Source organism: Saimiri boliviensis, chromosome 16 (genome assembly GCF_048565385.1).
Source record: "Saimiri boliviensis isolate mSaiBol1 chromosome 16, mSaiBol1.pri, whole genome shotgun sequence".
Lineage (NCBI taxonomy): Eukaryota > Metazoa > Chordata > Mammalia > Primates > Cebidae > Saimiri > Saimiri boliviensis.
In genome coordinates, this window is record NC_133464.1 from 61,027,114 (window position 1) to 61,603,829 (window position 576,716).

Here is a 576,716-nt window from a genome sequence, read left to right on the forward strand (position 1 = left end):
GCTGACGTCCTATTCAAGGAGACTAGAGGAGATCCGCAAAGCTGAATGTAGCAGATATCATTGCCGGGAAGACCTAGGGTCAAGCTTGAGGCAACCTGGGGGGCTGAAGAAGTAAAATCAATTCTTGATAGGTAAGACCACGTGTCTGTAGAAGTCACCAACAAGAATTAATTGCATTCCAAGGCCCAAAACAGGAAGAGAAGGTCTTCTTTCTAGCCCAGAATTTCTCAACTTTAGCATCACTGACATTTGGGGCTGGATAATTCTATATTGTAGGATGCTCTCCTACTCATTGCAGCATGTGAAGCAGTATCCCTGGCGTCTATTCACTAGATGCCAGTATCACTTACCCCCCGCCACTTATGACAACTAAAAACATTGCCAAATATCCCCGGGGTAGCATAATTGCCCCCAAATGAGAAGTAATCCAGTCTAATTAATGCTTTATTAAAGACAGATGAATAGCATAAAGCCTGGAAACTGAAAGTCCGAAGAGCTGGCATTGGGTAGTTTTCATCCAGCATTGGGCAGGGCAGGAGATGTCCTGATCCTCACTGTAGGAATCTGAGAGTAGAGATGGATGCTCAGACATCACAAACCACTGTCATTGGCTATTGTTATCCTCTTGCTCTGTTGTTATTGGCTATTTGTTATCCTTGCTGCTCACTGTAGTGAACATTTACATTGATTTTGGCTGTCTAGCATCTGAAACTCCTTTTTGGGGGGGGGGTGAATTGGAGAAATTTACCTAACTGATGAATCTGTCTTTCCATGAGGAGCTGAAAATACCAGGCACCCACTTTTCTAGCCTTCCTTACAACTAGGGACCAGTTATATGACCTAGGCTCAGCAGACAAGATGCATCTATGAGTTATGGGCATCACAGGGAAAGAGAACTCTCTTTGGGGACAAAGCAGCAGTAGCATATTCAGAAAAATCAAGTTTTTCAGGCAGCAGTGGCATGGCAAGAGTGACAGCATCTCATAGACAGGGGCAGCAGTGTGGAGGGTACAAGTGCCAGCAGCTAGTGCTCAGCAGGTTGCCCATGTGCACTCACAGGGTCCCCTCTTAAGTGTGATTTAGGGTATTGTTCTTGCCTGGGTAGTCCTGAAGCTTGTTTTCCAGACCTCATGATAAGTTGGGGAGTTGCCAAATAACTTTTTAATAAATTATTTCTTTTCACCAATAAGCTAGTATTAGATTATGTTGCTTGCATCAGGAACTCTGAGTGGCATGAAAATCAGTACTAGGAACAGGAGGCTTGCTTGCCATAATCTGGACACTTAGAAAAAGAAACTAACAAGTTCCAATTTCTGATCTTCAGCCCATGCCTTAAGCCAATAATATAGAACAAAAAAAACAAACAAACAAACAAAAAAAAGGGAATAAAAACAAAAAGAATAAACCAACCAACCAAATCAATAAACAATCAAAAACCCTCAACGTTTGACACTAAAGTGTTTTTAAATTATAACATGAGTTAAAGTCACAGTTTCTCCAGGTTTCTTGTATGAGAATTCAGGCACTGTTTGGGAAAGACTGGAACCCTGAAAGGTGGAATCAAGGAATGTTGGAGAACACTGTAAAAAAGTGAGTATGTTCCCCCATATTTAGAACACGCTCCACACGAAAACCCCGCTGATACTCTCTTGCCAACAGAAACAGACTCTCTTTGCATTCTTATGAGGCTATGCCTATTTTGCTTGAAACTTTAAAATGACCTTATCTAAGGTAATTACCTGGAAAGGGTTGACCAATTCTCCTCAAAGCCCGCCTTCTCTCCATCTCATTATTTCTACACTTCAAACCAGGGTCAGAACCCAGCATGACCAGGAATCCAATTACAAAGTCAAGCCCAAAAGGAAAAGACTTCATAACTAAACAATTGCAAAATGTCACCAGTTTATATCAGCAAATATTTTGAATGCTTGTGAAAATGGATGTGGAGGTACTAAACCAAAGAGTAAAGAATACAACTTTAGATCAAGCTGAATTGATCCATACATTTTATTTGATAGAAACACTGGGTTCAATCTACTGTTTAAAATACACACACACACACACACACACACACACACACACACACTCACACACAGAGCCACAAAAAGCCAGAGGAAAATGGAAAGAGAGAGAGAGAGAGAGAGGGAGAGAGAGAGAGAGAGAGAGAGAGAGAGAGAGAGAGAGAGAGAGAGAATCTTCCTTTTCTTATAGGGCCACAGTTCTATAGCATAATCTGCTAAAGACTCTATCTCCAAATGCAATCACATTGGGGTCTAGGGCTTTAACATATGAATTTTGGGAGAACACAATTCAATCCATAGTATCTGGCAAAATTAAAGACATAAACTCCATCATTATGGACTTGAAAAAATATACAGTCAGCCCTCTGTATCTGTGGGTTCTGTATCCATGGATTCAACTGGCAACAAATCAAAACTATTTGAGAAAATATTGCATCTGTACCAAACATGTACAGATGTTTTTTCTTGTCATTATTCTCTAAACAATACAGTATAACAACTACTTACATGACATTTACATTGCATTGGGTATTATAAGTAATCTAGAGATGATTTAGAGTATATGGGAGGATGTGTATAGGTTATATGCAAATATCATGCCATTTTATATCAGAGACTTTAATATTCATGGATTTTGGTATCTGTGGGAGGTTCTGGAACAAATCCCTCACAGTTACCAAGGGATGACTGTACTTTCACATACCCCTTTGATATTTTGGCCAATATTAAAAATGAACAGGCTTTGGATAATGATAGAAGGTTATTGTAACCTCAATCAGGGAGTGATTCTAGTTGTAACTACTCTTGTAGATATGGTCTCTTAACTGAAACACATATAGACATCTCATGGCATGTGGTATGTAGCTATTGATCTCTATCCCCAAAAGCAGAAAACACCAGTGGTAATTTGCTTTTACTTAGTGGGAAGACAGCATACCTTTGGTGTGTTGCCTCTAGGTTACATCAACTTTCTGACCTTGTGCGCCAAGTTTGTTTGCAGGAAACTTGATTATCTCATCATCTCATAGAAAAGCATGCTGTCCCATGACATGGATGAGATAGATGTCTGGCGAGCAAAAAGTTGCTGTAACCTAATATGTATTACTACGACTGAGGATGCCAGCTGATGGGAGATAAACTCTATGAAAACACTAGACTAGATACCTCAGAGCAGTTTTTTTGAGGCTCAGTAGTCTGAGGCACGTTGGGATAACCTTAAAAGTCAAAGACTAGTCACTGCAACTTGTAACTACTACCAATGGGACAAAAGAAACTACTTGGTGGAAATGTTTGATTTTTTTTGTTGTTGTTGTTGAGATGGAATCTCGCTCTGTTGCCATACTGGAGTGCAATGGCACAATCTCGGCTCACTGCAAGCTCCGCCTCCCGGGTTCAAGCAATTCCTCTGCCTCAGCCTCCCAAATAACTGGGACTACAGGTGCGCACCACCATGCCCAGTTAATTTTTGTGTTTTTAGTAGAGACACGGTTTCACCATGTTGGTCAGAATAGTCTCGATTTCTTGACCTTGTGATCTGCCCACCTCAGCCTCCCAAAGTGCTGGGATTACAAGCCTGAGCCACCGCACCCTGCAGATGTTTGATTTTTATAGTAAACATACACCACATTTGGGTATTCTGCTTCTATTACTAGTTGAAAGATAAGCAGCTTTGAGTGTAACCTGGAACAAGAGAATTGTTGCTGGTCAAGGGTGTAATGGCAGAGCAACAGTGCCCAAAGTATTTGTGGCAGATTGTGATGTCCATTGAGGCGTATAGAAAGCTGCAGTGGCATTTTACAGGGGATTCTCCTAAGGTTTTGAAGCAGGTAAAGGAGCTCTTCACCTTTGGAAAACATCTCTTGGCTTGCAAGCGGACCCTCTTGGAGACTGATAGTGGGACTCCCAAGTAAGCATCCAGACTGAGCTTTTTGGGGTAATTATGTATTATCTGCTCATTCTAGCTGTGAAACAAAGAACAGGAAGCTGACCTAACTTGTGCATGTCATCAGCCCCTTTTTCAGCCATCCTAAATTTTGTTTAATGGGCTCATAAGCACAGTGGTTTGGGGGGTGCACTCCCATATTTCTGTAGGGATAAAGGGAAGCCATTCCTGATGCTGCCTCACAGATGACCTCATGGAAATCTGCCAGCTAACTTGAGCTGCGGTCTCAGGTTGAGAGATGCTCCCAACTGATATTTGTGATACAGTCTTGGATGAGGACAAACACCGTTGACCAGAACCAAGGGACGAGTGGGAAGTGTGCTGTCACCATGTCATAAAAGCCATGTGACCCAATTCACGTGTGGACCAGAAGGGCTTGGCCTGACAGCTGCAGTTTCTCTCTTTATGGGAAAGGCTTACGGCCTGGGGCAGTTTTGAGTTCTGAGCGCAGGCTGCCTGAAATCCAGCTAGCTGCTGTAAGCAGAACACTGTGGGTATGAAACTTGCCTTGCCAAGTGCATGAGAGCTGAGTGGGGCTTACTGACCCCAGCTACCCCTTGCTCCTTTTGTGGATTTTTTTTGTGGAATAGAGGCAGCTGTGCTCCTCCCTGGAACATTATCCTAGTGGCTGGAAAGCTGCCGCCTGAGCCCCGTTGGGGCTGCAGCTTGTGCCTGCATGTGGGGAGCCAGAGTGTGGACTTATCTAAACAAGCCCCGAGCCAGCTTTGTCCCTCCCCCACTTCTCCCACCCCTTAATAATGTAACACCATGGACAGGTATGTTTGGGAGCTCCATGGCCCCACGCATTTCCCGAGACACTAGAGTACCTTCATTGGCTAACATAAAGCAAGCACAAATTCCACCACTGCCACTGCAGATGGTGCTCTTTTGCAAACACTACCTCCTGGCTGGAGGCCAACTTGTACAGCCCATTACAACATCTGCAGGCACAATAACATAGCACTCAGGAAGGAGAAAACCTTTGCGTAACTTCAGCTATCGTCATTGCCTGCATCACCCTGGCTAATTAGGAGGTCTTGAGTTGGTTCACGTGTCCAGTACGTTACTGTTGCAGCTGGCATTTGAGAAAGCTAACACTCTACAGCTATTTATAACCAAGGAAATAGCAGAGTCTACGTCACTCTTCTATCACCCTCATCAGAGCTGCTGCTGGTACCCACTGCTGGAAGACTAGAGGACAGGTCACATCACTAAATTCCTTGCAAACATCCTCCAACATCAGCCCGGTGTGTTGCAACTCCGCTGAACTAGACCCAGAAAAGCAGCAGGATTCACAGTAGTCTGGCCCTGGGGGACTGCCACTCCTAGGGTAAGGGGGAGTGTACCACATTAAGGGAACACCCTGTGGGACAAAAGAAACCAAAGTGCAGTCCTTGAGTCCCTGAACTTTCCACTTGTGGGAAGTTTCTTTCACCAGAGGTACAGTGTTGGGCTCAGTGAGGAAAGTGTGCGGCTTCACCCCAACAGCCAGGAAACCCTGGTGCTTGTAAAGGGTATTGGAGAAGGGGACTTCTTCTCCTCACCCACCACTGCAGACGCAGCTGGAGCTTCTCCTGTGAGAGCTATGCTTGGGTGCATCTGTAGATAGCCGTTCTGGAAAATTGCATCCCCACGGGAGGTACCCTCCAGGTTCACTTGCATAAGAGGTAAAGTCACAACCCCTCTCTACGTGGAACATCAGAATTCCTGGAGAGGAAAAGAGGTGACAGTCCAACCAAAATAGCAAGGACGCTGTGTCAGGAGTGTGACTGGGAAGCAGATTGTTTTCCTGATAGCCTGGAGAGAGAACTGTGGTGGCTTCCTCCCTTCCCTCTGAAAAAATCTCAGTGCATTTCACTGAGAGCTCCCCCAGCCACCTCTGTCAAGGCTGGGACCTCTACCAACCACTGAAGTATTGCATTTACCCGTTTGCTTAAGCCACAGCTAGTTTTTATCCATGGGCACCTTCTGAAGCCTGAATTGTTCAACCCAGTTAATAAAAGACAGAGGGAAAATTATTTTTAAAGTGTACCCCACTGGATTATGAAACAAGCTTCTTGAGATTGCTGCCATTCCAGCCCCAGCACATTGCTACCACAACCAGCATGTGAGAAAGCTATCACATAAAGATTTTTTTCTCTCTCTTTTTTCTAAACAGAGTCTCACTCTGTGACCCAGGCTGGAGTGCAGTGGTGTGATCTTAGCCCACTGCAACCTCTGCCTCCCATGTTCAAGTGATTCTCCTGCTTCAGCCTCCCAAGTAGCTGGGACTACAGGTATATGCTACCATGCTTAGCTAATTTTTGTATTTTTAGTAGACACGGGGTTTCACCATGTTAGCTAGGCTTGTCTTAAACTCCTGACTTCAGGTGATCCACTTGCCTTGGCCTCCCAAAGTTCTGGGAATTTTTTTTTGTGGAATAGAGGCAGCTGTGATCCTTCCTGGAACATTATCCTAGTGTCTGGAAAGCTGCCACCTGAACCACTGTACAGTGAGCCACTGTACTTGGCTAAGATTCTTTATAACTAAGGAACTCATCCGGAGTCTTCACCACCATTGAAAGCACTCAGAGCTGAAGCTAGATGACAATAAACTATAAGCACCAAAGTCACATTCTCAAGGAAAAAAAATAAGAAATTAAAGTCTAACAAAAAACAAATTAAAAATAATTAGAAGAAAGAGGCTACCCAAATGAAAACAAACCAGAAAAATAATTATGGAACTATGAAAAAACAAAGTTCTATAACACCCCCAAGACATACTAACTCTCCAGCTGCAGGTCCAAAACAAGATGAAATGTTTGAAATACTAGCTAAAACATTCAAAAGATTATTAAGTTACTCAAGAAGATACAAGAGAAAGGTGAAAACCAACATAAAGAAATTTTTAAAAAGTTTCAGGATATGAATGAAATTTTTTCTAAAAAGATAGATATTTTAAAGAAAAATTAATCATAACATCTGGAAATGATATATACATTTAGGGAAGCACAAAATGCAGTGGAAAGCTTTAACAATAGACTAGACCAAATAGAGGAAAGAATTTCAGAGCTTAAAGACAAGGCTTTTGATTTAATTTAACTCAAACAAAAATAAAGAATAAAGAAGGGAAAAAATATCCAAGAAATATGAGATTATATGAAACAGCCAAATCTAATAATTGCAAGTTTTTTGAGGCAGAAGAAAAAGCAAACAGTTTGGAAAACCTATATAAGTGAATAATTGAGGAAAATTTCCTGGATCTGCTAGAGATTTAGACATTCAAATAAAGAAGGTCAAAGAACTCCTGGGATTCACTGCAAAACAGACATCATCAAGGAATATAGTCATCAGGCTATCTAAAGTCAGCATGAATGAAATAATTCTAAAAGGAGCTATACAAAAGCATCAGGTAACCTATAAAGGAAAACTTATCAGACTAACAGCAGACTTCTCAGCAGAAATATACAAGCCTGAAGGGATTGGGACCCTATCTTTAGTCTCCTTAAACAGAATTACCATCAGCCAAGAATTTTGTATCCAGCAAAACTAAGTTTCAGAAATGAAGGAGAAATAATGTCTTTCTCAGACAAGCAAATGCTGAGGGAATTTATCAATACTCTACCAGCCCTATAAGAAATGCTAACAGGACCTCTAAATCTTGAAACAAAAAGTTAATACAAACCAGAATAAAAACTCCTGAAAGCATAAAATTCAAAGGGATTATAAAAAATAACACTAGAAGACAACAAATTCACTAGGTAGGAATCAATATGATTACTGGAACAGTACCTCACATCTCAATATTAATGTTGAATGTAAATGATCTAAATGCTCCACTTAAAAGATGCAGATTGGAAGAATGGATTAAAAAATAACAAACTAAATAGCAACTGTTTTCTACTGCATGGTTTAAATAAATTTGGATTTATTTTTCCATATCTGTTATGCTTTCTCCATCACCCCATCCATGGTGTTAATGAATGTCTTTTTGTCCATCTTGCTATCCCATACAACCTTGATTTGGAGCAAGAAACTCATTTTACAACTAAAGAAAAAAGATTAAGTGGCTGAATTCCATGTGGCTTTGTTTTTGTTTTGCTTATTTTTACCATGTATCTAATTGTTTAGAAGTAGCTAGATTTAGAGAAAGGCAGAAAGATCTATCAAAGACTCAGTTATTTGGCATCAGGAAGGCAACACTTTGCAAGGCTGTAGTACTTTCTTACAGAATACAATGTATGTTCTGGCCATTTATCCCAGACAGAAATAAATACAGAACAATATTTGTGTTCATAAACCTCACTACTATGCCCACTGATAAACTAACAGATTGTTTTGCTTCTTATCCCAACAAGTCTGAGCTTTTCTGGTTTAGAATTATTGACCTCCAAAGCAGTAATGCTTACAAAGGATAACGCAATAGTCCCTTTGAACTATAAACTGAGATTGCCACATGGTCATTGCAGGTGTCTCGTATCACTAAATGAGTAAGTAAAAAAGGAGGATTAATATGTTAGCTGGGGTGATTGATCATGACTATAAAGAGAAAATCAGTTGCTACTAAACAATGGGGCAAGGATCAGTATTGCTAGGATGCATCAACCCCATGAACACCTCATAGAACTGCCATGCTCAATGGTAAAAGGTAAAGAAAGAGTTTATCAATGCTATATATACAGGACTGCCAAGAATCAGACCTTTCAGGAAAGCAGGTTTGCATAACACCATGGCAAAGAGAAGGTGGAGTGGATAGTAGAGAAAAGCCTAAATACCTGTTATACCTTGGGAAAATTATACAAAAAAAGATGGGGGCACTACAACATCTAATTATATTTTCTTGTAGTATCTTGTTTATATTTTAATGATTTTTCGTCTTTTCTTTTTCCCCCATAGTTATACAGAGAATGAGCTATAGTAGCTTCAAGTTTAACACGTAGAATGTTATAGAAATTACAGAAAACGAAGACAAGAAGACATGCAAATGGACAACAAATATAAGAAAAATGCTCAACATCACTAATCATTAGGAAAATGGAAGTTAAAACCACAGTAAGGTATCATTTTTCATTTGTCAGAATGGCTACTATCAAAAAGATGAAAGATGTTACCTTTTTATTAAACACTTGCTTTTACTTACTTGCTAAGTGTTGGGAAGGACACGGAGAAAAGGGAATACTTGTTTGCTGTTGGTAGGAATGTACATTAGTACAACCTCTACGGAAATCTGTATGGAGGCTCCTCAAGAAGCTAAAACATTCTAGTTTTAGCTTCTATACCATATTATTTGGCCATCCCACTTCTGGGTATTTGCCCCAAAGATTTCAAATCAGTTTCTTGAAGAGAAGTCTGCACTCCAATGTTTATTGCAGCACTATTCACAATATCCAAGACATGAAATCAATCTACGTGTCCATCAACAGAAGAATGGGTAATGAAAATGTGGCATGTGTACTCAATGGAATACTATTCAGTCTGTTAAAAAGAAAGAAATTTTGTCATTTGTAACAACAGGTGGCAACATAGATTGGAGAACATTATGCTACGTGAAATAAGCCAGACACAGAAAGACAAACACAGCATGCTATCACTTCTCTGTGCAATCTAAAATATTCAAACTCAAAGAAGCCAAAGAATAGAGTGGTGATTACAGAGGGAAGGGTGGGGGTGGTGGTGGGGGGGGGGAATGAGGAGAGCCAAAGGATACAAAGCCTCAATTAGACAGAAGGAATAAGGTTTTTCTTTGATATCTATTACATAGCATGGTGATCACAGTAAATAAATGTATTGTGCATTTCAGAATCACTCAGAGTAAATGTCCAATGGTCTCACCACAAAAATGATAAGTGTTTGAGGTAATGAATATGTCAATTAGCTTGTTTATTACACATTGTATTTATAAATCATAATATCGCTTTGTAGCTCATAAGTATATGCAACCATAATTTGTCAGTTTATAATTTTCTTTTATTTTTGTTTTTTAGTTCATAGTTTTAAAAATTAAAAAAACAGAATATGAAGACAACTAGGAAGAGAAAAGGGGCTCATTCAGAGATCTAGAACATGAAGCTGTGTGCAGTATCTGATGAGATTTGGAGTTGTGGCCTATTTGAGAAGGGGGTAAGAAATTCCATAATTTTAGGGGAGTTGATTGCATTTTGTTAGGCAGGAACATTTAGAGTATGAAGAAGAGTGTTAATGCTGGACAGAAAAGGGGGTGGACTGTGGCAGACATTCACCATCTGAACTGACCAGACAGTATTGCAGACTCCTCACACATTTTGGTGCAATTACAGTACCTAATGTCCAGTGGCTGAAACACAGCATCTTCACCAGTCCTGAGGCATGATGTGTGGACTTGCTCTTGGCTGAGTTCTCGAACTTGATTCTATAGTCATTCATGATTCCAAATATTGTAAATATAATTTTAGTGATTTTAATTTTCTACTTAAATCCACCATAGTTGTTTTCTACTGCATGTAATTAAGAATACTAACCAATCATCTCATTAAAACTATTACCTTTTGGTCACTGTCATAAAGAAAGAGGATTCCTTGGGTAGTAGATACAAGCATTCCTATCACTGTAAAGAGATATCCTCCACTATATATTAATGAATAGACATTCTGATTCAAACATCAATCCCTTGTAAATTTTGTTAGCATGAATCCATTCCTGCCAAGATGAGTGCCGTCTGGATAACACTAATACAATTCGGTAACTTTTTAACAGCTACCTACGAGGTTCTGGCTTAGTGGTTACCATGGATCCTCCATCTCTTCCCTCCTCATCTCAAAAATCCTGCCATGGTCCACCTCACAGACTTCACATCTCTTTAGGATATTCACATGCATTTTCTCATTTATTTTCCCACAAAAAATGAGGCTGGTGAGCATTTTTGTTTTCAACACAAAGATAAAAGAACTAAAGAGAGCAGATACATTCAACCAGTTAGTAAGAAGTGGATGAGAAACCAGAACCCAGGGTCTGTAGACTCCTAGACTAGCCAGCTGCAGAGTTCTCTGCCTCATTACCTAATCCAGAGGAACCACCTACACAGGGGATGCCTGTATGTGAAACCTGGTGGAACTGCAACCATCAACAAACCCCTGTGGAGATCCTGGGAGAGACCCAAGTGGGTGAAATTCATTTCTGGAATTGAGGTTTCAGGGTTCCGACACCTTGTGTCTTCTGCTTGTTAGTGTTTGCAATGTTCTGAGCTTCCTATGTTGGGTTTACTCTTGTGTCTGGTATCTTTAATTCTTGTTTTCATGTAACTTTACAGCTGTTCTCCTCTTAGCCAGATTCAGACACATGTGAATGCACTGTTCACACTGAGCTTATGTGTACTATGGGCGATTTAACCCTTTCCAGAACATGGGATAGTGAGGCACACAGCCAGTTGGTTCAATGGGGTCTGTGTCAGCTAGTGAGAAACATTTTTATTTGTTTGCATATATAATGTCTATTGCCAAGTAGATACCAGCAAGTTTTGCACATCACCACAAGTACAAAATTCCCATGAAAATAAACATTTCATTGAAAGGTTCGTTTTCTGAGAGGTACACAGAAAAGGAGCCTCAGCCTGTGGAGGACATTCCCGTGTGAGACCCCCAAAAGGCGTGGGTCTCACTGTACGGTGAGCTTGATCCCAAACACAGTTTCCTGCTGGAGGCAGTTGAGCTATGGGGAAGAAGGAACTGAAAGATAGATGATCAGTTTCTAATATCAACCACAATATCGTTTGGGCCTAAACTATGCAGTTCTGCTAGACTAAGTGACTCCATACCAGCAACCAGTTTCTGCTTTTAACTTTTATGACTCTTTCTTTAAGAATAGCTTTAACCTTTTCTTTACTTGCATGACTGCCTTGTACCCTAGATAATGGTTTAATGACTTAGTTTGTGACTTTCTAATATTGTTATCTGAACAGAGACCCCTTCTGGAAAAATAGATAAAGTACACCACCTGGTCACTTTTATGAGCTGTGATCATAAACCCCCTGCACAACAAAACGTACTTGTGACTTTTTGATTTTGTAACTTTCTGTTCCCTTTTATTGTTATTCGCATACTGTGAGGATGATGTCATTTACTTTCATCTTAAAATATATAATGAGACCCTGGACAAGAATAAGCTCACTGTTTTAGGCACGGCCTATACAGCCCTCCAGACCTCTGTGTTCTTTCTGTCTCTCTTTATTTCTTTAAGCGCATGCTCTCTTCCCGGTTTTGGGACCCTCTTGCAGGTCAAAAGATCCCCGGTAGACATGCCGTCCCAGCCGTCCCCGACATCTGGCAACCACGAAGGGATACCTGGACATGAGAGACCATAGTGATGCTCATCAATTACGGAGTGAGGCTTCAGCAGTAAGTTTTTGAGTTGTTTTCTTAATCGTGTATATACAAGTGCTGATTTTCAAGTTTTCAGTCTAACATAAAACATGGGGCAATTAGAGTCTAAGGAACATAAGTTGTTTGTAAATTTTATGATTAAGACTAGAGGTCGTAATGTGAAGTTTAGTCATGTACAGGAATTTTTGCAAATTGTTCATAAATGGTGTCCCTAGGTCCCTGAAGGTGAAAGTTTGGATAAAAAGGCTTAAGGACTTAATGGAAAAAAAAATTAATCAATTTTGCCTTCAAGGTAATAATCTACCTCAAACTGTTGTATTGACTGCTGTTTGGAGCAAGCTTTCTGAATGTGTTTGTCCTTCTGTTTCTCTCTTAGAAAATTTCCCCACAGAAGCTTTGCCTCTGCATGATTAGGGCAGAGACACTCGCAGCAGGGCCAAAGGCCCAGAGGCTAACAGCTCAGTTTTAAACTGTCACTAAAAGCATATTTTTTTTTCCTGATGTCATCTACTTTAATCTTAAAATGTATAATGAGCCCCTGGACAAAAATAAGCTCGCTGTTTTAGGCACAGCCTATACAGCCCTCCAGACCCCCGTGTTCTTTCTGTCTCTCTTTATTTCTTTAAGCACATGCTCTCTTCCAGGTTTTGGGATCCTCTTGCAGGTCAAAAGATCCCCGGCAGACGTGCCGTCCCGACCATCCCCGACAAGCCTTCTATAGACTGTTCATTTGCACTCTGTGCACAAATGCGGTTTCATCTTTTTAAGTCTGCTTTTTAATTCCTACTCTGTGACTTTGTTCTTGGACCCATTTTGGTCTTCTAACCTGAAATTATCGCTTAATTTACCTTTCCACTACATCTGGAATTTACTGACAGACTTTACTGCTGATGATACCCTTTCAGAAACTGAGAAATGCAAAATATTTCTTTCCTTAATTTTCTCTTTTCACAGCAAGTAACAATCATTTCCAGGGTTTTGTATATTGTTTATACTTCAAAACCAAAATAAATAGGCTTCCATTATGCCTGAACTATTAGTCATCCACTGAAGAGGACAAATCAGGGAATTCTAGCCACTCTTAACCCTTGCTGCTCCCCTCACAATGGCGATGCTGTGCATTCTCATTCATTCATTCATTAATTCATTGAATACACATATATTAATCTACCATCAAGTACTCAGTCTCATATAAATGCCATTAATTAAGTTTAAAAAGTACACAAGGGCTGGGCGCGGTGGCTCAAGCCTGTAATCCCAGCCCTTTGGGAGGCCGAGGCGGATGGATCACGAGGTCAAGAGATCGAGACCATCCTGGTCAACATGGTGAAACTCCATCTCTACTAAAAATACAAAAAATTAGCTGGGCATGGTGGCACGTGCCGGTAATCCCAGCTACTCAGGAGGCTGAGGCAGGAGAATTGCCTGAACCCAGGAGGCGGAGGTTGTGGTGAGCCGAGATCGGGCCATTGCACTCCAGCCTGGGTAACAAGAGCGAAACTCCATCTCAAAAAAAAAAAAAAAAAAAAAAAAAAGTACACAACATGTCCCCTTCTAATTAGGAGCTTGGGTTGTGAGAGACTGCTAGAGTTTATACATAATATAGTATGATTATAGAAACATGTCCATATGTGTTCTGAGAAATACAAATTGTCTGCGGATGCTGTTTTATTATTTATTAGGTACATACTTTTTATTTTGAAAAAAATGTAGAATTTTTTTACTTAGCAGAATTCTTCAAAGTCTAGAATAGGCTGAATTCTCTGAACTACATGCTGATCACTGACAATGCTTGTTATTATGGTTGTGAATTCTCTATCAACATGCCTGGCGATCTAGGGCTTCCTTACTCAGCCAGTGATCTCTTCACATTCCTGCTAACTGCTCTCTCTTTCCCCTTCAACTTGAATTAGTTGGGCAGACTTCCCAATGATGTGGCTGCAGATGACAGGAGAGCAAACCATGGAACTTCATCCCCATGAAATGCAACAAAACCACATGACTATCTTGTTTCTAATCAGAGGGGAGTAATTTTATTTTTCCAAAAAGGAAAGGAATCATCTTCGTGAAAGAATGTATTAAAGATCTTTTTTGATATCTTCAGGATGAACTGTTTTTCTCATTTACATTAAATATTAACATTTCTCTTAGCAGTAAAAGTTACAACCTGTGCTTTAGATGAACTTGATTCAGGAATACATACTCAATTAATTTGAAATCTCTGAAATCGACGTGGGTGGAAGTGGAAAAACTGTATTGACATGGGAGGATTTTAAACCACACACTTTAGGCAGAAAATTTACTAGCTTAAACAGAGCCTTAAAGGACCGTAGTATATTCTCCTCTAATATTACAGGTTATATATTATTTTTATTTGTGACCTCATCAAGCCATCTTCTTTCTTCTCCTCAAAGTAAAAGTCAAACCATAGGGTATGTAAATGGCTTGCGGTTTACCACCTGAGTCTGTTTCTTTCCAAGGGTTGACTCATGTAAGAAAATTAAATTGTTTCAGACCTGGAATCTATTTTTTCCAAGTAAAAAAGTCTTCCATTCATTTTTATAGTCTCCCTAAAAATGATGATTGAATCCAGAAATCCTGGGCCTCTGCTACCGGGTTTTCCACACAGCCGTTAGAGGTCATTATATACCATATGTGAGAATCTCACAGCACACGCCTCAGTTCTAGCAAAGGTAAAATTTGTCTGTCTGTCTGTCTGTCTGTCTGTCTCCCTCTCTCTCTCCCCATCTTTCCATTATTTGCTCAAACACGTATTGATCACTTACTTGCCAAGCATAGCATTGAGCACAGAGATACACCAATGAAAACAGACATAATAGTGTCATGGGGGAGACAGTGATAAGTGGACTAATTACAATATGGTGTAGGTGTATATTTTTTATTATATCTTCACCATTATATTTCTAGTCCTGAGAATGGTGCCTAGCACAGAGTAGGGACTCAAATACTTGCTGACCAAACTGAATGAATAAACCGCAGAGGCCAGCATGGTTGGAGCAGAGTGAGTGAGACGGAGAGCAGTGGACGAGGTCAATGAGAGTTCAGAGTTGGGGCTGGGCAGGTGGTGTATGGGCTTTGTGAGGCCCCGTGAGGACTGTGGCTTTTAGTCCGAGAAAGATGGAAAGCCATGGGACAGTTTGGGCAGGGAAGCATCATGATCTGACTGAAATTTGAAAAGGATCCCACTGGCTGTGGTGGGGAAAAGAGCCTGCAGGGGGCCCAGGCAGAGGAGGCTACTGCAATCACCCAGAGGGAGACGATGAGGCTTGGACCAGAGGTGCGGGAGGAGGCAGTGAGCAGTGGCCAAACTGGGATGATTTTTAAGGTCTAGCCATTGGAGTTTGCCGGTGGATTGGATGTGGGTTGTGAAAGGAAGAGAAAGCATCAAGGATGACCCTAAGCTGTTTGGGATGGGAAGCCAGAGAAGTGAGTCCCATCCTCTATCTGCCAGCTAGCTCCCCACGGTCTTGAGGTTTCTGTTCAGATGTCCCTTTATCAGAAAGGACTTCCTTGACCATGTGTATAGCAATCATTAGGGCAATTCGTACATGTTTGATTCTCTCGCCTCTCGGGCAAATAGTAGAATCGCTCTTGTGTGTCCTGTTGAATGCAGGTATGGCCATGAGACTCATTTTGGCTAAAGAAATGTGAGCAGATGTGATGTACTGTTTTCAAGTAAAACCTTTAACAGCGGTGCATACTTCACTTGATTTTTTTTAGTCTCTGCTGGGGCAACTAGAAATGTTTACTCAGGCCTATTTTCAGAGTGGGGGCTAAGCCTCAGCTAACTTTCAGTGGCCATGAAGCATGAGCTAGAGGCAAATCGTTGTTGTTATAAATGACTTAGATTTTAGGGAGCTGTTTGTTATTGCAACATAACCTACTCTATTCTGCTGATATATCCTAGTTTACATAAATAAGATGGCACATCATCCCCTTCCCCAGATTTCCATTCTCTTCATTTTTTGCCATTCCCTAACATAGTCTATTTTGGCTTTCTTTCTTTTGTTTTTAGTCCCCTCTTTCAGAGTAAATACTCTATGAGGGCACAGACTTAGTCTGATTTGTTCACTGCTGTGTCCGGTACCTAGAACAGTGTCTAATTCATAGTGGGTGCAAAGGAAATGCTTGTTCTATGAATAAATGCATGGGGATATCAGGGAACACTTTCACAGGAGGAAGACTTGATGCTATATTCTGAAAGATGCGTAGAACTTTGTCAGGGAGAGAAAACAGTTGGTGAAAAGACCTGGCATGTCCCAGGGACTCTAAGAAGTTCATCACCATTAGAATGTACGATGAGTTAAGACAAATTCATTGGAAGATCTGGGGTTTAGGAAGACGGTGTGATGGGAGATGAGACCAGAGAGATAGGGTGTATCCAGCTTATGAAGGACCTTTTACGCCCTGCTAATGTGCTTGGGTTTTATTTTTGAGCAATGAAGAGTCACAGAGTTTTAAAACCAGGAAGTGTCAGGATGAGTTTTGATTCTGCCTGAACAAATTAGTTCCAGAGAACAATCTTTGCTCAACTAACATTCTTGTTTCTCTCTGGCTGCTGTAGCTCTGTCATCCTTCATCAAATCATTCATTCATTTTTTTCCCCCAACAAATGTTTACTGCTTGCTATGAGCAATATACTGTGTAAAGAGTGTGTGTGTGTGTGTGTGTGTGTGTGTGCGCGTGTGTGTGTGTGTGTGTTGAGAGGGAAGCAAAGGACAGTTCTTGCCTTAGATGGACTTCCCTAATCTGCAGTTCAAAATCAACACACATAAATGGTAACTAATTACTCAAGCCACATGAGCAAAATCCTGCTTTGGGGTCTCTCTTCTGGGCACACTTTTTTTCCTGTCAGCAGATACCCCCATTCCATAGCCGAATGTCTGTAAAGTTTACTCACCATTTCAAACCATTTTTTCTAAAAAAAAAAAAAAAAAAACTCCATCACTATCATTGTACTCTTTGTCATCACCATCATTTAAAAAAAAAAACAAAACAGCAAAGGCTAACATTTATTATAGCACTTAACAGTTTACAAATCACTTCAATATATATTATCTCATTTAATCTTTACAAGAACTAGGTAAGTATTATCTTCACCTGTCAGATGAAAACAAAACTAAATAAAACAAAACCCAAAAAAGCAGGTTCTGAGAAGTTGTAGATTATCCAAAGTCACGTACTCAGAAGGGTCTGGAATCTAGATCACACAGCAGAGAGGTAAGTAAGGCGCGGTCTGTGCTCACTTGCAGGTTTTCTACCCTGTAGGTTTCCTCTCCATTTGTTTCTCCCTCTGGACAACTAATATTTTCTGAGTATCTATAAATGTTTCAGACACTGTCTTGGGACTGCAGACACAGTGGTTAAACGCACACACACACACACACACACACACACTCTCTCTCTCTCTCTCTCTGCTTTCTGGGAACTTCATAGCAGGCAGTAGGGCTTTTAGCCTAGTCTGTACCTCAAGTGGGATTTGAGAGGGAGCCCTTCCTCTCGAATGTTCCATGGACAGAAGGGATGCCCAGCCACAGTGACTCTGCCTCCGCAGCAGCCCCTTCTTGAGCTGATGTGTTTTCTTCTGGTTTCAGACATGTTGGGCTCAGTTGTTGCTGCCCAGGTCCTGCAGCTGGCCTGCCTCACTAGCTGCTGGACAGTAGCCAATCCTTGCTGGCAGCAGACATTAAGCTGACAACCCTCAGATGTGCTGAGTGTTCCAAGCAATAGACAGAAGCTCCTCAGAAAGTCTGTGTTAATTCTCCCTTTCTTCAACACAGCTTCCTCTCTGTGGTCTTGGCAACCTCCAGAGCTAATATGCAGCAAGTTAAGGTGCTGAGCTCAGACAGGGGCTAGAAGCACCACAGGCAGCCAACAGGCTTACTATTCTGCACTGGGAGCCCACCTCAATGCATGATGCAGCTTTTGCTTACAAATGCCTCCCTGTCAGGGCTCAATGCCTCATGTGTTCTCATTTATAAACTCAATATCTCTTGTTCCTTACTGTGCCTGTCCTCCTGCTCCTTCCATCTGGGTCTAGGCTTCCAGAGGGTGCTACATTTTGTAGGTGCCCAATCAATAATTCCTTATCACTAACATTCCTTGGTACCCTTGGAGATATCTGCCAGTGACAACACAGCCTTCTGACTCTAGTTTGCAAGGAGCTCACTGCTCTGGTAGTAGGATACTATAATATTTGTATTAATCGGGGTTCTCCAGAAAAAAAGGACCAATAAGATATGTATCTATAGATATATAATAGATTAATAGAGATAAATATAAGAAGACATTTATCATAGGAATAGGCTCACATGGTTATGGAGGCTGAGAAGTCCTACAGTCTATTGTCTGCAAGCTGGATAACCAGGAAACCCAGTGTGTAATTCAGTCTGCGTTCGAAGGCCTGAGAACCAGTTGGAAGTGGGATGATAAGTCCTAAGCTGAATCCAAAAACTCAAGAACCAGGAGCACCGACAAAGAAGATGGATGTCTCAGCTCAAACACAGAAGGTGAATTTTCCCTCCTTCCATCTTTCTGATGATTCACGCCCTCAGTGGATTGGATGAGGGCCTGACTGGGAAGTGCTATCTGCTTTACTTGGTTCATCAGTTCAAATATTAGTCTCTTCTGGAAATACTCTTACACACATACCCAGAAATAATGTTTTACCAGCTCTCTGGGCATCCCTTGACTCAGTCAAGTTAATTGACTAAGATTAATTGTCAAACTATATAAACTCAAAACAGGAACACAAAATGTCTAACCATGAACTGGGATTTTGATTCAGAAAGGTCAAATTCACAATGACCAAATAGGTATGAATTCCCAGATTGCCGTGGATCTGTCCTAGTGACCTTAAATGATAGTAGCAGAGTAGATCTGTGGGTAACAGGGGAATCCATGAGTATCCTTGGAGGGAGGGAGTCTCACAGTGATCCCAGCTCATACCCTCTCACTGTCTATTTGATCTACTTACCGACTCTTGGGTGGCCTTTGAAACTAGGAATTGGGAACTAAACTTGATAGCACTGGGTATCTCCTGACAGGGAAGGTGACACAGGTATCTGTGGGGTTCAGACCGTGCTTCTGCATACAGTTCTGCTCCAAATATGCCCTCCCACCACGAACCCATGGCCTTTGCCAGTGGGGTTAATGATGAGCACCCGAAAACTTCCATTTATAAGTCCTAACAGCCTGATCGGCCCCTGTTGCAGGGATGAGGAGTGGGGTTAATTATGAGCACCTGAAAACCTCCATTTACAAGTCCTAACAGCCTGATCATCCCTTGGTGTGGGGGTGAGGAGTGGGGTTAGTTATGAGCACCTGAAAACTTTCATTTACAAGTCCTAACAGCCTGATCATCCCCTCGTGTGCAGGAGTGAGGAGTGGGAGGGAAGAATCAAGCTGCCCTCAACAGAAACAAAATGACTTCAGTGTGAAGAACAAGATGGAAACAGGTAGTTGGTAATAAAACTTTTTGTCTGGAAAAGGAGCATTTTAAAGAAATCAAACACAAACCAATGGCATCAAAGGTAGTGGAAGATGAGCATCATGAGAAAGAGAAAAATGTGTGTGTTTCTTTTTTTTAAAAAAAATGCAAATTACTGTGTTTCTGATGATAAAATCAGAGGAGAAACATCAAGAAGAGGGCAGGATAGGAAGAAGCTTTAGCCCCTTCTTCTCCCATGGGACACATAATTAGCAACAACAATCAGTCCAAATGCTTCTGTGAGAAAGGCAAAAGTCAATTAAAAAGTTCTTATACCAAGATGAAGCCAACCACATTGAAGCCCAATAGAAAAACCTGTGGCATTCTCCATTCTTTCTCACCAGAACATGCCTCCCACTCCACCATGTGATTGGGAGGAAATCCTCAACTCTTGTCTTCTCATTGAGGTGGCAAAGGAGGAGAAGCAGTATTAGACCTCCTGACTTTTAGAGATGCTGCCCAAGGGACTGATTTTTGTATGCCTGACAAGGCTGCACTAACTGGAACAGGACATCAGATTGAGCATCCAAGAACAATGATCAACTATGCACCAGAGTCCGTAGTACCAAAGATAGACACTGGGTGGAGCTCCAGTACCACTATTTACTGCCGCACCAGAGAGGCTGAAGTATCACAGACAAACACAAGGGAGAGCTCCTGAGTAGATGTTGGGCAACCTCTTCAAATAGATGACACCCACAAGCCCAGGGAAGACTTAAACCCAGAAGAAAATGCTTCAGAAGTTTCCAGAATTTCTAGCCTGGCTAAATGGAGAAATTCCTATATGTATAAAACCAGATAAGAGGAGAATTGGCTGACTCTTAAAATGCTGAAACCCCAACAACAGAACAACAAAACACGAAAAGACAGAGAACCATGACACATTTAAAGGAACAAGTTAAATCTCCAGAAACTGACTAAAGAAACAGACATATGTAATTTGCCAGACAATTCAAAATTACTATCTTAAGGATTCTCAATGAATAAAAAGAAAGCACAGACTGATAACTAAATAAACTTAGAAAAAATGCATGAATAATGTGAAAATACCAATAAAGAGGAGAATTTATGAAGAAGAATGAAACAGAAATTCTGTAATACAGTAATTGAATTGAAAAATTTACTAGATGGCCAAAACAACAGGCTTGACTAAGCAAAAGAAGGAATCAACAAACCTGAAGATAGAAAATTTTAGAAGGCTGAGGGACAACAATAATGAGAAAAAGAACAATGAAGAGGGTCTAAGAGATTTCTGAGACACCATCAAGTAGGATAACATGTGCATTATGGGAGTTCCAGAAGGACAAGAAAAAGAAAAGGGGGAAGATAATCTATTTGAAAAAATAGTAGCCTCCTGTTTTCCAAATCCATGAAAGGAATGAACATGCAAATTCAAGAAGCTCAAAGAACTCCAAACAGAATAAATCTATGTTGACATGTATCATAATCAAATTTTCAAAAGTCACAGATAAAGAGAGAACATTGAAAGCCAGAGAAAATTACTAATAATGTACAAGAAAGCACCTATTATACTATCAGCAGATTTCCCAGGAGAAACTGTGCAAACTAGAAGATAGTGGGGTAATATATTCAAAGTACTGAAAGAAAAAACCCTGGCAACTAAAAATACTATATCTGGCAAAGCTGTCCTTCAAAAATGAAGGAGAAATAAAGACTTTCTCAGATAAACCAAAGCTGAGAGAATCCATAACCACTTGAGCTGCCCTATAAAAAATGCAAAAGGAAGTCCAACAAATTGATACAAGAGTGATAAACAGCTGAAAGACACCCATGAAAACATTAAATACCCTGATAAAGGTACATATATGGAAATATATAGGCAGGGCACAGTGGCTCACACCTATAATCCCAGCACTTTGGGAGGCTGAGGCAGGCAGATCACAAGGTCAAGAGATCAAGACCATCCTGGCCAACATAGTAAAACCCATCTCTACTAAAATACCAAAATTAGTTGGGCATGGTGGTATGCGCCTGTAGTCCCAGCTACTTGGGAGGCTGAGGCAGGAGAATTGCTTAAACCCAGGAGGCGGAGGCTGCAGTGAGCCAAGATTGGGCCACTGCACTCCAGTCTGGCGCCTGGTGACAGAGTGAGACTCTGTCTCAAAAAAGAAATATATAGAATCCTGTAGTATTATTACACAGGTGAATAAATCACTTACAAATCTAGTGTGAAAGCAAACTAAATATAGCCTGAGAAGGACTCTGTACGTTTACATTTGAGTCCTTGTGAATGGCAGACACAATTGTAAACCTAACTTAGGAGTGTGCAGCTGTAACAATAGCTAAGTCTTAGCCAATCCCAGCAGCCATACTTCAACCATTTATATACTGCTGAGTGTTCAAACTGTGTTCAAGTAAGACATATGCTGAGCTGTAACAAATCCAGCCATTCAGTACCTCACTACTGATTTCTGTACATCGTTTCCCTTTTTTTCTGTCTGTAAATCTTCTTCCACCATGTGGCTGCACTGGAGTCTATGTGAATCTGCTATGATTCTGAGAGCTACCCAATTTATGAATCATTCATTGCTCAATTAAACACCTTTAAATTTAATTTAGTTGATTTTTTTTTTTTTTTTTGAGAGGGAGTTTCACTCTTGTCACCCAGCCTGGAGTGCAGTGGCATGATCTCAGCTCACTATATACTCTGCCTCCTGGGTTCAAGTGATTCTCATGCCTCAGCCTCCTGAGTAGCTGGGATTACAGGTGCCTGCCACTACACCCAGCTAATTTTCATATTTTTGGTAGAGACAGGATTTCACGATGTTGGCCAGGCTGGTCTCGAACTCCTGACCTCAGGTGATCTACCCGCCTTGGCCTTCCAAAGTGCTGGGACTACAGGCATGAGCTACTGCACTCAGCTGGCTGAAGTTGTTTTTTTAAATCACTGATATAGAATAATTTTTATCAAGCAAAAATATAATTATAAATATGTTAATGGATCTATAATATAAAAAGGTAGTTTGTGTCATCCACATCATAAAGGGGGACAGAAATATAATGCAGTAATGTTTCCATACACACTTATGTATATAAATGAATGTATTAATGTAAAATAAATTGTTGTAACTTTAAGATATTTTAGGTAATTGCATGGGCAACCACAAAGAAAATATCTATAGAGTATATACAAAAGGCAATGAGAAGGGACTCAAATATGACACTACAATGTGAAAGGAAAATAAATCTCAAGACCCCAAAAATTACTAAGCCAAGGGAAAAGTCAAGCTGGGAACTGTGGCAGGCAAATATGCCTTTTATTTTATTTCTAAATAAGATAGCTACAAAGATAAGAAGCTACATACCTCTCTCACAATTTGCCCATAAGGAAATTCCTTATGAACAAAGGGCAGACAGAATCAAAGCCATCCCTCTGAGGCTCACCTGAAGCAAATGCATATTTGATTGCTTCCTCTGGCCTATTGTTTATGTAAAAATGCAGATTCACTGAGCCAGATTAAATTGGATATTCAGTGGGAGACTGATCAAGGACTCAAAATAATGCAACCTTTTTGTCTCTTTTCTACGTCTGACCTAGAAGCTCCCGCTTGCAGTTGTCCTGCCTTACTAGACAGAACCAATGTACATCTTAATCAAATTGATTGATATCTCATGTGTCCCTAAAATGTATAAAAGCAAACTGTACCCTGAACAGCTTGAGCACATGTCAGCAGGATATCCTGAGGCTGTGTCATGGTCGAATCTTTAACTTTGGCAAAATAAACTTTCTAAATTGACTGAGACCTGTCTCAGATATTTCAGGTTCACAACAACAAAAAAGGAGCAAAATGCAAAGGAAAACAGCAAGAGAGGAAAAGAATTACAAACGCTGTAAGTCAGACAGAAAATGATTTAACAAAATGGCAATAGTAAATCCTTTACAGTAATTACTTTAAATGTAAACAGATTAAATGCACCAATTAAAAGACATAGATAGGCTTAATGAATTAAAAAAAAAAAGATCCAACCATATGCTGTCTACAAGAGACTCACTTTAGATCTAAGAACACACATAGGCTAAAAGAGTGGGAAAAGATATTTCATATAATGAAAACCTAGAGAGAGAAGAGGTAGCCATACTTATGCTAGACAAATAGACTTTAAGAAAAAAATTCACAAGAGATGAATAAGGACCTTATATAAAGATAAAAGGGTTGATTTACCAGGAATATATAATAATTATTAATATATAAGCACCTAATACCAGAGCATCCATATGAAGCAAACATCCACAGAAATAAAGACACAAAATTATACAAAGTACTTTTTCTCACCACAATGAAATAAAATTAATAATCAATGGCAGTAGGAGAACAGAAAAATCTATAAATGTGGAAATTTGGCAATACACTCTCAAACCACCAATAGATCAAAGAAGAAATTATAAGAAAATGTAGAAAGTATCTGGAGCCAAAAAAAGAAAAAAGAAAGAAAATACAACATGCAAAAACTTATAGGATGCAGCAAAAGCTGTACTAGGAAGGGAGTTTATAGTGACAGATGTTTACATTAAAAATGGAAAAAAGTTCAAGTGAATAACCTAAACTTCCACCTCATGAAACTAGAAAAAGAACAAACTATACCTAAGTTAGAAGAAAGTCAATGGTAAGATTAGAGCAGAGATAAATGAGATAGAGAATAACAAAACAATAGGAAAACCAATGAAACTGAGTTTTTTTTTAAGGATCAACAAAATTGACAAACTGCTAATTAAGAAAAAAAACTCAAGTAGATACAACTAGAAATGAAAGAGAAGGCATTACAATGGATATCACAAAAGTTAAAAGGATTACAGGAGGCTACTATGAACAATTATGCCCAGTAAGTTGTATAACCCAGGAGAAATGGATACATTCCTAGACACAACCTACCAAGACTGAATCCTGAAGAAATAAAATATCTGAACAAGCTTATAACTAGTAAGGAAATTGAAGCACTAGTCAAAAACCTCCAAACCTCCAAACAAACAAAAAATATGCAGGACCAATGGCTTCACTGAAGAATTCTACCAAACATTCTTTAAAACTTATCAATCCTTCTCAAACTCTTCTAAAGAATTGAAGAAGAGGTAACGCTCCCAAATTCATTCTGTTAGGCTAGTATTACCCTGATACCATGGACAAAGATATTAATACAAGAAAAGAAAATTATAGACTAACATTCTTGATGAATATCAATGCAAAAATCCACTAAAATACCAGTAAACTGAATTCAACAGCACATTAAAAAGGTCATGCACCATGACTAAGTGGCAATTATACCTGGAATGCAAGGGTGGTTCAGCATACGAAAATCAATCGATGTAATATACCTTATTAAAAAATTGAAGGACAAAATCACATTATCATCTCAATCAATTCAGAAAAAGCATTTGACAAAATTCAATGCCCTTTTATGATAACAACACTCAACAAGCTAGGAAGAGAAGAAAACTACCTTTATTATATATAATAAACAATATAGTAAAATTCATATATGAAAATCCCACAGCTAACATCATACTCAACAGGAAAGGACTAAAGGCTTTTCATGTAAGATAAAAAATAAGGCAAGGATACCCACTTTCACTATACTATTCAACATAATACTGGGAGTTCTAGCCAGAGCAATTAGACAAAAATCAAATTAAACTAAAGGCATACAAATTGGAAAGGAAGAAGTAACATCATCTCTGTTCACAGATGATATAATTTTATATGTAGAAATCTCAAAAGATTCCACCAAAAAACTGCTAGGGCTAATAAATAATTTCAAGAAAATGGCAGGATACAAAGCTGATGCACAAAATCAGTTGCATTTTTAGACACATTTTTAAATAACTTAAAACATAAATTATGGAAATAATTCACTTATAATAGCACCAAATAGCTGCTACTTTCAAGGGGCTGTCTTTCAACAGGTTGGATAGAGGAGTAGCACCCTGGGGAGGATAACAGACATGTCAGAGTTCATAAAATTTCAAAATCTTTTGCATGACTTCTTTCTCTAGTGTGCTAATACCATTGCAATTTCAGACTATAGTTGACTTCACAAAGAAAGAAATGATATGAAAATCCATGTGATTCACAATTCTATCATTTTCTCTTTAATCTGATTTTATTTGGAAATTTGGCCAAAGTATTCATTGCCTAAATTATTATTGCATGTATTGACAGCTCAGCATGCAGCCCAGCAAGGAGAGGGTAGAAGGCTAAAACTGACATTTCCAGACTTCCATATAGTTAGACTTCTGGATATGGATTAGAGTCTGCCAATCAGATATGCTCATGGTGGAATAAGATTTGAAACCGAACCAGGAAAAAGAGAGAGAGAAAAGGAGGAAGTAAGCATTCATTTTGCATTACAAATAAGGCTCAAATTCCCTTTTCCCACTCCCTGCAATCCTGGTCCACTTCCCAGCCCAACAATGGAGGTAACCACTGCTCTCAGATTGGTCTGCATCCTTCCATTCTCTTTCCATCCATTTTGCAAATATGTATATATGCATATATGCTAATGTTTTAAGATGTGTTTTATGTAGTATTTTACTGTATCATACCACCATCTGCTACCGCTACAGCAATATTATGCCTTTGAGAACTTGTTGGCTACACACTATTCCATAACATAGATACAGTATCACTTTTTAAAGTGATTTTCCTTTGGAAGGACATACATCTAAAAATTGTTTCTAGTTTTCTTCTATCACAAACAATTTTGTGCATACGAGCAAGAGTTTTTCTTGGGCTAATACTAAGAAGTAGAATTTGTGAGTTGTAGAGTATGCACATTTAAATTTTCATAGATGCTGACAATGTCTTTTAAAAGGGCTGTCACAGTTAACACCCCCACCATTCTTACTGTTTTTTGGTGTTAGTAGAAAAGCTTAGATTTTGGAATCAGTCTAAGATGGCAAGAGTCACTTACAAACAGTGAGTCTCAGAGAAGTCATTTAACCTCCCTAAACCTCTGCTTCTTTATACTCAAAATGAGAATAAGAGTAGTGTGTATGTCACGGAGTTCTTGCAGGGAATTGAGCTGAGGCCAGTAATACTTAGCACAGTCTAGGGCACATAGTAAGTGCTGATGAAGGGTAGCTCCTCCTCCTCCTCACTGTAAGCTTATCTATAAATGAGGCTATTCTATTATAATCTTTGCCAGGTTGAGATCACTTTATTATTACTACTGTAGGGTGTTTCTCCTTTTGAGAGGTGCTGACATATTCTGGGTTGCATTTCTAAATTGGTCTTCTGAAAGAAACTTACCATGACATGGATTCTATCTCATGAAACCACTTAATACTTTTAATTTAATAATGATACTGAATATGTGCATGGGTCAGGTTCAAATTTTTCCTGAAAGAACCTCTTCTCTGTGCACTTAAGAATACTTATACTATTCAAAGATTTTGCATATGAGAGACTAAAATTAAGTTAATATCTTCAGAATGGCAATTTCCATTTGTGCTCATTAGCATGTTCTATTTAAGGCAAAGGAATATATGGTTCTATTTTAGAGGAAGCTTTTCAGGTAACTCAGATTATTCATGGGGTGGAGAGAGAATGTGATTGGGAGTCAAAGAGATCCAGGTTTGACTCTCAGCCCTGTCTCATTATCTAAAGGTCTTATTAAGACCCTTAGTACTGGCCGGGCGCGGTGGCTCAAGCCTGTAATCCCAGCACTTTGGGAGGCCGAGGCGGGTGGATCACGAGGTCAAGAGATCGAGACCATCCTGGTCAACATGGTGAAACCCCGTCTCTACTAAAAATACAAAAAATTAGCTGGGCATGGTGGCGTGTGCCTGTAATCCCAGCTACTCAGGAGGCTGAGGCAGGAGAATTGCCTGAACCCAGGAGGCGGAGGCTGCGGTGAGCCGAGATCGCGCCATTGCACTCCAGCCTGGGTAACAAGAGCAAAACTCCGTCTCAAAAAAATAAAAAATAAAAAAAAGACCCTTAGTACTTCTGAGTCCCAATACTCATATTTACATTTGCCTTGGATGGTTGCTGAGAAGACTTAATGAGATAATATGTGCAAGTGCTGGGCACTTGCCTCCTTAAATAATGCTCATTTCTGTCTGTTCTCTTAGTGTTATTTACATAGGCTTCTGAATTCATTGTCTATTTATTGAGTACCAGCTATGTGCCATCAGGAACTTTTTTAGATTGCGAAGGAGGGACAGATAAGAGAGACAGTCTCACCTTAAGGGATTTTTAGTCTAGTGAGAAGCCTAGGCCATGGCTAAGTGACCTCGAGATAATAATAAACACAATAACATTATGTCCAGGGCTCACATCTCCCAATATGAGAAGTCAGAGGAACCTTCCCAGAAGTGTCTCTTGAGCTGGGCCTTGAAGGATGAGGATGAGTTCACCAGGCAGGGAAGAAGAGCAGGTGGAAAAGCAAAGATAGAAAGATCAGGGAGTGTTCTAACACTGATGAGCATTTCTCTTTCATCTCTAAAATGTTTGGTTCAATATTATTACAGTCTCTCCTGTGGCTGGCATCTCCTGTAGTTCAAATGGACATTGGACTCACTAAAGAAGGGCATTGGACTCACTAAAGAGGTCAAGAATTATTAATATTCATTGCAGACTGGAACTTGGAGCTCTGTAAATAAGCCCAGCTTTACAAATCAACCTGGAGAATGCATGGTTTATGCTTTGCTATCTGTTACTTTTTCAAGGGAGAACCAAGGAAATTACAATGGTGGTTTCTGGATGGAAATGGATCCTATCTGTCACTGTTGATCCTAAGCGATTTGTCTCTCTGGAATCAGATGATTTAACCTCATTTGTAAAAGTTGTACTCAGGTGCTGGGTTAGGTGGATGCTGCTAACAACAGCAGATGATCAATGATTCTTTCAGCAAACAGAGGAGTAAGTCACCTAATGGGCAGAAAAGTCTGTTCTTCTGTACCCATTTAATTAAAAAAATTATCCAGAGCACACATCAATTTGTCATTAAAAGTGGCCATTCCTAGATATAGTTCTTACATCTTTTGTACTACTTTATAAACTATAGGCATCTGTCAGTGGCTGCTGCTGAAACAGGAATGTTTATATCCAGGCAGAGGGGAAAAAAAAAACATGGTAGAAAATGAGCAGCCTGAAACCAATATGAAGAAATACCAGAAGAAAAAATGCACAATCAACTTTTGTTGTGTGTTTTAAAAGAAACCCCAGTCCAGCTGTAGCTGGGAATGACTCATCCCATCCACAGAAGCACCAAAGGAATGAACAAAAACAAGATTCTGTTTTACATAATTCTTATTTTCATGCAAAAAGCATGTTGCCTTGTGCCCTTTCATTATAGCTATGTTCCTAACCATTTAAGTGTCTTGATTTCCTAAGTTCAAATTCTCAAGAGAAGAACTTAATAGATCCAGCTCATCTTTTTGAGAGGTATACAAAAATCACCTGTAGTTGATTATGAATGGGGTATACCTGAGGTCGATGGTCACTCCAGTTCGTCATTGGTGTGGAGGACATATGGTCCTGGCCATCGAGGGATAAGAGTTCTCAGCATGGCATATCCCCTCAGGAAGTGTGAGTAGGAAGGTGATATGGTTTAGATTTGTGTCCCTGCTCAAAGCTCATGTTGAATGGTAATCCCCAGTGTTGGGGGAGGGGCCTGGTGGAAGGTGATTGGATTATGGGGACAGAGAGCCCCTTGCTGTTCTCATGATAGTGAGTTCTCACAAGATCTGGCTGTTTAAAAGTGTGTGGCACCTCCCCCCAACTCACTTTCTTTTCTTCCTGCTCCAGCCATGTAAGACGTGCCTGCTTCCTCTTTGTCTTCCACCATGATTGTAAGTTTCCTGAGACCTCCCCAGCCATGCAAAACTGAGCCAATTAAACCTCATTTCTTTAAAAATTACTCAGTTTCAGGTATTTCTTTATAGTAGTACAAGAACAAACTAAGAAGATGATGACTGGCATCTTAAACACAGTGAGTTTGGCAAGAGGCTGACCAAATTCATTAACAGAAGTGACCGTAGAATTAATTGTCCAAATTAAGACATTTATGAGAGTGAGAAGTGGGCTATTAATAAGAGCATTAGGACAGTAGATGCAAACTGGAACAGTCCCAGGCCAAGTGGCACATATGGCCACCCTAGTTCAGCTTGGATTTTAATAGAAAAAGAGAGAAGAGGGCCTAGATGAATTTCAAAACCTGATGACATGCAAGTTAATCATGTGTTATAGATATGTATGGAAGAACCACAGTGAAAAGGGGCTTTGGAAAAATGCGCTCAGGCAACTTCTCCTATATAGGATAGAAGTCCGTGGACATAAGTGCCCCTTGTCCTGGCAGTTCTACATATGCAAACTGCCAGTCTAAGACAGGTATATTTGTTTCCTAGGGTTTCTATAACAAATTACCACAAAGTTGGTGGCTTAAAACAACACAAATTGATTCTATCACAGTTCTGGAAGCTAGCAGTCCAAAAATCAAAATGTCTTTCAGGCCACACTCTCCATAGGTTCTGGGGGAGAACCTTTCCTTGCATCTTCTGGAGGCTGCAGGCGTTCCTTGGGTCATGACTGCATAACTCTAATATCTGCCTCCATTTTTATATGAACTTCCTCTCTTATTATCCATGTCTTAACCTCTTCTGTCTCTTATAGGACATTCATCAATTGATTTAGAGCTTGTCTGGTTAATTCTACATGATCTCATCTTAATTACTTAATTACATCCGCAAAGACACTAGTTTTTCCAAAGAAGGTCATATTTACAGGTTTTTGGTGGACACATCTTTTGGTGAACCACTATTCAGTCCATTATAATAGGTAAGAAGCTTAGAGCCAGTTCACCTAGAAGAATTTGACCTGAGGAAGAGGAGGTGCTCAAAATTCCAATTTCAGATCCTATGTGTTAGACTCTATGGTACAAATAACAGAAAACCTAGATTCTAAATAATAGAGGAAATGGATAGGTTCATAACAAGTTAAAATATTGATCTAGCTTTAGGTAAGACTTGAGCCAGCAGCTCAAGCATGTCACCAAGGATCAGATCCACTCCAGTCTCCACTGCGACCTTCATAGAATTGTTTCACTTATGGTCCTACACTGGCAGCCTGAGGGCTACAAATATTCTTGATCATGACCTCCAGGGAAAGAGTCTACTTGCCAATGATGCAAACTGAACCAATGAAATAAAAACTATTGTCTCCCATTGGTCTGACTTGTATGGGGTTGGGACACTATGGTGGGCTTAAGTCAACTGGGACTCACGCTCAGAGCTGGTGTCAGGTCAATCCAACCCATATTACATGCCTAGGGTTTAAGATACTATTAAGAAGCAAAGGGATAAGTATGCTAGAAACATAACCAACATGAGAGAACCACTACAGCTATCATCAAACAACAAAAATGAGAAACCAATATTGGAAGTAATATTAACTGAGAGTGTTAATCATGTACCTTGTACTATGCATAAATTATCTTACATGTTTGCAGCAGCTATAAGTAATACTGCAATTATCCCATTTTACAGATCAGTAAACAGAGACACAAGATGTTAAATAGTTTACCAAAGACACACAGCTTGTAAGTGGGATATCTGGAATTTAATTTGAACAATTTTTTTTTTTTTTACTCCTGAGACTATACTGGCATGTGTGTGTGTGTCTGATGGAGGGAGGCAGCAGTGTTTGGGGAGAAGCAGTGAGGAAGGGAGAAACATGGTTCATGGGAATAGTAGATAATTGAGTGTGATTAGAGCAAAGAAGATGCTGAAAAACCAACTGTACAGCTAGAGAAGTGAGCTGCGGCTGGGTCAAGAAAGACAAACATATTAATAAATCACTGTATTATTCTAAAGGCAATGCAGAGTGTCACAATTAATTTATTTTAGAAATTTCATTCTGGCAATGCCATGGAGAAAGAATCAGAAGAGAGCAGGAGTACTGCTGGGAGGCCAGTAATCCAGACGAGCAGGGATGAGAACCTGAGCCCACACATGGGCAGCAGGGATGGGGAGAAGTAACAGGAGTGAGAAATATCAAGGAAGTAGAATCAGTGGGCTTGGCGACTGCATACAGAAGGACAATATAGGAATCAATGATGAGCCCCAGGTCTCCAACTTGAATGACTCAGCTCATTAACTGCCGTTAACTAAAATTGCAGTAATAGCTTGTCTTTGTAGAGTACTTGCTTTCTACCAAGCACTCCACAGGAACATGCTGATTTAATCTGCACAGTATCTTTATAATGCTACCTAGGAAACAACCACAAAAATCTCGGCAGTACTCATCAATAAGGATTTACCTAGCTAGTGTGCATGTGCAGCTGGGAGGCAGAGGTCAGCTGAGGAGGGCTGGCTCTGTTCCACACATCTCCCACACTCCTCTTGAAACCAGTAGGGAAAAAGAGACCTGCCTTAGTAGATCACAACACTTCTTGCAAAGATGTGTCTAATCTAAGAAGATGTGATATTGGCTGAGGGATAGATAAATAAATTGGTGGAATTTTTCCCCAGAAAGGGTCAGTGAGTGGATTAGTTTGTTTTCATGCTGCTGAGAAAGACATACCCAAGACTGAATAATTTATAAGAAAAAAGAGGTTTAATGGACTCACAGTTCCACGTGGCTGGGAAGGCATCACAATCATGGTGGAAGGTGAAAGGCACATCTCACATGGTGGCAAATAAGAGAAGAGAACGTGTGCAGGGAAACTTCCTTGATAAAACCGTCAGATCTCATGAGATTTATTCACTGTCACAAAAATAGCATGGGAAAGACCCACCCTCATGATTCAATTACTTCCCACTGAGTTCCTCCCACAACACATGGGAATTATCGGAGTTAAAATTCAAGTTGAGATTTGAGTGGGGACACAGCCAAACTATATCATTCTGCTCCTAGTCCCTCCCAAATCTCATGTCCTCACATTTCAAAACTGATCACCGCTTCCCAACAGTCTCCCAAAGTCTTAACTCATTTCAGCATTCACTCAAAAGCCCACAGTCCAAAGTCTCATCCGAGACAAGGCAAGTTCCTTCTGCCTATGAGCATGCAAAATCAAAAGCAAGTTAGATACTTCCTAGATACAATGGGATTACAGACATTGGGTAAACACAGCCATTCCAAATGGGAGAAATTGACCAAAACAATGGGGTTACAGGCCCCATGCAAGTCCAATATCCAGAAGGGAAGTCAAATCTTAAAGCTCCAAAATGATCTCCTTTAACTCCATGTCTCACATCCAGGTCACACTGATGCGAGAGGTGGATTCCCATGGTCTTGGGTAGCTCTGTCCCTGTGGCTTTGCAGGGCACAGCCTCCCTCCTGGCTGCTTTCATGGGCTGGTGCGAGGTGTCTGTGGTGTTTCCAGGTGCATGGTGCAAGCTGTTGGTGGAGCTACAATTCTGAGGTCTGGATGACAGTGGCTCTCTTCTCACATCACCACTAGGTCCTCTGTGTGGGGGCTTCAACCCCCATTTCCCTTCCACACTGCCTTCGCAGCAGAGGCTCTCCATGAGTCCTCCACTCCTGTAGGTCACTTCTGCCTGAACATCTAGGTGTTTCCATACATCCTCTGAAATCTACATGGAGGTTCTCAAACCTTAATTCTTGACTTCTGTGCACCTGAAAGCTCAATACAATGTGGAAGCTGCCAAGGCTTGGGGCTTGTACTCTCTGAAGCCATGGCCTGAGCTGTACCTTGGCCCCTTTTAGTCATAGCTGGAGTGACTGGGATACAGGGCACCAAGTCCCTAGACTGCATACAGCAGAAGGACCCTGGGTCTGTCCCACAAACCATTTTTTCCTCCTAGGCTCCAGGGTCTGTGAAGGGAAAGGCCACCATGAAGACCTGCCCTGCCGTGGGGATGTTTTCCCCATTGTCTTGGGGATCAACATTTGGCTTCTAATTACTTATGCAAATGGATGCAGCCAGAATTTCTTGTTAGAAAATGAGATTTTCCTTTCTATTGCATTGTCCTGCTGCAAATTTTCTGAACTTTTATCCTCTGCTTCCCTTATAAAACTGAATGCCTTTAATAGCACCCAAGTCACATCTTGAATGCTTTGCTGCTTGGAAATTTCTTCTGCCAGATATTGTAAATCATCTCTCTGAAGTTCAAAGTGCCACAGATCTCTAGGGCAGGGGCAAAATGCCACCAGCTTCTTTGCTAAAACATAACAAGAGTCACCTTTGCTCCAATTCCCAACAAGTTCCTCATTTCCATCTGAGACCACCTCAGTCTGGACTTTATTATCATTATCAGCATTTCGGTCAAAGCCATTCAACAAATCTATCAGGAGTTCCAGACTTTCCATTTCCCTGTCTCCTTCTGAGCCCTCCAAACTGTTCCGACCTCTGCCTGTTACCCAGTTCTAAATTCATTTCCACATTTTCAGATATCTTTTCAGTAGCACCCCACTCTATTGGTATCAATTTACTATATTGGTCCCTTTTCATGCTACTGATAAAGACATACCCAAGACTGGATAATTATAAGAAAAAAGAGGTTTAATGGACTCACAATTCCATGTGGCTAGTGTGGCCTCACAATCATGGTGGAAGGTGAAAGGGACATCTCACACAGTGACAGATAATAGAAGAAAACTTGTGCAGGAACACTCCCCTTTATAAAACCATCAGATCTCATGAGACTTAGTTACTATCATGAAAATAGCATGGGAAAGACCCACCCCCATGATTAAAGTATCTCCCACTGAGTCTCTCCTACAACACAAGGAAACTATGGGAACTATAATTAAAGATGAGATTTGGGTGGGGACACAGACAAACTATACCAGTGCGGGTATGAAGAAATGGAAACTTTGCCATTGTTATTGGCAGTATAAATCAATACAAACACTTTGAGAGCAACTTGGCAATATTTAGTAAAGTTAAAGATGACCAACAAATTTCACTTGAGTCAAATGAGCGGAATGCTAGAATAAATATAGAAACTCGACATATGACAAAGATGTCATTACAAATCAGTGGGAAAAGAACAACTTCTTCGATAAATAGTGCTAGGATATTACACACAGAAAAAGCTTAATTAGATCCCTACCACACACTATCACAAAAATAGATTTCAAGTATAGTAAATATTTAAATTAGGTTTATCTTTATGAGAATATCTTATGACCTTAGGATGGAGAATGCTCTCTTACAAAAATTACAAACTATTAAGGGAAAATTTGATATATTTGAATATCAGCATAGCTAAAATTATAGCTAAAATTGTCTTTAACTGGCAATTGTTTAGTACCCAGAATATATCTAGAACTTTTATATACCTGTAAAAATGGTAAACAATATAATAATAAAGCAGATAAAAGATATTAAAGAGGAAATTTTTAAGAAGGAAATTGTAATTGCCAATATGCATATGTAAAACATTTCAACTTCACTAATAATCAAAGGAAAACAAATTAAATCCACAATGAGATGCTATTTCACCCTGATCAATTTGGCAAAGATTAAAATGTCTGACATTATCAAGAATTGGCAAGGCTAAAAAATGTCAATGTTATGAAACATTCTTTCAAAATTCTGAGGAATTTTCTAGATAAAAGAAGACTAAAGGAAACTAAAGATGCATGACAATTAAATGCAATACAACATTTGATCCCTGATTGAATTCTGGACCAGGGGAAAAATCTATAAATGGTATTATTAGGTCAGTGGAAAAATTTGAAACTGGCCTGTATAACAGTAGAATTGTATCAATGTTCTATTTCTGAGTGAGATGACTGCATTATGTTATGTAGGAGAATGTCCTTGTTTTAAGATAAATATATATTTTATTATATGTATGCATGTTGAAATATGGGATGCCAAAGGCCAAGAAAATTTTGGAGAGAATTAAAAAGCAAATATAGCAAAATGTTAACAACACTGAATCTAGATGAAGCATATACATGTGTTCATTATACCATTCTGGCAACTTTCCTGTAAATTTGAAATGTTTCTTATAAAGAGGAGGCAAGAGCATGGAAAAATGGAAACTTTACCATTGTTACTGTTAGTATAAATCAATACAATCACTTTAGAGAACAATTTGACAGTATCTAGTAAATTTCAAAGATGTCCAGTCCTGTAACCCACCAGGTCTCAAAAGTGCACATGTATAATTCTCTGTGCCATTGTTTCTACAGAGAAAAAATGGAGAATATCTAAATGTCTACCAACCACAAAACAGATAAAGAAAGCATTTACTATGATAAAGTGAATGAACTAGATCTGTACGTCAATATTTTAAAATCTCAACAATAATACTATTGAGTGAGGAAAAACAACAGAAGGATCAGTATAGTAGGATGCCATTTCTATACTATTAAAAGAGTTCAAAGCAATACCATATCTGTTTAGGAATCTATGCATGTTAGTCAGTATTTTAAAATATTGGTGATGGTAGGCTGGGCTCAGTGGCTCACACTTGTAATCCCAGCTCTTTGGGAGGCCGAGGCAGGCAGATTACCTGAGGTCAGGAGTTTGAGACCAGCCTGGCAAACATGGTGAAACCCCATCTCTACTAAGAATACAAAAATTAGCCAGGCATGGTGGCACATATCTGTAATCCCAGCTACTCGCGAGGCTGAGGCAGGAGATTTGCTTGAGCCCAGGAGATGGAGGGTGCAGTGAGCTGAGATCGTGCCACTGCACTCCAGCCTCGCTGACAGAGTGAGACTGTGTCTCAAATAAATAAATACATAAATAAAAATAAAAATTGGAGATGGTAAACATCAAAATTCAATAGAGTGAAGAGAGAGAGAGACAGAAATATGATCATGGGCCCCTCCCTGGCCCCCACTGCAAGCATCAACTGTGCCTATTATTTATCCCTTTAAAAAAGAATCTGGAAACAATATAGAAAAATTTTAGCATGTGACAAAGCTGGGTGGAGAAGAACAGATGTCTGTGATATTATTCTTTCTGCTTTACTATAAGCATAAAGTAGTGACAATATGTATTTGAAAGTTTTGGCAAGACAGGACCTGGAAATGTGCATTTCACTTTGCTTTTACAGGAAGCATGCTCTAAAGTCAGGGGCTGGAGTGCTCGGCAGAGGCTTACTGCAGAAGGTATTTCTTGCAAGACAGAAAAGGCACTGCTGTGGTTTTGTGCCAAGGGAGGGTACTAAATTGACACTGCGAATATTGAGTTGACACGAAAATGCTACAGCTTTATAGTTTGAAACATGTGTGCATCTATATCCTCAAGGGACTTAGGACACTGAATGCAAGCTCCAGTCCTGTAGCCGCACAGCTAAAGGAAAACAGCCCAAAAGTTCAATGTGAAAAAAATCAAACCTGCTGTGGCCTAGTGTCCTCTTGGAAAGAACCTCTTGCTATTAGGCTGGGTTATTTAGAACCGGAGGAAGCACCAAGGCAGAGGCTGGAGAGACGCTCCCCTGGCTCCTCGCTGTAAACGGGGATCTCCAGTTGGGCACCCACAGACTCCTGATGAAGCCCCATGGGTGATGGCCGAAGACCTCCTTTTATTTTCTATTTTTTTATTTTTTTGTGAGACAGGGTCTCACTCTGTCATCCAGGCTGGAGTGCAGTGGTGCAATCATGGCCCAGTGCAACTCAAACTCCTGGGCTCAAGTGATCCTCCTGCCTTGGCCTCTTGAGCAACTAGAACTACAGGTCTGCCTAATTTAAAAATTTTGGGGGGACCATGTCTCACTTTGTTGCCTAGGTTGGTCTCAAATTCCTGGCCTCAGGCGATCCTCCTGCCTCAGCCTCCCAAAGCACTGGGATCACAAGCGTGAGTCACCATGCCGGGCCATAGACTTCCTTTTAATAGCTTCAGCAATAGCGTGCCCCAGACTCTTGTCTAGCCTAGAAACATACCTGCTCAGATTCTGGCTCTAACTGGGAGTGCATAAAGCGTGCTCCTGCGTTTAAGTAGAAATCAGTTTTATGGCTTAAAGTGTTCCATTGTCTAACCTGAGAGCAGACAGGGAATTTCAGAATCCATTCATTTGGTAAACATGCAGTGGGCATCTCTTTTGTCCCAGGCATTGGGCTGGACTGAGCAGCTAAAGGTGAACAAGAGTGAGTCCAGCCCTCCGGGAGCTCATAGTCTAGTGCTAAGTCTGACAAATAGGTGAATAACAGTAAGAGGAGTGCTTGGTGCTGGCTTTTACAGAGTCCTCTGAGGGTGAAGAGAGTGCATGGGGCTCTGAAGGTGGCCAGTGTGGTTCTACAAAGGAAGAGATGTCTGAGCTGAGTTTAAAAGGCACATCTGCCATGATAACACTCCAGAGAAGGCACGTGCCAAGCCTCAGAGTAGGAGAGAATGTGGGGAACGCAGGGCGCTGCCCATGAAAGAAGAAAACTGGAGAAGAGAAATTCCCAAAGCTTTCAAGGCAAGCAGAACTGCATTTTATTAATAATAACCATGGGCTGAAGGCTGTTTAGGCTGGGAATTTCTAAATCCAGGGAGGCTTCTATCTTGGAATAGTGAAAGCCTTGGCCGGTACCCAGCCATGGAGGGCCCGGGGACCAATGCCTGTTTGATGGTGCTGTTTATCTTTTGGTCTCTTCCTGGTTCAGTGGAACCTCTCAGCTTCCAGAATGTTCAGCTCAGCCCAGGAAGCTGCTCTTCTGCAGCTCTTTAGCTCATCAAGAGTCTAGCTGGGAGGAGCAGAGGCAAAAAGGAAGGAACATACCAGAGCACTCAGGAGTCCTGCCAAGCCCCTTGGATGTCCTCCCGATGGCTCCCATGTCAGACTGCTGCGATCTGAATCCTGTCTCTGGATTCTAGCTGTGTGCCTTTAGACAAATAATTTAATCTCTCAGAACCTCAGTTTCACTAGTTGTCAAGTGGGAATATTAATAATTCCTACCCATGGGGTGACTGTAAAGTAAATGAGATAAAGCCTGTAAAGTAGATAGCACTGTGCACATCAGGTATTAATACATGCTAATTAGCATTATTGTCATTATTATGTCCTTGTTTCTGATGCCTTTTTGAAAATCCATTCCTTTCCATGCTTTTTCACTCTATCCTCTGCATGTTAGCACCAGACAGAGTCCATCAAGCTTTACTCTCTGCAGTTTGTATTATGAAAATTGGAGGTGTAATGAACGTTTCTTTTTTATGCTCCCTTGGAGAGTCTGACACCAGTCTTACCCACCCTGCAACCCCCACCACACACACAGTGATGGAGAAACCCAGTGGGGCCAATGGAGGCTATTAAGCAGGAGAGACACACGACTAGATGGGGCTTCTCACAATATCACTTAATTATCTTGGGATCAAATGTATTACAAGCACCTAAAATGGTTTAGAAGCTTTTGTGTCTTCATTTGTCAAGCGCCCTAATTCTTTTATTTCTGGGGAGATTGCTCTTGGGCTTACTGGGTCTATTGTACGTCTGGGCACAAGGATGTGATATTTTACATGCTGTTGAATTAAAGCCTTGTTATTTTCTGGGCTAACACTCCCCGGATGAGTCAGATGTTCGCTTCTCAGCAGCGTGGCCTCTGGTAGCGGCTCTGCCTTCAAAGGTCAGTTCGCTCTTTTCTCTGAGGGCCCCCGGCTTGGCTGCCACCTAATGGTGAGTTTCGCGATGAGTAAGAAATGGCTCTTGAGAAACAGTTCGAATGCGCCCTTGGACATGCGACCCTCTGCTGCTGTGAGTCATTCTGTGTGACAGCATGAGAGATATGACTCATCTTTGTGAAAGATGATTGTCTAAGTGCTGCTGCTGGATGGGAATCCGCCTTTGAAAAACAATTCCATTTTATTTTCATCAAATCTAATCATTTTTCTCTTCAAAGCGGACTCTAGCAGAAAAACCTGGCACTGGGGGAGGAGAGGTGTGCTGTAATATTCGCCCAGCTTTTGGAGTGTGCCAAGGTCTATTTTAAGCACTTAGAATATCTCTCAACTCTTATTTCAATCCTGAGGTAGTATTGTAATCATAACAAAATTAATAATTATTATCATTGTTGTGGTTGTTATTTTACAAATGAGAGAATACAGGTTTGGGTTGGTCTAACAACGCTTCGCTACTAAGTGGCAGAACTGGAATTCTAGCCCAGGCCTTTCTGACATCACTAACTGTTCAGCCCTGCTCTTGAATGATGCACGGACCCCACACCTGCTAGGCTCCAGCATGAGCTCATCCCACAAGGCATTTGTTGAGGCCCAGAATTGGGCACTGGTTATCAGCCATGATCCAGACACAGTCCCTTTCCTCCTGGAATGTATAGTCTAGTGGGAGAGAAAGTAAAAGTAAATAAGAAACTGCAATATAGCTTGATAAATCCTATAGTGAAGTGAACAGAAGGAGCTGAGGGATCCCATATGTATAAATGGCCCATGGGCAGGCAGACAGACTTCCTGAAGAAGGTCACCAAGGTAATTCCTACGGGATGAATGGGACTCAGGCAGGTCCAAGGAAGGAGGGGGTTAGAGCAGGTCAGGCAGAACAAGCAGCAGGTGTGAGGGGCCAGAGGTCCCAGGTGGGTGCGGAGTCCCGGGGAAACACTTTTATGACTGAATGGTGTCATGGAGGGACCATGGAGTTGACTCATTTGGGCACTGGTTTTTGCCCTCTTTCCCCAGCAGGGTGCTGGCTACCCCATTTTGAAAAGAACACTGCTTTGCAGAGAAAAGTCTCTGAGAGGGAGGAGAGAAGAAAGATTGTTTTTTTCTTCCTCTCTGTGGCCTGAAATGAGCATATGACAGCTGTCCTGGGCCCTGGGAGGAAGCCGGGGAATACAATCTGTTTAAGCTCCAGGCTCAGCCCTGCCTGGCCTGGCGGACTGGCCAGTGTGGCATGGTCAGGACATCACAGCACCACAGGTTAGATCCTGGTGCAATCTCAAAGCTGAAATTTGGGAGGATAATCAGGTTTTCCTATTAAACATACCAGCAACACGAAGGAAACTACTGTAATGGAATAGACTGAAGAGAAGGCTCCCGGTCGTTTGCTTGCCGGTACCTTCCACAGACAGTGTAAAGGAATTAAGGGCTCTTCTCTCACGTGTACAAGCTTGGGAGGGCCTCCTTTCCCACTGCTTCTCTGAGACATTGCCCCTCTAAGGGTCTTCAATACGACTCTGTTAGTTGGGTGCTTAATGGTCAAAGCCGTTTTATCAAATGAGTAAACCTTGAAGAAGGTCACTTACAGGTATGCAGCGTATTTTGGTTGACTGGACTCGGCTTCATACCATGGTTGGGCTTTGGCCTGACCATTTTTGCTTCTTCTGTTTACTACCAGCTTACCTGGATCACTTCACATGGGCGCCTGGAGACACTTTGGACGTTCCTGTTAGACTTTTCAGACTTCACCCTTTGGTTCAGGTTGAAATGATCATCCCAGAGCTTCCTGAATCCCAGCCTGGTGTTTCTTCAGCATTTGTTGTGCCCCTGAATCAAGTCTCCATTCCCAGGCTCTTTCTCTCGGAGAAATTCTCTCTCAGTGATTGGGTACCTTTATTTAGGTCTTTGTGACAAGTTAATACCATGGGAGTCTTCCAGTCTCGATGGCAGTGACAAGGACCATCTTGCAAGTCTAACACATGGGACATTGTTGTGGCACCTTGCTGTGGAAAGTGCAAGGACTTGGCACCAATTTTTCTATCCCCTGCCTCATATGTAGCATTCTATGAAACCTCTTTCACAGTGTGGTAGTTACAAATGTAAGATCCTGGACTCCAGTTCTGCCACTGGCTAATTTGAATAATATTAGATCATTTATCTGCCTCCTTGTGCCTCATTGCCTTTATGTATAAAACGGCATCACAGTAACAAGTAGTTCATGGATTGTCCTCACGGTGAATGAGTTGGCCCCCGTACAGCGCTGAGACCTGTGCCTGGCCCAGAGCAAGTACTGGTGAGCATTTGCTTTTTTTGGTCAGTGGCTGTTCTCTTTGTGGACCACTTCTTGGGATCCTTCCAACCACAATCAAGTCACCATTCATTTCTCCCATGTCTTATTTAGATGAGATTTGCCCTTCACAAATGAATTGCCGAGACGTTCACACTTGATTTCGGAACTGGCATTTCTTCACAGTGACTTCCCCAAGACTTAGGGTAGGAAAGGTAGGAAAAACCCTGAAAACACCAAATCCTGGTTCATTCCTTTTACTCAGTAAAATCACAGCTTTTTCCCACGGCCTCATTCCAAAAGCCCAGCTGTGAACTGTTCTGGCTGTTGTGCCCCTTTCTTCCTCTAGTGTTAGCTCTGAATCCTTTTGTGTAATCTCAGGTAATAGGTATAGTAAATTTATTTTCACTAACTTTCCATTAACATTTGTAATTTATGCTCATGGAGATCAATGTTCTATTGTGTGCTATTTTGTACTTTTTAGTCTTGGAGTCTGCTCCATCTATTTGAATGAGGTCTGGATAGATGTTTGCCTTGGTGTTTCTCAACATATTCCTTAAGCCTGAACAAAAGCCTGACGTGACAATGCGAACTCATCATTTCCTTCTCTTCAGGAATTATTTTGCACAATAATAAAATGCTATTGCTTCTTAGTGATTTGTTTGTGGCAAAAGAGCCAAAAATTATAACTGCTGGATCTTGTTTGCCTTAAAAACAAAATTCTGTTTCTTTTAGGTATAATATGATTTGGTTTGTCTTATTCTTCATGGATGCTATATTGAATCATATAGTACTTGTATTTTTGTGACTGACTTATTTCACTTGACATAAGGTTCATCCATGTTGTAGCATATTGCAGAATTTCTTTCCTTTTAAAGGGGGAATAATATTCCATTGTATAGTGTTTTAGTCCAATTTATGCTACTATAACAGAATGTCACAGGCTAGGTAAATTATAATGAACTAAAATTTATTTGACTTACAGTTACGGAGGCTGGGAAGTCCAAGAATACGGACTTGCTTTGGTGAAGGCCTTTATGTTGTGTCATTACATCAGAGAAAGCAGAAGAACAAGAAAGGGTGACAGTGAGGGGAAGAGGGTTCATACTTCACTCAGGAACCCTAATTGGATTATCCTACAATAATCCAGTCCTCATGATAACAGCATAAATCTATCTATGATGGCAGAGTCCTTGTGACCTAATCATCTCTTTTAAAGTCTCACCTTTTAACACGGTTACATTGGGGATTAAATTCTCAACACATGAACTTTGGGGGACACAGTCAAACCATAGCATATGGATATACTACATTTTGCTTTTCCAGTCATTCATTGATGTACATTTGGGTTATTTCAACATTTTAGCTATTGCAAATAATGCTGCTACCAACATGAGTGTACAAATATTTCTTTGAGATCCCACTTTCAATTCTTTTTGGTATATATCAAGAAGTAGAATTGCTGGATCATATGACAATCCTATTTTTCACTTTTTGAGGAAATACTATACTGTTCTTCACAGTAGTTGCGCAGTTTCATATTCCCACAAACAGTGCACAAGTGTTCCTATTTTTCCACATCCTCATCAACCCTGGCCATTTTTGGTAAGAGTTATCCTAATGTGTGTGAGGTGGTATCTTTTTTTTTTTTTTTTTTTTTTTTTGAGATGGAGTTTCACTCTCGTTACCCAGGCTGGAGTGCAATGGCACGATCTCGGTTCACTGCAACCTCCACCTCCTGGGTTCAAGCACTTCTCCTGCGTCAGCCTCCCAAGTAGCTGGGACTGCAGGTGTGCGCCACCGTGCCCAGCTAATTTTTGTATTTTTAGTAGAGACGGGGTTTCACCATGTTGACCAGGATGGTCTCGATCTCTTGACCTCGTGATCCACCTGCCTCAGCCTCCCAAAGTGCTGGGATTATAGGTGTGAGCCACCGGAGGTGGTATCTTATTATAGTTTGATTTGCATTTCATATTGGCCATTTGTACATGTACTTTGGAGAAAAGTCTATTCAAGTCCTTTGTCCAGTTTTGAATCAGTTCGTGTTATTGTTGTTGAGTTTTAGGAGTTCTCTATATATTCTGGATTTTTATCCCTTTTAAGATCTATGATTTCTAAATGCTTTCTTGCATTCCATGGTGTATTAAGCCATTCTTGGATTGCTGTAAAGAAATGCCTGAGGCTGTGTAATTTATAAGATAAAGAGGTTTAATTGGCTCATAGTTCTGCTGGCTTTACAGGAAGCATGACATCAGCAACTGCGGAGCTTCTGGAGAGGTCTCAGGAAGCTCACAATCATGGCAGAATGTGAAGGGGGAGCAGACAGTCACACCGTGAGAGTTGAAGCAAGAGGAGTGGGAGGAGGTGCCACACGCTTAAACAATCAGATCTTGTAAGTACTAACTTGCTATCTTGAGGACATCTGTCCTATGACCCAAACACCAGGCCCCATTTCCAACATTGGGGATTATAATTAGACATGAGATTTAGAGCGGACAACATCAAAACTGTATCATGTAAGCTGCCTTTTTCTTTTGTTAGTAGTGTCTTATGATGCACAAATTAACTGAGTTTTGGCAAAGATGCAAAAGCAATTCAATGGAGGAAGAATAATCTTTTCAACAAATGGTACTGAAGTAGTTGACATCCATAGGCAAAAAAAAAAAAAAAAGAAGAAGAAGAAAGAAAGAAAAAAGAAAAAAAGAAAAAGAAAAGAAAAAAAGAACTTTGAACTAAACTAAATCTCACATTTTTAAATGAAAAATAACTCAGAATGGATTATATACTTAAACATAAAGCATAAAATTATAAAATGTTCAAAAGAAAACGTAGGAGAAAATCTTCAGGACCTAGGATTAGTAAAAAGTTCTTAAATGTGATATGAAAAAAAAATGATTTATAGAAGAAAATCAGTAAGTTGGACTCATCAAAATGAAAAACTTTTGCTCTACAATGAACTTTATTAAAAAGATGAAAAGACAAGATCTGAACTGGAAGAAAGTATTTTCAAACCAAATACTGACAAAAGAGTTATATCTAAAATATATAAAGGGCTCACAAAACTCAACAATAAAAAACATCAAAGATCAAATTAGAAAATAGACAAAAAATATAAAGAGACATCCCACCAAAGGGCATGCAGACGGCAAAAAAGAACATGAAAATTTTTTCAACATCATTACCTATTAAGGAAATGCAAATTAAATTTCACTATATACCTATAAAAATAGCTACCATTTAAAAAATAGGAATAATATCAAATGTTGACAAGAAGGCTGAGGAATTGTCTCCTTCATACATTGCTGATAGGAATGTAAACTGGTACTATCTTCCTGGAAAATAGTTTGGCAATTTTGTGAAAAACTGAACATTCACTTACCTTATAAGCCAGCAGTTGAACTCTTGGACATTTATACCAGAGAAACGAAAAGTTATATCCACACAAAAATGTGTACACAAATGTTCACAGCAACTTTATTTTTAATAGCCCAGAATTGAAACAATCCACATGTCCTCGAATGGGTAAATGCTTAAAGAAACAGTGGTACCTCTGTGCCATGAAATACTACTCAGCAATAAAAAGAACTATTGATACATGCAAGAACTTAAACAGATCTCAAGGAAATTATGCTAAGTAAAAAGAAAGCCAATTTCAAGAGGTTACATACTACATACTTTGATTTATATAACATTCTTGAAATGAAGAACAGATTACTGGTTGCCAGGGAACTGGAAGTAGGAGTGGGGAGGGGTATGATTATAAAGGAGTAGCATGAGGGATCTTTGTGGTGATGGAACCATTGCGTATCTTGATAGTGGTAGAGGTTACATAAAGCTACACCTGTGATAGCTTTGCACTGAACTATATATACACACAGGTACACACACTTAAGTAGATATAAAACAAATGAGATCTGAACAATGTATATGAATTATACAAATGTTAATTTCCTAGCTTTTATCATCATGTGAGATGTTACCCCTGGGGAAAGTGGATGAATGGAACACAGGATTCTCTGTACTATTTTTGCCACTTCTGGTGAATCTTTTTATCTGTAACTAAAAAGTATAAAAGAAAAATACAGGCTCATAGTAACCACTTATACAATACAAAAGTCTCTCTTTAAAAATGTGGTAATTATCAGTCGGGTGTGGTGGCTCACGCCTGTAATCTCAGCACTTTGGGAGGTCGAGGTGGGCAGATCACCTGAGGTCACGAGTTTGAAACCACCCTGGCCAACATGGCGAAACTCTGTATCTACTAAAAATACAACCATTAGCTGGGTACGGTGGTGGTCGCCTGTAATCCCAGCTACCTGGGAGGCTGAGGCAGGAGAATCGCCTGAATCTGGGAGGTGGAGGTTGCAGTGAACTGAGACTGCACCACCACTGCACTCCAGCCTGGGTGACAGAATGACACTCTGTCTAAAAAATAAATGTGGTAATTATGTACCCTTTTTAATTTCAGTGCCTGAAGAAGCCAAAGTCTTGGTGTGGAGCCCTTCTTGTCTTATCTTTCATATCAACATATGTAAAAATGCATAGGTTTCTGTTTCCTTTTTTGTTTGTTTCACAAATATATATATCATCTACATTATCCTGAAACTTGCTTTTGGTCTTTCTCAATATGACACAGACATCCTCCAATGTTAACTTACGTGCGTAGATCTTGATATTATGTTTGCCAACTATACTGTTCACAGCAACCATGCCGTTGTTTATTCAAATGTTCCTTTATAAATGAACTGTTGCCAATAATAAGGCCTCTGCCTTTATTTCTGGTAGGACAAACCCTCCATTCATTTTCAAACTTAACTTTAGTAGTGGAACCCTTTCTTCAAATTCAATCCTATCACATCACAAAGTTCAATAAGGAAAAAGCCTGTTACGGTGAATGGGAGTGAGGGAGTTTGGAGTGCCTCTACCCCTTCGGCAGCCCCAGATGCATCTTGGCGAACCGTTAGGGTTTAGAGAACAACAAAACCATTGCCCTCCAACTCCTGATGCCTGCTGTCACCCCTGCTCTTCTCCCTGCCTGAACTCTGATCCTGTCTGCTCCCTTTAGTCCTTTCTGGGGTCCTGTTTTAGTTGGACAGACCCTCCGAAGCCAAGATCCTTGAAGTCCAGCCTTCTGACTACACGAGTACTGCTTCAACCCACCTGCTCAGAGACCTCTCTGTCAGTATCAGTCTGAACCAGTCTTACATTTGCTGTAACTCTTGGAGGCCGGCCCTAAGCCAAAATAGTTATCTAGCCTGCCCTTTCCTGGCCTATTGCCCTTTCTTCCTCACCCCCACCCCATCCTTCTACCAAGGGCCCAGTGTATCTTGTTACGGAACCCTCCTTTCCAAGATTAAAACCCCAGCCCATTCTCTTCATCGCCTGGCTTTTCAACCTGGCTCCTTCCATTCTCCGTAATCTCTCTTAGGAATGCAGTATTTCCTGCAGTCTTCCCTTCTGTTTTAAATCTCACACAGGCACACACAACTGGAGAAAACCCATCACAGCTTCAGCTATCCTCTCCACTCAAATGACGCCCAGATCACGTTTGCAGCCTGGAATTCAGTCCAGTGCTCTGCCTCAGATCTCAAGCAATTTGCCAGCCATTTTGAACTTTCACTTGCTGACTCCGCAGACCTCAGATTTGACTTGTTTAAGCAGAGGATACATTGTCCTGCCAACAAGCTCCGGATTTTCTGCCCTTGATCTGGGATGTCATTGCTTCTCCGGTCATTCCTTCAAGTCCACTATCTGCTTGCTCTCCAATTTGTGTTGAACCCATCCCTTATTTCTCTTTCCCTCTATTGTCATCCTAGTTCGAGTCCTAATGATTTCATATTGGTTCTTTGCAAGTCTTCTAACAACTCCCTCTACCTGAAGTCTCTTCTTTTACTCCTTAATGTCACCCCCTCCAAACACCACTGCTGAAATGATTTTCCTAAAACACTGCTCTCTGTGTGCCATTTGTCTTCTCAAAAACTTTCAGCGACTTCACTACCTAAAGGAGTAAGACCAAGCTCTTTAGTTTAGAAGTCAACCTTCTCATATATCTTTACAAACTTGACTCCTACTATTCTCCTAAAATAAATAGACCAAGTAGGCTGATAGCCTTTCAGTGTCTTAAAGACACCAGGCCAATTTCCACCTCTATGTCTTCGCTCTAGCTGTTTCTTTTGCCTAGAATACTTCCCTATTTTACCCTACTTTCCCAGTTTATTTTATTTTTTGAGACAGAGTCTTGCTGTGTCACCAGGCTGGAGTGCAGTGGTATGATCTCGGCTCACTGCAATCTTCACATCCCGGGTTCAAGTGATTCTCCTGCCTCAGCCTCCTGAGTAGCTGGGACTACAGACGTGCACCACCATGCCCAGCTAATTTAATCCCCGTAGATTCTTGAACACCCCATGACTTCATTCTCAGCTCTGAGAAACCTTCTATGGAGCACACACACGCTGATTGATCTCTCATTTGCTGCCTTGCAAATGCTGACCAGGTTTACTGTCTCCATTTCAGGGCAGTATGTCATTGTGTGTGGCACTCTTGGAGGCTCTCTGCAGGCAGGGTCCATGCCATGTATATACTGCACGTATTTGCCACCTTATGTAGCCCGGGCATCTGCTTGTTGCCAGAACTCAGGATTTGGCTCGGGCTCACTTATGTGCCTGAATGATAGACATTAACTAGGAGCCAATCGCTTTATCATGTTTCCTTCTTTTTCTTACTTTGGGTCCATGGAGATTATAATGCCACCACAGAAAGTCGGGAGATACAGTGATGAACACTCATGCCCATGAGCTGGTGCTTTCAGGGAATTATTTAAACAGGAAGTGCCATGGTTTGGCCAAATGGGGTGCGTATCCATTGAGACTGAGAAGCCAGCGATCAGTGTTCCCAGAGCATGGGCAAGAGAAGAAAAGCTTTTGGCAGAAATCAGTTTGATAATGACATAGGACTTAAAATCTGCGCTTTCAGCAGTTGCAGAAGCAAAGACTAAGAAGTCGGCATTTTCAGCTCTGAAACAAGAAGTGGACATTCCAGAAGAAGCAGTGAGGGAAAATCGAACATAAGATGTCTGTAGGACTTGGCAGGCATTATGGTGTGGGCCTCTATACAGCTTCCGCACACCAGGGCAACCCCTGAGCCTTAGTGAAGAGAGGCAGGAGTTTGTTAACCAGAATCTTGCGGAGTCACCAGACAGAAGTGTCTGAACATTGTTCTCTTCATGCATGCAGCTTCAGTCATTTTTATCAAGTCTCGTTGTTGTCTTCATCCAATCCTGAGCGGAAGAACACGTGTGGGTGATTCCAGAACCGGGTGGAGCCCGGGGAGGCTTCCAGAGCAGGCAGCGCCCCTTGTTCTTGACAGAGCCCTTTTGACAGAATGCACCTCTGCCTGCATGTCTGTTACAAACACCTGTAAACGTGGGCCTGAGGGAGACAGGGCAGAAGAGAAACAGGAGAACTAACATTCACTGAATGCCCACTTTAGTCCAGGTCCTTTGTTAAGCATGTCATTAACATTATCTGCAATCTTTACAGGATCCCTGCAATATGGACATTGGTAACTACATTACAGAAATAAGGACATGGACACTTAGAGAGGCGAGGCCAACCTGGCTGATATCGCAGCTGGGAAAGCATGAAGCTGGACTCCATCCACACTAGGTAGCCCCCTGTAACTGCTATACAAGGAGCTCCAGAATCTGCAGTGACGCACTGGCTTTCTTCCACTGGTGCCATCAGGGCCTGCAGAGCAGGAGCTGTTTCTGTGATTAGCAAAGTTGTTTCTTAACACAAACAATGGCCTTTTTAAAGATGGAGTCTTGCTCTGTCGCCAGGCTGGAGTGCAGTGGCATGATCTCCCCTCACTGCAACCTCCACCTCCCGGGTTCAAGTGATTCTCCTGCCTCAGTCTCCTGAGTAGCTGGTTCTACAGGCACGAGCCACCACACCCAACTAATTTTTGCATTTTTAGTAGAGACGGGGTTTCACCATATTGGCCAGGATGGTTTCAATCTCCTGACATCGTGATCCACCTGCCTTGGCCTCCCAAAGTGCTGGATTACAGGTGTGAGCTACCACACTTGGCCAACAATGGTCTTTTCATTTAAGGCAGCTTCTCCATGAAGAGCCTTGGAAGCACCTGCAGGAAATGACAGGTGTATCTCTCTTGCAGCAAAAGGCCTTCAGGAAAGCCCAGTAAAGCTGATTGCTATGTATGTGCCCTGGCAGTCATTAGTGTGTTCCTTGGAGCTGTGGGGCTGAAAAGGGGGATGCAGGGGAGTCTTGACTCTCTGGAAGAGAACACAAAAAAGTAGCCCTCCATGGATCTACTGCTTTATCCAATGAGCTAGCTAAAAATTCTGGCATCAATAACTCTATTCTAAATTGGCTCAAAAGGTGGTTTGGCCAATGGAAAGAAACCATAACCTCAATTCTTACCTCTCTAGCAACTGTGATAGACAAATGTACTTCTTCTTGTTAGATGTTGTGTCGTACCATGCATCCGAAGACTCGTGCAGAGGCTCGTAGACACAACTCTAACTAAAACATCCCCAACCCCTCCTCCACCCTATTCAAATGAATTACTTCTTTTAGAAGAACAAACAGAACTGAGTCAAGACATGTTAAATACGTTTGAAGAGAAATTCTGAATAGAAAAAGGGAGGAATTGTAGGAAATAAGAATAAATAAAAGATTTCTCTTCAAAACTTTCCTCTTAATTCATTATGAACAAATAGTTTCTTCAAAGGTTAATTTAACTTCAAAGGTTGAAGTTTTGCTAATAATCTTAAAGTAGCTGCTAGTCATAATAAAGAAATAAGTGCGGCCGGGCGCGGTAGCTCACGCCTGTAATCCCAGCACTTTGGGGGGCCGAGGCGGGTGGATCACGAGGTCAAGGGATCGAGACCATCCTGGTCAATATGGTGAAACCCCGTCTCTACCAAAAAGACAAAAAAATTAACTGGGCATGGTGGCGCGTGCCTGTAATCCCAGCTACTCAGGAGGCTGAGGCAGGAGAATTGCCTGAGCCCAGGAGGCGGAGGTCGCGGTGAGCTGAGACCGTGCCATTGCACTCCAGCCTGGGTAACAAGAGCAAAACTCCGTTTAAAAAAAAAAAAAAAAAAAAAAAAAAAAAGTGCATCCCGTGTTCTTAGTTCTTGTACTTTAACCTAAGTATTTGCCGTGACATGTCTGGACAAGCCCAGGCAAGTCTTAGGTCATAGCTTATTCCCCTTCGTTATTTGGAAATGTTATCACTTTTCTAAGCATCCCTCAAGTTACTTCCTCTTTTCCTTTGTTCTCCTCTGCCTTCACTTCTTTAGTAAATTTCCAAGTTTTTAGCCAATCGGGTCGAGTACAGAACGTGAGGTCCCATTCCGACCAATGGAAACTGGACACAGCAATAGGGCGATTGCGTCAGGTTATGAAAGTTATAAATGTCCGTGTCTCCTTTGTTCAGGTGTGCTCTTGAGGCAGGACTGCCAGCGAGTTGCACCCTCCCTCAGGAAGTAAAACTAGTCTTGCCGAGGAAAAAAAAGAGTACCTTCTTTTTCTTGGTCTTGCAATCCACACACACATTATCTAATTTAATCCCTGTTTTTCGAGGAAGATAGCAGAGTCCCTAAGAGGGTCAGGAAGTTGTGAAGGTCACAGCTCCTGAAGAGCAGGGCTCCTCAGACTCAGGTGTTCTGGTTCTGGAACTCATGGATTCTCTGCTGTGTTGCTAGTGCAGCACTCTCCAGAAGAACCTGTTCAACTCCCCAGAAGTTGTGCTACCAGCAGCTCTAGAGGCTGATCTTCAAAGGCACAAAGTGGGCTGCCCATTGCCCCCTAGACTCTCTCTTCTACCTATTTCTTTATGTTTGGAACTGTTCTGAGATAAGGGAACAAGTCCTTTCATTCTGTAATTAGAGATGTAGTAAAATGCAAATACTATACAAAAGACAGCAGCATTGACTTAAATTCTCCCTAAGGTGAAAATGACTTATAGGTAGCCTAGCCAAATGAAAAGAACATGTGTTTAGGATTCAGACAGAGCTGAGTCCAAAACTGGCTTCACCAGATGTGAGGCTTTGTGGCCTGGGCTTGTTTCACCTCACTGAGCCTCAGGCTCCTGATTTATAAAGTGAGAATTAAGCTACTTACCTCTATGGTAACATTACACATAAGTGCACATGGGTGCTCCAAACAGTGCCTGGCATAAGGTATACGCTGAATAAATGTAATTATTCTTTTTATAACTATTACAATTTCACAATAGTTTTGAGCTCCTGAGAGATGTAATCATATAAAAGAAATAGCGATTTTTTTTCCAACTTTTAAGTTCCATGGTACACGTGCGGGATGTGCAGGTTTGTTACATAGGTAAATGTGTGCTATGGTGGTTTGCTGGACAGATCAACCCGTCACCTGGATATTAAGCCCAGCATCCATTAGCTATTTTTCCTAATGCTCTCCCTCCCCACAACTTCCCAACAGGCTCTGATGTGTGTTGTTCCTCCACCCCATGTGTCCATGTAGTTCTCATCATTTAGCTCCCACTTACAAGTGAGAACATGGGGTGTTTGGTTTTCTGTTCTTGCATTAGTTTGCTGAGGATAACCGCTTCCAGCTCCATCCATGTCTCTCCACAAATCACGTGATCTTGTTCTTTTTTATGGCAGCATAGTATTCCATGTTGTATATGTACCTCATTGTCTTTATCCAGTCTATCACTGATGGGTATTTAGGTTGATTCCATGTCTTTGCTATTGTGAATAGTGCTGCAAAGAACATACACATGCATGTATCTTTATAATAGAATGATTTATATTACTTTGGGAATATACCCAGTAATGGGATTGCAGGGTCAAATATATTTCTGCCTCTAGTTTTTTGAGGAATCACCACACTGTCTTCCACAATGGCTGAACTAATTTACACTACCACCAATACTGTAAAAGTATTCTTTATTCTCTGCAACCTTGCCAACATCTGTTTTTTTATTTTAATTTTTTAATAATCACCATTCTGACAGGTGTGAGATTGTATCTCACTGTGGTTTTGATTTGCCAGAAATAGCAAATGCCAATTGGGAAGACTAGCTGACTCCAGCTCCACCCAGTCGGGAGCTTTCTAATCTTGGACACATCACACTCTTAGCCTTGGACTTTTCACTTTAAAATCGGGCTGTTGTGAGGATCAAGTGAAATGATGCCTGTGAAAGTGCTTTGTAACCTGTGAAAGTGCTATATCAATATCCAGTTATGGTGGAAGTTGGAAAACATAGAGTGAATGCAAAAGTATTATTCTCTAATTATAACCTTATTGACCAGAGTACTGATTACGGGTTATAAAGTGTTGACAGTACAATCTTGGTGGAGCTGTAAAGAAACTGCATCTTAATGCTATGTCTCTATGGGTGTGTACATATGTTAATAGATACATACATTTTATAAACACCTATGATCATATGTTACGTGATAGATATCGCTCTAATTATGTATCACATAAACCCAACAATAGGCTTGTCTTTTTGTTTTGAAGTGCTTTCTGGAACAATCCTTGGGCCAATCTGGGCATAAATGCCGCTCTACATGTCAGAGGTTAAAGACAAAACATCAGACCCCCAAACACCCTGATGGGAGCCTGAGGAAGTTAACCCTGAACGCAGCATTCAGGAGATCTGAAATGGCCAGGGCTGGCTGGAAAGCATCCTCACACATGGGCTTCCTTGAGGGCAATGAGGAAACAAATATGGAAAGCCATGTGCAGGGTCCCCACACAAATAAGGCCAGACACCTCCACAGAGTGGAAAGCAGCTCTGAAGTTGTTTGTGGCCAGATGCTCTGTGCAACTGTTTCTGCTCTGGGGTCTGGCAGCCCAGAATGCTTTTCAGGATCTTAAGGAAAAGGCGCTGCGTCTCCTTCACAGATGCCTTCTCCCTTCCACCCTCTCCCATCAGCTAAAACAACGTCTGAGTGTGCATCTGTTTGCCACCAATTCTTGAGCTGTGCTTTGCTAGTGGGTTCTCTTCTCTCCAGCGAATTTGCCAGTGCGACCTGGCACACAGAGCAGTTTTACTCTAGAGAAGTAAATACAGCTTTTAGGATGCAAATAAATGCAAGAGGGAAACACACAGATTGTTTTATGGAGCTATTGGCCAAGTGTATGCAGTTAGCAGCTATGAAGCCCTTGAATTATGAAAATTAATTAAATTCAATTTGATGAATGAGAATAATCACTTCAAATAGGATAATGTGATAAATAACCCCTTCCATAAGGAAAACAATAATTTCAATGCCACAGGTGCTTCATTTTGAGGACTGCTAAAGTGCAAAAATCCAAGGTGTTTTTTTTTTTTTTTTTTTTCCAGGCTGGAGTGCAATGGCACGGTCTCGGCTCACTACAACCTCCGCCTCCTGGGTTCAGGCAATTCTCCTGCCTCAGCCTCCTGAGTAGCTGGGATTACAGGCACGTGCCACCATGCCCAGCTAATTTTTTGTATTTTTTAGTAGAGACGGGGTTTCACCATGTTGACCAGGATGGTCTTGATCTCTTGACCTCATGATCCACCCGCCTCGGCCTCCCAAAGTGCTGGGATTACAGGCTTGAGCCACCGCGCCTGGCCCCAAAAATCCAAGTTTATGAAGCGAACAGTACTAATGATAATGGAAAGCTGGCTTCTGGCTCTGCTGCACTCTGGTGAAGGACAGGGCCAAGATCTTCAGTTTGCCTCGGCAGTTCAGCCCAAAGTTACTGGGTCCAGAAATGAAGGAGAAGGTGAAGCCTGGGATTCCCACGTAACTCCCCATACTGTTGGCTTCTGGCACCTGATCCCAGCCTCGGCCCTCTCAGAGCAGCGGCTTCTAATTCTCTTTGTGACCCATAGGGACCTTGCAGTCCCAGCCCTTCCCAGCCATCTAACTGTACCTTCTTACCCCCCAAAACACACAGAGATTTTCCCACCTCAACTGCCAGGACTTGAGTCTGGCCTCTTGCTGAGCTGCTTCCTGCCTGTCACAGATCAAAGCAGCAGCAAGCACAGCCGGAACGCCTCCCATGCCCTGGGGTTACTCCAGGCCATTTCTATCCCCAACCCCATCTGCTCCGCCCCACTCTACGTAGTACCCGCTGGAAGCTCCCTGTGAACCAGGTACTGTGCAAAGAGCTTTAGATACTGTGCCATTTGCACCTTAGGGCAACCCCATTTGGCTAATAAAACACGATCCTCATTGTATAGATGAATAAACTGCAGCACAGAGAGATTAAATATGTAGCTTCATGTCATACAGCTTATAAGAGGCTGAGCCAGGATTCAAATACAGGGGAGTTAGCCTCCCAAACCCTCACTTTTAACTACCACTCTACTTCTTCTAAAGAGAAATATTATTTTCCTCACAGCACACATGAGAAACAAAAGCTTACAGGGGTTAAGGTACCAGGCTGAGGGTACAGAGTTCTAGGACGGGGTCTGAACACAAGTCTTGCTCTCACCAAACCTCATGTTCTTTCTACAACAGTTGATTTAAAATACAAATTGAGAAAATGGGGGAGGAGGAAGCATGGAGCAGACAGAAGTTAAGATCTGTTACTTGCTAGTTTTTGCTCTTGGTCAAAATTAACCATGGAAAGTTTCAGCATCTTCACCAGTAAGATTGGAATAATAATAGTGTCTACCTCTTAGAATCATTGTGAAGATTCTATGGGACAGTGTGGGCACTGCCTAGCACAGCCCCCAGCAAACAGCAGATGCTCAGAAAATGTCAGCCACCATTCCTGTCATGACCCTGTGTGGCCTCCATCCCACTTCTTTGGTAATGGCCTGTCTTCTCCTGAATCTTCACCCTGACCGTCTGTGTCACCTTTGAGAACTCCAGGGTCTCATAACAGCCAAACCATTCCTCTGGCTTTATCACCACCTCGCTGCAGCATTCTTTGCACCATTGCTCATCTGGGAGGCTTTGTGCAGCCCAAGGCTGCTGACAGCGTGATTCCTCACTTGTGGTCATCACGGCTAATCAAACTGGTGACAGCCATAAGTCACCTCCCAGTCTAAGTGACCCGTGATAAGGCTCCCAATGACCCACACAGCTCAGCTAACATCTGCTGCTGCTGCCCAAAAGGCCCCTCTTCTCTCTTCTGGGCTTGCTCTCACATTCCAGCCAACCGGGAATGCTGTGAGCCCCAGAGGTGCATGCCTCTCTCAGCCTGTATTAGCTTCTTATTGCTGCTATAACAAATCACCACAAATCCAGCCGCTTAAAATAAAGCAAATTCATTCTCTTACAGTTCTGGAGGCCAGAAGTCCAACATGTATCTCACTGGGCTAAAATCAACATGCTGGCAGGACTGTGTTCCTTTAGGAGGCCCTCAAGGAGAATCCAATTGCCCTGCCTTTCCCAGCTCCTAGAGGCCACCTACGTTCCTGGCTCATGATCCACTTCTCCATTTATAAAGCCAGCAGCCTGACAGCTTCAGATCTGTCTTTGACTCTGACCCTTGCTTCTGTCATCATAAACCCTTCTCAGACTCACCTGTATCCTAATGTCACTTATAAGGACCCTGGTGATGACACAGATCCCTCATCTGACCTGGATAATCCAAGACTATCTCTGCATCCTGAACTCCTTAACTTCATCTCATCTGCAAAGTCTCTCTTCCCATGTAAGGTTCTGGAGATTAGGACATGAACATCTTTTTGGAGGCTGCTTATTATTTTGCTTATGACAGAGTCTTTCCTATAAAAACCTCCATGTAACCCACTTCCTATACCAGAAATACATGTGACTGAGAATTGGGAGCCACCATAAGGCCCACTGAAAACAGGTCTTCTGCCAGGGAGTCCCTGGGTGAACCATTGGCCAGCTGGCGCCATCAGGCTGGAGTGAGATGACCCACTCTCTGTCCCCATGAGCATTTATCTGGCCCAGACTAGTGGGTGCATCTCCAAGGAGAGACGTCCAATTTAGCATGTTCAATAGTTTTTTAATGGCAGACACGTGTCATTAAGCATTTGCCCAAACCCATAGAATAAACTACACCAAGACTGAGCCTGAATGTAAACTATGGACTCTGAAGGATAAGAAGGTGTCAGAGTAGGCTCATCGAGCGTAGCATCGGTCTGCTTGGGGAAGTTGAGAGTGCGTGTGTGGAGGGAGCGGGTAAATGGGACATCTCTGTACTTTCCATTCAACTTTACTGTGAACCTAAAACTGCTCTAAAAATGATATTGTTCAAAAAGTCTTTTAAGGGAAGAATGATCCGAGAAGTGTTTTAGCAAAGGTTGGGTACCACCTTATTAAACTGTAAGCCCCATGAGAGAAGAGACCATAACATCCTTTAACATTATGTCCTGAGAGTCTCACAAGCGCCTGCCCCGTAGCAGGAGCTGAATGGCTGACTATCGACCGGAAGGAAACCAGGCTTGGGGTGAGGATTTGTGCAGTTGAAGTGGCCCTCAGTGACAGTGACTCCATTTGCAGTGTAACGACTGCTCCTCCTGCAGCTCAGAGCAGACATAGGAAACTGGAACCCAGCACCGTTCATTCCTGTGCCAAGTGTTTTAAGCGCCCATTCTAAAACTGAGAAGAGTGGGGATTAGAAAGGTTAAGTAATTTGCAGGGCAGAGGGCCTGGATTCAAATATAAGTCTGTGTAGGTCTGAAGCTCACGCCAGGCTTCCTTCTCACATGACAAGCAAGAGTGGAGAGGGCTGTTCTCTGTGTAGGTTCTGAGTTCTGGATGGGAAAAATAAGGCAGAAAAGATGGAGCTGCAAACCAGGGAGGCCCCTAGGGACGGTTAGATGTTGAAGGCAACCTTGTATATTTGCATAAAAACCCGGTTCCCCGCAGAGGAATGCCCAAGCCCTTGTAAGTTGCTATGGTCCCTGGAGACGCTCACCAGAAAGCCTCTGGAGGAAGCATCTAAGGTGGCCAGGCTGGACCAGTGCCGGCTGGAGCAGAGAGGGACCAGCAGAGGGCGCTGTGCAGACGTGGCGCGCCCAGATCTTTCCAAGACCAGCCACACAGCCACACAGACCCAGCAACGCCCGGAGCCCGCACCCAGGCCTGAGCCAGGGACAGAGATCTCTCTTTCTGAACTAAATTAGTTTCCTTCCCTGGAGACCAAGGAACACAGAGAGTATTTTTCAGGAAGCAGTGGAGAGTGAAACTTGCCTCTTGCAAAATCTTTAATGGTTGCAGCTTGCTTTTTTTTCCATAAAACTTACTTTTGCCACAACGGATATTGAGAGACAGTGCAGCAAACTGGGTAGCGCAGAGAAAGTGATGCCCAATCCCCGCTTTATCCCTTATTAGAGGTGCAGCTTTACTCTGAGCTTCCTTTTTGTTTTCTGTATGCTGGAGACCTAGGCTGTTTCAGGTCTGTTCTGAAGACTAAAGAGAATGAATAGAAAAGGCGAGTATGTGATCTTGCCCAAAGCAGGTCAGCAGTTTGTGATCGTTTGGGTCTTAAGACCTCTTTGCACTCTTAAAAATGATTGAGGACTCAAAGAGTGTCTGTTCGTGTAGTTCTATTTAACAATGGTTACCACACTTGAAACTAACATTCAATTTTCAATTAAATTTCTAATTGAAATACTTGATTAGTAAAAAATTCCATATATCATGCTGAAAGGTTTTTAAGAAAGATAACTGTATTTTCAACTAAAAAATATTTTGTTAGAATGGCAGTGACAGTGTTTTCCATTTTTGCAAATCCCTTTAATGTCTGCCTTAAGAAAAGACAGTTGGGTTTGTGTATCTGTCTCTGCATTCAGCCTGTTGTGATATCACGCATCACGTAGCCTCTAGAAAACTCTGCTGTACACCATAAAAGAATGGGAGTGAAAAGTACCAATAACATCTTAGTATATTATCGAAAGATTTTCATGTTGGCACTCTATAAGTTGCAGTGATTATGTTGTTTCCTGTGAACTTATAAGTGGGAAGTTGGGGCCAGGCTGAAGCATCATCTCATCCCAAATTTCTGGGTGGCAAGTCCAGCCTGGAACACAGGACACTCTATGAGTTACCTTGGTCTTTGCAGAAAATGTCTCTAATGAGAATATGTGAGGTTTTACTCTGCTTTCAAAGAAGCGGATGACGAATTGAGTAATTGATAAAGTGAATCAGACGTGAAGTGAATCACAGCTGGAACAAACCTGAGATCACAGGCCTCCTAATGTATGTCAGGGTGATGTCTGTCTCCAGCAAACCAAATCAAGAAGTCTTCAGAGACCAGTTGGTTAAGCAAACATTTTATTTCAGATTAACATAAAACCTGCCTTTCAATGACTTCCAAAATGTTTCATTTCCTTCCTGTTATGGATGATGAGATGCATTGACTGTGTTTCCATCTCCTCCCCAGCAGGTGCCCGAGCCTGATGAATTCCCTTGCTAACAAACTGCTGCCTCCTGCCAAGACCTGTGTGTCTCCCACAGGGCTGAATTGCCCTGCGTCTGCCCAGCACAGCTCTGGGTACTCAGGTGGCACAAGGGCCTCCCTGGGCCTCAGCAGCAGCACAAGATGGGCTGTGTCCCTGTGTCTCTGTCAAGGGTCTGCATTACGTGGGTGGCTAGATTCTTTTTCTTCCTCTCCCTGTACTGCCCATCCTTGGTTCTTTACAAAGCTCCCTCTCCTTGATTCTTTGAACTCAGACCTCTTTTTAATCCTCTTTTGTCTCCTCTAGTTCCCTGTGTCCATCCACCCTGCATCCTCCTCTCCACTGACTCAGTGCTTAATCCTGGGCTAAACCCACCTCTCCACTCAGGTCCTTCTTCCCTCTTTCTCTCTCCTTCGTGTGGTTTGTCATGTGTCAGGGCCACGATGCTAAATTGGTATATAATTAAGATGTAATCTACAAAGTAAGTACCGTTATACCCATTTTTCAGGTGAGACAAATAAGGCACAAAAGAGTTCAGTGACTTGCCCAGGTTCCCCTAGCCAGGGATCGATGGAACCAGGGTGTGACCCCATGGCTGCCTGTCTTTCCACCTCATCCCTGATGACTCTTTTAAGTAGCTTTAAGCACCTTCTTCACATCCCTGTCCACTTGCTCTCCAATGTGCCTCCTTTGCTGGTCTCAACCCCACATCCCCTGCAACGCGCCTCCCCATAGCCTGAGCACCTGCCCGGGGCGCTGGATGAAAGCAGTGAGCAAGCTTTACGTCATGGGGCTTTCCATCTTGTCCTTTCTGCATTGATATTTGGGCTCGTTCAGGGTCTGCTGCTTTGTAGGCATCTGCCTTTTTCCCAGAAACAGCTTCATCTTGGGCAGCTATGGCCTGGACACAGTTTTGCTTCGTGTTTTGTCTTTGGCAGCCCCTTCCTCCCCTGTTCCCCTTCAAGGCCACGTCGCCTGCGATTCCCCACTGTGTTCAGAGCCTTTAAGAGGTGAGCTGACCATGAGCAACTCTGTTTTTCCTCATCCATATTCTGCATGCTATTACATGAGGAAGCCACAGCTCTTTAAAGAAGCTGGTCTCTCTGGCTTTGCTCACATACCCACACAGACTTGCCTTTCACTATCTGATGAAAGCAGAGAACTGGCAGGCTGTGCAAACAGCAGGGTGGTGGTTCCTCGGGGCTCTGCCTGAGATGCCAGGGCCCAGTGAGGCCAAAGCAGGCCAGGGGCCCTGAGGGCTGGACGTGAGCAAGGAAGAGCCAAGTTATTGAAGGGGAAACTGAGACCAAGTACCCCATTCATTCATAGTCATTTCTTCAGTTCATTCAAAATATTTATTGACTGCTTTCTTTGTTTCAGGGACTATTCTAAGAATGGGATGCACCAATGAATGAAACGAATAAACCTGTCCTGACAAAGTTTGCAATATATTGGGAAAGACAAACTATAAGCAAATAAATACATAAATGGTCCCCAAGTTAACATAGTTCAGCTTACAACTTTTTCACTTTACAATGGTGTGAAAGCAATTAGCGTTCAATAGAAACTATACTTCAAGTACCCATATATCCGCTCGGCTTTTCATTTTCAGTAAAGTGTTCAACAAATACATGAGATATTCAACATGTTACTCTAGAATAGGCGTTGTGTTAGATGATTGTGCCCAACTGTATGGTAAGTGTTCTGAGCACATTTAAGGTAGCCCAGGCTGAGCTGTGAGGTTCAGGGGGTTAGCTGTATTAAATGTATTTTCGTCTTAAAATATTTTCAATTTACAATAGGTTTATCAGGACGTAACCCCATCATAAATTGAGAAGCACCTGTATACGATGATGTTAGATAGTGATAAATACTGTAAAGAAAAATAAAGCACTGTCTGGTATATTGAGGTGTCTGATGAACCTGGAGGGTGAGCATTGTTGTAGGTAGCATGGTCAGAGAAGAACTTTCTTGGAGGGGTGACATTTAATTAAAATATTAAATACAACAAAGTAGTCCAAGTGGATATTTAAAGGAAAGCATTCCGGGCAGAGGTAATAGCCTTTGCCAGCCCTGGAGTGGGAACATGCTTGCTGGTTTTGAGTAGAAACAGGAAGCCAGCATTGCTGGAGAAAGTAAGAGATACCATGGGGTTGGGAACAGAGTCACATGGGAATGTACGAGCACTTGAGAATAGTTAGGATTTGAATTCAGGTTTTCTGACTCCATGTAGAGTGCTGTTTTTATTGCACATGCTCTCTTCAAAGGGTTATCATACAAGACAGTCCAATTTTGAAGATGGCCAAAAGCAGTGGCTTGGACTTTTGATGTTTGTATTCACTTCCGTTTACTTGCAACCAACAAGCAGAGCAAAGATTATAGATAAGATCAAGAAGAGAGACAAAGAGTTCTAGAATAACACTCCCTTTATTCTTCACAGGGTTCACACTGCGAAGTTTGAATCAGTGTAACCCATGAGGAGTGAGGAATCTGCCATCAAGAGGAGCCCCAAACCATGAGGGTCCTGTTGACCTCGGGGCTCAGTCTCTCAGGTGTTGGTGCTCTCTGCTTTGGGCTGAGTTGTGTCCCCCCATTTCATGTTGAAACCTTAATTGCTAGTGTGACTGTGTTTGGAGAGGTAATTAAGGTTAAATGTAGTCATAGGGGTGAGGCCCTAAAGTGATAAGGACTGATATCCTTCTAAGAAGAGGAAAAGATACCAGAGACAGAGAAAAGGTCATGTGGGGACACAGCGAGAAGCTGCCATCTAAGAGTCAGGCTGAGGCCTCACCGGAAACCAACCATGTCAGCACCTTGATCTTGGACTTGTAGCCACCAAAACTGTGAGAAAGTAAATGTCTGCTATTAAGCCACATAGTCACGTTATGATGTTGCAGCAACCTAAGAAGAGAGATGTATGCTCCAGTGAGTCCCTTCTGAGGTCCGTTTCTTATCGTACCCTTGGGCCTCCAGCAAGCCTGGCCTTGGCCTGCCTCACCATCAAATTGGGAAGGGGGTTCCCTCTGACATCTGAGAGTAGCAATCTTGTCTGCAGCGGTGCTGGGTGGGGGCTGGTTTGGAATTCAAGACGTCTTAACTGGTTTATGCCTAGGCTTTTAATCTGCAATATGGGAAAGATAATATAAGTGCTTTTGAAGAAAGTGCTACATATACAATTATATTCAATAAGTAATTGCACATCATCTATGCACAAAATATTGTATGGGGAAGGATGCAATACAGTTTATCCCCGATGATAAATTTTTCTCAGTGATAATGTACGTGTGAAAGCATTTTAGGAATGTGCCATTTTAAAATGAGGAGTTTTAAAAATAATATTAACTGCTTCCCAGAACGCGTAGCCTTGCATATTTTATGTAAGCCATAGCCTTGTCCTGACAGTTCTGGGGCATTCTCCTTCCTGCAGCTTTGTGGCAAAATGGAAAAAAAAAAAAAAATACAATTCCAAGCCTTTGATTTAAGGTAAATGGATTTTAACCATCCCTAAAGAGCAGGAGGTCAGGACGGAATTCAACCAAGTTTGAGTCACTCATTATTTCTAGCATGCAGTTTTGATAGTCTCATCATTCTCTTTCGAGATTATGGCTTTATTCCCATATTTCTAAAAGTGACAAATATATTTATGGAAGAAGTTGTTTATAAATGCCTGCATTTGAGAGGAGGTTAAGGAGACCCAGGGTTGGTTTGACTCTGGGTCTCCTTAACCTGCTTTGAGTCATAACAAGTTTGGTTTCTATGACATCACTTTTTACACAGAGAGGATTAAAGTCATTTGTTGCACAAGCCACAAGGAGCCAGCTGGAGGAGTTTCCGGAGGCCCGCTTCTCCCTCATCACAAGGGCAGGTCTGACTTCTGAGCTTCTTTCTGTCCAGTTCTGCATTCTGCTCGGCATAATTAGTGCAAATCTTTTAAATAGGAACATGAATATGCCCTATTTTCAGAACACTTGAAATAGCCAAACTCAAACACAAAGAACAGACAAATTAGAGAATGACTTTAAATACAAAAATAATAATTTCCTTAAAATAATGACTCACTGATTACTTCATTCGTGTGGCAAACTCCCCAAGGGCATTTAAAATGTAGTTTGAATAATAAAAATCTTATTTGTATAACATGCCAGTAGCATATGATAGTTTGCATGTCTGTAGAGTTTTATTGATGTCCTCATGACTACTTTGCAGGATGGCGCATGTATTGTTATTCCCATGTGACATGATTGAGAGGCTAAGACAAGTTCTTTGCCCAAGGTCACGCAGCTGGAAAGCACCAGAGGTGAGGCTCGACTTCAGTCCCTTGACTCCTTGTCAAATTACACTTTCCTCTGGACGCTACTTCTTTTTCAGATATATGTTTTCCCTTGAAACAGAAGTCAGATATTTAAAAACTATTTTGGAGTATATTCAAATTTGAAATGAAAATCTTTGTATAAAAATAATCTGACTTCCCAAGAGAGTAGTTGGAGATCTGTAATGCTTTGAGAAGAAGATATAAAAATGTACTTCATCAGAATCACCAGTGAAGTCTTTTTTATTAGGATTCTGTAGAAAAGCAGAATCAATAGGATATATCTCTGTTTCAGTATTTATATATATAATTATCTATGCAAATAAAGAGATTTATTATGAGGAATTGGTTCATGTGATTATGGAGGCTGAGAAGTCCCACAATACGCTGTTAGCAAGTTGGAGATCCAGGAAATCTGGTGGGATAGTTTAAGTGTGAGTATCACGGCCTGAGAACCAGGAGAAACGATGGTGTAAGTCCCAGTCTGAGGGCAGAAGAAGACCAGTGTTCCAGCTCAAGGAGTCAGATACAGAGACAGGGAATTCTCCTTTCTCTTTTTGTTGTCTGTTCAGCCTGCCAACAGATTGGATGAAGCCCTCTTGCTCTGAAGAGGACCATGGATTTTACTCTGTCCACTGATACAAATGTTAGTCTCTTCCAGAAACAACCTCACAGATACACCCAGAAATAATATTTAACTGGATATCTGAGCATCCTGTGGCCCAGGGCCCAGTCAAGTTGACACACAAAATCAACCATAACACTTAAAACAAAACAAAAACAAAAACAAAACAAAAACCCAAAACAGATGACCAGGCCAGATTACAAATATATTCAATAAGAATTTTCAGGTGTAGCTTTTGTTGTTTGCTTTTTAAATTTTTTTTTATTTTTCCATAAGTTATCGGGGTATAGGTGGCATTTGGTTACATCAGTTCTTTAGTGCTGATTTGTGAGATTTTGGTGCACCCATCATTCGAGCAGTATACACTGCACCCTATTTGTAGCCTTTTATCCCTTGCTCCCCCACCCTTCCCCTCAAGTCCTCAAAGTCCATTGTATCATTCTTATGCCTTTGCATCCTCATAGCTTAGCTCCCACATGTCAGTAAGAACATATGGTGTTTGATTTTCCATTCCTGAGTTCAGTTACTTCACTTAGAATAACGGTCTCCAATCTCATCCAGGTCACTGCCGACGCAGTTAATCTATTCCTTTTTATGGTTGAGTGTATTCTATCACATATGTATACCACAGTGTCTTTATCCACTTGTTGACTGAGGGCACTTGGGTTGGTGCCACGATTTTGTGCTGTTTGCTTTTTTCAAAACTAAAGAGTGGACAGCCCAAACTGAAAAGCATGAATCCAAATGGGGCCAGACTGAGGCAGGCTGAGACTCATAGGTTTTCAAAGCGAATAGCTTCTGTGCTCAAAGATGTGTTCCATTTCCTTGCAGGCAAACCTTATAAAATTAATGTATGCTTATGTCCGCTAACAGAGGAGAAAGAATGAATTATACGCAATTAAAGATAGTCAAGAATAAATTCTGTTTTGCTTCAGGGTGATATGTTTTGGTTGTGTCCACACCCAAATCTCATCTTGAATTGAAACTCCCACTATTCCCACATGTTGGGGGAGGAACCTGGTGGGAGGTAATTGAATCATGGGTTGGGTCTTTCCAGTACTGTTCTCATGATAGTGAATAAGTCTCAGGAGATCTGATGGTTTTACAAACAGGCGTTTCCCTACATACGCTCTCTTCTTTTGTCTGCTGTCATGTGAGATGTGCCTTTCGCCTTCCACCATGATTGTGAGGCCTCCCCAGTCATGTTTAAGTGAAAGTCCCATAAACCTCTTTCTTTTGTTAACCGCTTAATCTCTCTTATGTCTTTATCAGCAGCATGAATATGGACTGGCCGGGGGCGGTGGCTCACGCCTGTAATCCCAGCACTTCGGGAGGCTGAGGCGGGTGGATCACCAGAGGTCAGGAGTCTGACACCAGCCTGGGCAATGTGGGGAAACCCCATCTTACCGAAAGTACAAAAACTAGCCTGACGTGGTGGCAGGTGCCTGTAATCCCAGCTACTCGGGAGGCTGAGGCAGGAGAATTACTTGAACCTGGGAGGCAGAGGTTGCAGTGAGCCGAGATTGTGCCATTGCACTCCAGCCTGGGAGACAAGAGCGAAACTCTGTCTCAAAAAAAAAAAAAAAAAAAAAAAAAAATCTATAACCAGGTGCTCTTATACCTGAACATTCTGCTTTGATATAACGTCTGAGCAAGTTTGATGTGATCCTCTACATACTAAACCGCCATAGTCTGTATATAAACTGTGAGCTGAAACACTGTGCTGGAGCAGTCAGACAGAACCTCTCTGAGAAATTTCTCCAGGGCCACAGGCCCAGAATAAATAGAAACTTCTAGCCCAGATGGCTCCAAGGCATCATACTTAATATTAAGAACATTAAGTTACATCAATTTATATCAAACTTTAAGCACCTGTCTCACTAAGCTAATGGGAAATTCAGTCTTGGTGTTACAACGGCTCTCCAATTTGAGAGTGACACGACGGTTTGTTTTTCCCTAACTTGAAGGTTATGCAAAGATCCTGAGGCCATACATGAACCAGCTCCCTAGGGAGGCTCCTCTGATGGCCACCGGTCCACACTGGTCCACTGATCTAAGCCGCAGGTCCTCCCTGCAGTCACCCCACCCTTGGGATGCAGGGGTCTTCGGGGGTTGCAGATGGAGGTTCTTGGGCTTAGAATTTAGCCTCCTCAGCACATCATGCAGCCACCCCTTCTGAGGCTTTTCAAATTCCCCAGATAAATTAGCATCTGTGTCCACGCTGTTTCTTTAATCTCTCTGTGGATTCTTATGCCAATGCGATACTTTAAGAAAACCTATTAGAGCTTTTAAATACATATTACCATTCTAACAGATTTTTTTCTCATGATATTTCTCCTGGTGCCCCAAGCAGCTGCTTTCATCTCCCCACTCTCATTTTCCCCTGATTGGGTCTCTATTTTCAAATTCTTTTCAAACAAAAATAAATTATTTATAGAAAGCCATGTCCTCTCTTAACCCATCTTCGGCCAGTTTGACATAATCTCTACTTCAGAATAAATTGAAAATCCAAATCCAAAATAAAGAATTGGTCATTTAACACAGTTACAAAATATCATGGCTTTCACTTCTTAGGTCCCCACTGAGAAAGCACAGTCCAGTCTCATAATTCCACTGAAGTTTACACAACAAAAATCCTTTCTCCCAGTTGCACAGTGTATGTATTTGCTTGAGGAAATACCTACTCTCTCAAACAAAAACAACTGTGTCTAAAACCCCGGGACACTTCTGGCTTTTGCTATGGTAAACAAAGACTTCCATTTTCTTTCCTCTCCAAGGACATTGCTCAACAAATAGGAGGCTTTACTCTGGCTGGAAAAAGGAAAAGTAAGTCATTACACCTCTGTCTGTCTGTCTGTCTCTGTCTCTCTCTCTCTCTTTCTCTCTCTCCCTCTCTCATACACACACCACAGACACTAATAATTCACAACCCCTCCCTTATTGCTTACCCTAAGGACCTTGGTTGCTCTGTTACTCCCAGCTTTATTTGGGCCATTTGCCCTTGGAACGTTGTTAAGGTTTCTTATTGTCAGTTGAAAATCCCTATGACTTCACAACAGAAACTCAAAACTTCGCTTTTGCCCTTCTTCCTAGAGCCCATTATTTTCCCCCACCCTCCAAAGCTGCCTTGCTGCCTGAACAGGTACAGGCCACACCTGGTGTGAACGCCTGGCTGGTAAACAGCTCTCTCTCCACCTCATTTGCAGGACATACGTGCCCTCTGCAAGCTCCATTTCACCCCTTTTCCAGCTGAGATTTCAGTGGGTTTCACCTCAACTACTTTAGGTGTGTACTGTCATCATCCTCATTCAGAGTAATCCATTCTTTATTAGTTTGTTTTAGAAACAAATAAGGAAGTACGTAGCCTCAGGATGCTTGCAGTAGGCTTGTTTCTGTGAGGGGATTCAGCCATGGGGCAGAGCCAATATCTGGGGAGGAAGGCCCACAGAAGCCCTGGTTGAACAGGGCCTGAAGTCCAACTTCCCTTAGTATATTTCAGTTATATGAGATAATCAAATCTCTTTATTATGTAAACCACTTGGGGTTGGGTTTTCTGTTACTTGCAACTAAAAATATCCCAAGTAACGTACCAAATCTCCTCTAACCCCAGAAAGTGACTTTCCTCCCCTCAAGAGAGGACTTGCCTCCCATATCAGGAATAGATGGGCTTCTCTCAAGAACCCAAACGCAACTCTAATTCTTTTCCCTCTTTGCTTTCTTCTGTCAGTGTTCAGTTTCCATTTCTGGCAGCTTTTCTTGTCTTCACTTTTTGTTTTTGTTTAAAAAAACCAACTCAGAATTAGTTTGAATTTTAAAATTTTAACTTAATTTTTATTTTACTTCAGAAATACCTATTCACAAGTTAGGCAATTACACAGTTCTTAAAATGAGAAGTCCCCACCCTATCCTCCCACCTCCAACTTCTCCACAGAGGTAATCTCTGCCCATTCTTTCTTCTTTTTCTACCTGTATTTACCTCTTACTGCTAAATAAAATGGTTGTAGAGCTATTCATCATTTTCCAGCTTTAGTTATTATGCATTTTCTGTGATGAAAGATGGCAACTTAGGTTTCTTATGCCTCTCCCACACACGTGCATATCTTCTCCCTTTATTTTCTGAAAAAAGGTTATATCACAGTATTTCACTCTAGCAGCCCACCCCACCCCACTTATCTGTGGGAGATGCATTTCAAGAACCCCAATGGGTTCCTGAAACCATGAATAGTACCAAACTCGACTGCTGTCAATTGGAAAACATTACTGTTCATGTCTTCTACCCATAAATGTAATACCTTTTCATCCTAACTAAGCATTTATCATACACTGTGAAGTGTGACAAATAGTTTTTGCAGCTTGAGGTGCAACAGCAAAACTAGCACAAATTTCTTTTGCCTTCTTCACAGTTTTACAGATAGACTTGTTCTTACTGTGGATCTTAGCAACCTCAGCATATTTTTTTCTTTCTTTCTTTATTAAGTCAAGAACTTGCACCTTTTCTCTTAGAGGAAGCACTTTACAGCTTCTCTTTGGTGTATCTTATTTGCTAGCATCATTACTCTTATGCTTTGGGGTCATTATTAAGTAAAATAAGAGTGAGTTTAACACAAGCACTATTACACCATAATAGTTGGTTTGATCAACTGGATGATGACTCAGTGACTCATGGGTAGGTAGCATATATATTGTGGATCCGCTGGAGAAATCTCACACCATCCCATTTTTCCCTGCCCAGAACATGAGTAGAGTAGGACAGTGTGTGACTTCAACACATTACTCAGAATAGCACGTGTTTTAAAACTTAAGACTTGTTCTTGACTGACAGTCTCTTGGCTAATAGGAAAAAACAAACAAACAAACACAATCTTAAGACGTGTTTATTTCTGAAATTTTCCATTTAATATTTTCAGACTGTTTGACCATGAGTAACTGAAGAAAGCAAAATCACAGATAATGGGAGACTACTATAGTCACATTATTCACTATGTAAATATTATTCACAGCTGAGCCATGTAGTGTACTATGGTCATATTTCCTAACACAAAAATTTCTTTTCCTCTAGCATTTAATAACTGTATTTTGTTTTCACTTGCTTGTTTTTCTATGTATTTGTCACTAGTTTATCTAAATCTCTCCAAAAGAAATATAAATCCCTCTCAATGTGTATGAATCAATTTCTTCTTTTTCTGGAAGACATCCATATTAGAGCCCTTTAAGAATCCTGCTCCAACATGAATGAGTTGCTTTCTGAGCCTGCCACACACCAACATCCTGGGTATTTCCTTCACCTTTCTCCTGTGTTGGATTCCTTGTTTCCTAGCTATCGTGTTTTCCTCTATCTTGCTTTAATCTCTTATTTTGGATGAATACATCCTCCACTAGCTTTCTGATAAAAGTGTAAGGGTGATGAAAATGCTGAGACTTTTTATACTAAAAGGTCTCTATCTGCTCTCACATTTATTTGTGGGTGCTTTCCATGTTAGGGCCTTTTCCTCAAACGTACTGTGGTCATTGACTGTTGTTCATCATTAAGAATGAGGCTCTGACCGGTTGACCAAATGCTGTGAGTAGAATGGATTTGTTGCACTGTGGGCTTCATTGTGAGGTGAGTAATAGGGCAGACACCCAGATTTTGTGTTGAAGGATCCCCAGCTATCTGTATCAATCAACCTTTTTCCTCAGATTATGCAGTTTTCCATAGGAGGATCCTCCACAGGGTCTTGTCTTGACAGGATTTGAGTCTGTCTGTCATCATTCTGGTAGCTAAATAAGGGAAGGGTACTAGGATTTGTGTTTAGTAGGCAGACTAATTTAGTCCCTCCCAACCTTCAGAATGCCATGTCACCTTCACCCTTTACTGTGCCAGGAGTCAACAACTCTAAGGACAAAACCTTGGTTTTCTTGTGAAAGTGAAGAGGGGGAGGAAGCTGGTAGGAGAGGAGAGCTTTTATTCAGACTTTCAATGTTCCTGGAAGTTTACAAGGGTAGCAGTGGGGAGAGCACCCTGCCAATACTTCTGCACAGAGAACTCTTACTAGCTGTGTAAACTTAAACAAGTTTCTTAATTTTTCTGAGCTTCAAGTTCTTCAGCTGTAAAATGGAAACTCAGAGCTTTGTATGTGCATGTCAAATGGGATTAATGAATGCAAAGTGCCTGGCATAATCTGCCTAGCAGGGGCAGTGCACTCAATTATTGGCAGTACAATGGTCATGGTGGTAGTAGTTGGTAGTATCCTTAGCCTTGTTTCAGAGGACAGAAAGGCATCTCTTACACTACCTAGCATTTTTCTACTGTCTTAAGAGGGAAGACAGCATCACCCTACTCATCATCTGCCAAAATGTTAATAGAATTTCAGGGGTGCAACAACCTTTGCAACTTGCCTTCTACTCCATCTTTCCTTTGCGTGCCCAACCCCAACGCCCAGAGATATCTCTTTTATTTTTGGCTTCCATCCCAGTGAATTAATGGGAAGAAGAACAGAAGCAAGGTCAACTAACCTACATCTCAAAAAAAAAATTGAGATACGTGACCTTGATGTTCTCCCTCCCATTCTACACACAATTCTTCCATTTCCTAGGGCAATGTCCCAGATCTTCCTCCTACTTTTCCTGTCCTTCCTAATACCCTGGCAAGAGAGAAACAATAGAAATAGTGTTGCCTTCAGTGTGTTAGAACTCCTTTCCCAGTGCAAAATGAAATTCTTCCTTCCCCTACTTATCACCAGTTCTCTTTTGTTCTAATCCTTCTCCCCTCTTTTCTCTCACTGTTCTTTCTTGGGACCTTAATGCTGTTTTTGATAGGACAGCCTTCCTCTTCACAGTTAGTCTTTCCCTGAATCTTAGGATGCGCTTCTTGTCTGCTCTGGGGTTTCCAGTAGCATTGTTAGTTGGCTATATCTCAGGGGTTTGAAGAGGGCAGGGGAGCTGTAGAAGCTGGGGAAGTTGTGGCTGTTTTGAAGAATATAGAAAGCCTGATGGGCCACAGATCTTGTTCAGGATCTGAAGAAAAGTAGGATCCAATGTGCTCTGTATTTTTTCCCAGTCTGATATTTCAGTCCACAGGACTCTAGTAGGGATTTTTCCTCTTGTATCCCTCAACTTGTATCCCTCATTAACACTCAACAACTGAAAATACACTGAATAAAATTTTTGAAGTAAGTCTTATTAACAAAAGTCATGGTCAACTAAATATTAAGAATCAATCAATATTTGTTGGCAATGATGTAAATACAAAGTCATTTGGAAACTATGAGTGAATGAAGATGGACACAGGGATAAAGGAACAGGTCTCATCTAAGAACTCCTTATACTCTTGTTTCCTTTTTCAACCACACACTAACAGGGAAACCACACTTTATCTTTCCCATCTGTGGATGGCCTTTTCTGAGTGCAAACCTTAGTCTGTCCTTAAAATTCTCCCCAGCAAAGTAATAGAGCAGAGGATTGAAGCAGCTATTGGCTGCCGCCAAGGCCAGTGTGATGACCAAAGCTTTATGCAGCCTGTCTTTGCATATACCCACTTCCCAGGTCACCAAGTGGAGTGTCCTCAGTGTGTGATAGGGCAGGAAACACAAGAAGAAGATGATCAAGGCGAGGACAATGGTGATCAGTGTCTTCCTGTGAGAAACTCGCAGCCCCAATTCTGGGACCTCCACTTTTAACAGAACTCGAATGATCAGCAGGTAACAGATGCTGAGTGTGAAAAATGGGAGCAGAAAGCCCACCACCAAGGCAATATAGTTCATGGTCTGCAGCTTAGTAAGTTTATAGAGAGTCAGCTCTAAACATAATGTAGTACTGCTGTTCTGCTCAGTGGGATGATCCAGAAGCATTACTGAGGAAGCCATGATAAGGATCCATATGATCCCACATAGGATCCAGGCACCCCTGATGCTGATGACATGGAGAAGCCGAAAGGGGTGAACAGTTGCCAGGAAACGCACAACACTCAGCACGGTCAGGAAATAAATGCTGCTGTACATGTTGACATACAAGGAATAAGACATAATCCTGCAGGCCAGGTCTCCAAATATCCAGTTAGAGCCTCTAAGGTAATAGTCAGCCCTGAAGGGAAGTGTGCTTATGAACAGGAGATCCGAAATAGCCAGATTTAGCATGAAAACATTAACGGATGTGGACTTCTTATAAGGCTGCAGGAAAACATATATGGACAAGCCATTTCCCAAGACTCCCCAGGCAAATATTATCAGATATACAATTGGGAAAAATTCCCTCTTGAAGTTTTCAGTTGTGCAGTTACTGTTGTTGTTGTTATTGCTGAAGGTGCCACTTGGTTCCATTTCTGATAAGGAGATGGACGGATGTAAGGACATAAATGTTCTCTCCATCCTGGGTTAAAAAGAAACAGACACAAAAGGTTACTTTGTGAATTTCCCTTTTTCCTTCTTGCTTACTGATTATCTCTCTCTAGGTTTTCATAAAACAGGGAGCAATACCATCTTTTCTTTGAAAGTTGAGTTTTAAAATTTTGGTTAAGTCTTTACTATATGCTGCATTATATTTCATAATAAATTTACATTTTCTGATTTATAGAATGTAGAATAGCCATAATTTGTTTGGCAGAAGCTGAAGCTTCAAACTAGGGAACTTATGACCTAGTGCCCATGTTGACATGAATACCTCCCTGTGAACCTAAAACTACTGAATAGCAGATTTCTCATCAGAAGCTGTGGAGCACAGAAGAAAATGACATATTTCTCAAATGCTGAAAGAAAAGACCTGTCAACCTAGCATTCTACATCCAGCAAAAATATCTTTCAAATACAAGGAGAAAATCAAGACTTTTTCAGATGATGGAAAACTAAGACTTTGTTGCCAGTAAACCTATCTTAAAAGAATGACTAGGCCAGGTGTGGTAGCTCATGCCTGTAATCCCAGCACTTTGGGAGGCTGAGGCAAGTGGATCACCTGAGGTCAGGAGTTCAAGACCAGTCTGGCCAACATGGTAAAACCCCATCTGTACTAAAAATATAAAAATTAGCTGGGTATAGTGGCAGGCACCTGTAATCTTAGCTACTTGGAAGGCTAAGGCAGGAGAATTGCTTGAACCTGGGAGGTGGAGGTTGCAATGAGCTGAGATTGTGCAATTGCACTCCAGCTTGGACAACAAGAGTGAAACTCCTTCTCAAAAGAAAAAAAAAGGAAGTTCTCTAAACAGAAAGGACTTAATAAAAGAAGGAACCTTAGAGCATTAGAAAATAAGAACATGGTAAGCCAAAATATGGGTAAATACAATAGGCTATCCATCTCTTTTAGAGTCTAGGTTACACTTAGCATTTTGAAACAAAAATGTTAATGCTGTCTGACTGGTTTTAAATGGTTGTAGAGGAATTATTAAGATAATTGTATTATAAATGAGGGAAGGTAAAGAGACATAAAAGGAGGTAAGTTTTCTATACTTCACTTGAACTGGTAGAATGATGATGTGAATAGATTATTGTTTTATATATATATTATATATATATATATATAGAGAGAGAGAGAGAGAGAGCAAGAGAGAGAGAGAGAGCGAGCGAGCGAGAGAGAGAGAGAGAGAGAGAGAGAGAGAAATATCTAGAGCATCCACTAAAATGATATACAAAAGGATATACTCAAAAACATTACAGATAAATACAAATAGAATTCAAAAAGTGTTCAGATAACCAACAGCAAGGCAGGAAAAAGAAAACAGATAATAAAAACAGAAAACAAAAAATAAATTGCAGACACCCCTGATTCATCAATAATTACATTAAATATAAGTAGTCTAAATATACCAATTAAAAGATAGAGGATTAAAATACATTTTTTAAATGGCCCTATTGTGTACTGCCTATAACAAACACTTCAAATAGCAGTATTGGCTGGTTGAAAGTAAAAAGATGAAAAAATGCATGTTATTCAAATCAAAGGAAATCAGGAATGGCTCTTTTAGTATCAGATATAGTGGACTTCAAAGCAAAGGACATTGCCAGAGACAGTGAGGGACACTACATAATAACAACAGGGTTTAACCACTATGAAGACATATCAATTCTAAATGGGTATGCACCAAACAACAGAGTTTGCAAAACTAAAAAAACTGAAAGGAGAAATATTTGGTGACTTCAAGACCCTCTCTCAGCAATTGATGAAGCAAATAGATAAAAACTCAGCAAGGGCATAAAGAAACTAAAAACACCATCAACCAACAGGATCAAATTGACATTTATAAAACAGTTCATCCAACAAAAGCAGAATATTCAGGCTTTTAAGTGCTCACAAAAGTGCAAAAACAATTCAGTGGAGGAAAGATAGTCTTTTCAGAGGCACTGGAGCAATTGGATGGCCATAGGCAAAAAAAAAAAAAAAAAAAAAAAAAACACCTTAAACTAAACCTCATGCCTTATACAAAAATTAACTAAAGTGCAGCATGGACTTCACGTAGAATGTAAAACTATACAATTTTTAGGAAAAAAAAATTAGAGAGAATCTTTGGGATCTAGGACTGGCAAAGAGTTCTTAGACTTGACACCAAAACATGATCCGTAAAAGAAAACATTGATAAACTGGAGCTCATCAAGATGATAAATGTTTGCCCCACAAAATACTCTGTTAAGATAAAAATAAAAGCTACAGACTGGGAGAGAATATTTGCAAACCACTTATCAAAACAGAATTATTTAGAATATATAAAGAACTCTTGAAAATCAACAGTAAAACAAGCTAACAAACAAACAAATAAAAAACTCCAATTAGAAAATGGGCAAAAGATAGAAACAAACACTTTAGAAGATATACAGATAGCATACAGGCACATGAAAAATTGTTCAACATTACTGGCCATTAGGGAAACGCAAATTAAAACATGATAAGATATTACTACATACTTATTAGAATGGCTAAAATAAAAAATAGTGACTACACCAAATACAGAGAAACTGGATCACTCAGACATTGCTGGTCAAAGTGTAAAATGATAGTCATTCTGGAAAACAATTTGACTATTTCCTAAAAAACTAAACATGCAACTACCATGCATTCCAGTAATTATACTCCTGGGCATTTATCTCAGGAAAATAAAATCCTATACATCAGTGATTACTGCTGTTTTATTTGTAATAGCCACAAACAGGAAATAACTCAGATAGTCTTCGATAGTTAAACAAACTGTGGTACATGGAATTCTACTGAGCAATGAAAGAAGTGAACCATTAATACATTCAGTAACTAGAATAGACCTCTATGTAGCTAAGCTATATGAAAATGAAAACTAATTATACAGCGTGATCTCATTTATATAACATCCTTGAATTGAAAAAATTATAGAAATGGAGAACACAGATTTGTAGCTGCCAGGAATTAAGAAGGTGGTGAAGGTGGGAGGGAAGTAGAGGTAGCTAAAACGAGAAGTTTGAGGCATCCTTGTGGTGACAGAAATGTTCTGCATCATACCTGTATCAATGCCAGTATTTGGAACGTACAGAAGTTAGAAATTAGCCTGGGCAACATAGTGAGACCATGTCTCTACAAGCAAGCAAGCAAGCAAGGGGGAGAGGAGAGGAGAGGAGGGGGGAGGGGGGAGAGGGAGGGGAAAGGAAAGGAAACAGGAAAGGAAAGGGGAAAGCGGAAAGGGGAAGGAAGAAAGCAAAGAGAGAGAAAAGAAGAAAAAGAAGGAAAAGAAGGGAGGAAGGGAGAGAGGAAGGGAGGGAAAGGAGGGAGGGAGGGAGGAAGGAAGGAAGGAAAATGTTATACTTCATAATAAAATGAAAGAAAGAAAGGAAAGAGAAAGAAGGAAGGAAGGAAAGAAAAAGAAGGAAAGAAGGAAAGAGAAAGAAAGAAAGAAAGAAAGAAAGAAAGAAAGAAAGAAAAGAAAAGAAAAGAAAAAAAAGAAAAGAGAAAAGAGGGAGAGAGGAAGGAAGGAAGGGAAATTGATTCTCTGGGCATGGTAGAGCATGCCTGGAGTTCCAGCTCCTTGGGCAGTTGAGATGAGAGGATCACTTAAGCCCAAAAGGCGTCCCCAAACTTTTTACACAGGGGGCCAGGTCACTGTCCCTCAGACCGCTGGAGGGCCGCCACATACTGTGCTCCTCTCACTGACCACCAATGAAAGAGGTGCCTCTTCCTGAAGTGCGGCGGGGGGCCGGATAAATGGCCTCAGGGGGCCGCATGCGGCCGGTGGGGGCCGTAGTTTGGGGACGCCTGGCCCAGAAGATCAAGGCTGAAGTGAGCTGTGATCAAACCGTTGCACTCTGATCTGGGTGATGAAGTGAGAATCTGACTCAAAACAAATAAACAAACAAAAACAAAACAAAGCCGGATTCTGATACACCATGGTCTTGCAAGACGTCACCTTTGGGAGAAAGGGTACAAGAGATTTCTTTATTTTTTTTTTACATCTGCACGGGAATCTCTAATCATCTCAAAATGGAATTTAAAAAAAAAGGTGTGGCTTGAACAAAATTTTGTTCAATTTTGTTTGCAAAATTTTGATTGCAAAATTTCATCTAGAAACTGCTCAATAGTGCTTGTGTTTAGGAAAACACTTAGATTTTCACGTAGGGAAGCAAGCTGCCCTTCCTCTCCATTTCCCCACAACCTACGCACGCTGTCTCTGTACACCTGGAGAGGTGATCCCCAGGAAGATGAGAGAAAGCTTTCAAAAACCTTGTTGCAATTAGTAATAAAGCCAACTTGTTCCATTACAGGAGTGTTTCTGGTGGTCTTGGGCTCTGAAGAATTAACAGAAATGGAGTTTCATGAGATTCTTTTGAAGTCCCTGCTTCCTTGAGCAAGTATCCTTGACTCAGTAAGGATGCATGCATGTGGGACCCTGTTCTATGATCTGTCTGTTGTCCTGAGTGTTGTTCGTCTATACAAGGAAAAGTCTGTAAGAAAAGCAAAAGCAAAGTCCCCATAAGTCTGTTCTCTGGCTCCAGGGACTGAGAATTCAGGTCTGACATGCTTTGGACAAACTTTGTCCTTTGGATAAACTTTGTGTGAGGTCACCATTTCAAAACTTGTAAGGACTTCCTCTGTCTTATCTTTGTGACCTTGAGAACTACTTTATTTCGTTTCTCAGCCCTCATTGTAGACAACTGACCTTTGCTCAAATTCTGGAGACTCAAGATCAGCGAATCAAGGTCAGACAGGTGCCACCCTTACAGACCACTGCATCTCTGATGGGCTTCACTCAACCTAAAACTGCACTTCTTCCAGGCCAGATGCCAGTTTTCTTTCTGATTTCCTCACCGTAACACAAACATGCATGTTTATCTCTACGACTGGCACAGTTTCACCAAGGACAATATGGGATTGCAATGGCCACCTTGAGGAACTTTTGATATAAACATGATTGTTTAGAGGCACTTCAGAGAAGCATGAAGAAACCTTCAAGAGAAGATTGTCTTACTTGTCTAACAGTGATTCTTTTCTTTAAAGTTGGTGAGAGTCCCTCCTTTTATTTCCATACTTTGAGAATTAATAAGCGCTGGTTAATCAATAAAATCAGCAAGGGCTTAAATCAATTTTAATGTCGCTCTTTTTATATTTCAAAAGCTATTCTTTTACATATAAACCTTCCTCCTTCTCTTTTCAGAGGGAACATAATTAGCCTTTTGGGGTGTTGATTTCATATTCATCTGTAGCAGGCTCTCTTTTCCTTTTTTCCCCTTTATTTCCCCCCCTTTCTTTTCCCCTCTCTTCAGAAATTAATCATTACCTTATCAAATGAGTCATTCACTTTTTATGTACACATTGCAGGGATATCCAGTTCAGATAGTCAAAATGTCTGAAAAAAAGGGAAAAATGTTATTAAACTCTATTTCTGTGGGCACTAACAGTATATTTACATAGTAGCCTTTATTACAGTCATGAGCAAAGAAGAAAAGGCATTATCTGTAAGTCAAAAGATTACATTTTTGGCATGATTCAGAGTCTTCAAAAATTACTTTAATATAGAAACTAGTGTCACCCCAATATTTTGGTTTCTATAAGACCAGAGTTAAATTTTTTTTTATTAAACTGAATTTTCTACATTAGTTCTATGAATTCAACGAGATTCCACTATTTATAAAACTTATTTAAAATTTAGAATTTTAGTTTAATACATATGAAATTGTATTAAACTAAAGCGAATGATAATAATAAATGCCTTTATAATTTTTATGAAATTCTTACAATGCTACAAATCATAAGATTTCATTTGTTAACTAAAATTGTAATTTCCTGATCCTTAACTAACTTTAAGGCCTTAGACAAATGGTTAATTGATAACAATCCTTTGGATGCCTAGACAATCTCTAAATAAGAAATATAAAAACCCGGTCATTAAATATAATTACTTTCATTTCTTAAAATGACAATAGATTAACAAAATATGCAATTCCTTTGGATGACATCATATATTTATATATTGAAATTGTTTAAATTCTATGAAATAAATGCCAGTAGACAAAAAAAAAGTCTAAATAAGTTCTGTTTTCTCTCCTTTTTATTTTGTGCCTAAAGAAAAGAAAGGTTAATTACTTTGGTTAAAGATGATAATTAATATAAATGTTTAATACAGCAAAACACAAATATACATACAGGATAATAAATATGATTTTCTGTGTACAGGAAAGTTGAAACCATTTATTCAGAGGGTAAATTTTATTTCGACATACATATAATTTTACCTAATAGATTTAATTTTAAAGCTGTAGTTAAACATTTAAAATGTATTACCTATGTGTATATTTACATATCTGTGATGCCTAAATGCATACAGGTAACAGCATATTAATAAATTGTCTCCTGTAGACTGTTACAAGAATAATGTACAAAACAGTAAAATTAGAATTTGAGTCTTTTTAAATATAAAAATAAGTTTTGCTATGTTCATATTAGTAAATTTTTTGTCAATAAAATATTCCATTAACTTTCAGTGTAGTGCTTTTGACACTTTTAAATTATTTTTAAAAGACCCCTTGCTTTGATAAAATGTTGTTTCTAATGACTATTGTGAATTGCTGTGTGTTTTTACAATGCCATCTGTAATTATTTCTGGACTCTAGATACTTATGACTTATATCTTGTCTCCTGGAACAACTATTCTTGATTCTTTCCCAAATTCAAAATAATCAAGCTATTAATATGTCTTTTGTGCCTATGATATCTTTGGGTTTATTGTAATGGCTATTAGGTAACACAAGATGTGTTTTGTCATCCTATGAAAGGAAGGACAATGGGAATAATTACATATTCAAATATCCTTTGAATTTAAATTAATTTAAAAGCATTATGAAAGCTCTTTTGTTTACCAAACTTAGTAATAAAAAGCTAATAAAAATATTTTTTCTAAGTTATATTTAAAATATGCAAATATAAATATCTTTCAAGGATTATATACTTTTTTTGAGTTAAAAAAGAATACTCCTATTTAAGCACAAAGATTGCTCTAATAACTGTGTATCAAAATATCTTTTTCCAGGATTCTCAATTAGCAACCCCCTCCTTTTTTTTTTGTTATGAAAAGTCGGAACAAACACTAGGAGCTTTGACTGAATAACGTGGGACTCATCAGAAATCTATTGTTTATTTCAGTCTTTCATCAGCTCCAGTAGCCACAGCATAGTTGTCTCATCTAAGAGCTCTAGCAGCTGCAGCAAAGCTTGTGGAAGCTGGAGTGATTTGGTCAAATTAGTTCTAGGATCTACACTAACCCTAATAATTATCCTGCTATTTTATTGCTAGATATAACTCAGGATTTTTCAGCTAGTCACTCTATCTCCTAAGAAATATTGTTGGTTCCCCTTCAAATATATTAATCACTGTAACACTCTAAACCCAAATGACCCTCCTTCCTTCATCTGTAGAAAAAGAAGCCGATGATTGGTTACCTCTCTTGAGGAACTCTCCACACATTGCACGGACCTTCTATAGACTCCCTTGGATATCCTCAATTTAACTTTGCTTGTTGTTGGTTCAGACTAAACAAACAAACAAACAAAAACTAAAAATTGCCTAGGAGACTATGCTATCACTGACTTGGTGATAGCAAGTTTAGGTAAAGCTTATATTTCAAAAGTAATGTGAGCTTTACCTAGACATAAAATAAGTTCAGATGGCAAAATTAATTGCCCTCATCCAGACCTGCCAGCTGACAAAAGAAAAAAAAAAAATACTTATACCCTGATATAGGCATATGATTTGGGATTAGTCCATGAATTCAAAATGCTTTTAAAAAGAATAGGTCTCTTGATGCTACAAGAACCCCTATAAAATAGATGGTGAGCCTCAGATACTTGGGAAGCTGAGGCAGGAGGATTGCTTGAGCCCAGGAGGTTGAGGCTATAGTGAGCCATTATTGCACCACTGGACTCCAGCAAAATACTTCTGCTGAGGTCCTGACAAGCCTATCAGCAAAACCTAATCCTTCAGGAGTGAGAACAAAGATTAGGCCTATCCTGGGTAAAAAGAGTTACTCAGACACACTCCAGCCTGCTTAGCAGTACTTGTTTGATTTCACTGAAGGAATTTTCCCACCTCTAGTAACACCCTCTAACCATGACCAAATAAAGAAAAAGGTGAATTCCTTTTGTAATTAACGATTTTTAAATTTTCCACTATTAATAGTTTCTGCTTCACCAGGACAGTCCTTCTCAGGTGGACATAAGGCTAACACCTACCTGCCACACACTAACTCTCCTGTGTATTCAGGAAAATTGTTAGAGAATTTCAGTTGTTTAAAACTACCACCCCTCTAGTGGATCATGTTTCCCCAAAAAGAATGGAAAGAAATCTCCGAAAAATGCAAGCACAGGAAAGAAAACTCTCCAGATGGAAGGCTGAATTCTTGTGTTGCATACTGTGTATTTTAGTCAAGCTTCTTCAGACAGACAGACCAATAGGATATTATAGAATTATAGAAGATAGAGAGAGTGATAGAAGATAGATGATTGATAAATAATTGATAGATAATAGGTAGATAATAGAGAGATATATGACAGATGATTGACAGATGATAGATTATAGAAAATTGAGAGATGATTGACAGATGATAGATAATAAATGATTAATAGACAGATAGATGGTAGACGATTGATAGATAATTGATAGATGATAGATAATTGACAGATAATAGATAATAATTGAGAAAGAGAGAGAGGGAAAGAGATGAGAGGAGACTTATTAGGGGAAATAGCTTACACATCATGGGGGCGGAGAAATCCCACAACAGGCCGTCTGCAAGCTAGAGACCCTGGGATGCTGGCAGCGTGGCTCCATCCAAGTTTGAAGGCCTTAGAACCAGGTGTAATTCTCAGGCTCAGTTTGAAGGCCTGAGAACCTGGGAGGCCCACTAGTGAAAGTCCTAGAGTTCTAAGGCCAGAGAGCCTGGAGTTCTAATATCCAAGGCCAGGAGGAAGAGAGAGCAAATCCTTTTATCTTCTTTTTTGCTCTATTCTGGCCCCCAGCCAATTAGACAGTGCCCACCCATTGAGGGCAGAGGTCCTCTACACAGTCCACTGATTTACACGATAATCTCCGGAAACACCTTCACAGGCATACGCAGACATCATGCTTTACAAGTTCTCCAGGTGTTCCTTAGTCCAGTCAAGTGGACACTTAAAATGACACTATGCAAGCAATGACTACTAAAAGTGGAAAGTACCATCTAAAACTTGCCTCTGAGCCTGGAGAAAGTCATAAATTATACTACTTCTGCTCTGGAAGCCTAGGTTTAAATTGAAATTTGTAAGGCAGAGTTGTCATGGATAATCATATAGCCTTTAATCTCTTCTTAGCTAGCTAAAGAGAAATTGGAGCAGCCCATGACTATGGGAGGAAAGCCTATTGGACATCTAGAAAATAACACACAGATTTGGGGGGACATATTTTCATTGCTTGAATATGATAATCTGGGTCCCTGTTTTCAGAGTCTATTAGAAGAACTAAAAACCACATTTGCTTCTGCAAAGTCCTACTTCCTTGAATCTTACCCTCAAATTACCTAATACAAGCACAAATCCTATAACATATATAATTCCTGACTAATACTCTTTCCTGAGACATCCCAGTTTCCAATGGTATGCATTTTTTCTGGATACAAGAAGCCCATAAACTCAATTTTGTTAACTACAGCCATGCTCCTAATGGCCTTTAACTAGAAGACCTTGATCCCGAGAATCCACATAATGATCTAAAGAATAAAAGAGGTATGGTAAAGCAGTAGTTAATTTAACCTACCCCAAAAGATGATTTGTCAACATATTTCTGATGCAGCAAGAATATTTTTCAATTCTTCTTTGGACATCTATGTGAAGATCATACTCAAAAAACATGGTTGACATGTAAATGATGTAAAAAAGAGGTTTTTTTTTTTTTAATCCCTAAGTTAGCACTTCCCACATTATCGCCTACCAAACATGAATCCATGAGATGCTCTGTAAAAGAAAAGGCTTTCTTGGTCAAATTAGCCTGAGAAACATAGCAAGCTCTAATATTCCCCTCTTGGAGATTTGCAGTACATTTTAAAGGTTCTATAAGGTCCTACAGGAAGAAAAAAAAAAAAAGCCTGATTTACCCAGAATTTCTCTCTTTTATTTAACCTTGAAAACTTTTTTGCATGCTAATGCAGTCTAACATCTCATAGAACTAATATTCTGCACAATTAGACTTGAGGAAATGCTGATGTTGTCATGAAATTTATCTCAAAGATGTTGTCATTTATCTCGAATATGATTTTAACAGTAGAGAAAGAGAACCATCACCTAATAGGCTAAATCAACCAGCAGGAGAGTAAAGGAGCATGGGCTGCAAGAGTTTGCAGTCTGGGAGCTCTAAGCAACTGCAATTGGGTAAATCAGCATTTCCAAGCATCCCTTACTTCATTTGAAAAACAGAGATTGTACTAGCCCCCTAGGACTGTCTTAACGAAGTATCACAAACAGCGTTGCTTAAAACAACAGAAATTTATTCTCTCACAGTTCTGAAGGCCAGAAGTCTGAAATCAAGGTGTCAGCAGGGTATACGGTTTGGATCTGTGTTCACCCAAATCTCATGTTCAATTGTAATCTCCAGTGTTGGAGGTGGGGCCTGGTAGGAGGTGATTGGATCATGGGGACAATTTCACATGAATGGTTTAGCACCATCCCTTCAGTGCTGTTCTCATGATAGTGAGTGAGTGAGCTCTTGTGAGTTCTCATGAGTGTTTAAAAGTGTATACCACCTCCCCCTTCTGTCTTCCTCCTGCTCCTGCCATGTAAGACACCTGCTCCTGCTTTGCCTTCACCATGAATAAAAGCTCCCTGAGGCCTCCCCAAAGGCAGATGCCACCATGCTTCCTGTGAGGCTTATGGAACCATGAGCCAGTTAAACGTCTTTTCTTGATAAATTACCCAGTCTCAGGTATTTCTTTATGGCGGTGCAAGAGCGGACTAATACAGCAGAGCTGTGCTTCCTTTGAAGGCTCTGGGGAAGAATCCCTTCTTGCCTCTTCTACCAGCAATCCTTGGCATTCCTTGCTTTATAGACATGTGACTCCAATCTCTTGACTTTGTCATTATGTGACATTTTCCTTTTGTATTTTCACATCATCTTTTTTCTGTGTTTTCTGTATCTTCTCCTGTTCTTATAAGGACACCAGTCACATTGGGCTTAGAGTCCACCATATTCCATATGCCTTCATCTTAACATTACATCTGCAAAGACCTTATTTCCAAACAAGGTCACTTTCACAGGTACCTGGGGTTAGGACTTGGACATATTGTTTGGGGGTACATAATTCAACCATGACAAGGATATGTAACACTTATTTCATAGAGTTGCTGTATTCTGAGAGATACATAGTGTATGCTTCACAGGGTACTTGGCACTAAGTGCTCCCTCACTGTTCCACCTTTGTGAATGAATGTAACTTCAACAACTCATCCCATTAGCTACCAAGGATGAATTGATGACAGAAACTCTCACATTCACGTAAGGTATAAAAAGTAAACTTGCCGGACGTGGTGGCTCAAGCTTGTAATCCCAGCACTTTGGGAGGCCGAGGCAGGTGGATCACAAGGTCAAGAGATCGAGACCATCCTGGTCAACATGGTGAAACCCCGTCTCTACTAAAAATGCAAAAAATTAGCTGGGCATGGCGGCACGTGCCTGTAATCCCAGCTACTCAGGAGGCTGAGGCAGGGGAATTGCCTGAACCCGGGAGGCGGAGGTTGCAGTGAGCCGAGATTGTGCCATTGCACTCCAGCCTGGGTAACAAGAGTGAAACTCCATCTCAAAAAAAAAAAAAAAAAAAAGTAAACTCCTCTTTATGTCTTTCTAGGAAGCATCAAGAGTTGTTTACTTTTTATACCTTATGTGAATGTGAGAGTTGATGTCATCTCTCTATAGAAATTCTAATTACTCTCAGATTATTCTGACATGTTCATAATGAGAATCTCTCAAGATTTCTCTACTCCTTTGCTCAAAGTCTATTTCTTCCATGAAATTCTCTGATAACTCATCTGCTCAGTGAAGTTTCTCTGGAAAAGTGAGTATGGGCCTATAATTTCAGAAATTTGGGAGGCCAAGGTGGGAGAATCACCTGAGGCCCAGAGTTCAAAACCACCCTGGTCAACATAGTGAGACGACCCCATTTCTGCAAAAGGTAGTTTAAAAACATTAGCCAGTCATGGTGGTATGCATCTATAGCCCTGACTACTCAGGAGGCTAAGGCAAGAGGATTGCTTAAGCCCAGGAGTTTGAGGTTGCAATGAGCTATGATCATGCCACTGTACTCCATCCAATCTGGGTGACAGAGTGACTCTTGTCTGTAAAAGTAAATTTTTTTAAAAAAGTGACTATGGATTGTGAACTGGAAGAATACAACAAAAGGAAAGTGGAATATCTCATTATAACCCCCGTTCTAACTTTACAAATCAGAATTCTGGGTTAAAAATTAGTTCCCTGTCTGGCAAAGATTTCATGATGAAGATGCCAAAAGCAATAGCAACAAAAGCAAAAATTGATAAATGGGATGTAATTAAACTTAAAAGCTTCTACATAGCAAAAGAAACTGTCAGCAGAATAAACAGACAACCTACAGAATAGGAGAAAATCTTTGCAAACTATGCATCTGACAAAGGTCTATATTCAGTATCTATAAAGAACTTAAACCAACTTACAAGAAAAAAAACTCCATTAAAAAGTAGACAAAAGACATGAACAGAAACTTTTCAGAAGAAGACATATTATACATGTAGCCAATAAGCATATGAAAAAAGCTCAATATCATGATCATTAGAGAAATAAAAATCAAAACAACAAGAGATAACATTTCATATCAGTCAGAATGGCTATTATTAAAAAGTAAAAACAACAACAACAACAACAACAACAACAACAACAACAAAACATGCTGGTCAGGTTGCAGAGAAAAGAGAATGCTTATACACTATTGGTGGGAGTGTAAATTAGTTCAAACACTGTGGAAAGCTGTCTGAGGATTCTTCAAAGAGCTAAAAACTGAACTACCATTTGACCCAGCAGTTCCACTACTGTGTATATACCCAAAGGAATATAAATCTTTCTGTCATAAAGACACATTCACGCATATTTTCACTGCAGCACTAGTCATAGCAAAGATATGGAATCAGTCTAAATGCCCATCAATGGCAGACTAGATAAAGAAAACGTGATGAATATGTACCATGGAATACTATGCAGCCATAAAAAAGAATGAGATCATGTCCTTTGTGGGAACATGGATAAAGCTGGGGGCCATCATCCTTAGAAAACTTACATAAGAAGAGAAAACCAAATACTGTAAGTTCTCACTTATAAGTGGGAGCTAAATTATGCGAACAGATGAACACAAAGAGAAGAACAACAGACACTGGGGTCTATTTGAGGGTGAATGGTGGGAGAAGGGAGAGGATAAAAAAATAAAATAGTTATTGGGTACTAAGCTTAGTACTTGAGTGACAAAATAATCTGTATAATAAAGCTCCGTGACACGAATTTACCTATATAACAAAGCTGCACATGAATCTAAAATAAAAGTTAAAAAAAAATTAGTTCCCTATGAGTTCTGTGGGTGTAAATTAGTTTGAGAACTGATAAGATGAAATTTATCATATGCAGAGCTAAGCATCCAATCCTATTTCTGAGTTCACTGCTGGGGTCTTAGTTCTGATTACATGGATAATGGCTCTCTCATTTTGATCTATCTCACAGCAAATCTGAGGTTCCTAGCTTAGATTGTAAAGTGAATGGTGAGGCCATTAGCTGGAATGGGAAGCACATACTTTAGAGCTCAGAAGACAGGTCAGGGTGGCAGATATAATTCAGGGAAATAGTCACATAGAGGGTGGAACTCTGTGACCCTGACTCAGGAAAGGGAATACAACAAAACCAGAAGCTTGGAGTTAGTGTCTTAACTCAATCTTATAGTGAATTAAACTTTCTATCAATTGGCAGGGCCAGGACAGCAGGACTAGATGCATAACCAGAAGGCACTCCGTTGGAATACTGGAGGTGGCACAGGCAGCATGCACAAGCCAGGTCAATAAAGCAAATGCAGAGCCAGATTAATGTCACAATTACATGTCAGCTCTGGATGGGCAGGGGACTAGAACCAGAGTTAACACAGAGCCTAGGGAACAAGGAGACAAGGCATGAGGACTAAGACTACTAAGACTGATATGGAACTGTCAGAGGAATTTTCACAAAAAGGTTTCGTTACAAATAGACTTTTATTGAAAAGGACAGAGTCTTGTCCATCCACATGGGCCATAATAGTCTTAAAGAACCTGACTTTGGAGCCAAGATTCTGTTAGAATCTTAAGGAAAGCTTACAGTTTAAGGTAGGGAAGGGGTTGAAAAAGTAGAAATAGACTTGAAAGCAATCAAGTCCTTAACTCTTTGGCCATGAAGATCACCACTTGTTCCATCTCAAGATCAATAGGGTTGTGAATTGCAGTGAAAAGGGCAGCTCGAGAGAGGCAGGACCCAGCCCTGGACTCCTCCCTTGCTGGGGTATAGCAAGCCCTCAGGGACAATGTCAGCTGCAGATGCTGGAGGTAAGTCCTTTGTCAAAGGCAGTGCATGAAATCCAGCAGGCATGACCATAGGCAAGAGGTCACCAAAAACAATGGTGATAGGTGGTCCACCAAAGATTTGAGGGGAGCAGGTAGACCAAAAACAGGCCACACAATAAGGACTTCTTAAGCAACTGGCAAGGAAGGCAGACCTCATTGGAGAAGTCAGTCTGTAAGCAGCAAGGCCCTTATTACTAGGCCACAGTGCAAGGAGAGAACTTTAGACTTAGGAGGAGGCATGGCTAGTGCAGGTGGGCTGAGTCCTGAGTTCTGAGTCAGATAGAGCCTTGAGCACAGAGGATCAGGCCAAGAATGTGAAGACAAGGGTCCATTTCCCCTAATGAACTGGGAATGACATCTCAGGAACAAAAGAGAAGTTTAATGTTAGAATTGAGGCACAAGATCAGAGCAACACCAAGGTCAACACTGAGTCCTAAAGTTGCTTCAGTTCCTCTGCTTGGGATTGGGGTTGGTTCTAGGAGGCTGGATGGGAGTGGCAAATGGATGGGAGTGGTAGATGGCTGTCAAGGAGCCGCAGTTGTAGGGAGAGTATAAGTACAGAAGCTGGGGGCTTTGACAGTAAGAGCACCTTATTCCCCAGAAAGCTAAAGAAAAAAAAAATCCTTCCTAGAAACCTCATGTACCTAAAGGCTACCAGCAAAAAGCAGGGCCAGCACAGGTTCAAAATTCCATTTAGCTCAACACTTTCTCTTGGGAAACCTTTAAAATATTTTGCTTGTGCTTTCCTGCTCATGTAAAATACATTTGACTACAGCACACTGCAACCTTTCACTAGACTCGAAAAAAGAGAAAGAAAAAGAAAAAAAGAAAGAAAAAATCACCTGCTAGATATAACTGTAAAAATTAGCCAAACCAATGAAGTATGTGACAGGAAGCTGAGAAATATATGAAGAGGTGAATTCAAGGGAAACTGGGAAATAATTTGGCAGCAAAATTTCCACTGCCTTAGCGGGAGAGGAGTCAGCATGTGCAAGCTTACTGGACTGAAAGGGGATTCAGAACAAAGACAGAATTAAGACTTCATCTCCCGCAGCTTTGCTGGTAATTAAACAACAAAGAAGGAACAGGGAGCAGCAGCAGACGGAAATTCCATATCTGAGTTAGGAAGAAAACCAAACATGCTGCATGACCAGTTAAAGTCTGACAAGGGTGAATAGCTTACACGGATGCTTAGAATGTTGTCACAGTCACAGCAAAGCTGCAACTGTTCCCGATCTCACAGATGTTATTTTTATTTATACTTAGAAAACTATATCTTTTATACATTCTCATGATGTCGTTAGACACTGGCACAGACTCCTCCCCTACCAACTCCTCTCTGTCAACACTGACTATGGGCAGATGGGTTTGCCCACCTTTGGTTTCCAGATTTGAACCCGTGTCCTGCCCGCAGAGTCTGAAGATGCACTGACACAAACATACCCAGAATAGCTGCAAGCGATGTGCAATTAGACAACCAGCTCCTCTGACATTGTGGTAAATTGCTACCGGGCAAATAATCTGGAGGACAGAGGTTGGTGCCCTTTGCATCATCTTTACAAAGAATGAATGATAGGATTTGTGTAGAGCAGTCCTGAGACAGAAGGGGAAACCCGGTCATCCTGCCATGCAGAAGTCTCCCTAGCTGCTACTCAGGGACCTTTTGAGTCTGCTGTTTGCCCATTCTCTCTGGCAGCTGTAATTCCCACACTGGAAACCCTTCTGGTAAACTGGCATCAGGGTCCTTGACTTTCTGATTGCTAATCTCATGGCTCCTAATTTCAAGCCATCTGTCAAGGCCAAACCTAACCTAGGGCTCTGGGGAAGGGCATTTCCTTTGTTACCCCACCTCAAGCCACAGATGCTCCTTCACCCAACAAGAGGCAACAACAGCGAGTTGTATGGCAGTTACTCTGTGCCAGGCACTGAGCCACGCTCCTCACGATATTACCTCAATTGGTTCTCAAACAATCCTTGCTACTCTTACTTGATAACAGCTCTAGGTACTCTGATTTGATGATTTTATAGATGAGAAGGCCAAACTGCACAGGCATGGAATAGCTTCTGTGACCAAATTCCCTTGCAAGTTAGTGGTAGGATGTGGCTTGAACCCAGTTGTCATCTTAATCAAAACATGTCCTGTTTCTCTGTGCCACATATACTCAGCCCTGTGTACATGACAGTGAGGAAAACATAATCTGTTTTCTGGGGTGGTGAATGGGTCAAACAAATCAACAGGACAAAGCTCTTTGAGGAAGAAGAGCCCACAGAAAGAAACATCAACAGTGCTATGAGAATGCAGGGGAGGGCCACAGCCAGCCTTCAGGAATGGGCCGGGGGTGTTTTTTAAGGTTCTGGGGGAGACAAATTGACTAAGGAGAGAGGGGCAGGGAGTCTGGGCAGTGGAAAATTATGTACAAAGGTCCCAGGCTGAGAGCACATGGCAGGTTGGGGGAAGTGTAAATAACACAGCAGAGCATAGGTGAAGCATGCAAGGAGGACAGGTGGGCAGAGAGGGGTTCCAGAGGGGCCCTTCTCATACCAGGGAATTGAGATTTCATCTTGAGGGCAGTGAGAGCCTCTGAAAGGCAGAGAGCAGATCTGCGTTTTAGAGAGGTGGCACTGGCGGTAGATGAGGACAGTTTGGTGGAAGCAAGCCCCAGGGCAGAGAGGTGAGGAGGGGTGTTCCTGTGATTGTGCAGGACACAGAAGCTGCACAGACCTGGATGGGACTGAGAGCTATAAAGGAGTGAGAACTGACCAGACTGTGGGTGGACTAAACACGGAAGGTCAGGGAAAACGGAAGTCAAGGTTCCTCTCAGGCGTTAGGGGAGGGAAGTGGTGCCTTTCATGAATAAAAGGAACCTATGAAGAAGATGCTGATTGGGCTGAAGAAATAGGGAGTGTAATTTGGGGCATTTTGGATTTGAGGCACTCAAGAAATAGGCAAATGGAGCTGTCTTGTTGCTCTACATAGCTGGGGAAGAGGAACTAGGTGAGTCTGATGAATGTTAGGCTGCCAGCACTTGAGGGTAACTGAAGCCAGAGGAGGGAAGTGGCTCACACAGGGAAGTGTGAGAACAAAGGAGGATAGAACTTTGGGGAACACCAACAATTAAGGGACCCGCAGAGAGAAGAGGCTGGGATGATGACTGAGAAAGACTGGCCAAATGATACGAACAGAGCCAAGAACACAATGCCATGAAGGCTGAGAAAAAGACGGCTTTAAGGAGAACCGAGTGTTCAATGGGGATTAAAAAATACCAGGTGGGCCCAGCACGGTGGCTCACGCCTGTAATCCCAGCACTTTGGGAGGCTGAAGTGGGCAGATCACTTGAGGTCAAGAGTTCAAGACCAGCCTGGCCAACACAGTGAAACCCCATCTCTACTAAAAGTACGAAAGTGAACCCGGCGTGGTGGTGCCAACCTGTAATCCCAGCTACTCGGGAGACTGAGGCATGAGAATTTCTTGAACCCTGAAGGTGGAGGTTGCAGCAGTGAACTGGGATGGCACCAGTGCATTCCAGCCTGGGTGACAGAGTGAGACTCTGTCTCAGAAAAAAAAAAAAAAAAAAAGTACCAGGCAATTCAGTAACAAGAAGGTTATCAGTGATCAGAGGGGTGGTGTAGAAAACGGAAGGCAGGAAGCTGATTAAAAAAAAAAAATGAAGCAGCAGTTGAGACAATGATCTCAGGAAGGAGAGAGGATGCTTTTGAGTTCTGCAGTTGCTGCAAAAGATTTGTTGCTGGAGAAAGACTTTGAGTCAGGGAAGAAAGATGTGTACTTCTTCTCCCTGGGACATCTTTACTCTTACTCTCAGTCCATCTTTATCACATAACTTCAGTTTCTTCCTCTGTTCATCTCTCCTCCTCTCTGTTTGTATATCATAAACCTGAGCCATAGTATAGTAGGTAGAATACATACTCTACCAGAAATCCAGGAGACCAGGCTTGATTTCTAACTCTCCCACTCTGCAGCTGTGTAAGCTTTGCTCTCTGAGCTTAGCTTCCTCATCTTTAGAATGAAGCTAATGCAGCTAGTCCCTTAGGATTGTTTTGAGTTTTAAATGAAAACATGTGTTTGCTCTGCATAGCAGGTGGTCAACCAAATGCTAGTGTTTCCTCCGGCAAAATTCTGTGACCAACTGAAATTCTGTACCATGTCTTCTTGTTCTTCTGCATCTAGACACCCTGAACCAGAGGACTCTGGTGTCATTTCTTCCTCATCATCTTCTTCCTAATCTACAGCAATATGTCTTCCCTGCCCCATGCTCCCCTCCTCAGAATTTTACATGACTAAGATTAAGATAATTCATTTCTGCTCGGCAGCCTGTTCTACCGGTCCTTTCTAGAACTTCCTTTCAGTCACTCTGTAGACTTCAATTCTTTTTTATTTTATTTTTTTAAAAGACAGGGTTTCACCATGTTGGTCAGGCTGGTCTTGAACTCCTGACCTCAGGTGTTCCGCCCGCCTTTGCCTCCAAAGTGCTTGCATTACAGGTGTGAGCCACTACACCCGGCTGACTTCAATTCTTACATCTTTGAAACCTCTACTCGTCTGATTTGTATAGCCCTGAGGCCTCATGGTTTTCCATTTCATGACTGCTCATACTCCTGATGCCCAGTCACTTCATCTTTATCCTATTGTAGATACCCTACTGGGGACACCCACCTTTGTCCTTGGCTCACGTCTGTCTATATTTCCTCAAAGGATTTATCTGCCATGGAAACTTTGCACTCTCTGCCTCTGCCTCCCAGGTATTCCTTTTGATAGCTCATATTTTCACCTTATAGTTTGCAAAACATTTTCTTTTCAGATTTCTTATTTGCTCCACTGGCTATCCTTTGACATAGGCTAAATTGGCATTATTACCTCAATTTTACAAATAAAGAAAAAAATCTAGGACTAGGAGAACTCAGGTGGCTTTTCCTAAATTGTAACTTGAGCTATAGTTCCAACATTTTTGGTTGCCTACAGGATAGTCTTATTTGGAGATTCTGCCTCTACCTCAAACTCTGTCTGAATTTATCCATCTCTTCAAACTGATCCCACTCAGCTGACAACCACTAGTGAGATGTTTTCTTTAATTCTTCTCTCTTTTATACCTCACATTAAATCAATTGGCTGAGTTATCTCCACTGTTTTTACATCGTACTTCTTATATGTTGTCCCTACTCTATATGTAGAATATGACTATCCTAACCTCAGACTTTGTTAGCTGATGCCTAGAAACCATAGCATCTTCTGCTTGTAGAGATTTAACCAGAAAATGTACACACCATTGCTAGATGTGATCAATTAAAAGGCAATTTTCATTTCACTCAGAGTCAGTAATTGCCTATCAGACTAAATGGAAATTCCTCAACCAGAAATATAAGACTTTCCACCACTTGGTTCCAATCATATCTGTATTCTCATATATGAGAGTCAGCACCAACTAGTGGAGCTGTACAATGAGGGAACAGATGGTAGAAAGAGCACAGAGGCCTGGGTTCTCGTCTGCCTTTTCTAACTAGGTGACCTTGGATAGATAAAGTACTTAGCTTCTTTTGGGGAAGCTTATCTATAAAATGAGGATAGGGTGACTGGTAAGAAGCCAAATAGGAACAGCTCTGGTCTGCAGCTCCCAGTGAGACCAATGCAGAAAGTGGGTGATTTCTGCATTTCCAACTGAGGTACCTGGCCCTTATCATTAGGATTTAGACAGTAGGTGCAGCCCACAAAGGCCGAGCAGAAGCAGGGTGGGGCGCTGCCTCATCTGGGAAGTGCAAGGGGTCAGGAAGTCCCTCCCCTAGCCAAGGGAAGCCATAAGGGATGGTGCTATCTGGCCCAAATACTACAGTTTTCCCATGGTTTTTGCAACCTGCATGCCAGGAGATTCCCTCAGGTGCCTACGCCAGCAGGGCCCTGAGTTTCAAGCACAAAGCTGGGTGGCCATTTGGGCAGATACTGAGCTAGCTGCAGGAGTTTTTTTTTTTTTTTTTTCATACCCCAATGGTGCTTGGAATGCCAGTAAGACAGAACCATTCACTCCTCTGGAAGCGGGGCTGAAGCCAGGAAACAAAGTGGTCTTGCTTGGTGGATCCCACCACCATGGAGCCCAGTAAACTAAGATCCACTGGCTTGAAATTCTTGCTGCCTCCTCTTACAACTACACAATAAGTAAACATTTTTTGAATAAATAAATAAATAACAAATTCTTGCTGCTGGTACAGCAATCTGAAGTCAACCTGGGATGTGTGAATTTGGTGGGGGAGGAGCACCCACTATTAGTGAGGCTTGAGTAGGCAGGTTTTCCCTCACAGTGTAAACAAAGCTGCTGGTAAGTTCAAACTGGGCGGAACCCACCGCAGCATGGCAAAGCTGCTGCAGCCAGACTGCCTCTCTAGATTCCCCACCTCTGGACAAGACATCTCTGAAAGAAAGGCAGCAGCCCCAATCAGGGGCTTACAGATCAAACTCCCATCTCCCTCGGACAGAGCACCTGGGGGAAGTGGTGGCTGTGGCCATAGCTTCAGCAGACTTAAACCTTCCTGTCTGCTGGCTCTGAAGAGAGCAGCAAATCTCCCAGTACAACGCTCGAGCTCTGCTAAGGGACAGACTGCCTCCTCCAGTGGATCCCTGACCCCTGTGCCTCCTGACTGGGAGATACCTCCCAGCAGGGGTTAACAGACACCTCATACAGGAGTGCTCTGACTGGCTTCTGGTAGGTGCCCTTCTGGGACAAAGCTTCCAGAGGAAGGAGCAGGCAGCAAGCAATCTTTGCTGCTCTACAGCCTCTTCTGGTGATACCCAGGCAAACAGGGTCTGGAGTAGACCTCCAGCAAATTCCAGCAGACCTGCAGAAGAGGGGCCTAACTGTTAGAAGGAAAACTAATGAACAGAAAGGAATAGCATCAACATCAACAAAAATGATGCCCACACAAAAACCTCATCCAAAGGTCATCAAGAATCAAAGATCAAAGGTAGCTAAATCCAGGAAGATGAGGAAAAATAGCACAATAATGCTGAAAATTCCAAAAAAACAGAATGCCTCTTCTCCAAAGGATCACAACTCCTCACCAGCAAGAAAACAAAACTGGGTGGAGAATGAATTTGATGAATTGACAGAAGTAGGCTTCAAAAGGTGGGTAATAACAAACTCCTCCAAGCTAAAGGGTCATGTTCTAACCCAATGCAAGGAAACTAAGAACTCTAATAAAAGGTTACAGGAACTGCTATCTAGAATAAACAGTTTGCAGAAGAACATAAATGACCTGATGGAGCTGAAGAATACAACATGAGTACTTCATGAAGCATACACAAGTATCAGTAGCCGAATCAAAATGAAGAAAGGATATCAGAGACTGAAGATCAACTTAATGAAATAAAGTGTGAAGACAAGAGTAGAGAAAAAAGAAGGAAAAAGAACAAACAAATCCTCCAAATATTGGACTGTGTGAAAAGAATAAACCTATGTCTGATTGGTGGACCTGAAAGTGACAGGGAGAATAGAACCAAGTTAGAAAACACACTTCAAGATATTATCCAGGAGAACTTCCCCAACCTAGCAAGACAGGCCAACATTCAAATTCAGGAAATACAGAGAACACCAATAAAAACTCCTTGAGAGGAGCAACCCTAAAATACATACTGGTCAGATTCATCAAAGTTGAAATAAAGGAAAAAATGTTAAGGGCAGCCAGAGAGAAAAGTCAGGTTACTCACAAAGGGAAGCCCATTAGACTAACAGCAGATCTCTCTGCAGAAACCCCACAAGCCAGAAGAGTGAGGGGGAAAATATCCAACATTCTTAAAGAAACAAATTTTCAACCCGGAATTTCACATCCAGCCAAACTAAGCTTCATATGGAAAAAAGAAATAAAATCTTTTACAGACAAAAAAATGCTGAGGGATTTTGTCTTCACCAGGCCTGCCTTACAAAAGCTCCTGAAAGAGGGCTGCGTGTGGTGGCTCACGCCTGTAATCCCAGCACTTTGGGAGGCTGAGGCAAGAGCATCATGAGATCAGGAGATCAAGAGCAGCCTGGCCAACATGATGAAACCCCATCTTTACTAAAGATACAAAATCGTAGCCGGGCATGGTGGCAGAGGCCTGTAATCCCAGCTAAGCTGTAATCCCAGCTTACCTTGAGATGCTGAGGTAAGAGAATCGCTTGAACCTGGGAGGTGGATGTTTCAGTGAGCCAAGATTGTGGCATTGTACTCCAGCCTGGATGACAGTGTGAGACTCAGTAAAAAACAAAAACAAAAACAAAAACAAAAACTCCAACACCTGAAGGAAGCACTAAATATGGAAAGGTACCAGCCACTGCAAAAACATACCAAAATGTAAAGATCATTTACACTATGAAGAACTGCATCAACTAATGTGCAAAATAACCAGCTGGCATTATAATAACAAGATCGAATTCACGGGCTAAATGCCTCAATTAAAAGACACAGACTGGCAAGTTGGATGAATAGTCAAGACTCTGGTGTGCTGTATTCAGGAGACCCATCTCACATGGAAAGAGGTACATAGGCTCAAAATAAATGGATGAAGGAATATTTACCATGCAAATAAAAAGAAAAAAAAAGCAGGCATTGCAATCCTAGTCTCTGATAAAACAGACTTTAAACTAACAAAGATTTTTTAAAAAGAAGGCAAAGAAGGGCATTACATCATGATAAAGGGATCAATGCAGCAAGAAGAGCTAACTATCCTAAGTATATATGCACCCAATACAGGAGCACCCAGATTCATAAAGCAAGTTCTTAGAGACTTACAATGATACTTAGACTCCCACACAATAATAGTGGGAGAGTTTAACACCCCACTGTCAACATTAAACAGATCAACAAAACAGAAAATTAACAAGGATATTGAGGATGTAAACTCAGCTCTGGACCAAGTGGACCTGACAGACATCTACAGAACTCTCCACCCCAAATCAACAGAGTATACATTCTTCTCAGCACCACACAGCATTTATTCTAAAACTGACCACATAATTGGAAATAAAACACTCCTCAGCAAATGCAAAAGAACAGAAATAATAACAAACAGTATTGCAGACCACAGTGCAATCAAACTAGAACTCAGAATTAAGAAACTCACTCAAAACTGCACAACTACATGGAAATTGAACAACCTGGTCCTGAATGACAACTGGGTAAATGATGAAATTAAGGCAGAAATAAATAAGTTCTTTGAAACTAACAAGAACAAAGACACAATGTACCAGAACTTCTGGGAGACAGCTAAAGCAGTGTTAATAGGGAAATTTATAGCACTAAATGCCCACATCAGAAAGCAGGAAAGATTTAAAATCAACACCTGAACATCACAATTAAAAGAACTAGAGAAGCAAGAGCAAACAAATTCAAAAGCTGGCAGAAGACAAGAAATAACTAAGATTAGAGCAGAACTGAAGGAGATAGAGACATGAAAAACCCTTCAAAAAAATCAGTGAATCTAGGGGCTGTTTTTTTTTGTTTGTTTGTTTGTTTGTTTTTAAAGATTAACAACATAGATAGACTGCTAGCCAGATCAATAAAGAAGAAAAGAGAGAAGAATCAAATAGAGACAATAAAAAATGTTAATGAGGATATTACCACTGATCCCACAGAAATACAAACTACCATCCAAGAATACTATGAACACTTCTATACAAATAAACTAGAAAACCTAGAAAAAATGGATAAATTCTTAGATACATACACCCTCCCATGAGGAAACCAGGAAGACCTGGAATCCCTGAATAGACCAATAACAATTTCTGAGATTGACAAAGTAATTAATAGCCTATCAACCAAAAAATACCTAGAACAGATGAATTCACAGCCAAGTTCTACCAGAGGTACAAAGACAAGGTGATACCATTGTTTCTGAAACAATTCCAAAGAACAGAAAAAGAGAAATGCTTCCCTAACTCATCTTATGAGGCCAGCATCATCCTGATACCAAAACCTGGCAGAGACACCACAAAAAAAGAAAATGTCAGGCCAATATCCCTGATGAACATCAATGTGAAAATCCTCAATAAAATACTGGCAAAGCAAATCTAGCAGCACATCAAAAAGCTTATCCACTACAATCAAGTTGGGTTCATCCCTGGGATGGAAGGCTGGTTCAACATATGCAAATCAATAAACATAATCCATCACATAAACAGAACCAATGACAAAAACACCACATGATTATCTCAGTAGAGGCAGAGAAGGCCTTCAATAAAATTCAACACCCCTTCATGCTGAAAACAATAAACTAGGTATTGAAGGAACATAACTCTAAATAATAAGAGCTATTTATGACAAACCCACAGCCAATATCATACTGAATAGGCAAAAGCTGGAAGCATTCCCTTTGAAAATGGCACAAGACAAGAATGCCCTCTCTTACCACTCCTGTTCAACATAGTATTGAAAGTTCTGGCCAGGGCAATCAGGCAAGAGAAAGAAATAAAAGACATTCAAATAGGAAGAGAGGAAGTCAAATTGTCTCTGTTTGCAGATGACATCATTGTATATTTTAAAAACCCCATTGTCTCAGCCCCAAAACTCCTTAAGCTGATAAGCAACTTCAGCACAGTCTCAGGATACAAAATCAATGTGCAAAAATCACAAGCATTCCTACACAACAATAATAGACAAAGAGAGGGCCAAATCATGAATGAACTCCCATTCACAATTGCTACAAAGATAATAAAATACCTAGGAATACAACTTACAAGGGATGTGAAGGGTCTCTTCAATTAGAACTACAAACCACTGCTTAAGGAAGTAAGAGCGGACACAAACAAATGGAAAGACATTCTATGCTCATGGATAGGAAGATCAATATTGTGAAAATGACCATACTACCAAAAGTAATTTATAGATTCAATGCTATTCTCATCAAGCTACAATTGACTTTCTTCTCAGAATCAGAAAAAACTACTTTAAATTTCATATGGAACCAACAAAGAGCCCATATAGCCAAGACAATCCTAAGCAAAAAGAACAAAGCTGGGGATATCACACTGTCTGACTTCAAACTATACTACAAGGCTACAGTAAACAAAACAGCATGGTACTGGTACAAAAACAGATATATAAACCAATGGAGCAGAACAGAGGCCTCAGAAATAACACTACATGTCTATAGCCATCTGATCTTTGACAATCTGACAAAAACAAGCAATGTGAAAAGGATTCCCTATTTAATAAATGGCGTTGGGAAAATTGGCTGGCCATAAGCAGAAAACTGACACTGGAACTCTTCCTTATACCTTATACAAAAATGAACTCAAGATGGATTAAAGACTTAAATGTAAGACCTAAAACCATAAAAACCCTACAAGAAAACCTAGGCAATACCGTCAGGACATAGGCATAGGCAAAGACTTATGACTAAAACACCAAAAGTGATGGCAACGAAAGCCAAAATTTACAAGTGGGATCTAATTAAACTAAAGAGCTTCTGTACAGCCAAAGAAACTATCATGAGTGAACAGGCAACCTACAAAATGGGGGAATTTTTCTGCAATCTATCCATCTGATAAAGGGCTAAAATCCAGAATCTACAAGGATTTTAAACAAATCTACAAGAATAAAACAAACAACCCCATCAAAAAGTGATCAAAGGATTTGAACAGACACTTCTCAAAAGAAGACATTTATGTAGCCAACAAACATATGAAAAAAAGCTCATCGGCACTGGTCAGTAGAGAAATACAAATCAAAACCACAATGAGATACCATCTAACGCCAGTTAGAATGGCAATCATTAAAAAGTAAGGAAACAATAGATGCTGGAGAGGATGTGGAGAAATAGGAACACTTTTACACTGTTGGTGGGAGTGTAAATTAGTTCAACCATTGTGGAAGACACTGGCAATTTCTCAGGGATCCAGACCCAGAAACACCAATTGACCCAGCAATTCATTACTGAGTATATACTCAAATGATTATAAATCATTCTACTATAAACACACCTGCACACATATGTTTAGTTTACTGCAGCACTGTTCACAATAGCAAAGACTTGGAACCAGCCCAAATACCCATCAATGATAGACTGGATAACAAAAATGTGGAACATATATACCATGGAATACTATGCAGCCATAAAACAGATGAGTAGATATCCTTTGCAGGGATATTATCTCCAGATAATCAGATTTCCAGAAAGCTGGAAACCATCTTTCTCAGCAAACTAACACAGAAATAGAAAACCAAACACCTCATGTTCTCATTCATAAGTGGGAGCTGAAAAATGAGAACACATGGACACAGGGAGGGGAACATCACACACTGGGGCCTGTCAGCAGGTGGAGGGCAGGCGGAGGGATACCATTAGGAGAAATACCTAATGTAGATGATGGGTTAATGGGTACAGCAAACCACCATAGCACATGTATACCTATGTAACAAATCTGCACATTCCTGCACATGTATTCCAGAACTTAAAGTATAATAATAATAATAATAATAATAATAATAATAAGGCAGCAGACAACATGTGCTGGAGAAGATGTGGATAAATAGGAATGCTTTTGCACTGTTGGTAGAAGTATAAGTCAGTTCAACCATTGTGGAAGACAGTGTGGCAATTCCTCAGGATCTAGAACTGGAAATACCATTTGACCCAGCAATCCCATTACTGGGTATATACCCAAAGGATTATAAATCATTCTACTATAAATATACATGCACATGTTTGTTTATTGCAGCATTATTCACAACAGCAAAGACTTGGAACCAACCCAAATGCCCATCAATGATAGACGAGATAAAGAAAATATAGCACATATACACCATGGAATACTATGCAGCCATAAAAAAGAATGTGTTCGTGTTCTTTGCAGGGACACAGATGAAGCTGGAAACCATCATTCTCAGCAAACTAAAACAGAAACAGAAAACCAAACACCTCATGTTCTTACTCATAAGCGGTAGTTGAACAATGAGAACACATGGACACAGGGAGGGGAACATCACACACTGGGGCCTGTCTGGGGTTGGGGACAAGGGGAGGGATAGCATTAGGAGAAATACCTAAAGTAGATGATGGGTTGATGGGTGCAGCAAACCACCATGGCACATATATACCTATGTAACAAACCTGCACATTCTGCACATGCATCCCAGAACTTAAAGTATAATTTTAAAAAATAAGTAAAAATAAAATAAAATGAGGATAATCATGACCCCCTTCCCCACCAGCTCCATATCTGAAGAGGGCTCTAAGAGAAGCAAATATAATAATGTATGTAAAAACACTTTGAAACTGTGAAACTGGTATTATTGTTATTGTTTTACTGCTCCTCAACACCAGGTAGCCCAGACCTGGACTTACACTTCATGCATGTTCCTGTGCCTTTCATGCCACTCTCTTTGGTCTCTAACCTGCCTCTCTTCCTAATCTTCCCTCTTCCTCAACCTGCAATGTGCCTAACTCTTGCCAATCCAAATCATTTTCTTCAATATCTACATTGCCTTATGCACACCACCTTACCAACTGACATTTTTTTCATTCCTCTGGCATCTGTATAAAAACTACCGCAGTCTAAGATTAGTTCTCCTTGTGCTTTGGTGGATGTATGTCAAGCAGACACATCATGTCTGCCTCTCCAGATAATCAGATTTGCAGAGGAAAAGACAGTCGTCTACTGATTCTGCATACCCTATTCTGATGAGCACATATTTGAGAGAACCTGGTAAACTCATCATCACTAGGCAAACAAGTGGTACTGTCATGTGCTCTTACAGCACATGTATTAGACATGGAACCATAGGATTTGATGGTCCGGGCAAATTAAGAACCACATTTGGCTTCCTCTTCTCCTCCTCACTTTCATCTAACCACCCTGTTATTGTGGTTTTAAATTCTCCACACTAAGAGGCTTCTCCTTTAGTACCCCACCCTGCCTTTTGCAACTCTTCCCACAATAGTACTGTATGTTTTATCTAATAACTTTAGAGTGTCACTTAAATGTTAGCTCCAAGAACTACCACATATACTGTGCAGAGGCAAAGAGGACAATTTTTATAGTTCATAGTGATGTTGACAGGAAACATGGTCCCAGGCCAAGTGAGCAGCTGTGCAGCTGAGTCTTGGGCCTGAGAAATATGCCCATGGGTCACCCCCAGCAAACCAGTCATAGGCTAGCTGAGAAATTATGCACCCATATACCAGTCCTGAAAAACAGCCCTGTGGCCACCCCTGGAAGGCATGTCCCCAGGACAGCCAAGCAGACTTGTGCCCGCATTCTGACTCATGGAAACACCTGATGGGCTGCTCCTGGCAGATCTTCCCTCAGGCCATCCAAGCAGCTAAGAACTTACATCCTGAGAGTGAGAAATATCCCTGCAAGCCACTCCTGGACCCACAGCCTCAACCCCAGCAAACTTAACCCCTAGTTGGTTGACCCATCATGTGCACACACACGCCCTTTGCCTGAGAAACAGCCCAGTAAGCCCATACCTGGCAAGGCCAAATCACTATCACTACAAATTCCCACAGTCTAGGCCACTGAGAAATTTGCAAATGCCACTAATGGGGATTACAGCCAAAGAAACCACATGAAGACTATATTACAATGCCTACCTAGAACCGACGTCTACTCACCTCACTGAACCGATACTCCAGGACACATTTATATGAATAAACTGTGTCCTTTGAAATCTACTCTATAAAATTGAAAGAGACAACTTTTCCACCAGATGTATAGAAATAAACATAGGACACATCAAATATTTAAAAGCATGGAAACATTACAAAAGATATATAAAACAACCAGAAAATAATCAATAAAACAATAGAAGTTTTCACCTCCTAATGAATAATAACCTTGAATGTAAATGGATTAAACTCCTCATTTAAAAGATATAGACTGGGCTAACAGATTTTAAAAACACAAGACCCAACTATATGCTGCCTATAAGAGACTCACCTCACCCGTGAAGACTTGCATAGACTGCAAGTAAAGGGACAAAAAAAGATATACCATGCAAATTGAAATCAAAAGCCAGCAGGAGTAGCTATGCTAATATTAGACAAAACAGACTTACAGTTAAGCAGTAAAAAGAGACAGGGAAGGACATTATATGATAAAAATATGAATTCGCCAAAAATAACAGTTGTAAATATATATGCACCCAACACTAGACCACTCAAATATATAAAGAAAATATTATTAAATCTAAAGGAAAAGATAGATCCCAATACAACAATATCTGGGGACTCAACAGCCAATTCTTGCCATTGGACTGATTAATCAGGAAATCAACAAAGAAACATCAGATTTAAACTGCCCCATATACCAGATGGACCTAACAGACATTTACAGGCATTTCATCCAACAGCTGCAGAATACATATTTATTTTTCATCAGTACATGAAACATTCTTCACAATTGATGATATGTTAGAACGTTCTTTGGCTCTTGAGATCTCATGGGAGCCATCTTTCTTGCCTCAACTCTCCCTGGGGCTGCTGGTCTTCTTGAAGCACTGACTCTTGGGCCCAGCTTACAGTGGGTGGATGTGTAGTGTGAACTGGCTGTGGCCTTCCACTGAAAGGGTAACTTTCCCCCGGACCACCACATGTGTGGTAATAATGTCCTCTGCCCACAAATGTACACAGACAGATGGAGGAAGGGACACCTCAAGAAGATGTGTACTGTCAGAGTGCCATTAGGACAAAATTTGCATGGCTGAAAAATGACAGCTTGGCAAGTGTCTGAATGGCCAAAATGTCAGATCCTGTAAGTATCAGCATTGTCTTGACAGTTTAGCAGTAGATGCCTTTTCTCTGTCTTTTGCTGGCAAGATTTTTCCCCCTGTTGTCTTGATTGGTCAATTTGCACATTAACCAATGAAGTTTCTTTCTTTCTCTTTTTCTTTCTTCCTTTATTTCCTTTTTTCCTTCTATCCTTCTTTCTTTTCTTTTTCCTTTCTTTTTCTTTATTTCTTTCACAGGATCTCGCTCTATCACCCAGGCACAGGATCTCACTCTATCACCGAGGCTCACAGGCACAGGATCTCACTCTATCACCGAGGCTCACAGGCACAGGATCTCACTCTATCACCGAGGCTGGAGGCTGCAGTGCCACAATCACAGCTCACTGCAGCTTCGACCTCCTAGACTGAAGCGATCCTCCCACCTCAGTCTCTCAAGTAGCTGGGACTACAGGTGCTTGCCACTATGCCCAGCTAATTTTTTGAAATTTTTAGTCAAGACAGGGCTTTGCCATGTTGCCCAGGCTGGTCTCAAACTCCTGGGCTCCAGCCATCTGGCTCCCTTGGCCTCCCAAAGTGTTGAGATTACAGGTATGAGCCACCATACCCAGCCTCACTGAAGTTTCTTTCTTGAGAAATTCCCTGTGCAGAAAAGGTGCCTATTGATTGTGAACACATTTGCAGACAATTACTCCCTTAAAATGGGAGTTCTTGTAATATTTCATTCTTTTTTTGTTTTGAAGAGATAATGCTCCCAGAGAACAACTTATCGCCGGGGATGTAGCAGGGATTGAAATTTAGTAGAAGTTTGGCATCTGAGCATGGCAGGGGACACCTCTGCCTTCAAGAACAAAAGGCACGGCATTATCTCAGATAACCCTCTTCCCACCTCTGTCTTTACTAAATCTCCTTGTCTCCTTCTTTTAACAGATTCCAAAAGCTAGCTTCTCTTGCACAGTCATCCTACCACTAACATTCAGCCACCCAATAAACAAACAAATAGAAATTCAACTCAATGAAAACAACATATAGGAAGAGCTCTGAGCTCCTTAGAGATACGGCTTTATTTTGTTCATAAACATTATTTTGACTAAATGTTGCCCTCTCTCGGGCTCTCAAACTTTCCTCAGCTTTCCTTGGTTAATATAACACATGGGTCTATAATGCCAATTATCTAATTTTATGTAAAAATCTCAGCAATATGTTTTTCATTTTCTAATGCATTTCATACATGTATTTAGAAGGATTGGAGGTATCTGTTATTAACCAAATGTCTGATTTAAGGAAGACCACAGAATCACAGAATTCTTCTGTACCTAAGTCTCCTGAGTCTCTGATTTTCAAGTCTTTTGATTTCCAAGACAGAAGAACAGTAAGTGTTATCATAGAGACACTGTCCTACTTAAATCCCTATGGATTAGTCAACATCAGGGTCCTCCCTGTCCATAATCAAGGTGACTAAATGACATGACCCAGGGGCTCCACACAAGCCCATTTATTCAAATTAAAACTCCCTCTCTTTCTCATTTATCCTAGACAGCATTTTACTATTAAATTCACTTCTTAGAGAAAAGAAATTATTTACAAAGGTAGTTTGTTAAACATCATGTGTATTTACTAAATACATTGGGATATCATGCAAAACCTCTGGAATAAATCCCAACTGAATCTGAATCCTAGCTCTTCCTTGTGCAAACTATGTGATCATCAGCATGTACTCAACCTCTCGGAGTAATTGAGAGGACCCCAGGAGGCAGCACAGGTGACAGCCAGGGATGCCGCTGCACTGTGCCTGGCATCCCATGCATTGTCATTCCTGTTGCCATCCCACCTGCCAGTGGCATAGGGGCAGTGGGTATCTGAAACCTAAAGAAGAGAAGGCCAGGAGCAAAAGTTAACGATGGGCTCCCCTCCTCCCCTGCTCATCCTGCTGCCCAGTGTTTCCTCCATGGCAGACCTGGCTTGTTCACCCAGCAGACTCCACCAATCCCCTCCTTTCATCTCAGGGGTTGGTTCAAGACTGACTTAGTATAGGCTGTCATCTTTAACCTGGACAATGGGCACAGCCTCCTCAATTGCTCCCTATCTCCACTCTGGCTGTTCTCAATTCATTCTTCACAGAGTAACCTTTCCAAAATGCATATCTGACCACATTACTCTTCCACTTAAAATTCATTATCATCTCAGAATCAAGTTCATCACCAGGATTTTCACAGTACGGATCTTGTTATCCATCATATTCTCTCCCCTCCATCCCCTCGGTAAACGATACTCAGTCTCATGAAGCTTATTTCCAGGCCCCCAACACAGCAGGCTCTCTCTTGCCCATTTCTTCTGAGCTCCAGCTCATCTCCTGGCTATTGCTTATCCAGTCTCAGATTTCTAAACATCACTTCCTCCAGAAGAAGCCTTCTCTGACCCCTCCAGGTCTTGCCTGGCTGCAGCCCCATGGGCTTCCCGTCCAGCATTTACCCCAGGGGCAGCAGTTGCTTCCTTTCTATCCCTACCCACCAGACTGTTTGCCCACGGAAGGCAAGTGCGTGTCTGCTGCTTTACCCCAGCACAGCGTGAGGCACATGAATGTGCTCAGATAAATGACCAATAAATGAGCGAATGAAGCTGTTTTCCAAAGTCGTCATTTTATGCCTCACAATGAAATCTTCTGTGGGGAAAGAACTCCATGGTCTTTTACTATGAAATGATGTTAATGTGTACCATTTGGGTACCTTCTGTGGCTGCCTTCTGCTCTCATGCCAAGACCATTGACCCTTGTGAGGCTTTTACCTTAAAGGCTTACCCTTGGGGAACTAGAGTGCCTCAGATGTCTGGCGCACAGAGCAAACTATAGAAAAGCAGAAAGAGTCCTTGATTCTGGAGCACACAGGAAATGCTAACAACGCCCAAGTTAATCCTCATGTACTCACATACACAATAATGAGTACACTGAAAAAATACATCATTTTTCCTCCAAAACGGGGGTTCTGTGATCCCAGGTGGATGGGAGGCAGGGTGATATAATGAATGAAAGCATGTGCTTTTGAGTTAAAAGTGTCCTGGGTTTAAGTTCCAATTATGCCTTTTAGTCAGCCTTTTAGTTATTTGTGACAATAATGTACAAAACTCAGAGAATTAAATAGGAGCCTTCTTTGTGGCCAAGTGAAAGGGGTTGGGACTATTTCATCTGGAGAAGAGCCAACCAGAAAGGTATGAACAATTCTATTTACTTTCCTTTATTTTTATTACACAACTAGTACATGTCCATAGTAAAAAAAAAAAAAAAATTGCAATGTAATACAAGCTGAAATAAACTGAAATTACAGTTTATCACCAACCAGACATATCTAAAATTTTGCATATATGTTTTTTTCTTGAAATATATACAAATATTTTTAAACAAAATGAGTGCATTTATAATGCTGTTTTGTACCTTGCTGTTTTCTTATTTCTGCATCATGATCACCTTTCTTTGTCTACTAATAACATCAATGTCGTCATTTGACTGGCTACAGAGTATCCAATTATATAAACATTATGAAATTTGTTTAACCAATTTCCCACAGCAGCTATTATTTAAGTTGTAAGAAAGGCCGGGCGCGGTGACTCACGCCTGGAATCCCAGCACTTTGGGAGGCCGAGGCCGGCGGATCACGAGGTCAAGAGATGAAGACCATCCTGGCCAACATGATGAAACCTCATCTCTACTAAAAATACAAAAAATTAGCTGGGTGTGGTGGCGCCTGCCTGTAGTCCCAGCTACTCGGGAGGCTGAGGCAGGAGGATTGCTTGAACCCAGGAGGCGGAGGTTGCAGTGAGCACAGGTAGCGCCACTGCACTCCAGCCTGGCACCTAGTGATGGAGTGAGACTCTTGTCTCAAATAATAAAGAAAGAAAGAAAGAAAGAAAGAAAGAAAGAAAGAAAGAAAGACAGACCGTGTGCCCTGGGTTCAACCAGATTGGACCAGTTCTCATTCCACCTGGGAAAGATCCTATGTTCTCTGGGTCTCATCTTTATCATCTTTAAAATAAGAATTGCACCCTCCAGTTCTTAAGGCTAGTATGTGGGTCAAGTGAAATGATGCATGTAAATAGATCAAATGAACTGATGCAGGCACTGATTTGTGTTTTGTAAACAGTACTGTGTGAATGTTTACATTCATTAAAGAAGGTACTAAACAGGTGTTTTCCACTGAGTCAAAACAAGAAGAAGTTTAATTAACATACTATTGATCAAGTTGTGATGATTCTGGCCTGCAGTAGGCTAGGAATGGAACAGCAAATGCTTCAATGTAGTTTAGCCGTTCTGGCTGTTTTCAGTCCCCAATGGGAGAAACCATAATACAGCCCTGGCATAAACTCTGTCCACTTTCCTCCTGAGGATGTGGTGTCCAGAGAAGGTAAGTGCCACATCTATGGGGCTCCTAAAAGCTAGAGTGAGCCACCTCCTGGCTCCAAATCCAATCCCATTGATCTTCACTATGCCCACAGTGTGTGAATGGCCAGCCATTAAATGCCCAACTTGTGTTTAATCTTAAAGAGTTTGAAAAAGGGCTGGGCATGGGGGCTCATGCCTGTAATCCCAGCATTTTGGGAGGCCGAGGCAGATGAATCACCTGAGGTCAGGAGATCGAGACCAGCCTGGCCAACATGGAGTAACCCCATCTCTACTAAAAATGCAAAAAATTAGCTGGGCATGATGGCACATGCTTGTAATCCCAGTTACTCAGGAGTCTGAGGCAGGAGAATCACTTGAACCCAGGAGGTGGAGGTTTCGGTGAGCTGAGATTGTGCCATTGCACTCCAGCCTAGGCAACAAGAGCAAAACTCTGTCTCAAAGAAAAAAAAAAAAAAAAAGAGTTTGCAAAAGAAAAGAAGCCTGGTTGCCTTGGCAGATTCTATCTGATACGGGCATGATTTAGACACATTTAGAGCATACTACAGTCTTAACTTCTCTAACTTGTAACCACCAAAACACTGGAATCAAATCCACCTCTTTAAAACATTAGTAAATTGAAACTCAAGTAGATTCTCATCTCAACAGTTTATGTGGCTGAGGTAGATGACAGAAATTTCTAGAAGTCTTATGTTTCCCACAAATCATTGTGTAATTTGCACTATTTATGTCGTGTTGAGAGGGAAATTTGGTTGGCTTGCCTAAAATTATACCTCCCTTTCTCCTGATACATATTACTCTCAGGTATATGTCAGAGACAGAAAAATATTTTGAATGACCTAGGTCATCTGTTTTTATGCTGACCACTCATTAGACCCACCTGAGAAGTTTCTGGAAAACAAGACAAAATACTGCAGATGACTGGCTGATCTCCAAAAGTGAAGCTTCAGTTATTCTAGGGGTAATTTTCTAATCTCCTCAGAGTCTGGTGATTCTGGCTAAATACGCAGCCAGAGTTGAGAAACACTGATTAGGGTCCCAGTGGGGGTAAGGAACAGATTATACACTCATGATCTCACACATTCTTTCACTCTCATTGTCACTCTGAGCAAATCCATTGAAATATATGTCCTCAAATTTAACTTCTACCCCTAAAACAAGACACTGAATGAAAAAATACATTTTATATAATGAAAGGACCCAAATTACAAAAAATAGGGAAAATGTATATAGCCAAAAATGGAGGAAGTATAGTAAAGTTCCTCAATGCAATATTATGCCACAGCTTTAATTTATAATTACAAAGAATTCACAGCAACATGGAAAAATCATAGACTGAAATAGAGGAAATGAATATAAACTTGCCCGTAGCACAGGGATGTAACTATGAAAATTAAAGTTACATGTGTGTACACACACACAAAGGGAAACTCCCCAAAATATCAATAGAGGTAGAGAATTTTGGAATTTATCTTGGTGGAGAATTTTGCTTCCTTCAACATTTTTGTACTTCTACAGTATTTTTTAAACTGCCATGTAAATGATAGGAAAATAACATTTATAGTAGAGCAAAACAAATTTACTTTTCAAAAATTACTCCTCTGATTATTAAGTGATCATCAAGTCCTGATTCTCAACAATGAATTAAAAAAACAAAGATTAAAATGCCCACCTGAAGTTCTCTGTGTTTCAGCCGCCCTGGCTTCTGCTGCCTCTATCTCTCCTGCCTTTCTCCTCCACGTAGTTAGGCTTGCTCATTTCAAAGAAAAGTAAAACAGCAAAGTATATTTATGAATGGTGCCAACCAATCGCAAGTAAGTCAGGAAGTACAGCAGGTCATCTGTGCTTTTTAGAAGCCAGTGTAGATCTCAGCGAAAGCTCCCTTCTCAAGAAGGGGGAGGATTTCATTAGGGGCTATGTCTAAAAAGAAGAAACTTAAAATTGCCCTGCCCCTGTAATGACTGGTTTTTATCATTATCTTTCACAAGAGATCAAGCAGATATGATGGGTTAGAGTCAGTGGTTTTCAGTAGCTTTTAGTTCTCCTAAATGGTTTCTGTTTCCGTGGCAACAGTAATAGCAACATTGCCTCACACATACAGCACTCTAGACAGCACTTCCCGCACTCACTTGCATTTTCAACTCACTTGCATTCAGGCAGAGACCTTATCCACTGCTGAAAATCTTCTGTCAGAGGTCACCAATAACCTCCTCCTCGTTGTTCACATAAAAGATCCTTTCTCAGTCCTCACCTTCCTTCCCCTCTTGTTTGCATAGTTGACCATTGCCACTTTCCTGAAACTTTTTCCTCCTTGTTCTTTTTCTACCCCTCAGGTTGCTCTTCTTCGCATCTCTTTCTGATGCCTCCTCTTCCATCCCTTTTCTACATGTGAGCTTTCCCCAGAGGTCTTTGTTCTGACTTCTTCCCTCCTTCTTCTCTTGCTTTTATCTATCTGATCCACAATCATGGCCAAATTTAGTGTGGCCCAGACAGAGCTTTTCTCTTCACCCTCAGTCCTGCATCTCCCCATCTACCCGGACTAAGCAAATGGTACCACAATAATTTAGCTAGTTAATCTGTCCATAAACTTAGAAGTCTCTTTTAACTTCTCTTTCTTCCACCACCCACCTGTGAGCCAACAAGTTGCATTTGTTCTGCCCATAAAATATGAACCTAATCCAACCATTATGCACCTCCCCATCACTGTTCAAATCCTCATTTATTGGGTAGAAAGCTTCAATAATATTAGGCAAGAAAAACAACGCAGGGTGTGGTGGCTCACGCCTTTAATCCCAGCACTTTGGGAGGCCAAGACCGGCAGATCACAATGTCACGAGATTGATACCATACTAGCCAAAATGGTGAAACATCATCTCTGCTAAAAATACAAAAATTAGCTGGGCATGGTGGCATGCACCTGTAGTCCCAGCTATTTGGGAGTCTGAGGCAGGAGAATCACTTGAACTCGGGAAGCAGAGGTTGCTATGAGCCAAGATTGCACTATTGCACTCCAGCCTGGTGACAGAGCAAGACTCTGTCTCACTAAAATAAAATGAAATAATAAATTAAAGAGCTCCAAATTAGAAATAAGTAAAATTAGCCGGGCGCGGTGGCTCAAGCCTGTAATCCCAGCACTTTGGGAGGCCGAGGCGGGTGGATCACGAGGTCAAGAGATCGAGACCATCCTGGTCAACATGGTGAAACCCCGTCTCTACTAAAAATACAAAAAAAAATTAGCTGGGCATGGTGGCACATGCCTGTAATCCCAGCTACTCAGGAGGCTGAGGCAGGAGAATCGCCTGAACCCAGGAGGCGGAGGTTGCGGTGAGCCGAGATCGCGCCATCGCACTCCAGCCTGGGTAACAAGAAACTCCGTCTCAAAAAAAAAAAAAAAGAAAAGAAATAAGTAAAATTATCTCTGTTTGCAAATGATAAAATCTTATACGTAGAGAAACCTATAGATTCCATATATGCACACAAAAAAAACCCAATAGAACTAATAAGCAAATTGAGCAAAGTTGCAGGATAGAAAATCAATACATAAAAATGAGTTGCATTTATATCACTAATAATAAACAATCCAAAAAAGGAAAGTAAGGAAACTATTGCATTTACAATAGCATCAAAACGAATAGCATATTTTGGATATATGCTAATTAGTAGAATTAGTGGATCTTGTTGAGATTTCTGCACTCTCAGGTTTATTGTAGCACTATTCACAACAGCCAAGATATGGGATCATCCTAAATGTTCATCAACAGAAAGATGGATGAAAAATGTGTCATATATTCCTGATTGAATACTATTTATTGATTTAAAAATAACTAAATTCTGTCATCTGTGGCAACATGGATGAGCTTGGAAGACATTATGTCAAGTGAAGTAAGCCAGGCACAGAAAGATAAATACTGCATGTTCTCACTCATAAATGGAAGATAAAATAGTTGACCTTACAGAAGTAGAGAGTAGAATAGTGGTTACTAGAGGCTGGGAAGGGGAGGAGGCAGGGAGAGATAACCAGAGGTTGATTAATGGACACAAAAATTGATCAATGGACATCTAGATAAGAGGAATAATTTCTAGTGTTCTACAGCACTGTAGGGTGACTGTAATAAACAACAATATATTGTATATTTTCAAATAGCTAGATAAGCAAATTGTGAATATTTTCAAAAATAAATGCCAAATGTTTAAGGTAGTGAATATGCTAAATACCCTAATTATATATTGTATACCTATATCAAAATATCACACTGTACCCCATAAATGTACAATTATTACTGGCCAATTAAAAATTATAATTTTTTAATTTAAAAATTTAAAAAATCTTTAAAGAATAAACTTAGAAATTTGCCTAAGAAAGTGAAAGACTTGTATGCTGAAAAGCACAAAACATTGCTGAAAGAAATTAAAGATATACAAACAAAACAAAACAAAGAATACATGAATAAATAGAGAGACAGGCTATATTCATGGATTGGAAGACTTAATATCACTAATACTCCCCCAAACTGCTCTTTAACCAATAAAATATTCTTTAGCTTGCTTCCGCATTCACCCCATAAAAGGCTTCCACTTGACTCCTTTGGTACTACCCAATTAATAAATTGCTGTCTGCTCCAATAAAGTCTTTAAAATCTTGGTGTGCTGCAGTTTATATTTTAGCAGAGGGAAATGGAAAGTTGTTGTTTAAAGGAAACTGTTTTGTAAGATTAAATAAGTTCTGGAGATGGATGTTGGTGATGGTTGTAAAATAATGTAAATGTATTTCATGCCACTGAACTGTACACTTTAAAAAGCAGTTAAAATGATAAAATTTAGGTCATATATATTTTACCCCAATTTTTAGAGATAAATAGTTTTCAAAAATTCACTAAAAGTCTTAAGAAAAAGAGGGCCAGGCATAGCCTGTAATCCCAGCACTTTGGGAGGCTGAGGTGGTTGGATCACCTGAGGTCAGGAGTTTGAGAACAGGCTGACCAAGATGGTAAAACCTCATCTCTACTAAAAATACAAAATTAGCTGGGCAAGGTGGCAGATGCCTGTAATCACAGCTACTTGGGAGGCTGAGGCAGGAGAATTGCTAGACCCGGGAGGCAGAGGTCGCAGTGAGCCGAGATCGTGCTACTGCATTTTAGCCTGGGGGACAGAGTGACTATCTCAAAAAAAAAAGAAAGAAAAGAAAAGAAAAAGGAAAAAGAATGCTACAGTAACACCCTAATTGTTTTCCTGTTTCTACTCTCACCGCTCTGCTGCGCTACAGTGATGCTTTTAAAGAGTAAGTCATATCATTCATTCCCTTGATTTAAAACTCTACAGTGACTTCCCAAAATTCTCAAAATAAAAATCTCTTTTCCTTAAAGAGTAATAAATAACTTTTAGAAACTTTGATGAGTTAATCAGATAAACAAATGGATAGTATTCATGGCAGGTAAAAAAGAGCATACACATTATTCAAAATAAAAATCTTTACCATGATCTGCAAAAGCCCAACCTGATCGGCCCCTCTTGTGTATGTATACCACTTTTTCCCTAGCCACATGGCCTTCCCTGCTGCTGGTCCAAATCCCTGTGCTGAGATGCCATTGCCCTGTCTTCCTCACTCCACTTAACTCTCTACTTAAGGGCCACTACATCCCACAAGACTTCACTGGCCTCCCTTTCTAAAATAATTATCCATACATATACTCCTCCTAACTCTGCTGTAGTCTGTTTTGTAGAGCTTATCACTAGCACTACTCATTTTTCTGAGATTGAGTCCCGTTCTGTTGCCCAGGCTGGAGTACAGTGGCACAATCTCAGCTCACGGCAACCTCCACCTCCCAGGTTCCAGCAATTCTCCTGCCTCAGCCTTCTGAGCAGCTGGGACTACAGGCACCCACCACCACACCCAGCTAAACTTGGTATTTTTAGTAGAAACAGGGTTTCACCATATTGGCCAGGCTGGTCTCAAACTCCTGACCTTGTAATCCACCCACCTCACCCTTCCAAAGTGCTAGGATTACAGGCCTGAGCCACTGTGCCTGGCCCACCGTCACTACTTTTTTATAACATTAAATATTCATTTCTAAATTGTTAGATCCCCATACTATATATTTGTACTCACTTCTCAGACTCCTTTGTGTTTGAGGTCTGGGGTGGAATGTGGCCACCTCAGAAGAGCTGGCAAAGCCTGCAGCTGTCCTTGTCCTCTTCCCACTCCCAACTCCCTCCCATGTATGAGCTCCACACTTTGGCATGGGGAATTCTAGCCCTCATGTCCTTGTTCCCAGTGCCTGAAAGCAGCTGCTTTTGGCCACCTGTAGGACACAGGGCTACACAAACTGTATGCTCTGATGCAAGTAGGGGAAAGCTCGTAGCATTTGAGGACACTTGGCTGGGGAATTCCCAAGTATCCAGAGCACAGTACAGACAAGGAAGTGTCCCTTAGCCCCACAGACTCCCAGCCCCCTCAGGTCAAGAAAGGGGTTGGATGAGGATCAGGGAGGACTCTAATCTGTGTCTGGTCCTCATTCAGCCCTCTCCTGTCCCAAGGGGCTGGTTCTCTCTGGTCAAAGAATGGCACCAGGACAGTGTGTTCTTAGGCCCACGTCTAGGAGTAGTTTGGTCTTCATGATCCAACCCTAGATTCCCTTTCAGGTTCTATTCTGATTGGTTGCCTTCCCACTTTCTTCCCATGCTCCAGTCAAACTGAACTATTTGCTTATCTCTAAAAATAAAAAGCACTATTTTAGGGCCTGAGAGCAGCACAAAATGGTAAATAAGGGGACTGGCTGTATTGGAAAGAAATTAGCAAATGCTTTCCTGAAAATAAACAAGGCAGGCTTGGTTTTTTTTGCTTGTTTGTGGTTTGTTCACTGGAACTGGAACCGACCTAAACAAACCGGGAGTCCAGTCCCTTCATGAGACCCATGAAGAAACAGAAGCACAGACTTGTTGAGCAGCATGGTCATGGTACACAGCTAGTCAGTGTCACAATAGGTCTGGAACCCAGAGCAGGGTCTGGAGAGCTCCCTAACCATCTCCAACACAGCCCTACATACGCTATTCTCCTTGTGCCTTCTGCTGCCCCATGGCCATGGGAAAGACAGGCCCTAGCTCTTGCTATCCCCTCACCCAAGGTCTCCTTCAACCCTGAAAACCACCGATTCTAGCGCCATTCCCCATCCCTTCCAAGACCGATGCTAGCCTGGTGCCAAGAGCCAAACCTCACCCTATCTATAGCTCCCACAAGTGCCCCAAATCTTGAAACTTGGGGGAAATAAAAAGTAGGTCTTCCTGGAAAGCTCCAAACTGCTGCTGCTGTGTCAATAAAAAGGAAGAGGCCCTGGAGCTATTTCCTGCATGTCCCAGGGTTCTCCAGCAATGACTATCACCAGGACGATGTAGATCTTACCTTTGTGCTCCAGAACTGGGGGTGAGGGTGAGTGGTTTTCTGTGCAGCTTCTTCATGCAGCTGTGGAGAGGGGCTGGGACCAAGGTTGCTCCTCTGAAGACAAGGTTCTTCCTGGGCCTGGGATTCTATTTCTAATATTTTATTTATCTCAATTAGAACTCACAGAACTCACAGTCTACAAATATTATATTACCGTTCTTATCTTTAGAGGGCAAAAAGCTTGAAACAACATTTAATTCTATAAGCAATCACCATAGATATTCATTCTCCTCCAATAAAAGCCCAATTGACTGGCACGGTGGCTCACACCTGTAATTCCAGCATTTTGGGAGGCCGAGGTGGGCGGATCATGAGGTCAGGAGATTGAGACCCACCTAGCCAATATGGTGAAACTTCATATCTACTAAAAATACAAAAATTAGCCAGGCATGGTGGTGCGTGCCTGTAGTCTCAGCTACTTGGGAGACTGAGGCAGGAGAATCACTTGAACCTGGAAGGTGGAGGTTGCAGTGAGCCAAGATCACGCCACTGCACTCCAGCCTGGGCAACTGAGTGAGACTGTTTCAAAAAAAAAAAAAGAAAGAAAAAAAAGGTTAATTGACTAATGTTCATCTCATTAAAACAAATAAAATGGGCTGGATGCAGTGGCTCACTCCTATAACCCCAGCACTTTGGGAAGCTCAGGCAGGAAGTGACTCCAGGAGTTTGAGAGCAGCCTGAGCAACACAGTAAGACTCCATCTCTGAAAAGAAAAAAAACCTTAGCCAGGCATGGTGGCATGTGCCTGTGGCCTCTACTACTCAGGAAGCTGAAGTGTGAGAATTGCTTGAGCTGGAGAGGTTGTGGCTGCAGTGAGCTGGGATCACACCATTTCACTCTAGCCTAGGTGTCAGAGAAAGACTGCCTCAGAAAAAAAAATTAAATTAAAAAATTTAGAATAAAGTGAAAAAAGTCAACCCTACACTCCCAGAGCTAAATTTTGAATATCAGGTTTTCAAGGAGCAGAATATGTTTCAAGAATATTAGAAAGATAATGAGGGAAATACTTTCTCCCCACCCCCTGCTTCTGAATATGTAAACCTCAGAGAAAGGAGAAACCTATTCAAGACTTTCTTTTATTTTTAGGACAGCCTGGGATCTCTAAGCACTTTATAGGCAGTAACTTTGCTGAAGAGTGCCCATTAGACACTCTCACTTTGTACAATTTAGACAGATGATATAAGGAGATGCAATGTCATTTTAACCAGATTTGTCAGGATAGAGCATGAAATCATTCATTTACAGCAGATGGGGAAGGGTCTATGACTTTAAAAGAAAGATAATCCTAAGGAGCAGAGAAAGGAATAAACACATTATCCAATGTACTGTTCTTGATGATTTAAAGGAAAACATGGCAGTATGTTTAATGTATAGAGCACACGGAGAACTTCTCTGGAACTCTCAAAGGCCTGTAGAAGTAATCAAGAGAAGAGCATCAACTCCAGTTTTGTAGGAGATCTCCAAGTTTGTTCTCAGTTGACAAAGTGAGTTTAAGAGAAATAGGACCAATTTCTTGCTGATTACCCTAAAGTACCAGCCACAAGGCTTTTAGAGACATAAGCTTGAGTCTAGAGGGTATGTTCTTATAAACACAAACCTGTGATTTTCAAAAGATCAGAAACACTATTAAGTTGATAGGGCATCAGAGACAGTAGTTTGTTTTCATAGTGCAAGATTAAATACAAAGGAAGAAGTCAACGTGAATCATATTTCTATTTAGGTCATTAAGAAATGGGAAGAATGGAAACAAAATTTGAAAACTCATGGAATTTAGAAAGCAACCACCTTTATGTGCAGGAGGGCCTGTTCTGTGATAAGACAAACAGAGAAAAGGATTACCTAGTGTAGTGGGCTAAACATTGGCACCAAAGACATGCCCATATTCAAATCCTAGATTCTGTAAATGTGATCGAATGTGGCACAAATGGTGGCTAATTAAGGATCTTGAGGAGAGGAGTTTATTTTGTATTTTTTAGGTGGGTCCAAAATGCAATCACATGTATCCTTGTAAGAGGAATGACAAAGGAGTGTCAACAAACTCACATGGGGGAGAAGGCCATGTGAAGTGCTTAGAGTCATGCGGCTACAAGCCAAGGAGCACCTGGAGCCTCTAGAACTGGTGAAGCAGTGAAGGACCCCTAGAGCCTCCAAAGGGAACGTAGCCCTGCTGGCATCTTGATTTCTGATTTCTGCCCTAAAGAACTGTGAGAGAATGGATTTCTGTTGCTTTAATTTAAGCCATTAAGTTTGTAGTACTTTGTTATGGCAGCCCTAGGGAGCTCATCCATATCTACCTTCTCCAACCAAGGGAACCTAAAATTCAGGGAGAAAGTGATAAATTTGCCATAACACATGCAGTAGGCTTAACTAATTCATAATGACCTTGCATTCTTTTTAGTTTGTTTCAATTTTCAATCTCTCATATGTAATTCTTCCTTCAAAAAGAACAATTCAGCTTCCCAAGCAGTGTCAGCTCTCTGGAGAGGTGATGAGGCTGGACTGGGCATTAATGTCCACTCCAGTCAAATCAGAGTTGCAGGAGGAAGCAGTCAGAGAACTGTGCAGTGTGTGGGACACATGACACTCTCTCCCCAACCTCCCTGGTGTCCCCCTACACACACATGCATACACACTTACTCTTTATCAAGTTTTTTGTTTTTTTTTTTTTTTGAGATGAAGTCTCACTTTGTTGCCCCAAGCTGGAATGCAGTGGTGTGATCTCAGTTTACTATAACCTCTGCCTCCTCGGTTTAAGCAATTCTCCTACTTAACCCTCCTGAGTAGCAGGGATTACAGATGCCTGCCAACAAGCCGATCTATTTTTTGTATTTTTAGTAGAGACAGGGTTTCCCCGTGTTGGTCAGGCTTGTCTCGAACTCCTGACCTTGTGATCCACCCACCTCAGCCTCCCAAAGTACTGGGATTACAGGCATAAGCCACTATGCCAGGCCTATCAGATATTTATTTTAGTATGTTAAGCAAATTAGAAGATTGCCAAAGTAAGAATTCCAAAAGGGAGTTTTTCCTTGCATAATATTGTATGAGAATGAGAATCAGGAGATTCTGGTTTGGACCCTAAGAGACCCAGCCAATGGCCCTTGGGGAGGAGCAGGCCCATGTCCCATGGCATGACTTACATCATAGGGTTCAGGCAGAGCAGTCTTTCTGGAGAGCATTGAGTACTAAACTCTGACCTTTCTCTGTACTAAAAATTCTTTCCAAAAAGGCCTGGAGAGAGTCATATCTACAGACCATCAATCTTGCTAAACATGTCATTTTGACCCAATATATATGTGTTTTGCTCTCATAACCTGACTCTGACCAGCAAACTTCCTTCCTTTCACTTCATTCTTTTAGCTGACTCCAAGTTTTTATATAGAGCTTTTTTAACCAATTACAAATGAAAGAATCTTTGATTCCACCTATGACCTGTAAGCCCCCCCCCCCAATTCAAGACATCCCGCCTTTTGGGGCTGAACCAATGTATAACTTCCATGTATTGATTTACAGCTTTGCCTGTAGCTTCTGCTTCCTTGAAATGCTTAAAACAGAGTTACAGTGTGACTCCCTTGGAACCCATTACTCATGATTTCTTGGGTTTATGTTTTCCCTGGGCCGTGGTCACTCATCTTGACTCAGAATAAACCTATTTGAAATGTTTTGCAGTTTGGTTTTGCTGCTGATAGCAGAAACCTGGAGAAGGGAGCCAAAGCTATGTTTGCACTCTTCTCTCTGCTATCAGATCCTTCCCTTTCTTTCAGCCCACCTTTTCTCAGAAATTTTCAGGAAATTTCCTGCTACTCATGTAAGGCCTTTCTCATCCTGAGGGTACTAATTAGTCAAGTCACTTAAGGCAAATTAGTGATTAAGAACGTAGCATTCTGGAAAAAGACCAAAGAATTAGAACCTTCACAAAACTCATGATACAGAAGAGACTCTAAATTCACCAGCTTAGTTTAAAATCTGCAATGGCTTATCGTCCCCTTCTGCTTTCTTCTAAATCCTAGCAGTGGATCTGAGCACTGCTTGACTGGACCTTGAGGCTGGCTCCCTGCATTCTGTGGCTCAGTCTGGGCAGGCAAGTCTTTCTCCACTCCCGCTTCTGTGGCCCTCACTCCAGGCAATAGGTGGCCAAGCAAGAACATAGGGTGGAGATTTGAGAGATGATCTGGTCCTGTTTCAGCCTGGCTGGTATAGGGTCTTGGAAACACACCTCGGGCACTTCCAGGGGTGACTAGTTCCAGAACTCAAGGGATCTCTGGAGTAAACTTAATTTCTTCAGATGAAAATCAATCATAGTACCATCTCCCAAAAGACAAGCTTTTAGTGCATTCTCTGCCAGACAGTTTTCTGAGCAGTTGCTTGCTCAACTGATGCTTCATTTGACAAAAATTTACATCCTGCATTTTTCCCATTTACACTGTAACACAGCGTTTTACCATATCGGCATGAATGTTTTAATGACTGAATTATATTCCCATATTCCATCAACAGGATGCATCATAGTGGGGAGAATAAACTACATTCATTGTCATTTTTTTCCCCCATATGCATGCAGCTTTTCCCTAATCTAGGCTCTAGGTTAGTTTTACTAATAGAATGTAAAAAGGAGTTTGCAAGCAGTAAGTTTCACACAGCGGATGAGAGAAGAAGGACTTCTCGAGAAAAATGGCAAGTGAGCTATCAAAATATTCTCCACCTACCCTGAGTTGAGACTGAGTTAAAAGACAGAACTTTAATCACTGATGTAAATGACTCAAGGAGAGGGCCCTCCCTGATGACACACGTGGTGGCCAGACTCAGGGCCAGAGCACTACGGCACAGCTACAGCACCTGCCAGGGAGATCTGCCAAGCACTGGGCAGAGCACATGCAAGGCAGGAGCAGCAGCATCCCTGGCTGCACTTTGGGTGTGCTCAGTGCAGGCACATGCTCAGGCATCTAGCAGTGTGGGTGGTGGATGCAGTCGGGCTGCTGTCTTTCCTCTTTTCCCACCTGTGGACAGGAGATGACCCAGCTGGAACAGAAGACTCAAAATAATTTGAAAAATAGGCATGAGGAAGGTTGGGAACAAGAACAGAGGAGAGGAGATAGGTTGGGAAAAAAATGTCACCCCAGATGAAGACCTCCAAGCCAGATCATTTCATATGGTACCTTTACTGCCCAGGCTCATGGGCACACCAGGCAGGCTTAGTTTCCTTCCTCACCTCTCTCCTGCTCTACTCTCTATAGGGTGTGGTGAGGGCTCACCCCTAAAGCTCAGACTCCCGTTAACAGCCAGCTTTTGGCTGGATTTGGCACCAGTGGAAGGTGAGAAAGTGGAAGAAAAGGAGAAAAAAGCCAGGGCATTTCTCCCTTTATTAGTCCATTCTCACACTGCTGTAAAGAACTTCCTGAGATTGGGTAGGTTTAACTAACTTACAGTTCTGTAAGGTTGGGCATGTTTCAGGAAGCTGAAGTGTAGGCAGTTATCTTCTCCACACGGTGGCAGGAGAGAGAAGTGCCCAGCAAGGAGGGAAGAGCCTCTTATAAAACCATCAGCTCTTGTGAAAACTCACTATCACGAGAACAGCGTGGCGGAACCACGCCTGTGATTCAATTACCTCCACTTGGTCTCTACCTTGACATGTGGGGATTATAACTCAAGATGAGATTTAGGTGGGAACACAAAGCCTAACTATATCACTCCCCATCTGCTCTGCAGGTGGCATTTCTGATGGCACTGTGTCCTGTGTGGCCCCAGCTTCTGCTGTGTGGCCCTCAGGCTTAGAGAAAGCTGTCTCCTCCCTGTGTCTCCACAGCCCAGGCATGGTGATGGCTTCTCGCTGTGTTAACCTCCATGTTATCTCAGTCCACTGCTTGTCTCAGCTCTTCCATCACTTGAGTAAACCTTCCCTGTTTTAAACATTCAGAACAAATTCGCAGGTCCCTGTGACCTGAGGGGTGGGTTACTCTAGTGAGCTCCTAGCTCTATGAGGAGCACATATTCACTATGTTCAAATGCTCCAACAGCCGGGTCCTGGGCTTCATCCAGCTGCCAGTCCTATGCTAGGCACCTCACATGGATCTCATGTAGCCATTGCAATGACCCTTTGTGTTTGCTATTGTCCCATTTGACAATACCTAAATGATGAGGAACTTGCAGTTCCAAGATGCTAAATAACTATGTACCCTTTCTACCACCAGCCAATACTAGGGGTACCAACCATAGATTCCTTTGGCATTATAAATTTATCTCACTCATTCGGGAATTTCTACTTACTAGCAGAAACTATGGGCTCCTCTTGGCATTGACGAGCATTTACATGATGCTTTCATTAATTTGGCACCATTATTACCTCAGTTTCTCTGGCTTTTCTCCATTTAAGAGAGCTGAAGATAGGAGCAGCACGTGCCTCTTAAAGTGGGCATGTGCAATCGAATATGCACAAGCTGATGGTCCGAGAAAACAACACTATGAAATGTATTATGCATTTAAAAGAGTACTTTGCAGTGGCTTTAATAGCTGGAGACTCCAGAATTCCACAGAGCCCAGGAAATTGCATTATTTCATCCAGGTCATTAGGAAACAAGGGTTATTAGTCATGAATCCACTTAGGAACTGCCCAGACCAGACAATTCACTTTGCTTCTCACAGATGCTCCTCTAGATGACAGTCCCGGGTGCAGTTAGCACTGCCCTCTGCTCTAGTAGGGAGGGGCAGATGCTGTGGAAAACAGCCCTGCCTGGAGGCCAGCCTGAGCTCCCTCCTGGTGGGGTGCAGTGGCTGCTTTGGATAAATAAACAGATGGGAAACATGTGGCTGTAGAGAAGATATTCTGAAATCTGGATTTCCCACGTTCAGGGGATGTCAGTGTTTTTCAATTTCTTCTGCTGGTGCACATAAAAAAATTGTTCTGTTTTGAATGTGTTAAGTAATCAGGAGCCTAGAAGTATGAAACCCTGGGAAACCTAGCAGGGTATTTTAAAGAACTAGCTTGATATAAGCTGTTGCTTTCCTCTCTGTATAACATGGTAGAAAATAATAAATCAGCTTCTTGTGGGCCAGAACCAGAACACCTTAAGTATCGATAACCCCATTGTCTAAACTATGACTGCCACATAGTAAGTGCACAATAAACATTGGTTGTATGGATGAAGAAAGGAGAAGAATCAACCGGCCAACTTTAAGATATGAACTTGGTTTTACGCCTTCCTTCATTCTTCCCTCTAACCATTTGCTAACAAACCCTAAGCAGAAGTGTGCCAGTCCCTGCACTGGACAACAGGTAAATGATGACACCTGAGACGTGGCTCCTGCACTCCAGAGGATCACTACTGGTAGACAGAGGCAGGAAGCAAATGTTCCTGAGCACTTGTGCTGGCAAGGCATGCAGGAAGGAATGGTCAGCCCCAGGGCCCAACTACCACCTAACAGGTGCCTCTGAGTGAAGGCTGACCCTTCTTGGTCTTACAAGAAGGAAACCTTATTGTAATCCTTCTTAGGATTACAATAAGGTTTCCTTCTGTGGTTAGCCGCAACCTGGGACTAGGACTTACCAGGTGCCAGCAACAGTAGCTGCATTTCCATCCCACTCCTTTCTTGGTCCAGGGCACAACTAGCATCGCTGTCCTCACTGCCCTGGTCAGCTCTTGCCAAGGGAGAGCATATCAGAAAAGGCTTCTGGCCAGGTGCGGTGGCTCAAGCCTGTAATCCCAGCACTTTGGGAGGCTGAGGTGGGTGGATCACGAGGTCAAGAGATTGAGACCATCCTGGTCAACATGTTGAAACCCCGTCTCTACTAAAAATACAAAAATTAGCTGGGCATGGTGGCGTGCACCTGTAGTCCCAGCTACTCGGGAGGCTGAGGCAGGAGAATTGCCTGAACCCAGGAGGCGGCGGTTGCAGTGAGCCGAGATCAAGCCACTGCACTCTAGCCTGGGTAACAAGAGCAAAAACTCCATCTCAAAAAAAAAAAAAAAAAAAAGAAAAGAAAAGGTTTCTGAGGGGCAGTGGGTCAGGAACTGACTCTGGAAGAGAAGCAGGTGCTCCAGGTGAAGGGAGGGGCTTTGTGGCAGAGGGAGCCATGGAAAAAATGCCAGGGCACTCTGCAGAGGGCTACATGGGTGTGAGCCACAGGCCAACCTGGGCTCAAATTTGTCTTCATTTGCAGCTCTGTGTCCATATGTACATGACTTAACTTCTCTGCTGTAGACTGAATGTTTGTGTCTCCCAAGAATTCATCTGTTGAAATCCTCACCCCAAGGTGATGGTATTAGGAGGTGGGGCTTTAGGAGGTGATTAGGTTATGAGAGTAGAGCCCTTGTGAATGAGATTAGTGTCCTAATAAAAATGGCCCCAGAGAGCTCCCATGGGTTTTCAGACGTCTAGCCTCTAGCTCTGTGAGAAATAAATTTCTGCTGTTTCTATTCCACCCAGTCTATGTTACAGCAGCCCAAGCGGACTAACAGACGGTCTGAGCCCCTTTGCTCCCCATGAAGTGGTGGGCGAGTGCGCAGCAGGGCTGTTCTGAAGGCTGAGTTCCTGCACACGACATGCTTAGCACAGGACCTGCTAACACACACTAAATTCTGCTGTTTTGAGGGAGGATAAAAAATGAATTATAAATAGAGCCTCTCCTCCCAACAAATCTATAATCCCAAATATATATATACATGATTGTTCTCATTTTATATTTGAGAACACTGGGCTGGAACCCTCAATAAACTGCTTAAAATTACTTCGATTTCAAGAATATCTGGTTCCGGAGCCTGTGCTCTTATTCTTATCCTCACCCCCTTCTCACTTACTGGCACGTGGGGACAGGTGTAAGGCACTGCAATGGATATAAAGGCAATAAAACCTGCCTTAAAAAAATGGAGCCTGCTAGCAAGTCTAGTACTCCAGAGAAGGCATGGACACAAAAATCAGACTCTAGATAAAATGAAAATTTTGCAGAGGAAGCTGATGAGCTTAGACTCCTATAATGTTGATTATCTTATAGGCAGGAGTGATGGTCAATTGTATGTGTCACCTTGTCTAGGCCCAGTTGTTTGATCAAACACTGGTGTAGATGTTGCTATGAAGGTATTTTTAAGATGAAATTAATATTTAAATCAGTAGACTTTGAGTAAAGCAGATTAGACTTCATAATCCTTGATTAAGAGCAAAGACTGAGGTTCCCCAAAGTAGAAAAAATTCTCGAGACTTCAACATAGAAACCCTGCCTGACTTCCGAATCTGCTGTCTGCAGAATTTGGACTCAAGACTACAACATCAACTTGTCATCAAAGAAAATGACAAGACAAGTCTCCATCAGTTTTGGAGATTTATTTGCCGAAGTTAAGGATGTGCCTGGGAGATAAGTCCATGCCTTTCTCCTAAGATGATTTTGAGAGCACCAAATTTGAAGGGGAAGGGGCAATGGGTGGGGATCTTGAGAAGCACACTGTTTTCACATAAACAAAAGGGGCAGAGGAAAAATGTGGGGAATCTGCATTCTACATGCGTTAACACAGACAAAATGGGGTGGGGGAACAATTGGATGTGCACTTGGTCTGGCAGGCCGGGGTGACTACACCTGTAAAGATAAGCCATCAATTTGCATTGCCATGGTGAAGTCTTAACCGCTCACTAGGAATTTTCTTGCCAGCGAAATATGGGGCAGGTGGGTAGCTTTTCATCTGGTACCCATCTTATTTGGGAACCAAAAGGTGGAGGCAGGTTTGCATGACCCAATTCCCAGCTTGACTTTTCCCTTTGGCTAAATGAGTTTGGGGTCCCCAAATTTAATTTCCTTACATATACTCTTCCTGGGATTTCCAGCTTACCAGCCAGCCCTGTGTTTTTTTAACTTGCCAACCCCGGCTGCTTGAACAATTTATTAAACAGATAAGCCCCTGGGTGTGTGTGTGTGTGCGTGAGCTCACGTGTGTGCACGTGTGTATGTGTGCGTGCGCGTGTGTGTGTATGTGTGCGTGTGTGTCCTTTTGGTTTGGTTTCTCTGTAAAATGCTGACAAATACAGCATGGTTTGGGGAACATTTCAGAAAAAGGGTAGGGAGGGGGGCACAAAGGATAATTACCAAGTAAATAATCCAACTCTCTCACTTTGCAAGTTTCTAATTTGTGGCTTCCTCAGTCTCAGTTCCACATCGTATTAAAACAGACCTTCCTGAGAGTCCACAATTTCAAACAAATCTCTCAAGGAATTTGATTTACCGACAAGAGGAGGCAAAGCTAATTATTTACTATTTGGCACATAGCAGAAGCTATCTGACATTTTTAATGCATGCTTTACGCCCTGAATCCAACTACCTATCGCTTCCCTAGGGACTCTTAGCATCTGGCCTGCCATTCTAAACGTAGTAAGTGCTCAGTAAATGGTCAAATTGAATTGAGTCAAATATGTCGTTCTCAGATTGCTCCATTAGAATATGTCAGCCTCCACAAACGGCAGCATTCTAGGCAGACCCAAGGGGACGGGAGATCATTTAGAGAGCTCTTACCTCTTACTTCTGTTTTTCTTCCCCTCCACACACATTCCTAAATTTCTGCTCCCTGTTCTCTCTGTGCCCAAAATTTAGTCAACAATTCTCAAGAACCAGTTGAAGGTAGAGCCCTGTGTTGATCCCTGGTGGGGGGTGGGGGGGAAGAACAGAACTGCAGCTTCTTGGTTTCTTGGCCTCTAAGTCTAGTGGTCACTTTCTCACTTTCTCTAGCCACTTCGGCCATCTGTCCCCATGGGCACAGCCTGCCTGGACTGTCTTCACCAATAAACCAAAGCATCTCTAAAGTCTCTATTTCAAACATCCTGCTTATTCTGCTTATTCCTTTTTTTGTTGTTTGTTTGAGACATGGTCTCACTATGATGCTCAGGCTGGTCTTGATCTCCTGAGCTCAAGCATTCCTCCTGCCTCGGCCCCCTAAATGGCTGGGATTGTAGGCGTGAGCCACTCTACATAGCCAGTCCATCACATTCTTGGCCACCACCTCCTCACTTCCTGATTCACTCGCTCAATCCCCCCACCCAGCTACACTGCAAACAAACTCACAATGTCCTCCACTCCCCTGTACACACACCACGCCGTAGGAACAGCCACTCAGTTCTCTCTTCCCTCCTTACAGCCTGTGGTCTTTTAGCCACTTGAGTATAATCTGCCTCTTCTCTCCCTCCACTAGATTCACCTGGTAAAACTCCACCCCCAATTAAATTCAACTGTCTGCCTCCTTCATGCCTGCACTTCCGGGAAGGAAACCAGATGATGCCAATCAAGCAATCTTACTGCTTGGTTTTCTCTTTAAATTCATGACAGTTCCTAATGGACACTACATTTCCCTAGTAGTTCCGGTTCGCTCTCTTCGAGGAGACTATTTGCTTTCTCCTGAAAACCTTCTTTCGTTGCTTTTAGCTTGTGACTACATTTCACACTTCACTGAGAAAATAATTACAATCTGATGAGAACTACCTTATCTTCCCACCACCAAACTCCAGAAACCTGTGTCCAGACCCATGTATTTTGTCCTCTCACTTGATACAGAGGAAGGAAGACCCTGATCCTCTGCAAGGCTAGCCCTTATCCTAGTGCTCTCCATCCAACAAGCTCTCCCTACTCAACATCTTGCTGCCACAGCTCAATTTCTTCCTTGCTGCCTCATTCCCATCAACATACCCCCATGTGTCCTATTTAAATACATTCCTTGACTCCATGCTCCTCTCTAGCTGTCTCTCAATTTCTCTGTTTTCCTCTAGAGAAGAAAAGTCATCTGTCTTTCCCCTTCTACTCCCTACTGTCCATTCTCTATACAACTCCCTCCCACCAGGCTTTGTCCTCATCAGTCCACTGAATGACTCATAGCAAGATCATCAATGGCAGCGGTTTTGTCAAATCTAGTGGTCAATTCTCTGTCTACATCCTGCTTGCCCTTAGCAGCACTAGACATTGACCACTGTCTCCTCTGGGAAACACATTCTACTAGATTTCATGACGCCACAATATCCTGGAGGTCATCCTACTTGAGTCGTTACACACTTCTTTTTCTATTTTACTTTTTTATTATGGAACATTCTTGATGTATATAAAAGCATTCAGAAAAGTATAATGAATTCCCACCTTCCCGTGACCTAGCTTCAGCTCATTAACAATTTTTTTTCTCTAGCCCTTACCTACTTTCCCTCCCAAATTATTTGTAAGTCCAAGACATATTTCATCTATAAGCATTTCCGTATGTATCTCTAAATAAGGACTCAATGATAAGAGATGTAAGCACACTATCATTATCACATCTGAAAAAAAAATCTTTAATATCATCAAATACCAGTGGCTACTTCCTCCTAGCCTTCTTTGCTGGCTCTCTCTTCTATCTGTCTTCTAAATGTTGGAGCCTCAGGCTCAGTCCTTTGTTTTTTTTTTATCTTTTTATGCTCTTTCTCTAGGCGACCTCATCCATCATAGCACTTTAAATGCAACATGTATGCTGATGAGTCCCCTGAGTTACAGTTTTCTCTGATTGGTGGCTTCTCTCAAATTTCTAATGAGAATATCAATTTCAATATGGCAAAATAAAACCCCTGATTTTTTTTCCATACACCTCTATTGCAAAACCTGCTCAAATCCCAATCTTACCCATCATAGTAAATGGCACCATCATTTACTTTTTGCTTATGCAAAAATCTGGCAGTTACCCTTGACCCCTTGGTTTCACTTCTAACTTACATGGTAGGGACTACAGTTTGTCTCCAATGTTTATTGCCATCTTCTCCCACCATAAGATCATTTTATTGGGCACGAGTTTTCCCACAGCAAAGACTACATTTCTCAGCCTCCCTTGCAGCTATATGTGTCCTTCTGGCTTAGTTGGCCAACTGGATGTAAACAGAAATGTCAAGGGACCACTTTTTGTCTCTTCTTCATCCCTTTCTCTATCTATCTATTATTATTATTGTTATTTTAGACAGATTCTCCCTCTGTCGCCCAGGCTAGAGTGCAATGGCCCAATCTCAGATCATTGCAACTTCTGCCTCCTATGTTCAAATGATTCTCATGCCTCAGACTCTCTAGTAGCTGGGATTACAGCCATGTGCCACCATGCCTGGATAATTTTTTGCATTTTTAGTAGATACAGGGTTTCATGATGTTGGACGGGCTGGTCTTGATCTCCTGACCTCAAGTGATCTGCCAGCCTCGGCCTCCTAAAGTGCTGGGATTACAGTCATGAGCCACTGCACCCAGCCCCTTCCTGTATGTTGATGCAGATACTGCCTTGAATTACAGGGATGAGGGTCACATCCTATGATGGCCCAATAGTGAGCTGTTAGCATGTGTACCATTTAGGGTCCAGTCAGGAGACAGAATTTGAACAGGCGAAGTGTAACATAAAGAATTCTAATAGCGGATTTGGTACTATGAGGGGATAAAAAATAATTCCAAAGAATACCTTAGGGCTGAGCTAGGGTTCCTAAGAAAGGAAGAAACTTGAAAGAGGGGGTCTAAAACTTATTGGAGAGGGTGTGGCTGCAGCAGAAAAGAGGGGTGAGGCAGAAAAGTTCAGTGGGTTGCCTTAGAGCTGAACCACAGCTGGTGGATCAAGGCAGGTGGGCAGGTAGCTGTGGTCAAGTCTGAACAGTGAGGGCCACTGGATGCCCCATATGATGCCACTGGCAGTCACCTTATAGAAACAAGAGGAAAAGAGAGAGCCCTGTAACTAAGAAGAAAAACTCCTTCTTTCTGCAGTATCCCTCCCACACTGCCTATTCTCATCTGAAAATAGGGATAATAGCCCCTATCCACATGAGGCTGTGTCAGGATTCAATAGGGTAATCCTCTAGTCTCAGAATAATGTCTGGCACATAGTGTGACAGATGTGACTTATTACTATGATCATATTTATTTCAGAAAAGCCCACACCGAGAGTCAAACCCGGTCTGCTTAGCATGAAAACCAGGAGTCCTAACTACTAGACCACCATGGAAACAGGGACCTTTGCCAGCTCCTCGGCTCTTGGCCTTTTTAACTCTGAAGAATGGGGGAAGAGGCCGCAGAGGTTCCATGAGTTTACCATTCGAATAAATATCATGCACCCAAAGAGTTTTGTGAAAGAGTGATTTATTAGACAGAGAGAGAGAAAAGGCAGCTCCCACACTGTCGTGGGAGGGGACCCAAAGAGGGAATCCATTCCCGTGGGAGCATGGGAAGTTTTAACCCTCGAGTTCTTCCATCCCCGCTCATGTTCTCATCCAATGAGAGAAGTTCTTTCAAACTTCCTCTGGATTGATCTTTGACTCTGACACCGGATTGGCCACTTATTTTATAACCCTGACTCACGGAGCTCTCCACCAGAAGCCCGTGGCGGGAAATTCAGAGACAACAGCCCTACCTGGCTTGCCCAAAGAATTTTACCTGGCCCGCCGTGGGGGAAGGTGCACAAAGAGCCTTAGCCGTCTGAGGCGGGAAGCCAGGGAATTCCTGCACTTGAAAATGTGCCCCTCACTAACCGAAGAAGAGAAATCCCTCTAACACCTTCCCTCAGTACCTTCACCTCTTTTTTGGTTTTATTATACCCTAAGGGTCAACATCCAACCAGAGAATATACTCCCTGTGATCCATCTGGATGCCTAAACTGTTTGCCAGAATTTAAACTATTCATGCAATTATTTTCAAATCATACAAGCTTCTCTGGCTTTAGGGCCAGTTTCGGACTCTGTTATTAAATATAATCTGGCTGGCAAATAGATTTACATATGAAAGTTGAGTTACTGGAATCTAATAGTCAACCCCTGCCTGAGGAAAGAGTGGAAGACCGAGCCATACTTCTTCTAAAGAGGAGAAAACTAAAGAAACCCTTGGGGAAAAACAATACAGAGCATTTTATATTTCTTACACAGAGATGTTTTGCGTCTCCCTTGACAGGGATAGAGAAGAAAGGTAAATTCTTAGAGCAGGGAGTCAAAGGAAAAAGACACACATTTTAGCTATATACACATAACCAGAAAGGCAAATCATTATCCTGCTTTGGTTAGCTCCAAAATTGTCAGTCAGCTTCTCACCTGAGGGAGAAGGAAACCTGAAGATTACAAAACACAAAATCAGTTAAAGAGAAGCCAGCACATCCTAGCTGAAGCTTAAAGAGCCAGCTGAGGACAGCCGGTATGTCCTCGTCCCTGGCCACTACCAGACAGTGAAACAGCTATGCATATTCAAATCCAGGCCTACATGGAAGGGGAAGCGTGTTTGGTAGGAATTTGTTTTGTTCTGTTTCCCTCGAGCTCTGAAACCTGAATAGAACAGAGTAAGGCAAATCTGTGATCCAGTGAGTCTGAGCCAGAGACTCCAGGAGTTACAGAGGATGACACCAAAAGCCACGGTGAGGAATCATCCTGCCCACTCTCAGTGCAAATGGGCTTGCATCTGGGGACTCCTCGCATGACAACAGGCTCTGCCTTTCTAGAAATAGTTTGGATCCCTGTCAAGTATAGTCTATAATTTTAGACTTCCCAGGAAATAATTAGGTGAATTCTCAAGGTCTTAATCATCTTCTCTGGAACTTGTGAGATGTGCCTTTTCCCCATCGCTTTTCTTAGAAACCTGCCTTGGTGTCTAATTAGGGTGGTTGGCAAAAGCCTATATTCTGAATAGAAAAGAAGTTGACCCCCTGCCACTGAGGCCACAACCCTAATTCCACCAGAGAGCAGCTGAAAGGTCCACCAAAGGGTGGATCTTTCCCATGCTGTTCTCATGATAGCGAATGAGTCTCATGAGATCTGATGGTTTTATGAAGGGGAGATCCCCTGCACATGCTCCCTTTCCTGCCTGCCACCATGTAGGACATCCCTTTACTCTTCCTTCTATCATGATCTTCTACAGTCATGATCTTCTATCATGACTGTAAGTCCTCCCCAGCCATGTGGAACTGTGAGTCCCTTAAACCTCTTTCCTTTATAAATTACCCAGTCTTGGGCTGGGGGTGGTGGCTCACGCCTGTAATCCCAGCACTTCGGGAGGCCGAGACAGGTGGATCACTTGAGGTCAGGAGTTTAAGACCAGCATGGTCAACATGACGAAACCCTGTCTCTACTAAAAAAATACAAATATTAGCCGGGCGTAGGTGGCACACGCCTGTAGTCCCAGCTACTCAGGCAGCTGAGGAACTAGAATCCCTTGAACCCAGATGGCAGAGGTTGCAGTGAGCTGAGATGGCACCACTGTACTCCAGCTCAGGAAACAGAGTGAGACTTGGTCTCTAAATAAATAAATAAATAAATAAAATTACCCAGCCTCATGTATGTCTTTATTCACAACATGAAAACAGGCTAATACAAGACCCAAGAGTGATCTCGTTAAAGGTGATGCTGATCATGTCACTCCTCCAGTCTAAAGGCTCCAGTGCCCTCTATGTCAAGTCCTTATGGCTGTGGCTAAGGCCCTTTCTGGTGTCCCCTTCCTGTCCTTTCCTCTCTCACCTTTCCCTTGTCACTCTCCGCCTCATTCACTCCATGCCAATCACGTGGCCTCCGTGTTGCCCCTTGAACAAATCACACACTCCCTGACAGTAGGGTCTTTGCCTCTGCCTGGAAAGCTCTTCCCTAGCTGTCCACCTGGCTTCTCCCTCACCTGCCTCAAGTCTTTCCTCAGGTGTCACTGTCTCAGTGAGGGATAACTGACTACCATATATCAAACTGCAACTAACGCCCCCTCACTCCTAAACCTCTTTGCTCATTTCTATATTTTTACATCTCACTTAGCACCTGCTCACATATCATATAACTTAATCTGTTATGCCTTCTCACCATGCTAAGACATGAGCTCCACAGGGTAGGGACTTCTATTTTGCCCACTAAAGCTGACACACAGAAGGCATTCAGTCAATATTTGTTGAGTGAATGAATGGATGAATGAAATGAATGATTCTGCTGGAACAAAACTGTCATTTCTTAACAAAAAGCATTTTTTAAGGACAGTCATCCTCCCAATGACCTGTGAAGGCTGAATTCCTTGGTTAATTTTTCTCCAGGCCACATTCCTCATACCCAATTTAAGCTGGGATTTCTCCAAGTCAATTAAATCAGGATTAAATTTTTTTAAAATATTGGCAAATGCACCTAACACAGTTCCCGGCACAGTATAGGTGCCTTATAAATTGTTTCCCCTCCCCTTTCTAATAAGCATGGAATTTTATTATCCTGAAGGAGTGGGTTGGAGGCTTGTTTAATTGGAGTTCTTCTAGTAAGAGGGACAAATGATCTGGGAAAACAGCAGAGACTGCTCTTTCAGACTTGTGGTTAGCAATGACACACGGACACACTGACAGTACGGAAAGGCAGTGCCATAGGGGTAAGCCGTAGAATTTCTGGGCCACTGAACAAGGAGACTGCAACAAGCCTGCTCTCTGCATTTGGGCACGATTTTTACTGTTGATGACCTTGCCCTTGTTCCTCAGTGACCCCTGGCATTTTGCATATTTTTAAAAATGTTTTATTAATTAATTTATTTATTTTTAAACTCCTATCATTCCTAAGCCTTCTGGCATTTTGTTTCAAAGCACAGTATGAATATCAGAATGATCCAAAGTACAAAACAGTGATTTGTGTTTGCCAAGATGTGCTGGCACCATGAGTTGTAGTTTGACACAGTCTCCCACTCTGGGAACCCCAGTCCTTAAGACTTAACTTTCTAAAAGGCAATAAAATCACTTAGCAATGGCTCTTTTTAGTGTAAGGAGGCACATATCTCTCTAAGGAGAGCCTGGGTAACTGGCACTTGCTCCAGTTCACTGTTCCATGATGAGCAGCTTTATGCAAACCAAAGGCCAAGTTTGCTAAGAGGCCAAAGAAAGAGTGACAAATCCAATTTATCAGAAAGAAACATTTAATACAGACATATGAACAGAAGCCATGCCTTGGGAAGCAGAGAGACAGTGGATCCCTGTACCCACCCTCCAGAAAGTACTTTTTACATAGCAAGGTTTTTTTTGGTGAAATACATAGCTGGTCATTTCTCAGACCCTCTGCAAAACTCATGACTAGTGGAAAAGCTAGGTGAGCATCTTTATGAGGGGTTAACTGTGCTACAAGGCCTTGTTTCATGACCTTGCTGCAGAACACCTTGATCTACAGGAGTCAAACATCGGTCATTATGACAGTTTCACTTCAAGGTGGCATCACTCTTGCCATACAACAGGCTGTTCTCTTATTCTCCACCCCTAAAAACCGGTCCTGACAATTCACGTGCCCTTTTTTTCTGTGATAGTCCCTGCGCCTAGATGGAGGATGCTTGATATTGCATAGCTTTAACAACAGTGCATTGGCTCCACTGGAGCTGCCACAACAGTAAAGGCAAAGCAAGGCAGTAAACAACATATGCATATAATATTGAAACCAAGAAGTAACTTCATCCAAACCAGCCCAAAGCCAATCATTCAAAAGAGGGGTTTGGTCTGAAAGAGTGGTTTTTGGATTTTCACATCAGTTATTAATTTAGTGATGGTATCTGATTCATCAGGAATATAAACACAGTATTCAGTTTTTATGATTGCACTGCTTCGCTCGTGTAGCCATGAGTATGTCTAAAACCATGTGATTCTGGAGGACAGCCTTTCTCATGAGACAGACTTCCATGTTTCAGAGACAGATTCCCATGTGGCTATCATTAAAAGCTTTCTTTGTATAATTTGTTAGAGCTTCACATGTTAAATGGCACCATTAATGCCCTGTTGAGGATGGAAAATAGAGGCTAAATTGCTATACCAATAAAAAACAGATTGGGTCCAGTGGGATTCCAAATGAGGGAAATTCCCAGACTTTGAAAGAATGTGAACTATCTGACCTTGCACCCATGTATAATGCAAAGAACATATAAATTTGTGCCATGCATCCAAGAAGTTCCAGGTGAGCCAACCGAGACCCATTCTGTAGCATGCTAATCTATACTTTTAATATTATAATATATAAACATCTGTCTCTTGGTGTCGATCCTGTATCCCTTGTTCTATTTGGACAGATAGCTTTAGAGTTACTCTTTTGTTTCCAACATAGGGGGGCAAGTTGACTAGGCTGGCCAAAAGATAGTTAACCAAATAAATTCATCCAATATTTGGGTTATATCATTGCAATATCAGGTCATTTCATTCTTTAACTGGAGTGTTCCAGGTGGAGAGTGAGTTATTTTTATTGACAGAAAAATTCCTCCCATGTCCTTTCTCAGAAAGAATAGTATTAATGGGTCATTAGTTTATTTTATCTCTAGTCACATTGTATTCAATACCATCATGTAAATGTGGAAAGCAGTTATATATTCCTGATATTCTAGCTCTCATCCTTGGAAAGAAGCTACCTATCACTGTAGGCCAGAAACACCAGAGAGTGGTATGAGGCTGCATAGCCAACAGGTATTTTTCTGTAAGCCACATAATCTTGGTCCACTGTAGGAAAAGGTTTGCTTCATAGGTGATAGCTGGTAATAGTGGTGACAGAGCATAACAACTAAAGATGAAAAGAAAGAAACTTAGTGAGTACTGGCAGGAAAGGTCTCCATCTGTTAGGACCACACCAGTTGCTTTATTGAGGGTCATTAACAAAGATGTCACTCTTGGGTTTTTCAAAGGAGAGTATAACATCTGTGTTGCTCAGAGGATGAAACGTTAGCAACTATAGTTGGAGCAATTTAGTTGGGAGTTCACCATACCAAGGAACCCACCACCATGCCATGGGGTGTGGACATTTCACCTGAACACTTACAGCACATGACCATAGGTCTGATGTTCAGTAAGGTGAGTGGTGACCATTCTAACTGTCCAAGATACTCCCTAGTCTCTGGCAGGAAACAGTCTACCAAGCCTGGGGGCATTTGCTATTCTAAGCTCCCGTAGAGTGTCCCCTCCCCTGGTACAATGTCCATTGACATCTTCATGTGCAAAGAAGGCTGGCTGTCAATGAGGTCTGGAAGCAAAGCTGTTGCCTCGGTTGCCCATATATGCACAGTGGTAGGCTTTGGGAGCAGTTGTCCCAACCGGTCATACGGGGCAGGTGTCCTCCCTTTGGCTGAATTTAAACAGATAAGTGCTGCAGATAACACATTGATCTACCTGTGCAAGACAGGATTTACTGCTTGGGGTTTATATTGGAGGTAAAAATGCCCTGCTCTATCATGCTCCCTGGCCCAATCCTGAGGATCACGTTCAGACAAATGGGTCCCTGAGCCACTGTCAGTGTGCACAGGATATCCATACACAACACCAAGAGCCCCTAATCCCTTAATAGTACTAACTTGATTTGCTCACTTACAAGGGAAATCTTGCGGCAGTCCAGTAGCAGCATCCACACAGTTCAATACATACTTTTTACCTTGACTTACATGGAGAGATCCTCTCTATCCACTTGCCAATCATTGACAGGGTGGACAGCCTTACAAATGTGATGAAACCCAGTCTCTACTAAAAATACAAAAATTAGCCAGGCATGGTGGCACATGCCTGAAATCTCAGCTACTCAGGAGGCTAAGATAGGAGAATTGCTTGAACCCAGGAGGCAGAGGTTTTAGTAAGCTGAGCTCACACCACTGCACTCCAGCCTGGGTGAGACTCTGTTTCAAAATAAATAAATAAATAAAAGGAACTATAGGCCAGGCACAGTGGTTCACAGCTGTAATCCCAGCACTTTGGAAGGCCAAGGAGTTACACTTTCAACAGTGAACCACAATGTAGCAGTTTCTCTTTGTGAGGTGTTATCTAGAGTTCTTTGCTCCAAGGCCAAGAGAATTAAGGAGTGTAAACACAAAGGGTGAAGTTTGAGCGAAAGTTTAATAAGCGAAAGAAGAAAGCTCTCTGCTACAGAGTGGGGACCCAGAAAAGGGCTGCCATTTTTACAGTTGAATACAAAGGCTTTTATAAGAAATCAGTAAGGGCTGGGGATCTTATTTGCATAAGGTGTGAATTTCTGGTAGCTCTACCCGATCCTCCTAGTGTGATGTGGGCCCTTAGCTTGAGTTATTCTATATTGCTTTGCTCCTCTTTCTGCATGTGTGTTGGGGGATGGAATTTTCCATTGTGGGCATGTCTGGGCAAGTCACCTGTGTAGGCTTTCTCATCTGTGTGGCTGTTGGCATGTCTTAGGCAAGTCCCCTTGTGCAAGTTCCCTTACCTATGTTTGCAGGCTGTTCTTTTACTTGAAAGAATTCAACCAAGAAACCATCTTAACTGCCTGCCTTGTTTCTTCCTTTCTCCTCAGAGATGAGCAGATTACTTGAGTCTAGGAGTTCAAGACCAGCCTGGGCAACATGGCAAAATCCAGTCTGTACAAAGTACAAAAATTAGCCAGGCATGTTGGCACATGCCTGTAGTCCCAGCTACTTGGGGAAGCTGAGGCAGGACGATCATTTATGCCCAAGATGCAGAGGTTGCAGTGAGTCAAGCTCATACCATTGTACTCCAGCAAAAAACAAACAAGCAAACAAACAACTGCAACATTATTCAATTCCCAGGTCTATTGCCATTTGCCAGGTATCCTCTGATTCATGTACAGGTCAGATGGGGCTTTGAAGCAGAAAAAACGAGAAACATCACCACTCACCCAGCCCTGCAGCTGAAACAGGTTTTGAGCTGGACAGATTATATGCACCTTTGCCACTTCCTCAATAGTTGCACTTATTTCAGCATGACTCCCAAGCAGTTTGTATTGTTTAATGTTGACAGCTTGACTAGGGGCAGGGAGTAGTATGGGTTCCCATTTTGCCTATCTCCTGAAAACGCCTTTACTACACATACCTTCAAACTGAATTATCCCACTGAATTTTGCAAAGTCCTTCCTAACACAAGAATATCCATGCTCAAAATGTTTTCTGGAATAGAGGAAATAAACACCATATATGGGGCAGGGAGAGCTTTTCCAATACCTAGATGTATTAAAGTTCTTTTCATTGGGATCCTAAGGCCCTTGTAACCATCAATGGTAGTCCACTGATAGCTATTTCTGGATTTCTATGGATTAAAGTACGTTCTGTCCTATTGCTCAAACATGGGGTTGACCTTGGCCCCACTCCTAATCTTGGGTCAGGGTGAGATTCACCCCTGATAGGCCAGGACATTAGAATAATGGGTTGAGTCATCTTCCTCATCTGAGAGAGGGGACAAAGGGAAAAGACAAAACTGCTGTTCAGGCTTTAATTCCCTCTGTAAGGCTACTAATATCGCATTAGGTTGTTTGTCTTTCTCAGGGTGTTCCAGCTCCCGATAAATCATCCCACATTTGCTTATCCATGACTTATTGGTCTCCTTTCCCCTTCTCAGTGGGGTTCTCTTTGTCCTCTTTGTTAATCCTTGTCAGATTACCAGGCATACCCTGTCCCTGGCTTTCTTGGTTTCTTCCAAAACTGTGATGGCTTCCCCCACATTATATATGTCTTGTCCCACTATAAGACTCAACAATGACAGCAAAGGGCTATGCTATTCTCTTCATGCACCCCATGGCAATCTATTTTTCATCCCAGCAATGAAAGCTGCTTTATCTGGTCCCATAGAAATCTGAGCATAGATGGTTTACCTCAGTTCCAATTCTCAGAGAAGCCCCTGGGGTCTCTTTGATTGACTGCCAAGAGGTTTACTCTCTTGGTAAATCTCCTTCATTAGACCAAACCTCTCTTATAGCTAGAATGATCCAGTCCATGAAGTTAAGATTCCCTTGTATTTGCCTTGCGTTAGCAAGATACTGTTGCAGGGCTGGGTGGGTAGTGATGTTTCTCATTTTTTTCTGCTTCCTTCTTGGCTAAGAAAATACCATCATCCACTATGTCCCACTATTGGACCACCCAAGTGGTGAAGGGTTCCCTAGGTATCTGTTTAAAGGTCTTTGTAATCTCGAAGAGTTCAACAGCAGTATATCCTAATAGTGAGCATCTTCTGTATCAGCTGACCCCATTTTGCTGCAGGTATTGAGCTTTAGCTTTCCTTTGCAGGAGAGGGCAAGCTTGCCAATGCTCTTCATCCCCTCATCATCATCAATGACCTCTATATCATCATGGGCTTCCCATTTGTAATATTTCCAAATATTTCATATATTTATATTCCAATCAGGCTTAGTTACAATAGCCCTGATTTTTTTTGTCATTTCCAGTTCTTCCCCTAAATAGACAAATCTACATGCTAATACTTCAGTCTTTGTTTCTTGCTCTTGATTTTGTACACCAGGTTTGAGGCAAGGAGAGAAGTAGAAAGGCTCATGTTCTCCTCTAGCCATTTAATTTGTACTTCTGCTGCTAGCTGGGCCTCTGTAGCCAAACAAGTGGCCCAAAGAACCAGCCCAAAGATACAAACACTGCAGTGTCCGCTTGCATCCCTTCCTGACCACAGTGTGATGTATGGTTCTCAGTTCGGTTAACAATCATTTTAAACTCTCTGGCAGTTTCAGAGCATCCTCACCTTTTACATGTTTGTGAACTCACACAGTAGTCCACAAGCTATAAACAGTGAGCCACACCATTCAAAATAGAAGAGGCTGGCCACCCTGGGATTTGATGCCTCATTCCCTTTACCCATTTCTTGGTCTCTCAGCTGCTGGCAGGCTCACATATCTCTTTAAAAAGACCCCAGGTAGCTGGCCCTTGCTCCAATTTACTGTTTGACAGTAAGCAACTGGATCTATCCAAACCTACCCTCAAAGGCCAAGAGAGCTGAGAGACCAAAGAAAGAGGCTGGCAAATCCAGTTTCTCAGAAAGAAACATTTAATAAGGACTTAGGAACAGAAGCCATGTCTTGGGTGGATGGGAGATGATGGATCCCTGTGCCCACCCTCCAGAAAGTGTCTTTTATGTAGAAAGTTGAGACAGCTGTTCTGAGATACAGCCACAATGCACTCTTACAACAGAGCTTCCAGGGATAGGATCCAGATGAACATTGCCTTTATAAAGATGCTGCTGACAGGGGAATTCCTTATAAAGATGCTGCTGACCTGGTATATTCCTTGGAATATCCTGCCTGATAAGAGTGTCACCTGGGAGCCTTGGGCCATACTAGATACTTCATGCTAACAATGTGACTTAAGAGAGGGTGAGCACAGGAATTGTGACACATTGCATTGAATTCAGTGTTGACCCCTCTTAGCAGAAAGCAAAACCAGACTGAACTCAGCTGACAACTTCCCATGGAGGGAGTATTTAAACCAGTCCCAGCTAGAGGAGAATTGCCCATCCTGGCAGTCAGAACTTCAGTTCCAGCTAGCCTCGCCACTGTAGGCTAGACTGCTCCAGGACCTAAATAGCTGTCCCAGCTGGTATCTCAGCAGGCTGGGGCAGCTAAGGGAATATTTGTACCACACCTCTCCTAACCCCAGGCTGCACAGCTCATGGCTTCAAAAGAGGTTCCTTCCTTCTGCTTAAGGATATGAAGGAAGAGTAAATAGACTTTGTCTTGCATCTCAGATACCAGCTCAACCACATCAGGATAGGGCACCAGTCAGAATTATGAAGCCCCCTTTTCAGGCCCTAGCTCCTGGACAACATTTCTAGACATACCCTGGGCCAGAAAAGAACCTGATGCTTTGAAGGGAAAGGCCCAGTCCTAGTAGGACCCATCAGGTGCTTACCAAAGAGCCTTTGGGCCCTGAATAACAAGCAGTGATACCTAGGTAGTACACCATGGGCCTTGGGTGAGACTGTGTGACTTGCTGGCTTTGGATGAAACTCAGCACATTCCCAGCTGTAAGAGGAGAGAATCCTTGTGCTTTAGAAACATGGAGGGAAAAGTAAAGGGAACTTTGTTTTTCACCTTAAGTATCAGCTAGACCACAGAAGAGTAAAGAACCAAGTGGGCCCTTAGGGTCCCCAATTCCAGGCCTTGGCTCTTAGATGGCATTTCTGGACCTGCCCTGAGCCACAGGGAAGCCCACTGCCCTGAAAGGTGAATCCCAGGCCAGGGAGCATTCATCAAAAACTGATTCAAGAGCCCTTGGGAATTAGGGGAATATTGACAGTAGCTTTGCAGTACTCCTCATTTGCCTTTGAGAGTGCTGGCCACAAGGTGAGGCTTCCCTGACTCTGGAAGAAGGAGGGAAGAGTGGAAACGACTGCATCTTATGGTTTAAGTGCCCACTTAGCTGCAGTACAATAGAACACCAGGTAAACTTCTAATGTTTTTTATTCCAGTCCCTGGCTCCTGAATGGCACTGATGGACCCATCCAGGGCCTAGAAGAGCTTACTACCCTGAAGGGAAGAACACATACCTGGCTAGCTTTGCCACCTGCTGATTGTAGAATCCCTGAATCTTGAGTGAACATAGATGGTAGCCAGGTTATGATTACAGTGGGCCCTGGGTGAGATCCAGTGCTGTGCTGGCTTCTGACCCAGCACAGTTCCAGTGGTGGTGGCCACCACCTCCAGTGATACTCCACCACTAGTTCCAGGTGGCTCAGAACAGAGAGAGAGATATATCTTTTTTGTTTGTTTGGGAGAAAGTAAGGGAAGGGAACAAATGATCAAAAGAATTCTTCCAGATTTTATCCAAGACCAACAAAGCAGTACCTGTATGAATCTGCAAGAACCACAGTGTTACTGGGTTTGAGTTGCCCCCTAATGCAGATACAGCTTAGAGCACAACACTCAAATCCTTTCAAATACCTAAAAAGCCTTCCCAAGAAGGATGGGTACAAATAAACTCAGACATGAAGACTACAATAAATATCTAACTCTTCAGTGCATAGACACAGACAATCAATAAGAATCAAGACCATACAGGAGAACGTGACTTCACATGAACTAAATAAGGCACCAGGGACCAATCCTGGAGAAAGAGAGGTATGTGACCTTTCAGACAGAGAATTCCAAAAAGCTGTTTTGAGGAAACTCAAAGAAATTCAAGATAACACAAAGAAAGAATTCAGAATTCTATCACATAAATTTAACAAAGAGATTAAAATAATTACAAAGAATCAAGCAGAAATTCTGTAGTTGGAAAAATGCAATTGACATACTGAAGAATGCATCAGAGTATATTAATAGCAGAATTGATCAAATGAAAGGAACAATTAGTTAGCTTGAAGACAGAGGAGATGAAAGAAAAAAGAATAAAAAACAATGAAGTATGGCTATAGTATCTAGAAAATAGCCTCACAAAAGAAAGTCTGAATTATTGGCCTTAAAGAATAAGTAGAGAAAGAGAGAGGAGTAGAAAGTTTATTCAGAAGGACAATAAAAGAGAACTTCGTAAACCTCTATTGATCACAGAAAAATATCAATATCCAAGTGCAGGAAGGTTATCGAACACCAAGCAGATTTAACTCAAAGAAGTCTACCTTAAGGCATTTAATCCAATTCCCAAAGATCAGAGATAAAGAAATGAACCTAAAAGCAGCAAGAGAAAATAAAGAAATTACATACAATGGAGCTCCAGTACGTTGGGCAGCAGACTTTACAGAGAAAACTTTACAGGCCAGGAGAGAGTGGGATGACATGTTTAAAGTATGGAAGGAAAATAACTTTTATCCTAGAATAGTATATCCAGTGAAAATATCCTTCAAACATGAAGGAGAAATAATGACTTTCCCAGACAAACAAAAGCTGAGGGATTTTATTATCAACATCAGACCTGTCCTACAAGAAATGCCAATGGGAGTACTTCAATTGGAAAGAAAAGACATTAGCGACCAATAAGAAATTATCTAAAGGTACAAAACTCACTGCTAATAGCAAGTAGACAGAAAAACAATATTATAACACTATAAATGTATATAAATCTTTTAAGTAGAAAGTCAATTTGATGAATCAATAAAAAACAGTAACTTCAACAACTTTTCAAGACAGATGGTAAAATAAGATATTTTAAAACAAATAAAAAAGGAAACAGTGGGGGGATGAAATTAAGGTATAGAATTTTTACTAGCTTTCTTTTTGCTTGTTTATGCAAAAAGTGTTAAGTTGTTATTATCTTAAAATAATGGGTTATAAGATAGTATTTGGAAGCCTCATAAGTCACCTCAAATTTAAAAACATACAACAGATAAACAAAAAAATAAAAAGCGAGAAATTAAATCATACCACCAGAGAAAATCAACTTAACTTCTAGAAAGACAGGAGAGAAATAAAGAAAAAGAATACTACAAAACAACCAGAAAACAAGTAACAAAATGGCAGGAGTAAGTTCTTACTTATTAATAATGACATTGAATGTAAATGAACTAAACTCTCCAATAAAAAGACATGGAGTGTCTGAATGGATTTTTAAAAAGATACAATAATCTGTGGCCTGCAAGAAACATACTTCACCTATGAAGATACACATAGACTGAAAATAAAGAGATAGAAAAAGATATCCCATTCCAATCGAAACCAAAAGAGAGCAGGAGGAGTAGCTATACTTTTAAATCAGACAAAATAGATTTCCAGGCAAATACTCTAAAAAGAGACAAAGAAGGTCACTATACAATCATAAGGAGCTAATTCACCAAGAGGATATAACAATTCCAAATATATATGCACCCAATCCTGGAGCACCCAGACCTATGAAGCAAATATTATTATAGCTAAAGAAAGAAACAGATCCCTATACAGTAATAACTGGAGACTTCACAACCCCACTTTCAGCACTGGACAGACAGTCCACACAGAAAAATCAACAAAACTATAGGTGAATATTACTGATAAATATTGAGGCAGAAATTCTCAACAAAATACTAGCAAACTGAATTCAGCAATACAATAAGAAAGATCGTTCATCACAAGCAAGTGGGATTTTTCTCAGGGATGCAGGGATGGTTCAACACATGCAAATCAATTAATGTGATACATCATTTCAACAGAATGAAGGACAAAAACAATATAACTATTTCAATTGATGCTGAAAAAGGATTTGATACAATTCAATAGCCTGTCATGATTTTTTTTTTTAAAAACCCTCAAAAAACTGAATATAGAAGGAACATACCTCAACATAATAAAAGCTACATTCGACAGACCTACAGTTACTATCATATTGAATGGGGAAAAACTGAAAGCCTTTCCTCTAAGATTGGGAACATGACAAGAATGCCCACTGTCAACCAGTGTTATTCAACATAATACTGGAAGTCCTTGCTACAGCAATCAGACAAGGGAAAGAAAGAAAGGCCATCCCGCTGGGTGCGGTGGCTCACACCTATAATCCCAGCACTTTGGGAGGCCAAGGTGGGTAGATTACTTGAGGTCAGGAGTTCAAGACCAGCCTGGCCAACATGGTGAAATCCCGTCCCTACTTAAAATGCAAAAATTATCCAGGTTTGGTGGCAGGCACCTGTAATCCCAGTTACTTGGGATGTTGAGGCATGAGAATTGCTTGAACCTGGGAGGTGGGGGTTGCAGTGAGCTGAGACTGCGCCACTGTACTCCAACCTGGGTGACAGAGCAAAACAGAAAAGAAAGAAAGAAAGGAAGGAAGGAAAGAAAGAAGGAAGGAAGAGAGAGAAAAAGAGAGAAAGAGAAAGAAAGAAGAAAGAAAGGAAGGAAGGAAAGGAAGGAAGGAAGGGCATCCAAATTAGAAGGGAAGAAGTAAAAGTATCCTTGTTTTCAGATGACATGATGTTATATTTGGAAACACCTAAAGACTCCACCAAAAAAATTATTAAAACTGATAAACAAATTCAGTAAATTTGCAAGATACAAAATCAATATGCAAAAATCAGCAGCATTTCTATATACCAAGAGCAAACAATCTGAAAAAGAATCAAGAAAGTAATCCCATTTACAATAGCCACAGATAAAATAAAATACCTAGCAATGAACTTAACCAAAGAAGTAAAAAATCTCTACATTGAAAACTATAAAACACTGATGCAAGAAATTGAAGAGAACAGACAAAAAAATGGAAAAATATTGCATGTTCTGGATTGGAAGACTCATTATTGTTAAAATTACCATACTACCCAAAGCAATCTGTAGATTCAATACAATTTGTATCAAAATACCAATGCAATGACATTCTTCACAGAAATAGAAAAAAAAAATTCTAAAATTTATATGGAACCACAAAAGACCTAGAACAGCCAAAGCTATCCTAAGCAAAAAGAATAAAACTGAAGGAATCACATCACCTGACTTAAAATTATACTATGGAGCTACAGTAATCAAAATGCCATGGTAGTGGCACAAAAACAAACATACTGACCAGAGGAACAGAATAGAGAACCCAGAAATAAATCCATACATCTACAGAGAACTCATTTTCAACAAAGGTGCCAAGAACATACTTTAGGGAAAAGATAGTCTCTTCAATAAATGATGCTGGGAAAACCAGATATCCATGTATAGAAAAATAAAACTGACCCCTATCTCTCACCATATACAAAAATCAAATCAAATTGGATTATAGACTTAAATCTAAGACCTCAAACTATGACAACCAAAGGGAAAAAATGAACAAATGGGATCACATCAAGTTAAAAAGCTTCTACACAGAAAATAAAACAATAAAGTGAAGAGGAAATATTTGCAAACTACCCATCTGACATGGGTTAATAACCAGAATATATAAGAAACTCAAACAACTCTATAGGAAAAAGTCTAATAATTTGATTTAAAATGGGAAAAGATCTGAACAGACATTTCTCAAAAGAAGACATACAAATGGCAAACAGATGTATGAAAAGGTGCTCAACATCATTGGTCATCAGAGAAATGTAAATCAAAACTAAATGAGATATCTCACTCCAGTTAAAATGGCTTTTATTAAAAACTCAGGCCATAACAAATGCTGGAGAGGATGTGAGATATGGGAACCCTCCTGCACTGTTGGGAATATAAATGAGTACAACTACTATGGAGAACAGTTTGGAGATTCTTCCAAAAACTAAAAATAGAGCTACCTTATCACCCAGAAATCTCACTCCTAGGTATATACCCAAAAGAAAGGAAATCAGTATATCAAAGAGATAATCTGCACTTTTTTTTTTTTGAGATGGAGTTTTGCTCTTGTTGCCCAAGCTGGAATGCAATGACACAGTTTCGGCTCACTGCAACCTCTGTCTCCTGGGTTCAAACAATTCTCCTGCCTCAGCCTCCTGAGTAGCTGGGATTACAGGTCCCTGCTACCATGCCTGGCTAATTTTTGTATTTTTAATAGAGACAGGGTTTCACTATGCTGGCCAGGTTGGTCTCAAACTCCTGACCTCAAATGATGTGCACACCTCAACCTCCTAAAAAGTACTGGGATTACAGGTGTGAGCCACTGCTCCTGGCCCAGATATCTGCACTTCTATGTTTGTTGCAGCACTGTTTATAATAGCTAAAATTTGGAATTAACTTAAGTGTCTATCAATAGATGAAAAGATAAAGAAAATATGGTATATATACACAATGGAGTACTATTCAGCCACAGTAAGGAATGAGATCTTGTCATCTGCAACAACATGTTTGGAACTGGAGGTTGGAATTTCCTTATGTTAAGTGAAATAAGCCAGGCACAGAAAGACAAACATCACGTGTTCTCACTTTTTGTGGGAGGTAAAAAGTAAAACAATTGAACTTATGGCAATATAAAGTAGAAGGATGGTTACCAGAGGCTGGGAAGAGTAGTTGCAGTTGGAGAGTTGGGGAGTGAGGGCGAGAAGTGGGGAAGGTTAATGAGCACAAAAAGTAGAAAGAATGAATAAGAACTAGTATTTGCTAGCACAACAGGGTTACTACAGTAAAAAATAATTTAACTATACATTTTAGAATAACTAAGAGTATTAATTGGCTTTTGTTTGTAACATGAAGGATAAATGCTGGAGGTAATGGATACCTATTTATTGTGATGTGATTATTATGCATTGCACGCCTGTATCAAAATATCTTATGTAACCCATAAATATATACACCTATTATATACCCACACAAATTAAAAATAAAAATTCAAAAATATGCAATACTAATGCTGTATAACATGAATGAACCTTGAAGACATTATGCTAAGTGAAAAAAGTCTGTCACAAAGGATCACATATTGTATAATTTCATTTATATGAAATGTCCAGAATAGTCAAATCTGTAGAGTAAAAACATTGATTAGTGGTTGCCTAGGACAAGGAGGGAATGGGAGGATTAGGGGAGAGGATGATGACTAGAGGCTATGGAATTACTTTTTAGGATAATAAAAATGTTCTAAAATTGATTGTGGTGATGGTCATTAAATTGTACTCTTTAAATGAATAAATTGTATAATATGTGATTATATCTCAAATATGTTTTAAACCTATTTTTTAATAAACATTTAGAGAATTTTCTAAAAAGCAATTATTTGTCAAAAAAAATCATACACGTTTATGATTCACTTCCCCCATCATTCTCCCACCCAGAAGAAAAGAACTAGCACTTGTAGAGCACCTCATTGGTGCCAGGCAATTCTGGTTCCAACTCTGCCAAAGTCATACAACCAGTAAAAGGGAGACCAGGTCCTTTGAGGAAGGACCCTGCTACATTGCCAAAAATGTATACCGTTTATCTTTCTCCCAGCCATCCCCAAAGGGACCTGCAGCCTTTTATCAGAGGAACTGTGCAATGGGGAAAATGAAATAATCAGATTTTTCAAGGATGACTGGACATTGGCTTTGAACTGATAATAATTTCAGGAGAACCAAAATATTACTGTGGCCTGCCAATCAGAGTAGGGAATTATGGCTGTTAGGTGAGGGGATAATTAATTTTATGTCCTAACTTGACTAGGCTGCAGGGTTCTCAGAAAAATATTATTCCTGTATGTGTCTATGAGATTGTTCCTGGATGAGATGAGCATTTGAATTGGTGAACTCAGTAAAGCAGATGGCCCTCTCCAATGCAGGGGGGCATTACCCAATCTGTTGAGAGTCTGAGTAAAGCAAAACGTGGAGGAAGGAGGAATTTGCCCCTTTTTTTCTGCCTCACTATTTAGGCTGGGACATCTCATATCTTCTGCCCTTGAACTGAGATTTACATCATCAGCACTTCTGCTTCTTAGGCCTTCAGACGTGGACTGAATGATAACACCAGTTTTCCAGAGTCTCCAGCTTATTGATGGCAGACTGTGGGAATTCTCACCCACACAATATTGTGTGAGCCAATTCCTCATAATAAATTCCTCATTTCTCTTTCTCTCTCTCTCTTTTCTCAGCAAATCCCTGACTAATATAGGCGATCGATGGAGTTTAGCTAGGTCCACCTCACAGTAGACCCAGCGGGTCCCTGAACTCATCCTGTGGTTATTTGCCTACTTCTAGAATGCAAGATTGGAATAGACTTACTCAGCAGCCTGCAGAATCCCCACGTTGGTGGAATTCTAGACTGAAATTCAAGTCTGTTCTTTCCACTGTGAGAGAGCAAAAGACCAAAGTACTAACATGGGTGCCAGCAGCCCTGGAATTCATTCCTACTTTCTACATAATAAATTTATGTCTGGGTATCTGGTTTCTCAGAGATGAACAGAAGCAGGAAATTAGAAAGAGACACAAATTATACAGAAACATACTGATGTCAGCAGTGAGGGATAAACCCTGACAACCATAGTAAGACACAACCCACAGAAGGGAGGGAGAAACTCAGGAGCAAAGCAGCCTGCCGAGGATGGGCAGAGATGCTACCCATCTCCACTGCCCTCAAGGGCACGCTTCAGAGCAGAGTGTCCCTTCTCAAACTTGAGTATGAATGAGAAGCACCTGGGAGGCTTGTTAAAGCACAGATTGCTGTGTTTCACCCCTAGAGTTTCAGATGCAGCAGGTCTGGAGTGAAGTCTACATTTACATTTCTGAGAATTTGTGTTCTAACAAGTCCCCGGGTTGGGGGTTTACTGACGCTGCTGGTCCAGGGGCCACACTTTGAGAATCCCTGGCATATACTGGTGTTCCCAATAATGGTCCTGAATCTTTTAAACAAGATTATATTAAAAGTTGTATTTGAAACAACTGTATTGGTATAAAAATCGACAAAATATAGGCTAGATTAATTATTAGGTAAGCATTAATATTAAGTTTTTTCTTCTGATTTTGAAAGTAATTAAAACACTTTCATGGGTCCCCAAAAGTCTCTCGGGCTCTAGGCACAGTGCCTGCTCCACCTAATAGAAAATTCGGCCCTGAGAACCTGAGGAAGAAGGAACGGATCAGCGAAGCACTCTGCTACCCTCTGCAGGTCCTGGTAGAAAAGCAGCAAAAGCAAAGAAATAATACTGTAAAACCCTACTGGGGCGAAATCATCCTTACATTAGCTGGTATTTGTTAGGGAATTGCCAGGTGCAACTTGCAAAAACATCTTGTCAAATTTCCACAGCTTTCACATCCACAGACCTCCAGTGGCCCCAGAGTTTAGGTTTCATGTCTAAGTTCACCCAAGCCATTCAGGGCAGCCCAGGGATGTGTACCCACTCAGCCTGGCTTTTCCCTGCCTGTCAAAGAGGTGAGGCCACAGTGTGTGGCATGAGTGGGACCTCTGTTTCCTGTCACCATCTGAATATTCCCTTCTATACCCATATTCTGCCTCGCCTGGAAAATAAACATCAGTGACTAATAAATTTGAAGTAAAAATCTAATGTATTTCTACAATTCCATAAATACGCTTTCCTTTGCCTCTACAAAGATCAGAGATTTTGTGACATTTTCCCCCTTCTATTTTAGTTCTTTCTGGCTGTGCATTCTGTTTGGTTTATTACAAAAATTTCATAAACTGGGTTGTTTATGAACAACAGAAATTTATTTCTCATGGTTCTGGAGCTGGGAAATCTGAGATCAAGGTGCCAGCTGCTGCAGTGTCTGCTGAGAGCCTGTTTCCTGGTTGATAGATGACCATCTTCTCACTGTGTCCTCACTTGGAGGAAGGGGGAGGGAGCTCTCTGTGACCTCTTTTAGAAGGGCACTAATCCCATCCGTGAGGACTCCACCCTCATTTCCTAATCAACCCCAAGTTCCCTACCTCCAAATACCAACACCTTGGGGTTAGGATTTAAACATATGAATTTGGTGGGGGGGACACACTTAGTCCATTGCACCTTCAAACTGAGAGATTCCTTAGTGGCATCCCTGCATTTCTGTCCCATTAGTGTTGTGTTGCTGACCTCGGTGGCAAAGGCTAAGCCTCCATTCCTGTTGGTCCATTTTGCAAATGCTGTACTGTCGAGTATTGCATTTGCACAGGCTGGGCCTTTCGTCCCCTGAAAATTCAAACGAGGCCACAGACAGCTGGCAATTTCAACTCCACCTCATTTTCCTGGGCTCTTACACTTTTCTGTGCCTGAGAGGGACTCAGTGGGTGGGGGAAGGTGACAATTTGCATTTATATAGAATCCAGCTTTAAGTTAATTAATCAAAACACTAAGCTACCCTGACAAATCCTTCAGGGAAAGCAGAAAGCTAAACCCTGCTGCACCTTGTTTGAAATAATGATTCAGGCTGCTGCAAAACCTCACAACAGGCCCCCTGAAGCTCACAACCTACCACCTGCGGAAAATCTGTAGGAGGACTTTGTTCATTTATTCCAACAAGATGATTTTCCTTTCCACTTTTCCTGTCTCCACCCACCCTGTACCCACTCCCCAGGCAAAAACACTCCATGATTAAAGAGAGAAAATATGCTCAGGAAGAAGAGAGATGTTTCCTAAAGTAAATGAGAAAAGTAAAACAATCCATGCCCACCCTTGGGTAGGTTGAGGCAGAGTGCCAGGCCCCAGGCAGTGGACACACACCAAGCTGCCATGACACCAGCAATCACACCCTGTGGATTCCTCACGACCCACTGTGGAAGGCTGTGAGGAAACCACAGAGGGAAGAACGGGCAGGCTGAGGCAGAAATTTGATGAAAGACAGAATTCAGCAAGAAATTAATATGCAATGAACATTGGGGTGGGCCCCAAACTGTCCATGGAGCAATTACCTTAGGAGAATAGGATGGAGAAGGAGGTGGATAGAAGTGCCGACATTCTTCACTTTATATTCTAGAGGTTTGAAATACTGCTGGCCCTTGAATAACATGGTTGGAATTGCACTTTTATGCAGGTTTTTCCAATAAAACTTACACTGAACGTGCTGCCTCTCCTGCCTCTCCTTCCACCTCCTTCACCTCCTCCACCTTTGCCACCCCTGAGACAGCAAGACCTTCTTCTCCCCCTCTTCCTCCACAGCCTATTCAACATGAGGACAAGGAAGAAGACTTTTAGGATGATCCAGCTTCACTTAATGAAGAGTGAATATACTTTCTCTTCCTCAGGATTTTCTTAATACCATTTTCTTTTCTAGCTTATAGTTTATAATGCATATAACATCCTATATATGCATTAATCAACTGTTTATGTTATTAGTAAGGCTTCAGGTCAGCAGTAGCCTATTAGTAGTCAAGTTTTGGAGGAGTCAAAAATAATACATGAATTCTCAGCTGCACGGGGGGCAGATCATGGCCTTAACTCCTGCGTTGTTCAAGGGTCAACTATACTGTTTTTGTTAAACAAGGATTATGGATTGCTTTAACCACCAAAAAAAAAAAAAAAAAGTATTATAAAAAATAAATTATGGCCAAGCGCAGTGACTCACGCCTGTAATCCCTGCACTTTGGGAGGCCGGGGTGGGTGGATCACGAGGTCAGGAGTTTGAGACCAGCCTGACCAACAAGATGAAACCCCATCTCTACTAAAAATACAGGCACACACCTGTAATCACAGCTACTCAGGAGGCAGAGGCAGAAGAATTGCCTGAACCTGGGAGGTGGAGGTTGCAGTGAGCCAAGATCATGTCACTGCACTCCAGCCTGGGCGACAGAGTGAGACTTCGTCTCAAAAATAAATAAATAAATAAATAATAAATAAATAATCTTCAGCTACTGCATAAAAGAAATTAAATTATAGCTACAGGAAAACCCTGGTGGGTGGGGGTAGGAATTGCAAGAACAGAGAAGCTAGAATTAAAGGATCCAAATTCCTTATCTTGGCACTGTTTACAATAGCAAAGACTTGGAACCAACCCAAATGCCTATCAACTATAGACTGGATAAAGGAAATGTGGCACATATACACCATGGAATACTATGCAGCCATAACAAAAGGTGAGTTTGTGTCCTTTGCAGGGAAATAGATGAAGCTGGAAACCATCATTCTCAGCAAACTGACACAAGAACAGAAAACCAAACACCGCATGTTCTCACTCATAAATGGGTGTTGAACAATGAGAACACATGGACACAGGGAGGGGAACATCACACACTGGGGCCTATTGGGGGTAGTGGGGGGGCTAAGGGAGGGATAGCAGGGGATGGGGGGATTGGTGAGGACTAACTGGAGAAATACCTAATGTAGATGATGAGGGGGATGGATGCAGCAAACCACCATGGCACGTGTATACCTATGTAACAAACCTGCACAATCTGTACATGAACCCCAGAACTTAAAGTATAATAAAAATAAAAATTCATTTGCATCCACATTGTTCCTATAAATAGGATCCCTGATATTAGAATCATTAGACTTTTACTTAGGGATTGCTTAAGACAGTTTTCAGACCCTAAATTCTAGCAACCAATTTGAAAGACCCCACAAAGAAACGGGATGAGCATGCGAGTACAGCTGCTTCATCTCCCTGTCCCATGACTCACCCTGCACTCTTCAACCAATCAACACTCTCCACCCTTTGACCCCCTCCAAACCCCTTAAAAAGTCTAACCCCCAGTTCCTCAGGGAGATGAATGTGAAGTTCCCACCCATCTCCTCTTGCAGTGAGGCTATGATTAAAAATCTTTCTCTGCTGCAACCCAGTGTCTCAGTGTAATGACTTGCTGTGTGCATCGGACAATGAGCCTATTACAGTTATGCGAGTTTAAAGCTCATTGGGGAAGTGCCCCTCCATTCTTACCCATCTGCCCAAGTTGACAAGAACAGCGGCTTAGGTGCTGGCAGACCAGATGGGGTGAAGGGGCAAGGGTTACATAGAGAGAACTGGAAAGCAGGGGGCTTTCCAACTAGAGGGCTAGAAGGAAAGCATCATTAGTGGTCTAGTGACACAAAGAGGCCAGGTTGCCCATCTGGGTGGGGTCTACAGAAGGTGGCTGGTGTAACAGAAAAGGCACCAACAAAAAGTCAGGTTCTATGCCCCTGACCCTCCTGACTGACCCATCCCTCAGCAAGTAAGAGAGGCTGAGGGAAGACTGGGGAGATGTGGATTGGGCCTGATGATGAGCACTTTAAATGTCAGAGTGGGTAGTTCAGACTTGATCCTGCCAGGGTATCTTCTCTCTTGTGTCTGAGCAGTATAATCGCCCGATGGGTTCATCTTGCTCACTGCTCAGAGAGAGCTGATTTATCAAGACAGGGGAATTGCAATATAGAAAGAGGAGTTAGCTAAACAGAAGACCAGAGTTTACTCCAGGCATCCCCAAACTATGGCCCACGAGCTACATGTGGCCCCCTGAGGCCATTTATCTGGCCCCCCGCCGCACTTCAGGAAGGGGAACCTCTTTCATTGGTTGTCAGTGAGAGGAGCACAGTATGTGGCGGCCCTCCAACGGTCTGAGGGACAGTGAACTGCCCCCCTGTGTAAAAATCAGCCCCCTCTCAAATCAGCCTCCCTGAAAATCCAACTATGGTTTTTTAACAATAGTTTGGTGGGCAGGGGATAGGGAAGGGGTACTGCTGGTTTGTTATGGATGTAATCATAGGGTCATGGAAAATAGTCCTCATATGCTGAGTCAGCTTCTGGGGCCATGGGTCAGAGTCAGCCTGTAGGGGCCATGGGTCCAGGGGAAGTCCTCTGGTTGCCAGAAATGCAAAAAATTGAAAAGACATCTCAAAAGGCCAATTTTATGTTTTACAATAATGATGTTACTTACAGGAGTAATGGAGGAAGTAACCCCCAGAACGAACAATGGCTGGTAATCATTTAACTATGTCTGTGTCTTAGCAGAATTTAGGACCCTCTAATAATCCTAACCTTCCTAACCTTGTGGCCTTTCATTAGTTTCACAAAGGTGGTTTAGTTTTGGGAAGGGCTGTTATCATTTGCCTTAAGGTTAAACCAGAAACTAAATTTCTTCAAAAGTTAGCTTGGCCTATGCTCCAGAATGATCAAGGTTAATTTGGAGGTTAAAAGCAAGATGGAATTGATTAGATCAGATCTCTTTCATTGTCATAATTTCCTCACTGCTGTAATTTTTGCAAAGATGGTTTCAACAATCCAGGGTGATTTGCATAACAGATATCCTGTTCTTTTTTTTTTTTTTTTGAGATGGAGTTTCATTCTTCTTGGCCAGACTGGAGTGCAATGGTGCAATCTTGGCTCATTGCAACCTCAACCTCCCAGGTTCAAGGGATTCTCCTGCCTCAGCTTCCCAAGTAGCTGGGATTGCAGGTGCCCGCCACCATGCCCAACTAATTTTTTGTATTTTTAGTAGAGATGGTGTCTCATCATGTTGGCCAGGCTGATCTCAAACTTCTGGCCTTAGGAGATCCATCTGCCTTGGCCTCCCAACGTGCTGGGATTATAGGTATAAGCCACACCCAGCCATTAAAAAAAAAATTTTAAGACATCATCTTGTTCTGTTGCTCAGGACAAGTGCCGTGGCACAATCATGGCTCACTGCAGCCTCAGCCTTCCAGGCTCAAGTAATCCTCCCAGTTTAGCCTCCCAAGTAGCTGGGACTATAGGCACATACCACCACACCTGGCTGCTTTTTCACTTTTTATTTTTTTAGGGATGGGAGGGAATCTCACTATGTTGTCCAGGCTGGTCTTGAATTTCTGGACTCAAGAGATCCTCCCACCTCAATCTCTCAAAGTGCAGGGATTACAGGTGTGAGCCTCTGTGACTGGCCTCAGATTAGCCTACCTTTAAGTGTTTCTAAAATGTTCCTCCTGTTTCGCCTGCTTCCAGGAGTTCCAGGTATCTCTGCCTCTTCCATCCTTTATGTTAGTGCTCAAAATATCTACCAATTTTCACTTCCCAGTTGGTTTCCTGTGATTGTTTCTAAACTTTGTGGCCAAGTTATTAGCCTCTCATTTCATTTAAAAAGTCAAAACATGCTTATCTGCCTCACCCCAAATATTCGAATTATACAAATGGTCCTCTGTGATTAGAACTTCCTGTTGTGTCTCCCCTGCAGCTAATCAGGAAAGCATCAACCTTTGACAATCACTCATCCTGGAGGCTCTGTTTCCTCTGTATCATTCATTCCCTGCTGCTTCCCTAAGCATAGCATCAGCTCATGTTAGACCAGATAACCCAGAGCCCATCAGCAGGCTGCAACACAGACCACTGTAAACAGAGGCTGGATGTTGGCTCAACTCCGAGGAGGGTCTGCAGCCTTTCTGTGCTTGCAAGCACTTGGGAGGAAAACTTGGTTGTGGCAGCAGTCAAGATGGGATCCAGAAGTGAACATCGAAGCCTTTGGTTGTTGCTGCTGTGCTCCCCTTTACCACCCCCCAGATGCCTATGTTAATTTTCAAAAGTAAAATAAGGGGTTTCCTCCAAAAGTTTAACCCAAAATTTAAGTATCATCTTTAACTCCTGAAAGCATTACTTAGTAACCGGGAGAATAGGTACAAGGTGATTGTTCTGTTACTAGATTCAGAATTCATGGGATTCCCTAACCCATGTAACCAAAGATTTGAGAACTGCTGGTCTTCCTGCATGTTCCATGGTTGAAATAAAGGGATTTTTGTTTTCTTATTTAAGAAAGTGAGATAAGCAGTAACCGAGATGGAAATAAAAAAGTGAAAGCTGAAAGGTAATAGTTATGAGAATCAAACAAAAAAAGAGATAATAGACAGACCTCAGTCATCGATGAAAAGTGTACCTTGTATGTGTAACTGATAAATTTACTTTTGGTAGAGAAAGAGTGTGTGTTCCTTTTAGATGAATAAGGTAGTTCCAGCTTGTGTAGCAGTATTTCCTGAGATGAGGAATAAACAGATGAGACAGACATTTCAGTGAGGTATGAAAATTAGGACATTTGAATCCCTGTATGGAGTTGCCAGGTGAAACATATAGAATATGACACCCAATCATATTTCCATTTCAGATAAATAATGAATAATTTTTAAACCCAAGTATGTTCCAAGTGTTATATATTAAAGATTATTCATTATTTATATGAAATTCAAATTTAACTGAGCATCTTATATTTTTATTTGCTAAGTCTGATAACCCCACTAATGCAGAAAAAAATGGAAAACAAAAACTCTTACGGAGTTTGGCATGAGAATGGCATTTAGAACACAAGAGAAAGGTCAGTGAGAGGTCATCCAGTGAACACCACAAAGGGTTTTTTATAGAGGATGTTGGAAAAAAAAAAAAAAAAACATGCGGTAAAGAGCCAGCTTCTTGGTTCTGTGAAAGGCTGGCTTTGTTTCTTAGCAGGATGGAGGTTGCCCTTGCTAACCCCAATTTACAGCCAGATTGGAAAACTCTCTCAGAGTAGAACTGGTCTCCATGAGAACATGCTGGCTGCCAAATACCCAGAGGTTTTTCAAGTGCCAGGTGAGCAGAGCCCAGAGTAGGCACTCAGTGGAAAAGGGCAGGTTGGGTGAGAGGCAATGGAGGAATTCTCTAAACTTTAGCACCTAAAGAATGAGCAACTATTTCATAAAATGAATTAGCAATCCAAAGTGTTCCTATCTGGCTGGACTCATTGGCCCATGTTCAATTTTTAAGTTTCAAAATGAACAGGTTGGCCAGACATAGTAGCTCATGCCTATAATCCCAGCACTTTGCAAGTCCAAGGTGGGCAGATCATTTGAGGCCAGGAGTTTGAGACCAGCCTGGCCATCAGGGTGAAGCCCCATCCCTACTAAAAAGTATAAAAATTAGCCAGGCATAGTGGCACACACATGTAATCCCAGCTACTTGGAAGACTGAGGCACAGGAATTGCTTGAACCCAGGAGACGGAGGTTGCAGTGAGCCAAGATCATGCCACTGCACTCCAGCCTACATGACAAAGCAGAGACTTGGTCTCAGAAAAAATAAAAATAAAAATTTATCCTGTGCAGTGGTGAGCGCTTATAGTCCCAGCTTTTCAGGAAGCTGAATTGGGAGAGTTGCTTCAGCCAAGGAGGTAGAGGCTGCAGTGAACTAAGACTGCACCACCATACTCTAGCCTGGGCAACAGAGCAAGACCCTCTCTCTAGAAAAAAAGGAACAGATCTTCAGCCAAAATCACTCAGCCTGTTAACAGCAGAACTAGGACAAGAAGTTCCCAGGCAAGAAACCATTATGTTGTGCCATCCACCTTAGCGCATATTTCCATTCAAGAATTTGCCTTCCCACCTCATAGCTAAGACTTTCATCTTTATAGTACAGAATGAAACCACACTTTTCCAGAGTCATAATTCTTTATGCATTGAGTAATAAAAGGATTTACACAGTCTCTGTTTTCTCAGTTCTTTGGTCCAGCTCAGTTGGTTTGCTTTGGAAAACCATCACACTGCAGAATCCTCCCAACTACCCTCCTATTTATTTGCAGATTTATGACTATCCAAATGAACTTGCTCCCTGCCAATTTAGATATGCTTTAGGTAGAGTTTTTCATCCCTTGTCCTACTAGGTTGATGAAAAAGTAATTACAGTTTTTTCCATTAAAAGTAATGGAAAGAACCGCAATTCCTTTTGCACCAAAATGCTTCTTGTTTATCCTGTCCCCATTAAGTGATAGTACATAGCCCATTATTTAAATCTAAGCTACACATTTAGTTGGGAGTTGTATACTTTGGGAATTAGGTTAAAGTTTAATTTCTAGTTATTTTAGTATGTGTCTGTGTCTTTGATGAAGTTTGGAAAGAATCCCAAAGACCTGTGGGCACTTGTCATGATTTTAAAGCTACAGGAATCAAAGGAATCTGGATCTTGAGCACAGTCTCTCCTATGAAAGGGGAAAAATGCATAAACTCAGGCTCGGCTTCCTGTTTTCTCTTGGATGCCCAGTACAACAAGGTCGTCACTGAACTCAGGTCTACTGACCTTGAAGCACCAGGCAGCACCTTTGAAATGCTATCCAAAGATATGCCATTGTGATATTGTAAAATGTATATTTGGTCTTTCTAACCATTTCCTGACATACAACTCCAAAAATTCTTGGAATCTTCAGTGATATATGTCTTTCTGTGTGCCAGTGAGCTGACTGATGGTCAGCAGCCCCTAGATAGCTTCAGGGTGGGGGCTGGTCACCAGGAAGACCAAGGCAGGACTAGAGAATGGGGCTTTCAGCTCCAACCCCCACCTCCAGGGAGGCGAGAGGGGCTGAGGTTTAAATTGATCACCAATAGCCAGTGGTTTTATCAGTCATGCCCACATAATAAAGCCTCTGTGAAAACTCAAAAGGACAATGTTGTGAGAGCTTCCAGATAGCTAAAGTCAAGGCGGTTCCTGAAGGGTGGTGTTCCTGGGGAGGTCATGGAAGCTTCATGCCTCTTCCCCCATACCTTGCCCTATGCATCTCTTTATCAGTACCTTTGTCATGTTCTTCATCATAAACAGGTAAATGTGTCTCTCTGAGCCGCTCTAGCAAATTGACTGAACCCAAGGAGAGGGTTGTGAGAACTCCAGTTTGTGGCCAGTAGGTCAGAAACACTGGCAAAATAACCTGGAGCTTGTGATTGGCATCAGAAGTTAGGGGTGGGGGCAATCTTGGGGACCAACCCCTCAGTCTGTGGGATCTGACATTATCTCCAGGTAGATGGGTTGGAATCAAACTGGACCAGAGGATACTCAGCTGGTGTCCCCTCCAGAACTGAGTGATTGCTTGCTTGTTGGTGGGGATACATCGCCACAAATGTGGCCACAGAAGTCTTCTGTGTTGATTCTTGTGGCATGAGAGCAGAAGACAAACAGTTTGAGTTTTTCCACACTTGGTCATCATCCGTGACAAATTCCCTCATCACAATCACAATTCCCTCTCCCTCACAGATGTCTTTTGCTGGAGCTCCAGAAGCAGCTCTCAGGTTTTAGAACCCAACCTCTTGTTCTTTAGACGTGTGATGAGAAGAGGTGCCTGCTTTGATCCGAGGAAACAGAATAGCAATTCTGAGTACCCGCCCCATACCAGATGCTAAGCTAGACAGCTAAGAAGTATGAAGATGGAATTGCCTCTCTCTCTTCAAAGGGCCATGAGACCTATAGTTAAAAAATTGTAACACGAGGCAAAACACAAGACATGCCCTTAAAAAGTACAGAATGTTGGCTAGGTGCAATGGCTCTCACCTATAATCCCAGCACTTTGGGAGGCTGAGGTGGGTGGATTGCTTGAGGACAGGAGCATAAGACAAGCTTGGCCAACATGGTGAAACCCTGTCTTTACTAAAAATACAAAAAATTAGCCAGGGGTGGTGGCATATGCCTGTAATGCCACTTACTTGGGAGGCTGTGGCAGGAGAATCACTTGAACCCTGGAGGCAGAGGTTGCAATGAGCCAAGATCGTGCCACTGCACTCAAGCCTGGGCAACAGAGGTGGACTCAATTTCAAAAAAAAATTCAGAATGTTGGAGGAGTAAAGAAGAAGGAGTAACTGGGAAATAGTATTATAGCTTTAAAAAGATTCCCATTTTGACAAAGGTAGAGGTCCAGGCACGTCAGATATGGTGCAAGGGGTGAAGCAGGTTCTTATCAACAGTCTGTGGTCAGGTGGTGCAGGACCTGAAATATCCTGGTCTGACTTTCAAGGTGCTCCTCAGCAGACAGTGAATCATCTTAGCATCTCCCTATTGCCCAGGCCCTATGATGTAAGTATCTTCGAACACCCTAGACACTTTGTCCAATCACCCACCAGATAGGAAACCTCTTGACCTGTATGAACAGAGAGCTGCTATAAACTGGCATTCAGCTTTTGCTAGACAGCTCCTGGGGACCAAAAGTCATCTTCCAGACCTAGAGAAAGCAGATTTATTTTCCAAGAGGACTACCCTTTAAAAAGCATGACACAGGCATGTTATAGTCATACCTTCTAAGTGACCCCGAAGGAAAGCTGTTAAAGACAAAGCAAGAGTGGAAAGATAAGAACTACCTGAACATGAATGACCTCTTGCACCCTGGTCTGTGGCCAGAGCCTGGCCCAGAGGAGTTGTGCTCCTCTTCCAGTGAATTAGGCCAGTTGTCCACAAACTTTAGGATGTCACCCCTAAGATAGGATGTGTGTTTCACATCCTCAACTTCTGCATGTCCTCCTTAAAACTGATTGTCAGGGAAGTTCCTGGTGTAGCTCAGTGGGCTGCTCCCTTGTCTCTTTTTTGTTTTGGGACAGAGTCTTGCTCTTGTTGCCCAGGCTGGAGTGCAATGGCATGATCTTGGCTCATTACAACCTCTGTCACTGGGGTTCAAATGATTCTCCTGCCTCAGCCTCCCAAGTAGCTGGGATTACAGGCATAGGCCACCATACTCAGCTAATTTTTTATATTTTTAGTAGAGATGGGTTTTCACTATGTTGGCCAGGCTGTTATCAAACTCCTGACCTCAGGCGATCCACCCACCTCAGCCTCCCAAAGTGCTGGGATGACAGGCGTGAACCATGGCACCCAGCCTCCCTGCCTCTTAACTTACACCTTTCAGAGTCTCCCCTCTCTCTGTTTACAAACAAAGACATACACCTCTTACCATCCTGAAACTTATTATAATACACTATCCTGGTGTATAAGAACTTGCACCAAACAATTGGACAATAACAAAATTCAGAGCAAAGACAGGAGAGTCCCATGAAAGTAAAGCTCCTTTTGCTTTCTTGGAAGGCACTGCTAAAGGGGTAATGCCTAGGTCGCCTGCACCAGCTCTGTCTAGTCACCTGCCTCAGTGTTAGAACTTAATAGTGCAATAATGTCCTCCAAAGCACAGTTCCTTTGAATTTAAGTTGGTCGATGATATGGTTTGGCATGTCTCCACCCAAATCTCATCTTGAACTGTAGCTTCCACAATTCCCACATATTGTGGGAGGGTGCCAGTGAGAGATAATTGAATTGTAGGGGCTGGTTCCCACATAGTATTCTCATGGTAATGAATAAGTCTCACAAGACATGATAGTTTTATAGGGGATTTCTCCTTTCATTTGGCTCTCATTCTCTCTTCCCTGACGCCATGTAAGATGTCCCATTTCTCTTCCTTCACCTACTGCCATGATTATAAGACCTCTCCAGCCAGTTGGAACTGTGAGTCCATTAGATCTCCTAATCTGTACTAGTTATTCAGTCTCTGTTATGTCTTTATCAGCAGCGTGGTTAGTGCAGTCAAGTAAACTGCTTTTCTGTCAGAAAGCAATTCAAAGTTAGGTGATTGGTTTGACAAGGAGGGCTGACTTTGCCCACCAGGTGATACAGACGATGTTTTTCATAAACTAAAATGGATACACTCAAATCTGCAACTCTTTAAAGCACAGAAAATTTGTGGGAAAGAACATCCTTTGCAACTATGAACCTAACGAGGCAAATTTCGACGTCAGTTAAAAAACATGCAAGGAGGCACGTGATTATTCACAATTATTTTAGTGAGAAAAAGTCTGAAGACCACTGAATCTTCCACTTCTCTTCAAATTAACCAATGTTTGTTGGCAAGTTTGCTTAACTGCCCGGAGTTGCGATTCTAGTTTTGCTCTGCAGAGGGCAGTATTGGCAAAATGTTATTGGACTGCAAAAAAAAAAAAAAGTTTTTCTTTTTTTTTTAAACAAGCTCTTTTAGGCTAATTTATGACTCCTTTCTTGTAACAAATTCTTTAAATTCCTAATTTTTAATTTTTGTGGGTACATAGTAGGTGTATATATTTTGGGGTACATGAGATATTTGGGTACAGGCATGCAATGCATAATAATCACATCATGGAAAATAGGGTGTCCATCCCCTCAAGCATTTATCCTTTGTGTTACAAACCTTCCAACTATACCCTTTTATTTATTTTTAAATGTACAATTAACTTATTATTGACTATAGTCACCCTGTTGTGCTATCAAATAGAAGATCTAAGCTTCAGCATTTGTGGCCTCAGGAGAGAGTTGCTGTTTGATCAGAACAGAAATACAAAAGGCCTCTATGTCAAGCACATGTTACCAGGGCAAAAACAGCATTTTTTTCCTTTAAAAAAAGAACTCTTTCCGGAGTCTAACACAGTGTCCAGCATCAACACGTGAGTGCCCAACAAGTGGATGATGGATGAAAAGTAGTGCAATCTCCAACTCCAGGGAAGCTTTGGGTTAAACACACAAACATGGCTCACCAGCATTCCTGAAACCCTAAAGCCTGCCTTGATCAGATTGCTCCAAGTTCAACAGTCCTTAGAAAGAGCAGCAACCAGCCGGGTGCGGTGGCTCAAGCCTGTAATCCCAGCACTTTGGGAGGCTGAGGCGGGCGGATCACGAGGTCGAGAAATCGAGACCATCCTGGTCAACATGGTGAAATCCTGTCTCTACTAAAAATACAAAACCTTAGCTGGGCATGGTGGCACGTGCCTGTAATCCCAGCTACTCAGGAGGCTGAGGCAGGAGAATTGCTTGAACCCAGGAGGCGGAGGTTGCGGTGAGCCGAGATCGCGCCATTGCACTCCAGCCTGGGTCACAAGAGCGAAACTCCGTCTCAAAAAAAAAAAAAAAAAAAAAGGAGCAGCAACCACCTGGAGCTAAAGGGACTTTGGCACTCGCTGATAGAAAACAGCCCGACTCCAGCTACACCTGGATACGGTGCTCTTTGGCTCCTGGAAATCTTCTGATACCATTTCACTAAGAAAGTCACATGATTTTCTTATAGTTAGCAAATTATTGCCAGGCCTTAAATGAATGACCTAAGTTTTACACTTAAAGCACAGTTTAAGTGCAGGAGAGACAATTATGGGAGACAAATCACCCATAATTCCCGTTGAACTCAGCTGTATCCGGAATTGAAACTTTCTCTCAAAAATAAGAAAGGGAAGGGAGATCAGGTTGAAAGAGTATTGACTCTGAGGCTCTCAATTCCTCTTTTCCAACCTTGTGTCTCCTCCCTGTGGTGGTCAGCTCCCACCCCCTGCTAAGTGTCTGCAAGTTCTTTCTGGCTGCAGAGATTGTCTTCAGGCAAGTTTTAACTTGTGGGTGTTAACTGCTTCCACCAGGGCATTTGAGTATTTGTTTAATTTGAAGTATAATAAAGGGTTATGCTTCCTGTAAAGGGATCCCAGCATCAGGAACAAGTGTGGCGGGCAGCATTTCTAGAGAACAGGCTCTCTGGCTGCTGCTGAGGCTAGAGGCAAGGGGGGAAGAAGTACAGTGGCCTCCACCCAATATCCTCCCATGGAGATACAAAGGTCTCACTGCTGATAAGATAGGATGGGACTGAATCAAGGTCTGTTGAACTAGAAGCCTGTGTTCTTAACCCACCAACTCTGCTAGTCTCACTCCCTGGACTGGCTCAATAAACGTTTGCTGACTTAAAAACAAACAAACAAACAAAATCCCAGTTGAGAAAGAAAAGAAACGTTATCTGAAGAATGTGAGCCATTTTAAATTATCAGGCCCAGAGAGGTACTGAAATGTGATAGCAATTATGTCTCACTCCCCCCTTGAGCTAAGCAATCACCTCTTGAAGCCACTTGCTATGTGGGCTCAAGACTGACTGACACCAAGTAGCCAGACATTAACCTAACAATGCCATATGCTAGACACCATAACTCTTACCCTATAGTTCAACAAGGTAGAGCCAATCACGAATCAATATTACTTTTTTAAGCCAGTGAGAATTCCTGTCAAACAACTTTGTATCAGCCTATTGCTTGTTCCCTTTTGCCTTTAGAAACCTGCTTGTGGAGGCCGGGCGCGGTGGCTCAAGCCTGTAATCCCAGCACTTTGGGAGGCCGAGGCGGGTGGATCACGAGGTCAAGAGATCGAGACCATCCTGGTCAACATGGTGAAACCCCGTCTCTACTAAAAACACAAAAAAATTAGCTGGGCATGGTGGTGCGTGCCTGTAATCCCAGCTACTCAGGAGGCTGAGGCAGGAGAATTGCCTGAACCCAGGAGGCGGAGGTTGCGGTGAGCCGAGATCGCGCCATTGCACTCCAGCCTGGGCAACAAGAGCGAAACTCCGTCTCAAAAAAAAAAAAAAAAAAAGAAACCTGCTTGTGGTCAGGTGACAGGGCTCATACCTGTAATCCGAGTGCTTTGAGAGGCTGAGGCAGGAGGATCACTTGAGACTGGAAGTTTGAGACCAGCCTGGGAAATACAGGGAGACCTTGTCTCTATGAAAAAATTTAAAATGAGCCAGGCATGGTGGCATGCACGTGTAATCCCAGCTACTTGAGGGGCCGAGTTGGGAAGATTGCTTGAGGCCGGCAGGCCAAGGCTGCAGTGAGCCATGATCATGCCACTGCACTCCAGCCTGGGTGATGGTGTGAGACCCTGTCTCAAAAAACAAACCAATAAAAAAAGACCCTGCTTGTAACAAACTTACAAGGAAGCACTTTGCAAGACAACTTGTAATTATTTCCCAGGCAGCTGTCCTCACTGTGGCTCAAGATAACTCTAAAATTGTACTTTGTGCCTCAGCTTCTTCCTTTAGATCAACCCCCATGAACAGCTTTGAAAAGAATAAAAGGATATTCCATCTTCCTGGAACAGTCTTGTAAGTAAAAATCACCAGTAAATACGATATTCATGGTCATAGCTCATATACTGTTTCTGTTTGTGTCTTAGAAGAATGAAGGGAAGGAAGAAGGAAATGTGGAGGAGAGGACATGATATCTTTGGTCTGTGTCCACCTCTCCTTTCAAAAAGGCAAATGGAGAACCTGCTCACTAGGAGAAAAGTCCTGTCAGTCCCATGGTTCTCTTCTCCCCGAAGAACAATTGGTTCCTTCCTTCAGAGGAAGATGTGTTATCCCCACCAGTGGTGGTGAGCGCCTGGATTCCAAAAGGGTTGAGAATTTGGAGATGTGACCTCCCTCATTCTGAAGAGCCTTGGTCCAGCAGGTGCATGAAGCAATTAATTGCTCCACAAACCCTGAGAATTTATCACTGACCAGAGTAACGCTGAGGAGCCATCCTCTTTTCTGCTTGATTGTCTTCACTCTGGGCATTCTGGAAGGTGGGTTTCCTGGCCAGATGTTTCTCATCCACACCTGTGGATCTCAGGAAACCAAGGGTGACATCCAAAGGCAGGGCCTTGATTTCCTTTCCACCAATGCCTGTGAGATGTGGAAACTGAACGAACATCCACATCAGGACCATACACTCAAATAAACATGTTGGGGCAGGGAAACTCCATTACATCATGGTGAGGTAAAGATGCCGAAGCCCCCACCCCAAATCATTCCATGGTAGAGGCATCATTTTACTCTGTCTCCTTCCTGCACTCATTGAACTCTGTGAAGGGAGGGGTCAGCATAGCAAGGAGCTTGCTCTGCCCCAGAGGAGAGGGCCGAACATTCAACGACACAGGAAGGCAGTTACTCTGCCTACCTTTTAAAACCCTTTCCTCCTGGGGAACTGGTTTACTCTGTACTCTTAAACAGATTATATCCATTTATTCACTCCTTCTATAAATATTTGAGAAAAACCTACTATATGCCAAGCACTTTTCTAGGCAGAGAAAATGCAGTAACCCTTTCTTCCCATAGCTTCCAACCTGGTGGGGAATAAAGGAATTAAATAAGCAATTACAATAAAGGGTGCTCAGTGTCATAACAGCAGGGATATAAGTGCCACAGGTGCATCTAACATTATTCAGCCTATTTCTGCCAGCTATGGGATTTGTTTTCATCCTACTTATAAGCTAATTAGTTATCCTGTTACTGTATCATGGATGTTCAGACGACATGAGACTCCTGGGTCAGAGACAAGGGGCTTTATTACTTACAGCTACGAAGCAACACAAGCATTATGTTTGAGCTGTTTTCCTTGCTTCGAAGTCCCAGAGGGCAACATAGGGCTCAGATGAATACTGTCATGCAGTGGGTTGTATTATAGGAGAAGAACCTAGGTTTGGGGAATCCACCTCTTTCATAGCGGGTGGTAAGGAAACCTGCTCTTTTTTGCAGGGAGATATCCTCTCTTCCCTCAAGGTTATTTGCAACAAATGACCTGAGAAAGGGCCCAAGTGTTCAATTCCATCTTCTCTAAAAAAAACAAAAAAGAAAAGAAAGGGAAGTGAAAAGCAGTAAAGCCCTTGCATTGTTGGTAAAACCAGCAGGAACATTCAGGGCCTGAGCACAAGGATGCTCAGAGCCTCTCATAATAGTTCCTCTCCCTGAATTCAAATTCTGAATCCCCCTTCAAGTTCCCTCTGATTGAAGCCTTCTCAGACCCATAGCTCTCTCTTTCATCCAGAATTATTTTTCCCTTTACCTTCCATTTTGACATTTAATCAAGTGCTTCTTTTTATTGTCATCTTTTGTAGTCCCACAATGTCATCCACAAATACTGGCTCAAAAACAACTTCTGAAGGAATAAAAGAAAGCCCTCCTGTAGCTACCTTTAAGTAACCGGTGGTCAGTGAAGAGGCAGAAACTCTTCATTCATGTTATTCACTCTGAAATTACCTTGGGTAAAGGGCTTCATTTCTTCCCTGTTAGATTACTGGCCTGTAAATTGAAGATAATGATATTTGCCTACCTTGCCTTTGGAATTAATTAGTGGTTGTGTTGAGTCTACAGATGAAAGACTTTTTGTAAGTACCAGGCACCATCATCATCATCATTATCACCATCATCATCATCTTCATCATCATTGCTATCATTGCCATGGGTCCTGAAGATAAAAGTGATGGAATTCCCACACAAAGCTTCTAAGAGACTTGACCTTTCTAACCTTTTCAATCTTCTCCTCTGTGCTTTTTGGAAGGACTAACTCACTTTCCCCTTTTTTGAGACCTCACTGTCAGGAACTGAGAGCTAGCCATAATTAATTTCTGAGAGTCTTGTTTCGTATATCCTAACTTGACTATGTATTTCTTTTGGCAATCAAGCCTAGACCTTTTAATCATACTTCAAATCCAGAATATAAAAGAAATGTATTAGAAGCAGAGGTAAGGAGAAGCTTTTAAGAAAACTTTACCAAAAAAATCTCAGCCAGGCTCATGTCTGTAATCCCAGCACTCTGGGAAGCTGAGGTAGATGGATCATGAGATCAGGAAATTGAGACTATTCTGGCTAACACAGTGAAACCTTGTCTCGACTTAAAAAAAAAAAAAAAAGTTAGCCAGATGTGGTGGCACACGCCTGTAATCTCAGCTACTCAGGAGGCTAAGGCAGGAGAATCACTTGAACCTGGGAAGTGGAGGTTGCAGTGAGCCAAGATTGTGCCACTGCACTGCAGCCTGGGCAACAGAGCGAGACTCTGACTCAAAAAAAAAAAAAAAAATTTCAGAATTTCTAAAAAAAAAAATTTTTTTTTTTCCAGAATGTATCACTTAATAAATATACCTTTTCTACTTGCTAAGTGGCATTCTAAAGAGGAATATTATCACCTTACAACTTAAAACTCTGGACTGGACATGATATCCTTGAGAGCTTGTCAGTCTCTGAATTCAATAGAAGTTAAAATTCTGATTGTGAAAACTAAAGTCTTTTCCTGGGGAGATTGTCAGGGATATGGGTGACATCATGCTTTTAAAGGTTGGGAGCTGGGACTAGAGGTGGTGTGGGTTTTGAATTGATAGAACAGAGCCAAGCAAGTGGGGTCAGGTTACCCCAAAAGAACCTGAGGTTGCCCTGGTACATAGATTTAGTGCTCTGGGCCCACTACTGAGGACAGTAAAATGCAATGGTTATTTTCTAAGCATCCCTAGTCCCTTGGACTAGTATAATTGGAGTCTTGATTATTCCAGAAAACCATTAAAATGGAATGGTTTGCTAAGCCAGTACAAGCCTTTTGATTTATCATTGATGCAGGTACCTCTTCTTTCTAAATTAGCATTGAAATGTGAGAGCTGGTGAGGGCTGGAAGACCTAGAATAACTCAGCTGCTCCTGAGATGGCAGCCCCCGCTTGTCTTCGAGTGAGTGATGACAAGTTGCATAAGGAGACTGAAGTTTTAATTTTGAGTTTTTGGTAACTCACATGCTTAGGCAGGCAGTAATGAAAACAGAATACACATTTACAGTTCTTGCTGCGTGCTAGGCTTGCTTTATTCCTTTTGTATAAAATAAGTCATTTAATCTTCAAACAAGGAAGCGGTTTTTGGGTTTTTTTGTTTGTTTTTTTGTTTTTGAGATGGAGTCTCACTCTACCACCCAGGCTGGTGTGCAGTGGTGCGATCTTGGCTCACTGCAACCTCCACCTCCCAAATTCAAGCCATTCTCCTGCCTCAGTCTCCTGAGTAACTGGGACTGCAGATGCACCACCATGCCCGGTTAATTTTTGTATTTTTAGTAGAAACAGGGTTTCACTAAGCTGGCCAGGCTGATCTTGAACTCCTGACCTCATGATCCACACTCCTTGGCCTCCCAAAATCCTGGGATTACAGGAGTGAGCCACTGTGCCCGGCAGAAAGCAGTTTCTATTATTACCTGGACATTAGAGATGAGGAAGCTGAAGTATGAAAGGTTTACATGTCTTATCCATGGTCTCATGGCCAGTCAGTAGCAAAGCTGGAATTTGAACCCAGGCTGCTAACGCTTGGAACCACTAAACTCGTCCTGAGTTTGTGAACCCCTTTTTCTGTGCCATTTAGTAATTCTCTGTGTCAGGAAGTCAGTCCCTATTTCTGGGCTGAATTTTAAGTCAACTATTTTTTCCACAGCTTGGAATTTTCATTTCTTAAAAACACCTGCAAATATGACCAACCACAAAGTAGGAAGTAGGGTCGAGGCCACCTGATGACCACAAGGTGTAGACAGAAATGCGAGCTGACACTGGGAGGTTAAAGGACAATGCCAACGGCATATGTCTCATCCACCCACGGTTAAAGACAGTATTTTTTTGGTTTGGGGTTTGTTTTGTGTTGTTGTTGTTGTTGTTGTTCTAACTGATCTGACTCAAAACAGATTACTTAAAAAGATTTCTGTTGCTGATAAGAAAAGCTTTCAGAAAGTAGAACAAAAAGACAAAAAGGTATTTTCATCAAATGATGCTGAAAAAACTCAGCATCCAAGTGTAAAACACTGAACCAAGGCACAGACTTTATACTTTTCAAAAAATTAACTGAAAATGGATCATGGACCTCAATACAAAATTCAAAACTATAAAACTAGAAGATAACATAGGAGAATATCCAGGTGACCTTGAGATTGACATAACCTTTTAAAGGAGTAATCCAAATTGATAAATTGGACTTCACTAAAATTAAAAACATTTACTATGAGAAAGACGCTGTTAAGAGAATGAAAACACAAGGAACAGGTTGGGAGAAAATGTTTGTAAAATGCTTATCTAATAAAGGACTTGTATCCAAAACAAAGAACTCTTAAAACTCAACAGTGAGAAAACAATCTAGTTTAAAAACAGACAAAAGGTCTGAACTGACATCTCACCAAAGAAGATATGCAGATGACAAATAGGTATGTGAAAAGACGCTCTACATCATATGTCATTAATGAAATATTAATTCCATACAATGGAATATTAATTAGCAATAAAAAGAAATGAGCTACCAAGTCATAAAAAGACATGATGAATAAGTCAAGCACAGGGGATGTTTATATATATATATATACTTTTAGGATATATATATATAAACTTTCAGTATATATATGTGTTTGTGTGTGTGTGTAGGATATATATATAAACTTTCAGTGTATATATACATGTGTGTATATATATATATATACACACACATATACAAATAAATTTTCAGAATATATGTGTGTTTATATACATATATACACATATATACATATATACACACATATATACATATATACATATATACACATATATACACACATATGTATATATACATACATATATGTATATATATACATATATATACAGACACACAGACATATATATATACTGAAAGTTTATATATATATCCTACACACACACACACACACATACATATATATACAAACACACACACACATATATATATACTTTCAATTCTAGTATACATGTGCAGAATATGCAGGTTTGTTACATAGGTATACATGTGCCATGGTGATTGGCTGCACCCATCAACTCATCATCAACATTAGGTATTTCTGCTAATGCTATCCCTCCCCAATCCCCACACCCCACAACAGGCCCCAGTGTGTGATGTTCCCCTCCCTGTGTCCATGTGTTCTCATTGTTCAACACCCACTTATGAATGAAAACATGCAATGTTTGGTTTTCTGTTCCTGTGTTAGTTTCCCGAGAATGATGGTTTCCAGTTTCATCCATGTTTCTGCAAGGGACATGAACTTATCCCTTTTTTTAGCTGCATAGTATTCCATGGTGTGTATGTGCCACATTTTCTTTATCCAGTCTATCATTGATGGGCATTTGGATTGGTTCCAAGTTTTTGCTATTGTGAATAGTGCTACAGTAAACATATGTGTGTATGTGTCTTTATACTAGAATGATTTATAATCCTTTGGATGTATACCCAGTAATGGGATTGCTGGGCCAAATTGTATTTCTGGTTTTAGATCCTTGAGAAATTGCCACACTGTCTTCCACAATTGTTGAACTAATTTAAACTCCCACCAGCAGTGTAGAAGAGTTACAATTTCTCCACATCCTCTCCAGCATCTGATGTTTCCTGACTTTTTAATGATCACCATTCTAATGGCATGAGATGGTATCTCATTGTGGTTTTGATTTGCATTTCTCTAAAGATCAGTGATGATGAGCTTTTTTTCACATTTGTTGGCCACATAAATATCTTCTTTGGAGACGTGTCTGTTCATATCCTTCACCCACTTTTTGATGGGGTTTTTTTTTTTATTCTTGCAAATTTGTTTAAGTTCTTTGCAGATTCTGGATATTAGCCCTTTGTCAGATGGATAGATTGCAAAATTTCCTCCCTTTCTGTAGGTTGCCTCTTCACTCTGATGATAGTTTCTTTTGCTGTGACAGAAGCTCTTTAGATCCCATTTGTCAATTTTGACATTTGTTGCCATTTCTTTTGGTTCCCAACACCATTTATTAAATAGGGAATCCTTTCCCCATTACTTGTTTTTGTCAGGTTTGTCAAAGATCAGTTGATTGTTGATTGTGGATGTGTGGTGTTATTTCTAAGGCCTCTACTCTGTTCACTGATATGTTCCAGGTGTCCAGCGTTATTCTTGGCATAAAGCAGGGTACCACAAAATACTTGTTGAATACTATATATTCCAGAAAGAAAATACAGAGGGGGAGTTTTCCAAGGAAATCGTAGAAGCACATGTTCTGAAACTGAAGGAATAATCACCAGATCCAAATGGCCTACTGAGTATAGAAAACTGAAAGAGACAAGGTCAAGCAAGGCATGTCACTGAAACTTTGGGACACCATTGGTGACAAAAAGCACCCGATGTTTACAGAGAGGACTAAGAAAGAATGGCACTGGATTTCGCAACAAGTCCAAAGCTAGAAGATAATGGAAAAATGTCTTTAAAACTGTAAGGAAAATTTTTTCCAACCTATAATTCTATGCCTTGCTAAACTATCAATGAAATGTGAAGGTAAAATAAAATCATGCAAAGGCTTTACAATTTCCCTTCACCACCTCTTTCTTAGGAAGTTCATGAGGGATGTGCTCCACCAAAGTAAGGGATTAAACCATGAAAGAGGAAGACATGGGTTCCAGAAAACAGGAGCTCCATCATCAAGGATGGTCAAAGGGAATTCACAGGGCAGAGGGGAAGGGAAGTCTAGAAACACAGCTGGGCAGCAGCCCCAGCGAGTAATCAGTCCAGACTGGAGCAAGACAGCAGAGAGGTCACTGTAAATAAACTTTTTTAAACCTGCAAATATGTGTACATGTTTATAATAATGTAAACATCTTTTTTTTTTTTTTGAGACAAGGTCTCGCTCTGTTACCCAGGCTAGAGTGGCATGATCATGGCTCACTGTAGCCTTGAACTTCCAGACTCAAGTGATCTTCCCTCCTTTGCCTCCTGAGTATCTGAGATCACAGAGGTACATGCCACCAAACCCAGCTAAGTTTTTATTTTTCATAGCGATTGAGTCTCCCTATGTGGCTCAGGCTGGTCTCAAACTCCTGGACTCAAGTAATCCTCCCACACTGGCCTCCCAAAGTACTGGTATTACAGGCGTGAGCCACCATGCCCATCCCAACATCTAATATTGATTTAACTTTAATTTGAGAAATGTCCATATTAGGATGTAGAGAAAGCAGGAAGGGTAGAAGAAAACTAAAGCCTCTTAGTCCACAGTAAAAAGTCAAAAGATAAAAATGTTTATGATTGAAAAATCAATAAATTCCAGTGTAGCATATTCAGTTACTGTGCAGAGATAAATAACTGGGGAGAAAATCGGCAGTTTCCTGTAGGGGAAAGACCTGTCGATGAGGTGGAGGAGCAGGAGGCTGCTGTTTCTCCTTATGCATGTCAGAGTGCTACTTGACTTTGAAGCTATGGCATGCATTCTGTTGTAAAAATACAAATGCAATTTAACAACAGAAGAGGAAGGAGGAAGAGGAAGAGATGTGATGGCAACTCAAGCTCAGTCCTTCCGGCTGATCATTGGATCATGTTGGATGGAGAGGGAGACTGCACGTCCTCAATCCCTCAACCTCTCCCAGAGAGATGCAGGGCCCATGCTGTGTCCAGGTAGCTTAGTAGGGTCATGCTGGGCATCAGCAACACAGTTTTTGGTCTCCATCTCTGTGCTTCATCCCTGGCAATCATTGATAAGCTTGGAAAATGCTTTCAAGAACATATTAGCACTTTCAAGAATATATTAGACAGATCCTAAGACCTAAACTATTTGGGGGACCCTCTCTGAGAAAAATGCAAAAGAAGATATCCAAAAGTAATTACGAAAGTGAATGTTTATTTAGAATGAAAAAATAGATTGAAATAAATTATAATTTTTTTAAAAGCTGCTTAGTACCAGAAACCTACAAAGCCCCTCAGATAACAAAATGTTTTATTAATTTACTACCTGACGCATCTCTATAATATTTTCTTCTATATTGTTTTGGCTCCACAATCTTTGATCACTTCTCCATATGATGATTTTGTCGTTATTTTCCATAGAAATAAATAGAAAAAATAACTCCTACTCTTTCCTCTAGCAGAGTTGACTGAAATCTATGTTCTCCAATCAGTTGTGCTGAAAAGCTTCTCTCTGATTTTGCAACTGATTATTGGTAAAATCATGTACATTTTTAAGATTACTGCCCTAAATTTTAAGCACCTCTATCAAACTTTTGCTTTTTTCATTCATAAACTGCTACAGACACTTTGCTTTTGTAGTACTGCTTTAGACTTGCCTTCAAACTCAGAGATAGAGGCTGCGGCATGTGATTCTCATCAGTGCAGGAAAGAAAAACACATATAGTATGTTAAAATCATCTATGCTGGTCGGGCGCGGTGGCTCACGCCTGTAATCCCAGCACTTTGGGAGGCTGAGGCGGGCGGATCACGAGGTCAAGACATCGAGACCATCCTGGTCAACATGGTGAAACCCCGTCTCTACTAAAAATACAAAAAGTTAGCTGGGCGTGGTTGCACGTGCCTGTAATCCCAGCTACTCAGGAGGCTGAGGCAGGAGAATTGCTTGAACCCAGGAGGCGGAGGTTGCGGTGAGCTGAGATCGTGCCATTGCACTCCAGCCTGGGTAACAAGAGCAAAACTCCGTATAAAAAAAAAAAAAATCATCTGTGCTGCATTTTCCAGCATATTCCTGACAGGAAAGAACTTGTATTTTGACTAATCTTCTTTGACAACTGAATTTTCTACTTACTGATAATTGCAACAATGTTCCATAGACTATCTTCCAGCTCCAAACATGCCAAACCTTGTTTATCCTCCACTCTCCTTTTACTTAAGGACATTGTCATGTCATGACATGGCCTCTGTCTCCTGTACCTTCCTGTCATAGCTCCCACTGAGTCAGCACACTGGGCAATAGGAGTATTCTCAGCAACAGCTTAACTCTACCTGGAACAGGTTGCAACACACACAGACACATCCCGCTAAACCCAAACTAAATGAATCTCCCATGTAACTGCCCAGAAATGCATGGACACACAATGCCATTGACAAATGAGGAAGATGATGGAGGGAAATCAGAAATGGGTGGAAAAGAACAGGGTCTTAACTGATGGTGGTTCAAATATCTCCTACAGATTTTACAGAAATCATACAACCTTAAAAACCTAGTTGTAGGGCCTTAGAAGGGCTGAGGCAAGTGGTCCAGGCCCTGCCATGTGAGCTTCATTCCCTCTAGTTGGTGCTCAGGCAGGAAAGAGACCAACGTGCCAGTCCCTCCACCACAATGGAAAACCATTATACATCTCTGCCCTGAGGATCCCAGGAGCTTGAGGACAGTGAAGGGCCAGGGCTGGTACCTGGCTCCCTAGAGCTGACCTTAACTATGTGGCTTGAGCAGGGTAAGCAGGGGGCAAGGAAGGAGTACTCATATCAGCCTCACCCTGGGGGTTCTTTCCCTGCTTGCTGGCAACAGATGAGGTGTGAGTATGTATGTATGTGTCATGGGAGAGGGCAAGAAAGAAAGGAAAATCCATCTAACTCTTCTGGCCCCCAACAGCTACTCATAGGCACCAAAGATGGTCTCTTCTGACATTGAATCTTAGTTTCCCATCAACAAGATAATCAACTCCTTTACGTTTGATCATGTTTTCTAAGCACAGCCCTCTCTCCTTTATGTGCATGTACGTATGCATCCTGGGAATTGTAACCACAACAGATGGCCCCAAAGAGCACTTTGGATCTGCCTCTCCCATCATCAGTTGTATGTTCAAAAGAAATAAAAATTAATATTACTGGTAGACCAAGTAAAATATAGATCAACTGGTGGACCAGTTTAAGGCAGAAAGGTAACATAACATAACATATCCCAGCGTCAAACAGAAATTATTCTTGAAAATCCCCTGTTCGCTTTGGGCTCGTGGTGGAAGGAACATTTTTAGAGGCCTACTTTGTGCCATTCATATTGTCTCCTTTAATCCTCACAATACTCCCGGGAGGAAGTATTTTTATTCGGATTTTGCAGATGATGACACAAGACCATAGTGGAGAAGAATAGCAGGAAGTGTCGGGCCTGAACGAGATGACACAGCAAACAAGGATTGTATAACTCTCAAGCTTGTTTTTTCTCTACTTGAGATTGATAACTGAAAATCCCAGAGCCTCAAGCTCCCCCAGAGCCTCAAGGCTTCCCCAAAGTCTTCCTTACCTAAGTGCTCATCATGCAGAACTGTGTCACTGGGCACTTGGGCCCTAACTGGAAGCAAAGGGAGACTTTTCTTCAGAACCCAGCGAAACACCTTTCTTGGACTTCATAGGCTCCTCCATGTTTATTGACTGAGCCAGGCATCCAATCAACATATTTTGTTATTTTCCAGAAGATTTACCACTACCTGTAGAGGTTAACCCCTAAGCTGGAACTGTCAGTATAAAACTTATTTTAAAAGTACCTAGGCTGGGTGCGGTGGCTCAGGCCTGTAATCCCAGCACTTTGGGAGGCCAAGGTGGGTGGATCACGAGGTCAAGAGAGCAAGACCATCCCGGCCAACATGATGAAACCCCGTCTCTAAAAAAAAATTAAAAAATAAAAATAAATTAAAAAAAAAAAAAGAAGTACCTTAACTCTCCATTTTGCAAACTGTACATTAAAGAGTATGGAAGGTCAGTTGTGCCCTGTATGAGGTGCACTAAATCTCAGAATTCACCCCTATATATTTCATCCATATAACCAAAAACCATTTGTACCCTAAAAACTACTGAAATATATATATAATATAATACACACACATTTTTTTTTGACCCAGGGTCTCACTGTATCACCCAGGCTGGCGTGAAGTGCCATAATCACAGCTCACTGCAGCCTCAACTTCCCAGGTTCAAGTGACCTTCCAACCTCAGCCTCCTGAGTGGCTGGGACTACAGGCACATGCTACCACACCTGGCTAGTTTTTTTATTTTTATTTTTTGTAGAGACAGTTTTCTGACCAAGTTGCTCAGGCTGGCCTCCAATTCCTGGGTTCAAGCGATCCTCCTTCCTCGGCCTCCCAAAGTGCTAGGAGTACAGAAAAAAAAAAAAAATATATATATATATATATATATATATATATATATATATATATTTTTTTTTTTTTTTTTTTTTTTTTTTTTTTAAGAAATATAGGCCAGATGTGGTGGCTCATGCCTGTAATCTCAGTATTTTGGGAGGACAAGGTAAGCGGACCACCTGAGATCAGGAGTTCAGCCTGGCCAACATGGTGAAACCCCATCTCCACTAAAAATATAAAAATTAGCTGGGCATGTTGGTGGGTGCCTTAAATCCCAGCTACTTGGGAGGCTGAGACAGGGGAATTACTTGAACCTACGAGGCAGACATTGCAGTGAACCAAGATCATGCCACTGCACTCCAGCCTGAGTGACAGAGGTAGACTCCATCTCAAAAAAAAAGGAGAGAAAGAGAGAGAGAAGTATAAAAAAGAAGAAAAAAAACCTGCTCCAAATTCTGTCATCCCGAGACAAATACTGTTAACATTTTGATGAATATCCTTCCGGATATTTCTGTGTGTGTCTACATTATTGTCTATCTAAAAAACTAAGAATGAATGTTGCATTTTCTCCAGCATCTTTGAAGTCCTTTAAAATGTTCAAATGACCTATTGACCATTTTCTGTATTGACTTAATGAAATAATGAAAAAAGAGTATTTGTCTACATATTTATCAATCTACATATTCCCTATAAAAATTGCTGTTGGATTTAAAAGAATACTGTCAAGTATAATGAGTTTTTTAAAAGCGTTCTCATTTTAGAGCCATTTTAAATAAATATAAGCATTATTTTCACTCTGTACTCCTAGGAACCAGTCAGCCAAACATTTGCTTCCTCTCTGAGTTCACATATGTGAAAGGAAAGCTGATATTTCTTGTTTGCATGACTGGGAGTTGTTTCAAAAGGAAACCAGAACATTCCTAGCCTGCATGCAGCTGCGGTAGCCACAGACAACTGGAAATTATTCAATTGCAGTGAAGCAGGTCAGGGAGACTCTTCCAGCATGCCCCTCACACACAGAGGGGTGCATGGATTCTTTTCAAATGAAGACTCAGGGTCCATGAGCCTAGTTATAGCACAGCAACCATCCTGGGGCTTTTGCTGTCTATTGAGTGGGCGGTGTAGGGCCTAAGGAGGGGAAGGGGCCTGGGGTACTAGCCTTTTGATTCTGCCAAAACTTTAGAGACATTTCTTGAAGAATAAGCACACTATCTCTTTCTCTCTCTCAGAAAAAAAAAAAAAAAGACACATAAAACACATGGCAGGAAATGAAGACTATTTGGTTTTCTCCCACAACCTCGTACACATATTTTAGGCTCTGTGGCAGACAGAATATCCTTCACCTGTCTGTGCTATTCATCATTCCTGACCCAGGCCTGCAAGCTTCAAGCTTTAGATAACCTTTTCTTTTGTTTTTCTGAATTAGGGTCTCACTCTGTTGCTTAGGCTGGGTGCAGTGGCATGATCATAGCTCACTGCAGCCTCCATCTCCACAGGCTCAAACGATCCTCCCGCCTCAGCCTCTAGAGTATTTGGTATTATAAGCATGCACCTGCATACCCAGCTAATTTTTAAAATTCTTAGTAGAGATAAGGTTTCACTATGTTGCCCAATCTGGTCTTGTACTCCTGAGCTCAAGTGATCCTGCTGCCTCAGCCTCCCAAAGCACTGGAATTACATGGGAGTGTTTTTGATGACTTTTTAAATGACAAAATCATCATCACTTTTGAGTGACAGCTTTCTCTTGGGCAGCACAAAGAGTTATATCCTTCTGGTTAGGCCTGGCCTTTTCCCATGAATCCCTAAATTTCATTCCCCACAGGACTGTCGTGTAGTGTCGGTGCCTGTCTCCCCCTCTCTGAGCATCTTCTCTCCCTCCCAGTGCCCCGTCATTCTCATACCACTAGAAGCCCAAGCCTCTTCTGATGACCCCCAAAGCACAGCACAGGAGCTGCTCCTACAGCCTTGCTGCTCCAGACCCAGAGGCCTGGACTTCACTTATGAGCTGTTTAAAAAACATAGGGTCCTGGAACCCAGCCCAGATAAACCTGCTAAATTGGAACCTGCATTCTGATGAGACTTTAGGTTTGTGAAGCACTGGTCTACACCATTCTCCTGGGACATTGTTTGAGCTTTGTCTCTTCCAACTTGCCTGTGACAGGTCAGGACACTTCTCTGGGCCTCATTTTCTCGTTTGTGGGAGGAGGAAGTAAAGCCCCTCCAGGGGACAGTGTGATAAAGAGAGGCGGCTGCGGACTCAGGCCACCGGCGGCACCACTGGGTCAAGTGATCCAACCTCTCTGCGCCTCAATCTCCTCATCTGCAAAACAGCAATAGTAAGTACCCAGCTGTTAGGGCTGCCATGAATGTGGAGTAAGAACATCTGAATTCCTATGGCTGCTATAAAAAAAAAAAAATTACCATAAATGTGGTAGCTGAAAAACAACACAAATTTTTTAATCTTACAGTTCTGGAGGTCAGAAGTCTGAACTGGGTTTCACTGAGCTAAGATCAAGGTATCAGCAGGCCAGGAGGCTCTAGGGGAGGATCTATTTCCTTGATTTTCTAGCTCCTAGAGGCTGCCTGCATTGCTTTGGCCTGTGGCCTTCCTCCATCTCAAAAACAGCAGTGATCAAGTCCTCAAATCGCATCACATCACATCCCATCACACCAACCTGTGCTCCTGTCCTCACAGTTCCTTCTCTGACTCGCCTGCCAGCCACTGTCACTTGCAAGGAAGCTGTGATGACATTGGGCCTACCTGGATAATCCAGGACTCTCCCCATCTGACCGTCAGCTATTAGCAACCTTAGTTTCTTCATTGCCATGTAACAGAGCATATTTACAGGCTACAGGGATTGGGGTATAGATGTCTCTGCGGGGGCATTATTCTACCCACCATACATAAAAGGACTGCTTCTGTCCCTGGAAAGAAGCACATGATAAATGTTAGCTGTTTTCTTGTGTTCTATGATTCTGAAGACAGCCTGCCCTACCATGCAGGAGCAGAGCACAGGACTACTTGTGTTTTTACAATGAAGTGACCAAGACATTGTCACTAGAAGCCTTCTCTTGTTCTGTCTTGTCTTTCGCTTTCTAACTTTGGCTGCTGTAACTGGATACACACGGGTAAGCAAGCTAGTGACTCTGGCAAGCTAGTCACAGTGACCCAACCACCGTTCCATGTCTAAAGATTGACATGTCTAAAGTTATGTATTAACTATGGATGGTTGCTAAGTTATAGCCTCACTATTCAGTTATGGAATCCACTGCACCCATTTATCTGAATTCTCTCCTACATATCACACACTCTCTATATTGTGCATTCATTCATGCATACGTGCACTCATTTACACAGGAAACATTGAATGCTTATCATGTGCTAAGTGCTGGAGAGATAACAAGGATAAGCAGTGCTATGAGAATTGCTCCCTGCTGAGATGTGTTGGGAGCTACCATCGGGATCCAGAGGAAAGCTGAATGGCCCGGAGTCCCCCAGACCTTGCTTCAACAGAGCAGCATCACATTTTTCTATTTTATATATTGGGGTTCTTGTAAGATTTTGTTTGAAAACAGTGTCTTCTTCCTAGTGCCTGGCACATAGTAGGCACTCACGAATGCAAATAAGTGTCTGGGGACCGCTGGCTCAGGACATCAACTGCTGATGCTCTGGGATCCCCACTTCAAGCTTCTTTATCTCTAAGCCTGGAAACTCCTTTCCCCCCAGGCTCTCCCTCCTCCTTGACCTTTATTGGCCTTGATTTCTGATTTATTGATGTATTTATCGCTATTTCTGAGCCACAGCTTTTGCTCTACTTCTGCTATTTCTGGAGCACATTCAGTCATTCCTACTGTCTTTCTCTCTCCTGTTAGCTAAATCCCAGCTCATCATCATAATTGCATTCTGCAATCCGCTGTGACGTCTCCTGCCTTCCCCAACTTCAATATCTCCCTTCCCAACCCCAGCCCACCTTTCCCTGGGGGAGAGGAGTCATGCTACCTTCCCCATCCCAGCCCGCCCTCTCTTCTCTTATTACCACAGGGCAGTGCAAATATCTAACACTCTCACACAGCTCTTTTTCCCCTAAGGCATTTGAAATTACTTAAATTAAGCTGCCTCAATTATTTACTTTCAACAGCTTCTAATAATACGTTTTATTTATAGTTCTTTAGAGTTCACAAAGCTCTGTGACATTATCACATTTAATTTGAGCCTCAAACGCCCTTATGAGGTAAGCAAGGCAGTGACTTTTATTTTTGCTTTGGAGGGAAGAAACAGGCTCAAAGAGAACCAATGCTTTGCCCACAGCCACCGGCACTAAAGCAGAAAAACTGGCCCCAAACCCAGATTTTCTCAAGTCCAGCCCTTTCTGCACCGTGTGTTGGGCCTCAATTTCAGAGATGAGGAAGTTCAGGACCTGTTTCAGTTTTGTTTTACAAATGGATGTGGCAAAGGAACAAGGCAGTACTGTTAATCCTGGCTGCAGCTGCTGGAAAATGTGCTGCAGCCTCCTCAGTGTGAGCTGTGTATTGAATTTAGAACCTCAAACAAAGCTTAGTAGAAAGAAGGAAGACAAAAAAAGTTTCCCTTTACAGTTCATTTTGGTTCCCCATTTGACTTCAAAGAAAGGAAAGAGAAAGAGGAAATCGCGTTTTTGTTATTGCTGCAGTCACATTAATTATGCGATGCTTTGTTAGGAAACACAGTTTTCTTTTTATGAAACAGTGCAGCCCTTTGGAACCAGTGAAAATACAAAGTTCAGCAAAATTCGACACGGCACACCATTAACCTGCACGATGATAGAAGGATAATTAAGATGTTGTATCTTAATTATCTGGTAGCAGAAGTATGAGTCTCCCAGTCTCCAGACTTAAACAGCAAGTAGTGGGCTGTACAAGATCAGGAGGCAGTCACCCCACTCTGCTCTGTTCCCTCTCCTCTGCCCTCCTTGGAGAAACCTGTATAGACAGGGTTGTCCTCAGAACTTAGACATATGTGAAATACATAGGATTTTGGAAGGTGTCTTTTGTTTTGTTTTGTTTTTTAAGGTACTAAAACAAGTAACAGAGTATACCATTTGAGTCAGGCAAAATGAATGGAAACTGTTGAAAACTCCTTAGGAAAAGGGATCACGGTAAAAGCTAATCAGGCTTCACATCAGCTCTCCCTTACTGAGTCACCTGAGGAGCAAAATAAGAAATAAATGAGTACAAACTTGAATAGGAGACAAGAAGCCCTCCTGACTAGGGATCATTGATTTGAGTTAAAGAATGTAGAATGCCTTTCTATAAAAGGAAAAGCCCTGTGGTTTTGAATTGGGAACAGGGGATTCAGTGTGATTCAGTCAAAATTTAAATAAACATATATTCGCACTATCTCTATTAAAGGGGCCAAGAAGCACTAATACCTCAGTAGCAATGATCACAGCTGATGCTCAGATTTTGGTTTCTAAACATCATTGCACTAGGCTTCTTGGAGAAACTGAATAGGTTCAGGGTTAGGAGAGGGAAAGTACAAGGTAAGCCTGTTGTGTACCAGAAAGTAGAAAAATATTCAAAGACCTATAGGTTTATGTAAAAAAAATATATATATATATATAAGATCATGCAGGCCCAAATAGGAATAAGTGGTTCCCTGAGGAAGGAATCTAAGGAACAGAAGCAACTTTACCCACCAGTCATGTGGCTAATGATAAGTAAATGAGGCTTTTGAAGCCACTTGAACTATATAAAGTCTTAAAGACCCCAAATTAATCTTGGTCTTCTTTGAATATTCATTCTCTTCTTTCTCGGTCATAACATTAAGTACTTAATTTATATTTACGGATTTGATTCAGTTTTTGATTTTGTTTTGTTTTTTTCATTGAAAGGGACTTTGGGAAAGCAACAAATTATTTGATGATATAAATAATCACCTTGAGAGTTATCTGTTTTCCAACTTTAGATTTTCCTATACTGGATTTCCTAAAAGCAAAGAATATACACAGTCCTCATATATGTACGTGTATATTACAGAACTAAAAACTACAAGTTGTGGTGCATGAAGTTCATAAATGAATTTAGGTAATTACTTTAATGGGAAAATTAGAATAAAGTTCTAAAACATATTGCAATTCGTTAAATAGACAATTTGATTCAGATATCACCTTAAGTTTTATATTGTACTGTGAATATATTGAATGAGGTTTAACAACAAGTACTACTGAATTAAACACATAAAGTTTCTATGCATTATCCCCTACCACACTCCCCACAGAAGACTTAAAGGCCTCATAATACCTAAGGGCCTGTGTATCACAGACCGTGGGACACAAAAGACAGGAATATCTTTGATGAGGTTATCACTCTCTAGCACTTCCTCTGAAATCTGGAGAACCCACCTGCCGTACCTCTGAGAAGAAGGACATTTTGATTTGATGTGGCAAAGTCAGATGAGCCACATAAAATACCAAGAACATATTTCTCACATTCCCAGTTGCAAACATACCTGTGAAACATAGCCTAATAGATGGAATGTCACCTGAAGTCTACAGAAATTAAAGGCTGATCCCTCACAATGTCCTTGGGCTAAATCTGTGATCCTCAGAAAACTGATCTCACCAGCAAGCCTCATCAGGGGCACAGGCACACACTCTCACACTTATGCTAACACACACACACCTATGTTTCCGCCTCTCTGCTCTGGCTGATTGAGTTGCTTGTGTGCAGACTGTTTCATCATTGCAACTAGTACTTATTTTCTGGTCTGTACCTTGGCTAACTTGAGAAGAGCCACACTTTTCTGTGTGTGGATATGAGAAAAAGCCTGGATTCTTCCTTCTGGTTGAATTAGTGACTACAGAGGTTTCTTATACTTTAGCCAAGATTGGTGACATAATCCAAGTATTCCCCAACTCAGGTGCAGTTTGGTGGCCTCTGGCTATGCACATTGGATCAGGTACCCCAAATCATGGCCTAGCAGCCCTGTCTCAGCCAGGGAGTTTCCTGACACCAGCCTTGGCATATGAGAGATCTTATCTATCTGGTCAACCTTCCAACTCTCTAGAAATAGAGTTGTTCCTTTCTTAAAAAAGCATACTACAGAAGTCATTGGACCACAACAAATGGTTTTAAATCTTATCCTTATAATGCTCATCAGGGTTTCTCAACTTCAGCACCATTGACACATCGGACATGGTAACTGTTGTTGGGGTCTTTCCTGTGTATTGAAAGATGATTAGCAGCACCCCTGACCTCTACTCACTGGATGCCAGTAGATCTTCCAAAGTTGTTGCAACCAAAAATGTCTCTAGGAATTTCCAAATGTCTCCCGAGAGACAAACTCATCCCCAAATGAGACATACTGATATACACAAATAATATTGTTCAAACTGGCTAACCATCTCAGTTTACAACACCTGAAATCTGTACAATTGCCTTACCATTTCATATTCAGCAATTACCTACATTATCATAATGCAGGTATCAACTACATTTTAAAAAGCAGAAAATACTGAGTGATCATAACAGTTTGAGCTATCATAGTCTTGGTTTTAAACTATATTCCTACTTCCTCTAGTCAAGTATATCTATGACTTTTTTAGGCCGTTTTTCCTCTCACAATACTCCATTCTAAGATAAACTGCAGTGCACATTTGTTTTTATTTTCTTTTGCCTAAATAAAGGACAGGAGGCAAAGTTACTGATAACTGCAAGTTGCAGAGTTAGTATTGTAAAACCTCTCAAAGTGCTTCCTATCACTGTTATAATACAGCAGGTCAGAAGTTAAAAGAAAAAAAGAAACAAAGAAAGATCACTTTTTTTTTGAGACGGAGTTTCGCTCTTGTTACCCAGGCTGGAGTGCAATGGCGCGATCTCGGCTCACTGCAACCTCCGCCTCATGGGCTCAGGCAATTCTCCTGCCTCAGCCTCCTAAGTAGCTGGGATTACAGGCACGCGCCACCACGCCCAGCTAGTTTTTTGTATTTTTAGTAGAGACGGGGTTTCACCATGTTGACCAGGATGGTCTCGATCTCTTGACCTTGTGATCCACCCATCTCCCAAAGTGCTGAAATTACAGGCTTGAGCCACCGCGCCTGGCCAGATCACCTTTTTTAAACTGGTGTAAACATCCTTCTTTATTTGTCAAGACCCTCTATTATCACTTTTTCTTTGCTGGAATAGCATAAATATTTTTTTTTCATGAGACATTATTGCCAATTACTCCATAGATAAGATAGCATTTATTTATCATTATTTCTACATAAGAAACTTGAGGACATTGTGTTTTTCTGCCTTTGTAGTAGCAATTTCATTTCAATCTCTCTCCAAGATGCTGACCAACTGTTTATCCTATCTTCCCCTGGGTGTTTTTACAAACAAACAGTCTAAAACACTAGCAGAATCTATTGCTCTGTCTTCCGGGTGAGTCACACAGCTTATTAAAAGCATGTCAAGGCCAGTGCAAGCTCAGATAACTTGACAGTTGATGAAACAAAAGGGTTGTCTTTGTTGCTTTTTTTTTTTTTTAATTTAATGAAGTCTCACATGGCCTAATGCTAAGGTTTCTACAGCCATGGTCCCTTATACTTTAAACACTTATATTTAAATGTGATAATTACCCTTAAATAATTATAGCAATCCAGGCTTGAATACAAAACAACCAGAAGAATGGGATTGATAATTGGAAACTTTATAGAATAATTAGGGAAGAAATTACTTTCTCTTGGTCCTCTGTAGAAGTGGGAATTTTTAGAGCAGGGAGAGACTTTGGGAGTTACTTAGACCAGTCCCTTTATATTACAGATGAGGAAGCTGGAAGCCAGGATGGTTTGGTGACTTATCTAAGGTCAGCAGACAGCTGGTGACGAATAAAAAGAGAGAGAGAAATTTTTCCCAGTGTTTTTCCATTAGACTATGGATTTAAATTATTTTTGGACATTTGGACAATAAAAAAATCTATTTGTTAATTAAATTGAGTCTTTATTATAGCTGTAATGCTAGACATTCTATGTATCTCTTAGAAGTTTGTAGTACAGAGATTTGGGCATAGAGCATATATGGCTTCAATACAGATTTCTGGGAATGTTTAGATACTGAGTGCATTTAAATTCAGTGAAGAAGAAAGAAAATCAAGTTCAATATTTTCTAATTTTTTTTTTTTTTTTTTTTTTTTTTGAGACAGAGTCTTGTTCTGTTGCTCAGGCTGGAATACAGTGGCGTGATCTTGGCTCACTGCAATCTCTACCTCCCTAGTGCAAGCCATTCTCTTGCCTCAGCCTCCTGAATAGCTGGGACTACAGGCATGTGGCACCAAGCCCTGCTAATTTTTGTATTTTTAGTAGAGACAGGGTTTTGCCACATAGGCCAGGCTGGTCTCAAACTCCTGACCTCAGGTGATCCACCTGCCTCGGCCTCCCAAAGTGAGGGGATTACAGGTGTGAGCTGTGCGCAACCTGATTTTAATGAAGAACAGACTGCATTTGAAACCATTTTGACCAACAGAGGAGATAGTGAAGTTTTGCTGGGAATAAAGTGTTTTCTGCCCATTGCTTCTGGTTTTAACAATCTTGAGTGGAGATACCACTGAAACAGAAATCTGGTAGGAAGAATTCAAGGCAAAGAGACCATTGTGGATGAAGAGGCCTATCATTCTAGATAGAGATGAGAAATGGCATTGCCTAATATCTAAGTTAATCTAGAGAGCAGCAATGGTCAGGAGCCTTGTTCTGCAGCCTCCACCGCCCAGTTTCAAGCCACAGCTGCTATATTATAGTAACCTTGTCTACCTTTACCTCACATGTCACTACTATCATTAGGTTCCTTTTCTTTTCAGGTAAGAACCCATGAAAAAATTTTTGTTGTTTCCCCCAGACTTTGTCCAAGCTTAGGCATATTGTTTAGTTGGTCTGAAGAAATTGTACCAAGTTTGAGTCTGCAATTTCAGGCAGAGAAGTTTACTCCATAGCAGAACAGAAACCTACACCTGTAATCTCCCCAGTTCAAATATGAAGCCACACGTTGTAAGAGTGAATACTCCTGTGGTTCAGATCCAGCTCTCACTGCCTCTATGGGAGCTAGCTCTCATGCAAGTGGTCTGAGGTTTCCTTCTCTGAAGGGAGGGGTGCTTCCTGCAGATAAGGGAGTAGATATCTCAAGTCAGAGTGTATCACATTTTCTATGAAGGTGATATTCAGCAAAGAAGACACTGGTCCACAGAAATTCTATTTGCAGTAGACTTGTTTTCTCATTTCTCATTGTCATCCTCAGAGAATAGCTTTCAAAAGCAGGTTTGTGTGTACTTTTGGTCTGTGAGTCCATTTCAGTGAACACTTACTAAACACCATCATTGAGTTCACTGTTCTGACAGGTCCAATAGAGAAAATGGTCCTTTCAGGGAGCAACAGCTAGTTTCTTTATCCTGTTACTTTACTGTAGTTCAGATACATTGCCTGCAAGTTGCATGGGTTCTTCTGTGTATCTCAGGCATTAACTTCCTTTTTCAAAAACATCAAAGCAGTAGATGGTGCAATTGCTGCTCAGATAATTTTTTGTGCACTTTATTCCCCTGATTAAGAGTGTGTAAATTTGCTGATTCAGATGCTATATAGCAATAAACCTGAAAAGAGTAATATCAATATTTATCAATGTTTACTTGGTAAATGGCAAATTTATCATGACCTTAAATATTTTTAAACTTATATATTACTGCAAATAGAGTCACAAAACATGGCTGAGCATTTTGGGTTGTACTTTCAAAGTCTCAAAGGAATGAACAAGTCTGGGTTATTAGCACTAATCTCAAAAAATCAAGGTGTTTGGGGAAGAGCCAATATTATAAATGAGCTTGAAGCATATTATCAAATTAATCCTGGTTGATGCAATGACTGTCCTAACTTGTGAAGCCACCAGTCCCCATTTGAAGATGTCAACATCAAAAGTGAAACAGCATTTACTGAGTGCCCACAGTTCTCCAAGCAGTGAAGAGGAAACCAAAATGAAAAAGCTTCACCCCCATGAGCTTCTAATTATAAGGAAATAATAGGTAGGGGATTATAAGGGACAAGTGAATAGAAATGACAAGATCATATTGAGCAAGAAGAAATTTTAAGATGAGCTCAGGAAAATAATTCCATCAAGCCTCTCAGTATAATCACTGGAGCCATTATGCTGCAAATGTTGTTGGAGCTATTAGTATTAATAATAGTAATCATCATTATTACGAGTGCGGTGGAGAGAACAATTTTGCAGCTGTAGAAAGATAGTACAGATAGACTTCAAGAGAAATGTCCTTTCCATCGTATGATGCTATGCACAATATGAATTCTAAGAAAAAAAGTTCTAACCACTTTGTTACCAAGAAAACGCTGCCTGACCACATCTGAGGCAAGTGTCTTCTTCACAATCGTATTTCTTTTTTTTTTTTTTTTTTGAGATGGAGTTTCGCTCTTGTTACCCAGGCTGGAGTGCAATGGCAGCGCAATCTTGGCTCACCGCAACCTCCGCCTCCTGGGTTCAAGCAATTCTCTTGCCTCAGCCTCCTGAGTAGCTGGGATTACAGGCACGTGCCACCATGCCCAGCTAAATTTTTTGTATCTTTAGTAGAGACGGGGTTTCACCATGTTGACCAGGATGTTCTCGATCTCTTGACCTCGTGATCCACCCGCCTCAGCCTCCCAAAGTGCTGGGATTACAGGCTTAAGCCACCACGCCCGGCCCACAATCGTACTCTTTTAATTATAGAAGATAATTTTTGTTTTTGAGTTAGGGTCTCGCTCTGTGTGCTATGACACAGTCATGACTCACTGCAGCCTCTACCTCCTGGGCTCAAGCGATCTTCCTATTTCAGCCTCCTGAGTAGCTGGGACTGTAGGCGAATCCCATCCCACTGGGCTAATTTTTTGTTGTTTTTAGTAAAGACAGCGTCTTGCTATGTTGCGTTGGCTGGCCTTGAACTCCTGAGTTCAAGCAATCTCTTGCCTTGGCCTCCCAGAGTGCTGTGATTATAGGCATAAGCCTGGCAGAGAAGGTGACTCTTAATATAACTGACTCGGGTGAAAAAACACCAGAATCAAGAAGGGTCTTTTTATTGTTTCTTATAAGGTTGGTAGCACATTTATTCATCTTACTGTTTTCTTTCCCCTTTCAGAAGCAACCCACAAAATAAGTTTATCTTGTAATTGTGTGTAAGGAATCAGGTAAAGGGTACAAAATAGAATTTTAGATAAAAAATTAAAGATGTATAGATTATTTAACAGAGCATTTTTATAGAAATTTTTATTGAGATAACTGTAGATTCACATGCGGTTGTAAGAAATAATCCAGAGAATACTTTCTACCAGTTTCCCTCATTTTGCAAATCTATAGTATAATATCACAGTCAGGATATTGACAGTGATACAAGCCACCTACCTTCTTTATATTCCCCAGTTTAGCATGTAAATATTTGTGTATTTAGTTCTATAAAATGTTATCACATATATAGGTTCATGAATCCATCACCACAGTTAACATACAGAATATTTCATCACCATGAGGGTCCTTCCTGCTGCCCATTTATAACACTACCACCTCTCCCCTCCCTCTTCCTTAACCCTGGCAACCACTAATCTCCATTTCTAAAAGTCTGTCACTTTTAAAATGTTACATAAATGGGATCATACAGGATGTAATCTTCAAAGATTGGCCTTTTTTCACTCACCATAATTCCAGGAAGATTCATCCAAGCTACAGCCTACGTTAACAGTCTGTTCCTTTTAATTCCTAATAGTCCAAGGAATGCGTGTACCAGAGTGTGTTTAATCACTCATATCTTGAAACACATCTGGGCTGTTTCCAGTTTTCAACTATTATAGAAGATGCTATGAACATTCACATACAGATTTTCATTTCATTTGCTCAAGAGTATAATTGCTGGGTCATATCTTAATTACATATTTAGCCTTATAAGAAATTACCAAACTGTTTTCAAAATGACTGTATCATTTTACATCCCCACCAGCAATGTGGGAGTGATCTGGTTTCTCCACATCCTTCTCAGCACCTGGTGTTGTTGCTGTTTTTTTTATTTTAGTCATTCTGATGGGTGTGCAGTAATAGCTCATCCTGGTCCTAAGTCGGATTTTCCTAATGGCAAGAGATGTTGAACATTTGTTCATATGCTTACTTGCCAACCATGTGACCTCTTTAGTAAAATGTCTTTCATGGCCTTCATCCATTTTCTTATTGGATTGTTTGGAGTTTTTTGAATTTTAAGTTTTGAAAATTCTTTATATTTTCTGGAAACCACTCCCTTGTTGACTATGTTGTTTATAACTATTTTCTCCTAATCTGTAGTTTATCTTTTCATCCTCTTCCCATAGGCTTTTGCAAGGCAAAAGTATCTAATTTTGAGGAGACACAATGTATCAATTTTTTTCTTTCATGGATTATGCGTTTGGTGTAAAGTCTAAGGACTTTTTGCCTACTCCTAGATCTTGAAGATTTTCTTCCTGTTGTTTTTAACATTTTGTAGTTTTATGTTTTACGTTGGTTTTATTTTGTTTTTAACATTTCGTAGTTTTATGTTTTACAATTAAGTTCTTTTTCGGTTATTTTGTATAATGTATGAGATTTGAGTTGAGTTCTTTTGTTTTTGATTTGTATTGTTTGTTTTTTGTCTATGGGTATTAAATTGCTCCAGCACCATTTGTTGAAAAGACTTAACCTCCTCCATTCAATTGCTTTTATGGATGTATTGTCAAATAATTTTTATAACATTATAGTTGACATTATTAGCTCCCATGATACATACCAAAAATATCTAAATTTTGTAGCATAGCGTTCAAGGCTTTCTTGATTATTGCCTCATAAAGTAGGTAGTATCCCCACTGGTATCAGTTCGGATAGGTTCAGTTACAGTGTGCAGAGAACATATGAACAGTGACTTATAGAAGGCAAAAGTATTGTATGGCAACTCTATAGTCAGAGACAGGCTCTTTCTCAATTGTTGCTCTATTACCTTCAACATATGGTTTCCATCTTGTGATCCAAGAAACTAATTTAGGTCCAGCCATCACATCCACATGCTGGCCAAGCAGATGGAAAAAGTCAAATGGGGTACTGGGACCAAATGTGCTGGGTAGGCGACAACAAAAACAACAACAACAATAGCAAAACTGAATAACCCAATGGAGTGCAGTGGAAGGATCATAGCTCCCTGCAGCCTTGAACTCCTGGGCTCAAGTGATTCGTCCACCTCCACCTCCCCAGTAGCTAGGACTATAGATGTGTGCCACCACACCCAGCTATGAACAGGCCCATTCCAGAAATTACAAGAATACTCCAAGGTTCTAGAGATGGGGATCTCTCTGTTGTTCAGTTCAATGGATCATCCCAAAGTGCTGGGATAACAGTCATGAGCCACTATGCTCAGACTTATTTTTTTTCTTTTTGAGATGGATTCTTGCTCTGTCACCCAGGCTGGAGTGCAGTGGCATAATCTCGGCTCATTGCAACCACTACCTCTGAGATTCAAGCGATTCTCCTGCCTCAGCCTCTCAAGTAGCTGGGATTACAGGTGTGTGCCACCATACCCGGCTAATTTTTGTATTTTAATAGAGACAGGGTTTCGCTGTGTTGGCCAAGCTGGTCTTGAACTCCTGGCCTCAAACAATCTGCCTGCCTCAGCCTCCCAAAGTGCTGGGATTACAGGCGTGAGCCACCATGCTCAGCCTGGCCTTAATTTTTTAAATAAGAGGTCATATATGTGTTTTACCTACTAGATTTAAATAGAAATTTTCTGTGTATGATTAAGACTAGTCATATATTAAGATAGAATTAACCATGTAAGCCTTCTGATATTGTAGCAACAAGCACAGATGAAATGAAAGAATGCAATTCATATATTTTCGTGAAATGGTCACTTGAGTTCCACTGAAATCCGCATTCAAAGCCTAAATGTAGTAAGTTGAGATCATATGAATAATCTCAGTCAAAACTCATTTATCTCATCATTATCTAACTTTATCAGGTCTAAGTTATGCCATGTAACTCAGCTCTTTATTTTCTAAAACTTTAAAGTTTCAAATCCGTAGAAAGCTTCATCCATTTTTAAAATATGCTGTAAAAAGATGCTGGATTCAGAGAGACCTGGGCTTGATACTCAGTTCATCTTGAACAAATTACTCAGCCTCTTTAGTTCCTCTTTTATAAATTGAGGATAGTAACAGTGTTTATCTTACGGAGTTACTGTGAGGTTTAAAATAGGTCATATGTAAGGGCTTAGCATAATGCCTAAACGTAATATGCATGCTTCAATAGTGTCATTATCACTATGATTAATGGCACCTGGTACCTAGTACACAGCACTCAGTAAATGTTAGTTCCTTTTCTCCGTAACAGGAGTTCTTGTTGCCATGGTTCTGCATATCAAATCACTTCCCATATACATGTCTTACCATTAATTTACATTCTAAAGCCCACACCAGTGCCAACACAAAACTGTATTAAAACAAAAAGTGTGTAAGTAAAGTGTTATGGTAGGGTTCTTCAGATGTAATATTTTACTGGTACTATTTATTTATAAATAGGAATTCTAATTAAGTAACAACATGAAATGAAACCCAGCATACAAGCTGGCCAAGAGCTTTTAATTTTATTGATACTCAAAACCAAGTTTGTGTTTTTTTTTCCTCCTTTGAATGTGCTTTGCTTTTTTTTGATTAAGACGTTCTTTCTTTACTTTTTTTCTTTTTTTGAAACAGACTCTAATAAAGAGAACAGGGTAAGATGTGAGGCTGAGTGTGTTTAAGTACGTGAGAGTGTGAGTGTGTTTGTAAGTGAGTGTCCCTATGCAATTACGTCTCTGTATGTTGCTAAGGGGGGAGGGTGAGAATTAAGTACTCGTGCCTTATATTTGTGTGCCATTAATGCCTAATAAATACCATGTGCTTAAATAAGAAAAAAAAAAAAAAAGGGATTGTCTCTTTGGGGTAGAGAATCCTCTCAGCTTTTAGGAAGATGTAGGAGATGTATCTGATTGTGAGCTGGTTCAAATGGTCCTAGTGGGGAAGGAAAGGAACAGGGAACCAGGAAGACTGGTTAAATGAGGGCCTGAACATTCCCATGAATGAAGTAGGTGGCAGTTCTGGGTCACAGGTGATCAGGAGAGACAGATTGCTATGGAAAACCTTGAGATACAGAGGTAGGCTGGAAAAGGATTCTAGGACGTTGAAACCCCGAGTGAGACAAGGAAAAGCTAAATCCTAATCAAAGAGAAGTCCAAAAAAAAAAAAAAAAAAAAAAGTCCTGTCAATCTTGTGGAAAGAGATCAGAAATAGAAGTGGGTTGAGGTGAGACTTGAATACAAGAGAGCATGAGGCACAGGCACAGGGCCTGGAGCATTGCATTGCATCTTCCCAGTTTCTCAATAGTGTAGGTCCTGCCTACTTGGCAGCCCTGTTGTAAACCATGGACTGATAATTGCCTACCAATTTATCTGTCTTAGTCTTCATTTCTCCTCCTATAAATTTGCTTGAGAAGTCCCCTGGGAATAGAATCAATAGCAATTCAGGTGGTGATGCTGGGACAGGGTTTCGGTCCACAGGCCATATCCAGGCTGCATAGCTCCAGGGGATAGGGCCAGAAATTTTCTATAGACCTCTCTCTCAATTTTAATTTTGGAAACCCTGAAGCTGAGTTTACCTCAAACCCTGATTTTGGATTTTGGAAAATTACCCAAAATCACATGGGTAATTATATCAAAGTACAAAAAAAGTCAAATCGTGGCTGGGCATGTTGGCTCATGCCTGTAATCCAAGCACTTTGGAGGCCAAGGCAGGTGGATCACCTGAGGTCGGGAGTTCAAGACTAGCCTGACCAACATGGTGAAACCCCATCTTAAAAAAAAACAAAAAACAAAAAAAGTCAAATCGTTTATGTTGTTTCTTATTCTACTATCATATATATGAGACCATCAATTCAGACTACACTGTTGAACTTTAGAAACATTATACCAGGTCTTGCAAAATGAGACGATACACTGGTTTCCAAGGTTTCTCTAGTGACTTGTGTCTGAGGCCCCAAACCCTACCTAGGAACTAGCACACCAGATAGGAATCTCAGGAGAGAGGATTAAATGGACACTGGTTCTAAATAATACAGACTCAATACTGTTTCTTCTAGGTGGGGCTCTTAAACTTTCTCTCTGACCCATGCCTTGTGATTTCACAGCAGGGATGGCGTTCTTGAGCCAAAAGTGACCTGAGATCCTGGATTTTGAACAGCTTGGTGGGGAAAGAGCCCCAATCTTCCTTCCAGGTTGCAGATTTGGTACAATAATTCCAGACCCACGTTGGCTCAGACTAGAGTGGCAAGATCAGGTTTGAGTTCCTGCTGTTCCAGAGAAAACTTAAGAAGGCCTAATCTGACCTCTAACTAGACTTTAGAACACTCTGTTCATGAAAGTGAAATTCAGGTGAAGAGCCAGTTTGGTAGGAAGGCTGCAAATGACCAGGCCCATTCCAGGAGTTATAAGAACTCTCCAAGGTGAGGGTGTGAGGAACACCACCCCATTGAAGACCCCATGAGGAGAACAGAGAGAGGATATCAAGGCTGCAATATGGCCCTGGGATTGATGACCTACTGTTTTTATACTGGGGTCAGGGTGACATCTCTATCTACATGTATGGGAAAGTGATTCCTACTGTCAGTCATCAAGTGAATAGGTGGATCTGTCCAACCAAAACACAAATCTGCAGATGTCTTGGCTTAGTTTTACCACGTCTATGCTGGCTACCAGGAGCCAGCTGTTCCTCCCTTAGAGCTCTGACCCAAGGGTGGACAGAAAAACTCTTGTTTCCAGTTTAACCCTTCTGAAGATTCCAATAATGCTAAGAGAGAACAAGACAGAAATGACCAAAGAGACTACACAATGTTTTTGCCTAATCCCTGTTTTCTCCTCTCCTCTGCGTCTCAGAACCATTGCTCCAACCATGTCTATTTGTTTCCCTACATCCAACCTGTCCCCCTCATATCATCCTCCAGAACATATATGCTCTCTGTTTAATAATTATCAATGCCCTTGAGGAGCTGCCTTTCTGGATTTATCTCCAGTCTCAGCTCTGCACGTTTCTTTCTGGCATTTCTCACTTTATGAGGTCCAGAGAGTAAGCCTATAGCCTATGTTGAATTTGTCAGAACAGCTTTCATAATGCAGGGTATGTGGCACTGATCCCATTTCCTTGTCCACTGTGATAGCCTGGCCTTGACTCCATGTGCAGAACCAGCCATTCAAAGGGTCATTAACAAAAGAAAAAAAGACCCTTTTGCAATTTTACTCTGGAAGCCTAGAAATTTTTTGAAAATATCCTTTTGGTTTTAACAATATGCAGTATCTTAGGAGAATTAAATGGACCAAAGAAATGGATATTTCTTAAATGTAGGCTAAAGGGAGACTGCTTATCATTTTTACCACTAAGTGAAAAATGAACAAATTTCATTTTTCTAGTGAGTAGAAAATGTTTTTCTGAAAGTGTCTTCTCCAACAAGATGACTGTGTTCCACTGGGCTAGAAAGCATTATTAAATATAAAAATAAACTAGACAAAGAAAAAAAACACAAAAATGTTCAGATTAGGAAATGCTTAAATGTTTCCAAAAATATTTATCAGTAAATGTTATTCTAGAATTGAAATATTTCCTGCTGATGATCATGCCATGGAGAAAATAATGTAATGCCAGTTATGAGACCTTATATATTTGGAAAAAACTCATAATGAGAAACATGAGATAAATAGGAATCATACTTTTAAAAAAATTACTAATCACATAAAAATTTAAACCTTAAACTATATAAAAATACTAGAGAGAAATAAATTAGTCAATATATCAACTCTGAGAAATGACCACTTAATATTTAAGTATTTCCAAGCAAGACTTAGTGTAAATAGACACATTTGTGGTCAATTTTATATATATAGTTTTTATGACTTGGATTTACATCAGCAACACATCCTAGATAGCTTTCCCTGTCAAAAAGTCTCAATCTGCAGTATTAATGTTCACAATTGTACATATGTGTCACATGTATCCATTGGGATGTTCCAAGCTTCAGCAGCACCTCTCCAAACAAGGCCTCATGTGACAATGTAAAAAAAGCAGGAAGGGAAGGAGAGGGCAGCTGGGTGGGTGGGTGGATAGGCATGTGTTTTCAGAAGCCTCCTAGTGGACTTCCTTGTATGAAATTGAAGCAGGATATTTCCCTGACCCCTCCATGGGACTTGCAAAGGGGCTGTCTTGTTTGCTCAGCCCACAGCTCTCAGTTCCTCAAGGGACAGAGCACATAAGCAAATGAGGCGGGAAGTGGAGTACACAGGCGCTGGAACTAGCTGTCTGCTTCAGTGCCAGCAGGGGTGAACTCCATTCACTTGGACCTGCTATGCTCCACTCCTCATGGGTGGGAGTATGAAGGTGAGAAGGTACAGATCCAGGGTGATTGCTTTTGAGTGCTGGCAGGAGTGAACTCTGTGTGGGCCCTGTGGTAGCATCTAGGGGGGTGCCCACAACCCCTGAAATCCCAGAGGGAGTGCTACAGTGCCCTTTTAGCTTTGCCTGCCATACACAGACAACTTAAGTGTTAACAGCTCAGTTGGCCCTCTACCTTTTCATGTGAGGTGGCTACCATCTGCTAGCAAGGGCAAGTGTGACAGCTTTTTTGTGTCCACACTCATGGCTTCCGAGAACTTGTCCATCATCCAGGAGAAATGAAGTCACATGAATGAATTGAAGGATGGTAAATGCATGGATTTTATTGCCAATAAAAGTGACTGTCAGCCAGGCGTGGTGGCTCAAGCCTGTAATCCCAGCACTTTGGGAGGCCAAGACAGGTGGATCACAAGGTCAAGAGATCGAGACCATCCTGGTCAACATGGTGAAACCTCGTCTCTACTAAAAATACAAAAAATTAGCTAGGCATGGTGGCGCGTGCCTGCAATCCCAGCTACTCAGGTGGCTGAGGCAGGAGAATTGCCTGAACCCAGGAGGCAGAGTTGCGGTGAGCCGAGATCGCGCCATTGCACTCCAGCCTCCTGGGTAACAAGAGCAAAACTCCGTCTCAAAAAAAAGAAGAAGAAAAGTGACTGTCAGCAAAGAGGGGGAGCTTTGGGAATGAGGTGGGTAGGTAATCTTCCCCTGAAGTCTGGCAGTCTCCAGCCAGATTCTTTTCCAAAGTTATGCCATCAAGCTGTCCTTCTGAAATCAGCCCACTTCTCTCTGATGTTCAGCTGTAGTCCCTGACGTTCAGCTGCTTCTCCTCTCTCTGCCAACTGAGGCTGGGGTTTTTATAGGCAGGGGATGTGAGGGCAGTGTGGGGCTGTGGGTGCTTTGGAAAAAGCAACATTAGAGCAAGAAAACAGGGATGTAAGTTCTCACTTTGGGCTGTGGTCTCAGGTTTTTCTGCTTGAGATGAGGCTTCACTAGGGACCTGACCTTTTCTGCCTAGAATTTCTCTGCCACTGTCCCTATCAAAATGCCTATGGCTAAGACCAGTCACATGCTCATGCCAGACATTGTCAAGTGAGAATGAATTGATATGATTGTCTCAGACAAGCCAGGCTTGCTCCTCTGTGATTGTCACAAAAACCACAGTCCTGTGAGCAATAAAATAAACTTAAATTCATGAATTCACAATACCAAAAAATAAACTCAATTGGTGGCCATTGTAGACTGCCAACCCATTATTATAAGAGCTGGCAAATTAAGAGACAGAGTCAAACACTTATCATGCTTTTCCTATATCATTGGGAAATCAAATAGTTGAAAAAGGAATTTCCCCTTATAGAAACATGCCAGCTAATAAATGAAGATGAAATGATAGGGTTAGGATATCATCATTTCCAATATCTGCTGAGTTAATGGATCTACACCAACTACCAATATGACAGAAAGAAGCAACCCAACATTATATGCCTCTTGGTTGGAAGGACACAGACACAATACCATCTAGGAAGTCATCTTGCCAAAAAATAGAACCTGAATCTAACCAAGACTCTAGATCCAATCACACCAATTTGTGGGCAATATGAAGGGTACATTGAAGGAAATCAGATATTGGAAAACTCAGTGATTGGCACAATTATAGGCAACAGTTTGTTTACACGTCTACTTGTTATAATTCATGATGTACAGAAAAACCTTCAGGATGAACTTAAAATAGGTAAGGAGGCAGCTTTAAGCTAAACTTGATTTAACAATTGTAAATGCTTCTTATCAGATTTAAGATGTGCATTGATGTTAATGCTGGCTGGCTTTTCCTGAATTCCAAAAGAGAGGAGAGTATGAGGCATGTCCAACCCCCTCCTTCCCATCATGGCCTGAACTAGGTTTTCAGGTTAACTTGGAGTGCACTTGGCCAAGAGGAGGAGTCCATTCAGATGGTTGAAGGGCTTAGGATTTTTTATTTATGATTTACAACCATTAAGCATGAACCTAACTTTCAGCATATATAGCCACTTACTAAAGATCTCTTTGATCTAAAATGACAACAGACTATTAAATTTTATCAAACATTTTCTTATCATCAATTTAAACATTTCTATTCCTTTGACCTACAATTATGAAGGAATATATTAATAAATTTCTTAACATTGAGTCATATTTACATTGAAATGAACCCAGTCTTGGTCATGGTACAATACACTTTTAAGTTTATTGCTAATTTCTATTTGCTACATTTTATTTATTATTCAATATGTAAAAATGTGCAATATTTATCACATTTTGGTATCAGTTGGCTTTACAAAAAGTCTTAAAATATTAAGAAAACATTAATCTTCCATTTTAAAGGTAAAGATTATTGAGGCTCCGAAAATATTAAGTGACTTACTAAGCTCACATTTTTTTTATTCTTTTTTTATTCCCTGCAAGTGTCGTACATATACTTTTATTTTTTTGAGTTGGAGGGGGTCTCAAAAACTTTGTCACCCTGGCTGGAATACCCTGGCACAATCAAGGCTCTGTGGTCTTAAACTCCTGGCCTCAAGTGTTCCTCTCACCTCAGCCTCTCCAGTAGCTGAAACTAGACATGAGCCACCACATCCCACTGAGTTCATTTTGTTGTTGTTGTTGAGACAGGATCTCACTTTGTTGCCCAGGCTGCTCTTGAACTCCTGGCCTCAAGCTATCTGCCTGTATCAGGCCCCCAAAGCGCTGGAATTACAGGTGTAAGCCACCACGCCTCACCCTTTTCTACTCTTTATATCCAGTCTTGCTAATTTCAACTCCTAAAATTTGCTCAAATCCATGTTCTCCTCTCTCTTTAAGCCCACACCACTGTCACGCTGAATTCAAGGACAGCTGGTGTCAGCCAGGGTTGATGCAACAGTGGCTTCATGTGCTTTCCCCAGCTCTAGGCTCACCCTTCTTCTCACTGGCGTGAGGGTGAGTCATCATGTTGTCCTCCTGCTTAAAATTCTTTGTTAGACCCTATGACACATCTTGCTGTTACATTGCTAAGGCCTTCTATTATTTGGCCCATTTATCTTTACATCTTATTGGAAAGAGGCCTCATGGTCCAGTGGAAAGAGCTCCAGATTGGAATCAGAGATGGATTTGAGTCCTAGCTCCACCTCTTACTACTTATGTGACCTTAGGCAAGTTACGTAACCTAAGTCTCCACTATCTCAACTGTAAGATCGGGCAAAAATGACTTAAGTTGTTGGTAATTGTAATGTCGATGAAAAGAGTCACACTCTGTAAAATATTTAAAGGGATTTATTCTGATCCAAAAATCAGTGACTGATGGCCCATGACACAGCCCTCAGAAGATTGTGAGAATATGTGTCCAAGGTGGTCAGGATATAGCTTGATTTTAGACATTTTAGGGAGAACATAAGCCATCAATCAACACATATAAGGGGTATATTGGTTCAATCCAGAAAGACTGGACAACTAGAAGGAGGGGCTTCCAGGTTATAGGTAGATTCAAAGTTTTTCGAATTGGCAGTTGGTTGAAAGAGTTAAATTATTGTCCAAAGACTTAGAATCAATAGATAGGAATGTCTGGATTAAGATAAGGGGTTGTGGAAACCAGGATTTCCATTATGCTGATAGAACCATTAGAAGGGGTTGTCTGGGTTAAGATAAGGGGTTGTGGAGACCAAGGTTCTCATTATGCGGAGGAAGTCTCCAGGTAGCAAGCATCAGAGAGAATAGATTGTAAGTGTATCTAATTAGATGTGATTCTCTCCTGGAACAGGAAAAAGGAGGGAGAAGGAAGGGGATTCTCTTCAGAACAGATTTTCCCCACAAGTCAGCTTTGCAGGACTATTTCAAGATATGGCAAAGAAAATATATTTGGGATTAAAATATTTCCTTCCTTATCTATCATATGATGTTATACCAGAGTCAGGTTGGAAAGTAAGCCACATTATATAGCACTAAGTAAAACCTGTCTGTTGAGACTATGATTTGGAGGGCATGACTCTCCAGACCCCTTAGATACAAATTTGGGCAAGAGAAGAAAAAAGTACAAGTTTAGTCCTCAGTAAGGGCACAGCTCAAGAAAGCAATCAAGAAAGTATTGCTATTTTAGGTTAGGTGCGGTGGCTCATACCTGTAATCCCAGCACTTTGGGAGTCCAAGGAAGGCAGATTATCTGAGGTCAGGAGTTCGAGATCAGCCTGGTCAACATGATGAAGCCAGGGCTCCACTAAAAAAACAAAAAGTAGCTGAGTATGGTGGCATGTGCCCATTGTCCCAGCTATTTGGGAGGCTGAGGCAGAAGAAGCAGTTGAACTTGAAAGGCAGAGGCTGCAGCAAGCTGAGATCGTGCCACTGCACTCCAGCCTGGGCAACAGAGGGAGATTCTATCTCAGAAAAGGAAAGAAAGAAAGAAAGGAAGGAAGAAAGGAAGGAAGGAAGGAAGGAAGGAGAGGAGAGAAGGAGAGAAAGAGAGGAGAGAAGGAAAGAAGGAAATAAAGAAAGAAAGAAAGGAAGGAAGGAAGGAAAGAAAGAAAGAGAAAAAAGAAATTATTGCTATTTTAAATAAGGTATTAATTTTTAAAAATTTATTTTTTAATTAACAAAATTCCATATTTTTGTGGTATATAAATGATCTTTTGATATATGGATATATTATGGAATGGCTGAATCAAGTAAATAATATATGCATCACCTCATATACTTATCATTGTGTGTGTCTGCTGAGCACACTTAACATCTACTCTCTTGGCAATTTGTAAATATATAAAACATTGTTATTAACTACAGTCACCCTATTGTACTACAGCTATCTTGAACTTATTCCTCCTGCCTAACTGAAATTTTTTATTTTTTGACCAATATCTCCCTGATCCTTCCCAGCCCCAGCCCCTGTGCTCTCAGCTTCTATGAGTTCAACTTTTTAAGGTTCCACATATGAATGAGATCATGTGGTATTTTACTTAATGACCTCCAGGTTCATCCATATTGTCACGAATGACAGAATTGTCTTATTTTTTTAAAAAAAACGCTGATTGATTTTTGACAAAGCTGTGAACACAATGGGGAAAGAACAGTCTCTTTAAAGAAAAGTAGTATAGGGAAAATTGGATATTCATATGCAGAAAAATGAAATGAAACCTTTTTCTCACACCAAATACAAAAATCAACTAAAAATGAATAAAGACTTAAAACATAAGACTTGAAACTATAAAACTACTAAAACATAAGGGGAAACTCTATGCCATTGGTCTGGGCAATGACTTTTTTGGAGATGACCCCAAAAGCACAGGCAACTAAAGCAAAAACAGACAAACAGAATTACATCAAACAAAAAATGTTCTGTAAAACAAAGAAACAATCAACAGAGTGAAGAGAAAACCTAGCAAGTTGGAGAAAATACCTGAGAACCATTCATCTGTTAGGACATTAATATCCAAAATATATAAGGAATTCAAACAACTCAATAGCAAGAAAACAACCCAATTTAAAAATGGGCAGAGGACCTGAATAAACATTTCTCAAAGAAGATACAAATGGCCAAGTAGATGAAAAAAAGTTCAATATTACTAATCATCAGGGAAATGCAAATTAAATGCACGATGAGATATCACCCATACCTGTAAAGATGGCTATCATAAAAAAGATTAAAAATAACAAGTGTTGGCAATGATGTAGAGAAAAAGGAACCTTTGTTGATGGGAATGTAAATTAGTACAGCCATTATAAAAAACAGTGAGGAGGTCCTCGAAATATTAAAAATAGGAATATCATATGATCCAGCAATCTCACTACTGAGTATATATCCAATAAAAATGAAATCAGTATGTTGAAGAGATATCTGTGCTCCCATGTTCATTGCAGCACTATCACAGTTGCAGAGATACAGAATCATCCTCAGTGTCCATCCATGAATGAGCAGTAACTTTAATCTCCTACCATTGCCCTATCCCCTCCATATAGCCTTTGTTTTAGGCTTACTGAGCAATTTATAATTCTCAAATAGATCACACTTCTTATTCTACTTAGAATATTTCCCTTCCCTAACACTTCCATCCCTAACCTTTGTTCTCTTAGCTAACTCATATACACACTGACTCAGCCACCTAAGTGGCTGGAAATACAAGTGCCCACCACCACACCCTGTTAATTTTTTGTATTTTTTTTTTAGCAGAGATGGGGTTTCACCAGGTTGGCCAGGCTGATCAAGAACTCCTGACCTCAAGTGACCTGCCTGTCTCTGCCTCCCAAAATGCTGGGATTACAGGTATGAGCCACTGCACCAGTCCACACTGAAAATTTAATGCTAAAGTTATCTGTTTTGGAAAGGCTTCTTTGATCATCTCTTGGTATTCTGTCATTCTTTCAGTATTGCCATTATAAGTGTATGTGTGCCTATTATCATCTTTATCACTTTTGTATTCTAACACCAATTCTAATACCATGCTGAGATGCACAATGCTATAGCATGGTAATAGCATGCATCAGTAAAGGTGCAGTGTGACTGATATCTCTACAAAACACAGAGCTGGGCAGTGCTCCTTTTGTGCTTTCTATGTCCACAGCAACCTGGTCACTTACACTCTCCCATACACCACACATTTGGAAGTAGCTGGGACCCCAGGACCGTCACCTGTGCTCAGCAGGATTGGTGAAGGAGGAGGATACTACATGGTGTTTGCAGAATTCTACTAGGAGCACCCTATCCTCCCAGCTCCCATGGGATTTAAGGAGAGCTAAAGTTACCAGAGGTTGCCCTTAGATACCGAGTCAGAAAGTTGTTCTCTTACCTTTGTTGTGGCTTAGATATATTTCTAGATATGATTTGTAGAAATATAGGTGTAGCAACGACATTACCTGAAATAAAATTGGAAAAGAAATTCTAAATGATAAAATAATAGACAAAAAAATTCAGATGCATAAAGGAAAAATGTTTATCTGGTATAGTAGGTATAGTGGGTATCCCTTCCCTTCTGATCAAGGAATGTGCTTAGTGGGGTTCCTCCTCCTCCTCTTCCATAGAACTGCTCCCCTCAGTCAGACCCCTTGCTCCAAACCAGTCCTTCTCCAGTTTCAGCTTACTGTTAGCTATCTAGAGTTTGGCCAGTTGATTTAAGTCAAGTTTTTAGTTTCTCTTTGGAGCGTTTGCAGTAGATAAAGCATATTATTTTAAACCCAGGAGAGGAAACTAAGAAATGTAATACAAACCACCAATTTCATGAAGTCTCAAAAAATTTAAGTTCTAGAAAACTAAGGTGCTATCCAAGGTCATTCACCTAATCAGTGGTACATGGGGCACCAAAGTGCATATCACTTGCAGCCATTCATTTATGCATTCAATCTGTAACAGGCAGACTGATGTAGAAATTTGCTGGCGTAAAATTTTTGTGCTGGAGACTCAAAGAGGAAAGAAAGAACATTTCCATCTTCCCTAAAGCAAAACTAGACCTTCTGAATTTCCAAGAAAAAGTCAAAAGATGACAACCCCATCCAACTTTTGTTGTGATTAGGGCCTTCGTGCCTGGATACCTGAAAAGAAAAAAGCAAGATGAATTCCTCCGCTTTTGGGTAACTAAAGGAGGCTTAAAGATACCCCAAAGCAGAAGTAACTTAGGGGTTTGAAAAGGGAAGAAACGTAAGACTTTCATTGCAGCTGGGACCCCATTGTGGGCTGGGAAAGGACAAGGGCTCCTACTTTCCTTGTAGTGTCATGAACCTGTTAGGACATAAGAAGTGGCAGGACATGGGAGGCTGGGAGGAGAAGGAATGGCCCCAGCCTGAATACTAAAAACCATGTCTTGAAATAAAATTGCTAAGGGAATGAGAAGATAGAGAAGTCCAAGAACCAAACTTTGGGCATGCTAGTGGCTGGAGAAGTGGATGATGAGCTAATGGAGCTGCCGGTGAGGTAGACAAACCAAGAGACAGGGGCCACCTGAAGGCCAAGGGAAGAAGGTGAATGCTTCAAGATGGCAGCTGTAAGCAACTGTGTTCTAATGCTGCTGATAGTTCAAGTGATATAACGGAAATGTAACCACTGATTCTGCAATTCTGAGGTCATTGGTGACTTTGCCAAGAGGGGTTTCAGTGGAAGGATAGGGGCAAAAGCCTGGCTGAAATAGATTCCACAATGAATAGGAGGGACGGGCATGGTAGCTCACACCTATAATCTCAGCACTTTGGGAGGCCGAGGTGGGCAGATCACCTGAGGTCAGTATTTAAGACCACACTGGCCAACATGGCGAAACCCCATCTCCATTAAAAATACAAAAATGGCCAGGTGCGGTGGCTCAAACCTATAATCCCAGCACTTTGGGAGGCCAAGGCGGGTGGAACATCTGAGGTCAGGAGTTCAAGACGAGGCTGCTCAACATGGCGAAATCCATCTCTATTAAAAATACAAAGAAGTAGCCAGGTATGGTGGTGGGTGCCTGTAATCCCAGCTACTCGGGAGGCTGAGGCAAGAGAATTGCTGGAACCCTGGAGGTGGAGGTTGCAGTGAGCCAAGATTGCACTACCACACTCCAATCTGGGCAACAAGAACAAAACTCCTTCTCAAAAACAAAAACAAAAACAAAAACAAAAACAAAGGCACAAAACCCAAAAAACAAACATCAGCTGGAATGATGACACATGCCTGTTGTCCCAGCTACTTGGGAGGCTGAGGCACAAGAATCCCATGAATCCAGACGGCAGAGGCTGCAGTGAGCTGAGATCGCAGCACTGCACTCCAGCCTGGGTGATAGAGCAAGATTCCATCTCAGAAAAGAAAAAAAAAAAAAAAAAGAGAGAGAGACAGAATGAATAGGAGGAGGAGGGGATGAGAATACAGTGAATATAAGTGACTCTTTTAAGACATTTTGAAAGAGAACATGTTGGTTCTCTTTCACATGGAAGGGGACATGTTATTAAGAAACTTTTTAAAAAGATAGGCAAATGTTGCACAATGTTAATATGCAAATGAGAATGATCCAGCATAGAGATAAAAATTAATGATGTAGGATTGAGAGGTGACAAATACTGGAATGAATACCTTGAGACTGTAAGGAAGATAGGAACTAATACAAAGGTGGAAGAGTTGAACTTAAATAAGAGCATGGACCGCTCATTCCCAGTAACGGGAGGAAATACAGAGTGCACAGGTCCAGATGTAGGTAAACTTGGCAGATGTGGTGATGGGAACTTTAACTCCTGAAATGCTAACCTATACTCTCTCTGAGTCTAATTTTTCAGTCTACTGAATTCAGCAATACAGTGAAGTTTAGTAGACCAAATTAGCCAAAAATTTTGCAAAAACATATGGGATGGAGACATTTTTACCTCCTGCTTTTAATTTTGACCGCCCTGGGAAAAACTATTGGACCCATGTAAAATTAAAATCTTTAATGAAAGACATTCTTTGATAGGTAGATTTAAAAGTTTTAACTTCTGAGAAAATATCACAGTTTTCAAAACATAAAGACATGTTTTTATTGTTAGCTAATTGCCCGGCTTCAACTGAAGCACAGTGTACGGTCTGCGTGAACTTCAACTGTCCACAATGTGGAAAAGATGAAGTGTGCAAGGCAAACAGATCTTGCCATGATTGCTGATGAAAGAAACTTAATCTCTTGGGGCCTGAGTTGCTTTATCTGTAAAGTAAGGATAATCCCTGCGTTACAGGATTATTGTGAGCTCCAAACAAGATAAAGCTCCTGGAACACAATAGGTGCTAATAATAATAATAATAATAATAATAGCCAGCTATCAGCTATCATCACTGAAGTGAGCTTTTTTTCTGACAGCAAACATTTTTAACTGATAAGTTTCTTTCATTGATAAGATGTAACCAATGGGGAAACTGGGGGAAGGCACACAATGCCTCTCTGCACCATGTCTGCAACTTCCTGTGAATGTATACTTACAAACGTTTTCTTCCTTTCAGAGAGCTATGAGAAATACCTGTATCCCATCTTGCAAGCCTCCGAGGCTCATTAATAGAGATAAATGTCTGCTGACTGTAGCAGAAAGGCAGTCACACATTCTGGTATGATGTTTTTTTTTTTTTCCCCAAGAAATGACAAAAGCCAAACGAAACAAACTGACATGGTCACTGTGGATTGGAATCTCAGTTTTTCTATCTAGTTCTACTACTTTTGGCTCTACACTGGAGAGGAACCAGTGTCCTCGTGAAAAAGCCAGTATAAAAGCAAGCAGCTTACTTCATAGGAATAGCTAATAACATTTAACTGTTGAGCATTTTACCAAAACCCACTCAGGTCAATTTAAGTGCAGTGCAGTGGAAGAAATTATTGCACATTGCAAAGTTGTGGCGCATTTTACTTAAATCTACAAAGGCCAACAGAAGTGGAGTGCAATATTAAGACATTATTGCAAAATATAATAATAATAAGGGGAGAAGGTGGCTGTTTCCGAAACCCTTGGCCCCGAGGTCACTGAGGTCACCACCTCCCAACCCACCAGCACACACCCCTCATTATTTCAGCATTTGTACTATAGGGGGTAACAGGACTTCCGCCCCACAGCAATGGGGTGAAAACGTGAAGTGATCGGAGCTCCCAGATGGAGGGACCACCACCAGAAAAGCTGGGGCAGGCTGAGGAGAGGGGCTGTGGAAAAGGTTGCTCTTGGCATCATACACGCTGCATCCTTCTAGGTCGGGTATCACGGATTTCCAAGATTTGGGAGAACCTAACCCCGGAGAAGGTGGGGGTGGCCCACGGAGGAATTCCCTGGAAAAGCGAAGGCAGCCCCAGCGGGAGACGCTGCGTCCACTCCCGGGGGTCAACTCCGAGGGGAGGGGGCGTCTGCGAGAAAGACGGGGGCGGCGGTGGGCAGCCAAGGGAGGAGGGGAGGGGCGAGGCGCCGTCGCCAGCCCCCTCCCCTCGTCTGCGCTCCCTTCCTTTCTCCCTCTCGCGGGCACCGGAGCGCATCCCGCCGAGGCCGGGCCGCTTCAGTGGGAGGTGCCAACACCTCGCTGCGCCGGGCCCCCGACCGAGCAGTAACCGGGACCAAGGAGGCGGAGCGGACGCGGCTCCGGCCTGAGCGGAGGTAAGAGGGTGGAGGGGTGGTGAGGGAGGGCGAGGGAGATAGCGGCCCTAACGCGGGCCGCTGTCAGGTACCCCCCGGTGCCGGCCACCTTTCCCCGCCCCTGAGGCCCAACCTCTCAGCCAAGAGACCACCGAGAGGCCCCGGGGACTAGAGCCGCGACCGTACCACAGGCCTAGGCGTCGCCGCGCATGCGTAAACCTGCTGGCGGGGGCTAGGGGCTGGATTCCGGGGCTACACCCCAGCCCAGGCCGCGGGGCAGTGGCTGCCGTGCACATGCGCAATTCCGCTGGCGGGGACTCGGTGAGCTGCTCTGGGACTACATCCTATTCAGACGCCGGCCCAGGCTGCGCCACGCTGCGCATGCGCGAGTCCTCTGGAAGGGGTCGTGTTTGGCGTCGTTCCGGGGTGCCCGCCTGTCCGGAGGCTGTTCTCATCCTAAGCTCTCGCGTGTGGTGTGGCTAGGCCGCGTCCCGGGACCCGGGGAAGGGTCCTGCCTGGAGTTTGCCTTCCTAACCCACTCTCTGCTCAGCATAGGTTGCTGATTTCATTTCCGTCGCCTCGACCCTAGGCTTCCGCCCCATCAATCTAGTACCCCAGGTTCCGGGCCCCGGACCGGCTCGCTGACTCAGTGGCAGTTTATGCTTTCGACATTTGGTCCTGATGACCAGGAATAGCGCAGAAAGTTTGACTTTGTTAAGCGAAGCTGTTTTGGAACTATGGAGGGATGGGAAGAAATTGCCGCCTTAAGCCGCCTTAATCACACACTTCTCTGCTCAGCCCTGGAAATACAGGTTTTCAGACGTTGAAAACTTTCCAAGTGCTCGGTATGGTGGAGAAAGAACTGAATTGGAAGGCGAATTTAGAATGAACGTTTGCTTTTGTTCTTTGCAAAAATTACATAAAATGTTGCAACAATTCGAGTCCAGGACTTTAACAAAGTGCATGTCGTAGAGAGCTACCTTGTACTGTGCTTGGCAACTTACCTTGTCAGAGCTGAATAAAAGTGGTCGAATTCACAAACAGTGTTCTGAATTGCTGCTCTTTCCCCCAGACTCCAAAGTGACAGTCACTGTTTAACGTTTATTGAGCCTCCTGGCTTTACACCTTCCTAATATTGCATTCCTGCTGGGCTTTACACCTTACTGGACACTGGTTCTTAGTTAAGTCAGTTTCCAGACTCCTGGGGCTACTGTGAAGAGTTTCTAACAAAGTCATTACTGTGTGCTTTGTAATCTTATATGATGTGCTGATACAGATATTTGGGGGCTGGAATAGAAGAGCCACTTAGGCTCAGAGAATGAGTACTCTAGGTGTAATGCAATCTCTTTATTTCGTGCTAGACAGTGCATGTGTGTTATTAAGCAGCAGATAAAAGCAACAAGAATGATACGTTCATGCATACCCCACTTTCCCAACTCAGGCCTTATTGCTCTTGTTGGACCCTCACTGCAGGACTTCTGCATTTGATATTTCCAGTGTGCTCAATGCTCACTTTCCCACTCCTCCCACATCTGCATGGCGCAGGACTTCATTTAAGTCTTGAAACAGTTGTCATCATTTCAGAGAGGTGACTACCTCATCTAAAATGGCTGGCTCTTCAAACTCTTGTACTGCTGGTTTGGCTTTGTAGCACTTAATCACTATCTGATATTATATGTTTGTATGGGTATGATCAATCTGTCTCCATAATTGGAGCTTAGAAGGTATTTGTTAATTGTCTAAATAAAATTGGAATCTAACTTCAGAGATATTTTTGTACTGAACTCAACATAGATTCATTCATTTTTTCAACAAAAATTTATTTTGTATCAGGTCCTGTCCTTGGTGCTTGGATGTATCAATGAACAAAAGAGACAAAGATCCCTTCCCTCTGGAGCTTACATTCTAGAAAAGAATGATAAAAAAACATATTTGCTCATTAGGTTAGAAAATTATAAATGCTATGAAAAATGAAAAGGGAGAACAGAGAAAGGGACTTGGGAGTGCAGATGTGGATTGCAATTTTAAACATCATGGATATGGTGAGTCTGAAGGATAAACGAAAGGTGACATATAACGTGGAGAACTGGGTTTTAGAAATGTTCTTCTGGGAGAAAACATTCTTTATCATGCTCTACAATGTCTTTTATGGGAGCCCACATCATGACCCTTGTGAGAAATGTCAGCATTTTTTATAGTATGTAGGTGAAAAAAACATTTTTTCCCCCAAACAAGAGTTCAAGTTATTCAGAAGTTGACAGTTTAACTCAGCACATCAAATGAAGACACTGGACCTTTACAAGGAAGAGACTAGTCAGACAACTATGTAAATCATGCTGAGAAAATTGTATGTTGTCTCCACAGTTTTTTGCAATTGCTTCTTAATGTCCCTCTGACTGTGGATGACTAGTGAAGATCTTTTCTAAGAATGGTCATTGCTTTTCTGTATTTGAAACTGTGTAGGAGAGGAGCTTAAATCACCTGGTGTGATGTTATGCTATAAGGTATTAAATGACCTCTCAGAGATTTCTGAATGAACCAGATAAACCTAACTAAATTTCAGTCCATAATTAAAGTAGGCTTAGAGAAAAAGGATGATGGAGAGGAATAATTTTAGAAAGTAAAGTGTGTTTCCCCTCATGTTCTTTACTTACATAGATTACAAAAACTCTGTTCAAACACCAAAATGCTATTAGTCTATAATTATATTACATTTTGAGTAAAGACTGGGTTTTACCTTCTTGGCCAGGCTGGTCTTGAACTCCTGACCTTGTGATTCAAGGAATTTGGAGAGCCAACCATTCTAGATGAGGTAGTCACCTCTCTGAAATGATGACAATTGTTTTAAGACTTAAATAAAGTCCTGTGCCATGCAGATTTGGGAGGAGTAGGAAAGTGAGCGCTGAGCATACTGGAAATATCAAATGCAGAAGCCCTGGGGTGAGGGTCTGCTTGATGAGCCCAGCAAGGACCATAAATGTAAGGAATCCGTGGAATTTGCTTATGTCCTATGAAATTGTCGTATTCAAGTTTGGATTTATAAGTTAGTTAAAGTGAAATTTAAATGCCCTAAGATACTGCTACAGTTGAGGTTTAGTTGGATCAGGCCAGGCTCTGTGGCTCACCTGTAATCCCAGCACTTTGAGAGACCGAGGCAGTCAAATCTTCTTGAGCCCAGGAGTTAAAGACTAACTTGGGCAACATGGCAGAACTCTGTCTCTACAGTAAAACAAATGAGCAAACAAAAAATTAGCTGGGCATGGTAGCACACACCTGTAGTTTCAGCTACTTGGGAGGCTGATGTGAAAGGATCACTTGACCTGGGAAGGTTGAGGCTGCAGTGAGCCATTATTGCACCACTGCACTCCAGCCTGGGCAATAGAGTAAGACCCCATCTCATATATAGATAAAAAAATATTGCTACAGATTAAAATTGTCCAGGAAAACAGAGATTTGAGACCAGGAATTATTGGGGTTACAGAGTGACATTAAGGACTCTTGTTTAAAGAATAAAAGAGAAGTATAGCCAGGCACAGGGCTCACGCCTGTGATTCCAGCACTTTGGGAGGCCGAGGCAGGTGGATCATGAGGTCAGGAGTTCAAGACCAGCCTGGCCAAGATGGTGAAACCCCGTCTCTACCAAAAACACAAAATAATTAGCCAGGCATGGTGGTGGGCGCCTGTAATCCCAGCTTCTTGGGAGCGGGAGACTGGGGCAGAGAATTGCTTGAACCCAGGAAGCAGAGGTTGCAGTGAGCCGAGATGGTGCCACTGACTCCAGCCTGGGCAACAGAGCGAGACAGTGAGACTTTATCTCAAAAGAGACAGAGAGAGAGAGAGAGAGAGAGAGAGAGAGAGAGAGAGAGAGAGGTCGGTCCACATGGAGATTTTACTTCAAAGGAGTGAATAGTTTGCCTCCTGGTAAGGGGTATTTATAATGTCCATCAATGGAAGTCTGATACTTCTAGCTTTCATTGTCTGGAAGGAACATGTATCCAGTTCACATGGTAATTACATTCTGACAGCGTGAGGGTTTTCAGGAAACTTAAACCATAATAATTTTTTAGATTTAATCTGACATTAGAGTGGGTTTCTTTTGTCTTCAGCCTTGCTATTGGCCTGAGCTAATATCTCTTATGTATAGCTTCCTATGCAAGATGTCTTGAGCTAAAGTACCAGCGGGTGATAGTATGTGAATAAAACATAAATTTTGACTGCATTATAATATGTCCTGTATTATGCTGCATGTATGCATGTATATAATACTGAATGAAACCAGACTCAAGTGGAAATGAGCCAAGGCCAAGAGGGCCTGCCATGTTGAAGGAGTATGTGTGCTGGGTCAAAGATCTTTAACAATTAGGCTCTCTTTGACAGGCATGTTAAGATTTTTTTGAAAACTTAGATTAAATCTGTAAGGACCTAAATTTAAAATGGATTTACAAATGAGATCTCAAATCTCAAGTCATGTTAATTTAATATAACAACTTAAAAATATTTGTATAATTTATGTTATTTTTTATTATTTGAAAATGATACTTTTGCTGTGTGTGGCTGAAAAGACCAAAGTTGGCAAGCTCAGTAATCTTTTCAATTAAATACTGCTTTGCTTTGTACTGAAGAGCTGACTCATCACTCTTGTTAAAATTTGGAAATCTTTTAAAAAAATAATTAAAATAGCAACAGTGTTTCTGTATTCTGCACAACAGTTTTTTGTTTTTCATGAACATATGGCAGTATCATTTCCTTTGAGGTCTTGTGCTAGTTTTAGTTGTGCTTTTAGTGCTTTAGTTTTGTCCATCCTGTTTATAATTGTTCCATTGTGATTAGCAGTCAGGTAGGTATTTTACTGTTAGTTATCATTTATTTTAGACAGCTCATTAAAGTGGAGCTAACATTACAGCTAACATCCTTTTTTGCAAGTGACAACTGGGATTATGTTTTATTGTATATGTATTTATATTATTTATAACTTGAAGATGACACTTAAAATGCTACTATCTAATGACTCAGCTAAGCATGTACTTGGGAACCATCATTATCCTATTGAAATGTATGTGGTCCGTAGCTCATTAACATACTGATGCTGTAAACTGTGTGCTGGTCCTCTAAAAGACATCGTATTATTTAATTTCCTGTCTCTTTGATTATAAAAGCATCATCAAATGTGTTGCCCACTCAGATGGGAGAATTTTAAGCATAGAGTTCTATATTGAGATAATTCTAAAAAAATATATTGTTAATGTGTTCCTCGAGCATAGCTTCAGAGTTGATCTCTTATTATCAAGCTGACTTTTAAAATATGTGACACTGGGACTTCTCTGCAGGAATTGCTATTTTTTTCACCTCTTCTTCTGGAATTACTTCTAAAGAAGAATTATTAGCATTTAGAAGCCCCTGATTAACTGCGAACTATCAGCAAAACCTACCGTTGGATTGGAGTAATATGGACACAAGCCCCTAAGAGCTGGATATTCTTTTGCTCTATGTTATTCTGTTTTCTCTCACGTATTTGCTTTCCTTTCAGTGCCTACTGCAGGCACTGAATCAATATTTGTTGAATGAATTAGGCAAATGAACCTATGTCCTATAATCAGCTTAACTCATTTTTTAGGTCAGAGGTATTACCAAGTAATATGACACATTGTGTAGCAGATACACTGATTAATACTGATTACCAAAAATAATATGTACAGACTGCCTATTATATGTTTCGTACAGGAAAACGAATTATTTGACTTTATGTGAGCATTAGGTATGAATGTGTTTATCACATTATCAAAAGAATGTCCTCTTGTTCAGTAGTCTTCAACTGTGTAGTTTTTCAGAGTGTAGAGAAAACTCTCAACATAGAATACATAGAAATAAGTAGTTATTTGTCCCAAACCAGGATACTTTGCAAATAAATTACTGAACTGTACAATTAGAAAGACAGCTGAAATAGGAAATATCATGTGACAGATTACCTTACTTGGTATATATTTGGCTTTGAAAAATTACTTTTGTACAGTCTTGAAATACTGGCCCCCGAGTGTCCAATTTGGAACCTTTAAAGACACAGATCAGTGGCAGGAACTTCTGCTTGGATAAGGTACTTATCATTCCATTTTCTATTTATATTGCAAGGCAAATATCAGTACAGTAAGAGTCTGGGAAAACAGTCTTAGATTACATTTTAATAAAATGCAGAAATGCATGAGACTTTTACGAAGAACAAAGCACCTTTTAATATGAATAACTATATGTCATATCTATATCCCAAGCAAACATACAAGGGAAAAACTAATAAAGTAATACATAGTAAGATAGTAAGATGATTTTACTGTCATCCCATAGTAAGATCATATGAGATGATCTTATGCTGTAACACTGTCACTATGAAGAAAATCTTCCCAGTACTGTTGCCAGCTTCTACTCTGGCTCTGCAAGAAGCATTACCTTCCTATGCAGAAAAAGGGGACATCTGTAAGCAGATTTAGACCATAAGTAGAAAGAACATTTTTACCATTTTAATACATTGATATTAAAACTTTTTTTTTTCTATTGTGGATTTTTCTTCCAGATATAGTAGTACAAATACTGCTCATTGGATATTTTATTTGATCATCCTATTTTTAAACGTCTATTTATTATTATTTTTTTTTGAGATGGAGTCTCACTCTGTCACCCAGGCTGGAGTGCTGTGGTGTGATCCTGGATCACTGTAACCTCTTCCTCCTCCTGGGTTCAAGCAATTCTCTTGCCTCACCCTCCCTAGTAGCTGGGACTACAGGCACATGCCCCTACCCCGGCTAATTTTTGTATTTTTAGTAGAGATGGGGTTTCACCATGTTGGCCAGGCTAGTCTCAAACTCCTGACCTCAGGTGATCTGCCCACCTTGGCCTCCCAAAGTGCTGGGATTACAGGTGTGAGCCACTGCGCCCGACCTATTTTTATTTTTTTAAATTTTTATTTAATTTTTATTTTTTTAGAAAAAGAGTCTTGCTCTGTTCCTTAGGCTACTGTGCAGTGGTGTGATCATAGCTGATTTAAAATTTTATTTATTTATTTTTTATTTTTTGAGATACGGTCTTTGTTACCCAGGCTGAGTGCAGTGGTGTGATCATGGTTCACTGCAGCCTCAACATCCTGGGCTAAGTGATTTACCTATCTTAGCCTCCCAAGTAGCTGGGACTACAGATGTGTACTGCCACATGTAATTAATTTTTACGTTTCTTGTAGAGACGGGGTCTTTCTATGTTGCCCAGACTAGTCTCAAACTCTTGGGGGCCTCAAGCGATCCTCGAGTGCTGGGATTACAGGTGTGAGCCACCATGCCTGGCCTTCCTAGGGTATTGATTCCATTTTATTTTATAGATGGCTAAAGAAATTATGCTTTGTAAGTTGTCATTACCAAATGTTTACTGATTTTTTGTGTCTTCGGTAAAGGCAAAATTAGAATGATAGAATTTTCACTTTAAGAATTTATTTTCTTTAACATTGGGTAACCTTCATCCCTCCATCCTGAGATGATTAATTTAGTCTTAAAATCTTGAAAACCATCTTGTTAGATAGAAAAGCCTTAGCATACCAATTCATTGACAGAGTTACATGGGACCTTTTATTCTTGGTATTCCCTCCACCAAAACTTTCCCATGAAAAACAATTCCCATTAAAGTCTAACCATGCATATGTTGGTATCCATAACACATTAACATAGTATTGTCTTCTGCATGTTTTAAAATTTTATCAAACAGTATACTATATGTGTCATTTTGTCACTTAGTGATTTTAGTCAGCATTGTTTTGTAGATTTACCTGTTTTGATTCTAGATAATTTATTTTAATAGGTACCTAGTGTGCATATGTCACAGTTTATCAGTTCAGTTGATCAATTTTGTTTGTTCTTTCCTGCTTTTTGCTACTGGGAATATTTGTGTGTACGCTCTAGAGTTCATCTAGAGCAGTGTTGCTAAAATTACGTGACTTGTTAGTGATCTGGAAATTATTTTAGTGGGCTGAGATCAGCATTTTCTTTTAAAATGAAATTGAATAGGATAAAATAGGATAGGGTAGGGTAGAATAAGATAGCACAAAGTAGAAAAAAAAAACATCAAACATCTCATGTAGGAGTAAGAATTATTTTGTGAAATTTTTGTTTCCGTTATATATACACATCAAAAAAGATGGAAAGACTGCTTCCATCTAAATACTGTTGAATTGTTCTTTAAAGTGATTGTACCAATTTATCTTTCTTCTAGCAATATATGTGAGTGTGCCTTCTCATCTACCTCCTCGCCAGCCCTAGGCATTGTCCCCTTAAACTTCTGCTAATCTGAAAGAAGAGATCTATCTCATTGTGGTTGCATTTCTATGATAAATAACATTATGAACTTGATTATCTTTTAGTATGTTTATTAATTTGTTCTTCTGTGAATTGCATGTATCTTTTGCCCACTTCTGAATTTTGTTGTTTGTTTTGTTCTTACTGATTGAGAGGCATTCTTTATATATTTTGTATATGAATCTTTTCTAAGCTGTTCATTATGTAAGTTACAAATATCTTCCTCCTTTCTGTAGCATATTTTTCCGTTTGTTCAGAATTACTGCTCTTTGTGGTTTTTGCTTTCCTGTCTTATGAAATCTTTAACTGCTCTGAGGTCATAAAGATATTTCTATACTTCTAAAAGTTTGAAAGTTTTGCTTCTTTTTTTTTTTTTTTTTTCCATTTCCACATGGGTACTCTTTTATTTTCTGTGTGGAAATACTATAGATTAAATTCTCCTTAGTGTGCATTTTTCCTATGTTTCAGCGTCCAAATTGTTGAAACCCTCTCCTGAAGCTTATGAAGTATGATATTCAAAAGTTACATTTTATAACTTTCATATTTGTATGACAGAACATCTCTGCTGCTGACTTTTTAATAGTAGATAGTATGGATACAATTGTTAAACTATATTTTTCTCAGGTACAGAATGGATTGTTAAATTTGCAAGATAGTATGTTCTTTTCCTTCTCTGTTTATTTTCTAATAGAATTTATTTATGTATTTATATTTCCAGTCACATTAACTTTGCTCTGGAAGACAACTTTACAAGGATCTAAAAGGAACAGGATTAAAGATGACTGAATACTGAGCTCCAGAAATTTAAAACAATCAGGTACAAAAGTGTTTTGGAGGGAATGCTTCCAGTCAGTCAGTATAACATAAAACTATTTGGAATGTGCAGAACTATCCCTGAAGTACAATGGAGGGTCCAAGAACATGGGCTTTTGAATAGTCCTGGTTCAAATACTGGCTCTGACACTGATTGGTTGGTGACTATTGGTCACGTTACTGAAATGTGTGAATAAAATGGAGGCAATGATTAACTCGTTTCATTTGGATATTATAAAGATTGAACGTGATAAGGTGAGGCACTTAGTGCCTGGCACAGAGTAACTTTATTTTTACTGTTATATTATTGCTGTTGTTATTTAGAATGCATTGTATCACATCATGGATACGGTTTTCTGTATGTATATTGTGAATTGTTATTTTAAGTATATATATCAATATGTTGTTAATAGCCTGGTGAAATCACATGGATAACAGGGTAAGGTAATCTCCACATGTATTTCTCAAACTATACATGCAAATTGGGGATGCTGTTTTTCTCTATTATGTATGCATTGCGTTGAAATAATGTAAAAAAACCCAACCATCTCCCACAATGCTAAAAAATTCAAAGCACTTTTTTTTTTTTTTTTGAGACGGAGTTTCACTCTTGTTACCCAGGCTGGAGTGCAATGGCGCGATCTCAGCTCACCGCAACCTCCGCCTCCTGGGTTCAGGCAATTCTCCTGCCTCAGCCTCCTGAGTAGCTGGGATTACAGGCATGCGCCACCATGCCCAGCTAATTTTTGTATTTTTAGTAGAGACGGGGTTTCACCATGTTGACCAGGATGGTCTCGATCTCTTGACCTCGTGATCCACCCGCCTTGGCCTCCCAAAGTGCTGGGATTACAGGCGTGAGCCACCGCACCCGGCCTCAAAGCACTTTTTAATAGTACTATACAACAGTAATTAATCCTGATTTGTTTCTAAATCTTGAAGGACTTTCTGATCGACAAATATGAAATTATCTTAATCTTATATTTCATCCAAATTGAATCCTGCACATCATTTCTTCGAATGTGGTAATCTCCATGACATACATGCAATTATATCTTAATCTGATGTCAGATAAACAGAATGGCCTGCTTCCCACCATTCTAATTTTAAAGAGTTTAATTATACTTGAAATTGATCAAAGACAGTGAAAAGAGCATTTTTTTTTTCTACTCAAAAGCCCAGGATCAGTTTTTCATGATTTTAGCACATTAGCAAGATTTCCCTTCTGCTAGGAACGAAAGGGCCTAGAGTAATGCAGTGAGGGACAGTCACATCTCTACTTGGTCCCTTTTCCTTTTTTCTCTTTCCCTTTTTATTCTCCTCTCTTTTTATTTTTTTATTTCAGTAAACTTGGGGCAAATATGGAAAAGTTGTTTCTTGGTAGGATGAGGCAGAAAGAGAGGGATCTTTGGTACAACCCGGTTCCAGTATACAAAAAGCTGGGTTTTAAGGATGCTTTCTATGAATATGTTGTGTTTTACTCTGAGCTATGAGTTGTGGGTTATAGCAATGAAGGAATGAATCATTGTCTGCCCTTTTGAAGAACTTACCAATTAATAGAGAAGATACACTATAAAAGAATAACTATCGTATGAGGCAGAATATGAACAGTGCCATTAATGTAGTTAAAAACAAAGCAAAAAAAGTTCCGTGGAAATACAGAGAAGAGGTCCCAGCCCATTTGAGGAATCAGGATCTACATTGATGTAAATCTCAGTGGCAGTCATGCTGAGTCTTAGAGAAAATTAGGATTTTAACAGATCTGCTAAAATGCCATAGATAATATGTAGTAAATATTAACTAAAATGTCAAAATATCTTTCCATATTGTCAATCAGATCAAGTTTTATAAATTTTTAGGTGAGAAACTTCTAAGTGATCTTCTTAAACATAAGTATATCTTTTTTTACTTGTTTCCAAACATTAGAAAGTAATGATTTGCTATTAATTTTCATAATCTTGAGTCATAATAATTCTGAATAAATTCTGATTCCTTATATTCTGAGAGATCTTTTTGTAGCCGAGGAAAAAAAATTACTGATATACTTAAGGGCTATAAAACATTGATAAGAAACACCATTTAGACGTGGCCATATTTTGATTATTGTTTTTACCTGCCTATTATGAGGTTCTCACTCTACTATAGAAAATATCAGATAAAATGTCCTCATGTTAGTACCTGAAATATAGATTGTATTTAAGTAAATAGGACCTCACCTCATAAATTAGAAAATGCAACATCATTAAATACAGCCTTATTAAATTCCTTTTTGGAGGACAGAAACTATTTTATTTATTTTTAGTGATGAAATAGTTAACTACATAATGATTGAACCACAGTCCAGACATATTGCATAGCTTCTGCTAGGGCCGCTCCTGTTGTCACGTCTACTAGGTAGAAAGTAGGTGAAGTGAGGGTGGTGATTAAGGTAAGGACAATCAATATATTGCTACATATTTGATGGCTGTTGTTTCAGATTTTTCATTAAATCTGGAATAACAAAGCCACATTCAGTCATCTTTTTCATCATTTTCATTCATTTCTCCTTTTTTTCCACCCTAGCTTAGCAAATCATATATTCTTCTGTGGAGATGAGAATTGATGTCTGCTCTTCCCAGTGATTTGGAACTTTCCTATCTCAGAGAGAAGTTGACCAAGGTCTAAAATTTATTTTTATTTATCACAGGAAGTCAACCATGAAAATTTTCCACTCATTTCCTTTATAGTTAAGGGCTCACATATATTTTGAGACTACTTTTTTAGACCTCAGCAGGAAGATTCCCATAAGAGACCATCCGGTAGTTCTAGAATAGTTCAAACATTTTTTGTGTTTTATAGCTGTTCATTCCCATGCCTAAAATTTAATTCCTTTATCTTCCTTTCACAACATTTGAGCTTAGCTTATTTTCTCTGTTAGTTAGAAGTAAAATAATTTTAACCTGCCTAGTTCCATGGAACATAAGGGATTCTGATTTTACCACATACTTTTTCCTCAGGGACTGCCCAGGACTGAGTCTGTATGGAAGAAGAACTTCCTCTTTTCTGTGGAGACAGTGGCAAGGTTAGAAAAAATCATGCCCTTGGAGCATGTGTGTTCTGTCACATGAAATATACTTCATGAAGCATCTATTGGTCACCCGACAGGAAAATCAGTGAGATAGTATCTATCTCTGAGGGGCTCACAGTGTCATCACTGAGAGACAGACAGGTATTTGTTGTGGGTAAGGAGAATGCTGAAGGGATCGGCAGGGCACCAATATTCCTGAAGGGCAGAGAAAGAGCTCCCAGAGATGGTGACAGTGACAGATGAGGCACGAAGGCCATCCTCTACTTTCAGACAGTGCTGGCCTGCAAGAGGCTATGGGTTGAACAATGTTTATCCCATTCCCAGAGATTTGAAAAATTATGAACTGCCTCATCATAGATGGTATGCTCTCAATTTGTCATAGACATTCTTTAATTTCTTTCTTCATCATATCTGAACATGACAGTCATCCAGCTTAAGTCCACTCAGTGTCCAGCTGAGTTAAAAGCCTCACATCTTTTCTGCATGCATATTGATTTCCATCTTGTGATATTTTGTTCAGTTTACAAAATATCTGCTCGTTGCTATTAACAACTTAATATTAACTGTCACTATTAACTTTTGTCTGTCTCCCATACATATTTTATAAAATCAGTTCAAAATTCAATAAAACTGTAAACAATTATGCAAAGCCAGCATAGTGTGCAAAGGTGGCAAACCTTTTGAAACTAAAGCATAGCATTACCATGTGCAGACTTAAGTGTTCATTTGTGAGCCCTTGTAGGAAAGTCCAAAGTGCTTTACAGCAGTCATGTATAGAACTCGAGAGTCTTCCAAAATGTTAAAAGAAAAATTCCTAATTTTTCCTAGGAACAGGTTTCATAAAGTAAAGAATAGATTCACAGAATCGGCAGTGAAATTACTATATAATTACTACATAGTGATTGAACATATACAAATATATATACAAAGTGATATAATGAATGAATGTATATAACATAATGAATACAATATATAATGAATATATACAAAGTGTTACAATGCTAGGAAATACTCAAAAGGTGAGATGTTGGCGTTTTTTCTTAAATCTTTTTTGCTAGATATGCGTAGCATGTAATTCTGATTCTCTTTAAATATGCTGTATTTTAAATTGAATTGTAACAACTAGATAGTTGTCTGTAATTAAGTGAAGTATGGTTAGACACTCCATTATTCATATTGCTGGAGAAGAATAGTTATACAGGTACCACACACTCAGAGGAATAATAAGGTGCAATTTGGTCTCTACTTTTATTTTTAGGGCAGATATATTTCCTTAATTATGTTTTCCTTGAGTTAATATTAAAATTTCACAACTTGGCATTTCCCAAACAGACACCAGGTCTTGAAGGAAGGGGAGGTGGACTAGATACCAGAAAAGTAGTGGAAGAAAACTGGCCTGGGTTAATTATCTCCTGTGGTAGTGTTACTGCAGTAAGGAGGGTCACCTGTGTCAAACTAGGACTGAATTCTAGGGACACCATCTTGATGAGGCATACTGCCATACTGTCATTCCTTAGTAGTGCTTTTTTCCCCATACAGATTTTTCTCTTGTCCACACCTAGGTCTTGCTCAGCCAGTTTTTTACTGGACAGTTGGGCACGGAGTTGATTGGGTCCTTCTGCAGAGACAGCTGCTGTCATGCAGCACGGCTGCAGATAGATTGAGGCTCTTACGGGGGACTATTGTGTGAATCCTACATTGTTTCATGAGTGTGCTGGACAGAATAATATATATTGCTTCTGTGGACAAAGATGCTGTAATTCATTGAGACTGATACAGGTTTAGCATTCTTCATCCAAAATGCTTGGGACCAGAAGTGCTTGGATTTCATATATATATATATATATTTTTTTGGATATTGGAATATTTGTGTTATACTTACCAGTTGAGTATCCCTAACCTGAAAATCTGAAATCTGAAATGCTCCAATGAACATTCCTTTGAGCAGGACCTTTGAGCATCATATTGGTACTCAAAAAGTTTTAGGTTTTGGATTTAGATTTTTGAATTAGGGATGCTCAGCCTATACTAAATATGTACTTCAAAAAATGCAAATACATGCATTTTATAAATTTAGTCATCAGTTCTCTAGGCAATAGTTACCCAACAGACTTAAAAATTGAGTCTTTGGTAACTGAGCTCCAACAGCCAGCCTTCTGCCAGAGATTTAAAAGCAGTGTATTCACATCTCTGTTGTACTTAAGTTATATTGTAATTATTTGTTTTCCATTAAATTGTGACCTCCTTGAAGGGAATTGTCATGTCTTATTTTTGTATCTTAGTCAATGATACTATCATATCCCACATTCTCTTGACTTGTAGCAGCATTTCATAAAACTTACAGACTGAAGGTTTCATTAAAGAAAATACATACATTGGAATCCCAGTAGCCAGTAGAGTTATGGGCTGGGTACCATAGGTTTTTATGCAGGTGGGCCAGGAAGAAAGCCTACAACTAGTCATTTGTAGACAGGTGTTTAAGAGCTGGCTGGAATTTACAGCCTGATTCTAGGCATCCAGAAAACCACTTGATTTTATAGCAGGGCAGGATGAAATACAAAAATCTACTTGTAAGGGAAAAATTAAATAGCAGTCAGTCATTGTATATTTCCATCTGTGCTGTGTATGAAAGACAATCCACAGTAGGTGTTATTGCCCTGTTCCTTAAGGTCTCTCAGAGTAGCCGAAGTGCTGCAAATGCAAGCAAACACTAGGTCTACCAGCATTATCACAGTTTATGTAAACCTTTTACTCAGCAATCAGATGATATGTAGAAAGAACTCTGGGCTTTAATCTGGCTCACCCACTGAGAAGCTAGTGATCTTGGAAGACGACTTAGTTTCCCTGTGTCCCAGTTTCCCCACAGGTAACACGAGGATGACAATATCTATGTCCTGCAATTGTTGTGAAGATCATAAATAATATATAACAATTATTAACCAGATTATTAATACATCTACATTAAATACTTGTTCCACTTCCACTTCCTAAACCTTGATCTTTTGGAAATTTACAGACTTAAAATAGGAAAAAAGTTAAAAATGAAGACCTCATAGAAAATAAGATTTCTGCATGATATTGGGTGGTGGGGCAATTTAAACCTTGACTAAAAACAAACATAACAAAAGTCCTTTCTTAGCTCTATCATGGCCTTGGGCAAGCTCTTTTTTCAGTAAACCAAGTATCACAGAGAAGAAATACAAATTTTAAATAAAGATCCTTGGATTCCTAGATTAATGTAGCATCGCCATAGAACATTGTGTGTTCCTAAAATATATATATAATAAAAATAGGGACATAATTTGACACTTGCATATAACTATAAACTCTTATATATGTGAGTTTTTTTTAATTCCAAATTCCAAATTAAGGTTGTCCTGTAGGAAATGCCTGTGAATTTTCCGACCTCTAAAATTTTTTTGCAAAGTACTCTGATAACTAAAGTAAACACAAATAGTAAGCACTTTTTCAAAAGTGAATGGGAGAACCAACTGTTGGTGCTGCCCAAAAGATAACAGAAGGTGTCCTTCTTAGGGCAAGGTCTTATGATCCAAGTGGCATGGGAGGGAACATGACTGGATTTGGCATCGGGACAGCTTGGCCCTGGTTCAGGCTCTGCCACTAACTCACAGGGTGATGCTATTAGCAGGGACAAGCTTCTTGGCCTCTCTATTAGTTTCTTTGGGCTGCTGTAACAAATGACTGCAGTTCAAGCAACCGAAATTTCTTTTCTCACAGTTCTGGAGGCTAGAAGTGTGAAATCAATGCATCATCAGGGCAGTGCCCCCTCTATACCTTTCAGGAAGAATCTTCTCAGCTTCTGGAGGTGGCGCTCAGCAATCCTTGCTGCTCCTTGACTTCCAGATGCATCACTGCAGTCCCTGTCTCTGTTGTCACCTGGCCTTCTTCCCTGTGTGTCACTGTGTGCCCTCTTGTCTCCTTATAAAGACATTAGTCATTGGACTTAGGGCCCACTCTAATCCACTGTGACTCCATCTTAACCCATTATTACATCTGCAAAGACCCCGTTTCCAACCAAAGTCAACTTCTGAGGTTCTAGGTGGATCTGGACTTGGCCGGGAAGCCATTCAACCCACTGCAGCACCTCTCTGGGCTTTCTTCAGGTTTCTCATCTATAAAATGATCTTTAGAGCTCTTTTTAGTCACTGCATTCAATAGTGCCATGAAGATTATTCAGAAAAGATAGAAACCTGAAAGCAAAGCTTTATTTACAAGAAAAAAGCTGGTGGCTCTGCTTGTTTCTGCTCTAGGTCCAGTGGCCATTGGGACAGCTGCTCCATGCATCCTAGCTCCCCTTTACTTACTGCAGTCTTTACTTTGGATACAAGTTTAAGACTGTTGGCTGTGATCAGAAGGAAACTTAAAAGTTTGAGGACTTAGTAACAGAGTTGTGTTTGATGATATGGCTCAGGTGAAGTAGAAATGGAGAGCTCTGGAGCCGAGAGCAGGGATTTGGGGCCCAGCTTTCGGAATGGCTTCCATGTGAAGGAGTTACAGAGGATGGGATGGAAAGGAGGGTTGTGAATCAAGAAATGAGTCATAGCCATTCAAACATTTACTTGTTCATTTCACCAACACAAAGGTATGTATTGCATTGTTAGCACCATTCAAGGGATGGATGACATGGTGGTGAAAGAGACTGACTCAGTCTTTGTCCTCCTGAAGTGTACTCAGGAGTCTATAAAGGTGGCCCCAGAGAAATTCATGGAAATAAGGACAGTGGAGGCTTCTAAGTTAATAGTGTGGACCTGAGAAGAGCAGAGTTGCTGGCTTGTGCCTTCCTAAGGTGGAAAGGACAAGTAGGTGTTTAAATCTGTAGAAGGTAAGTGGATAGTCCACTCAGCTGTATGCCAGAACACATTCCCAGTAAGGTTGATTTAATGGTTGATGGGAAAGAGAGGCCTTAGAAAATCATTGCTGCTTTAAATCATGTGTAAGTTTGTTGATGTGGGAAATAGCAGACATGCCATTTGATAGACGTTATTGGCTGTTTATGTATCTTATAACCTTCCACATGCTCGCAAGTTGAAAAGTTTATCAATAAAAAATGCCTCCAAAGTAGCAAATAAGTAAAAACTCTTTTCAAGCAATTTTATAATGTGCTCTTATGGAACTGCAGGTGCTCATGATCTTAATGTATGCTCTTAGGGGGTTAATTGTGACCCTGCAACATTTATGTGTTGAAGTCTTAACAGCCAGTACCTCAGAGTGCAACTTATTTGGAAATCGGGTCAATGCAGATGTAGTTAGTTAAGATGAGGTCATTAGGGTGGACCTTAATCCAATATAACTAATGTCCTTATACAAAGGGGAAATTTAGATGCAGAGATATGCAGGGTCTTGGGGGAGATGATGTGAACAGACAGAGGGAGAAAACAGCCATCTGCAAGCTGAGAAGCGAAGCCTGGAAGAGATCTCTTCCTCAGAAGGCGCTAGTTAGCTGATACCTTGAGTTGGACGTCTAGTTTCCAGAGCTGTAAGACAGCAAATTTCTAATGTTTAAGCCATTTCTCTTGTCACTACTTTGTTACAGCTGCCTTAACAAACAAGTACACGTGTTTTCTGGGTGTTTCTTCCTGCCAACTCCTAAACTTGCATGAGGGATGAGGAAACCCACCAGTTCCTCAAACTAAAGGTCAGGTAAAGTTTGCCATGAACTAAAACTTCGGACCATTTCCCTGGTGTCACTTTCAGCATTTTTCTTTTCCAAGCCTTGTTCTTGACTTAAGCAACAGATGACATGGCAGTTCTCTCTTGCTTGCTTTTACAACCAGCCTAGTTTCTACAGCTACATTTAAGACATAGCCAATATTTAAGGTATTTGCTGAACATTCAGTTCCCAGAAGCTGAGCTTTGGATGATTCCTGTGTCCTTGAGGACAATGAGTTGGGGAGACCTGGTTCCATCTGGGCCTCTGGTGCTCGGTGGCTGTGAGCTGACCAGAAGCAGCTGGCAGAGGCAATCCCTGCAGCTGTGAGAGGCCTCTGGAAAATAGATGCAGCATGTTCCTCCCAAAACCACTGTCCGCCCTCCTCTACAGAACTGAAGGGGCAGAGAAAATCCATTTTTTAATTTGTTATCTCAACATATATGTATTTCTTCCTTTTCAGCCAGTACAGGCTACTCTGTCATCTTTGAAGATGTTAGATGTGGGAAAGTGGCCAATTTTTTCCCTTTGTTCTGAGGAAGAACTGCAGTTAATTCGTCAGGCTTGTGTCTTTGGCAGTGCTGGCAATGAAGTTTTATACACTACAGTAAATGATGAGGTAATTTTGAAGAAAATAATTAAGCTACTCACATTTTTAGAAATGGATTTGCCAAAGTGAAGATCTTGGGGGAACTAAGGAATAAGAGGTTAAAAAAAAAAGCATAGAAATTAGATTTTTATTTATTATATAAAGAAGCAGTTTGCTTAAGGAAGGTGATTCCTGTTTGGATGTAATTTATAGGTTTGTTAGAAATAGAACTGCTTGAACTAACAGTGGTTTTTCCCATAGATTTTTGTGCTTGGCACAAACTGCTGTGGCTGTTTGGGGTTAGGTGACGTCCAGAGCACCATTGAACCTCGGAGACTGGATTCTTTAAGTGGCAAAAAAATAGCCTGCCTCAGCTATGGGAGTGGTCCACATATTGTCCTTGCAACAACAGGTAACCTAGGAACCCCATGCAGAATTTCAGCTTTATTTGATGAGAAACGAGTCAGCTGCCCTTGAGAATGTTTTTAAAATTGGGTGAGAGTTGCTAGCTCTTCCTGTGAAATTGCCTATACTTTGGATACCATGAAACATGAATGTATCTGAATGCCAACGTAAGACAATGTGGCAGATGGAATCTAGTAATCACTGGCATTTTAGGTGTATGAATGACAATGCTGTGAGCCCAGTAAACACTGCCGGACTCACTGTGGACTTTGGCAAGTCTGTCTGAACTTTGGGTTCCTGATCTATGAATTGAAAGACCAAACCTTGTCTCCAACATCCCCCTGCCAACTCTTAGCGTTCTGTGATTCTCATACTAAAGAGTGACTGATGGCTGTAGTTGGCATTAGTAGTAGGGATCAGCCACTTCCTAAGGCACTGACCAGAAAAATTCCTTGCTCTGACCAAAGCAGGGAGGAAAAAAGAAAGAAAATAAATAAAACTTCTCCCCAAAAGGTGGTAACCATGGATTTGTAGTTTAATTCACATTAAGACTGGACAGTCCAAGAAATCTCAAGCCTTGAATATAATCGAGGTACTCGATGGCAATAGCCTTAAGGGCATGATAGAAGTTAATGCAAATCCTTCGTAGGGGAAGGCATCTTTATTTTAGGCTGGAGAGAATTACCCAAAATAACTGTTCAATGGCAATAGGCAGCACATAGTCAGAGATCACCGGATATGCAGTAGTGTCCCCTTATCCGTGGTTCTACTTCCCCAGGTGTCAGTTACCTGCAGTTGACTGTGGTCTGAAACTATAAATGTAAAATTTCAAAAATAAACAATTCATAAGTTTTAAATTGTGTGCCATTCCTAGTAGGGTGATATTTCACCGTCTTACTCCATCCCACCTGGGACATGAATCATCCCTTTGTCCAGCGTCTCCACCATAGACACTCCCACCCATTAGTTTCTTAGTAGCTGTCTCAGTTATTAGATTGACTATCTTGGTATCATAGTGCTTGTGCTCAAGTCACCCTTATTTTACTTAGTAATAGCCCCAAAGTGCAAGAGTAGTGATGCTTGCAATTTAGATATGCCAAAGAGAAACCATACTTTCTCACTTTAAATGAAAAATGGAGAGTTTTCATGCTGAGGTTGTTAAGATTTACGGTAAGAACAAATCTTCTATCTGTGACATTGTGAACAGTACATTTTATAACTTTTCTATTTTATTAGTTATTGTTATTAATGTCTTACTATGCCTAACTTACAAATTAAACTTTATCGTAAGTATATATTTATAGGGAAAAACATAGTATATACAAGTTTAGTACTGTCCATAGTTTCAGCATCCACTGAGGGTCTTGGAATGTATCTCCTGCAGATAAAGGGGCTTGCTATGCAAAGAAACAAGGTACCATGAATGGAACCAGCAGAAACAACAGACAGCAAGAACTGATTACTAAATATCAGGCATTAGAATTATCAGACACCCGTTATAAGACAGCAGTATATATTGTTTGAAGAAATTAAAAAGTGCTTGATGATAATCTGCAGGGATTATAGAAGATTTGAAAAAGATAGAAATGAACAATATGATTATTAAAATGAAAATTCAGTGGACAAATTTTGTAGTAGTTTGAACACAGCAAATTAGTAAAATTAGTAAACTGGAAGATAGATCAGAAGACATTATCCAGAATACAATACAAAGAGGCAACATGCTGGAAAACACAGATGAAAGGAGTACATACTGTATGATTCCATTTATTAAAATTTTAAAAACAGGAAAAACTAAAAATTTGTTTGCAAGATGCATATATGAGGGTCTTTTGGGGGGTGATTATAAGGTTATATTTCTTGACATAAGCAGTAGTACATGGGTGTGTGCTTTATAATTTATAAAACTGTGTATGTATGTTTTATGAACTTTTCTGTACATTATGCTATTCAATAAATAACAAAGATTTTTAAAAATAACTTAGTAATTACTTTAAAGATAAGGAAATTAAGACCCAGGGGAATTAAGTGGCCTTTCAATCTTTTACTTTCAATATAATGGTTTTGCTATTACTCTTAGCAGCATTTTCTCTGCTGTTTATTAAAAACTTATTTTCTAGTTATTATAACTGCATGCATTTAAATTTCACCTTGTTGCTTTGAGGTAGAATGCAGTTTATACTTTCCAAATAGATTCTTTTGTAGAATGACTTTGGTAGAATGGGGAAGTTGATTAGCTTTTTGTACCTGAATTTTTAGATTTCATTTGTGGAAGCTGTGCTATATGTATTTTCCTATAATGAAGTAGATGTTGTAAAAGCTGGTTGTATTTCTTTTTATTTTCAGAAGGAGAAGTCTTTACCTGGGGTCACAATGCTTATAGCCAGCTGGGCAATGGGACGACTAATCATGGTTTAGTGCCCTGTCATATCTCTACTAACTTGTCAAACAAACAAGTCATTGAAGTGGCCTGTGGGTCTTACCATTCTTTGGTGCTAACATCTGATGGAGAGGTGAGAATAGTCAGCAGAAAGCTCATTGCTTTCTTTTTCAATAAGATTATATAGACTTCTGTAGTAGTCCTGGAAATACATTCATTTGATTAAAATAACCACCTCCCTCAAATTCAGCAATATTTTTGGTAGCAATTCACAGTTGATATTGTGACATTTACCTGTGTCTAGTAAGGACTTCCATATTGCAAAATTAAAAGGAAGTATTGTTCCTTCTCTGTTGCCATAGTAAAGAGGTTATGTGCAATAAGAAAAGTCCCCAGATACTGGAAAAGATGGCGGGGGAAAGTAGATATTTTTGTGTTACGTGTTATTTGATAGTAATTATTACTGTTTGTGTTGATAACATCAATAACCTAATTTTATAAAATTATGTACATTGCATACAAATGAATTTTATAAACACTTCTCTGCCTGTGTTGTAAGGATTTATGGATATGAAGCACTTTGAAAGGAAAGACTTGGTGCCACAAGTACATGCCAGTGTCCAACTGAGACACTTTATAAATTAATGTGTTTCATTTATTGATCTTTCCTTTCAAACAGGTATTTGCCTGGGGTTATAATAACTCTGGGCAGGTAGGATCTGGATCAACAATTAATCAGCCAATCCCTCGGAGAGTCACTGGCTGCTTACAGAATAAAGTAGTTGTGACCATAGCATGTGGGCAGATGTGCTGCATGGCAGTAGTGGACAGTGGGGAGGTAAGGTAGTTATTTTACATCTTGTTTAAAAATCCTGTTTGCCACATCAGTTTCATGCTAGTGTAGTGTGTCCCACATGACAGACAACTTGTGGCCACTTGTCTCTTGAGAGGATTGAGGCTCTCATTTTCTCTCAGGTCTACGTCTGGGGTTACAATGGAAACGGGCAGCTCGGACTTGGCAACAGTGGTAACCAGCCAACCCCTTGCAGAGTGGCAGCTTTGCAAGGCATCCGTGTCCAGCGGGTACGTCCACTGTCAGTTTGTGTGCGTGTATTTTTAAGTCTTTGTTGGCAAAGATACCATTGTATTAAAAACAGATTTCTTGGCAGGATGAGAAGTTCAGCTGCTTGGCTGTCTTCATTAAAGGAAAGGTTAAATCTCTTTTTCCTTGAGTTAAATTGCAGCTGTTCAGACAATTTCTGTTCCAGGGCACTGTCATACACTTTTTGGAATATAAATTGTTACAACCTTTCCTGAGGAAGCTTTGGCAGGGTGTACAAGAGCCTTAAAAGCCTTCGTACCCTTTGACCTGCAGTTCTACTCCTAGGGAATTTCCCTGAGGAACCAACAGTTCCTGTAAGTCTCCTACAGAATTAGTTAAGAAGATATATATATATATATCTTTAATAAAAAACAATAGGTATAACGTAATTTACTAATCAAATAATGAGTTATGATTAGATAAATTATGCCAAGTGTGTAGGCTGGAGATGATTTATACAAGGAATTTTTAATGATATGGGAAAGTGCTATGTGTAATGGTAAATAAAATACAGAGCTGCTTATACAACATGGTCAGTAAAAATGATGCTATAGGTGCATATCTGTCTATACAGAAATAGAAGAAAAAGCCTCAGATCTTCAGAGTACTTCTATATTTTTCACATTGAACATGTTTTACTTTTATAATCTAAAAGAAAATAATTATTAAAAAATACAAGTGGGCAGATCATGAGGTCAAGAGATCAAGACCATTCTGGTCAACATGGTGAAATCCTGTCTCTACTACGAATACAAAAATTAGCCAGGCATGGTGGTGTGTGCCTGTAGTCCCAGCTACTTGGGAAGCTGAGGCAGGAGACTTGCTTGAACCCGGGAGGCGGAGGTTGCAGCGAGCCAGGATTGTGCCACAGCATTCCAGCCTGGTAACAGAGCGAGACTCCATCTCAAAACAAAAACAAAAACAAAAACAAAAACAAAAACAAAAACAAAAACACCAAACCAAAACAACAACAAAGAAACAAGTGTCTGTTTCTTACATTCCCCGCATACCCCTTGATTTCTGTGAGCATTGAAGCTACAGTGAACTGGGGCAGAGCACGCCAGGGGACTCACGGCAATGTTACTGCAGTTCTGGCCCACATGTTCTGGAAGGATATTGGTTAACTTAATGCTTGCCTCTATAGGTAGGCTGCCTCTTCCTTTTTTTCATGTTTGATTCTTAACCTACTTTGTGGAAGCAGTGAAATATTTTCTTCTAAATTTTTACTTCTATTTGCAGGCCTGAGAGGATTTTTTTTTTTTCTTTCCAGGTCGCCTGTGGCTATGCACACACATTAGTATTAACAGATGAAGGCCAAGTGTATGCTTGGGGTGCCAATTCTTACGGGCAGTTGGGCACTGGCAATAAAAGCAACCAGTCCTATCCTACTCCTGTCACTGTGGAAAAGGACAGGTAACACGAGCATTTTCACAGTCCCTGCACTGGTCTTTGGCGATTGTGATTAAACAGGACTTCGACATAGAGAGAATGGTGGGGAATGTACTGCTAGTGTTAGCATATTCTTTAACGAGAACGTTTATTCTTTCTTAAAAATTGGCTTTGGAATTGTTGGGGAGGTTGATTGTATGTTAAATATGCTATTTGCACTTACCCATATTTCATCCATACCTCCAACAGCGACGCTAAGCAGACTGCAATGACTAAACTTGCTACAGCTATTCTGTTGTTGCTCTTCTCCCTTACAGGTCACCCTTCTGCCCTCCTCCTTTTCTTGTTTTACACTGTTAAGGGGATGTCAATAACATTCGAGGTCACTCTTCCCTGGCTTAGGAAAGGTACCTTGTGTGGGGTATAAAGCTGGTCACTTAGCTACATAAAATACTTGCCGGTTGAAAAGGATAGGATTATTTCATTAATTTTACTCCCAAGCTGCCACTATGAGGAAGAGTAAAATGGTTGGGAAATTAAGACTTAGTTTTGTGCACCTGTTTGCAAGGGTGTGTTATATAATTAGCACATGCAGAATTCGTTTACAAGTTATTCTAATATTTTTGAAAGCCTCTGGAATTTCTGAAGCATGGTCCAGATCACTGCCTTTTCACTCAGTAGTATAGAGCAAAAACGTTTCATTATCTTTTAAACCAGGGTTGCAGTCATTGTAGAAATGAATGCTGCTCTTTTTACTGCATATATCTTTATTATATTTGATTTTAAAAGAAATATATAGACAAACAGATTCACTTGTACTTATATGCAGCTCTTTTCTGATTTTTTGTTGGAATACTTAATAATGCAAATGAAGAACCAAATTGTCATTTTTCAACTGCCTCAGTTTTCATTTGAGTATTGTGACCTTGGCTAACTTTCTTTAACCTATGTTTTAAAAGTTTTATTTAACTGATTTAACATAGGCTAATTTTATAGGTTAAATAGAACTTTTTTCTCCAAAAACCTTAAAATAAGACCCCTGGTCCCTTCAGAATTGGGAGGAGGGGCAATAATGGAGGCAGGACATGGTGCAGGCAGATGCCTGCAGCTGTTTCTCCGCACATCTTGTAAGGTGGCTTAGAGCTTCTCAGAAGAGAACAGACGGTCCTGAGGCTTTGAATAACCACAGAATGCCTCAGTTGGTAGGGATACTTAATATTTAAACTGAAAAACAGAGTTAAAGGATCAAATAAAGATAGCATGGACATAAGAACGATTGATTTGTATGGGCTCGTTATTTTTTGTATTTTTATTTTTTGAGACATGGTCTCCCTGTTGTCCAGGCTGAAGTGGTTCCATCATGGCTCACTATAGTATTGACTTCCCAAGCTCAGGCAATCCTCCCACCTCAGCGTCCTGAATAGCTGGGACTACAGGAGCGTGCCACCATGCCTAGCTAATTTTTTGTGTTTTTTATAGGGCCAAGCTTTTGCCATGTTGCCCAGGCTGGTAACTCCTGGGCTCAAGTGATCCTCTTGCCTCAGCCTCCCAAAGTGTTGGGATTACAGGTGCGAGCCACTGTGCCTGGCCTAGCCCATTACTTTCATGGTGCTCCCACACTTACTCAGAACTTTAGCACATCTGTCCCTAGTCTCATGGGATCTGCCATCATTCCCCATCAGTGACTTGCTGCCTTGCACTGCGGGTCCCTGATCCAGAATGATCGCCCAGGGCTTCTGACTCAGGTTCTCACTGGCAGATGGATTGTGGGGCATCAGGTGGGAGAAAGAAAAAGCAGCAGAGAAGCAGATAATGGGAATGGAAGCTGTGTGAGTGCCAAGTTGCTTAACTGGGCACTGAGTGTTATCTATTGCTTTTGTCTTAAACTATAGTTATTTTTGAATTATAATTTGGCTATAAAAATTGTGGATGGTCTGCATGCTCACGCCTTTAATCCTAGCACTTTGGGAGGCTGAGGCAAGCAGATCACTTGAGGTCAGAAGTTTTAGACCTACCTGGCCAACATGGTGAAACCTCATCTCTACTAAAAATAAAAAAATTAGTTGGGTGTGGTGGCACACACCTGTAATCCCAGCTACTTGGGAGGCTGAGACGGGAGAAGCTCTTGACCCTGGGAAGCAGAGGTTGCAGTGAGATCGTGACAGTGCACTCCAGCCTGGGCAATAGAGTAAGGCTCTGTCTCAAAAAAAAAAAAAAAAAAAAAGGATAAATGTTTTAAATGAGATGTTCCTGATTTTCTCGGTTTTCCATGCTTGAATTTCAAGTGGTGATTTCTGAACGTACTCATTTTCAGCCGGGCACTCCATCACAGGCGTATCAGGAGGGAGGGGCTGACAGGTCCGTGCCAGGACTTGTTCTGCACTTCTCCACCCTTTCCACTGACAGGAAACTCAAGTTATGTGTCATAACTTATCCCTCAGGAACCCCTGAGCCTTACTTCTGACTCTTCTGAGGCCCATTACAGGAAAGCCTGACTAATTAGGAACTGGATTGAATGTGGGTGGGGTGGGTTTCAGTTCTTAGTTACCTGTTCACAGAGGTGGGAAGCAAAAATCTGTCTACATTGTTTTCTTTGTTGGAACAACCATCCATCCAAGGGGAAACCTTCTAAATCTTCCCCAGAAAAAGATTTTATTTATGATGGAGAATACTGATATTTGTCGCAATTTATGTTTGCATAAAAGTAAATTTAATGATTAAAATGGTTGTCTTCTCCCTAACCCAGTCATCTCCAATTTTTCTGAAGTTTCAGTTCCTTGGGGCAGAATGCCCAACATTTGCATCTTTGTTCTTAGCGTTCCCTAGCAGCATATTTTAAATTGAACTGATGTAAAACTAACTTTGCCTTTAATTTCTGACAGTTCTTCAACTTTTGATGTAGTCAGTACAATACCTGGGCTCTGACAAAACCAAGATTGGGAATCCCTGCTGTGGATCTGTCATCCTTGTTTCTCTTCAAATATTCTTCTCCCTCACAGACGACCTTTCTCCCCTCCTCGAGGTTTTCTGGTTTCTATTTTTTCTCACTCTCTTTTTCTTTTCTTTTCTTTTCTTTTCTTTTTAAATTTTTGAGGTGGAGTTTTATTCTTGTCACCCTGGCTGGATTGCAATGGCGCAATCTTGGCTCACCGCAACCTCCGCCTCCTGGGTTCAAGTGATTCTCCAGCCTCAACCTCCCAAGTAGCTGGGATTACAGGCATGTGCCACCATGCCCAGCTAATTTTTTTTTTTTTTTTTTTTTTTTTCCAGTAGAGATGGGGTTTCTCCGTCTTGGCCAGGCTGGTCTTGAACTCTTGATCTTGTGATGCACCCACCTTGGTATCCCAAAGTGCTGGGATTACAAGTGTGAGCCACCACACCCAGCCTCTCTGCTTTCTCATTTCTAGTACTTTATAACCAGTAAGCTGAGTGGTTGTTGTGGATTATTCCCTTGAGGTGACACAAACCCTGTTTATTACCAACCTGTAGTGATTTTTTTCCCCATTAAGATTGGCTACAAAATAAAGTATGAAATATGCCAGACATCCTAACAGTTAAAGGTTAGCTCAGTTGATAGTCATTGTCTGTTACATGCCTGACTGGAAAATTGGAAGGTCAACGTTTGCTGCTTAGTATAAGTCCAGTTTAAAAACTGATGACCTTAGGTAATGGCAGGGTTCCTTAGTGGTTGCTTGGGTTGCAAGCCTAGACCTGAAGGTTTCCTCTAAACTTTCTCCACTCTCATTCCTGTAGCAACTACTGTAGCCAGCCAAGCCTGTGCCCCACCCCTGACTTCCCATGTGGAGCTGGGTGTGCCAGGTAAATGTCACAAGGCCATGCCTGGGGATGGCCAGCATCACACAGCCTTCCCTGACCCACCCTTTGGCTCTGTCCCAGCCCTTCTCTAGAAAGAAGTCTCCCGCTTCAGGTCACCAGCTGCTCTAGGGACAGAGGCTACCCCGTTTCATGGATGCTAATAACAAATAACAACTATCTCAGAAGGGAACATAGGAACTGCATGTTTTGGCTTTTCTGACGTTGGGGAGATCAGTGAAGGATGTTGTGGTGCTTCGGTCACTGACATTTTTCACAGAACATTACCCCAAAGTACACGGAAACGATTCAAAAAATGTAGAAGTCTTTGCCTAGTAGGTCACTGCAGAAGTGCTGATATCTGAAGAAAGGAAGAGCAGTTCATGAATGCTTATTTCAACGTTGTTCGTTGGGCTGCCCTCACCTCCCCTGCTCCCTGAGAGTACCAGATGGCTTTACAATGGAGGTGGTTAAAACACAGAAGGCCTTTTTTCCTTTTATTAGTGGCTCAGCTGTCCGTACATTGGCCCCCACACCCGCCACGTGACCAGCGCAGCCTCAGCCTCCCACAGCACTGCCAGCCGGGGGTTTTTCTTAGACTCGTCCTCGGGGCCACCTTCCACTCCTCTCCCTCCTCTGCGTCGACACCTGGGCCACCCTCATTACTCCTTGGCAGCCTAGCTTGCATTGGCCTCCCTGGCCAGCCTTCCAAACTGTTCTTTCTCTCCCTTGCAGCCTGTCTTGCACACTGTGGCCAGGTCTTTCTTTCTGAGAATACCATTTCCTCACCTCATGGCCCTGTTTACAAAGCTGTTTCCCATTTGCCTATCACGTCAGATCATATCAGAACTCTTTGGCTCTGGATTAAAGCTGATACCACTGTTCCTGCCAAACCTTGTTGCCCTCTGATCCCAGCGTTGGCCTCCGTCACTGTCAGGCCTCGTATGATGCCACTCTGCCGTCCTGCCGTTTCCAGCTCTGCCTGCACGTTTGCTCCTGCATTTCTTTCTGCCTCATAGGCTCTTATTCAGGGCTCTGGACAATCCAAAACATTCATGGCCCAGTTACTCCCTTTTACTTGGAAATATTCCCCTGAGAAGCCCCCAGGTGTTTTTCCTTACTCACCACAGTACTTGTAGTCGGGGCATACTGATGTTATTTGGGAATTATTTGCAAAGTCACAGATCTGGACTTCTCTCTCCAGCTAAATCATGAGTTCCTCAGGGCGGGCCCACAGTTCCTGAAGGAGCTGGTAAACATTTTTAGTCACGGCAGGAAGCCTTTTTCACTTCTCAGCTCTGCCAGGAACTTGTTTCATGTATGCGAAACCACAAACTGTGAGAGGATTGCTGCCTGTATCCTGTTCCCCTTCACCTATTTTTTTTTAAAGATGGTAAAGCTGTTTATAAGAGTTAAAGTAACATGGCCCTAGAACTACCCTCTGAGTCTGAGCCCTGTGTCCTGCTCATAGCACCAGGCCATGAAGACAAACCATGTCACTACCCTCATGTTTGCTTGTAACTTAGGAGGCTTACCAGTAAAATCAGTGGTAACAGTAGATGTACTTCTCTTTGGATAAATTTATTCCGTTTCTTTCTCCCATTTTCTTTATTCGTTGGAAAGAATGTGCTGATTGAGAAGCCAAATATTACTAGCCATTTTCCCCATCTAGCATGGTTCTTTTGCACAGCACTGGATCAGGCCAGTGCACTGGCCTAACCCTGCAAATAGCAGGAAAGGACTCTCGTAGGGAAGGTCTTACTAACCTGAGTTGATCACTGAAAAAGCCGCTTTGCCACTTAAAATGCTGAGTAGTCATCCTCATGTAGAGAAACCTCTATTGTCATGCAGCCATGTGCACACAGACATGGTAGCTGGTTGGCATTTAACGTTTTATCATTTGATTCTCACACCAGCCCTGCAACTTGATGAAACCAAGGCTCCTAGGGGCTAAGTGACATTCCCCTAGTCACGCAGCCTAGTGGTAGAGTGGGGATTCAAACCTAGATTTTGTTTTCCTTTGAGCTGAAATTACAAGATAAATAAACCAACCAACCGACCTAGGTTTGCTTGACTCCAAATCCTGAGCTGTCTACTGTGGGCCATTGTAGCCTCTTTTCCTCTAGTATTTGTGGGTGGTTTTCAAGAGCTAAGACCAATCCTCTGATAAGTCAGTGAAATTGCTGCACATGACAACAGCATGCATGTCTCACTCTCTGAGGCGAGCTGGCACCAGCTCTGGGTTCTGTGATGATGCCTCCTTCCTGGATTGGGAGCAGCTGCCTAAAGGAGGCAGTGAAGGATCATCCTCACCCTTCAGGTGCTAGTCCATGTCAGTGGGGTCTTACACACCTCTCCTTTGCTCTGTGTTGTTGAGTCTTCCTCAGTTAGTAAAGTCACCCACAAATTATATTCAGTAAGACAGACACCATGTTACGTGCTTAGAGAGAATTAAGCTAGTGATTTGGCCTGCCAGGAACTGGCCATCTTGCTGAACAGATGAAACAGATGCATGGAACAGTAACAGGGCCATGCTGGAGTGGTGTGGACAGGAAGGGCTGCGGGATCTCAGGTGAGGGGGAGACCTCAACCTCGGGGCAGTTTGAACTGCGCCTTACCAGATGGGTAGGGTTTGTAAGGCAGAGAGAAAGAACATTCCTGAACAATCGTGTATGAAGACATTGAAGGGCAATGAGAAAGCCTTTTTGCTGGAACATAGGGTGTGTAGACAAAAGTGACTTGAGAGATGGCTGTCCAGAGGTGATGCCAAATCATGGATGGAGTTATGTCTTGTGTCAGAATTTTGTCTGAGGGAAACCACTGCCCGAGTGAGAGGTCTGATGAGAACGGTGTTCTGGGAGGATGGTTAACTTGCCAGCACTCTGGGAGTTGGAGCAGAGTTTAGAGTCTAAGGCAAGGGAGACCTGGGAGGCTGTGACCGGGGCCAGAGGCAGGGTGTGCCTGACCCCCCAGTGGTGGCTGAGGGCAGACAGTACAAAGAAAGCATCTTTGTTTTTTAGCTGGATATTCTGAAGGATGTGGTAAATGAGGAGGGAGAAGTCAAAGATGGCCCTGAGGTTCTGGGCCTAAGTCTCTGAGGCTGCTGATACCATTGTCTGCTGTAGCAAAACAAAGATGGGGACTTCCCCTGGGTTAAAAGCATTTATCATTTTTCTGTAAGTGTATGGTAGCTTATTCTGATAGAAAAGAAATTACTTCCAGATTAACAAGACAATGTTTTCCTGTAAGAAGTGTTCTGAGGCCGGGCGCGGTGGCTCAAGCCTGTAATCCCAGCACTTTGGGAGGCCGAGGCGGGTGGATCACGAGGTCGAGAGATCGAGACCATCCTGGTCAACATGGTGAAACCCCGTCTCTACTAAAAATACAAAAAACTAGCTGGGCGTGGTGGTGCATGCCTGTAATCCCAGCTACTCAGGAGGCTGAGGCAGGAGAATTGCCTGAACCCAGGAGGCGGAGGTTGCCGTGAGCCGAGATCGCGCCATTGCACTCCAGCCTGGGTAACAAGAGCGAAACTCCGTCTCAAAAAAAAAAAAAAAGAAGTGTTCTGAGGCGGGGCCTAGTGGCTCACACCTGTAATCCCAGCACTTTGGGAGGCCAAGGTGGGCGGATCACTTGAGCTCAGGAGTTCAAGACCAACCTGGGCAACATGGCAAAAGCTTCTCTACAAAAAATACAAAAATTAACCAGGTGTGATGTCTTGCACCTGTAGTCCCAGCTACTATGGAGGCTGAGGTAGGAGGATTGCTTGAGCCCTGGAGGCAGAGGTTGCAGTGAGCCAAGACAAGGCCACTGCACTCTAGCCTAGATGACAGGGTGAGATTCCTGTCTCAAAGACAAAAAAAATGTTCTGAGAACTACCTCCCCATCAGTCAGGAACTTAAAGCAGTAGAGTCTTTCACATGGTGATCCTAGAAAACTGCTCTCCTGAGTTCCAGATCACACAGTCCAGTGTGGGAGAACTACTGAATTTACTCTGTGTAGTAAGAGCTGTTATGACCCATATCATGCTAAAAATCCATTGACGGTGAAATCTTCATTGAAATATTTATTTATTGACCCTTGGTCCAGATGGCCAAAATCTTTATTATTTTCTTCAGCAAGTAATATTGTGGGGTAAAAAAAATTAAACCACAATTTTTTGGTGGGGGGAACACTACTCTTTTGGGTTATGGATGGCTCATATTTTTATAGGCCTACTGGCTGGAAGCGCTACAAACAGATCTTCATGAGTTACAAGCACCATTGAAGTGTGGCTTAAACACAAATAACGGTTTCGTGCCTGAAAATTTCGGAGATGAGGTGTATGAGTCATGTGGTGTTTTTTTTTTTCGTTTCCTGACCCTTTTTGTAAATTTAATTTTAGGATAGACCACATCTGTTAAACCTAGGGGGAGGAAGACACAGCTTGTTTCTGCCCCTGGTCACTGTGCTTATGTGGTGTGTGTTTGTGAATTTAGGATTATCGAGATTGCAGCCTGTCACTCGACCCACACGTCTGCGGCCAAGACGCAGGGTGGGCACGTGTACATGTGGGGCCAGTGCCGGGGCCAGTCCGTGATCCTCCCGCACCTCACCCACTTCTCCTGCACCGACGACGTGTTTGCCTGCTTTGCCACTCCCGCCGTCACGTGGCGCCTCCTCTCCGTGGGTGAGCTGGTCACTGTACATTTGGGGGATGGCCCAAAAATCTGAAAAAGAACTCAGGGCTTTTACTTTGATAGTGAGGATTTTGTTAGGTGCACTATCATAATTTATTTCTCTCTGATGGTCTTCTGCAAAATAGAACAAATTTTATTTTCTTAAAAACATCAGAAACCAACATCAATACTAAATTTCTGTGGAGGTGGGTCTCGCTGTGCTGCCCAGGCTCGTCTCGAACTATGGGCCTCAAGCCATCTTTCTGTCTCCACCCCGTAAAGTGTTGGAATCACAGGTGTGAGCCACTGTGCCCTGCCCTTATTTTACTCCTTTTAAATTTTACCAAGAAACTGTGTCTTTTACTTTAGCTAGCATATTTACTCAAACGTTCTAAAATTTCATTCAAAATTAGTGATGTGGCTTGGGACTTTTTTTTTGTTATTTTGCCAGATTTATAAGCAGATATGTGTGGGATTCTTATCCTTAATGATTACAGAGATGCAAATCTGTCTTTAGGGGAAAAACCCCATTGCTCAATTGCTCAGTTATTTTGAGGAAGTGGTATTTTCATGAGCATCAGTAGAGCAGTGCCATATCCTAGCCTGCGGGTTCATTATGTCTGTGCTAACTCTGGAAGCATTTGCATTATTCTCTTAGAACCTGATGACCACCTTACAGTGGCTGAGTCACTGAAGAGGGAATTTGACAACCCTGACACTGCAGACCTGAAGTTTCTGGTGGATGGAAAGTACATTTATGCACATAAAGTCCTTCTCAAGATTCGGTAAGGAAGCATTTATTTTGAGAGTTGAGAAAAATCATTCATTCAACAACTATATTTTGCATGTTAGTAATAATGAAAAAATGTAAGGCTGTTTTTGCCCTTACAAGCATAGAGTGGAGCTGGAGGAAACATATGTGAAACAAGAAATAACAGGTTGTGTGTGGTTTGGGGAATCCGTACCATCAGCGTTCCTTAGGCTTGAAAAGTGGATTGGTCACCTTGGCAGCAGGGAGCAGCCAGCACACACTGCAAGTGTGTCCTGTGCTCTGAACACCGTATAGATACTTGGACGTCCATCAGTTACCCTCTCTGTCTGGGAATCAAGATCAACTCATAATAATCTCTTTAATCACTTGTGGGATACTGAACTTTTAGATGCTTTATAAAAGAGAAAATCAAGGTCTTTCCAGACCAAAAGGGGCTGTGGTGAGGCTAACACAGAGATTTTAAAAATCACATTTGTGAACGTTTCTGAGCAATGAGCTGTATGCGTTTCAAGTGTACAGTTTGATGAGTGCTGACACATGCACTCGCCTGTGAAACCATTGACCCACATCCAGATAGAGAACATTCCCATCACCCTACAAAGACCCCTCATGTCCTAGCCCTGGGCGACCATGGCACCTTCTGTCACTGTAGATTAGTTAGCATTTTCTAGAGCATACATAGATTGGATGATATGGGATGCATTCATTTGTGCCTGGCATCTTTCTCTTACATGATGATTTTGAAATTCATGATGTTGTTATGTAACAGATATTTAAATCCTACTGCAGTGAGTCACAAACTCAACACAGCATTTTAGTCTCAACTTCCCCTTTAGTAAGGTCAGGCTGTCAACGTCTGTTCACTCTCACTACATCATATCAACCTGCATGAAGGAAGGCAGGTGGAGTAATTTGCTGTAACAAAGTACTACAGGCTGGGTGGCTTAAGCAACATAAAGTTCTGGAGGCTGGAAGTCCCAGATCAAAAGTGTCAGTGGGATGGGTTTCTTGTGAGGCTGTGAGCGAGAATCTGTACCTGGCTCTTTCCTAGCTGCCGGGGGTTTGCTTACAGTCTTTGGCCTTCCTTGCCATGTGGCTGCTTAACTCCAGTCAGCATGTGGCATTCTCCCTTTGTGCATGTCTGTGTCCAAATTTACACCACCCCTCGCTTTTTTTTTGAGATGATATAGTCTTACTCTATTGCCCAGGCTGGAGTGCAGTGGCCGCCATCTTGGCTTATTACAACCTCCGCCTCCTAGGTTCAAGCGATTCTCTTGCCTCAGCCTCCTAAGTAGCTGGGATTACAGGCACCCACCACCTTGCCCAGCTAATTTTTGTATTTTTAGTGGAGATGGGGTTTCATCATGTTGGCCAGGCTTGTCTTAAACTCCTGACCTCATGATCTACCCGCCAGCCTTCCAAAGTGCCGATATTATAGGCATAAGCCACCACGCCTGGTCCAAAGTTCCCCTTTTTATAAGGATGCCAGTCACATTGGATTAGGGCCCACACTAGTGACCTCCTAATAACTTGATTACCTCTTTAAAGACTCTTTTTCCCAATAAGATCACATTTTGAGGTATTGGCCGTTTTAGGACTTCAACATATGAATTTTTAGATGGCATCATTCAACCCATAATGGACTGAGGAAACAGGATCACTCAGATTTTATAAAAATAAACCCACTGATTTCTCTAAATGCTAATTAGTGGATGCGGTGTGAGAGATGCCGGGGAGCCCAGCTCTGTCCCCATCAGCGCGGCCACTGGGGCTGCTTCCTGGGCCACCCCTGGCAGCAGGTTTGCATATACCTGAATAAATGATTGTTTGAAAACTCAGGCCTGCAAGGAGAGTGACGAGCCACATCAGGGATGGGCCAGGGCGCGCCTCTGACAGAAGGACGTGCTCCTCACAGAGGCCGTCTGTCCTGGCTGGGAAGCTAGGGCCTGACATGCTGTTTTCTTCCTTCAGATGTGAGCATTTCCGTTCGTCGTTGGAAGATAACGAGGATGATATTGTAGAAATGAGTGAATTTTCATATCCTGTTTACCGGGCCTTCCTGGAATACCTGTACACAGACAGCATCAGCCTTTCTCCTGAGGAGGCAGTAGGTAATTGCCAAAGACTTAGGAAAACTTGGCAAAATGTGGAGGAACTGACAAGGTGGTTTCTATAGAACCTAAAAGCAAGTTGCTGTGAGGATAATTACAGAAGCATTTCCTTTTGTGTGTGTTGAATCCAAACATGTTTCCCTTGTTACTACTTCAAACAAAGGCTGACTGGACAGGTAAGAGACAGAAGTACCAAGTCATCACCACTGCAGAGCATTGTGGGCAGCAGCCTGGAGGAAGGGACAGAGACCAGGGGCACACAGCAAATCCCAGTGTCTCCACCAGGAGGGGCCTGGGAGTTCCACTTACTTCAGACCATGGACTCAGTCAATGAAGTCTGTGCCCAGCGACTTAGGAGGCTGGGAAAGTGGGCATTTCCATATGGCCATAAGTCAGCTAAAAATTATATGGTTTCAGAAGAAAGGAAGAATGGATGTGAGAGAGAGAGAGACAGAGAGAGAGAGAGAGTGTGTGTGTATGTGTGTGTGTGTGTATGTGTGTGTGTATATGTGTGTATGTGTGTGTATATGTGTGTGTGTATATGTGTGTGTATGTGTATGTATATGTGTGTGTGTGTGTGTATGTGTGTGTGTGCTGGGGTAGGGGTCATGGGAGAGGCAGCTAGCAGCTTCTGCCACAGGAGAGATACGATTTGTGTTTAAAAGATCAGTTATTATATTGGTTCAGATGTGAGGTGATGGAATCCTGGGTTGGGGTTGTATAGCAGTGGAAGTGTTGAAAAGAGATCAGATTGTAGATACATTTTAAAGATGTTGCTGATGGGATTTGCTGATGGATGGGATGAGAGGTGTGAGTTGAGAGAGAAGGACAGCTGCACTGAGGTGCTTGGCCTGGGTAGCCTCTTAATGGAAGTCCTGTTCACTAAGGTGAGGAAGATGGAGAACAGGCTTGCTCTTGACTTTGAAAGTCAAAGGAGTTTCAGCTGCCCATTAGGTACCCAAGTGGCAATTTTTTATAGGCCCACCCCTAAAATTTGCAGGGCTCTAGCCAAGACTCCACATGGAGACCTATGTTCCATATGGCTCCATTGTTTTCAGGTGGGCTCCACCTGAAGCGAGGCATCTGCGTCATACCCTAAACTAAAATAAAGTCAGAGCAGAGAGAAGAGTTAATGTTTAAAAAAAAGGAAGTAACCAGAGGACTAGACAACACATAAGTGAGTATTTCTATAACTTGGGGTGGACATCAAAGGCAGAAGCTATAAAGGAAAGGATTTATAGCTCTGGTTTCAAAAGATAAGAAACTTTTATCCACCTAAAAATACCATAGAGAAAAATTTAAAGTTATATGTCAAGCTCATGAACTTCAGATAAAATATGTTCAATCCTCCCACCTTGAAAAATGTTCATTTCATTAAGAACTGAAAGGACACATTTTAGTTTTAGTTGGCATTTAGAGTTGCAGGACCCCTGGAGTTGTGTGCCAGAGCCCAGTGGCACAGGCAGGACAGACCCCTCCTCCAGCAGAAGGGTGTGTGGGTACGCTAGCTTGCATGTCCAAGCTCTACCCACCCCCAACCCAGGTTAGCCTTTGGGTCAGGGGGTCTGCACATTGGTGATGGGCTCTAAGGGAGGAAATACCCACACAGATGGCCTCAGGGCTAATTATGCAGGCAGTACCAAGTTCCCAGGTACCCAAAGTGTGATCTAGAAGTGGGCATGTGTCTCCTTGCCACCCTGTGCTGAGGGTGGGTGTAGAGGAGGCACAGAGCTGGGGTTTGGGGCAGTGTCCTCTCTCAGGACAATGCTGCTGGCTTGTGTGAGTCTGAAGCTTGTGGCCAAAAACAATGAAGCCATTCACAACTCTCAAGATTTCAGAAGATTTCAGTGTCCTCCAGTGGGCTATCTGTCTTTCCTCCATAACTCTGATAATATTTCTTACACTAAAAAGCAAGTTTCCAACCAAATTCTACCATGTGTACAAGATTTATTAGCAGATAAGACAAAAAAAATATGGTAATAATTAATATGCTGAAACCTCAGCTCTCTGACCTTTATACACTCTGTTAAGTACCTTGCATGAAAAGTTAGCTTGAAGTGCACATGACAATATTCTAGTAGCCGGATTCAGCTAACCTTTTGATCCTGGCTACTACTCATTTCACCAATGACAAACTAATTCTGACATTCTTTATGCTAATTACAAATCCTCCAATGAAGATTCAGAAAAACTAATAGGATTTTTCAGATGCTAATTGACTGCTTCAGAGTATTTCCTATCATTCCTTGAGGTTAATTAAAATTAATTTACATGTGTCACTTCACCCAGTCTACATTGAATTACTTGAAAATAGGTGATAGGTAATCTAACAGGTCTCACCTGCATATATAGATGATATTTAAAACCCTGGGGCTGGAGTTCTGGGAAGTAAGTGAGAAAAGTATCTGAGGATTTAACCCTGGGGCACTCAAACATTTGGAAGTCAGGAAAAATGGTCCAGCCAGGAGAACTGAGGAGCAACTAATTGAAGAGAAGAAAAATGCAAGCAAGTGACAAAGTGTCCTGAGGAGAGCATCATCAACCATATCAAATTCTGTGCCAATGTCGAGTGAGAGGAAACCAGAGAATATGGCACCCTGGAAGCCATTGTGACCGCCACAGGTGTGACTGCCACAGGTGTGACTGCAGTAGTGATGGGGATGGGGTTCTGCTTTGAATGGCTTGAGGTCTGAATGGGAGGTGGGAAAATGGAGACAGCAAATACAGACAGCTCTGATCAGAGAAATGGGACAGGGTAACAGGAAGCAGACACATATCCATGAAAGGATTTCCTTTCCTTGTCTGTTCTCTTTCTTTCTCTTTCCTTTTTGTCGTGGTGGACACTTTTATAGCATGTGTGTATGTGCTCCTGGGAATGGCCCAGGAGAAGCCCACATTGAGATTGCAGGGAAGGGGTCACTCGAGGAGCACTTGCCTTTTTTTTTCTAGGAAAAAATATTAAAAATGAAATATTAAAGCTGTGCTCCTGTTTTTCAGCCACTAATGATTTGTGTATCATATTTGCTCAGCTTGGCTGCCGTCCTGGGTCGAGCCCCACATTGAAGTGTAAGTGTCGGTCAGCATCAGTCTATTTGCGCAGTGCTTCACTGAGGATTACATCCAAAATAGTGTCCAGATCATCTGTGAGTGGCTGAGTGGGCGAGTTTAAATCAGGATGCTCAAAATTACTCCCTGTGATAAACACTTCTTTCCACCAGGACTGCTAGACTTGGCGACATTTTATAGAGAAAATCGTTTGAAAAAGCTCTGCCAACAAACTATCAAGCAAGGCATCTGCGAGGAGAACGCCATCGCTCTGCTCTCGGCTGCCGTGAAGTATGACGCCCAGGTAAGGAAAGCCTGCTTCTGGCTGCCGGCCTCCTGGGGAAACTGAAGCGAGGTGTCTGCCTCATACCTTAAACTAAAACAAAGACTTAACGTAAAAGAAAATATGAAGTAACCAGAGTACTAGACCACATATAAGCGAGTATTTCTATAACCTTGGTGTAGACATCAAAGGCAGAAGCTATAAAGGAAAGGATTTATAGCTCTGGTTTCAAAAGATAGGAAACCTTTTATCCACCTAAAAATGCCATGGAGAAAATTAGAAAGTAATAAGACACTGGGAAAAATATTTGCAACATATAATGAAGCCTGTTTACCAGAGTAAATAACAAAAAGAGAATATGAACAGTTTGGTTGAAAGAAATGGACCAAAGAACAAATGATTCTATGAACAGACAAAAAACGTAAATGAAACAAGGTATAACTTTTTGCCTGTCAAAGCAGGAGTATATTTCTAGAGATAATATATAGGATCAGAATAATGGTATTCTCTCCTAAATTGCTGGGGGGGTACAAATTGGTATGGAGAACAACTGGTATAATATGTATTAAATGCCTTAAAGACATAATTATTTCAGAATTCACTCATAAGTATTTACCTTGAGGAATTAATCATGGATTTGGACTAAGACTCAGCTTCAAAGGTATTTACTGCAGCAATTTATTAATTTTAAAAAAGTAGTGAAAGGTCAGTGTGAATAGTGGAGGCTTGTTTATAAAATGCTAATACCAAGAAATTATGCAGCTATTCAAGATATATCACTAAGTGAAAAACTACGATCCTATTTTTGTTTTTTACAAAAGTATAAATAGCTGAGTAAAAAACTAAAATTCATTATCTACATAGAAAAAAAGACTGAAGACTATGGTTAGTGGTTATCTTTGAATGGTAGAATTATGGAGGATTTTTATTTCCTTCTCTTTGCTTATTTTTTTGAACTTTTACAGTGACCATGTATTGTTATGATAATAAAGAAAGGAAAGAAAAGTGATCTTAGAACCAAATCTTTAGGAAACAGGCCATAACTTCTTGGAGTCAGTTTCCTTTTGGTAGAAGGATATCCTCTCCTTTCGTCAAAAGACAGAGACATTTTAGTAGAAAAAAGGTTATAACTTTTTTTCTGTTTATGTAAATAATATTATGTTTATTAAAAAAAATTTATAAAAGACAAAAAGTGTGAGGAGGGTAATGAATTATCAGCCAGAGAACAATTAGCATTTTCATATAACGGCTTCTGAGTTTTTGTTTTGTGTCACATTATGTATTTGTAAATACATTTAAAGTCTAGGTTATTTTTTTTCCCTTAACATTAAAAAAAAACTACTACCTCAAAACATTGACATTTAAAAGCACAGTGAACGTTTGTTTTATATCAAGGCAATAATATATTGGGCACTTACAACACACCATGTTTCATGCTCAAATAAAATCCATGCACTTTTCTTTTTTTTTTTAAAGATGGGGTTTCACCATGATGGCCAGGCTGGTCTTGAACTCCTGACCTCAGGTGATCCACCCACCTCGGCCTCCCAAAGTGCTAGGATTACAGGCGTGAGCCACTGCGCCCGGCACAATCCATGCACTTTTCATAGTCTGTGCTTTAGAGTCATGGTGATGAGCCATGGTGATGGAGGGCCGTCTCCGATGTCAGTATGGTGGCACATGGTGTTTGCATCTGAATCAGGCTTCATTTTTAATACTTTTTCATATTCTCTATGTGAATTATTTGTCTGGCTACCTTCCAGCTCTTTGTTTTTCTAGAAAGTAAGCACTTTGAGGCATGGCAGGCACTTTGTTTTACTCACAACAATATCCCCAGTGCCTAAGATGGCTTCTGACTCACTAAATACTCCTGTAATGGATGTTCAGTTTTGCCTATAGAGGTGTACTGTTTTACTACAGCCTGTCCAGCTAATTGCTGTACCCTAAATTAGCATAATAGACTACAAGTAAAATATACTGTATATGTACTTAATGTAAAACACAAGCTTTCGTAAATAAAGAACAGTGCTGTATTTGATCTGCCTGGCTCAAGTAAGCAAAAAATGAGCTCTTTCAGCAAATTACTATCCCTCATGCTGGATTGCCACTTAGTACATAATTAATATGAGCCAGGGTTTATTCTAAGCACAGTTCATGTTGCATTTACGCCTAAAAACAACCTCATAAGACATAGGCATTATTATATTAGATCCAATTTATAAATGCAGAAACTGAAGCTTGGGGAGATTAAGTAATCTCAGTAAACTAGTAAATTGCAAAACTGGAATGCAGTCCAAGATTGGGCACATTTTAAAACCACATGTTTAACTACAATTATCCATTGTCCTCAGTATTTTGAAATCAGGAGTATTTATGCATGGATTCAATGAATATTCACTGAGTGCCTGTGACAGGCCTGGCACTGCCCTAAGCACTGGGGTACTGCAAATGAACAAAACAGACCAAAGTCTCTGCCCCTGTGGGAATTTCTGGTGAGGGGAGACGAGTGATAAATAAATGAATAGGATATATAAGTATGTCAGATGGTGACAAGTGATATGCAAAGAAGTAAGCCGGGGAAGCCAGCCTAGGGACTACCATGCCGAGATAAAGTGGAAATTTTAAATAGAGTAGTGAGGGAGGCAAGACATCACTGAGCAGGTGACTCGAGCAGAGACTCAAAAGAGGTGTGGGTGGCGTGTTTGGGGAAAAACAAGACTGGTGTGGATGGTACAGTGGGAAGGGAAGTAGCTGATGAGGCAGGGGGATGGTGCAGTGGAGGCACATGGTGGTATTGTGAGGGAGGAGACAGGGCCCACAGAGCGCACATGCAGGTTTCAGGAATCTGAGTTCCAAGGGGAGTGGCCATCACAGGGTTTGGAAAGGAGCGGACGTGATCTGATGTGCATTTGAAAGTAATCCTCCTGGCTGCTGTGTTGAGGGGGGAGAGAGAGAGAGAGAGAGAGAGAGAGAGAGAGAGAGAGAAAGAGTGTGTGTGTGTGTGTGTGTGTGTGTGTGTAGCGGAAAAAAGGTACTTAAGCTGTATAATCCAGTTGGGAAGTGTGTGTGTGTGTGTGTGTGTGTGTGTGTGTGTGTGTGTGTGTGTGTGAAAGAGGGTACTTAGGAGACTGTATAATCCAGTAAGTGATGATGGTGGATTGGTCCAAGTTATCACCTGTGGGGATGGAAAAAGTGACTAGATTTTGAATACATTTTGGAAGTAGAGCCAACAGGATGTGCTGATGGATTAGATATGAGGAGAGAAAATAGAAGACTTAGGAGGTTCTGGGCCTCAGCAACCGTAAGGATGAAATTGGCGTTTATTGAGATGGAGAAGATAGAAGCAACATTTTGGGGGAAATATCAGGAATTTGGTTTTGAATATGAGAAGTATGTGATGTCTATTAGACATCCAAATGGAAATGTTTAATAAGCAAATTGGATAAGCAAGCCTGGAAGTCAGAGAGAAGTGTACTGAAGTCAAAGCTGTGACGCAGTGATGTGACACGTTTGAGGATTAAGTCCTGGGCACTCCGTGTTTGGAGGTTGAGGAGATAAGGAGATACCAGCAAAGGAGACTGAAGGTTGAGGAGATAAGGAGATACCAGCAAAGGAGACTGAAGAGGAGTGAGCAGTAAAGCCAGAGAGAAACCAGCAGACCATGTCCCAGAAGCTGGGAAAGAAAGTGAAACAGGAAGGAAGAAGTCCAAACCACGCCAGACGCTGCTGGCGTGTCTGCAGGAGACCTGAGAACTGACGAGTGGGGTCTGGCAGTAAGAACGCCTGGGGGGCCTTGGCAAGCAATTTTAGCCTAGTGAGGCAGGAGGTCTGATTGGAGTGTGGAAGTAAGAAGAATTGAAGGTGGGGAATAGAGGCAGCTTTTCGTGGGAATTTTATTATGAAGATTAAAAAGAGGAAGAGGTTTGCAGGCATTTGAGGTAAAACTACTTTTTTAAGATGTAGGAGATGGAAGGTGTCTAATGGTGCAAATCACTCAGTGGAGCGGAACAAGCTGGTGATACAGGGGACAGTTGTTAGAGCACAGCCCTCGAGTAGGTGGAACAGTGGGATCCAGTGACAGAGCAAGGGGCCCTGCTTTATGTAGGGGGTTGGACCATTGATCCAGAGAACATCATGTGCAGAGGCCTCTGTGTAATAGGCGAGGAGACGTGGTAGGACAGGCTTGTGGAGGTTCTTTTCAGGTAATTCTGGTTCTCAGTGAAATAGGAAGTCATGTTAGCTGAGAATGAGAATGAGAGGGGAAATACCAGTCTGATGGGAGAAGTATGAGAGTCCTGTAGGAGAATGAGCAAACTAGGAGAATGTGGTTGGATTGCAGGACAGAATAAAGGGCCCGGTTTTGAACATGAAGCTGTATAAAGTGGTAGCATTCAAAATAGGCTACATTCTTTAACTGAACAATAATGAGGGCCTTGTTTTATATGGAAAGAATTCCCCGATAACCACCCTATGCCAATTTATTGAGTTCTTAGAATCACAGGACTCTTTCAAAGTCCTGCCCATATTTAATATTTAGGGGAAAAACCCATTCTAGAAAAGTAAAGGAGCATGGATCTAAGTGATAACTTTTTAGGGTCCTTTCATTCTCCCATTAATTAGCAATTTTGCTGATGCTGTTGAGATCTGTGAGGTGTAAAACTGTTGTGCCACCTAACTCCAAACACACTCTGTGTGTGGTATAGGTAGGAATTTCTCCATTCCTCTCTGTAGAGTTCAGCCAAAGAGATGATGCATCTCTGTCTGGTTTCACTTTCATAGGCTATAGGCAAAAATGTCATTTCTAAAAATTTAACCAACAGCACATAATTTTAAATGGATCCTGGGATAGTCAGCATGTATCAGTGAAGCACATTATATATAGTGTGCTATGATAACAAGTGGGTGTGTGAATTTCCCTGTTTATCACTGAGGGCTTACCTGGGACAGAGACACATCATATTGCTGGTGTGGCACAGCAGCCTGCCCAGTTACGCTCAGGCATGAAATGAACATTTTCCTAGTATAGTTTCTTTCTTTTCTTAAAAGAAACTGTACTGTAGGTTTATATGTACATTGGCAAGGCTATCAGCATTGCTATTTTTTCTGTCTATTTTTTCCATTTGCTATAATTTAGAAGAAAAGGCTGTCATGTAATATGCCGATGTAATTGCTTAAAAAGTATTTGGGGCTTTCTTTTTTTTAATAAATTACCTACAGTAGCTTGGAGAAGAAACTTAAAAACTGACCACCACCTAGTGGCATTTTGTCCTGGGCCAAGTAACCTAGGGTTTGAGGCATATCGGAGGTCTCCGCAGCCTGGCCTCACTTCTTCAGGATCAAAATGCATCTGGTCAGCCTCATTCTGATTCTCAAGTTATAGTTCTAATCAAGAGAATTACTACAGCATTAATCTTTGGCCCAAAGTGCACTGCAGTAAGCCAGAAAACACTAATCTGTCGGATCTCTCTTACCAGAGCCTTGGAAGTCATGATTTCTTTAAAGCATTTTCCCAGTTGAGATTATTGAAGGCATACGTAGTGTGATCAAATCCATCCATCCCATCCTGTGTCATCTCATAAAGGGAAAAACGAGTGGCCTGTTAATGACTTCAGAGCAGCAGTTTCCCAGCATTACTGCTTTTTATGGCTTACCTTTTTCTTCCACCAATTCTTTATAGGCAGATGTACTTAAAGACCCTGATATAAATATAAAAGAGGAGTTATAGAGCTTTTGACAGATATTGAAAGTGGAACCAACAGTTACAAATACTGTCACTAGACAGAGGAACCAAAGATTTTGTACACTCACCTGCCTATTTCTGGGAAGAAAAAGTCAGATTCTTTGCCTAGGTTAGTGTGGAGGAACTTAAATGTTACTCTGTGCTATTTAAATTTTTACAAGCATAGATGATTCATATGTGTTATACTTTTTATGACTATTCTTGAGGTATTCCCATACTATCATTTCCTCCACTTGGCTATCACATCCTTTTTCCTTGCCTAACTTGTTTTAGCAATTTTCATGCTATGTTGCATTGAATTAGAAAATGTGAATTTATTAAGCCATCTGTGTTGTTGTTCCTAGGATTTAGAAGAATTCTGCTTCAGGTTTTGCATAAACCATCTGACTGTGGTAACACAAACTTCAGGTTTTGCGGAAATGGACCATGATCTCCTGAAGAACTTTATCAGCAAAGCAAGCAGAGTTGGAGCCTTTAAAAATTGATCCCATCTGCAGGAAAGGAGTTTTTGAGCCTTTCCATTTCCCCTGCAAAAGCCAGAGATGAATCACTTCTCTTTAATTAATAGTATGTATTGTGAGCTACATTTGGCTGAGTACTTGTATCTGTCAAAAGAAGGATGATGAGTGGTCTTCATCTGCCTAAATCCAGAGTTTACGTAGAAAGCATTGAATGTTCTGATCAGATGCGACTAAGTTCAAGGAAAAAAAATTGAAATAATCTTATTTACCGTTTCCTCTTTTGAGTCACTTACATTGGTACCCTGGTCTCAGTATACGCTATTCTGGCCCAAATTTCCCATTATTCAGCTGGCTAATGCCACATACATAGCTTGACAAGGAGTGCTGTCCTTACCACATTTTCAGCATTCAGCACAGTGCCTTGCATATAGTAGGCACTGAATTTACTATAAATCTTCAGTATGTCCTGAGAACAACTTTCATTGTGGAATACTGAGAGAAGGAATAACTTGCACAAAATAAACTTAAAACAGCCTGTAATTATTGAGGTTCATATTCTTCTGGCATGTCATTCTGAGAAATTATAGCTAATTTCGAGCATTATTTAGAATTCACAAAAGGCCTTGGCAATTAAATTGTCAGAGGCCCAAGGGCTAATTTTAATTTTTTATTTACTTGGAGTCATTCATTAATTTCTCACATGAGATTATGGAGTCTGAAGTATTATCTTTGAATGAAATTCCTGGGCTTATCTGCCTTACATAATCACATAAGGTCCTTTGCTTTTCTTTTGTGTTAAGAGGGATTTGCCTCTGTAAATGAAAATTACGATGTGTTTTTCTTGTAGCTGACTTTCACGTCACTATGAAATAGGTCTCTTAACCTGGCACCAGTATAACTTAAAGTATTAGCTGAAAAGGAACTGATACTTACATTTCATGGACAGCATTAACAAGAATGAGACAAACTCACACTTTTTAGACCAAAACAAATTACCTAATTGCAAAAGAGAAACTGGAATGGAACACAGTGTCAGATTCTTCTATTGTGTATCTCCCAATATCATGTAAAGAAAACCCTTTTGGAATTAATTCTTGTTCTGATGCTGAACTATTTGATAATAAAGTGCTTATTTGCAGATAACAGAACAAATGTGTTTTTTTTTTTTTTATCCCAAAGCAGCAGCCAAATTAAAAAATTATCAACCTCATGTCTTTTAGAGGTACATAAATCAGTAGGATATATTATACTCTTGTAAAGCAGTTACTCAGTCTCATAGTAAAGCCCACCTGGAACACAAATAAATTTTAAACAACCTAATTATTATTCATTTTATTGCCTTTGCCTGCTCTATATTGGTGAGGTGACTTTTTGAAGACAATTTTCATAGAGCAGTTTTAGGTTTACAGCAAAATTGTGAAGAAAATAGAGTTTTCCCTTATAACCCCTGCCCTTACACATGCACAGCCTTCCCCGCCATCAACATCCCCCACCAGAGTGGTTGAACCTACTTGGACACATCATTATCATCCACAGGCCATAGTTTATATTAGGGTCCATCATTGGTGGTGCACATTCTGTGTGTTTTGACAAATGTATAATGACCTGTGTCCATCACTACTGTATCATACAGAGTAGTTTCATTGCCCTAAAAGTCCTCTGAGCTCTGCTTATTCATCCCTTCCTCCTTTCCCACTAACTTCTGGCAGCCCCGGATCTTTTTACTGTCCCCGTAATTTTTACCTTTTCCAGAATCTTGTATCTTTGGAATCATACAGTATATAACCTTTTTGGATTGGCTTCTTTCACTTAATAATATGCATTTAAGTTTCCACCACTTGGCTTGATAGCTCGTTTCTTTTTAGTCCTGAATAAATACTCCATTGCCCGGATGTACCAGTTTATCCATTCATCTTTGGAAGGACGTCTTGGTTGCTTCCAAGTTTTGGCAATTACAAATAAAGCTACTATAAACATCTGTGTACAGGTTTTTCTGTGGACATGTTTTCAACTCCTTTGGGTGAATACCATGGAGCATGATTACTGGATATGTTAAATGTTTTGCTCTTTGGGGGGATTTTTTTTTTTTTTTTTTTTTTTTTTTAAGAAACACTCAAACTGTAATTCAAAGTGGCTGTACCATTTTTCATTTCCTTGAGCAATGAGTAAGAATTCATGTTACTTCACATCCTCACCAGCATTATGTGTTGTCAGTGTTCCAGATTTGGGCCATTCTAATAGGTGTACATTGCTATCTCATTGTTTTAAGCTGCATTTCCCTGATAACATATGATGTGGAGTATTTTTTCATGTGCTTATTATGCTAGCTGCATATCTTCTTTGATGAGGTGTCTGTTCAGATCGGTGCCAATTTTTAAATCTTTTTTAAAATTGTTTTGAGTTCATTGTATATTTTGGATAACAGTCCTTTATCAGATACATCTTTTGCAAATATTTTTTCTCCCAGTTTGTGGCTTGTCTTTTCATTCTCTTCGTCAGGTCACATTTTGAATACATTATTTCTGCTATGATTTGGATGTGGTTTGCCCTTGCCAAAACTTGTACTGAAATTCGATCCCCAACGTGGTGGTGTTGGGAGGTAGGGCCTAGTAGGAAGTGTTTGGGTCCTCGGTGCAGATCCATCATGAATAGATTAATGCCCGCCAGCAAGAGTGAGTGAGTTCTGGTTCTCTTGGGACTGAATTGAAAGACAAAGTTTCTATCTGACAAACTGCTTAACCATTTTTCTGCAGACTTTAGAGGAAAAGAGTCAGAATGTCTCTAGATCTAAATCAGAATCTTATTTTTAAAACTATATACTTTTGTTCTCTTATTTTGAAAGTAGCCTCATACCATTTGTTTTCATTTTTTGGGTAAGTTTGCTATTTTATCCAACAGAGAACTCAGAATGGAAGTACCTATCGCATCAGTTCTGGCAGTTAGACAACCACCGTTTTTGTTTTTTTGGTCTTTCTCCCTCACCTTCCTGTGCCAGCTATAGCTGACTGGCTTTCATGGCTTCACAATGTCTTCCTTTTTCTTGCCTATTTCTGACAAGGTCTTCTCAAGCTCCTCAGTGCCTTTTTCTTATGTGAAATCATTTCATATAAAAATTGGAACATTCAAAGGGGAACGGATAGGCTTACTTGGGGATGAAAAATGGACTACCCTTTACACACTCCACCATGGGTCAGTAGGCATACTGTCAGAGTACAAGTTGTTACTCTGGACTCTTACCCCGTTTTTCTCCCTAAGCTTTGTTTTGTGTAGGTTTGCATGCTTCTTACCTCTGTACACACAGAACAATATATGGGCCTTTTTTTTTTTCTTTGACAAAGTCTTGTTCTGTCACCCAGCAGGCTGGAGTGCAGTGGCACCATCTTAGCCCACTGCAACCTCTGCCTTCTGGGTTCAAGCAGTTCTTCTGCCTCAGCCTTCCGAGTAGCTGGGATTACAGGTGCCCACCACCACCACACCTGGCTAATTTCTGTATTTTTAGTAGAGACAGCATTTTGCTGTGTTGGCCAGGCTGGTCTCAAACTCCTGACCTTGAGTGATCCACTTGCCTTGGCCTCCCAAAGTGCTGAGATTACAGGTGTGAGCCACCACACCTGGTTGGTCAATCTATGGGACTTTCACAGAATACAGATTTGAGGATTCTAATTCAGTGTGTCTGTATACGTGTCATACATATATATATATATATATGTATATGTGTATATATATATATGTATGTATATGTGTGTGTGTGTGTATATATATATATATATATATATATATATATTTTTTTTTTTTTTTTGAGACAAGGTCTTGCTCTGTTGCCCAGGCTGGAGTGCAGTGGTGCGATCTTGGCTCACTGCTACCTCCACCTCCCAGGCTCAGGTAATTCAAAGTAGCTGGCACTACAGGCACATGTGCCAGCAAGCTCGGTGTATTTTTTTTTTTTTTTGTAAAGACAGGGTTTCACCACATTGCCAAGGCTTGTCTCGAACTCCTGGATTCACACAATCCGCCTACCTCAGCCTCCCAAAGTTCTGGGATAACAGGCATGAACCACCGTGCCCGGCCCAAATTCAGTTTTTTTTTTTTTTTTAAATGGAGTCTTTCCCTGTCGCCCAGGTTGGAGTACAGTGGCGAAATCTCAGCTCACTGCAACCTCTGCCTCCTGGGTTCAAGTGATTCTCCTGTCTCAGCCTTGCAAGTAGCTGAGACTACAGTCGCATGCCAACACGTCCAGGTAATTTTTGTATTTTTGGTAGAGACAGGGTTTCACCATACTGGTCAGGCTGGTCTCAATCCTGACCTCAGGTGAACCACCTGCCTCGGCCTCCCAAAATGCTGGGATTATAGGCATGAGCCACTACGCCCGGCCCAAATTCAGTACATTTTAAAAGCTCCACAAGTAATTTGATATTCGGCCAGGGATGAGAATTAGTGATTTAACCCTTAAAACTTCTGATTCCAAATAATAAAGAAGAGCTAGTTTTAGATCTGAGAGATGACAGATGAGTCCTGGGTGTGGGTACATCCATCTGAAAAAACATGCTTTCTTTCTGGTCTTTGAGGATAGGCTTGCCATTGACACTCCTATGGAAAGGAAAAACATTCCTTTTTAAAAATTTCCTTCTAACAGAAGAGTGTTTGAAGAGCCTTAGTGATGTGTGAGAGAAAAGGTACATTTTCATAAGGACACTAAATCTGAAATTAATGGTTTTTTTTTTTTTTTTCGCACAAGTTTATCTTAGATTTTCCCAGACGTTTTGTTTCTTCTCTTGCTCCCATAAGGAAGTCAATGTTTTAGTGCTTCTAAAATAATTGCCCCCTAACTTAAGAAAGGTTATGATTTTATAGGAATGAAGAAGTGCTCTCATCTGCTGATAGAGTTTTGTGAAGATCCCATTGAATTCGTTTTAAAAGCAAAAGTTAAGAGCTGGGCGCGGTGGCTCAAGCCTGTAATCCCAGCACTTTGGGAGGCCGAGGCGGGTGGATCACAAGGTCAAGAGATTGAGACCATCCTGGTCAACATGGTGAAACCCCGTCTCTACTAAAAATACAAAAAATTAGCTGGGCGTGGTGGTACATGCCTGTAATCCCAGCTACTCAGGAGGCTGAGGCAGGAGAATTGCCTGAACCCAGGAGGCGAAAGTTGCGGTGAGCCGAGATAGCGCCATTGCACTCCAGCCTGGGTAACAAGAGCAAAACTCCGTCTCAAAAAAAAAAAAAAAAAAAAGTTAAGAATGTTAAGTATGTTCTTCAGGTTATAGTTGATGTAAATTGCCAGTCATTCTAGACCTTGTCATGGAGAGTTTTATTTAGAGGCTGGATTATTAACCAGGAATAATGAAAAGAAGCAACTACAAACTATATAATCTTATCTATCTGATTATGCCTCCAGAGTTGGGAGAATTGTGAAGAGAAAGGAAAAAATCAAATTTTACTGTTATTTTTAATTCAATCTTTGTCAAAACAGAAACACAAAGCTTACAAATTTTCTCAGTAAATTAAGTTAAAAATCATAACATTTTGTATTTAGGAAGTAACTGAAGTTGGTCTGTGCAATAAATTTAGCCTTTCATATTGTCATTGTTTAATATGACAGTTGTCATATGTCAATACTAATATAGTCCCAAGATAATGGACACACACACACACAAAATGTATTGAGAATGGATGACTATGCTCACTGTGCACTAAAAGATGTAGACATTATACAGTGCTACCATAATAGATTTCTATTTAAGAAGCTACAACTGTGGTGGAAATTTAATATTTCTTAGAAGCAAGGTTTGAGTTGTCCTGTAAGATATCTAGTCCACAGGAAAATCTATTGAAACTCTATGTGTATACTATATTGGCCCTAAAATGAGGAACAAAAATATACTTCTAAAAGCAAGTTTCTGTGAAATCATCCAGATGATAATTGAACTAGTATAATTGGTTTCTTCCTGGCCATTTGTACCTTTAGAAAACTGTAATAAAAAAGTAAATAGACTGGTGTGGTGGCTCACTCGTGTAATCCCACCACTTTGAGAGGCTGAGGTGAGCGGATCACCTGTGGTTAGGAGTTCGAGACCAGCCAGGTCAACATGGTCAAACCCTGTCTCTAATAAAAATACAAAAAACAGCTGAGTGTAGTGGTGTGTGGCTGAGGCAGGAGAATCGCTTGAGCCCAGGAGGTGGAGGCTGCAGTAAGCTGAGGTCATGCTATTGCACTCCATCTTGGGCAACAAAACCAAAACTCTGTCTCAAAAAAACAAACAAAAAAGGAAATAAATATATTAATTTGAACTTGCTCCTTTTATTATAGTGAGCATTTAATCATTGGAACACTAAATTCATCTCTAGAAGTGAGCAATTCTCTACCATCAGACTGAAAATTTTTTAGTGTATTTTAGGCTGCTTGATTTTGATGTGACCTAAGAGACTGCATACTGCATTTAAGATCCCTGCCCAATATAAATACAGCCTATTGAGATCTCCTTGCTGCTTTTCCTGCTCTGCACACTTTGTCTTTCTTCCTTCAAGAACAAACATGTCACTGTTCCAGAAGGAAAGAATTTCATCTGCCATATTTTTGAGAAATTATACAAATTTAAGATAATCCCTTATCTGAAACCCTTGGTGCCAGAGGGGTTTCATAATTTGGAGGGAGTTTAGAATGATTAGAATAATATGGTACATATGCCAAATAATACATAACACCTAAACAGGATCTGGGTTAGCTCCCAATCAAACATATTAATATTTCTGCAGTGAAATGAGAATGTTTCAAGTATGATAAAGATTATAAATAGCTCTGTGCCAGTTTACATATGGTTTTGAGTTCACATGACTTTTGGCACAAAGCATACAGAATCACTTGACTTTTTTTTTTTTTTTGAGACGGAGTTTCGCTCTTGTTACCCAGGCTGGAGTGCAATGGCGCGATCTCGGCTCACTGCAACCTCCGCCTCCTGGGTTCAGGCAATTCTCCTGCCTCAGCCTCCTGAGTAGCTCGGATTACAGGCACATGCCACCACGCCCAGCTAATTTTTTGTATTTTTAGTAGAGACGGGGTTTCACCATGTTGACCAGGATGGTCTCGATGTCTTGACCTCGTGATCCACCCGCCTCAGCCTCCCAAAGTGCTGGGATTACAGGCTTGAGCCACCGCGCCCGGCATCACTTGACTTTTAAAGCTTTTTTCAATTTTGGAACTACAGACAAAGGATTATAGACTTGTAATATATATAAAGGCCTTTTATACTTTGCATTAGATGAAGAAAGATACATACTGCCCATTTTTCTATGACCTCCTAGTTGTTCTTCAAACACAGCAGCCATATTCCTACCTCTCTCTCTGGAATGTTTGACTCCTGTTCATGTCTGGCTCACTCTCGTCTCCTTCAGCTCTCTGCCCAAATATCACTAGAGTCTTTCCCTGACCACTCTCTTTTAAATTTTAAAATTCCTTTCCCTACCAGCCTTCCTTGCCCTCATCTTTGCTTTTTCTCCATAGTATTTAATAGAATCTCACATACTATATAGTCCTCATCTATTCATTCGTGTGCTCTCTTTGCAACTAGAAAGTCGGTTTTGCAAGGATGGGGATTTTAGTTTTATTTATTCATTGTTATATATCTGGCATTTAGAACTGTGCCTGGAATATGGTAGGTACTAGTACATGGCATTTTAAAAGAGGAAGAGAATGTTGTTTGTTTTCACATACTCGGAAAAATATGGAAAACATACACTCTGTTTTTTTCCCCTACAGAAAGTGCATCTGTAGGGGAAAAAAACAGAGTGTATGTTTTCCATATTTTTCTGAGTATGTGAAAACAAACTTGGAAAAATATGGAAAAACCTAAAGTGGTAAGTAAGAATAGCTTAAAACCTAAAGTGGTAAGTAAGACTAGCTAGGTGGATGCTTGCAATCTAGGGCGGGGAGTGGCTAGGGATGGGGAGACAGGTAACGAGAGAGGCAATTTCAGATGGTGGGAAAGAGTGATAGATAGATGAATGCTGTTACACTTTTGAAGGAGAATGATAAAATACAAAGTGACAATTTCAGCTTGGTTGTCAAGGAAGCCCTCTGAGATGACCTCTGAAAGACAGAAAGGAACTGGCCATGCAACACTGTGTGAAAAGAGCATTCCAGGAAGGAAGAAGAAATATAAGAGCCTAAGGTAGGAGTAGGTTTGGCATTTTAAAGAAAAAAGTCAGTGTGGCTAAAGCACAGTGACAAGGAGAAAATTCTACAAGATGAGAATGGGAAGTCAGTGTGGGCTTTATAATTCCTGATAAGTACTTCAAGTAGAGGAGCAATGTGAACAATTTACATTTTTAAAGAAACATTTTTGTTCTTTAAGGAGTTTAACAGTAAAGAAAGGGAACAGGGAGTTAGAAGTCTTTAGCAGTGGTCCAGACAAGAATCAGCAGATAGCTCTTAAGTTTTTGACTTGATAAGTGTTTAATAAAATGGAGAAAGACCAGGGTAGGAAAAAGAGATTTTTATTTGATTTCAGTTTGTATTTTGAGCAACTGGGTAGAGGGGAGTAGGAATCAAGAGTTCTGTTGGCGATAAGAACCTTGTCCTCTGTGAAAAGATCAGGGCTGAAAAAATAAATTTGGAAATCACTAGCATATAGAGCCCCTTAAAGGCTAAGAATGGATGATATACTAGGAGAGTTATCGCCTATCTATCTTCTCCTAGAAGAGGAGCATTCATATACTTAATACACAGAACATAACATCAGACCATTAAGACTCTTAATAACTAATTTATTTTAAAATAGACAAACTATTAATTATAGAAAATAGTAACATAGCAATTTTAAATGTATAGTTTTAACCAATACAAAAAAGCAATAAAGCAATAATATCTGAAGCATTATTTAGGAAATCTCAATACATGATCTCTGAAGTTCCTAAAATTCTGGCACTAATTCTAATGTGAACTTAGTAGCAAAAGACCCAGAAATAGTAAGCCCTTGACCTAAAAACTAACTGATTTGTATAATATTCATGCAGAAATTAATGATGAAATGGAGTAAAGTTTTCTAGTGCCATTGTTATCAAGATAACTGTCAAAATAGTAAGTTTGAAACTTAATTGAGCAGAAAATAAAATTTTGTTTTCTAACAAGACCAGATTTCTTTTTAAAAAGAATTCTGAGTTAGACAAAGTGATTTTCCTAAAAGCTAGCTGAAGCTACCTTAAATACCACCTATTTTAAGTTACACCATCTCTAAATAAGTTAATCACACAAGATAGTTTAAATATACCTTTAGGTGTAGGGGAGGGGAGAAGCGCCTCTTTTTCTAATGCAGCGGTTTTAATTTGAAGCTTTTGCACAAAATCAGATAGAAACATTAATGCCTAACCCATAATGACCTTTGATTACTTGTAATTTTGGACTAGAAATAATGTGGCTTTGAACATGCCAGTGTTAGACCATACTGACTTAAAAAGTAAAAGATAAAATAGACAATTGCCAGTTCAAAAGATAGATGGAAGACATGTACCATTCCAGAGAAAACACAAACCTTCCCAAATTTAGGAGGGCAGAATAATTTTTGAGATGCAATTAGACAAATCTCTATGCAAAAAAATTAAGGCTCCTATAGTTAACAGTCTGTTTATGGAATAAAATTAATTTGTTTCTTAATTCTTCAGGACCCAGAAACATTAGAAAGTGCACTTGGAATATACTGTGTTAGGGTCCTCTACACCTAAGAGCTGGCAGAACACTTCACTTTTTGAAGTGCTAGATGGGTACTTTATAAATTCAGTGATCTGAATGGTATAAAAACCAAGAGTACTATCAATAATCTTCATTTAAAAATATAAGTTGGATGAAGAAAAGAATAAGTTCTTTTAAGTTCTGAGGTACGAAATCTGTGTCAGTAGTATGATAGTATCATGTTTATACTTTGCTTCCAGCTTTTATTTAAAAGCAAAAATTTATAAAACAAGCACACAGCATATGAGATTCCAATAGTAAAATAAAATCTATTATGCAAAATTAGTAATTTTTTTCTAATTTCTAATAAAATCCATTTTAGCATAAGAGTTCAGGATAATTTTGGGTGAATGGGCAGTCAATCAAATTACATTTGGAAGATAGGACATAGTTTCTAAGGGTGTTCATGTTAAATTAAAAAAATAGACATATAAATTAATAAAAACAAGAGCATACATCACCTATATGCTACAAAAGAAGGCAAAGTAGTCAGATAGGCGTGGGATATCAGGACTCCCACTCTGGGGCCATCCTTACTAAAGCAGAGCAATTTTACTTTGGAAGTAGAAACAGTTTGCTACAACTTTTTAAATGGCAGGATTTACACAAGATTTTCAATCTTGTGTAAATAACAATGATTAACATTTCAAGTGGCTTAGGAATCACCCAAACAATTGCATCTGCACATTTTGTATCCACAAAAAGAGCTGAAGATATTAGATGTGGCCAGAAACAGAACCTGGGAAAGTGATACAGTCATATCTGTGAGAGACAATGAAGCCAAAGGTGTACCAACAAGGTCCTGAGAGCCTCATTTTTCTTCCTTGTTTGAGGTATCCATGCTGTCATTCATTTTCTGCTTTTGCATTCGTGTTCGAGTAGATGCTGGAAAAAGAATGAAGAACTGTTAACAGCACTGATGGTACTGAGTAAGGTGGCAAGTGGCTGCCATATATATTATGCTCATGTCAAATTGAGGCGCTCAGGACCTTGCCAAAGCAGTGGTCTTCATTCTAGTATTTGATAATACTGTAGGGAGTCATAGTTAACAATAATTTATTGCATATTTCAAAGTAGCTAGAATTGTAATGGTCCCAGTGCAAAGAAAAGATAAATGTTTGAGGTAACAGATATCCCGATAATCTGGATTTGATCATTACACCTGGTGTACATGTATTAAAACATCACATGTACCCCTAAAATATGTATAACTATGATATATCAGTTTAAAAACAATAAATAAAAATTTCCTCCCACTTCGCCTCCAAAAAGCAGTGGTCTCCAAATTTTTAAAAATTATATATACTTGTGAGTACATTTTTTTCCAAGCCTGTACCACAAAAATATATGTATGTATGAATTACAAAACACATACCCCCAGCAAACATTAAAACAAGATGAGATCAATAGAACTTCTATTTTATGTACCCCAAAAGATGATCTTGCATACTTCCAGGTATGCCCCATTTTGTGGGCTACTACTCCAGAGATGAAGTGGTTGAGGCGTGGCATATACTTCAGCAGACTAGCATACTCAGCTGGCCCAGACTGATCCTGCCAGAGTGAGTGGTGGTATTGTTTACAAAGCTATAGTTTTCCTTACGTTTGGAGATGCCCTGCAGGTACTGCAAATACATCAGATCATAACTCATTTAAATTAGGCTTTTTTTTTTTTTTTTTTTTTTAAGATAGGCTCTTGCTCTGTTGCCTAAACTGGAGTGCAATGGCACAATCATGACTAACTACAGACTTGACCTTCTGGACTCAAGCAATCCTTCTACCTCAGCCTCCTCAGTAGCTAAGACTACAGGCTCATGCCACCACACCTGGCTAATTTTTGGAATTTTTTGCAAAGATGAGGTTTTGCTATGTTGCCTAGGCTGATCTTGAACTCCTGGCCTCAAGCAATCCTCCTCCCTTGCCCTCCCAAAGTGACGGTATTAGAGACATGAGCCACTGTGCCTACCTGGGACATGGCCATGTTAAAAGCATATTATTAATTACAATATAGACAAAGCCAGAATATTTATTTTAAATTTCTTAAAAATTCTTAACTTGATTTTAGAGGTAGGCATGAGCTCTTTATAAAGAAGCACATTTGGAAAATAAAGAAAAATAGTCAATAGTTCTCTAACTGTCCTCCTTTTGCCCTTTCATTCTGGGCAATCCAGCATTGTATGATGATCTTTTCTAAATGTAATTCTTTAAGAAAAGCTGAAGAGTATCTGAAAGAAATGCCTTAGCCTCAGGGGTTAAAATTCTGGCTGCTTTTTCACAATTTTGTATATGCACAAAGGTCCTGAACTTTGGCCTGGCAGAGGAAGCTCGCCATCATAGCTAAGTGTATCACTGGGAAATGTACTAACTATAGCAACTGAACTCTTCTCTAAGAAAATATACATGTTTTTACAGCTTTCAGCTCTTTTTTAAATGCATATTTGTGGGTTCCAAAATGTTTCCATATGTTTTCAAGGCCTGATTTTGGTTATAAGTCTCTTGTCTGTTTTCATGTACTGAGGGGAAAAGACACAACTGTTTAAAAGTTAAAATAGGAATATATATATAAGTTGATGTAAAATCCAAAAAGCAATTCATTTATAACTAGAAACTTTTGTTTTATTTAGTTTTAATTACACTTTAAAAATAATACATAGAAAAAAAAGTTTTTTTTTTTTAAAAAGCAAAAGCATTCTTATAAATATAGAAAAAAAGTTTTTTTTTAAAAAAAAAAAACAAAAGCATTCTTATAAATATCTTCTATTTTCAAAGTTAGTATCTATAAAGATGTATTAAGAGAAAGTCTCTCATTTTATTTTAATTGGTATTGTTCTCATTGGTGTGTCCTGTGACTTAGGAATGATAGTTGTAACACCTATCTTCTACATGTTTTTCTTCTTTCAAAATCCCAGTTCCTTTTCCTATCAATGGATCTGGTACTAGATACTGGGAAATGTTACACTCACTACCACAGCTACCTAAGACAACCCAATAGTAGTTAATGAACTTTTACCTCTTTCCTAATTTGCTTGCCATCTACTATTCCTCGATTAATTGTTTTCTACTCTCAGAGTAACTCTGAATAGAATTCCACTTACCCTAACATTATATCACTCTGTATAACTTGGAAAATGACATAGCGTTCTTTATTAAAATTCTGATTTCCAGTAATGGAAACTTTTGTTTGAAATTGTTTAAGATTTGCACATTAGGAAAGTTCAGTAATGGCAGAATCAAAGGTTATTCCTTAAATAAGGGTGATGATGTTTACATATGCCAGGTTTATCAAACCTTTCCCTATCTAACACTCTTAAATAGTTCCTCTTTATATTTCTGCTAAATTATTTTCTAACTGTAGCCATCTGTGTTGAACACAGTCAAGCAATGTTTCACTTCTTTTTTTATTTTTCTTTTTTGAGACAGAGTTTCATTCTTGTTGTCCAGGCTGGAGTACAATGGTGCAATCCTGGCTCACCACAACCTCCACCTCCTGGGTTCAAGAGATTCTCGTGCCTCAGCCTCCTGGGTAGCTCGGATTACAGGCATGCGCCACCATGCCTGGCTAATTTTTGTATTATTAGTAGTGACGGGGTTTTTCCATGTTGGTCAGGCTGGTCTCGAATTCCCAGCCTCAGGTAATCCACCCGCCTCAGCCTCCCAAAATGCTGGGATTACAGGCATGAGCCACCACGCACGGCCCAATGTTTCACTTCTCAGTCCTCCTGCATTAAAGATCATAAAGAGGGTAAAAGTGACCTTCACTTGGCATCATACATTTAATCCACAAATGTTTGTAGGTAAATAATCTTAATTGAATTATATTTTAAGTGTATAAACAAGCCTGCCAACTGAAGAAATTATACATTCTTTTATATAATGAAAAGACTTCTTGCAGTGTAAACAATTGTGTCTTTCATTTACACAAGGTGAAATAAGTACTTACTCATTTCTGCCAGTTTCTGCTGAAATTTGGACTCCCCTTGGAGGTGTTTACTGTAGATTGAAAAAATGCAAAGTATTTTATGTGTATTTATAAGTGAAAAATTCAAATTTCCAATAACTATGATGCTTACGATGACTTATTTTATGTGATTATTTTAGTGAGTAGCTTTTAATTTTAACATTTAAAAACCATCTAAAACATAAATGTCACAAATTTATGATGCTATATATTTTTCAGTGTTCTTACAAAACACAGTGGTTAATATTTTTCAAGAGTAAACGTTTTAAAGTTTAATGTTAAGAATAATAAAATTGTATCAATAGCTTTGTAAAAAAGAGCAGGTTTTAACATTAACTATCTTCACTGAATGTTGGCAAACAATTTGTACAGCGTTTTTAACGTTGTACTACACTCATATCTATTATTTGGAGCCATTCTCACAACTTCCAAATAAACTTGGCATGAAAGAAACAGGTGTAAGTCAGGAGCAATGCTGAGACTCTGGACTCCCCATCTCAGCTACTGGAAAACATTCTATAATGGTTCCTACCTTCCATCTGCTTCATCTGATCCTTCGATATCAAAGCGTAGTTTTTTCAGCGGTTTAGGAGGGTTGCTTCCTTCAGCGCTTCTTTTGAGCACACGGTCACTGTTACAAACCATCTGATTTATTTTCTGGAACTTCTCAGAAGTCTACAAATTATAGAATACTTTAAATTATTAAATGCCAGTGTTTTGTATTTAGCAACCTCAAGTTATAGTTTGAGGTGTGTCAAAAACAGGCAGACATAATCACTTCATTTTAATTTTCTGCTTCATTGGACCAAATAAAATATATGAAAAATGTAAAAATCAGAATAACTCCCTAATTCCATCCCCAGTTAAACACCCACTCTTTGTAAATCCTCCTGTCTTTTCCATGCAGCTCACATTCTTCCTCCAGCAACTGACTACTCTGCAAGTCCTGGTTCCTCATTTTCAGAACCCACCTATACAGGACGTTGTAGAAGTAGGCAAGTTGGAACAGCTTTCTGGAAATTTGCTTTTGACATTTTTTTTTTTTTTTAGGCTACTATATAACCAGCAGAGGGAAGGTCACAAGAATTTGATAAGAGATTATGTGTTCAATGAATAATAATTTTTGATTCACTTTATGGGTATTATGCTGACAAGTCTTATAGAGTTTCTGATAGAAATTATATCTGATTTGATTGATAGAATCAAGAGTGAGGATTAGCTTTGCCAATTATGCTTTATTTTCCAAAAATTTAATGAGTGAATTCTTCCAATATTAAATTCGAAACAGGTTTTGATGGTAAATCTATTTGGAGCACATATACAATTTAACAGAAACTGAATCCTTTGCTGCTATTAAATTTATAATATTTTAAATTATCAGCTTTAAGATACGGAAGTACGTTCAACTTTTTCTCAATTATTTTAGAGGTTATGGCAAGCAAAAATGTTTGAAGACCACCATGTGATAACTAGCCAGCTCCAACTGTCCTTATAAGGCCCCATAGCTCCTTTGTAAAGCCTGACAGCTGCAGCCCATCATCAACTATTGCAACATACATTTTACACTTGGTCATTTGGCATACAAACTTTTACCTCTCCCTAGTTACTTGGGGCAGTGTGGTAGGCAGCCTCTCAGATGGCTCCCAATGACTCCACCTCCTCGTATTCACCTCCTTGTGTGATCCTCCTCCCCTTGTGTCTGGGCTAGATCTACTAGTCTTGCTTCTAACCAAAATAATATGCCAAAAGTAATGGACTGTCATTTCTATAATGAGATTACAAAAAGACTGCAACTTCTATAACTTGCTCTTTATTTCCCAGCCTCCCTCAGAGTCCCTGCTCTGGGCAAAGCAAGCCTTCGTGTTGTAAGCAGCAAGTAGCACTATGGAGGGGCCCAAGGGCAAGAAACCAATAGAGGGGCCAGCACCCATACAGGATCAGCCAATGGCCATTTGAATAAGTCTGCTAGTGAATGCTCCTCCAGTGGAGGCTTGAGGTGACTGCAGGCCCAGCTGACACCTTGATCACAGACTTTGGAAAAACTCTGGTCCAGCTAAGTCATGCCTAGATTACTGACCCACAGAAATGGCGATAATAAATGTTTGTTTTAAGTCACTAAGTTTGGGGGTAATACATTATGTAACAATACATAATATAGGCAGTCTTCCCATTCCTATAAGCATATAAGCTCTTGGCCAGCTGCAGTGGCTGATGCCTGTAATCCCAGCATTTTGGGAGGCTGAGGCGAGAGGATCACTTGAGGTTGGGAGTTTGAGACCAGCCTTACTAACATGGAGAAACCCCGTCTCTACTAAAAATAAAAAAAAAATTAGCCAGGTGTGGTGGGGCATGCCTGTTATCCCAACTACTCGGGAGGCTGAGGCAGGAGAATCCCTTGAACCCAGGAGGTGGAGGCTGCAGTAGCCGAGATCGGCCACTACAATCTAGCCTGGGCAACAAAAGTGAAACTCTGTCTCAATTTGAAAAAAAAAAAAAAAATAATAATAATAATAATATAAGCTCTCTATCCAGGTGCAGTGGCTCATGTCTGTAATCCCAGCTCTCTTTGGGAGGTTGAGGCAGGGGATTGTTGAAGCCAGGAGTTCAAGACCAATCTGGGCAACATAGCGAGACCCTGTCTCTACAAAAAAATTTAAAAAATTAGCTGGACATGGTGGTGCATGCCTGTAGTTCTGGCAACTTGGGAGGCTAAGGTGAGAGGATTACTTGAGCCCAAAAGTTTGAGGTTACAATGAGTAGGTGACAGAGTGAAATACTGTCTCTAAAAATAAAAATTAAAAAAAATAAAAAATATGCTCTCAGGAAGTGTGGAGATGGTGCAACGCAACATATTAATAGTAATGCGTACTGAATCTGAGACTGCTGAATTAGCGACTTTAATGGAAGGTCAACTAGAGCCAAGGATTTGCAGCCTGGAATAAATGTTTCAAAAAAAAGCTTTCCCTTGGATCTCTGTTTTTTGTTTTTTTTTTGTTTTTTGTTTTTTGTTTTTTTTTTTTTAAAGAATAATAAGAAAAAGAATAAAGAAGAGGAAGAAAGAGAAAGAGGAAGAGGGAGAGAGGATGGGGGTATTGCTTTATTGCCCGGGCTAGAATGCAGTCTAAATATGGGTATGCCTATAATTGTCCTTAATAATGGAGACATAAAAGAAAATGAGGGAACAGAATAACAAACAAGGAGCCAACCAACATTTCGTTTAAATTTCTAAGTTGATATGATGTGGTACTGATAAGAGTGTATATTTTGTGTATTTAAAGTGGAGAGTTCTATAAATGTTAATTACGTTTACTTGTTCCAGATCTGAGTTCAAGTCCTGGATATCGTTGTTAATATTCTGTCTCATTGATCTGTCTAATATTAATGTTAAAGTCTCCCACTATTATTGTGTGGGAGTCTAAGTATCTTTATTAGTCTTGTATGTCTGGGTATTCCTGTATTGGGTGCGTATATATTTAGGATCTTTAGCTCTTCTTGTTGTTGCATTGATCCTTTTATCATTATATAATGTCCTTCTTTGCTTCTTTTGATCTTTGTTGCTTTAACAACTATTTTATCAAAGGCAAAAATTGTAACTTCTGCTTTTTATTTATTTATTTTAGCTCTCGTTTGGTTGGTAAATCTTTCTCCATCCCTTGTTTTGAGTCTTTGTGTATCCTTGAATGTGAGATGGGTCTGGATGCAGCATACTGATGGGTTTTTAACCAAATTGCCTGTCTGTCTTTGGATTGGGGGATTTAGTCAATTTAAATTTAGAATTAACAATGATATATGTGAGTTTAATACTGCCATTTAATATTAGCTGGCTATTTTGCCCAGTAGTTGATGTAAATTCTTCATTATATTGATGCTCTTTACTTTTTGGTATTTTTTAGAAAGGCTGATACTGTTTGTTCCTTTCTATGTGTAGTGGTTCTTTCAGAAGCTCTTGTAAAGCAGGCCTGCTGGTGATGAAATCTCTGAGTGCTTGCTTGTTCACAAAAAACTTTATTTTTCCTTCACTTATGAAGCTTAGTTTGGCTGGATGTGAAATTCTTGGTTGAAAGTTCTTTTCTTTAAGGATGTTGAATATTGGTCCCCACTCTCTTCTGGCTTGTAGGGTTTCTGCTGAGAGATCTGCTGTAAGTCTGATAGGCTTCCCTTTGTGGGTAACCTGACCTTTCTCTCTGGCTGCCCTTAGTATTTTCTCCTTCATTTCAACCCTGGTGAATCTGACGATTATGTGCCTTGAAGTTGCTCTTCTTGAGGAATATCTTTGTGGTGCTCTTTGTATCACCTGGAGTTGATATTATCCTGCCTTACTAGGTTGGGAAAATTTTCCTGAATAATATCCTGAAGCGTACTTTCCAGCTTGGATTCATTCTCTTCGTCACATTCAGGTACACCTATCAAGCGTAGATTAGGTCTTTTCACATAGTCCCATATTTCTTGGAGACTCGTTCCTTTTTATCCTTTTTTCTCTAATCTTGTCTTCTTGTTTTATTTCATTGAGTTGGTCTTCGACCTCTGATATCCTTTCTTCTGCTTGATCAATCTGGATGTTAAAACTTGTGCATACTTCACGTAGTTCTTGTATTGTGTTTTTCAGCTCCATCAATTCACTTATTTTCCTCTCTAAATTGTGTATTCTTGTTAACATTTCGTCAAACCTTTTTTCAAAGTTCTTAGTTTCTTTGGATTGGGTTAGAACAAGTTCTTTTAATTCACAGAAGCTTCTTATTATCCATATTTTGAAGTCTGCTTCTGTAACTGGAACACACTCGTTTTCCATCAAGCCTTGTTTCGTTGCTGATGAGGAACTGTGATCCCCTGCTGAGGGAGAGGCGTTCTGATCTTGAGTGTTCTCAGCCTTTTTTGGCTGTTTTCTTCCCTTTGTTGTAGATTTATCCATCTGTGGTCTTCATAATTACCGTCTTTATAGTTGGGTTTCTGAGTGGACGTCCAACTTATTGATTAGCACCGAAATCTGAGCAAACCACTGCGCCGACTCAATCAGCGGCGTTAAGATTGATGGTGCTTTTCTGACTCTGCACCAAGAACCAATGCTCCGAGGCGCCGGCAAAACTGCCTCACCGGTCACAAGAGTCGCGCTGGCAACCCGTGGGGCTCCTCTGCTGGGAATCTCCTGGTGCGTGAACAACAAGAATTCATGTGAAGGTGTGGCGTCCTCTCGTTCTTTGAGCTTTCACTGGGAGCTACAATCCTGAGCTGCTAGTGATCAGCCATCTTGGATCTCTCTCCACCCTTGGATCTCTTAGAATGAAGCCCTGCCACTTTCATTGAGTCAGGGTGTCATGTAACCAATTCCTAATCAGTGTGCCAGAAAAAGAATATCCTAGAAGTCTGAGAAGTCTGAGAGGAAGGACAAACAAAAAGTTTATATGTATGGAAAGAGAAGATAGGCAGGGACAGGGTGGTGACATATGGATATAGGACTTACATTTTGGAGTATCTCATTTCAAATCATTCTCATAATGAGTGATTTCAAAACTGTTTTATAAACATTCCTACAAGGTTATGTACATACATACATAGTATCATAGGAAGCTATTTGGTCTTTGTCCCCAGTTCCTGGAACAGAGCTCCGAGAACCTTTGAAATTTCCTAAGTGATAAGGGTGATAGGACCATCTTTTCTTCTAATGAGGTGACACTTGGTGAGCACCTAGCTAATCAGGATGAGAGGTGGCTGACAGAAAGACCAAGCCTTGAGTAGAAGCTTGGAACTTTCGGCCCCACCCTCTATCCAGGGAGCAGAGGGGGTTGGAGATTGAGTTAATCAGTTATGCCTACATAACGAAACCCCCATAAAAACCTGTCAACAACAAGGTTGGGAGACTTTTGGAGTTGGTAAACATGTCCAAGTGCTGCGAAGGTGGTGTACCTCAACTCCCCGGGACAGAAGCTCCTGTGCTAGGGACTCTTCTGGACCTCACCCTATATAACACCTTTTCATTTGCATCTTTTATAATGAACTGATAATAATAAGTAAAATTGTTTCCAGAGTTTTGTGACTAACTCTGGCAAGTGATCAAACCCAAGGAAGAGGCACATGGAAACCCCCTAAGTTTGTATCCAAGTCAGATGGAAGTGTGGTGTAGCCTGACAGTTTTGACTGGTGTCTGTAGTGAGACCAGTTTTGTGGGACGGAGCCCTTGAACCTGTGGAGTCTGATGCTGACTCTGGGTAATTAGTGTTCAGAAATGAATTGAATTGTAGAAAATCAGAGAGTTGAAGAGTAGATTTGTGTGAGAAAAAAAAAATCTCACATATTGGGTGATAGAAGTGTTGTGAGCAAAAACAGTTCACATATATATGTATGTATACACACAAATGTATATACGTGTATTATATAATCTCAAAGGAATGTTTAGGAAAGTTTTGAAGTTCACTAATTAGGAGTATAATTGGAGATTAAACTTGATTTGAAAGTAAATCTGAGATATATATAACTCATAAAATTCTACGCAATATGCCTGAGTGAGGTGTTTGAACAATAGCATTTGCAAATTCAAATTATAGAAAACTTTACTTACTTTTATACTTACAATGTGTACTATTATATTTCATAGAAATAAAATACTCACCCCAAATGATTCACCAATTGATACTAAGATTCTGTCAAGTTAAGATGAAATACCAATTAGTAATAAAAATCATATACAATTTTGCAGAGATGAGCATAGATACATCATTCTGAACTATCAGGAATTCCAAGTGAAAGGTTACCTCTACCCTAGAACTACTGACAAACTATATTCATTTGGGGATTACTCTAACAGTGCCCATTTAATCATATACTCACCCGGTCTCTTAGTTTTCAAGCAAAAACTATAGGTCTGCAAGAACATATTTTGCCATTGCCCATATTTAAGGAGGGCAAAGGAAAGTTTCAAGTTTACCCCTACTTAGTTCTTCATAAATCAATGGGTAAGTTATCAAATTTCTTTGATATTTTCTCATTTAAAATTCAATTTATATTTGGCAAAAACTTAGAATATTAAGTGATAATCAGAAATCTAATTAGCATCTATATTGGTATAGTAAAGGCTAGTTATCATATATCAAATATATAGTCAGAAATCTTTATTAGTCTGTCTTTATTTGAACCATATAATTTATGTTCTTGATAATAAAGCTGAAGAACATCATTAGCCTGACATGACTCAACAAAGGTTTGAAAACATGAACATGGAACTAGTGCATATAGAGATTTTTTTTTGGCCTCCAATTCCTTGATGAGTGGTCATCATTCTAAATATAATGCTCTCCTAATGCCTGACTAATGATTTATTAGTCAGGATGTTCAGAATGTGACTTTTTTGCTAACGAATACCAGCACAGAATTGATTTCACTAAGGATCAGGAAGTAGCCATCATTATCACCATAATATTGATTAATAACCACTATTTAAAAACTACCTAAGTATACGTTTTCATATAGTGGCATGGGACTGTGTAAATTTTCTTCTTTTTTTGTTTTTTGTTTTTTGTTTTTGTTTGTTTGTTTGTTTAAAGATGGGGTTTCACCATGTTGGTTGGGCTGGTCTTGAATTCACCACCTCAGGTGATCAGCCCGCCTTGGCCTCCAAAGTGCTTGGACTACAGGTGTGAGCTACCACGCCCAGCCTGTAAATTTCCTTAAATAGACATGACGTGGCATCTTAGCAGCTTGGAACAAGTAGAAGGAGTCAGTACACAGATATCCAACTATACGGACACCAAATAAATAAAGGATGATATAGAGGCACATGAGAGCATTTGTATCACATTGCCAATTATTTATTACTTCATATTTTTCTGTAGAGTTGCAATTTTTTTCATTAGTATGTACTATTTAAATAATTAAATATACCATGCAAATATTTTCTAAAAGGCTAATATGTCTGCCTTTTCTTGTCCATTAGGGACAACCATATGGGCTGACAATTTCTGAGATGAGACTACATTAACTATCCTAGCTAATCTGCCTCCTACTTTACACAAATAAAGTCAGTTTCAAACAGCCCATGATAATATGTAATTAGTCAATTGAAGCACTTCAAAGCCAGAGAGCACTTGTGGTTGGATGGGAAGATAATATAATGATTTATAGTTGCACACAACCTTTCATCCGAGAATTTAAAACAGCTTCATACTCATCATTTTGCTGATCCACAGCACCACTATGTAGTAGAGACAGAGACCTGCCCAAGGTAAGGTGGTAAAGAGGCTGCCAGCGGGATTAGGAATGGACTTCTAAAGACTTAATTGACAGTAATCTACATTTAATATAACCAGCAGAATGAACAAAATCCACAGGAAGCAAAATTCATAGGACATCCAATAAACTACAAACTAAAAGTACTCAACCTAAAGTAACCTGCTTTGTTTGATTACTTACAAAAATATTAAAGTGTTTTGAAACATATGACCAAACTGGTTCAAAAATTGTTAACAAAAGAAGATACCCCCAGCAGTCAGGAAATCTGATAACTAAATTTGTAAACCCATCCAAGTAAATAGATTTTCTTTCCCCCTAGATTCTCATTATGTTACTTAAATAAACAAATAGACTCAAGAGTAGCTTATTTGAAATGAAGAAAGCTTTCTATTTTTATTCTTGGATCGAAATTATCCCCTTTTCATTCTTTACTACTTCCCTAAAGAGAAAATACACACACCTTGTTCCTGGAGTCATTTTTGTTGGTGTTGGCAGACCTTCTGAAATTTTATATGGACTCTTCAGGGGTGATATATAGATGTTCCCTCCAGGAATCCGTAAGGGTGAACTAGGAAACTTGTAAGGGCTTCGAGGAATGTGAGGTATTGGTGACAAGGTAGGGGGCTAGAGCAAAAACAAAAAAGTAGTATTATTTATTTAATGTTTTAATGGGACCCATTACTTTATAATTAGATTTTTCCAATGAAAGGATACTTTTGACTTACCCTGGTGGAAGCATACTGCAAAATATTTGTTTTCAGTCTCTGCATGAAGACTGAGTTATAGAATACTATAATAGAATCATACTCCTCTTCTTTGATCAAAACACGTTTGAAAGTCTGAGGAAGAAGAGTAAAAAAAAAAGTACAATTCACTTGTTAAATTAATTTTAAAATTTCTACCTTTAGACTTTCTTTTCTAAAAGTTTGTAAAACTTTTTGACTGGTAAGAAGCAAATATTATACAGGAAAAAATAATCTAAAATGCCTTCTTAGGCTTGGATTATAGCTGCTCTACTAGAAGCGAAATGTCATAGGATGGTTGAGAGAAACAGCCAGGCAGCAGATGGAATAGCTGCCCATCCAAGAAGAGAGGAGTAGACAGGCTGGTAGAATGAAAAGCATTATGGGAACCAAAGGGCCAGAACTAAGTGAAAGCCAGTGATATTATCCATTAATATTTAGACTATGTCCTTTGGCCTGTACCTCCCTGTATCCCCCCATTCTATAAGGGTTTAAATATGCATTACTCAATTGCAGGAAGTAGACACTTAGTAAAAGCACTATATTTTAGTGTTAGATTTCACTCAAATTGTAGTTAGGTAAAAACACAGAGGTTGTATCAGATGCCTCTGATACATTATACACTTAAATGATTGAATTTAAAATAACTTCAAACATACAAACAAAAATGACTTGGTTTGTATTACTTTTGAAAACTCTAATAATAAATGGGAAACATATCCCACAACTCACTTTCCACAGAACAGTATGAAACGTGTCATACCAAGTATATTTTACTACTCCTATTTCTCTAAAGGGAAGGTAAACTGGAAACACAAAATACGTTTATACTGAACGTTTTTATTATTTCTTTGCAAGGCTGCATTTACGCTGACTTTTCCTATAAAGTAATAAAAATAAAAGATCATCTAATGTACTATGACTCAGGTTTATTACAAATACTTGCTTATTACACAAAGTATTACTTATTAACTTTATTAAAAACCCACGAATATGAATAATTTCATGATTTGCCTTTTCCTTACAATTCCATTTAAGCATTTAAGTTACAAATAAATAATATAAAAGTTTTTATTTGTAAATTTACATAATAAGGTCAGAATATATGAGCCTGTTAATGAATAAAATTATCTTTATTACAGATATGGATTTACCAAACAAATTTACTATGGAAATTCACCTACCTCCTGAACAGCATGAGGAAGATCTTTGTATGCTGTTACAATGATTTTGAATTTAAGGTCTATATTCTTCACTTTGCATATGCCATACATGGAACACATCATAATCTAGTAAACAAATATGATGTAAAAGTAGTCAGAATTTTATTATATGGTTTTGTTCTAAAAAAAAAATTGTTTTCTTTCTTTTAGCCTCAAAAAAGAAAAGTTTAATTTCCTACATAGTTATTTCTTTCCATACTGAGCTCAGTTTGAAAGCCTACATGAAGTGTGTAACTCAAAGTGTGTTTAAAGAACAAAATGCAAACGACCAAGGCTCAGTTATTTAGGACTGATCACTTGGTTTGTAAATTACCCTAACTTTGGCTCCTGTCCCTTAAATGTTTCCCAGAAAAGTTGAAACTAGAATCAGTTAATTTTGCATAACTATCCCTTTAAAAAGCCAGGTATGAAAATGCTTCAAACTAGCAGATAAAATAATATTTAACCTACTTGGTGGTGGTGGTGAGGGTACGGTGACTGGAAGGGCATGTAAGAGAGTCTTACGTGTTGTTGACAATGTTTTATTTCTTGATGTGGATGTTGGTTACATAACTAAGCTGATGAATTTTCATTAGAATGTATCCTTTTGAGATGCAGGTTTTTATATATGTGTATTACATTTCAATAGAAGATATTTAAAAATGATTCCCTGTGACTTTAAATGTCAGACTTTATTTGTATGAACTTTATAGCCTAATTTAAGTACTCATTACTTCTGCAACATTCTTGCTCTCATCTACGATTGGCAAGAATGCCAAAAATCATCTTTTGCTTGGCATCCTACCAGCCAAGTGTATACAGGGTTGTCCTGGCGTAAGAATAGCTTATGTAGATCAGTGAAACAGAATTGAGAGTCCAGAAATAAATATTTATATATTTACAGTCAACTGATTTTTTGACAACTGTCAATGACGAGAGAAAAAAACCCTTTTCAACAAATGGTGCTGGAACAATAAGTTATTCACAAACAAGGGAATGAGGCTAGACTCCTACCTCAACTATTAAAAAATTAGGTCAAAATGGAGCAAAACCTAAATGTAAGAACTAAAACTATAAACCTTTTAGAGGAAAACAGGAATAAATCTTAAAAACTTCAAATTTGAGCTGGGTGTGGTGGTTTACGCCTGTAATCCCAGTACTTTGGGAGGCCGAGGCGGGCTGATCACAAAGTCAGGAGGTTGAGACCAGCCTGACCAACATGGAGAAACCCCGTTTCTACTAAAAATACAAAAATTAGCCAGATGTGGTGGCGTGTGCCTGTAATCCCAGCTACCCGGGAGACTGAGGCAGGAGAATCACTTGAAACCTGGAAGTGGACGTTGCAGTAAGCCGAGATTGTGCCACTGCACTCTAGCCAGGGTAACAGAGCAAGACTCCCATCTCAAAAAAAAAAAAAAAATTGGGCAAAGGATCTGAATAGACATTTCTCTAAAGAAGATATACACATGGCCAGTAAACACATGAAAAGGTGCTCACCATCATTAGCCATCGGAGAAATGCAAATCAAAAGCACACTGAGATGCCATTTTATACCCACTAGGATGGCTATGATAAAAAAAAAAAAACACAGATTAAAAAGTTGGTGAGAATATAGAGAAATTGCAACCTCATACATTATTGGTAGGGACGTAAAATGGTATAGCCACTTTGGAAAATGATCTGGGCATTCCTCAAAAAGTTAACATAGAGCTATGGTATGACCTACCAATTCTACCCTTAGGTATGTAACCAGAGAAATGAAAACATGTACATGAATGTTCACAGAAACATTATTCATCATAGCCAAAAAGTAGAAACAACCCAAATGTTCATCACTTTATGAATGATAAGCATAATATGGTATATCCATACAATGGAATATTATCTGGCAATAAAAAGGAATGAAGTACTGATATAAGCTACAATACAGATGAAACTTAAAAACATTATGCTCAATGAAAGAAGCTATACACAAAAGATCACGTATTATATAATTCCATGTATATGAAATGTCTAGAAGAGGCAAGTCTATAGAGAAAAAATAGATTAGTATTACCTTGGGCTGAGTGGGTAGGGGAATAGGGGTGACTGCTTAAGGGTATGGAGTTTCTTTCTGGTGTGATACAAATTCTAAAATTGTTTGTGGTGATGGTTGTACAACTCCATGAATACACTAAAAACCACTGAACTATACGTTTTAAATGTGTGGTTTTCATGGTGTGTGAATTATGTCAATAAAGTTATTAACTATATATGTAGAGATTTTTTTTTTTTAATTAAAAAAATTTGTTTTGAGACAGAATCTTGCTCTGTTAGCCAGGCTGGAGCACAGTGGTGTATCTCAGCTCACGGCAACCTCCATCTCCTGGGCTCAAGCAATCCTCCCACTTCAGCCTGCCAAGTAGCTGGGACCACAGGTGCAAGTCACCACACCTGGCTAATTTTTTAATTTTTTGAAGAGACTGAGTTTTGCTAGGTTGCACAGGCTGGTCTCAAACTCCTGAGCTCAAGAGTTCTGCCCACCTTGGCCTCCCAAAGTGCTGGAATTATAGGCATGGGCCATTGCACCCAGTCAAAAGTATATTGTTCTTATTAACCTATTTTATAGAGAAAAAGGAAGATATGAAAGATCATTCTCTCACTAAAAACTAATTTACTTCATTCATTCATTCTTTCAATAGGTATTGTTTTAAATCAACTGATTCTTAAGTCTCATGTTTTCACACTAAAATGAAATCTAGCTCACAGAAAAAGCCTATGATAAAAAGGTTCTTCAGTTATTTTCTTTACAGGTAAGATATTTTGTGTCATTAAGTAAGTAATTACTGAAACATACTCTTGAGTGCTAAAGCTTTAATTTGTAAGAATTACAACAAAAATGTAAATGGTAGCCAAAAAGTGAATATATATTAAGCATAATAAATTGATCTAGCTTCTCATTTGAATCTAATACTTTCTTAAGAAATTCGTTAACAAGACTGGGTGAGGTGGCTCAAGCCTGTAATCTCAGCACTTTGGGAGGTGTAGGCAGATGGATAACCTGAGGTCAGAAGTTCAAGACCAGCCTGGCCAACATGGTGAAAATCCATCTCTACTAAAATACAAAAATTAGCCAGGCATGGTGGTGCACACCTGTAATCCCAGCTACTTGGGAAGCTGAGGCAGGAGAATCACTTGAACCCAGGAGACAGAGGTTGCAGTGAGCCGAGATCATGCCACTGCACTCCAGTCTGGGCAACAGAGTGAGACTCCATCCAAAACAAAACAGAAATCAGTTAACAAATAAGTAGGGAGGAGAGAAGGTGAAGTGCTTTATTTTCTTACTTGGTCCAAATGCCTGTCTCTCATAAGTTCATATTCATTCTGCAGCGTGTGCTGGAAAAGGGTCCAGATGATATGCTCTAGTTCTGGGTGCTCAGACAGAAGGCGTTCACACAGCGTATTTAGCCGGAGATAAGCTAGCCGATACACTGTGGAGATAAGAAGAATTAGTCATTTTTACTGCTCATTTTGAATTACCAGTAGATTTTTTTCAAATTGTAAAACTGCTCTAATTATAATGCTGTTAAGTAGCATTTTAAAAGAAACTTCATTTTACCACTCTTCTTCCCCCCCCCCCCGCAGAGAAATATGTTTACTGGTTTATTATGAAGGATAGTACAAGGGATACAGATGCAGGAAAGCAGAGGGGCATGGAATTTCCGTGCGCTCCCCAGGCACGCTATTCTCCAGGAACCTCCAGTTGGGCAGATATTCAGAAAGCTCCCAGAACCAAGTCCTTTGGGGTTTTTATGGAGGCTTCGTTACGTAGGCATGAGTTTTTTAAAAAATAGGTTTCCAGGGGAACAGGTAGGGTTTGGTTACACGTTCTTTAGTGATGATGTTTAAGATTTTTCTACTACTATTTTCCTGAAAAAATAATTGATTCCTTGTGTTAGCACAGTTCTAGGTACATAGAAAGCAGAATGATACTTGCTGAATCAACTGTTATGGCATGAAATTGGGGCAGAAGTGGTAAGTAGTGGAGGAAAGGTCATGAGACACTGTAAAATTAGACAAACTCAATAGGGTTTGTTTCAGTTCCATTAACAATCACTCACCATTGGTCATTCCCACTATTAATATTCAACAGGAACAATCATTTTTTAAAATTATAGAATTGCCAGTATCTATTAATTTTTCTAATCCTAAAAAAATTAAGCCACACATTACTCTATAAAACACCAATAGAGCATAGTCTGTTGAAAAACGGTAAATTTGTAGGTTACCTAAATGTAAAATGACTGCAGTATGAAATTTATTTAGTCTTTAAAAATACTACTGAAAATGCAATTTGGCAAAAAGGAATCCGTAAAATTGAATCTTCATTCACCTACTTTAAATATTATATAAAGACTCTTTATATGTCTCTTTCAATGACTTGCATAGGTAATTTGAAATTTTTAAAGCTAACAATTTATCTCAGTGGTCTTAAGCTTTAGCATACATCAGACTTAGCTGAAGGGTTGTTAAAACAAGGTTTTGGGGGCCCTATCTTAGAGTTTCTGACTGAGTGGGTCTATGTTGGGGCCACAGAATTCTTATTTCTACAATTTCCAGGTGATGTGAATTCTGCTGGTTGGAAACAACACTTTGAAAACCACTGCTCTAACCTAAGGATGGTATCTTACAATATGCCTGTAAAGCTCAGCATAATTCTTACTTGAATAAAATCAGGAAAGACATTATCATAGAGGACCATGACCTGTTATTGTCCCTGGTGCCAGCTGTGGGAAATGTTTGTGGTGCACCTGGTCCAGCTGCAGCCTCACAGAGAGCCAGCACCTGTGCCAGCACCTGGAGCTGCCTGTCCTGCTGCAGCAGCCAGCATTTCTGACTGTGTGCAGTGGCTAGGCCCCATGCTTGCTCACACACCCCTCTCCATTCCACGTCTGACTTGCTCCTGGCAGGCATGGGACCCAGGCCGGTGTGAGCCGAGTGCAGTCTGTCAGGTCAAGTGTGAGTGAAATAAGCCCAGTCTGTCAGGTCAAGTGAGTGAAATAAGCCCAGTGGGCCCAAGCAAAACTCAGTCAAAGGTGCCACCGGCCACAGAGGTTTCCAGCCAGAAAAACGACTGTGAATAGTCAGGAAAGATCCTGCAACATTATCATTTCCATTTTATAGATGAGGGAACTGAGCCACAGAGATATTAAGTGACTTGCCCAGTGATGTACCTAGAAAGTAGAAGAAACATTCTTTGAACCCAGTCAGCCTAGTTTCAGAGTCCATGCTCTTGAAAATAATCATCTACTAACCTTTTTTATAAAACAGTGAAAGAGAGGTAGATTTCAATGGCTTCTGGGTCTGGAAGGCTGAGGTTGCTTGTGTCTCTGCATTTGCAGTAGAATTTACACGTGTAGCTGAACCTTTTTTCTTTGGGGATCTTACAGGAGAAAGATACCTAGATATAGTCAAAGGAAAAAGTATTCATTTGAAGTTGGCTAAGAATCACAGACTATATACACATTTCAAGGTTGTACACCCAGATACATTTTGTCTATTTAGTTGGTTACTCTAAACCAAATTCACTAAGCAGACTATTTAAATGAAAGCTGGGAAAGATATACTAACAGGAAAACTGCTGGTCATCATCATATCTAACTCTATTTTAACAAATGGCTTTTCCAGGGGATTATTACCTTATTTTCTATAATGTTCAATTTTAATAATTATAGTGGGATTGAGATCATAAGATGATTCTAGCTTAAAAAACAATTTATTGATATTAAAGAGTATTATCATGTTTTTGTGATTCTCCTCCTAAAAATTTTTTTAGTGATAACTATGGTTCATATCTAAGATTTCAGTTATACACACAGATTTACACACACCTAAATTACACAGTACAGAATTCTATAAATTAATACTTCAAATAACATTATTCAGATTTATTTACTTGTATACTAAATACATTAGGCATAACTCAAGGCAAGGATATTAGCAAATATTATCACTCTGTGTTGCCCCCTATTTAACAGAATAATCTAGATCTACTTTCTAATTTTCTTTTGGTAGCTGGCAAATAAACTTATTTTTAAAGACATAAACTTTAAGAACAAAGAGAACAGGAAGTGTAATTTGTAACTTACTATGGATGTTTCTACAACATGTAGTAACTAGTACACTAAATAAAGCAACTCATTATCACAACGATTTTAGAAGGATCAGTGTCTGGTCTACTATACACTTTGGATTTTCATTCAGTTCACTAACCGACAGTATCATAAACTGGCTTAACTCAGGCAAAAGTTAGTCTCTGAAGTTCCAGGTGTAAATATCCAATTACCTACTGGATATAACTACTTGCATCTCAGACTTAATAAGAACAAAGAAGACCTCTGGATTTCTTTTCCTATCTCAAAGAATAGCTCCACATTACATCTAGAGTCTTAAGACAAAAATCTAGGAGTTATTTTTAATTTCCAAATTTTCCAAATTCCTGAAATCCAACATAAAACTAATGTAAAACCTATTAATTTATCTCTATATACACCCCAGATCTCTCAATTTCTACTTCCAACGCCATACCTTAGACCAAGTCACCTACATCCCTCATCTGAAATATAGAAATAGTCCCCAAACTGCTCTCCTTGCTTTCTGCCTTGCCTTGTCCCTTTCTTTCCTCCAAATCCACCTTTACTTCAGATAGCAGTCAGAGTGGACCTTTAAAAATACAAATTACAGCAAGCTGCATTCCTGCTTAAATGGTTTCCCACTACCCTTACAGAATCAAAACTCCTTACTATGGCCTATGGGAACCTACAAGATCTACCCCAGCTTAGCTCTTCAATCTCATCTTGCGCCATTCTCCTCTTCCAATACCCAGCCACACTAGGATTTCTTTTTTTCTGTTCCTAAATCCAACTAAGTTTGATCTGCCTTAGAGCCACTGCACTTGGTGTTTGCTCTGCCTGGAATGCACATCATACAGATTTTTGCCTGGCCAGCATCAGCTTGCCTTTCAGGTGTCAGGTCAAAATATCACTTCATTGGAGAAAGGAAAGTGCCACTAAGCATTCTATCAGCCTCTCAGTTTGTCTTTCACATCACTCTGTTTATTTCCTTGATAGCACTTATTATACTCTAAAATCATCTTACATCTTGGTTTACTTGTTCACTGCCTGTGTTCCTCCTCCAGAATGTAAGCTCTATGAGCGGAAGGACCCAGACCATCTAACTTCTGTACTCTCAGTGTGTATACCACTTCCTGGCAGTTAAAATTCAATAAGATGACTACATGTTGAATTAAAAAAAAAAACAATGCTTAACTTACTTACATAAAGTATTAACTAGGAAATAAATGTATACATAAAGGCAGAGTCTCCATATGCCAGAAACACTTTGAGTACAAGTTAGCATGAAAATGACATCTCTGGAAAATGACCCCTGCACTAATACAGAATACTGTAATGTCAATTCCTACACAGAATTAAACAGAAACAAAACAGTAGGCACATTTCCGTGAAAGGCAAGGTAGCTAGAGTGATTAAAAGCCTGGGCTTTGGGATTAGATAGCTTGGGATTGATTTCTGTTGACCTTAGGCAAGTTATCTTATTTCTCTAATTCCTGTTTTATAGATAACAGACCAACAGCAGCATCTACTACCTTATAGGGCTGTTATGAAGATTAAATGAAAAAATAAATCTTAAGTACTTAGGCCACTGCCCAGCACATAGTTAGCTATTGCTTTTGTGAAAGGAAAATAAACACTTGGGACCCCAATTCACTATGCCAAAAGGAAAAAATTAAGCTGAAAGCTGAGTCATACAAGAAACTGCCTTTTCTTTTGTTCCCACACAGATAAATACAGATACAAGGTTAAATATTTCCACAGACAGCTACTCTATGTTCACCTTATCTTATGTAAAGTGTTGATTTACTCAGCATAACATGGATATATAATTGACTATTGCTCTATCTCCTCCTTTTCTCTCGCAACATGTGGATTATCATACCCTTTTTCTTTCCCTTCCAGACTACTTTTCCCATTTAAATATTGGAGCCCTCAAAATCATCATTAGAGAAAGGCACAGATCTCTCTCCTGGGCATATTCTTAACCATGGCAAAGTAAGCCACTACGTTGATTGAGACCTGTTTCAGATACTTTTTGGGTTACATTTTCATTTCCCAACATCATCATCACACACTAATCAAGTGTGTGTAAGTCCATATCCCAAACTTCTCCCTATACTTATCCTATGCTTCACTCCAAATGGACTGACCTGCACACTCTGAAAAACGTTTTCTGCTTCCTTTGATACTTTTGAGTTCATGCCATTCTGACTCTTGGAACACACTCCTCTGGCTCCTCTATCCTCTCCAGTTTCCATGTTGAAATCCTATTCCACCTAAACTGCCAACTCCGTCATGAAAACTGCTCTCATTATGCAAATCCTAGGTGATTCAGTAGCGCTCTGTACTCTTTTATATGACTTTATTTGGGTCATGTATCTTACATTACTAATTTCTTAAAACTAGAAACAACGTCTTATTCAAAATTCTATTCGCTACAGTTTCTTTATAGAACCTTAGATTACACTTATGCTTAAAATCTATTTGCAGTTTGAATGGACAACATAACATATGTTTTACTTACATATCTGCTGCAGTGTGATTATTCTGGAGAGCAACATTAAGAGGACAAGCAGATTCAAGGTGATCAGTTGGTCCTTCTCGGTCCTTTGATTGTTTAATAAGATCAAATAAAGGTGAATCCTATATGAAACAAGATGAAATTAAAACCACATAAATAAGCAGAATTTTCCAAGGGACAGATCACAATCATATGGTTTGACATGATCAGCACTATGAACTTTAGGCACAACTGACAGTGGCAATTTAAAAGTCAAAACAAAATATTTTTCTCCACTTTGAAATTCCCGATTGCCAATTTTTGTACTTCACACAAAAAAAGGAGTAGAAAAATGTATAACCTTCAATGTTTATATTAGAAAATAAGTTAGAAGTTAGGGGGAAAGACAGAAAAAAAAAAGTAGAAAGAAAGAAATGAAGATATGGGCAGAATTTAGTGAAACTGAAAACGAGGATAAAACAGTTTGGTCAACAAAACTAAAAAATTGATTCTTTGAAACAACAAATAAAATTAAACAAATCTCCAGTCAGATTTATCAAGATAAAGAAAAGAGATAGATAGGCAGTATTCGGAATGAAAAATGGGACATAATCACAAAGATTAAAAAGATAATAGGGAATTGCTATGAATAATTTTATATCAATAAATTGGAAAACTTAGACCAAGTGGAAAATTCCTACAAACAAACAAATTACCAAAACCCAGTAAAAAATAAATAAAACAATGTAAATAGTCCTACAACTACTAAATAGTTAGAATCAATAATTTAAAGTCTTCTCATAAAGAAAACACAGGCTCGTTTTGTTTTACCAGTAAATTCTACCAAACATTTGAGGGAGAGGTAATTCCATTTTTATTCAGATTCTTCCTAGAATGGAAAAAGTAGAAACATTCCTCATCTCATTTTATGAAGCTAGTACAATACTGATACTAAAACCAGTTCAAAAAGCAAACAAACCCCAAAGCTAGCAGAAGGCAAGAAATAACCAAGATCAGAGCAGAACTGAAGGAGACAGAGATACAAAAAACCCTTCAAAAAAAAAAAATCAATGAATCCAGGAGCTGATTTTTTAAAAAAATTAATAAAATAGACCACTACCTAGACCAATAAAAAAGGAAAGAGAATAATCAAATGAACACAGTCAAATTTTAAGGGCGATATCACCCTTACCCCACAGAAATATATACACATAAACTAAAAAAATCTAGAAGAAATGAACACATTCCTGGATATATATATATATACTGTCCCAAGACTGAATCAGAAAGAAATAAAATCCCTAATAATGTATTCTGAAATTGAGGCAGTAATAAATAGCCTGCCAACCAAAAAAAAAAAAAAAAAAAAAAAAAAATTCCAGAAGACAGATTCAGAGCTGAAATTTCCACCAGAGGTACAAGTTTCTATTGAAACTATTCTAAAAAACTTAAAGGAAGGTACTCTTCCCTAATTTATTTTACGTGGCCAGCATCATCTTGATACCCAAACCTAGCAGAGAAACAATAAAAAAAGAAAACTTCAGGCCAATATTTCAGATGAACATCAATGCAAAAATCCACAATGAAATACTGGCAAACCAAATCCAGCATACATCAAAAACCTTGTCTACTGTGATCAAGCTGGCTTCATCCCCAGAATGCAAGGCTGATTCAACATATACAAACCAATAAACATGATTCATCACATAAACAGAACTAAAGACAAAAACTACATGATCATCTGGGGTTGCAGAAGAGGCCTTTGATAAAATTCAACATCATGTTAAAAACTCTCAATAAACTAAGTATTCAAGGAATATACCTCAAAATAATAAGAGCCATCTATGACAAATCCACAGCCAATATATACTGAATGGGCAAAAGCTGAAAGCATTCCCGTTGAAAACCAGCACAAGACAAGGATGCCCTCTCTCACCACTCCTATTCAACACAGTATTGGAAGTTCTGGCCAGGACCCTTAGGCAAGAGAAAGAAATAAAGCGTATTCAAATAGGAAGAGAATAAGTCAAATTACCTCTGTTTGCATATAACATGATCTTATATTTAGAAACCTCATCATCTCAGTCCAAAAGCTTCTTAAGCTGATAAGCAACTTCAGCAAAGTCTCAGTATAAAAAATCAATGTGAAATAATTGCTAGTATTCCTATACTCCCCCAACAAGCAAGCAAAGAGCCAAATCGTGAATGAACTCCAATTCACAATTGCTGCAAAAAGAATGAAATACCTAGGAATACAGCTAACAAGGGAAGTGAAGAACCTCTTCAAGGAGAACTACAAACCACTGCTCAAGGAAAGAAGAGAGGACACAAATGGAAAAACATTCCATGCTTATAAATGGAAAGAATCAATATTGTGAAACTGGCCATAAGGCCTAAAGCTATTTATAGATTCAATGCTATTCCCATTAAACTGTCATTGATATTCTCCACAGAATTAGAAAAAACTCTTTTAAAATTCATATGGAACCAAAAAAGAGCCCAAATATCCAAGACAATTCTAAGCAAAAAGAACAAGCTGGAGGCATCACACTATCTGACTTCAAACTATACTACAAGGCTATAGTAACAAAAACAGCATGGTACTGGTACAAGAACACACACGCAGATCAATGGAACAGAGTAGAGGACTCAGAAATAAGACCACACACCTACAACCACCCGATCTTTCACAAACCTAACAAAAACAAGCAATGGGGAAAGGATTCCCTAAATGGCTAGTCATATGCAGAAAAATAAAACTAGACCCCTTCCTTACACTTTATGCAAAAATTAACTCAAGATGGGTTAAAGACTTAAATGTAAAACCCAAACTATAAAAACCCTAGAAGAAAATCTAGGCACTACCATTCAGGACATAGGCATGGGCAAAGATTTTATGACGAAAATGCCAAAAGCAATCACAACAAAAACAGAAATTGACAAATGGGATCTAATTAAACTCAAGAATTTCTGCAAGCAAAAGAAACTATCATCAGAGTGAACAGACAACCTACAGAATAAGAGAAAATTTTTATAATCTATCCAACTGGAAAAGTCTAATATCTAGAGTCTACAAGGAACTTAAACAAACTTATAAGAAAAAAACAATTCCATTCAAAAGTGGGCAAAGCATATGAACAGATCTGAATTTCATACAAATGGTAAACTGGATGACTAAAACTACAACAAACTAAATTAAATGGAAGCTTCAGAAGATAAACAATGTTGGTTAAAGATGGCAAATTGAATACATACATTAACTCTCATAAAACCCCACGAAAATGGAAATAAACTGACTTATTTAAAAGACACTAACCTTTCAGTTATAACTTTTTTTTTTTTTTGAGAGACAGAGTCTTTTTCTGTCACCCAGGCTGGAGCACAGTGGCATGATCATGGCTCACTGCTGCCTCCTGAATAGCTGGGACTATAGGAATATGCCATGGTGCCCAGCTAATTTTCTAAAAAATTTTTGTAGAGATAGGGTCTCCCCAGGTTGCTCAGGCTGCAGATACAAAATTTTGAAAGCTGGAAGGCAGATATACAAGTGGCAACCTACTCAGTAGATGAGAAAAGACTGAACTGGAACTCAGCAGTAAGGAAAGCCAACCGACAAACTAGATACATTTTTAACCCACCAAAAGGATCTGGAAGTGGTAATACCAGGTACTTTGGGCAGTGAGGTACTGAGTAACAGGATAAAAGACCTAAAGATATTAAGTGGGGGTTTCTTAAGAAATTGCTGTATTAAATAACTATACAATGAAGTTCACAAACCTCACCCAGGTGCTCAGAGCTTCTAAGTTTTAGTGATTTACTCTTATATATGAGAGGCAATCAAATATTTCAGGAAAGTCTCTAATATAAAAGTACCAAAACAAAAGAGACAAATAGGTAAGCTGGGAGATACAGAAATTATGCATGGAGGAGAAATATAAAAAGAAAGAAAAAAAACGGCGATTACTAAACAGTCCTTTCAAATAGGAGTTACTCACACCTAAGCAATACATTCCTAAATACTATTTTTCTTATTTATCCTGCTCTCAATTCATCCTAACCAAAAAAGAATGAAGAACAAGTAAAAAAAAAAAAAAAAGCCATTAGCAATAAAAGCATACATTCTGAAATTAGAGGTATATAAGCTCAAATTCTTGTTTACTAGTTTGAAGTTTACTAGTCATGAAGTTTTGCTCTCTGATCCTCAGTTTCATTACTTGAAATATAGCACTCATTTTGCAGGATTACATGAAGTGACTATACGGTAGCCACTTGAACATTCAATTCTTTTCTCAGCTTTTAGTGATTTGGCTTGATTATTTTATTTGAATCGCTTGGATGTATGTATGAATGTGTTAAAGATGTGCTCTTAACTCTAAACTTTCAGGAGAAAAAACAGTATTTTCTTAAATTTACTCTTTTCCTCTCTACATGTCAAGCAGGTACTTGATAAGTTATGAATAAAAAGAGGTATGATAATCATATGGTCATCACACATATCAGTGCAAAAATTTTAACAATTTTCAGCCCTTTTTCAGTTCCAGCAGACCAACAGGAGATGGGTTATTATCTGTAATAGTGACTCACTACAGAAATAATTCTCAAAGTGGAGACTGAGCATGAGTTGTCTCCTCTGGACGCATCAGAAGAGATGGTGTCCTACAGGAGCTGGATTTTATGGGGGAAAATAAAGAGAAGGTGGCACATATGCTTTGGAAAAAGAAGGAGACTCTACAACTCCCATCATATAATTTTTGTTGACAAGTCATCCTTTCTGATATTCATTAGGGGCACTGCAGTATAAATAATAGCTTTCATTTGAGTAAAATAATGCTAACAATTAACACTTAAGAAATTCATTCCAACTAATACATATATTGTTATACTAAATATTTTATACTTCCTAGCCATGGATGAATTGAACATCTTTATTTAACTAAAATGATATGAGTATAAACCCATATACATTCCAAAGTGGCCTACTACCAATTTTTCTCTCAAACAATGACATTTTAGGAGATTTCGAGACCTTGAAAAGATATGTGATTAATAGGAGTTAAGTATACTAGTTAGGCATTTTACATACTTTTCTGATACGAATCAAAACTTAGTTTGTGCTTCGGATTCACCCAACAGGATTATACTAAAGGTAAATTTCCCTTTCAAGGATTAAGGTGGTATTTTTCATCAACAGCCTTCATATTTCATTCAAATATCACTTTTATCACTGCATCTTCCTAAACCAAATGGTCACACAAATATATAGATAGTGGTTTATGGTGATGAGTATGTCCTGATCATGAGAAAAGTATAGTGCAGGAGGTAGGAGCACAAACTCCAGAGCCACATTATATGGATTCACATCCTAGCCACCTGTTAGTGGCATGACCTTTGATAAGTTTCTCAACTGTAGATCAGAGATACTAATGATAATAGTAGTAACTTAAATCATACTGTATGAGAATTAGGTGAATTAATAATGTTAAGAATGGGGAACAGTGCTTGACACAGAGTATTATATTTGATATTATGGTTGTGATTCTTATTTACACCTATGAGTGCCATTATACAAAAAACACTCTGTTTCTTCAAATGAATGATTGTATGCCTAGTTATCCATCCATCCACACAGTATATGTTGTATGTCTATTCTGTACTAGACTCTATGCTAGGAAATAGAGCCATAAAGGTAACAATGCTCTATTCGTCAGATACTAAATGGCCTTGAAGGAGTATTTCAGAAGCATCTGTCCTATTTGACCTTACTCAACATCTTCACTTTATGTCTATGTATAAAATAACCTTTAACCATCCTCTACTATCTGCCCCCCCAAAAAAAGGCCTGCTTCTCCCTAGTGTTTACCAATCATTAAATCACTCCTTATATCTAGTTGCCCAAAGCAAAAAAGAAAAGGAGTCATCATTAATTATTCTTTCTCTCACACTTATCCAAGACACCAGGCAAGTCATATTGGCTCTAAATTCAAAATATATTCCAAGTCTAACTTCTTTTCATTACCTGTAACATTGCTAGAGTCAAAGCAATTCTTATCTTGTCTGTACCACTGCAAAAGCATCCTACAAACTGGTTTCCATACTTCTACTCTTGCTGCCTCCTAGATCTCCTCAATAGAGCTAATATGTTACTGGCATCCCACCTCCGTACTCAAAACCTTCCAAGGGCTTCCTATCACACGTAGAATAAATTCAAATGCCTTATCTTGGTTTACAAAACACTGCATGAGTTCTGGCCCCTTGATATCTCTCAGACCTTATGTTCTAACGCTCTTCTTAGTCCAGCAATACTGGTCATCTCTCTTTTCCATGCATGTGGCATAATTCTTCCTGTCTTGGAGTTTTTGCACTTGCTATTTACTCTGCCCAAAATACTCTTTGATCAGTGCTTCCCATGACTCACCCCACTCCATTATTCACATATTTCCTCAAATAGCACCTCCTAAGCAAAGCCTTGTCTAAACATCTTCCCTAAGACAACCATAATTCCCACTTACTTGCAATTCCTACCTCAGCTCTATTTCCTTCATATTATTGATCACTACTTGAGGTTATATTATACATTCATTTATTTTCTTATTTATTGACTATCTGTTTACTAGCATGCAAGATGCAGGAAGGCTTGGGCTCTGTCTCTTATTCAATGGTATCCTCAATGTTTAAAACGGCTGGGCACACAGTAGGGGCTCAATAAACATTTGTTGAATAAATGAACAAAGTGAGAAGGTTGACATCTTCAAAGTTCTCTGAGGTTAACTCCACCTCAAAGTGAGAATAAGATTTAAAACGGGGATGGGCGGGGTGGTTCACGCCTTTGATCCCAGCACTTTGGGAGGCTGAAGCGGGCAGATCACCTGAGGTCAGGAGTTCTAGACCAGCCTGGCCAACATGGCAAAACCCCATCTCCACTCCAAAAAATATAAAAATTTGCCGGGCATGGTGGTATGCACCTGTAGTCTCAGCTACTCAGGAGGCTGAGGTAGGAGAATTGCTTGAACCCAGGAGGCAGAGGTTACAGTGAGCCGAGATCATGCCACTGTACTCCAGCCTGGGTTACAGAGCAACATTCCCTCTCAAAAAAGGGAAAGTTTCTTAGTTAGATAAGAAACTAAATCCTTAAATCCTTTAAAAATAAAGTAGCTGTTATCTACTTCTTTCCCCCATGTTTGTTTCCTCAAATATTAGTCAAATAGAATACAAGCACATGTGTACCTTAGTCATAAAGTGGGAGCAGATAAACCATTTCAGACTCCGGTCTTTGAAATAATACTTCATTCCTACTTACATGGTGCTTGGGATCTGGTGAGAAGAGGCACATTAACAAGGAAATAAATATGTGATGACAAATTCAGAAAAATGCTACAAAAAAGCAGGGTTCTCTCATGAAGAATAAACAGGGATATCCAGGTGGAAGAAGTAGGTTCAAGGAAGGCTGCTGTGGGAAGGTAATATGGATGCTGAATCTTAGCAAGGTGAGAAGGAGGCTGTACTTTGAAAGGAGAAGGGGTAGAGATCTTCCAAAAGATGAAAGATCATATGCTAAGGAACTGATGTTCTTTTAGAAAATGAAAGAGGCCACCAAAACTAAAGTACCCAGGTGGGATAGCGCAGAAGTTACTAAAGAAGAGTTTTAAAACCTAGGAAGCTGTATTATTCTGCGGAATCTTAAAGACCATGGTAAAACTTTTAAATATTCTAAGAGAAACAGGAAACCAATTACAATAGAAACTCTGTTTTAGGTTAAGTCACTAATATAGAGATAGCTAGTTCCATTGTGTCTTGCTTCCTATCACATCACTAGCACTTAGTACAGAATTGGGGTCCTAAAAATATTTGGTAATGATGACCTTTGTTGCTTTCAGGAAAGTATTCCAGATGATAGGACACAACATAATCCATAATGCCTTAGTTCTGCTACAAGTGACACAATTTTCTATCAATTTCCAACTTCCTAGCTTCAATATGTCACAAGAATATGCCAGATGGGTATAGGCCCAGCTCCAGTGACAGCAAACAAGTTTGGGGTTGTATGCATATAACTCAGGAGTTAACTCTATGGATCTGTGAAATTAAAAAAAAAAAAAAAAACCTACTATTTATTCAATTAAGTCTTTAATTTCATAGTATGCAGAACTGAAAATACCTGTTGTTTTATTATGTATATATATTGGTTTTGGTCCTCTGGTTCCTGGCTCCTAACTCCTGTAGCTCTTGTAACAGTCTTTCGTTATAGTGCTGGCTGTGTTTAGGCCTCAGGGGCAGGCCTCTGACCTTCTCTTGCCCTCCTTTTATCTGTCCCAAGGCAGGACTCTAATATTTCCCCATTGTTCTAACTTGTAGGTCTTTAAGGCCCTCCCCAGAGAGGGTTTTGCCCTATACTCTAGGGGAGGAATGCTGACAACATTAAAAACCCAAGGGTTTGGAGAGCTTCTGGATAGCTGAATATGTGGAAGTTCCTGGAGGGTGAGGCTCCCAGAGGGTATGGAAGCTCTGCAACCCCTTCTCCCACACCTTCCCCTACACATCTCTTCATCTGTATCCTTTGTAATATCCTTTATAATAAACCGGTAAATGTGTTTCCTTGAGTTCTTTTTCTTTTTTGAGACAGTCTTGCTCTGTGGCCCAGGCAGGAGTGCAGTGGCACTATGTGGGCTCACTACAACTTCTGCCTCCTGGATTTGGGTAATGCTTGCACCTTAGCCGCTCAAGTAGCTGGGACTACAGGCATGTGCCACTACATCCAGCTAATTTTTGTACTTTTAGTAGAGACAAGGTTTCGCCATGTTGACTAGGCTGTCTTGAACTCCTGGCCTCAAGTGATCCACCTGCCTCAACCTCCCAAAGTGCTGGGATTACAGGCTTGAGCCACTGTGCCCAGCTTCCTAGACTTCTGTGAGCCACTCCAGCAAATAAGTTGAATCCAAAGAGTATGATGTGACAACTCCAACGTGAAGCTGGTAGGTCAGAAGTTCTGGAGGCCTAGGCTGGTGTCTGGGGGTATGAGGAGCAGTCTTGGGCACTGAGCCCAAAACCAGTGGGATCTGACACTATCCTTTAGACAGTGTCAGAACTGAATGGGAGGATGCCCAGCTAGTGTCTGCTGCTTGGTATGTGGGGGGGAAAAACCCACATACTTGGTTACAGAAATATTTTGTGTTGATGATTGCTGTGGTATGAGAGCAGACGAAAAACATAGTTTGACAGAGTTTTTTCTACACACCACTGTGTTTTGGGTTATTTGTATTTCAGCAATAGTATATGATCAACAAAAACGTTTTTCAGCTTATCTCTTTCCAAAAGAAAAAAATACACATAAGCAATATAAAACAGAGCCAGGCCTAAAAGCAAGGGAGGTGTCTAAGATGGAAAAATTTAGGAGGTATTTACTCTCATTTGCACAATCTTAGTATGAAATGTACCCTTGGCGTGCTGAACACTAAACTGACAATAAAATCTAGTTAATCTAAGACACACTGGCAAAATAGAATGATATATCTCTTGCTTTCATGGTTTGCTTACACAATAATTAAAGTACTTTCAGTTTAAAAGGTTTTATTTGAATGTATTACCTGATTTAATCTTTAAAATAAGTCTTTAAATTTAGTGTTATTCATTTTATGGATCAGAAAACTTAGCTATTTTAGTAAATTTTGACTGAATACATTAGAAATATTTTGAGTGTGAAATAATAACATTTGAGGTTTATAAATTTTAAAACTAAAACTCTTTTAAACTGCTTTTTAAAAATAAAAAAGCAAATAAATGGAGAAGCTTCCTAGAATTAGTATTAAGATATTTATGACTTTTCATTTAAAACATTTTATTAATTTATTATTTTCAGCTTTATTCATTTACTGAAAAAAATCTTTTTTCTTAGCTAAAAAATAGCTAAGCATTTTTTTTTTTAAAGTCCTTTAAAACAGTAATCCCCTTTTCTAAATTACAGACTAAGAGGAGATAGCTTTAAGAACATAAAAGTCTTTAAAGGAATAGCAATTTTATGTCAATGACACAATTTTATACACATGAACAAAGAAATTTATACCTTAAAATGTCTTTGGACATTTATTTATTATCTTTTATTATTATCAGTGGATTTATTAATTGATAAAATTTTCAAAGAAAATGAGAGATATATCAATTTGATTAGATCTTAGTTCAAAAAGTTTTATTTATTTTAAACTAAATTACTTTGTAGTGTTGGGTATATTTTAAAGTATTTTGAAAAGTGCAATATGTAAAATATATTTTGTGTTTGTTTTGTTAATTTTAAAACATTGTTTTTAAAAAAGGAATTCCTAACTCTACATTATCTTCTAAAATTGGGTCAAGGTTTACTTGAGAATGTCTGACATACCAGTTATGGTAGGCAGTTCCAAGGGAGATAACAAAATTCATGTAATTAAATTTAAGTAGCCACTTATTTGAATGAGATGTTACAGAAGCCAAAGTCCTCTCTCAGTCATTATTATCTTCAATTCAATGAGGGTGTTCCTCCTTTCTAATAGCCAGGAAAAAACCTTGTTAAAGAGTTTTTGTGGTATTTATCCTAAGTACAACAGGAAAGTTACCTTCTGAATCCAAAGAAAAGATCTTGTTTTAACTGAAAGGATAAGACAAAAATATCCAAGATGGGCCAGGCGCGGTGGCTCAAGCCTGTAATCCCAGCACTTTGGGAGGCCAAGGTGGGTGGATCACAAGGTCGAGAGATCGAGACCATCCTGGTCAACATGGTGAAACCCCGTCTCTACTAAAAATACAAAAAATTAGCTGGGCATGGTGGTGCGTGCCTGTAATCCCAGCTACTCAGGAGGCTGAGGCAGGAGAATTGCCTGAACCCAGGAGGCGGAAGTTGCCGTGAGCCGAGATCGCGCCATTGCACTCCAGCCTGGGTAACAAGAGCGAAACTCCATCTCAAAAAAAAAAAAAAAAAAAAATCCATGATGAATATTTGCAAAATGAATAAAAATTCATACTGCAGGAAGAATTAATACTATAAAAGGAACTAAGACAATGTGAGAAACAGACATTAAAAGAGGAACTGGCCGGGCGCGGTGGCTCATGCCTGTAATCCCAGCACTTTGGGAGGCCGAGGCGGGTGGATCACGAGGTCAAGAGATCGAGACCATCCTGGTCAACATGGTGAAACCCCGTCTCTACTAAAAATACAAAAAATTAGCTGGGCATGGTGGCACGTGCCTGGAATCCCAGCTACTCAGGAGGCTGAGGCAGGAGAATTGCCTGAACCCAGGAGGCGGAGGTTGCGGTGAGCCGAGATTGCGCCATTGCACTCCAGCCTGGGTAGCAAGAGCGAAACTCCGTCTCAAAAAAAAAAAAAAAAAAAAAAAAAAAAGGAACTGGAAGCTAGCATGTCTGAATATGGTGAAAGTCAAAGATACCTTGCCAAATTTTGAAGAAGGAGAGGGTTATGGCTGAATATAAAAACACAAGAAAGGTGAATTCGAGTTTAAAAGTCAGGAATAAACATGCTTGTACTGCTGAGTGATGAGGCATCAAATGATCTATTAATAATGCTCATGACTAAGATTTGTGAATAAGTTAAAAACAAGTGAATAAATAGATCCTATCATTATATGATCAAAATTAAAGTCATTTTCCCCAGAAATAATTCCTGCCTCTTAACTAAGACCTCTATACCACAGAATGAAAATCACCAGGTTTTTGCCTATACGAATCTAACTGGTACCCTTTACTCATATATATTATTCCATGATAGCAAATTGTGTCATGTTTAACCTATTCCTAGTGCTAATTTTTTCTTGTTGTTCAAAATTGCTTAGTGATCAAACATGGTATAGTTTTATTTTCCAGAAAATAAAACTTAAAAAATTAAGCTAACACTATTAAAAAATTTTATTGGTCTTGGGCTTTGTTGCATCTACTTCTATGTGGACCTGCTCCAAGTTCCCAGAATCTTTAAAGCTTCCAATTCTGAAACGGAACTAGATCTGAGACAGTAGAGTAGGCTTACTGGCTGGTACTGGGTTCCTACCAAGTGATTTTTGTTGATATGCACGTTACTATTTTTGTACCTTTGGAAACCCCTTGGTCATTCTTGCCCTAGTGCCTTAAAATCAAAGGTTGGCCAGATAGGGGTACAATAGAAATTTGACATGTAAAGGTAACATAAGAGTCTTCAGGCACAATTTAGTTTCAATACATCCCTCATGAAAAGGATGATTAGTACCCTTATAAAATGCACCCCAGAGAGCTGCCTTGTCCCTTCCACCATCTGAAGACATGGTAAAAAGGTGCTATCTATGAATCTGGAAACAGGCCTTCACCAGATACCAGATCTGCTGGAACCTTGATCTTGGACTTCCCAGCTTCCAGAACTGTGAGAAATAACGTGTATATTGTTTATAAGACACCGAGTCTATGATATTTTGTTAAAGCAGACTGAACGGACTAAGACAGTGGATTAAGAGTTCAGAAAAGCTAGTGATTAATTTCAAGCTTAGACTATCATCAATGGCCTACGTCATGCTTAGAATGTCTGCAGAATTCTCTTTTTCCTCCCCACTTTTAAATTATAAGCAAATCTTGAATATTACAATATAGGACATTCTCTTCTTAGCAATACAGATGAAAGTTTAAATCATAATTTTAAAATTGCTTTCTCTGATAATTATGTGGTCAATTTGCTTTTTAATCTCCTTTCATTTTCTATTTATTATGAATACATTCAATTTTTTTTTTTTGAGAGGGAGTCTTGCTCTGTCACCAGGCTGGAGTACAGTGGCGCAATCTCGGCTCACAGCAACCTCCGCCTCCTGGGTTCAAACGATTATTCCGCTTCAGCCTCCCAAGTAGTTGGGACCACAGGCGTGAGACACCATGCCCAGCTATTTTTTTTGTATTTTTAGTAGAGACGGGGTTTCACTGGATGTTCTCAATCTCTTGACCTTGTGATCCACACACCTTGGCCTCCCAAAGTGCTGGGATTACAGGTGTGAGCCACCGTGCCCGGCCGAATACATTCAATTTTTTAAAAAGTTAAGCAAGTATAAGAGATGTCTCTGGCTGGGTGCAGTGGCTCATGCCTGTAATCCAGCCCTTTGGGAGGCCCAGGCAGGCGAGATCACAAGGTCAGGAGTTCAAGACTAGCCTGACTAATATGGTGAAACTGTCTCTCCTAAAAAATACAAAAATTAGCCAGGCATGGTGGCATACACCTGTAGTCTCAGCTACTCGAGAGGCTGAGGCAGGTGAATGGCTGGAACCTGGGAGGTGGAGGTTGCAGTGAGCTGAGATTGCATCACTGCACTCCAGCCTGGTGACAAAGAGGAACTCATCTCTAAATGGAAAAAAAAGAGAGAGAAAGAGAATGATGTCTCTTTTTCCCCCCTTTAACAAAGAAAACCCTTTATCTATGAGTACAACTACAGTTTTAAATTTAAGTTCTTCATAGTTAAAACAAAATCATATAATTAATATCGACTCTGGTCCTTGATCATAAATTCTTTGATACAGTGGAAGAAAGGCAAGGCAGATCACCTTACCCCAATCTTTATAAATATGAAGCCAAAATACTAAATTTCAACCAAAAAATTAGATTTTTGATCATGTTTCCATCAGGCTATGCATATAAATAACGTACATTAAATAAAAGTTTAAAAATATATGCATTAGCTATGTGTACATAAGTAAATGAAAATTAACAGGGCCCAACTTAGGCAAAATCATACATAAAAGAAAGATGTCTTCATCAACTCTAGTATCACAGAACATAGCAAAAGTTATCTCCCAAATTTCAACCATTTCTATTTCAGGAAAAATGTCAATATTTTCTAGAACATCTGACTTTAGTTTTCAGTTACATTTTATAATGTAAACTCATACTTTCTGATACAGCTTGTAATTTGAGAGGCAGCATATATCAGTACCCAAGGAAGCTTTATTAAACATGCATGCCAGGTTTCCCTTTTACTCCCATGATTTTGATATACCCAAAAGAGGGAATATCTACATGTTAGAAAAGCTCCTAAGCAGATTCTAATGTAATCCTATTATTCTGTCTCTTTCCCACCATATTCCTGACACGTTCTCATATATGTATAAATACATTTAGACCTATATGTGTGTGTTTGTATACATGTATGACAAAATCTCCTCCACCACCTCCTTAAGAATTATTAACTGTATTTTTTTTGCATTTTTCAAATTCTGATATAAATTTCTGAAAAGTGACTTAATATTCTTTCTTAAATAGCATTATTGTTATAACAATTCAATTTCTTGTCTTCTTAGGTTCAGAAAGGCCTTCTTTCAACACGTCCCCAAAGTCTATTTTCTAGAATGCCAATAACTCAGGCAAATTTGAGGTCTATCAGATGTAAAAAGTACAGACTGTATTGTGAATCTCAGAAATTTTCTAAATCATAACACATTCAATAGCAGACTGAAGACTTCTGTTTCTCAGGAAGCTGAGTCAGGAGAATCGCTTGAACCCAGGAGGTGGAAGTTGCGGTAAGACAAGATTGCACCATTGTATTGCATTCTAGCCTGGGCAACAAGAGCGAAACTGCGTCTCCAAAAAAAAAAAAAAAAAAAAAAAAAAAGAAAAGAAAAAGAAAAGAAAGAAAGAAAGAAAAGAAGAAAAGAAAGAAAAGATTTCATGGAATACTTAATTTTTTGGAGTGCAGTGTGGTCTCAGCTCACCGTAACCTCTGTCTCCCAGATTCAAGTGATTCTCCTGCCTCAGCCTCCGGAGTAGCTGGGATTACAGGCACCTGCTGCCAAGCCTGGCTAATTTTTTTTTATTTTAGTAGAGATGGTGTTTCACCATGTTGCTCAGGCTGGTCTCGAACTCCCACTTCAGTCTCTCAAAATGTTGGGATTACAGGCTTGATCCACCACGTCTGGCTGGAATATTTAACTTTTCAAAGTAAACTGTGCATACTTCTTTCTATAGCATTGTGTCTATCCAGGAGGGCAGTAGTTTTCTCTTGGACTTAGGCATGCTGTCTCACGTTATTACTTATCTACTTAAATGAACTGTCAGCATAATTTCTCTTTGTACAACACTTCACTCTGTTTTGCTACGTAGTCTTGTGAAGGAAACCAGGCTCTCACTGTCAGTAAGGTTAGTATAAATTTCACTAAGTAAATAATACTGATAGAAAAGTAGAAGCAGTAGAAGCTATTAGTCTGTTCTACATGACATTTCAAAATTCACATACATTCCTAAGGCAGGCATGAACTTTTCCAGAGAGTAAAGAACTCCAAGGCTATTAATGTGCTTCTAAAAGAGATTCTCATTATTGAAGTAAGTACAAGTCTGTAATACTAGTAGAAAAATTTACAACAGAGGAAGTGGAAGGCAGGAATTGCTATTGTTTTCTGGGTATTTTAAGGAATCAGGAAATGTTTTTGTGCTGCCCTAAGCTAAATTCTAAGATGGTTTTGCCTCATAAAAGGAAACTAGAATAGAAAATAGAAAATTTGGGGCAGGCCTTGGCTTTTCTGACAGATCTTTTCCATTTACTAATATTTCTGCGGATCCGCTTGCCAATACATATGCTGGCCAAGCCACTATCATGTTTTTGTTTTTTTGAGATGGAGTCTTGCTCTGTCGCCCAGGCTAGAGGGCAGTGGCATGATCTCGGTGATCTCAGTTCACTGCAACCTCCATCTCCTGGGTTCAAGCAATTCTCCTGCCTCGGCCTCCTGAATAGCTAGAATTATAGGCTTGTGCCACCACACGCAGCTAATTTTTGTATTTTTAGTAAGAGATGGGGTTTTGCCATGTTGGCCAGGCTGGTGTCAAACTTCTGATCTCAGGTGATCTGCCTGCCTCAGCCTCCCAAAGTGCTGGGATTACAAGCGTGAGCCACAGCACCTGGCCTCATAATTGTAACTATATCTGTATTATTCCTTCTGACTAAAACTACTCTTTCTAGTTCTAAATCCGTATACCCAACTGGATACCAAAGATCTCTACATGAATATGTGGCAAACATCTCAAATACAATAGGTTCGAACATTAACATGAACTCATTAACTTCAACACCAACTACCTATGAGGTGGTCTTTTGTTATCTACTTTGGTTAACTATATTATCAACCACCTAATCACCCATAATACAAATCTTAGAATTATCCTCAGTTAACCTCAGTTCCATCCAGGACCTACTCTTTTCATTCATCCTTTTAACATATTTGTGTCTTTATATTTAAAATAGATTTCTTTTGGATAGCATAGAGTTGGGTTTTGTTTCTCATCCACTCTGATTCTGCCTTTTAATTAAGCTGCTTAAAGCATTGAAATTTAAGGCAATTATTAATATGATTAGTATAAATTCTACATCTATTTGTCCCATCTTTCTTTATTCCATTTTTGACAAAGATACAAAAGCAAATCAATAGGAAAAGGAGAGCCTCTAAAACAAATGGGGCTGGAACAACTGAACATCCATGGTGCCCTACCTCAGCCCCTCCAAAAGAACCTTAACCCAAATCTCAAACCTTGTACAAAAATAAACTTAAAGTGGATCATGGACTTAAAATGTAAAACTATCATTTTTTAAATATAAGGGAAAATCTTCAGAATTGAGTTCTTAGATTTGACAACAAAAGCATGATCCATAAAAGAAAAAGTGATAAACTGGACTTTATTAAAATTAAAAACTTTTGGATGAAAAAGATGATGTAAAGAAGATGAAGAAAGAAGCTACAGGCTAAGAGAAAATATTTGCTAACCACATATCTAACAAAAAAATGACTAGTATTGAGAATATATAAAGAACTCTCAAAACTCAATGGTAAAAAACAAACAATCGAATTAGAAAATGAGCGAAGACATGAAAAGAAATTTCACCAAGACTGAATCCAAAAACAGATTCACTGAATAAGTATTTATTTATTTATTTATAAAATGGAGAGAGATTTTCACTATGTTGCCCAGGCTGTTCTCAAACTACAGGACTCAAGTGATCCTCCTGCCTCAGCCTCCCAAAGCGCAAGAATTACGGGCATGAGCCACCTGTCCTGGCTCACTGAAGAAAATGTTAAAGCTTCAATGTTTCAATTTATAATATGGTAAAATACAAAGCTATTAAGATCAAAGAGATTATTTCTTTAATTTGCAAGATTTTAAGAACATACATGCTTGTAAACTTTAAATATTGAGGCCAGGAACAGTGGCTCATGCCTATAATCCCAGCACTTTGGGAGGCCAAGGCAGAAGGATCACTTGAGTCCAGGAGTTCAAGACCAGCCTGGGCAAGATAGCAAGACCCTATTTAAAAACAAAGTATATAAACGTATATATTTAAATAAAAATAAAAAATATTGAGGTAATAAAGACAAAAGTTGTAAGATATGCTTCTTCTCAAGAAGTAATTAATTCAATGATGATGAATGAATGGAATAAATCTGAATAAGCCAAAGTCCTTGTTTCACTAGTCTGACTGAAAGTTTTCCAAAAGATATACCTACTAAAGAGAAAAAAACTGCATTTTTGTTAACAGTGAAACTGTTATATAAAATAACAATTATGCTTTTGTCATAGTATTTGGTGCAAGTTACTAAAAATTGTTTAATGTAAATACAGTCTATCCTATGTGACATACTTATTTAAGGTTTATTTAGTGGCAAAAATTCTCTGAACAAAAATTTTGCCAGATTCAACTCTAGCAGGTACTCTTAGGGAGTCCCTGAAAAAGCTCTTTTAAGTTACAAAGCAAGGTGGCAGAATCCCAATTCTCTCCTTCAAATAGTATACATCTTAGATAAGAATTTTAATGCTTCTGATCAAAGATAAATTTAAATATAAATGTACTACTATAAACTTTAAAATTTATATACTACTATAAAAATTTATATACTACTTTAAAATTTAAATATACTACTATAAATTTTAAAATTTATAGTAGTATATTTAAATAATTTTAAATGTTTTAAAACATCAAAGTAAATTTCCTATGTTCTATATTTACCCAGATATACTCTTATAAATAGACAAGCACATATGTATCTTTTTGAAAAAAAAAATTGAAGTCTAAAAGAAATTAATTTATTTCCAGTAAGTCACATTTTAGATATTTCATAGTAATACTGAGGTTTAGTAGCTTACATGTATGTTCGCATCAGAAACTAATTTATTTCTCATATTTTTAAAAATGTACAGTGGTTAAAATCACTTTGAGAAATTTATGATAAGACAGTTTATAAGACACAATAGAAAGAGTTCTTAACTAAGAGCACATAAAAAGAAAAAGCAGTATTCCCTTCCAAATCTTAAAGATACTATTCTCTGTTTTTAACTATATAAGCATAACAGCAAAGACTGAAATTACATCTAGAAAATCATAAATAGCTGATTTATTAGAGTAGTAGGATAATGCTATCTTTTTTCCTTCTAATTTTATTCTGTCTCTTATAATTGCTTTTTAAGAGCCTTAATAGTAATATCTCTCCTACATTATAATTTAAAATTTTATTCCAAGGAAATGAAATTTTATTCCTGGATGCTCACTCAAGCATAGCTAGGACAAATAATTTACAGAAGTCAAGGAGACAGTTGACATAGGCGGTCAGATGTCCCTGCTATCAGGGAAATTAAATTCAGGAGAAAGTTCAGTCTCTTGAGATAAACAGGATGCTCACCAAAGCACCAAAGAGTAAAAGACATGAACCCAATCACTGAATGGGGAGAAGAGAGAAGTCAGGGTGGAATGTGACTTGAAATGGAACTACTGACCTGAGGCTCTTTAATGAGAGACAGCTACTCTCTTAGAAGTATTTAGTTTCAGAACACTGGTAAGTAACCCAAAACAAAACAAAACATACATTCCTATTTTATAAGGTGCAGTGTAAAATAAAAATTAGAGGCAGACACGTAGAATCTTACCAAGTTGAAACACTGTTCAAAAATTTCTAATTACCCCAAAGATCTTGGGGACATGAATATGGTGAGTGAATTTCTGGGAAGTAAGCCTGAAAATATAGATTGGGGAAGGCCTTTTAAAGATGTTGATCAGTTAAAGGTTAATTCCCTGAGACAGCCACATGATTCATTCCTTCACTTCTTTCAAGTTTCTGTTCAAATGTCCCCTTATTAACAAGGCTGCCTTTGACATCCCTATATGGAAGTAAGAGTCCACCCCCTTTTCCTCCTAAATTATTTTTCTTCAGAGAACGTATCACCATATAACCAGTTACATAATTGTTCATTTACTGATTGTCTTCTCCAAATAAAATATAAGCTCAGGGATTTTGTTTTATTCACTGCTATACTTCCAGCACCTAGAAAGGCACCCGGTACACAGTTACACTCAATAAATATTTCACTACTGAATAAAAAAACATGTATCAGTGGACCCAGAGGTGAAGACAACATAAGCTGGAAAAAATTTTAATATGCCTGTCTTAATTTCCAATTTATATGGCCAGGGCAAAAATTCAGCAACCTTTTTCAGTTAGGTTGAAATAGTTCACTTCTGTTTAACTGTAACAACAACAAAAGACTGGGCTTTAAAAGGGGGACTTTTGTAGAAGCAGTCCTTTGGTATTTAGTTTCTAACCTTTCTGGAGTAGTGTTGGTAACTTCTAGTACAGACAGGAAACCCTCAAATTTTTCAAACATGTGAAAACAGTTGATTAAAGCAAAGACACTAGAAAACCAATAAAAAGAAGTGACCACAGAAATTTTGTTCTGGGAATGGATGACTAGTGGCTTAGAACCGTAACAGTAATTCTTTACCTTTTGAGTATCAGTATCCGTTAAAGAGCTATTCTCTTTCTTTGAATTCCAATCTGGGTTAAGAGCCAAACATTTAACTACATAAATGCCTAAAGTCAAAATATGTTTCTGGTTTCAAGCATAGTTGCATTAGTGTTCATAGCACTAGACATTAAAAATCAGTCATCTGAAATAAAAAGAAAAAAAGAAAGATATCTAATCAAATGTGTAGTCATTTTTATTTTGAAGGCCAAAACTTTAAAAATATTAAATTTGAGTACTTAAAACTGAGAACCATTTTTAAGTTAAGGACAAAATGATATGCTTGTTTAGCTGTTTTTCCAATTTTTTAAAAAGGGTTGTTAATTTTTGTTAGTTTGTTCTAACAGACTTGTTTCTATAAATAAATTTGTAATTTAACTATTGTGTAAATGCTACGATAACTCATATGAGTCATGTGATAGACTGACATTTTCTCTCCACTTCATGGTGTTCTTGCAACAAAATTATTTAGTCAAATCTATCTTTGTTTAAATGTTAGATTACATATAATACTTAGAAAGCCTCTACTACTATTTTTAAATATATTATTTGATTTTATTTGTTAGTGTTGGGCTGTCACCCAGGCTGAAGTACAGTGGCATGGCTCACTGCAGTCCTGAACTCGGGCTCCAGCAATCAATCCTTCTGCTTCAGCCTCCCGAGTTTCTGGGATTACAGGTGTGAGCCACACACCCAGGTCTCTACTGTTACTTTATTATGATGATTGTTATTATTATTTTGAGATGTAGTCTCACTCCAGCACTGAGGCTGGAATGCAGTGGCACAGCCTCAGCTCACTGCAACCTTCACCTTCCGGGTTCAAGTGATTATTCTGCCTCAGCCTCCCAAGTAGCTGGGACTATAGGTGCATGCTACAACACTCAGCTAATTTTTGTATTTTTAGTAGAGACAGGGTTTTGCATGTTGGCCAGGCTGGTCTCAAACTCCTAACCTCAGGTGATCCACCCACTTTGGCCTCCCAAAGTGCTGGGATTACAGGCATGAGCCACTGTGCCCAGCCTCTACTGCTATTTTTTAAACACCCTCATTTTTTCCCAGAACTTATATGGAGTCATTTTTTATTGAGATTATTGATCTAGCTAAAATTTATTTTGGTATAAAGAATAAGTCAAAGTCTACCTCTTATTTTCAAATTGCTATCCTGATAACTCATGAGCATTTACTGAATTATCCCATTTTTTCCTCCACTGATTTGAAGTGGAGAAATTATCATACGTTAAGTTCCCTTAGGTATGGGTCTATTTCTGGTCTCTTTATAACTAAATAAATACAAACTAAACAAGATACTACTTTGACCTGTTAAAAGTCTAATAATAATATGGTTTGGGTGAGGGTGTGGAGAAACAGGTACTACTGATAGGAATGCAAATTAGGAAGGGATTTTTTTTTTCCTAGAAATGAATTTTTCTCAGAAATGAAACTCCTAGGCGATATAACCCACAGTATCTACAGATGAGCAAACTTGTAAGGACATTCACTGAAAACACTGAGATTTTAAATGGAATGGCATTAACTATATAGAGTTGTTCCAGGAAAACTGCCTGGTACATGTTCAAGTGTTCTCTTATGGCCTTCATTAAAGTTTTGTAGCCTTTTGCTTTGTTTTCATCTAGATCCTGCACTTTGCCTATTAAGTTTATTCTGAAGGTATTTTATACTATTTGTTATTGCTACAGATTGAATATTTTTTCATTACATTTTCCAGTTGACTATTGCTGTACATAAATTGTCTTATTTGAGAGATTGGCACCAGTTAATTTAAAAAGCTAAGCAGAAAATCTTTTTAAAATAATATAAATAATTCCATATAGCATTTTACTTTAATTTTAAAAATATAAAACATATATTCACTTGAAACTCTCTTTTCAAGGTTTTGGTCAAGGTCAAGGTAAAGGTTTTGTTTTGTTTTTTAGTTCTCAGTTGTTTTTCTTCTGTAAACCAAACCAATTATGCATGCTTATGGTTTTCACTATGTGTAGGGTGAGGACATAAAAATCCGAAGGGGTCAGAGGCCTAGAGACACAATCCTTCTATTTTGCAGCCTGGGCTGGTTCACCCCTCCTGAGGCAACCTGGTGGTTCCCTGCTCCCAGGAGATCACCATATTGATGCGGAACTTAGTGCAAACACCCTCTTGGCACAGTACACAGCCAGAACTCCTGGGCTTCAGCGATCCTCCCACTCAGCCTCCTGAATAGCTGGGACTACAGGCATGTGCTACTGCACCCGGCAATCTTTTCCAGTTTCTTATATTGCCTCTCTAATATCTTTTATACATCTAACTCTATAATAGTTTCTGCAACTTGCCTCTGAGTCATTTCAAAGCACTGAACTTGGTTTGACTAAAACCTTTTTTGCAATTACATTTCATAACATAACAATAATATGAAAAACCACCAAATATAAATCTGGGAGCAAACAATGCTTAAACTTTTAATACACACACGATTTCACTACTGGGAGCAAAAGAATTCAGGTATATCAGAGCATTCAGCTTCCACGAGCATACTGAGAGACCAGTCCTTTTCAAATCCTACCCCTCAGTAATGGGTAAAAGATACAAAGTCAATAAATGTTTGCTTAAACTGAAAAGTACTTGGATTTCTGATAATAATCTATGCTGGAAGGTGTTAAATTGGGTATTCACAGAAAACCCTTGTTCTAATTATTTGAAAGCAGCAGAGATATTTCCTCCTTTTATAAAACTTGGCACACTACTATGTACAAATGCAAACTTTTTTAAATAAATAAAGATGAAGCTAAAAGTGAAGCATGGTCATACAATTTTAATCTACAGAAGGATGAAAATGTCTAAAATCTCTTAAATTTCTATCATAATGTTAAAATTTAGTGTTTTAAAAAGTCTATATAGCTTACACATTTAAAAACAAAGTTCTTTGCTTAATATTTACCTAAGCTATGAACCAAGTTTCCTATTTTATATCTGATACGGTTTGAATGTTTGTCTCTTCCAAATCTCATGTTAGAATGTAATCCCCAATGTTGGAGGTGAGGTCTGATAGAAGGTGACTACATCAGTGGGGTGGATCCCTTACGAATAGTTTAGCACCATCTCCTTGGTGATAAGTGAGCTCTTGCTCAGTTAGTTCACAAGAGATCTGGTTGTTTAAAAAGAGTATGAGACCTCCTCCCTCCTCTTGCTGCTACTGTCGCCATGTGACATGCCTGTTCCCCCTTCGACTTCTGCCGTGAATATAAGCACCCTTAGGACTCACCAGAAGCTGAGTAGATGCTGATGTCATGCTTCCTGCACAGCCTGCCGAACTGTTAGCCAATTAAACCTCTTTTCTTTATAAATTATCCAGTCTCTGGTATTTCTTTACAGCAACACAGAACGAACTAGCACAACATCAGTAAGAAAAAAAGGGTGGAAGCTATCTGTTACAATGAGAAAACTTGACTAGAAGTCAAGAAACTAGGATTTGAGTTCTAGCTCTGTCAATAATTAGCTGTGATTTTAGTTTCCTAACTTGTACTTGAGTGACTGGAAGGAGAGCTAAACTATATACCAGAGAAGATGAATGGTTAGTTTTAACAGGGGTAAGGTGGACTTGAACTCTGAATTTCGAGGATCTAGTGCTAGCTCCAACATTAGAGGGTATTAAGATTAATGCAAGATGCAATCTGTTAACCACCAAGCAAACTAACTTAGAGGTAAATGTGGTTTTTATAAGCAAAGCCTGTGTCTGCTTGATTTAAATTGGCTGTACATTAGCAGTGATTTTACATGATCACTTCTTTATCTGACATACTTAAAGCATAGGCATTCTATTTGGTCAAGAAAACAAATCATACTGTCCCATGTTTTCCCACAACATAACATTTATTTCTATAAAGTTAAGATATTATAGATATTTCATCTATAATAGCATCTTTTTCTATAAAGTTAAGATAGAAGTATTTCATCTATAATAGTATACTTTTAGAGTTTTACATTCAAAGTTTGTTTTAATTTCATTTTGTTCTGAAAACTCTCCATAAGGTCAGAAAGGCATGTGATATCCATCTTAAAGTTCAGGGCAGAGTTTGCCCAAGGTAAGGTCAAAACTTAGAAATCAAGGATTCTGGATCTCTAGGTCACAGTGCTTTCTACTATTCCTTTATGCATGCACTCACTGAGTTGTATTCTTTCATTAGACAAACATGTATACGGTTACTTCCTGTGAGGACCTAGTTTTTAGTTTTGACTTCATCATTCTCCACCAATGATCACTTTGTAATCCTAGGCAAGTCATAATTTCTCTGAATTTTAGTTTCTTGATCTGTAAAATGGAGATAATAATACATGTTCTTTCTGTCATTCAATATTAGTGTGGAGACTAAATTAGATAGAAAGCTAAGGGCTGAAAAGAATTCTATAGGTCTAATTTAATACTCTTATTTTACAAATGTACAACAAAGAAGTTAATTATTTGCTCAAGGTCATGTTAATTTTTTTTCCTTTAAGAATTGTGGTCTCTCTATATTGCCCAGGCTAGACTGGAACTCCTGGGCTCAAAAGATCCTTCTACCTCTGCCTTCTGAGTACGTAGGTCTTAGGAGATGCACATTAATTTTTAGTAGCTGGGATTAGAATCCAGGTCACTTAATACCTAGTGAAATTGATCCTTTCGTTACACCTTGCAGCTTCTAGAGTAGGTGAAAAATTTTTGAAAGCTACTGCCCACCTAGCCCTTCCCAACTAAGGTTTTATAACCAAATTCAGCATTTATGCCAGGAGGCATATGTTGTATGTGAAGAATTAACTTATCTTCCAGGAATTCAGAGTAGCACTAGGTTACATAGCATCATTGAGAGAATGAAGAAAATATTCACTCAAATAGTTTTCTGTGTTTTTGAAGGAGAAAAGTAGCATGACTATACTAATGGGACTACACTTATACATTATTACCAGGAATGGCTCTAGCCTTCAAGACCTGAAATTTAAAATTTGTATTCAACTGTAAAGGGTTAGCCTTCATTAGACTTCATCTCCTCAAGAGGCTCTTTACTAAATTGGTAGACTCTCATCTCTGTGTTACTAATATCTATTGTTATATCTTGTATTGCAATTATTTCATTATTATTATTTTGAGATGGAGTCTTGCACTGTCACCTAGGCTGGAATGCAATGGCACGATCTCTGTCACCGCACTGCACAGTTTCCTCATGTTGGCCAGGCTGGTTTTGAACTTCTGACCTCAAGTGATCTTCCCACCTTGGCCTCACAAAGTGCTAGGATTACAGGCATAAGCCACCACACATGACCTTGTTTTTTATTCTTAATTGAATTGCATGAATATGTCTTAAAAGGCAAACTATGTACTGTGGAAGTACAGAAAAGAAACTGATAAGAGTAAGAAGGCTCCATAGAAAAAATGTGATATGATTCTAAGAGTTGGAGATGAGGAGACAACAGGAGAGTTGGGGGGGAAAAAGATAAGGAAAAAGGGACAATTCAAGTATATGCAGAGATAAATATGCTTATTCAAGTTTTAAATCTGACCACAATAACATTTTCACTCCTTTTGATTTCCTTTCCCTATTTGAACCTGCTTCAACCATCATTCCCATCAACTGTTACTTTGCTATGATCATCATTCATCACTCTTTAAATCTTTCTTCTATTCCCATCCAACTCTACAAAAGTTGGTTCAACTCTTTGAACTTGGGTACATGACTCATGCTCCAGCAAAAAGTAACAAGCTGGTTCAACGCTTTGAACTTGGGTACATGACTCATGCTCCAGCAAAAAGTAACAAAGTATTAAGTGTTTACAATAATGAAAGGAAGGTAAATCACTTCCAAATGATACCAATAGACTTATGGCAATACTAGTCTAGAATTTAAAATTTTTTCTCCTTAAGCTAAAAGATCTTTTTATAGAAAATAAATACATTCTGTCAACATAAATTACAAATGTTCATTTCTCAAACTGAAAAAGGTTTCTAAACCTAAAAGAAAATTTATCATAATGAGCAACAAAAGAATCCCAAATGCTTTTTTCATAAGTATAAATTAGAGATGGAAGTCATATTTCACCATGGTAAACATTTGCTGCATACAAAATGACTAAAGTTAGTTTAGATTAATTCTTCTTAAATTTTAAAACATCAATGTTCCATACTTTTTGCTTTCTTTCTTCTTTTAAGAGACAGTGTCTTATTATATTGCCCAGGATGGAGTGCTGTGGCTATTGACAGGTGTCACCATAGAGCAATGCAGCCTCAAACTCCTGCGGCCTCAAGTGGTCCTCTTGTCTTAGCTTCTAGAAGCTAGAAGCTACTCTAGAGTAGCTGAGACTAAAGGTATGTACCACTGTGCCTGGATCATACTTTCTTGTGAACTTGAATGAATGTATTTCTGTTTTAAGTCTCATATACTCTCTCATCCAATTTTTTTTTTCATATCCCTTGTTCTCAGTGTTACATACAATTCCAATTATGGTCTTCAAAACTTTTAAAGAGAGAATTCTTTAAAGTTTTGATAAATTCCTCTTTGATCAATTTAATAGCAAAAGAACACAGTAAAAGTGTTCTTTCCTAATTTTTTACAAAATAAGGAAAAAATAGGTCTTTTAAAGAAGAATGCTATCAAAACATAAAGTGAAGCCTTTTAAAAAATATTTAGTCTTACACGTTTCTTGTGCAACCTGGTTTCAAAAATCAGAAATCCTTAAACATAAAGAATGTAAGGTGACTCCCTGATCTTTAAACCTAAGAATATTTGAAAAAAAAACCCAACCATCTCCTTGAGTTGGTTGTATGCTCTTACCTATTATTATCTCTTATCTATTGTTATCTATTTTATACTCCTATTATATCTAAGATTATATATATATATAAAATAAACCAACCAACTCCTTGATCTATTATACCTAAGAGTATTTAAAAAACCCAACCTGCGGAGGTTGCAGTGATCTGAGATTGCACCACTGCACACCAGCCTGGGCGACAGAGTGAGACTCCATCCCAAAAAAAACAAAAACAAAAACCCAAACTGTCAGCTTAAGCACTGAAAGTATTCAAAGAATCAGAATCAGATGTAATTAAATTTTGGAAAGTGATGCATTACATAATGAAATTCACTATATTTCATTCTTTTTACTTATTTATTTATTTATTTTTGAGATCGGGTCTCTCTCTGTTACTCAGGCTAGAGTAAAATGGTACAATCATATCTCACTGCAGCCTCAATCTCCTGGGCTCAAGTGATCCACCCAGCTCAGCCTCCCTAGTAACCAGGACTACAGGTACACACCACCACAGTTGCCTAATTTTGAAACAGGGTGTCAGTATGTTGCCCAGGCTGGTCTTGAACTCCTGGTCTCAAGTGATACTCTCACCTTGGCCTCCCAAAGTGTTGGGATTACAGGTGTGAACCATAGTTCTTGGCCAAGATTCACTATATTTTAAATAGGTTGTATATGTAGGCTACATTTCTTTCCTTTATTTTTATTAGACAAGGCCTTGAATTGTCACCCAGGCTTAAGTGCAATGGTACAATCATGGCTCACTATAGTCTCAACTTCCTAGGCTTAATCCTCCCACCAAAACCTCCCAAGCAGCTGAAACCACAGGTTCACATCACCACACCCAGGTAATTTTTAAATTTTTTGTAGCGATAAGGTCTCCTTATGTTGCCAGAGCACATATACTATATTTCAAATCAGTCTACATGCCCATTATGGTAACAGTCCTAAAAAAGACTTGTCTTCACCAATACATGTGTAGAACGTGCAGGCTTGTTACATAGGTATACATGTGTCATGGTGGTTTACTGCATCCATCAACACATCATATACATTAAATATTTCTCCTAATACCATCCCTCCCCTAAGCCCTGACCCTGCAACAGGCCCTGGTGGGTAATGGTCCCCTCCCTGTGTCCATGTGTTCTCATTGTTCAACTCCCATTTATAAGTGAGAATATGCAGCGTTTGATTTTCTGTTCTTGTGTTAGTTTGCTGAGAATGATGGTTGCCAGCTTCATCCATGTCCTTGCAAAGGACATGAATTCATCCTTTTTTTATGGCTGCAGAGTATTCCATGGAATATATATGCCACATTTTCTTTATCCAGTCTATCACTGATGGGCATTTGGGTTTGTTCCATGCCTTTGCTATTGTGAACAATGCCGTAATAAACATACAAGTCCATGTGTCCTTTATAGTAGAGTGATTTATAATCCTTTGGGTATACACCCAATAAAGAGATTGCTGGGTCAAATGGTATTTCTGGTTCTAGATTCTTGAGGAATCACCACACTGTCTTGCACAATGGTTGAACTAATTTACACTCCCACCAACAGTGTAAAAGCATTCCTATTTCTCCACATCCTCTCCAGCATCTATTGTTTCCTAACTTTTTAATGATCACCATTCTAATTGGCATGAGACGGCATCTCACTGTGGTTTTGATTTGCATTTCTCTAATGACTAGTGCCATTAAGCTTTTTTTCATGTTTCTTGGCCACATAAATGTCTTCTTTTGAGAAGTCTCTGTTTGTATCCTTCACCCACTTTTTGATGGGGTTGCTTTTTTCTTGTAAATTTATTTTAGTTCTTTGTAGATTCTGGATACTAGCCCTTTGTCAGATGGATTGCAAAAATTTTCTCCAATTCTGTAGGTTGCCTGATCACTCTGATGATAGTTTCTTTTGCTGTGCATAAGCTCTTTAATTAGATCCCATTTGTCAATTTTGGCTTTTGTTGCTATTGCTTTTGGTGCTTTAGTCATGAAGTCTTTGCCCATGCCTATGACCTGAATGGTATTGCCTAGGTTTTCTTCTAGGGTTTTTATGGTTTTAGGTCTTATGTTTAAGACTTTAATCCATCTTGAGTTAACTTTTGTATAAGATGTAAGAAAGGAGTCCAGTTTCAGTTTTCTGCATATGGCTAGCCAGTTTTCCCAATACCATTTATTAAATAGAGACTCCTTTCTCCTTATTGCTTGTTTTTGTCATGTTTGTCAAAGATTAAATGGTTGTAAATGTGTGGTGTTATTTGTGAGGCCTCTGTTCTGTTCCATTGGTCTATATGTCTGTTTTGGCAGCAGCACCATACTGTTTTGGTTACCATAGCCTTGGAGTATAGTTTGAAGTCAGGTAGCATGATGCTTCCAGCTTTTTTCTTTTTGCTTAAGATTGTCTTGGCTATATGGACTCTTTTTTGGTTCCATATGAAATTTAAAGCAATTTTTTCTAATTCTGTGAAGAAAGTCCATGGTAGCTTGATGGGGATAGCATTGAATCTATAAATTACTTTGGGCAGCATGGCCATTTTCACAATATTGATTCTTCCTATCCATGAGCATGGAAGAATGTTTGTCCATTTGTTTGTGTCCTCTCTTATTTCCTTGAGCAGTGGTTTGTAGTTCTCCTTGAAGAGTTTCTTCACATCCCTTGTAAGTTGTATTCCTAGGTATTTTGTTCTCTTTGTAGTAACTGTGAATGGGAGTTCACTCATGATTTTGCTGTTTGCCTATTATTGGTGTATAGGAATGCTTATAATTTTTGTACATTGATTTTGTATCCTCAGAATTTGCTGAAGTTGTTTATGAGCTTAAGGGGATTTTGGGCTGAAACAATGGGGTTTTCTAAATATACAATCATATCATCTGCAAACAGAGACAATTTGACTTCCTCTCTTCTTATACAGATACTCTTGATTTCTTTCTCTGGTCTGTTTGCCCTGGCCAGGACTTCCAATACTTTGTTGAATAGGAGTGGTGAGAGAGGGCATCCTTGTCTTCTGCTGGTTTTCATAGGAAATGCTTCCAGCTTTTGCCCATTCGGTATGATATTAGCTATGGGTTTGTCATAAATAGCTCTTATTATATTGTGATATGTTCCATCAATACCTAGTTTATTGAGAGTTTTTAGCATAAAGGGGTGTTGAATTTTATTGAAGGCCTTTTCTGCATCTATTGAGATAGTCATGTGGTTTTTTGTCATTGATTCTGTTTATGTGATAGATTAGGTTTATTGATTTGTGTAGGTTGAACCAGCCTTGCATCCCAGGGATGAAGGTGACTTGATCATGGTGGATAAGCTTTTTGATGTGCTTCTGGATTTGGTTTGCCAGTATTTTATTGAGGATTTTCAGATTGATGTTCATCAGGGATATTGTCCTGAAATTTTCTTTATTTGTTGTGTCTCTGCCAGGTTTTGGTATCAGGATGATGCTGACCTCATAACATTAGTTGGGGAGGAGTTTCTCTTTTTTCTATCATTTGGAATAGTTTCAGAAGGAATGGTATCAGCTCCTTTTTGTACCTCTGGTAGAATTTGGCTGTAAATCCGTCTGTTCCTTGGCTTTTTTTTTTTTGGTTGGTAGGCGATAGTTAGCTCTTGTTGTTGCATTCATCCCTTTATCATTTGTCTTTTTTGATCTTTGTTGGTTAAAGTCTGTTTTCTCAGAGACAGGATTGCAATCCCTACTTCTTTTTGCTTTCTATTTGCTTGGTAAATATTCCTCCTCCATCTCTTTATTTCAAGGCTATGTGTGTCGTTGCACATGAGATGGGTTTCCTGAATACAGCACATCGATGGGTCTTGACTCTTTATCCAGTTTGCCAGTCTGTGTCTTTTATTTGGGGCATGTAGTCGATTTACATTTAAGGTTAATATTTTTAATGCGTGAATTTGATCCTGTCATTATATATAGCTGGTTATTTTGCCATTAGTTAATGCAGCTTCTTCATAAAGTCGATGGTCTTTACAATTTGGTATGTTTTTGCAGTGGCTGGTGCTTGTTTTTCCTTTCCATATTTAGTGTTTCCTTCAGGAGTCTTGTAAGGCAGGCTTGGTAGTGACAAAATCTCTCAGCATTTGCTTATCTGTAAAGGGTTTTATTTCTCCTTCGCATATGAAGTTTAGTTTAGCTGGATATAAAATTCTGGGTTAAAAATTATTTTAAGAATGTTAATATTCCCCCATTCTCTTCTGGCTTGTAGGGTTTCTGCAGAGATTCGCTGTTATAGTCTGATAGGCTTCCCTTTATGGGAAACCCGACCTTTCTCTCTGGCTGCCTTTAAGATTTTTTCCTTCATTTCAACCTTGGTGAATCTATGATTATGTGTCTTGAGATTGCTCTTATTGAAGAGTATCTTTTTAGTATTCTCTGTATTTCCTGAATTAGAATGTTGGCCTGTTTTGCTAGGTTGGGGAAGTTCTCCTGGATAAATATCCCAATGTGTGTTTTCCAACTTGTTTCCATTCTCCCCCTCATTTTCATGCGCTCCAATCAAACATAGGTTTGGTCTTTGCATATAGTCCCGTATTTCTTGGAGGCTTTGTTTGTTTGAATTCTTTTTTCTCTAATCTTGTCTTCACACTTTATTTCATTAAGTTGATCTTCAGTTTTGGATATCCTTTCACTTGACTGATTTGGCTATTGATACTAATGTATGCTTCCCAAAGTTCTCGTGCTGTGTTTTTCAGCTCCATCAGGCCATTTATGTTCTTCTCTAAACTGGTTATTCTAGTCAGCAATTCCTCTAACCTTTTTTCAAAGTTCTTAGCTTCCTTGCATTGGGTTTGAACATGCTCTTTTAACTCAGATGAGTTTTTTTATTACCCACCTTCTGAAGCCTACTTCTGTTGATTCATCAGACTCATTCTCCATCCAGTTTTGTTCCCTTGCTGGTGAGGAGTTGTGATCCTTTGGAGGAGAAGAGGCATTCTGGTTTTGGGAATTTTCAGCCTTTTTGTGCTGGTTTATCTTCATCTTCATGGATTTATCTATCTTTGGTCTTTGATGTTGGTGACCTTCAAGATGGGGTTTTTGAGTGAATGTCCTTTTCGTTGATATTGATGCTATTCTTTTCTGTTTGTTAGTTTTCCTTCTAATAATCAGGCCCCTCTGCTGCAGGTCTGCTGGAGTTTGATGGAGATACATTCCAGACCCTGTTTGCCTGGGTATCACCAGCAGAGGCCGCAGAATAGCAAAGATTGCTGACTGTTCCTTCCTCTGGAAGCTTTGTTTCAGAGGGGCACTGCCAGATGCCCCTCCAACTCATACAGTTGGAGGTCTCCTGTATGAGGTGTCTGTTGACCCCTGCCTGGAGTTATCTCCCAGTCAGGAGGCACAGGAGTTCAGGACCCATTGACCAGGCAGTCTGTCCCTTAGAAGAGCTCAAGCGCTGTGCTGGGAGATCCACTACTCTCTTCAGACCTGCCAGGCAGGAATGCTTAAGTCTGCTGAAGCTGTGTGCACAGTGCCCCTTCCTCCAGGTGCTCTGTCCCAGGGAGATGGGAGTTCTGTCTACAAGCCCCTGACAGGGGCTGCTACCTTTTATTTTCAGAGCTGTCCTGCCCAAAGAGGAGGAATCTAGAGAGGCAGTCTGGCTACAGCGGCTCTGCCAAGCTGTGGTGGGCTCTGCCCAGTTCAAATTTCCTCGAGATTTTGTTTACACTGTGAGGGGAAAACCACCTACTTAAGCCTCAGTAATGGTAGACACCCCTCCTCCCACCAATCTCGAGCATCCCAGATTGACTTCAGACTGCTGTGCTGGCAGCGAGAATTTCAGGCCAGTGGATCTTAGCTTGCTGGGCTCCGTCAGGGTGAGATCCGCTGAGCTAGACCGCTTGGCTCCCTGGCTTCAGCCCCTTTTCTGGAGGAGTGAACGGTTCTGTCTTGCTCGTGTTCCAGGTGAGACTAAGGTACGAAAAAAAACTCCTGGAGCTAGCTGGGTGTCTGCCCAAACAGCCACCCAGTTTTGTGCTCAAAATCCAGGGCCCTTGTGATGTAGGCACCCAGGGGAATCTCCTGGTCTGCTGGTTGCAAAGACCATTGGAAAAGCATAGTATCTAAGCTGGAAGGTACCATTCCTCACAGCACAATCTCTCACGGCTTCCCTTGGCTACAGGAGGGAGTTCCCTGACCCATTACACTTCCCAGGTGAGGCAATGCCCCACCCTGCTTCAGCTCACCCTCTATGGGACGTACCCACTGTCTAGCCAGTCTCAATGAGATGAGCCAGATACCTCAGTTGAAAATGCAGAAATCACTCACCCTCTGCATTGATCTTGCTGGGAGCTGCAGACTACAGCTGTTTCTATCTTCACCATTTTAACATCTGTCTGGCTCTGTTTGATTTTCGCCTCCCTCCCAAAAAAAACCCATACAAGAAATAAATTGATTCACAGAGTTAAATTCCAGAAGTATAGAGAGCTCACATTGAAATAACAGTTTGCCTGAGTCTATCAAATGCAAAAGTTTCTATTAAATATAATTGATTCTATGGATTCATTCACTTCCTTTGCAAGTAGTTACTCTGTGTTTTTCCAATTCTAACCTAAGGATCTTTCAAAGTTTCTAAATTTCCCTTTGGCTCCTTAATTAGAAGCCAAGTTAAATATCTGGAAAATTAATCAATTATCTTCTGCCTATTTAAACAGTCCCTCTGCTACTGTTCTTCCTCAGTAGAAACAACGTGCAACAAAATTCAGGTTTATGGTATGATTCACTCATCAGCAAACATGTGAGACTCTACAATGAATCGAGAATTTTGTTAAGAGTTATACATTTACTATAATAATGATAATAATGAAAAGCCTAATTTAACAAATAGTGATCTATCCATTTTAAGCCCCAATAACTCAAACATTAAAAAACTATAGATGAACAGGCTGGGTGAGGTGGCTCACACCTATAATCCCAGCACTTTGGGAGTCCAAGGCAGGTGGATAACTTGAGGTCTCGAGTTCAAGACCAGCCGGGCCAACATGGTGAAACCCTACCTCTACTAAAAACACAAAAATTAGCTGGGCGTGGCGGTGGGCCCCTGTAATTCCAGCTACTTAGGAGGCTGAGTGGGGAGAAACCCTGGAACCTGGGAGGCAGAGGTTGCAGTGAGCCAAGATCACCACTGCACTCCAGCCTGGGCGACAGAGCAAGATTCCATTTCAAAAGAAAAAAAAAGGAACAAGAAAAAGAAAAAAAAAAGACAACTACAGATGAATGGTTAAGTAAATAACAAGTGAGTAACAATATGTGCAGTAATATTCCAAAATAGAATTAATACATTTTAATTCTTTGAGAAAATGGCATATTCAAAATGAAAGTAAAAGTTGGACAAGATCAGAGTATACAACTGCATATATTTCATTATTTAAAGATGACTAAAGAGGAGACTACCAATTTGAAAGAAAATTACGAAGATTCTATGTTTTCTTAAAACATACAAAACCAAATTTAAAAAAAAATAGTAAGACATAACTACTAACAGAAAATTTTTCTCCGAAGAGAATATAAGCTTATTAACCACTCCTTTTTCCATTAATGTTCACTCAGCTTCTACCAGCCTTCTAATAAGAACACAGGCATACCTTTTTTCTATACCAAATGTAATACGAAGATATTCAGCCCTTCGAAACTTTAAGTATTTGGTTATAAGTAATACTCATCTTTTTTGTCATTTGATAATAGATGAGTTTCCTAATCAAGACAGTAGAAATAGACTACAGTTCATCAATTGTTGAGTGTGAGAGAGGTGCAAAACAACACAAAACATGTTACAATGTTATTTTTAAATTAGCTAACTAATTTGTGAGAAAAAAATGTTCTTAAATTACTTAATTGATACCCAAGAGGAATTGTTTCAGCTTAAAACTGGACCAAATTAAAAAAATAATAACAGGCACAACTTGATCTAGCCTGTTCTGAAAAAAAAAAAAAAAAGATATTTAAAACAAGAAAAACATGTGCCATAGAGGTTGTGATATCTACACATACTTTCTTCTTCTGATTTTGGAATCTTTAAAATACGAGCGTGCTTTTTTTTTCCTGACATGGAGTCTTGTTCTGTTGCCCAGTCTGGAGTGCAGTGGTGCAATCTCAGCTCACTGCAACCTCCACCTCCCAGGTTCAACTTCAAGCAATTCTCCTGCCTCAGTTTCCTAAGTAGGTAAGATTACAGGTGTATGCCACTACACCCAGTTAATTTTTGTATTTTTAGTAGAGATGGGGTTTCACCATGCTGGCCAGGCTGCTCTCAACCTCCTGACCTTGTGATCCACCTAGCTTGGCCACAAAGGGCTGGGATTACAGGTGAGAGCCACAGTGTCCAGCCTATACTTTTTTTGAGACAGTCTCACTGTCGCCCAGGCTGGAGTGCAGTGGTGTGATCTCAGTTCACTGCAACATCTGCCTCCTGGGTTCAAGTGATTCTCCTGCCTCAGCCTCCCAAGTAACTGGACTATAATTGTGCACAACAGCACTAGGATAATTTTTGTATTTTTAGTAGAGATAAGAGTTTCACCATGTTAGCCAGGCTGGTCTCAAAATCCTGACCTCAGGTGTTCCACCTGCCTCGGTCTTCCAAAATGCTGGGATTACAGGTGTGAGCCACCACGCCCAGCCTAAAATATGAGTATACTTTAAATATAAATATATAAAGAAACCACTCTTAGAAACTTTTCAATGAAGACAAAATCTGAAATATATTCCAATATACAGTTAATATCATATTAAGGGGTTAAGGGAAGAGCTAGGGGGAAGAAGGAAGATAAGACTATGAACCTAAAATTTAGCCAATTAATAGGATTTTTATTCTCTAAACCTTATTTCAATCAATTTAAGGTTAGAAAAATTTTGTTTAAAAGATGCAACTTTGCCGTGAACCGAGATTGAGCCACTGACTTCAGCCTGGGTAACAGAGCAAGACTGTCTCAAAAAAAAAAAAAAGAAAAAAAAAGATGCAACTTCATTTTGTGCTTAAATTCACTGTTAAAGTAAGATTAACACATTAACACCACACCACAGATAAACATTCTTGAATTTGTTCTTTGGTGAAATGAGTCATTTAAAAATTTAAACAGCTCTAAAATATTAATTCAATTTCATAGGAAAGAGGAAAGTATGTGAGAAAGTTGCTTATCAAAAACTAATAAGACCCAGGATAAGAGCTACTCACAATCATAACAATTAAATTAAATATTGAAGAATAATTAGGAAAAACAGAAACCAAGAGTCAAATTCTTTTTTTTTTTTTTGTCAAATTCTTTTTACACTTTAAAGTTTGAAGGCCCATTTGATAGCTATTAAACAGTTCTTTAAAATGATACATTAAGACATCACTAACAATTTCAATTTATAAATACATACCCATATACATTTTCTTTTAAAATGTCATATCCCAAACACAAAAGCAATCAAATAAGAGAACAACAGGCTTAATAGTGATTTGTTTTCTTTCAATTATTACTACTAAAACAACTCTGAGAAGTTGCCCTCACCCCAGAAGGCATTTCTGCATAAAAAAAAGTTAATGAGCAGACCATGCAGCTAAACAGCCCGTGACTACTTGCAAGCCTCCTAGGTATAACCCTGGCAGACACATTATCAGATTAAAGGAACTGCAAACAAACTGGGCTGAAACTTTCTTTGTCCAAACCCAGCCTCTTCTTCCTGTGATGTCATATTACAAATCTAGCAAGCCTTTCTTTTTCACTTCAGAGAAAGCGACCTCAAGATACAGTTGGCAACTGAGGAAAAGGCCTCAATTCGGCAAGAGCTAACATGCTTTGGAATTTATTTTGGCATCTTTAAAAGACTCTTCTGCTTACCCACCATCTGGGATCGTACGGCAGGAAAACAAAAAAGGAAAACTTCATTTAAAAGAAGCAAGAAGTAAAATGGGACAAATTGGGAATGTTCAAGTCTCTGAAACTCTCCACTAAAAAGAAAATAAGATTGATAACTTAAGCTTAATATTTTGGGGCATAAAGAAACATTAACTTTGGAGTATTCATCTTGACTACTGCAATACAAGTTTAGAAGACAAGTGGTTTCATTCTCGTCACAGAATACAGATTTTCTCTACATTTATAATCCTATGGGTTGGCCTCATTGACTGTATTTTTTTAAAGGTTGCTCATCAGTTAACTGAGCTTTGGGATTCATGAATTTTCTGAAGGTTAAAAAATGAAAGTATTTTCCTGTTGAAGAATCCAGCAGAAATTTCACAGCAACAGATTTCATGTTTCTTTTGAATCTTTCTGAGAAAAAGGAAATATTTATAAAACCATCCAAAGATCCGGATAATTTGCAAATAAATTGGAGGTTATAGAGGTTATAATCTGAATACCAAAGGAGACTGCAGCCGATGAAAGTACTTCCAAACTGAAAACTGATCGTGCCTTTACAATGGTAAGCATTAACAGCTCTGACTGCTTCTATAATGACTCCTTTAAGTACACTTTGTATGGGTGTATGTTCAGCATGGTTTTTGTGCTTGGGTTAATATCCAATTGTGTTGCTATATACATTTTCATCTGTATCCTCAAAGTCCGAAATGAAACCACAACATACATGATTAACTTGGCAATATCAGACCTGCTTTTTGTTTTTACTTTACCCTTCAGGATTTTTTACTTTGCAACACGAAACTGGCCATTTGGAGATTTGCTTTGTAAAATTTCTGTAATGCTGTTTTACACCAACATGTACGGAAGCATTCTGTTCTTAACCTGTATTAGTGTAGATCGATTTCTGGCAATTGTCTATCCATTTAAGTCAAAGACTCTAAGAACCAAAAGAAATGCAAAGATTGTTTGCATTGGCGTGTGGTTGACTGTGATGGGAGGAAGTGCACCCGCCGTTTTTTTTCAGTCTACCCACTCTCAGGGTAACAATACTTCAGAAGCCTGCTTTGAAAATTTTTCAGAAGACACATGGAAAACATATCTCTCAAGGATTGTAATTTTCATCGAAATAGTGGGATTTTTTATTCCTCTAATTTTAAATGTGACTTGTTCTAGCATGGTGCTAAAAACTTTAAATAAACCTGTTACATTAAGTAGAAGCAAAATAAACAAAACTAAGGTTTTAAAAATGATTTTTGTACATTTGATCATATACTGTTTCTGTTTTGTTCCTTACAATATCAATCTTATTTTATATTCTCTTGTGAGAACACAAACATTTGTTAATTGCTCAGTAGTGGCAGCAGTAAGGACAATGTACCCAATCACTCTCTGCATTGCTGTTTCAAACTGTTGTTTTGACCCTATAGTTTACTACTTTACATCGGACACAATTCAGAATTCAATAAAAATGAAAAACTGGTCTGTTAGGAGAAATGACTCCAGATTCTCTGAAGTTCAAGGTGCAGAGAATTTTATTCAGCATAACCTACAGACATTAAAAAGTAAGATATTTGACAATGAATCTGCTGCCTGAAATAAAACATTGGGACTCACTGGGACAGAACTTTCAAGTTCCTTCAAGTGTGAAAAGTGTCTTTTTGGACAAACTATTTTTCCACCTCCAAAAGAAAATTAACACAAGGACATTTTAAAGTCATTAGTATAAAGAAAATTTGTATTCAATGTGTTAAGCATTAACATGTATTTTATTTGTGTATACACTCCATCTGATTTTTCTGAGCCATTTTGATTTGTTCCTTCTTCATTAAAAGAATCTCTTAAAGTTATTCAATGTCTAAAAGTGACTGATTTAAATTACATGTTAACAATCTGTAATGTCTTTGAATTCCTTTTTATATTAAATGATTTAACTTACTAAATTATTTTATACTAATTTATTTATATGAATTTAAGTATTTAATATTTTTATTCAACATACCATTTTTATTTTGAATGGAAACTATCAATCACGTTTCTTAAACTATAATAACAATGAGAAAAGAGTAATTTGAAATAATCAAATATTTTTGGAGTATTTTAATATATATATAATTTAAAATGTAGTTTTCTGTAGAAATGATAGCATATTAACATTGTTGGAAGAGCCTGAGCAGTAACACACTGACAACATTTTGGGGATTTTGTCTGTGCAGGTGATTTGTAGAAAGCAAATGCTATCTATGTGGCATGCTTTGAAGTTACTATTTCGATTTTCTGTATATATCGTAACCAATTTCAAAATGATGTATGCCACAAAAATTGAGAGGGAGAAAACTAATAAAATGCTACTTTGCTAAGTTTTTACTTAGCAAAAGAATAAAATACTACCAGAGGTATATTTTAAAGGTGCACTTACATCACAATCAAGAACTTACATTTAAAATATGTTAGGTCAGAGAAACACCAGAGATAGTGAGACACAGGACTTGGCATTTAGAAAGTAATACACAGTCATATGTTGCTTAGATGCTTGCTTAGGTAATTATGTCATTGTGCAAACATCATAGTATGTGCTTACACAACCCAGAAGGTATACACTACTGCACATCTAGCTTATATGTTATATACCCTATTGCTTCTAGGCTACAAACTTAGACAGCATGCTACTGTACAAAATACTGTAGACAACTATAAAATGATGGTATTTTTGTATCTAAATATATCTCAACATAGAAAAGGTACAGTAAAAACGCAGTATGTTAATCTTATGAGACCACCATCGTAGGTGCGGTCATTCACTGTTAGGTGGTACATGACTGTAAATGTTTTCTTTTCCTTCATTTTTCTGACCATTTTAAGCCAACTATTGGATAGCTGAAAACATTTCAAGTAGGCAAGATGTTACTGTACATCAAAATGATTTATTAAAGACATAGTTCCTCATATTACAAAGCAGCAAAACTACAAGGCCAAATAACTAAACAAAACTATATTTTCATTTCACTAGGACATAAAACAGGTATGGCTCTGAGGTATACTTTAGAAAAAAAGTATGAAGTACACTAAAACGTTTTTATTATCTGACATATTCTTTTTTAAAAAAATTCAAGCAGTTCTCCAAAGTTAACTAAAAAAGAATGTCTTGTATTTAAGAAAAAGGACACGCAATTAAATTCAGCATCAACCTATCTGATTTTTACGGTCTTAATCTTTCAAGTCCTGAATACAGCTTGGACAAATAACTCTTTTAAGACATCAGTTTGATTTTTTGCTATTCTCTGGGTTTGAGCTGTAATGATTTCACAAAAATCACAATCATTTGCTGGACAGGTTAACCTACTTTCAATAAAATAACAGTGGAGGGTTTTCTTGGATACATGGTTTCCTTTAGATAAACCTAAAGCAAAACACATCCTTACTGCCTTAAGCCCAGGAGGTCCAGGTCACAGTGAGCTATGATCACACCACTGTACTCCAGCATGGATGACACAGCAAGAGCCTATCTCAAAAAAAAAACCAAAAAAAAAAAAAAAAAAAAAACCAACCTAGTGAAGATACTAACTATGGCCCTTTATATACTAGGAGAAGCATAGACATAATATAAATGCATTTTCTTCCATTGACTTAAAATTCCTTTATTTGATTCACACTTCAGTCAATAAAAATACACTACATTCTTATACATACTGAGATGAAAAGCAACTACTAATTTACTGATGTTGGGGAAAGCGGCGGAGAATTCTGTAACTGAGACTTTTCAGAACTCTCCTCAGCTTAAAGATCTGTGAGTAAAACTTAAGGCAAGATTACAAAACATGAATATAACTTTAAAAAAAAGAAGTAAAACAGTCATTAAATAGTTGTTATTACTATGTTCATAAAGAAACTTTTGGTGTTTCCTGTCAACAGGAAGATAAATGAATCAAAAGTTTTGTAAGATTCTTCATAAAGCAATACATCACAGATAACAAACATAGTTCTCTCATCTAGAACTTCAAATACTGAGTAACCCTTACCTATGGATAGAAAGTGTACCAGAACAAAATTTATTTTCCTTCGTTAGTGCTATACTTTGTGGTAAATTATATATTCTGAGAGTTTTATCTTCCCTTCCCTCTTTACTCAGAAAAATCTATATTAGTATTAGAACTCTGATGATTTTACTTTTTATTACTTTAAAAAGATAGCACTAAGCCCCCCTACAGAAACTGTGCCCACTGTTTTTAACATTTTCATAAAACAGTAGATTTGACTAATCTTTCTTCCCACATTAACTCCCTTCAAAGGAACAGAGTAAGCTGAGAAAATTTTTCAGGTGCGGAAAAATGGTTTTCCAGCACCCTAATAATTTCTGAACTTAGAAATCATCTTTTCTGAGAAAATATCAAGTAACTAGTTTACCAAAAAAAGCATAAAAAATATGTATTGTATATAATATATTCACAGAAAATTAAACTGAACATACTACTTAAGGATTTGTCAACAAACCTTAATATTTTACGTTCAAAATACCAAAAGTAAATTGGAAGAATAAATCCTAATTACAGATTTGGTATTTAAAGATATCCTAATTACAGACATTGGTATTTAAATTGAGAAATATAAGATAGAAAATGGAGCAAACTTCATATTCCCAACTGAGAAACATTTGGTTCATGAACGGTGCATAGTTATTAAGAATCTGAAGTGACTGCATTTTGGTCCTATAATTTTGGACCCCTGATGAACCAAGTACTTTGTCTTTCGTCAATACATTAAGTTACTATTGCCTAGAAGAAGCTTTACTACCTTCCAACACCTAAACTTTTTTAGTGCCTAAATGCCAATTCAACTTTGGATGTCACAAATATTCTTAGTTGTGAATAAATTTTTGTGTATAAACAATTTTATTAACAGTCTTAGGCAGGGATGCACTCTGAAAGACTCCAAAAACAAATTTTTAAAAAAGCTTTTTGGGGCTTTCCTGAAAACGGAATTACCAATTTATAACATGGCTTCTAAGAAATAAATTACAAATTAAAAGGAACTAACGAACGAACTTAACGTAGAATATCATATAGAGATCTAAACCGATCAGATTATTTAATGATCAACAATATTACCTATTTAGCAACAGTTTTCAGAGATCAACATGTATATACTCCTAAAATCTCTAATTCTCAAATTTCTATTTTCTCTCATTTTTACTTTATATCAGTCAGTTTTATAAAACTACAAAGAATGTCAGTTAAACAAGGCAACAGACCTGTTAATAAATGAATAGGAAATTAACTCCAGGTAAACTTCTCTTTTTTATCACCCCTCCCACCTTTCCCTCTTCCTGCTCCCAATAGATTTAGTACAATAACCCCTTAAAAGGGTACAAAATTACCTCTTTCATTTGAAAAGCAGTGTTAAAAACAGAATCCAAAAGATAGAACCCCAGGATGAGTATAATTCAAAAATTGAATAATCAGTTTTCTCAAAACTTGGTTTACTCATAGATTTCAAGGGATATTTTTAAAATAAATAAAGTTTAAGTAATTGTGACAAACAATTATGTGTTGTATACTTACAGCAGAGTGACAGTTAATAGCCATGGAGTAAATGTGCTAAGTTCCATTATCATCCTATCAAAATGGCTTCTGGAACATTTCAACTTAGAACAGAAAGGGCCTGATGGTCATCAGATATAACTACACCTTAGGCTGAGAATACTAAGAAACTATAAGACCAAAGAACAGATACAATGTCACATAACAAATTAAGGTAGAGCCAGGGTAAGAACCCTGTTTGTTTGTTTTTTTAATAAAAAGATGAGATCTTGCTATATTGCCCAGGCTGGACTTGAATACCTGGGCTCAAGCAATATTCCCGCCTCAGCCTCTCAAACAGGTGGGACTACAGGTACAGGCCACTGCACCTGGCTGAACCCAGGTTTTTTTGTTTTTGTTGTTTTACTTGTCTAGTTATTTAATGGTGGCAAGGAGAGCAACACAGGAAAAGGCCCTATGGGAGAGAAATTGGATACTAAAAGGATTAAAACATTCAGAGTGGCTGGAGATAAATGGCTGACATCTTACATATTCTTATAGGCCATGTTAAGACCATGTTAAGTGCTGAGAAGTTGTGGAAAGTCTCGAAGAATTTCAAGGCAGGAGAGACATGATCAAGTAAAGATTCATCTGATACAGGGTAGAGATGCATTTGTCTTCAACAAGAAGAGAAAAATAATCAGAATAAGAACTATATTTATACAATTTAAAGAGCTCTTCTTATCCTTTTTTTCTGATTTGTCTTTTCTCCCTTATAAAAATGGGAGAAATTCTTTTTTAAATGATGGTGATAATAGATGGAGAAGAATATTTTAATGTCATTACTTGGCAAAATTTGGACAGCAACCTTCATGGAGAAATTGCTGGTGGGAATGAAAAATGGTACAGACCACATGGATGGGAATTTGGCAATATCTAACACACACATAAATACACACACACACATTTACCCTTTGACCCAGCATTCTTACTTCTAGGTATTTATCCTGAAAACACAATTTCATTTATACGAGCATACACACACAAACACACACATACATACACACACACATTTATTGTGGTAATATTTGAAATTGCAAAATACTGGAAATTACCTAGATGTCCAATCATAGAAGACTAGTTGAACAGACTGTAGTATATATACATAATACAGTACTATGCAGCTGTAATAATGAGAAATATCTCTTAAACTAATACAGAGTGACTTCCAGAAGGTAGTGTTAAATGAAAAAAAGCAAAGCATGAAAGAGCACACATAGTGTGCTACCTTTTGTATAAGAAAAAGGCAAAATAAAACATGTATATCTGCTTATCTTTATAAAAAGAAACACAGGAAAGAATAAACCAAAAAACAAGGGATGGGGTGGAAAATGGGATAGAAGAAATATCAAAGAATATGACATTTTTCAGATTATACCTTTTTGTAAAGTTTTCACTTTAAGAAACACGTTAATGTTTTATATCAGGTATTGACAAACTTTCTTCTCAAGAAGTAGATAGTAAATATTTTAGGTTTGCAGGCTATACTGTCTTGTTGCAACTTCTCAACTTTGTACTTCAGTGTAAAAGCAGCCACAGACAATACATAAATGAATAAAGTAGCTGTGTTCCAATCAGATTTACGGTCTGTGCCATCTCCTGTTACATGTAGTCAAAACTGTGGGCCAACAAGGATGGGGGGAAAAACACCCTAGAACTTCATTTATTTTAGTGTCTGGCACATAACTGGTCTCAACAATTAGAATGAATCTTAAAATTCTTCAAAAGTTCAAGGAAAAAAAAGGCAAAATTTCTTTTGCTAATACACAAATTCATTATTACTCTTATTACTTGATTTATCAACTTTAAACTGTATTTGTTAAATTTCCACCATTTAGATAAGGTTCTACAAATGCTAAAAGAAACCACTTTGTTGTTGAAGCCATTCTCAAGGAAATGATCTGACTTCTCACATGGAACAATTTTCTGGGCTTGTTGAATCCTAGGATTTTTTTGCATTTTTTTCTCTGTACTGGCGTGATAGTTTCACTCTTTATTAGGTCCCATGAGTTCCCCTTTTTTGGATTCTTTTTTCATTTTGTTAAAGCATATTCCCTAGTAATTTCATTTCAAAATTTTAAGTCCTTGCATTTCCGAATTTCATTTTGCTGTCATATTAGACAAATTTTAGGTTAGAAAATATCCAGTATTCCTAGTGAGAACGTCAGTGCTGATCTGGATCTTATTCCCCTGAAATAACTTGCTTTTTCTCTCTGGAGGCTTTTTAAATTTTCTCACTGTCTTTAGAATTCTGACTTTTCACCAAGATGTATCCACATTCATTCACCATGCTTGACACTATAGGCTCATTCCATCTGAAGCCCTCTTGTTTTTGTTAGCTTTGGAATTTTTTTTTTCTGCTCTTTTTAATTATTTTATCTCCTCCATTTTCTCTGGTCTTGCTTATGGCAATGATAAATATTGAACTGAGGTACCTGAAAATACTAAAGTAAGGAACTATATAACCTACCAGTACAATAGTTTGTTGTGTTTTCCTCCTAGGAAGAATTGGCTTTCCTACTTCTTTTTCTTCAGGTCTGTTACAGAAGTCTGGGTTTACTTCGGTTTCTTTTCTGCTTCTCCCTTTGGCACCATCAGGAAACCTTAGCCTTGTCTAAGTGTACACAAAATCTGGAGGCAGGGCAGGCTTGAATCTGTACAGTTTGTGCGCTGCACAATAGCATGTGCAGCCTAAACTCTGCTAGGGCTGCTGTACCCAGATGGCATCTTTCTGTAATTCATTAGTACAGAGGAATATGCTTTTTTTTTGAGACAGTGTCTCATTCTGTCACCCAGACTGGAACGCAGTAGTGCAATCATGGCTCGATGTGGCCTCAGCTTCCCAGGCTCAAGCAATCCTCCCACCTCAGCCTCCCAAGTAACTGTGACTACAGAGGTGCATTTTCTTCATTCTCATAGGCTGGCATGGCCTTAGGTGGGGGACTGGTCCAGGTGTTTCATGTTCTTAAAATGTTGCTCACGAAGTGTAGTACCCAGACCAGCAGCATCAGCATCACGTGGAAACATATCAGCAATACAAATTCTTGGACCCTACACTGGAAACTTTGTAGCTGGGCCCAGCAATCTGTAATATGTGTTTTAACAAGCCCTACAGGTGATTCTGATGCATGCTCAAGTTTGAGGAATATTGCCAAACAGCACTTCAGAAAACCTTCCTGATTATTGCCCTACTCTCTGTATCTGCTACTTTGAGCTTGGGTGCTAAGACTCCCACTTTCACCAGACCCTTTTCCTGGGGGTGTTGTGTGTTGTGGTTTTCTCTCCTTTATTGTAGCCATCAATACACTCTTAATTTATTTTTTGTACTAATAAAATGAATCAACTCCTCCGCCTCCCTCCATAGTTTTTCTGCTTCACAGTCTAAGTACTGCTGGGTTTCACCCCACTGTGGTATTTGTCTTCTTCTTCTTCTTCTTCTTTTTTTTTTGTTGTTGTTGTTGAGACAGTCTTGCTCTATTGCATGGGCTGGAGTGCAGTGGTACAATCTCAGCTCACTGCAACCTCCCCCTCCCAGGTTCAAGCAACTCTCCTGTCTCCGTCTCTCTAGTAGCTGAGATTACAGGCCCGTACCACCACACCCAGCTATTTTTTTTTTTTTTTTTTTTTTTTTTTTTTTTGTATTTTTAGTAGAGATGGGATTTCACCACATTGGCCAGGATGGTCTCCAACTCCTGACCTTGTGATCCACCCGACTTGACCTCCCAAAGTGCTAGGAATACAGGCGTGAGCCACTGTGCCTGGCCTGGTATGTGTCTTTTTTGTCACTTCTGTAGGGTTGGGGGGAGAAAGGAGATGTAAGTGTGTGGTCAGTGCTATTCTGATGGGCAAAGTTCCATTATCTCATTATCAATAAGAAATAGTCTCATTTTTAAAAGCAATTGCACAGTCTAAGTTATGCAAAAAGTCATACTATCATAAGCCCTTTTACTGTTGCTAAAAAATAACAAGCCGTGTTTTTACATCAAAACACAGATCTTCACATTACTAACAACATAACCTTCAACTGAATTTAATTTTAAAAATAATTTTCCAACTAATTTTACCAGTTGTTAGCTCATATTTTAAGAGGACATAAAACTACAAATCATTTACAATTCTTTATTTTAAAACAAAAACTTTCATTTTATTATATCAGGATAAAATATTCACATTGGACTAAAATTTAGTGTTTTTAGGAAAAAATGTTTTATATATGGTACTTTATGAACAGAAGCAGTTTATTTAAATAAAAATGTATATTACTTAAGACCTAGCACTAAAAAATTATACCATTTGGTTCATATGTCAGATAGGTAATTTTTGCTAGTGGCCAAAATTATTGGACAAAAATTACTATACTTTATGTTGTGGTCTGATAAGACTTCCTGAGATGAAAAAGATTAAAAAACACATGATTCGATATAATCTTAGCTACTTAAAACAAGAGGGAAAAAATGGACATGTGTTTCGGAAAAATGGACTAGCAAAGGACACATATACATAGTTTCTCTAGGCCAAGAGTGGTGGCTCATGACTAATTCCAGCACTTTGAGAGGTTCATGCAATAGGATCACTTGAGTCCCGTAGTTTGAGACCAGCCTGGGCAACAGCGACACCCCATCTCTACAAAAAATTAAAAAAATTAGCTGGGTGTGTTGGCTCACACCTGTAGTCACATCTACTAGGGAGACTTGGGTGGGGGGGGTCACTTGAGCCCAAGAGTTCCAGGCTTCAGTGAGCTATGATTGTGTCACTGCACAGCAGCCCGGGAAAACACAGAGACTCATCAGTCAATCAATCAATCAATCAATCAATCTTCTCTACAAGAGACTTCTTTACCACTATGTCCACCCCTTCCCCAGGCCATTTATTCTTAATTGGAATTGAAATGTGCAAAAGTTTATTTTCAGAAGACCCTGTTAAAATACGTGGATTCAACTTAATCAGATGCTAATCTAAAAGTGCATACTATTAAAAGTGCCCAATATTCCTATGAAAAAGATAATGCAAAAATTTGTATTTTCAAGAACAGATAGTAAGTTCAGTAATGGATTAGGGAATCCTATGTTCATTTTTGTTTATGACTCATGTAAAAGACAAGTAATGTCACTTCTCCACCTTTTTCACTTTAATGTTTAAAAGAAAAAAATGACAAACTCTAATTTAAAAACTATCATTACTTAATATGTAAATTTTAAAACTTTTAGAAAATTAAGTTATCTTAAAATATGAAAAGGGCATAATGATAAAAATGACCAGACTTAAAAGACAGCATGACAGATTTACGTTAGTCTTTGAAGAATTCTTAAAGAATATAACTGAAATCTTAAAGATAAATTTTTTGTTATATTTAGTGGAGGCAAGAAACACTGAAACTTAGCAAAGTAAGAGAAGGCTTTTTGAAAGGCTAAGACAAAACCAGCCATTTCCTATTTATGTTTCCTTATCATGTTCTAAATGTAGCTCTTACAGAAGACACCAAAAATATCTTTGATATTTGGCCATTTCTGACAAAAGTAGAAAATATGAAGAACAAATTAAGTAAATTAATAACAACACACAAATGTGTATGTCAAAACAGACTGGGTTGTGACAGTTCAGGGTTTTTAAAACCTGCTATAAATATTTGGGAAAATGAAATGCCAAAAATTTGTCCTATTTTATAATTAAAGGTAAGTAAGCTTAGATGATTTAAGAATAACTGCTTTAGAGTAGTTCTAAAATTTTAGTAAACTCAATAATTATTAACAGTCTTTTATTTTGCTGCGGAAATTCAGAAGCTACACTAATCAGGACTGATTTCTCCTATTTCTCTTCTTTGTTTCTTGCATATCCAGAATTCTAGAGCTCTTCCTCACAATTCCAGTTAAGATATGACTATAAATTTCTAAGCTGAAAATTCTAAAACTAAATTCAAGTAATTATCTAACATCATGACTCTTTATAAAATTCTCTGAATAAAAGTATATGTGCTTCCACCCCACAGGTTAAATACAGAGAATATTTCTTAGTTATTCTTTCACCATTGCTACTTCCCTTCTTGTTTGTACTTGAATAGTGAACTAACACCACCCTCAGGGTAATTACTGACATGAATCATAACTAAAGCAATATAACAAATTCCAACTGCAATATAACAGAGAACAGTGCCTACACTTAATAATGCTGGAGTCCCATGATGCCTTTTTCCCCTGAACTTTTTCCATTTTGAAAAGGTGATGGGGGAGGAGGGGTACCTCAAGAGAAGAGAAAAATTCTCTGTACTTATATTAAGCCAAGATAAGCAAGTTAATACTATGTAACTGTATCCTCAGTTCTCTGTTCTTAAGAAATCACTGTATAGAGGAAGAAGAGGAATAAAGGGTACTAACAATTAATTGTTATGTTTCTAATTACTATTCTCATACTTGCTCATATATTCCTCACAACAAATCTGAAAGTTATCCCTATTTTACTCACAAGGAAACCTGAGATATAGAGACATAATTTGCTCACAGTCACACCAAAGCAAGTTACATGATATCTCTGGACTTCAGGTCTCTTTATCTATAAAATAGGAATAGCAATGTTTACCCTTCCAGGCTTCTGTGAATATTATATAAGATCTGCTAATTCAAAGTCCAGGCACTTTTTGCTATAGCATAGAGAAAGATACAAACACAGATGAAACATGAGCAAATAAACTAATCGTGACAATGCACATACCAAACAGTAAACAACTACACACTGAGAGGCAACACAGAGGCTAAGAGTATATAGTCTCTGGAACCAGATACTCTGAGTTAAAATTCTGGCTCTGTTGCAAACTAGTTTTGTGGAAAAGGGAAAGTTTCTCAATTTCCCATGCCTCAATTTCTTTATCTGTGAAACAGTGATAATGACAGAATCTATTTCACAGAGTTGTGAGAAGTTATGAGTTAATACACTTAAGCACTTTTATGCAAAAACATATGCAAAAACACTGTTAGCAGGACATATGCAAAAACATTACCTATTATTACATCTACGCTAAAATGTCACACACATAAGTGAGAGTTATTTTGATGATCGTCTGTATGATGACAGACAAGCTTCCAAAGAAGTAAGCAAAGTAAGCAAGGGATGAGCACTGCTTCCCAAAGTCAGTTTTTATGGGCTATCTACAGGACATTCCTGAGTTGTTAGACTTTTGTTTTTTATTTTGAAAATCCCTGAATTTCTTAGTCCCTTGTGCCAATTAATGAACAAAAAGAATGGGTAATATGTATAATATGGATGGTGTGGTAGGGAGGGGTGACATGAATAGACAAGTCATGAATACTTCTCTATAGTAAACTGGCAATTTTTCATGTGTCAGAGTGTTTTAAGATTAAAGAAGGGGATATATGCATAGAGAAAAAAATAGACTTAGGGGTCAGACATAGGATTCAAGTACCAGAAGTCACTTGAGCAAAGGTTTAGAAATGAAAAGAACTGCCGGGCACGGTGGCTCAAGCCTGTAATCCCAGCACTTTGGGAGGCCGAGGCGGGTGGATCACGAGGTCAAGAGATCGAGACCATCCTGGTCAACATGGTGAAACCCCGTCTCTACTAAGAATACAAAAAAAATAGCTGGGCGTGGTGGCGCGTGCCTGTAATCCCAGCTACTCAGGAGGCTGAGGCAGGAGAATTGCCTGAACCCGGGAGGCGGAGGTTGCGGTGAGCCGAGATCGCGCCATTGCACTCCAGCCTGGGTAACAAGAGCGAAACTCCATCTCAAAAAAAAAAAAAAAAGAAAAAGAAATGAAAAGAACTTTATGTTTAAAATCATAAGCAGATCTGAATAAAGAACTCAGGCTTACATAAACATATAATACAGAATACCTGCATTGAATTACAACAGTTATCTCAGTTTCTTTAGGTTTTCTTATTGTTGTCCTTTTTTAAAACATACGAGAACCCATTTAATGCCTTATTAATTCTTAATGATGAAGAAGAAATACAGTTATTTTATTACATTGAGCTTATATTCCTAGATTTTTAAGCAATCATCTAATTCCATGTCACTGGATGATTATTCATATGAGTTAAATTACTATCCTTATTTTTGTTTGTATTCCTCCTGCTTATCTGTATCTTAAAAATTTTCTTTAAATTATTAGTTCACTAGTAGAAAAATAATGTCACCATAAAAAATTTATTTCTAAGATATTGCCTTCCTTTATTTTTCCTTCTTTATTGTTACAGTTTTTCATTTGTATAGAAGATGAGTTTAGGCATACCTGGAATCTTTTACTAAAAACAGAAAAAGAGTAAAACAATAACAAAACCTCAGTTCTAACGTTTCAGTCCATGAAAACAATCTAGATGACCATCTCACTTCATTCTCACCCCTTCCCTTGAAAGTTGATCCAAATACCTAATTTCAACCCAAATTATTATGGATTCTGAAAACACTTATAGTAAAGTCTCATTTCTAGAAGTTACATGAACGAAACATATACACATACTAGCATTTACTTTTATAATATAGTTTGCTCATTTTTGTAACGCCTTTTAATACTTCTTCCTGAGAAGTAAATCAGACCAATACTCACAATGAACTGCACAAAGGAGCTGGTCAACAAACGTTACTGTTCCCTTTCTTACCAGTTAACTCCTAGGCAAAACACTTACTGTGTTACTCTAGATAAAAAAAATACACATACATATTATGTTTTCACTTAGAATAAAATTAACTTACTATTTATATTGTTCCCTTTTACACTGTCCCACATGCCTGATTGCATATTATAGAGGTAATAAAAACAGTGTGTATGATTCAACAGAAAGAATGTAGTACAGTGACAAAGACCTTTACTAGAAACTGACATGGAATTTGGAATCAAATCAATATGCGTTCAAATGCCAACTGGGTGACCTCAGACAAATTACTTACAGAGAGATGATGATCTGTTCTAGGAAATTGTAATAAAACAGATTTTTTAAATAATATAATAAATCTGAGAGACAGCTTTAAAAAAAATTACAGGACACTATCAAACTACTGAGAAAGAAAAGGAGAAAATGCTCAGTATTTAAGCCCAGACGACTTGAAAAGTAATGGAAAAACAGATGTACTGAGAAGCAAAGTTACATTTAGAAGAAACAAAATAATTTCGTTTTTGAATAATGAAGTCAAATCTCCCAAATCACTTGAGAAACTAGTATTTAGCTGTGGAAGTTAAGGGCACGGTATTAGGAATACATTGGGTCAGAGTGAAAAAGGTTAAAGCCTTAACTATGTTTTTAGAATACATTTTTTTAAATTAAAAGAAAATGTTTCCTCTTGCTGGCAAAGGAAAGTAAATACATGGTTATTTTAAGTAATTCCTGAGGAGCTTTTTAAAAACATAGCATAATTAATTTGTCATTATATTAGCATGGCTGTTGTATAAAAGAATATATGGCATCATACTGCTTCATTGTCCTGACCCATGTTTTCAAAAAGTGTTAAATGTGGCTTAATCATTATCTTACAGTTCACTTGCCTTCCTGAGTTGTAGCTCTCAGTAAAACATAACTTTAACAAAATGCCTAATGGTAAATACTTAAAACACTTGTGCAAAGTGCACCAGAGGTTAGTGATCCACAGTACAGATAGACAACAGATACCCTTTTTGGCATTTTGAGAGCCACAGACTTCTCCCTTCTGTGTTTACTTCCTGTCAAATTTGACATTTCAAAAGAATACCAAAGAAGCTTAAAATTCTGTTTATAAGTTTGTCAATAAATCAGGACTGCTGCTGGATTAGGTTTGCCAGTATTTTATTGAGGATTTTCACACTATTGTTCATCAGGGATATTTTCCTGAAATTTATTTGTTTTGTCTCTGTCAGGTTTCAGTATCAGGATGATGCTGCCCTCATAACATGAGTTAGGGAGGAGTCCCTTTTTTTATTGTTTGGAATAGTTTCAGAAGGAATGGTACCAGCTCCTCTTTGTACCTCTGGTAGAATTCAGTTGTGAATCTGTCTAGTCCTGGGCTTTTTTTGGTTGGTAGGCTATTAGTTGCCTCAATTTCAGAACTTGTTATTGGTCTATTCAGGGATTTGACTTCTTCCTGGTTTAGTCTTGGGAGGGTGTATGTGTCCAGGAATTTATCCATTTCTTCTAGAGTTTCTAGTTTATTTGCATAGAGGTGGTTATAGTATTTTCTGATGGTAGTTTGTGTTTCTGTGGGATCAGCGGTGATATCCCCTTTATCATTTTTTATTGTGTCTATTTGATTCTTCTCTCTTTTCTTCTTTATTAGTCTGGCTAGCTGTCTATTTTGTTAATCTTTTCAAAAAAAACAGCTCCTGGATTCATGGATTTTTTTGAAGGGTTTTTTGTGTCTCTATCTCCTTCAGTCCTGCTCTGATCTTAGTTATTGCTTATCTTCTGCTAGCTTGTGAATTTGTTTGCTCTTGCTTCTCTAGTTCTTTTAATTGTGATAGTAGGGTGTCAATTTTAGATCTTTCCCTTTTTCCCCTGTGGGAATTTAGTGCTATAAATTTCCCTCTTAACCCTGCTTTAGCTGTGTCCCAGAAATTCTGGTATGTTATGTCTGTTCTCATTGGTTTCAAAGAACTTATTTATTTCTGCCTTAATTTCATTATTACCCAGTAGTCATTCAGGAGCAGGTTGTTCACTTTCCATGTAGTTTTGTGGTTTTGAGTGAGTTTTTAAATTCTGAGTTCTAACTTGACTACACTGTGATCTGAGAAACGATTTGTTATTATTTCCATTTTTTTGCATTTGCTGAGGAGTGTTTCACTTACAATTATGTGGTCAATTTTAGAATAAGTGTGATGTGGTGCTGAGAAGAATGTATGTTCTGTTAATTTGAGGTGGAGAGCTCTGTAGATTTCTATTAGGACTTCTTGGTCCAGAGCTGAGTTCAAGTCCTGAATATCTTTGTCAATTTTCTGTCTTGTTGATCTGTCTAATATTGACAGTGGGGTGTTAAAGTCTCACACTATTATTGTGTGGGAGTCTAAGTCTCTTTGTAGTTCCCTAAGAACTTGCTTTATGAATCTGGGTGCTCCTGTGTTGGGTGCATATATAAATTGAGGATAGTTAGCTCTTCTTGTTACATTGACCCCTTTACCATTATGTAATGTCCTTCTTTGTCTTTTTTGATCTTTGTTGGTTTAGTCTGTTTTATCAGAATTTTTTTTTTTGCTTTCTATTTGGTTGGTAAATATTCCTCCATCCCTTTATTTTGAGCCTAATTGTATCTTTGCATATGAAAGGGATTTCCTGAATATAGCACACCGATGGGTCTTGATACTTTATCCAATTTGCCAGTCTGTGCCTTTTAATTGGAGCATTTAGCCCATTTACATTTATGGTTAATACTGTTATGTATAAAATTGATCCTGTCATTGTTTTACTAGCTGGTTATTTTGCCCGTTAATGCAGTTTCTTGGTAGTGTCGATGGTCTTTACAATTTGGTATGTTTTTGGAGTGGCTTGTACCAGTTTTTCCTTTCCATGTCTAGTGCTTCCTTCACGACTCTTGTAAGGCAAGCCTGGTGGTGACAAAATCTCTCAGCATTTCCTTGTCTGTAAAGGATTTTATTTCTCCTTTGCTTATGAAGCTTAGTTTGGCTAGATGTGAAAGTCTGGGTTGAATATTCTTTTCTTTAACAATGTTGAACATTGGCCCCCACTCTCTTCTGGCTTGTAGGGTTTCTGCAGAGAGATCTGCTGTAAGTCTGATGGGCTTCCCTTTGTGGGTAACCTGACCTTTCTCTCTGGCTTCCCTTAAGATTTTTTCCTTCATTCCAACTTTGGTGAATCTGACAATTGTGTGTCTTGGGGTTGCTCTTCTTGAGGATTATCTTTGTGGTGTTCTCTGTATTTTTGAATGTTGGCCTGTCTTGCTAGATTGAGGAAGTTCTGCTGGATAGTATCCTGAAGAGTGTTTTCTAACTTGGTTCCATTCTCCCTGTCATTTTCAGGTACACCAATAAAACGTAGGTTTGGTCTTTTCACATAGTCCCATATTTCTTAGAAGCTTTGTTAATTCCTTTCCATTCTTTTTTCTCTAATATTTTATTTATCTAATGTTTTATTTCTTTAAGTTGATCTTCAATCTCTGAATCCTTTCTTCTGCTTGATCAATTCATCTACTGATACTTGTGTATACTTCCCAAAGTTCTCGTGCTGTGTTTTTCAGCTCCATGAGGTCATTTATGTTCTTCTCTAAGCTGGTTATTCTAGTTACCAATTCCTCTAACCTTTATTAAAAGTTCTTAACTTCCTTGCCTTGGGTTAGAACAATGCTCCTTTGACTCAGAGGAGTTTGTTACTACCCACCATCTGAAGTCTACTTCTGTCAATTCGTCAAACTCATTCTCCATCCAGTTTTGTTCCCTTGCTGGTGAGGAGCTGTAACCCTCCGGAGGAGAAGAGGCATTCTGGTTTTTGGAATGTGCAATCTTTTGTGGTTTTTACCTCCTCTTTATGGATTTATCCACCCTTAGTCTTTGATGTTGGTGACCTTCGGATGGGGTTTTTGTGTGGACATCCTTTTTGCTGATGTTGATGCTATTCCTTTCTGTTTCTTAGTTTTCCTTCTAACAGTCAGGTCCCTCTGCTGCAGGTCTGCTGGAGCTTGTGGAGGTCCACTCCAGACCCTGTTCACCTGGGTATCACCAACAGACCTGCAGAAGAGCAAAGACTGCTGGCTGCTCCTTCCTCTGGAAGCTTCATCCCAAAGGGGAACCCCCAGATGCCAGCCAGAGCTCTCCTGTATGAGGTGTCTGTTGACTCCTGCTGGGAGGTATCTCCCAGTCAGCAGGCACAGGGGTCAGGGACCCACTTAAGGAGGCAGTCTGTCCCTTAGCAGAGATCAAGTGCTGTGCTGGAAGATCTGCTGCTCTCTTCAGAGCCAGCAGGTAGAAACATTTAAGTCTGCTGAAGCTGTGCCCACAGCCGCCCCTTCCTTCAAGTGCTGTGTCCCAGGGAGATGGGAGTTTTATCTGTAAGCCCCTGACTGGGGCTGCTGTCTTCCTTTCAGAGATGCCCTGCCCAGAGAGGAGGAATCTAGAGAGGCAGTCTGGCTACCATGGCTTTGCTGAGCTGTGGAGGGCTCTATCCAATTTGAACTTCCCGGAAGATTTGTTTACACTATGAGGGGAAAACCAACTACTCAAGTCTCCATAATGGCAGATGCCCCGCCCCACACCTAGCTCTAGTGTCCCAGGTTGACTTCCAACTGCTGTGCTCGCAGCGAGAATTTCAAGCCAGCAGATCTTAGCTTGCTGGGCTTTGTGGGAGTGGGATCCAAGGAGGTCCCTTGGCTACTTGGCTCCCTAGCTTCAGCCCCCTTCCAGGGGAGTGAAGAGTTCTGCCTCACTGGTGTTTCAGGCACCACTAGGGTATTAAAAAAAGACTCCTGCATCTAGCTGGATGTCTGCCCAAACTGCCACCCAGTTTTGTGCCTGAAACCCAGGGCCCTGGTGGTATAGGCATCTAAGGAAATCTGCTGGTCTGTGAGTTGCAAGACCATGGTAAAACCATAGTGTCTGGGCTAGATTGTACCATTCCTCACAGCACATCCCTCATGGCATCCTTTGGCATGGGGTGGGAGTTCCCTGACCCTTTGTGCTTCCCAGGTGAGGCAACACCCAACCCCCCTCTGTGGGCTGCACCCACTGTCCAACCAGTCCCAGTGAGATGGGCTGAGTATCTCAGATGGAAATGCAGAAATCACCCGCCTTTTGCATTGATCTCACTGGGAACTGCAGACTGGAGCTGTTCTTATTTGGCCATCTTGCCAGCCCATCCTAAATATTTTCTTATGTAAATGTATGTTGGCCAAGTACTTGTGTAATGGAATGAAGAAATTTGCTAATGTTTGGTGACCACAGAAAAATAGTATGAAAGAATCCTATTTAATAAGTCAGCTATGTTTGACACATTTAAAGGAGACTCAATGTTCATGTGATATAACAAAATTTAATACAAGAAAATAGTTAATAGCTAGTACTTCTATGTTCTCCATATTGTAGGCACCCCTATGAAACAGTATTATTCAGAAGACCTGATGCATTAAACACAAGGAAGTGCAAATGCCACCCTAAATATTCTGTAACTATACATATTTCATATTTATAAATACTTAATCAATCACTAAGCCTTATGTTTAGTAACCCTACCAACTCTGAAGAAGAAACAGGGAACAGATTTGTTTAAACAACCACAAAATTGAACAGCATAAATGAAACAATACTTTTTAGACAATAAACAACAGGCAGTACAGAACAGTGATCCCTGGAGGAAGGAAAACAAATGGTAAGCCTTGTTATTGCCACAGCTTACTGCCTAGAGACAGTTTACAGGCCACAGTGCAGAGACAGGAAACTGGAATGCAGCCCAGTGGTCCCCCAGTTGAACAAACAGAGTTGAGAAATCAGAGATTCCAAGGCAAACTAAAATTACCAGGGCAGAATACTAGAGAGAAGACAGCTACAGAAAGAGAGCTCCACAGGTCTGCAGAGGGTTAAGCTTGAGTCTTTAGCTGAGTACTGATCAGTTCATGCATGTGAAGATACTACTCAAAGCCAGGGAATAACCACAGGGAGGAGTAGAATCCTTCCAGGAGCTGACACAGGGCCAGGAAGAGTTCTGCTTTCCACTAACCAGAGTGGAAAAACCTTGTAATATATGGGACATTCAGTAGAATACTCAGAAGAGCAATGCCTGGAAATTTAGTGATTGATTAAAGATTGCTCTGTGTCCAAAAACAAAAACCAGATAAATAAATGAAGCCTTAAAAGAGTCAAATTATTTCCAGATAATTTAATTGTGTTCCACAACACAGGTCAAGAACAGTGAAAGGAATAAGAAAATTCAGGACTCACTAAAGCAAAATTCACAGTATCTGGCATCCAACCAAAAAAATCACCAAGCAGACAAAAAAGCAGAAAAAATATTACTCTTAAAAAACGAGAGAAAACTATCAGTCAAAAGAAAGAGATATTTTAGACACAGGCACTAGACTTAGTAGAAGGGGACATTAAAAAACTTATATATTCCATATGTTCAAGATTTTAAAGAAAAGCATAAACATAATAAATATAAATATGGAAGATATAAAAGGACCCAAATCAAATCTCTAGAAATGAAAAATATAGTTAGATTAGAAATACAATAGATTCGATTAGTAGCAGATTTGACACCTCAGAAGAAAAAAACTAAGAAACTTGAAGACATTGCTATAGAAGGTATTTAACATGAAATACAGGAAGAAAAACATGTAGGAAAAAAATACAGCAAAAAATGAACAAGGCCAGGCATGGTGGCTCACACTTGTAATCCCAGCACTTTGGGAGGCCAAGGTGGGTGGGTCATCTGAGATAAGGAATTTAAGACCAGCCTAGCCAATGTGACAAAACCCCATCTCTAACAAAAATACAAAAATTAGCCAGGCATGGTGGTATGCACCTATAGTTTCAGGCAGTCAAGAGGCTGAGAAAGGAGAATTGCTTGAACCCAGGAGGCAGAGGTTGCAGTGAGCCAGCATCATGCCACTGCACTCCAGCCTGGGCAAAAGAGCAAGACTCTACCTCAAAAAAATAAAAAAATAAAAGAGAGAAGAAGAAGAAGAAGAAGAAAGAAGAAGAAGAAAGAAGAAGAAGAAAAGAAGAAGAAGAAGAAGAAAAGAAGAAGAAGAAGAAGAAGAAGGAGAAGGAGAAGGAGGAGGAGGAGGAGGAGGAGGAGGAGGAGAAGGAGGAGGAGGAGGAGGAGGAGGAGGAGGAGGAGGAGGAGGAGGAGAAGAAGAAGGAGAAGAAGAAGAAGAAGAAGAAGAAGAAGAAAGAAGAAGAAAGAAAGAAAGAAAGAAAGAAAGAAAGAAAGAAAGAAAGAAAGAAAGAAGAGGGAAGGGAAGGGGAAAGGGGAAAAGGGGGAGAAGGAGAAAAAGGGGAAAAGGGAGGGAAAAAAGTGGAAAAAGGGGGAAAATGGGAAAGGCAAAGCAGAAGACAGTGGGGCAACATTTTTAAAGCACTCAGCTCTCAAAAAAAAAAAAAAAAAATTATCAACCTAGAATTCAATACCCAGCAAAATATCTTCTAAAAATAAAGGTAAAAATTTTTTTCCAGACATAAAAGCTGGAAGAATTCATCACTAGTAGACCTGCACCACAAGAAATGTATTTTTATTTGTTTTCCAAGAATAGAGACAGGGTTTTGCTTTGTTGCCCAGGCTGGTTTTGAACTCCTGGCTTCAAGAGATCCTCCCACCTCAGCCTCCTAAAGTATAGGGTTTGCATGTATGAGCCACTGCACCTGTCTAAGAAATGTCAAAAAAAAAAAAAAAAAAAAAAAAAGGTTTTATAGTCAGAAGGAAAACAAAAGGAATGTGGATCTACACAAGGAATGAAGAGCAGTAGAGAGGTAAATATGCAATTAAACAAAACGTCTTTTTTCTTTTGTTTTGAACTCTCCTTAAAAGACAATTGGTGGTTTAAAAGAAAAGTAATATCAATGTATTGTGAAGTTTATAACTTCTCTTGAAACAAAATGTATGACAACAGCAGCCCAAAGGTTGGAAAAGGGAAAATGGAAATATACTGTTCTAAGATTCTTATACTATATGAAGTAGTGTAATACTATTGAAAGACTATTTTTATATATATGAAGTAGTGTAATACTATTTAAAGACTGAAAGCTTAAAGATGCATATTGTAAATCAAAAGACACCAATTACAAAATAAAACAAAGAAATATAGACAGTTAGGCCTAGAAAGAAGATAAAACAGATTTAAAAATGCAACCCAAAAGAAGGCAGAAAAAGAGAAAAGGGAGAAAAAGAAGATGAGAAAAATAGAAAATGAATAATAAGATGGAGAATTTAAACCCAACCATATCAATAGTCACATTAAATTTAAATCTAAACATCCAAATTAAAAGGTAGATTTTCCTAGACTAGATTTAAGAAAGCAACACCCAATTATATGCTGCCTATAAGAAAATCAGTTCTTTAAGAATAAAGACACATATACGTTAAATAAAGGAATGGGGAAAATATGCCATGTTAATATTAATGAAAAGAAAGCTGGAATGGCTTTACTAGTTTGGGGCAAAGGTAGTTTTCAGAGCAAACAATATTACCAGAGGGTCATTTCATAATGATTAAAGGAGTAAATTCATCAAAGGACATTACACATCTAATGGTTTATGCACCTAAATTCTATATGTTAGAAACTGGATTAGGTATTGTGAGAGAGATTTGTTTTTTTAAGTGAGCCAGGAGTTTTCTTTTGAGGATCTCTCTAACCCTCTGCCCCATTTATCTCTTGGTCTCACTTATCTCTTGGTTACTGCCCTCAAGCATCAAGGACCTTAGTCCTTAGTTCACTCACATTTCTCCTCACTACATGTCCTGGACTCTTGCTCATTGTAATTTTTGGCTTCTTGACCTCCTCATGCACTCCCAAGATCATTTATTAGAATACAGTGAACTACCCAGAAATGTTCTGTCTCTGGAAATACTAAGGTAAAACATCTCTTTGACTATATAACCTCCTACACTTTCACTCTCATTGTTAGTCCCACTATACCTATTAAACTTCATTAAACTCATTAACTTAAACTTCATTATTTAATGAATGAATGATTTAATGAAATATCCTATTACTTTTTGTTTTTGTTGTGTTGTTTTGTTTTGTTTGGTATTATTTTTGAGTCAGGGTCTCATTCTGCCACCCAGGCTGGAATGCTGTGGTGCAATCACAGCTCACTGCAGCCTTAACGTCCCAGGCTCAGGCGATTCTCCCAGTTCAGCCTCCCAGGTAGCTAGGACCACAAGCATGACCACAGGCCACTACACCTGGCTCATTTTTAAAATTATTTGTAGAGACAGGGTCTCCCTCTGTTGCCAAAGCTGGTCTTGAACTCCTAAACTCAAGCAATCCTCTCACCTTGGCCTCCCAAAGTGCTGGGATTACAGGCATGAGACACTGCACCTTGCCAAATATCCTGTTTCTTAGAAACTCTACTTTCCAATGAATCTCCTATCTTCTCTCTACAGGTGAAAACTCCAAAGCTTACTGTTCTAACCACTCTAGGGAGGGAGGATGGGAGGAAGAGAGCTGAGTGTGCACCAAGGAACAGTAAGATGCCAGACTTGTTAGTGAAGAAGCATCCTGAAAGTACACCCTGTAGCTCCAGACACCCACTGATATATAGAGACAAATCACCCAATCAAGTTCTCCCCAATTTCCTGACCCACAAAATAATGAGCAAAATAAAATCGTTGTTTAAAGCCATTAATTTGTAATCCAGCAATAGCGAACACTCCTAATGGCTCTTTTCCATCCATATTTAATCCCTTTCTCATTAAAAATATATATACATATATTCCCCCCACTTCACACATATCAAGCTGTATCTTTACTTCTGTTATATCTTTATTTCTCTTCACAGGCAAAACTTTTAGAAAAAGCCATCTATTATCACTGTGTCCACTTTATCTCTCATTCACATCTCATCCTATCCCCACCTCTTCATTTAACGGTCCCTATCACTGTCACCAGTGACTTCATTGTTGCTAAAACTTTTCAACTCTTATCTGAAACAGCAAGCACTCACTCAGATTTCGTAATTCCCTTTCTCCTTTTTTAAAATTTTTATTTTTATTTAGTTATTTTCTTTTTTTTTTTTTTGAGATGGAGTTTCGCTCTTGTTACCCAGGCTGGAGTGCAATGGCGCGATCTCGGCTCACCGCAACCTCCGCCTCCTGGGTTCAGGCAATTCTCCTGCCTCAGCCTCCTCAGTAGCTGGGATTACAGGCACGCGCCACCAAGCCCAGCTAATTTTTTGTGTTTTTAGTAGAGACGGGGTTTCACCATGTTGACCAAGATGGTCTCGATCTCTTGACCTCGTGATCCACCCGCCTCGGCCTCCCAAAGTGCTGGGATTACAGGCTTGAGCCACCGCGCCCGGCCATTTTTATTTAGTTATTTTCTTTCTGAGACAGAGTCTCACTCTGTTACTGAGGCTGAAGTGCAATGGAATGATCTTGGCTCACACAACCTCCACCTCCCGGGTTCAAGGGATTCTTGTGTCTCAGCCTCCTGAGTAGCTGGAATTACAGCTATGCGCCACCACGCCCAGCTAATTTTTGCATTTTTAGTAGAGACAGGTTTTTGTCATATTGGTCAGGCTAGTCTCGAACTCCTGGCCCAAAGCGATCCACCTGCCTCAGCCTCCCAAAGTGCTGCGATTACAGGTGGCAGCCATTGCACCTGGCCGTTCTATGATACCACTTCTGATTTTCCTCTTATCTTCCCTTGCTGTTCTATTTCAATCTCTTTTGTAGGCACAGACTTCTCTTTTCTGTCCATCCTTTAAATGTTGGAGCTCCTCAGGATTCTATCTTTAGTCTTCTTTTCTCATACTACATTCTCCCCTTAAGTGATCTTATCCCTTTCCCAAACTTCAGTTACTCAGCAAAGCATAATAATTAATAGCTTTAGTGCCAGAAAGACCTGGGTTCAAATCACAGATCTTGCCATTGAGTTTGTGTAGTCTAGGGCAAGTTATTAAACTTTTCTAAGCATTCATTTCCTGATCTAGGGTAATACCACCTCATGGATTATTATGAAAATTAAATTTAAGAAGTGCTCATCAAAGTACCTAGCACAAGATAAACTCAATAGAGTGGCATTTTTTATTACACATGTATGGCAGCTCTCAAGTCCATAATCTTAGCCTAAATTTCTTTCTTAAGTTCCAGACACACATATCCAATTGCTACTTGACGCCTCTGTTTAAATGACCTATAAGTACTTCAAACTCAATCAAATGGAATTCATCTTCCCAAGCAAACCTCATCCAATTCTAAGTATCTTATTTTAATGAATGACACTACTATCCACTTAAGTTATATAAGCCAGAAGCCTGGATATCATCATAAGTTGACTCCTTTCTGTCCTTTACCCTTATGTAATTAATTGCTATATCTTATAATACAATGTCAGATACTGTTTTAAGTACTTTACATGAATTTAACATGAGATATGCACATACAGTAAAATATAAAGTTTATAAATGACTATTAAGTGTATTGATAATAAACTGTTTAAGACCAAATGAGGGAAGAATGACTATAGACCAGGATGATCAGGAAAGGCAAAATGAACCTTAAAATCTGGTCAACAGAAAGGCAGAGGAAAGCATTTTAAGATTCAAGAAAAGGCAAAAACAAACGCAATTGTGTGAGTGAAAGACAAGCCTGAATGGAGAAGAGAATGTAGACAAGGGTTCTCAAACTTTTTGGATTCAAAACCCTTTTATAGTCTTAAAGTTACTAAGGACTCCAAAAGCTTTTGTTCATGTGGGTTAAATAAATTAACATTTACTTGATATTAAATCTTAATTTAGTTAAAATTTAATTAAAACAGAAATTTTTAAAAATTACAAACCATACAATTCACTCATTTAATGTGTAGAATTCAATAGTTTTTAGTATATTCACAGAGATGACAAAAATGTTACAAAATTGACTATAATAATGAGTCAATTTTATAACATTTTCATTATCTCAGAAACTCTCTAGCCATCATCCTCCAAACCCCTAGTCCTCCCCACCAGCCTTAGGCAACCAATAATCTACTTCCTATCTCTACTGAATTGCCTATTGTGGACATTTCATATAAATGAATTTATATATTTGGTTTTCTGTGACTGGCTTCTTTCAACATATTTTCAAGGTGATTACATATTCTTCCACTAAGAAGCATAAAATAGCTAATAGCTTTTTTTACATTAAAGGATATTGAGGCTCGAACAAAACTTGAGAACATTTAAGAATATTTATTTTAAACAATAAACCCATTATGTTAACATAAATAATTTTTTAAATGAAAAATAAGCATATTCTTCAAAACAAAAAATATAGAACAATAGCACTGTTTTACAATCTTCTGAATGCCTTTACTAGCTGGCATAATAGCAAAAATCTGAATTTTCATATCTGCTTCTACATTTACTTTGTTGCAATATGCTGTTCTGGTTGAAATATACAAAGAAAAATCTGGCCTCAGATAGAAAGAGGAGGAGTATTGCATAGCCTTTTCAGGTAATTACGGTGATTGTTTTCTGACACTACACCAAAACTCAACAAGTCATAATTTCTTAAAGGTTAGTTAAAGGGTAGAACTGGAACAATATCACTGAACAGAAATATTCTTTTTGCATTTTAATACCTTAAAATCCATTGGTTCATCTTGAACTTTTGATGAATCTCTTACCCATGAATGATTTTATAATGATATATTTGGTCAATTGGAAATACTAGTTCACTGAATTATAGTAGTCCTTCTAAATGTTTACAAATCTCTGTATACAATATTTAAAAATCACATTCATTGATATCACTACTGATTTTATTAGAAAAGTTTAATATATTAGGAATCTGTCAAGCTTTCAGTGGTGGATACAAGTTTCTAAAAATCTAATTTTTACTTGAAAACACAAAATTTATCATTGGCAACCTTTACTGTCAGTTGTTTTCCTTGAAGTGACAGACTCACTTTGTTCATTTTTAAGAATCTACCACATACCCAAGTATGAATAAACACAACTGCTCATCAGTCTTACAAGTAAAACATGTGTTTCATGAAAAGGGTAACTGGTTCAGTTCACAACTCAACCAACAAAGTAACTATTTTTCCTCAAGACAACTATCATACTTTGGTATGCAACTTTCTACATATTTTAATTTCATCACATTGAATATTAAAAAGACATACTCAAGAGTGGAGATTTAATAAAATGTCTTTTACTGCTTCATCAAGTACATTATTAAATGAAACTGACATGTTATGTTTTGTTTCTTTAACTGAAAACATGCAGTGGTGACGATTACAATGACTACTAGCCAGTTTCATGTCACTGCTTTGATTTGTGCAAAGGTGCCAAAAGCTTCACATAATCAGTTTAAATGTCAACAAACTGGAAAAGGTAAATAACATCTTAATATAATAGTAATATGAAAATAGTTTTTACTTTGCAAATTCCTTGAAGTGATTTCAGGAACCATCAAGAAATCACGCACACTTATAACTGCTGACATTTAAAAAAATAAAAAAAAAAAAGCAGGAGACAAAGTATCTAAAAAAGATTTTTTTTTTTTTGAGAGAAAATGTCATTTCAAACAAATTTATTTCCTTGCTTCATTAGAAACAACATTCTAAAAGCAGTGTAGCCAGCATGCAATCACATTGCTGCAGAACATTGAATAAGCTTTTAAAAAATTATGGCAGAGAATGGGACGGTAAATTGTTAAAATCGGTAAATTGTTAAAATCAGAAAGAGCAACCAACAAAGTAGGAATCCAATTTGGTTCCCACAGTGGGGCGATCAGTTTAGAAAGTCCATTCATGATGCTAATTACAACAATGGAATGGAAACATTTCAGTTGATACTAGATACTTTCATATACTTGTTTTGGTAACCTGCAACAAGTTGTCACAAATCCCAATAATCCCAAAAATTAACATTGATGTTTCAAGTTTATATTGTTAAGAAACATACTGAGAGACAGATCAATTTGAATTACTGCATATATTACCATGAATTATTTTGAAGATACTTTGCTATTTCTTTTTAAAATATTTCTGAGGGTAGTTTTTATTCTTCAAGTTTACTATGGTACAGGTGGTGATACAAGGAAAAACAAAAGTGACACTTAGATTTTGCAAGCATTCAGTAAGTATAGACTTGAAGAATGAATAGATGAGTGGATGCATAAAGAGCCATAAAACTATCCATTAAATCTGGTGAAGAAATAATTTCTAGTGGGAGCTAAGGCCTAAAATCTAAAGCAAGGATGTATTCCTGATAGTCCAACACCAGTAAATATCTTATTGAAGCAGCTGAAGCAATAAACAATCATTTATTTATATACTTATAAGAAACCTTAGGCTCACAAAACTATACATGTTTTAAAAAGGAAATCTAAGGCACACAAAATACTAAAACAAGTCAATGATACCCTATTTTACATATTCAACAAGCAGAAATCTACTTGTACAGGATGGTCTATCAATGGACATTTTGTTATTTACAATCCCTTCATATTCCTTTAATTGGATTAGTCAAAAGCTCAAAACAGATACTTTGCACAGTATATTAATAAGTTACAGTGAGTTTTTCTTTAGAGAGCCTGCTGGAACTGTTTGCTTTTGTACCAAAATGGTAAGTGTTAGCAGTTGCGGACTTCCTATGGCATTTCCAAGGGAGAAGCACCATTAGGTTTTCCATACTCCCAAGGAATCTGACACTTTGAATGTTACAGTTTCATATGCCAGAGATATCACATTTAATATTTAAATTCAGAGGCTCATGACTGCCACGTCTCCTATTGTAAATTGATTATACTCTTTTCCAAACTTTGGGCTTGTCACTTTTTCTCCAAAAGTTCTCAAAAATAAAGGAATATTGTTTAGAAGCCCTGAATAACTGAGCTAAACAGGCTTGAGTACGAGCATTTTTAAAGAGTAAATTTCTAATACTTTCTACACAATTTTCCAAGCCTTTATCTTTTTTGCATCCTCACAATGTCTCTCTCAATTCAAGGCATATGGCAGATGTTCAATAAATATGTGTTGATGGAAATAAAATTAATCATCTAAAATAAATAATAATAGTTACTTTCAGATGATACAGTAATATTGCAATATCAATTTCTGGGAGGAGAGGACACATAAGCCTTTAAAAAGTACTCTATGTGCTTATTTTATTTACTTATCTATTTATTTTTGCTTTCACTTAATTCCCCAGATTCAGAGAGTTGTCTTCTAACTACTCCTTTTCTTATCAAGTATAAGTTCATTCCATAAGTAGTTACCAAATTCAATAATAGGAGTGTAACATTCTATCAATTCCCCATGCTTCTCTCCTCTATTCACTCTGTCTATATGGCAATATAAGAAAACACTAAGAAATAAATTATCTCTTAGTCATTAAAAATTCAAAACCTAAGAAAACTAAAACTAATGTTACATGTACAAATTAGGATTGTAGGATACCTAAAGTCTTAATTTTTAACTACCATTTCTACATGCTGATACAAATTAAAGATATATACTTAGCATGCAACATGGTTTTAAAAGAAACCATTAATCTACAAATCTGGCGATTCACAAAGTATTATCCAGCTATGCAGATTTTAAGAGCATAACCTCAAATTGCCACCTTTATTAAACAAAAGCCTTATCAACGGTTATAATGTTATAAAGAGAATCCTAGACAATACAATCTGTGCCCCATAATGATTGAACAATAGTATTATACTTTTAATACTTTTAATAATGGGAAAAAATGAATCCCACTAAATTGAACAAGAAAAAAACGCACTTTTTAATAATCTAAATCTCATAATCTCACAATTTAAGAGCAGACATGTACACTTTCAAATAAAACACTATATTTTAAATAAAATACCTAAATACTTCAAAGAATTCTGTTTTGTTTTAAAGTGCCACATTTTAAGAAAAGCTATTCTTAAATAAATCACTGTGCTGTATTAGATGGTTTAGGGCACTCAAAGCTCCATTTTAATATTCCATTTGATTCTTGGGCTACAGGCTGAAATAACATTATTCATTTAATTGTCTATTTGTACTTCAGGTAAATGTTAAGAAACACCTCTCACTCACAGATAATGTTAGCCAAATGCATATGAATGAATTTCTTCAATTATTTAGCTAGTTACTTACTGAGAGCCACGCAAGGGATTCCATGATTCGATGTTCACATCGTTCTAAATGTTTTATCATTTCTCTTGTCAAGGTGCCTTCTGCTTTGATAAAACTTTCAATCACTTTGTAAAAATCAAAGGCTTTTAAATTAAGCACATTCAGAATCCATGGGAAGGACAAATCTGTTCCAGAATCAAGATTCTGGGAAGTGCTTCCTAAAAATGAAAAAAAAAAAAATGTAACTTAGGTATGAAATATTAACCCTTGAGCTAGGTAGTTTTTTTGGAAGGTCATATCAAACAAAGAAAACAGTAGAAAGGTTAAACAATTTTTATTTAGAGCATATATTTTTATTTTAGAGTCTGCAGACTCAGAAGAAATAGCCTTCCAATTTTTGAGTGTATACACATGTATCTTTTTCCTAGAGAAAGGGCTTATAGCTTATCTCAAATTTGCAAATATTTAAATACCCTAAACTTACATCAGGAACAGGTTTAGTATCTTACTGGTCATTCATTAGCATATCCATTTTAATTCTCATTAATCCTTGGTAAGAGGAGAGACAGATTCTTGAAGATTTTGCTAATTTCATTAGTTAGAAAATGGTATCTCTTTAAAATATGCATTTCTTGATTATTAATGAGGATTCACAGTTTTCCTTATTTGTTTACTAATAAGGAAACTAAAAGTTCCTCTTTTACTATGTTTTGCATCCTTACACAAATGTTCTTTTTCTTTCTGCAAGAAATTTTTCTTTTAACATTTGCAATGTAATTTGCAAAGTGATATACATTCATATTTTTAAAAACACTGTAATTGGCCTTTGTTCTATTTATCTGGTGGATTCTAGCTTCAATCTGTAGTTTCATAACCATGAAGGTTATAGCAGGGCTTCCATATCAGTAGAGGTCACTCTTCAATACTCCTTGGGTACTTTACAATCTCACAGGTCTTGGGAGGGATTTCAAAAGGTACCTTTTCTCGATTCAGTATACTCAGAAGAGGAGCCTAGTGAAATACTATCCCCAAGATAACCTCAAATATTTCAAATAAGCCTCTCATATGGCTTATAATGACCAATTATGTTCTTCAGGATATAGTGATCTAAAATAAGTATTCCTTCTCCTTAACCTCACACTGTCCCTCTGCCCGCACCAAAGAAACACACCACATTTTAACTTTAAACAAAATGTTTATTTACAAAAATTTAACTTACTGCTATATGTGGCCATTACAACCTCAAGAGCACACGCCAATAAAGACATATGAAAAATGCTGTCGTTTAGAAGTTTGCTAAAGGAAAAAAGAAAAAAGTTATAAAATATTTACTTTCATAAAAAGAAAAAATTGTTTTACTAAAAGTAAAAAATTTACCTAAAATTTTGAATGGATAATCGTTCTTCTTCCTGAAATAGATAATTAAAAAAAAAAAAAGAAGAAGAGGAAGTTTAATTGAAATCTTATTTGTGTCAGCATTGAATTTTTTATTTTTTTTTAATTTTTATTTATTTATTTTTTTTGAGACAGAGTCTTGCTCTGTTGCCAGGCTGGAGTATAGTGGTGTGATCTTGGCTCATTGCAACCTCTGTCTCCTGGGTTCAAGCGATTCTCCTGCCTCAGCCTCCCAGGTAGCTGGGACTACAGGCACACACCACCATTCCCAGTTAATTTTTGTACTTAATTAGTAGAGACAGGGTTTCACCATGTTGGCCAGGATGGTCTTGATCTCTTCACCTTGTCATCCACCCACCTTGGCGTCCCAAAGTGCTGAGATTACAGGCATGAGCCACCACACCTGGCTGAAATTTTTTTTATATTGTTTTTAACTTACTGATTTAAGCATGGATTCCATTACTCGGTAATACAAGCGAACTCCAAGTTTGTATCGCTACAAACAAACAAAAAGGAAAATTAGAGTCTGCTATTTCAGAAAATCACAATTACTAATTTTTTTTTTTTTTTTTGAGATGGAGTCTCACTGTTTTGCCCCAGCTAGCCTTCACACTCTGGGCTCAAGAGATCCTCCTGCTTCGGCCTCCCAAGAGTCTGGGATTACATGAATGCACCACTATACCCACCTGACAATTACCAATTTTTTAAAAAGCATTTTCTTAAAACACAGTTCTCACCCTTCTTAGAAATATGGCTGCCAAGAAAAAAGCTAGCTTGTCTAAAATTCAAGTCTTAAGTTGTGATTAACATTCCCAAGTAAATTAACAAGACGGTAGGTCCAGTACCTGGATTTCCTTAACTCCATTTCAGTCTATATCACTCATACTAAAGATAGGTTATGTGCCCAGTACTATTTTAAGCACTTTATGTAACTTCTATAACATTTCTCATGACCTAGAACATGTATTTTCAAGATGGCTCTCTAGGATTACGAGAACAGTCTTTGCCCATAAAGTTAGTAAAACTGATACAGGCAAATATCAGATCAAATTGACCGTATCAGCAAGAAGTTTTAACCAAAAAACATGTTCCCATTATTTGAAAGAATAACCAAATTTTAGAGATATAAACACATACCATATTATTTCATTTCAAATTAAGAGCAAAAGTCTCTTAAACAATCATGCACCACATAACAATATTTTTGGTCAATAACTGATTGTATATATAACAGTGGTCCCATAAGACTATAGGGAGCTGAAAAATTCCTACTGCTTAGTGTAATGTTGTAGTGCAATGCATTATTCACATCTTTGTGATGATGCTGATGTAAATAAACCTACTGCACTGCCAGTCATATAAAAGTACAGTACATACAATCATGTCTAGTACATAATACTTGATAACAGATATGTTACTGGTTTATGTATTTATTATACTATACTTTTTATTATTTTAGAGCATCCTCCTTCTACTTGTGAAAAAAGAAGTTACCTGTAAAACATTCTCAGGCAGCTCCTTCAGGAGATATTCCCGAAGACAGCATCATCATCATAGGAGATGATAAATTTGAAGGCAGAAGACAGTGGTATTGTTAATCCTGACCTTGTGTAGGCCTTGGTTAATGTGTGTGTGTTTGTCTTTGTTTTTGGCAAAAATGTTTATGAAATTTAAAAAAATTTTAAATAAAAAAGAGTATAGAATGAGGATTGTAAAGAAAGAAATTATTTTTGTACAGCTGTACAATGTGTTTGTGTTTTAAGCTAAGTGTTATTATAAGAGTCAAAAGTGTTTTACAAACTGAAGATTTATAAAGTAAAAACGTTACAGTGAGCTATGATTAATTTACTGTGGAAAAAAGAAAACGTTTATGAAATTAGTTTAGCCTAAGTGTAGTGTTTATATAAAGTCTACGATAGTAATGTTGTAGGCCTTTCACATTCACTCGCCACTCACTCAATGACTCATCCAGAGCAACTTTCAGTCCTGTAAGCTCCATTCATAGGAAGTGCTCTGTGCAGGTGTTCCATTTTTTATCGTTTATACTGTCTCTTTACTGCACCTTTTCTGTTTAGATATGATTAGATACACAAATGGTAACACATTAAGTTACCATTATCTACAGTATTCAGTACACATGCTGTACTGGCCTGTAGCCTAGGAATAAACAGGCTGTATCATACAGCTTAGATGTACAATCGGCTATACCATCTAGGTTTGCATAGGTACACTCTACAATGTTCACACAACAAAATTGCCTAATGATCCATTTGTCAGAACATACCCCTGTTGTTAAGTGGCACGTCGCTATATAATCAAAAAGAACCATTAAATATAGATGTTTAAATACTGATGGCATCAAAATATAACCTCACTACACTGAAATAAATGTGTACAGTGGACTACAGTTTTCCTATATATTTTTGTACATTATCCTCATTAATGCCACACAACAAAGCCTGAATCTCAGAAAAGTTAAATGACATGTCCAAGATCAACAAAGGTAGAACCAAATATAAACCCAGGGCTGTAACTCCATGGCCCATACTCTTCCCTATTATATTAGCTTTAGATTTCCTGGAATAATAATCATATCACTGAGAAATGGCATGAATAATCCTATTCACATTAGGATATGCATACATAAACAGTCATACATGTTGAAGTTAAAGAAAAATAAAAAATTCAGTAATATCAAAGATTTTAACTTTTTTCTTAGTTGTATTTTCTAAAATTTCTACAACTGATATATGTTCCTTTATTACATTATTTTTATAATGGGATGGGAGGTAGTTTCCCATAAATAGCAGCATACACAAGCAACAGGAATATAGTATCTGCCAGTATTTTATATTAGTAGTAAAATACTGTTAGAGTATTTATACAAACTGGAAAGATGCTGCTTTTAACAATATTATACTATAGTGACACTAATCAAAATGAATTCAAGTTACCTGTGATCCAATTTCAACACATCCCTGTCCCACAGCTTCAGCAAATTTCTCTTTAAAGATGTATCCAATATCCTTCACTCTTTTCAAAATACTTTCTTTTGGATTAACTGTGCAGTTCTTTAGGAGATAAAAATGGAAATCAATGTCAAGGATACTGTGTCATCAGAATTAATATTTTCTGCTACATAATATATGACTTTTAAAATTGTTTATAAAACTGTGGAAACACTTCCACAATAACTGGGTAAACACAACTACTGAACATAAGCAGACGCTGTAATTTCACTAAATGTTAATGACCAAAAAAATACTAGAGTACAACTAAAAAACCCTAATCTAAATTTTCTGCCACTAGGCTAGAGAAGAGCAACTTTGTTAAGTTTTCCATCAATCAAAAAGAACCTCACACATTCTCATAAAATGTCTTCAATTTAAGAGTTATATTGGGATGGATGTTGCTTCCAAAAAAGCAAATGAAATAAAACCAAGACCTGAACTTGATACCATTTCCTAATTTTTTTTTTTTTTTTTTTTTGAGATGAAGTCCCACTCTGTCACTCAGGCTGGAGTGCAATGGCACGATCTCAGCTCACTGCAACCTCTTCCTCTCAAATTCAAGTGATTCTCCTGCCTCAGCCTCCTGTGTAGCTGAGATTACAGGTATGTGCCACCATGCCTGTCTAATTTTTATATTTTTAGTAGAGATGGGGTTTCATTATGTTGGCCAGGCCGGTCTCGAACTCCTGACCTCGGATGATCCACCCACCTTGGCCTCCCAAAGTGCTGGGATTACAGGTATGAGCCATTGTGCCTGCCCCATTTCCTAATTTTAAAATGTGCTTTGAAAGAGTAACAAATTAGCTAAATCATTTAATTATATTTTCAGAAATACAAGATAGGGAAATAGTTGCAAAAGAAATTCCAACACATGTATCATTTGGAGTGAGGCTATTCAACTTTAATAATGAAAACACATCATAAGATGATGTATTAAAATGCATATGATAATATATAATTCATATTATGATATATTAAAAGTAATCACACCATGATTCTCACCAGCTACAAAGATTTATTCTATTTTTTATCCTTTCTACATAGAACACATTCAAAATATACATTAGAAAATAAAGGTTGTAAAATTAAGATTATGGCCAGGCACAGTGGCTCATGCCTGTTATTCCAGCACTTTGGGAAGCTGAGGTGGTCAGATCACCTGAGGTCTGGAGTTCAAGACCAGCCTGGGAAACATTGTACACCATTCTGCAAAAGTTACAATAATTAACTGGATGTGGTGGCAGGCTCTTGTAATCCCAGCTACTTGGGAGGCTGAGGCACAAGAATCACCTGAACCCAGGAGCGGAGGTTGTAGTGAGCCAAGATTGTGCCACTGCACTCCAGCCTAGGCAACAGAGTAAAACTCTGTCTCAAAAAAAAATAAAGTAAAATTAAGATTATAATTTTCTTTGTAATGTGCATTGTCTTTCAACATTTTTACATTCTAGAATATCAGTAATTCTATATTCCCTGAAAAAAACAAAACAAAACAGCACACAAATCTTAGAAACATATAACAAGCATTTCCTGTCATAAAAGAATTGTTGCCAAAATGTCCATTAAAATGTTCATAGCTTCTAAGATTTTACATGGAGGGAAGATGGCATTAATTTTAAAAATGAAGAAACTTGGACTAATAAAGAAGTAAAATGAAGGAAAAGCGTAATGACCATCAAGACATATTCACTTTGAGATATGCAGCTTACCATCTACATAATTAAGCTTTTAAGCTTAATTAAAAGTTAAGTTTTAAACTGAGCTCTGGAAAATGTCTTTCACATGCACTCATATGTTCACTGCTGTGCTATTCACAATAGCAGACATAGAATTAACCTAGGTGCCTATGAATGATGGATTGGATAAAGAAAATGTGGTACTTATACACCATGGAGTATTATACAGTCATAAAAAGAATGAAATCATGCCCTTTGCAGCCACATGGATGTAACTGGAGGTCATTATCCTAAACAAATTAACAGAAAGAGAAAACCAAATACTGTATGTTCTCACTAATAAATGGGAGCTAAATATCGGGTACTCATGGACATAAAGATGGCAACAATAGACACTGGGGACTACTAGAGGGAGTGAGGGTTAAGAAACTATATAAAAACATAAATAAAGATCATATAGTTTCCAAGTTTAAAAAAAATGTCTTTGGGGCAGAAGTTTTTTAAAATAAAAAAGAGCTCCTACATACTCCAAATATTGGAGAAAATATTCAAAATGATATCAGAAGAAAGAGCTTATCATTCTTTTAAATTTTTTCATTCTCTCTTGCTAAAAGGTTTAAGTAATTGGGTACATATGTTTTGGCATATATTCTTGTGCTATAGATAACTCATAAACAAAAGCAACTTTATGTATGTTGGACAAACAAAATCAATTCTGAGCCAAAACAATTATGAATATTATGACAGATATTACTTTGCTAATTCCTAGGGATCATAGCAAGAGATGACAACAGATTATGACAAAATCACAGGCAGGTTATGGCAATGAACGAATTGTTAACAACTACAAAAAGCACAGTTGCTGAAATTAGTCAAATTTTAATAGGTCTCCTGGCCCTATGTTCAGTTTCAGTGGATGAGCAGTTCAGTGGGTCCCAACCCTCATCTGAGTTTAACTAAGGACTGAAGGAGTAAGCAAGCAATATAGATGATAGTTTCATTCTCTCTCTTTCTCTCTCCTTGTCTTCAGGGGAGAGAGGGTAGCAGATGCCTTCAGATATCAAACTCAGGGTCTATCAGGAGTTGCAAACTACAATGCTCACAGGGCCAGGTAAGAATTGTAAATAAAAATGGGTTAAATAATTGGATTAAAAAGATTGTAGAGGTATGGCGAATGTTAAGTCCTATCTAACACTACATTCAAAGAAAAGATCTTAAAAGTAACCAGAGAAAAAATGATGAGTTAACTATAAAGAAACAACAATTAGATTGATTGACAGAAGACTTTTTAATTAGCAAAAATGGGATCCATGAAATGTAGTATCTTTTAACTTATAAGAGTTTAGGCCGGGCGTGGTGGCTCACACCTGTAATCCCAGCACTTTGGGAGGCCGAGGCGGGTGGATCACGAGGTCAGGAGATCGAGACCATCCTGGTCAACATGGTGAAACCCCATCTCCACTAAAAATACAAAAAATTAGCTGGGCATGGTGGCACGTGCCTGTAGTCCCAGCTACTCTGGAGGCTGAGGCAGGAGAATTGCTTGAACCCAGGAGGCGGAGGTTGCGGTGAGCTGAGATCGCGCCATTGCACTCCAGCCTGAGTAACAAGAGCGAAACTCCGTCTCAAAAAAAAAAAAGAGTTTAAAAAGTAAATGTCAACCATGGAATTGAAGATCCAGCAAAGGTATTTCACAAAAAATAAGGGTAAAGAAAATTTCAGACCGACGAAACAAAACAAAACCTCAAAAAGTTCATCCCAAATATCACTAAAGTATTTATCAAAGAATGTATCTGAAGAAGAAAAAAATTTATCTAAGAAGTGAGGCATAAGTTGCAAGAATGGTGAGTAAGGCAAATAGGTAGACATAAAAATTTTTTTAAATAACTGTATAAATGAAACAATGCTACTAATAATATCTAATTTGTAGGATTAAAAAAGCAAGAAAAGATTATGAATAACTACATGTTAGATAGGAGATATGTGTTTTAAAAAGAACTTAGTACTTTAACTTTTAATTTCAAGTTTCTTTGCCAATATATTATAATAAATAATGTTTCACATTTGGCTTACGTTAAAATAGGAAATCAGATTTTCTGATGGCTGATCACTTGCTGAATTTAAAATCATCATTAATTGTTGGATAGTGTTCATAACAGTCCTAGAGGGGAAAAAATAGGAAGATGTGTTAAGCAACGAAGGGAGGGAAAAAATGAAAAAATGAAATGTTATCTATCTCCCAAGTTAAACACATCTTTAAATACACTGCCTCCCACTTATCTTTAAGTCCCCTGAAATAAGACTGTGGTTTATAAGAAATTACATTTTGCTTCAATCTTTAGGAAAATATGTATTCACAATCGATAAGTTTATAGCTATAGAATGGATATACTTATTTACCAATAAAACTATGTATCAACAAAATAGTGGCATTATTTTTAGGAGAAACTATATACACTGGCAACAAAATGGTGTTGTTTCAAGAAAACATTGCTACAATCAAATATTAAACACTTTCAAACTATATAAACTGGCAGCAAAATGGTACTGTTTCAAGAAAACATTGCTACAATCAAATATTAAACACTTTCAAACCAAAGACAGTAAGATATTTAGCAACTCAAGTAAAGAATCAGATGATTCTTCTTTACAGAGATCTTCAAGAAGAAAGGATACTAAGATCCTAAACGCATTTAAAAGTCACCATTTTCAAAGCATAAAATTTGGTCAATCTCCTAAGATCCCATTGATTCTATAATTTTCTGTGTGTGCATATGTGGGGGATATATGGTAAATATCAATGTTACAACTCTGGAGTAGGTGAACATATGGGACACTTTAATTATGCAGAGAACTGTAGAATGTTTACAGCTGAAAAGATCCTCAATTATTATTTAGTAAAATATGCTCAGTGTTCTCAGCTAAGCATGCCTAAACCAGTATTTACACTTCCTCACCTTTCTTTTTTTTTTTTTTTTTTGAGAAGGAGTCTTGCTCTGTCACCCAGGCTGGGGTGCAGTGGTGCAATCTTGGCTCACTATAACCTCCGCTTCCTGGGTTCAAGTGATTCTCCTGCCTTAGTCTCCTGAGTAGCTGGAATTAGAAGCACCCACCACCACATCTGGCTAATTTTTACATTTTTAGTAGAGACGGGGTTTCGCCATGTTGCCCAGGCTGGTTTTGAACTCCTGCCCTCAGGTGATCTGCCCGCCTTGGCCTCCCAAAGTGCTGGGATTACAGGGGTGAGCCACCACACCAGCCTCACCTTTCAAATATATTGCAATGAGGCTTTTATATGCTTCTGTGTCCACTAATCAAATTTAACCTACAGTGATTAAAGCCACAAATGACCAACTGGTAAAAACAAAAGACTTTTCTCGTTTGTTCTAATACTTAACCTTCCTTGAAGCATTTGCCACTGTTAAAGAAACACTTGCTCTTAATGAAACTCCTTCCCTCCCTCAACTTTCTTGGCTTCACTCTCTGGGCTCCCCAACCATACTTTCCCATTCTCTAGAACAGCAGTTCCCACCGCTAATCTGACAGGAGGTAGACTTCAGGCAGTAATGCTTGCCTGCCCACCACTCACTTCCTGCTGTATGACCTGGTTCCTAATGGGACATAGACTGGTCCCTGGCCTGGGAGCTGGGGTTCCTGCTCTAGAACCTAACAACTTCTATCTAGTCCTTAATGCTAGCATTCAGTAGGCTTCAGGCCTCAGCCACCCACTCTTGCCATGATACACCTCACTTCAAGCAATCTCATTAATTTTTACGGTTTTAACTTCCCTGATGATTTCCAAATCTATAAAAGGCTATCCTATTGCTTACTAGATATCTTCTTCAGAAATGCCTTAAGAACAATATTCTAAGTATGAATACATCAAATATTTATCAAATCTGTTATTGCTCCTTCATTGTCACCACTACCCTTGGTCCAGATCTTTAAAACCTCTCAACTACACTGCTGCAATAGACAAGTCCAGAGATTTTGACACACTATGTCTGCAGTGGTAAGGCCTAGGCACATTCCTTAGTGGAATAGGACACACAATTTTTAAAAAGAAAAAAAAAAAACTTCCTCAGGGTATTCTAATTTGCACAACCGATTAAGAACCACTGAGACAGACTGACAGGTCTATTCCTCACTCTTTCTTATTCTCCTCAGTCTATCACCCCAACAAACTATTACCATGTGAACTTGCAAAAATTATGTCTGATTCTACCCTTACTCCTGCTTAACATCCATTTATAGCACAGGCTATGGCATGCACATGCTACAGTACAAATCCGTGGGTACAGCATATAAGGCCCTTCATATCTAGTACCCACTCTCCTCTCCTGTGACTTCCTACTCTCATTTTACAGTCAATCAATACACAGCTGCTAATAGTTCCCCAGATACATTGTGTTGTGTAATATTGTGAAATACCTGTTTGGTCTTTGACTCTATATCCTGACACACAACTCCTAAAATTCTTAGAAACTCCAGTGATATCTTTTTGTGTGCTAATGAATTAACTGATGGCTGGCAGCCCCTAGGAAGCTTCTGGATGGGGGCTAGTCAATAGAAAGACCAGGCAGAGTTAGAGGGTTGGAGCCTTCAGCCCCATGCCCCCAACTTCTGGGGAGGAGAGGGAAGCTGAAGGTTAGGTTGATAATCGATAGCCAAGGATTTATTCTATCATGCCTATGCAATGAGGCATCCATAAAAACCCAAAAGGGGAGGGTTCAGAGAACTTCCAGATAGCTGAACATGTGGAGGTTCCTGGACAGCTGCCTGTCGAGGGAGAGCATAGAAGCTTCCTGTCCCATCCCCCATACCTCAGCCTATGCATCTTTACATCTGTATCCCTAATATCTTTATAATAAACCAGTAAACATAAGTGTTCCCTTGAGTTTTGTGAACCACTCTAGCAAATTAATCAAACTCAAGAGGTGTCATGGGAACCCCAACTTGAAACCCTTTGGTCAGAAGATCCAAAAACCCAGCCTTACAACTAGTATCTGAAGTTGGGGGTAGTTTTGGGGTCTGAGCCCTCAACCTGTGTGATCTGAGACTATCTCCAGGTAAACAGTATCAGAAGTAAATTAGAGGACACCCAGCTGGTAACTGCTGCAGAACTGATTGCTTGTTTCTCAGTGACGAAAAATTCCCCACATTTGGTCACAGAAGTCTTCTGTGTGACAGCAGTTTTCTCCACTTACATGTTTCATACTTCCATCACTTTGTACATGCTTTTCCCACTCCCTAAAATCTTTATCCTGTGACACAGACCTTTACATGTTTCAAAATTCAGTTCAGACATCGCCTTATAGTCCCTTCTGTCATCTCATTAGCTTGTTTATAAATATAAACTATACTTATATGAAAATGCATTCATTTATACATCTATACAGTCATTTGAAATATATTATTGATTACCTACTATGTACCAAGTATTAGGACAGGCCCTAATTATTAGATAGTCAACAAAAAAGTCATGGGCTCTGTGATATGGAATTTAAAGGCTATTTTGGGTATTAGTAAAAAAAGCAAGCAAACACAAATGAATCTGTCAAAACAAATTGGGATACATGCTATAAAGGAATAGAACAGGATGCTATAAGAAATAATAATAAGATACTTCAGAGAGAAATATCTTTTCAAAAGCAGTATTTGTGCTGAATGAAGAGCAGCAGTTAGTAATTCATGGAAAGAAAAGAAGGAAGTGTTTCAAGAAGAGGGACTATCAAGTATGAGGGTTTCGAAAGTACAAAAAGACTTGGAAAGCCCAAGAAACTGAAAGAAAGCCAATGTGTGGCTAATGCAGAATGAGAAAGAAAACAAGATGAGGTTGGAGAGGCAACAGAAACCAGATCATATAAAGTCTTTTAGGCATTGTTGAGGAATTTGCATACTGTATACCAACTGCAATAGAAAGCAGTCAGAGGGTTTTAACAGCAAAGTGAACATAACTGATTTATATTTCTAGAGAAATTCTGGGGGCACTGTGGAGAATAGATTTGAGAAGACAGGAAGAGTGATGAGACCAGAAGCAGCAAGATCAGATAGCAAGCTACTGCGAAAAAGCAAGAGAAAGAGAAAGATGTCTTGGACAAGAGTTGTGAGAGCAGAAATGGAGAGAAGTAGATGGACTCAGGAAATATTTTAGAGGTAGATTATTCAATAAGCCTTGATAAAAGATTTTGATGTAGGAAGTGAGTGAGGAAAAAGACATAAAAAATAGTTCTACTCCCTTAAGACTGTATGCAGATCAGGGATACTTTTTTTCTTTTTTATTTACTGAAATGGAATACATTGCATTTTAGGTTATGTTCCTTAAGGACAGGCAAAACTAGGTACAATACCCATATCTTAAGCAACTAGTAAAATGCCTAGCACACAAAGATTGTATATACATTTTTTTCCCTTTTTTTTTTTTGAGACAGAATTTCACTCTTGTCACCCAGGCTGAAGTGCAATGTTGCATTGTTGGCTCACTGCAACTTCTGCCTCCTGAGTTCTAGCGATTCTCCTGCCTCAGCCTCCCAAGCAGCTGGGAATACAGGTGCGTGCCACCAGCTGGGGCTAATTTTTGTATTTTTAGTAGAGATGGGGTTTTACCATGTTGGCTAGGCTGGTCTCAAACTCCTGACCTCAGGTCATTTGCCCACCTTGGCCTCCCAAAGTGCTAGCATTACAGGTATGACTCACCACACTTGGCCTTCAATATATATTTCTTACATGTATGTATGAATACATAAAGAAACATGTAAACAAACATGAAGCATTATAAAACAATGAATAAAAAAATTATAATATAATTAAAAGTAGGAAAATTCATACCTAACTGGAGTGTGTGGAGAAATCACATTCACCTCTTCATCAAGGTTACTTTTTCGTGGTGTTCTCTGTGCTTCAAAACTAAATAACGATAAGTGAAGTCATTCACATACTGAAAATTTATGTTTTGTGCTTTATGCATCAAAAAAGCAGTATAATATTTCTTGTGTCTCATAAAATCGTATAAAATGTAACTCAATAATAGACATGATAGGAAACAGATGACCCAACTGCTGCTTAAATAAAATCTTTTTCACTATTGTTTTTAATGGTGAGTCTCTTTCCATTATGTTTATGACAAAAAAGATATACCAATCATTAAGTATTTTTTCTAAAGTGAAGTCAGATGCTTTCTCCCTGGTGCTATTGATCACCAAGTTGTTCAGTAGTAAAAAGCATTAAAACTCAAGTTTTTCAATGCATTATCCCTTGTAAAAACCTTATTTCCACTTAAATAAAACTAAAAACATTTTACTGCTTAATTTCTAAATTATGCATATTTTCAGTTTCATATTAAAAGAGTTCATGCTAATGACACAAAATTAACTTTACTTGAGTGAAAAATTTTAATAAACACTCTCAACCATTCCAATTTTTGGTTTCTACAGGATAATAAAAGAGACTACACTTTTGTGTTAACTTTTTTTAATAATCCAGGTAGGCAATAGTATATGAAAGGACAGAAATAAGATAGAGACCACTACTTGAAGAACGTAATTACTTTAGCCATTATCTTTTGGTGTACATTTTTAAAAATTACATTCAAGAAAGTAACTGTTATAGGATACACAATTCACATTAAATCTGTATTTGTAGATAAGTTATATGCTTAAAATACTGTTAACCTTTTCTTTGTATAAAGATGTTTGCAAGTAATTTATTATAAATGATATTTAAAGGTCGCTAAGCTAACTAAAAAACCATATTATCTACTTAGATCAGGATCAACCTATATCAAAAGTAAATCAATCAAATATACCATGTGTAATACCTGTCTATAGAATCAGTCTGAAGAGTTTTATCATGATCCAAAAATAATCTTGCATCTAGATCTTTATTTTTAAGATAAATTTCTTCGTATCGTTTAGACAGACTTTCAACCTCAAAAGAAAAAAATCACTGACAATTATCCTTCGCATGTCATTACATTTCTCAGCACACAGAGGCACAGATTTCATTAAAGAATTTTTGTACAATATACATTTAATTTTACAGTGTAGACTGAGTTCACATGCAATATAAATAAGGTCTATCCAAAAGTGAAGTACAGAAAATTACAACATTTTTTCAACTTTGATTTCAGATCTTATTTCATGCATACAACACATTTATTAGAATTTTATGTAGAAAAAGATAGCCAGTGCTACAAAATATCTTGGGTACGGTTACGCTTTACTGCCAGTAAAGATATTTTTAAGATAAAAATATCTTGGGTACGGTTACGCTTTACTGCCAGGATTCTCCAAACATCCCATATATGCTTCACTTTTTCATCTTTTTCTTTTTTTTGAGATGGAGTTTTGCTCTTTTGCCCAGGCTAGAGTGTGGTGCCATGATCTCAGCTCACTGCAACTTCTGCCTCCCACATCCAAATGATTCTCTTGCCTTAGCCTCCCAAGTAGCTGGGATTATAGGTGTCCGCTACCACACCCGGCTAATTTTGTATTTTTATTAGAGATGGAGTTTCACCATGTTGGCCAGGCTAGTCTCCAACTCCTAACCTCAGGTGATCCACCCACATCGGCCTCCCAAAGTGCTAGGATTATGGGCATGAGCCACTGGGCCCGGCCTACTTCTAATGTTTTATGTTTATCAATATAAATATTTTTTCAAACATTGTTGCAAATCCTCTTGATTACATATTCTGCCAATGTTTTCTAAACTCTTTGGTTCACTCCAGTACCCTTCAGTTAAGTATCTTGGGCAAGAGAATTAGCTCAATTTATCAGTCCAACTGACACACTTGCACAATTTATTCCCAATCTTAGATACTTTTTCAATTGCTAGAATTTGTAAATCTTTCATCAGTTCTGATACAGGATTTTCTAATCATACTTTAAAAACCAATACTCAAGAGGAAACTATTGGCATGCCTTCTACTGTGACTTTCAATGCCAAAGTGATTCCAACCTGAGAGAAGTAAACTTGCATTCTAAAAAGATAGGAAGCAACACAATTAAATGCAAACTTTTCATTAATATTCATAAATGTATTAGAACAGTAATCCGTGCTTGATAAAGTTTAATCATTATTCCCGCCCTATCTAAATGAGATCTAATTATCAGTCATCTACTGATTGGCTATATTATGTGAAATATTGGAGAAAAAGCAAAATTACTCTTAAGATTTATATTAAAATTGTAATCATTTTAAAGAAAAAAAAAGATTGCCACAAAAAATTTTAAAGTTACAGCCTATTTTTTGGTACCGAAAGTGGTAACAAGACTCATTAATATGACATTTGGTCCCTTCTTGTGTCTTCAGTACCATATTTTAACTGTTCTGCTCTGTATCTAAATCTTAATGAATTACTTAGAGTTCTCTGATCGGACCATACTCACATCCCTGCGCCTTTGAATTTACAATGTCCAACCCCTGGAAATGCTATTCCTGTAATGCTTACTCAGCTCTAAAATCGCATCACCTCTAAACTATTTTCCACAAAACCTATCTGCCCCAGTTTGGATTAGGTAGCTCTCCTTTGAAATATCACAGAACTCTCTGCATACTTTTATCACACTCTTGTAGACTCCTGTAATATTCTATTTCTTTGTCAGCCTCTCCCACTAGCACTTTAAGGACAGTGACTAAGTGTGAAATCTCTCTATCCATAGTATCTAGCACATGCCTGACATATATTAAGCATTCAAAAAATATTTGAATTAATCAATTAATTCAAAAACTAGCTATCAATTCAGGTCATAGAATTAGCTGTCCAGCTATTTCATTTCATGCCTTTTGGTCACAGTGACTAATACAAGGTGCTTCTAAAACACTGGTTTGTTCTTCATCATTTATCACAGCATCCTTTGCTCCACATATTTCACCTTACCATGCAAAGCTCTCAGTTATTCTGTTCTCACTGGAAAGACATTTGTAGCAAAATGCGAAACAAAACAGATAGTTGAATGGAATATCACTAAGGTAAAGCACTTCTGTAATAATCACAGTCATTTCAACAAATACATTTGTATTTTCAATTAAGTAGTTCTTAAAAATCCTCAAAAGAGATGTTCCACAATACAGTAATGTCAATAATGTTGATGGCATTAATTGTGGATCCTACACTTAATTATGCTTACCAAAGCAAATTTAACTGTGTATATTTAGCTATCAATATTTAGCTATTTAAAGATACTTAGAAATTTGAAAGTCTACACTTTGATTTTTGAAAAAAAATTCAATAAAGATTGATTTATAGTACAAATCACAAAATGATGCTATTACATTTGATTATATACTCAATAGCTTTTTGTTACAATACAAAAGTTAGTTTCACCACAATTCTACTTGGCTAGATTCTTCTTGGGCAAAAAAAATTCTGATATACAGTAAACTGATACAAGAAAGTTAGGCAATTATCCCCCCTCCACAGTCTCAAAACATTAATATTTTACTAAATTTGCTTTCAGATTACCTCTGGAAGTCCATTAGATGTTACAAGTCCAAGAGAATTCATAAAAGGTATAAAATTTTTTAAATAAACATTTTTCACCTGAAAAAGATGAAGTTACAATATGATCATTAAAATTTTTTTAAAAACCCTAATCTCTATCACTATTAACACCTGAATGAAAGTGTTAACATTTGATCAATGATATCCATTCAAGATAGTGTAATATTTATAATTAATTCAATTATTTACTTTTTAATGTATATGAAGGTAGTAGAAAGCTGTTAAAAGAAATGGGATTTATAGGAAGAGAATCCATTGAAACCAATTTCAATATTCCATGTTTAACAAATGATCAAAAGACAGGACACACAAAAAATTAAGCAACTTGACCCATGGCAGAGTTTGATTTAAAATCCAATCTGTCTACCATCAAAGCCAATGCTCTTTTCACTTTTCTATATTGCCTCTGATTTCTCTCTATAGTGTATTTTTGGACATTTCACTCATAGGCCATCTGAAATCTGCTCAGGAAATATCAAGTCAATTTTTAAGCATACATTTAAGAAAATAATTTCACACCCAAAATTAAATACCCAATAATTCATTTCAAATCCAAGTAACCTCTATTTAGTGGTACCTTCTGATAGAGAAAACTTCTTAATATTCATGTACTTGAATTTATTGTTTCCTTTATAGGCTGTGGGTTTTGTGACCTGATTAAGAAATATTTACCTACTCTTTGATAATAAAACATTGTTTTCTAGCAAAAAATTAAAAATAAAAATGTTTTGTAGGAGTATATATGGTTATATGCAAAAGCACCCTATACTTAACATGGATCTTTAAAAAATCATATACACACACTCAAAAAACCTGGAGTTATATTCCTGGCCATTTTATACTTGCAATGTGTTAACAGAATTTTAAACAATTTGCTTTTCTTTATTTATCTTCTTTTTCCAAACTTGGAGTCTACATTTACTAAGGTGGGAATAATTTAAAGCAGTTCCTACCTCTATTTCCCAAATAAGTTATAAGAATTAAGCCTCTGAAATACTTATTAGTCTTGTTTCCTAGTTAACTCTCATGTACCTAGCGTATTTATAAAGTGAATAGTTCTAATTAACCAGTTAGCATGACTAACCAAGTTATATAACCATAAACTAACCAATTAATCATATATTAGCTATGTAAACCATAAATTATAAATAAACCATATATATCATAAATTAACTAATCAGAATGAATAACCAATAGTTATATCATAAGTACACTATGTAGTCAATCAAGTGTCAATTAAAATACCACCTTTAACTGACTTAAATTTTTAACTGACTGTATTTTAAAAACCATAACTATGAAGATTCTAAATTATAAGAAATTCTTTAAAATGAAGAGTAGAGGCCGGGCGCGGTGGCTCAAGCCTGTAATCCCAGCACTTTGGGAGGCCGAGGCGGGTGGATCACGAGGTCGAGAGATCGAGACCATCCTGGTCAACATAGTGAAACCCCGTCTCTACTAAAAATACAAAAAACTAGCTGGGCGTGGTGGCGCGTGCCTGTAATCCCAGCTACTTAGGAGGCTGAGGCAGGAGAATTGCCTGAACCCAGGAGGCGGAGGTTGCGGTGAGCCGAGATTGCGCAATTGCACTCCAGCCTGGGTAACAAGAGCAAAACTCGGTCTCAAAAAAAAAAAAAAAAAAAAAAAAAAAAAAAAAAAATGAAGAGTAGAAAAGTGTTATATTCCTAATCTTAAAAATAAAAATTTTCAAGTAGTTCTGAAATCCAGATAATTAACAACCAGGAAACAGAAAACTACATTTACTACTATTCATTATCTTACAAATAAGCAATAAAACCGGAGTAAAAAGAAATATTTCAACTACATTTGTCAGCTTATTTGCAAAGATAATTTGTAATTTACAAAAGAAAGCATATATATTTACGTGTATATATTTATATGTACTATCAATATTTCTACATATTTTCTTTTCCAGAATTTCTTTTTTAGAATATATAAAGTTGATATATTTATATCTATACACAGTTGAACAATGTGAACAATGCAGGGGTTAAATGTGTCAACCCCCCACCATGCAGTAAAAAACATATGTATAACTTTTTATTTTTTATTATTTTTTTAAAGACGGGGTCTCTCTATATTGCCCAGGCTGGAATGCAGTGGCTGTTCACAGGTGCCAACACATGCATTACAGTTTTGAACTCTTGGGCTCAAGCCATCCTTCCACCTCAGCCTCCCAAGTAGCTGAGACTACAGGCCTATGGATTACTTCTGAGTACCCAAAATTTAACTAACAGCCTGCCATTGACTGGAAGCCAATCAATGACAAAGACTCAATTCACATATATTTTGTATATGTACTATATATACATACTATTTATACCATCTTCTTATAATAGAGAAAAGAAAACATGAAAATTGTGAGAAAATACATTTACAGTAAGTTTATGTAATCTGTTAATAAAAATCATCTGTCTGAAACAGCAGGCAACTGCAGCTACAGACCTCAATCTACAGTACATATCAAGCAATTTAACTTTTTCTTGTAATGTCATGATTTTTCTCTGCTTCTTTTGAGTTCTTCCAGCATCACTAGTGCAACTCCTTATGGGTCCCACGGTGTTATTCAAAGTTTATGGTATTGCACTAAATATTATAAAAAATAGTGAGAACCTCAAGAGTTCACTTTATATTGCAATATGCAATTTACTGGAGAGATGAACTGCTCGCATGGAGATGACTAGTGTCACATGGCAGCTTTTAAAGTGGATACAACATCTGAGCTTACTGCAGTAGCAACAGGCTACAAAATTATTATAATAGTACAATATGGACTGGTTAATTTTATGACTAATTGCATCTTTATGTTCGTTCACATTTCTCATGATTGCAAATGGCACCATGTACAGTCTGTGTTTGTGTCAGTTTTGATAAATTTTAACTTTTTATAATAGATTTGTATTTATTTTATGATATAGTAAATTATAAAATAGACTAGTATCTACATATATTTTATGCATTTATGATATGCCTTTTTATTCATTTTTTTTCAGTATTTCTAGGCTACATCATTTGTGGCAAATTTTTTCAAATTATTGCAAATCTCCAAAAATTTTTCTACTATATGTAATTAAATAAACCGGTGTATAAGGGGACCCATGCAGTTCAGACCTGTGTTGTTCAAGAGTCAACTGTATATTTGTTGAAATTAGTAAGCCATAGTGCTAAAACTATGACATATCTTTATAAATAATTCTAATACTTCTTAAACTAGATTTCAGGACCACACTCCCATTCCTTCCCAGTGTTGACAAAGAAATTTCAAAGATGTAACTTTTTTTTTTTTTTTTTTTTTTTTTACTACTATCTGGTGGTAGTGATTGTGGACAATACAACAAACTATGAGAAAAACTGTATGGTAAGAAGGAAAGAAGCACTAATACCAGATGTCCCAAAGTCTAATGTAGACTCTGTTAATATTAAGCTATCAGTCCTTGGAAGCTTGTTTACTCATTATAAAAAGGAGATTGGACACATTATTTGTAAGATTCCTTCTAACATCCAGATTGTATGAACAAGATAGGTAATTCCTGGGTATTCACATATATTCTCCAGCAGTCATTACGTGCTGTAATATTTAGAAAGAGTAACTATAGAAGGCCAAACAGAAATTTAATGTTGGTATCACTTATCACTAAACCAAAACAGTAGAGCACTAGAGTTTTCTAAGCAGGGTTTTGTTTGTTTGTTTGTTTTTAGAGACACAGTCTCACTCCGGCACCCAGGCTGGATTACAGTGGTGCCGGCATAACTCACTGTAAGCTCAAATTTCTGGGCTCAGGGAATGCTCTTGCCTCAGTCTCCCAAGTAGCTGGGACTACAGGCACATACCACTATGCCCAGCTAATTTTTTTAAATATACGTTTTGTAGAGACGGAGACTTGCTATGTTGCTCAGGCTGGTCTAGAACTCCTGGCCTCAAGATATCCTCCCACTTCAGCCTCCCAAAAGGCTGGATTTACAGGTATGAGCCACCACGTCCAGGCTTGGCAGGGTATTTTAAAACATTAGGGGTATCGGTAACCTCAGAAGAATTAAAAAACAACTACATTTGAAAACTATTGTCTTGATTATATACTTTTCAGTAATTCCAGAGCTACTCTCTTTAAAATCAAAGTAACTAAATTTTTTCTAAATATTTTGCAACTGCAAAAGAGTTAGCGCTAACTACAAAAAAAACATGCTCATCACAAAAGAAGTAAATACTGTTAGGGAGAACTTACATCTAAATCTACTTTGTTTTAAAGAAATCATAAAGTTAAATTACCTCATCTATATTACATTCATGTTCTTTACAGAGAATTTCAATAATTCTTGTATCATTTTCTAGTTGTTTGGCTATCCGTGCACTCCTGTTCTGACCTCGCCTGGGTGTTCGAGGTGAACCATTAACGGGTATAACAGCTGTTTCTGTAAAAAGGGTAAATTAGATAAGAACAATTGTACATTCTATTGTATAAAGTAATAAAGTATTCTAACTATAACTTAGGTCAAAAATAATCTTGGTAACATTCTATTACTTTTACTTATTTGGTTTCATTAGAAGGATAGTAATTTCATCTATATCTACTAGGAATTAGGTACTAATTTTTAGTATTTGCCATCCCTCTTCTCCTCTGCTCCCAAATAGCCCAAAAAGAACTGGGTAAAATACAGTTTGATAAACAAATACAAAGAGAAGGCGTGGAAGTAGCCAACTTTCAAACTAAATCTAAGTGAATCTTAGTCTGCAGGAGGAAAAAAATGTGGTCTATCTTAGAGTTAAAAACAATTAGCAAATATTTCCTAATTCAATTTCTAAACATAGCATAAAAACAATATTTTAAGTTTTAGTAAAGTATGATGTTTTTAAAAGATAGGTATAAAATATATTATAGTAAATATAGTAATATGATAATAAACCATGATTTTTAAAAAATCTCCTAGATTATTTTAAGTATTCCCAATCCGAACTAAATACGTGTTCAGCTATTAAAAATATTACAGATGATTAAGTATAAAAAGTATGTACTGCCTCTAGATCCAACCAACAACTTACAAAAATTAGAGAGGACAGAAGAACATGTTAAAAACTATAATACAGAATATGATCAGCGAAAACCACACTGTGGTTAAAACTCAAGACAATCTGTTTATTTAAAAAATAAATTATAAGGAGAAAAAGAAAAAAGAATGAAAGAGGAACTTTTAAAAGAGTTTTTAAAACATATCAACCAGTCACAAAGTATAAATCTTATTTAGAGTCTGATTCAACCTATAAAAAACTTTTAAATTATTTTTACAAGAAAATCTGAGCACTTCCTATATATCTAGTAATATTAATGAGTCACTATTTATTGATTTTTAGATGTGATAAACAGCAGTGTAATTATGCTTTTTTAAAAAGTATTTTTTACAGATACGTACTGAGATGTACAAGGATGAAATGGTATGCAAAGATGTGCTTCAAAATAATACATCTGGGGTAACTGAGCAGGCAATAGGGGACAGATTATAAGTTATCTGTTGAAGTTACATGATAAGCACAGGAAGGTTTATTTTACTACTGTCTATTTTTGTATTCATTTGAAATTCTCTACAATGAAAGTTAATTAACAATTACCATATTCAGTCAGTTCAATAATACCTCATGCTTATTTCTCTTAAACAGAGCACTTAGAGAATTCAAATGTACAATTACCTGAAACAACAAAGATTGTCAACCTAAAGTAATATCCAATAACAACTTACTAAAGTTATAAAATTGAAAAAAGTGGGGAAAGGGTACATAAAGTAAATTTATAAAATTCAGGAGAAAATTTGAAGCATATTTATTGTTTTCCACATACAATTTTTTATTTTTCTTTGCATGTGGTTTCTGACAAATGAAGGTTTCTGCCTTCTTTGCCAAGCTATGTTCAACATATTTTCAAAATTCTGCTCCAGCCTTCATTTTTCTACTAAATTCTTGTTCACAAAATTTAATGAGTCTTCAGCCTACTACCCATTTCAACGACACTTTGAAACTTCCATGTTACCCATTATTTTTAGCATTAGTACTTTCAACATTTCAGAAGCAAGGAATTAGTTCGAATTTGGGTAAGTTTACATTTTTTTTTATATATATAATAAGTGACTTTGAAATCTTACTCTTGAGGCCATGAAAGGAAGCAATTCTAGGCTAAGAGAAATATATACCTTACTCATTCTTGTCTAATGCTACCTAATTATATTAGCAAGTTATTTTTATTTAAATATACTTCCCATTTCATCATCCACTGAAATAGTATGAGTTATAGTGTATATTAAAAAAGCATAGTTATTACAATATCCAATAGTAATAAAAACTTAATTAAGCTGTTCCTGTAAAGTAGGCCGCTCTTTCCCATGCAATTTCATTCGTATCTTTTTCTTGTCTCTTGCTTTTCTTTACTGGGAATGCCCTCCCCCAACATCTTTACTGAGAGTGCCCTTCCTCAATCCTAACCACTCTTCCAGGCTAATTTCAAATACCACTTCTTTTATATGGTATTCTTTGGTCTTCCACAGCTGGAAAACTTTCTTGTCTCCTGAACCTCCACAGCATTTGTTGTATTTTGACCCAGACCCAGACCACTTTCTTTCTATCATGTATTCTAATCATCTGTTTACATGTCTTATCTTTCCTTCCATAACTTACACCACGTATGGGCAAAGTCCATGTCTGATTTACTTTTTTATCATCCTCTCAGCATTAGAACCATGTATGGTACCCTCTAGATATTCAATAAGCAACTGCTGAATGAGAAAGTAAAAGGGGAATAAATTAAATACTTACTATATGGTTCTTTGAGCAACACAGGAGGTGAGAGTTTAATAAAATAGTCAAGGACACATAGCATTAACTGAAATGAAATCACCAGATCATCTTCCATTTGTAATACTTCCCCTGAAAATTAAAAAAAAATTTACATTTTAAAAGAAAGTTAGAGATTCAGATATTTGTATCAGAGAAAATTGTAGAGTATATCCATAAATTCATTCAATAATCACTATCAGCATGGTAAAGATTTTCCTTTTTTGTAAAAAAATATATATATATGTTTTAAAAGGTATAAAATATATAAAATAGAAATAAGTTACAAAATTATAAAGCAAGTGTTAAGTCTACTCTGAGAATTTTACATTTAAGTATTTCTATAATAATTCTTTAAGTCTTAGACTGTTTGGATACAACTGAACTGTAGATGGTAAAGGAAATTTGATGTGTTTTTGTTTTTAAATAATTAAAACAGGTCCATTTTTTAAAAAAATAATTCTTTTAACTACAACTCTCTTAAGGTAGCCAAAATAATAATAATAATAATAATAATTTTTATGTCTAAAATTATAAATTTTGCTTTTTAAAATTTATTTCCGATTTCAAGAGTTATAGAATGTATTACTCCAGAGAAAGAGGCTAAAGTATAATAGATGCTAATCTTTAATTCTAATTTTATAATTTTGTATATATTATACAGTTGTATAATAGTTTATTTATAATTAGAATTAAAATTTACAATTTTATAAGTATTGCATTTATTATATAAAATTACTGTTTATTAGAATTTATTCTAATTATTCCATTTATTCTATCTTAAAATTTTAAATTATTTATAAAATTATGATTTTATTATAATTATATCTAAACCTTTTATATTTTTAATTTCAACCCCTCTAATATATCACAATAACCAAAACCATTAAGAAATAACAAAATATATAAATTTAAAGTAATCTATAAAATAATTGTTCAGAATAAAATCTTTAAAGTTAATAGAACATATACACAACTAGATGGCTATGAGAAAATAAATCCATATGACAGATACCTGAGAAAACAAATAGTGTAGCTACATAAAACATACAAATCATGATAAAACACAGCTATTGCACATTTGCTCATGGCTCCATGTTATACATTATTTTTAAAAGGAACTTCAATTTGATTCAGTTTCTATCTTCTGAGTACCTGACTACTAAACCAGTAATAATCTCAACAAACATTGAAAGTGTAGAAATTTTGTGAGAAAACAGACAAGCCTGCATCTTTATAGGTTTTCTAGATCCAACGGTATGGTGCAAAAAGTATGTTTGCAATATACTCACAAATAAGTTATTTTAAAATACCATAGTGGTAAATAAAAATATCAAGGATTTCTAGGTAAAAACCATAGAGTGAAGTCAAATGAAAGAATCTCTCTCAAGTACATTCTTTTGCTTTCAATTTACTAGGTATTGAAATGCTGGTACCACAAATACCAAATGGGAGACTGAGAGAGACTAACTCAAAGGGCATCCTCATCTTCTGCCTCTCTAACTTGGAGGGAGACACAGATGAGAGAAGGGTAAAATGGAGGACATAAACAAGTATAGATTATTTTTTGACAACTTAGACTCCAGCACACTGTTGAACTGGGAGCAATTTGCATCCCAAAACAATCCTGCTACAGAAAAAAGATAAAACTGCCACTAGAAGTATTCTGTTTTAAAGTGCATTCTTTGTGCTTTCCTGACCAAAATTATTTTATTGGAATTATTTATCATGAGCAAATATTTTTATGAAAACAGCAACATCATTATTCTTCAAAAAAAGGAAGGAAGGAAAGATGGAATATTAGAAACACAAATAAAATAAAACATTTCAAAGGTTGTTTCTAGTACCAGAATTACAAGAACTTGCTAACAGTTAATAAGCCATGCAGAGAATGGGGGAAGGAGTACATTACTGAATAAAAATTGGGGAATTTAGTTCAAAGGAATGCCAATTTAAGTATTACATTTGAAATATTAGCATGTAATAAATATAATGAACTGACCTTTAGCTAATAAAAATGTGATCCAAGAAACTTTTAGCACCAATGCAGAATTTATCTCAGTAGATATCCTATTAAACAAATAAAAATCAGAAAAAAAAAAAAATCAGGAGAAACGTTTCACTGAAAGAAAGTTTTCAAAATATATTTTTTGAGTGTTTTTTGTTGTGTCAAAAAAAAACCTGACTTTAGTTAAATGCATAATAGAATGTGGTCCATTTTAAATGCATAATTTACACCTGAATTTCTCTCTATTCATTTAATATTTCTATATCTTAAAATTCTAAGATATGATATTTAGCCCACAGAATGGTATACATTCCTGACCATAGAAGCTGCAAAAAAAAAAGAAAAAAAAATTTAAGAAAAAAAAGAAGAGTACACATTTTGAGATGAAAATTTTGTAAAATATTGAATATCTCAATTCGAATAAAAATATATAAAAGACATAGTATGCTATAATATACTTTGTTTCACATTATCTTAATATTTTTTGCTTTTTTTCTGATTAATTATCAACACTGTGAGCAGAAAAATAAAGATTTGGATGACTTTAGTTTGCCAATTTAACACTTTGCCTTGATAATCTTCCCATAGATATTCACTTTTTGGAATTAATAGATTGATATCAATTAGTTAGTAAATATTCAATTACCCTTTATATTAATCATCTTCAATACCACTCCAATGGGATCAAAAAATCTCATGTACTACTCATTCTGTTTCCAAGAAAAAAACTCTGGAGCTCTACATGGACATACTGTTAAAGCGTGCATTATTCATTTAAAATAATCGTTTGGAAATTTTAATACAGATTTTTACATTTATTCTCACACACAAATTATGCTGATTCTTGGTTAATAAAGTGCCTGTAACAGGCCCTCAATAAAGATTTCATCAATGAATCTGCATTTTTCCCAGAGTTGGTGATATGTTGCCCTGAATCAATTACCACCTTATTAGTTCTTCCTTATTGTGTAAGTCATATATTTTATACTATGTTCTTTGTGAGAAGATAAATAATCTACACAGGACTTAAATCTATGGGCTTAAATTATGAAGTGGCCTGCTATAATCAATCATACTAACCCTAACTATCAAGATGTTTGAGATTATTCCAGAAAAATCTTTTTTTTTTTAAGTGAAAAATTCTCTGAACTACTTACGAACTGTTGGGTTGTGTCAAATATATAAGTTCACATGTCCTGAAAAGAAAAACATTATGACTTTTTAAAATGTTAACTTTTAACATTTTTTTCATAATTTAGAAGTCATAGTAATTTTCTCATGCTTTATTCATCTTCCTTTAAGAAGTATGCATTTTAAAAACAAAAAATGTACAGCTTTACAAAACAAAGTTCAAGTCTGTTTTCCCAATTGATGACACTTCACATCACTGTAATATTTAATTATAGTAACTGAATTTCCTATATTCATTTGTAACACTGTATTTGGTTGGAATCCTAGATCAGGTCATAAAAACCTACTTAACTGGTAGTCATATATATTCATATAGTCTACCCTAAAATAAACAGGTTGGTATCACAGGTAATCCTCTCAATTACTCTTCAGAAAAAAAAGGTATAAATAAGATAGAAAAAACCCTGCTGATCTACCTGAGGTTAGTAAAGTTTACTCTAAATTATCTCATATGACTAGTCAAAAAAATTTTAAATCCCTTTTACAAAGGCCTGAGTGGCCTTCTGAGGCCAAATCAGACTGTTACTCCCTAGTTTAAAATCATTCAAGGAGTTTCCACTGCCCTAGGGGCAAAGTCCAAGATTACTATCAATCTGATCCCTTCCTACTTTTCAGCCATTAGCAGTATCAAAGTACAACCTGATATTACTGCTTTGGCTTTGGACACATGCTAATCTCTAAGATGCTCGCTCCCGGTTCCCACTCATTTTGCTTGGTGAATTCCTATTTTTCCTGTAAACCCTAAACAGACATTGCCTTCTATAGTTTTTTTTCTCCGACCAAAATCACCACTATAGCTACATTTCACCCTTAAACATATACAATGTAATGCTTTGTCCACTATATAATTTCTGCTTCTTACAACAGAAACAAATATCCAAGCAGATTCTTGATCTCAGACAGCAGAGCAAACAACTTGGAAGTATCCAGAGAAAATTACTATAGGAGGAAAAAAAATCAGAACTGTATCCCAAATCACTCCTACCAACTAGCCCCAAAATTCTTTATCCAGAAAAAAAAAAAAAAAACTGATGATTATGGATTTTGAAGTACTAGTATGTATAGAATACTCATTAAAATTGGCTGAAAGAAGTTTTTGCTTGTTTTGTTTATTAGAAAAGTAATACATCCTCCTTACAAATGTAAGTTACTCATATAAAACTTAGGTTGACATTTTGGTAAACTTCTCTCCAGTCATTTCATTCTATGCATTAGTGGTCTAGGTTTCTTCCTCACACACAGTTATAATCAGAGTATATCCTGCTGTATTTATTTAACATTGGAATAACTTTCCAATATTGTCATTATTCTTTATCAAATTTTATTTTATATTTATAATATTTTATGTTTAGATATGTTTAATATTTATTGTCTAACTTTAGTTGTGAATATACAGTTGTTTCTAGTTTTTCAGGGGTCTAAGTAATATTGTGACAAAAAAAATCTAAAGCTACCTTATATTTAGGATCATATTAAAATAAGCTCCCAGATATGAATTAAAAGTCTGTAAACAAATTTAAAGAATAGAAAAAAATTTAGAAAGTCACAATTAGGTAAATTTTAAAAGCCAAACACACACACACGCACGCACACACACACACACACACGTATAATATTCTACTCAATGTAAAACAATACCTAATGGAAAGAAACATTCGAAAATATAAAAGGTGATTATCTCCAGTGTTGACATTTGGTCAATTCATATCTTATTTATGCCTTTCTGTGGTTTCCAAGAATTCCATACTTAGTTCATTTTTGTTATGCACATTATTTAGATAATTTATCTCCATTAATAATTTTTTTAAATTCCCCTTTTTTCCTATGCAAAAAGCTTCTATTCTCTTCAAGAAAGGACTGGGGACTGGGCACAGTGGCTCACACCTGTAATCCCAGCACTTTGGGAGCCCAAGGCAGGCAGATCAGGAGATCAGGAGTTCGAGACTAGCCTGGTCAGCATGGTGAAACCCCATCTCTACTAAAGATACAAAAAAATCAGCCGAGAATGGTGGTGCATGCCCGTAGTCCCAGCTACTCAGGAGGCTGAGGCAGGATAATTGCTTGAACCCAGGAGGTGGAGGTTGCAGTGAGCCGAGATCGCGCCATTGCACTCCAGCCTGGGCAACAGAGCAAGACTCTCTCTCATAAATAAATAAATGGCCAATGCTATCATATTACAATTAAAACCAGAAGCAAGAAGAAACATTCCTTCAAAAACCCTAGGCCTTTGAGTTTTTTCTCTAATTTTCTCATCCTCCATCACAGTTGTGAAGATTTAGTGACCAAAACAAAGAAAAAGGAAAGGAGGTGGGGGAAAAAGAGGCATCCTCCTAACAAGATGCTTCTTTCCACCTCTATCTCCATCCTCATGCTCTCCAGAGTATCCAAGGACGTGCCTCTTTTTCCCTTCTCCCTTTACCATACTATTACATAATTGCTTATTTAGCTAACACAGTAACTTTCATATTCTCTTAACCTCAAATGAAATGAGCCCCAAAACAAACATGATAACAGATATATGCCAAATTAGGGTTGTAACATTTGGGTTAGGGGACTACAGTTTTAATGAAAAGTATAGAAAAAACTTAACCTAAGCACATTAATTATGCTCCTACTTGAACCGTAATGGCAAAAAGTCCTCTAAGCCACCACTGGGAGTATAAATCATTACTTCATAGTACAGGTTGCCTATACCTTCCATTGCCGTTGTTTTCCTGTTCCAAGCTAAATAACACTATTAGGAAGAAGTTTAAATTTACATCACCATTCTATTCGGAACCAGAAGTTTTCTGGCAAAGAAGGCTAAAATGGGATCTAAGCTTAAAGTTTATTAAAAACAAATGGAAGACATGAAAGGATAGTAAAATGGTTAATTTTGCAGGAAGCATTCAGAATGCATATTACTGGATAAACAAGAAAGCTAAGAATTAATAGGCCAACATTAAAAGGGACAACTAAGAATTAATAATAACTTCACTAAACAGGTTAAATAATTCCCAGAATGTAAGTATGAACAATGACATAAAAAATTAGAGTGTAACCCTAGTAAAAGGTTTACTTTACCTTTCTAATTTGCTGAAGAGTGCCAATAATACATTATACTTCTTCAACAGTCTTGACATAGCATTATCAACTTTGGTACTGGTATCAATTTCTTTTAATAAGTCAAAGAATTTAAAGACACTACAAAGGAAAGAATAGAAAAAAGTAAATCAGTAACCTTAAAATTTTGTTTTATTTCATTTTCAAATCATAGACATTTGAATTCAAAGATTATCTCTACATCAAATCACTACTATATCCTTTGGAAGGAATTACTTTTTGCGAAAACAATTAGTCTTCAACTTACACGTCTATTATGTATGTACCTAAGCTTATATCTATTTATCATTGAGAATAAAAGAAAATGAAGGGTCACAAAGAGATATGTCTATACTTATTCTATATCTGTCTATATGTTTAAAAAAACATGAGTTCACATCCATTTATCCAAATCCAATGTTAAGACCATGTTCTTCATTTTAGTGTTTCCCTTATAACTCTTCTTTGACAGTGGGAAACCTGGAACCCATTCATCTTCAGTTTAGTTTACTTACTCGTTTAAACAATCCCCCTGTAAGTAACCATCTTCCATCTCCAAAGCCATCCCCTCACCCATGTAAGCACTTTTCTGTTCTGCTCAGAACTGACTCCCTATTCTGGACTTACCCCACCCTTAGCACAGATACATTCCTCACCATGGTAGGGCTCTGACTCCCCACAGCAGACTGCCCTCCTCATCTCTCTTGTGCTCTGACTACCTGCGCCAGCTGCCTGCACACCCTGCTTAGTCTCTGACACTGCACACAAGGCAGCCACATCAGGTTGCTCCCATATAAAGAATGCCCTCCTTAGTCTACTTTGACTCTAACATCTTGCTCTGGGCTCTGTGGCACCCTCCTGCTGGAGATGCACACCAAAATGCATACTTTATTTGCCCCACCAATGATTTTAGAATTGAATTATTTTGGAAAAGGAAAGTTTATTTAAAATTTTTAAGTAGTTTAAATAATAACTTTGTCATTCTTTGTTACTATTTTCCATAAAAATTAACCTATTTGAAACATCAAAACATGCATTTTCCAATAGGACATTAAAGATAGCAATCATCAACTACATCTCACATGCTAATTTCTAACCATGAAGTTTGTATAAGGAATTATACCAAACCAGCTAACTGAACCAAAAGATAGTCACCTGACCCATCCATAGGCTGTCCAGTAACCAATGAGTTATAGCCCTCACTCAAAAAATGGGCTGGACCAATCAGACACTTATCTTAAGAACTAGGAAAATAAAAGCTTCAGCTAATCAGCAAGGGAACCAAAAGGTTATTAAAAGATTGGGGGAGCTATTACAAGCTATGTGGAAAAGCAAATACAGAAGGAGTAGAAATGACAAAGAATAGAAGATTAGCATGTTGATTAGAAGAGAAAAGAGAAAGGAACAAATATGCAGATATATCCAGAGAAAAAGAAATCAGCCTCAGAATAGCATTTATTAAACAACTACTCTCAGTTCCAGTTTTTATGACGTATATGGTAATACCTGTCCTTAGATTACCATGATAACTGTAAATTATTCCAACAAAGCCTTTATTCTAGGGGAAACTTTAGGGAAAAAAAGAAGGAAAAAAGAGAAGCAGTGTGTACTTGTGGTGTTGCAGGTATCGACTCTATGAACTATTTATTTATATTATTTTGTATATTTATGAATAACAAGACTTTTGTTTCCACATTTTTAGATGTAGCAAAAAAAGTATTACAGAAATGAAACAATTTAACCTCATTTAAATAAAACATCAATTATATTTAATTCTAGATGTCTTTATTCATGGAAAAACATAAATAATTACCTATTTGATAAAAATATATACTGTTGCATTTTTGTAAATATGTTGCAAAGAAAATGACTCAAAGTCCAGGATGCTTTCTGAAGATAAAGTTCATACATTATTGAAAACAAATTAATAAATTCTTCTTATAAGGCTTATAAGCTCAACAACAAGCAGCTATTAAGTAATTATTGGCTCAAGTATTGGAGCATGTTCAAATCAATATACAATCTGAAAAAATATATATTTAATTATAATATCCTCTATATTAAAACAATATTAAACTTTAATAAATCTTACCTAAATCCCTTTAAGATAAAGTCAAACTACTTACATAAGAGTTTTCATATAAAACAAGACTATTTTATAAATCCTTGCTTTTCTGTTCACTTTATTAACAGCCAAAATTAAGAAAGCTTACACATAAATAGTGAGAGACCCAGTGAAATTTTTTTCCAGGACACAAACTGCTACATCTTAAATATAGCATAAATATATTTTCATAAGGGCTCCATGAGAGAATGATAGTTCACTATTTGACCCAAGTTCTTTACGTTTTAATTTAGCATTTCTCACTAATTCACTGGTCTATTAAGAGGAAAGTCCAAAATTCATTTCCTTTTATGGCAGAGGCTTATACTTACACAAGAAACTTTACCTGATTTCTATGATTTTCTGTAGTTCAGTAAAAGTGAACGGCATCTCATCTAGGTCAACTGCTGCAATAAAGATACAGATTCCCCACAGTTCCTTTTTCTTTTGAATATAACCTCCCTGGGAACAAAAAATAAAGATCAAATATTTCATTAAATAATTCACACACTGGAAACTGTGTTAAAACTGTATTATAACTAATTTTTTCTTATTCAGCATACAAAATAAATGTTCATAATATTACTAAATATTCATAACACATCCTTCTGATGGCATATATAATATTTGAAAGCATTTCACTTTACACTAATAACAAACATTTGAATTTTATATTGTAAGGCAAAAAAGTACTAGAAAGATCAAATAAATAAGTTACTGTGAAAACTTCAGGAATCAGTCAATTCCTCAAAATAGTTTCATTTTTCAATAACCCAATGTCATCAAAGCCAAGTTAAGAGATTTAGAGTCCATAACATATAATTCATTTGAAAAAAACAAGCCCACATTCTTATTTGCTTATTCTTTCCTTGCTCTAATTCATTCATTTCTTTTATCAGTTTATTCATTCAAGTATTTTTTAACCTTGTATCTCATGTTTCAGTTTCTTAACTGCCTTCTTTGTAAAACAGAAATAATACGTACCCCGTTTTGTAAGAATTAAATGAAATGATATTTATAAAGCCTTAGGCATAGCATAAAGCATATAGTTAGTTCTTAATGAGTGATGGCTATCATTATCACTAGAGTACTTTTTCAGTAACTTTAGAATACGTTTTTCTCCACAATATATACCACTTCTAAATATTAAATTGTGTAGGTAAAATTTGGATTATATTAAGTTGGAAGCAAAGGAGATGTCAAATTAATGTTCATTAAATAGTTGGACCGATTTATTTAAACTGGAGATTACAATAGAGCTGAAAAGCATATAATGCAATTTTACGTTGTTTTGAAAAGTGAGTTGCTCTGGATTACCAAATTTTACAGGTAATTAAATGTTTATCACCATCCAACTCTAAACTTTTTCTTAATTTTAGCTACTTGGGATGTATTTTAAAACTTAAATTACAATTATATAACAACTAGAATAGTTAAAATGTAAAAGACTGACAACATCAAGGGCTGGTGAGGATATAATGCAATGGAACACTTAAACATCACTGGTGAAAATGTAAAATGGCACGATCATTTTGGAAAACAAGTTTGGCAAGTTCTTATAAAGTTAAATATGCACTTTCCATAACACATAGCAATTCCATTCCCAGATATTCATACCCAAGAGAAATGAAAACATTATATGTAAATGTCTATAGCAGCTTCACTCATAATAGCCAAAAACTACAAACAACCCAAATATTAAAAAAAAGTTCATGGATAAATTGAGGTATATCCCTACAATGGAATGTTATTTGACAATAAAAAGGAAATGTCCTAATAAATATAACAACATAAATAAATTTCAAAATTATTACACTGAGAAAAAGCCAGACTCAAAAGGATGCACTGCATGATTCCTTTCCTATGAAATTCTAGAAAAGGCAAAACTAATCTTTAAAGCTCAAAAGTAGATCAGTAGTTGCCTGCGAAACAGAGGGGAGGTGTTGGGAAATGACTGCAAAGGGGAATGAAATAACTTCCTGGAGTCATCAAAAAGTTCCCTATCTTAATTGTGTCTGTTAAAATATATTGAACTGTGCACTTAAAACTGGCATATTTTGTGTATGTAAATTATACCTCAATAAGTTTGATTTTGAAACTACATTACATACTTTCTGAAACTGAAGATACAAAGTTAAATACTGCTTCATTGTTGTGATGACTAAGTATATATGTATTTTAATAAAATGAACAAACATTAACTTTTGTATTTGCATTTATGTTAATATGATCAATTTCTTGAGAACGAATAAGATGTCAAAGGTTGTGTGTTTCTTTAATAAATAACCCCAACTACCATAGTCTTTGAATTTTTATGCTTATTTCTTATCATTTTGGTTTGTTTCTTTGCACTCAGGCTAGTACCTGTTGAACATAACTGCTCACAATATATATCCTTTCATCAACTCCTGCCTGTTTCTCTCTCTCTCTCTTTTAAAGATTAGAAAGTGAAGTGAAAGTTGCTAAAATTTAGTATGTTGTTTATCCATTTTTTTAAAACAGCGAATTTTATTAGGACAGTTATTAGCCAAAACAATTAAACAGAGGATCATCTGATACAATGAAATGCCTAAGCAAACTGTTCTACAAGTAGGTTCTGATTTTTAAGGCCCTGAAGAACTATGAGCAAAAGGTGACCTTTACTTCAGATGTGGCTTTTTACTTCCTTTAGAAGCATATTTCAAGAAACAGAAGTTTTTAATTTTGATTAAGCTCAATTTATTATATTTTTTCTTTTACGGGTTATGCTTTCAGTGGTAGTATCTATGAACTCTGCCTAACCCAAGCTCACTAAGATTTTCTCCTTTGCTATCATCTAGAAGTTTAAATCTATGCTTCATTTCTGGTTAGTTTTTATAAATTGTGTGAAGTAAAAATTGAAGTTCATTTTCTGTATATGGATACCCAATTGCTCCAGCATTATTTGTTGAAAAGAATATCCTTCCTCCATTACCTTTGCACTTCTGCAGAAAATGAACTTACAATATATTTTATATATGTGTGTGTGTGGGTCTACTTCTGGATTGTCTGTTCTGTTCCACTGATATCGTCTTTTTTCACCAATATCATAATGTCTTCATTATTGTAGTTTCATATATATTTTGTTTATTTTTAGCTGAATTTGATTCAAGATTTTTCAATCTACAAAAGTCATTGGATTCACTTCTTATTGTACAGATTAAAAATTAAAGACTAGAGAGTTAAGACTTGCTCAGCACAACCAGTTAATTATCACAGACCCAAAACCCACATTTCCTAACACTTAATTTAGTAATCTTCCATTTAAGGGTTCTTCCTTATTACATTTCTATATTGATGTCCTTGACATTTTTGCTATTGAAATCCTTAGTCTCACTGCCCCCAACAAAAGTTCTGTCCTCTTAACTAGGGGTCTTGATTTCTATTTTACTGAGAAGGCTGAAGATGCAAAATGTTAAAAACAAAACAAACTAACCTCATATTCTCCACATCAATTCCTTTTTTTTTTTTCTTTTTCTTTTTTTCTGGAAACTGTGTTTCACTTTTCTTGCCCAGGCTGGAGAGCAGCAGCACAATCTCGGCACACTGCAACCTCTGTCTCCCAGGTTCAAGTGATTCTCCTGCCTCAGCCTCTCAAGTACCTGGTATTACAGGCACACACCACTATGCCCAGCTAATTTTGCATTTTTAATACAGATAGGATTTCACCATGTTGCCCAGGCTGGTCTTGAACTCCTGACCTCAGGTGATCTGCCTGCCTTAGCCTCCCAAAATGCTGGTATTACAGGTATGAGCCACCATGCCCGGCCCCACATCAAATCATTTTTAATCATCATATATTCTGGCCTTTCTCAAAAAGTTTCTGCATCTTCATTTATAAATTCCTCTTCTCTTTTGACCTAGACAAATGGATATTCTCCTCCATTCTCAAATTTAAAACTCTAATACCACCCCTACTCCCTCCCATTTTAGATCACACTGCCTCTCATCTCTTTCAAGACCTAGTGTATTAATTCCTTTCTCTGTCTTTTATAGTTTCTCTAACAGTTCTCTCTCTCTCGGTTTCCCTTTGGCTACAGAGAAGCTTGCAATATCTTTAAAAAAGAATAAATAACAAGATCCCTCCATCCCTGGACCTTATCAAGCTACTGACTTCACTACACTTCATACCCCCCATCATTATATACATACCACTCATTGTTCCCACCATTCCCACACACACTCACCATACACACTTTCACAGTGCACAAACACTGCACCCACTGAACACACACCCCTCTTGCATTACAAATACTATTTCACTGAGGCTATGCTCTAAGTCCTCAAAGATCTTGGCTTTCTAAGTCAAAAAGCCTTTTTTTGTTTCATCCAGAAAGACCTATATGCAGCATCTGATGCTGTTACAATTTTTCTCCTTCAATCCACCTCCATGCAACTTTTTTCATTAGCTTTACTAAATGCCCTCACATCCTCATTCTCTTTTCTTTTTCTCTCACAAACTCTTCATGGAGTTTCTCAACCCCACGGGCTTTCTTTCCACCATTCTCTTTTTTCCTCAGCACTCTCATTCACTCCTATAGCCCTCATCATCTCCTTATACAGATGGTTCCCATATCTCATTCTGCTTTCCAGCCTGATTTCTCTTTTAAGCTCCAAGTCTCCTTTTCCAATAACAATTTGCAACCTAAAATCTGTAACTGATGTGTTTTCTTGAAAATTTAGATGAAAATTATGAAAAGGGCTCAAGATAGCACTCAATATGGCTAAAACAGGTGGCTGGCAAGATGGCCAAATAGGAACAGCTCTGGTCTGCAGCTCCCAGCCAGATCAATGCAGAGGGCAGTTGATTTCTACATTTCTAACTGAAGTACCCAGTTCATCTCATTGGGACTGGCTAGACAATGGGTGCAGCCCACAAAGCGTGAGTAGAAGCAGGTGGGGCATCCCCTCACCTAGGAAGTGCAACGGGTTAGGGAACTCCCTCCCCTAGCCAAGGGAAGTCTTGAGGGACTGTGCCATGAAGAACAGGGCACTCCAGCCCAGATACTACACGTTTCCATGGTGTGGTATCCTTTCGCAACCCAAAGACCAGGAGATTCCCTCAGGTGCTGACACCACTAGGGCCCTGGGTTTCAAACACAAAACTGGGCAGCCGTTTGGGCAGACATCCAGCTAGCTGCAGGAGTTTTTTTCATATCCCAGTGGTGCCTGGAATGCCCCCTGGAAAGGGGGCTGAAGCCAGGGAGGCAAGTGGTTGAGCTCAGCAGATCCTACCCCCAGAGCCCAGAAAGCTAAGATCCACTGTCTTGAAATTCTCACTGCCAGCACAGCAGTATGAAGTACACCTGGGATGCTAAAGCTTGGTGGGGAAGGGACATCCACCGTTACTGAGGCTTGAGTGGAGTAGATAGTTTTCCCCTCACGGTGTAAACAAAGCCTCCAGGAAGTTCAAACTGGATGGAGCCCACCGCAGCTCAGCAAAGCCACTGTAGCCAGACTGCCTCTGTAGATTCCTCCTCTTTGGGCAGGGCATCTGTCAAAATAAGACAGCAGCCCCAGAGAGGTGCTTATAGATAAAACCCCAACTCCCTGGGACGGAGCACCTGGGGGAAGGACTGACTGTGGGTAAAGCTTCAGCAGACCTAAAAGTCCCTGCCTACCAGCTCTGAAGAGAGCAGAGGATCTCCCAGCACAGCACTTGAACTCAGCTAAGTGACAGACTGCCTCCTCGAGTGGGTCCCTGACCCCTGTGCCTCCTGACTTGGAGACACCTCCCAGCAGGGATGAACAGACACTTCATACAGGAGAACTCCAGCTGGCATCTAGCTGGTGCCCCTCTGGAACGAAGCTTCCAGAGCAAGGAACAGCAATTTTTGCTGTTCTGCAGCTCCACTGGTGATACCCAGGCAAACAGGGTCTGGAGTGTATCTCTATCAAACTCCAGCAGACCTACAGGAGAGGGGCCTGACTGCTAGAAGGAAAACAAACAAACAGAAAGGAATAGCCTCAACATCAATGAAAAGGACATTCACTCAAAAACCCCATCCAAAGGTCACCAGCATCAAAGATCAAAGCTAGATAAAGCCATGAAGAGGAGAAAAAACCAACACAAAAAAGCTGAAAATTCCAAAAACCAGAATGCCTCTTCTTCTCCAAAGGATAAAGGGAACAACTCCAAGCCATCAAGGGAATAAAACTGGATGGAGAATCAGTTTGACAAATTGACAGTAAGCTTCAGAAGGTGGGTAATAACAAACTCTTCCCAGATTCATAAAGTAAGTTCTTAGAGACCTACAAAGAGACTTAGACTCCCATACAATAACAGTAGGAGACTTTAAAACCCCACTATCAATACTAGACAGATCAACGAGACAGCAAATTAACAAGGATATTCAGGACTTGAACACAGCTCTGGACCAAGCAGACCTAAGAGACATCTACAGAACTCTCCACCCCAAATCTTCTCAGTACCACATCACACTTATTGTAAAATTCACCACATAATTGGAAGTAAAAAATTCCTCAGCAAACGCAAAAGGACAGAAATCATAACAGTCTCTCAGACCACACTGCAATCAGATTAGAACTCAGAATTGGCCGGGCGCGGTGGCTCAAGCCTGTAATCCCAGCACTTTGGGAGATCAAGGCGGGTGGATCACGAGGTCAACAGATCGAGACCATCCCGGTCAACATGGTGAAACCCCGTCTCTACTAAAAATACAAAAAATTAGCTGGGAGTGGTGGCGCATGCCTGTAATCCCAGCTACTCAGGAGGCTGAGGCAGGAGAATTGCCTGAACCCAGAAGGCAGAGGTTGCGGTGAGCCGAGATCGCGCCATTGCACTCCAGCCTGGGTAACAAGAGCGAAACTCTGTCTCAAAAAAAAAAAAAAAAAAAAAAGAACTCAGAATTAAGAAACTCACTCGAAACTGCACAACTATATGGAAACTGAACAACCTGCTCCTGAATGACTACTGGATAAAAAACGAAATTAAGGCAGAAATAAGTAAGTTCTTTGAAACCAATGAGAACAAAGATACCACATGCCAGAATCTCTGGGACACCGATAAAGCAGGGTTAAAAGGGAAATTTATAGCATTAAATGCACATAGGAGAAAGCAGGAAAGATCTAAAATTGACACCCTAACATCACAATTAAAAGAACTAGAGAAGCAAGAGCAAACAAATTCAAAAGCTAGCTGAAGACAAGAAATAACTAAGATCAGAGCAGAACTGAAGGAGATAGACACACAAAAAACCCTTCAAAAAAAAAAAAAAAAAATCAATGAATCCAGGAGTTGGTTTTTTGAAAAGATCAACAAAATAGATAGATCACTAGCCAGACTAATAAAGAAAAAAAGAGAGAAGAATAAAATAGACACAATAAGAAATGATAAACAGGTCATCACCACTGATCCTGCAGAAATACAACTACCATCAGAGAATACTATAAACACCTCTACACAAATAAACTAGAAAATCTAGAAGGAATAGATAAATTCCTCAATACATACACCCTCCGAAGTCTAAACCAGGAAGAAGTTGAATCCCTGTCTAGACCAATAACAAGTTCTGAAACTAAGGCAGTAATTAATAGCCTACCAACCAAAAAAAGTCCAGCACCAGATGGAGTCACAGTCGAATTCTAACAGAGGTACAAAGAGGAGCTGGTACCATTCCAAACAATAGAAAAAGAAGGACTCCTCCCTAACTCATTTTATAAGGCCAGTATCATCCTGATACCAAAACCTGGCAGAGACACAATAAATAAAGAAAATTTCAGGACAATATCCCTGGTGAACATTGATTCAAAACTGGCATTGATAAAATACTGGCAAACTGAGTCCAGCAATACATCAAAAAGTTTATCCACCACAATCAAGTCAGCTTCATCCCCGAGATGCAAGACTGGTTCAACACAACGCAAATCAATAAACTTAATCCATCACGTAAACAGAACCAATGACAAAAACCACATGATTATCTCAATAGATGCAGAAAAGGCCTTCAATAAAATTCAACACCGTCCATGCTAAAAACTCTCAATAAACTAGGTATTGACGGAATGTATCTCAAAATAGAGCTATTTATGACAAACCCACAACCAATATCATACTGAATGGGCAAAAGCTGAAAGCATTCCCTTTGAAAACTAGCACAAGACAACGGTGTCCTCTCTCACTACACTTGTTCAACATAGTACTGGAAGTTCTGGTCAGGGCAATCAGCAAGAGAAAGAAATAAAGCATATTCAAATAGGAAGAGAGGAAGTCAAATTGTCTCTGTTTGCAGATGACATCATTGTATATTTAGAAAACCCCATAGTCTCAGCCCAAAATCTCCTTAAGCTGATAAGCAACTTCAGCAAAGTCTCAGGATACAAAATCAATGTGCAAAAATCACAAGCATTCCTATATACCAATAAAGACAAGCAGAGAGCCAAATCATGAGTGAACTCCCATTCACAACTGATACAAAGAGAACAAAATACCTAGGAATACAACTTACAAGGGATGTGAAGGACCTCTTCAAGGAGAACTACCAACCACTCTTCAAGGAAATAAGAGAGGATACAAACAAATGGACAAACATTCCATGTTCATGGATAGGAAGAATCAGTATCATGACAATACCCATATTGCCCAAAGTAATTTATAGATTCAATGCTATCCCCATCAAGCTACCATGGACTTTCTTCACACAATTAGAAAAAACTACTTTAAATTTCATATGGAACTAAAAAAAGAGCCTAGATAGCTAAGACCATCTTAAGCAAAAAGAACAAAGCTAGAGCCATCACGCTACCTGACATCAAACTATACTATAAGCCTACAGTAACCAAAACTGTATGTAAAAATACCCAACATATAATGTTAAGAAAAAAAACCCAGCAGAATAAAAATTCTTCATGTATTTTGATTCCAATTTTGTGAAAAAACAAAGAAGAGAAAATAAATATATACATTAAAATGTTCATGATTATTTCTATGGGGTAGGATTATGAACATTTTCATTTTTCTCATTAATCCTACATACATTTTCTAAATTATCTATGATTATAAAATAGGAGAAAAGTCAATTAAAGTGCTACAATTACATAAAGCAGGAAAGAGTAAAATTAGAACTGCTCAATAAAAATCTTTAAATTATCAAAATTTTACTCACATATATTACAGTTTAAATCAAAATCTACAGTCAGTACTTGAAGAGATTACCTATTATATCATCATTTAGTTGAGTTCATTTGAACCAATCTAATGATAACCCCTAATTAGTGACAACTTATACTTGCTTTTTTAAAATTTACAATGCACTTACTTATAAAAGAGCTCCACCAAGTGGTGACATAAATCATGTTGAAAATATCAGAAAATCACTACTATGCATGCACTAACATAAATTTAAGTTGCAATTTCAAAAGTTAAAAATAATGTTCTCTCTAGCTTGCACTTTGTGAAAGATAAAATAAGTCATAAGAAATATGTGCTCTACCTCAAGATCAAAAGATACATCCTTAAACACAGTTCATGAGACTATAATAAATAATTAGCAGTAGGGTTACAGTAAATGAAATATGAAGGTATAACAGGGAAGTGGGGGGAAGAGCTGCCTTTATCTTCTACTCCTGAATTTCCTCCTTACCTAGGTCATATGTAGGAACAAAAGGAATAAGCTAAGATGTCGGAAAATTCCCCTCTCATCTATATAACATGAGCTTACAGTAGTCTACTGTTAAGGACATTCTCGGATGTGCACAGAAGTAAAAGACAAGAATGGCAGTGCCAAGAAGACGAATGTAAAAACTGACCTTACTTGTACCCAATCACATTTCTCAAAAAACATGCAGGGGTGAATACCATCTGAATCAATCACCCAGTTACACAATGCGTTTGTGGGTAACAAAGTTGATTCTATTCCCAGAAAAGCACATACCTGGCAAATTCAGATTTATGTGGCCATCTGCCCAAAAGTTGAATACCTGGGACTCCCTACCTTAAGAACTCCTATAGATCATGCAGCATATAGTCAGAAATTCAGTTCATAAACCTATGTAGGCTCTCAATGGAACTGTGACTTGCTTGCTTGCTCATTTGTCCCTATCTCAACTACTTATATGTAAGCATCCTGAAGGCAGAAAAATTCTAATTCACTGCTGTACCCCAGGAGCCTTGTAGTGTCCAGCACTAACACTAACATAATTCCTAAAAAAAAAAAAGCTTTGGCAGTAGCCAGTAGCCATAGAGTGGCCTTTTCTCTCTCTCTTTTTTTTCCCTTTTCTTTTTTTCAGTATACTCAGAGAAATAAGCAGCAACTGAATCACCAAAGTAGAAGTTAAGACTGCTGGTTCCACTATAGTTTCTTCAGCTCCCATTCACACATTGATAGCAAACCAGCAAGTATCAATAAGGGTAACACACACACACATACACAAATGGCATTAAAGACCTCATTTTCTTAACGAATGATACATAATCTACCCAGAACTAAGTTTCTGGTCAAGCACTCTGCCTAGTTTATTGAGCTCAAAGCCCAAAAATGATCCAGCCAAGAAGACATAATGATATAGGAGAGAAGACTGCCACCACTCTCAAAGGGCCACTAATTGGCTTTTCTGCAAAATAGCTACAAAACTCATGTCTACTACTCTTTTTTAAGAAAGAGTTTCACTCTTGTTGTCCAGGCTGGAGTGCAATGGCGTAATCTCGGCTCACCGCAACCTCTGCCTCCCGGGATCAAGCTATTCTCCTGCCTCAGCCTCCTGAGTAGCTGGGAGGCATGCACCACAACGCCCAGCTAATTTTGTATTTTTAGTAGAGATGGGGTTTCTCCATGTTGATCAGGCTGGTCTCAGACTCTCAACCTCAGGTGATCGGCCCACCTTGGCCTCCCAAAGTGCTGGGATTACAGGTGTGAGCCACCTCACCCAGCTGATATCTACTACTTTTGGAAACAAGGTTGAAAACCATTGACTAAAGAGATTAATTCCTACGACTCAGATCCAAGTTTATGGATAAATAATATCAACTTCTTTTACCAAATATCACATGCACTGTTTCAATAAAGGAAGTCACCAACCAACAAATGAGTTGACATTATTTTTTCCAGCTTTTTTGAGATATAATAAATAATTGACAATAAAAAAGTTTATATTTAAGGTGTTCAATGTGATATTTTGATACCTCTATACAGTAAGAAGTGATTACATCAGTTGCCCCATATCCATGGTTTCACTTTCCACAGTTTCAGTTTCCCATGGTCAACCATGGTTTGAAAATAGGCAAGCAGAGTACCTATTTTGAGAGAGACAGACTACGTTCACATAATTTTATTACAGTATCTTGTTATAATTAGCAGTAATTATAACTTAGTCATTGTTACTAATCTCTTACTGTGGCTAATTTATGAATTAAACTTTAATACAGGTATACATGTACAGGATAGGAAAAAACATAGTATATATTGGGTTCAGTACTATCTACTGAGGGTCAGAACATATCATCTGAGGATAAGCGGGACTACTGTACTACAATCAAGCTAATTAACATATCTATCACTTCACAGTCACCATTTTGTCTGTGTGTATATGGTAAGAATACTTAAGATTTCTCTTAGTGAATTTCAAGAAAAAACAATTATTATTAACTATAATCAACCATGCTATAAATTAGGTGTCCAGAACTACTACTTTTTTTTGTTTTGTTTTTGAGACAGGGTCTCACTCTGCCACGCGGACTAGATTGCTGTGGCACAACAATAGCTCACTGCAGCCTCAACCACCTGGGCATTCAAGCAATCCTCCTACCACAAAGTCCCAAGTAACTGGGACTACAGGTACATGTCACCATCTGCAAATTTTTTTAAAATTTTTTGTAGAGATAGGGGTCTCATCATGTTGCCCAAGTTGGTCTCTACCTCTGGCCTCAAGCGATTCTCCTATCTTGGTCTCCGAATTGGTGCTGAGATTATAGGCATGAGCTGCCACATCTAACCCTTATTTATTTTATAACTGAAAGTTTGTACCCTTTGACTAACATCTCCACATTCTCCCCAGACCCCCACCCCTGCTAACCATCTTTTTACTGTTTTTATGTATTTGATTTTCATTAAAGATTATACATGTAAATGAGATCATGCAGTATTTGTCATTCTGTGTCTGTCTAATTTAACTTAATGTCCTTCAGTTTCATCCATTTGTTGCAAATGGCAGGCTTTCCTACTTTTTTAAAGGCTAAATTCCATTATATATGATAGATAGTCATTGACTTACAATGGTTCAACTTGTGATTTTTCAACTTTACAATGGGTTTGACAAGATATTAAATGCAATTTTAACTTAAGATTTTTTAACTTACAACGCATTTATCTTCGTTTAAAATAATCTGTACCACATTTTATTCATCAAATGACACTTAGGCTATTTCCATATCTTTGCTACTATGAATAATGTTGCAATGAACATGGGTGTGTAGATATCTCTTCAACACACTGACTTCATTTCCTGGGGATATATATCCAAAGGTAAGATTGCTGAATCATGTGGTGGTTTTAGTTTTAATTTTTTGAGGAGCTTCCAGACTGTTTTCCATAAAGGATGTATCAATTTACATGCCCACTAACACTGAACGATAGTTCCCTTTTCTCCACCTACTCTTTAACATCTGTTATCTTCTGACTTTTTGAATAATAACTATGAGTCCTGGGAGTCCTGAGGTGGTGCAGGGTATCACATGGAGAGAAGTGAGCATGCTACGTTATTAGCTCAGGATAAAGCCACTGATGCCACTCCCACGAAAACCCATTGACTCAATCACCTCTTAAAGGCCCTGCCATATTGGGAATTAAGTCTCAAGCCGGGCGCGGTGGCTCAAGCCTGTAATCCCAGCACTTTGGGAGGCTGAGGCGGGTGGATCACGAGGTCGAGAGATCGAGACCATCCTGCTCAACATGGTGAAACCCCGTCTCTACTAAAAGTGCAAAAAAAATTAGCTGGGCATGGTGGCGTGTGCCTGTAATCCCAGCTACTCAGGAGGCTGAGGCAGGAGAATCGCCTGACCCCAGGAGGCGGAGGTTGCGGTGAGCTGAGATCGCGCCATTGCACTCCAGCCTGGGTAACAAGGGCGAAACTCCGTCTTAAAAAAAAAAAAATTAAAAAAAAATAAATAAATAAATAAAAAAAGTCTCAATATGAGTTTTGGAGGGGAAAAACATTTAAAACTATAGCAGATGTCTTTTCTTTCTTTTTATTGCTTAATATCTCTGGCTAGATTTCTGGTACTATGTTGAGTGCAAGGAGCAAGAGTGAGTGTCCTTGTCTTGATCCTGATCTCATAGGAAAAGTTTTTAGGTCTTCCCCACTGACTATGATTTTAGCTGTGAGCTTATCACATATAACATTTATTGTGTTGAGGTACACTCCTTTTATGCCTAATTTGTTGAGAGTTTTCATCATGAAAGAATGTTAAATTTTATCAAACACTTCTTCTGAATCTATTAAGATCATATAATTTGTCCTTCATTCTGTTGAAGTGGTATATTATATTTATGGATTTGCATATGTTAAACCATCTTTGTATCCCAGAGATAAAACCCATTTTGTCATGACGTATGATCCCTTTAATGTGCTGTTGCTAAATTCTATTGAGAATTTTAGCATGTATATTCATCAGGGATATTGACCTATAATTTTCTTTTCTTGTGGTTTCCTTGCCTGACTTCGGTATCAAGGTAATGCTAGCCTTATTAAATGAGTTTGGAAGTGTTTCCTCCTATTCAATTTTTTGAAAAAGTTTGAGAAGGATTGGTATTCTTCTTCAAATGTCTGCCAGAATTCACCAGTGAAGCCCTCAGGTCCTGAGGCTTTTCTCTATTCGTAGATTTTTTATTACTGCTTCAATCTCCTTATTCATTATTGGCCATTCAGATTTTCTATTTCTTCATAATTCAGTCTTAGCAGGTAGTACGTAGCTAAAAATGTCTCTTTTAGATCCTCCAATTTGTTAGTATATAACTTGTTCGCAGTAGTCTCAAGATTCTTTGTATTTCTGTGGTATCAGTCATAATGTCTCCTCTTTCATTTCTGATTTTATTTATTTGAATCTTTTTTTTTTTTTTTGAAATGGAGTCTTGCTCTGTGCCCCATTCTGGAGTACAGTGGCACGACCTAGGCTCACTGCAAACTTTGTCTCCCGCATTCACGTGATTCTCTGGCCTCAGGCCTCCCGAGTAGCTGGGATTACAGGCACATGTCACCATCCCTGGTTAATTTTTCATATTTTTGGTAGAGATGGGGTTTCACCATGTTGGCCAAGATGGTCTCAAACTCCTGACCTCACTTAATCCACCCACCTAAGCCTCCCAAAGTGCTATGATTACAGGCATGAGCCACTGTACCTGGCCCTTTTTTTGCTTATTCTAGCTAAAGGTTCATCAATTTTGTTTATCTTTTCAAAAAAAACAATGCTTCGTTTTGTTGATCTTTTCGATTGTTTTCTAAGTCTTTCATTTAATTCTACTGTGATCTTTCTTATTCCCTTTCTTCTATTAACTTTAGGCTTATTTCATTCTTTTTGTACCTAGCTCCTAGAGGTGTAAGGTTAGTTTATTTATCTGAGGTAAGCTGTTTCCTTCAAGTTGGTGTTTATCACTATAAAATCTCCTGTTAGAACTGTTTTGCTGCATTCTGCAAATCTTGATGTGCTGTTTCCATTTTCATTTGTATCATATATTTTTTTAATTTCCATTTTTATTTCTTGACCAATGGTTGCTCAGGAACATGTTAAATTTTCACATATTTGTGTATTTCCCAGTTTTCCTGTTATCTTTGCTTTCCAGTTTTATGACATTGTGGTCAGAAGAGATGCTTGATATTATCTCAATCTTCTTAAATATGTTAATACTTGCTTTATGGTCTAACATGATTGATGCTGGAGAATGTTCCATGTATGCTCAAGTATAAAGGCATTCTTTCCATAGTAGTTGTCAAAATTGATGTTTCTGAAAGACAGTGCTGCTATTCCACCATCTTGCTGACATCAGCTGTCTAACCAACTCTTATTCAACACAAGGCTGAAAATTCTCTTAAACTGAAATTTCCATTTTGGGGAATATGTCCTGAGGAGGTACTAAGACAACAGAGGAAAGAATAGATCTTTCCAAAAGAGCAATAAGTTGGCATTGGAATAAGAGAATTCCAAGATGAAAGAGATCATTGACCATTGAGTCTGGTAGTCTGGGAGTTTCTAGGGTTCCGCATCACATAATGATAATCTGGCAAGTTTTCTAATACTGTAAAAAAACCTCTATGTTTACTTTCAATAAGGCTACAATAACTAAAATAGCAAATACTTTACCTTTGCTAAAATTCAGTGCAGCATAGCAGCACAAATTACCTCATGCTGATAAAAAGAACTAGTTGGCAGCTTTGTATATCTTAAATAAAATGAGGGAAAATGACTTCCCGCTCTCCTTCTCCCTCCTTCAAAAAAAAAAAAAAAAAAAAAAAAAAGACCTAGGGAAAATAATTACTTAATAAACAAAGTTTGGTAGACAGTTTCTAAAACACAGATTTAATGTGGGCAAAATGTAATAATAGGTACCTGATGATTTTTAAATACACTATAATTCTGAATCAACCTGTCTTTAAAAATAGTTTTTAGAATATGAAAATGCAATATCAAGAGGCATATAAAAGAGGTAAATTAAAACACGAACATAAATATTTTATATTCTTTGTTTGATAAAATAATTTACTCCAAAACTCTGATAAATATCTAGGTCTCATAAACTTGATTAAATGTTTATTGTTGAATATATAGCAGACAGAAATAACTGCCAATCTGAATATCAATAATTATGACTATCAGACCTTTAAAATTTTAATGTATATAAATAAGGAAAATTATACCTATAAAATTAAGGAAGAAATACTTGACTGACAATAGCCATCTGTTTCAATAATACATCTGTTGGATCTATATTATATTTATGTAGAATGTAGAGATATTTAAAGCACAGGAAAACAATTAGTTTTATTAAATTGAGATTTAAGATATCCTAACTCATCTGGAGCCTGTACTAATCTCCACACTGATTTGAATCCTATGAGAGAAGTGTTATAGCAGTGTTTGATGTATCCTTCTTATATCCACTTCTGACAGAAAGGGCAAGACTTAGGGCTTGACTCTGACTGTGGGGAGCTGGGGGTGGAGAAGGTTAAAAGAAATGTCTTGTAGCTATTTTCTAGATCTAATTATTTACATCCCAACTGTATTAGAAAGATTTCTAAAACTTAAAAACAAGGTGGCAGGGGAAACGGCCGATGGGAAGGCGGGAAAGGAGAAGCCTGACAAGTCAAAGTGAGCTGGAGCCGCTGGAGTAATGGAGAGGAAAGTTCCAGTCGCCCTAGCGCTGAGAAGTGATCAGCTGAGGAAGAAGCTGCAGCCCTCCCAACAAAGCCTACAAAGATCTCCAACTTTGGATTTGTCGTAGGTAGTCAGACAACAAAGAAAGCATCACCCATATCCATCAAACTTGGATCAAGTAAGCCTAAAGAAACTGTTCCAATTCTTGCTCCAGAAACTCTTGCAGTAGTAGCAGCTTTTCATGAAGATGAAGTTAGTGAACCAAGGAAATGCCTCCTGAAGCAAAGATGAGGATGAATAATACTGGAAGGGCTACACTAATACCAGCTGGACCAAACTCCTTCAATAAAGGAAAGCATGGGTTTTCTGTTAACCAGAAGCTATGGGAGCAAAATGTAAAATCTCATCTTGCAAATGTCCATGACCAAGACTATTAAATGATGTTTTGAAATTGGTGTGTGGGGTGGGTGTAAAGTTAAAAGGAACAGTTTCCTTTTTTAAAAAATGGTAGAAGACTATCTTTCGAACAGCTTTTTTTTTTCCTTTTTCATTATTTTAAAAGATTGAATGGTACACTAATAATCAAGAGTTTGAAATTAGAGGTAATTTATGTTTTATATACAGATTTCAAGACATTTGCTAATTGTGTAGTTTCATGTGACTAGTTTCCAAAGATTACAGAAAATAAAGAAATCAGAAGTGGTACCTTTTTAAGAATTGCATTTTTTTTTTAGATAAAATTGTTAGCACATAGAGGGAAGCAAAAAGTCACTGTCTATTTAAAACTGCAAGCAGTTAACTCTCTTAACTTCCTTACTACCTATACTTGTCTGACTCCCAGGAACGGCCCTATTACAGAGAGGGAATATTGTACTGGGAGGAAAATGTTACTAAACTATTGACTAAAAGTAAATCTAGATAAAATTAAAATTCATCTTTTTTCCTTACGGGCATTTGTTTCGTTACAAGTCGTCATAAACTAGATACTGCATTGCTATCAGTGGATATAGATGCTTAGCTCTTAAAAGAATTTTTTTTTTTGCATGTAAACTGTTGAATATTTGAAATAGCCCACTTTACTTTAATGGGTCTTGTCTATCTTCATTAATCTTCAAAGAAAAATCATTTGCTACCAAAGTAATTCAGTATTTTGAATGTGCTTCTCTGATTTTTTGTGTACTAGCTAGTTCCTGTAAGCATTTCCACCAGAACTTGAGGCAAAGCATAAGGAAGCTGTTTCTTTTAAAACACAAACCATCACCAAAAGTTTAAATCTACATGTTGCTTAAGTATTTGGCTGTGTTTGTTTTTCTTAAAGGTATAAACACCAAAAAATAAAAATTAACATTGTGTAAAGATGAAAAACAAGAAGATACACTTTCTGTAACTTTGTCTAAGGATTTAAAATACTAACGTGTGAGATCCAATTTGAATTGAACTTAACTACCAGCTTTCTTACTAGTAAATTGCATGGTTGATTTTAAATGTATGCATATTGACCAATGGCTTCTCAAAAAGTACATTTTAGATACTGAAATAGAAGGAAAGAAAATGTACTTTCATTTTTTGGAATCTCACCACATATACTTTGTTAATTTGTGTATTGTAGGGTGTTTGTTTGTTTTTGTATTTTTGTATTGTATATGAACTTTTTTTAATGTGACAGTTAAACATATCTTTAAAAGCACAGTCACAGACAAAAGTGTTTCTTTAACACTTTTGTTAAAGGATAAAAATTTCCTTGAAAACTCCTACAATACTGTATTTGGAGGCAGCTTCAGACCATTTTATTGGTGGTAACTGCTCACTGAGTTCTTCTAGTTCGTAATAACTCCAGAGAAACAGCTTAGGTATATCCCTAACACTTAGTTCACTAGCATTTAAGTTTAGAATAAGTCCCAAGTAAAACAATAGAAATGTATATAGAACTCTTAATCTTTTAATTATATCAAGATATATGAATTTAACTCACTTTAATATAGGCAAACTATCCATTTGTGTCCACTTTCCTGTTTGCTAAAGTAACATACCTCTCCTACATATTCTTTTCTTGACCCAAATGAAATATTAACCTAAGGTCAAGCTGGGAGAGAGAAACGACTAAGATGAATGTCTTTACTAAAATACCAATAAATTTGTCAAGCTCAAAAAAAAAAAAAAAATCCAAAGTAAGTGGGTAAAGAAAGTCATTGTGTGTGTGTGTGTGTCCATTGAGATACAGAGAAAAAAAATAAATTTGGACATTTTTGGGAGGACAATTTTGGATACTGTTTATGTATTCAATTAATTCAGTAAATATTTACTAAATCCCTACTAAGCATCAACCACTATTCCAACTGCTAAAAATATATATCAGTGAACAAAACAAACATTCCTGTTTCCTGGAGCAGAGGGAGAAAAACAGTAATCAAAAAGTAGTACAAATAGGTAAACCATATACTATGTTTGAAAAAAGAATACAGTGCAGGGAGAAGTAGGGACAGGTTACAGTATTAAACAGAGTAGTCATGATAGGCCTCTTTGGTAGGTGAGATTTGAGCAAAGACTATTCTATGAGCAAAGACTTTATTCCATGAGCAAATTTAAAATTTTTTAAATTCTAAAATTTTTAAAATTTTTAAATTCTAAAATTTTTAAAATTTTAGAATACCTTCTAACCTAGCAGTTCTATTTCTAGTAATCTACACCATAAAAGTATTCTCATTTGTGCATTAAAATGTAAAATTAAAAACAAACTAAATGTCTCAACAAGGAAATTCATAAACAATATCCCAAAAAATAAAAAATAAATCCACTAAAAGCATTAAGCTAAATACAGAGAGAGATGTGCTTTTCAAAATATATTGCTAAATGAAAAAAGCAAAGGGTAGGAAAGTGTAAAACTGGAAACTTTTATTAGTTGCCTCTGAAAAAAAGTGGGTGGCTTAGAGATAGGAATAAGAAACTTTTTACTCTTTATACTTTTCTTTCTTTTGAATCTTGAACCATGTGAATCTAATGCCTATTCCAAAATTACTGATGACTTGTTAAAAGGTGTAGATAAGTAAGACTTCAATTAGGTAAAATAAAATCCCTTGTATATACGCTGGAGGAAGGAAAAACTGGAGGGATAGAGTAAGCAAAAAGCTATCAGTGGTCATTTCTATGGAGATGACTAAGAATGGAAAGAGAGCAATGTTTTTCAGGGACATGGATGGAGCTGAAGGCTCTTATCTATAGCAAACTAACACAGGAACAGAAAACCAAATGCTGCAGGTTCTCACTTATAAGTAGGAGCTAAATAACAGGAACACATGGACACACAGAGGAGAACAACACACACTGGGACCTATCAGAGGGTAGAGGGTGGGAGAGGAAGAGGATTAGGACAAACGACTAGTGGGTATTAGACTTCAATCCTGGGTGATGAAATTATCTGTACAATAAACCCCCATAAGTTTCCCTATGTAACAAAACCAAACACGTACCCCTGAACTTAAAAGTTAAAAAAAAAAAAGTCCCATGCAATGGGACACTACTCAGTAATGACAATAAATTGTTGATATATATACCAATATAAATAAAGCTCCAAATAATTACGTTAAGTCAGTCAAAAAAAAAAAAAAAAAAAAAAAGACAACTGCTTGTGGAAATGTTCATCAGTAGAGCCACTACAGAATAGCATGGAGGTTCCCCCAAAAAATAAAAATAAAACTATCACCACATGATACAGCAATCCCACCACTGGGTATATATCCAAAACAAATAAAAGAATGTAGCATTTTTCCCAAGAGCCAAGACATGAAATTAACCTGAATGTCCACTAATGAATGCAATGGATAAAGAAAAAGTGGTACATATAAACAATGGAATGTTATTCAACCATAAAATAGAATGAAATCCTGTCATTTGCAATATAGATGGAACCAGAGAACATCATGTTAAGGGAAATAAGCCAGGCACAGAAAGACAAATACCACATGTTCTCACTCATATGCAAAAGCTTTAAAAAAAAGAAATTGAACTCATAGAGATGAAAAGTAGAATAATGATTACCAGAAGCTGTGAAGGAGAATGGGATGGGAGGATAAAAGAGGAATTGGTTAATGGGTACAAAAAGACAGATAGAAAGAACAAAATCTAGTGTTCTGTAGCACAATATGGTGCTACAGTTAACTATAGTTAATTATATATTTCAAAATAACTAAAAGATTAGAATTGGAATGCTCCTAACACAAATAAATGATAAAAGCTTAAGGTGATGGATACTCCAACTACCATGATTTGATCATTACACATTATATGCTTGTATCAAAACATTACATGTACCCTGTAAATATGTACGACTATTATGTCTCCATAATAATTAAAAATCAAAAAATTAAAGTAAAAAAAGAGAGCATTGGAGACCCACTCTTTATTACTATAAAGTGTGATTTATGTTAAAACAAGTCTATTTGATTTATATAAATTTATTTACTTATAATTGTGAAAGTAAAATATAGAAAGGTGAAAAATGACAAGAATAATGTTAGTATCCCCCAAAATGCATGCTATCATAAAAGTTGGCATTTAAATCAGTAACAAACAATTATAAGACTCATCGTATCTATAAAGTTAAACTAAATTAATTAGTTAGCTTCTTCAAAGAAGCCTAACTGGTCTTGGATGAAAGATTTCTTCCATGGTTCCTCATGAAGAAGAAAACACATTGTAGTAAATAATTCTGGCCAAGAGTGAAAACTTCAATGAAGTCAAAGCCTTTAAGAAAAAGCAATTCTAAAAAAAGGCAGTAAAATTATATATATCTGGCTATTTCATGATGAAAGTTCATGATGATGAACTTTCACAGTGTTATCCAATACACACATTAAGTATAAACATTAGATAATGAAAAAATAGCGAAAAATTGTTTGATTAAAATTTTTTAGACACTAGAGAAATAAAGAAAACTCCATAAAACCAGGAAAAAAAATATTACGTCACCAAAATTGAGAAACTTCTAGTTAGACTGACCAAGATAAAAGAGAGAAGGTTCAAATTAACTAAAATTAGAAATGAAATAAAAAAATTACTACCAACCTTACAGAAATAAAAAGGATTATAATGGCAACGCCATGAACAATTATTTGCCAACAAACCAGATAACTTAGTTGAAATGGACAAATTCCTAGAAAAATATAAATTATAAAAACTGACTCGAAAAGAAACTAACAAACTGAATAAACCTAAGATAGTAAAAAGACTGAATTAGTAATTTTGAAACTTCCCACAGAGAAAATTTCAGGCCCAGATGGCATCACTGATGAATTCTACCAAATATTTAAAGAAAAATTAACATCTGTTCTTCACAAACTGCTCCATCAAAACGGAAGAAGAGAGAACACTTCCCAGTCCATTCTGTGAAAGGCCAGTATTATCTTGATACTAAAATCAGACAAAGACATCACAAGGAAAAAAACTAAAGACCAAAATCTCTTATAAATACATTCATAGAAATCCTCAAAACAAATTAGCAAACCAAATCTAGCAACATATCAAAAGGATTATACATTGTGACCAAGTGGAACTTATTCCAAAAATGCAAAGTTGGTTTAACATCTGAAAATCAACTAAGATACTACACTATCTCAGTAAAGAACAAAAACTACATTATTATATCAACAGAAGCAGAAATATCATTTGACAAAATCCAGCACCTTTTCATAACAAAACACTCAACACTCTAGAAATAAAAAAGTTTTCAGCTGATGAAAGGCATCTACAAAAACCCCACAGTTAACATCTACTTAATGGTGAAAAACTGGCTGCTCTCCTGCTAAGACCCAGGAAAAGACAACAATACCCTTCTCATTATTCTATTCAACATTGTTGAAGATTTTAGCCAAAGTAATTAGGCAAGAAAAAGAAATAAAAGGCATCCAGATTTCAAGAGAAGAAGTAAAACTACTTCTATTTGCAAATGACATTATTTTATATGTAGAAAATCTTAAGGGATTCACTAAGAAACTATTGAAGCTAATAAATTAACTCACCAAGTTTTCAGAGTACAAAATCAACATACAAAAACCAACTGTATTTCTATACACAGCTAAGTAATATGGAAACAACCTATGTGTCTGTCAACAGACAAGTGGATAAAATGTGGTATATATAAACAATGGAATATTATTCAGCAATAAAAAGAAAGGTTATCCTGTCACTTGCAACAACATAGGTAGACATGGAGGCCATTATGCTAACTAAGATAAGCAGACATAGAAAGAAAATTATGGCATGATCTCTTTTATATGTGGAATCTAAAAAAAAGGGGGGATGTCACCAAAAACGAATGCAACAAAAACAAAACTAAGTAAATGGACTTAAACTAAAAAGCTTCTAATAGCAAAAGAAATAATCAACAGAGTAGACAACCCACAGAATGGGAGAAAATATTTACAAACTATACATCCCACAAAGGACTGACATCCAGAATCTACAAGAAACTAAAGAAAATCAGCAAGAAGTAAACAATCCCGTTAAAAAGTGGACAAACTAGATAAACGAATTTTTTTTTTTTTTTTTTTTTTTGGGGCTGCAGAGTTTCACTCTTGTCATCCAGGCTGGAGTGCAATGGCCCGATCTTGGTTCACCGCAACCTCCTCCTTCTGGGTTCAAGTGATCCTCTAGCCTCAACCTCGCTAGTAGCTGGGATTACAGGCACATGCCATCACGCCCAGCTAATTTTTATATTTTTAGTAGAGATAGAGTTTCACCATGTTGGCCAAGCTGGTCTCGAGCCCCTGACCTCAGGTGATCCACCCACCTTGGCTTCCCAAAGTGCTGGGATTATAGGCGTGAGCCACCGCGCCTGAGCAAACGGACATTTTTTTAAAAAAGATACCGAAATGGCCACTAAACATGAAAAATGCTCAACATCACCAATCACAAGGGAAATACCAATTAAAACCATAATGAGATATCACCTTATCACAGTCAGAATGAGCATTACTAAAAAGTCAAAAAGGGGCGCGAAGTGGCAACAGTGGTGCGCGGGGAGGGGGCACTGGGGCCGCCTCCCGCCCCGCCTCCCCTCGCAAAGGCAGAGGTAGAAATGGAGGCCATTATGTTAAGTGAAATAAGCAGACATAGAAAGAAAATTATGCATGACCTCATTTATAAGTGGAATCTAAAAAAGCGGATTCACCAAAAGCAAATGCAACAAAAATGAAACTAAGTAAAGGGTCCTGCCTCACAGCCTCGGGCCCGCCCCCGCTCCCTCGCCTCCCGGAAGTGGGATGTTGGCGCAGCAGGGGTCGGGACTGCTAACTGTGAGGGACCCGGCCAAGTCAAAAGTCTATTTAAAAAGCAGAAAGAGGATGCCTCGGAGTGATGAAGACATGATCCCTGGGGCGTTCGGGGACACTGGCTGCGGTTTCATCACAGTCATCCTGGACACAGAGAATTTCAAGAGCTTGTTGGTCAGCTCAAGAGTGAATTTATGCGTGACGTCATGCTGAACCTGGGTTTATGGTCATCGTTCTTTTTAACCTGCAAAGAAGCATTTGCAGACTTTATCCCATGGGCACTGCTTGCCAACCTTTTGAGGATGTGAAGTTGGCAGAGAAATAAAGCGTCGTCCCTCTGCGCGTCCCTGCCAGTCTGCTAGAATGTTTCTCATGAACGTTCCTCCAGTGGTTGCTCTGCAGTCCAAATGGGAGTGCTTTGGCCCGCCAGGGAGCTAGCTTTAGGTTCCCCGGGTGCTTCTCAAAGGCTGACGAGGGCATGGAGAGCGCGTGAGTGAGCGCCCCGGTGCAGAGGGTCATCAGCACGCTGCAGCGCTACGGGGCTGCTCCGGGCACCAGCGATGAGCGCGCTGCGCAGAGGCCACAGAGCAGAGGGATGCCATGACACCAGGTTGGCACAAGCAGCCCACGCTGGCTCCCTGTGGTCTTGTTGCTGACTTTGACCCCATGGGGGAGGAGGAAACTGCAGACTTTGGCTCGTTGATGCTAGATTCAGACAGTGACGATTCCGTGGACCGGGACATTGAGGAGGCCATCCAGGAATACCTGAAGGCAAAGAGTGGAGCTACACAGGCGGGGACCTGCGGGGCCCAGCCAGGCGCAGCCCAGCCTTCTAGGGGCTCAGGTGGGGGCAGTAGATGTAAGCTGGAATCAGCTATGGCAGTGCCCCAACTGCTGTGTCCCCTAAAACTTTTAGCTGGCTCAGGTGGTGGCCCTGGCAGCCAAGCGGGATCCAGCGAGGACCAGGGCTCCGCCTCCCCGTCAGCTTGTGCAGTAGCAACTCCTTCGAGCAGAGCATTAGGGCGGAAATAGAACAATTTCTGAATAAGAGACAGAATGAGACCCCAAAATGTGATGGGTCAATGGATGAAAAACCAGACCCAAACAAAAATTCGGCCAAGTCACTCTCAAAATCCCACCAAGAGCCGCCGCAAAGGTGGCGCGTTGGTAAGGTCTGATGGGCGCCCATAAGGAATTCGCCTTCCGCAAACCTCCCCAGTTAGCAAAGAGGAACGTGCAGCCCAGAAGCCTCAAGTCAAAGGTCACGACCACGCAAGAGAACTAGGGCAGCACGAAGCCAGCAGCCCCTGCCACCCTTCAGAAGCAGAACAGGATAAGTGGGGTCAGGAGGAGCGCAGGCGCTGTGAGGAGGGGAAAGCCAGTCATGAGCGCTGCGCAGGCGCACAAGGCGTCCAATTCCAGCAGCAACGACCGCATTGAGGAGGCCGTCCAGGTGTACCAGCTGCAGACAACACGCAAGGAGGCCAATGGGGACGTGCCCCAGCGGGCCCAGCTCCGGAAGGAGAGGGAGCCTGACTCCCGCACACAGCGCAAGCAGTGCCACAAAAAGTGCCCTGCGCGAGACCCACAGGAAAACACCCAGCAAGAAGCAGCCAGTGGCCACCAAGGCTCCTGGATGCTGACCATTCCCCCTAAGCTCCGGAAAGAAATCAAAGCTCCGCCTCCAGTGAGCTCGGCTCCCAGGAGCGAGTTTGTAGAACTGTCCTCAGGCCGGGCAGGCACATCCGCTGAAGTGATGCGCGCGGAAGCAATCTTGGACATTTCCAAGACGATCCCGCCTACCCCGTGGAAGGCAGCGACAGGTCCCTGTCCACATGCCCACTCTTCTACTCCCCAAACATGCCTTCCCACTCTGATGGCGACAGTAGCTCCATGGACAGCGACGGCAACATTGAGCAGGAAATCCGGACGTTTTTGACCCCAAGGTACAGTTGGGCAGCTTGCTGGCCAGAGGTGAGAGCTGCACCAGCTGCAGAAAACACGCAAGGAGGCCAACGGAGACCCGACCCAGAGCGCCCAGCTCCAGGAAGAGGGCGCCTGACCCTCCCGCACACAGCACAAGCAGCGCTACAAAAAGTGCCTTGAGACCCACAGGAAAACACCCAACAAGAAGCCAATGGCCACTAAGGCAACGGATCCTGGCCCGGGGGGGCCTGGACACTGACCATTCCCCGCAAGCTCCTGAAGGAAACCAAAGCTCCGCCTCCAGCGAACCCGGCTTCCAGGAGCGAGTTTGTAGAACCGGCCTCAGGCCGGGCAGGCACGTCCTCTGAACTGATGCGCGCTGAAGTAATCTTGGACATTTCCAAGACGATCCTGCCCACCCCATGGAAGGCAGCGACAGGTCCCTGTCCATAAGCCCACTCTTCTACTACCCGAACATGCCTTCCTGCTGTGATGGCGACAGTTGCTCCGTGGACAACGACCAGCAGGAAATCCGGACATCTTTGACCCTCAAGGCACAGTCGGACACTTTGCTGGCCAGAGGTGAGAGCTGTCCCCAGGCTGCCCCCGGCCCACTTTCGCCGCCTGGCCATAACAGGCAGACCAGTGGTCCCAAGCCCCCTCTAAAACACTGAACCTGCCGCTAGACTGCAAAAGGAAACGTAGAAGCGGCGGCCATGCCGTGAAGTTGTGAAAGACGGTGCAAAACGCGGGAGGTGGTGAAAGATGGTGGCCAGGATGCTGACCACAGCCAGGGGAGAGCCTAGCCCGGCGGTGAGGGGCGGGACCTGCCCATCCAGGGCAAAGACAGCGAGGCCCCAGGAGGGGAGGGCGCATCCAAGGGGCCAGGTGACACTCGCATGTCACAGGGCCAGGGCTTCTAGACAAGGAGAGCTCCGAAAAGAGCAGCTGTCTGGACCATGACGAGGACCTGAACACGGCCATCAAGGACTTAAGGTCCAAGTCCTTAAAAAGAAAGGTGCAGGTCCTTAAAAAAGAAATCTCAAGAAGAGTTGCAGGGAGCCCAGGGCTGGGTGTAGGAAGGTCAGGTTCAGCACCGCCCAGAGCACTTCCTGGAGCAGCTGGGCGGGCTCCGGAAACACTGGAAAAGAGGAGCCTGCCGGTGCTTGCGACCTGCCTCTCCAAGTCCAAGAGAGACAGCGGCGATGGCGCCGGGAAGAAATTGCCCAGTGTCTTTGGCAGCACCGCAGAGAGGACAGAGCAGAAGGGTGCCCGGAGCCAGGATGCGGCCCCGGCCTCCCAAGTCAGGATACTCGCCTCTGCCTCTGAAGGGACTCCATTCCCCAGGGAGTGCCAGGGCTCAGCTCCCAGCCCCGGCTCCCTGATGACAGCAGTTTAGTGGACAGTAGGATGGCATCGAACTGGAAATTAGGAAGTTTTTGGCAGAAAAGGCCAAGGAGTCGGTGAGAGCAGCTCAGAAGTTCGGGCAGAGGGCCCTGCTGCTCTCAGGACAGGGGTCCCAGTCAGGCCAGAGTTGCTGTGCAGGAAGGAGCTGGCCTCACTACCTGGGGTGTGTACGCGGAGCCAGAGGACCAGGGGTTCCCACAGCCGGCCGAAGGGCCGCAAGATGCAGAGTGCTGGAACACAGAGCACAGCGGGCCGATTCGCCCAGGGCGGGAAAGGGGCTCCCCTCTGCTCCGACGCAAGGGGGTCGGGCGCCGCCCAGGAGCGTCAGTGGCAGTGTCTCCGCCAAGGGGCTCTCAGCTAGCAGGAGAAATGTTTACATTCACAAAGCTCAGAGCTCACGAGGGGTCAAGCCTGCTGCCAAAAGTGCTTTTGGTCAGCTGCCCAGCTGTGCCAGAGCGGACACCAAGGGAGGAGGCGCTGGGCGCAACCTTCACACGGGCTGAGGGAGCCCGGGCTTCCATACCCCCAGCCCGGAAGCTGAGAGGGACGCTCCAGCCCAGGCCGACCACGCCTTGCCCTGGAGTGACTTTACCGACCACTTCCGAGTCGGCTGCCTATCCCGTGCGCTCCGAAGGTAGAGATGCGGCATGGAGCCGGGGCGCCGGTAGCGAAACAAGGGGTCCAAGGACCCGGCCCCTTGTGGGCCTCTCCCCGCTGCTGTCCACTCAGGTCTTCCACTTTGGATGGGGTGCCTCCCGGGAGGGGCAGGTTGGCTGGCCTCTTCAGGGGCTGCCTCTGCAGGGCCCGTCCTTCTCAGCCTTCAGGGAAGTCCAGGCAGGGCCCAGCCCTGTCTTGGGAAGCTCACACTTGCTGGCGAAGGACGGCGAGCCCTGGCCAAGCAGGAAGGCACACACAGGGCTGAATTTGCCCGACTGGAGGAACTCGGGCTTGGAGGAAAGTATTTTAGACCTGAGGTATCGACAAAGGGTCGTTGATAGGGGCGACCAGGACTAGGACACCTTGGCAGCCACACCTCCGCACACAGAGGACAGTGGCAGCAGCTTAGTGGTGGTCTAAGCCCTCAAGTTGGGGGTTCGCATCAAGGTTTCCGTGCATTTGTGGAAAGGGGCATATCTGTGTGTATATCCGTGCGTGTGTGTGATGGTTTTGTGGTTGCAAGCAGGGGACAGAGGAGTCCATTATACATAGCCCTGTATATATATACACCAACATGAAACAATGCTTTTATTTAACAGATGTGTCCTGGTAAATAATGGTTTTTGTAGCTTTCTGTAAATTATTTAAAGTGATGTAAAAATATTTTTGGAAAATACTGTTGTTCAACTTTGTAGGGTGTTCTTAACTGCAATTTTCTGTGTTCTGCACACAAGTCTTAGAAAACACGTGTTTCTTATCATCACAGTCAAGTTCACAGAGACTCTGATGTTTTTTGGTTGATTGCTGGTGAGAATGTCCATCGGTGGCTGCAGTGGTAGCCTGAGGAAGGCCGAGCTGCCCTCACCGGGAATCGCTCAGATGCTCCAAGGCGTCAGTCAGGAAGCTCCCAGGACAGCATTTTTTATACAGAGGACACTCTCCTTCCCCCACCTCACCCCGACCCCACCCTCACCCCCACCTCACCCATGTCCCCATCCCCCACCCCCAATGCACATTCTCCCACCGCCCCTCCACTCAGGTCCTTGGAGGCCAAAGCACATCTGAAAACTGCAGTCACAACCTTCCGTTGGAAAAACATTTTGAAGCACAATGGCCAGCGAGCAGGTGACCACTCCCTGTTGCAAGTTAAATCCTCACAGATGTCAGTAGGGGCTGTTCCATAGCTCAGCCCTGGGCTTGGATGGGTTCATATCCAATCTTTTTCAATCACTACATGATTCTAACATCTAAATAAACCCCTTTTTATATGGGAAAATAAAAATCAAAAAACAATAGATGTTGGCAAGGATTCAGTGAAAAGGGAATGTTTATACCCTGTTGGTGGAAATGTAAATTGGCACAACCTCTATGGAAAATAGTACAGGATTTCTCAAAGAACTAGAAGCGGATCAACCATTCAACCCAGCAATTCCACTACTGTGTACCTACCCAAAAGAAAAGAAGTCATAATACCAAAAAGAAACCTGCACTTGTTTACTGCAGCACAATTCACAACTACAAAGATATGGAATCAACCTACGTGTTCATCAACCGATGAGTGGATAAAGCATGGTATATATCTCAACAAACTAGGCACTGAAGGAATCTACTTCAAAATAATAAGAGCCATCTACGACAAACCCACAGCCAACATCATACTGAAGGGGCAAAAGCTGAAAGCATTCCCCTTGAAAGACAGAACAAAACAAGGATGTTCTTTCTCACCACTCTGATTCAACATAGTACTGGAAGTCCTAGCCAGAGCAATCAGACAAGAAAAGGAAATAAAGAGCATCCAAATAGGAAAAGAGGAAGTCAAACTATCCCTGGAAGTCAAACATCCAAGCTGAGAGCCAAATCAAGAATGCAAGCCATTTGCAATAGCCACAATAAAGAATAAAATATCTAGGAATACAGCTAACTAGGGAGGTGAAAGCTCTCTACAAGAATTACAAAACACTGCTCAAAGAAATCAGATGACACAAATGGAAAAACATTCCATAATCATGGATAGAAGAATCAGTATCATCAAAATGGCCACACTGCCCAAAGCAATTACAGATTCAGTACTATTCCTATCAAACCACCAATGACATTCTTCACAGGAAAAAAAAAAAAAAAAACTAATTTAAAATTCACATGGAACCAAAAAAGAGTCCGAATAGCCAAGGCAACCCTACACAAAAAGACCAAAGCTAGAGGCACCACATTACCCAATTTCATCCTTTGAAAAGATGTAGTTCAAAAGATACAAAATAGCAGACACATAGGATGAAGTCTAAAGATCTAATGTACCACATGAGGACTATAATAAAAAAAAAAATGGTACTGCATTAGAGATTTTTGTTAAATGCATAGATTTTAGCTGTTTTGTTTTGTTTTTGTTTTTTGTTGTTGTCGTTTTATTTGCCCAGGCTAGAGTGCAATGGTGTGACCTTGGCTCACTGCCTCCCGAATAGCTGGGACTACAAGCCAGTACCACCACACCTGGCTTATTTTTTTATTTTTTTTTAAGTAGAGACAGGATTTCACCATGTGAGCCAGGCTGATCTCAAACTCCTGAACTCAAGTGATCTACCCACCTCAGCCTCCCAAAGTGCTGGGATTACAGGTGTGAGCCACCATGCCCAGCGTATTTTAGCTGCTCTTATCCAAAAAAATTGTATTTTATTTCTATCCACCTGCAATTAATAAGCCAAAAGAGAAAGAAAACAATTCCATTTATAATACTATCACCAAGAATAAATGCTTATAAATAATTTTTAACTATAAGATTTATACTCTGAGAACTAAAAACACTGTTGAAAGAAATTAAAGAAGACTTAAATGAAAAGACATTCCATATGCATGCATCTAAAGACTTCATGTTGTTAAGAAGGCAGCATTCCCCAAATTGGTCTACAAATCCAACAAAATCCCTATCAAAATCCCAGCTGCCTTTTTTTTTTTAAACAGAAATTAACACATTGATCCTAAAAATCCACATGGAAATTCCAGCACCAAGAGTAGCCAAAGCAATCTTGAAAAAGAAAACCAAAGTTGCAAAACTCATACTTCCCTATTTTAACACATACTACAAAGCTGTAATAATCAAAATAGTATGGTACTATCATAAGAATAAACATACAGAGCAACAGAATAGAATTGAGAGTCCAGAAATAAACCCTGGTTTTTATAGTCAATTGATTTTCGACAAGGGCACCAAAACAATTCAATGAAGAATAGTCTTTTCCATAAGTGGTGCAGGGACAACTGGGTATCCACATTCAAAAGACTGGAATTAGACCTCTTCCTCATATCATACACAATAATTAACACACACAAACAAAAAAAAAATCCAAGACTTACAAGTAAGAACTAAAAACTGTATGACTCTTAGAAGAAAGCATAGAATAAGCTTGGGTTAGTCAAGGCCTTCTTAGATATAACATCAAAAGCCCAAGCAACCATAAAACAAACAAACAAACAAAAATAGAAAACTAGACTTCATCAAAATTAAAATCCTATGCTGCAAATGACATCATCAAGAAAGTGAAAAGGTAACTCACAGAATAGGGGGAAAAGTCTGCAAATAATATAACTTACAAGAGACTTACAAAAAGAAGCAGCTTTAACTGCACCTTAAAAACAGAATTTAGGCTAAAGGGAGAAAAAAAAGGTATTTCAAAAAGGGGGAGTTAGCATGAATATGAATACTAAGGGAGGAGAACACAGGTATTGGGAGCCATCCATGGAAATAAAAAAATTAGACTAGAAGGAAGGTTAAAGTACAGTCTATGGAGAACTACAAATACTAGGATAGTTTGGACTTTATTTCTTCATAATGGGTGGTGGGAACATGGGTGGCTATTAAAATAGAGGCTACTGAAGAGTGGGTTGTGACAATAAAAAATAAATTTTAAAGCAAAAGGGACAAACTGTAAACCAGTCTTTTCAAAAAATCAGGCACCAGGATAGATTGGATGAAGAAAACAAGAGACTAGTCAAAAGAGGCACTAAAACATGCATTAAAAATGCTCAAGTCAATGACATAAGCTTCCACCTTCTATCACTAGAAACAAAATGAAGAAAGGCTGTTAGACTTCTGGGATTCTACAGAAGAGGATAATCTCACTAACCAGCTGTAAGCATGTTTTATGCATGCATAAACAACTTTCCTGACCCTAAAGTACTTAAAAATAAGAATTTTAACAAACATACAACATCAAAATCACTACAACGCATTTAAATTTTTAACCATTTTAACTAATACCCTAAGTTCTCCTAAAAAAGTGTATTAATGATAAAATGTTCTAGGGCAATTCTTAAGTAAAATTACTCTGTTTGCCATACCTAACATAGACATTCATTGACTCTAATAAGAGCTTTATATGCATTAATTTATTGAATCTGCAAAATAACTCCAAGATCCAGAAATTATTGTCAGTTCCTTTTACAGGTAAGAAAACTAAGGCTTGAAAATTGTAAATAACGTGTTCAGGATCCTGGAGCTAGTACGTGGTATATCTGTTTTACTCTTAATCCTTACTCTTAACCCATCCATCCTCTATCCCAATAAACATCACCTACTTTCTACTGTCAAAAAGAGTTTCCTTTTTGAAGATTAAATTCTCAGGCCAACCCTAAAAAACTTAACTGTACTTAAAATCATATTTCAGCCAGGCACGGTGGCTCACGCCTATAATCCCAGCACTTTGAGAGGCCGAGGCGGGTGGATCACAAGGTCAAGAGATCGAGACCATCCTGGTCAACAAGGTGAAACCCCATCTCTACTAAAAATAAAAAAATTAGCTGGGCATGATGGCGCATGCCTGTAGTCCCAGCCACTCGGGAGGCTGAGGCAGGAGAATTGCTTGAACCCAGGAGGCGGAGGTTACAGTGAGCTGAGATCACGCCATTGCACTCCAGCCTGGGTAACAAGAGCGAAACTCTGTCTCAAAAAAATATATATATATATCATATTTCAAGGAAAAGTCTGTTGATTTATAACAGGACATCATCTTCTGCCATAACCTTCAAAAGCATACCTCAAATCCCAAAAGTAACATGAAATTCCTTTCTTACCTTCCTCCAGTACCTAGCCATAAATAATTTTGCACATCCTAGTCCCCGTCACAAGCTCCATTAGGAAATAAGATTTAAATTGGGCTAGTTCCCAGGGAAGGTAGAGACAAAGCCGGGATTTAAAAAGGGCAATAAAGCAGTAACATTTGCTTATATATATATTCATATCTGAAGCTCAAAAACAACTTCACTGTTAAAACTAGTATTGTTACAGTTCAGTACAAAAAAATAAGTTATGTGAACTAGGCTGGAAACCTAACTACTGTATCACACTTGCAAACAGATTTGGAACACAATGCACTTATAAATTGAAAACTATAGTATGTATATATACTAATACTTTCTGCACCTTATATATACTATAGTATGTATATACACTAATACTAATACTAATGTACTATAGTATGTATATACACTAATACTCTCTATAATCAGCCATCCCTTCCAAAATTTTTGAACACTAAAAATCTACTATTTTAGGAAGAGAGAAGTGAAGGAGCTCTAATCCATTTAACTGTATATGCACAAAAACAGCTTTGTACATGAAGTTCCCAAGTCAGTTAAAATATAAATTAGATGCCTGGGGATTATAATACCCAAGTCATAAATTCAAGATACTCAGTATTCCTCTCTTTTTAGATAAGAAGTATGAGACTATGTTCAATTCTTTGGAAATTACAAGAGTTGTTTTCTCCTTTTTACTGCCAGAGATTTTTTTTTAAATGGTTTTAAATAGTTTTCTTATAAAACATAAAAAAACACATTCTGCTGTGTTAACCTGATCAGTAAAAACAGACATATACTCTTATACAACTATGTTGAGACAGTAAATTCATTAAAAGTATCTGTCTGAAGTGTAATCTAACAATAATCATCAAGAGTTCATAGCTTTTGATGCAGTAATTCAACTTATAAGAATTTATTCTAATAAAATAATCAGAGATTCATTATTTAATTTATTTAACAAATTATCAAGAACTCACCTTGTACCAGGTATTACTCTTATGAATACAAATGTTTATTACATTATTTTATAGCATCAGAAAGTTGGAAAAAAACCAAATGTCCGATAATTGTTGGTTAACAAATTAAAATACATCCAATAGCTAAAATGTAATACTATCCCTAGAAACTATATTACAAAAAAAAGTTAACATAAGAAAATGGTCATATGAGAAAACATAAGAAAATACAAAACTATGTGTAACTACACATAATTACACATAACTATATATAATCTCAAATTCATATTTGAGATCTTATTTTCTATGGACAAGGATCTTATTTTTCTAGGGTGAAGTTACTCAACCTCACTCTACTTTGGTGTCTTCATCTTTAAAATGAAGATTTCACATAAAATAGAGATGTTATATTTCATATCTCAATGGTTTTAAAATGAGTTATTTGTATATTTTTAAAGTTCTTTTTTTTTTTTCTTTTTGAGATGGAGTCTTACTCTGTTGCCCAGTCTGGAGTGCAGTGGTATGATCTCGCCTCACTGCAACCTTTGCTTCCCAGGTTCTCCCAAGTAGCTGGGATTACAGGCACCCACCACCATACTTGGCTATTTTTTGTATTTTTAGTAGAGATGGGGTTTCACCATGTTGGCCAGGCTGGTCTTGAACTCCTGACCTCAAGTGATCACCCACCTCGACCTCCCAAAGTGCTGGGATTACAGGTTTGAGCCACCGCGTCCAGCCTTATTTTCTTATTTTTTGGCAGCAAGGTCTTGCTTTGTTGCCCAGGCTGCAGTGCAGTGGTGTGATCTTGGCTCATTATAACCTCCGCCTCCTAGGTTCAAGTAATCCTCCCACCTTAGCCTCCCAAGTAGCTGGGACTACAAGTGTGCACCACCACACCCAGCTATGTGAAGTTCTTATATTATTCCCCCAGCACATATAAAATACTAGTAATTTTTTGCTGCTGTTATTAAACATACACATACACACATACGCAAAGAAAAAATGAAAAGAATATATCAAAATATTTTCAAGATCCTGAATTCTAACGAAACTAATTATAAATCAATTAGGAAATCTGAACAGTGACTGTATATTAGAAGGCATAAAAACTATTTTATAAGGTATGGCGGGTTTTTTTTAAAAAGTCCTTGTATCATAGTGAATAAAATATAACAGACCTGCTTTAAAATAGATTGGTGGGAGGCATATATGGAGAAATTTTTTCAAACATTTTTAATGTTACAAGAGGTAAATCTCCTCTGAGTAATGGAATTATAATTAGCTTTTGTTGTCTTTATATTTTTCTATCTTTCAATTTTCGTATAGTGATTTGAAGTTGTTTTTTAAATGAGAAAAAAAATTCAAAATGTTTTAAGAAAATCCTTACCAATACTCCATCCACAGATGAAACTTTCTCCCAAGTTAACCAAGCTCTCTCTCTGACATGATCTGGTATCTTTAATCTCTGACATAACGCAGTAAAATCAGGTTCTTCAGTTTCTTCAAACTCAACCCTATCAAATGAAAATAATCATATAATTGGCATATACTTATAAACCATATTGATTCAGTATACACTTGTTTCAATAGTTTACACATAATAGCACTATTATAAAAGAGAACACTACCAAATACCTTAAGATCTTATTTTATCTTAGAAAGAAATTATATTTCAAATTTAAACATATCATTATCTTTTTCTTGGTCATTGCAAAATAAGGATACCAGAAAGTGAGAAATATTTGCTTGCATGGTGAGTCAAATATACTTTAGAGCAGCAAAACACTCCTGCAAAGGAAAGTAAATGCAATAGCTAAAGCTGTTTGGGAAAATAGCATAAGCGTAACAACAAAAAGATTAAAAACCCACAGATAATATTATACAATTTAATGGCAGTAACTTTGCTAAACTGTAGTCTACTCTCATCAGTGTTTCATATAATCTCTCTACCTACTAGCACATCTTACATGATGATATTGACTGCTTATTTTTGTCCTTTATCCTTAACAAAGACAAGCATTCAATAAATTCTTGTTGGCTAATTCCTTTCATTCATCGAGTATCTATGTGACATCTAATAATAATAGTATGAAGAATAATTAATAATTTTTCAGTATTTACTATGACCTTGTAGAAAGTACCTTAGACATACGGTTTCACAGAATCCCCACATAAGCCCTTTTACATAAGTATTCTCATCTATAAAAGTAAACATTTACAGATATCTATCAAATCAGAGAAGTTAAAGAACTTACCAGAGGACTCAGCCAGTAAGAGGTAAACCACCATGTGACCCCAACAGTCTAACTTCTTAATCCATGCCCTTGATCACTATTCTTGACTGCCAATTCTCCCTTCAAAACATAATTAGTTTTTCTTTTCTTTTTGAGTTAGGGTGTCACTGTCACCCAGGCTGGAATGCAGTGATAAAATCATAGCTCACTGTAGCCTTAAACTCCTGAGCTCAAGAGATCCTCCCACCTCAGCCTCCTGAGTAGATGGGACTACAGGCATGCCACATGACTGGCTAATTTAAAAAAAAAAATTTTGTAGAGACAGGGTCTTGTTTTGCTGCCCAGGCTCCTCTCAAACTCCTGGCCTCAAGCAGTCTTTCCACCTTGGCCTCCCAAAGTGCTGGCATTGCAGGTGTGAGCCAATATGCCTGGTCAGCTTTTTTGTTTGTTTTTTTAAAGACTGGAGTCTTTGTTGCCCAGGCTGGTCTCCAACTCCCAAGCGGAAGCGATCCTCCTGACTCAGCCTCCTGAGTAGCGCGGACTACAGGTACATGCCATCACACCCAGCTCAAAACCTTCGACTATTTCAACAATGAAGGTGGTATGCTGTTCCTAATGAGTTTCCCTTCCAGCTACATCACTTAGGCCAGAGATAAGGCAATAGAAATAAGATCTCAACTCTCAAATTAGAAACGGAATCTGTCACTAGAAGTGCAGTTGGACTGAGCATCCATCTTCAGGCAAGATGCTCAGCATCAGACTGCAGGGTAGTGGTTTTAGCCTTGCTCATTTATAGAGTTTAACTGTCTATGTTAATTAAACCCTTGGTGGGTACAGATAAACAAGAACAGACTGTATCTTGTATGGTTTTGACTTATAAGATAATTTTTTATGGTTTCATTACTTAAAATATATAAAATAATGAGTTCAAAAATCAAAGAAACACAGTCCTCTTTTTTCCAAACAGTGTTCAGAACCTCAATATTCTAGTTACTCTACATTAGAGTATGCTTCCACAGCTATGTGCATTACATGGAATTCTTTAGAGTAGCCATTACTGCATTTTCCCAAGAGAACTTTGGAAGAATTGGATATATCAGAATTTAATCAGAAAGTAAAGTCATGTCTTTTCCCAGAACATGCCCCAGATGTGGTTAATTTTTTGTTTTTGTTTTTGTTTTTTTTAACGAATATGGTTTTTAACTGACCTATAAGACATTCCATTTAAATATATAAATTTTAATAGCCTTCAAAGGGCCATTTCTAAATCCCATTTCAATCTTTTATGCTGTGAATTCTGTTAGTGTCTACCGAGTGTAAAGAAGTGAGTGAGGGTGAAAGGACTTGGTGATGGACGAAAAGGGGATAGAAAATAGTGAAAAACAAAAACAACTCCCATTCCCCTGCAATGAACCTGTAGTCTCAAAGTAGAACCAGTGAAGAAAAAGATAAGTTGTTGCAATACAATAAATACTTTCAAGTTCTAGTGCATCCACATGGACTTGCTTAAATTTAGATTTCACTTAGTAAGGGAAAAAGAAAATCTCCATGTGAGCACAGAACCACTAATTTTATGCCAAAAACAAAGACAAAAAGAGGGGACACCAGGATCCTTGCTGGCTCAAAGGCAAAAGGCAAAATGGAAGAAATAACGAGACAAGCTGAATCCGACCAACACACGAGAAGACTTCGTCCAACAGGAAAAAAAAAAAAAAGTTCAGAAACTTTCAAGCACATCTGGTAAATGTCTCACGAAGGTTTTGCCCATGTATCAGTTCCTCTGAAGAGTTATGCCCCATAGCCACTACAGAGTGGCTTTGAGTCCCCAAGGCCTCGACGCATTGTTCTAAGGAAACCCGGAAAGCTCCCGAGCCGAGTACCCTGCAGGCAATGGACACTCGGGACCCTGCGCTTGTCGTCCAAGGCTCTCCGGCTGGCCTCTCCCACGCCTGGGCTTCCGACGCAATGCACGCCTAGAAGAGAATACTTCCCAACTGTTGCATCGCTTAAGACTACAACAGAAAGTCAAACGACCACTGGAGTACTCCAGATCGTAAATGGTGAAAAACTCTCCCACAGACAGCAGTCATTTTTGTATTTTTATTTTTCACGTCCCATGGACGCTCCCAACGACCCTCAGGCTCCGAGCCTCCGCCTCAAGAGAAAACCGCACCTGTCACTTCACTCAGGACCCGAATCCCACCCGCCGACACCTGTCAAGCTGAAGCCGAGACCCCAGAACCCGGTTACCATTCTGCAGACGCTCCGCGGCGGCTGGGGGCAGGGAGGGCGCTTCCTCCCGCCGGGACCTGGCCGCCGGCGAGAATGCATCCAGCCGAGCCACCCCCGGGGCTCCCTTCCCGCGTGAGGCGGCGGCGGCTCTGCTGGCTCACCTGACCAGAGGCAGGTCCTCCGGGCCGCTGTCCTGCTCTGGGTCCTCCTCAGGAGAAGACGGAGGCGGTGGCGCTGGGGGTTCCGCGGCGGCAGCGGCGGCGGCGGCTTTTCGGGGCATTTTGGGCGGCATGACGCCTTCCCGCGGCTGGAGGCAGCTAGCTGTGCAGGAATGCCGGGGAGGGCGACGCGTGCGCACGTCGGGGCACGCCCCGTCCTCTCCCGACTCCCGTTACAAAAATAATTTCAACGTCCCCAGAGAAAAACCGGACGCGCCCTCCCCCGCCCGGCAACTGAACGCCGCGTCCAACCGCGCGAAAACGTCACTTCCGCCCGCGGCGTCACGTCCGTGAGGCTTCCCGGGCCCGTCGGAGTCTGTGGGGCACTGGGGCGCTGGGCGGTGCGGAGGCTGGATCGCTGGGTCGGGAGGGAGAAACTGGGAAACCCGGCGTGGCTCCAAGCGCCTTCCCGGAGGTATCCGGCGCGGCCCGGACGTGTTTCCACCCGAAGCCACCCCCTCCAGGCCGGGGCCCTTAGCAGGGCTATACAAATAGTCTAGCGGGGGACCGTGGGCCCCGTCCCTGCCCCGGGCTCTGACAGGGAAGGCGCTCGGGCCCCGCGGGGAGTGTCTGGCGAGTGCACCCCCGGCGGGCGCGCGCCTCCGCCTCCCTGGGCGGCGCCCGCCCTCTCCTGCCCAGTCGGTTTAGCAAAGTCGGCCAAAACTTAAACAAACTTGGAACGCTAGTAGGTGCTGAACTTCACTAGTCGCTAGAAGATGCAAAATGTTAGACAGTTGCTGGCCTTTAGGGGATCACTGGTTAGGGAAAGGGAATGAGCTGTGGGGAAATGTACCGATAATGATGTAATAAAAGATCTTCGTAGTGGTGTAAAAACGGGAAGCACCGTGGAAACATTTTAAGGGAGATTTTCGGAGGAGCCGTAGCTGTTGAATAGAAGTTTGCCAGACAGGCCTGACATTTACTGTGTACCAGGAGCTGTGCAGGCTGCCTTACATAATTAATCCCCAAAAACAGCTTTTTTATTTTTTTTAACTTCAAGTTCTGGGATACAAGTGCAGAACGTGTACGTTTGTTACATAGGCATACGTATGCCATGGTGATTTGCTGCATCTATCCACCCATCATCTAGGTTTTAAGCCCGGCATGCATTAACTAAGAAACAGCCCTTTCTAATGGGTAGTATTAGCTAGTCTACGTTGCAGACAGGGAAGCAGGCTCAGAGAAGTTAATTTGCCCAGTATCAGGGCAGATGGGTAGCAGAGGATTTAAACTCAACTGTATTTTATTCCATTTGTCCATTACCTTATTTTGATGAGGAAAACAGAAGGCTCATGTGCAAAGGCACAAAGACATTAAAAAAGAGCTTGTTGGGACTACCACCATTAAACATTGCCTTAAAACTGTGTCACTTCTGTGTCTTCGTATTTAAATAGATTGTCTAATTTGAGTACATGTTTTTATCTCTGGCAGACGCTGTTATTGCCCACTCTGAACTCACCAACTAAGAAGGAATGAGATGGTTTGTGCTGTGAACAGACTACAGTTGTGCTCTGATGTAAATCACCTTATCCTGTAGCAGCTGAGCAAGGTCTGAGGCAGGAGGAACCTTCAAGCAGGTCATGGCTGTAAACCTCCTGAGTTTATCCCAGCCAGTTGTATAATGGATTATCTTTTTATCTGCATACATGACATATGTCAGGATGTATAAAGGTTTGGCAAGCACTGGCCTATTCAACAGCCAGTCCTACCTAACTTGAGAAATCTTTCTTGGGGGATAAATTTCAGGAGGTAAGGCCGAGGCCTAAGTCCAGCTACAGAGAATGAATGCAATTAAAGTGCTACTTCCATTCGCCTTACCCCAGATTAGTTTAGCAAGAGCTCACGATGCAGTTTTGACATTTGAAAGATAAAGGGTGGTCTGCTGGGAGCCTGATAAATTGAAATACAGGGATGGTACAGTTCTAAATATTATTAAATATTAATAATAATATTAAATATTGTTGAGGATGTGACACTTTCAATTGCCGCAGTTGTTGTAACATGAGGCAAGCCAACCTACAGAGAAGCTAGAAATGCTGAGGTTGGTGCAGGAGGCATTTCAAAAGACTCTGGGTGTGCATTCAACTTACAGAGTTACACTGATGTGTGTATGCAGCAAGAAAAAAAAAAAAAAGACTCTGGATCCTCAGGTGTTGTAAGTGAGCCTCTAATTTGACCAGCCCTGGAGCTGACCTCAACTGAGCTGAGGGTTTCACTTGTTTGCAACGGAAAGCATCGTGGCTAATAATGTTTCTCCTGTGAGTGCCTTCAGGACAGAGACCAAATCTTGGGTATCATTGTTACCTTAGTACCTAGTGCAGTGTTGTGCACACAGTAAATGCTTGCTTGCTAAAAGTAGTAGGGACAGCAGGAAAGTGAAGGAAAGTTCTAGGAACTGAAGTAAACTCTCTTCATGTGTAATATCATTTGCTTTATTTAAAACCAATTTATCAACATCTAGATTTACTATATTACAATTATGATAAAGAGATTTCTCAATTTACAAAAGAAATGTGGGCCGGGCTCGGTGGCTCAAGCCTGTAATCCCAGCACTTTGGAAGGCCGAGGCGGGTGGATCACGAGGTCAAGAGATCGAGACCATCCTGGTCAACATGGTGAAACCCCGTCTCTACTAAAAATACAAAAAAATTAGCTGGGCATGGTGGCGCGTGCCTGGAATCCCAGCTACTCAGGAGGCTGAGGCAGGAGAATTGCCTGAACCCAGGAGGCGGAGGTTGCGGTGAGCTGAGATCGTGCCATTGCACTCCAGCCTGGGTAACAAGAGCGAAACTCTGTCTCAAAAAAAAAAAAAAAAGAAATGTGTATCTTGATCATGGATTAATTTAACTATGTTCACTAGTATGTGAAATATATTTTCCTGCAGCCATAAAAAGGAATGAGATCATGTCCTTTGCAGGGACATGGATGGAGCCAGAAGCCTTTATCCTCAGCAAACTAAGGCAGGAACAGAAAACCAAACACCTCATGTTCTCACTTAAAAGTTGAGAGCTAAACAATGAGAACATATGGACATGAAGAGGGGAACAACACACACTGGGGATTACTTGAGGGTGGTGGGTGAGAGAAGATAAAGAAACTACTTATTAGCTGCTACACTTAATACCTGGGTGGTGAAAAAAATCTCTACACACCAAACCCCAGAGACACACAGTTTACCTATATAACAAACTTGCACATGTATCCCTGAACCTAAAATAAAAGTTAGAATTAAGAACTGTGATATATATGTCATAATATATGCACATAATATATACATATAAATAGATACACACATACATACATACATACATACCATAAAATAGACCCAGGAAGGGGAACAACACACACTGGGGCCTGTCAGGGAGAAGGGAGAGGGAGGGAGAGCATCAGGAAGAATAGCTAATGGATACTGGACTTAATACCAAGGTGATGGGTTGTGCAGCAAGCCATCATGGCACACGTTTACCTGTGTAACAAACCTGCACATATACCCTGAAACTTAAAAGTTGAAGGAAAAATTAATAAATAAAATATATTTTTCATTTACACAACTCAGAAGCAATTGAGTTCCCCATCAAAATCTCTACAGTTTTCTGTTGCACTACTAAAGAAGTATTAGAATTTCAGCAGAGTCTAGGCCAGACATTGTGGCTCATGCCTGTAATTCCAGCACTTCAGGAGTTAAAATAAAATATAAAAACAATTTAGATATACATCATCTCCTACAAGTTACAAGTCACCAATCCAACCTAGATTAGATAATTTAACAAGCAAGGAGCCCACTCATCTGTCACATTAAAACTTTAAATATTAATATTCATGCTGGTTGTTCAGTGGGAAATTGCTACTTCACTCCCAACTTTTTGTTAATTGTTAACGGCTCTGAAGTGATAAATATTGGAAGGATAATGCCAATTCTCTATATTAATTATCTGGACACTTTCAATAAACAATGTTCATTTTGTAATTTTTTTCCTTCATCTCATGTTACATTTGTCCTGATTATTTTTACTGAAATATAATTCTATTTCTGTTTAATCTAAAAAATGTGAATTTGTACAATATTTGGTGTGCCTCCGTGTTTATTACTTTTTTTGCGGTTTGTTTCTATTTTACATTCCAAAAGTATTAATATCAGTTCATGATAAGTGGGTAATGAAAAAGAATGAAAAGTTCCTTCAAAGATAGTGTGGGAAACACTGGTCTTCAAGCATCTTCAATTCTCTTCTCTTCTTGCTCTATTTCAATCCCATGACTTAAATAAATTCCCATATGTGCATGTTACTTAGATTCTTTCAGATTTCAAAAAATAGAGACCTGTTCAGTATATCTGAATTATTCTAGGTTAATAATAAGGTTTGGGGGCGAAAGTGAAGAAAATAAAAAGAATCCCTGCTGCTCCAGTAGTGTATCTTGTCATCCCCCACCAGCAGGCTTCTCTCCTTCCTGCCATTGTAAATAGTATCATCTTCATATTTTTTTTTTTGTGCCAGTTTCACTCTTGTTGCCCAGACTGGAGTGCAATGGCACGATCTCAGCTCATTGCAACCTCTGCCTCCTGGGTTCAAGTGATTCTCCTGCCTCAGCCTCCCAAGTAGCTGGGATCACAGGCAAGAGCCACCACGCCCAGCTAAGTTTGTATGTTTAGTAGAGATGGAGTTCCTCCATGTTTGTCAAGCTGGTCTTGAAAACTCCCAATCTCAGGTGATCTGCCTGCTTTGGCCTCCCAAAGTGTTGGGATTATAGGCGTGAGCCACTGTGCCCAGCCTTTATCTTCACCTTTTTATACTGTACTACTTCTGCTACCCTAACTTTCTCTCCCTGCTACCAAACCACATTCCTCAGTCCAGAGAATATGACTGATTCTCCTACTATACTAATTTCCATGAGCAGGACCAATTACATAATTTGCAGGACCAACAGGAAAAAATAAGGCAGAAGTCCTTGTTCAAAAATTATTAAGAATTTCAAGATGATGACAGTAGAGCATTAAACTAACCACAGGGTCCTTCTGACATGGAGAACTATGTGACTGCACAAGCTACATGTCCATGAAAACAGACAGACTGAAGGTAGGTCTATGTCTGTTCTAACCAGTGGGGCTGCATGCCTAACATGTGCCTGGCACATAGTAGACATTTGACGAATATTTTTTCAATGAATGACTCTAACAGCCTTGTTTTAACTTAATTACCTCCGTAAAGACCCTATCTCCAAATGCAGTTTCATTCTGAGGTACTGGGAGTTAAGACTTCAAAATATAAATTCGAGGGAAACAGTTCAGCCCATGACCCCTGGGGCAAGAATGTTAGTGAGACTCTAAGCTCTCTTCTGATAAAGAGGCTAGATATTTCTCAAAACAGATGGAGAAGGAAACTAAATATTCAAACAAATCTAGCTGTTACAAAGGCTCTGGCTCATTTCTGGGGTGGTGGTTGGGGGGAACAGAGGTATAAAGATAACAGGCAGGCCTTTTAAAAAAAGAAAATGTTAAAACATTTTCCATAATATTTGTGTTGATCCAGTATTCTCATGCCTGCAGTGCAGGCTCAACTCTCCCTGGCAGTGGCAAGGGCAAGGGTCAGGACCAGTGACTGAAGCAACAAATTGCTAGATTACTATAGCTCAAGTCAATGCACAAAGCCACTGCACCGAGAGAGGAAACTCTTCCATTTCCAAGTGTGTTCATTTCTTCCCATCGAGGAAAACAGTTAAGGCAGTTTGTTTACATTTTCTTTCACCAAGTCATCAGGAGTCACATAGACATACAGCACTTAAGAAGTGACTATGACTGAAGGCACATCTCCTTTATTTAATCCCAATCTTTGTCTGATACACAAACTCTTCCCTAGTTCTCCCCAGCACCACTACTGCATCTCCAAGTGGAGACAAAGAATTATTTCATTTGCGTGTGGTTTTTCTCATCAAAAAATATCATTAACATGCAACAGCCCCAAACCAAAGAAACCAGAAGAGGACTTTGTGCTTGGTCTCACTGAGAGCTTTCCCTACTTGACCAGACCCTATCATTGTTCTAGATTTGTCTCTTGTGACTTACAGGAATACAAACATTTTGTAGTTTTCTCTTTTTTGTTTTCTTAATGGCTTGATGAGCTACACATGTTTCTCTGAATGCACTGATTTAAATTCATACAATTTCTGCCAACTAAACTTAATGCATTTCCTCCTCTTCTGATCAATAAGAGCCATCAGAATGTTTTGGGTGAAGATGAGTGGAAGGTAAGAAATTACATACTGTGGGCCAGATGTGGTGACTCACACCTATAATCCCAGCACTTTGAGAGGCCAAGGCAGGAAGATTGCTTGAGGCCAGAAGTTTGGACCAGCCTGGCCAACATGGCGAAATCCTATCTCTACTGAAAACACAAAAATTACCCAGGCATGGTGGTGCATGCTTGTAGTTCCAGCTACTCAGGAGGCTAAGGCAAGAGAATCACTTGAACTCAGGAGGTAGAGGTTGCAGTGAGCTGAAATACTACCACTGCACTCCAGCCTGGGCAACAGAGTGATACTTTGTCTCAAAAAAAAAAAAAATTATATACTGTCGAGTATGGCTAAAACCATACAGAGAGACTATATTTCAGTAATGTGACAGGATTATGTTAGCTGCTAATAACAGAACCCACAATAACAACAGATTAAATAAAATAAAAGATTAGTATCCAAAGTAAAAGTCTAGAGGTAAGAATTCTAAGACTAAGTGAAGGTTCTACTCAGTGAAGTCCTCAGGGACACAGGCGCCTCCACCTCACAACTCCATCATCTCTGGAGGGTGCTTAAGGGTCCAGGATGGCAGCCAAAAGTCATACCCACATTTTAAACAGCAGGGTGCAGGAAGGCACAAAGAAAAAGCCAGGGGCACATGCTTGTTCTCACTTAAGGAACATTCCTGGAAACTGCCACAATACACCTTCAATTACATCCCATGGGTCAAAACAGGGACGCAAAGCCTCCCCCACCTTACTGTGGGGATACAGGGAAAAAAATTTTTTTGAGAGTCACGAGTTCATTAACAGAATTCAGGGATTTCTTAATACAGAAGCAAGGGAGAACAGCTGTTGGGGGACCACCAGAAGTCTCTGCCCTAAGGAACAGTGTAAATACCCCATGGTAGACTGTAACACTGATGGCCTACAATGAATCGCACCTACTGACATTCATGCCTTTGTGCAAAGTTCCACATGGCCTTGTGACTTGTTTGGCCAATAGGATCTCAGCAAGGATCTTGATGAGTGCTTGTGCATTTGGACTTGCTGTGCTGAAATCCAGGTGCCATGTTAAGAAGTGTAGGTTAGTCCCTATGAAGATGACAGACCACATGGAGAAAGAGGCTGAGCCCATACCCACCCATCTACCAGAGAAGATCAGCAGAAGAACCACTGAATCATTATTGCTTTTAGTCATTAATTTGGGGGCAGTTTGTTATACAGCAATAGGTATGCAGTACAGTACATAAACAAGTTTCTGCAGTTCATTAAGCTTTAGCACCAAATAAGTATACAGCAGTGTTTGGAGCACTAAGGAGGGTGTAAAATTGTTTCCAGGCTCGGCGCAGTGGTTCACACCTGTAATCCCAGCACTTTAGGAGCCTAGGTGGGTAGATCACAAAGTCAAGAGATCGAGAACATCCTGGCCAACATGGTAAAACCTTATCTCTAATAAAAATACAAAAATTAGCTGGGCGTGGTGGCAGGCGCCTGTAGTCCCAGCTACTCAGGATGCTGAGGTAGGAGATTCACTTGAACCCGAGAGGTGGAGGTTGCAGTGAGCTGAGATTGCACCACTGCACTCCAGCCTGGTGGCAGAGCTAAACTCTGTTAAAAAAAAAAAAAAAAAAAAAAAAAAAGAATTGTTTTCTTGGGCCTCATGAAATAGAAATCGGCTATGACTAACAAGCAAAAAATGAGAATGTATTAGAACACTAAATGAAATTAAAGAAATGCTGAAAACCAAGATTCAAGAAAGGCAATGTGTTAGACCAGGCGTACCCAAACTATGGCCCCTGGGCCGCATGCGGCCCCCTGAGGCCATTTATCCGGCCCCCCACCGCACTTCAGGAAGGGGCACCTCTTTCACTGGTGGTCAGTGAGAGGAGCACAGTATGTGGCGGCCCTCCAACGGCCTGAGGGACAGTGAACTGGCCCCCTGTGTAAAAGTTTGGGGACGCCTGTGTTAGACATTTCAAGCAGTGTATATGTCACCTGTTTGCCAAACAGCCTGGCCTGACTCCAGGGTCATTGACAAATTGTTTTCCCCAACTACCACCACAGCAACCAACTGTATGGGCTCTGCTCAGAGACTACTGAAGCAACAGACTTTACATGGGCACATCCCAATAGCTCCCCTCCCTTTCCCCAAGCCACCCGCATCTCACCTCCCACCTCAAGAGGGCTGAGATAGTGCTAACTGTTGGGCTTCTAACAAAGTGTAGCCATAAGTGCAGGGGAGTTAATGTCCACGGGGTAAACCTTTAATCAAAACAAGATGGGTCCAGCAGATAAACTCCTCTCCTTCCTCCACCCAGACAGGGTGTCCTGAAATACAGTAGTTCATACAATCTCTCAAAATACTACTCTCATGATACTGACCAATCAGCTGGGCTTGATAACAAGAGGTAGCTGGTTCAGTAATACACTATTTTATTATTAATAGTATCTCCTCCTTCTCTGCCCAGCCCTTTTGTCTTCACTCCAGTTTCTTTCAAACTGCACTTTCAGGCTCTGTTTTCTACAGAACCCGGTCTAAAAGACCTGGCTCTAAGAGTGTCCTCCAGATATTCAGGATGGAATGCTAGAGTTGGGTTACTTACGGACTATTTGGCAACAAAGACCCATGCCATGGTGAGTGGGTAGTGATGAAGCCACACAGTGATACCATGATTACAAAGGCTTCCCACCTGTGGCTAACTGGGATACAGCACAGGTAGAAGGTGGGGCATTGGGATGGGAAGTAGCCATACTGTTTGAACAGTGTGGGGAAAATAACTGTAAGGACTATAGAGTGGGCTTGATTCTGTTGATGGAATTTTATGGCTTGTAAAATAAAATGATGCCTCAGGGCAGCCACCTGTCACCTTAATTCATACCATGAGGGCCAGAGGGCCTCTACTGGCAATTTATAATAAGAGTGTGATTTCCTGTAGCCTAAAGCAAACTGTACTAAAGAGCACACCCAGGATCTGATTGTAAGGGCAGAAGAGGTGAAAAGGCAACGAAATGCATGAACTTTCAGGGTCTCCTAGCCCACATCTGGTTCTTGAAAGGGAAAAGAGTATTACCCTAAGACCTAGGATGGGACATTTGGATAGATGAGCCTAAGAATATCTAATCTTCCGATTTATCCTTGAACCTGTAATGTACTGGACAAAAAGTTTAACAACCACTTTTCAAGGGAGGGAGTTGTGGGGAAGGACATTTTAATATTTGCCAATTTCTTTTATGTAAACACTCCCACCTTGGTCAATTTCAAGCTACCAACATAACATCACCAAACACAGAATTAAAAAGAAGTGCACACAAATGGCTTCTGCAAGGTGGTATGTGCTCACTCCAGCCCACTATTGCTCAGAACCCTCTGGCTGGCAGAAGCTGCACCTCAACCTTGAGGAATCTTCTCTTGCCTATAAATTATGTAATGACTCCTTTTGATAGGTGGCTCCCCAAAAGAACTTGTGGCCATTTGCTAGGTGAGAGCATGCACTGGAAGAAAGAAGAGTATCAAGTATTCAAGAACTGTTAAATACAAGGACTGAGCTGACATTGATACCAACATAATTCTCCAGTTAGAATGGGACCAGTGGAGTGGCTCAATTCCAACTCACAGTGGATCTGATTGCCCCATGAATGCATTTTATGGTTAAATCACTGAGTGTACAATTAGATAATCTTAGCTGACAAAACCTTCATACTGGCTCCCTGGCCTGTAGATTAATAGTCATTACATAGGAGGACCAAGTAGAAGCCTTTGAAACTGCCACTGTCACCCCAAGTCAGGATAGTAAATTAGAAGCAAGATGACATCTTTGGAGGAATTGCAAAGATTTACATCACCATCAAAGATTTAAAGAATGATTTAAAGAATGCAGGGGTTGTAGTTTCCCTTATATTACCATTCAATTCGCCTGTCTGACTCCTGCAAAAATGGGATCGTGGCAGATGACAGTGGAAAACTATAATCTTAGCCAGGTATTAGCCCCAATAGATGCTGCTGTGCAGCATGTGGTATCTTCCCCTGAGCAAATCAACATAGACTTTGGTATGCAGTTACCAATTTGGTAAATGTGCCTTTCTTGATTCCAATCGGTAGGAAGAATCGAAAGCAGTTTGCCCTCATATAACAAAGATAAGAGTACACAGTTACTTTCTGACCCCAGGGCTATTTTAACTCTCCTGCCCTCTGTCCAGGAGTACAAAGTACAAAGAGGCAAATACTCTGGATCAATGCTTCTGAAACTCTTTAATTCTTTTTTTATTTTTTCCAAACTGTCTTAGAGCAATACTTTTGGAAATAACTGAACTTGAGCAGTATATACCTTGCTGCATGTGCAAATCACCATATGAGTTTGACAATAATCACAATGATCTATACCTTGTTCAATGAGATGAGTCTTCTGATCACATACTTGGAAGTCACAGCAATGGCAAATTGCTATAAAATTTCTAAATACAGATTTTCTATTTATGAATTTATCTTTCCACGGGCTCATAACCAAGTGTTGAACAGCCAACGTCTGTCTGTAGACTACACTTTGAGTAGAACAGGCTAAGTGGCCAGTAAAATACATGTAACCCAAGGAATGGGAGATAAACTCCAAGATAATTGAGGGCTTGCCACATTGATGAAGTTGTTAAGATTCAACACTCTGGGTATGCTGCAAGCATCACCTTTAATGTAAAAGACAATTTGTTGCACTTCTCACCACCACCACTAAGAAAGCAGCTTATCATTCAGTGGGCCTCCTTTGATTTTGAAGGCAGCATGTACTGTCTTTGGGAATACAGCTTCAACCTATTTATCAGGAGACTTAGAACTTTGTCCAGTTGCTAGTGGCTACCATAGTCAGAGACATCTGAGTCAGGATTAGCTCCAGGCTGTGGTGAAAGCTGCTACTTGAACTTTATAATCCAGCAGATCCAGTGGTGTCAGAGGTATTTGCTGTAGATAAATGCTATCTGGTGTCTCTGGAAAGTCATAGGAGGCATACTCCTGAGGTTCTGGAGCAAGGCCATAACTTCTGCAACAGAGAATTACTTTCTATTTGAATTGCACGCAGCTGCTAGGAGCTGAGGGCACCCTCCAGCTGACATCAGAAGGAAATTGAAGCCCTGGGTTGTGAAACCACAAGGACATAAATTCTACCGACACATAACGTGAGTTTGAAAGCAGATCCTTTCCAGTTGAACTGCCATCTGAAAATCCAGTTTGGGCTAACAACTTGATTGCAGCCTTGCAAAAAAGAATCAGCTCCTGACCCATAAAAACTGCAAGATAGTATAAGTGTGTTGCTTAAGCTGTTTAGTTTGTGGCAATATTTAAGTTGCTGCTGTTAAGTACCATAGCAATAGAAAAATACAAAATAGTAAAACTACTCTGGAAAATAGTTTTATATTTTCTTATAACATAAAACATACACCAACCAAATGACCCAGCAATTCCACACCCTAAGAAGTTGAAAATATAAGTCCCCTGCAAAGACTTATACCTATGTTATAAATATTTCATTATTCATAACAACTTCATTTGTAATAGCTAAAAATCAGGAAAAAATGTCCATCAACACAAGAAAGGATAAAGAAACTGCAGTATATTAATACAGTACAATGGATGCAAGTCAGCTATAAAATGGAATAGACTTTTGATATACACAAAACATGAATGAATCTCAAAAACATTATGCTAAGCTAAGGAAATGGGACACAAAATAGCATGAACTGTATGATTTCATTTATATGAAATTTGGGAACAATCTACAGTGAAAGAAATAGGATCAGTGGATGCTCTGGGGATTGAGGGAAGGCATTGACTTGGAAAGGGAGTGGATCAACTTTCTGCAGTGTTGGGCATGTTCTGTGTCTTGAAGTGTAGGTCACACAGGTATATGCATTTGTCAAAACTTTGAAACTTAAGATCTGTGTTTGTCATTATTTGTAAATTATACCTCAATTTTTTAAAAAGCAAAGGACAAGGGAACTATCTGTTTGCTAAAGGGTAGTAGCATGTCCCAACCAAATTACCCCTGAGACACTTGCAAAAATAAAGAGAAAAGCACAGACTATCTGATGCCTTGCACAGTTTGAAAGAACATAAGGTTCTGGAAAAAAAAGACACCTCTGATTTGTTCTGCCCTCTCAGTTGATATTTTTGCTTTGAGCTTCATTGACTCAATCTATCCTAAGAAAATCATCCCTTCAATGAAAGCCATGAACTCCATATCCCATATTTAATCAATATGTAGTCAGAAGATAAAGCTATACACAACAAAAGCTGTTCAAAGAAGTTTCAGTGATTACTTGATCATCCTTCCATGTAGCTACTTCAAACATGATTTGATTTTCACCAATTATATATATTATTTAACTCAAATTAATATTTTTTTGTGATACTCTGCTAAGCAATGTACAGAGAATAAATATCAAAAAGACCTTTGAGCTCAAAACTTTCAGGGACATCAAAAACAAGAAAAGTCTGAAACACTATCACAATTTCAGGAGCTTAAGGAGAAAAGACTACTAACAGTAATGAGGTATCCTGGACGGAATCTTGGAACAGAAAAAGGATATTAGGTAAAAACGAAGGAAAGCTGAATAAAGCATAGACTTTAGCTAATAATCATGTTCCAGTGTTGGTTCCTTACTTGTAACAAATGTACCATACTAACTTAAGATGTGAATAATAGGAGAAACTGTGTGCAGGGCCGCAGGTGGGAAGGTATGGGAACGGTACCATTTTCTCTACTTCTCTGTTAATGAAAAACTGCTCACAGCTAGGTGGGAGGAATAAGTTCTAGTGTTTTATATCACCATAGGATGACTATAGTTAACAATACCAGGCCAAACGCGGTGGCTCATGCCTGTAATCTCAGCACTTTGGGAGGCTGAGGCAGGCAGATCACAAGGTCAGGAGAGCGAGACCACCCTGGCTAACACTATGAAACCCCATCTCTACTAAAAATACAAAAAGTTAGCCAGACGTGGTGGCATGTGCTTGTAGTCCCAGCTACTGGGAGGCTGAGGCAGGAGAATTGCTTAAACCCTGGGGGTGGGGTAGGGGGTGCAGAGGTTGCAGTGAGCTGAGATCGTGCCACTGCATTCCAACCTGGGTGACAGAGTGAGACTCCATCTCATAAAAAAGAAATACTATATTATATAGTTTCAAATAGCTAGAAGGAGAGTATTGGAAGTTCCCCGCACAAAAAATGATAAATATTTGAGATGACAGATATAGTATTAATAATGATCCTGATCTGATCGCATTATATGTATTGAAACATTGCTGTATACCCATAAATATGTACAATTATTATGTGTCAATTATAAAAAGAAATGCAAAGTTCTTGCTTCATCCATCACAGGAAGGTAATCATTACTCACATTAGTGCTTTCGTTTGGACTTTGCTTATGGTTTAAATATGGTTTGTCCACATCAAAAACCAAATAATCAAACAAAAAAATTGCTCTAAAATTAAAAAAATAATTTTAAATAAAACCTATGAGAGCAAATTTTTATATAATTTATTAGGAAGATCTGGGAGACAAGCACTGCGGCGGCATGCTCTGGGAGATTTATCACATACAAAAGACTAAGAGAGGACAGGATTAAAATATGAAGTCAGAAGGAAAGAATCAACACCCCAGGAACAGAATCAGTGCTTTTTGCTCCAAATAGTTATTTCAAATGTAATCAGCATCAACCAGCCTCTCTTCTACCAGCTCCTGTTACTTCTATTTTATCTCCTGCCAATCTGGATGTGGGACAAGTGCAAGATCCTCCAAATAAATCACTGGTGTGAAAGTATTAAAGGGAAACATAGTTGTTTGCCTGATGGAGTTGGGGAGTCACTGCCACTGCCGGAGAGTCAGTGAATGACACCTGAAATTAGTGACACAGTAAAGTTGGTATCAATCCCTGTTTGGGCCCAGGAAATGAAGGTTAGAGAATGCTGGTGAATGAAATTATGGACTATTTACCGACTCTGGTGGGTCATTAAACTTATACAAAAACATCAGGGGATCTGCTTATATTCATAGGAAGCTAACAATCTCCCTCCCAGTCCAATGGAAAATTGATTGTGTGTGGGATGTTGGCCACAGCTGTAGGACACAGGACCACCTATTAGCTGCATGATGGAATCTAGGAATATCGAACTAGCCAGAGTTGTGTGTAGGGCTGATTGTGGGCTGTTCAGCTGGTAAGCCCTGTGTCAGAACTACGAGCCTATGAACAAGTCTTTTCTGTGTGTCTACATAGCATTTTTATGCATGTAGGATGGCCAGAGATGCAAATAGATCCTCCACAGTTTTACCAGGAGAGAACTAGAGGTTGAAAAATAACATAAGTCCTCCTGCTTCTTGCTGGAAGCAGAAGCTGGCAGCACAGAAGGCAGACAGAAGCAAGTAGCAAGTTCAATCTTCGCCTAAGAAGCAGAAGAGACGGGCACTACAGAATGAATCTGAGCAAAGATCAGGAATTGATATAAAATGATCCAAATTCTCCATAGCCCACTTATTAGGTCAAAACAAATTAAGCGCATTAACACCAGATATTTTGAAAATAAAAGAGATCTAGTTAATGAGAATTTGGATAAAACTCAATATCAGAAAAAGGTATCAGTGCCTCTCTATTATCCCACTTTTGGTGGCAGATGTACACACGGATATTCCTCTTCAGGATGGCTGTGCTGCCAATGGAAACACTGGCTCTGTTTCTGTTCACCTAGCCTTTTTTTAGGCCACAGTTACAAGGGGTTATTGTGAGTTTCAAAGCATCATATATATAAGCAAGATGGGAAACTCAGTAGCCTCACCCTTATAGTGTTCCATCCAGGTCTGTCACAACAAAACCAACTGCCTTTTGATTGTTCTACCCAAAAGCCAACTCCTTAAAAGTAGAGGGCTCACTGAACTTAGGGAAACAATATTTGATACTAAACTGTTAGAAATCGCAACACTTTTCTGGTCAGATTGAAGAGATCAATGCAGAACACCCTCTCATCCACTGTAGATGTTAAACCAAACATTGACTAAAAATTACTATGCCTCTTGTTTCTCTTTTTCAGAGAAGTAAAACAAGTTGACCTGGACTTGACCTCTTTCCAATTCTTATGATTAGATAAGCACGAATAGAACTTTAAAGAATTTCATCTATTATAGCTAACATGTATTCTGTGCCTTCTTTCTTTCTCACAAATGTATAATGTAGGTACTACCACTGCACCCCTTTTATAGATGAGAAAACTGAGACTTTTTTTTTTTTTTTTTTTTTTTTTTTTTTTTTTTTTTTGAGATGGAGTTTCGCTCTTGTTACCCAGGCTGGAGTGCAATGGCGCGATCTCGGCTCACCGCAACCTCCGCCTCCTGGGTTCAGGCAATTCTCCTGCCTCAGCCTCCTGAGTAGCTGGGATTACAGGCACGCGCCACCGTGCCCAGCTAATTATTGTATTTTTAGTAGAGACGGGGTTTCACCATGTTGACCAGGATGGTCTCGATCTCTCGACCTCGTGATCCACCCGCCTCGGCCTCCCAAAGTGCTGGGATTACAGGCTTGAGCCACCGCGCCCGGCCGAAAACTGAGACTTTTGAGGGACACAATAAATTGCTCAAAGTTACAGACTTCACAAATGGCCAAGAAAAAATTTGAACTCAATCTCTTTGTGCTTATACTTTTAACTGTCCTAACACAACTGCCACCTGATGGTGAGGACTGGCTAATAAGAAATGAATACAAGGACATTGGTGGGAAGTGGGGTGATGATTGGTTGGCTTTAAGGTAATTAGCATATGCCCCCAGAGAAGCCAGAACAATCTTAGGTTGGCAATTCTCAAACATTTTGGCCTCAGAATCTCTTTACATTCTTAAACATTATTGAGGACACCATAAAGTTTTTGTTATTATAAGCTGTATCTATCAATAGTTACTATATTGTAAATTTAAGCTAAGAACATTTTAAGTATATATTTATCAATTTAATTAAAATAAAAATAGTGAGCCCATTACATGTTAGCAAAAATGACATAGTTTTGTGAATTCTTTCTAAAATAAAAACATTTAGCGAGGAGAGTTACAGCTTATTTTAGAAAACATCTAAGTGGAAGACAGCTGAATTCTTACATATTCATCTGCATTCAGTGAGTTGCAATATCACCTGTTATATAACTCTCCGAAAAACTTCACTGCATAGAGAGAATGAAAGTGAAAAAGGGAAATAACAACATTATCAAGACATAGTTTTGACCTCCAGGGCTCCCAGTAAGGATCTTGCGAAATCTCAGGGACCTTTAGTTTAGACTTTGAGAGCCACTGTCCTAGACTTCTGGTGAAAATGACAGAGAGCAGATGATTTCTATCAGATTGTTGGGAGGTTTGGAGGACATGGGGAGGTGGCTAGTATGGAAAGTGCTACCCAAGTCAAACAGCACTAAGTGCAGAAAGAGAGGAGCCTGTCCCACTCACTGTCCCCAATACAAACTGAAATCAGAGGTAAACTGAGTCACTTCCTTGGTTGCCGTTTCTAGTCACACAACTAGGAAAGAGTAGTGATAAAACTTTACTGCCTGGAAAGGAAAATGCTGTGACTTCTCTTGCCTCCCATCCGTTTCCAATTTGACCCAACACTTTAGGATTATTCATGCACTATATGTTTCAATAAAGGAGGGGTGAATCTAATATTATTTAAGTTGGAGGTTCAATGGAATTTAAATTAAGAAGAGACGGAGCAGATAAGAGAAATGAATCCTTCTTTCCAACCTCCTTCCCCTGGCTCCTCAGGGTTCTTTAGAATTCCCTAATGTGCACACCATTTGAACTAGCTTTTATATTTATGTATTATTTACAAAACCCTTCATTCAGGTTTCTGCCCAATAAATCAATGCAAATTTTAAGAATCTCTCTAATTGCTTTTTTTGGCAAGTATCCAACCTGCAAAACTTGAATTAAAGGCTAGAGGGAGATAAAGGACCTCTAAATTTTCCAAAGGTTAGAGGGAGACAAAGGATCTCTAAATTTTCCCTTTCACAAAGGTCATAAATTGATTTGCAGCTCTATGCCTCCTGATCTCAATGGTTGTCTGACAAAGAGCATAAATAACCACATTTACTAGTAGGAAAGATCTACAGATTCTACGTTTCTAAGTTTGGTTTTTAGATGACACAACTATTATTTAAAATAATCTTGAGAGAACTGAAATAATATCATATGCTCTATTGTTTTTAAATTTGGTTAAAATTGGCCAAATTTTCCTAAATCTTCAAAACTGGATGGCAGTGGTTCTCAAAGTATAGTTCTGGACCAACAGCAGCACCACCACCTGGGAACTGTTAGAAATGCAAATTATCAAGCCTCATCCAAGACCTGCTGCATCCAAAACTCTGGGGTGGGCTGTGTTTAATAAACCGTCCAGGTAAAATAAAATAAAATAAAAAATAAAAGAGGGGGGAGGAGAAAAATACTTTTAAAAAATAAAAATTAAATTAAAAAGACCTTCAGGTAATTTTGATTCAGTAGTCTAAATAAATGATAAATTACACAATGTTTGTGGATTAGAAGCCAACATTACAAATTTGTGATTTCTCCCAAATGTGATTTCTCCCAAAATATGTGGTATATAAGTACAAAGGAATATTATTCAGCCTAAAAAGGAAAGAAATTCTGTCACATAATATGCATAGATAAACCTTGAGGACATTATGCTAAGTGCAATAAGCCAGTCACAAAGAGAGTAGTGACTGCGTGATTGCACTTACGTGAGGTACCTAGAGTAGTCAGATTCACAGAGACAGACAGTGGTATGGTGATTATCACAGGCAAGGGGAAGCAGGGAATGGACAGCTATGTAACGTTACTGTGCTCCAGTTTTGCAAAATGAAAAGAGTTCTAACGATTGGTTGCAAAACAAGCAATGTGGATGTACTTAACACTACTGAACGTAAACTTAAAATGCTTAACGTGGTACATTTTAAAGTTTTGTGTATTTTACTACAATTAAAAATTGTTTCATTTTAACTTAAAAAAACTTATCAGGCCAGGTGTACTGGCTCACACCTGTAATCCCAGCACTCTATGAATCTGAGGAGGGCAGGTCATTTGAGCCCAGGAGTTTGAGACCAGCCTGGGCAACATGGTGAAACCCCATCTCTACAAAAAAAAAAAAAAAAAATTTGTAATTAAAAACATTATAAGTCAATTGCAATGTATAAATCTTATCTGGATACTGATTCAAACATACAAACTCAGAAAAAAAATGAAAAACATTTATGATATCATTTATGACATTTCAAGAGTAACTGTATACTTAAGGACAGTTAAGTCCTTATTGTCTGGTTTTTAGGTGTGATGTAGTATTATAGTCATCTTTTTGAAAGAGTCCATGTTTTTAGAGGCAAATGCTAAACTATTTATGTACAAAATAGTTTAATGCCTGGAATTTGCTTTAATATAGTCAAGGTAGGGGAGTGAAACTAAACTGGCTATGAGTTGATAATTGTTGAAGTTGGTTGATGGGTACATCAGAGTTTCTTTCTTTCTTTCTTTCTTTCTTTCTTTTTTTTTTGAGATGGAGTCTCACTCTGTCGCCCAGGCTGGAGTGCAGTGGCACGATCTCAGCTCACTGCAACCTCCGCTCCCCCAGGTTCAAGTGATTCTCCTGCCTCAGCCTCCTAAGTAGCTGGGATTACAATGCCTGCCATGGCACCTGGCTCATTTTTTTAAAAAATAGAGGTGGGGTTTCACCATCTTGGCCAGGCTGGTCTTGAACTCCTGACCTTGTCATCCACCAGCCTTGGCCTCCCAAAGTGCTGGAATTACAGGCATGAGCCACTGCGCCTGGCCCAGAGTTTCTTTTTCTCACACCTACACCCATACAGACCCACACACCCACCCACACCTACACACCCATACCTACACACCCACACCTACACCCCCCACTACATATATATATACAGAGAGAGAGAGAAAGCTTTTGCTTTTTTGCCCAGACTGGAGTGAAGTGGTGTAATCATAGCACACTGTAACTTTGAACTCCTGAGCTCAAGTGATCCTCCCACCTCAGCCCCTTGAATAGCTGGGACTACCAGCATGCACTACCACATCTGACTATTTTTTAAAAAATGTTTTAGAGACATGGTCTTGCCATGTTGCTCAGGAACTCCTGGCCTCAAGTGATCCTCCTACCTTGACCCCCCAAAGCACTGAGATTATAGGCATAAGCCATCACATTAGGCCTCACTACATATTTTTTAAAATACCTTTTTTAAAAAAGTATGGATGGTATCTCTATACTATTCTTTACTACTGGATATGCATATAAAAAACATGCTACACTTATGTCACTTTATTCTCAGCGCACAATGACAGAATTGTTTTCAACTTTGTCTAGTAAATTTGTTCCCTTCTGTCAAGTACCTTGGAACTAAATAGTTTCCTGCATTTCAATTGCTCAGAAGCCAGAATAAATAGCCCTGTACCACATGGCACCATCAGTTCCTGTACACAGTCCAGAAATATCATTAGAAAAGGGACAACTAATAAACATGTCTGCTGCTGAAAGATATCCTGTAAGCCACAAAGTGTCAAAAACTTGTTGACTGATTATTGCCCTACAAACAGGACAGCACTGGAGACACTGGGACTGATTTTAAGGTTAAATTTATCCATGAAGGAAACAGAGAGGCAATGTTTATATGAAATGGTAGGAAACTGGATACTAAGCACATCATCTAGCTGCTTCAAACCATTGTCCCAAGAACCTGTTGCTGAATGAACAATTAGCTGCTTCCTGCCATTTGTTTCACCCTTTATGTTTGCATTTTAAAATGTAACATGATGAAATATTTTTCATAATGAGTTTTCCGTATTTGTACATTTCTATATTCAAGCATTTCTATATAAGAGTATGATCAGTAATATTACAAACAATCTTATGCTCTACTACCTGTCTTTGGAACTAAAAGGTTGAATGGTTTTTAAAAGGTGTGTTTATTTAAACATAACCATGTAGGCAATTAGTAAAAATAAAGAAATCCAAGAGAAAATACAATCTTAGCCTTATTTGAAATGTGTTTTTTCCCTTGTCTGATGTCCCTATTGGAATGCTGGACCTCAGCTGTCACAATAGTGGGAAACCCTTCTTGGTATGTGTTTTACAACAGTAGGACATGCTTCTGAATCCAGTAAGTTCACTACTCACCCAAAGTGTAAAGAAAAGATTACTTAAGCATTTTCTTCTGTTCATAGAAGAAAAAAATCCTCAGAACAGGCTGAACTCATACAATGGCAATATATAACTGAAGGAGTAAAATATGCTGAGTTCAATTCATGCCTTGATATCAAAGTAGTTGGATGAGCTGCTGAAAATTTACTCAACCCATTGGAGTTTTGGCTTCTTCATTACATATTAAGAATATTCAAGCAGGTAATCATTAAGACACCTTTCAATTCTAATATTCTGTGCTTCTTTGAGTTAACTCATGTGATTAAAATTGGTATAACATGAAATTTATAGATAATCTAAAACCCAATGACTTCCATTACAGATTTTGCCTACCTTTCCATTCTTTTACCTATTATAAGTTAAAAACTCTAAAAGCCAGTACCACAAGAAAAAAGTAATAGTAAAGATGAGGCCAAACATGGAAAGCATGCAAAACTGTGTTTTTAATCTATGAAAATAGAGAACTTTCTGTACTTGTTTTCATATGCCTAAATGAATTTACCTGGCTAAATGTCAAAATCTCTCAAGCATTCTAAGCCACTATTAGGTTTCTCCATGCCCATCAAGTATATTCTTAACTGGCTAGATAGAATGGTCTTGTTTTACATCAATACCACAACTTTCAGGAAGGAAATAAATACTAGGACTTTAGACTCGGAATCAGAAGACTCTACAATTCTTTGGACTTAGAATTAAAGACTCCAAGAGATCTGAGTCTCAATCTCCTCTTTTATAAAGTGGGAATACAAGACCTCCCTGACAAGGTCATTTTGAAGATAAGTAAAAGTAATATAAAAGCATTGCTACGTAGCAGTTGCTCAAACTGTATTTTCTCCCTTCTTCCCTCCCTCCTTCTTTCCAGAATCACAAAAATGATATGCATCCCAAAATATTTGTTAACCAGTGGGCTTATTGGATGATCTTTAAGAGGACAGTGTAAATTCAACAAGGAAGATAAAGAAGGAAGTATTAAGATTGATCAATGAAAATAGAAAAAAAAAAAGATATATGCCTAATATAAGCAGTAGGCCATCTTTGGATTATGGGAATATCCTCTTGTTTTCCTTTTTGTTGCTATCTGTACTTTCTAATTTTTCCACAATGAACATATTACATTCACAATTAAGAATCTTAAATAAAATTAAATAAGCCTACCTTAACCCTTTAATTAAGCTGAACATCACTCTATTGATGTGATGTAATAGGAAAATTATAGCACAAGCAGTAAAGTATTCTTGCCTCACAAATTAACTAATTAACAATAGTAATAAGAATTGAATTGAAGCCCTCCTTCAGATCTACCTACCTGTTCACAAAACACATGGGATACAGGGACATTTAACATGACATTTAAAGTGGAGATTCCATAAGAAAAATCCAGAATGGGGGGACTTCTACAGGTCACACGATCCAAATTTTCCATCAATAAATGGCAGAAAGGTGGAAAAAGAAAAGGAAACTTATAGATTAGAACAGACTTAAGGGATATAGCAACCAAATGCAAAGTGCAAACCTTGCTTGAATCCCAATTCAAACAAACCAACTATAAAAAGTGATATTTGATCCAACCAAGCAAATTTGAACACAAATTTAGGTGTGTATTAGACAATAAAAAGAATGATTATTAATTTTGTTAAAGACAAAAATAATAGTACTGGGATTTTGTTTAATGAAGAAAAGAGATATATACTGCAGTATTTATGGGCGAAATGATCTGATGCTTGGAATTTGCTTTAAAATACTACAGCAGAAATAAAAATAAAATCAAACAAGGGGATATCGATGAAATGAGAAAGATAAATTATTGCTAATTGGTAAAGGTGAGTGATGGACTAATGAGAATTTATTATACCATTGTTTCTACTCTTGTGTCTGTGTTTAAAAATTTCCCTGCCGGGCGCGGTGGCTCAAGCCTGTAATCCCAGCACTTTGGGAGGCTGAGGCGGGTGGATCACGAGGTCGAGAGATCGAGACCATCCTGGTCAACATGGTGAAACCCCGTCTCTACTAAAAATACAAAAAATGAGCTGGGCATGGTGGCGCGTGCCTGTAATCCCAGCTACTCAGGAGGCTGAGGCAGGAGAATTGCCTGAACCCAGGAGGCGGAGGTTGCGGTGAGCCGAGATCGCGCCATTGCACTCCAGCCTGGGTAACAGGAGCGAAACTCCGTCTCAAAAGAAAAAAAAAAAAAATTTCCCTAATATAAGGTCAGAAATGTATGCAATCTTTGAAAAACAAAAGGAAGTAGTCAATAGACAAAAATGTCTCTTCTGTTCCTGGTCATTTCCTGCTGTGTGCCCTGCATTTTCCCCTGTTCTGATCACACACCGTGTGAACACTTCATCTAACCAGTAAGTCCTCACTTCATGCCATCCATAAATTATTAGACACTGTGACTTTAAGCAAAACAACGTATAAGAAAACCAATTTTAGCATAGGCTAATTGATGTAAACAGGAGTTAAGTTCCTACATTATATTTCTGGTCACAAAAATGTCACTAAATTTCTGAATAAAGACATGGTATTAAACATCAAAATAAACATGAGCTACATATTCACCTAAGACAGATTAATAAAAACAAGAAAGATTATAATTAACCCAAATATTGCAGTTTAAGGTAGCTGGAACTTATTCTGGCAGCTCAGGGCACAAGGCAAGAGCCAGTCCTGGACAGGACATCATCTCATTGCAGGGAGCACTCTCACACACCCCCACGTTCACTGACACTGCAACATTTTATACTCACCAGTTAACTTAATGTGTACCTCTTTGGGATGTGGGAGGAAACTGAAGTACCCAGAGAAGACCCATGAAGACACGGGGAGAACATGCAAACCCCACCCAGATAATGGCCCTGGCCAGGAATCTTTTTATTCCCCCCCCCTCATCAACATTATAAAGAGCAATGTCGAATGAACCAGCATTATTCAAGGACCTGATATACATCTAGAAATGGCTGGGTGAGCCAGCAACATTGAAAATTGTTTCAAAGTAATTGCTAAGAGATTCAAAAATTTTAACAGTCATTCCAGGAAGCCCAAGGCTTTGGGGTAATTAATATATGACTCACGGAAGAAAGGACCTCCATTTTTTAGCTAAGGCTTGATTCTTTGAGAAAAGACAGGTTAACCAGCAGCAACTCATCTTCAGAGCATCATTTCAAGGGGACCGCATTGACAATCATCATCAACACTGAGCCAAGGAAGTTTCTGCCTGTTACCTTGTGTCTTCATGTGGAGTTGATTGCTTTTTGTCGTTTTGTTGGTCTAAACTCTTATCAGTGACTTTTCCGTTCTAGTTTAAATTTTTCTGGTCTGCCATGCCCTGCGTATGTAGATCTGTGATCAACCAGAGCTAGCCCTCCCCATCCTTGGCCAAACTCCCTGTGCCTAGAGTTGATCTATACTAGACTTTAACTTAGCAAAGGATTCACATGCATTTTTGACTTTGCAGATTCAGACCTTGTGTATACTTTGATACTTTAAAAGTGGGTTACTCTGTTGTTTCTATTTATTATTTCTGACTAGAATTTGGTGGGTGGAATGCCTTTGTGTTTGCAAGACTATAATAACCATCTTCCTGACCATGTTCTTTAAGTATCTGGGGAGGATGAGCTACATATTCAAGATTCACAACCCATTCAGGGCTCAGCCTCATGCCTTACTCCAAAATGAGAAGACATTATATCAAATCTGATATTATATCAATATCTTTTCTTCCACTGGAAGCAACAGATTTACAGAAAGGAGTTTGAATCATAATCCTCAAAGACGAAGTCCTGAATGCCATAATCCTGAATGCTAAAATCCCTTAAAATAAAAAAATCCCTAAAATCTAAAATCCCCCAAATCACAATCACAGGGTAGGTATATCATGTTGGGTGTAACCATTACCTTGTTATTGTCTTTATTTGGAAATTAAATATGGTTGAATTAAATATGGTATAAGGTGCCAGGTTGACATGGGATGGACTGTGAACCTAATTTTAGGTGTCAACTTGTCTGGATTAAGGAATACCAAGACAGCTGGTAAAGCACTATTTTGAGTGTGTCTGTGAGGGTGTTTCCAGAGGAGGTTAGTTTGTGAATCTGAGCGGATTTAGTAGTGAAGATGTGCCCTCAACATTAATTAGCACCATCCAATTGCCTGAGGCCCAGAGAGAACAAATATAGAAGGCAAATTGGTCTCCCTTTGAGAGTGGGGATAAATTTTTCTCCTGTTGCCTTGGACATCAGAATGACAGACAGGCTTGCTGGCTTTTGGACTCCAGGACTTACACCAATGGCCCCCGGGTTCTGGGGCTTTCAGCCTTAGACTAAAAATTGACCATTAGTTTCCCTGGTCCTGAGGCCTTTGGACTTGGGCTGAGCCACGCTGCTGGCATTCCAGGGTCTCCATCTTGCAGATAGCCTTTTGTGGGACTTCTCAGCCACCATAATTGTGTGAGCCAATTCCCCTAATACATCCTCTCTCATATATCCATATACATATCTTATTGGTTGTATCTCCCTGGAGAACCCTGACTAATACAGATTTGGTATTGGGGAACAGAATATCATCCTTTCTAACTGTATTCCTTACAACACAATGGAAGAGATCTGTGAAATTGTCCCCTCACAAAAATGCCATGATAAATGTACTTAGCAATGGTAAAAGATGAAAGTTTAAAAGCTAATCATTATTGGTGCTGCAAAAGCAGAAAATCATGTAATTGCAATGTCCAGGCAGGAATTAGACTTTAAATGGACGTCATATACCTACAAAATTTGTGTGACCACAACCACTCTCCAAATACAAGTGCAGCAACGGTATCAAAGATCATGGAAGTTAAAAGGCAGGTGAAAAATACAAGGAATCTCTCCTGCCAAATTATTCAATCATGTACAATTTCTGCCCCTTCACACAATGCTTACCTTAAACAATGTCTTTCATTGGAGAATAAAAAGTTTGACAAGCTCAGTGACTTTCTGAACCAAAGACACTTGCTAATATTGAGGTTATGCCAGTGTTAAAAATCATTTAAATGTTGAACCATACTTGATTAGGGATTTGACTGTCAAAGAAAATAGACTTATATTTACCATTAAATCTAACATAGAAAAACTAGCTATACGGACGGGCGCGGTGGCTCAAGCCTGTAATCCCAGCACTATGGGAGGCCGAGGCGGGTGGATCACGAGGTCAAGAGATGGAGACCATCCTGGTCAACATGGTGAAACCCCATCTCTACTAAAAATACAAAAAATTAGCTGGGCGTGGTGGCGCGTGCCTGTAATCCCAGCTACTCAGGAGGCTGAGGCAGGAGAATTGCCTGAACCCAGGCGGCGGAGGTTGCGGTGAGCCGAGATCGTGTCATTGCACTCCAGCCTGGGTAACAAGAGTGAAACTCCGTCTCAAAAAAAAAAAAAAGAAAGAAAAAAAGAAAAAGAAAAGAAAAACTAGCTACGCTTCACTTTGGCTAATACATGACGCTTTCAAAACTGTATCTTATTAACTATATGCAACTTATGCCCCTGCAAAATCTGAAAATTCTAGAACTTATTTGCTCATTTATGTATTAATGACTGGGAAAAGTGAAACACTTCATAAATGCTTATTTGAAGATTTGGTGTAGAAAAAAATAGATTTTAATTGAATCCCCAAACCATAATGATAGATTTGGAATTCGGTACAACCAAGGTTTCTAAAAGCAAATTTTGAGGTGTTGCTAACAAAGCTTGTTTCTTCCATTCAATCCAATGTGCTTACATTTGAAAATTCAGATGAGTGGATTGGTCATGCAATACAGCAGTGACGAAAACTTCAGTTTAAAAATGTGTCATTTGCCTGCGTTGGCATTCCCCCTAACTGATGACATGCCAGGAGCTTTTGATAAACTAAAGCAGCATGTGCCTGAAAAAGTCGGCAGAGTTACTGACTGGTTCAAAAATAATTATGTGCATGGTAGAGTAAGAAGACACACGATGGTGTTGCTGTTCAAGCACCAATATTATTTCTCCTAAATTTGTGGTCTGTATATAAGTGCATGCGAAATGGATTTCCATGTGTGCAAAATAACAAAGAAGCATGGCACAGAAAATGGAGAAATTTAATAGGGAATGCCCATGTCCATGTATGTTGAATCCTAGAATTTCAAAGATAGTGCCACATAGAAAATGAATGTGAAAGAGAGCCATCCTTTAAAAGCAAAAGAAAACGCAGCTATTCAGAGACCCAAGACTTCAAAATGATCATGAAAGTTGGCCAGCTCTGTGCAATTGCTCAGACGCTATTCCTGTAATACACTTTTTCATATGTTGAATTTTCTTATTTTGGTTTTGGGATTTTTTAAAAGTTTTCCCCCCACTATTTTAAATTGTCAGCATTGGTTTTTACAATTTGCTATGCTCTGAATCATTTCCAATACTGGCTAAACTGTGTAAAGACTTTTAGAGGGTTCTAATTCATTTTATGCATTTTTTTTTTTTTTTTTTTTTTGCGAATTTGACTCCACAAAAATGTTCCCACAACATTGACTTTGTATGTAAGCATTGTACTTTGTATGCACATTTTTGTGTACATAAAGATATTGAAACTTCCTCAGTAAGTGAAAAGTCCTTTTCGATTATCTGCATTTGTGAAAGGCACAATCTCTTGAGATTTTGGTTCTTTGGACCACTGCTTATGTGGTGATGACCCATCATGGATTTTGATTTATCTCCTCAAAAGACTTAGGTTGTCCATCATTGTATTTCAGATGACCACAGTTATATAAGCTATGTCTTTATGAATATGGCTTGTCTGCTCATAACTGTCAGACCTGTGTAACTGCTGTATGTCTGAGTGTTTGTTTGCAAAAATATGTTACTATTACCTATTTTAACACGTAAAGTGGCCTGTAAAGTATTGTCATATTTTTATGTTTCTCAAATAAATCCCCTTTGAAAAATGTAAAACAATTTTCGAATAATTTTAAAGTTATTTTTTCCAGAATTAAAATTTTGGGATTTTGCTCTTTCAGGATTTCAACATTTGGGATTATGGCCTCCAAGATTGTATTTTTGGGGATTATGATCAACTTCTCAGAGAAAGATAGTTAAGTTTATTATTCTCCTTTCAACCAGTACTCCCAGGCAAATAAGACTTGCAACCTCCTTTAGAGCAGAGTTTAGTGCTGTAATCTGCACATATGGGTGCTTACTATATGTTACTAATTGACTACCTGGAAATTCAATTGTCTGGGTCATGTTGTAGAAAATATTTTACTATAATGACAATATTGACTTACAAAATAATAGAATTACACATTTTTGAAGTCAGTATCTAATAGACTAGATACTTGACAAAATTATTTGTTGGGTAGGTGTAGTGGCTCATGCCTGTAATCTGAGCACTTTGGGAGGCTGAGGTGGGAGAATCTCTTGAGACTAGGAGTTTGACAACAGCCTGAGCAACCTAATGTGGGCAAGATCTCATTTCTACAAAAAATAAAAATATAAACAATTTTTAAAAATTTAAAAATTATGTTAGAACAAATCAATGAAGAGCCGCTACCATTTCTATTTTGTGTCTCTACTATTCAAACCCATACAGACTCCAAAATATGCAGATTTAAAAAAAAAAAAAAAAAAAAGCAGTCCCTGGCTTGACATGGTGGCTCACATCTGTAATCCCAACACTTTGGGAGGCCAAGGCAGGCAGATCACCTTAGGTAGGGAGTTCAAGACCAGCCTGACCAACATGGAGAAACCCTGTCTCTACTAAAAATATAAAATTAGCTGGGTGTGGTGGTGCATGCCTGTAATCTCAGCTATTCAGGAGGCTGAGGCAGGAGAATCACTTTAACCTGGGAGGTGGAGGTTGCAGAGAGCTGAGATCATGCCATTGCACTCCAGCCTGGGCAACAAGAGCGAAACTCCGTCTCAAAAAAACAAACAACAACAACAATAAAAAAAAAAAACCAGTCCCTTTCTCAGAGTGTTGTCTCCAAGACAACTTTTACTTGTGAATCAGTCTGAATTTCAATATACTCTTCGCCATTTTTCTTCTTACTCAGGTGGTCCTAAGACTAACCTTTAATCTTAAACTCAGGGAACTACTGGGGGATGGGGAGGTCCTCAAAGTTAAGTATCACTAGTGGTGTTTACTCAAGACCTTTGTCATTTAATCCGTACTAAATAAATGCCAACTTTGCTGGCCGGTCAGGGGGCGACTCTGCTAACACTTTACTGGATCCTTCTTGGTATCCGTGAGTGGCCCAGATCCCTAAGCCCGCTCTTTCACTTGGTATCTGTGTCTGAGTGCATTTGTTCATCGGTCGCTGGGTTGGGGTCTGTGGGTTGGACTCCGGTAGTCGGTGCCCCATGTGAGGACCAGCTGTAAAGGACCCAGACAGAGCATACCAGATTTGCTGATGGATTTGATGTGAGGTTTATGAAATAGAGAGGAATCAAAAATGATTTCACATTTTTAACCTGTGCAACTGGAAAAAAAAAAGGAGTTGTGATGTTGTGATGAGGAAACCATGGGAGGGATAGATGTGGGGAGGAAAATCAAGTCTGCCTTTGAACACGTGGAATCTGATAATACCTATTTGACAAGCAAAACAGGAATCTGAAAAGAAAGCAACTTATGCCTTAAGGGGAATTTATGAGAAGGTACCCAAATTATACTAGTTTACTTGAAGGAATACATTATATACTTGGTTAGACTTTCCATTCTAAAACAATGAAAAACTGAAATTTATAAATGGTTCTTAGCGTTATATGACTTTAAACCTATAATACTTGGACTGCTGCATTGCCAAGTATTTATTATTTATATTTCACCAATCTACCCTCAAAAAGATATGTTTACAATAAAGGTGATTTTGCAATGAAATTAAATACTTTTAAAAACATGAGCTGTCTATAAAGATTTGTACATGCATGTTCATAGCAACTTTATTCATACTTCTCAACTTGGAAACAATCAAAATACTTACACAGAAAAAAAATAGTAAATTGTAGTATATACAAAAAATGGAATACTGGCAGGGCACAGTGGCTCACGCTTGTAATCCTAGCACTTTGGGAGGCTAAGGAGGGAAGATCACTTTGAGCCCAGGAGTTTGAGACCAGCCTGGGCAACCCGGTAAAACCCTGTCTCTAATTTTAAAAAAACACAAAAACTAGCTGGGCATGGTAGTGTACGCCTGCAGTCTTAGCTACTCGGAAGGCGAAGGTCAGAGGATAACCTGAACCCAGAAGACAGAAGTTGCAGTGAGCCAAGATGATGCCACTGCACTCCAGCCTGAGTGGCAGAGCCAGACCTTGTCTCAAAACAATTTTAAAAACACAAGAAAACAAAAGAAATGGACTACTACACAGCAACTGAAAAGAACTGCTGACTCATGTAACAACATGGACCAATGTCAAAATGTTATATAGAGTTTTAAATGCCAGACAAAAAGATTATATACTGTACTATTCCATTCAAATAAAGTTCAAGAATGGCCAAAAACTAAACTATGGTCATAGAAATGAGAAAGAAATTTTAGCAGACAGAAGGAATATTTGCTGGAAAGGGGCACAACAGTATTTTCTGGGGCAATGAAAATGTTTTGATAATCGTTAACATGGACATACAAAACTGTCAAAACTCACTGAGTTGAACACTAAAGACATATACATTTTGTTGCATGTAAATTACATCTAAAACTCACAAGAAAATATGAGCAAACTGAAGAGTTACTTCAAGCCTAAGGAAAGGGTTATATACAGAAAAACCTAGGCTGAAAGTAATTAATCTAAGCACGGAGCTTGGCTCTGAGTTTCCCAATAACCACAGCAAAAGGGAAGCAAATACATTATTTAGATGTACTACCTAATATTAACATGCATCAGAATTGAAAAAAATTTTCCTAACACTACATTTTTAAATACTTAGATAAGAAGCACTAGATATTACATAATGCTTTTAGCAGCACTTTTATAAAAGCTGAAGGAACATTTCTGGCTCATTTTTATTTCTATCAATCCTCAACAAAAGTCAAGAGAATAATATCGCGCCGCGGTTCTACAAAGATATTTCTATGGGGAGCTAAAGGAAGGCACTCATAGTAGTTTTCTAGAGTGTTAACTAGCTGCAAGGCTAGAATCTAGGAACTCATTCTGAAGACAGGAAGGATTCACAAATTTCACAGGCTCATCTTCTTGGATGCCTTAAGCAATGTTTTTGACAGAACTTGGGTATCAGATAATTAGGGATTAAATAAAGTGTAATGTTCCCTAGAGCTGATTAAAATTAGGTATGCTAAGTTTTAGCTGTTAAACTAGTATCTGGCTAATTACATGTTTGAAATGTTCTAAGAACTTGCTGTATTCGTATCCAAATGGAAAACCATTCCTGCATCTTAGTTTGAAGGCTTAATGGTTATATTTATCCCTGGCATTCTGAAAGCTCTTCTGTCTCCTCTCATGCTTCCCAGCAGGGGCATAATTGGCAAATCAGGAAGGGCAGTAATTTGTTGTGCAGGACTCCTGGACTTTTAAGACACTTAGCATACTGCCTGGCTTCACCTATTAAATACAAATGGCATCCTCTAGTCCTGTGATAATCAAAAATTCCCCCTACATTTTAAAATGTAGTGCCAATCTCTTTTGACAAATCACTGGGCCTTAAAAGAATGTTGGTATCTTTTAAATGTGGAAAACCATCTGGCCCAAAATACTATCCTGGAAGAAGGTGGCTTTATAGAAGAAGATATAATCTTGGTTTGAAACATTTGTGTATATATATATATACACACACACACACACACACACACACACAAATTTGTCACATACAAATCTTAATATGGCTCCGACAGAACATTTTACTTAAAACGAGGCTATGCCTTTGAACAAGGCTGCCAAGATGAAATAGCCTCCAAGTATAACTGTTACCAGCTGAATGAGTTAATCCACGTAGCTCATTCATTCAACAAATATTAATTGTCCATCCTGAATAATTAAGATGGTCTGCCAAAAAAATAAATAAGTAAACCTTTTGGTTTTAACGAAGTAGACACCATAGTATTTTTTTTTCTAGCTACAGACGACCAAGGTGTTTCTTTCTTTCTTCAATGTCAAGAAGATCTATTATATGCCAAGTACTGACGACACAGTATTAGTATTTTGCTAGTAGTCTAGAGGAGGATTGCATGAAGATAGGTAATAAAGTATCATGAAGGGTATGAGAAATAGCTGTGGTGGGCTCTCTGAGGAAACTTTTAATCTGAGGTCTGAAAGACAAGTAGGCATTAACTTTTCTTTGTGGAGAGCAGGGGGTGGAGTGGGGACAGAGACAACTGTTTCAGGCAGGGTCGCAAGCTTATATGAGACCAAAACTGAAAAGGTTAAGATGCAAACAGAAAAATGGTGAGAGAAGTCTAGTGAGGGCAAGATTTTAGAGCTTGAAAAATGTAAGGATTTTCTCTTAAGTGCAGCAGGACGCCATCACTGAATTTTACAGAAGACATGATTAGATTTGTATTCAAGACATCTCACTCAGATTCAAGGGGATGAGATCTGAGGAAAAAGCCAGACAACTGGTTGGGAAATATAATATCCAGAATAAAAATGACAGTGGGCAAGACAAGGGTAGTACGGGAAGGAATGATTTATTCATTCAATAAATAAGAGCTCCATGTGCCAGGAGCCCTACTAAGGTATTGAGGAGTCTAGTGGGGGAAATACATTAACCAAACAAGCAGTAAGGACAAAATACTAATTATATTCAAGTCACAAAAAAGAAACAGACGATGCTATGAGAATGAGAAACAAGAGAAGCCTTTCCTAATGGTTCAGGAAAGGTTTCTCTTGAGGAAGGGTCACCTGGACTAAATTCTGAAGGTTGAATGGAAGCTAACTGAAGGGCATTGGGGGAACAGATGGAAATAATCTTCGGGAAGTAAGAATAGCATTTACCAAGAAACAGTAAGGCAGGCAACATGGCAGGACACTGGGGGCAAAGGAGGATACGATTAAGATGAAGCTGGAGAGTGGGCTGGGACTGGACTGTGCAGCATTAGTATTTTGGTCTTTATCCTAAGAACCAGGGGAAGCCAGGAAAGTGTTTTAAGCGGGGGTGTGACAATGAAAGCATCAAATTTGTGTTTCGGAAAGACTGCTGTGGTCCACTGGTAAGTGTGGGGAAGTAGGGAGAACTACCAGTGCAGAACAGCAGGAAGCTGCTGGGAGGTGGACTGTGGAGACTGTGGTGGGGTTTCTGGCTTGGGTTTCTTGAAGAAGCTCTGTGTGGATGGTGGTAAGACTGTATCATCTCACCAGAAGGTGTTTGCATCTTCTTAGTCACTAGGGCAAGAACTAGGTCATTTTGTATCATACATCACTGTATCACACATTCAACTGTTGGGGAATTGGACTGAGGAAGGAGGATGGTGTAAAGAGAGGGAACATTTATAGTTTTCACCTTCAACATTTCTGTATTTGGTATTTTTACAATCAAAACATAAATACAAATATAAGCTTAAACATCAGATATAGAAGTCCCATGAAATTATTGTAAGTGGGAGGAAGCTAGGATTATCGTCTTATACCACTAAGGGCTCAGTTTTGACCCCTAAAGAGCCCACTCCCACTCATCCTGCTTTTCAGAACCTATCTGCAATATGCGGCTGGAATATTAAAACTGTGGAATCTACGAACCGATAGGGGTGTGCTATCAGCAAATATTTTAGTTTATGGCTACAAAATTCAGTAAATATTTCAAAAAAATCTTAAATTGCTCTTTTATTCAGTAAAAGCCTAAAATGATCAATAGGGAGCTGAGCCTAAATCATGCTTCTTCCTCAAAAAAGTATTAACCAACCACAAAGACTCAGAAAGAAGCAAGCTAGCAATTACTTTGGACAAGACATTCAACAAACTGATGGCTGTGTAGCTTTGTGGAGATGAAGAATTGTTCTTTTTCTAATTTGATACACATGAAGTCCTTATCTAGAAACGTAAGTCTCAAAGAGTTAAACATGTAAGGATTAGTGTCCAATAGCGTAGGATTTATATAACTCTGGGCAACAAACTCTTTGCTAGGTGGAAGAGATGTCTAGAAAACTATTAAATGTGCACTTAGCAGAATCTTGAGATTCTGCCAGCATTAACTCATAACCACATTCGAACATGGAATCTAGACCTTTTCCATTCAATAGCCATTTGTCTTTTCATTTGCAGTATTAACCAGTCTTTAAGTTTTACACTCCTACTTCTATTATTTAAGATAACATTTAGAACACTGCATTTTTTTTCTTGCCTCTCACTAATATGGTTATGGAGTCTAAAAGGGATACAGGAAAAGCAGAAATGAAAAATTGCACATTACAAAACAAGATCAGTGTTTGCTTGCTAATATATAGCTGTGACAGGTTTTAAAAACAGTACTGTCAGCAACTGTACAGAGCTGTACAAAGCACTTTCATGCCCATTATTTCTCAGCCACCTTTTGAGCCAGATTCTCACTGCTGTGTCACAGATGAGCAATCATGGCCAGAGTCCTAACAACTTGTCAAAATTTATATAGTCTTATCTTGACTTCTGTACTCTTTTTTCAACCAATGCAATAGGGACAGAATGTGTTGCAAAGTAGCAAACTAGAACTATCTTAGACAAATATATAAATACACACACGATGGGGTACATTATGGAACTTTCTATGGTCTGCATGAGTCTTCCCCCAAAATTCATGTTGAAATCCTCACCTCTAAGGTGACGGTATTAGGAAATGGGGCCTTTGAGAAGTGTTAGATCAAGAGAGTGGAGCCCTCATGAATGGGATTAGAGTCCTTATGAGAGAAACCCAGAAAAATCTGTGTTGTAAGGTCACAGAGAGAAGAGAGCTGTCTGTGACGAGGGAGGACATCATCAGACACTGAATCCGCGGGTGACTTGATCTTGAACTTTCCAGCTTCCAGAACTATTGAGAAATAAGTTTCTGTTGTTTAAAGCCACTTGGTCCATGGTATTTTGCTATAGTAGCCCAAATGGACTAAGAACTCAAGAACAGGGAAGGATAGCCAAGTCTTCCTGGAGCCCACTGTGAGATCTGGCAGTCCTCTCTGCATGTCTGATTCTCTTTGTCATCTTCTTATCCACATCCTTCGCCCTCTGGTTTTTCCATGCCACACCAAGACCAGTTTCCAGCATGTCACAAAAGTTCAAAGGGCATATTATTCATTCAGCCCTAGAATGAATAATGGGCCTGAAATCTCAGTTGGAGTTCTAAAATTCCTGGGACACATCTGAACGACTATGCTTGGGTGAGGGAGTAACTCTACTCAACTGACTAAAGGAAATTATCAGAATCGTAATAGAAATGAAGTAAAATCATGGGTACCATGTTAGACCAATCTGACCAAATCAATGATTGCAAATGTTGTGAAGAAGTATCAAATGTTTTAATAAGATGATTATATAAAAACCTTTAAAAATGCAAATGAAACCATTATATTTAGTAAAGTGTAAGCCTGGGTCCCTGGGAGTCTGGAGGCTGCCTGCCACACTGGACTGTGATGAAAGTACATTCCTACTACATGAAGCCAGTGAGATGTTGGGATTATTACTGCAGTTCAGCTACCCCAATACTGCATTACTACCATAATCAATGAGAAAACAAACTAAGCGCCTCCAAAACGCAAACCTTCAATATACGGTCTTCTATGACCTAATCCCATGCACCTCACATTCTAAAAGTATCACTGAATCTCCTAAATGTTTTCCAAAGTACCTAGACCTGTTCTTCTCCCTCACACTACTGATCCCAATGTAGTGCAACTGGTTGTCAGTCTCTTTTCCTAGATTGTGAGTCTCCATGATAGCAGTGGCCTTTTTTCTTCTTTGCAGATGTGTCTTCAACACGGTATCACATGTTGGGCATATAAAAGATGCTGAATGAATAATATGCTCCTAAATGTTCACGGCTCCCTGAAAATTTTTGAAATTTTAGAGCCTGGAGAGTAGGAAAAATCCATTCTCATTTTATCGACACATATTCTCTTCTAAAATTGTTAATTCCTGAATACTCAACTCACTGGCTTAAAGCTCTGACAATATTACTGAAATGAAATGAGGAGCGAAGAGCCATGAGCAAATAATATCCTTTTGATTAGAATTGGTTTCTAGACCAAATCCTTTAAGAGTCTGAAGACTTAAAAACTGTGATCTGCTAAAGTCAGAACTGAAATTTTTTGTCTTAGGAATCTGAGGTGAAGTGAATCATAGGTATTTTAAATGGGGATGGATTCAGAATTATTTCAGAGAGGAAGCAACCTTGAAAATATCAAAATCATCATCAACTCAAAATGTTCCATTTGTGACGGGAGCATTCTCAGAGAAGCACAGCATTTTGTTTCTTGGAAACGCTAGGCTTTAATAGCCCTTCCATAAAAAATAAAAGCATTTTATATCAACATCATTCAAGGTTGAGGCTTAAATGTTACTTTAATAGCATCCACAAAGAATCTGGTTTAGTTATTAAAATGACTTATTTTTATTTAAAGAAAAATCTATGCTTTTACTCATTGTATATATAGAAGTGAATTTTTAAAAAATAGTTTCTTCCCTTATGTGGATTCTCTTAAGACATGAAGAACCAAGCTATTCTTTGGTTTTATTATATGGGAAAAACAACACGCAGTCTAGTTAAACAACTTTGTGATATTTATATTCCATTGCACAGATATGGGTTATACAAATTAGTAACACAAGTTATTTCTTAAATTCCAAACATTTTCTAAAATATTATTACAGCAGATGCCTAGGATATTAAAACATAAAGGTGGAAATCATTCTCTAAATAGTTAAATGTGACAATGAAAATACTGAACATTTTAATTAGAGGAAAATTAAAATGTGTGCTCAAATGCTCTAACAAACTAGGTAGCAGGGCAACTAATAACTACAAATAAGTCACTGTGGTCCATTTTTATGTATGCATATATATGATTATTCTCTTAGATAATCTATCTTCTTGAAAATGCTAATAAAACATAAAAATCCAGATAAATGATTTCTTCCTACTACCTAAGGTGACGTGTACTATTATCTATGACTTCATACAGTTACTAATTCAAATATAAAAGACATCACACTTAGAAAGAAAAAAATTTTAAGGTAATGGTTTTAATTGAATTAATGAGATGAAAAGATAGTAAAGCCCTGTTTGCTACTTACATGAAAGAAGATTTTAAAAAATAATCACTGCACAAAATGTAAAGGGTGGGGTTATGTTGTGGTATTAATTTTCCTCAATAATGTTTTTCTTGACGGTTCAAGAACAAATTAAAGTTTCCACGGCAAATTTGTTTTCAAAATGCCGAATTGTGAAACAATTGCTGGCTTCACGTTTCTGAATACCTGTTTGAGAAAAAAAAGGTTTTTTAAAATTTTGGTTCTCTAGTAATAAATATTCACATAATCTTTATAGTTTAGACATATAGAAATATTTTACTCTATACTCCACAAAACTTCTACAGTTTGAATTTGTTTACACTGAAGAAAAAGCTTTTCTCCCTTTCTGAACTAAGTATTAAACATCTTGACAGATCATAGCAACATTAATAATGCTATACAGATTGCTTACAAATTCATGAACTTGAAGGTACTGAAAATGTTCTGTGGGGGAATGGAGGCAGCAAACCACATTGCCATGTATGTACTTATGCAACAATCCTGCATGATCTGTACATGTACCCCAGAACCTAAAGTAAAATAAAAAATACATATATATGTGTGTATATATGTATGTATATATATATACATACACACACGTGTCTGTATTTTATATACATACACACAATTTTATTTTTTATATACACACACACACACACACACACACACACACACACATATAAAGAAAATGTTCTATATCTTGACTATGGTGATGTTAGCAAGACCACGTGTATCTTTGCAGTATAACTCAGAATTGCACACTAAAAAGGGTAAATTCCATTGCACGTGTAAGTCTGACTTAAAAAAATTATAAATCAAGAGAATTTTTAAATGTAAGAAGTCAACACAGTCATAAAAAAGATGAAATCATGTCCTTTGTAGCAATATGGATGCAGCTGGAGGTCATTATCATAAGTGAATTAACACAAAAACAGAAAACCAAACACCTACCTTATAATGCTCTCACTTGTAAGTAGGACTGACATAAAGAAGGGAATAATAGATACTGAGGACTATAAGGAAAAGAGGGAGGGAGGAGGTAAGGGTTGAAAAACTACCTACTGGATACTATGCTCACTACATGAGTGATGGGATCATTTGTACCCCAAACCTCAGCATCAGATAATATATCCTCTGTAACAAACCTGCACATGTACTCACTAAATCAAAAATAAAAGTTGGGGGAAAAAAAAAAAGGAAATCAAGCTGGTTTCAGATGACTCAATGGCCAGAGATGAAAGAACAGTATTATTTGAAATGCTAGCAAAAAGCCAGGAAAGCACTTATACTGGGTGACACAATTCCAAAGAAATCACACCACAGTGTATGTGAATGGCATTTCTTACTTTCCACAGCTGCCACATGTACTTTCTTTTTATTTTCACAATGATCTTAAAAGGAAATGGGGAGATATTGTAATCCTTATATTTCAGGTGAGAAAGTAAAGGTTAAAGGTTAAATGATTTGGCAAAGCTATTTTAGTTGTTTCAATGCTCTTAATTCCTCATCCAAATTCCTTTCCAGCTAACCTGACAGTGATTATTCCCAATGTGATCCAAAAACCAAACAGCCTGCTTAGTATCCAGATCCCTGAGATACTAAGAGATGGTCCCAAGAGACCCTCTGGATAATAAAAACTCTTTCAGTATGGCTGAACCAAAGTGGTAGGATGGAAAGTTGGACAGGGTAACTAGATGGAAAGTGAGGTACCAGAATCTCAAGGCAATGACATTTCACATTGACCTTTTCTCTCCATCTGAAAAGAGTGAATTTATTAAACAGAATTAAGATAATTCTATAGAAACTTGGAAATATTATATGATGACACAATATTATCTCATTCACGGCAAGTACATTGGTAACAATGACTAAGCTTCACCTAAATCTAGTTTAATGCAATGAACTTTTCTGCCAAACACCTTAATATTTAGAAAGTATTACCTTTAACAGTTTCTCTGCGTTGCAGTTTGTAAGTTTCCTTGTCATGACACAGTCGATAAATAAAGAAACCCAGGGGATCAATGTTTTCAATGCGATCAGTAATAACCATGTGCTCGTGAATCAGATAGGACTGAGGCAAATAAGTTCCAGCCTACATTCAGAAAAGAATACATGATATGACTATCTCAGAACATATGCTGAGCAGACTAGAGTAACAAGACAAAGATCTTATACATTACGATATGGAACAGGTTGCCAAACTACTACCTATTATCTGTTTGTTTTATGTTCTTACTATGTTGCCCAGACTGGTCTCAAATTCCTGGCCTCAAGCGATCCTCCCACCTTGGCCTACCAAAGTCCTAGGATTACAAGCATGAGCCACTGCCCTCGGCCTGTTTTTATAAGTGGAGTTTTTTTGGAATATAGTCATGCTTATTTGTTAACATATTTTCTATGGCATCAGAATTAAGTAGTTGGCTAATATTTACTCTCTGGCTCTTTAGGAAAACTTAAAACATTATTTGAGAAATTATATTTCAATTTTAAGATATAAAACCTAACAAAAACCAAGAGTATTAGCTCCTCTTTGTAAAATTCTTAACAAGGGTCTGATAAAAATGGGCTGCTGTAGGGCTAATTTCTCAATAGGGAATTCCAAAACACTATAAAGGCATCATTCATCAAAAATAGTCAACATTCTTATACCTTGATGTTAATAAGTAACTCCAATAGGTTTCTGGGTGGCATAACAATGGAAGTGTTCAGAGGGATCACATAGCACTTATCCAGGTTAAGATCTAAATAGGCTGTGAGTTTCTGAGGAGAAAAAGATACAGTATAGTTAGAGTAATACTTGTACAACAGGAAGCAACTAGATTTTTAGGAATAATTTATACTATAGAAGTGAATTGGCTTTAGAATGTATAAATCACTTACATTTCAACGATTTCAGAATTTGGCTGGATAAAGTTGGAAGTGGGAATGGGACAGGAAAAAATATTGCTACCAGTAAATAAAATACTTATCAAGGGTATATTTCTATAATAAGAATAATACCTATTCAAATTAACTACAAATACTTACTATATAACTAAGCAATTTAACTTTCTCACTTAGAAGCTCAAGTACCCTCTAAGGTATCTGTCCATTGTACGTAAAGATTGACTTTTCTTGAATGTATCTTGAATACTACTACCATCTTTAGAACATTAGAAAAACAGTCATTTAAATGATGTTGTGTTCTGTGGTTCAAATGAGAAATGCTGGTTGAGAAAGACTGTCTCATAGGACGGTTTTTAAGAATAAGGTAAACCAAACAATGTCAACATTTTGATTCCTAAGAGCTCAGTGTTAGCTATTATTATTTACTGTTTGCTTTGGATGTTTATTTCCTTGAAGTACATTTTCAAACTGGTTTAGAAACATCCATCAGATGTATTTATCAGGCACGAAATGTTTGCAAAGCTAACTGAGTAATGTAATGGAGTGTTCAAAATGGCAAGCTTACAGAGAGACATAAAAATCACAGGTGATACATAAACTTCTGAATCTCTGAATCCTGATTTGAAAAAACAAAAAAAAATTCTTGGGACAAAAACTGGGGACATTTAAACATAAACATAAATTTAAACATATTAAATACAGTAGTCCCTCTCATCTGAGGTTGTATTTCCTGAGTTTCAGTTACCTTCAGTCAACTGCAGTCCACAAATACCTAGGTGAGTACAGTATAATAAAGTATTTTGAGAAACCACCTTCACATAACTTTTATTATAGAATTTTGTTATAACTGTTTTATTATTAAATTGTTAATCTATTACTGTGGCTAATTTGTAAATTAAATTTTAACATACATATACATGGACACTAATAGGAAAAATCATAGTATTTAGGGTTTGGTACTATCTGTATTTTCAGACATCCGCTGGGGGTCTTAGCATATATCCCCCATGGATAAGAAAGGACTGCTGACCTACATGATCGTGTCAATTTTCTTAGATGTGATAATGATGTGGTCACGTAGGAGAACACCTCACTCTTGAGAGATAACAGCTTAAGTAACTTATGTTAAATGACAGAAATATGGCAAATTTTGGAATAAAGTGGAAGATTTCAGGTATTCAACTTTTCTGCATTACATAGAGATGCTCAGAAGCTAGGGGAGAATGTAGAATGAGAAATTAAAAACAGATTAACAAAATTATTGACTTTGAAAATGCCACCAAAAGACAGGAACATAAATTACCTCTTATCTAAGAAAATGTGGGAGCATGCAAGAAATACTAATTTGCCAGCAAAGGAGGAATAGTCATGAGGTGGGCTTTAAGAGTAGGTAAGGCAAGGGGAAGGAAAAGACAACTTAAGAGAAGGCTGGGTCATCAGGGTCTGCTTCAGACAAAGCAGAGCCCACCAAATGCTGACAATTAAACTCAAATGTAATAAATTAGCAAATATTGAAATTAAAACTACGAAAAGCATAAAGAACCTGCATTCTTTCTACAATTCTGGACACTTGGCTCACCTTGTTAAAGTCATGAACAATGTTGGCAGGATCACTATCTGCAAACTCTGGGACAGGCACACTGATAAATTCAACTTCCTCTTCTTCAAAGATTTTAATATTTTCTTCAATTGTCTGGTAGCGAGCAGCTGGGGCATCGGCAGAGGGCTCATTTAAGATGACATCATCTTTGATGTACTTTATTCCACAGTAGTACACGTCATCTGGCTATAGAAAGTTTAAAGACTCATTTCAGCAATTCAGCATGAGACAGGTTTTTAAATACAAGTATTACTTAAGCTGCCACCTCTATCTAAGTAGCATTTTGCTTGCAAACTCTTGCTTTTAGATGACAAGTCAGACAGTTTAATTACACAGTTAACATATTCTTTAAGATCAGGTTTTGAAGTACTGTAAAAGAACAGCTTCAGATGAAGAAAAGCAGCTGGTTTTCCCTTCACTTTTCATGACAGATGAAAATAGAACACAAAAAATTAGCCATCCAGTAACAAATAAAGAAACAACAGACCTACTCTACCTGTAAGCAGTTTTTATAAAAGAATGTATTTCAAAAGTAGTCATGTTTTTCTGAAAAAATATATTTAAAACTTTTGATATGGTCTACTGATAAAATGGTTTTTTTCTTATTAGCCAAAAAAGGGATGAATATTCTGAAATTTCATATGCCTACAGGTAGTTCAAATTTTCCCTTTATATCACAATTCAGTGGAAAATATTAGATTACAGCACATCTTTATGCTACTGTCTCACTTTTGAAAAAAGAAAAAACAGTATATAAGGTTGGATGCAGTAATTCATGCCTGTAATCCTAGTACTTCGGGGTGGTGGGGGCAAAGGCTTGAGGCAGGTGGACTGTGTGAGCCCAGGAGTTCAAGACCAGCCTGGGCAACATGGTGAGACCCTGTCTCCACAAAAAAATAAAAAATTAGCTGGGCATGGTGGCATACACCTGTAGCCCCAGCTACTGGAGAGGCTGAGGTGGGAGGATTGCTTGAGCCCAGGAGGATGAGGCTGCAGTGAGCTGTGATCACACCACTGCACTCCAGCCTAGGTGACAGAATGAGACCCCATCTCAAAAAAACCAGTACATGTACACACACACACACTCTCTACACACACACACACACACACTCTACACACACAATAAAGACTAAGGGTATATAAAATGTTAATGCACCAAATGTTATCTCTGGAAAATGGAATTGCACTAATTTTTTGTATATCATATGTATTTCTCATTAAAAAAAAGTATTAAAAAAGATGACTAGTATTTTAGTAATGTCCATCAACATGCGATTATCTTAAATAATAAAGAAAATGAGCATGAAATTTAGAATGCTTCAAAATTATTTAAATTATTTTAATAAGTCTAGTTGCTAAACCTTGAAAGTAATTTTTCCTTCAAAACTCTTTAAAAAAAAAAAACTTCTGAATTATTGCCAAGAGAAATATATCACAAAACAGATTATAAATCATAATCAGTAGGAAAACCTTTGTCTTAGCCCATTGGGATTACTATTAAATATTCAAAGTTATAAACAACTTTCATCCTGTTATATTTCAATATCACTGCTGAAGTCACCCAGTTCTTTAGAGAAACCAGTAACTGGAAAAGAAGCAGAGACATGGTTTTACTATACTCTGGGCCCAAGAGTACAGTAGGATAATGGGGGAGCCCAAGTTGACTATCAAATTATGGCCTATCAACATGACAAAATTTGTGGCTGATGTATTTATTCAATTGGCAATTGATAATACTATGCCTCTCAACCCTTAATTATAGTAGGAAAATAAAGTTTAGTAAAATCACCCAACAACCCAAATAAATCCTTTAGTCAGCAACATTTCAAAACAAGTTACTCTGCTTTTAGTGACCTGTGTCTAATGAGCTCAGCAAACATACTATGGAGAGATGTTTAAACACAGCTTTAAAACAGAACTACCACTCTGGCTGAAGGCCACAGACAAAAAGTACAAGCTTAAAGTACAAACAACTTTGTAATGCACATCAGGAGAGGCAAAAAAAAAAAAAAGAGAGAGAGAGACACAAATAATTTTTCCACTTACTTGCAGTGCAAAATATTTGTAAAGGTATGCTCCTCCTAGAATAACACCGGCAAGCATAAATGCTAGTCCAAAGCACATGCACCAACACCAGGCTCTTCTCTGGCCAACTGGTACCACATCATCTGGGTCCTAAAATATGAAAAAGACAGTTAAATATTTTATTTCCAGACAGAATAACAGAAGGCTTAGGATTGGAAAAACCTTAAGGATTATTATTTTAATAAATGAAGACATAAAGACCAAAGCAGTTGGGTCTCTCATCAAAATCAACCCAAGAATGATTAAGTGGTAGCTCCAGGACTCATGGTTATTAGGCTGGTCTCTAGGAGAGTTGTCTACTTATAATCTCAACACCCCACCTGCTAACCCTGCCTCAAGCAATGATACACTCCATAATTTTTATTTTCCATGCATAACTTTTGGCGCTATCTTCTAACATTTAATAATTTAGAAGAGGTTATTCTACAACTTAAGTCATACAACACGACGATGAGCCTTGTAAATTATAAATCCAAGGAATCTATCTGATCATTTACGAAATTATGTGTTAGCCCTGCTACAGGTGGTTTATACTTCATATCAGGTATAAAACTATGCTAAACAATCTACACGAAAAAATTACAGCAAAATAAGGAATAAAACAAATAATGATACTAAAATTAAACAACTGGAATTTTAAAAAATAGGACAAAATTACATACATAGAAATAATCCTATTATCCCACTGCTCTACCCTAAACCATGGTCTGATTTATTTTAAAGATAGGAGCCGTAGAAAAAAATGAGAAAATGTTCAATGATAAAAAGTTACTTATAAATTCAAGAAACAAAACTAGCACACAATAGAATTTTTATTTTTATCCACTTAAGAAAACAATTTAGCATTAGAACATTATTTGGGGACATGGCGTTCATAATTCCTAGATACTCCCTCCCTGTGCCCTTCTAACCTGATCCCTCTATCCTGTCCCTTTAGAATTACAGCAAATTTCTGATTCGTACCCAAGTTCATGTGCAAAGCACTAAGAAAACAAAGATACTTAAATAACTCAACAAATAGTAAAGATTGCAAAAATTAATGGTATACATGAACAGCCTCTTGAAATATACGACTGTCCTTTACTTGGAAAACCCAATATGGGTAGCTTAAGGGAGAAAGTTAAGACTTCAGCTGGCCAGACACCATGGCTCACACCTGTAATCCCAGCACTTTGGGAGGCTGAGGTGGGTGGATCACCTAAGGTCAGGAGTTCAAGACCAGCTTGACCAACATAAAGAAATGCTGTCTCTACTAAAAATACAAAATTAGCCAGGCGTGGTGAGGCATGCCTGTAATCCAAGCTACTCGGGAGGCTGAGGCAGGAGAATCACTTGAATATGAAAGGTGGAGGTTCTGGTGAGCCAAGATCATGCCATTACACTCCAGCCTGGGCAATAAGAGCAAAACTCCCATCTCAAAAAATAATAATAATAATTAAAAAAAAAAAAAGGTAGACTTTACCTAAATCTACATAATAGAATATAAAATTAGGAAGAAAAACTATGAATGATGTACAAAAACAGGATGGGTCTATTGGAACAGCGGTCCACAATCTTTTTTAGCACCAGGGACCAGTTCCACGGAAGACAATTTTTCCACTGACAGAGTGTGGGGGTTGGGATATGGCTTCGGGGCGAAATCGGTCCACCTCGGAAGATCATCAGGCATTAGATTTTCATAAGGAGTGCACAACTTAGATCCCTAACATGCACAGTTCACAACAGGGTTCACAGATGTTGAAGCAACCAAGAACAATGAAATTCGATATTCCTAGGTTGAAGTTTCAAACATAAAATTTAACATCGAACAACAAATACTGTTTAATCTAAGAATCAGTCCATTGCTATGAGAATGTCACCCTTTCTATAGCATTTGTCAATTTACTATGTGTTTAAGACAATGAGGCCGGGCGTGGTGGCTCAAGCCTGTAATCCCAGCACTTTGGGAGGCCGGGACGGGTGGATCACGAGGTCAAGAGATCGAGACCATCCTGGTCAACATGGTGAAACCCCGTCTCTACTAAAAATACAAAAAAAAAAAAAAAAATTAGCTGGGCATGGTGGCGCATGCCTGTAATCCCAGCTACTCAGGAGGCTGAGGCAGGAGAATTGCTTGAACCCAGGAGGCGGAGGTTGTGGTGAGCCGAGATCGTGCCATTGCACTCCAGCCTGGGTAACAAGAGCGAAACTCCGTCTCAAAAAAAAAAAAAAAAAAAAAAAAAAAAAAGACAATGAGAGTACTGCAACCAAGACAAGTATGTAGTAAGTCTGAAGAATTCATCAAGCCATGTAAGATATTTCAGCTATGAAAAGAAAGTTACAAGAATTCCACAGAGTCATAAGGTATTATGAAACTTTAATGATAATGTATACATCTTTTGCTTGAGCCCTTGTCTGACATAAATATCTAAGGAGGTAAGAAACTGTTCCTAACATAATTTTAGGGTGGAGGGAGAGTGGGGGGAGATGAAAATGACAGATGGAAATAGTTATTTCCAACATTTGGTATCAGCTGCTGAGACAGCCAAATGTGCACACACACCCACACCATTTGGCAGGCTTTCTCTTCCAATAATACATAACTGAATAGCCAAACAGCACAGGCAGACATCTGTAAACGAATATGCAGCCCCAACTGGCAAATTGATGACAAGTTTCAAGGCATTGTCATATATCATTTTTAACTGTTCAACAATCATTTTGAGAATAAATTATAAATGTCTACTATGTGTCAAGAGCTGTGCTAGGCACTGAAAAGATGGCACTGGAAAGATATTCTCCACCAAGAAAGAGACCAGTTGGATCAGTCTGGAAAACAGATAAATATACAAAAAGAAAATAAATATGATACAAGCTCTAATAGTAAAATGCATAGAGAGCACTTCAGAGGGGATGAATTTAAAGAAGACTTCCCAGGGGAGAAAGTACTTAAGTGGAATGTTAAAAGACAAATACTCATTACCTCAGCAGAAGATAGAGTTAAAGGAAATTATATATATGGCAAAGATTTTTTAAAAGTTACGTAGCTAGAATGTATGACATTTCCAGGAGCCACATGTGGTTTTGCTGGAGTGTCCAATATGTGGAGAGGGGTAAGAGAGATGATGAACAAGAAATTGGGGCAGGTCACAAAAGACCTTTGTAAACCATGCTACAGAGTTTGACTTCTCATATTCATTCAAACGTCACTTCTAGACACTATTATAAGTTTTTAAAAATTCAATTTCTTGAGGCATTTCACTTACAAAATACTTCACTTATGCACAGGTCAATTTATTCAGCACCTCAACAATGAGAAATGTGGCTTAAGAATCAGGAAGTATGGCTCAAGCCTGTAATCCCAGCACTTTGGGAGGCCAAGGCGGGTGGATCACGAGGTCAAGAGATCGAGACCATCCTAGTCAACATGGTGAAACCCCGTCTCTACTAAAAATACAAAAAATTAGCTGGGCATGGTGGCGCGTGCCTATAATCCCAGCAACTGAGGAGGCTGAGGCAGGAGAATTGCCTGAACCCAGGAGGCGGAGGTTGTGGTGAGCCGAGATCGTGCCATTGCACTCCAGCCTGGGTAACAAGAGCAAAACTCCGTCTCAAAAAAAAAAAAAAAAAACAAACAGAATCAGGAAGTAAACAAGAGTCTTTGGTCAGCCAAATTATAGACCCCATACCCATGCACCATCATCATGTACTTCATAAAAAAGCTGTTAAATCTCCAAAGCCTATCCAATCTTTTTTCTCTAAATTTCTAGTGATCACTTTTCTTTCATTAGAATAATTCACATAAAAATCTTATCTTTCTCTGCTAGGCTTTAAGATTCTTTTGAGTATCTATTCACATTCATTTTGCATTACTGGCAGCTCCAAGCCAAGCTTGGCATTAGTTGCTGCTCACAAATTTGATGAATGAATAAAACTTAGATATATATATATTTTTAAAAGCTTGGCTATTAAATTTTTTATGATTCATAAAAGTTGTATCAGCAGCCAGCATAATGAGGGAAGGGAGAGATGCAACCTAATTCATGACGTAAAACAAACTGGCTATTTAGCAAGAGCAGTAGCCCAGTTCAGTATTTATTAAGGCCTGCTATTTGCAATATACTTTGCTAGATACTGCAGAAAATTCAAACATGATTAAGATATGGCACATATCTTGAGCAATTTATGGTCAAGAACTAACATCATGTATGATAGCTTAATGATGTTCCATATTACAATCCGAGTCATAGAGAAGGTATTAAAGTATGCTAAAGATTAAAAAGTCATTAATCTAAGAGATTAAAAGTGTTTTTAGAGTGATTAAATTTTAACACTTCAAAGAGTAAGCTTTACTCAAAGAAAAAGGCATGTAAGATTTAAGGAAGAAAAAAAAAAACTCCGTGACTATCTTAAAATATACAGAAAATGTATTTAACAAAATTCTACTTCCATGAAAAAAAAAAAATCTTTACAAACTAGCAAAAGATGAATTCTTTACCATCAGTAAGGGTAATAATAGAATGCCAGAAAGCCTCATACTTAATGGTGAAACTTTATACTTACATCATACGTTTTTAGTTCAGCAATATAAGAATGCCCACTATTGTACCTAAAAGGTAGAATTAAAAAAAAAAAAAAAAGAATGCCCACTAAAATTGACTGTTTCCATTCAACACTGCACTAGAGATCCTAGCAAGTACACAAACAATAACAAAAGGTATTAGAAAAAAGAAAACAAAACTGTTATTATTTGTAAATAATCTATGCAGAAAATCTAAGAAAGTCAAATTATTCAAACTAGAGGTCAGCAAGATTTCTAAAGACCAATAATAAAAAATCAACTGAGTCAAAAATTTGTACATGAATATTTACAGCATCATTATTTATATACTAGCCCCAAACTAGAAACAACCCAAATACCCATCAACTAATGAATGAATTGTGGTATATTCATACCATGAAATAGCAATAAAAAAGAACAAAATAACACACACCAGCAGGACTGAATCTCAAAAACATACTAAATGAAAGAAGTCTAGCACAAAAGATTATTCACTGTATGACATCTATAAAATACATGAGTTTTATTCCATGTAAATTATATTTTGATATGGAGGGTGGGGAAGAAATCAACTGAGTTCCTATCTACCAGGCAATAAAAAAATGTCTGACACAAAGCACTAGAAAAAGTGTGTAACAAAGGGAACTTAGGAACTTGTACTCAATTGACAGAAATTTGGGTACAATTGCTTTGGAGAACAATTTGGCAGTATCTAATAAACATATATCAAGCTTGTCTAACTCATGGCCCATGGGCTGCGTGCGGTCCAGGACAACTCTGAATGTGGCCCAAGAGAAATTCATAAATTTTCAGCCAGGTGCAGTGGCTCACACCTGTAATCCTAGCACTTTGTGAGGCTGAGGCAGGTAGGTCATGAGGTCAAGAGATCGAGACCGTCCTGGCCAATATGATGAAATCCCATCTCTACTAAAAATACAAAAATTAGTTAGGTGTGGTGGCATGTGCCTGTAATCCCAGCTACTTGGGAGGCTGAGGCATGAGAATTGCTTGAACCCAGGAGGTGGAGGTTGCAGTGAGCTGAGATTGTGCCACTGCACTCCAGCTTGGCGACAGAGCAAGACACTATTTCAAAAACAAAAAAGGAAAAAAAGAAATTAATAAACTTTCTTAAACCATTATGACTTTTTTTTTTCCAGCTCATCAGCTATTGTTACTGTATTTTATGTGTGGCTCAAGACAATTCCTCTTCCAATGTGGCCCAGGAAAGCCAAAAGATTGGACACCCCTGATATACATGAATCTTATGACCTAGCAATTCCATTGCTAGGTATACAGCCTAGTTAAACTTTTGAATATGTAAAGAAATATGTCCAAGAATGAATAATGCATTATCAGCAACAAAAAAATTCAAAATAAATTATTATGAATTCATGTAATACTGCTAAAAAGATTCAACCAGTGACCAGGCCTAGTGGCTCAAACCTATACTCTCAGCACTTTGGGAGGCAGAGGCAGGAGGATTGCTTCAGCTCAGGAGTTTGAGATCAGCCTGGGCCACATAGTAATACCCTATCTCTATTAAAAAAATAAAAATTAAAACAACAAAAAAAGAAATGTACTAGCCCTGTTTATTTTAGATAAGCCTAAGAAATATAACTGCTGGTCCCCTAGAAAAGGCAGGTTGCAAAATATATAATACTACATATTTAAGTGTTATATGTGATATTTAAGACTTTCAAAACTAAAATACACTACAGGCTCTCTTTACTTTGTGTGCTTGAAATATTTCATAATTAAAAGAGAAACCACTAATAAGAGCTTCCTCACTGGGGTATATAACTTTACCTGGCCTAATTTAAAACAAGTCACCAAGATATTTCCTCCCTTCTACTGCAATAAAACTGGTGCACCTTGCATAGTGCTTAAAAGGCAAGAGAACTCCCACAGGTGCTGTACAATTATCATCTAATTAATCTTCTTAAACCTCAAGTTTTTTAGCCCAGTTTATAAATGCAGACACCGCAGCACACGTTGGCCTACAACCATCTTGCAACAGTAGACACCGGAAGACCTGGCTTTCAGAAGCACTCTCACTCTGACACAGTACTAATTTCTGGTTCAAATAAATCTCAGCATTAGATGATAAAATTATTTAAGAAGTTATATCCTAAACAAAATGAAGGACAAATTCTTTTCTAGTACTTCAATTAGTTAAGAATTAGGTCACCTCAATCAGTTCCCTAAGAGGCTTTAGTAAATGTGCTTCAATTATAAACTTAAATAAAATGTATATTTTTTCATATAATTGTAATTCTGTTCTCAAACTAACAAATCACTTCACATTCTTAGGCATTTCTATTTGAACCTTTTCTACAGGATGACTAAAGCTTTTAAGATATATTTTTCAAAGTGCTCAGATATACTATTTTACATCTCTTCATGAAATCCAACAACAATGCTTTAGGAACCAGGATACTAAAAAGGAAAACATGTCTTAGGGTTAAAAATTATGTTATCAAAAAACATATATGTAGAAACAATTTATTCAACTCAAAATATACTGAACTTTCAGAAACAGATTTAGTTACTTGGAAATATGCTGGGTAGCACAGGTAAATATGGGGGTGCACAGGCCAGCTGCCCAGAGATGTGCTGTTTGGCTGGTATAATACTTTCCAAAACAGAAACAGCTGAGACATTAAAAGACTTCAGTGATTCGCACTTTTAAAAGCTGGATTTCCCATCAGTATTCTAGTATTTTCAACTCCCCTCTCATCTTTTTTTTTCTCCCTACTTGGAGGCCAAATATACCTAGTTCTTTTCTATCATGTTGCTAGGTTTTGAACCCTGATCTTCATTTCCAGCTATGACTGGGTATACTTCCTTCTGAAATCCTATTTATATTAAATAATCAATCTAAACTACTTCCCCATATAAAGGGTTTCGAGTTCTGGGTTTTGTAGACTGGTACATATTCACTTGGTTTCCACATTAGGTTTCTTTCCTCAGTATGGAAGCATCAAAAGGACATGATCTGGTGATCCGCTAATTATTAATTGCATTGATTACCAAATATATCTGCTATACATAAAACATAAAATCGCTGGCTGATAAGTTAACAATCCATGAGGACATCAAACATTTCTTTGCCTTTTTTCTTATTCACTTAAATCAGTATCTGAATTTCACTTTACGATTTGCCTTTTGAAATGAGATTGCTACTGTCTCAACCACAGTGAAGAAGTCTATAGGATAAATGTTATGTTTGACACATAAAAAGGAAGCAGTTTTCCAAATAGCTGGCATTACACAGAAAGCTGCTCTTTATAGTTGTAGGTACTATGATATAATTCACAAAGGCCTCTGACTTTTTGTCAATATTAGATTTCATTAAGTTAAATTAGTGTTTAGAGTCAAAATTGGGACTTATACCAACATGTTATGATTAATAAAGTTATGGTGCTATTCTGTACTGGAATTAGAACAAGAGAAAGCTTTAAAAAAGGAAAACAATCTCAAACTACAAGATCTACGAAACAAATTTCTCACTAATATTATTTTTTGTTAACAAAACCTACAATATAAAAGCAGCAATACAGAATGAAAAAACAATTTAAAATGTAAAGCCATTGCATTATAATGTAACTATTGTGAGAAATCTATGAAACTTGAACCAAATTATTAGCATCACATAAAATTATCACAGTCCTAGGTTAAATAAAAATAGGTTGGAACTGAAAAAAAAGAAACAAAAAAACAGGCATACTGTCAATGCAATACATTTGGAGCTGGATCATAACTTAATCACTTTTGTATGAGAGACAAGCAGAGTATCTAGTGCAAAGTAGAATATTAAAATATATTTATAAGTTTAAAATCTCCTATTTTCTATATAGTTTAAAAGATGACCATCATTTCTATTCAGTGTTTATTCAATCTACGCTCAACAGAACTGTATCCCTTTTTTTTAAGTGAAAGTTCAGCAGAATTTCCAATTCATATTAGTGAGTGAAAGGCAGTGGGATAGTAAAAAGCCTAGACTAGCACAAACAGGCAAATGGTTGTTAACAATAGCATTATATACAAATGTTATTTATTATTAATAATATCCTTTACCAGGGATAGATAAATTGGTAAAGACAGATTTTCTCTACCACTGGCTGAATAAAACTAGAGTCCACATTGTTACCAATATCAACTGTTTCCCTAAAAATTTTAAGCACAATACAAATGCTCTAATTTTATATAATTCATTATAAAATTTATTGTCAAGATTAGAGGGAAAAAAAGAACAAACCTTATCTAGACTCACTTTTATACAAATGCTGGCTTTTAATGTCTTTCAACAAGATAATTACTACAAATTCATATTCAAATATGGGTAATTTCATTTAAAATGCAGAACTTCCAGTAAGAAAATTCCAAGTATATTCATCTGAAAGTACAATATAGTTTAAATGTGGACAGTTAAGAGAAAATTTCTGTCCAAGTTTGGAATTTTAAATGTTAAACAAGATGACTACTAGAAAAAATAATTCTAATTCTTGAGATCAGGAATATTTGTCTCTATATATGAGAAGTGCTTTGACCCTATGAGCTCTACTGCCTAACATCAAATGCATGTGCAGTTAAAACTCAGTGGTAATATTTAATATTGCTCCCTTATTCTACCATTCTCCTGGCTCTTGGATCCAGGGGTGTGATTTTCTTGAAAGATAAAATATAGGCATTTAAATAGGTTTTGACTAATTTCTTTTTCGTAATTGGTCGTTGGTCTTTCCTAGCTACACAATGTTTCTTGAAAGTTGAGGTACTTTGCAATTTTTAAATTCCAGGTATGGTACCTGGCTATGCAGTAGGTGCTTCTGAATATATGATCAATACAGTTCTCAGAAACAGATCCCCTATGGAAGTATCATGAATGTAGTTCAATCCAATACATCATTTACAGATAAACATAATGAGGCCCTGAGAAGTAAAATTATTTGCCTAATATTACAGAGCTAATAAGGCCTGAATATTATCTTGACTCCAAGTGCTTCTTAAGGAAACGAACTAAACAGCTTAGACAAATTAACTCTGGTAATAAATGAAGTGACAGACACCATGCCACGTTTGGATAACACTCTTTTCTAACCAGAAACCACATAGCCCGAATTTTTTTATTTTTATTTTATTAAATGTATATTTTAATTCATTTTTTTTTTTGAAACAGGATCTTGCTCTGTCACCAGCTAGACCAGCTAGAGTATAATAGTGCAATCATTGCTCACTGCAGCCTCAACCTTCTGGGCTCATGTGATTCTCCCATCTCAGCTTCCAGAGTAGCTGGAACTACAGATGTACATCACCATGCCTGGCTAATTTTTAAATTTTTTTGTGGAGGTGGGGGTCTTATCATGTTGCCCAGGCTGGTCTCAGGCAATTCTCCCGTCTCAGCTTCCCAAAGTGCTGGAATTGTGAGCCACCATGCCTGGCCCACAGTGTGAATTTCTGCTGTTGTAAAAGGTTTACTTAAATTGACCCACACTAATAAGCCCTACATGTGTTAACTATTACAAAGGCAATAATATTACTTTTAATACATTGGCAAAATTAATAGGGCTTTTCTCTATTGTTCATCAAATTACAAAGGATGGTAGCAAAAAGCATTAAAATCATATACATGTGAACCTAAAACAATAAAGGGAAATAACTAAGGCACACTGGCATGTAAGCATTTCAACATAAATGTAAAAGGCAAAATATTAATTATAAAAATGAAACTTAAACTTAGTTGGAGTAATATGCCACAAAGCAAAACTACAAAGTTGGTAATGAGTTGCCTCTTATATTTCTCATGAAGGAGACAATCTTGGAACTTTGAAGAGGAAGATTAGAGGATGCCTCATCAATCTTTCTAGACCATCCTGTCTGATCTTAAATTAGTGCTAATAGTAATTCAGACGGTTTCCATTATTATCCATTTTTAATTATCATTAAGTCCATTTTTAATGTAAAAGGAAATATTCTAACAAATCTTTAAAAAGCTATCAAGATAGCTGAGTTGAAGTGCTAATATTGATTTCCAGTTAAATGTTTGTTTACTTCCTCCTAAAAGCTCAATAAAGTGAAAGTAAAAGGATAAAACAAATAAACCTTAAGCCACAGAGAATGAAAATGAATGACAGCAGGCAAGTCATGTCAATAAAAATTCTGAAAGCTGGAAACATAAAAGAAAAAAAAAATCAAGGTATAAGAAGAAAATCTCCAGCCTGTAGACAACTAAACAGGGGAAAAAAAAAAGTCATACACAAATGCAGAATCAGAATGGTATCACATTAGACGATAATGGAGCACTGCCATCAAAATGCTGAATGCTAACCTAGAATTTTACACCCAGATAAATTATCAATATGAAGATGAAATAATGAGTCTCAGACACATGATTTTTAAAAAATTTAACAAACTTTTTCTTCAGATTTATAAAACTGCAGAGCTAGCATGTGATGAAGACAAAGGCAATTCTTCCAAGAAGATTATGACTCTCATGACATTTGCACGGCAACATACCTGGAGTGCAACCAGTCTGGACTAGAAAACTAAAGAATGACGGGCAAGAAATCATAAAAAAAAAAAAAGAAAGAAAGAAAAACTTGGTAAGTTACCTGGTGAGTCTGAAGATACAGAAAGACAATTACACTGCTGTCAGAGTCTGAATTAGCAGTTAAGTACATAGAAAATTAAGGAACCCTCTCTCCTGCCCCAGGAAGCATGATCAAATCCAGGGAAAATAAGCTGTTATACAAGAAAGGAAGTAAAAGTACACTACAATACTCAAATGTAAATAATGTTTATGTTAATTATAACACAAAACACAAAATATCTATTTAACCAAAAACTGCTAAAACAGAAGAGATTATGTGTACAGTGTGTAAATACACAGAAAAAACTAAATATTCACCTTCCATGTAGATATTACCAATAGGTATTATCTAAAACTGCAAAAAATAAACAAATGAAAACAAACCATGAAACAGCAGTATAAGCAAGTATTTAGAGTAGAGGTTCTCCAAATGTGGTCCAGGAACGCACCCTTTCGGGGGGTCCACAAGATCAATTTTATTTTTTTCATAATAAAACTAAGCCTGTGTCAGTTTAATAAACTAAATAATAAAACTGCCTTTTTCACTTTCATTCTCTCACAATGTTCATATACAATAAAAATTGTACAGTGCAATTTCCCGTAAGCTAAGCACCATGTCACAACAGACTGAATGCAGAAGCTGATAGGAAAATACAGTTGTCTTCTTGAGGTCGGGAGTTCAAGACCAGTCTGGGCAACATGGTGAAACCCTGTCTCTACTAAAAATACAAAAATTAGCCAGGAGTGATGGCAGGCGCCTGTAATCCCAGCAATTTGGGAGTGTGAGGCAGGAGAATCGCTTGAACCTAGGAAGCAGAGGTTGCGGTGAGCCGAGATCACGCCATTGCACTCAAATGAGCCAGACTCTGTTCTTCCCCTGAACCATCCCCAACCCCCACCAAAAAAAGAGAAACATGGAGTTAAGATCATCACCACCTATGGTTGGGCTGCTTGTTTACAGTACAAGGACACCAGGACAATGGGGTCAATAGGGCTAGAATCCAGCTCATGCTCTATTCTCCAAAACACCAGAGAGGGCAACTTTTTCTAAATTGTACAAAGGCAGAAGAGGGTCTAGTGGTCATCATGGTAATAAAAGACCAGAAGAAGCTAATGAATGAATGTGATTGCTTTGAATTAATCTATAGGGAGAGAAATTAGAATAGTGGTTACCTCTAAGGAGAATAAACTGTAAAAGGACATGAAATAACTTTCTGAGTTGATGACAATGTTCGAGCTTGATTGGGAGTTAGAGCTTAGGTATATACACTTAAAATTATGTAACTATACACTCAAGATCTGTGCATTTTACTGTATACAATGATGCTACAAGTTTCAAAAAGTGTGTTCTGACATAGGACAGGACTATGTATTTGCGTATTAAAATTCAGCATTACTTTGGTAAACTCAAATTCTGTTAACACCTATTATGTAATGAATAAATAACATTTTTAAACAAAAATGAGTATAGCTACTGAATTCTAAGAGTTTTTATGTTGCAGGAATGAATCTTTACCAGAATACTTTGCTGGGAAAAAAGTACCAACAATATTGTTATTGACATGTGAGGTAGGGATAAGCAGCAACGGCATTATAAGAAGCAATATTACAAAACAAGAATGACGAGGAGAGAAAACTGGGACTTTAATAATAGTACCTGAAATCTACAGATTTTTAACTCTGTTCCAGACATTGTGCTATTTTACCATTACAGATTATTTGCCCATTTTGCTGATGAAGAAACTGAGACACAGAGAACTAAAGTAATTTACCCAAAGTATCACAGTAAGTGATAGAGACAAAATTTAAACCTTGAAGAATGACTGTGTTACCTGAATTCTCAATCACTACACAGTACTGCTTCCTAAATAGCAGCAGCCCCTCCCCACCAATTCAGTGAGGGTACTGGGCAAAAAGGAGAAATATTATTCTATTGATATTTTTCTCAAAAATATAAAAATCATTCTTACCCCATGGCCTAGAGAAAAACAGGAGGCAGGCAGTATTTGAAGACATAGGCTATAATTTGCCATTTCTGCTTTCCACTTTAAAGAAGATTATAAAACAGTGGCCCATGCCTTAAGTGTTCTGGGCTAAAATTCTTTTATGAATTAAAATAGAAGTACTTGCCTTTGCAAACTAGAGGATCAAGCAACACTGGACTCATGTTTAAAAGTGAGAACCAAAAATACGTTTTTTTTTTTGAAATGGAATCTTGCTCTATCACGCAGGCTGGAGTGCCGTCACGTAATCTCAGCTCACTGCAACTTCCACCTCCTGGGTTCAAGCAATTCTCCTGTTTTAACCTCCCGAGAAACTGGGATTATAGGCACACGCCACCATGCCCAGCTAAATTTGTTTGTATTTTTAGTAGAGATGGGGTTTTGCCATGTGGGCCAGGCTGATCTCAAACTCCTGACCTCAGGTTATCCACTGGCCTCAGCCTCCAAAAATACTGGGATTACAGGTGTCAACACTGAGCCCAGCAGGAAAACCAAGAATATTTTTACTTGTTTCATATGCAAAAAGCCCAGCTTCATCAATTCATCTGCTTCAGCCCAGGAGGCACTGAATTTGCCTTCTCTGCTTAACATGCCTAGCACTGCCCTAGGTAAAATGAATAGATGGGAAATTTTAAGTCCCAGCATTAAACAAAAGCAAGGAAAAAATGAATTGGAGAAAGTTACATAAAATGAAAAACTGAAAACTGATAATGCAAAACTAAGACTGACTCTCAAAAATCATTTTTCCCAGCATAAAAATGAGTCTGCTTTTGGATGTTGCAGAGATTCAAGTGATTTAATTAACAATGCATTTTTAAAATTTTTTATATAAAATGATTTAAAACATTATAATCATATATAAGCGGAGAAAATAGTTAAGATTTAAGCTTTATCCTTAACTCATTCTGAAAACAAACAAATTTTAAAAATATTTTTGAGCCTTGGCTGCTCTGCCTATGGAGTAGCCATTCTTTTCTTCCTTTACTTTCTTAATAAACTTTTTTCCACTAAAAATAATAATTTGAGGCTTAAAGTTAAACATTCAAAGAAATACAAACAACCACCAAACTTGTTTTTTAAAGTATGAAATTCAACTATGCCAAAAAAACGCTTTATGCAAATATTTCAAAATTTCAGAGTATAAAATATCCAATACCATACTTAGTATCACTTTCCCAAATAAATGTCCAGGATATTTAACTTAGAAGTGATATTATATATAAGCTGTGCAAAATTTATTTCTCTTTTGTCATATTCCTATTAGCGCTATATCATAAAATTATTGCTGGTAACTTAACTAGCAGTACTGAAAGATAAAACATTAAGTGAAAAATGAGAATATTCCTCTACCATAAAAACAATGGTGACTTTCTCATCTCTACAACTCAAGATTCAAACTTTTCTGTTTAAGAATAAAAAGTCGGGGAGGGATAACATGGGAAGAAATGACAGATATAGGTGATGGGGATGGAGGCAGCAAACCACATTGCCATGTATGTACCTATGCAACAATCCTGCATGTTCTTCACATGTACCCCAAAACCTAAAATGCAGTAAAAAAAAATATATAAAAAGAATAAAAAGTCTATGTTCACTCTTATCTGATTTTCCCCCAAACAGTACAATTATAGAAATACTGCAAAAGGTTCTTTTTTTCTCTAATAAAACAGCTTAAAAAATGCTCAATAATTTCAAATAATCTTGTTCTTTCAGTTGTTGGTAACACTTATAAAATGAGGTTGTATTGTAGATTTCCTTAAAACTGTTAAAAATATGTATTGTAAGTACTAATTAAAAGGGATAATCACAATTTAAGTGGAGGTTTTTCAAAAATTATGTCCTTAGGGTTATAATTTCCAGTTTTCTACTTTCATCTGTCTACTTTGTAAAAGACTTTCATTGTGAAGCACAGCTCCAGTGTTAATATTTTCTATAACATTTAAGCAAAAATAACCTCATTCAGAAATTCAGAATTGTCAAATCCTGCAACAGTCATGGTCTAAAGTCCTTAATTTATTTTCCTTTAGTCTTTAAGCTCTAATAAAATGCCACATTTGCCAAAAAATTTGAGAGGATGACTTCACAGGTAACCGAAAAAGATGTAATTTTTTTTTTCTGGATCTTCCTTTACTGATACTATGATACACAATGCAGTTTGAGAACCTTTAGTTAAAATAGTAATTCAGAAAATAATGTTTCCTTTTGGAAAAAGAATGTGGCTTTTGAATAGACGCTCCAGGCATTTAAGTTATGGTATGATAAAACTAAGAGAAATAAAATCTCCCTCAACAACTTAGTAAATTTTTCTATGTACATTTACATGCAAGTCAAGCTTTGGTAATGCATAGTAAAAATCTTGTAAGTCAAATTTTAAATTAATTTAAATAGGCCTGTACCATAAATGTATTTGAGATATTTCTGCTTAAAAAATACTTCCATTCACATAAACCTTTTACACGTCAGAGTTGAATTCCATGAGGTCTTACAGGCTTATTATGCCAACTAAATTATACTCATTTATGTCTCGTTGGGAAGACTACAATCCTGGCAGGTAAACTGTCCTTCAACTGTACAATATGTAACCTTGCACACTCAATATGCAACAGCAGTCTCCTGTCAGGGATGTGTACACAGGAGGTCCTGCCATGGCACTGGGATGCACAGAGGCAATTCATTTATTTCCCAGCACTAAACCCTCACTTTAGATATTAATGCCCTTATGGAGAACCAAAATGTAATGACTGTGAAAGTCTCACTGGCCAATATTTGCAAAAACGAAATTACGTAACTATGTAATAAGATGCACTTTGGTTAAAGAGAACCAAGCTCTCGATCCCCTGAGAGCATTATATCAACGTTACAGTAAAAATGGCTAGCCTCGAATTTTACGTCCCTTCTCACTCCCCAAAAAACACAAAAACAAAAACCGTGACCACAAATCAAAAGCTTAATTATCAAACCTTTTAGTCCTGATTGTGCAAATAGGGAAAACAAGAAAGTATTAAGAACCAGGGTCTAAATAGCCATTTGCCGTGGGTAACGCAGAACTTACTGGGTTAGTCGGCCTTCATTTTCTCTCATGCTCTCATCCTGCAACCATTTTCTCTCCTATATCAGCACTTTACTTTACTCCCTCCTTTTAAAGAACATCTACAAAGTGGGGTAGAGAGAAAGCAACACTATTTGTCAGCAAAACAACATACACACGAGGCAAGCTTAAGCTATTCTGAGGCCTGATACTGGGAAAGGGGTTTCATAAGCAGGCACTGTAACAAAGAGGTGCTGACAACTTCACTGTTCTACAGTGACGTAAACAGAAGTGACAATGTGCTTTATTACATAATATCTCTACCCATCTCCTTTCTCTTTGAACCACTGCTACTTGATATGACAGAAGAATGTAACATGTTAAACATGGAAAGGAAGAAAGGAAATACTCTGGTTAGAGTGAGGAAGTAGTTGTTATTTTTCACAGTTAAAACAGTTTAATTTCTGCCAAATAGACTTACGTAATCCTAGCATCTTCATAAAATTTTGAAACTGGAAGAATCCTTACAGGCCATCTGGTCCTAGCATCTCATCTTACAGACAGAAAAACTAAAAATTTAAGCCCAAGATCAAGCAGTTATATAAGGACAAAACTGGGATTTTTGATACAGTACATTAAGTATTCTGATATTTGCAAATATACAACAAACACTTTCCTAAGGTTCAAAGTATCAACACAAAAATAAATGAATAGTTGCCTATGGCATAAAACATGTATGTAATTTCAAATTCACTTCTGCTACCAAAAATACATCCCACTCTTTGCTGTCTCTATAGCTCTAACAGCTATATGCCCACCAGGACAGGAGGGAGGTGAAAACTATTCTTTTCCTGCATTTTCCCCTTAATTAACAGCAAGCTAGTTAAGATAAAACAATCAATAGAAATGGCTGTTAGGATTAATAGCTACTGAAAAAATAAGATTGAAAAATGGGGTTATGGAACTGTTTCTGGAGAGTTCTCACCCTGCAGAGGAAAAAAATAGCAAGACAGGAGCAACTTAAAAGTCCTGGAATGCATGTTATATAAGTCAGTTGATTAGAGTGATCAGAATTCTTGTGGCATAAGGTAGTAGAATCTGCATTTTAAAATCAGAATTCCAGACGATACCAGAGCAGGTGGTCCTTAGAGTACATTTTGGAAAACACTGGTCTCTGGGATACTGTGGTTTAGGAGGGTTAAAGATAAGATAAATTCTTGTTCAGGAGTTCTGGGCCATTAACTAGCTTGGTTTGATCCTTTCAACCACCCAGGCAAAGGAAATGCCCTCGGCAAAACACATTAAGGCTGATTCTGTTCCCAGCCCAGGCAGTCAGACAAGGTGGCTGCCACACAGTCACCCCCAAGGAGCCAGACAACATTATGTAATCACTGTCCAAGCTCTGAAATGAAGAGATCAGAACTTCTTTCACTAAAGTCTGTCATTAAGGTTTTCGTTTACCTGTTAAGCAACTGACTGGATTATAAGGATTCTACTTTTAGCGTACAGAAATATTTTGTCTTCCACTAAATAAGTCTTTCAGCTTATAGCTGGAAAAAAAATTAGTCATCTTGTATCTACCAACTCATCTGTGACTGCTGGGTGGTTTACAAAGAAGACTCTGGCCCTGTGTAATCCCAGTAGTGTTTTTCTTTGGATATGGGGGATCTGAGAAAATAAAAAATGGAAAACAAAGCACGGAGCTACCAATGATTCACAGAGCTACCAATGATTATTTATAGCTGCAATGACCACAAAATTTAAATATGGTGAACTCGTGAGAAATTTTGAGAATCTGAAATCAGTCACTATTTCAGAAATGACAAAAATTGTCATTTTAAAGGTGCTCAGATTTAAAGGTGCTCAGCAAATTTAATTTTGATGTTTGTCCTGAGTTTCAAATCTCCGCTACATAAGAAAGAGAAAAGCTGTCTGAAGTGACATCATCAAATGCTTGCTCTCTCTCTTTCTCTTTCTAAAAGGGAGCAGTTATAGGATTTTAAAATATATATATATATATATATACATATGTATATATGTATATATGATAGCATTAAGACTACATATATGTGAGATTGTGACTGGGTCCTTGACTCTCAATCTATTTTAGGTACAATAAATGTTAGATAAACAAAGAGCTAAGATAATAACTTGCTACTGGAATTTTCATCTGTGCATTCCAAACATTTTATTTAAAGACCAAGACTGCAATGGCTTCAGGAAAACAATACCAATACGAAAACCAAAACCTTTAATCCTTTTAGGGAATCTGTTCACTGTTCCTATTTCAAGGCAAGGCAAGTCATTTAGAAATCAACCCCTGACGTTGTCGGATTTTACCAAAACATTTCCAGAAAGTAAGATTACCATTATATTCTGAAGGTAGATTATACTCAGCATATAACGATATAATATAATGATGTCTAGATTACATTTATATTCTGAATTTTTTACAGCATATTAGTGGCCTATTTTTCAGTAATAATTTTCATTCGCTCATTTAAAAATTCCTATTACTCATACTTGGCACACTAATTTTTTTTTAAGTTAAAACTAAATTTACGCAACTGATAACAGGTTTTTTAAAAATGCTAACAACAAAAAAATAAGCTAAGCAACATAACTTTACAGTTAATTTCTAATTTTTGCAGCCTAAAGAGGATCTGGGTAAGAGGCTGTGAGCTTTCTTTTTTAACTTATGAGACAATTACACTCATATTTAAGTAAATATCATCGTAACCTACTAGAAGTCAACACAATAACAGTCTCACTTCTTGAATTTTCCTAGGATTAAAAGGAGATTTTGTAAAATGAAGGAGAATTTTATTAGGAACCTAGGGGCAAATTTCTTATGTTTAGTTTCACTCGGCAGGAGTCTTCACAAAGACGCTGATATAATTTAAATTCCATCTATTGGTTTTTCACTAACATCCACATAGTCATTACTGGCCTTTACCAGGGATATTTGTTTTAATTATAAGAGACAGCCCAAACCTACTTCGGGCGGACTGTCACTTTGTCCAGGTGAAGTTCACCTGTCACTACCGAAGGGCAGTGGAAAAAGAAGGTAAAGAAGGAAACGCTTTTAAAATTAAGACGCTTACAGTTGCTGGAGTTAGTCCAAGTGCTGTTCAGCTTAGAAACGAAAGTAGGAAACAACAGAGGTTTAGGCTTGTAATGATGTCAGCCATTTTAGGTACATTATTTATACTGGGAAGGAAGTGCCAAACTCGGTTGTTGTTGTTGTGGTTGTGCCGGTCGCTGCCGGGCGAACGAATCAAGTCCTGGCCGCACACACACTCCCCGGACTGCAAAAACGACCGGGACCTCGGCACAATTCGTCAGTCGTCCCCTCTCCTGGCCTCCCAAGCCCCCGACTCCGCGTCAGACACCGCTTCCAGCACACGCAGTTCCTTACAAAGAAGGAGCCGCAGCCCCACAGGAAAGAAAGGGGAGCGCCGGGCTCTCTCGGGGACCTGTCCCCGCTGCGCCGGCCCCCTGCCCGCCACCTCGGGGCGCACGACCGCTGCCGCCCGCGCAGCCCTCCCCGGCCGGGCCCAGCACCCCTCTTCCCCGACCTCCCCGGGCTCGGACCTTGCAGTCCACCGCGACGGCGTCGGGGGGAATGATGAGCGCCTCCTCGCCGCTCTTGGGATCGTCCTTCTTGGCCTCCTTCTGGGCCAGAGCGGAGTTGAACGTCACCTTCACCATGGCGCGGCCTGGGGCGCCCTCGGAGGACGGAGGCGGGCTCGGGGCGCGGACTGCGGGCTCCCGGCTGCAACTGCAGCCTCTACGGCCGGGATCCGGGCGGCTAAGGATCGAGCGGCTCCGAGGCGGCAGAGGAAGCTACTGCAGCAAGGCTCTCGCAGCCGCCCAGCTCCCGCGCGAGGGCGGAGACGGCTCGCGCAGCCCCTGGGGGGCGGGGCCGGAGGACGGGGGCGGGGCCGGAGGACGGGGGCGGGGCGCTGCGCGGGACGCTGCCCTCGCCCCCGGGCTGGGCCGCGGGCTCCCGTCGCGCCAACGATAGAGAGGGTCATCCCTCTGGGCCGCCTGGAATTTCCAGTTCTGAATTCGCCCCCAACCAGTTTACCTCCCACCCCAGTGTTGCAGGTTTGTAGCAAAAATCGAGTGAACTTGACTGAGTTCGCCGGTACAAGAGACTAACCTTTGGCAGCCGACCGCCTCTTCTCTGCCCGCTGCCCCCACCGCGAGCCTAAAGGCCGTGGAATTTTTGTACATCCACATCTTCATTTTCTCACTTGTTAGGGAAACGACTCAGTGGAGCACAGAAATGTTTAAAGCTCTCTGTCCTTGAGATCTGACTTTATCTTTTACCGACCTCACCCAACGGTGTTTACCTGGCTCAGACTTGTCTGGTCTTCCTTTCCTCCCTCAGGAGGTCAGCGCCTGTTCCGCCTAGTCCCAGGCCAATGTGGAAGAAGCCTCTTGGCAGATTTGTATTTATTTCGAATATTTCACACTCGTAAAACAAAATGTTCCACTCTTGTGCAGACTTGGAAAAAAAACAAATGCACACTTGGCTGATTTGTAACTCCAGGTAAAGTACTCGATGACGAGTCCCTTTATTTTTCTGCAAAACGAAAAGATAATTAAGGATAAAGCAAAATTCTTATGCTTTGAAGACGTTTCATTTACAACTAAAGTGAGGGAGGATACTGACTCCCGCCGTTACTGCGTTTATAATGTGTCAACAGACGGCCCCCTTGGAAAAATGGGTGATCTCGTATCCTTCTTCCACCCCATTCTGTCCTGGTTCATCCAGAGTTGTGGGTGTGCTCTAGAATGTTACAGCTGTGTCAGCTCTGCCCTGGGCCAACCCTGAAAAAAGTGGGTTGAGTCTGAGATCCTTGGGGATTTGGCTCTGCTCAAGGAGAGAGTTGGGTATCTCCATAGACTGTCAGATCATAAATCCCTGGGAAACAGCACAAGGTCTCCGAATCTTTCTGTTCATGTATTTCAGAAACATCCTGGGCTGAGAGAGGAGACTTTGAGTCTGCTTTGTGTATTCAGAAATTCCTGTCAAAATGAAATGTGTTCAACTGAGAGGAGGGTGAGTTGGGTTCCAGTTCTGGTGAGTTTTATAGTAGCTAACCATGCTCGCAGCAACTTGTTTAAACTACTTGGTCTCCCTTGTCCAGGCATCAGCTCTGTGAGGTTGACTCTGTGGATTCACATTTCATGGTAAAAATGTTATTTAATTCCTCAAAGTTAACGACTGCCCCCCAGCTCCCTACATCAATAGGTTTCCTGAGACATTACAATTGAAAACTAAGTATTTCTGGAAGCAAGATCTGGAGGATGATAAATGATTATACGTATATCCTTCCTACTTCTTTCTATGTTAAGATAAGATGGTAGAAAAATACTCAAGGCATTTTGCAGTAGATGATAGAGAAGAATCTGGCTGTCATTATACTCCGAGGATAAAAGGAGTTACAGAAGAAAAGAAAACAAAATTCTTCTTGAACAACACTACGGAACAGACTAGGAAGATGAGGCAAAGGATGAACAAATGAGGTTGACAGAACTAGAAATCCTCCCCTGCCCCAGGATTTCTATTTTAAAAGACTCATGAATAAAAGACCATTCATTATGTTGTGTACTTGCAGTGAGCAACAGTTTCAAATCGGTTGGCAACAGGTCTGGGACTAATCTCCTGGTTTTGTTTCTCCATTTTATCTCATGTGTCTACAGAACTGTGTAGTGCACAACAGCAGGGATAATAAAGACGCTGGAGCAAGACCAAGCATAGCAAATCCAGTCTTGTGATTTAGAAAAGGTTGCCTGTTGACCCTGAAAACTTAGAAGTGGGGGAGGAGGAGAGTCCATGACTCAACAAAAGAAAGTTAAAAACAGTCATAAGTTACCATTAACTACCAAATGTAAAGGGAGTCTTAGAAGACCTTTGTTTTCTTCATTCATGTTCACTTTGAGAGAGCAAGATAAATCTGACCCAGCTCTGCATATCACCAGGAACCAAGTTCATTTTTATACTTACCAAAGGAGGCAGAAAAAAATGGAAGTGGGGAACTGAATTCTAAAATCTTTTATTAATAGATTTGTGTGATGTGCTTCGACATGGATTTTTTTTTTCTTTTTGAGTTCTTTACATCCCTATTCTGTCTTTTCTTTCTTAAGGAAATAATTCCTTCTTCAGAGAAATTTCTTATGGTTTTACAGAATGATTCGAAAACACTTCTTTTTTTTTTTTTTTTTTGCAAATATAGGGTCCTTGGTAAAACAACATCACTGAATATGCCCTTTGAAATGTGCCCTTGTTGCCTTTTCTCTTAACCCAATGTGTGAGTTTAGCTGGGCATCCTGAGGCTTTGTCTGAACTTTCATTAAAGAAGTGTTTCTTCTAGGCCAGAGGTAAAGGCTTTGACTTGCCTCTTCAGAGACTTAAGCACCACTTATATTTCTTACCGACCTCCTACCTCAATATTCTATATGCTCTTCAATTATTTTCATTTATTTCATATAGATTATTTTAATATAATTTAAAAATAATTTATCATTATTTTCCTTGAACTAGCAGATGCATTTTTTTTTTTTCTTTCTCAAATCTCGGCCTCTATAATATCCCAAGAACCTTTGGAAATTATCCAAATAACAAATGCAGCTCTCTTTTGATTTGACTGACTGTGGCACTTGGGATTTTTGTTTTGTTTTGTGAAAAGACTGGATATGTTCTACACTGATGAAAGAAAGGGAGAAGCCGGGCATGGTGGCTCACACCTGTAATTCCAGCTCTTTGGGAGGCCAAGGTGGGTGAATCACCTTAGGTCGGGAGCTTGAGAACAGCCTGACCAACATGGAGAAACTGTGTCTCTACTAAAAATACAAAACATTAGCTGGGCGTGGTGGCACATGTTTGTAATCCCAGCTACTCAGGAAGCTGAGGTAGGAGAATGGCTTGAATCTTGGAGGTTGAGTTTGCAGTGAGCCAAGATCTCGCCGTTGTACTCCAGCCTAGGAAACAAAATCGACACTCCATCTCAAAAAAGAAAGGCAGAACAAAGAAGGAAAAAATGAGAAACACATACCCAAAAAAATAGTGAAATCAAAAGAATGGGAAGACAAGCCACAGACCGGCAGAAAATATTTGCAAAAGCCATTATCTGATGGAAGACTTTAATCCAAAGAACGCTTTATACTCAACAGTAAGTAAACACACCACCTCATTAAAAAAATCAGCCACCAAGCCAAGTGCAGTGGCACAAGCCTATAGTCCAAGCTACTCAGGAAGCAGAGGCGGGAGGATTGCTTGGGTCCGGGAGTTCAAGGTTGCAATGCATTATGATAGTACCTATGAGTAGCTGCTGCACTCCAGCCTGGGCAACATAGCAAGACCCCGTCTTTATTTTAAAAAATTATTTTTCTTATCAGGGTATAGTGGTGCGTGCTATAGTCCCAGCTACTTGGGAAGCTGAAGCAGGAAGATCACTTTGAACACAGGAGTCCCTAAAAATTAACAAACAAATAAATAAATACAAATCAAAAATAAAACAAAAAATTCAGTTCCTTAGTTGCAATAACCACATTTTTTAAAAAATGAGCAAACAAGGCTGGCTGGTGGCTCACGCCTGGAATCCTAGCACTTTGGGAGGCCAAGGTGGGTGGATCACCTGAGGTCAGGAGTTTGAGACCAGCCTGGCCAACACGGTGAAACCCTGTCTCTACTAAAAATACAAAAATTAGTCAGGTGTGGTGGTGGGAGCCTGTCATCCCAGCTATTCGGGAGAATGAGGCACAAGAATGGCTTGAGCCCAGGAGGTGGAGGCTGCAGTGAGCCGAGACGGTGCTACTGCACTCCAGCTTGGGCAACAAGAGGGAGACTTCATCTCAAACAGAAAAAAAGGGGCAAACAATCTGAAGAGACACCTTACCAAAGAACATACACAGATGGTAATTAAAGCATGTGAAAAGATACTCCACGTCTATCTTTACATGTATTATTAGGGAATTGCAAATTAAAACTGCAATGAAATACCCCTGAACACCTATTAAAATGGCCAAAATCTGGAACAGTGACTACACCAATGACTGATGAGGATGCTGAGCAATGGGATCTCTCATTCATCGCTGATGGAAATGGAAAATGGTACAGCCGCAGTTTCTTACAAAACTAAACACACTCTTAACCATACAATTCAACAATCATGCTCCTTGGTATTTACCCCAAGGAGCTGAAAACTTATGTCCACCAAAATACCCTGAGTATGTATGTTTACAGCTGCTTTACTCATAATTACCAAAATGTTAAAGCAACCAAGATGTCCTTCAGTAAATAAACTGTGATAAATGAACTGGATAAATAAACTGTGGTACATCCAGATAATGAAATGTTATTCAGCACTGAAAAGAAATGAACCGTCAAACTATAACGATGTGGAGGAAATTTAAAGGGATATTAAGTCAAAGAAGCCAGTTTGAAAAGGCTACATAGTGTATATTTCCAACTATATGACATTTTGGAAAATGCATAACTATGGAAACACTAAACAGATCACTGGGTATTACTGATCAGTAAAATGATCAGGGTTAGTGGCAAGGGAGGAAGGGATGAATAGGAGGAGCAGAGAGGGTTTTTAGGACAGTGAAAGTGTTTTGCATGATACTACAATGGTGAATATATGTCATTATCCATTTGTCAAAAACTATGGAATGTACAATGTCAAGAATAAACCTTAAACCGTGGACTTTGGGTAATAATGATGTATCAATGTGGGTTCAGTGATTTAGCAAGTGTATGAGCCTGGTGGGGGCTGTAGACAGTGGGGGAGATTGTATGTGTGTGCAGACTGCGTGTATATGGAAACTCTCTGTACTTTCTTGCTCAGTTTTGCTGGAAAATTAAAAGTGCTCAAAACATAATGTTTATTAAAATGAAAGAGAGAGGCCAGGTGCAATAGCGTATGCCTGTAATCCCAGCACTTTGGGAGGCTGAGGCGGGCAGATCACAAGGTCAGGAGTTCGAGACCAGCCTGGCAAACATGGTAAAACCTCGTCTCTACTAGAAATACAAAAATTAGCTAAGCGTGGTGGCACATGCCTGTAATCCCAGCTACTCAGGAGGCTGAGGCAGGAGAATTGCTTGAACCCAGGAGGCGGAGGTTGCAGTGAGCCGTGATTGCACCACTACACTCCAGCCTGGGCAACAGAGTGAGACTCTGTCTCAAAAAAAAAAAGAAATAAATAGAAGTGACACAAAGGTTGGTGATCGAATGGATAGAACCCACTCAGAAGACCCAAACCCTTGTCTTGCCTGAGCCACACCATGCTTTATGTTTTCATTGGTAATACTCTGCAAATAAACCAACTGTTCACATTGGAGTCTAGAATGAGCTGGAGCAGCCTGGTAAGGTTTCACAGAGAAGACAGAATTTTAGTTGGAGAAATTAAAAAGGTTTTGGTGAAGGCAAAGGAAGAGGAAGAAGAGCCTGAGTGGAGGGAAGAGCATGAAGAAGAGAACCAAGACCAGGAAAGAGGACTGAAGCCAGAGGAGAGAAGCCCCACTCAGGCTGAGGGTGTATACTGAGTAACTGTGGGAAACACAGCTGGATGGGCGATGGAGTAATAAAGCTGCATGTCCTGTTAGAATTAGTAGTATGTACTTTTTCTTCAAGGGACCGTGGAAAGTTTCTCCAAATATAAGTTGTTGTTTTTAATTTTATTTATTTATGTTTTGAGACACAGTCTCGCTCTGTTACCCAGGCTGGAGGGCACTGGCACAATCTCAGCTCACTGCAGCCTCTGCTTCCGGGGTTCAAGCGATTCTCCAGCCTCAGCCTCCCAAGTAGCTGGGATTACGGGCATGCACCACCACGCCTGGCTCATTTTTGTATTTTCAGTAGAGATGGGGTTTCACCATATTGGCCAGGCTGGTCTGGAATTCCTGACCTCAAGTGATCTGCCCACCTTGGCCTCCCAAAGTGCTGGGTTACAGTTGTGAGCCACTGCAGCCAGCCATGCAAATATCAGTTTTTCAAGTAAAAGCCTGCTCTATAAAGATTGATCTGGAATTCTGGGTGAGTGCGAAAGGAGGAAACATCAGAGGCAGAAAGAGAAGTTCAAATAGCTTCTCTCCTTTTTTATGAAGATAAATGAGAGAAGACTCCAGTGCTCTTTTATTTATGATGGAAGAAAGAATACCAAATAAATCCAGCATTACTAATAACAATGCCTAATAGACAGTGTTTGTGTTTATAAGTCAGGCGATGTAAATGACATGCACCAAGGCTGGCAGAACATTGTAAAAGTCTGTTCTTCTCCAGTTGAACCTTACCAAGGTTCATGAACTTCCAGGCAGATGGCATAAAGGCAGTGATGTTGTCATAGCCATTGCTTTGACAACTGGATTGTAGGAGGAGGCACTAATATTTATCCTGACTGCCTTTATAATAAGCATGCGGGGTGTATGTGTGTGTGTGTGTGTGTGTGTGTGTGTGTGTGTGTGATCTAAACTCCTCTATATGTTTCCCAAGCCCTCCATAACCTGCCTGGTGACATCCTACCAAGTCAACGTCTTATCTCCCATGTACTGTCTCCACTCTGTTCTGCTCAGCATTTAGTGTAGCAATTTGCCTTGCTTATTATCTTTATCAAAATCATTACTCTAGTTAAGATAAAGAGTATAGCAAGTTTTGTGATAACAAAAGAGGAATATGAAGTTAGTATGAAGAAATTTATTTCAGTGGGTTTCGTGGATGCTTGACCAAATTTCCAAAGTACCATTTTCTTTTTTCTCCATTTTTCTAAAATGAGATCATCCTGACACATATATAGTAGGACACATAAAGGTACCTGAAGGCACACTCCATCTAATCTTGATTTTTAAAGATGTATTAATTACCCCCAAGATCTAATTTAAAGTCCTCATGTGACCCCTGATTTTTTTTTCTGTCTTATTTTTTTTAACCTTTTCCCCAGAGCTGGGACAAAAGGAATGGTAACTTTATGTGAGTTCCTAAGAATTATTTAGCATTATGGCACTTTAATGAAAAAGGAAAAGGAAACCCAGACTCTGAAAATATCTTTTAAAATGTGGATGCTTTCATAAGTGGAACTTATGAAAATATACATTATTTCCTGGAAATATTTGATAAAGCTAATTGTTAACTTACTTTAAAAATTTGCCCAGAACCTTTATGAGAATGACTGACATAGTCTAACCATGGTTTGATAGACCACATCTCTATATATTTTTGCATATTATATCTTCTACAGTAGGCACTCCATATCTATGTGTTCTGTATCTATGGGTTTTGCATCTTTGAATTCAACCAACCGTGGGTCAAGAGTATTTGAAAAACAAAAGAGGATGGTTGTGCCTGTACTGAACGTGTACACACCTTTATTCTTGTCACAGTTTTCTAAACAATACTGTATAATAATTTATATAACATTTACATTGTATTTTGTATTATAAGTAATCTAGAGATAATTTAAAGCATATGGGAGGATGTGCGTAGGTTATATGCAAATACTATACCATTTTATATAAGGGACTTGGGCATCTGTAGATTTTGGTATCTGAGGGGAGTCCTGGAACCAGTCCCTCATGGATACTGAGGGATGAGTGTATTTCATAAATACTTATTATGTCTAAGGCATCTGTGAAATTTAAATCTAACTCAAAATAGGGAAAAAAAAGTGCTGGGCACGAAATCAAAAAACAAACTTGGCTGGCATGGGAAACTCAAATTTCTGAAATTTTTCATAAATTTGAGGTCTCATCTTCTCATACTTAATAGCCAGAAGACTATGCCTTGTGTTCAAACAATGTTCTAGCTAATAGAATCAAAGAACTGGAAAACACACACACACACACACACACACACACACACCTTTAAGATGATTTCTGATAGTTCTTTTTCTGCCTAGTCCAAGAACAGATTGCAGTCCAGTATAATGGGAAGGTCATGCTTGTTTAGACAGACTTAGTTTTTTTAAGCCACAACAAAATGACTTTTCTTTTGATCCTTAAAAAAAAAAAAAAATACCCCCAGATCAAGCAAGACTTGGACTATTTTTATCTCCAGAAGAGCTGTAGTCAATGGCAGCTATAGGTGGTCAGGCACTAAAGTGATCTTTCCAGCTTGGGCCCTCAAGACACATTGCATCTGGCAATAGTTACTAGGCAGGAAAAACATTCAAAATGCAACATAATTAATGGGATTGAAACAGTGAGAGCTTTATCCCACACTTAGTCTTCATGGCTTCTGGATGCTATGCAACCTAGCTGTAGACACTTTGAGGAGACTGTTTTCTACAAACTCTTGGGATCATTTCCTAGACCAGCATGATAGTCTATGCCTAGCTAAACCCATCTCCCATATTCCCAGCCCTTAGTAGACACATAGACAGGGAAAGCTCTCACAATAAGTTATTGAAAAACCTTTAGAAGTGACTGGCATAATGAGTCTGTGTTGTCCAGACCCCTTGAACCACTTCCTAAGAAATGTAGGGGTAGTGCCTATACTTGAAAGGTGTGTCTCTCAAACTTGGTGAAAACTGCAAGATCTGTGGGTTGATACAATGAATTGGTTCTCCTGGGTTCTGCCCCAATACTCCCCCTTTTAAAATTTCTAAAGATTTGTTTTGAAGTTGAAGAAAATACTATTTTTAAAATGTCTCCCCTTAGTGAAGTGATAGCTGTAAAGTAAATTGGGAGGTTATAACCAAAAGAGCTCCAGGTGGGATGAAAGTATATGAAATGAACTGTGCTGGGTGACCCATGCCTGGAAACAAATGAGACCTGAAAGAACTGTGTTTGAGAGCCCTCCCATTACAGATGGTTTCTTACAGTACGCTTTGATACAAAGGGGCTTATTTTATCCCCAAATCTGCCTGGGGTCCATGCCAATTTAACCAACTTATGAAAGAATATGAGAAATGCAAACAAGTCCACCAAAACAAGAGAAATCTACTCGGGCTTTTACTTTGGTTGTTTATTTTCCTGTTTGTTTTTGCTTTTTTGAGACAGAGTCTCAGTCTTGTTGCCCAGGCTGGAGTGCAGTGGCATGATCTTGGCTCACTGAAACCTTGGCCTCCCAGGTTCAAGTGATTCTCCTGCCTCAGCCACCCAAGTAGCTGGGATTACAGGCATCTGCCACCATGCCCAGCTAATTTTTTGTATTTTTAGTAGAGACAGGATTTTACCATGTTGTCCAGGCTGGTCTCAAACTCCTGACCTCAGGTGATCAACCCACCTCAGCCTCCCAAAGTGCTGGGAGGATTTTTATTTCGAATTGGTATAATCAACTTCCTTGTGCTTGGACTCATTGAATAACTGAGAACTTACACCCAAGAGAAGATTGTACTTTGAGTCAGAAAGCATCTAAAAAGATGGTTTCTGTATAATCGCTCATCTACTTTTCCTCTGGCTTATTTTCAGAAAAGGCAGGAAAGGTTTGATTTGCTAAAATTCCAGAGAACAAAGATACAAATATTTACATAAAACTCCCTTTTGAATTTTTAAAATTTTCCTTAGAGGATGTTTCAGACAGATAAAAATAAGAACACAGTCAAGATATACCTTTGGAAGACAGAGGGAAATTCAGCATATTAAGTATATTATATGTAACATAGTATATCATATATTTATATATATAAATGTAGTATATTTATATGTAGGGAGAAACATGGAAATTTCTCCTTAGGATACTCTTGGGTTTAGTTGATCACACAGCACAAAAGGCCCATAATTCTGTCTTAGAGAAAGTGCATGACCTAAAGCAGAAATAGCATGTTTAACTGCCATTTGCTTTAAGAGACCACACACAGAGGGGGGAAAAATTATAAAAGAGAATCTGGCCAGGTGCAGTGGCTCACACCTTAACTCCAGCACTTTGGGAGGCGGAGGCAGGTGGATTACCTCAGGTCAGGAGTTTGAGGCCAGTCTCGCGAACATGGTGAAAAACCGTCTCTACTAAAAGTAGAAAAGTTAGCTGGGTGTGGTGGCGGGTGCCTGTAATCCCAGCTACTCAGGAGGCTTAGGCAGGAGAATTGCTTGAACCTGGGAAGTGGATGTTGCAGTGAGCTGAGATCGTGCCACTGCACTCCAGCCTGGGTGACAAGAGCGATACTCTGTCTCAACAAGCAAACAAACAAACAGGAGAATCTGATCAGATACTAAAAGATATACTAAGGATGTATCTTTATACATCAGCTTTTGGTTTCACCAGTGAAAACAGCAAAGGAATAGAAGTCAGTACTGCCATTCTCTTTCTAAATGCCCAAGGGGCCATTTTTAGGAATAGAAGGATTAGAGTAACAAACACAATAAGACATTCCCTAAGAGAATAAAATTACTTGAAACTTCAAATAAACTTCTACTCAGTAGAAAAGAAACAAAAATTGCTAGTGGTTCAGGAAATACCCATACACTCAGGAACTTCTTAAAGCACTCTAGTGTCAGTTAAAGTCCAGTGAGTCACTAAATGGAGGGAACAATACGTCAGTGTAGCTATGGGCTATTAGCATTTCTTCCATTTGACTCTTTTAATGCCCTTGTCTTTAGTACTGTGGGTAATACTATTGATGAAGCCTGCTGTTTCATATACAGCTTAACTAGTTTTTCCTTTTTTTGGTTTGATCTGTTTTTAAACTTTGATATTCATTTATTTCTGAAAGTGAACTAATTACATTTTGCAAGGAAAAAGATGATACTCTTGGAGGCATAATAAAACATTGCATTATAATCATTATCAAGAAAATGCACAGCTATCATCCGGAGATACCAGCGTTAGTTTTGTTTTTGTTTTTTGTTTTGAGGCGGATGGAGCCTTACTCTATTGCCCAGGCTGGAGTATAGTGGCATGATCTCAGCTCACTGCAACATCCACCTCCCAGGTTCAAGCGATTCTCCTCAGCCTCTGGAGTAGCTGAGATCACAGGCGCTTGCCACCACACCCGGCTAATTTTTATATTTTTAGCAGAGACGAGGTTTCACTATGTTGGCCATGCTGGTCTCAAACTCCTGACCTCAGGTGATCCACCCGCCTCGGCCTCCCAAAGTGCTGAGATTACAGGTGTAAGCCACCACTCCCAGGCCCCAGCATTAATATATGAATAATTGGACTGTGTATAACAGGAACAAACACATATATACTGCAAACAAGGAGTCTCAATGGCATTTAATCAAAAGCAATTCAATTCAGTGTTTAAAAACCTTTTGCCACATTACCTATGCACTTTATAAAAATCACATTCATCATCATGGAGATGAAAAAGATTCCTCGTTAATGGCAAGTAAGTGGGTGGTTGCAGAAGACTGTGCAAAGATACAGACATAAAGGAAGAGAGAACACGGGCAGAGAGGGCGTGGGGTATGGGAAGTAGAAGAAAAGACACATGTCATTAAGAACAAGTCATTCTGTGAAACAGGAATTTGAACTAATAAATCCTGTTGTCTAATGGAATGCACCCAAGAAGAAAATAACCAGCTCAGTCGGTTGAAGACAGATTTCTAAGAAGTTTTTCTCATAGAGTACACAAGGGAAAGCCGATATTTCAGAAGCTCTGGTGTCTATGATCAAAGGGTATTTTCAAACAACTGTGGAGAGAAGTCAAGTTGAATACACTTGGAGTCATGAAATAATGAGGAAGATAAGGTAGTGAGAAATCATTGCTAAACTGCAGTTCACCCCGTGCCAACAGATACAGAGCAGACAAGGTTGTGTTCCTAAGGTGACGCTGCTTTCATTTAGGGCACCACTAAGCCAAACGAAGAACATGACTTATATATAGCAGGTTCTCCCTCAGGGAGGAACCCGGGGAAAGTCACAAAAAAAGAAGAGGAAGCCAAAAGAGTGTTTTTAGTCTCACACATCCTGTACTTTTTTTTTCAGCTGCTATTTTGAAAGATAAACATTACATTTGTGGTTGAGTTGTCTTCCAGGTTTGAGAAAACAAAACAATATAGTTGTGAAAAGAAGAGACCTGTGATGGAGCTAATGACCTTGGAAATGCAGACCGCTTTCCTGGTTTTAAAAACAAAACAAAACAAAGAAACCATTTTTTAAAAAGTGATTGAAAAACAGTGAAGCCCTTGCATCTATCTCCAGTGTCCCCAGGCCCCCAGCTGTTTGTAGAGTGACCTGGACACAAAGATGCTCTTCCAGTGTGAGCAGAGGAAGGGCATGCCATCCCTGTACAGCCATATTCCACCTTCAGCTTTCATTCCACTGGCATTTTGTAGGCCAGAAGTTGTGTTCAACTCAGGTTTTATTGAAACTAGAGCATTTCTATATTCTTCTTAATTTGAAAATGGAAGCAAATTCTATTTAGGAAGCTAACAGAGTTTTCTTGTGAGTTTGAAGGCAATCCACTTTACCAATGGGTCAATTCCAAAGATCGTTTCATTTTCTGTTAGATACCAAAGGTAGGTCTTACTTACTATATCCAGAGCCCTGCTGTCATCACACAGGGCACTGCTAAAGCCTGTAGTCAGCTGATAGCTCAGAAAATTTGAGAGGATGAAACCAACCTATATGGCATTAGTAGAGCAGTGGGTGGAAATACCTGCTGGTCTAGATACTATTGAGCCTCCTTGAGAAATTACTTAATGTGGATGATAACGTGTTGAAGGGTGTTGCAGAGTGGTTTCCTTTATGCAGTCTACAGTGGGACTGATTTGTAATGGTGCCATTAGGTCAGAATTGGAAGACAGATAGGGCTCCGGAAAACCCCAGATGTATGATTCTTAAACCTCCCAACAATAAAATGTATTGTTGATTGGCATTATGTTATGATTCCTAACAAATTATTATAAAATTTGTGGCTTCTCTAAAACTTATCACAAATTTTATGGCTTAAAATGACTGAAATTTATTCTCTCACAGTTCTGGAGGCCAGAAGTCATAAATCAGTGTCACCAGGCTGAAATCAAGGCACTGGCAGATTTATAAAAATAAAGATGCTCCTGGGAGAATCTGTTCTCTGCCTCTTTCAGTTTCTGACATTCTTTGGTTTGTGACTTTATCACTTCATTCACTTCATCTTCAAATTTTTCTCTGCTCCTCCACATCTTCCTCTCTCAACCTCTCTCTCTCTCTCTCTCTCTCTCTCTCTCTCTGTGTGTGTGTGTGTGTGTGTCTGTGTGTATGAGAGAGAGAGAGAGAGAGAGAGAGAGAGAGAGAAATCTCCCTCTGCTTCTCTCTTATAAGGACACTTATAATGACATTTATAGCTCACTGGATAATCCAGGATAATCTCCCCATCTCAAGATCCTTAATTACATCTCCAAACACCCTTCTTATATATAAGGTAATGTTTATAGTTTCTGGGGATTAGAACCTAATATATTGGGGATCATCATTCGAATAGCCTACTATAGGCATGCACTCTGTTCTCTCCTACACACATAGTAACACTTGGTATATATACTATTCTAGGAGTCATCACTGGACAACTTGGAGAACACTAATTAGCTAAGTGCTTACTGAGCACCTGCTCTGTGCTGAACTCTGTCCAAGTTGCAGCAGCAAAATAAAAGAGGTATGAAATGCTACCCCTGCCTTGAAGTAAAAGACAAATGTGGTTGGAAGACAAGACTCATACACAAGTGACATAAATAGAAACTCTACAAGACAGAAGATAGTCAAATAGTATAAATTACAAATGTTATATGAGTTCAAATAAAGGATGTCTTTATTGAAAAAGAATAGAAAATATTAGCAATTTAAAGCCTGCAGTTGTTCACAGACAATCTATATTTTTCACTATTTGGGGAGTTCCATATAAAGTTACTTGTAACACCTTCAAGGCACAAATGAATAAAAACTGAATGATTAAATAACCTTAGTGGCATTATTGACTTTTGCAAAAGCTTAAAGCTGTATCTTACATCCAACCGGTAACCTTTGTTATTAATTTTAATTGGATGTTGATGATACTCTGTACTGAAGTACAAATTGGTTTGTAGAAGATGAATTTCTTTTTCTTTTTCTTTTCTATTTTTTTTTTTGAGACAGGGTCTCAATCTGTTGTCCAGGCTGGCTTGTAGTAGTGCTATCACAGCTCACTGCAGCTGCGGCCTCCCAGGCTCTGGTGATCCTCCCACCTCAGCCTCGTGAGTAGCTGGAACTACAGGCACACACCACCATGCCTAGCTAATTTTTTATAAATTTTTTTTTGTAAAGATGGGGTTTTGCCATGTTGCTCAGACTGGTTTTGAGCTCCTGGGCTCAAGCCATCCACCTGTCTTGGCCTTCCAAAATGATAGGCTTAAAAGTGTGAACCACCACACCTGGCCAGAATCAGAACTATTGACAAACAGGGCATATTACCAGAAACAAGATGTATATGCTTAAAAGTGTTCAGTGGGCATTTGGTGGATGTCCCATCATTCGTTCGACTCCATTCATCTTGCCAGATATTTGTTTCTGTATTGGGTACCTACAAGGAGTAGATAGTCCCTTCTTCCTCTAGACTTTGCCATATCTGGATAAGATGCTTGGGATTACTTAATCATGTTGCTACCAATATTTGCAAATCTAAGAGCTGGAGAGAACTTGGAGTATCATGGCATAACTGAAAGGATACACTAACCAACTACAGATCTTGCCCTGTTCAGACCTTTTATTAAGTTAGTTAATACAATTCCTTCTTCTTTAAATCAGTCTTTGTTGGGTTTCCTCATATTGTACTAGACAGAATCTTGACTGATACAAAGTATAAAAATAAAGAAACCATATATGTCTTAATGCAATTTTAAAAATAGAAAGCAACAAAATACAGAATGTATATGAAAATAAGTGGCTGCTGGCTGGGCGCAGTGGCTCATGCCTGCAGTCCCAGCACATTGGGAAGCCAAGGCTGGCAGAACACAAGGTCAGGAGTTCGAGACCAGCCTGATCAGTGTGGTAAAACCCCATCTGTACTAAAAATACAAAACTTAGCTGGGCGTGGTGGTGTGCGCCTGTAGTCCCAGCTACTCAGGAGGCTGAGGCAGGAGAATTGCTTGAACCTGGGAGGCAGAGGTTGCAGTGAGCCAAGATGGTGCCATTGTACTCCAGCCTGGGTGACAGAGCAAGACTCCATCTCAAAAAGAAAAAGGAATTGCTAGGAATGGCGAACACTTAAACAGGATTTATTATGGGCTAGACATTGAACTAAATTCTTTATATGTACTAACGAATTTAATGTTTACAATACTTCTAATTAGCAGTTACCATTATCATCCCCATTTAGGAGATGACAAAGTATCTGTTGTTAATTTGCTAGTAGTTAGTAGAGCCAAGATTAGACCCCAGGCAGTCAAATGCCAGACTCTAGTTCCAGGCACTCTAATTCCAGTGCTCTAATACATTATGTTAGACTGCCTCTTGCCTCTCTATATTCCTCTCTTATCTACCAAAAAAAAAAGTGGCTATTTCAAATAATTAAACAAATATATGTCAACATCCCAAATTGCTCTCAATAGGTGATTAAAAGACATATATACACTGTATCAGTTATCTATTGCTGAGTGTATTAATCTGTTCTCACACTGCTAATAAAGGCATACCCAAGACTAGGTAATTTATAAAGGAAAGAGGTTTAATAAACTCACAGCTCAGCATGGCTGGGAGGCCTCAGGAAACTTACAATCATGGCAGAAGGGGAAGCAAACACCTGCTTCTTCACATGGTGACAGGAAAGAGAAGTGTCGAGCAAAAGGGGAAAAGCCTCTTATAAAACCACCAGATCTCACAAGAACTCACTCACTATCACAAGAACAGCATGGAGGTAACCAACCCATGATACAATTACCTCCTATCGGCTACCTCCCATGACACATGGGGATTATGGGAACTACAATTCAAAGTGAGATTTGGGTGGGGACAGCCAAACCGGATCATTCTATACGGGCCCAAATCTCATTTCCTCACATTTCAAAACACAATCATACCTTTCCAACAGTCCCCCAAACTCTCAACTTATTCCAGCATTAACCCAAAAGTACAAGTCCAACGTCTGATCTGACACAAAGCAAGTCCCTTCTTTCTATTGGCCTTCAAAATCAAAAGCAAGTTATTTATTTCCTAGATACAATGTGGGTACAGGCATTGGGCAAACACACCCACTCCAAATGGGAGAAATTGACCAAAACAAAGGGGCCACAGATCCCATGCAAGTCCAAAGTCCAGTAGGATTTAAATTTTATGTTATACTTTCAACTCTGGTCAAATGCTGTGTTCAAATTTTTTTATTCCTTTTTTGAGATGGAGTTTCGCTCTTGTTACCCAGGCTGGAGTGCAATGGCGTGATCTCAGCTCACCGCAACTTCTGCCTCCTGGGTTCAGGCAATTCTCCTGCCTCAGCCTCCTGAGTAGCTGGGATTACAGGCATGTGCCACCATGCCCAGCTAATGTTTTGTATTTTTAGTAGAGATGGGGTTTCGCCATGTTGACCAGGATGGTCTTGATCTCTTAACCTTGTGATCCACCTGCCTTGGCCTCCCAAAGTGCTGGGATTACAGGCTTGAGCCACCATGCCCGGCCCAATTTTTTATTCTTTTGGAGGTTTTTAAATTAGCTTTTTTTTTTTTTTTACATTGTGACTGTGTTTTCCCACATCACATCTGACTTCCTATCTGTATTGTCTCATGTATGAAAGTGTCAGTAGGCCAGAAGCAGTGGCTCATACCTGTAATCTCTGCACTTTGGGAGGCTGAGGTGGGCAGATCATGAGGTCAGGAGTTCCAGACAAGTCTGACCAACGTGGTGAAACCTCGTCTCTACTAAAAATACAAAAATTAGCTGGGTATGGTGGTGCACACCTGTAATCCCAGCTACTCAGGAGGCTGAGGCAGGAGAATCGCTGAACCCAGGAGGCAGAGGCTGCAGTCAGCTGAGATTGCACCACTGCACTCCAGCTTGGGCAACAGAGCAAGACTCCATCTAAAATAAATAAATAAAGTACTAAAACTTAACCAGTCATTAAACCTTAAAGTTCCAAAGTGATCTCTTTTGACTCCATTTCTCATATCCAGGTCATGCTGATGCAAGAGTGATGCAAGAGGTGGGCTCCCATGGCCTTGAGCAGCTTTTCCTCTGTGGCTTTGCAGGGTACAGCCCTCCAGCTGGTTGCTTTCGCAGGCTGGCATAGAGTGTCTGTGGCTTTTCCAGGTGCATGGTACAAGCAGTCAGTGGCTCTACCATTCTTGGGTCTGGAAGATAGTGGCCCTCTTCTCACAGATCCACTGGGCAGTGTTCCGGTGAAGACTCTGTGTGGGGGCTCTGCCTCCACATTTTCCTTCCAAACTGCCCTAGCAGAGGTTCTCCACAAGGTCTCTGTCCCTGTAGCAAACTTCTGCCTGGATATTCAGGCATTTCCATACATCCTCTGAAATCTAGGCAGAGGCTCGCAAACCTCAGTTCTTGACTTCTGTGCACCCACAGGCTCAACACCACCTGGAAGCTGGCAAGGCTTGGGGCTTGCAGCCTCTGAAGCAACAGTCTGAGCTGTACCTTGGCCCATTTTAGCCACAGGTGCAGCAGCTGGGATGCAGGGCACCAAGTCCTGAGGCTACATACAGCAGGGAGGCCCTGGACCCTGCCCAGGAAACCATTTTTCCCTCCTGGGCCTCTGGGCCTGTGATGGGAGGGGCTGCCACAAAGGTCTCTGACATGCCCTGGAGGCATTTTCCCCATTGTCTTGGTTATTGGCATTTGGCTTCATGTTACTTATGCAAATTTCTGCAGCTGGCTTAAATTTCTCCCCAGAAAACGTATTTTTTTTCTGCATTGTCAGGCTGCACATTTTCCAAACTTTTATGCTCAGTCACTTCTTGAATGCCTTGCTGCTTAGAAATTTCTTCTACCAGATAGCCTAAATCATCTCTCTTTGAATCATCAAAGTTCAAATTTCCACAGATCTCTAGGGCAAGGGCAAAATGCTGCTAATCTCTTTGCTAAAGCATACCAAGAGTCACCTTTACTCTAGTTCCCAAGAAGTTCCTCATCTGCATCTGAGACCACCTCAGCCTGGACCTTATTGTCCATATTTCTATCAGTGTGTTGGTCAAAACCAGCAAGTCTCTAGGAAGTTCCAAGCTTAACCATAGCATCCTGTTTTCTGAGTCCTCCAAGTCTCTAGGAAGTTCCAAACTTTCCCACATTTCCTGTCTTCTTCTGAGCCCTCCAAACTGTTCCAACCTCTGCCTCTTAACCCAGTTCCAAAGTTGCTTCCACATTTTTGGATATCTTTACAGTAGCACTCTACTCTCCATGGTACCAATTTTACTGTATTAGTTCATTTTCATGCTTCTAATAAAGGCTGGGCATGGTGGCTCACACCTGTAATCCCAGTACATTGGGAGGCTATAAAGTGGGACTTCTGGTACAACTTAAAGCAATAGTCTATAAAGTTAAACTGGAGCTGGGCATGGTGGCTCACACCTGTAATCCTAGCACTTTGGGAGGCCAAGGTGGGCAGATCATGCAGTCAGGAGTTCAAGGCCAGCCTGACCAACATGGTGAAACCCTGTCTCTACTAAAAAAAAAAAATATATATATATATATAATTATATATAATATATATATAATTATATATATATATATATATATATATATATATATATATATATATAAAATTAGCTGGGCATGGTGGCATGCACCTGTAATTCCAGCTACTTGGGAGGTTAAGGCAGGAGATTCACTTGAACCCAGGAGGTGGAGGTTGCAGTGAGCCAAGATTGTGCCACTGCACTCCAGCCTGGGTGACAGAGTGAGACTCTGTCTCAAAAAAAATAAAATAAAATAAAGTTAAATTTTGCCCACTCTTCTCTATACTTGTTTTGGAGATTACATTGAGATGGAGGACTGTGTAGAAGGCTTTCTACCCACCTGCTCCAATGCCTTAAGTTTATAAAAAGTTAAAGAGAGAGAAGAATTCATACTATTGCTGAAAATAATAAAATGTATTATCAGTAGATTGCAATTTTTTTAAATTCCAGAAATATTGAAAGCATATATTATCAGATTAACAGAGCAAACCTCATTTAAAATGTAACACAAAGCCTAGTGCAGATTATAACAAATGTACCACACTGATGCTGGATGTTGGTGGCAGAGGCTGTGTGTGAGAGTGGGTGGATTATATAGGAACTCTCTGTACTTTCAGCTCAATTTGCTTTGAACCTAAAACTGTTCTAAAAAAATAAAGTCTATTAATTTAAAAAACAAAACAACAAAAAACCTAGTGTACCAGAGACTTTACAGGTAGGAGTTATTCTGAGAATGTTCACATGTTCTAAGCTTTGGATTTAGCTTATGTTATATCATAGGCATTGGATAAAGGAAGAGGAGAGTTCTTTGGTCAATTGCTTTGGAAGAAGAAGGCAAAAAGAACATTTACCTTTAGGACAGTTAATGGAGAAAAACAGGGACATTCGTCAGAGCATGATTTTTTAGCTGGAGGTGGTATTACTCCCATCAGAGCCAAACGGCTCTTGGGTGGGAGCTTTTGGGGAAAGAAGACAAAAACACTTAAACATTGCTATAGTCTGTGGCTCTAATGGGCCACAGTATGTAGGTAGCCTATCCGTGATACTAACATTTCATGAGGGAGAGATAGTGATTAGGGGAAAAGTGTCTAAAATTTCCTTAGGTGGGTGATAATGAAAAAAAGATTGAGAAGCATTGCTCCAGGGCATAGCAGCCCATCCCTTCTTCCACTCCTCCTCAGGATTTCCCATCCTCCACTCCTCCAGAAGGGGAGTGGAAGAAGGGATGGGCTGCTAGGTTTGCCATCTCTGCTTGGCTCATCCACAACGACCCAGGGCAGCCTCCTGGATTCACAAGCAGCTCCCACATACAGGTCTGTGCAATCACAAAGACCAGCAGCGAGCCAAGAATCACCAGACTTTTAAGGAAAACTGACACTATGAAAGACAGGCACCAAACCCAGTAAGTAGAATGCCCAAGGAAACAGTTGTTAATAGAGCAAACACGATTTTAAATTGGACTATAATTAAAAATCTTAGCGCTATAAAAGGACACCACAACCACAATAACAGGTAGTTTTTAAAGAATCAGTTACTGATTTTGAAATAAAAAATATGGACCAGGTATGGTGGCTCACGCCTGTAATCCTAGCACTTTGGGAGGCCAAGGTAGGCAGGTCACTTGAGGTCAGGAGTGAGACCAACCTGTTCAATATGGTGAAACCCTATCTCTACTAAAATACAAAAATTAGCTAAGTGTGGTGGTGCATGCCTGTAATTCCAGCCTCTTGGGAGGCTGAGGCAGGAGAATCGCTAGAACCCTGGAGACAGGTTGCAGTGATCCAGGATGGCACTATTTCACTCCAGCCTGGGCGGCAGAGTGAGACTTTGTCAAGAAAGAAAGAAAGAGAGAAAGAGAGACAGAGAGAGAGAGAGAGAGAGAGAGAAGAAGAAGAGAGGGAGAGAAGAGAGGGAGAGAGGGAGGGAGGGTGGAAGGAAGAAAGGAAGGAGAGAGAGGGAAAGAAGGAAGGAAGGAAGGAAAGAAGGAAGAAAGGAAGGAAAAAATATCACCAGGAAGAAAAAAAAAAGACAAAATATGATCACTGAAATAAGAGGCCTACTAGATAAACCAAATAGCAAAATAAATACAGCAAAAAATACAATGGTGAACTATAAGAAATAAGCACAAGAATTCAGCCCGAATAGAGCATACTAGACAGAGATGGAAATCACAGCAGAGAAAAAGGAGTAAGACAATAAGTTGATGCATTTTAGTTGCACAGCTGTATTTTTTGAGAGGTGACGGAAAAACTTATACCTACATATAGATATGATAGGTAGTCTTCTAAAATAACTCCTTTTGATTTTCCTTTTTATAGGAGGGGAACTTCCTAGGACAACTTTATAAAGTTCTTACTGGCCGGTGCAGTAGCTCACGCCTGTAATCCCAGCTCTTTGGGAGGCTGAGGCAGGCGGATCATGAGGTCAGGAGTTAGAGACCGGTCTGGCAAACATAGCGAAACCCTGTCTCTACTAAAAAATACAAAAATTTAGCCGGGCATGGTGGCGCACGCCTGTAATCCTAGCTACTCAGGAGGCTGAGGCAGGAGAATCATTTGAACCCGGGAGGCAGAGGTTGCAGTGAGCCGAGATCGTGCCACTGCATTCCAGCCCAGGCTGCACTGCGAGAGTCCAACTCAAAAAATAAATAAATAAATAAAAATCTTGCTTCATAGAGTTATTGTGGGAATTATTATCCCAAAATGAACCTCAGTTGTGCAGCTCACAAAGTGAGACACTTTACTTTAGTCTCAACTGCACTACCGTTACCTTACTGTGCGACTAATCTTTTTTGCCATTACACAGTGGGATCTTAGCATCGATAAGCAGGTTTCAAATGATTCAGTACTTTCTCTAACTTTATTGCACAATAGTAGTAAGTAGAGCACTGAGTCAGTTGGAGAAAAAACAGCCTGTCTTAAGTCAAGTGAGTAAGAACCACGAATAATAAAAGCCCTCAAGCTGCATCTTAACCGCACTTTACAATGGGTTAACTGTAATAGGAAACTCATCATCCACATGTTATAGGCTCAGGAAAACAGAAAGGCAGAGTTTGCATGATTTTTCAATCCTGTCAAACAACTGCAAAATTGGGACATGCCATAACTCCTTTCTGCTCTTTCACTGGACTTCTGCAATGGACTTGTGGCTCATGTAGACTTAATTATTCTCTATTAAAGATAATAGCTAATATTGATTGAACACTATTATATTTCAGGCACTTATTTACATGTATTAATTCAGATAATTAATCCACGGGACATCCATAGAAGGTAAGTATTACTATTATCTCTATTTTACGGGTGAGCAAATTGAGGCTCAGAGATGTTCAAGCAATGTGCCTAACAGCTGGTTAAGCGACAGAATCCAGTGTGAACCAGGTAGTCTGTCTCTACAGTCTATGATCTTAACTTGTGTGTAGTGGAGACACTTTGGGGCTACGGACTGGGACTGGAAGTACTGGGGGCTTTGAAGGGTTTCCTGGGGTGGAAGTAGAGAAATGCATTGTACTAAACGGCAGCTCAGGGCTTTTCTGCATCTGACAAAACAAAACATTTTTCTTTCTTTCTTTTTTTTTTTTTCTGGGGCAGAGTCTCACTCTGTCACCCAGGCTGGAGTGCAACGGTGTGATCTCAGCTCACTGCAACCTCTGCCTCCTGGGTTCAAGTGATTCTTATGCCTCAGCCTCCTGAGTAGCTGGGATTACAGGCCTGTGCCACCACACCTGGCTAAATTTTGTGTGATTAGTAGAGAGAGGGTTTCACCATACTCGTAGTGAAAGTAGAAACTGATATAATCTTTTAGAAGGCAATATAGCAGTATTTATGAACATTTTAAATTCTTATTTTTGACTAGGGAGTTCCACTAGAAATTCAGGCATTTCAGAAAGAGTTGTTACTGACTGGCAGTTAATGCTGATTCTGCTTCCAGCAGTTTTCTTGTATCTTACTTTGTTACTCTTTCTCTTGACTTTTCTTCCTTTGTTTCTATGGCTTGAGATCAGTCCTGACTAAGGAGGGGGGTGGCCATAAGTACCAGGCTGGCAGGCCCCTTGTACTGAACAGTGTGTACACACGAGAGAACAGTTTTGAGGTACTAGGGGGAGGCACACATATGGTGATCTTTCAAATTGCAAAGTAAAATGTGGGAATCCTAGTTTCATTCTTATACCATATTGATGTTTTTCAAATTACATCTGTTATTGGTTTGTTTTTGTCAAGATTTTCATAGAAAGACATATCTGTACTATACTAGCTTGTGACCATGTTTTTTCTAAAGTATAATAGTAATATATGCTCATCATAACAAAAAACTGAAGAGTACAGATTTGCACAGAGCAAAAAACCTTCCTTTGGGGCAGAGATTTAAAAGTAAATATGAATTTATAAATTACTAGAAGAAAATATTGCTGAATTTAAATAATTATATTAGAATGAGGGAAGGACTCTAGGCATAAAATAATACGCTGTATGAATAAAGGACATCAGCACATTAACTTGCATAAACTTTCTCATAAAAAAATATACCATAAAAAACTAGGCCGGGCGCAGTGGCTCATGCCTGTAATACCAGCACTTTGGGAGGCCGAAGAGGGTGGATCACGAGGTCAAGAGATCGAGACCATCCTGGTCAACATGGTGAAACGCCGTCTCTACTAAAAATACAAAAAAATTAGCTGGGCATGGTGGTGCATGCCTGTAATCCCAGCTACTCAGGAGGCTGAGGCAGGAGAATTGCCTGAACCCAGGGGGCGGAGGTTGCGGTGAGCCGAGATCGTGTCATTGCACTCCAGCCTGGGTAACAAGAGCAAAACTCCATCTCAAAAAAAAAAAAAAAAAAAAATAGCTAAAAAGATAACAAGAGCAGAGGGACAAAATTTTTAATACTATGAGAAATAGCTATTTTTAAAACATACAAAGAACTACTTTAAATCAATAAGAAAATTATATTTAATTAGAAAATTAGGCAAAAGGCATGAATAGTTTACCAAAAAAGCATGTAAAATGCTTTGACCTCAGTCATAAATGAAAGTATTAATACACTAATGGATGTAATGGATGTATTTTTCATATGATTACTAAAGATTTAAACTTATTTTTCGGAGACATGGTTTTACTCTTGTTGCCCAGGCTGAAGTACAATGGCATGATCTCGGCTCACTGCAACCTCCATCTCCAGGGTTCAAGCAATTCTCCTGCCTCAGCCTTCTGAGTAGCTGGTATTACAGGCATGTGCCACCACACCCAGCAATTCTTTATATTATTAGTAGAGCCAGGTTTCACCATGTTGGCCAGACTGGTAAACTCCTGACCTCATGTGATCCACCTGCCTAGGCCTCCCAAAGTGCTGGGATTACAGGTGTGCGCCACCGTTCCCAGCTGATTTAAACTTTTTATAGTACCCAGCGTTGGCAAGGATGTGAAGAAGTAAATAGGCTCACATACTCTTAGTGGAAGTAGAAATTGATATAACCTTTTGGAAGGCAATATAGCAGTATTTATGAACATTTTAAATTCTCAGACTTTTTGACCAAGCAATTCCACTAGAAATTCATTTTATGCACATATTTATACAGACATATCATAATATGTGTCACTGTGCCACGTTTGTAATGGGGAAAAACTGCAAACAACCTAAATATTCTTCAGTAGGAGAAGGGTAAATAAGCTATGTTGTGCCCCTTCCACAAAATAGTATCCAGTGTTGAAATAATGAAGTAATGAAGCAAAACTAAATATGCTTAGTTGGAAAAATGTTCACAATAGCGTTTAGTGAAAAAGGCAATTTGCAGTAGAACATATATAAAATGATCCCAATGATCCCATTTGTTATGTGCATTTTAGTGTGTGTGTGTGTGTGTGTGTGTGTGTGTGTGTGTGTATCAGCTAGGATGCTTTTGTTGCAAGTAAATGGAAAACGATGAAATTTGGTTCCATAGTTGGAAGTACAGAGGCTGGTTAGGTTTAGGGTTGATATTAGTAACTTAATCCAGTGGCCTGACTTAGGTTTCTGTGATCCCCATGGCTCAGCCTCCTCTGCTGACTTTTCCTCAAACGGGTTCCACATTGGGGCTCACCTCCAACCTTGGTTCTCTGAGAAGAAACCCCCAGCAAATTTCTCCGTGAATCTCGTTACCCTGAACTGGGCTATGGCAGCGACTCGTGCCCATTCTCAACCAAGTCCCTAGGACAGGAAAATATCCTTTGCCAATGGCTTAGGTCTGGATTTCTGAACCAGTTACTGGTAAGGGAGAGGGATGTAACGTAATTATCTAAGATTAATTAGGGCTTACCCAAGAATTGGCACTCACCAAACGAAATGGCGATTACGCATGGAATGGAATGGAGTCAAGGGCTATGGGGGTAAACACAGATTTTTATTTTTCACTTGTTAGCCTTCTACACTGTTAATTTTCTTGTTTTTAATAGTTGCATGTGTTTGACTCAGGATCTTAGTAGGAAGCATACGAACAGATGGCATACTCAAAAGGGCTTAATAAAGAGACTTTAATGAAGGGACTTTTTACCTAGGTGTGGGCAAGGTTAAAGGAACAAAAACAGGGGTTGTGAAGCATGCAGGAACTAACAACAGTAGGAAGTTATTTCTAATTCTAGGCCTGAAGGGGAAAGGGGGCGGGGGTCGGGCACAATGGTGGTAAGGAAGCTTAGAGTGAACCTGTGCCAAGACGAATAAAGAGCAGCTATTGCCTGCACAGTAGTGAGCCTGGAAGCAGTGCTCACGTAGGGCAATAAAGACCTTTTGTCGGGCGCAGTGGCTCATGCCTGAAATCCCAGCACTTTGGGAGGCCGAAGCAGGCAGATCATGAGGTCAGAAGTTCTACACCAGCCTCGCCAACATGGTAAAACCCCATTTCTACTGAAAATACAAAAATTAGCCGGGCTTGGTGGCATGCACCTATAATCCCAGCTACTCAGGAGGCTGAGGCAGGAAAATCACTTGAACCCAGGAGGCAGAGGTTGCAGTGAGCCAACATCATGCCACTGCACTCCAGCCTGGGCAACAGAGTGAAACTCTGTCTCATAAACAAACAAATAAATACCTTTTGCTCTCTGTCCCCTGATGGTGCTTCCCATTAGCCACCCAACCAGAAACCAGAGAACATGGGTGAGGCAATCTGTAGAGGTCAGCTCCTGGGTCTCAGAGCAGGGGGAGAAGGATGGAGAATTGATGATCACAGGGGAGAACACACAGGTGAGACAATCAGCCAGTATTGATTATTTTACCTAATTGAACACAGGAATGCGTCTTTCTCTTTCTCTTTATTTTTCTTTCTTTCTTTCTCTTTCTTCCTTCCTTCCTTCCTTTTTTCCTTCTTTTCTTTCTTTCTCTCATTCTCTTTCTCTCTTTCTCTTTTCTTTCTTTCTTTCTGAGGTAGAGTTTTGCTCTTTTGCCCAGGCTGGAGTGAAGTGGCACTATCTCAGCTCACTGCAACCTCTGACCCCCTGGGTTCAGGTGATTCTACTGCCTCAGCCTCTGAGTAGCTGGGATTACAGCCATACACCACCATGTCTGGCTAATTTTTGCATTTTTAGTAGAGATAGGGTTTTGCCATATTGGTCAGGCTGGTCTTGAACTCCTGACCTCAAGGTGATCCACCCACTTCAACCTCCCAAAGGGCGAGGATTACAGGCATGAGCCACCATGACAGCCTACATGAATGCTTTTATAAATTACAAAATGTAGGGAATTCTTTCACATGCTACAACGTGAATGAAACTTGAGGACATATGGTAAATGAAATAAGTCAGTCACGAAAAGATAAGTGCTGTATAATACCAGTTATTTGAGGTAACAAAAGTAGTTAAGTTTACAGAGACAAAGTAATAGTGGAATACTACTTAGTGATAAAAAGAAATGAAATGAGGTATCAAGCCATGAAAAGACATGGAAGAATCTTAAGTGCCTATTATTAAGTGAAAGAAGCCACTCTGAAAAGGTTAAATACCATATGATTCCAACTATATGACATTCTGGAAAAAGGCAAAACTATGGAGATAGTAGAAAGATCAGTGGAGGCTGAGCATGCTGTGACTCATGCCTGCAATCCCAGGACTTTGGAAGGCCTGAATGGGAGGATAACTTGAGGCCAGGAGTTTGAGACCAGCCTGGGCAATGCAGTGAGACCCTGTCTCTACAAAAAAAAATTTTTTTTTTTAATAAGCTGGGAATGATGGCATGCACCTGTAGTTTCAGCTACTCAAGAGGCAGGGGCAGGAGGATTGCTGGAGCCCAGGAGTTCAAGGTTGCAGTGAGCCATGATCACACCACTGCACTCCAGCCTGGCCAATAGAGCAAGATCCTATCTCAGAATTTAAAAATCAGTGGTTGCCAGAGTTTGGGGAATAGGGAGTGACAGGTTGGCAGAGCACGTATGGTTTTTAAGGCAGTGAAATGACTGTGTATGTACCATAAAGTAGAAGCATGTCATTATACATTTGTCAAAACCCATAGAATCTATAACAAATGATAACAACATTGATAACTATTTGTCAATTTGGGTTCATTGGTTGTAATAAATAAAATTTAAATTAGGTCATTGATTTGGACTGAGTTCCTGCACTAGCCCCAACAGACCAAACCAAAATGGGATCATTCATGCTAAAGTTCTATGCCACCAAACCAAAATTAAGTTGTTTATCTGACTTTCCAAGAAATCAGGAGAGAGAGAGAATATCCAAATCCTTGAATAGGCCAGTTTTAGCCAACGTTCTCAAGAAGTTCCCTTGGTTTTAACCTTTACTGGGAAAGTAGCTTTGAAATGATCAGTCTGCTTTTTCATCCTTATTTCTGCTTTCTTCAGCCATTTTCTGTCTGTAAATACCCATTGACCATATTGCAGAGCACAGTTTTCCGAACCTCTCTGGTTCTGAGGGCTTCCCAATTGAAGAATTGTTCTTTACTCAAACAGACTCTGCTGCATTTATTTTGTCTAAAGTTTTTTTTTTTTTTTTTTAATCATAACAAATGTACCATACTGGTTTGGAATTTTGGTGGTGGAGGAGGTTGTACACATGTAGGGACACGGGGTATATGGGAACCCTCCATATCTTCTACTCAGTTTTGCTGTGAAGCTCACGTTACTGTTAAAAAATAAGGTCTATATATTTTTTTAAGTGGTTATCATGGTAAATTTTATGTTCTGTACATTTTTTTAAAAACCACAGAATTACAAATTGCAGAAGTCTTTTCTTTATTCCCCATTCCCTAATCCCATTTGCCAGCAACAAAGACCATTAACAGTGTTTTTATTTTTAATCAGATTTTAAACTTCATACTCTTTAATTTCCAACGATTATTTGAAGACAAATACCGTGCTCAGAGTGTTAGAAGGCAAACACTATGCTCAGAAAGAAGTCCTGACTTGGAAAATACAAATTTGAGAGTTCCTGGCATGGGTGTGATACTTCTATCATGGGACTCTTAGGGACTAGGTGCACAGAAAGTAGAAGAAGTTAAGGAGAAACCCAGGGAAACCCAGAGTGAAGACTCCGGGGAAGTCTACAAGAATGAGAAATGAACTAGTAGGAAAGGCATGAACCAAGGGCAAATAACATTTTTTTTTTTTAAGACGGATTTTTTCTCTTGTTGCTCAGGCTGGAGAGCAATGGCATCATCTTGCTCACCGCAACCTCCGCCTCCTGGGTTCAAGCGATTCTCCTGCCTTAGCCTCCCAAGTAGCTGGGATTACAGGCATACATCACCATGCCCGGCTAATTTTTTGTAGTTTTAGTAGTGACGATGTTTCACCATGTTGGCCAGGCTGGTCTCAAACTCCTGACCTCGTGATTCGCCCATTTTGGCTTCCCAAAGTGCTGGGATTACAGGTGTGAGCCACCGCGCCTGGCCTGGCAGATAACATTTTAGGAACAAATGTGGCTAGGCGCGGTGGCTCACGCCTGTAATTCCAGCACTTTGGGAGGCCAAGGTGAGTGGATCACTTAAGCCCAGGAGTTTGAGACCAGCTTGGCCAACATGGCAAAACCTCGACTGTCCAAAAAATGCAAAAATTAGCTCAGCGTGGTGGTGTGTTCCTGTAGACCCAGCTTCTCAGGAAGCTGAGGTGGGAGGATCACTTGAGCACAGGAGACAGAGGTTGCAGTGAGTGGAGATTGTGCCACTGCACTCCTACCTGCGTGACAAAGTGCTACCCTGTCTCAAAAACAAACAAACAAAACTATTATGCTAAGTAAAATAAGCCAACCACACACACAAAAATATTGCATAATTCTGTACATATGAGGCATTTAGAGTAGGCAGAGTCATAGAGATAGAGAGTAGAATTGCTGTTACCAGGAGCTGGAGGAGGGGAAATGAGGAGTTATTGTTTAATCAGTTCAGAGTTTCAATTTGGGAAGCTAAATAAGTTCTAGAGATGGATGGTGATGTTGGTTCCACAACAATTTGAATGTACTGAATGTCACTGAACTGTATATTTTAAATGGCCAAAATAATAAATTTTATGCTATGGGTAGTTTATCACAACAAAAAGAGGAATAAATGCATAAAGAAGCCAGACACAAAAGAGTACATACTGTTTGAGTTTATTTATATGAAGTTCAAGAACAGGCAAACCTAACTGGAGGTGGGGATGGAGACAGAACAGCAGTTACCTTCATATAGGCATGTGGGAAGGAAATTGGAGAAAAGCAGAAACAAACTGTACATTTCAAGGAGTTTGAAAAGGGGACAAATATTATTATAAATGAAGGGTAGTGTTGGCTAGGGAGCCTAGCTTTTTTTTAGAAAGGGGAAAATTGAATGTATTTTTAGTTCGAGGAACAGATGGAGAGAGAGGGAAGGATGACAGTGCAAGAGAGGGAAGAGACAGATGACATCCGGAGGTGTGAGGGGAGGGGACAGAGAAGGGAGGGTCGGACTGGCCTTGAAGAGGCATAGACGCATCTTCCGCTGTGCCTATGAGAAAAGGGAGCAAGAATGGGTGAGGACTGACTAAGCGAGGAAGTGGAAGGAGTCAGAGTTGCATAGTCTTTTTCTTTTTTCTTTTCTTTTTTTTCAGACAAAGTCTTGCTCTTGTCACCCAGGCTGGAGTGCAATGGCACGATCTCAACACATACCTCCTGGGTTCAAGCAATTCTCCTACCTTAGCCTCCTGAATAGCTGGGATTACAGACCCACGCCACCACACGGAGCTACTTTTTGTGTTTTTAGTACAGATGAGGTTTCACTATGTTGGTCAGGCTGGTCTCAAACTCCTGACCTGGTGATCCACCCACCTCAGCCTCCCAAAGTGCTGGGATTACAGGTGGGAGTCACTGTGCCCAACTCTTTTCTTTTGTTTTTCTGTTATTTTTTTGAGACAGGGTCTTGCTGTATCAAGGGTGCACTTCCAGGCTGGAGTGCAGTGGCACTATCTCTATTCACTGCAACCTCCATCTTCTGGGCTCAAGTGAGCCTCCCATCTCAGCTTCCTGCGTTGCTGGGACTACAGGTGCACTCCACCACTCACAGCTAAATATTGTATTTTTTTATAGGGGGTGGGGGGTGCCATGTTGCTCAGGCTGGTCTCCAAACCCTGGGCTCAAGCATCCACCCAGTTTGGCCTCCCAAAGTGCTGGGATTATAAGTGTTAGCCTCAGTGCCTGGCCGTCTTTTTTCATTATACTGAGCTGCCTCGCCCTACCTACTTAATATCACCAATATCTCAGCAGAATTCAACCCCTCTGATCAATTTTTTTCTTTTCTTTTCTTTCTTTTTTTTTTTTTTTTTTGAGATACAGTTTCACTCTTGTTGCCCAGACTGGAGTACAGTGGCTCAATCTTGGCTCACTACAACCTCCACCTCCCAGGTTCAAGCAATTCTTCTGCCTCAGCCTCTCAAGTAGCTGGGATTACAGGCACCTGCCACCATGCCCAGCTAATTTTTTACATTTCTAGTAGAGATGGGGTTTCATAATGTTGGCCACGCTGGTCTCAAACTTCTAACCTCAGGTGATCCACCTGCCTCTGCCTCCCCAAGTTCTGGGATTACAGGCGTGAGCCACCACACCCGGCCCCTTTGATCTATTTTTTACTCTAAAACTAAGCTATGCCACTAATTACCATTACCAAAATCATTTCTGTTGACACTTTTTCTGTCTGAACATACAGGTATTTGATCAGAAGACCTCTATGGTTTATGCAAGCTACAACATTTTGTTTTGCTACAGATGTGAATTTTAGAACAAATCAGTTGGAAAATATATGGGAATATAAATTCCTCTGTGTCCTGAATTTAATAAGTGCAGCTGGGAAATGATGTACTTTGAAAATTATGTTGGTAATACAGAGCTATCTGCCTTTCTCACAAAAATTCTGGGGTTTTTTTGAACTGAGAATTGTCTTTTCCTTCTACAAGGAAAACTTATTTCAGACTTAGATAGCTAAATTAAATATATCCACAAGCAATTGATATATAAAAATTTTGTAAGGAGGAGGTAAATAATTGGAACAGGTTTCTCTCTTTGTCAATTCAGAACAGTGAAAACTTCATTACCGTGTATCAGCGCATGATAAGCTTCTGGGACAGCTGTAGGGTGTATAGTCTCATTCCCTCAGAAGTAGAGGCCTTTGCTGAAGAGCAGGCAATATTGCAGTAGGAGCCTGGCTAGAAAACTACTTCATCAAAGGTGTTCAGAAAAATCTCCTTTCAAAATGCATACAGGCAATTCAAAATGCAAAATTATGGGTAGTTAATGCATGTGGAAGAATGGAAAGTGTGGAAAGTAGAAAAGTTCCTTTTAAAAGTTTCCTTTCTTGTTAAAGAATAAGTGTGCTACTAACTTTGTTAAGCCCTATCCTATGTAGCTGTTAAACATACATGCTTACAGGCACGTAGTACATTCTATGTCCTTGTACTTTAACCAAAATGTTTGTGCTGAACTTGCTCACAGGACATGTCCCATTGCATGTCCCAAAAGCTCTCCATTGCTTTTACCTGTTTAGAAAAGTTTTAAGTTGTTGCATTAGTTTGCTAGGGATTAAAAAAAAAATAGGAGAAAAGTTTTAAGTTTTTAGCCAGTCTGGTTTCAGTTTAGATTGTGATGTCTGACTCCAGCCAGTGAAGATCAGACACAGCAGTAAGTGTGACCCCAAATGCATAAGGGATACATTTATGTGTTTTCCTTTGTTTGCTGTACTCTCATGGCACGATGGTACTCTTCCTGCAGTCCAGGGAGTCAAAAATTGCGTTGCTGAAAAATCCTTTGTCTCAGTGCTCATTTTTCTTTGCGGCACTGAGCATCTATTTACAACAGATAGCTTCATTAATATTCAAAAGGTGCAAATTAAAATGACACTCAGATGCCATTTCAACTTATCCAATTAGCAAGATTTGTAGAAGTAATGCTTAAGGGTAAAATGTAATGGGAAATCTCATGGACTGCTTGTAGAGTATAAATCAGTTTAATTTCTTAAAAAGTGATGGAAGAATGTGTACCAAAAGGCTTACTAATGGCCATACCTTTTGAATCAATAATGGCAATGCTAGGATGTCATCCTTTAAATAATTCAGAAAAGTGGATAAACAGTTTCTCATACAAAGATACTCATTGCAGTGCTAATTATAATAGAGTTAGAAACACCTGAGTGTCTAACTATAAGTAGTTCAGTTTGTGTGTGTATGTGTGTGTGTATATTGAGACAGGGTCTCTCTATGTTGCCTAGGCTGGTCTTGAACTCCTGGGCTCAAACAGTTCTCCCGTCTTGGCCTCCCAAAGTGTTGGGATTACAGGTGTGAGCCACTGTGCTCAGCCAAGCATTTCAATTATGAAAGATATGTATGATATGCATTTTATAGCCATTCAAATGCTTATGAATAATTTTTAATGATGTAGGGGAAATGTGACATGACGATCAATGATACAGTATTATTTCCTCTGTGTTAAAATATGTATATGTATAGAAAAAGATTGGAAAGTGTCAAAATGTAGTTACAGCTAAGTGGCAAGATTTTATAATTGTGTTTTCCTTTTTTATACTGCTCTCTATTTTTCACAATGTCTGATCACTATTTAAAAAATCTGAATCTAAAGTTATTTTTTGGTAAAGAAAGGAAACATCCTTTGATCATTTTTGGTAATGATTTAATCTTTGTACTCCAGAGAAATGGGCTAAAATGTTCAGCTAAGTTCAGCTACTCATTCAACAACATGCATTAAGTATTTCCTTTGTTTGCTGTACTCTCATGGCACGATGGTACTCTTCCCGCAGTCCAGGGAGTCAAAAATTGCGTTGCTGAAAAATCCTTTGTCTCAGTGCTCATTTTCCCAGTACCCAATATGTACTGGGAATTCAAGGGTAAACAAGACGCCCAGACTCGTGCTGGTCCTCTGTGAGTTTAGTCTAGTGGAGGGTGCAGTAGATTAGTTTGCTAGGGGTGCCATAACAAAATATCCCAGACTAAATGGCTTCACCCAACAGAAATTAATTTTCTCACATTCCAGAGGCTAGAAGTCCAAGGTGTTGGCAGGGTTAGTTTCTTCTGAGACCTTTCTCCTTGGCTTGTAAATGGCTGTCTTCTCACTGAATCTTTACATCACCTTCCCTCTCTGTGTGTCTGTGTCTAAATTTCCTCTTTTTATCAGGATGCCAGTTATATTGGATTAAGACCCCACCCTAATTACCTCATTTTAACTTAATTACTTCTGTAAAGACCCTATCTCTAAATAGTCAGAATCAAAGGTACTGGTAGTTAGGACTTCAACTTAGAAGTTTTGAGGGGGAACAATTCAACCCGATGATATCTAGCAATTAAATAATTGCATCAGGCCAGGCACTGTGACTCGCGCCTATAAGCCCAGTACTTTGGGAGGCTTGAGACAGGTGGATCACCTGAGTTCAGGAGTTTGAGACCAGCCTGACCAACAAGGAGAAACCCTGTCTCTACTAAAAATACAAAATTAGCCTGGCATGGTGGCGGGAGTCTATAATCCCAACTACTTGGGAGGCTGAGGCAGGAGAATTGCTTGAACCAAGGAGGTGGAGGTTGCAGTGAGCCGAGATCATGCCATTGCACTCCAGCCTGGGCAACAAGAGTGAAACTCCATCTTTAAAAAAAAAAAAAAAGAGGCTGGGCACAGTGGCTCACGCCTGTAATCCTAACACTTTGGGATGCTGAGGCAGGCAGATCACAAGGTCAGGAGTTTGAGATCAGTCTTATCAATATGGTGAAACCCCATCTCCATCTAAAAAAAAAAATGACATCAGGAAAAAGGGCTGGAAAAGTTGATATGAAGACTAAACGGTATCCTTGTGCTCCTAGCACTACTGGTAATTTCTAATGAATGGTGTGATTACTCTTACTTTAGTATTTGCTTTTAGTCTTCAGTGCATGGTTTGTACCTTCTTTATTTAACAGCTTAGCAGGAATGAAACAAATTTTCATCTAGTTACAATAAAATGCAGTTGACATTTTAAATATATCTTCTCTTCAGAGAGTCAGAGAATGAATATTTATTATTTGATAACTGATATTACAAAGCCATTATCTTATCTTTCAGGGATCAGATTGGGGTGTGAATTAATACTTGCTAAGTTCCCAGATAAGTATATGATATGACTTCCAAGATGGGCGTGGCTGGTTCTAAGTCCCTAGAGCTTTAAACAGAGTTCTGAAGAATAAACTCTGCCCAGTCTAATAACTTCTCTGTGACTCATTTTCAATACTTTTCAAAATTCAGAAGAATAGTTTTTTATGGAATCATGTATAAAATCTAACTTAATTAATAATCTGCTTCCTATACACCTGTCATTTGGCATCAAATTCTTTTTTTTTTTTTTTTTTTTTTTTTGAGACGGAGTTTCACTCTTGTTACCCAGGCTGGAGTGCAATGACACGATCTCGGCTCACCGCAACCTCCGCCTCCTGGGTTCAGGCAATTCTCCTGCCTCAGTCTCCTGAGTAGCTGGGATTACAGGCACGTGCCACCATGCCCAGCTAATTTTTTTTTTTTTTTTTTTTTTTTTTTTTAGACGGAGTTTCGCTCTTGTTACCCAGGCTGGAGTGCAATGGCGCGATCTCGGCTCACCGCAACCTCCGCCTCCTGGGTTCAGGCAATTCTCCTGCCTCAGCCTCCTGAGTAGCTGGGATTACAGGCACCCGCCACCATGCCCAGCTAATTTTTTTTTTTTTTTTTTTTTTTGTATTTTTAGTAGAGACGGGGTTTCACCATGTTGACCAGGATGGTCTCGATCTCTTGACCTCGTGATCCACCCGCCTCAGCCTCCCAAAGTGCTGGGATTACAGGCTTGAGCCACCGTGCCCGGCCCGGCATCAAATTCTTTATGGCATGTGGCAGACTACAAGTAAATTCATTGAAAATGAAATGATTCTTTAGCCTGCATAGATCACGGTTGAAAAATACTTGTTATATTACATTCATATAGACAAGTAATTGCCCCTCCATTTTAAGAGACAGAATTTTGCATAATCACTTGAGAAGCAGTAGAAAGGTGGGGTAGTCTGATGGTTAAGGTCCTGGGCTCCTAGGAGCTGCTCTACCTCTCCCCACCTCCAGGAGGATGGTGAAAATGAAATGAGCAAATCCTCCAGGAGCCCTTCACAATAGTTCCTGGGGCATGGTGACATGTGCAATATTCAAAAACTGCTCTTATTAGACATTGCAGAGTTGATTTCCTGTCTTTGATGCACTATCCCTCTCTTGCCTTTTTCCCCACACTTCATTCAGACTTAGCTCAGTTACCCAAGGGCTAGTTCAGAATCAACAGTGAATACTCTATGACGACTTTGAGCCCTCTTGTTGATGATATTTTAATATGGTCAACATTTGACCCCTTCACTATTTGAAGTTCACCTTTTGGCTTGTTGGATCTACACAATTGCAGTGATTCCCTTTCTAGCAAAATTAAAATTTGTACAAGTTTGGAACTATATATTTTGGTGTTCTTTCATTAATGTGTGAGCACTTCTCATTCTCCTGAAATTCCCCAGGTCATCTGTGAATTCTCCCCTATAGCACAGTCCCACTCGCTGCTTGCTTCCTCTTAAAGTCATTGTGCTTGGGTTATAGGGCTTTGTTTGTTCCAATCTCCGTGGCTCCCTGGTTGCTGTTTCTAATTTGCAATGCCTTGTTCCTCTTCACCAGCAGAACTCCTCCTTTATTTCAGAATTGGACCCCAACACGCTAGGATCTTGTTGTTTTTATTTCTTTGCCTTGATTGTACTGTCTACATTATTTTAATTTGCGCTTATGAATTATTGCTTGAAAAATATGTTTCTGATTTGTGCCTTTTTTCTTATGTGTGCCTGTTAGATTGCATGCAAAACAGCACAAGTCCTTGAATTATTTTGTAGGTTATCTTACTATTTGAGGATATACCCTAAATATCACTTATTGCTTCCAATGGTCTTTTGATTGCTTTTTCTCCCAGTTACTCTCCTCTACCTTTTAATCTGGCCTTTCTAGCTGGTATTCTTTTGTTAACATAGACCACCTAGAATGTTTTCTATCATCTTGTATCTTGTATCCTCCAATATCTTCTGATACTTATTTTACTTTTCTTTATTGCCCGATCTATTTACATGTTATGCCAGTGAAATCAAAGAGTAAAAATATTTCCCACAGCATACAAAGGGAAAAAAATAGGTGAAGTGCCCCACTTGGCAGAACTGTGAGCCCTTCCTCTTTGTGGTCCCCTTGCCCCCAGTATTCTTTATCACACCTTCTTGTGTCATCTGTCACTCATTTTTCTCTTTTTGTTGGATCATAAGACTTATGTCTTACTAGTTTTATGAATCTCTAGCACTTGGCCCATTGCGGGGAGCATAGTAAGTGCTTAACAAACTTTTGTTGAAGAAATAAAAGATTCAGTAAAGAGATTCACCTGTGAAACTAGTGATATTTATAATAGGCTCCTTTGTTATCTAAGAATCTACCTTTAGAGTAATGCTGTAAAGGGCAAGCACTGGACCCTTATGGTATGTTAGTACCCCTGCTCTTCCACTTGCTGGTTAGCAACAGAAGGTAAATTACCTCTCTGAGACTAGATATATCATATATAAACTTTCATAGGGTTGTTGTGAGATTTTTTTTTTTTTAATGGAATCTTGCTTTGTTGCCCAGGCTGGAGTGCAGTGGCACAATCTCAGCTCACTGCAACGTCCGCCTCCTGGGTTCAAGTGATTCTTTTGACTCAGCTTTCAGAGTAGCCGAGATTACAGGCGCAAGCCACCACGCCTGGCTATTTTTTTAAAAAATATATATATGTTTTTAGTAGAGATGCAGTTTCACCATGTTGGTCAGGCTGGTCTTGAATTCCTGACCTGTTAATCCACCCGCCTCGGCCTCCCAAGTGCTGGGATGACAGGTGTGAGCCACCACACTCAGCTGAGAATTTTAATATTTAAATCAGTACTCAGTATATAGCAAGCACTTAAGAAACTTATCGACAGCTATTATTAAAAATGATTTGGCTGGGCACGATAGTTCATGCTGTAATCCTAACATTTTGGGAGCCTGAGGTGGGTAGATCGCTTGAGCCCAGGAGTTCAAGACTAGCCTGGGCAACAACATGGCAAAACCCTATCTCTACAAAAAATGCAAAAATTACCTAGATGTAGTGGTGTGCACCCACAGTCCTGGCTACTGGAGAGGCTTAGGTAGGAGGATTGCTTGAGCCTCGGAGGCTGAGGCTGCAGTGAGCCATGATCATGCCACTACACTCCAGCTTGGGTGACAGACTGAGACTTGTCTCAAAAAAAAAAAATGTAAAAAAGATATATCAACATTTACTTATTCAAGGAGACTAGGAAAATAACTGTCACATCATTGACACCTCCTGCATTTATTGAGTGCTCAATTATCCAAAGACTATGGAAAGTTCACCGTCAACTTTGGACCTAGGTATGGTGATAGGAACAGAGTTTTCATCCATGTGGATAATCAGCAATATCAATATTTAGAATTATTTTCATAATTAGATTTTTGATTTAAAAAAATTATGGTAAAATATCCGTAACATAAACTTTGCCATTTAACCATTTGTAAGTATATAGTTCACTGGCATTAAGTACGTTTGCATTGCTGTGCAACTATCACCACTAACCATTTCTAGAACTCTTTTCATCTTGCAAAACTGAAACTCTGCCTATTAAATAACAACTCCCCATCCCCGCTTCACCCAGATTCTGGCAACCACATCCTACTTGCTCTGTGAGTTTGACAACTCTAGGTAGCTCATGTAAGTGAAATAATACAGTATTTGTCCTTTTGTTTCTGACTTATTTTACCTAGTGTAATGTTTTCAAGGTTTATCTATGTTTATAGCGTGTGCCAGAATTTTCTTCCTTTGTCAGGCCGAATTGTTTTAAATTTTAATGGATATAAAATATTCTTTTTCTATTGTTTTGTCTTTTGTTTTTAAGACAAAGTCTGGCTCTGTTGCCCAGACTGGAGTATAGTGGCGTCATCTCAGCTCACTGCAAACTCTGCCTCCGGGGTTCAAGCAATTCTCCCTGCCTCAGCCTCCCAAGTAGCTGGGATTCTCCTGGCCTCAGCCTCCGGAGTAGCTGGGATTCTCCCTGCTTCAGACTCCTGAGTAGCTGGAATTACAGGCCACCACACCCATCTAATTTTTGTGTGTGTTTTTTTTTTTTTAGTGGAGACAGGGTTTTACCATGTTGGCTAGGCTGGTCTTGAACTCCTGACCTCAGGTGATCCACCCTCCTTGGCCTCCTAAAGTGCTAGGATTACAGGTGTGAACCACGGTGCCTGGCCCCCTTTCTATTGTGTGTTTAGGTGGTTCCCCATTTTTAGCAGCCATAGATAATGAAATCGAGCTCTGTCTTTCAGTGTAAGTATTTTGAGGCCTCAAATAATAATGGAAGATTGAAAAAGAAAAGACAAATCTAGTGCCCAGAAAATCTGCTTTTAACAGAAACACTTATCCTGTATTTTAAGATGCATTTAATTAAGATTTTTTTCAGACATAAGGAAAAAGGGTTGCTCAATTGTGTAGCTTTGCCATTGTTCATCCGTAATGATCACCACGTCATCTTGGTCAATGTATTCACTGACTGTAAAAGCAGAAAACTGTACATTTCCTTCACAGTATTAGCAAATGAGTTGGCAAGTGATCTCTGAGCTCTAAGATGGGCTGAAAGGTGAAATGGAAGATGTTCTAACCTGCCAAGACTTGAATTAAAGCCTTTTACACTGTTTCTTTTCCAATAATTGCTAAGATGACAAAATTGCAAAACTGAATAAGGAAGCTTGTGGCATGTATTTTGTTTCAGACAGTAAGCTACTAAAGAGAAAAACAGCAAGACATCAGAGAAGTAAAGAACAAAATTACATGCAACAATCTTGGTAGCTTAAAATGTACTTTTCAATATAAATGAGAGCTCTGATAACAAGCTCAAGAACATTCCCTTTTTCTTTTAGGGAAGGAAATTTGAAATTGGATCTTATTTTATTACCCCAGGTGGAAGAAACACTTTTGCATTCATTATTTATATCCTGCCCAGTACAAAAATTATTTGAGGCAATTTGAGAGGCTATTAAAGAATGTAATTGAAGAAATCTAAGTAGAATTTCCCCAGCTTGTCTTGTATAGTTTAGGCACTGACCTTTTATCTGAAAACACTAACAGAAACCTTAAAAGAGAACATCAGCTTTCATGACTGGAGGGGACCAGTTTAGCAGTTTTTCTCATGGCAGTCGCTAGGTCTTGTTTACCTAGCGTTGGTCAGTTCCCTCTTTTCTTGTAATTGAAGTTTCTTGGCCTGTAAATAAAGTAACCATATGTTCTAGATTTTTTTGGGGCAGCCCCAATTAAAAATATTCTTTCCTGTTGTTAGACCATGTGTCAGACCATATGTACTGATGTTTTAATGGAAAATGTGGTCAGCTTGTAATCGGGTTTTTCTTGGATGCCGGCGATCTTTGTGGGTTCTTGGCCTCCAACCTCTTAATTGGGACCGCTTCGGCTGCCCCGTATGCTTGTAAAGTGAATATCAGACCCAAAAAGTGTTGCAGAAAGGTGATTTTATTTAGGTAGAGAAAAAAGAAGGAAAGGAGAAGAGAAAGGCTTCCACAAAGAGTGTGGAAGGGGATTCTAGAGGGGAAAATCCCGGAGGGAGCTCCCACTGTGTGGGAGGCGATTCCAGAACGCTGGAAATCTGGGCCAGGTGAGGGAGCACGGACTTTTATCCCGGGAGAAACCCCCACCTTCTCCAAGACCCTGGGCCAATGAAAGGAGTTCCTTAGAACTTCCGCTGGAGTGATTGACTTTCGGTTTCTTCCCTCGTGAAGTTCAAACATAAACCGTTAAATCTCCCAGATGGAGAGAGATGGGAGGGGGGCATGGTGCTGGAAAATTCTTGCCCTTAAAGCTATGCCCCCTCATGGACCCGGAAAGAGAACACATTTCCTCAAGCTTACTCAAAATTGTCAGTATTTTCCCAATGGGCCTTTTTTTCCAGGTACCTAGAGGCCTCTGTGTGGGTTGGGGTTCACCTCCCACCTATTCTGTGAGACTCAGCTGATGTCTTTGCATTCTTGTAAAGGCTGACCTGCCTTCTTCCAGAAACCTTCCCTCTCCCATCTCCTACTCCACCTATGGAGTGCCACACTCTGCCTCGCCTTTGATCATACACCACCTTTTATTGTTATGTGTGGGTTAATTTCATCTCCTCAATGATATTGCAGCCTGCAGGAAAGGAGTATCACCTAAGTTTCTCCCACAACTCCCATGGGACCTCACCTGGGGCTAGCCACATAGCAGTTCCTATTTTAAAAGTCAGTAACTAAAAAGACTGATTAATTCGTTTGTGTCATTTGTGGCAAGGACACTTTTAGTCTCTACCAGAACCCTGCAATGAACTTGTAAATATTTTACTATTGGTTAAAACCCTTACCAAAACCAGATTTCTATTCTAATTCTAAGAATTTGATTTTATAAACACACACACACACACACACACACACATACATACATACACGGAATTCAGAAAGTTCATGGAAAAATTGAATTAAAATATATAAATGAAAAATACATTTCTTCTTCATATGTCAATTAAAAACAACAACAACAACAACAACAACAAAAACAAACTTTATTTCTCAACATAAGTTCCATCAAGGTCAAGATGTTTTTGTAAGCAATGATAGCAGCCACTTAGTCCATCCCTAAAGAGCTGAGGGTCTGGGAATTCACCCAGATCAAAGCAATCCTTTTAATATTATTAACTGAAGAAAACTGGGTACCCTTTACAGATTTTATTTTTTTAAGATAGTCTTGCTCTGTCGCCCAGGCTGGAGGGCAGTGGTGCAATCTTGGCTCACTGCAACCTCTGCCTCACAGGTTCAAACAATTCTCTTGTCTCAGCCTCCTGAGTAGCTGGGATTACAGGCACCTGCCACCATGCCCAACTAATTTTTGTATTTTTAGTAGAGATGGGTTTCACCTTGTTGGTCAGTCTGAACTCCTGACCTCAGGTGATCTACCTGCCAAGGACTCCCAAAGTGCTGGGATTACACACATGAGCCACCGCGCCCTGCCAGATTTTTAAGATTTGAAACCAAAAAGAAGTCAGAAGGAGCCAAATCAGGACTGTAAGGTGGATGCCTAATAATTTTACATGAAAACTCTCCTAACATTGCCCTCATTTGACATGGGCAAGAGCATTGTCAGGGTGGAGAAGGACGCACTGGTGAAGCTCTCCCAGGTGCTTTCTGTTAAAACTTTAGCCGACTTTCTCAAAATGTAGTCATAATAGGCAGAAGCTATCATTCTTTGGTCCTCAAGAAAGTCTCCAGAAAGTTTTTTGGGATGCTTAAACAAAATGCATTGAACATCCCAAAAATCTCTTGCCATGATTTTTAATCTTAACCAGCCCACTTTTGATTTGACTGGACCACTTCCACCTCTTGGTAACCATTTCTTTGATTGTCCATCATCTTCAGGATTATACTGGTAAAGCCATGTTTCATCTTTTGTTACAGTCCCTCAAAGAAATGCTTCAGGATAGGCCGGGCGTGGTGGCTCACACCTGTAATCCAAGCAATTTGGGGGCCAAGGCTGGCGGCTCACCTGAGGTTGGGAGTTCAAGACCAGCCTGACCAATATGGTGAAACCCTGTCTTTGGAAAAAATAAAATAAAATAAAAGTTAAAAAAAAAAAAAAAGAAATGCTTCAGGATCTTGATCCCACTTGTTTAAAATTTCCATTGTCTGCAACTAATCTGGGCTCAACAATTTTATCATCTATCAAACTGTATGTCAAGGGACTCAGTGATTCTGATTTCAGAGAACCACAGTTCCAGAACTTAGTTTCCATTCCTTATAGTACAATTTTAAAAGTTGCTATCAGCATACCTCTATCACACTGCCTTCCCTTTCCAATTTCCCCATTTCTTTCAGTATTAATACTCTTGCTTTTTCTGAGGAATTGGAATGTTTAAGAGTTTAATTTGTACATTTCATGTGTAAGGTTGATAAGAGTTATTTAAGTACTTGGGGGAGGTTTTGCTTATTAGGTTATAAGTTAGCTCTTCAGGCATTTAAAATGTTTAAAATAAAAACTGACTTTATTAAATTTATAAATGCAGTTTAAAATGTTTAAGGGGATTTAATTAGGCACTTTGTAAATGGTACTGATTGTTTAATTAAATTTAGTTTTTTTAATATCAGCTCACCAAATATTAATCACACAAAAGTGAATTATTCTTCATTTGCATAACAAGATTAGTAATTTAAACTCAAGAAAACTAGATTTTTAATTTTGTAATAAAAAATGGAATATTAATTTGCTATCCTAGTAAGTGTAAATAGTTTTTTCTACTTCTTTTTTTTTTCTTTTTCTTTCTTTATTTTTTTTAAAATTAAAGACAGGGTTTCACCATGTTGGTCAGGCTGGTCTTGAACTGCCGACCTCAGGTGATCCACCTGCCTTGGCCTCCAAAGTGCTTGGATTACAGGCGTGAGCTACCACACCTGGCCAGTTTTTTCTACTTCTAAAGATTCCTTTTCTGCCCAAGACTCAGGAGGCTGAGGCAGGAGAAAAACAAATGAATAAACCTCTACAATATCAGAAGATAGAACCTAAATATGTTTAAATGTAAATGACACTTATTCCCCACAGTTTCTATGCTCCTTATGGTTCTGAAATTTCTGGAATTAAGTGACTCAAAACACTCTTCTTTAATCTGAAGAGGGGAACTCTGAGTACCTTTCAAGTTCTTTCTTTCTTTCTTTTTTTTTTTTTCAGAGTCTCGCTCTGTCACCCAGGCTGGAGTCTGGTGGTATGATCTTGCCTCAGGCTTACTGCAACCTCTGTCTCCCAGTTCAAGCAATTCTCCTGCCTCAGTCTCCAGAGTAGCTGCGATTACAGGTATGTGCCACCACGCCCGACTAATTTTTTGTATTTTTAATAGAGACTGAGTTTCATTATGTTAGCCAGGATGGTCTTGATCTACTGACCTCGTGATCCACCTGCCTCAGCCTCCCAAAGTGCTGGGATCACAGATATGAGCCACCGTGCCCGGCCCTCAAGCTCTCTTTTAAATACAAAGTTCCTTTAATCATTGGATATGTAGTATGGAATACATTGTACTATGGAATGGAATTTACTCACTTGATGAGTATATGATTTGTGTTAATCCAAGCCTATTACTAAATAAATTATGGAGACTCTTCTATTAACTAGAAAAGTATCTCAGACCTGGCACCTCCTCCTCTTTTCCAGCTCCCCACCTCCATGACTTTTTATTATTGGAGTCTTAGGGTAATCCAAGTGAAATAAAGAATTGTGATGCCAGCAGATTCTAACATAAATGTAAAGCCTAAAGTCTTCAATATTGGGAAAGTTGACACAGTAGATTGTTCTTTTCTCACATTCAGACTGTGCACATCTGCTCATATAAAACTACAGGCGAAGCCACTAGCACTGTGCAGGCACACTGCGCCTGATTAAATGCCTGGCCAGGCTCCATAGCTTCTTTCAAGCACTGTCACTCCTCTTGCCACATCTGGGCAGTAGCAAATGGCCTGTGCCATGGCCTGTCGTGATAACCTCATACTACAGATGACCTCTTTTTTGTTGTTGTTTTTACTTTGGAGGCTTCTTGCTATTGATATTTTTACTACAGAAACAATAATTCCTATGACACTACCTTCTGACTTAGTTTAATTGAAGGGTACCTTGGGATTGCAGGCAAATTGTAAAATACAAAACAAAAAAAAACAAAAATTACCATATGCAAGCACTTAACATGTGAATCAAAGTGAATCAGGATTTTTCTTGGTACTGTAAAACCAAAATAAAATTCAGAAATAAATTGGATGCTTGGATGCTAAAGCTAATGCAAGATGCAGCTATCTTCCATCACCCCCTGATTAAAATGTTTACGTTTATTTAATCCGTTTCCTTTATCTTTTGGTTGACTTTATTATCAACACAGGTTATATGTTTAAAACTATAAAATAAACCATGCTAATTTTTTAAAAACCAGGTTTTTGTCTGCTTTGTATCACTAGTATTTCCGGTAAGATTTCATTTTCAGAAAGTGCTCCCTCCTAAGGGAAGTTTCAAAAGCCACTGACTTATTAGACTAAGGGCGCCCTAGTTTTCCTCTGGAATTCCAGTCCTTCCCTTCTTTATCTTACCTAGCACACCACCAACAACATAGTAATTTTTCAAAAATTATGTATTCTCCCTTTTCAAAAATCTATAAAGCCTGTTTACAGACTACAAAATCAAAGTCAACGTTTTCGACCTTTCCAGGAAGATGTAATCTGACCGTACTCCAGCTATCCAGATATGTTCCTGTAGTCACCCACACAGACTCTGTAGTCCAGGAAAGGTAAGTGTGTGGCGCCTCTACTTCTTCACCTCCTGCTCTTGACAGATTCTGCCAGTCCTCCTGCACTGAGCCATAGCCCGCTGGCTGCTGGCTCTTTTTGGTAAGGCTTGCCCCTTGTGTGCCCTGCATTTTGGTGCATTATGTCCTTAAAACTGAGACTTCTGCCCCCTCTGTTCACCTACCCTAATTCCTTCTTATCCTTCACAGTCCACATGTGAATGGAGCTTGCATTAGCTTCCTGAGTATGTGATGATCTCTTCTTCCCACTGATTTATAATTTAGTTTTGCCTAAGAGCTTTCTTTGTTCTGTGATCTTCCTTTGAGATCACAGGTGTCTGTATTTTTTCACAAGCTTGTGATGTCTGTAGGAATCTATTCCTGAAAGGTAGAAGGTAACTTGGATAAGAGTGGTAGCAAAAAGGAAATAGATTGATGATATATTTAGGAGAAAGGATTAATAGAGCTGGAGATAGACTGGGTGCAGAGAAGGAGCATGAAGGAATAGTCCAGGATTCTGGCTTAAGCAGTTGGGTTGAAAAGATACCATACATTCATTAAAATGAGCAAAGGTAAAGGGGGAATAGATAAGATGTGGCTCTGGCTGGGAATGCAGTTATCATGGCGTGAACAGAAGTTCAGTTTGAATATGTTAAGTTTAAGAAACATGTGGGGCTGGGCGCGGTGGCTCAAGCCTGTAATCCCAGCACTTTGGGAGGCCGAGGCGGGTGGATCACGAGGTCAAGATATCGAGACCAACCTGGTCAACATGGTGAAACCCCGTCTCTACTAAAAATACAAAAACTTAGCTGGACATAGTGGCGCGTGCCTGTAATCCCAGCTACTCAGGAGGCTGAGGCAGGAGAATTGCCTGAACCCAGGAGGCGGAGGTTGCGGTGAGCCGAGATCGCGCCATTGCACTCCAGCCTGGGTAACAAGAGCGAAACTCCGTCTCAAAAAAAAAAAAAAAAAAAAGAAAGAAACATGTGGGAACTGCCAGAAGAAATGCCAAGTGGCCATTTAGGTATGTTAGACATACCATGCTTACAGGCATGTTGTATATTCTATGTCCTTGTATTTTAACCGAGATATCTGTGCTGAACCTACTCACAGGCATATCCCAGCTCTCCCTTGCTTTTACCTGTTTAGAAAAGTTTCAAGTTATTTAGGGTTAGGGTTTAGATTGTGAGGTCTGGTTTCAGCCAACGGAGATCAGACACAGCAGTAAGGACAACACCCAAATGTGTAAAAAATAAACATGTCTGCTCTCCTTTGTTCGTTGCACTCTCATGGCAAGATTGCTAACGGGAGTACCCTTTCTGCAGGAAGTAAAAATTACATTGCTCAAAGATCCTTTCTCTCAGTGCTAATTTTTCTTTGTGGCACTTAGCATCTATTTCCAATATCTCTTTCCAACAAGGTATATGACAATGAAGATTAGTAAAGAGGTCCAGGCTGTCTTAGACATTTGGAGGTCACTGGTGTATAAAAAGCATTTAAAGCCCTTGGGATAAGAGGAGTCACCTAGGAAGAAACTGTAGAAAAGAAGCAAAGAGAACCACCAGTCTCTTGCTAGTTATCTTCTCATCAGTCAGATTCCTACATCCTATCAACTCTGGATGGGTTAATAAAATCAGGTTTCTTAGCCACTTTATAATTACTTCTCCATCATGACTCCAGTAAGGTGGCTAGACAAAACAAGCAGTAGACTATTCCATCAATGGTAATTCTATTTTAAAACACAGAAGAGATTATTATCCCCATTGTACAGAGGAAAAAAGTGACTATGAAAGTTTAAGCAATTTAGTTAAAACTGCAGAATCAGTGACAGACAGGGACGAGATTAAATTTAGGGCATAGAATTGCAATTAAGAAGAGCTCTTTCTACCTTTCAAGAATAGATCCCTACAAGTCATCACAAGCTTGTGAATAAATGTAGACATCTGTGATCTCAAAGGGAAGACCATAGAACAAAGAAAGCTCTTAGACAAAACTAAATTATAAGCTGATGGGAAGAAGAGATCATCATGAGCTATTATCCTGTGATTAGATTATGGCAAAATTCTCTCAACTGGTCTCACCATTTCTAATTTAACGCCCCCTACAATCCTTTTTTTTTTTTTTTTTTTTGAGACAAGCTCTCACTCTGTCACTCAGGCTGGAGTGCAGTGGAGCAATCATGGCTCACTGCAGCCTTAACCTCCCAGGTTCAGATGATCCTTCCACCTCAGCCTTCTGAGTAGCTGGGACTGCAAGTGTGTGCCACTACACCTGGCTAATTTTTGTATTTTTATTAGAGATGATGTTTCACCATGTTGCCCAGGCTGGTCTTGAACTCCTTGGCTCAAGTGATCCACCCACCTCAGCCTCCCAAAGTGCTGGGATTACAGGAATGAGTCACTGTGCCTGGCCTTCCATCAATATTTCACACAGCAACCAGAAGGATCTTTTTAAAGTGCAAATCTCACCACATATAGTTTTATCCTTATGTATCATGTTCAAAATAAATCCAAACTACCTCCAAGTGGCCACTAAGGGCCTTTGTAACCTGGTCCCTGCCTGCCTTTCCAGGCTCATTTCCCATGCAACCTTCTCTCTCTTGATCCCTTCCAATCTGTTTTGGCTTTTCAGATCTTCAGATACACTAAGCTCTTTACTACCTTCTGCTTGACAGATTTCCCCTCACCCCATCATCTGGTTAACTCCTAGCTCCACTTAAAGAGTCAGAAAAACCTTTTCTAAGCCTCTAACAGAACTTAGCACAAGATGAAATTATATTTTTATTTGCATGATTATTTATTTGTCCATCTCCCCTCTGGACATGAGGGCAGGAACTACTTACCACTAACTGATCTAACTTACCACTGTATGGTCATAGTGACAACTAGAGCTGAGCTATTTGTAAGGCCTCAGGATAAACTTTGTTCTATGAGTTTCCCTGTGTTGTCTCTCATGAGCATGCCCCTTGTTTGGATGGTGCTGGATAAACATTACCAATGCCTGCCCTCCCAGCTCTTCAGTTCCTCCGCCCTTCTGCTAGATCCTTGTGTGTACATGCAATTGTGTTGCTTCAGACAATCAGATTGTAATATCAATTACTAGCAAAAGAGGGTAGAGTTCATGTTATGATCGGAACCCAATGCTATACTTTTATCCCTAATAATACTGCTTCCAGTGGAACCACAACGAAAGCACCACAAGGTCGTACTGCCTTATCAAATGAGCTAGCCAAAAGTTCTGGACTAAATGACCCCTTCACAGATTTACTGGGAACTTGGTTCAGCAAATGGGAAGGACTTATGTCCTCAATCCTCATCCCTCTTGCCTTTGGAATAATAAGGTTGCTTATTCTTGTAGAATACTATGTCATGCCCTGTGCCCAAGAATTAAGACAAAAGCTTATTGAAACAGCTTTCACCAAAACCTCCCTCAATCCTCCTCCTCCTTACTCAAATGAGCTTTTTCTTCTAGAAGACCAAGTAGAACAACAGAGCCAAATTATGCTGAAAAGTTTGAAGAAGAAATACTATAAAAAAATTAAATGGGGGATTGTTAAATATAGTAGGAGATTCTTCTTCGAAGGTTTAGGTCGCTTAAGTGTCCTTGTCCTTTGTTCCCTGCTTTCAAGGCCAGACTTCCTTACTCTCTGTGTTCCCTTGGCCCTGGTAAACAACCTTCCCACCAGTCCTTATCTACAGAGCATACCTTCCACACCTGATATGCACTCAGTGACTTACCCATGCCATTGCAATGGCTACTCCCACTGAAACTGATCTTCCCTCCTTCCCACTGGTATAACCACATTTCTGCACTTTTCAAGTTAGCCAAGCAGGTTTAGCTTAGATTGTGTGGTCCAACCCCAGCCAACAGGGGAATAACACAGCAGTAGGAGCTACCTGCATCAGGGATAAGAACCCCTTCCACTCCCCTTTTCATGTGCTCTCGTCATTCCTCCATCCATGAGATGCACCCTTCTATAGAAGTAAATTGCCTTGCTGAGAATAAATAAATAAATAAATAAATAAATAAATTTTTAAAAAATATCATTGATTGGGTAATGGAATTACTCTACTAATAATAAAAATAATCATGCCACAAATATTTATATTCCACTTTAAGGTTGTCTAAATGCTCATAGTGAGCATTATCTCATTTAATCTTGGAGTCTGGTTCTGAAGATGCATTCTGCTACCTCAATTCATTTGAATGATCCCCAAAGCTGTATCAGTAGCAGCTTATATTCAATTTGTCACTGAAGGAAGGGCTATTTCAGCTGACGGCTGATTTTATGCTTTTTTAGTAGTTTCATCTCAAGACAGTGACCTTTTTCTTACTCAAATTCTGGGGACTCTTATTGTATGTATCCTTCAGTTTACTGACTATAATTCCTTCTAGGATTATTGGAATAGATAAATGAGATAATAATAAGCAATATTTGTTGAGCGCTTAATATGTTCTGGACAATGTTTTAAGTGCTTTACTTGCACAAATTTATTCAGTCCTCATAACTCCCCTTGAAGTAGGTAGCATTGTTAGGCATTGTTAGGGAGAAATTGAGACACAAAGAGTTATACCAATTATCACTTTGCAAATAAGTGGGGAAGTTGGAGTATGAACCCAGCAGTCTGATTCCAGAGTCTAGGCCCTATGCAGCATATATGTGAATGCTTACTCTTGGGTAATATTTATTCTTTAATGACATTACTTTTTAAGATACTTACCTACATTTTAGGGAGAGCTTACTGTGTGCCAGGCATTACGTGCAGTTCAGGAACATAGTTTGCACTCTTACTGCGGAAAGTGGATTTGAATAATGATTATAACTGTGATGTGTGTTATGACTGTGAGGGACTGTGTGTAGTGGTAGCATAGAGCAATGGGACTCAGTGTAATCTGGGGCTCAGGAAGTGCCTTCTTGAAGAAGGAACCTTTAGGTAAGATGTGTGCATAGTGAGGTAGAGCATCCTACGAATGACTGAGAAACTAAAAGAAGGCAAGACAGCTGGAGTTTCTTGAGCAAGGAAAGAAGTGGAGTGAAATGATGCAGAACCTAGCACTGGCTCCCATCACAAGGGCCTTGGATGCCATAATAAGGATCTGGTACTTCATTCCAAAGGTCTTGACAGTTATCAAAAAGATCTTAAGAAATACAGTTTGAAAAAGACTGTTCCGGCTGAGCATGGTGGCTTACGCCTGTAATCCCAGCAGTTTGGAAGGCTGAGGCAGGCACATCATTTGAGCTTAGGAGTCCGAGACCAGCCTTGGTAACACAGGGAGACCTTGTCTCTACTTACAAAAAAGTCAAAAATTAGCCGGGCCTGGTGGTGCACATTATAGTCCCAGCTACCAGGAGGCTGAGGTGGAAGGATCACTTGAACTGTAGAGGTAGAGGTTGCAAGGAGTCATAATCACACCACTGCACTCCAGCTTGGGTGATTAAGTAAACGCCATCTCAAAAAAAGAGAGACTGTTCCAGCAGAGGGAAGTGGGAGTGGGAAGGCAGAAATCTGTGGGGAGGTTGTTGCAATTTACCAGGAGGGAGGGGCTGGTTGTGTGAGCAAGGATGGTGGCAGGAGTCACATGAGGGAGTGGGTGGGTTCTCAACATATCTCAAGGTGAATTGGACAGAACTTGGTGGTTGATTGGATGTGGAGGGTGAGAGGAAAGAAGGAGCCAAGGTTTCTGACTTGAGCAAAGTTTTGATAATGGTAGTACAAATGAATAAGAGGAATGAAAGCAGTTTTGGGTAAGGGGATTGATGGAATAATGACTTGAATTTCTGTTGAAACAGAAGTGGATGTGGCCAACAAGTGGTGGGTTATAAGGGTCTGAAGCTGAGCAAGGAGAGGTGGGCTACAGGATGTCTTTAATCTTAAAATGGACATTTTTCATGTTTACTATTTCTAAAATTAAGATGTATCTTAAAATTCAGTTTGCTTATCAGTGTTTTTCTCCTGAATATTATTACAAATTAATGATAATGTATAATTAGTAGTGTCTTAAAATAGAGGATATTCTATGAAATAAGAATATCCTGTAAAGAAACAATTAATTTGTACTTAATGGTGTTTTGAGAAGTAAGAGAAAGAGCCTTTAAAATACCTTTTTTTCTTGGAGAAAGATATATTTACCATAGGTAAAATTCAGCACTAGCACTGAAATTTGGCACAAATGCCAGATTGGTACAGTCCAACTCAATAGGGCTTTGACATATTGTTAATGGGCTTGAAATGTTTATTCTTTTTAAGTAAGTCCAAATCTTTCATTCTTCCAATTCTACCCCCAACACAATTTGCTTTACACCATTAACTTCATTAGCAGTCTCTGTCTCCATATTACAAAGTATGCTTTGTCGATGTGGGCTAGAATAATGTGTCTGTGAATTTTAGGAACTCAAATTAATATGGTTTTACTGTAGTGTGTTTACATTTCCCGAGTGTAAAATGCTGAATCATGTGGTGTAACTGTAGCAGTGTTTCACATATTCACGCCTCCATCCTCAGCCATATAGGTGGGAGAAGAGGTAAAGAAACTGTAAACTTAGTTTAGAAGAAGAAAGAGTTTTACTAACCTCCCACTCTAAAATTCTACATCATTTACTGTCTCTAAGGTATTTTTGTTTTCTGGATTTTTTTTTCCTTTTTCTTTTTGGCCAAATGTGCTGTCTTCCATGGTTAATTTTTATGTATTTATTTATTTATCTTTGAGATAGGATCTAGCTTTGTCACCCTGGCTGGAGTGCTATGGCATATTCTCGGCTCACTGTAACCTCTGCCTCCTTGGTTCAAGAGATTCTCCTTCCTCAGCCTCCTGAGTAGTTGGGACCACAGTTGTGTGCCACCATACCCAGATGATTTTTGGATTTTTTAGTAGATAGGGTTTTGCCATGTTGCCCAGGCTGGTCTTGAACTCCTGAGCTCAGGCCATATACCTGCCTTGGCCTTCAGCAGTACCAGGATTACAGGTGTAAGCCACCACATCCAGCCTTCCATTGTTAATTTAATATTATAAGTGTGTATATAACCTTCCCAGTGAGATTTTAACCTAGGAGGGGAGAAAATAACTATGGCTACTTCTCCACAATCTTTACCTCCAGGATCTTTACCTAGTTTTCTGTTCCATTTCTACCAGGTCTTCCTGGGCCTTCCAACTAAGGCCGTCTATATCTCACGAAGATCACTCCTTAGTATTGTTAAGGTTCAGGGAACAGTTTGAAACAAACCTTTGCTTCCTAACCTGTTCTACCCTAATCTCCAAATCAGATACAGAGATTACAAGAAAGAATAATTGCCAGGCACAATAGCACACATCTGTAGTCCCAGCTACTTAGCAGACTGAGGTGGGAGGATCACTTGAGCCCAGGAATTTGAGGCCAGCCTGGAAAACATGGCGAGACCCTATCTCTTATTAAAAAAAAAAGAAAAAAAAAAAAAAAAAGAAAGAAAGAAAAGAAAAGAAAAGAAAACTGCATACTAGTATCTCTCACAAACATAGATGCAAAGGTATTCTAACATAAAATATTAACAAATTGAATCCAACAATATATAAAAAGGATTGTATACTATGACCAAGTGGGGTTTATTCCAGATATACAAGGCTGGTTCAATATTCAAAAATCAATCAGTGTAGCCTGGTGCAGTGGCTCACGCCTGTAATCTCAGCACTTTGGGAGGCTGAAGCAGGCAGATCACCTGAGGTCAGGAATTTGAGACCAGCCTGACCAACATGGTGAAACCCCGTCTCCACTAAAAATACAAAAATTAGCTGAGCGTGGTGGCAGGCACCTGTAATCCCAGCTACTTGGGAGGCTGAGGAAGGAGGATCACTTGAATCTGAGAGGTGGAGGTTGCAATAAGCCGAGATGCTGCCGCTGCACTCCAGACTGGGTAATAGAGTGAGACTCTGTCAAAAAAAAAAAAAAAAAAAAAAAAAAAAAATCAATGTAACATTTCCACCAAGTCAACAGGCTAAAAAAGAAAAATATGATCATATCAATTGATGCAGAAAAAGCATTTGACAAAATCCAACACTTATTCGTGATAAAAATTCTCAGCACACTTGGAATAGAGAGAACTTCCTCAACTTGATAAAGAGCACCTACAAAAAGCCTACAGCTAAAATCATACTTAATGGTGAGAAATTATATGCTTTTCACCTCAAATCAGGAGAAAGGCAAGGACATCCTTCTCATCCCTGCTATTCAACAATGTACAGGAAGCCCTATTAGTGAAATAAGACAAGACTAGGAAATGAAATATATACAGATACGGAATGAAGAACTAAAACAAGGTTTTACTAAGAAACAAATGGAAGCATCTCCAGTTTCTTTTCTCTCTCTCTTTCTCTCTCTCTCTCTTTTTTTTTTTTTTTTTTTGAGACAGTCTCTCGCCCAGGCTGTAGTGCAGTGGTGAAATCTTGGCTCACTGCAACCCCTGCCTCCCAGATTTAAGTGAGTCTCCTGCCTCAACCTCCTAAGTAGCTGGGACTACAGGTGCGCACCACCACGCCCAAATAGTTTTTTGTATTTTTAGTAGAGGTGGGGTTTCACCGTGTTGGCCAGGCTGGTCTTGAACTCCTGACCTCAAGTGATTCGCCTGCTTTGGCCGCCCAAAATGCTGTGATTACAGGCGTAAGTCACCACTCCTTGCCTCCAGTTCTTTTCGAATTTTAGACTTTTTTATTGCATACTTGTTTTCTATTTCAAAGATTTCTGCTGTTATCTTTTTATAATTGACTTCCTTCTAATTCCTTTGGGTTTAATTTTTTTATTCTTTTCCTAGCTTCTTAAGATACGAGCTTAAATCATGTGAATTTCCAATTATTCTTGTTCTCAAATGTATACATTTGAAGCTATTAATTTCTTTTTAACTCCTTCTTTTTTTTTTTTTTTTTTTTTTTTCGAGACAGAGTCTGGCTCTTGTCACTCAGGCTAGAGTGTAGTGGCACAATCTCAGCTCACTGCAACCTCTGCCTCCTGGATTCCAGCAATTCTCCTGCCTCAGCCTCCCAAGTAGCTGAGATTACAGGCACATGCCACCACACCCAGCTAATCTTTTGTATTTTAGTAGAGACGGGGTTTCACCATGTTGCCCAGGCTGGTCTCAAACACCTGAGCTCAGGCAATCCGATTGCTTCAGCCTCCCAAAGTGCTGGGATTATAGGCGTGAGCCACAATGCTGGCGTTTTAGCCCCTTCTCTACTTGTATCTCAGATGTTTTAATATGTCTTACTTTTATTATTATTTAGTTTTATGTGTTTTCTAATTTTTTTGGTATTTCTTCTCAGACTTACGTGCTATTTAAAAATCTGTTGCTTAATTTTCAAACACTTGAAAATTAAGGGGTTTCTTTTATCTTTTGCCTGGGTAGGGGTTTCTAGTTATCTTCCTGTTGTAGATTTTTGGTTGGATTCCATTGTAGTCAGAGAACACACTTTATATAATTTGAGTCCTTTGAAATTTGTTGAGACTTGTTTTATGTGCTAGCATGTGTTCCATTTTGATAAGTATTCATGTGCTCTTGAAAAACAGTATTCATTCTGCATTTGTCAAGTGCAGTGTTCTGTATATGTATGACAATTAGGCCAATTTAGTTACTTCTGTTGTTCAAATCTTACAGATCCTTACTGATTTTTTTGACTGTTTGTTTTATCATCTATTGAAACAAGTGTTAAAATCTCCAAATAATGATGGTGGATTTGTCTATTTCTCCTTTTAATTCTGCCAACTTTGCTTAATATGTATTGAAACCATGGTAGGAAACATTTTTTTAAAAAATTTGGACATTAGAAATTCTTAGGTACATGTAAATTTAGGACTGCTAATTGATCTTTTTATTATTATGAGATGTCCCTCTTCACAGATATTTCTTGCCCTAAAGTCTATGCTGTCTGATATGTCTGATATTAATACAGCTATACCAGCCTTTTTTGTTGTTGTTACGTTGCCATGGCATGGCATTCTTTTTTCTATTCTTTTTTTTCTTTTTTCTTTTTCTTTTTGAGAGAGAGTTTGTCTTGCTCTCTTGCCAAGGCTAGAGTACAATGACATGATCATGGCTGACTGCAGCCTCGGCCTCTTGGGCTCAAGAGCAATCCTTCCACCTCAGCCTCTAGAGTAGCTAGTACTACAGGCCTGTGCCGACCACACCCAGCTAATTTTTAATTTTTCTTCAGACAGAATCTCCATCTGTTGTCCAGGCTGGAGTACAGTGGTGCGATCTCAGCTCATTGGAACCTCCACCTCCCAGAGTCAAGCGATTCTTCTGCCTCAGCTTCCCGAGTAGCTGGAACTACATGCTCATGGCACCATGACCAGCTATTTTTGTATTTTTTTTGATAGAGACAAGGTTTTGCCATGTTGGCCAGGTTGGTCTTGAACTCCTAGCCTCAAATGATCCACCCTCCTCGGCCTCCCAAAGTACGGGAGTACTGGAATTATAGGCGTGAGCTACCATGCCCAGACTCCATTCTTTTTCTTTAAAACTTATGTCTTCTATTTAAATTGAGTTTTTCTCTCTCCCTCTCTCTCTCTCTCTCTTTTTTTTTTGAGATAGTCTTGTTCTGTCACCCAGACTAGAGTGCAGTGACTCCATCTTGGCTCACTACAATCTCTTCCTCCTGGCTCGAGCAATTCTCCTGCCTCAGCTTCCCTAGTAGCTGGAATTACAGACATGCACCACCATGCCTGGCTAATTTTTGTATTTTTGGTAGAGACAGGATTTTGCCATGTTGGCCAGGCTGGTCTTGAACTCCTGGCCTCAAGTGATCTGCACATGTTGGTCTCCTAAAGTGCTGGGCTTACAGGCATGAGCCACCTCACCCAACCTGAGACTCTTGTGAACAGAATATGTATTTTTCTTTTTTGTCTAAAAGTAATTTTGGTCTTCTAGTTGGGGTACTAATCCTTTAACATTTAATGTAATTATTGAAATATTTATGTTTAACTTTACTATCTTGTCAACTTGTTTCTATTTCTGTTCTTTATTTCTCCTTTCGCTTTTGAAGGGAGAGAATAAAATACTTTTATTATTCTTTTTTTGTCTTCTATTGCTTTAACTTACTGGTTTTCAGCTTTAAGAGATGGGGTCTCACTGTGTTGCCCAGCCTAAAGTGCAGTGGCTACTCACAGGTCTTTCTGGGGGTCTCAACCAAGAATTTGGAATGTGTTCCACCTATTCACCTTGGTCGGCTTTGCTTTTCTATCTCCTCAGTACCATGCTGCAAAATTCTTTGCCCAGCTCTCCAGCATCCCAGCTGCTGCTTTTCTTTTGGTTCTCCTGCAGTATCTGCCTGTGTTTCTCAGCTTAGGAGTTTGCAAACATCTCAAGGGGAGATTGCGTATAATCTTTTGGGTTTATTTCTCTGCAACTCTCTCCTCCCTGAGATTCTACCAAGTTGCAACCACTTGAGCAGCTTTGAACTCTAATCTGTCTCTTCAGCCTAATGGAACTGCTACTTACTCTATTTCCTCATCTGTGCGTTGGGTCAGGGTGAGTATAGAGATCACTTTGATGTGCCTCCCTTCTCTTAGGTATTGTCTGCCTCAGTTGCCCTCTAATGCCTTCAAATGTTGTGCTGTATATTAGTCCATCTGTTATAGTTGTTTTCATGGAAGGGTTAGCTCAATGGAATGGCTGAAATCAAAAGTCTCTATTTTACAATAAATAAAAATCCAAAATAATTCAAAAGAGTAGAGTAAGGAAATAAAAGCATAAAAGCTGAATTACAGATCACAAACTTCAGTCCTAACCTAAAACCATCCTTAAGTCTTCTGAAGTTTTAAGTCTTAAGTTTATAACAAATGGACTATTTTCTGATCTTCAGTTTGGTTCTTTGGCAACAGTTTTGTACCTAGACTACGAAAGTCATGGTTTGGTCTCTGGACTTTTAAATAAAAAGTACGTGATTCTGAACAAACCATTTTTTTTTTTTTTTTGAGACAGAGTCTCGCTCTTGTTGGCCTGGCCAGGCTAGAGTGCAGTGGCGAGATCTTGGCTCATGCAACTTCTGCCTCGTAAGTTCAAGAGATTCTCCTGCCTCGGCCTCCCAACTAGCTGGTATTACAGGTGTGTGCCACCATGCCTGGCTAATTTTTTTGTATTTTTAGTAGAGATGGGGTTTCACCATGTTGGTCAGGCTGGTCTTAACCTCCTGACCTCATTATCTGCCTGCCTTGGCCTTCCAAAGTACTGGGATTACAGGCATGAGCCACTGTGCCCTGCCAACAAAGTTATTTTTATCACTTAGTTTTGTCAGCAATCAGGGAAGATGGCCCTTAAAGACTGCTTGCCTTAAGTCCTTTAAGGAATAAGCTGGGTATAAGTAAATAAATAAATATAATGCAAAGTGCTTGCCCTGTCTTCCTAGCAGTTGATGTGACATCAGCTTAACTGTAGAGGCAAAGTTCACAAGGGTGCCTTCCCCATAGGGATGGGTGCTTTTACAAAATTTCCAGCTCTTGGACAATTTCTTCTCATGCTCTATTTTTCTTTTATCCCCTAATTAGAGCTATGAATTAGACTAAAACATGATTGCAATTTCCTCCCCCATCTGGGTCAGATTGTCCTGCCTAACACCTAAAATAAAAGAGAACGCAGGTGTTTGAATGAGATGCTGAGTCGGGAGAGCTGGCTGGCCAGGTGGGCCTGACCAGAGAACATTCCCTGTGGACAGGCCAGAGAGGAACCCAAACTATCAGAAAGGTTTTGGTCAATGTGGAATCTGAACAAAAAAGCTATTTATGTAATTCAAAAGTAGAACAGCATTAAGTTCAGGCAGCCAGATGGATGTGTTCTCATGACTGAAATAAACTTTTGGGCTGAATTTGGGGGTCGGATGGGACATGCCTTCAGGGGCACAGCCTCACTTTGTCTCTGACTCTGCTTTTCTAGGCTTTGGATATGACAATCCCCTTCTATTTGTCATATCCTCCTTTAGGTGTTTTACCAATGGCAGCCGGGTTGGTATCCTGCTCTCTTCATGGTCACCTTACATCTCTGCTCAGGTGCTTTATGTGCTCAATATACATTGTTCTTAGAGTGCATTGTTGCTTTCTGCTCCCAAATTTGCAGGGAGGATCTTATTATAATCCTCATGTCCACACTGCATAATGGACCAGGTGCTTGATGTATTTATCTCCTGACTTTCACTCCAGTCTAAAAGGTCATCAGCTTCATTTCCGCAAAGATGTGGAAGCTGAGGATGATAGCGGCTAAGGTCCTGCCCAAGGTTGGAAAACTTGAATGTCACAGAATTTGTGTTCAAACCAAGGGCTTACCCCAAACTCAGAGTTCTGCCTGCTGCTGCTGTATACATATCAGATTGTGAATTACTCCAAATTTTCATGTCACCTGTAGAGGAAAGGGGAACTAAAAAAGTGGTTTAGTCAAACAAAAAACTTCCTAATGTAGCATACCTTTATGTCTTTTTTGCCTTAATTTGTGTTTCTCTTCCTATAATTCCATCTGTTTATATCTATTGAACCCCTACTTTGTGCCAGGAACATACAGTAATACAAAAGACATGAAGGCTATAATCTAGTAAGAGTATAATTGGTACAACTCTAAAAATAGTAATTTAGCAATATTTTTCATCGTCCAAGTGTGTATAATCGTTGACCAGAAATTCTACTTTTGGAATTACTCACATACGTGCATAAAGCCTATAGTCTGACTGTGAATATTGGGATATACATAATAAATGCAAAGTATATAATCCCAAATTGAGATAAGTATCATAAAGGAAAAAAAGAGGTGCATTAATAAGGGTTAGACCAGAGAAACAGGGCCAGTATATAAATACATTTACATATGTGCATATATACATATTAACACAGAGAGAGAAGGAGAGCAAGAGATTTATGACAGGAGTCGATTTATGCGACTGTGAGGACCGGCTAGGCAAGTCTGAAACTGCAGGACAGGCCAGCAGGCTGGAAACTCTTGAGCAAGAGCTGATGTTGCATCTGCAGGTGGAATTTTTTCTTCCTCAAGGAAACTGGTTTTTCTCTTAAGAACTTTCAGTTGATTGGATGAAGTCCACCCAGATTAGCAAAGATAATCTACTTCAAGTCATTTTAATTAGATATTATCACACCTACAAATTTCACTAGTAACTCCTAGGTTAGTGTTTGACTGAATAACTGGGTACCATAGCCTAGCCATTTTGACACATAAAATAAACAAACACAAACAGGTTAAAACTATGTTGCTTAAGATGCATTCAACAGCAAGAAACAGAAAATCTAAATCCAACTGCCTAAAACGTAGGAAATATATTGACCTACAGCATGGGAAGGCCAAACACAGGCTGGGGCACCTGGCTCTGGCCATCTACATGGCCCTCCCACCTCTGAGGGAGGGATTTGTGCTCAGGCTGCCTGACAAGATGGTGGTGGCAGTTCCAGACCTCATCTTCTGTGTTAGGAAGAGAGAAATGATCTCTTCCTGCAACTCTCTGAAGAGTGGAAAATTTTTCAGATGCCTACAGCAAACTTCATCATATCTCATGAGTAAAAGTAATAGAGACGTTACTATTTGCATTTGTAAAATAAAAAATACTAAAGATACAAAATACTATTAACATTTGCAAAATAAAACATACTGTTTAAATTGACTTCTGGTGAGATGGTACCAGTTTACATTCACTAGCAACAGGTAAGATGCTTGTTTTCTTACAGCGTTGCCCACAAAATACATTATCAAACGTTTTGCAATTTGTTGATCTGATAGGCAAAGAATGATATATCAATGTAATTTAAATTTAAGTTGTATTTAAATATAGTAAAATTGAATTATTTAAGTTACCTTATAAAACATTTTCTTACATGCTTATGAGGCACCTCTATTTCCTTTTTTTAATAAACTATCTGCTTATATCCTTTTCCCATCTGTTTTTTTTTTCTATTGGATTTTTTATCTTTTTCTTACAGTGTTAAGTTGGGAGTTCTTTTTATCTGAAGGAAATTATCCATTTGTGATAAGAGTTGTTGACACATTTTTCTCATTTTGTCATTTGTCTTTTTTTGGCTTTGTTTCTGGAAGTTAAAAAAAAAATTATATCGTTCAATCTATAAGACTTTTTTTTATGGCTTTTTGGTTTTATGTAATACTTAGACAGTTCCTCCTTACTCCAAAAACTATTTTTTAAAAACCGTTTTTTCTCTATTTCTTTTATTCTTTTATTTTTACATTTAAAGCAACATCATCTGGGTTTTGTCCTTTTTTTTTTTTTTTCATGAGACTATATGGCTGCCTAAATATTATATGTTGTAACGTTCACATTTTCCTTCACTGTTCTGAAATTCTAGTTTTTAAGCTTTAACTCATAGAAGAGAAAGCTGCAAGTATTGGTACCTAGGATTTACACAAAAGGGAACTTTCCCAGTCTTTGGCAAATGGCAACAGAGGCTACCTGCTTAAAATAATAGATGCTATGTGCTTTAATTTCTTATTAAGAATTCTATGTGTGGGCTGGGCATGGGGGCTCACACCTGTAATCCCAGCACTTTGGGAGGCCAAGGTGGGTGGAACACCTGAGGTCAAAAGTTCAAGACCAGCCCAGCCAACATGGTTAAACCCCATCTCTACTAAAAATACAAAAAATTTAGCCGGGCGTGGTGGCTCACACTGTAGTCCCAGATACTCGGAGGTCTAAGACAGGAGAATCACTTGAACCCGGGAGTCAGAGGTTGCAGTGAGTCGAGATCACACTCCAGCCTGGGCAATAAGTGAGACCCCATCTCAAAAAAAAAAAAAAAAAAATTCTATGTGTGGCAAGGGTGGAACAGGGAACATGCAAGTTGTTATGATACTTGAGAAAGTGAGTTACACAATTCGTTGATTTTTTTGCGTGTGTGATGAGGAGATTACACAAATCAGAGAAGGAATCAAATATAGATTAAGCTCTTTTTTGGCCCTCTACTTTCAACTGCATGCTTAGTTCCTCCTGTTCTCAAGAAGTTCCTTGCTTATTTCTTGGGTAGCATCAATTTTGCTGTTAACTATCACCGCACAGAACAAAAACGAGCACAGCGAAAATATATTAAATATTCCGTATGAAAGAAAGTAAAGTTCCTAGCCATAAATAAAACATTTTGGTCATTGTTTTGGAGGATGGAGATTATCATCTTGACCAAAGCTAATCTTGGCATCAAAATCTGTAGCTAGTGGGACCATCAACGGTCATTGTTTATGAGGGGAGAGAGGAAAGGGAAAAGGAGGAACTGCAGATGGCTGACACAGGGACCGGAGGTTGTGGCTCTGTCACATGCTGGTCTCCGGAAGAGGTCTAGGCCCAGGAGAGGAGCGCCTCTTTGGTTGGGGGAAGTAAGTGCCCAGGGTGGTATGTTCGTTATGGGCTTCACCTTCTCCATTCCATGGGGCACCCAGCAGCTGAGCAGAGCTGGGAAGTGGGCCAGGCTGCCTGTTGGAGCTCATAGAGGCATCCCCACCTAGGGAAGAAGAGAACTTGGCCAGGTGAAGCTTGAAAATACCAGTAACTTTGTCTTCCAAACTACACCTAGCCACCCAGAGAATCTGGAGTGACTTCCCCACTTCTTCGGTCCACACACTCTGCTTTCTTGGCTTGTAGTGGCTTCCCTTTGTGGGGTCCTTGGTATTAATTTTTATTTGATTTCACCTGTATGTATTGAAGTGGGGGGAAAAAGGCCAACAGGCAGGAGAGGCACATTATGGTTGTCCCAACTCTTCGAGATAGCCCTGGGCTCCATGTGCCCTCCCCACCTGAGGAAATCTTACGGAGAGCATGAGTGGAGAGCAACTTGTGGGGTCTTTGCTGCTGCCCTAGGGTGGACTGTTAACCAGGGCTCACTGGTCAGAGCTGATTTTAACTCGTTCTTTTGGCAATCTGGGGTGGGGGGGATCTTGTGCAACTCTGCCATCAGCTAGAGATGCTCTTCCTTAAGAGATCTGGTCTTGTTTTTTCAAATCCTCAGCTCACCCTTATTACCCTCTGACACTCTCTAGGTGGCCCTGTGGCTCTCAGCACCTATCAATGATCCCTTCACTCTTAACATCATGAAACAAAGGTAAGGACCTTTTTTCCACGGTCATAGCTGCTAAGCCCATTGAGTGAAAAAAAGTTCAGCTCACTGACACGACTCTATTCTCAAGTAAAGTATTAAATCTATTGAAAACCAAAATGAGTGATTGAAGCATAAGATTCAAATCATCCAGGTTTTGAGCCAGCTTGAGGGTGTGCCGGGGGAAAAAACATGAGTCACAGAAGCATCTGTGGCTCTTTTTTCCAAAGAGATTCTCGGGAGGTTTAGTATTTATTCACTTTCCTTTAAAAGGAATGAGGGAGGGGTGGCAGTGAGACCAATAAGAATGTATCTGTGAGACTTTAATTAGTGCCCTAGAAATCTACATTTCACATAAGATGAGGCAAGCATTGAAGAAAAAGGGAATAGAGGAAGCAGAGGTCTTGGGGGGTGATGAAGGAATCATTAATCTTATCTTGTTTTTGTTCCGTGTTTGGGAAGACAAGCTAGCAATCTGTTTAAAGGGCTGGTTTCTGTTTAGAACTTAGAGAAGGAAACCTAATGACTTTTATTAAGGGAGGAGGTGTCAGATTGTAGCCATGAATTCTGCTTCCAAGTTTCCTCTGGGGAACCTCTGGCCAAGAAAGGGTCCATTCGGTCAGTTGGGGGCTTAGAATTTTATTTCTCACTATGTTGTGTAAAGAAAGTACTAAATGATTAAGTGCATATAAGACAAATACAATTGCATTCTGAATATATCTGTGTCTTGAGGGGGAGGAGAAAAAGGAGAAAGAGAATGTAATTGTAGAGAAACCAGGGAGAAAAGAACGAGACACAATATAGGAAGGGGCCATGGATTCAGTGGAGGAAGGTGGCAGTGTTGACTTCTGTATAGCCGCCCTCCCTTTTGACATGCTAACATTTTATAAACCCAACTACTTCCAGTATTCCATTGCTTTCATCCTCAACTATTAAGGGTCAGTTCTGATTAAGGTAGCCTAACTGTCATCACAGTGGAAATCATTTTCTAACCTGCAAAAGCAAGAACTAAAGTTAGCTATATCAAGGTCCCATCAGAAGCCAGAGAACTGGAGAACCCGCCTACTGGCTGACGGTCATGGTTGTGAGGACTAGGGGGATGATATATACTTGTATGTGCCAGGAGTCTGTATTTGAAGGTCATCTCAAGGATGCTGGTGCTAGTGAAAATTATTGGCAGGTCTCATAAATATTTGCATTTCAATACAGACCTCTTAAATGCCAAGTCTCCTGCAACTCACGAAGGAATGAGTCACTAATGGTAAAACTTCAGGTGCCACTACAAGTCGTGATTTGTTTCTCAGGGTGAGGGGGAGGAAAAAATGTTCTAGTTTTTCTCACATGAATATTTTTTTCTTTTTAAGTTTCAACTGTGCCATGAGACAGAGATGCTCTTCCTTAACAGACCCTTTCTGGAAATATTTACGTCAAAACACCTTCCCCTACTTTTTACCTCCTTTCTGACCTTGTATACATGCTAAATGCTGCTTATAAAGTATTTGCTGCTGGGAAAAGGGAGAGGTTATAGGGGGTGGGGCCTCCTTCTCTTCAGCTATTACCAGCTTCTCTGGCTCCCATTTCTGCAGGATGACAGGGAAGGTCCCACCCACTGTGACTAACACCCCGGGTAAAGCACTTAATTGCTGCCCCCTGAAGTATCTAGTGGCCTACGTGCTACACCCCCACTCTGAGGATAATCCATAAACTCCTGCTGCTGCAGGGGGTGTTTTGCTGCATGGGGGAGTTTTGGTTTTGGGGATGAGGGTGGAGAATGAGTCACTTTCCACTCATTTTCTAGAACCTTCCACAGCAGTGTGCCTTTAGAGAGCTGGGTAATGTAGTATTTCCCAGTTAATAAAGCCAGTGACAATTTCATCCCCAAGAACGTAGCTGGTTTGGGGGCAATGATTTACATTTAATGAAAATGGTAATTTTCCACAGCCTCTGGTAAACACAGTTTGGCTTTAGTAGAAAGTGCTTGCTTTCTTTCACACCAGCCCAGTGAAGTTTTCAAAGTTCAGAAAACTTTCCTCACTACCAGTGGATTAATAACTGCAGTGGAAATGTGTTTGTCAGTAGGGTTGAGGTAACCGGCATGTGGCAGATTCTTCCCACCTAAAACAAGAGGAACTGGTTTTCTGTGACTGGTTTTGTAACACCAGTGGGGAAGCGCTGCAGCTGGTTTGTTCTGAATTTTCATGCCTGCCTCCTCAGTCCTCAGCTTGTGTCTACCATAGCTCCATCTCCCTTGATTCCAATTCCAGAAACACAATTTTCTTGACATGGCTCTTCTCTGACAATCTGGGTCCCCCAGCTGTCTCTAGCCACACCTTGCTTCTAAGGCAAATAAGAAACTTTAATTTGGGCTCCTGAATGGAAACAACAGATAGTCATCAATAAAAGAGGGCTCAGGCTGGGCGAGATGGCTCACATCTATAATCTCAGCACTTTCGGAGGCTGAGGCAGGCAGACCACTTGAGGTCAGGAGTTCTAGACCAGCCTCGCTAATATGATGAAACCTCATCTCTACTAAAAATACAAAATTAGCTGGGCATGGTGGCACATGCCTATAATCCCAGCTAGTTGGGAGGCTGAGGCAGGAGAATTGCTTGAACCTGGGAGCCAGAGGTTGCAGTGAGCCAAGATAGCACAATTGCACTCCAGCCTGGGCAACAAGGGCGAAACTATGTCTCTAAAAAGAAAAAAAAAAAAGAACAGAGGGCTCTTGCCTGGGCTTGTTCAGAAAGTCCCCACTGCAGAGGAGGGTGCAGCTGTTGCTCCAATTCCTGATTATTCATCTCTTGTCACATTAGCAGGAAGTTTAATTCTATTAAATATTAACCCTTGTCCTGAAGGCCTCGGTTGCTTTAGTAGAGAGAATTGAGGGTAGAAGGTAGTGGAAAAGAGAAAGGGAAAGAGCATGTAGAAGGCAAACAGAGGGAGAGACATGAAGTCAGGGAGGATCAGAAGGTGGAGGGAAGAGAATATGAGGGAGAGGATTGCAGTTCAGCAGGTTAGGGGAGTAGCTTGATCTCATCACCTGCTTTTTGTTGATCAGCTCTCTTGACACTGTTCCTTGCTCTGTCAGAGCTTTCACTCTTATTATCTCAGAAAAAAATATATAATTACACAGTGAAAAAAGTCAGTTTAGAAATGGCATGTACAGTGTGATTGCCTTTTGTTTGTTGTTTGTTTATTTATTTATTTTTTGAGACGAAGATTTGCTCTTGTCACCCAGGATGGAGTGAATGGCACGATCTCAGCTCACCGCAACCTCCTCCTCCCAGGTTTAAGCAATTCTCCTGCTTCAGCCTCCCAAGTAGCTGGGATTACAGGTGTCTGCCACCATGTTCTGCTAATTTTTGTGTTTTTAGAAGAGATGGGGTTTCACCATGTTGAGCAGGCTGGTCTCAAACTCCTGATCTCAGGTGATCGACCCGCCTCTACCTCCCAAAGTGCTGGGATTACACTCGTGAGCCACTAAGCCTGGCCTATTCCCTTTTAAATATATGTTTGCATAAATATCTTGAAGGCTATAAATAAACATTTTTATTATTTTGGAATGGTAGAATTATAAGTTCATTTTTGTTTTCTTCTTTTTTGTTTATCTATATTTTCTATAATGAATATCTATGCATATAATAGTAAAGGCCAAGTAATATTAAAATTGAGGCATGCTGGGCATGGTGGCTCATGCCTGTAATCCCAGCACTTTGGGAGGCTAAGGTAAGTGGATCACCTGAAGTCGGGGATTTGAGACTAGCCTGACCAACATGGAGAAACCCTGTCTCTACTAAAAATACAAAATTAGCTTGGCATGGTGGTGCATGCCTATAATCCCAGCTACTCAGGAGGCCAAGGCAGGAGAACCACTTGAATCTGGGAGGCAGAGGTTGTGGCGAGCCAAGATTGCACCATTGCACTCTATCCTGGGCAACAAGAGCAAAACACCATCTCAAAAAAAAAAAAAAAATTGAAGGGAGGCCAGGCACATTGGCTCATGCTTGTGATCCCAGCACTTTAGGAGGCTGAGGCTGGAGGATCATTTGAGAGCAGCCTGAGCAACTTAGAACCCCCCCCCCATTTCAAAAATTAATAATAACTAATAAATAAAATTGAAAGGAAAGAACGGAGAGGAAGAAAACTATGGAGTTGGGAGAAGGAGGACACAATGTTTTTTGAGACGTGTTGATCCAGATATTCTATTGAACTGTATTTCGTAGTGTTAATTGCCTGCTCTTTGCATTTAGTAGCTATTTGACTGCTATGTTCAGTGTTTTAAGGGTTCTAATTCTTACATCTTTAGAACTGTATTTTTAAACCAGAGGTGCATATGGGAATCGGTAAGGAAACTTTTTCAAAATGTCTGTGCTAGTGTTTCAGAATTTTGCTCCTGATTCAGCTAAAACCAGGTTCTTGTCACATGACCAAGAAAATTTAGGCACACGGACACATTGAAAGGTGAATAGAGAAGGATTTTATTGGGGAAAAGGGAAAACAAAACAAAACAAAAATAACTCAGCAAAGGGAGGTGGAGTTCTGCTAACAGGATCCCACCTCACAGACTGAATACCAGGGCTCCTCCCGCTGCCTGTGGCTTTACCATGCTCCCCCAGGGCTCACATGGGCATGCTCAGACAAGGCCCTGGGCATGTTCCTTCACCTGCACAAAAGCATCTGATGTAAACACTTGTGGGGAGGGTGGGAGATTCTCCCCTTTTTATCTGCCTAGGCGTTTGGCTGTCTATCTAGGACCCTAACCTCAGAAGTTCTGATTCAGAATGCCTAGGTAGGGTCTGAGTAGGAGTCTTTTGAAAACCTTTATAAGTGTTCAGATAGTCATCATGGTGGAAAGTTCCTTGGTATGTAAGACAGGTACTGAATAAAAATATTAGAACTTCTAATTTTATTTTCTATTGCATCCTTTAAAAAATCTCTACATATTTGTATGTTAGTATTATACTGATATCAATATGACATGTATGTTAAGGATGTACAATACAAAAATTGGGAAACAGCTAATGGCTTCAGCAGATTCATTATGAGTGGGATAGCTTGTGTCCAACTGAACTGAAAACTATTCTCTGGGCTAGGTAACAATAACCTGAGAATTTCACACAACAGATGATGACTCATTGTGACCTACTTCATTTCCTGCTTATAGGTGTATTATTTTTTATTGGTCTTGTGTCATCATTTGTGGGTACATTACCTTCTCCACGTCGGCCACAGCTGTCTCTTTTGTAAATACACATGCACATACATGCAGGTATGACAGAGCTCAACACTTGGGAAACACTCAAAGCTTTAAAGGCTGATCATTATTTTGCAGTTTTTACATACTCTCATAGCTGCTTTGATAAAAATGAACTAGATTATCTTAACTTAAAAAGTAAAACAATCCTAAGTAATTATTAGTTTGTAACTAAAACGTTGGTTAAACAATAAAACAACAGAAAAAAATTAAAGAGTGATAAGTGAATCTCCCAACTTCCAGGTAAAGATGAACAGAACACACACACACACACACACACACACACACACACACACACACACAGAGTCTCCTTTTTTTTCCTTCTGATAAAAGCAGAAGAAATGATAGCAACATGTTTTTTCAACTCCCCATAGCAGCATTTTGAAAGCTAGAAAATAAGAAGTGTGGCCAGTGATACAACAGACATAGGAAAACTGAATCCTAAGTCAGCAGTGATGAAATTTGAGAAACAACCAGAATCCCACAAGGGCTCAGGAATTGGCAGCGCCAGCTACCTGGAAGTGGGGTGGGACATCCTGAAACCAGGAGTGGTTCAAAGTCTGTTTGGGAAGCACTTTGACTCCCAGGTCCCTCCCCTATCTGCACCAGGCCAGTAGCCTATCCCCACCACAAAGTCTAGAACAGAAGGTCTACCCATAGGAGGACACTGGGCAGAGTTGAGGGCTGGATGCTGTGTTGGAAACTGAGAAATTAAGTGGACAGACACTGAGACCCACTGCTCTTTCCCCAGTGAGCTTCCATGATGCTGGTTGCCAGAATTATATCCTTTGAGCATGAGCCTGGAAGAGTCTTCTAAGGGGAATTTGATCTCCACAAAAGTAAAAATTTAAAGGCAGTCTTGTGTGGGTCCTTCAGCCAAATAACCCATCCAGAGCATGTCGTGGAGCCTCTGGACAACAAGGCCTAATTGGTTCAAAATCTCTACTCAGCTTTTTAGCTCTCATCTTGAATACTAACAGGTAATCAAGGTTTAACAGACACTGAGGAAAACCTCTCACATGAAATACAGAGACCAAGAGGAATAGGAAAAAGCAACTTCCAGGAAAGAGAGACTGTACAGGGTAAAGAAAATGCCAAATATCCTCTGATTAATATCCTCAGAGGTAAGATAGATAACTATCAAAAAAGAATATAATGTTAGTAAAAGGAACATTCAGGAAACACATACAACCTCTTGGAAATTAGAAATATGATTAAAAAATTAAAAATTCAATAAGAGAAAATGAAGAAAAGCAAATCTCAGAAATTAGAGCAAAAGAGAAATAAATGGACAAATGAAAGAAAATATAAGAAAATCAGGAAAACATAGCTGGGCATGGTGACAGGCACCTCTAACCTCGGCTACTTTTAGAGGCTGAGGCACGAGAATCACTTGAACCCGGGAGGCAGACGTTCCAGTGAGCCGAGATCACACCACTGCACTCCAGCCTGGGCAAGACTCTGTCTCAAAAAAAAAAAAAAAAAAGAAAGAAAAGAAAAGAAAAGAAAATCAGGAAAACAGAACAGAAGGTTTAATATTGCAAATAAGAGTTCTAAAAAGAGTGAACAGAGAAACCAGAGGAGAGAAAGTCATTAAAGAAATAATGTCCCACAACTAACAAGCATGCATTTTTGGAATGAAAGGGCTACCTGCCAGCAGAAAGAGAATAGATCTACACTAAAGCACACCAGTGTGATATCTCAAAACAGTGAAGACAAAGAACAGATCCTACAGGCTTTCAAAGAAGAGGAACGAACAAGTCCTTCCTAAAGGATGACAAATCAGAATGGCATCAGACTTCTCAATAGCAACAGAAGGCCAGATGGCAATGGCTTTCAGAATTCTCAAGAAAAATTGTTTATTCTCTAGAATTCTATACTTGGCCCAAAGAATCCATCAAGTGTCAGACTAGAGTAAAAACAAACATTTTCTGACATCTAAGTTCTCGAGAATTTATATCCCATGCCCCTGCCTTAGGAAGTCCCCAAACATACGTCAAAATAATAAACTAAGAAAGAGGACTCAAAAGTCCAACCAGGAATGAGACAAGAGAATCTCTGTGATGTTGGTGAAGGGAGATTCCAAAATGAGAGCTGTGTCTCAGGTGCAGGTTAGAGCATGCTAGAAGGCTATGGGATATATATATATATATATATATATATATATATATATATTTTTTATTAGAACGTCTGAAAATTCTGAATGCCTTGACAGCAGAGGTAGACAAATAGCAAATAAATACTGTACATAGAAAATGAAGCAAACAAAAAACAAAACAGTTATTAGCTCCAGGAGCAACAAAAAAAGATGTGCAGGAGGCCGGACACTGTAGCTCATGCCTGTAATCCAGCACTTTTCGAGGCAGAGGTGGGTGAATCGCTTGAGACCAGGAGTTCAAGACCAGCTTGGGCAACAACGTGAAACCCTGTCTCAAAAAAAAACCCCTAAAACAAACAAACAAACAAAATTATCTGGGCTGGGTGACAGAGCAAGACCCTGTCTCAAAGTGAAAAAAAAAAAAAAAAGGTGTTTAGGAAAGGGAAAGGGTCATAGTTTACTGTATGGCTTAGCTGTGACTATTGCTGTAACACATACGTTGCACAGCACCTTACCAGCATGCATTACAACATAACTCTGTTGGAAGGATGGGAAGTGGGGAAGGATGAGTGTGTCCCACTGGGACAGCAGGAGGAAAGACACCAAATCCTAATCTTCTACCCTGGGGAAAAATCAGATAATAGCTATAGTTGAAAAATCTAGCAGCATTTCAAGCATGTGAATGTAGAGACCTGGAAGTGAATACCAAAAGAATGATCTAAAAGCTGAAAGTGTAGAAAGTGGGGAGGAGAGACTAAGGGACGTCTGTTTTTTTATAACAAGACTTGTTGTTTGACATTTGATTAACTGCATGTATAACTCTGGGAGGAAAAGAAGAAAACAAAAAAAGGGTCTATTGAAATTGTATTTAGGAAAAACAAAAGGCAAATCTCTTTTCCTCTCTGAAGAGATTCTAATTATCCTGGCCTAGCTCACTAGAGACCCTCACTGTTCTTGGTGTATCCTTCCAGAAATATCCTATGGGGGTCCACTTAGGATTGCTTCATGAACCGCAGGGCTGAACGAGTCCCGTGAGCCACCATAGACTTTTGAAGTTGACACATCTAGGCCACTAGCCTCATGTTTTCAGGCTCCCCATACATTAACAAAGGAAATGTTGCAAAAATGGAATTATAAACTGGCATGTTTTGCATGTTTTTACATTAACAAACACCTTATCAGATACCAAGAGATGTCAAGAGCCTAAATTTCAGAGGCCTGGGCCAAGTGGCCCTCCGGCATCCACTCGCTCCCCCTAGCACCCACTCTAATCTGCGACTGACCTTGTCTCCAGACCCTTTTCGAATGTTGCAAGATCTTCCTCAGCTCCGCCAGTTGTTGTGCTGTGTTATTCCCTGTTACAGACGGTATATTATTCTGCATTTGCCTTCTCTGAACTGCATTCAAGTCCCAGCAACTCTGCTGGCACCTCCTCAGCCTGCTGTCACCTGTCCTCAGAATCAATAAACCCTCCATCCTAACAACCTTCATTAATGAATTAAAATGCCCTCCTCCACCTGTTTTCCATTTGGTGCCACATTCACATTGAATTGGCATGCTGGCTATTCCATTCTGCAGGTCACAGATAAAATGTTACATCACCAGGCCCCATCTCTGTGCATATCACCTGTGTTCTGTCCTCCCAGATTAATGACCCACCAGTACTCATTCTCTAGGAATGCAACCACCTTGTAATTATGTTGGTTAGAATTTAAATTGTAGACCACTGGTACGCAAATGTGGCTGCATATTAAAGATGCCTAGGGAGATTTTTTAAATATGAATTCTGGATCTTACCATAATCCTCTCATACTGTGCTGAAAACTTGGCCTGAAAAATGAGCCCAGTCACCTTAGATATATAATCTTCTTTGTCTATCAAAGAGAAGAAAAGTAAAATATTGGGGTGACTTGCAGGGCCTTGCAAGTCACCCCAATATTTTATAAAAAGGGAAATCTGTCAGCCTGCAAGTCCCCAGTATTTTTCTAAAAAGGGGAATCTGTCAGACTTTTAAGTTCTACTTTCCTTTTCTTGCATTCTAATGAAAAACAAAATTTGAGAACTTAGTCACGGGTTTTACTTTCCTGTTTCTGCTATCAAAAAAAAAATTACTAGGAAATTTAGTGGTTTAAAACAAAGCAAATTTATTATCTTGCAGTTCTGGAGGTCAGAAGTCTAATGTGGGTCTTACTGGGCTAAAATCAAGGTGTCAGCAGCAATGTGTGTCCCTTGGTAGCTGTAGAGTAGATCATCTTTCCTTTTCAACTTTTTTTTTTTTTTTTTTTTTTTTTTTTTTGAGGTGGAGTCTTGCTCTGTCCCCAAGCTGGAGTGCAGTGGCACAATCTCGGCTCACTGAAACTTCTGCCTCCTGGGTTCAAGCAATTATCCCTGCCTCAGCCTCCTGAGTAGCTGGGATTACAGGTGCCGCCACCATGCCCAGCTAATTTTTTATACATTTTTTAGTAGAGACGAGGTTTTGCCATGTTGGTCAGGCTGGTCTTGAACTCCTGACCTCAGGTGAGCCACCTGCCTTGGCCTCCCAAAGTGCTGGGATTACAGATGGGAACCACTGGGCCTGGCCACCTTTTCCAGCTTCTAAAAGCTGTCCACATCCCTTGGTTCATGGCCCCACTTCCCTGGCAATGTGGAGCTGAGTCCTTCTCAAGCTGTTATCTCTCTTGATCTCTCTGCTGCCTCTCTATTCAGCTTTTAAGGATACTTGTGGTTACTTCAGGCACCCTCAGATAACCCAGGATAATCTTCCCATCAGTCTGTCAGTTAATCAGTAGATTAGCAACCATGTGTTTTTACCATGTGACCTAACATATTCACAGTGTCAAGGAATAGGATGTGGATGTCACTGCGGGATGGGTGGGTATTAATCTGTTTATCACAAGACCATATTCAGTTTTCTTCTAATAATTTTTAGGTATGATACAAGTAGATATAAAATCATGTTGCTAGAATTCTTCATGAAGGTCACAGGCTCCCTGGGGACAGTGATACACCCTGCCTTGTACCTGAAAGCCTGGTTCTAGAGCCAATGGAGCTGTTGTAACCAGGGTCTGGTCTCATATTAGCCTGGAGAATGGTTGTCACCTCTTGGCTTTAGAGAACCCCACCTTATTTGGCCAGTGCCCCCCCTCCTCCCTCATCATCATGAGATCACTGTGCTCAGTGTAAGCCGGAAATCTATTTTCCATGGGTACTAGGGGAGGGAGGTACTAGGACGGTGGCAGTGAGATCATCTCTGAGTTAACCTCATTCTGCTGTCAAGGTCTATGGCTGCACAAAGACTTCTAAGCCATAGGTTCCCGTTGGGGAGCCCCTGGTACCTTCCTATGTTTCCCAGTGAATCAGAAGCTGAAGTGGTGGGGCCCAGGAATCAGCATTTTAAAACTTCCAGTTTAATTCTGTGTACAGTTGATGTAAGAACCACTGGTTTATACCACATTTTTAAATTTAATGAATATATTGTAAGGAATACAATTTAAACCTTACTAAATTCAAGATGTACTAGTAGCATCCATTACTTTTAATTATTTTCTTTTTCAGAGACAGGGCTCTGACACCAGACTAGAGTACAGTGCTGTGATCATAGCTCACTGCAGCCTCAAACTCCTGTGCTCAAGCAATCCTACCACCTCAGCTTCCTGAGTGGCTAGGACTACAGGCATGTACCACCATGCCCAGCTGTATTACTTTTTTTTTTTTTTTTTTTTTTTTGGGACACCCAGAGATAAGTCACTTAGCATCTCTGAGCCTCACTTTCATAGTCTGCACAATGGAGATAAGACCCGGTCTATAGCAGAGCCTGAGGATGGCATGCGACCCTTCTTGTAGAGTGCCCGCCAGAATCAGTAAACTGTAGTCCTTCTTATTATTAAGATCTAGAATCCCCTGCTTTGGCATAATACTTCTTCCTCAGTGTAACCCTTTCCAATCCCTGCAGCTGCTCTGGTGTCTTCCTTCTTTATTTATTTATTTATTTATTTATTTATTTATTTATTTATTTATATAAGAAAAAGAATAAAGAAGAGGAAGAAAGAGAAAGAGGAAGAGGGAGAGAGGATGGGGGTATTGCTTTATTGCCCGGGCTAGAATGCAGTCTAAATATGAGTATGCCTATAATTGTCCTTAATAATGGAGACATGAAAGAAAATGAGGGAAGAGAATAACAAACAAGGAGCCAACCAAGATTTCATTTAAACTTCTAAGTTGATATGATGTGGTACTGATAAGAGCGTATATTTTGTATATTTAAAGTGGAGAGTTCTATAAATGTTAATTACATTTACTTGTTCCAGATCTGAGTTCAAGTCCTGGATATCGTTGTTAATTTTCTGTCTCACTGATTTGTCTAATATTAATGTTGAAGTCTCCCACTATTATTATGTGGGAGTCTAAGTCTCTTTGTAAGTCTTGTATGTCTGCGTATTCCTGTATTGGGTGCGTATATATTTAGGATCTTTAGCTCTTCTTGTTGTTGCATTGATCCTTTTATCATTATATAATGTCCTTCTTTGCTTCTTTTGATCTTTGTTGCTTAATTGTAACTTCTGCTTTTTATTTATTTATTTTAGCTCTCTGTTTGGTTGGTAAATCCTTCTCCATCCCTTGTTTTGAGTCTTTGTGTATCCTTGAATGTGAGATGGGTCTGGATGCAGCATACTGATGGGATTTAGTTTTTTATTCAAATTGCCTGTCTGTCTTTGGATTGGGGGATTTAGTCAATTTAAATTTAGAATTAATAATAATATATGTGAGTTTAATACGGCCATTTAATATTAGCTGGCTATTTTGCCCATTAGTTGATGTAAATTATTCATTATATTGATGCTCTTTTTGATAATTTTTTTAGAAAGGCTGATACTGTTTGTTCCTTTCTATGTGTAGTGGTTCTTTCAGAAGCTCTTGTAAAGCAGGCCTGCTGGTGATGATATCTCTGAATGCTTGCTTGTTCACAAAAAACTTTATTTTTCCTTCACTTGTGAAGCTTAGTTTGGCTGGATGTGAAATTCTGGGTTGAAAGTTCTTTTCTTTAAGGATGTTGAATATTGGCCCCTACTCTCTTCTGGCTTGTAGGGTTTCTGCTGAGAGATCTGCTGTAAGTCTGATAGGCTTCCCTTTGTGGGTAACCTGACCTTTCTCTCTGGCTGCCCTTAGTATTTTCTCCTTCATTTCAACCCTGGTGAATCTGACGATTATGTGCCTTGGAGTTGCTCTTCTTGAGGAATATCTCTGTGTTGTTCTCTGTATTACCTGGAGTTGAATATTATCTTGCCTTACTAGGCTGGGAAAATTTTCCTGAATAATGTCCTGAAGCGTATTTTCCAGCTTGGATTCATTCTCTTCGTCACATTCAGGTACACCTATCAAGCGTAGATTAGGTCTTTTCACATAGTCCCATATTTCTTGGAGACGTTGCTCGTTCCTTTTTATCCTTTTTTCTCTAATCTTGTCTTCTTGTTTTATTTCATTGAGTTGGTCTTCGACCTCTGATATCCTTTCTTCTGCTTGATCAATTCGGCTGTTAAAACTTGTGCATACTTCACGAAGTTCTCCTATTGTGTTTTTCAGCTCCATCAATTCACTTATATTCCTCTCTAAATTGTGTATTCTTGTTAACATTTCGTCAAATCTTTTTTCAAAGTTCTTAGTTACTTTAGATTGGGTTAAAACAAGTTCTTTTAATTCACAGAAGTTTCTCATTATCCACATTTTGAAGCCTGCTTCTGTAATTGGAACACATTCGTTCTCCATCAAGCCTTGTTTCGTTGCTGATGAGGAACTGTGATCCCCTGCTGAGGGAGAGGCGTTCTGATCTTGGGTATTCTCAGCCTTTTTTGGCTGTTTTCTTCCCTTCGTTATAAATTTATCCATCTGTGGTCTTTGTATTTACCGTCTTTGTAATTGGGTTTCTGAGTGGACGTCCAACTTACTGATTCTCAGCGCCAAAATCTGAGCAACCCACTGCACCGACTAAATCAGCGGCGTTAAGATTGATGGTGCTTTTCTGACTCTGCACCAAGAACCGTCGCTCCAAGGCGCCGGCAAAACCGCCTCGCCGGTCACAAGAGTCGCGCTGGCGACCCGTGGGGCTCCTCCGCTGGGAATCTCCTGGTGCGTGAGTAACAAGAATTCATGTGAAGGTGTGGCGTCCTCTCGTTCTTTGCGCTTTCACTGGGAGCTACAATCCCGAGCTGCTAGTGATCAGCCATCTTGGATCTCTCTCTCTTTTTTTTTTACATATCAGAAATATATGTCTCACTCTCTGATAGAAGAAAATACAATTAAAAGTATGCTCTGTTTAAGAAAATCTAATGAATTGAAACCAAATTTACAAAAATAATAATTTCCTTTAAGCAGCAAATTCCCCTGGGTCACTCAAACCATCGGTTTACAAAAATTTGATTTATATATTCCTTTTTAGGAACATTTCTATTGCATTAAACACAGTGCACCTGAATTTTTTTTTAAATTGTACTTTAAGTTCTGGGGTACATGTGCAGATCTTGCAGGATTGTTGCATAGGTACACACATAGGTACAACCATGGTGATTTGCTGTCCCCATCCCCCCCGTCACCTACATCAGGCATTTCTCCCAGTGTTGTCCCTCCCCAACCTCCCTTCCACCCCACTCCACTGTCCCTCTCTTAGCCCCCACTCCCCAACAGACCTCAGTGTGTGATGTTCCCCTCCCCGCTGTGCCCATGTGTTCTCATTGTTCAACACCCACCTATAAGCGATAATGTGCAGTGTTTGGTTTTCTGTTCTTGTGTCAGTTTGCTAAGAATGATGGTTTCCAGATTTATTCATGTCCCTACAAAGGACACGAACTCATCTTTTTTTTTATGGCTGGGTAGTATTCCATGGTGTATTTGTGCCACATTTTCTTTGTCCAGTCTATCATTGATGGGTATTTGGGTTGGTTCCAGGTCTTTGCTATTGTCAACAGTCAGTGCACCTGAATCTTACGGGGTTTGGAATTTCAGTTTGCAGAATTTATCTGGTCTGCAAAGTCTGTGACAAAATCTTCCTCCCTTTACAGTCCCAGCCGCCAGTCTGGCACAGGTGTGCTCTTCATTTACTACAGCCTTGTTTGTATCACTAGCCCCCACCTGGCCCCACCTTTAAGCTAAGCCCCAAGCTCATCTCTGGGATGGGTCTTAAAGTCAGGGAAGTTTCAGCCTTCCCTAGCTCAGCACTGAGAACAGGCATCAAATAGTGCTGAGCTTGGTGTTCACTTCTGATAATTGTGTTCTTCACTTTTCTCCCCCGAGTCCTGGCTTATGGCTTGAGACTCTGTGGTCTCTGCTTTCCCTGAAGCTGTTTTACTGTTCCCTTCCATGGCAGGCTCTGAGGACGTTTAACAGGAAACCTTAACCATGTGCAGACCTTCATCTTGCCCTGATAAGACAGACTCAGACCCACCAATCAGCAGTGCAGGAGTGGGCCTTGCTCACCGTAGCTGGGCGTCCTGTGGTAGGCCCAGCCTCTCTCACTTCCTCAGTGATGGGTTCTCTCAAACTCCCACCATGTTACTGGTATGGCAGTGACTGAGCTTGCTTCATTTTTGCTCCAGTTCCCTAGCTCTGTCAAAGCCTTGTGCTGGGCTTCAGCCTGCTTGTTTAAAGCCTTAACACCCGGCTTAATTTTTGTCTGTTTCTTGAGCCGTGAAAATTAGACTCCATTCCCTATATCCCCACTGTTTATTGAGATCTTGTTTGAAATCAGAGACCTTCTGGATCCATCTTACTGGGAGGAGTTCTTCCACCCACAAGCAGAGCCCCTAAGATCTCAACATTGGCACAGAATGAGCCCCACTCCAGCACCCTCTGCCTGCGGTGGACTGCGCTTTCCTCCATCCCCTGTGGGACCTGCCTTGAGACAGGGTAGTTTTGTATTTTGCCCGGCGGTGTTCGTTGAGGAGTTGAGTCCCAATTCTGCCACATCATAGGTATGAGACCTTGGATAGTTTCACTTGTTTGATACTTAACAGGTTTGATGGATTTCTTCCTATCTAAATAATAAAATTTCTTTTTCTTTTTCTTTTTTTTTTTGAGAAAGGGTCTCCCTCTATCACCAGGCTGGAGTGCAGTGGCATGATCCCTGCTCACTGCAACTTCCATTTTCTGGTTTCAAGCAGTTCTCCTGCCTCAGCCTCCCAAGTAGCTGGGACTACAGGCACACACCTCCACGCCTGGCTAATTTTTTGTACTTTTAGTAGAGATGAGGTTTCACCATGTTGGCCAGCATGTTGACCAGGATGGTCTCGATCTCTTGACCTCGTGATCCACCCGCCTCAGCCTCCCAAAGTGCTGGGATTACAGGCGTTTTTTTTTTTTTTTTAAATGAGATAGAGTCTCACTCTGTCACCCAGGCTAGAGTGCAATGGCATGATCTCGGCTCCCTGCAATCTCCGCCTGCCAGGTTCAAGCAATTCTCCTGCCTTAGCCTCCTGAGTAGCTGGGACTACAGCCACACGCCACTATGCCTGGCTAATTTTTTGTATTTTTAGTAGAGATGGGATTTCACCATGCTGGCCAGGCTGGTCTCGAACTCCTGACCTTGTGATCCACCCGCCTCAGCTTCCCAAAGTGCTGGGATTACAGGCGTGAGCCACCAAGGCACAATTTACTTCTTAAGGTAGCTATAGATAATATATGTAAAATGCTTTGTGCTTGGCATTTGATATGGTTATATGACTATTTCTCTTTTCTTCCTTGTTCCGCAAGGACTAGTGGTCTGAGTGGCTAGGAGCTGCTACGTCTCATGGCTAAACAGGTCCAGAAATTTTTATTTGCATCATCTGTCTCATCTCTACTTCCTCAGAGGTCAAGGGAAGCCTAAGCCACTTGCAATTTTTTTAGGCTCTTAGTATATTAAATAAACATTAAGTTAATGAAAACACAAGTCATAGACCAAGACAAAATATCTGCAAAATACATATCTGATAAAGGACTTGTGTCCAAAACATATTTAAAAAATTTCAAAACTCAGCTATAAGAAAGCAAACAGTCACATTAGAAAGTGGACAAAGATCTGAACAGATACCTCCCGAAAGAAGATATACAGATGACAAATAAGCATATAAAAACGTGCCCCACATTATATGGCATTAGAAAATTGCAAGTTAAAACAATGGGTTACCACTACATACCTATTAGAATGGCCAAAATCCAGAACACTGACAACACCAAATGCTGACAAGGATGTGGAGCAACAGAAACTCTCATTCACTGCTTGTGGGAGTACAAAATGGCACAGCCACTTTGGAAAACAGCTTGATAGTTTCTTACAAAGCTAAACATAGTCTTACCATGTGATCTTCCAGTCATGCTCCTTGGTATTTACCTAATTGAACTGAAAATTTATGTTCATGCAAAAACCTGTGCACAAACATTTATAACAGCTTTATTCACAATTGCTAAAAATTAGAAGCAACCGGTTGTCTTTCAATGGGTAAGTGGATAAACAAACTGTGGTATATCCAGGCAATGTTATAGTAATCAGTGATAAAAAGAAATGAACTATCTAGCTACAAAAAGAACCTTAAATGAGTATTTCTTTTTTTTTGAAACGGAGTTTTGCTCTTTTTACCCAGGCTGGAGTGCAATGGCGCGATCTCGGCTCACCGCAACCTCCGCCTCCTGGGTTCAGGCAATTCTCCTGCCTCAGCCTCCTGAGTAGCTGGGATTACAGGCACGCACCACCATGCCCAGCTAATTTTTTGTATTTTTAGTAGAGACGGGGTTTCACCATGTTGACCAGGATGGTCTCGATCTCTTGACCTCGTGATCCACCCGCCTCGGCCTCCCAAAGTGCTGGGATTACAGGCTTGAGCCACTGTGCCCGGCCTTAAATGAGTATTTCTAAATGAAAGAAGCCGGTCTGAGAAGACTATATACTGCATGATTCTAGCTATATGATATACTGGAAAAGGCAAAACTATAGAGACAGTAAAAAGATCCATGGTTGCCAAGGTGGGTGAAGAAGGGGAAGAGTGAATAGGTGACCCACAGGGGATTTTTAGAGCAGCAAAACTACTCTGTATGACACCATGACGGTGAATGCATGACCTTAGACTTTTGTCAAAACCTGTAGAACTGTACAACACCAAGAGTGAACCCAAATGTAAACTATGGACTTTAGTTGGTAAAGTCCAATAATTGGTACCAATCATGTACCAATATTGGTTCATCAATTGTAACAAATAAATACACACTACACTAACACAAAATATGAATAATAGGGGAAACTGTGTGCTGGGAGCAGGGAGGGGATGAGGGAAGAACATTGGAACGCTGTTCTATCTCAATTTTTCCTTCCTTCCTTCCTTCCTTCCCTCCCTCCTTTCTTCCTTCCTACCTTTTTTTGAGATGAAGTCTCACACTGTTTCCCAGGCTGGAGTGCAGTGGCACTATCACAGCTCACTGCAACCTCTGCCTCCTGGGTTCAAGCTATTCTCCTGCCTCAGCCTCCCTAGTAACTGGGATTACAGCCATGTATCACCACAACCAACTAATTTTTTGTATTTTTTGTAATGTTGGCCAAGTTGGTCTCAAACTCCTGACCTCAGGTGATCCATCCTTATCGGCCTCCCAAAGTAGTGGGATTACATGTGTGAGCCACAGTGCCCAGCTTCAATTTTTCTGTAAATATAAAACTATTCTAACAAAATAAAGTCTATTAACTTCAAAAAATAAAGAAATACTATAACAGGGCTAGTTTTAAATGTAGTACATTAAAAATGTCTCTAAAACCTTGGGGCTTTTAAATCAAAGAAAAATATAATGCAATGTAATTGTGCTGCTTATAAAATAATTGTCGGATTGTAAATACCTTAATTTATAATGCAAGACAGATGAACAATCTGGTTCTGGTAATGGGAAGCCTGTTCAAAGCTGTATGATGAGAGTCACCTTCTTTTAGGCCTCTTAGTGCATCACGGTAAGTATGTGAGGCCTCACCTGGAAATAATCAGCTCAGAGGTCCTGTGAGGCCTCTGTTAAATGGGGCACTATGGTAGATCTGCTGGTGCTTAATTTTCTTTTCTTTTCTTTTCTTTTTTTGAGACGGAGTTTCGCTCTTGTTACCCAGGCTGGAGTGCAATGACATGATCTCAGCTCACTGCAACCTCCACCACCTGGGTTCAAGCAGTTTTCCAGCCTCAGCCTTCTGCGTAGCTGGGGTTACAGGCACCTACCACCACACTCGACTAATTTTTGTATTTTTAGTAGAGACGGATTTCACCGTGTTGGCCAGGCTGGTCTCAAACTCCTGACCTCAGGCGATCACCCGCCTTGGTCTCCCAAAGTGCTGGGATTACAGGCGTGAGCCGCTGCACCCAGCCATGGGGCTTAGTTTTGTTCTTACAAAATAACCTTCGGCCCCACTAGTCCTGGTCTTGGACTCCAGTAGTGTGGCTGCCTGCAGGTAGACATTTCTGTAGTGTAAAGTGTCCATCTGCCTAGACTTCCAAGTCTCACCTGAGGCAGCCACAACACTGAACAATGGCAATGACTGCAGCCACCCTTTTTAGCTATTGTGTTTTGCCTGCTAAACTGAACTTCCTTCTGTATCTGGAGCACATTGAATTCATAATACCTAGCAGATATGGGACTGGAGATTTGAAAAGGAGAAACAGTTTCAACATGGGGAAAATGGCCTTCCTGCCAGGGTCACTTAAGTGTCTAGCTACTCTTGCTGCACTTCCTCTATTCCCAGGGGTGGGCCTACTTCCAAGACAGATGGAATTCAGTACACTTACTGACTTCACTTTTCTTAAGCTTTTTGCAATTTTTTTCTGATTATGGTAGTGGTAAGAATTCCTTCTAGAAAATTTGAAAGTCACAGAAATGTATAAAGAAGCACAGAAAAAAAATTATCCCAAACCCTGTATTGCCCAGAGAGAACCACTCATGTCATTTTAGTTGTGTTATTTTTAGTTCCATATTTCATTCCTTAAACTCACACAATTTTGGATTTTGCCTCCTCCATTCTCCTAAAAAGGCTCTCCCATAGGTTAAAAAAAATCTGTTAGGGAAAACTTCACTGGAGTTCTCTGGATTCTATTTTGTCTTCCTTCTCAAGGATTTTACGCCTGCAATTATTCACCTTTTCCTTAACGTTAGTCTCTCTTTATGGAATCATTTCCCACTGTTTGCAAACATGCCTTAATACTGCTCATTCCTCTGGAAACTTCCTTAACCCTGTATCTCCTCTCTGCTTTTTTTCCATAGTAAAACATCTCAAAAGAGACATCCGTATTTGTCCTCTGTACTTTTCCACCTCCAGTTCCCTTCAGTGTACTCCAGTTGGGCTTGTCTTCATCACTCTAATGAATGGTTCTTATCAAGATGTCCTCCATTTTGCCAAATCTAATGATCATTTCTCAGTTCTCAGCTTACTTCACTTGTGAGTAGCATTTGATGTGGTTCACTCCACTCCCCTTCCAGAAATAAACTTGGCCTCTGTTGACATCACACTCTCCTAGTTTTCCACCTGTTTCACTCTTCCTTTGTGGTCTTCTTTGCTGCCCCTGCTTTCTATGTCTGACTTTTTTTTTTTTTTTTTTTTTTTTTTTGAGACAGGGTCTTACTTTGTTGCCCAGGCTGGAGTACAATGGTTCAATCTCGGCTCACCAAACCTCTGCCTCCTTGGTTCAAGCGATTCTCCTGCCTCAGCCTCCTGAGTAGCTGGGATTACAGGTACATGCCACCATGCCTGGCTAATTTTTGTATTTTTAGAAGAGATGGGGTTTTGCCATGTTGGCAAGCTGGTCTCGAACTCCTGGTCTCAGGTAATCTGCCAGCCTCAGCCTCTCAAAGTGCTGGGATTACAGGCGTGAGCCACCACACCTGCCCTCTGTGTCTGACTTTTAAATGTTGGTTGATTCCAGGTCTTGGAATCTCTACTTGATAATCTCTACAATCTCTACTTGGTAATCTCATCAATCCTATTGTTTAAACATCATCTATATTTTTGTCATTGTTGTTGTTGTTTTAGAGAAAAGGTCTTGCTCTGTTGCTCAGGCTGGAGTTCAGTGGTACAGTTATGGTTTACTGCAGGCTTGAATTTCTGGGCTCAAGCAATCCTTCCACCTCAGCCTCCCAAGTAGCTAGGACTACAGGTGTGCATCACCATGCTGGGTTGTTTTAATTTTTTTTGTAGGTACGGGGTCTTGCTATGTTTCCCAGGCTGGTCTTGAACTCCTGGCCTCAAGTGATCCTGCTGCTTCAGTCTCCATAAGTGCTGGGATTACAGGTGTGAGCTACCATGCCTGGCCCCATCTACATGATATTGACTCCCAAATCTGTATCTTCAGTTATAGCCCTTGGTATTCGTTTAGGTTACACATATCAGAAAAAAACCCAAATAGTAACCTAAATAAGAGCTTATTTTTACTGACTATGTGAGAAATTTGAAGGAAGGCAAACTAGGACAAGTATGCCTTGATAGTCATCAGAGACTAAGGGAACTTTAACTGTTTTGTTATCCTAGCTTTTGGCTTCCTTCCTCAAGGGCACCTCATTATTTCAAGGTGGCTGTTGGAACTCCAGCCATGTCATCCACATTCCAGACTATGCATAGGAGAATAGAAGAAAAAAAAAGTTGACCTCCCAACTAGGTCAATTCTCTTTTTCATTTTTATTTTTTGGATGGAGTCTTGCTCTGTCACCCAGGCTGGAGTGCAGTGTGCGATCTCGGCTCACTGCAGCCTCTGCCTCCCGGGTTCCAGCAAATATCCTGCCTGGGTAACTGGGATTACAGGTGCACACCACCATGCCTGGCTAATTTTTGTACTTTCAGTAGAGATGGGGTTTCTCCATGATGGCCAAGCTGGTCTCGAACTCCTGACCTCAGGTGATCCTCCTGCGTCCGCCTCCCAAAGTGCTGGGATTACAGGTATGAGCCACCACGCCTGGTCAATTCTCTTTAAAGGCACCTTTGGAAGTTCTTCACAAAACTCCCATTTATATCTCACTGGCCAGAATTTAGCCACATGGTAATATTTAGCTGCAAGGGAGACTGGTAAATGTAGCCTTTATTTTAGATAGTAGTATTCCCAGCGAAATATCAGGATTTTGTTACTAAGGCAGACGAGGAGAGTGGTTATCACTAGGGATCTACTGATCTCTGCCACATTATCCCTGATCTCTCCCCTGAACTGTAGACTCACTATCGGGATGCCCATGTAACAAATCTTTTGGAGAATAGGCATATCAAATTAATCTTGGACAAACCTCTTGATGCTCCTCACCCTCAAACCTACTCCTCCCAAGCTTTTCCATTTTTATAAATGGCCTCACTGTTCAGACTAAAAGCCTAAGTCAATTTTTAAAAACTTACAAAAATTCAATGTATTAAAAAATGGAGGGAAGGGTCTACTTTTAAGCCTTTTCGTTTGCTACCCAAATGTCCCCTCCTGCTCCCACACCTTTCCTAGATGGGTCTTCCTCACTGAATGCCCAAGCATGCCTAAGTGATAGACCCAGGCTGGCTGCCAGAGTTTCCTGTATACACTGTTACAGGGATAGTTTCCTGTATACCCCTTCCCGCTTCTTGCCTCAATTATATTCAAAGTAACCAGTGGAACCGGGCACAGTAGCTCATACCTGTAATCTCAGCACTTTCAGAGGCCGAGGCCAGTGGATCACTTGAGGTCAGGAGTTCGAGACCAGCCTGGGCAACATGACAGCACCCTATCTTTACTAAAAATACAAAAATTAGCCAGGTGTGGTGATGCAGGCCTGTAATCCCAGCTACTTGGGAAAATCTCTTGAACCTGGGAGGCAGAGGTTGCAGTGAGCCAAGGTCATGCCACTGTACTCTACTCTAGGCGACAGAGCGAGACTCCATATCAAAAACAAAAACAAAAACAACAGAGTAACCAATGATATCATCTCCTGTGCCCCACTCTTGACTCTAATAAAGTAATAAAGGTATGTACTCATGGGCCCCTCACTCTGCTTTTTCCTGCATGATGACTGAGACCAACTTCTCGGTTTACAGGTCCCCCCATGTGGTCCCTCTACCCCTGTGGCATACTGTGCCCCCACATGGCTCTAGGACTTGTGAGTGTAATAAACTTCATTCTTCCACAAGTCTCTCTTGCATTTCCTACTATGGCTCTGCACCTGACTGACCATCCTACGAACACACAATTTAAATGTGTTTTTTTTTTTTCTTTTTTGAAGTGGAGTTTCATTTTTATTACCCAGGCTGGAGTGCAGTGGCGCAATCTTGGCTCACAACAACCTCCAACTCCTGGGTTCAAGCAATTCTTCTACCTCTGCCTCCCAAGTAGCTGGGATTACAGGTATGTGCCACCACACCTGGCTAATATTTTATATTTTTAGTAGAGACAAGATTTCTCCATGTTGATCAGGCTGGTCTCGAACTCCCAACCTCAGGTGATCCGCCTGCCTTGGCCTCCCAAAGTGCTGGAATTACACGCTTGAGCCACTTTGCCCGGCCTTTGTTTTTCTTCGAGAAGCAGTCTTGCTCTGTCACCCAGGCTGGAATGCAGTGGCATGATCTTGGCTCACTACAACCTCCTCCTCCCAGGTTCAAGCAATTCTCCTGCCTCAGTTTCCTGAGTAGCTGAGATTACAGGCATGCACCACCACACCTGGCTAATTTTTGTATTTTTAGTAGAGATGGGGTTTCACCATGTTGGTCAGGCTGGTCTCGATCTCTTGACCTCGTGATCCACCCGTCTTGGCCTCCCAAAGTGCTTGCATTAAAGGCATGAGCCACCGTGCCTGGCCCAATTTAAATAATTTTAACAACCACTAATAAACACCCATAATTTCTTCATCTACCAGGGTTGTTTCACGTATTTTTTATGCAGAAGTATTTTAAAGTACAGTCATCAAGACCTTTACCTCTTAAATACTTCATTTTGCATCTCTAAAACATACAGGCATTTTTGTGCATGTTTGTAATACCATCATCACCCTCATCAAAATGACTGATTCTGGTGTCCTCTCAAGTCCTCACCCTCCACAGAGAATTGATTAGCAAGTCATTTCAGCCCTCCATCCACTCTTCCCTCTCTCCAGTGCTACCCCATTCCTGCCACCAGCATCCCTTAGTAGGCTCTAGGTTGTCCCAACTTACACACAGTACCATCCTGGATTTTAAAAAACTTAAATCATGTTATATCACTTCTTTAAAACCCTCCAGCAATTTGCCTTTATGGTTAGAAGAGAAGTCAGACTTTATTGAGACCTTCTTGATCTGCCTCTTGCCTGCTCTTCCAAGCTCTTCTCCTTCTCTCCCCATCATTCCTGCCTTCCTTTATTTCCTTAAACACCCAGAGTTATTGCAGGGTGTCCTCTCTAGGTTGGCTGCTTGTATTTGCTGTGCCTGGCTCTTGTACTTGCTGTGCCTTCTGCCTGGAATGTTTTCCCCCAGAGCTTTGTATGACTTGTTCCTTCTCGTCAGTTAAGTCTTAACCCAAATGTCACCTCCTCGTGGAGGCTTTCTCTGCTTATCCCATCTAGAAGAGTGCCTCTGTTTGTCCTGAATCCATAGTCTGCTCTGTTTTATTTTATGTGATCTTTATGGCTATTTTTAAGTTATATTGCTCGTTTACCTGTTTATGGCATCTCTGCCTCTCTTGAATGTAAGCTCCATGAGAATGCCTCAGGATGGGGCGCAGTGCAAAATAAACAATCAAGAAATGTTGGAGTATGAACCCATAAATTGATCTCTGTATATTGGCAGACCTTGCCTTGAATTTCAGCTCTACTGCTTACCAGATGTAGTGAACAAGTTACTTATCTGGGCCTCACTTTCTTCAAAATAGCGTTAGAATACTTCCGTCACAAGGCTATCATAAGAATTAAAGGTGATAATTATGTAAAGCACTTAGTATAGCATTTGGTGTATAACAAGCCCAAACAATATGATAGTGACTACTGCTATTACTGTTTTCAATTATTAAATCTCTCTGTAGCACTTGATTCTTGTGAACATTGTCTCCTAAGACTCTTCCTTCTTCTGGCTTTCTTAAGGCCATATACTTCTAGGCTTTCTATCCCTGAAATGCTTCAGAGCACTTACCGTGACCACAGCCTCATCTGAGAACTCGCTAATCATGGCTTCCCATGTTCGATGCCAGGTATTGCTTGGCCACAACTGTCTGGAACAGGAACCAGCGCTGATCCAAAGGCAGCATGTATGGATTGGCCTAGGAACTACCCAGGCTCAAGAGTTCTGACCAGGGCCGGGTGCGGTGGCTAATGCCTATAATCTCAACACTGGTTGGCCAAGGCGGGTAGATTACTTGAGTCCAGGAGTTTGAGGCCAGCCTGGGCAACATAGGGAGACCCTGTTTCTACCAAAAATTAGCCAAGTGTGGTGGTGCATGCCTGTAGTCCCAGCTACTAGGGAGGCTGAGGTGGGAGGATCACTTGAGCCTGGGAGGTCAAGACTGCAGTGAGTCATGACCACCCCACTGCACTCCAGTCTCTGTGAGGGAGCAAGACTCTGAAAAGAAAAAAAAGAAAGAAAAAAAATCATATATATATATATATATATATATATATATATATATATATATAAAATATTTATTTTGAGACAGAGTTTCACTCTTGTTTCCCAGACTGGAGTGCAATGGTGTGATCTCAGCTCACTGCAACCTCTACCTCCCAAGTTCACACGATTCTCCTGCCTCAGCCTCCTGAGTAGCTGGGATTATAGGCACTCGCCACCATGCCTGGCTCATTTTTTTTTTTTTTTTTTTGTATTTTTAGTAGAGACAGAGCTTCATCATGTTGGTCAGGCTGGTCTTGAACTCCTGACCTCAGGTGATCCATCTACCTCAGCCTCCCAAAGTACTGGGATTATAGGTGTGAGCCACCACACCCAGCCTAAAAAGTATTTAAGAGTTCTGATCAGATGTTCTCTGTCATGGGTGATCACTAACCAAATAAATTAGATAATTTCTTTTGAGGAATATGGCTAGAGATTAAGATTGAGATTGAGGGAGAAAGATAAATACCCTATCAGGAGCAATAGAAGCAGAGACAAAGTGGCTTCGTGACTAGAAGGACGCCTGTGATGGGTATGTGAACACGTAGGCTAGTCCTGATAACTGCATTGCACCTTCATGACCTTTCAGGCTCCATGAGTTCTGAGTCCTGATTGCTATATGACAATGTATTCTAGCTTCCTGTGCAGCTGTACAGTAACCTCAGTATCTGAGGTCACTTATCTCTGTTCCTTTTCTGGCAAAATAACCTAATAAAATACATTCTTGAACAGTTTCACAGGGTTGATGCAACAACTGTTATTAGCATGTCCTACTGATCATTTGCTCGTTCACTTTCATAATTTGAGCACTCTGTTGTTAATTCATCAATTGCATTTCTATTCCAAGGTACCAGTTTCAACATCTGGGCCTCACTGGCCCCTTCTTCCAAAAAACAAAAAGACTTCCCAAACAAATTTTTGATTTCTTCCTTTCTTTTCTTCCCATGCCCTCTCTGGCACAGCTCTGCCCTTCCTCTTTGTTTGCTGTTTCAGCAAATGACATAACCTACTCCTAGTGACCTGGGCTAGGGACCTTGGAGTGATCTTTGCCACACGCCTCTTTATCAGTTAGCATCTGTGGGTGCACTGGTCTCCTTCCTTCTCCTTACAATGGTCTTCAAGGATATTTATGACTTCAGCCTCCTCCACTTCTTCTCCTCCTACCACTCCCCTCCCCTGCTCACTCTGCTCCCAGCCATACTGACCTCCTTGCCTTCCTTGAACAGGCCAGATACAATCCTGCCCCAGGCCTTTGTATGTGCTGCTCTGTCTAGAATGTTTTTGTCTATAATGTTTTTCTTGAGCTCAATTTCTTACCTTCTTCGCATCTTCACTCAAATATCCTTGCACCACCTTACCTTACCACCTTGTTTAAACTCTAAGAACCTGCCAACAGACTCTCCTGAACTCTTTCCACTGTTTTATTTTTCTCTATATGTGTCTAGCATGCTATATTTGCTGGTACTTTTTTTTTTTTTTTTTTTTTTTTTCTGAAATGGAGTTTTACTCTTGTTGCCCAGGCTGGAGTGAAATGGTGTAATCTCGCCTCACCACAGCCTCCACCTCTTGGGTTCAAGTGATTCTCCTGCCTCAGCCTCCCAAGTATCTGGGATTACCGGCATGCACCACTTTGCTGGGCTAATTTTATATTTTCAGTAGAGATGGGGTTTTTCTACTTTGGTCAGGCTGGTCTCAAACTCCCAACCTCAGGTGATCCGCTCCCCTCGGCCTCTCAAAGTGCTGGGATTACAGTCATGAGTCACTGTGTCCAGGCTGCTGCTACTTTTTATGTATTGTTTCCACCTCTCCTTACTTCGCAACCCCACACTGTAGCATATATGCACCACGAGGGCAGAAATTTTTATCCTTATCGCTCACAATAGTGCCCAAACATAGTAAACATTCAATAAATAAGTGTTTAATTAACTGCTGTACCTCCTCCTGCTGCCATTCGTGGAGTTTCACTGCAATGATGTATGGTGGGTATATGTTTCTGATCCACATGGAAAAACTTCAAGTCTGTCCATTTGGAACTGTCATCTGGAATGGCATAAGCTTTTCCTAATAAGCGCTATGTCTGGGTGGCTACTATGGGCTTAGATTCGGCATAGTGTTCTCAGCTACAGCAAACCCTTCTTTGACCTTCCCGCAAAAGGCATTCTGGGCCTTCTGGAAAACTGGAGTATCATCTGGTTCCTTCAGGAATTTTGTGAGGATTGAATTCTCCATGTCTCTGTGATCTTTTTATTTTAGTTTTATACTAGCACTGATGCTTTTGTTCCTCCCTCTTTTCTAAGAAGTAAATATCAGCTTAGGATAATTTGTTTCTGCCTAAAAGCCATGCTATATTCTGCTTTTTAAAAAAGCATTTTCTTTTCTTTTTTTTTTTTTTTTTTTTTTTTTTTTTTTTTTGAGATGGAGTCTTGCTCTGTTGCCCAGGCTGGAGTGCAATGGCGTGATCTCAGCTGACAACAACCTCTGCCTCCCTGGTTCAAGCAATTCTCCTGCCTCAGCTTCCCGAGTAGCTGGGATTATGGGCATGTGCCACCAAGCCTGGCTAATTTTGTATTTTTAGTAGAGATGATGTTTCTCCATGTTGGTCAGACTGGTCTTGAACTCCTGACCTCAGGTGATCCACCTACCTCGGCCTCCGAAAGTGCTGGGATTGCAGGCGTGAGCCACCATACTTGGCCTAAAAAAGCATTTTCTTGTTATAAAAACTACACATGCACTTTTCATAAAAATATTTTAATAGGGCAAAAAAACTCACTCAAAGGTAATCATTATTCATATTTTGTTACATGTCTTTCTGTTAATATTTTCGTGTAAATATATATTTCCTGTCTTTTTAAAATGAAAATCATTATAGAACAGTATGTCAATGTGAATATAAAACTACTGATACTCATAATTCTTTTTCTTCTTTCTTTTTTTTTTTGAGACAGAGTTTCAGTCTTATTTCCCAGGCTGAAGTGCAATGACACGATCTTGGCTCACTGCAACTTCTGCCTCCCAGGTTCAAGGCTTTCTCCTGCCTCAGCCTCCCGAGTAGCTGGGATTACAGGCATGTACCACTACACCTGGCTAATTTTGTATTTTCAGTAGAGATGAAGTTTCTCCATGTTGGTCAGGCTTGTCTCGAACTCATGACCTCAGGTGATCTGCCTGCCTTGGACTCCCAAAGTGCTGGGATTACAGGCGTGAGCCACTACACCCAGCCAACAAATAAGTTTTTAATCTAATTTAGGCAACTTTATTTTTTCTTTGTTAAATCATTTGCCAACATTTGGACATGTTTCTGATTTCTTGCACTAAACTAAAATTACGATTAACTTCCTTGTGCATATAGCTTTTCTGACTCTGGGATCATTGTCTTAGACTGGAGCTGCAGAGAAGAATTACTGCATCAAAGACTGTTAATGATTATAAAGCTCTTGGTATCTATAACTTAATTTCTTTTCAAAGGTGTTTTCCTTAAGTTCCTTTGGATGCAAAGAATCACTCAGGTCATCTCTGTCATTGGAAAGCTTGTAAGAATGACAGTTGTAGAAATATTTAGGGCAGGAATCTAAAACACGAAACCAGGACTCATAGTAACCACAAAGAACAAATAAGAACTCGTCGAGCCACACAGGGTGCAACTGAAGGTTGTTCAGGATCCAGGTGAGCTCTGGGGACTAGCTACCTTGTCCCCCATTAGCAGTCACAGCTCAAGAAGCTCTACCCAAGAAATCAGCAATTCACAGCTGGCCTTTTTCATCTTCCGCTCCCATTACCAACTCTCAATTCCCTTCCATATTTTTAATTCATTTTCTCCACATAAGCAATTGGACTGCTTAGCTAACAGTCGCCATGCCTATTTAGGCTGAATTTTCTTTCTGGCTACCTCATTGGTCACTTGCACAGATTATATTTGGCTCTCCTTGGTAAAGTACCTACCTCTGTCTTAGTCCTTTGAGGGGTTAAGGGGAGCAAAAAAGTGCCCCAATTTGTCAATTTTATGGGATTCTGTTCATAATTATTCAAAATATTTAACCACTGATGGCACAGGCACTGAAGGATCAGTCCCAGCCAATGTGCCATTATGGACCAACCCTGACAGATACCTGGATGAGGGCCCAGCAGGCCTGGTAATCAGTTTGTCCAGTACCAGTTTACACACCCATCAAAAAGGTAAGAGATCATGGCAGCACTGTTTACAATAGACAAAAGGCAGAACAACCCAAATGTTCATCAACAGATTCACGGATATACAAAGTGTGGTATATACATACAGTAAAATATTATTCCATCATAATAAGGAGTGAGGTTCTGATCCATGCTGCAATTTAGATGAACCCCCTTGAACACATTATGCTAAGTGAAAGAAGCCAGACATAAAAGACTACCTATTGTGTGATTCCACTTTTATAAAATGCCAAGAATAGGTAAATCCAGAGACAGAAAGCAGATTGGTCGTTGCCAGAGACTGGGGATGAGGGAGGATGGGAGTGTATTACTTCATTCTCACATTGCTACCAAGAAATTCCTAGGTCAGTCTTGGTGGCTCAAGCCTGTAATCCCAGCACTTTGGGAGGCCAAGGCAGGGAGATCACTTGAGTACAGGAGTTTGAGACCAGCGTAGGCTACGTGGCAAAACCCCATCTCCACAAAACAACACAAAAGTTAGCTGGGCATGGTGGGGTACACCTGTAGTCCCAGCTACTCTGGAAACTAAGGTCGGAGAATCACCTGAGGCCAGAGGCAGAGGCTGCTGTGAGCCGTGATTGCACCACTGCACTCCAGCCTGGGTGACAGGGTGAGACCCTGTTTCAGTAAATAAATAAATAAAAGAAATTCCTGAGACAAGGTAATTTATAAAGAAAAGAGGTTTAATTGGCTCCGGTTCTGTAAGCTGCATAGGAAGCATGGCAGCATCTGTTTCTGGGGAGGCCTCAGGGTGCTGCTATTCATGGTAGAAGGCAAAGGGGGAGCGGGTATCTTACATGGCAGGAGTAAGAGCGAGAGAGCTCAGAGAGGTGCTACACACTTTTAACAACCAGAGCCTTGTGAGAACTCATTCACTATGATGAGAACAGCACCAAGTGGATGGTGCTGAACCTTTCCTGAGAAACCACCACTATGATCCAATCACCTCCCACCAGACGCCACTTTCAGCACCAGAGATTACAATCGTGCTGGATCTGACCCACGGACCCTGTCCAAGTGGATGAAAAATGTATACTTACCTGTGTCCAGCCTGATGTCCTCTGTCAGAGTCAGTAGCAGCTTCGATAAGCTGGCAGCCTTCAAATTTATTTAATACAGATTAAATGACAAATGTCTCAAATAAATACCATTGGAAGGTAATTAACATTGCTGACCCCAGAGTAGAGAGCAGTCACGTGCCCACTGGAAGATCAAAGATTGGTCTTAGGACCACATGAGTAAACAAGCTGTTTAAATAAACTCCTCTACATTGTACCTACTCCTAGCTATTAGCTCCAGGTAAGGGGGTTAGGCTGCCTTTAGACATAAACTCCTCCTGATGCTTTTGCAAAACCTTCTGGCCTTCCAAGAAGGTTTGCATTTTTTAAAATTTCTCCCATCACCCTGACTGGACTCCTACACAATTGAACATAAGATTTGGGCCAGGACATAGATCTAAACCATATCAGGGAGCAACTGCTTAATGAATACTAGGTTTCCTTTTGGGATGATGAAAATGTTTTAGAACTAGATAGAAGTGGTGGCTGATGGTTGCTCATTATTGTGGATGTCCTAAATATCACTTAATTGTCTACTTTCCAATGATTAATTTTATATTGTGCAAAATTCACCTCAATTAAAAGACATGAAAAATGTAGAAGGGTGCTGCACACCTGCTAATAACAAGTGGACACTGGCTTTCTTTTTAATTTTTTTTGCCAGTTTTACAGTCTAAATTAGTATCCGTTTGTTCTAAGGTCTATTTATTTTATTTTATTTTTATTATCAGTAACATTCATTCACTTGCCCAACCAATGTTTTAATAAGGGTCTTCCAGGTGTCAGATGCAGTGCTAGGTGCTGGGATATGGCATTGAACAGCAACCCCTGTCCTGGTGGAGTGTAGGGGCCATCCCACCCTACTTCTCCCACAGTGAACTGGAATGATTCCTATCCAAAGGGCCATGAAGGAGCTGTACGAGTGCTTCACTAATGTGGAATGGGGGTTCTGGACTAGTCTGGAAAGCCTCCCTGACAAAGTGTGTTTCCCTGATGATCATTCACATTGGGCACTTTTTCATGTACTGTTGGCTATTTATATGTCTTCTACGTCTCTTTTCTTTCTTTCCTTCTTTTTGAGACAGTCTTGCTCTGTTGCCCAGGCTGGAGTGCAGTGGCAATCCTACTTCACTGCAGCCTTGAAATCCTTCAAGCTATACTCCTGCCTCAGCCTCCCAAAGTCTTGAGATTACAAGCATGAGTGTGTGTCTTCTTTCAAAATGTTTATTCAGGTTCTTGGCCCATTTTGTGCTAGTCTTAAATAGAGAAAATGGTGGCTTAGACTAGGGTGAGAACAATGGAGAGGATATGAATAAGGCAAAATTGACATCACCTTGTAGTATGTTGAATTTGTGCAGAGCAGACAATGGAAGCTAATGATGACATCTAAGCTTAATACTTTCATGTTTTTAGAATTTCTTATTCATGTCTATAGCTCATTATTAATTAGATGGTTTTAAGATTTTCCTGTTATTTTCTGTGAGTGGGGGAATTAAAGATAATAAATCCCAGGGTTTGTTTGCCTTTATTTCTTTTGAAGTGGAGATTTTTTTTTTTTTTTTTGAGACAGAGTTTCACTCTTGTTACCCAGGCTGGAGTGCAATGGCGTGATCTCGGCTCACCGCAACCTCCGCCTCCTGGGTTCAGGCAATTCTCCTGCCTCAGCCTCCTGAGTAGCTGGGATTACAGGCACGCGCCACCATGCCCAGCTAATTTTTTGGTATTTTTAGTAGAGATGGGGTTTCACCATGTTGACCAGGATGGTCTCAATCTCTTGACCTCGTGATCCACCCGCCTTGGCCTCCCAAAGTGCTGGGATTACAGGCTTGAGCCACCGCGCCCGGCCAAAGTGGAGATGTTTTAAACTTCTCACATAATTAAATATTTTCATTGATGTTATCCAGTTTTTCTTAAACTTTAAATTAAATTCACTCAGGTAATTTTCACAGTTTTTCTGATGGAGAGCTGATTATATGAATAATGCAGAAATGAATAGGTATGAATTTTAATCTGATAGCTAAGGAGCAACTAAGCAGCATTCCAAGAAGATGCCAAAAAAGATTTCTGAAATCTCCTACTCCATTGGCGTGGGCAAAGTGAAGAATAATACATTAAAATTTGGCCTGGCACAGTGCCTCATGCCTGCAATCCCAGTACTTTGGGAGACCAAGGTGAGCAGATCACCTGAGGTCAGGAGTTCGAGACCAGCCTGATCAACATGGTAGAACCCCGTCTCATACCAAGAAATACAAAAATTAGCCAGCCATGATGGTGCAATGCCTGTAATCCCAGTTACTCGGGAGGATGAGGCAGGGGAGACAGAGGTTGCAGTGAGCTGCGATTGTGTCATTGCACTCCAGCCTGGGTGACAGCAAGACTCTGTTTCAAAAAGTATATATACATATATATGCATATATTTTATTTATTATTTATTTTATTATTATTTGAGATGAAGTTTTGCTCTTGTTGCCCAGGCTGGAGTGCAATGGCAGGATCTTGGCTCACTGCAATCTCCACTTCCCAGGTTCAAGCAATTCTCCTGCCTCAGCCTGTCAAGTAGCTGGGATTACAGGTATGTGCCCCCACACTTGGATAATTTTGTATTTTTAGTAAAAACGGGGGTTCACCATGTTAGCCAGGCTGGTCTCAAACTCCTGACCTCAGGTGATCCATCTGCCTTGGCCTCCCAAAGTGCTGGGATTACAGGCCTGGGCTGCCACGTCCAGCTTAATATTTTCATTTGTACTTGGATTTGTCATTAATGTTTTTCATTATACAGCTTTCATGTTAACACATTTATCTTTATGATTACAACAATATACACATAAATTAATTTTATTTCATTTAAAAAACCATATTGCATTTAGGCCTCTATTAACACTTTGTATAAAATTTTTTTTCTTGTATTACATGGTTTATAACAATATTACTGTATATATAAACTGACACAAAATGAAGGTTAAAATTACTTTCCAAATCATACTTTCAATTCACCTAGAATCATCTGAGGTCCTTGTTAAAAATGCAGCTTTCTAGGGCCCTCTGAAATTCTTATTAAGTAAGTTCATTGGAAACAAACAAACAAAAAGAATACAAATTATG

The 576,716-nt window shown here is 39.4% G+C and overlaps 6 protein-coding genes, 1 long non-coding RNA gene and 2 pseudogenes across 20 annotated transcripts; 6 read left to right on the forward strand and 3 right to left on the reverse strand.

Annotated features, from left to right (window-relative positions):
- Window positions 1-8,736: 8,736 nt before the first annotated feature.
- LOC141581546 (uncharacterized) lies at window positions 8,737-44,069 on the forward strand. The gene is made up of 4 exons (XR_012514246.1): window positions 8,737-8,999; window positions 9,927-10,062; window positions 12,191-12,311; window positions 43,864-44,069. It is a non-coding gene; the product is annotated as an uncharacterized LOC141581546 (long non-coding RNA).
- A 26,716-nt stretch (window positions 44,070-70,785) lies between these two features.
- CYSLTR2 (cysteinyl leukotriene receptor 2) lies at window positions 70,786-205,479 on the reverse strand. 5 transcript variants are annotated; one of them, XM_074387704.1, is made up of 4 exons: window positions 205,098-205,479; window positions 200,672-200,738; window positions 77,621-77,689; window positions 70,786-72,270 (listed from the first exon to the last, which is right to left on the reverse strand). In XM_074387704.1, the coding sequence occupies exons 3-4, from the start codon at window positions 77,635-77,637 to the stop codon at window positions 71,226-71,228; spliced, it is 1,062 nt and encodes a 353-aa protein (XP_074243805.1). In that variant the 5' UTR covers window positions 77,638-77,689; window positions 200,672-200,738; window positions 205,098-205,479; the 3' UTR covers window positions 70,786-71,225. The 5 variants fall into 5 exon arrangements, 4 of the variants coding, with proteins under 4 accessions (XP_074243805.1, XP_074243807.1, XP_010328378.1 ...); XR_012514380.1 differs by lacking the exons at window positions 70,786-72,270; window positions 77,621-77,689 and adding exons at window positions 182,510-185,044; window positions 198,016-198,111; XM_074387706.1 differs by lacking the exons at window positions 200,672-200,738; window positions 205,098-205,479 and adding an exon at window positions 114,452-114,563.
- On the forward strand, window positions 204,734-250,680 carry RCBTB2 (RCC1 and BTB domain containing protein 2). 9 transcript variants are annotated; one of them, XM_003942221.3, is made up of 15 exons: window positions 204,743-204,932; window positions 213,954-214,052; window positions 216,608-216,703; window positions 217,042-217,106; window positions 223,244-223,399; window positions 223,631-223,781; window positions 226,121-226,287; window positions 226,834-226,992; window positions 227,130-227,237; window positions 228,527-228,669; window positions 236,937-237,127; window positions 237,775-237,901; window positions 239,860-239,999; window positions 243,218-243,348; window positions 249,412-250,680. In XM_003942221.3, the coding sequence occupies exons 4-15, from the start codon at window positions 217,065-217,067 to the stop codon at window positions 249,550-249,552; spliced, it is 1,656 nt and encodes a 551-aa protein (XP_003942270.1). In that variant the 5' UTR covers window positions 204,743-204,932; window positions 213,954-214,052; window positions 216,608-216,703; window positions 217,042-217,064; the 3' UTR covers window positions 249,553-250,680. The 9 variants fall into 9 exon arrangements, with proteins under 9 accessions (XP_074243802.1, XP_003942270.1, XP_010328367.1 ...); XM_074387701.1 differs by lacking the exons at window positions 216,608-216,703; window positions 249,412-250,680 and adding an exon at window positions 243,029-243,065 and having other exon boundaries at window positions 204,734-204,932; window positions 243,218-243,337; XM_010330065.3 differs by lacking the exon at window positions 216,608-216,703.
- Window positions 228,678-236,926, forward strand: LOC141581629 (uncharacterized). The gene is given in 4 exon segments (XM_074387707.1): window positions 228,678-233,048; window positions 233,050-233,092; window positions 233,095-233,407; window positions 233,409-236,926. Coding segments are annotated over 4 exon segments (762 nt in total). The 5' UTR covers window positions 228,678-232,907; the 3' UTR covers window positions 233,674-236,926.
- A 7,322-nt stretch (window positions 250,681-258,002) lies between the features above and the next one.
- Window positions 258,003-418,969, reverse strand: RB1 (RB transcriptional corepressor 1). 2 transcript variants are annotated; one of them, XM_003942219.3, is made up of 27 exons: window positions 418,665-418,969; window positions 415,425-415,551; window positions 380,764-380,879; window positions 378,296-378,415; window positions 375,199-375,237; window positions 374,036-374,103; window positions 372,016-372,126; window positions 369,487-369,629; window positions 365,160-365,237; window positions 362,514-362,623; window positions 361,526-361,603; window positions 356,771-356,858; window positions 352,968-353,084; window positions 350,453-350,509; window positions 349,996-350,027; window positions 349,838-349,914; window positions 348,640-348,836; window positions 282,010-282,128; window positions 278,667-278,812; window positions 276,697-276,842; window positions 273,355-273,459; window positions 272,153-272,266; window positions 271,888-272,051; window positions 269,812-269,842; window positions 263,740-263,882; window positions 263,190-263,239; window positions 258,003-260,134 (listed from the first exon to the last, which is right to left on the reverse strand). In XM_003942219.3, exons 1-27 carry the CDS (start codon window positions 418,793-418,795, stop codon window positions 260,061-260,063), a joined length of 2,781 nt encoding a protein of 926 aa, XP_003942268.1. In that variant the 5' UTR covers window positions 418,796-418,969; the 3' UTR covers window positions 258,003-260,060. The 2 variants fall into 2 exon arrangements, with proteins under 2 accessions (XP_003942268.1, XP_074243801.1); XM_074387700.1 differs by having other exon boundaries at window positions 258,003-260,153.
- LPAR6 (lysophosphatidic acid receptor 6) lies at window positions 318,167-320,201 on the forward strand. The gene has a single exon (XM_003942220.4). The coding sequence runs from the start codon at window positions 318,914-318,916 to the stop codon at window positions 319,946-319,948; it is 1,035 nt and encodes a 344-aa protein (XP_003942269.1). The 5' UTR covers window positions 318,167-318,913; the 3' UTR covers window positions 319,949-320,201.
- On the forward strand, window positions 396,617-397,193 carry LOC120365750 (PEST proteolytic signal-containing nuclear protein pseudogene; annotated as a pseudogene).
- LOC104649966 (protein phosphatase 1 regulatory subunit 26-like) lies at window positions 404,301-408,974 on the forward strand (annotated as a pseudogene).
- Window positions 418,970-455,278: 36,309 nt separating the features above from the next.
- On the reverse strand, window positions 455,279-481,973 carry ITM2B (integral membrane protein 2B). The gene is made up of 6 exons (XM_010330064.3): window positions 481,669-481,973; window positions 461,879-462,007; window positions 459,812-460,018; window positions 457,996-458,106; window positions 457,288-457,438; window positions 455,279-455,532 (listed from the first exon to the last, which is right to left on the reverse strand). The coding sequence occupies exons 1-6, from the start codon at window positions 481,783-481,785 to the stop codon at window positions 455,447-455,449; spliced, it is 801 nt and encodes a 266-aa protein (XP_010328366.1). The 5' UTR covers window positions 481,786-481,973; the 3' UTR covers window positions 455,279-455,446.
- Between the last annotated feature and the right edge of the window lie 94,743 nt (window positions 481,974-576,716).

Excerpts from the sequence above, each read along its gene's own strand:
- RCBTB2 (XM_003942221.3), top strand. The coding sequence starts at position 217,065 with ATGGAAGAAGAACTTCCTCTTTTCTGTGGAGACAGTGGCAAG. Across the intron at positions 226,993-227,129 it reads CAGTAGTGGACAGTGGGGAG|GTCTACGTCTGGGGTTACAA; the intron begins GTAAGGTAGTTA and ends ATTTTCTCTCAG. Across the intron at positions 237,902-239,859 it reads AAAGTCCTTCTCAAGATTCG|ATGTGAGCATTTCCGTTCGT; the intron begins GTAAGGAAGCAT and ends TTCTTCCTTCAG.
- LPAR6 (XM_003942220.4), top strand. The coding sequence starts at position 318,914 with ATGGTAAGCATTAACAGCTCTGACTGCTTCTATAATGACTCCTTTAAG.
- RB1 (XM_003942219.3), bottom strand. The coding sequence starts at position 418,795 with ATGCCGCCCAAAATGCCCCGAAAAGCCGCCGCCGCCGCTGCCGCCGCG. Across the intron at positions 380,880-415,424 it reads CATCTGTGGATGGAGTATTG|GGAGGTTATATTCAAAAGAA; the intron begins GTAAGGATTTTC and ends TTTTGTTCCCAG. Across the intron at positions 350,510-352,967 it reads GTGTTGAAATTGGATCACAG|CGATACAAACTTGGAGTTCG; the intron begins GTAACTTGAATT and ends GTTTGTTTGTAG.
- ITM2B (XM_010330064.3), bottom strand. The coding sequence starts at position 481,785 with ATGGTGAAGGTGACGTTCAACTCCGCTCTGGCCCAGAAGGAGGCCAAG. Across the intron at positions 462,008-481,668 it reads CCGTCGCGGTGGACTGCAAG|GACCCAGATGATGTGGTACC; the intron begins GTCCGAGCCCGG and ends TTCATATTTTAG. Across the intron at positions 458,107-459,811 it reads TTGTTCATGACTTTAACAAG|AAACTCACAGCCTATTTAGA; the intron begins GTGAGCCAAGTG and ends TTTTCTCCTCAG.